This window comes from Pan troglodytes, chromosome 16, assembly GCF_028858775.2.
Source record: "Pan troglodytes isolate AG18354 chromosome 16, NHGRI_mPanTro3-v2.0_pri, whole genome shotgun sequence".
NCBI classification, from domain to species: domain Eukaryota; kingdom Metazoa; phylum Chordata; class Mammalia; order Primates; family Hominidae; genus Pan; species Pan troglodytes.
Genome location: NC_072414.2, coordinates 16,474,915 through 17,051,630, shown reverse-complemented (window position 1 = coordinate 17,051,630; position 576,716 = coordinate 16,474,915). Strand labels below are relative to the sequence as shown.

The 576,716-nt window shown below is 46.3% G+C and overlaps 1 protein-coding gene, 2 long non-coding RNA genes and 2 pseudogenes across 3 annotated transcripts; 3 read left to right on the top strand and 2 right to left on the bottom strand.

Annotated features, from left to right (window-relative positions):
• Window positions 1–42,260: 42,260 nt before the first annotated feature.
• LOC112207462 (sterile alpha motif domain-containing protein 1-like) lies at window positions 42,261–54,088 on the bottom strand. Its single transcript, XM_054666842.1, has 3 exons — window positions 52,427–54,088; window positions 51,946–52,112; window positions 42,261–43,861 (listed from the first exon to the last, which is right to left on the bottom strand). Exons 1-2 carry the CDS (start codon window positions 53,775–53,777, stop codon window positions 52,081–52,083), a joined length of 1,383 nt encoding a protein of 460 aa, XP_054522817.1. The 5' UTR covers window positions 53,778–54,088; the 3' UTR covers window positions 42,261–43,861; window positions 51,946–52,080.
• A 43,171-nt stretch (window positions 54,089–97,259) lies between these two features.
• Window positions 97,260–101,473, top strand: LOC107969879 (protein FAM182B-like; annotated as a pseudogene).
• Window positions 101,474–159,469: 57,996 nt separating this feature from the next.
• On the top strand, window positions 159,470–168,136 carry LOC107975839 (uncharacterized). The gene is made up of 3 exons (XR_001719324.4): window positions 159,470–159,713; window positions 162,997–163,062; window positions 167,976–168,136. It is a non-coding gene; the product is annotated as an uncharacterized LOC107975839 (long non-coding RNA).
• A 22,062-nt stretch (window positions 168,137–190,198) lies between these two features.
• Window positions 190,199–431,460, bottom strand: LOC129137118 (uncharacterized). Its single transcript, XR_008539288.2, has 5 exons — window positions 431,235–431,460; window positions 236,193–236,343; window positions 235,205–235,379; window positions 198,697–198,776; window positions 190,199–192,744 (listed from the first exon to the last, which is right to left on the bottom strand). It is a non-coding gene; the product is annotated as an uncharacterized LOC129137118 (long non-coding RNA).
• A 67,321-nt stretch (window positions 431,461–498,781) lies between these two features.
• Window positions 498,782–498,957, top strand: LOC129137258 (U1 spliceosomal RNA; annotated as a pseudogene).
• The last annotated feature ends 77,759 nt before the right edge of the window (window positions 498,958–576,716 follow it).

Genomic DNA, 576,716 nt, shown 5'->3' with positions numbered 1-576,716 from the left:
ACTCTAAATTTTATATCTTGCTCCAAATATATAGAGATATAAATAGGTTATCTTCAAGATATGGAGAAAGCCATATCATGGAAACACTAAAATAAAGCTGTGGGAAGGACCACATTGATATTAGACACAACAGAGTTCAGAACAAGAAATAGTATCAGAGATGAGAGATAATAGATAATATAATAATCAATTCTCAAGAAGATGTAAATATCCTACTAATTAGGGTATGCAGCTAACAACAGAACCTCCAAATACATGAGGTAAAATATGAAAGAAATCAAAGGTGAACTAGAAAAATCCAAAATTATATTTGCAGACTTCAACACTTTTGTCTTAGTAATGGACAGACTAGGCACAATCTCAGTAATCATGTGGAAGATAAGAACAACAATATCACCAACAAGACATCCAATCTGCAATGGCAGATACTCTTTCCTTTCAAGTGAAAAGAAAAAAAAACCAGTAGGAATATTCTCTAACAAACCCAGAATTTCTAATATTTGCGGTCTTCCTTCCTTCTTTCCATCTTCCTTTCCCTTCTCTTCCCTTCCCTTGCCTTCTTCCTTCCTTTCTTCTTTTCCTCTTCCTTTTCTTTTCTTTTTTCTTTTCCTTTCTCTCTTTTCTTTCTTGTATTCTCCTTCCTTCCTTCTTTCTTTCCTCTTTTTCTTCTTTCCCTCCTCCCTCCCTTCCTTTCTCCCTCCCTTCTTTTCTTTTATTCTTTCTTTCTCAATTTCTTGCTTTCTTTCCTTTTTTCTCCCTTCCTCCCTCCCTCCTTTTCTTCCTTCCTCCCACCCTTCCTTTCCTCCTTTTACCGTCCTTCCTTCCTTCCTTCTCCTCTTTATTTTCTTTGTTTCTCTGCATTCCTCCCTTTTACCATTCTCTCTTCCTCCTTTCCTTCCTCCCTTCCTCCTTTCTTTCTTTCCTTCTTTCTTGTGTTCTTGCTTTCTTTTTTCTCGCTTTCTGCCTTTCTCCCTCCCTCCCTCCTTCCCTCCCTTCCTTCCTTCTCTCATTTCCTCCTTTTCTTTCTTCTTTCTTTCTTTCCTTCCTTCTTTCCTTCCTTCTTTTTTGTTTCTTTTCTTTCTTTCTCTTTACTACAATTCACATTATTTAAAAAAAATTAAGAGAGGGAGGCAGAAAAATAAAGAACACTTTAATCTGCAGGTAAATAGATTATGTCTGCTGTAGACAAAAGAATGGCCTCCCAAAAATGTTCATGTCCTAATTCCCAGAGTCTAACATACAAATATGTTAGGTTGCAAGGCAGTGGGAAATTAGATTTCAAGTGAAATTAAGGTTGCGATAAAATGATGGAGAGATTATCTTAAATGAGTGGGATCAATGAAATCACAAGCTTCCTTATAAGTGAAAGAAGAAGGCAGAAGAAAGACAACCATGGAGGTGGTGGCATGCGAAATTACTCAACATCACTGACTTTTAAGATGCAAGAATGAGGACCCAGTGCGGTGGTTTACGCCTAATCCCAGCACTTTGGGACGCCAGGGTGGGTGGATGACGAGGTCAGGAGATCGAGACCATCCTGACTAACATGGTGAAAACCCATCCCTACTAAAAATACAAAAAATTAACTGGGCATGGTGGCACGTGCCTGTAGTCAAAGCTACTCAGGAAGCTGAGGCAGGAGAATCGCTTGAACCCGGGAGGCAGAGGTTGCAGTGAGCTGAGATCGTGCCACTGCACTCCAGCCTGGGCAACAGAATGAGACTCCATCTTAAAAAAAAAAAAAAAGGATATAAGAATGAGATCATGTTCCAAGGAATAAAGGTGGCCTCTGGATGCTGAAAAAAATCAAATACATAGATTCTGCCACGTAGCCCTCAGAAAGACTGCAGCCCTGCCCAAAACTTGATGTTAGCCCTATGAGTCTCATTTAAGTCTTCTGAACTCCAGAACTGTAGGATTAACAATCACTTTATTGTAAGATATGAAGTTTGTGTTAATTGGTTACAGCAGCAAGTGGAAGTTTATATAGTAATTGTATCATGAAAATCAGAACCATAATTTACAACTGCTTTTAATACTGCACTTGTGTTTGAAATCACGTACATGGAAATGATCTCTATGTGTATGAGGGAGGATAGCAAATTGATGCCAAAATAATGCAAATGTAAATCTTACACTCATTTCTATGTAGGTTTCATTTAATCTTTGAAATTAAAATGAAATTAAAACATTGTGATATTTTGATGAAATTAGACTAAAATGAACAATAACAAAATAAGAACTTATTTATATTCTTTATATGGTCAGTAAAGAAGTGATAGTGGAAAAAAACAAGATCAAATGAAGGTGATGATTTAAGAAGTTGGAAAGATAGCTTAAACTACAAAATGGTATATAACTAGTGGACACTTAGACACACTGATTGATGAACTTCAGCTTTTGGCTTGCTGAGAGCATAAAATGAGAGCAGCTGAGGTTTGCAAATTTGTAATCTCCTTGTGGAAAAACAGGCAAAAACACATCTCAGCCTAATAAGATTTATCTACTAAAGAGTCAAGACTTGATCCATTTGTCCTTGTAATTGAAAAGCCAATTCAAATACTGATTTGATGTATTGTGTGAACAACCATTGCTGATTATCATCGCATACCTCACAATCTCTTTAATCTGATATCTAAAATATTTGGTAATTCCTAGACTTTCTCTTTTCAAACCCAGTACGGTTTAATTTCAATCTTAGAAGAGTTGTCTTTGAGAAATTATTCCCTCTACTGCATCTGTGAATGGGCATAGCATGGTTACATACATACTGTCACCCCAGAGAACATTTGTTAAATTAAAGCCAAAGTTTAAAGCAACAGCTTTAACTCACTGGTTTTACTAACGTTTTCCTCCCCAATAGCCACAACAACATTGATTCCCTCACACCTTTTAACATAAAGCTTGGTGTTGTCTATTTTTCAGGTGCTGTCATCTATATGGTCTCAGTATTTTAAAAATCAGCTTCCAGCCCATATGGTGGCTCATGCTTGTAATACCAGCAGTTGAAGAGGCTGAAATGAGAGGATTCTTTGAGCCCATGAGTTCAAGAGCAACCTCAGCAACATAGCAAGATCTAGTCTCTGTCAAAAGTTAAAAACAAAAAAAAGATGGGCATGGTGATGTGCACCTGTTGTCCTAGCTATTTGGGAGGTCAAGGTGGAAGGATTGCCTGAGCTTGGGAGGTTGAGGCTGCAGTGAGCAGTGATTGAACCACTGCACTCCAGCCTGGGCAACAAAGCAAGACCCTATCTCGAAAAATATATATAATAAAAATAAAAATCAACTCTCATTGATTTCTACATAAATATGCACAGGTGATGTCCATACAGACATAAATAATAACATATCTGACAATGATTCCATATGATCTTCAAAATGTAAAATGCCTATCTGTGTAATTGACTGCTTAGTCTCATTAATGAATATAGATTCAATTCTGCTTTCTTGTTCTAGATAAATTATATAATCTAGCTTTTGGTTTCACTTATTTACTGATAACAACAGGAAGAATGACAAGATATCTATTTTGGAAAATTACTCTGGTAGGAGTAAAGATGAAACAATGATAGAATTGCACGGAAAACTAGAAAAAAGTATGGTCTTCTGATATTCTATCACATCATATACTAAAGGCCTCATAAAACTCAGATATTTTACCTAAAAATGTTATTTTCATCTTAGGATCAAAGCATGAGACTGGAATTGTATTAAAATGTGCTTGTATCACAAGCACTTGTGCTAAAAATGAGGGGAAAACATCACTACTGATATTTTAAACGTATGTTTTACTTTCCATCAACGTGAACCTCAACTTGATATGATGCAGATTGAACGAAATCACCCATAATTCCATATGAAGAAGGCCTGTGATATTTTATGGGAAAATAAATAGAGAAAACGCTAACAGAAACCCTATTAAGCATGAAGCTTTATGGAGCAAAGACAAATCCAGTGGTGAAAGATACACACTCGAGTTCTGTTTGTTGTCTTGGAACAATACGGTTTAGAGGTGACTGGCGGGTGAGGAGAACATATGCAAGTTCACCAAAGAGAAAAGCGGAATGAGGCAATGCCTCTTCCTGACTATATCTCTTACTCAGATAACTATATAATTTATTGTCCAGTAAAGGGTATATTAAAAAATCATATTAAAAGTCATGCAGTGAAGTTGTCCAGGGAAATCAAGACTTAACAGTCTCACTCTGACAATAATGAATAGTGGGGTTCCCTCAAGATAGACTAGGACATGACCCCACACTGGCAGGTAGTAGTACCAGAAAAGAACCCATGGAAAATCTTTACCTTATGCTTGAGATAAGGACCAGGCTAAAGTGAAAGCCAGACATAAAATTCTATCTGAAATATATCCACAATCGAAGAAAATATGTGGTGTACAGGCATAGAATGTCTTTACTGGATCATTGAAATAGTAAGATAAATTCAACTTTTTACGTTGTTTTCTTTTCCTCCAGTTAGGGCTTGAGGTTTGTCTCTGGAGAGTGACTGTCAATTGGAGCCCTGCCTTTCTGGGGTTCTGGGCAGGTAGTTGTGGATGCTTAACATGTGCCTTTCACAGGACACTTCCTTACCCCAGCAGTGGCCAGGTGTGCATCCCACGACCAGGCCTCCCTCTCACAGAACATCTGTTGAGACTAGGAGATGCCTGGTGACTGTTGCCTGACCTGTGTCCTGTGTATTTCTGACAACAGCCACTCTCAGAGACCCTGGCCAGGAGGAGAGTTAGGTTCCAGTGTAGCTCAGCTCAGACACATGGAGGCCACAGGGCCAAACATGGGAAATCACTGAAGTAGGTTTATTACTCACAGATCCAGAGAGAAGAGGGTAGCTGAGAAGAGGGTTTAGCTGTGTCCCCAGCCAAATCTCATCTTGAATTACCACACGTTGTGGGAGGGAACAGGTGGGAGGTAATTGAATCATGGGGGCAGGTCTTTCCCATGCTGTTCTTCTGATAGTGAATAAGTCTCACAAGATCTGTTGGTTTTATAAAGGGGAGTTTCCCTGCACAAGCTCTCTTATCTTGTCTGCTGCCATGTGAGACGTGCCTTTCACCTTGCGCCATGATTGTGAGGCCTACCCAGCCATGTAGAACTGTGTGTCTATTAAACTTCTTTCTTCTGGAAATTACCCATTCTTGGGCATGTCTTTACCAGCGGTGTGAAAATGGAGTAATACAGTAGCACACCTCATAGGGCTGAACAAAATGGGGAAGATGAGTGGGCAGCAGGAGAGAGAAAGGGGGTCTGTGGGACTCCAGCCTTTATTGGGTCCAGAACATTACCCAAATAAGTTTTCCATGGGGCTCTAGTCGGTGGGGTGAGTGCCAGCAGGCACATTTCTTGGCTCCCGCTGCAACTGAGCAGGTCACTGTGGCATGTGGGTGCTGTCCATGTGGGCTGTGAGGTCTGTGGGGTGAGTCAGGTAGGTTGTATCCAACGGTTCTCTAGCGGGTATTCATCAGGAGGAGGCAACTGTGTAGGGTGAATTTATGGGCCAGCCATACTGAGAAACTGTGAGGGTTAGAACTGGAAATTGTCAAGGGAATCTGAACCCAGCTACCATATGAGAGAGTTCGACTTACGTTCAATGTGAATGCCATGGCAATATTAAAAGGTAAGAATTGGCTCCATACGTGCTTGAGGTATATAGGAGAAACCTAGAATTTATGCAAACAGTGAAGATTGGATGTGTTTTCCATCACATATTTTAATATTAGCAGCATATTATATATGTCAATCCACCAGACATTCAGAAATACATGCTTATGAAAATTTTTTGCACCTTCAGACAAAAGTGTAGAAGACATTTGTAACCCTATAAACACTAGTAAATTAAAAACAGAAGGACCTTTATGTCCTAACATATTTGTGTGGGGAAAGGCTGCCCTGTGAAATATGGGATTTCTTAAACATATTTTAAAAATCATGGGTGTCAATATTTTTTAGAAATCCATTTAAATTTTCTCTTGCTATTTTACAATGCCTATTTATTTATTTAGTGGCTCTGCTGATTTTGATGTATATCCTAAACTTTACATTTTCTTTAAAGGATGTTTTATACAACTTTATGCAAAATGTTTCAGTGTCTTCACATTCTCTCCCTGTCCTTTTGTTTTGCTCTTATATGGTGGCCTTCAGTCTTTTCTCTGGCTTTTCAAACCTGGTAAGATTAAGACACTAAAGTAACTTTGCCCGTGGTTTGGTAATGCCTTCTAAAGCACATCCTAAGCTCTCGTGCATACAGGGGTCTCCTTTGAGCTCTGTGCTTTTGAGATCCCATATACCTAAATTCCAGTAATCCAAATCAGTACTGCTCAGTTTTAGTTACTAAGTTTAAAAATGTATTTTAATAGCAAGTTAGTTTAGTGCACTCTTGCTTCTTTCTTGACTGCTTGTATACATATATCTTCCTTTAAATGAATCTTGGAATTTATTTAAAAATTTTAAATTATACTAATGAAACTGTATATTGTTGTGAATTCATAGGTGAATTTGGAAAGAATTTGTTTTTATGATACTAAATCCTTTTTATCCAAGAATCATGTGCCGTTATATTTATTCCAGTCTATATTTATATCACTGAGTAAATATATAGAAATGTAGATACATACAGCTGTAGTTATAGATACAAATATAGATATAACATGTTAAATCTATATCTATCCCATATAACATATATACATGTTATATGTGGGTGTGTATATATATATGTTTATGTTATTAAAGAGCTCCCTTAAAATTTTTCTTTTATTTCCTATATAATTTTAGGTCGAGCTTGAATTTTCCTTGTATAAACAAGCAAATATTTATACTAGTTTTAACACTGATGTTTAGACATTCTATCTTATTTTAGCATTGAATATTTTCACAATTATTATAAATATTATCTAATATTAATAATGTACCTGTTAAAAATATTTAAAATTTTACCTTTGAATTATTTTATTGTTGAATTTAAATTCCTTTAATATGACAGTAAATTTCTATTTTATGCTTTCTCTATGCATATGCAAATTAATCTATCCACTTCTCTATCTCTATGTAGTAAGACATGAAAATCAGGCCTCTCTTCTTCTAATGGACATACACATGTTTGCATATAGAATATCAGACTCTTTATAGCATTTAAAATCTTTAAAGACGTGAATATTGCCTTTTAACAAATATATTTTAGCATGTACTGAGAATCCCCTATTTATTTTTAATTTGGGCTAATCAATATGATTATTAATATTATTGGATTACCAAATTTGGAAACACACTTTCATCCCCAAGGTGGATATTTGTGTGTTTTTTTTGCCAATTTCTTGTCTGTTTCAAATGTTGTTGGATATTATTTTTATTTTATTTGGGATTTTAGTATCAACATTTGTAAGTGATGTACTCTACATATTTTTTCTTCAATATCTGGTGGGTTTTATAATTACAGCTATATTGGATTTGTAGTAGACATTGACAAAAATTATTGCTGTATGTTTTATAGCTGTATGAAGGAAACTAATATATTTTACCCCAAATATATTTCCTTGATATATTTCAAAATGGCTATTGAGAAGGGCTGGAAATGCAAACTCAGCTGCAAAGCTGTCTTGGGGAGATTTGCACCGTTAGAGAATCTGCCTTGATGCAGCCAGGCTTTCTCTGAGTTCTGCCCCCTTGTCTGGATCTAGGAAAGGTTAACTGAGAGTCTGAGGTCTCCAAAGGTCTGAAAGAAACATTTTCTGTCTATTCTCTCTGAGGACTGCTCCCAGTGAGGTTCCACCTATGTAATAAGTCCACTGTTGCTAGCCAGGGTCATTTTCTCACATAACCTTTTTGTTTTTTTTCCCTGTGATCCAAGACCCCATTCTTTCTGTAAACTTCATGTGGTAGATAAGCTTCTGCACACATCGTGTGTCTGGGTCTTCGTTCTAAGGGCTCCAGTGTACACACATTGCAGAAACCTGTATGCCTTTTCTACTATTTATCTGCCTCCTATTAGTGATTTTCAGGGAAACTTCAGAAGGCAAAAGGGATATTCTCCTTTAGCCCATACTCAGACAAAATCCCCCAACATTTAACTGATTCCTAATAGCTTAAAATCACTTTGAAAAATCCATATATTTATAACCTTTTCTTCCCTCTATGATTTCTGGTCAGCTTGGGTTTTGTTTTTCATTCCATTTACTTCATCCTCGAAAAGATCTATTTTACGTCTATTTATACTCATTTATGGACATGGAGAAAAGAAAATAACTTTCATGTGAGAAATGCAAGTCCTTTGAAATAATCAGGCCCAGAGAGATATTCAAATGAGACAGCAGTTCTGTCCTGCTCCTCTTTGAGCTGTGTGTTCATCTAGGCTGCTTGCTGTTGCCACAGTAGCTATAAATTAACGAATAACGCCACACCTGACACTATAATCCACACCCAATAATAGTGTAACAGTGTATAGCCAATCACTAATAAATGTGATTTCCATAAGCCAATGAGAATTTGTGACAAACCTCTTTGCATCATCCCACTTCTGGACCTTTTTTGCCTTTAAGAAACTGCTTGTTGCAAAGCTCCAATGGGAGTTCATATCCAAGGATACTTGGGTCGGTTTCTTCCAGGCAGCTGTCCTCATTGTGGCTCAAGTAAACTCTTTGAATTACGTTTTGTGCTTCAGCCCCTTCCACTTAGATTAACAACATGGATTTGTGTCACCAGGTACGGCAATTAAAATGTTTACACTTTTCCCCTCGAGGGCGCTGATGTGTTTTCCTGAGCACTTGGAATAGCTACGTAGTGTTTACTGTCTAGATTATGGTTTCTCAACCTTGGTGCTACTTATCTTTAGGACCAGAGGATTCTTTGTTGTGGGAGGCTGCCCTAGCAATGCTAGGTGTTTCGTTTGACCTCTAAATTTCACACCTCCACCAGTCTTGACATCCCCACAATTACCCTAGACATTGACAAATGTCTCCTGGGGAAAACTCTCCACCCGTTGACAGCCAAAGTTCTGGAATTATTGGAATTGTCAATTGAGATTTTATGTTATCCAAAACAAATATTTTTCTTTCTTTTTAAACATCTACTTCCATCTACTTATCTACTTATTTTTACTTTTATTTGTAACTTAATTCCATCAAGGACAGAGAGTGCATTTTCTGTTATGCTAAATTTTTGAAGAATTTATTGATTTTTTATGACCTGATATATGGATGATATGTAGATATTACATGTTTGTATTATCAAATTTCAGGGCAATAATAAAATAAATACTTATAAAATTTATATTGTCACTGTATATTAGTTATTTTCTTTCTTCACTACAGGAGTTTTTCAACCTATAGGCTATTTTTCAATTCTAGGTTATCCAGTAGATTTTGAAATGTTATAATTAAATATCTACTTCTCAAGCATTCATCTTTGCAAATGAAACAATCCCAAGCTCTTATAATGCACATCATATAAAGGGCAGATTAGTCAATATATGGTTCAGAAATAATTATGTAATATTTATAAGAAAATTAAAAATTTAGATCCTTAACTCAGATAACAATAATCCAAATTAAAATTTGATTTCATTACATAATTTAAAATGACACCAGAATACTAGTAAAAATGTAGATAAGTTTATATAATCTATTTTAGCTGTAGGACTTTATTAGCATAAATTCAAATACAGGAACCAAAGTAAGATTGAGACCTATAGTCAAAGGTTAAAATGTACACATTATAGGGGCATGATTAAACTAATTTAAAGCATAATAACATGGAGAAATATTGCAAAACATACATTTTACTGAATTAATTGTTAATATCTAATGATTATGTCAGAACAAAATTAAACAGTAGCTACACATGCACACACCCACACACAAGTGCAATATTGTCAAATAAACGGTGTTCAGCTACACTAGAAATCACACCTGTGTTTTCTCCACAGAAAAGATTAAAAATCACAATAATATTTATTGTACATATGGAGGTAAAGATACTCAAAATATTACCCTAAAATACATTTTTTTTGAGATGGAGTTTTGCTTTTATTGCCCAGGCTAGAGTGCAATGGCACAATCTTGGCTCACTGCAACCTCAGCCTCCCAGGGTCAACTAGTTCTCCTAGCTCAGCCTCCCAAGTAGCTGAGATTACAGGCATGCACCACCACACTCGGCTAATTTTTTGTATTTAGTAGAGACGGGGTTTCACCATGTTGGTCAGGCTGGTCTCCAACTCCTGACTTCAGGTGATCTACCCACTTCAGCCTCCCAAAGTGCTGGGATTACAGGCGTGGGCCTGGCCAGCTTTTTGACATATTTCATGATGGCTACTCGGAAGACTGGAGATAGCTTCTTCTACAAGAATAGCTGAAAAGCTGTGTTTGTTGGGGGAGATTTGCATTTGTAGAGAAAATCTGCATTGATATAGACAGGCTTTCCCTGAGATATTCCCTTGTCTGTGTTTAGGAAAGATTAACTGAGCCTGGCACGTTTACATTTCTAAAAACCATTTCCTATCTATATTTCCCAAGAGGAGGGCTGCTCCCTGTGATGTTTCATCCATTTAACAAGACCACCTCTGCTGTCAGGCTCCTCTTTCTTCCTTGTCATCACCTGTCTTCCGCAAAGCCTGATTTACCAACCTACAGCTCTGTGTTTTCTGTAACCTCAAGACAGCATAGGCGTGTTGACTACCTTGCCTTTCCTGGAGTTTTTATATATATAGCATATATTTGTATATCTATTTATAATATACAAATATTTGTATAGATATATTTATATATATTATGTAAACTCCAAGTGCATACTTGTGCACATATCTGTAAACCTTTTTTTCCTGTTAATTTGTACATTATCAGTTTGTTTTATAGACTGAAATAATTAAAGCTTCAAGGGAAAAATTTAAACTTTCCTATAGAGAAAAGACAAATATATAGGTGACAAATAATATTTAGAGTGTAAGACGCTTTTTAAAGGTATATTTGCAATTTGTGTCAAAATATTTAAATATACATTTATTATTTTAACTATAAAATTTCAAATAATTTAAGCCAAATACATAGTATATGCAGAAAATTTAGCAATATATCTATGTAGCAACTTACTGTGCATTACTGTAACCAGCTGTCTAATATAAAGAATTAGTTAAGGTAGCAGCTAGTTTTCAAATAGCGCATTTTTTTACAGACATATTAAATAAGACAAATAACATTAAACTTTATTTTTAAATTTGCAGAATAGTAGTTTTCAGCAGATGATTTATTTTAGCAAATTCCATCTTCACATTGTGCTACGCTTTTAAGAGTTCCAGCTGTTAACGGACAATATTTTACTGCTGAAACTATCAGGTTGTGATATAATTGTTCATTATGGGCCTTAAAACACAAGCAATGTAATTATTTTCAACTTGGAGCAAATTAAAATCTCATCAGCAATTTAAAAACTCTAGAGTCGTCTTCTTCTGGTTAATTATTTTAAACTTGTATTTTTCTCTTTATGTTTTTAGTGAGTTGTCTTATCAAGGAGAAGAACTCAAGCTGATTATTCTTTTTTTTCTCTTCCATCCACCTCGCAGGTGTGTTAATAATTTCATTTCTCAGAAAATGTTCTTTCATATCCATCTTACAAGATGAGAGACCTTTTAACATCTTCCATTCGGATGTGATACGAGTAATGGAAAATATTCCAGCTTCATGAATATGGTGATACAAATAGTTATCCGTCTAACCTGTTTCAGTGCCAAATGTTTACTTGACTCAGTGAATTACTCAGTTGACTGGTAATTTCTTCTGAAATAACTAATGAGAGGATCAGAGGTCTGGCTGTTGTCTGTACCTCATGTGACTCCCAGTGCAGACAATTGTTTCTATGGAGCACAGACAGTTGAAAGGATTGACTTCCTGCCTAGAATAGTTTCTGCTGTGCTTCTTATCCTTCTTGTGGAGATTTCAGATTGTCTGAATTGCTTTTCTTTCTTAAGAAAAAACGCAACAATTCTCCCACCTGAGAGGAATGTAAAGTGTAGTAAGTTAGCAGAACCAATCCGTAAAGCTTTTACATTGTTTGTTGCAAAATGCAGCGCTGGTGTCTCCATCACTAACCTTTTCTATTCCTCGTTGCTCTTTCTTTGACTGCAATCGGATACCTCTAGGCAAATCTGTATTCCCGAGACAGAGTGCCCTTTTGGTGAGCTATAAGCACACTCAATGGTAGGCTGAAATACTAGCTTTTATCTATGGCGAAATGGAATCATATCAGTGATTTTTTTAAAAAGGAAATTTAACTCTTGCTATGGTTTGAATGCTTGCCCCTTCCAATCTCATGTTAAAATTTGATCCGCAATGTTGCAGGTGGGGCTTACTGGGAGGTGTTTGGTCATGGGGTTGGACCTTCATGAATGGATAATACCCTCCCTTAGAAATCTAAAGCTATCCTCCCTCCTCGGTGTCCTCAGGAATGAGTGTACCATTCTTTATTCACCTATAATTCCCCCACCCTCCTTTTTGAGATGTTAATTACATGTATGTTACACTGCTGCATATTGTCTGATGTATCAGTGAGTTTCTGGCTTTCTTATTTTAGTTTACCCTTTGTCCTTTAGTTTGTAAACCTTCTATTTTTTTTCTATAAATTTTCTGATGTTAGGGTAAAATCCATTACTTATTCTATCTCATGGAATTTTTATTTCAAATATTTATTTTTCATATATACATGTCACATTTTTCATTTTATAACTTCTATTTTTCTCCTATGTTCAATTTTCATTTAAGTACATTGACATATATATGTATTTATCTATATGTATTCATAAAATATATTTACTTTAAGGACCTTGAAATTTCCTTCTCTTCTGTCATTTATAAGTGACTTATTTTTATCCTGTTAATATATATCTTAATTATATATATCTTATGGCTTCTTTGCATGTCAGAGTTTTTTATGGGGGGGTAATTTGATGTTATGCTATTGAATATCTAGATTTTATTGGCTACCTTTGAACAATGTTGTGGCAGGCAGTTCAGTAACTTCAGGATGAGTATTTGTCTGTTGTTTTAAATCTTCTCTTTAAACTTTGTGGAGTTAGTCTAGAGCCATCTGTAACTTGGAGCTAAATGAGCACTGTCACTAGGGTATGAACCTCCAGTGGTCTTTACTGAATATCCTGGAGGTACAGAGGGGATTCCCATCTCTGGCTGGTCAGAGCTAACATGTCTTCCTGTCATGTGATGCCAGGGAAGTGTTCTTCTTCCAACTCCCTGGTAGAGTCCTTTGCTGAGCTCCTTAGAATTTCATCCTATGTACATTTGGCTTAGGGACTTGGGAGAATCCTTAGGCTGATTCTTGGTTCCTTTTTCTGTAAAAGTTCTCTTCTACTACACATTCCAGCTGCTTAACCTTTTTTGATTTTTATCTGGTTCCTCAGTGCAATGACAATGTCTGCTCTCTCTGGGATTCCTCTCTACTGCTGTCACGGAGAATCTGGGAATAAAGCATGACTCATTCTGGCTCCTTCTCTTCTCTTGCAGAGCACAGTCCTGTGCTGCCTGATGTTCAGTACTTCAAAAAAATATTTCATATATTTTGTTCAGTTTACTATTCTTTAACTCTAAAAGAGTAACTCCAGTTCCAGTTACAGCAACATGTTCTGTAACTCTACACCTTGTTGCTTCATTCTGCCATCGTCTAGTATGATCGCCCCTTCCCCTCTGTAATCAGGCCAAGAGCATAATATAATACTAGTTATAACTGCACAGGTTGCCTCCGTTGTGTAAAAAAATCACTGAGACTTAACTGTGTCCAACTTTTAAAATGTGAATATAAGTACAACTAAAGCTATATTTTGGTTAATATTTGCATTGCATGCTTTTCCATTATTTACTTTCAACATATGTGAAATATGAATATAAATTATAAAAACTTTAAGAGAGTCCATTTAAAAAATCTGGTCTGGTTATGTTTTACCTGGTTTAATACAACGTGCATTCTTGAATTCAGGGTCTAATATAATTGGTACATTTGTCTATTTGCAAAAAAAAAAAAAAAACTTGACAATATTTTAAAATTAATTTATCCAACTCACAACTTATATGCTTCTGCCGTTGTATGGAAGATACATTTTAAACCTTATGAGATAGCATCCTGTTATACAGTCGATATCCAATTATATTTCTCTCTATGTTTATTTCTTTCATTAAAAAAATTGTTCTTCTAACTGCAAACTTTCATCAGGGATCATGGCTCTTCTACCTGAAGAATAATCTTTAGTATTTCTTTTCCTGTGGGTCTGCTTGGGAGAAATTCTTTATTGTATCTTTGCTTTTGATGGATATGTCCACCAAGTAGACAGTTCTAGGTCAGCACTTATTTTATTTCAGGACTTGAAAGATATCAATACCTCACTTGTTGACTTTCGTTGTTTCATTTGAGAAAGTTGTTATCAGTCAACTCTTTTTCTTTGTAGTTACCCCAATTTTTTTATCAAGTGCTCTTTACATTTTTCTTTTACTTTTCAGAAATTGTCCCATTATGTTTCTAGATGTGTCCTCTGTGTGTGTTTTCCTTTGCTTTGAAAAGTCTCCTGAACCTGTGGTTTAATATTATTGGTCAATTTTGATATAACCTCTAACATTGTCACTTAAAATGCTGTTCAGACAAGCTGTTTTCTCCTTCTTAGATTTCAACGTGTTAGATTATTACTCTATCCTTCGTATTTTTTAAATGACCTTACTCTACAATTTTTTTAGTTGGTTAATCTGTATTAGTGTATATTTTGTTATTTTATTGTATTTTATTTTATTATTATACCTTAAGTTTTAGGATACATGTGCACCATGTGCAGGTTTGTAACATAAGTGTTCATGTGCCATGTTGGTGTGCTGCACTCATTAACTCGTCATTTAGCATTAGGTATATCTCCTAATGCTATCCCTCCCCACTCCCCCCACCCCACAACAGTCCCTGGTGTGTGATGTTCCCCTTCCTGTGTCCATGTGTTCTCATTGTTCAATACCCACATATGAATGAGAACATGCGGTGTTTGGTTTTTTGTCCTTGCGAGAGTTTACTGAGAATGATGATTTCCAGTTTCATCCATGTCCCTACATAGGACATGAACTCATCATTTTTTGTGGCTGCATAGTACTCCATGGTGTATATGTGCCACATTTTCTTAATCCAGTCTATCGTTGTTGGACATTTGGGATGGTTCCAAGTCTTTGCTATTGTGAATACTGCCGCAATAAACATACATGTGCATGTGTCTTTATTGCAGCATGATTTATAGTCTTTTGTGTATAAACCCAGTAATGGAATGGCTGGGTCACATGGTATTTCTAGTTCTAGATACTTGAGGAATCGCCACACTGACTTCCACAATGGTTGAACTAGTTTACCGTCCCACCAACAGTGTAAAAGTGTTCCTATTTCTCCACATCCTCTCCAGCACCTGCCGTTTCCTGACTTTTTAATGATCGCCATTCTAACTGGTGTGAGATGGTATCTCATTGTGGTTTTGATTTGCATTTCTCTGATGGCCAGTGATGATGAGCATTTTTTCATGTGTTTTTTGGCTGCATAAATGTCTTCTTTTGAGAAGTGTCTGTTCATGTCCTTCACCCACTTTTTGATGGGGTTGTGTTTTACTTGTAAATTTGTTTGAGTTCATTGTAGATACTGGTTATTAGCCCTTTGTCAGATGAGTAGGTTGCAAAAATTTTCTCCCATTTTGTAGGTTGCCTGTTCACTCTGATGGTAGTTTCTTTTGCTGTGCAGAAGCTCTTTAGTTTAATTAGATCCCATTTGTCAATTTTAGCTTTTGTTCCCATTGCTTTTGGTGTTTTAGACATGAAGTCCTTGCCTACGCCTATGTCCTGAATGGTATTGCCTAGGTTTTCCTCTAGGGTTTTTATGATTTTAGGTCCAACATGTAAGTCTTTGATCCAACTTGAACTAATTTTTGTGTAAGGTGTAAGGAAGGGATCCAGTTTCAGCTTTCTACATATGGCTAGCCAGTTTTCGCAGCACCATTTATTAAATAGGGAATCCTTTCCCCATTGCTTGTTTTTCTCAGGTTTGTCAAAGATCAGACAGTTGTAGTTATGCGGCATTATTTCTGAGGGCTCTGTCCTGTTCCATTGATCTATGTCTGTGTTTTGGTACCAGTAACATGCTGTTTTGGTTACTGTAGCCTTGTAGTATAGTTTGAAGTCAGGTAGCGTGATGCCTCCAGCTTTGTTCTTTTGGCTTAGGATTGACTTGGAGATGCGGGCTCTTTTTTGGTTCCATATGTACTTTAAAGTCGTCTTTTCCAATTCTGTGAAGAAAGTCATTGGTAGCTTGATGGGGATGGCATTGAATCTATAAATTACCTTGGGCAGTATGGCCATTTTCGTGATATTTATTCTTCCAACCCAAGAGCATGGAATGTTCTTCCATTTGTTTGTATCCTCTTTTATTTCATTGAGCAGTGGTTTGCAGTTCTCCTTGAAGATGTCCTTCATGTCCCTTGTAAGTTGGGTTCCTAGGTATTTTATTCTCTTTGAAGCAATTGTGAATGGGAGTTCCCTCATGATTGGGCACTCTGTTTGTCTGTTATTTGTGTATGAGAATTCTTGTGATTTTTGTACATTGATTCTGTATCCTGAGACTTTGCTGAAGTTGCTTATCAGCTTAAGGAGATTTTGGGCTGAGACAATGGGGTTTTCTAGATATACAATCACGTCATCTGCAAAAGGGGACAATTTGACTTCCTCTTTTCCTAATTGAATACCCTTTGTTTCCTTCTCCTGCCTGATTGCCCTGGCCAGAACTTCCAACACTATGTTGAATAGGAGTGGTGAGAGAGGACATTCCTGTCGTGTGCCAGTTTTCAAAAGGAATGCTTTCAGTTTTTGCCCATTCAGTATGATATTGGCTGTGGGTTTGTCATAGATAGCTCTTATTATTTTGAGATACGTCCCATCAACACCTAATTTATTGAGAATTTTTAGCATGAAGGGCCGTTGAATTTTGTCAAAGGCCTTTTCTGCATCTATTGAGATAATCATGTGGTTTTTGTCTTTGGTTAGGTTTATATGCTGGATTACGTTTATTGATTTGCATATGTTGAATCAGCCTTGCATCCCAGGGATGAAGCCCACTTGATCATGTTGGATAAGCTTTTTGAGGTGCTGCTGGATTCGGTTTGCCAGTATTTTATTGAGGATTTTTGCATCAGTGTTCATGAAGGATATTGGCCTAAAATTCTCTTTTTTTGTTGTGTCTGTGCCCGACTTTGGTATCAGGATGATGCTGGCCTCATAAAATTAGTTAGAGAGGAATCCCTCTTTTTCTATTGATTGGAATAGTTTCAGAAGGAATGGTACCAGTTCCTCCTTGTACCTCTGGTAGAATTCTGTTGTGAATCCATCTGGTCGTGGACTCTTTTTGGTTGGTAAGCTATTGATTATTGCCACAATTTCAGCTCCTGTTATTGGTCTATTCAGAGATTCAACTTCTTCCTGGTTTAGTCTTGGGAGAGTGTATGTGTCGAGGAATTTATCCATTTCTTCTAGATTTTCTAGTTTATTTGTGTAGAGGTGTTTGTAGTTTTCTGTGATGGTAGATTGTATTTCTGTGGGATCAGTGGTGATAACCCCTTTATCAATTTTTGTTGCGTCTATTTGATTCTTCTCTCTTTTCTTCTTTATTAGTCTTGCTAGTGGTCTATCAATTTTGTTGATCTTTACAAAAAACCAGCTGCTGGATTCATTAATTTTTTGAAGGGTTTTTTGTGTCTCTATTTCCTTCAGTTCTGCTCGATTTTAGTTATTTCTTGCCTTCTGCTAGCTTTTGAATGTGTTTGCTCTTACTTTTCTAGTTCTTTTAATTGTGATGTTAGGGTGTCAATTTTGGATCTTTCTTGCTTTCTCTTGTGGGCATTTAGTGCTATAAATTTCCCTCTACACACTGCTTTGAGTGTGTTCCAGACATTCTGGTATGTTTTGTCTTTGTTCTCGTTGGTTTCAAACAACATCTTTATTTCTGTCTTCATTTTGTTATGTACCCAGTGGTCATTCTGGAGCAGGTTGTTCATTTTCTATGTAGTTGAGCGTTTTTGAGTGAGTTTCTTAATCCTGAGTTCTAGTTTGATTGCACTGTGGTCTCAGAGACAGTTTGTTATAATTTCTGTTCTTTTATATTTGCTGAGTAGAGCTTTACTTCCAACTGTGTGATCAAGTTTAGAATGGGTGTGGTGTGGTGTTGAAAAAAATGTATATTCTGTTGATTTGGGGTGGAGAGTTCTGTAGATGTCTATTAGGTGCGCTTGGTGAAGAGCTGAGTTCAATCCCTGGGTGTCCTTGCTAATTTTCTGTCTCGTTGATCTGTCTAATGTTGACAGTGGCGTGTTAAAGTCTCCCATTATGATTGTGGGGGAGTCTAAGTCTCTTTGTAGGTCACTCAGGACTTGCTTTAGGAATCTGGGTGCTCCTGTATTGGGTGCATATATATGTAGGATAGTTAGCTCTTCTTGTTGAATTGATCCCTTTACCATTATGTAAAGGCCTTCTTTGTCTGTTTTGATCTTTGTTGGTTTAAAGTCTATTTTATCAGAGACTAGGATTGCAACCCCTGCCTTTTTTTGTTTTCCATTTGCTTGGGAGATCTTCTTCCATCCCTTTATTTTGAGTCTATGTGTGTCTCTGCACGTGAGATGGGTTTCCTGAATACAGCACCCTGATGGGTCTTGTCTCCTTATCAAACTTGCCAGTCTGTGTCTTTTAACTGGAGCATTTAGCCCATTTACAATTAAAGTTAATATTATTATGTGTGAATTTGATCCTGTCATTATGATGTGAGCTGGTTACTTTGCTTGTTAGTTGATGCAGTTTCTTCCTAGTCTCGATGGTCTTTACAATTTGGCATGTTTTTGCAATGGCTGGTACCTGTTGTCCTTTTCCATGTTTAGTGCTTCCTTCAGGAGCTCTTTTAGGGCAGGCCTGGTGGTGATAAAATCTCTCAGCATTTGCTTGTCTGTAAAGGATTTTATTTTTCCTTCACTTATGAAGCTTAGTTTGGCTGGATATGAAATTCTGGGTTGAAAATTCTTTTCTTTAAGAATGTTGAATGTTGGCCCCCACTCTCTTCTGGCTTGAAGAGTTTCTGCCGAGAGATCAGCTGTTAGTCTGATGGGATTCCCTTTGTGGGTAACCCGACCTTTCTCTCTGGCTGCCCTTAACATTTTTTCCTTCATTTCAACTTTGGTGAATTTGACAATTATGTGTCTTGGAGTTTCTCTTATTGAGGAGTATCTTTGTGGTGTTCTCTGTGTTTCCTGAATCTGAATGTTGGCCTGCCTTGCTAGATTGGGGAAGTCCTCCTGGTTAATATCTTGCAGAGTGTTTTCCAACTTAGTTCCATTCTCCCCATCACTTTCAGGTACAATCAGATGTAGGTTTCATCTTTTCACATAGTCCCATATTTCTTGGAGGCTTTGTTCGTTTCTTTTTATTCTTTTTTCTCTAAACTTCCCTTCTCCCTTCATTTAATTCATTTCATCTTCCATCACTGAAACCCTTTCTTCCAGTTGATTGCATTGGCTCCTGAGGCTTCTGCCTTCTTCACGTAGTTCTCGAAACTTGGCTTTCAGCTCCATCAGATACTTTAAGCATTTCTCTGCATTGGTTATTCCAGTTATACATTCTTCTAATTGTTTTTCAAAGTTTTTAACTTCTTTGCTATTGGTTTGAATTTCGTCCTGTAGCTCGCATTAGTTTGATCATCTGAAACCTTCTTGTCTCAAATCATCAAAGTTATTCTCTGTCCAGTTTTGTTCCATTGCTGGTGAGGAACTGCGTTCCTTTGGAGAAGGAGAGGCACTCTGCTTTTTAGAGTTTCCAGTTTTTCTGTTTTCTCCCCATCTTTGTGGTTTTATCAACTTTTGGTCTTTGATGATGGTGATGTACAGATGAGTTTTTGGTGTGGGTGTCCTTTCTGTTTGTTAGTTTTCCTTCTAACAGACAGGACCCTCAGCTGCAGGTCTGTTGGAGTTTGCTAGAGGTCCACGCCAGACCCTGTTTGCCTGGGTATCAGCAGCAGTGGCTGCAGAACAGCGGATTTTCGTGAAAAACAAATTCAGCTCTCTGATCATTCCTTTGGAAGTTTGGTCTCAGAGGACTACCCGGCCGAGTGAGGTGTCAGTCTGTCCCTACAGGGGAGTGCCCCCCAGTTAGGCTGCTCGGGGTTCAGTGACCCACTTTAGGAGGCAGTCTCAGATCTCCAGTTGCGTGTTGGGAGAACCACTACTCTCTTCAAAGCTGTCAGATAGAGACATTTAAGTCTGCAGAGGTTACTGCTGACTTTTTGTGTCTGTGCCCTGCCCGCAGAGGTGGAGCCTACAGAGGCAGGCAGGCGTCCTGGAGCTGTTGTGGGCTCCACCCAGTTCCAGCTGCCTGGCTGCTTTGTTTACCTAAGAAAGCCTGGGCAATGGCGGGCCCCACTACCCCAGCCTCGCTGCCACCTTGCAGTTTGATCTCAGAGTGCCATGCTAGCAATCAGCAAGACTCCATTGGCATAAGACCCTCCGAGCCAGGTGCGGGACACAATCTCCTGGTGTGCCGTTTTCCAAGCCTGTTGGAAAAGTGCAGTATTAGGGTGAGAGTGACCCGATTTTCCAGGTGCCGTCTGTCACCCCTTTCTTTGACTAGGAAAGGGAACTCCCTGACCCCTTGTGCTTCCTGAGTGAGGCAATGCCTCACCCTGCTTCGGCTCCCACACGGTGGGCTACACCCACTGTCCTGCACCCACTGTTTGGCACTCCCTTAGTGAGATGAACCCGGTACCTCAGATGGAAATGCAGAAATCACCCGTCTTCTGTGTCGCTCACGCTGGGAGCTGTAGACCGGAGCTGTTCCTATTCGGCCATCTTGGCTCCACCCCTCATTTCATTATTTCATCATTTCACTTCATTTCATCATTTCATTTCATCATTTCATACCATTTCTTCATTTCATCATTTCATCATTTCATTTCATTTCACCATTTCACTTCATCATTTCATTTCAGCATTTCATTTCATTTCCTCATTTCATTCCACCATTTCATCATTTCATTTCATCATTCCATTTCATTTCATTTCATCTCATCATTTCATTTCATCATTTCATTTCAGCATTTCATTTCATCATTTCACCATTTCACTTCATCTCATCATTTCATTTCATTTCATCATTTTATCATTTCATTTCATTTCATTATTTCATTTCATCATTTCATTTCGTTTCATGTCATAATTTCATCATTTCATTTCATTTCAGTGATACATGTATTTAAGTGCTAATGTGATGCCCAGGAGACACCCTATTTCCCTTTGTAAAACACCTCCTTCAACAAAAGTCTACCTCTCATGGCTGGCTAAGTCTACAGGGATACCAGCCTCTCTTCAACCACCCAATTTGATTCAGAACCTCAAACAGCACCTCAGTTTCATAAAAACCTAAAACATAAACATAACACTTGGTTGTAAGTGAGCCAACAGTTTCTTGTCTCTTTCTCCACTCAAGGCTTAAGGCCGTGTCTACCCAACTATGTTCAGTGGAAGAAAAGATCCCCTGGACAAATAAGTTTGAGAACTGTTGTTGCAGGACTTCTCAGAACCTTTAAAACACAAATTGTCATCCGCAGGGATCTTCAGGAGGGAGATGGCTGATGCAGCACAAATTTCTTTCACAGGAGTATCTTGCACAATACAGTATGAGACGCAGAAATGCTGCATTGAGTCTTCTTAAGGGCCCGGGCCTTTGTGGCATTGGGGCAGGAGCTCTCCAGATAGCACCTAATGAGTAGGAACATTCAGGTTGCTTTTTTTTTCCTTACTGGCAAAACTGTATGTGCATCACGAATGAAGCCGGTCTCCCTTATCCATATCAAAACTAAACCCAAATTAATTGGCTAAATTGGGACTCAACACCTCCAGGAGCCATGCGCAAGAAAGCCCCACCACACTTTAAAATAGCTTACCTCATATTTGATGAAAGCAAAACGCTTATGACCAGTGTGCTGCTAATACAAGTCAACAGATAATGCTGTATGAAAAATTATTTTTCCCAATCATAGCTAGCATAGTCCACATTTTGCATTACACTTTCCCCCCTTTTTTAAAATTTTAAACACAGGTCCTTTTCTCTCCTTTTTTTAAATTTTAATTTAATTATACAAGACGGAGTCTCAGTATGTTGCCCAGGCTGGTCTTCAACTCCTGAGATCAAGCGATACATCCGTCTCTGCCTCCCAAAATGCTGAGATTACAGGCCTGAGACACTGTGCCTGGCCTTAAACACAAATCTTAATTCATTCTTACAATTATCCTCAGGTTAGAAAAATGGAAGGGGAAGAAAAATGGCAAGCAGGTAGGCTGACTTCGGCTTCATTATTTGGAAGGGGAGTTTGCTCGGTTAAAACACACTACTGCCCACAAAGGCCAAGACAACAGAAAAATACAGACATATAAATAGATTTTATATGTGACAGCAGTTTGAATGGAGACTTTTTCAATGCAAATGACAAACAGCTGTCCTTGGGAATAAATGACAACGAATTTTTTTTTATCTCAACAGCTGTCCTGAGAGCATGTCTCTACATCTCTACCTGCATTCTGGAGTCAGGGAGAAAGCCAAAACGGACGACAAGACACTAGATCAGCCGTGTCCAACCCTTTGACTACAAGGACTTTTCCGCCTATCTGTGGTGGTGGGTATCATGAAAATTATGCACAAACCTTTTTTTTTTTTTTAAGCTCATAAGCTATCGTTAGCAGTAGTGTATTTTATTTGTGGCCCAGGAGCATTCTTCTTCCAATGTGGCCCTGAGAAGCCAAAAGACTGGATACCTGTGCACTAGATCAAAAGGCTACTCCTTCTGGAAGCAATTGTAAAGAATTTCTGACATTATCTTGACATGAAAACCAATGGATAGTGGGACAGAATGAAAAATCTTCAAGAATTTTATTTTTTTTGAGTCAAGGTGTTGCTCTGTGGCCCAGGCTGGAGTACACTGGTGAGATCACAGATCAGTGCAGGCTCAAGTGCTCCTCCCGCCTCAGCCACAGTAGTAGCTAGGACTACAGATGTGCACAACCACTCCTGGCTAATATTTTATTTTTTGTAGAGATAGGGTCTCACTATATTGTCCAGGTTGGTCTCAAACTCCTTGACTCAAGGGATCCAGGACAGGATAACAGGTGTGAGTCACCACACCTGGCTATGTGCATGAACTTTTAAGACAAATACAAGGCTCCACAAAAGTTAAGGTTTTCCCACCTAATTTCCAGGGGATCTTTTGGTGCAAGGATGAGAAACCCTTAAAAGTACACAGACAACTCCAAAGATTCAAGAGAGTTCATTCGGGCTGAGCCAGTCCACTGGGCAGACTGACCTTCAAACAAGGCCCACCCATGACATACACCAGATGGCTCTCCAAGAATCTCTCCAGTTCTCAGGGTCCCTAAGGTACTGGACAGAGCTAGGAAAGCAAACCCATTTGCTTCTTCCAGCATGAAACCCCTTGAGGTCCAGACCCCACAATCAGACGAGGATGGAGTGGCTCACCCTTAGTCAACAGGCCAGACTGAAGGTGGTATAATGTCTTAACCAAGGGTGTGGAACTCCAGGTCTGAATCCCAACTCAGTTCTCCTTTGATAACCACACTTTGTTAATTTTCCTTAACAGGGGTTCCTGGCAAGTCATTTCTCCCTCAGGCCTTCGGTTTCCTCATCTACAAGATGAGAAGGCTGCACCAGATGGAAATTCGGGGCATAAGGGGACGTCGGTGCACAGCCCACACCGCCCACGGGCCCCTCGAGCCTCCATCACAGTTCCCAACACGCACCCGCCCCACAAATCCTGCCCAAGTTGAGGGCTGGTCCGGGGTCCTCTGGCTGCTGCATCAGTGAGTGCAGGAGGGAGGAGAAGCCTCCAAGGGAGCGACGCGGGCTCAAGGATGCAACTCGGCCAGGAGTGACCTGGGGCCCCGAGGGAGATGTCCAGTCCAGTGCTGGAGCCCAACCCTGGTCCCCGACTCCCTTACCTCCATGGTCCTTATCTCCTGCTGGGTGAGGTCCTTGGACACAGCGCACATGGTGCACAGCCCGCGCAGGCTGCCAACTAAGATGCCAATGAGCTTCTGGAGCTGCCCGCACTGCTGCAGTGCCCGGCTGGCCGCGGCCCCTGTGCCTCCCTCCGCGATAGCCGCGTCACCCCCGCCACCGCCCTCCTTCCTCTCTCCCATCGGGGCCGAGCACAGCGCCGCTCTATTCACGCTGCAGCGGCCCAGGAGCGGAGCCTGGGGCGTGGGTGTCTAGGCAAGGAACCCCCGAACTGGGAGAGCTGGACCAGGAGCGACCCTCGGCACTGCCTTAGCCAGGACGCCAGTAGATCTGGCAGCCAAGTCTGCCGATCCCGCCCTCAGACCCGCGGCGGTGGGGGCAAAAAGCTGCGACGGCGGGGTGAAAAAGCCGCAGCGGTAAAAACCTGCGGCGGCGGGAGTAAAAAGCCGCGTCGGCAAAAAGCCATGGCGGCGGGGAAAAAGCCGCGGTGATGGGGGCAAAAAGCCGTAAAAAGCCGCAGCGTCGGGGGCAAAAAGCTGCAAAAAACCTGGGCGGTGGGGGCAAGAAGCTGTGGCGGGAAAAACCTGGGTCGGCGGGGACTAAAAGCCGTAAAAAGCCGCAGCGCCGGGGGCCAAAAGCCATAAAAAGCCGCGGCGGCGGTGGCAAAAAGCCGCGGCTGAAAAAGTCGCGGTGGCGGGGCCAAAAAGCTGCGGTGGCAGGGGGAAAAAAGCCGCGGCGGCGGAGGGAGAAAGACGCAAAAAGCTTCGGCGGCAAAAAGCCGCGGCGGCGAGGGCAAAGAGCCCCAAAAAGCCGCGGCGGCAGGGGCTAAATTCCGCGAGGCTGGGGGCAGAAAGCCGCGGTGGCGGGGGCAGAAAGACGCAAAAACCCGCAGCAGCGGCGGGAAAAATCCACGGCGGCAAAAAGCCGCATTGGCGGGGGCAAAATAGTGGAAATGGGGTAGAAGGCCAGCACAGCTTGGCATTCCTGGAGTGTGACGTGGAAGGAAAAGTGCAGAGGAAGACAAACAAAGATGTAAGTAGGCTTGACTCAGTGCAGCTAAGAGCCCAGATGTTATCTTGATGTTATCTATCAGCTAATTTTTTCTATTTTAGTAGAGAAGGGGTTTTACCACCTTGGCCAGGATGGTCTTGATCTCCTGACCTCATGATCCATGCACCTCAGCCTCCCAAAGTGGTGGGATTAGAGGCATGAGCCACAAAGTGTTCAAAAAATCTATTAATTAAAAAATGTGTATGTAGCCGTCTTTAATCTACCATGTCCATTAGCAGATAAATACTATAAGCAAAATAACAACAATGAAAGAAACATAGACTTCGAGTAGATACTCTGATTTATTTAATAAAAATTTGAAAATAGACCAAATTACTCTATGACAAAAAAAATATCTGTTACTATTGAGGATGAGGGTTAGTGTTTGGAAAGGGGCAGGAGAAGTATCTCTATTTTTAGTAATGTTCTATTTTCATACATGGTTATAAGCAAATACATGTGTTTCATTAATGAAGCTATCCATATTTAGGCATTGTGCTTTTCTGCATGTATGATATATATCAATAAATGTCTTATATACAGCAAAAATAGACAAAAGCACAAGAAGACATACACAAATGTTAAACCTAGAGAGAAATTTGAATATAAGTAAGTCTCTGAATGACTGGTAGAACAAACCGAAAAATAGGATGGAGAGGTTTGGAACAGCATGATTAGCAAAATTGACATATCTGTCTTTTAATATAGGTAGAAACATAGATAAAAACAGGATTTGTCTCGGAGCATGATTTCTGAAAATAGTGGAATCGAGTTTGAATCTAGTAAGTACATATAAATAAATGTCTTAAAACTCCTCTTATGTTAGCTAATTAAGAAATATTATTGTAATAGACATTAGAAAATATTTTAATAAATTGAATGCATTTCACACGCTAAGGAAATGATCTTACTTGCATGTGATAGTTCAATTAGATACATATATACCTATAGGTAGTTTAAAATATTTCTAATAACCTTATATACTTTTAAAAAAGCATTGATATCTGTTTGCACTATCTGTTCTATTGAGTACACATACCAAACATGATTATAGCTATTCTGCTATAAACTTCAAATGTCTAATTAATACAAAAATCTAGAATGAGAAGAGTTCTTTGCAATTTTTTTTTTTTTTTACCAAATAGAATATAGGAAAGATAGCTGCAAATATACCTGACACACTTATCTGTGCGTATGGTGGTAGCCTTTTTATTTTATTTTATTTTGAGAGAGGGTCTCACTTTGTCACCCAAGATGGAGTGCAGTCATGTGATCAGAGCTCACTGAAGCCTTCACATACTGTGCTCAAGCGATTCTCCCACCTCAGTCTCCTGAGTAGCAGGGACTGCAAGTGCGTGACACCATACTAGCTAATTTTTGTAAAGATGGGGTTTCACCATGTTGCCCTGGCTGATCTCCATCTCCTGGACTCAAGAGATCTGGCCACCTTGGCCTCCCAAAGTGCTGGGATTATAGTTTTGAGGCACCGCGATCAGCCCAGCCTTAAAAAAGGCTGACTAGAGATCTTTATCTATGTATATCTATATCTATCTATAAAATAAACATATGTGTTTCTTATATAAAATATATATTATTAATATTATATAAAATTTTTTTTCAAGGTAGAAATATATAAAGAGGGTGCATGTAGAGCCTGGGGCATTGTGTGGTGAAGCTCAAGGCCTCTGAAGAAATGTCCCTTGCCTCTTTTGTCTGGGCTAGAATCCGAGAAGGGAAAGCAGTAGATGCACTGGTTCCCAGGTTCTTGGCATCCTACAGAGAGAAACTTGTTTGAGCTAGGGTAGTGTTTAACACCCTTGTTCTTACTCTTCTGTTGTATGTAGTAAGCAGAGACTAGCTTCATGAGAACAGACTGTGACAGTCAATGCTGTCTGTTATTTTGTGCAGCATTAATTGAGAAATTCTAACACCTGAAGACCTCTGGGCCATTTGAGGTTAGGTGCAGGGGAGGAAAGGGAAGTTTGCATCCCTCCTGCTGTGGAGAGAACCCGTGGGAAGCACAGACCTTGTCCTAACTGAAGGCAGACCCCCTTGCTAACCAGCTTCTCATCAGCCAACCCTGGATGAGTTTCTATGTCTATTTACTAAATAATCCTTATTGTTTTTCTTCACATGGGCAAAGTATGGTTTACAGGGAATATTCTTCCTTTGAACACCCATCATGGAAAACCCTTCCTGTTGTGGGAAAACAGGCTTCCATATGTGTCTTATTGGGAAACACACATGCAATTTCTATGTTTTTACTGCATCTATTTCAGGGATATGGGAACTGAATAGTGCCCATCAAAGGCTCACCTGATGCTGGAAATTGATCTGAGAGCGTGGAAGGACAGAATTCTTTCTTTGTTCCTGAGCAGCGGTGATTGAGGGATCATATTGTGGCAGCTACAGTGGCAATGATGGAGGCAGAATGGAGGGTTCAGTACCAAGACAAGGAGAGACTTGGCCTCACAATGGCAGCATTGCAGGGGTGCGCTCTGCAGAGCATTTGCTCACATGGTTTTGGGCATTGTCTCTAACAACATTGCTTCCCCAAGAGGTTGGCCCATTCTAACTAACTCCTTTTCTCTTTAAAAAAGCAAACTTAATTTGTATGACTTGCAATTGTAAACGACACCAATTGGCCAGTTATCATTCAACTTTTCTGTTACTTAATTCTGCCTTTTCCTGACGTATGCAACTTTCCCCTAAAAAAGTGGACACTTTGTTGCTTACTCATTGTCTTTACACATTTTAAAATGTTGCTTTATGCCCCCAATCCCTAACTACCTTTTCAATGTTTTGCAAGTGGAGTCCATGTGTTCTTGATTTACATGAAGCTCAAAATAATGGTTATAGTAACTAGTACTTCATAATTAAGCAAAAAGCTCTTATTGAAAAATGACAGAATTATACATAGGGATGACAACATGGAGAGATATTTCGTGCAATCACAAAGTTATGGTATGGCAGAAGTAGAACGCTGAGTAGAGACTCTGTGTTCCCAATCATTATTTCTACCACCAGCTTTCTATTTGGATGTTAATAATGTTCTTATGTGGGAAACCCTACATATTTGCCAATGTTTAGTTCATTGACAAAGAAATAGAAAGAGCTTCAAGAACTCTCTAATCTTTAAAAAATAAAATACCTATAATTGGCCATACGAAAAAATTGGTATTTGACGTATACTGAGATCGTTTTATTTTGTGCTAGACAAATGAAGTCATAGAACAGAATGTGCTTTAAATATTATGAATAGTGCTTGTGTGTGTGTGTGTGTGTGTGTGTGTGTGTGTCTATAGATGCATATTAGGCTGCTGAAAAGTTTTATTATTCTTTCCAGGAGAGAGACTACCAACTTTTGAACCTAACTAGAACAAGTATATTGCTTCTTCATATTTTTATTAAGGCAAAGAGAGTCTAGTTAAAAATAATTCAACTTGTCGTGGAAATGCTATAAATTGCTGTGAAGTGAGTTGCTGGCTATGGCTTGTCAGAGCAAATACATTGTACAAATCTTAGGGGAGAATTAGTGCTTATGCATTAAAATCAAATCATGTTGCAGCACACTGAGAAAAACGTTAGATTTTTAAAATAATTTCAAAGTCATGAAAAGAGCAAATATGCTCCACAAAGAGCCTAGCAACCCTCAATGATCAATGCCCCTTTAGTATAGTTTGCTATCTGAATTAGAATCCCAGAATCTACAAATTCCTGTGGGTGTGGGTGCTGCATTTTGAGGATTTTATAACACTGCCATCACCAAGCTCTCTTTTGATATTCACTTTAAGGAGATAATTTACGGGCAACCAGAGAGCATAAACCAAAGTAGATATCTATCTAGATAGCTAGATACATCTCCATATCATTGACAGGATACATTCTGGCCGAGCATGAGTACAACCTATAGATGTGGTTGGAGAGAACATATGTTCCACCTCAATGGCAGATCAGGATTATTCCTTCTCATCTGCTGCAATGGCACAATGTGTTAAAGAGAGGAGCGAGACAGCAAGAACCGCATTCATTCAGTCATACAGACCAAAAGGAGGAATGTCGCCCAGCCCTCTAAACTGACCCAGAACCCAGCTCATGTCTCAACTGCTACCTCTCCTACTTAGAAAGAAGTAACTCCACCAAAGCAGGGTTCTGGACAAATATATTTTTATTGATCATATACAAATAGATGAAGATGGACTTGGATGTTAAGAAAAATAATACTATACAAAATCGAGAGTAGACAGTTGCCTCTAGACTTAAATTAAGAGTGTGTACATTAGATAATTTAATCCAATGTATCAGGTAAAAACTTGAACAAACCTTTTGGCCTCTTCCTTAAAATTCAGGGAAGCATGTCCTCCACAAAACAGAATCAAAATATAAATAAAAGACTGGCTTAAGATGAAAGGAAACCTTATGAATGAAAAGCCAGATGAGAGGCACTTAACTGAGAAGGAAAAGAAACTGAGTGGACAAAATAATTATGAGAAGATGAATCTTCAAATCAGAAAGAGGGAAGAAAGCTTATTTGGTACTATGGGAACTCAAAAGAGAGTGAATACAAGTCTGAAAATTCCAAGAGTAAAGAAAAGTAGCATAACTAAAGAGCATGAGAAAATGTATACAATTTTGAGTAATAAGAACAGAAATCAAAAGTAACTGTTGTATGTTATATTTTAGTAGAGCAACACTGAAGAAGAATGAAAACAAGAAATAATATTAAATATGAACATATGGGGAACAGAATAATATTTAAAAAATTTTTAGTTTCTCAGCTTATCTGAAATTTTAATTTTGTTTTCTTATGTAATACCAGAGTTATTAGGAAGTTATTATCTAATAACACTATTTTCAATGATATTTTAAGTATTTGTCCTAGAAAAATTTCTATTTTTTAAAAATGTATATTTAAAAATACATTAAATGTGTATATACATCCATCATATGTATCGATTTATGTTTTTCTTGAATTGCAAATGAAATTTGTATTTTTGTGTTCCTGGAATAAAATAAACTTGAATGGATTGTAATATATTATTCATGCTGTAACTCTATGTATTTGAATACTTTAAGAATGTTATATTTATAGTTAACAGATACTGACCTATAAATTTTCTGTCATAATGATGCTGTGAGACAATCTAAGAAGAATTAAAATTTAAATTCATGTATTCCTACTTTTTCCTCTGTTCTCTAACTGTAATATATTTTAATTACAGATGGAGGAACAGATAGATGTTAAATAAATAGGTATATAATAGATCATCCAAAATTCTTATTCTTATGGTTTTATGTAGTCGGTATTTACCTCTATTTTTCTACATCCTTCCAATTTAGTTCGTTACTTCCTGCACCTTTGATGTCATATATATAAACAGGAAATAACACATGGTGGCCGGGATGTAGAGAGAGCCACAGGACTTGTGAATAAAATCCACAGGCAAGGATGTGGCGATTCCTTTTGCAATATTAGAGGGAATGTCAAACCCTATGTTTGCTGTGGAAAAGAGTATGGTAGTTCCTCAAAACATCAAAATGGTATTGCCATATGATTCAGCAGCTCCACATCTCAGGATAGCAAAAGAATTGAAAGCAGACTCTTGAAAAAATATTTACACATCCATGTTTGCAGCAGCATTATTGGCAATAGCTAAAACGTAGAAGCAATTGAAGTGTCCAACAACAGATGAATGGATAAGCAAAATATGATATATACATACAATGGAATATTATTCAGCCTTAAACATGAGGGAAATATTCTGACATATGTTGCAACTTGGATGAAACTTGAGGATATTATGCCAAGTGAAATAAGTTAGTCGGTGAAGGACAAATACAGTATAATTCCATTTGTATAAGGGACTTAAAGTGGACAGAATCATAGAGATAGTACAATGATGGTTGCCAGAAGCTGGGGGGAGGAGGAAATGGGGAAGTGTTGTTTAATGGGTATAGAGTTTCAGTTTCACAAGATGAAACGAGTTATGGAGATGGATGGTAGGGACGGCTGCACAGTGTTATGACTGTATTTAGTACCACTGAACTGTACACTTAAAATGGTTAACAGAGTACATTTTATGTTATGTGTATTTTACCACAATAAAAAAATAAAAGAGCTTAGGAACATTTTCCTGAAAGAGTCCACATAAAATTCATTTTAATGCATGTGTTTATGCATAGCTTTCTGTTTTTCTCTTTTCTATTTATATTCCAAATTAGAATATAATGCTAATCAAGTATAGTGGCTGTGTTTCTTGCTTCCTCTAGTCTGCAGGTAGCATACAAATGTAATAGACTACTTATTCATGTCACATCTATTTATTTTCTGCCTTATACCAAGCTTGTGGGATTCTCTTAAATACAACATTTTTATACTTACACCTAGGCAATACCCGTTAGCATCGCCTTCCTAAATCAGGGGAAATTGAGCCTCTGTAAGGTGGAGTAACTTCCTAAGATACAAAACTCAGCATTAAAGTCTGTATATTTCAATATCCTGCCCCCTTCTCATTTGTCTTTACTGCCTTTTATGTATGTGTTAGATGTTCAATAAATTCTCTTTTTTAAACTGAATTTAAGCCGTGGAGCAATGTTTTGTTGAACAATAAATATGATATAAGACACTCTTCCTCCCTTTCATTTATGATGCAGTTCATGAAAAAGAGAAATTCTTTCACTGTGCTAGAAGCTTAAAGTAATGAAAATGCCACGTTCTACATTAAACAGAAACTGAAGGGAATCAAGGTGAATTGCATGAGACATACAAAACAAGTGAGAAAAAATCTAGTATAATTTGCCCTTTGTGTGCCTTTATTATTTAGCGTTTGAGTAAATGTTTCCCCCAAATATCTTCCCATCTTAATTCATGTCTATAAAGTAGACATTTATGTCTCACCTTTTCAAGAAGGGCAAACTCTAACATAAACATTTCCCAAAAATGCTTCCTGCTAAAACGTAAGCTCAGTCTGGCTAGAAATTAAGCTCACTTCATAAAGATTAATTGGTAGCTAATCTTTGCATGCTGTTCTCTGAAATTGAGTGAAAACTGTCCATCAGGCATACAGGGAATGACGGAAAAAGTGACAACAGAAGATGAATGCTATGTCACTAACCTTCAAATATGACCTTCCTTTTCTTTTAAATTCTTGATATCTTAATACTTCATTAATTCATCTCTCTTTGCCCTTGGCTCAACATTGTGCTATACAAAACTCATGTAAAACAAAGATCTAAGGTAATAAAAATGGCATTTTTCTTTCATGTAGATGCAAGCTAACTGGCATTTTTACAATCTACATATTTCCTTTGTCAATTTTTCATTCTGTATTGGAAGTAATTCATGGGTATTTCTGAAGGGAAGAGGGTGTTTCTGTGTTCATTGTGATCCAAACTGTTTTTAGACCTAGTGGCGTTTGTAAAACAATTTGTGCCAGCTGACCAAGGACCACTGTGGCAGAAAGCAGCCAACTTGCATAAGATGTCACTGCCTCATCAGTTGGCTTTGAAAACTAGGGGCTTACTCTATAGTCTTATGAATCAAAGACATTGATAGATGTAGTATAAGATTACAGTCATATTTTCCTTTTGACAGTCACATTATAAAGCATGATGTATTGCAATTAATCTCAAATAGCTGATCACAATTAAAATTAATAATGTTTATTATTGCTGATAAACAATCATGACTCTCCTGTTCTCAAATATGCAAGTAATTCTTGTAATTTTAATACAAATTTGCATATTATTACTAATTGATTTAATCTCATTGTATTTGGTTCATGGACCCAATTTATTAAAATATTGATAATGGGGTAATGATTTGTCTCCCCATTTCATTTACACTAAAAGCCACAATTCTTACAATGGTCTGCAAGTCCATCATTATCTGCCACATGTTAACCGTCCAAATTCTTTTATATCTTCACCCTTGATCTTACCAGTGTTCCTGGTCACCTCACTGTCCTCTAGACATGCCAACATGCTGCTGTCTTATGACGAAGACTAGTTAATTTCTTGGCTTGGAAAGATAGCCCTCCATATATCCATTGATCAGATCATTCAACTTCCTCAAGTCTTTACTGAAACCTCACATTCTCAATGAGACCTATTCAGTATTTCAAACTGCCTCCCAGCTGCAACACTCCAAAACCCCTTACTCTTCTGTGTATTTTTGAAAGGATTTATTGAGATATAATTTACATAGTGTAGAGTGCACACATTAATGTCTACAAGTCAATGACTTTTCGTATATGCACAGATAAGTGGAGCCATCATCACAATGAATTTTAGAGCATTTTCATCACTTCAAAAAGAAACCCCACCTTCTCTAGCTGTTAACCTCCTATGCACCCATCCCCTCCTCAATTCTAAGCAACCGCAAATCTGTTTTCTGTCTCTATAGATTTTCCTATTCTATTTTCATCTAAATAGAATCATACAATAGGTGGCCTTTTGTGCCTGGCTTCTTTGAGTTGGCATAATCCAATCAAGGTTCATATAGGTGTTGGTACTTTATTTCTTTTTATAACTGTATAATATTCAATTTCACGGATATAACATTTTGTTTATCCAATAATATTTTTATTGGCATTTGAGTTGTGTTCAGGTTTTGGCTATTTTAAATACTGCTGCTAAAAATACTTGTGTATAATTTGTGTTTGAACACCTCTTTCCAATAATCTGGGTGTATACCTAGGAATATATTTCTAGGTCATATGACAATTCTATGTTTAATATATTTAGAAGCCATCAAAGTATTTTCCAAAGTGGCCAATTCTAGCCATAGAGTGTCAATCTATGGTTTTGATTTGTAGTTGCCTGATGAGTGATGCTATTGAGTACGTTTTTATGGGATTATTGACCGTTCGTGTATCTTCTTGGGAAACACATCTATTCCTATCATTTATCAGTTTTGAGTTGGGATATTTGTTACTGAGTTAAAACAATTTTTCTATATTCAAGATACATATATATACAGACATATAGATACGTGTTTTTCAAATATCTTCTCACAATTTTTGAGCTGCCTTTTGACTTGCTTGGTTGTCCTTTGAAACACCAATGCCTTTAATTTTTAAGAAATTTTAAATATCTAATTTTTATTTTGTTGCCCATGTTTTTGGTGTTACAGCTATTTCTTTGCTAGATCCAAAATCATGAAGATTTTCCCATATGCTTTATTCTAGCTCTTGCATGTATGTATTTAATTCATTTGAGTTAATATTTTTGTATGCTTTGGGGTAAGGGTTCCAATTTATTATTTTGCAAGTGGTGATCCACGTGTACGTTGTTGACCCAGTTTGTTCAAAGACTGTCTCTTCCTCATTGAATTGCACATGGCACCACTGTAAGAATCCATTGACTATAGATACATAGTTTCATATATGGACTCTCAATTCTCTTCCATCTATCTATATATTTTTCCTTCATCAGTATTGTGTTGTCTTGATTACTGATGCTTTGCCGTAAGGTTTGGAGCACGGAGGTGTGAATTATCCTAATATGTTTTCTTTTTTCAAGACTATTTTGGCTATTTTGAGTCCCTTACAATGCCAAGTGTATTTTAGAATCACCTTGTGAGTTTCTAGACAGAAGTCTGTTGGGATACTTGTACGGATTTCATCAAATCTGTAGTTCAAATTGTAAAGTACTACAATATTAAATCTTCCAATTCATGGGTGTAAGATGTTTGCTAATTATTTAGATCTTCTTTAAACAATAATTTTTAATTTTCAGAGTAAAATCTTGTATCATGTTTTCCAAATTATTATTTCTTTTTTTGATGCTGTTATAAATTGAAATGTTTTCTTAATTTCATTTTGGGGTTTTCATTGTAGATGTGTGCAATTGGTTTTTGTATATTTACCTTGTATGCTGTAATATTGCTGAAATAATTTATTTACTAGTTCTATTGTTCAGTGGATTCCCTAAAATTTTCTATATACAAGAATGATATTTGCAAACAAAGTTTCATTTCTTCCTGTTCAATATATATGACTCTTATTTCTTTACTTGCCGATTAGCCCTGCATAAAATCTTTAGTACAGTGTTGACTAGAAGAGGTCAAAGTATTTATCTTATTCTTATCTCCGACCATTGCGGAAAAGTATCCTTTCTTTCACCACTAAGTTGAATGTTTGTTGTTGGCTTTTCACAGGTGCCATGTATCTGGTGTAGAAAGTTCTCTATTACTGGTTCATTGAGTTTTTATTTTTATTTGTAATCATTAAAGCATTTGGATTTTCTTAAATGTCTTTTCTGAATCTATCGAGATGATCACGCAATTCTTGTTTCTTATTCTATGGATAAGATGTATTATCTTAGTGGGTTTTAGGCTGTTAAACCAACCTGGGATGACTAGTATTAATTTCACTTTGTCATAGTGTATAATTCTTTTATATGTTGCTACATTTGATTTGTTAGTATTTTTTAAGGAATTTTGCATTTATACTTATAGTAGTTTTATTTTTCTATGCTATTTGGACTAAATTTCGTATCAAGGTAACACTGGCCCCAAAGAATAAATTGGGAAGTGAATATTTCTCTTTTTAAAAAAAGTTAGTCAAGAATTAATATCAATTAGTCAATACCAACGAATGTGATTAATATTATAAATTATTAATTTCTCTAATTTTTATTTTCTTTCCTCTGCTTGCTTTAGGTTTAGTTTGCTATTTTTTCTAGTGCCTTAATGTGGAAGGTCATCTTATCTCATCCTTTCCTTTGTCTTTTCATTTTCAAAATAGTGTCTTTTTAGCATCAGGTGAGCTCCCCAGGTTGATAGTACTCCATGTTTATTGCTGTACAACAATGACAGGTAATATGTCCTGAAGACAATGGAAACTTAACATTCAAAATCCTCCTAGATTCCACCTTATGTGATACGTCTATTCCTTTGATTGGTCCTAATTTCTACCCTTTCTCTATTATAAACTATGAGTACAATGGCATTCAATGAGTTCTGTGAGTCTTTCTAGTAAATTCTTGAAACTGAGGGTGTTCTGGGGAAACCCCTGAACTGGCAGTTGGTGTCAAAATTGAGAATCGTCTTATATGGCCTCTTCCTTTGAACTTTGCAGCTGGACCCAAACTCTGCACAATTTGGGCCAGAAGTCTCATGTCGACTTTGCAGCTTAAATTATCTTGTAGTTTGTCTGACCGTCAACAAATTTGCTTTCATCAAATATTGTATTTGTTACCCCAAAATTACCATCATGTTTTTTTCTCCAAATAACTAACATTGGGAGGAATAGCCAGCTGAATCTGTAACTCAACAGAAACAAGTGATCCATATACCATATAAGTGGCCATTTCATGTTGCCTCCTTCCACCAAATCTTAGCAACGTCAACCATTACCATGAGCCACTGTAGGCCTACCGGCTACAAACAAACAAGTGTCTTTTAAAAACACTTCACACTCCCATTTGATAAATTTCCCAGCAAAGAGATGCCTACTTAAACTCTATGCAAGCGGGTCATATTCCCAAAGTCTGGAGATATCATTCATGTAGTGTGAGAAAATCATCCCAGCGATGCCAGCACATTCTCCTTCCCATGATCTGCTTAGTTTGCAAACATGTTCAGGCCATAGGCGAGAGATTTGCATTTCACAGTACAACAATTTTATGCAGGGCATTGAAACTTAGATTGAGCATTTTCGTACAGTCATACATCACTGACTGTTAGGGATACGTTCTAACAGATGCATCCATAGGCAATTTCATCGTTTTGTAAACATCACAGAGAATATTACAAACACCTAGATTTTACAGTCTACCACGTCTAGGTTATATGGTAGAGCCCCTCTCTCCTAGGCTACAAACCTGTGTACTACATTACTGTACTGAATACCACAGGCAATAAGAACACAGTGATAAGAGTTTATGTATCTAAACATACTTAAACATAGAAAAGTATGTAAAAATATGTATTATAATCTCATGGACCACTTTTGTATATGTAATCCATCTTTGACAGAAATGTTATTATGCATTACATGACTCTATGACAAAAATAAAATAACACATTGTAAAAAATGTACACATGTACCAAACATATTATTATAAAAATAAAAATATTCAGTGTAAGAATTTGTAGTGATCACAAAAAATTCACAGCTTATACTTTAGTACATTTGCAAAAGCCTAGTGCAAATACTGTTTATTTCTGTGTGTATATTAAACATGTATATAATAAATATTTTTCAGGTTCAACAATATATATCAATCCTACTGACTCTTATAAATATTAGTTAAAATCAATTAGTAAATTCATGTATATATATACACACATGTGTATCAGTGAGTGTGTGTGCATGTATGGTTGTGAATGTAATTGTATGTGTGTGTAAATGTAATTGGATGCATCCTAATATTTATTCTTACCTACAAGATTTCCAAGATTCATTTATTATCTTTAGATGATGTGCATTTAAAGATTTACCAAATAAAACTCTAATCGTGGAAAATATCAAGATGTTATTAAATTCATCTTGTGCACATAATTGTTTCTTTAAATTTATGTTTCTTGCAAAACTTGCATTAACGCTCACGCATAAAATAATTTTGTAAATAAAAAATGAAAACATTTTCTCGGTCTTTAATTCTTAATAATGATTTCTCTCCAATAATTAATGTGAATTGATTCTTAATTCTTAACTATAGAATAATGTTGCCCTTCAGAGTTCTGAAACTTTTGCATGTTGTATACATTTCACTAACTAGAACAACTTCTGAAATATTGGCATTAATTAATGTCACTCAGCAATTATTGATTTCAAAGAAATTAAATACCATTCATATTCTGAATCACAAGGGTATTTTGGCATCTAATTTAATCAAGCTCTTTGTATCATCATCTACACGTTAATTACTTAACAAACATTTCTCTGTGTGAGAAAGATTGAGCAGGTTATTGTGCTTTGTTAATATGCAACTTTTGCTTAATCTAGAGATAGGCAATGCTCCCTGTAAGGGACAAAGAGAAAAATGAATGAGCAATAGAGATGTGACAGGCATGGAAAAAGACAATACATTTATAAAACAAATAAGGCCACAGATGATGATAATGGGGATAAATCTTGAGATACTGACTCAGTTTATAACCGCACCGTGTAATAGAGCAAATCATTTGTTAATTTTTTTACAAATGGAATTTAATTAAGATGAATACAGTATTTTAAACAAGGCTAGTCACCTTAAAATAAAATAGTGGAATAAAGTGATAAAACCGATGTAAGAATCATATTTTATAAAGAATTTTTTCATGTAATTTAATATTAGTTTATTTAAAATCACCCTAATCAAAATAATAGTATCTTAATTAACAATCATCAGAAGCTTAACTAATTTTTACTTTATAATACTAGGTTTAAAAATTCTTAACTATATTTTTAATCATATATGCTTATATATAAAATAGACATAGGATATATATTTACATGTTCACAATATTATATTGTAATTGTTCCTATGGATGTGGTTTTTCCATAGAATTAATAAGTACTTTTAAAAGGTTTCAATTTCAATGATATATATGTTTGATTTTTCTTTGACAAAGCATACATATATTGATAGGTAATAATATGAAAATCTTCTAAAGACATTACAGGAACATGAAAATGTAATTAAATACTCAATAATTTCTAATGTTTTATGTAAGCAGAACACATTTAACTGAAAATTGCTTTTACATAATACTCAAAAGAGACTAAAAACATTTTAACTAGCGGAGTAAGTCTTCAAATTGATAATCTGAACTATATAAGAGTAGAAACTTCAGACACTCAAATATTTGAAATGCTACAAAATATTTATATAAATATTTAAAAATTTCTGTTTGTAGAGTGCTACACAGTAATCAATATAAATGACATCTCAAGTCTTTCTATAGCTTTGACCATATTTACTTCCTAATTTTAATTATTAATATGTTGGAGCAGTACATACTAGATTCCGGTCTTCCTTTTTAATGAGTAAAAATATATCCTTTGAGACAGCATTAAAGAAACAGCACCTTGTATAAATTCAATGCAAAGAGACAAGATATTCTTGATTCTGAAGTCTTGTTCTTTGATACAGCAATGTAATTAATAAGAAGAAGAAAAGCAGGACATAGATGTGGAGTCTATTTTAATCAAAAATTGTCTATAGATTTTGATGATAAAATTTAAAAATCTACTATATTTAGTTAGTTAGAAAAAACTAGGTTGTGGGAACATATTTGGTCAATAAAACACCCTTACCAGATGCTGACAAGAAAAAAAGTTAGGTACCACCTTTCTTCTCTGCAGATGGCCTGAGATGGGTTAATTTGAAAGAATGCTTCCAAACCTGAGGTGACCCCTGAGAACAGCATAATCCACTGCTGTCTCCTACATTCAGGTTCTCAGTTTTTGCTCTTTTAATTTTGAGGGGAGAGAAGCCAGTCCTTTAAACCGATCTTCAGCATGATGGCAGAGCCAAGGAGTGTGGACAGGTGGCACGATGTCTGACTTTGTTCCAGCAGCCATTTGGGCTTTCTCTGGGTCTTCTGTGCCCTAGGGATAGCACCACTATTGAAGACATGTCTTTGTGACATTCTCTATGCCAGGAAATCCCAACACATTTTCCTTGCAACTGATGAAAGGAATAAAAATAAACCAAGAGGTGCGCTGTTTGTTTCTGTTTCCTCCTTCCTGCAGCCCTTCTTGATCATCTAATATTTTTAAATACATTGTCGATCACCAAAAGGAGCATAAGGGCTTTATTGGTTTGTAGCAGATGTATTAATAGCCCAGCCCCTATTCCTTACCTGTAGCTGCTGGGAAGAAAACCATTCTTAACACTCTACAAGGTCTCATCTCCAGAATTTGCACCTGTTTCTAGCTGAGGACTTTCTCTAGCTGCACGGGAGCTTGATACTTGGCATGAAGTGGGAAGAAAAGGTGAGGGTAAATAAGAAGAATCTCCCTGGATTCAGTGATGTAATTCTGAGGCATGTTCCACATAGTTTCCCATAGAATTAAGCCCAGATATCTAACACAGGAACTTACCTCTTAACACGTGTGGTATTGGCTTTTCTATCTTTCCTGTTTTAGTTTGTTCTCTCTTCCTTGTGTCACTTTTGCTGTGTCCTCACTCCTGCTTTAAGAATACCCAAACAAATACATTCATTTATTTTTTTAGACTCTCAGAACCCAGTTGATAGTTGAACTTGTAATCTATGATAATCAGCTTGGATGCTATACTGACAGGAAGACGGTGAACTCACAATGTTTAATTAAGATAAAATTTAAAAATATATTGATGCATGTCCAAAGATTTAAAAAACCTAAGCGGCAGTGTCACAATTTTTTCTTTTTAGTTTACATGGTTTCTTAAACGCCTACAATTATTTTAAAGGAAGCCTTGAGTCTAGGAAAAATTGAGACATATGGAATAAATTACTAACCCATTTCTCCTTGAAATCCATTAGATGCTTGATGATTTTTCACATATATTTCTGAATTGAAAAGCTATTTGTGAATTATTTTTATAAGCATATCCTTATGTAATGTTTTGAACAGTGAATTGAAGGTTTAAAAATTAAATTATTCTATCCAGAGAATAAAAAGCAATTATTTCACAAGAACATGTGTATGTTGACACGACATTTTAAAATCTAGATTTTAAAGTAGGTCCCGTATACTTTTGAGTCAATTAGAATATGTGTGTATCAGTCTGTCTACAGTTTTACACCTGTCAAAATGTACTTGAACTACAACAATTTCCTTGAACAATTTTGAAATGTATTATTCCTCTGAAACTGATTAAAAGAATTATGGTCGAGTGAAATTCTGATTGGCATAATTTGGGAGAGAAATTATTCCTTGGACATCAACCTCTGCCAAGATAGTTTTTAATGATATTGAGACTTTTTGATTTACAAAACTTGTTATATAAAAAATACTAAGACGATGGCAGATAATACACAGACTTTAATTAAAATTGTACTAAAATTAAATGTCTAAATAAATTAGAAGGGTACATGGTACATCTAATTGTATGTTTATATATTTTATTTGTGCATTTTATTCTTAGGGTTGCTTTTGCTTTAGTTTGTAAAACGTTCTTATTTTTATGATAATGTAGCATATACCAAATAAAGAAAAATCATGAAATAGAAAATAAAGAAGAAAACATTAGCTATTGTCAACCAAATAAAAATTGTGCAATCTCTAAGCACATGAACTATGTATTATTTGTACAAAATGTACAATGTTTATGCCTCACAGGGTGAGGTAGAGACTGCAAAACATCGAACCTGGGACAAATAAGTAAGAAAATTTTCACAACATATTAATATTATAGAAAATGTTGAACTTAACAGTTAAGATACAAGTAGTGAAAAATGATAGTATTTAATGAGATCTAGAAAATTTAATCTATATCTGTAATGTGTGAGAAGTATTAGAATAATGCTTGTATTTCTGGTTTGGCATCGATTTCTATTGAGACTGGAAACAGTAGAAGTGAGGGGAAAAGAATTTAAATTGTGGATACTTGAGTTTTATACCTAGGAGTTTGAGAAATACATTTTGTTACTATCAAAGCAGTTGGTACAAGAGTGTACAAAATTCCCTAATTGTCTCTACGTGGAGAAGACACAGACAAACAGAGAATAGCAAAACAGAAATAGCAAAAAAGCACAAAAAAACTTTACCTGTATTTTTAGGTAAAAGGCAATTAGAGTAGGAAAACATGAAATTTGTGTTTTATCAAAATTTTTCTCTTTCCCATAATATAGTTGATTATATTACTGGAAAAAAATTGAAGCACTGGTATGTTCACAAAAAAAAGCAAAACATAAGGTCAAAACCATGGGAATGCAGGGAGCAGACAAAATATACCTAAACACCGAAACTGATTTTGCCCTGCGGACATGTACCAAAATGAATGAGTGCAGATTCCTACTGTCATACATCACATAGGACGTAAAGAAATACATAGCTTTTCCCAAGATAGGGCATCACACAGGAGCTCCTCCCTAAAGCTAGGACCAAAATTTCTATCCTCAGTATAAAGAAGAATCAGAGATAAATTAGTCCCATTTCACATTCCCTGGAAATGGCAAATAAAAATGACTTGAGATTGGACAGATTTAAAGAAACTCAAACGTTAATGATTTACAGCAATTTATTTAAAAATTGTTTAAATGTGCAGTCCAAACATAAGTCCAAACACCTTTAGGCCAAGAATTAACATAATGTGGTCCCAGAATGGTGGTGCCTTTAGTAGACTCACAAAAAAATTCAAATTCTCTTTGGCAAATTTTCTTCTCACTAATCCTCAAAAGTCCACAAAAATAATTTTCAGAGAAAAATAAATATTTGTCATTCAAAGGCATCTAAGTACACAAGGAAATGATATTCCACCATTTGAAAGGAAAGCAGAAAAAGAGTATAAACGGATACACAAAGGTTCATTAGTAGAAATATCACTGTTAGATTATAAAGCACATTTGCTTTCAAAAAATTTTTTTAAAAATGAATATATTTTTAGGAGACTAAAAAATTGATGTAGCAAATTTGAAAAGCAGTTTGTATAAAAATATAGTATTTTAAATTAAAAACTCAAAAATGAACTCATCAGATTAGACGTGGCCATGGTGGGAGTTAATAAATATTTCAGAATGCATTACAGAAAATTTAACAAAATGCAAAATGTGGACAGAATCATGAAGAGACATGGAAGATACAGTGAGAAAGTGTAGCATGTGTTTAGTGAGTGTTCTCATAGACGAAGGAAACTGGGAAGGGACAATATGTGATGGTATTTTGGCTGAAAGTTCTCTAGACTTTTTTAAGACACTAATCCGCATATTCAAAAATTCCATGCATGCTAAGCAAGCTACAGTGGAGATAAACCTACACCTACGTATCTCCTAGAGAAATAGCAAAGAATCAGGAAGGGAAAAATATTTCAATTAACACTAGAAAAATCAAATTACCTTTAATCATATTGAAATCGGAAAGAATGAAAGGTAAAATAAACAATATTGTTTGTTAAGAATAATGCCATTCTGAAATTCTCAACCAAGAAAAATATTCATCAGCCTATGGCTAAATAACATATTTAGAGACAAAAAACAAAACGCCACCAGCAGAATTCCACTAAAGAAACTAAAGAGAAACTCTGAAAACATGCTTCAGAAAGGTTGAAGTTCTGAAATCAAAGAATGAACACAGAGCAAAAAATATATTGTAAACATAGATAGATCTAAATAAAAAATTAGGTGTTGAATCAAAAAGATGTTTAAAATTAGATAAGCAGTGCAATATGTATGTTAGGAGCAAATTATTAGGGCTGAAGTATTCAAAGACCCCTTAATTGTCTGACAAGAGCAGAAAGCTGAGTATGACTTTGCAACTCTTTTTGTTTGTTTTTGAGGAGTCGTCTCACTCACTCTTTCGCCCAGGCTGGAGTGCAGTGGCGCCATCTCGGCTCACTGCAACCTCTGCCTCCCAGGTTCAAGCAATTCTCCTGCCTCAGCCTCCTGAGTAGCGGGGATTACAGCCGCGTGCCACCATGCCTGGCTAATTTTTGTATTTTTAGTAGAGATGGGGTTTCACCATGTTGATCAGGCTAGTCTCCAACTCCTGACCTCGTGATCCACATGCCTTGGCCTCCCGAAGTGTTGAGGTTACAGGTGTGAGCCACTGCACGTCACCGACTTTGGAACTGTAATAAATTCACTGGACATTATGCATTTCTCTGTTGTATCTATGAAAACAATAAAAATAAAAGTCATAATTTAAAAAGAAGAAGACAGAAACTGATAGGAGAAAATGAGACATTATATATATATACAACAAATTAATAAAACAAATTAGTATAAATGATCAAAGATTAACTTAAACCTAAGTAGACAATGTTTTTGTTAAAATACGAAGATTGGCAAAATTTAAAAATTCCGTCACTATCATAGTTACAAGAGAGGCAACTAATACATAAATTTTCAGAAACTTTGAAGTTCAAACAATACAGATAGTGTGTATATATGATATACGTACAAACATACATGAATATAAATTTTTAAAAAGTTGCTATGTAGACAAAATGGAACATAAGTTAGAAAAATTTATTAAAATAAGTTAGCCTAACAGTGTGATAAAAGTTTTGTTATTAAGATGTGATGACTTAAATGTGCATTAGCCTGATACATATATACATATATACACACACCACACACTCTCTCTCACACACACACACGTATTTAGAGAGTCAAATTACATAAAGCAAAAATATCAGAAAGTAAGTAGAAATGGATAAGCCCTCAAATCATTATAGACATTTCAAACACACATCTTTCAGTAACAGATAAAAGAAAAAATTGAGAGTAAGTTTTAAAAGATGCTAGTGGATTTTAAAAAGGGCAAATGTTATATAAGGAACATGAATATAATTCATGTCATTTTCATGTTCATACAGAATACTTACAAAAATTAACATTTTCTAGAGCATACCACAAATTCAAACAATTTTCACGGAAATAACGTGGCACAGAATATATTTCCTAAACAAACAGCAATGAAGGTAGATATCAATACAGAAAAGAAAGCTAGAAACATAAGTCTAATATTATTGGTTGGAAGCTATTTCAATGAATATTGAAATGTTTTAAAGGTGAATAGTCAATACAAATGAACCAAACACTTTTGTAAGGCCACTAAGATGCATGTGTAATGTGTAATGCCTCCTTTTATAAGGAGTCCATCTGTAACATCACCTGGGCTATTTGACAACTGCAAAGTGAATGTGAGGAGGAGAGAAACAGTGAGAGAGAGATAAAACCAGTAAAATAAACATAAAGAATGAAGGAAATATCCAGCTGCCATGGTTCACGCCTGTAATCCCAGCACTTTGGGAGGCCGAGGCAGGTGGATCACCTGAGGTCAGGAGTTCGAGACCAGCCTGGTCCAACAGGGTGAAACCCACTCTCTACTAAATATACAAAAATTAGCCTGGCATGGTGGCATGCCCCTGTAATCTCAGCTACTCGGGAGGCTGAGGTGGGAGAATTGCTTGAACGTGGGGGCTGGAGGTTGCAGTGAGTAGAGATTACACCACTACACTCCAGCCTGTGCAACAGAGCAAGACTCCATCTCAAAAAAAAAAAAAAAAAAGAGGAAATAGTACATGAAAAAGCAGAAGTAAAGCAACTGAGTATATATTTAAAAATGCAAAAGCTCACTTTTTCAGAAAAATATTAAAATATTAAATCTAAGAAATATCTTGGTAGACAGAGAAAAATACAGAAAATGCACAAAAAAAATTACCTGGAATGCAAAGGATACAAAACGTCAGCAGTTGTAGATTTTAAATAAGCAATGACTTTGAGTTCAACCATGATGGGGTATATTGAAAAGAATCTCTCAGAAAAAAAGGAAAAGAAAACTGTTATAAAGCTATGTATAGAATGTTAAGCACTATTGAAGTCTTCCAAATCTACCAGTTATGGAGTTATTGGTCTTGGACTAACTCTCCTGAAAAGAAAAAAACAAAACAAAACAAAACCTAAAAACCTGGATAAAATAGCCTACCGTGGGCACTGGCAATGCAACCAAGCAGGTAGGACCTGGGTGCTACATTCTGTTTGTCAGAACACGAAGCATTCATAGTATTCTCACCCTCACTCTCACCTTTTAATCTTAGATCTGCTATTAAATGTATTCAACATCAATCCTTTGGTCAAAATTTCTTTACTCACATTGTGCTTGATGTACTTGGAGAGACTGTTCAAGAAAGTGTGAGTAGTGAATTCCTCAAACTCTTGCATATTTAAAATTATATTTTTGAGCTTTGATGCTTGAAGTGTAGCTTGGGTAACGGGTGGGCTTTAAGCCAATTTTGGCATGCAAGGGGTTGAGTTTATTACGCATCAGCACCGCTGAAAATCGTGAGGATGCAGGCTTAATTTCAACACTATTCTAAATACTTGAAAGATATTATATAATTCTTTAATAAACTCCTGTGTCTACAAATTGTTCACATTAACTCAATATCCATGTGAAACATCTATAAAATCAAGGCACTGTTATTTAGTGGAGACTTGCTGGCTACTCTATGAGAGGAGGTATTGTTATTGTGATCTCATCCTCTCATAAATGTGTATCATATTACTCATAACCAGCCCTTCATATTCTATTCTTATTTTGGCATTTTAAAATAAGGTATCTTTGAAACACTTGAATTCAAAGAGGGAATCTGAATAGTTTTTAGAATGTCAATGAAATGCTATTTATTCATGCTTCAACAAATAAAAGTTGACTAAAGTGCTTCCGTCAAACTTTCTGGAACATTTTTTATCTAAATTCTAAGAACAATCGCAATAGGTTTTAACTACAAATGTGAGAATAGTCTAAATGTTAGGGTGGAAAAATATTTTAAATAATTTTATAGTAATTTTTTTCATCATAGTGACAGTGTGCTAAATTTTTTAAGTCAAATATTACTGTGGACATTTAAGTCAAGATTCTAAGAAGCTGTTCTAAAGTCCAAAATTTAGATTCATATACAATGATATTATATATATTTGCATATAAAATTAATGTGAGCCATGTTTCAAATAGTTGAGAGCTTATTATATCAAAGATTCTTGATTATATAAAATGTCAATTACTTATAGGCACACATGCTTTAAATAATTACAAAGGCAGTTGTGGTTGATTCTACTCTTGCTACTGGCATTTCTATGGACATAATATTATGGTCTGAAGAATATTTAGTCAAATTTATCCCTCATATGATCAGAAGAACAATGCAAGATAGTTTATATTTGAAAGGAAAAAATCTTTATATGGTTCTGAAAGCCTAGATCATTAACAACTTGGATAATAATTAGCATAAAAATACACAAACATGCCCTCTTCCTAGCAGTAAGTACATAGTGACAACAGAATCGAAGCATGTGGCTCCTCTTCTCTGCCCTTTCTAGATGGCACAATTCCTCATGAATCTAAGTGCAGTCATAGGGTGGATTAGGGTGACCTGCCATTTGTATGCAACTGATCTCTATTTTGGAAGTAGTTAATGTAAAAATATGTTTTTAAAAGATAATTTCAAATTTCAGGGCAAACTGGCATGGCTTCACCCCTTTTCTTTGTAACATTTTTTCTAAGGTTGGAAAAGTAAGGTAGGCTTTAGTACGATTTTTAATAATCAGTTTTCAAAGTGAGACGCAAAATGGTGGCGCCAACACATTTCAAGTCTGCTACATTTTGAATACACTTATTGGAGAAAAGACCTTCTCATCATTTTTCTCTTACAGGAAAGGAAAGAACATGTACAGTTGACCCTTAAGCAACACGGAGTTGGGGGTGCTGGCCGCCCTGCACAGTAGAAAATCCACTATTACTTTGACTCCCCCAAAACTTAACTACTAATAGCCTACTGTAAGCCTTACAAATAACACAGTCAATTAACACATATTTAATATATGTCTCATATACTGTATTCTTAACATGCCAGAGAAAAGAAAAAGACAATCATAAGGAAAATATATTTACTAGTTATTAAATGGAAGTAGATGATCCAACAGGTCTTCATCCTCATCCTTTTCATGGGCAGGGTGTGGAGAAGGATGTAGAATTGTTGGTTTTTCTAAGTGGACGTGCACAGTTCAAACCCCTGTGGTGCAAAGGCCACCTGTATAGCCATTGAATAGCAATTTATTTTTAGAAATTAATCCCACTAAAATACTCTTAGAAGGATGCCAAGAAAAAATATGCATAAGTATTTTTGGTTCATCTATTTCATCATTTCATTTCCTCATTTCACTTCCTTTCATTTCATTTCATCCTTTCATCATTTCATTATTTCATCTCAACATTTCATTTCATTATTTCACTTCATTTCATTATTTCATCTCAACATTTCATTTGATTTCATCATTTCAGTTCATCTCATCATTTCATCTCATGACTTCATTTCATCTCATGATTTCATCTCATGATTTCATCTTTTCATCTCATCCTTTCATTTCAAATTTTCATCTCATTTCATCTCATCATTTCATTTCAATTATTTCATCATTTCATTTCATCATTTCAACATTTGACTTCATTTCATCATTTCATCATTACATATCATTTCATCATTTCATCTTTTCATCATTACATTTCATCATTTCATTTCCTCATTTCATCCTTTCATTTCATTTCATCTCATCATTGCATTTCGTCATTTCATCATTTCACTTCATCTCATCATTTCATTTCATCTCATGATTTCATCTCATGATTTCATTTCATCTCATTTCATCTTTTCATCTCGTCATTTCATTTCATTTGATCATTTCATCAATTCATCATTTCATTATTTCAGCATTTCATTTCATCATTTGATCTTTTCATTTCATCATTTCATCATTCCACTTCTTCATTTCATTTCATCATTACATTTCATTTCCTCGTTTCATTTCACCATTTCATCAGTTCATCATCCCATCATTTCATCTCACCATTTCATCCTTTCATCTCATTATTTCATCATTTCATCTCATTTCATCATTTCGTCTTATCATTTCATCTCATCATTTCATCATTTCATCTCAACATTTCATCGTTTCACTTCATCTCATGATTTCATCTCATTTCATCTTGTCATCTCATTTCTTCATCTCATTTCATTTCATCATATTTCAGCAATTCATCATTTCATTTCATTTATTTCATCATTTCATCATTTATTTCATAATTTCATCATTTGACTTCATTTCATTTCAATTCATATCATTTCATCATTTCATCTTTTCATTTCATTTTTTCATTTCACTTCATCATTTCATTTCATCATTTCATCATTTCATCTCATCGTTTGCATTTCATCATTTCATTTCATCTCATGATTTCATCTCATCATTTCATCTTTTCATCTTATTTCATCTCGTCATTTCATTTGATCATTTCATCTATTCACCATTTCATCATTTCATCATTTAATCATTTCACTTCATCATTTGATTTCATCATTTCATGTCATTTCTTCATCATTTTATCTTTTCATCATTTCATTTCATTTCATCATTACACTTCATTTCATTTCATCATTTCATTTCCTCATTTCATCTCACCATTTCATCATTCCATCTCATCATTTCATTTCATCTCATCATTTCCTTATTTCATTTCATCATTTCACTTCATCTCATCATTTCATCATTTCATCTCATGATTTCATTTCATCTCATCATTTCTTCTCATGATTTCATATTATCTCATCGATTCATTTCATCTTTTCATCTAATCATTTCATTACTTCATTTCATTTCATCTTTTCATCTCGTCATTCATTTAATCATTTCATCAATTCATCATTTCATTTCCTCATTTCATCATTTCAATTCATTTCATTCCATCATTTCATATCATTTCTTCATTTCACCATTTCATTTCATCATTTCACTTCATTTCATCATTTCGTTTTATTTCATTTCACCATTTCATCATTTCGTCGTTTCATTTTTTCATTTCATCATTTCATTTCATTTCAGTGATACTTGTATTTAAGTGCTAATGCGATGCCCAGGAGACACTCTATTTCCCTTTGTAAAACACCTCCTTCAACAAAAGGCAACCTCTCATGGCTGGCTAAGTCTACAAGGATAACAGCCTCTCTTCAACCACCCAATCTGATTTAGAACCTCAAACAGCACCTCAGTTTCATAAAAACCTAAAACACAAACACAACACTTGGTTGTAAGTGAGACAACAGTTTCTTGTCTCTTTCTCTGCTCAAGGCTTAAGGCCGTGTCTCCCCAACTACGTTCAGTGGAAGAAAAGATCCCCTGGACAAATAAGTTTGAGAACTGTTGGTGCAGGACTTCTGAGAACCTTTAAAACACAAATCCTCATCCGCAGGGATCTTCAGGAGGGAGATGGCTGATGCATCACAACTTTCTTTCACAGGAGCATCCTGCAGAATACAGTATGAGATACAGAAATGCTGCATTGTGTCTTTTTAAGGGCCCGGGCCTTGGTGGCAGTGGGGTAGGAGCTCTCCAGATAGCATCTAATGAGTAGAAACATTCAGGTGGCTTTTTTTTTCCTTATTGGCAAAACTGTGTGTGCACCATGAATGAAGCTGGTCTCCCTTATCCATATCAAAACTAAACCCAAATTAATTGGCTAAATTGGGACTCAACCCCTCCAGGAGCCACGCGGAAGAAAGCCCCACCACACTTTAAAGTAGCTTACCTCATCATAATTGAGGAAAGAAAAACGCTTATGATCAGTATGCTGCTAATACAAGTCTACAGATAATGCTGTATGAAAAATTATTTTTCCCAATCATAGCTGGCATAGTCCACATTTTGCATTACACTTTCCCCCCTTTTTTAAAATTTTAAACACAGGTCTTTTTCTCTTCTTCTTTTAAATTTTAATTTACTTATACAAGACGGAGTCTCAGTATGTCACCCAGGCTGGTCTTCAACTCCTGAGCTCAAGCGATACATCCGTCTCCGCCTCCCAAAGTGCTGAGATTACAGGCCTGAGACACTGTGCCCGGCCTTAAACACAAATCTTAATTCATTCTTACAATTATCCTCAGGTTAGAAAAATAGAAGGGGAAGAAAAATGGCAAGCAGGTAGGCTGACTTTGGCTTCATTATTTGGAAGGACAGTTTGCTCAGTTAAAACACACTACTGCCTACAAAGGCCAAGACAACAGAAAAATACAGACATATAAATAGATTTTATATGTGACAGTGTTTGAATGGAGACATTTTCAATGCAAATGACAAACAGCTGTGCTTGGGAATAAATGACAATGATTTTTTTTAATTCAACAGCTGTCCTGAGAGCACGTCTCTACATCTCTACCTGCATTCTGGAATCAGGGAGAAAGCCAAAACGGATGACAAGACACTAGATCAGCCGTGTCCAACCCTTTGACTACAAGGACTTTTCCGCCTATTTGTGGTGGTGTGTATCATGAAAATTATGCACAAATCATTTTTTTTCTTTTTCAAGCTCATCAGCTGTTGTTAGCATTAGTGTATTTTATGAGTGGCCCAGGAGCATTCTTCTTCCAATGTGGCCCTGAGAAGCCAAAAGACTGGACACCGTGCACTAGATCAAAAGGCTACTCCTTCTGGAAGCAACTGTAAAAAATTTATGACATTATCTTGACATGAAAACCAATGGATAGTGGGACAGAATGCAAAATCTTCAAGAATTTTTCTTATTGTTTTTTTTTTTTTTTTTTTTTTTTTGAGTCAAGGTGTTGCTCTGTGGCCCAGGCTGGAGTACACTGGTGAGATCACAGCTCAGTGCAGGCTCAAGTGCTCCTCCCGCCTCAGCCACAGTAGTAGCTGGGACTACAGATGTGCACAACCACCCCCGGCTAATATTTTATTTTTTGTAGAGACGAGGTCTCACTACATTGTCCAGGTTGGTCTCAAACTCCTTGACTCAAGGGATCCAGAACAGGATAACAGGTGTGAGCCACCACACCTGGCCATGTGCATGAACTTTTAAGACCAACACAAGGCCCCACAAAAGTTAAGGTTTTCCCACCTAATTTCCAGGGTATCTTTTGGTGCAAGGATGAGAAGCCCTTAAAAGTACAGAGACAACTCCAAAGATTTAAGAGAGTTCATTCGGGCTGAGCCAGCTTACTGGGCAGACTGATCTTCAAAAAAGGCCCACCCATGACATACGCCAGATGGCTCTACAAGAATCTCTTCAGTCCTCAGGGTCCCTAAGATACTGGACAGAGCTAGGAAAGCAAACCCATTTGCTTTTTCCTGCAGGAAACCCCTTGAGATCAAGACCCCACAATCAGAAGAGGATGGAGTGACTCACTCTCAGTCAACAGGCCAGACTCAAGATCGTACAATGTCTTAACCAAGGGTGTGGGCCTCCAGGTCTGACTCCCATCTCAGTTCTCCTTTAATAAGCACACTTTGTTACTTCTCCTTAACAGGGGTTCCTGGCAAGTCATTTCTTCCTCAGGCCTTTGGTTTCCTCACCTACAAGATGAGAGAGCCTTACCAAATGGAAATTCAGGGTGGAAGGGGATGTCTACACGCAGCCCACTCCCCACCCACAGGACCCTGGAGCCTCCATCCCAGTTCCCACCATGCACCCGCCCCACAAATTGTGCTCAAGGTGAGGGCTGGTCCCGGGTCCTCCTGCTGTCGCATCAGCGAATGCAGGAGGGAGGGGAAGACTCCAAGGGCGCGACGTGGGCTCAAGGATGCAACTCGGCCAGGAGCGAATTGGGGCCCCGAGGGAGGTGTCCGGGCCCCTCCTGGAACCCAACCCGGGTCCCCGAACCCCTTACCTCCAGGGTCGGTATCTTCTGCTGGGTGAGGTCGTTGGACACAGTGCACTTGGCGCCCAGCCCGCGAAGACTGCCAATGAAGATGCCGATGAGCTTCTGGAGCTGCCCGCGGCCCCTGCGCCACCTTCGGCGAATGCCGCATCACCCCCGCCACCGCCCTCCTTCTTCTCTCCCATCGCCTCCGCGCGCAGTGCCGCTCTATGCAGGCCACAGAGGCCGAGGCAGGGAGCCCGGGGCGCCGACGCCTAGGCAAAGAACCCCCGAGCCGGGAGACTGGACCAGGAGCGCCCCTTGGCGCTGCCCTTGCCAGGACGCCAGTGGAGCTAGCAGCCGAGTCTGCGGCTCCCGCCCTTAGAGCCGTGGCAGCGGGGAGAAAAATCCTCCAAGGCGGGGGTAAAAATCCGCAGCGGTGGCAAAAAGCCACGGCGCCGGGGGCAAAAAGCAGCGGGAGTGCGGGCAAAAGAACCACAAAAAGCCGCGATGGTGGGGGGAAAAAGCCACGGCAGCAAAAAGCCTCAGCGGCAGGGACAAAAAACCGCGGACGCGCGGGCAAAACGCCACGGCGTCGGGGGGAAAAGCCACGGCGGCAGGGGCAAAAAGCTCCGGCGACAAAAACCCGCGGCGGTGGGGGAAAAAGCCGCGGCGGCAGGGGCAAAAGGCCGCAAAAAGTAGTGGCGGCGGGGGCAAAACGCCTCGGCGGCTGGGGCAGAAAACCGCGGCGGTGTGGGCGAAAACCCGCGACCAGGGGAAAAGGCAGCGGGGAGCAAAAAGCCGCGGCTGCAGGGACAAAAACGGGCGGCGGGGAGCAAAAAGCCGCGGCGGTGGGCGCAAAAAGCCGCGTCGGCAAAACCCGCGGCGGCGGGGAGCAAAAAACTGCGGCGGCGGGGGAAATAGCTGCAAAAAGCAGTGGCGACAGGTGCAAAAAGCCACGGCGGCGGGGGTAAAAATCGGCGGCGGCGAGGGAAAAAAGCCGCGGCGAAGGAGTCAAAAAGCCTCGGCGGCCGGGAGCAAAAAGCAGCGGCAGCGGGGACAAAAAGGAGCGGCGGTGGGGAGCAAAAAGCCACGTCGGCAAAACCCGCGGCGGCGGGGAAAAAAGCTGCAGAAAGCAGCGGCGACGGGGGCAAAAAGCCTCGGCGGCAAAAAACCGCGGCGGCGGGGGCAAAAAGACGCGGTGGCCAAAACCCACGGAGGCGCGGGCAAAAAGCCGCGGCGGCGGGGGGTAAAAAGCCGTGGCGGCGGGGGGTAAAAAGCCGTGTCGACAAAAGCCACCGCGATGGGGGTAAAAAGCCGCGTTGGCAAAAACCGCGGCGGCGCGGAGCAAAAAGCCGCCGCGGTGGGTGCAAAAAGTCATGGCGGCCAAAAGCCGCCGTGGCGGGGGCAAAAAGCCGTGACGGCGGCGGCAAAAAGCCGCGAGACGGCGGGGGCAAAAAGCCACAAAAGCCGCGGCGGCGGGGGCAAAAAGCCGCGGCGAAGGGAACAAAAAACCGCAGCAGTGGGGTAAAAAATCACGTCGGCAAAAGCCGTGATGGCGAAGGCAAAAAGCCGCGGCGGTGGGCGCAAAAAGCCGCCTCCGCAAAGGCCGTGGCGGCGGGGGCAAAAAGCCGCGGTGGTGGGGGTAAAAAGCCGCGTTGGCAAAAACCGTGGCGGCGGGTCGCAAAAAGCCGCGTCAACTAAAGCCACGGCGGCCAAAGCCGCGGAGGCGCGGGCAAAAAGCCGTGACGGCGGCGACGGCAAAAAGCCGCGAGACGGTGGGGGCAAAATACCGCGGCGGAAAAAAGCCGTGGCGGCGCGGGCCAAAAGCAGCGGGGGCAAAAAAACATAAAAAGCCGCGGCGGCGGGGGAAAAAAGCCGCAAAAAGCCTCGTCGGCGTGGTGGGGCGGGGGGGGGGGCGCAAAAAGCCGCGTCAGCAAAAGCCGCGGCGGCGGGGAGCAAAAAGCCGCGGCGTTGGGGTAAAAAAGCCGCAAAAGCCGCGGCGGCGGGGGCAAAATACAGCGGCGGCAAAAAGCCGCGGCGGCGAGAGCAGAAAGCCCCGGTGGCGCGGGCAAAAAGTCGCGGTGGTGGGGGCAAATAAACAGCTGGACTGGGGGCAAAAAAAGCCGCGAGGGCGGCGGCGGCAAAAAGCCGCAAAAAGCAGCGGCGGCGGGGGGAAAAAGCCGCAAAAAGCAGCGGCGGCTGGGGTAAAAAGCCTCGGCGGCGGGGGCAAAAAACCGCGGCGGCGAGGGCAAAAAGCCGCGGTGGCGGGGTAAAAAGCCGCGGCAGCGGGGGCAAAAAGACCCGGCGACAAAAAGCTGCGGCGGCGGGGAGCAGAAAGCCGCGGCGGTGGGGGTAAAAAGCCGCGTCGTCAAAAGCGTGGCGGCGGGGATCGAAAGCCACGGCGGCGGGGGCAAAATACCGCGGCGGCAAAAAGCCGGGGCGGCGAGGGCAAAAAGCCGCAAAAAGAGCCTTTTTAGGGAAAAGTGCAATTACTAACATCTAAATAATATATTAAGGATGCTAATCTAAAATTTGCTAATAGCATCATATTTACAAAATAATAACTATTAACATGAGAAGGAATGTAATATTTAATAATTAGCATATTACAATTACAATTCTGGGAATTCTGATCAATGCAATAAAATATCAAGAAGAAATAACTAATTCGAAAGAGGTGATAACATATTATTTACAAATATTACAAGTATAAGGAATCTTAAAATGATCATTTTCTATAATATAGTAAATGGTTAAAGTCTACCTTAGGAAAGTAACACTAAGAGAAAATGTTAATAAAAATATCTTTGGAGTTATTTATGTTAACAAAATTTGGAAAAGCCTAAATATTTAGCTAGAAGGAAACGGTACATTGATATAGACTGGCATTAAACTTAGTTTCTTGATTTGATTAAACTTAGTTTCTATGAGACATTTGTATCATTCAAAGTTGTATGTATAGACACTGACTGAAACACAAAGTGGGTCATAATATTGAATATGTGATATAATGGCAACCATGAAGGAAATATCAGAGAACCAAATGGAAGGAAAAGAGCAGAACCTGAATAATGATTACCTTTGGACAGTGGGATCTTAGTTCCTTTTACTCTTCCTACAAATTTAAAATTTGCAAATTTATTATCTTGAGAATATGAGAATACGTTATATTTATAATTAGAAAACATAAAATGAGTGCTAAATAAACAAATATACCAAATTCTGTTTAGAATTCACTTCCCCAAGAAACTTTCTTTGATTAATCCCACTGGCATTGATCATTATTTTATATGGCACCCCCATACTTATGTATTCAGTTTCTAACAAATTAATTTGCATGTTTTGAAAAATCAATTTATAAGCATAATTATGGCATTTCTACATTTATATAGTGTAGTCTCCAAACTGAATTATAAGCTTGAGGATATGAGGAACCACAGTGTATTTCCAATTATATTTATACAATAAATCATGTGGTACTTTGTGCAGAGTGAATGTTGTTAACTTACTGAAGACCTGACGAAACATGGGAAAGATGGCAATGTCTGACAAGAGGAACAGACGTGAAATAAAATCCAACATTCTGTGTAATTCTTATTGTCTCTTAACCCTACTTGTTGAATTACAAAAACTTCATATACAAAAATTCGAGCATTATACTCTTTAGCTGTACATTATTTCAAAACAAACTTATACATGGCTCTCACTATTACAATAGTCTTCCCACTGTAAAAACTTTTAAGCTGTAACTTTCTGCCATTACTACATTACCTTCATATTAGTTTATGCCATACTTCTTTCTGAGTTTCTGTCAATATTCATCTGAGGTATTTTTGTGTAAAAATTAGATAGTAACAGGAAAATAGATAACTGCTTCCAATAGGTAGAAGTCATTACTACAACTTTGCCTATTAACACATACACTCTATTTCTTCATGTCCTAGATGTTCAGGTATATGGGAATGAAACAATGAGTTGGAACCTCTTGATTCAGTTATTCTGTTGACAAACAATGTGTATAGCTCATTGACGATTGTTTAACCCTTGACAAAGTGGCTGCAATTGTTACTTGCAGATGTAGCCACACTTAATTTCTTTTCTCCACTCCCCACTGCATTGTATTTGTTATTCTTGATATCAGAAATGTGTTAAGAAATATGCCACTAACTGGGTGTGCTCCCTATACAATTAGCTACAGAAAGAGGTGATAACTCATATTATTTACAAAGATTACAAGTATAAAGAACCTTAAAATAATCATTTTCTATAATTTTTTATCAATTGTTAAGTTTATTTTAACAATTATCAATTAGCTACAGAACACGAGTAGTGTTTCTTACTTTAGCCTGATGTAAACATGTGATGCGGTAATATAGTGAAGAATATTACTCACTTCAGGGGATAGGGCTTTGGTCAAGAATTTTGAGAAACTCTTGAAAAAGGAAAAGAAAACCCCCCGTGATAGTAATACAATTCCAAAAGCAAAAGGAGAAAAAATGTAAATGTATTAAATCAAAAAATATTTTAAGGTAAGGCAAAAGTAGGTATAGAATGGTGAGTCACATACAAATTGTGAAAGTGAGTAATGGCCCAGAAATCAAAGGAGAGGGAAAAATATGGTAGGTGAATATGGTTGCAATGCTAATTAAAAAAATGTTATTAGCAGCTGGCTCAATTCAAGCTTTGAATAAATAGAGTGTTTATAACAGTACGCTTAATCTACTGGTGATAATATTAAGATAATTGTTGAAATATACTTAAAAGAAGTTAGTGAAAGCAGAGAATGAAAGACTATTGAACTTTTCTGGTTTATTGTGTAAAAATTTGCCTGTATCCAACATACAGGCACAAAAATAAAATACTGGAAATAGAGAGCAAATCTTGGCCATTCAAATGAGAGCCAGCTATTAATTCTTTGGCCATAGGCTGTACTCCTACAAGCAAACTACGGCTAAAATATGCGATTCAATACAGATACTCATTTTTCAAGTGTTTACAACCTGTTTGAGTCCATTTGGACTGCTGTAACAAATTACCTTAGACTGGGTAATTTATAAACCAAATTTATTATTCTCAGTTCTGGGGGTTGGGAAGTCCAAGATCTAGGTGCCAGCAGAGTTGTTACCTGGTGAGGTTTGTTTCTCAAACTTACTGCTGCATCTTCACATGGCATAAGGGCAAAAGGGGCAAAGTAGCTCCCTATGGGTTCTTTTATAAGGGGACTAACCCATTCATGACAGCTCCCCAACCCCCTTAACCTACTCACATCCCAAAGACCGCCCCTATTTATTTATTTATTGAGATGGAGTCTTGCTCTGTTGCCCAGGCTGGAGTGCAGTGGCACAATCTCAGCTCACTGCAACCTCTGGTTCCCAGGTTCAAGCAATTCTCCTGCCTCAGCCTCCCGAGTAGCTGGGATTACAGGCGTGTGCCACCACACCTGGTTAATTTTTGTATTTTTAGTAAAGATGGGGTTTTACCATGTTGGCCAGGCTGGTCTTGAACTCCTGACCTCGTGATCTGTCCACTTCGGCCTCCCAAAGTGCTGGGATTACAGGTGTGAGCCACTGTGTCCAGCCTGGCCTCACATCTTAACACCAACATAGTGGGAATTAGATTTCAATATATGAATTTTGGAGAGATATAAACTTTAGGCCCACAGCACAAACCAAGGATGAATGTATGAGGCACCTGTCAAAATACACATTTGAAAAGATCAGAACGTCTGCAATGCCAAATGAATTACATTTGTAGAGGCAAATTCTAACAATGAAATGAGAAGAACTGCAAACAGAAGGAATCACAGAGAGAACCATTTAATTTTAACATTGAGGAAAAACTTTGAATGTGGGTTCCATTCAATTGTACAATAACTCAATGTATACAGCATCAACACTTTTAAAACATTGAGATAAAATATTTTTGGATTTTATCAAATTTGATGTAATGCTAGAAGAAGAATTCATACTTCGAAGGGACTGTGATAAATTAAAGGATTTATTTAGTTCTGTTTGCACTTGCTACATGCTGTTTCCAATATGAATATTTTCACAAGATTTACATGTCTAATACATGAGTTGGCTCCTGACCTTGAAGCAATTGTTAGCAATAGATACACTGGTAAAAAAAAAAAATTATCTTCTGCTCTCCTGCATGACCATGGACATGGACATCTTAGTATTTATGCATAATAAAAACTTTCAGTTCAGCTTAGTAAATATTTATTGACAATGTGCTAATCATGAGGAGGACTGTGGATAAAGGTGGATGATAAAGATAAATTTAAGGTGGGAAAACTACCACCACTACTTCTACAAGGGCTGAAAGTATATACAAGTCAGAAGCACACAGAAATCACTGAACCACAAAGTAAATGGCCGTAAGTGCTGTTATATACCCAAAGCATGTCCTACTTATATAGTCCTTTAAATGGATAAATAATACATTAATTCTGACTGGGAAGGGAGAAAGTTTCTAGGAATAGTTCTTTAAAAAGTTGCATCAGTTTTGATTAATACATAGAAAGAGACTGTTACAGAAGAAGAGCTAGCTAACAGAAGACCTAGCATCATTTTATTCTTGCACAATATCAGGGAACCCAACAGTTTTGTCAGCAGTGGCTACTTTTAGTTTCCTTGGATACTTGAGATCATCTGGGAAGATTGTGGTAAGTAAGGCTGCTGATGAAGACTTTGATTAAGAAAGGATTTATCAGGAGCTGGGCACAGTCGCTCATGCCTGTAATCCCAGCCATGTAGGAGGAAGAGGCAGGAAGACTGCTTAAATCCAGGAATTAGAGATTAACCTGGGCAATATAGCCAGACCACCTTCTCTACAAAAATAAAAAAACAATTAGATGGGCATTGTGGCACATGCCTGTGGCCCCAGCCATTGGGGAGACTGAGGTAAAAAGATCACTTGGGCCCAGGAGTTTGAGGCTACAATAGGCTGTGATTGTGATGGCAGTGGCTGCTGCCATCATGCCAGCTGCAGGGGAGAGGTGTGGCCGGGGTTGTATGCTCCCTGGATTTGGCAGGATGAGGACAAGTGGGAGCCCTGCCCTTCCGAGTTGGAATGGGAGCTCCCTGGGTGCTGCTGCAGCTGCCCAAACTGCAGCTGTAGCTGTAGACCTGGACCTCCCACTCCATGGAGCAGACGGGAGTTTATCCAACTCCCCTACTCTGTCCCCACCCTAGCCCACCACCCAGCCACCCAAGCCAATGCTGCAGACTCAGGCATCCCTGCACTCTTGGGGAGCCTGGGAACGCCCCCCTTGCCCCTTGCAGGCTTGGAGGCACCTCTTCCTGCTGTCTGGTCTCTCCCACCTCCTGGCTCTGTGCTCTGATCTCAGAGTGGGGTTGGGACCCAGCAGGGTGCTGTCACTGCCCAGCCAGGTGTGCACACATTGGAAGCAGTGCTGACATGCCAGTCCCCTGCCACCTCAGCCCCTTCTGGACTTTGGACACTGAGAAGCAGGAGCATGGGAGGGGAAGATGAGGGGGTCCGAGGGTGGCTTGGCACTGGCCTGCAAGTACCCCTTGATGCCAGCAGCCTGGGTGCCATGGATGGTTGTGGGAGGCAGACAGGCTCCTGGGTGGAAGGTGATGGGTCCCCAGTGAAGCTCCACCTGTAGGCTAGGCTGCCAGTCCTGCAGACTGGAGGCAAAACTCACGGTGCTTTTTCCTGGGCCCGCCCATGGCTGCCCATGGACCAATGGGCATACATTTCCTCCCCTCTGACATCCATAAAAGCCCAGGACTCAGCCAGAACAGGGCAGAAGGCAGAGGAGGGAAGATTAGAGGCAGGAAGGAGCTATCCTTTCTGCTGATAGCTGGAGACAATGGGAGGGCCAGCTATTTTCTCTGCTGAATGCTTCAGAGACCTGCAGAGATGTCTGGGAACTACCAGCTGCAGACAGGAGCAACCCTCTCCAGGGTTTCCCTTTCTCCTGAGAGCTGAACACTTGACAGAACAACCTAGAGAGGAGCTACCCACTATGGGTCTCCTCTGAGCTGTTCTAACACTTAATAAAGCTCCTCTCCTTTAACCCTTCACTTGTCTACCTACACCATTCTTCCTGGAAGCAGGACAAGAACTCGGGCAAAGATGCCACCAACCACAGTTTTCAAACCAGAAAATCGAAACCCCAAAGATTCCGTAACAATTGCACAACTGCACTCCAGCCTAGGTGACAGAGTGAGACCCTGACTCTTAAAAATAGAAAAAAAAAAAGAAATTATCCACAATTTATTAGATAAGACTGTTAATAGCTTCTAATTGTGATACCTTCCCGTTTGAAATGGAAGGTATGGAAGTTAACACCAGGTCAGTTTTCCCAAAGTTATAACCCTGCTTTTGGCCTCTTTCAGCTCCAGTCAGACATTAGCAATGCTCAGTTACCTTCAATATTAAGCCGGTCCTGACATGAAACTGGCAGCATTTGAGAACACTGACCCAGACTTGAAGGTAGATCTGGAATTAGGATTGCTGCTTTAAGCCCAGTATCAAGGTATACAACGAACCATGAATTTCTCATAAACCAAATTTAGTGGATTTTTTCCTATAATTCTGAGGATAACTTTGCCTTGATTATATATTAAAACAATTCATTTGCTGTATCTTCATTACTGTCCCAAATGTTTTGGGTTGACATACTGATTTTAGCTAGTGGTTTTGGTCTCAAGTTTCAGTAGCTGCTCCAATGTAAAATGATCACACACAAATCTTAGGTTTTTACTCATATGATACCTTGTCTGATACTATCTTTATCTATCAAATAAAGGGTTTAGTATTTTCTTAGTCAATGTGGGCTGCTATAACGGAAAACACAGATTGAGTGAGTAAAACAATAAACATTTGTTTTTCACAGATCCGCAGGCTGTAAATCTGAAATCAGGGAGTCAGCATGGTTGGGTTCTTGGTGAAGGCTGTCTTCCTGGTTTACAGATGGCTGTCTTATTTTATCCTCACATGGAGGAGAGAAAAATCTCTCTTGTATCTCTTCCTAGAAGGGCACTACTTTCCTTTGATGAGGGTTTCATCTTCATGACCTAATTACCTCCCAAAGGTTTACCTCCTAATACCAATACATTGAGAGTTAGGATTTCAACATATGAATTTGAGGGATTTGCAGTTCATAATAACTAACAATGTCAACTCAGTTCAAGCTTGAATTTGTTTTGCTTTGGGTGACAAATCTCTAACTAATTTGAATTCATCTTTCCCCAGTCTGGTTCAGTGTTGTCTTCTTTCTCCTTCACCACCAACAGTTAGCAAGATGTCAGTTTCACTTAAGGCTAAGTATGTTTTAGTTATCACAATAGAGAACCCTGTAAGCTCTATCTTAGTTTCCCCTTTCATAATATTTTTCATTATGGAAAAAATACATTCTAAACATTGTTCCTATTCTAAGAAACTTGGCTGCATCTTTGCAACAAAAATAATGTGGACATTTACCAAATACAGCTGTAGAGAAAGGTAAAATCATTTCTCTGAATTATTCGTAAAATCACAGAAATTAGGGACAAACACTAAATAAGAATGAATTATTCAGTGACCCGAAACAGATATTTTCTTTAGTTTCTCATGTAATTTGAAATGTACCACAATTTACATCCTGAGTGTTATAAACATATGATGTTTCTCTTTTAGTGAAAAGCACCCATCAGAACTTGTTAAACAAATGAGTTTTTTTCTCTTCCCATCTCTAAAAGCATTTTTCATACCTACACATCTACAAATATGTTTTAATAGACCTAACCTCTCTATGATGTCATTTTCCCCTTGAGTACCAGAATATATATTTAGTCCTGTAGAATTATTTAGCTCTGAGGTGCTGAGTTACTATTTCCCAGGAGTTGCATTGCCCAAAGTAATGCGAACATTTTTCTCATTTTAAATTTCACCTCACATGGTCCTTTGGTTTTGTTACATTTTGTACCTGTTTTGATTGTTTTTTTCCTCTCTATGAAAATTATTTGCCAAGTAAGGAGAGAAAGTATTGCTGTTTTTCCTTATTCAAAAATTATGGTAGATGAAAAATATCTGATTAAATAAATCTATTACAGTCTTTCTCAACTTTTTACTGAGATAAACTTGAAGGCACTGAAAAGGTGAAATTTTCAGCTATTGAAAATTTAGAATGTAGGACATCATGCTGAGATTTGAGGAAACCTATCAATAATTTAGCAAGGGATGGTAGTAGATACACAAAAAGCAATTAGAAGCAAAAAGGCCCTGGATTCTTTTCATGTTAAAGAAAATACATTCTGAAAGTAAGTACAAAGACCCTTTGTATTTCCTTCATAACCTGTTCCCTAACAGAATACCAGGGCCTATGCCAAGGGAAAAACTGTGTAGATGTGTTTTTCTCTTCTGGTGCGGATATGGTCATAGGATGGGGATGCTCTCTCTTTGCTATTTCTCTAACCAATCTTATTACTATATCAATTAATATCAAAACATTTCAAGTCTAGTTACTGACAAGAGAGTAAACTAGAGAGGACTCCTGACTCATAACAATGATTCAGATCTAGAGTTCTCATAGAGTGAAGAGATCATGTTTGCAACTGAGAAACGAATGTAAAAACTGTAAGGAATCCCTGGAGAGTCTGAAAGTCCCTGAGCCCTGATACAGAGAGCAAATGACAGTTTAAGGCTGACCACCTCTCATTCCCTCCACTATTTCTCACATAAGAATATTACAGTACACTCTTCACTGCTCTCTCTGCTTCAAGCTTTCCCTTCCACCTCTCTATTCCACAGAGAAGGTAGAATGCTCCTCTTAAAATACAAGGTGGATTATTTTACTCATCTGCTTAAAAACTTTTCAATGGCTTCTCATCTCATTCTGAATAAAATTCAAAGTGCTTTCCAGGCTTACAAGTCCCTGTACGATCCTGAGCCTTGACAATATCTCTGACAAAATCTCCAGCCTCCCATTGGTCACTCCTGCTCTATCACAGTAGTGTACTTGCTGTTGTTTTGAAATATAGAAAGCACGATTTTACTTCAGTGTCTTTATCCTTATTATTTTCTCTGCGTGCCTTTTTCTGTGTCTTGGGCATTCCATATGACTCATCTCCTCATTCCCCTTAGTCCTTTTTGCATGTGGCATTTGAATACAGAAATCTTCACTATCTAAAATTATACTCCCATATCCATAACTTCTTTTATTGCTCTAGATATCCTTACAGCATTTATCATTACCATTTATTAGCTTATTTGTCTTTCCTTACTAAAATGTAAACTAAATACAGACAGAAATTTTTGTAATTAAAAAACACATAACAAAAAAATCTACCATCTTAACAAAATTTTAAGTTTGCAGAACATTTTGTTAATGATATACACATTGTTGTACAGCAGAAATCTAGAATGTTTTTATCTTGCTTGACTGAAACTCTACACCTGGTGAACAGCAACTCCAGATTTCCTGTTTCCTCCAGGCCCTGACAACTACCATTTTATCTTGTGTTTCCATGTGTTTGGCTACTTCCAATACATCATATAAATGGAATCACGATACATTTGTCTTTGTGTCTGGCTTATTTCACTTAGCACAATATTCTTAAGATTGATACATGTTGAAATACGACAGAATTTTCCTTTTGAAGGCTGAATAATATTCCATTGTGTGTGTGTATGTATATATATACATAAATATACCATATATATACACCATACATATATATGCCACACTATATATATCATACAAATATATATATACACCATACATATATATACCATATATATATATATACACACACACACACACACACACACATATACCATATTTTCTTCATCTGTTCTTTTAGATTGTTTCTACTTTTTGGCTATTGTGAATAATTCTGTAATGAATATGGGAATGCAAATATCACTTCAAGATCTTGTTTTCAATTATTTTGGAATTATTCAATTATTTTGGAAAAATGCCCACAAGTGGGATTGCTGCATCCTATGGTAGGTCTATTTTTTAATGTTTTGAGGACCCTCCATACTGTTTTCCATAGTGGCTCTACCATTTTACATTCCTACTGACAGTACATAAGGTTCTAATTCAATTTCTCCACATCTTCATCAACACTTGCTATTTTCTTTTTTTAAAAATGGTCATACAGTTATGAGGTGATAAATCTTGTTGTGATTTTAATTAGCATTTCCCTGATGATTAATGATGTTGAGTATCTTTTTATATCCCTGTTGGTCATTTGCATGTCTTCCTGAAAAATATCTATTTAAGAATTTGGCCATTTTAAAATTGGGTTATGTGTTTATTTGCTTTTGAGTTCTAGGTGTTTCTTATATATTTTGGATATTAAGCCCTTAGCACATATACGGTTTTCAAATATTTTCTCCAATTCTATAGGCTGCCTGTTCACTCTGTTGTTTCCTTTTTTGCACAGAAGCATTTTATCTTGATGTAATCACCCTAACCTATTTTTGCTTTTGTTGCCTGTGCTTTTGGTATCAAATCCAAGGAATTATTGCCACGACCAATGTGATAAAGCCTTTCTTTATGTTTTCTTGTGGTTTTACAGCTTTAGTTTTTACATTTAAGTCTTCAATCCATTTGGAGTTAACATTTGTGAACAGTGTAAGATAACGGTTCACTTTCATTCTTTTGCATATGGATATCCAGTTTTCCCAACAATATTTGTTGAAGAAATTATCCTTTCTGCATTGTATAGTTTTGGCACCCTCGTCAAAGATCATTTGACTATATGCATGTGGGTTTATTTCTGGGCTTTTTCTTTCTTTCCTTCCTTCCTTCCTTCCTTCTTTCTTTCTTTCTTTCCTATTTCTTTCTTTTTGAGATGGAGTCTTGCTCTGTAACCAAGGCGGGAGTGCAGTGGTGTGATCTTGGCTCACTGCAACCTCTTCCTCCTGGGTTCAAGAGATTCTCCTACCTCAGCCTCCCGAGTAGCTGGAATTACAGGTGCCCATAACCATGCCCAGCTAATTTTTGTATTTTTTCATAGAGACGGGGTTTCACCATGTTAGCCAGGCTGGTCTTGAACTCCCGACCTTAGGTGATCTGCCCACCTTGGCCTCCCAGTGGGCTTTCTATTCTGTTCCAATAATCCATTCTGTTCCATTCATCTATATGATTAGTTTTACATTAATATCACACTATTGGGATTGCTGTAGCTTTGTAGTATATTTCAAAGTCAGAAAATGTGAGGCCTCTAACTGTTTCTCTTTCTTAGGATTGTTTTGGATATTCAGGGTCCGTTGTGGTTCCATATGGATTTTAGAATTGTCCTTTCTATTTCTCTAAAATTATCATTGGAATTTATACAATTCCAAGGGATTACATCAAATCTGTAAATTGCTTTGGCTAGTATTAGAATTTAAAAATATTCTTTGAATTCATAAAAATGAGATGGCTTTCCATTTATTTGTGTCTTCCTTAATTTCTTTCAGCAATATTTTGCAGTATTCAGTGTACAAGTCTTTCCCCCACTGGCTAAGTGTATTCCAAAGTATTTTATTCATTTTGATGCCATTGCAAATGGATTGTTTTCTTAATTTCCTTTTCAGAATGTTTGCTGTTTGTGTTTTTTTGAATCTTTACTTTGAATCCTGCAACTTTGCTGAATTAATTTTATTAGTTCTAAGAGCTTTTTGTTGAATCTTTAGGGTTCTTTAATATATAAGATGATGTTTTCTGTGAATAGAAAAAAATTTTACTTACTTCTTCCTTTCCAATTTGGATGCCTTTATATCTTTTTCTTGCTGAATTATTTTAGCTAGGACTTTATGTACTTCATAAAGGCGTCCTTGCCTTGTTCCTGATCCTGATCTTAGAAGAAGAGATTTCAGTTTTTCTTCATTAATATGGTGTGAACTGTGGGTTTTTACATATGGCCTTTATTCTGTTGGAATAATTTCTTTCTATTCCTATTTTTTCAAGTGTTTTTCTAACGAGAGAATGTTGAATTTCATCAAATGCTCTTTCTCCATCTACGGAGATGAACACGTTATTTGAATTGTTTTGTTAATGTGGCATATTATATTGATTTGCACATGTTGAACCCTTCTTGCATTCCAGGAACAAATCCATCATAATTATGGTGGATGATACTTTATAGTGCTGTTGAATTCAATTTACTGGTATTTGTTGAGGATTTTGCATCTACATTCATTAGGAATATTTAATTTTTTTTCTTGTAGCACCATTGTCTGGTTTTGATATTAGGGTTATACTAGCTTCACAAAAAGAGTTTAGAATTGTTCTTTCTTCTTTAACTTTTTAGGAATGTTTGAGAAATATTGGCATTAATTCTTCCTTAAATGTTGGCAGAATTCTCTAGTAAAGTCATCTGCCCCTGAGATTTTCTTTGTTGGAAGATTTTTGATTACTAATTTAAACACCTTACTAGCTATAGATTTGTTCATATTTTGTATTTCTTTTTGATTCAGTGTTGTTTGTTGTATATTTCCAGTAATTTGATTTTTTTCTAGGTTATCCAATTATTACCATAATCATTCACAGCAGTCTCTTATAATCTTTTTTTATTTCTGTGGCATCAATTGCAATGTCTACTTTTTCATTTTTAATTTTATTTGGTTGAGTCTTTTCTCTTTTTAATTGCCATATTCCACTGTATAGTAATACCACAGTTTTTTTTAACCTATTCACTTGCATTGGTTCTACTTTCTGGTTATAATGAAAATATGTGTGTGAAAATATCCTTTATTTGCTTAATCTTTATTATTTCCTTCCTTTTGCTGGGTTTGGGCTTGGTTCTTTTTTTTACTTCCTTGAGTTGTAAAGTTAGGTTGTTTATTTGAGATCTTTCTTCTTTTTTAAGGTAGGCATTTATTGCTGTAAATTTCCCTCTTTAGTACTGCCTTTGCTGCATTTCTAAGTTTTGCTATGTTGTGTTTTTTATATTTTGTCAGCTTGTTTTCTAATATTCTTTTTGATTTCTTCTTTGACTCATTGGTTGTTCAATAGTATGTTGTTTAATTTCCATATATTTGTAAATGTTTCCGTTTTCCTTCTACTGTTGAACTTTTGCTTCGTCCTACTTTTGGTCAAAACAGGTTCTTGATTTCCTTTGTCTTAATTTTGTTAAGACTCGCTTTGTGACCTAACATTTGATCTATCCTGGAGAATGCGTCAGGATATGTCACTTTGCCAGATAATTTATATACCTCCATTTTTGAAGGGTTGATATTTGGAAACTTATTTTCTTCCTTTTATTGGGCCATGTTTCCCTGTTTCCTTGTGCGCCTTTTAATTTTGTGTTGTGATTCTAGGATTTGAAAAAAAATAACCACTTCTCCCTGTCTTTACAGACTGGTTTTGCACTGGGAAATCCTTTCACCAGTCAGCCCAGTTAGAGATTCTGAAGTGTGTCAAATCTTTCTGTGAATGTATTGCCTCTGAAATTGTGTGTAAATTCTGAGAAAAATTTGCAGGTCTTTCTTCAGGAGCATGTAATCTCTTGCTCTCTTTGTTATCTATCTGTAGTACTGTAGGTTATCTGGAGTTGCTATAACCCCCTAGCTCTCTTTTGTTCTCAGCAGTACTCAGACATCAAGAGTATCCGGTCAGACAGAAAACAGTCCGTCAGGCTGACTGGGAAAAGTTGAAATTCTGGATGCACACTCCAGCTTTTTCCTTCTCCAAGGGGAAGCCAGGAGTTGAGGGTTTTGCCCCACTCATTGCATATTGATCCAGGGAAGGATGATATGATAAGTGAATGTATGCTAACCCAGACTTCCTCAACTCATTTATTCTTAATATCCCCAACCTGGAAAGCTTTCCTGTTAACGCTTAAATTCAGGCAAGACAGAAAACAATCACTTGGCAACTCCCCTGAAGTCTGAACACTGAATGTGTGTTGCAGTATTCTCTTTCACTTCTGTGGGGGAATCAGGAACTGTAGAGTATTCTCCCAATCTTGTTATACTGAGTCACAGGAGGAATGATGGTGATTGAGTGACAGTCCAAACTGTGGCTTTATCAGCAGGCATGCAATTTGGCATTCTTTCCTGTTAGCACTTAGATTCAGGGTAGATAGGTGCTAGTGCCCTCCCAAAAAGTCAAAATGTTGGACATATGGTCTAGACTTTTCTTTCTCTCCCTAGAGATGAGCTGGGAGTTTGGAGCTTTCTCTCCATTGCGTTGTACTGCTGAGGGAGGATGAGTGAGTGCAACAAATTTACCTGCTGGTTTTGATGTGCCTGGCTTGAAGCCTACCAGGGAATCCAGAGTCTTTAAATTCGCCTCTGAACTTTTCACGAAGGGGATTTATCTGTGTATTATTGTCGAGCTGGTGTCTCCTTGGAGAGGAGGGTGGAGGGGCTTTGAGGCTTTCTATTTCATCATCTTGCTGGTATCCTGATGGGAATTTTAAACTGGGCTCCTTTCCCCACATTGTTGGAGAATGGATCCTGGCTGATTATAGGTACTCATGAAATACTGGATAAATTATTATTTATCATTTACTTACAAAAACTTAAAATTTTTATTATGGGAAATAAGTTTTTAATCACTATTAAAGTTTGTTGAAGCACTAATTCATTACTGTGAAAAGTGGGGAGGGGTATAAAAATCAAGCATTTGTCTACTTATCTTGTTTTTCCTGTCCAAACTGTGTTTTGGTGTAATCAATACCCATTTGGGAGGAAATGTTCTTTTAGAAATTATTCCAGGTAATAAATGAAGAAAAAAATGAAAGAATGTAGTACCCTGTTATAACACCTAGTAAAATAATGGTTGAAACAAGTTTTCTAATGAATGCTAAAGCTATTAGTTGAAAAGTTGATGCAAACCTTTACTGTGGAAGAATGTAGCTGACATTAATTTCTTATCTGAATTACATTTTTTGAAACTTTATGACTCTTTGAATTTAAAAGGGATCTTGGTGTCATTATTTTTTTCTTTTACAGTCTCTTTTTTCACATAAAAATCAACTATTAACTGATTGGTTTTATGGTCTTTTGGAAAGAGACTATATAAATTCTGCTTCTGGTATGAAGATCTCTTTTACACTGTGAGAGGAAATTTTATCTCTGGTAAGCTCTGATTTCATCTTTCAATTTTATTTTGAATTTCTTTCTTTATCTTTTGTTTTATCAGCACCTTGTTTAATTTAAAATAGATTCAGTGTCAACAAGGAGTTAAATCAGGAAACTAATTTATCCTGAAATGCAAATATTTTTGCAGATATTTTATCCTTTGTTTTAGATCTTTAATATGTAATTTCTAAAAATGAAATATGGACAGTTTGCTTGATTTCTGAGCATAGTCAATGAATAATTTTACCAAAATAAGCAAACATTTTTCGAGCTTTTTTTTTCCTTGAGACTGAGTCTTGCTCTATCACCCAGGTTGGAGTGGGGTGGTGTGATCTTGGCACACTGCAAACTCTGCCTTCCAAGTTCAAGCAATTCTTCTGCCTAAGCCTCCTGATTAGCTGAGATTACAGTTGCCCACCACCACACCCAGCTAATTTTTTTTTTTTTTTATTAGAGACGGGGTTTCATCGTGTTGGCCAGGCTAGTCTCCAACTCCCGACCTCAAGGGATCCGCCCACTTCGACCTCCCAAAGTGCTGGGATTACCGGCATAAGCCACCACGCCCGGCCTGGAGCATTTTGATATAATGAATTACTGATGAAACCTTTTAATATAATGTTAGACAGCCCATTTAAAAATAATCCAGTATAATTATTATATTCTTTATATGACTACATTTCACAGTGAAGTAACTTAGCACTCTGTATTTATAATGCTTTGAAAATACATATTAGTTGCTGATTTTATATTCCAAACAGAAATTATAGGACACCTTATTATATAAACACAAGAATTCAATATCAATTTTCACACTTTAAAACAATAGTCTTGGCCCTGCACGGTGGCTTGCGCCTGTATTCCCAGCACTTTGGGAGGTTGAGGCAGGCGGATCACGAAGTCAGAAGATTGAGACCATCCTGGCTAACAAGGTGAAACCCCGTCTCTAATAAAAATTAAAAAAAAAAAAAAGCCTGGCGTGGTGGCGGGCGCCTGTAGTCCCGCTACTCGAGAGGCTGAGGCAGGAGAATGGCATGAAGCCAGGAGGCTGAGCTCGCAGTGAGCCGAGGTGGCGCCACTGCACTCCAGCCTGGATGACACAGCGAGACTCCGTCTCAAAAAAAAAAAAAAAAAAAAAAAACTTTTCAATTTTTAAAGTTTTTCTCAAACTACCCATCAGAGAAGTTTAACATCTCCATTTACATTTCTATGATGTTATACAGAAATATTTTATTTCTCTCCCCAGAATAATATAGGCAAAATCTCTCCCTCTGACTATACACACCTGGTATTGTTATTTTAATTGTTTAAGGATTTCTATCTCTTCCTATTCTGAATGATTACTCTCTTTTTGAGCTTTCTTGCAGTAACCGTTTTAAATAGTCTCTAGACAACTTTCTAGATTCTAGGATCCACATAAAGCTTCCTGCCGTTGCACTTTCTGTCTTCTCCAAGAGTCTAGCTTTTATGAGAACAAAATAGTCATATCTTCTTTAAAGAAGAGTTTCCAGTGTAAAGACTAAAAGTTTAAGTTAATTGTAAATGAAAGACTCCAGTTAGAGGAGAAAATATTTCATTTTCAGATGACTGTTTCAGAACACAATTACTATATTGAAGACGACTCTCACTATAGCCACATTAATTACGTCTATTTCAATTTAAGGAGATACAGCAACAAATCTTACCTCTCTGAAAAGAAATCAAATCTGAAACATGGTGGAGAAGTATGAGTCCTGACCAAGAGATTTTCTTGGAAGACATAGATTGACTTGTAGCAAATGTTATCTGAAGTAGTAAAATCTTACTCTTTATTTTTATAGAAAACAGACAATAAAAATCTTTCTAAATTAATGCATAAGTACTTTTGTAAAAATAACATTAAAATATCTGATTAACTTAGATACATAAGTTCTTTAAGTTCCAAAATAAAGAATGAGAGAAGTTTATAGTTTGTCTGACTTGTATTCTTTTTGATCCATAACTAATTCCATAGATAGAATAATTTATAATGTAACTTTAATCATTACAACCTTTGATCAAAAATATACAGATATTCTTAATTTTTCTTCTCATATTTACTTAAATTATTTTTCATCGCTTTAATATTTCTTTATTCACTGGTCCCACAATAGTTCACTAAGTTTGGTATTTCTTGGTTTTGTAAAAAATTTCCCAATTCAGCTCCTGAGCACAATTAGTACTCTTCTCTCCTCTTCCTTTGTATTCTTTTTAGGTCCAACCCCATGGCTTTCCTTTTGTACTCTCTAGGCCAATAATGTTCTTTCTTCTTCCTACCATTTAACCGTTATTCATTTCTCATGGCAGTATTAGTCCGCTTTCACACTGTCATAAAAGACTTTCCTGAGACTGGGTAATTTATAAAGGAAAAAAGATTTAATTGACTCACAGTTCTGCATGCTGGAGAGGCCTCAGGAAACTTTCCATGATGGTGGGAGGAGAAGCAGACACATCTTCTATAGTGGCAGGCAAGGGAGAAAGTAAGCATGTGAAGGAGGAACTGTCAAACACTTATAAACCCATCAGATCTCTTGAGAACTTAACTCATTATCATGAGAACAGCATGGGGGAAGCTGCTGCCATGATCCAATCACCTCCCACCAGGTTCCTTCCTTTATATGTGGGGATTACAATTCAAGATGAGATTTGGGTGGGGACACAGAGCCAAACCATATCAATGGCCAAAATAATATATATTTTTCTTTTCTCATCTATTCCTGACTATGTCCTTTCTGAATTTCTTCCATACTTTGAACATGACCCACAAAAGGCAGAGCTTACTCATATTTCTTATCCTGTTATTTAAAAATTAATTTTGCTTGAGTTTGAGAATAATAGTCAATAGGCAGGGGACAAGCAGGCCATCAACAGCATCCTTTATTTTGGCAGAAATTATTCTGAATCAAACTTACCTTGTCATGGGTATAATTACATGATCTCAAAAAGAATTAAAAATCTCTATCACTTGAACCACAGTTTCCCTTAGCATATTTAATATACTTCATTTTTGTCAGCTAACAAATGTTAGCTAATATTTTTACCATCAGGAAGAATATCATTTGGCAAAAGTGTCTCTGTTTCCTTAGTACATATTGAGAGAGTTGGACCCCATGGCCTCCCAACTTGCTCAGGAATGGAGAAGCTAGGGTACCCAGATAGGTAATCTTCTGTTATGATACTTATATCCTGACTGTACACGGTGTCAAATCTGGGTGTTGACCTAGCAGGCACACATTAACACAACATGAAGGAAGGAAAAAGTCATTTATGAAACTACAATGGCTGCAGTAGTCATTTGGTAGTCCTCCTTTTAAAAATTTCCTTTTAATCGAAATGAAAGTTTATAAGTGATCATACTGTAAATGACATGACATTTTATAATGTTTTATTACAAAAACTCAAACACTCCAGGAGTGAATTAAATGTAAATTGAAATCTTCCTCTCTCCACAATTCCACTTGCCTCATCATTTCCTCTATTCCTTAGAAATCCACGGACAACAATTTAATTAGAACTCAAATACTCTCACTCATAAAACGCATATGTGTACTTTTTTAAAAATGGGATTATGCTAATTATGATTTGTAGTGACCTGATATTTCATTTGAAAATACATTGGATATCTTGCCATCATTTAAAATGACTGTAAAATGTTAATTTTTACCAGTATTTTTATAAAACATATCTATTGAAAATTCAAGTCATTACCATCTTTGCACTTTTTATACACTTGTATAATGAACAGCTTTGCAAATATTAGTTAGCACACTTGTTCAATTATTTAATAGAGATCTAATCTGAAGAGTTGAGAATTTTCAACTCTTTCTCAGGACCATTCCTTTGGAGTGATTTTGGAAATGTAGGTTATTTTTGGTTGTATCAATGATGGAGACATGACAAGCACTTACAAGTAAAGGGTAGAGATCACATGCAGCATGCATTGGGCCAAACAGTGCATTGAGAAAAACAGTCCTATATAAGGAAGAATTGCTTCTTATGAAGGCCCAATAGTACCTCTTGGAGAAACATGGCAACGTGAAGTATTTCACGGTCTACTTTAAGAAATGTTGCACTATTTGTGCATTTTACAATAAATATCTATTGATCTTATAATCTGCAAAACAATATACTATTATTTAAAGTTCTTTTTTTTGTTTTTTTTTTGTTGTTGTTTGTTTGTTTGTTTGAGACAGAGTGTTGCTCTGTCACCCAGGCTGGAGTGCAGTGGCACAATCTTGGCTCAATACAACCTCCACCTACCGGGTTTGAGTGATTTCTTGTGCCTCAGTTTCACAAGTAGCTGAGGCTGCAGGCACTTGCCACCATGCCCGGTTAATTTTTGTATTTTTGTGTTTTTAGTAGAGAAGGGGTTTCACCATATCGGCCAGGCTGGCCTTGAACCCCTGTCCTCAAGTGATCCACACAATTTGACCTCCCAAAGTGCTGGGATTACAGGTGTGAGCTACCATGCCTGGCGTATTTTCTAAGGATTTAATCTTCTCCCATCCCAACAGCAATGGAATTTTTCAATAAATCCAAAAAATTATTTCTTTGAAAGGACAAACAAATTACATGACAAAAAAGAGAGAGCCTATTAAATATAACAAGAAAAATGGAAAACTGGATAACTGAAAATTTCAAAAGAATGTAATATGTACCTTTTGGTCATTATATTTGAAAATATATATGAAGAGGTTAATTTTTTAGGGAAAATTTAACTATAAAAATAAATCTAGAGAAATGAGATCATTTGAAGATACCAACAATAGAAAAAAATGAAACTGGTGTAAAGTTATAGCACCTTTAAAAGCTCAAGGCCCAGCTGTGTCTCAAGCAGGTCCTCTGAAACTTAATGGAAAAGTTAATTCCTGCATTGTTCAAACTATTCTTTTGGTTAATGGGAGCAAAGGAAGCATATCTCTCCCTCCATTTATTTCTTAAAACAACTGAAAACCAAAAGAAAAATCAATGTACAAAGAAAAAAAAAACTCCACCAATTTTGTTAAAAATATACACCATTAAAAATTATAAACCAAACTTTGAAGACTAGTTGTTAGTGCCATTACAATTTAGCCTTTCTTCAAAAAATGGTGAGAGTAGATGCAGGCACCTGAGCAAATATGGCATGTTAAACACATAGAGAGACTTATTTTCCCACCTGAAACTATAACATGATGGCAAATGGTTTATTCAAGTGATATAAAAAGAAAACAGCAATATTTTTGAAAATAGGAAGTCCATAAATGGCTGGTAACTGACTTAGCTTACCAAAAAGTGCAAAATTGTAAGTAGTGGGGAAATCTGATTCTACAAAATGTTCATAAATTGCTTGCACGGAATACCTCTGAAAGTAGAAGTAAAGGTAGGGCTAAAACCCAGGAAGATTGGTTGAAAGACTGTTTCCAATGCCCACTCCATCAAGCCGCATGAATGCCTCTAGGTTCTGCTGGTGGAAAAGTAGACATTTGCTGTCTAGAGAGGTAACAAGGAATCTTAGTACTGGCAATATCATCTTCAATGGTCATACATAAATTAGGGGCTCAAAATGAACAGTAACTACCGAAAGCTAGATCCCCCCAATTTTCACCTCTGTCTAGATTCAAAACAGAACAGTCTATTAGTCTTATATCCTCAGAGAAGACTGGAAGACTCTAGTTGGAAGATCACGATCAGCCCAAAGGAATAGACCAGTGGATATGTCATGACGGGCTTTTCTGGGAAAACTTCTTGACCTGATTGCCCTGTCTGGAAGCCACGGTTGACAATTATTACCTAAGAACCTGAAGCTTACCGTAAACGTTTATTGTATTGCTCTTGGACACAAACAGATAACAAACAATCACGAGATTCTAGGTACAGCCAATAACAAACACAGAAACAAAAAATAAACAAAACAACTGAAAGTAAACAGAGTCTATACAGTGTGGGAAAAAAGTAATTATTAATTTCCTCAGAGAGGGAAGATAAGATAATACAACAAGAACAAGGTGTGATATAAAATGGATATTCAAAAAAATAGAATTCTTAAAAATTAAGAAATTCATTGCAGAAATATATAACTTAATGGGAGATTTAGAAGGTAAAGCTGACTGCATCTGCAGAAAAGTTAGAGTAAACGGAGTTGGGAATGAGAAAGGGAAAGTTTAATGAATTAAATAATTGGTCCTATAGGGCCAGCAACAAAATACAGGCATTTTGGAAAAGAAAAAAGTACAATGAAGTATGATATATGTAAATAATTTTTTGAAATGGGTAAGAGTTAAAGTGTATGAATTTCAGATTGAATGTATCCACCAGAATTCAAGCCAGTGGTGAAAATTGACCTAGACTAACACACACACACACACACACACACACACCAGCACACTCCGGAAAAAAAAAAAAGAAGACACTTAAAATTTCCAGAGAAGAGAAATATAAATGGTCACTAGAAAACAAGCAAAGCCTTATAAATTGCAAAACAAATTATTTCTAATGCAGAATAATGTCTCCAACCAAACTAAATCAGATAGGAGGAAACAATAATAAGCATTTACAGCATGGCAAGATTCTCAAACTCTACATCCAATACATCCTATCTCAGGAATTTACTGGAGAAGAGTTTCACTAAAATGAGGAAGTAAATGAAGAAAGAGTAGGGTATAAAGTACAGGGAATCTCCTGATTATTAGATGTACAGTATGTGTACACAGCAACCTGTGTAAATTAGAGCTATTTAGAAAAAAATTTTCAAAAAGATAAATCTCATAAAATGTCTAATGCTTCTGAATGCATTATGAGACTCATTAGAAAACTGGAGTAGAGTTTGGAGTTGGTACTTTGATACATACATAGAAAAACGAAAAAAACAAAAATTTTAAAAAACTGTCAGTTTAACGGAAAAAATGTTGTGTAGACATGAAATTCAATCATTTATGCTCCATGTTTCAGGTGTGAGTAACATTTACCTAATTATAACAGTACTAGTGTTACTGGAAAAAGAGGTCCTGATCCACACTTCAAGAGAGGGTTCTTGGGCCTCACACAGGAAAGAATTCAAGGTGAGTCACAGAGAACAATGAGAAGAAGACGTAGTTTATTGACACCTACTGCCTTTTTGAGTAGGGCGTCCTCAGAAAGCAAGCGAAGGAATGCATCCTCTTTGTTTTCAGTTTTTCTGCTATAGGAGTTTTGTCTAGGTAAAGACTAAATTGGAAACAAAATAACAAGAAGAAGGAATTTATGCATAATCTTCAAATCATGAGGAGTAAAATTCATACAGGACCTACCGCTTAAAGAGTTTCACAGTGGTTACCAGTAGTCATTTTGTGATGTTTATCGATGTGATTCTTGAATGTAAAAAGGACTACATATAAGATTTCATATTCTGAATTAATGTGCAGCATATTATGTTAAATTGTTAACCAATTTAAAAAATTTTTGAGTTTAAATTAGAAATCTTGTTGTTCTATTTATAAATCTAGTACATTAAAAATTATTTTTAAGGGGGACTTTGATTAATGTTTGGTCCATTTACAACTTAGTTAATTAAACTCCCTTAAAGATTTTAAACTACATTTACAAATTTAATATGCTGAATTATCTTTACGAACATTTTAATTATCGGACTAACAAATAAAGCCTTCAGAGTACTTAAACAACCCTTATAGAGCTAATGAATTAAACTCACAAAATCATGAATCTTAAATTATCTTCAATGTTAAACCACTACTGGCAACTCGGTAAAACCGCTTATAATTTCAACTAAAAAACAACCCCAATATCTAAAATATTCTGTTACACATTGAAAATTGGAATGTAAAATGCTAATCTATATTTAAATACTAATACAATTATAAATAAATATCACATCTCTAAAGTATAAATATTATAGTTTTCATATACTTCATCATCTCTAAACTTTTTTTCAATGTTTTCCTGGGATAAAAAAAAATCATAAAATCAATTACATTCTCTTAAGCAAATGAGGTTATCACCTCAGTGAGTTGTGGCTACTTTTTCAGGTTGTTTACCTATCAGAGATTTTGACTGGAAAATGAGATTTGGAGCTTCAGATACTCAGGGTAATTGTTTGTTTTTCCCTCATTAATATGGGAACAAATTCTAACATTGTAAAAGTTATGTTAATAGAGATTCCAAGCCCATGAACTCTAAGTGAAATGGCCATGCAATCCATGTTTTCTAGATCCATGTTGCCTACATCTTTAGCCTGATTTTAATATCTAACCTCCCTACTCTGGTTGTTTAGGTACTAGATTAAATTCAAAAATCTATTTACTGTATGATTCTTGACAGAGTTCTTTTTATATTCTTCATACCTGGTGAAGTCATAACTTTTCTAGATATTTAAATGACATACACATGTATTATTTAATCTCATGTATATATCTGATTCTGTGGTCACATTTCCCAAAGCCAGATAAATGACTGTAGCCAGGCAGATGTAGGGCTAGGTGTAAAAAGAGATATTCCCACAGATTATATAGCTGCTGTGTAGAGAAAACTCTCTCTGTTTTTCCTCTAGTCTCACACCACAAAGATCAATCAGCAACACAGAAGACATCTGTGACCAAATGTGTGAATTTTTTCCTTCATACATACACCAAGGAGCAGACACCAGCTGAGTGTCCTCTAATTCAGTTCTGACACTACACTGTCTACCTGGAGATAGTGTCAGATCTCACACGTCAGTCCCCCAGACTGCCCACCCTCAAACTACCAGCCAGAAGTCCAGGCCTCTGAACTTCTGACCTGCTGGCTTTGAGTTGGGTTCTCAGGACCCCCTCTTTGGGTTTGATTAATTTGTTGGAGTGGCTCACAGAACTCAGGGAAACACTTACATTTCCTGGTGTTTCATAAAGGACATTGCAAAGGATATAGATGAAGGACACTTAGAGCAATTCATAGGGGAAGGGAGCGGAGCTTCCATGCCATCCCTGGGTGGGCCACCCTCCAGGAACATCCATGTGTTCAACTGCCCAGAAGCTCACTGAACCCTGTCCTCCTGGATTTTCATGGAAGTTTCATGATATCAGCATTCCTCCCTCCAGGGTATAGGGTGGGACTCTCTCCTGAGATGGTCTTAAGACCCACAACCAGAAAGGCAGGAACATAAAAATGAAAAAAGGCCATGAGAAGGTGAGAGGCCTGCTCCTGAGGCCTAATACACCCAATATTATAACAAAAGACTGTAACAAGTGCTAGGGGAGTTATAAGCCAGGAACTGTGGATGAAAACCAATATATATCATAACACCACAGTTGCTGAGAAAATATTCATGGAAAATAGACCTAAATTGATACTGCCTATTGACATAATTTACTTTACTGATCTTTTCCTTCACCATTTTAATAAATAGCTCAGAAAATAATGAGTCCCATTCAAAGATAATAATAGAAAAGATACCAGCACTGTGCCTGTGTAACATATATTTCATGTTAGAGAAAAGCAACAAAGACAATATAATATTAAAAGACAGAAAAAAATTACATGCCACATTGACTATCATTGAATCACAAAGTGAATACAAACTTTTAATGCATTGTTTCATTAAATCAAACTCCCTTTCCCGCACCAATACAACTCCTCTGATGTAAGTGACCTAAAAAGACATAAATAGGTTTTAAAGCAGATATAAGATAAATGCAATATATGTAGTGTGAGCTTAGGGAAAGATAAAAGGGAAAATATCTTTTATCTGAGAAATATATACCACACGAGAAACAGCAAAAATGAAGAATAGATATATTCAAAATTTACTCAAATAAATGGTGTATAACAGTTTACACCATTGTAAATTGTAGAACAATTTACAATGTAGAACAATATTTATATTGTTCTAGGTATTACAAAATTTATAGTTGTTTGGGTAGAACAATATTTATAGTTGTTTGAAGACAGACAAAGATGACCTAACATGTTGCCATATATATTTTTTCCAGTTTTCCAAATTTGTTTTTATTGCTGGAAGGTTAATTTGGTCAGAGTTATTTCACCATAACAGCAAGTATAATTTTCCAAACTCACACCCCTTACTTTTTGTATTTTTTTATCCTTTTATTACATATTTTATAATGTTATATATTCAATACTGAATTATACAGTAAATAAAAAATAAAATATGAACACAACAATTTCATACAAACGGTGAGGTTTTTTTTTTAATTGAAGCAGAAGTTCATGACTTGAAAATAGAATGATGCAGTAAAGAAATAAACTCTAGAACTCATTTTATGGAAAAAGTGAAAACAATTTGCAGCATTAAAATAATTAATCAGAACTTCAATCCAGATTAAGAAGGAATAGAGAACAAATATTAAAATTGGAAGGCAATGAAAATATAATCACAGATATTGATCAAGTTATTAGGTAAGATCATTTTCTTAATTTTACACAAATATATTGGAAACCCTGGATTATACGATATTTCCATATGAAAATACAAGTGACCAAAATGACAAGAGTTATAAAATCTCAGTATCTTATTAATGCAGAAAAAGATGTTGAAGATTTAAAATTCTGAACATTCTCCTCTCAACAAACAGACAAATCAGCAAGCATGAACATTTTCAAGAAGAAATGTATCAAGACATGAAAGTACTGATAACTCAATGCTATTTAAAGTTTTCCTCTTCTAATTCTAGCTATGACAAGTTAATTTGTATCATGCCATCCCACCTGGCAAGAACAATTATGAAAGCTGGGTAAAATTAATTAAAAATAAGTAGCTATTTAACGGCTTCTGATAGCAATCAAAGCATCCAGAACTTGAGTGTGTAAGCTCCCAGAAAGAAGAGAAACACATTGAAGTGATTTCAACATTCTCCACAGCCTTTCATTTGGATACATTTGCTGAGCAGACAGCTAAGAAGAAAACTGTAGCTCAGAGATTTTAGAAATCTGGTAGGCCTGCATAGACAACAATTGGAATTCATGACTATCATGGTGGCCAGGGCTTGATAAAGGGCCAGTAGAAACAGTGCAGTTTCATTTTGTTTTTCCTTCACAGCATTTTCTGATTCTTTAGTTGCAGAAGGTAAGCAACTAAGAAGCTTAGCATAAAATGGAGCTACCTGACTAAAAGGAAGTTAAGCAGACCTCTCAGCAAAAGGATAGACAAAATTGGAGGTCAGCAAGGAACAGAGGACCTAGAAATCTCCCTAGGCATTGAGACCCCTAAAAAGCTAATCCCTAGCTGAAAAGGCAAACTAGAAATTCACCAGCTGCCACAAAGACTGAAATCTAGCCTCAAGGCATTTCAGTCTGATTGGACCAAGAGGATCTACCTCTAAGCCAGAAGAAAACTACAATTTCTTTGGAGGGAGATCCCATCTAAAGACTTTTTCTCTTAGGTCAATGTCTGGCTTTTGATCATAAATAGCCAGGCATATCAGTCAGCAGGGCTAAATGTTGCATGCACACACATGCGTGTGCACACACAAACAGAGCGAGAGTGACAGTGAGAGGGAGAGGAGAAATCTATAGCTTTAAATGTTCCCATGTACAGAAAATAAAAATACTTCCAAATATATTTATGAATAAATATTGTATTTATACTAAACTTGACCAAAGCTGAACATATGTGTTCTCTTCCCATCCCTTTCCCTTCGTCTCTCTCATATACACTACACACAATAAAATACAGGCCTATTCCACTAATAAATATTACTGCAAATATTCTAAAGCTGTACTTTACAATTAAAAGTTGCAATCCCATTAAAATCATACTTCATAATCAAGTAGTGTTCATGTTAGTAAGCAACAATGGATGACTATTAGGAAATAGTTTACTATAATTTATCATGTTAATAGAAAAACAATAATCTCCAGAAACTTCAACATATATTACCAATTAAATAATGTGAATAGAATAGTATTATAATGAGATCGACGTAATTTAACCCAAAATTCAGAATTTATGTGATGGTGTTTGGGTACAGGGCCTTTGGGAAGTAACAAGGTTTAGATGTCGTCATGAGGGCAGGGTTCTCATGATGGAATTAGTTCCCTTATAACGTAGACACCAGAGAGCTTGCTCTCTTTCCCTGCAATGTGAGGACAGAGTGAGAGAACTTGACTGTCTGGAAGAGAACGCTCACCAGATAGCAAACATTCACAGATCCTGATCTTGGACTTTCCAGCCTCCAGATGTGTAAGAAAATACATTTCTGTTTAAACCACTCAGTCTGTGGTATTTTGTGATGGCAGTTCGAGCAGACTAAGACAAATAATGACACCATTCATGACTGTTCCCATCTACCAGTCACCAAAACAACTTCTAACAAGAATAAAGAATAAATTCCCCCAAAAAGTAAACTTAAAGCTTAAAAATTAGAATAAATTGTAAATAAAGATTAAAAATATAACTGGAGGCAATCAAAAAGATATATATCCTAAGGAGATTGTTAAAGCTATATGAAAAATGTATGCTACAAATCTCATTGGAGCACTATTCATAAATCTAAATAATTGTAAATAATAACTGGGCTATGGTTATGTTGATTATGGTAAATCCATATATGTTAACATAATGTGGTAATTCGTAAATGTTTATAAAGCATTCTTGTATATTAGCAAAACAATTTGAAGTGTCAAATTAAAAATCCTGAATACAAAATTACATGTAAGTTATAATTCCAAGTATGTTTGAAAAATTGCATACCTAAATAATGGAAGTAAATGCAACAAACTATTCATAGTAGAATTTTATTTTACAGCAACTCAAAATAATGAAACAAATCCTCTGGCTTACGACTTTCAACTAGGTATTGTGATTTTCTTACTATTCCATTCAGCAGGATATAGGTAGCATGGTCGTATTCTCAGTTTGTCAGTGTTCTCCTGGCATGATTATTAATAGTGTCCCTATCACTTTCACAAGTTTCCTAGTTTGCAGAATAAATTATATGGTTATCTGAGATATGGGAAACCTAATTTTCTTCCTTCTTCCCCAGTAATAATCTATACAATTCTGGACAACTCACCTATCCATAAAACAATTTGATCCGTACCTTAAAATAGATATATTTCTGCTAGTTAACTTCATAGAAATATTGTAAGGATTAATGAGGAGATGCTTGGAAAACACTTTGAGCTCATCAGAGAAAAGTGCTATGATATTGCCACTAATAAATTTATTTACTAGCTTGCTGAGTAGAAAGTCAAGGGAAATCAAGATTTTGTGGGTATCAGCGACAAAACCAAATCAATCATCCATGTTCTGGCAGCCCATTTTATATAAGTTTCCCAGAGTACAGTAGCTAGTGAACATAGAAATTCTCCAAAAAAAAAAAATATATATATATATGAACATAAAACTTCTCCATATATATATATAAAATTAGAAAAATTAGAGACACATAGGCTAAATTTTGACCCTATATAGGCTATTCAGTTAGCAGTTATGAGTAAATGTATTGAACTTCTCTTTCTTAGTGAAAATATTATGTTAGTTCAAGCACTGACCATATGGAATGTTTGGAAGTTGAACAAAGACTGTTCATTAAGCTTGAAAGGGACAGATCTGAGCCAGCCAGCACTTTGTAACCTGATAGTCAGGCCTCAAAATCAAGCCTATTATTTTAGTAGGCCAATTAAGTTTTTTAGAAACTTAATTGGAAGTGGAATTAAGTGGAAAGGTGGCTTCTTCACACATTTTCAGCACCTTATAAATTCGGTACTTTTGCCTGGTACTAAAATATCCTTCTTGAACTAAAAAATCAAAATCAATAAATCAATCTACTTCTCAGGCAACAAAGAAGCAGATGAAAGGCAACAACGGGTCAGATTAAACTTCTAGCAATGAATCCAAAATACACAGGAGCCTTAGTTTGATTAAGATGACAAAAAACACCTGGGGGAAGGGCACTCAATCTGGCTCATGGTCTCTTTGTTCTTCCTAAAATCTACATCCCTTGCATCAACTACAGTACTATAGTCGATAATCTGAAGTTGAAGCATAATATCTTATTTTTTTCTGACATTGCAAGTATATAACAGATCACAAAGTTTTTTTTTTTCCTTTTTTTGAGACGGAGTCTCGATCTGTCACCCAGGCTGGAGTGCAGTGGCACGATCGTCACTGCAAGCTCTGCCTCCCGGCTTCACACCATTCTCCTGCCTCAGCCTCCCGAGTAGCTGGGACTACAGGCGCCCGACACCACGCCCGGCTAATTTTTTCTATTTTTCAGTACAGACGGGGTTTCACCGTGTTAGCCAGGATGGTCGCGATCTCCTGACCTCCATCACAAAGTTGATTTTCTTTTCACTTGTCAAGTTCTTACACTGTCTATCTAAAATTCATATCTTGACCTTTCATGTCTGTCTTCAATAACAAATCATCTCTCTTCCCAGTCTCTATCAATTTGATCTGTTTCTCTTTGCTTTGTTCTCGAGGAGAGAAAGGTGTATCTGTATTATTTTCTTCTTTGTCCGAATTAAACAGCTGTTCTTGGAGAGTGGTGATCAGTTCTTAATGCAAAGGAGAACTAGTTACTTAGTTTTGTACCATTTACAAAAAAAGTAAGAAAAGGCTGAAAACCAGTATCTTAAAATATTCATTTTATTCAATTTTATTTTAATTGGGGCACAGATATAAGGGAATATTTTTAGTTGAATAAGGAATAAAAATATTTGGTTATAAATCCTCAAGAATATTTATATCTTAAAATTGTTTCTATATTTCTGTTTCTATGACATTCAAATGGGAAAAATTTTTTCTAGAATTGAGAGATTTACAAATAATTGCATAAATATGTCCAGAAATTGAAAAATTAAAAGAAAAATACAACAATGAGAAAGTGTATTGAACTTGAAGAATACCCTAATCGTGAAAACCAAACTTTCATAATATTATTTTAATGTTTTCTGATTTGCATTTTGGGAATTCTTGCCTTCACTGTATTTTTTTCCTTAGATTTTCTCTACATATTATTCACAAAATTCAGTTAAAAACTATTTTAGAGATTGTCTAGGGAAAAGGCTGCATGCTCAGTCATTGACTGTTACTTACATTGGTACAATTAGGGGTATTAAATTTGAGTTCATTGGATTTATGCTTCTCCCCACACAGGCTGACTATTGGTAGCTGTTGCTGCTTGGAATACATATTGGCTTAATTAATCAGTACTATTTAGAATTCTGTGAGAATGCAAACTAATTATGAACTTTCCCTGATAAGAGACAATTTTGGCTCCTGATTATTTGCTTTTCCCTACATTTATATAACAGCAATCTCATGAAATCGAGCATTAGACCAGCATGTTATTGATTTGCACATTAGGCAATTTGCACCTCTGAATTGCTTTCCTTTCTGATATCCTCAGATGCAAAATCTTGAAAAAGAGCATGTAGTCAGACCTTTATTTGATTGTTTGATAATTGTTTTTCCTCTCTGTTTCCATTAGCATTATTTGTGGAAGATCATAGCAGTGGGAGTTTTTGTCACAGAAATCTTGTGACCTCTGTGTTTGGTAGCTATAGACTGCAATGAGTTTATCTCTTCATAGAGGAAATTGAGAAGAGATTACTGCTACCCACTACCCATGCTCTGGTTTTCTTTATGAAGCTTCTGCATAAATCACAACTACATAGCTTCAATGACGGACCTAACTCTTGCTTGGAAGTGTGGCAGCAGAGTTGATGGTCATGGATTTAAGCTACAGTCTCATCACTAGTTTATTTATAGTAAACACTCTGGGCGTGACTTTTAGTGCTAGGTTCTGTGCAAGACTCTGGTGTTGAAATATGTGTCAGCTATGGCCTCAGCTCTCAAGGCATTAGTTGTGTTTGTGTGTATTGTGTGTTTTGAGGGAGGTGTTAGGTTTTGGTTGAAAGAACAAGGAAGGGGAGCAAGATTTGAGGAGAAAACAAACATGCACACGTACATGGTTTCATTGAATAATCTGCACTTCTGAATTGTCAATACATCCACCTGATTCAGTCATAATTGAATTAGAATCATCCTGAGCACCGGTGGAAAACATTGAATATTTTTTTTCACACTGAAGCCAGAACTCTTGGGTACCATAACCCAGCAATATTGTTTGCTGGCTGTCACTTAAAGTCCCAAAACACCTCCGTTTTATCATCTATAATAAATACAGGTACAATATTCTGTTTTATATATATGTATATATCTTGCAAAATTATTGTGATGATGAAAAATGAAATGTAATACACACTGAATAATGCATAGTAAATGGTAAGCACTAAATAAATGGCTATGTAAGCAGTGATTCCCGTCTTTGTTATCTTCATTATTAAAATTTCTACATAGGTTTTATTTCAGGGATTTTTAGAGTAATGACTTTGCTTATTTTATGAAAATACTTCATGCCAAAGAGTACAAAGAAAACAAAATAAATCACCCCAAGTTTTTAGAAACAACCAATGTTAACTGTTGGTGGAATTCATTTGGGTGATTTTTTTTGTTTCTTCTTTGCACTTTTTGGTATTTTTCAAGTTTAAAAGGAATAAGTAGATACAATTATTATAATAGCTGTAAAATAGTTATATGTGTTTCAAATTTCATACTCCAAAAAGTTTGGATATAGATGGAAGATACATAACTATATGTATAGTGAGAGAGAGAGCTAGCAGAATAGATAAAACATAATTTTATAATAAAAGAATACTATATCTGCTTTTTTAATTGGAAGTATTAAATTTATCTATGTAACTGCATTATTTCCTAAAAGGTCACATTTTAAAAAAAATTTAAAAAACATTAGAAGATTGAGTCATTATAATTTATTTCTTAAATTTTAATTATATGTATATCTATGAATAATTTATGCATAAACATATATATATGTAATGTCAAACCTTAGGAAAATGTATACACCTTAAGGAATTATCACAAAACAAATACCTCCACAACTACCACTCAGAATAACATGTTTTTTTTGCAAAATAGATTACTACTCCTTCATTTATCTTCAAAGATACCCACTATTTGGAGTTTACTTTTCTTAATGTTTTGATATTTATATACCCACTCTGTTGTAGGCCAATAATGCCTCTGAAATGCATGTCCATGTCTTAATCCATGGAGCCTGACCTTATTTGAAGTAGGGCATTTGCAGATGTATTTAAGACATTTGAGGCCGGGCACAGTGGCTCATGTCTGTAATCCCAGCACTTTGAAAGGCCGAGGCAGGTGGATTCACCTGAGGTCAGAAGTTCGAGACCAGCCTGGCCAACATGGTGAAAAGCCCGTATCTACCAAAAATACAAAAGTTGGCTGGGTGTGGTGGTGGCGGCGCCTGTAATCCCAGCTACTCGAGAGCCTGAGGCAGGGAGAATCACTTGAACACAGGAGGCAGAGGTTGCAGTAAGCCAAGATCGCACTATTGCACTCCAGCCTGGGTGGCAGAGCAAGACTCTGTCTCAAACAAACAAAAAAAAAAAAAAAAAAAAGAAGAAGAAAGAAAAAAGAAATTTGAGAGGAGATCATCCTGGGTTATCTGAGTAAGCCCTAAATGCCATCACAGGTGTCCTTGTAAAAAGGAGACAGAGGGAGCAGAAGGCAATGGGACAATAGAAACGGAGAAGTTTGAAGATGCTGTGATGCTGGCTTTGAAAATAGAGGAAGGCCCACAGGATGGAAGAGGCCATGAATGAATTATCTTTTGGAGTCTCCATTGAGAATATAGCCCTTCTGCCATCTTGACTTTAGGTCAGTGAAACGAAATGTTGTACTTCTGGTCTCTCTAACTGAGAGAGAATAAATTTATCTTGTTTAAAATCACTAAGTTTGTGATAAGTTGTTACAACAGCCCCAGGAAACAAGTACACACTCATTTATTTTCTTTTATTGCTTAACATTATGCATTGTGAGATTGACCTATGTTGTTACATGTAGTTCCAATTTGCTCATTTTCATTGCTGAATAATAGTCAATAGGCAATTTTAAAAATTCATCTTTTTTTAAACAAATAATGTTGCTATGAACATCCTTGTTTGTATCTTGTGGTATAAATATGTAAGTGGGTAGCTGAATCCATTTACTTTTTCTCCAACAGTCTATGAGAATTTCCCTTGTTCTCTATCTTCATTTGTAATCGGTATTGTTAGTCTTTTAATGTTAGACAAACTAGTATGTGTAGAATGGTATGTCATTACAGTTTTAATTTAAATTTCTCTAACAAATAATGAGCCATTTTCATCAGGACTGAGGCTTGGGTGAAGCAAGAGAGGCATCTAGGGTACACAATTTAAGAATGTGTTTAATCCCTTTCCTTTCTGTCCTTGTTTGTGATGAATTATTTCCACTTTATCAGACAAAAAGTGTAATAGGTATACAATTGATTTTTGCTTTTTGTGCATTTGTTATAAGTCCAGTCACCTTACCAAACTGGCTTTTATTTCTAATTGTTTGTAGATAATTTTTGACATTTGTACATAGCCATGCCATCTCCAAAATAGCATTTACCTTTCCTTTTCAATATTTACAAATTTAACTTCTTTTAATTGCCTTATCACACTAGCTGGGGCCACTATAAATCTTTTATACTTGTTTTGATGTCTATAGAAACTGTAGTGATGTCCTCTCTTTATTAATTTCTCACACTGGTAATTTCTGGTCTCTCTTTCTGGCTCACTGTTTATCTTTCTGTCACTCTTTTCCCCTCTTTCTCCGTGTGTATGTATGTATGTGTGAGTGTGTGTCTGTATAAAAGAATTTAAATATACGGATAGTCCTTGACTTAATGATGGTTTGACTTACAATTTTTCTACTTTACAATACTGCAAAACAATCACAATTTCAACATAATGTACCATATTCAATACATTACATGAGAGATTCAACACTTTCTGATAAAGTAGGCTTTCTGTTAGATAATTTTGCCCAACTGTAGGCTAATGTTAGTGCACTGAGCATGTTTAAGGTAGGCTAGGCTAAGCCATGATGTTTGGCAGGTTGGGTATATTAAATGCATTTCCTACTTATGATATTTTCAATTATATTGGGCTTATCAGGATGTAACCCTATCATAAGTTGAGGAACATCTGTACTACAATTATACAATTATAAAGAGATTCATTTTTTTTCTAGGCAAAACTTTTTTTTGTTGTTGATTTTTCTCTTACATGTCTGCTGTATTAGTCAGTTTTCAAATTACTATAAATATACTACCTGAGACTGGATAATTTATAAATAAAAATGATTTACTTGATTCACAGTTCTGCATGGCTGGGGAGGCCTCAGGAAACATACAACCATGACAGAAGGTAAAGGAGAAGCAAGGCACATCTTACATGACAGCAGGAGAGAGAGCAGGAAAAACTGCCACTTTTTTTTTTTTTTTTTTTTTTTTTTTGAGACAGAGTCTTGCTGTGTAGCCCAGACTGGAGTGCAGTGGTGTGATCTCAGCTCACTTCAACCTCCACCTGCCAGGTTCAAGTGATTCCCCTGTCTCAGCCTCATGAGTAGTTGAGATTACAGGCATGTGCCACTATACCCAGCTAATTTTTTTGTATTTTTAGTAGAGATGGAGTTTTGCCATGTTGGCCAGCTGGTTTTGAATTCCTGATCTGAAGTGATCCGCCCACCTCAGCCTCCCTAAGTGCTGGGATTACTGGTGTGAGCCATTGCACTGGACAAAACTGCTACCTTTAAAACCATCAGATCTCATGACAACTCCCTCACTATCACGGGAATAGCATGGAGGAAACCACCCCCATGATCCAATTACCTCCCACCAAGTCCCTCCTTCAACACGTGGAGATTACAATTAGAGATGAGATTTGGGCAGGGACACAGTGCCAAACCATATCATCCTCATCTTTTTTTTCAATAATTTCTTCATCATATCTCATCATGTATTTATTTACATGTATTTTTAAATTGAGTTCTAGGCATTATATATGAAAAACTGAAAGTAATTTGAGGCCCTGGAAATGTTAACATTCTCTACAGAGGAATTACATTTGCTCTCTTTGCAGTAAGCTAAGGACACTAGCAGGTTACTTTAATGCATCCATAAGTGTACAGATAATCAGACACTAGTTTTATGTCCCTGAGTGGGCTGGTCTTTATCGAGTGTAGTCTTTGCCCCCAACTCAAAGCCTGGAGGGTACTGTACTCCAATTCTCCCCACCACATTCCCTTGCACACTGACACAGTTACATGCATTTGGCTGCCAAAAGTATTCCTTAGTTTTGCAATCTATTTTTTAACTTCCTAGTATCAGTAAAAATCTTGAGCTGAAAAGTGATGCTCAATGCCAAGCTCATCTCTTGGATCTGGGCTTTGCAATTTTCCATTGCTTTGTTAACACTTAGTGTCTCGAAGAAAATTTTGTTGTTGTTTTCCATGGGAGAGTTGGTATCAATTACAAATCTGCAGTTACTGGTAGAAGTTCCTGTGGTTTCTATTTTGCCTTCAGATTTTACTTTTAGACTGCTCCAGTCTACATCTTTTCATAAGAGATCATGTGAGGACAGTTTTTTTTTTAAATTCTCTTCTGCAACCTCTAGAGTTTTGTAACTTGCATTATTCTTGTTTTACCAAAATTTATGCCTTTTATTCTATAGTCAGTTTTCTTTAGTTGCTTAATCTATGTGCTGTATTTATAGGACTTATTTTTCATCTGTCATTTCATAAAATGTCTCTATTTACTTTCTCCTTATTTTGGCTCATTCTTTGGCTAGATTTTTGCAGTGATGTTATCTGAGATCTTTTATGTCTATTTGTTGCTTGAATGCCCCTTCGGGTTTTACATAATTTTTTCAGCCATCATTTTATTTTCTTAAGAATGTCCTGGTAACATGTTTCCCCTCTAAATCTACATCCAAATCCTTCCTTAATTAAAGGAATCACTACATGATAGTGAACTTTTAGTTCTCTTTTATTCCAATTTGAGTTATCAATGTCAGTGCCAATTATTCTTATTCAAGATATCATTGCCTGAACTCTTCACATATTATCTTGTTTATAATGACTTGAATCATTTTTGTTTTTGAACATACATAGCTACACTCCCCCCAGAGGAATAGGGAACTCACATATGCAAAAGAAAATCCACGGGAACACCTACAACACAATTTATACATCATCCAGAATTACTGAGTAAAGGCTCTTGGAATAAGAGTTTTCAACACAAATAAAATATGAAAAACTATAATATGCATACAAAATGTGAGAGGACTTGGACTTTTAAAAAAAGGACTTCTAGTTGAAAACTAATGTATAGACTGACTAGCAGAAAAGATATAGGTGGAATTGATGAGCATAAAATTATTAAATAAAAACAAAAAATAGGAGTACATGATAAATATTTTCAAAGTATGATATCTGAGATAGCAGAGATCAGAATAACAAAAGCATCACTGAGATGCTGCAATAGGAAACCGTGATACCTTCGTGGGCTGCCAAGGCAGCCTAAGCTATTTGTTGCTGCACTCAGTGTCCCCAGACACCTGTGTGGCTGTCACTGCCTCTGGTGTGTCCATTTTACTTCTCTTCTTCTGCCTGAGCTTCTGCTCCGAACTCTGTCTCTAACTTACATGAAATCAAACTCACTGGATTCTGAGCTCTTCGGGGTCAAGGACTGTGTCAGTAGTTCATGTCTCTTTCTAGAGATCACAGCTGAATATCTGGCACAGAGCAGCCACTCAGCCAATGCCAAATGATTCATTTGCCAGAAAGCTGAATTTCATCCATAAACCTAGTCAATGCAAATACATTCTGCCGGTGGGGTGTGTTTGTCCTCTGAAGGCATTTTCCCAGGCATTGTAAATACATACAGGCCATTTAGAAATTTGAATGTCAAAGAGTAAAGGAGCTTAGAAAGTAAACATTGGAGAAGTGTGGGAGGGTGGTATTATTTGCAAAATATTCCTGGGTCCTTGTGAGTTCTATACACCCTGGATGAGCACAGATTCTGGGCCAGACCAGACACCCAGCTGGACCCAGGAGATACTGAGGTGAGTAAAGCCAAAATGCCTCCCTTCAGCAGGAGTTAGGGAGTCACACCAAAGTGATAAAGGCACAAAACCCAGAGGCAGCAGAGGAGCAAGGACTACCTTGTTCCTGGACTCTGTGACCTCAGGCAGAGCTTTCAGAGGAGGACATCTGTGCAGGGCTTGGAAGGATGAACACAAATTTGCCTAGCAGAAAGGGGAGCCAAGGAAATCCTGATGGAGAACAGCTTGGGTGAGAGTGTGAGCCACAGGATTGAGGGGCACAGGCATGGAACTGGAGGAGCAGAAATAATGAGGGGTGATCAAGTTGGGAGGTCAGCAGAGGTCAGTCACAGAAGGTTTTGAATCCTGGTGAGGGAGAAGTGGGTGCTGCACAAGGGACATGGGCCTGGAGGAGATACAGTTAGCTCTGAGTGAAGATGGAGCATGCTGTCCACTAGGGATCCACAAGATGCAAGAGAAATAAGAACCCCGAGGAGCCTGCACAAAGGATGAGGGGCCCAGGGGTAGCACCAAGAAGGTTCCTGTCAGAGGCCAGCTTTGAATGGAGACAGAAAAGACTCTTGAGGGCCTCAGCTGCTGCAAACCTCCTCAACAAACCATATTTGACCTTCAAATATTTGCTAAAGAGTACTAACTACTGGAAGAGCAATGGTCCATTGATAATAATTATTCCCTCACTGTACATTTTTTACAATTCTCAAAATGCTCTCAGTCCAGTGTCCCATTGGAACCCCCATAAAATCCCATTTTATAAATAGGGAAACGAGGCCCTGTGATGTCACACCGAGGTTTGCAGCAGTTCCAGGATAGAAAATAGGGAGCACTTTCATCTCAGCCTCAAAGTTCCTTTTCTGGGAGGGGGTCCTTGAGGCCATCCAGCAGCCCATAGTCCAAGTCTTCTTCTTCCTCCTTGGGCTTCTCCACACCTGTGTCCAAAGCCTCCTTCTCCTCCTTTGTTCTCAGGTACCACTACCGGTTGCTGGGCAGGGAGCCCTCCTGCTGCTGCCCATCCTAGGGTGCATCCTCCAACATGGGTGCATTGTGGTTCAGCCAGGACCTACACCACCTTCAGCCCAGGGCTCCTGTGGTGGGCTTGAGGTTCCTCCCTATCAAATGGAGATGTGCTGGGGTTGCTGCCTTTGCTGAAGCCCATGTCCAGGTTATCTTGGGGGTGGCCAAGGGTACAGGGCCCTGGGGACAGGCCAGAGGGCTACAGGGGCAAAAACCAAGAGGATGAGGGGATCTCTGAGTCAGACCGCCTGGATCCACATCCCAGAGACTAGCTGCAAGGCCTGGGGAAGACTGGTTCACCTCTCTGGGCGTCAGTTTCCTCCTCTGTAAAGTGGAAGGTATAACAGGTTCACTCCTACAGTTGTCTCTGAGCTTTACAGCTGGTAATGTGTGCAAAGTACTTCGCACAATGCCTGGCACATGGTAGGTGATAATAAACAGGGTTACTATGATATCATCATCTGAGCTAGGTCACTCATGCACTCCTCCAATGCTTCAGGGTTCCCCTCCATCCCTCACAGGGCAGCAGCAAGTGAAAGGGATACCCCTGGCCTTGAGGAGCTCACATCTTCTCATTTCCCAGGGGTCTCCATCCAGTGCCCACACATGCCTGGCATGCTGTAGGCACCTCATCCACATCTGGTGAAAGAGTGGAAAGCAGGTCATTGTCATGTATTGTTTGGCACAGAATCTGCAGTAGGGGACAGAGAAGTGAGTGACTGTAGTTGTGCCCACCAATTCCTGTCCCTGAACTTACAGGGATCAAGAGGCCTTAGCAAGTCTAGTGCCAGGGAGTGGGCACTGTGTGGTGGAGCAGGAGGCAGGTCTTAAGAAAGGCAGTGGGGTGACGAGAGGAGCTCTGCATTTGAGGTCTGGGAGATCCTCCACCAGGACTTCACCAAAGGCCCCGGGCTGGTCATCCCTCTTCCCAGAATCTCTCTATGCTCTTCTGTATAATGGGGCTAGCCTGGAAGAGATACTTGCACAACCATGTTCAGAGCAGCATCATCCACAGTAACCAAAAGGTGGAAGCAACCCAAGTGTCCATGGATGGATGGACGGAACAACAAAATGCTGTCTATGCATACAGTGGAATAGTGTTCAGCCTTGAAAAGGAAGGAGAGTCTGACACCTGCTACATCAAGAATGAACCTTGAGGACATTAGGCTGAGCAAAATAAGCCAGACCAAAAAGACAAATGCTGTATTATTCCACTTTTCCAAGGCACCTAGAGTAGTCAAATCCACAGAGACAGACAGGAGAATGGTGGCTACCAGGTCCTGGGGAGGGTGGTGATTGAGGAGTTGTTTTTAAATGAGTTACAGAACTGTAGTTTTACAAGATGAAAAGCATTCTGGAAATTGGTTGCACAACATTGCGAATGTATTCAATGCTATTGAAATGTAAACTTAAACATAGTTAGACACTAAATTTTAGTATATTTTACAATTCTTATAATGGGGTAGTTATGCCTGTCTCCTTGTGTTGCTGTAGGATTTCATGAGATAACATATAAGGAACCACCCAGCATGTTGCCTGGCACATAGTAACTGCTCAATAAATCACAACTGGACGCTATTGAAGATAAAGTTACCTGAGTTCTCTGAGGCTTGCTCTCTTCAGCTGAAAATTCTCCCAAAATATATGAGATGAGACCCTACTGTATTATACAGGGTTCATAAATAGCACTCCCCCTTTTCCCTTCCCACAGAGTGCAGTGAATAGAAGACACTTCTCTGCACCCCAAAAGCTCCATGCTGATTGCGAGAAGGAAATGCTGGATGGAGGGGTTGCTGGAACTACTGTGAGGGGTGAGATTTCCCCAGATGTCTAGAAATGAGGCAGGGGCCGGACATCTTCCACCCCCACTAAGGTTACCTTGCAGTTCCTAGCTGGCTCTATACTTCCTAGAAACTGCCACTTTTCTGCCTCCATTACCTCATAGCCCAGTCAGCACTATCATCATCATCACCATGATCACCATCACCATCCTTACAATCACCAACACTATCATCATGGCCATCACCATTCTTACCCTCGCCATTCTCACCATCATCAACACCAGCATCTTCACCATAACTATCACTATCGTTATCACCACCTTCACCATCACCATCCTCACCATAATAATTATTGTCACCCTCCCCATCCTCATAATCGTCATCATTATCATCATTACCATCACTATCATCATCACTATCACCATTCTCACCATCATCATCCTCATCATCATCACCATTATCCTCACCATAAATATTACTATTATCATCACCACCTTTGCCATCACCATCCTTATCATCACCATCACAATCACTGCCATCACCATTCTCACCTTTACCACTCTCACCATCATCATCACCTTCATCATCCTCAACATAACTATCACTTCATTATCACCTCCACCTTCACCATCACCATCCTCACCATCATCATCACCACCATCACAATGATCCTTGCTACATGGAACCATGAATTCTGGGTATGAGGGCTTTTGGGTCAGGGCATCTAACACATCTTGTAGGATAGAAACCCAGCCCCTCAGGGTCTCACAGGTGGTGAAGTAACTGATTCTTGTGAGGTCATGTCCCTCTGAGTGATGTGGGATGTCACAAGACCAATAAATATGGGCTGAAGCCCATGGCATCACTTCTTTTTTGGAAAATAAGCTCCATCATCAGTAGCAATTGCATGATAGCAGAGAATAAGAACTCAGCAAATGTAAATAATTTGATGCTATGAGAAGCATATGAAGTGGAGTCCATATTCCGATATGCATCTATTCCAGTGAGGGCAATTCTTTACCACTTCCATGAAGGAAGGGAAAAAATATTATTACAACATTACCAGAAATCTATCTGGTCTAGGCAAGGTAGTTCCTCTTTCCAGGGTCTCAGCATTGATCATTGCTGGCAGTCAGGGCACTCATCTGGGCAGTAGGCAGCACTGCTGCAGGGAAGTTCACGTTATTGGAAACATGTACCATCTTCGCCTGCTACCATCGCCACATTGTCCATGAACCCACTGGGCAAATGATGAGGAATCTGGGAAAAGTTCTCATAACCAGAATATAATCATCCACATCAGGATATCAGCATTCACCCAACACTACGGTCCAATCAACAGATGCTATAATCTCATCCAAATTTTCTCAGGTGTGCCCTAAATACATTTTTTTGAACTTTGTAATCCAGGATCCAATCCAGGATTTCCCATTGCATTAACCGTCATGTCTCTTAAGCTCCTTCAACTTCAAAGAGTTCCTCTGTTTTGCCCTATTTTTCATAAACTTAAGAGTTTTAAAGAGCATACGCACTTATGAAGGATGTGTTCACCTTTTTCCATCTGATGTGTTTCCAACATCCAGACTTAGGTCATGTATCTTTCACAAGAAAACCGCAGAAATAATGCTGTGGTATTCCTAGGACATCACAGCAGGAGGCACATGATCAAATTTGTGCCAGATTTCTCCACCACAAAGTCATCATTCTTCCAATTGTAATTGATAAGTATTTCATATGAAGATATTAATTACACATACACATGAGTGTATATTTATATGTAAAATACATACAAAATATTATTTCAATGTCTAACCAACATAAAAGTTATTAATTAGATATGTTTAATTTTATTTCCTACTAAGTTTTCAAAATCTGGTGTGTGTTTTACCCTGACAGCACATCTCGGTCCAGCCTAGCCACATTTCAAATGCTCAATATTCACATGGCTGTGGCTACCATATTTGTCAGGGCAGCACTAAAGCATTAAGGAACTTCTTCCTTGGAGAAGTTCTAAGCTTTCAAAATGTTTGGCAAATACATTTTATAAAATTCTTCAGAATCCATAAATAGGCAGTTACACATTTAGTAAGCGATAGAATCCAACATGACATTAAAAATGAATCCCTCAAAAAAAAGAAGGTAGGCAAAATGTTCTTCAGACCAAATGGACAAATCAATTATGATCACCTAACATGCCCATTATTATTTATTAACATCCTTCATTAATACCCCCAAACCCCATCAACAGGTAAATGAATAAATGCATTGAGGCCTATCTGAACAATGTCCCAATTCCTTACCATTCTTACTTCTTTTGCAAGCAGAAAGACTCAGTATTGGCAAAGACTATTCAGATAGTTTGTTCTTATGCCAGTAGTTGTAATTTCCTGGAGGTCTATGTGATATCAATTATGTACTTCAATACTTCTCACAAGTACTTTTCCTGTTTGGCCATTTTCTGCAGTATATCCATGCTCCCATTTTCTCTATTCTTTTATTTCTATCCTAGACTTTTCTTTCATCCTATAATTCTTTATCCTAAAAATATTAATTTAAGGATAACATCACAAAATAGTGTATTTCTTCAGATGATACTCCAAACTGATACTTAATATACGGAAATGACTATCATGGACATAACCCACAACATGTGAAATGTATGGCTCATTCTACTGACATTATAAAGGAAAGTTAATGACAACTGAATTTATAGTCATTTTCCACCCAACCAGTTGCTTATAAAATGGCAAGGAGTTGTAGATATGTACACAGTGGCTATTTTTTGGTGGGGTGTTCAGCAATTGTCCTCTTGAGAGCCCCCCATTTCTTTGAGGACCATTTCAATGAGCACCAACTGGGCCTGACCCAACCTTCCAGCCCCAGCCCTAGAGGTGATCATGATGTCCAGCTCTGGCAAAATACTCTACCCTTGGATCATAGCAACTGTTTCAGTACTTTTTTTTTGGAATCATCAGGAAGGACTCTTGCTTTTTCTACCACTGTGGTCTGTGAGGACAAAGTAAAGTGGGTTATCTGTAGCACTATCTCTTGCTACAAAGAGAGAAGAGAGTCATCTTCAGAAGGAAAAAATGAGGCTAAAACAAAAGGAAAAGTGTCAAGAGAAAGAAGGAGAACAATTTCTTGATGATTTTATGTAAGCCTCTGGGTCCAGCTATGCATGACAGAGACTTGGGTTAAAGCTCTGTCACTTATAGGATCATTGACTTAAATATAAAATAAAGTATTAAAAGCTATGAACTTTTAGATGAAAATACAGAAAAAAAATCTTTGTAATATTCAATTAATCAAAAATGTCTTAGATGAAGCCCCAAAAACCAAATGCACAAGAACAATTAATAAATTGGACCCCATCGAGTTAAGAGCATCTGCTATTTGAAAGATAGTGTTATGAGAGCAAAAAAGAAAACTCAAGGGGAAAATACTGGCAAGTCTCATATCTAATAAGGGATTTGAATCCAGAGTATGTAAAGAAACTATTAAATTTAATAATGAGAAAATAAGCAAAGAAAAAAACAAAAAAGGAAGAAGCAAAAAAAATGTGAACATACACTCTACCAAATATATACAGATGGCATGTAAGTACATAGATACTAGATATTATTAGGCATTATGGAACCACAATAAAATACTATTGTACACACATGAAAATGTCTAAAATTTTAAAAGAAGGCCCATACAAAATGTTGGCAAGAGTGTGGAATTCTTATATACTGCTGATAAAAATATAAAATGGTACAACCATTTTGGCAAACATTTTGACAGTCTCTTAAAACTAAACCTAAACCTATTAGCTATTACACTCCTAATATTTACTCAAAGTTAGAAGAACTTATGTACATGAATGTTCATTGCAAATGTATTTGTATAAGTCCAAAACCGGAAGCAATGCAAAAACCTATCAACAGGCAAATGGATATATAAATTGTGACCGATCTGCACAATAGAATACTACTCAGTCATAAAATTAATGACCTATTGATGCCTGCAATATAGCTGAATCTCAAAATAATTATGCTGTGTGAAAGATGCCAGACCCCTCCAAAAAAGGGTCCATACTACACTTCATTTATATAAATGTCTACACAAGGCAAACTATTTTATAGTGAGAGATTGGTGATTGCCAGGGAGAGTGGTAAGGTAGGGAGATACAGAAAGTTTGGGATTATAAAAGGGCAAGGGAAAACTTTTATGAGTGCTGGTTATGTTCATTATTTTTATTTTGGTGATGGATTTGCAAGTACATATAAAAAATAACACACAATGGAAGTAGAAACAGTATTTTTGTTTCTTTCTTTAAAAAGCACAATTTACTTACTATTGGGATGTGTGTGCCTGTTGGGCACATGGCACAAATTTTCAAATCTTAAAATCGGAGTGGATCTCAACCACTGGACCTTATTCCTATTCCACACTGACTTTAGCACCATACCCCCTTTCATCGCGGTAATTAACAACACCCACCCTAAAGGTAAAGAAATGCACTTCTCACTAACTACTTTTGAAACTATGAACTGCCTCAGGCTAGTAGTTCTTAAGCTCTCCAGCAAAGGTTGCTTTGTTTCCCTCAAAAATATACAGCCTGGGCAACATGGCAAAACCACGTCTCTACTAAAATTACAAAACTTAGCCAGGCATGGTGGTGCATGCCTGTTGTCCCAGCTACTCAGGGAGGCAGAGGCTGCAGGGAGCCTAGACCTCACCACTCCACTCCAGCCTGGGGGACAGAGTGAGACCCCCATCTCAGATACACACACACACATACACAGACTCACACACTATCCGCTGGTGCCCCTGTCAGTTAAACACAGCATCTCAGGGCACCTTAGCACACAGTGTGAGAGCCGTGGTTCTAAACACTTCAATTAGAAGTGAAACATCTCTGGCTGGATTTTTAGAATATTTACTTTTTAATGTTTTATATTATATTTATTTTGTATGTTTTAATTAATTTATCTGAATACAAGAATCCAGACATTTGGAAGTAAAACAATGGAAAACATGCCTGCAAACACTAATCAGCACAAAGTTCATGTTGCTATGTTATTATTGACAGTTTAGACATAAGCAAAGAAATATTGCTAAGATAAAAAAGATTTTACGATGTCAGTCACTAGAAAAGTATGCCAATTTTAAATATGTATAAATATAAAATATCCCTTCAAATTATTTACTAAAGAAACTGATGTAACTAAAAGAAAAATGGACTAATCTGCAATACAGATTTTAACATACCTTTCAATTACTGATGGAACCAACAGAAAAAAATCCATAAGAGAAAGGGAGATTTGATGAACACAATGAACAAACTTGACATAAACTGACATATACAGAACGCGACACTCAACAACTACTGATACACATCCTTTTCCAGTGCACGTATCATATTTACCAACATAGATTATATGTTGGAATTTAAAGGGACTCATCACAGAGTATTCAGTCGTGGGATTTTGCCTAAATTTGTCTGGCCTTCAACAGGGTTCAAATACAGTTAAATTCTTATTTCATCTAAAGAGTCCTATCCTTTTTTTTTTTTGGAAATTTTACCGCAACAATCTAAATTTGCATAACAACTGAACCCAGCCCTTGGAACTTGAAGTTTATTCTAGCCAAAGGCAGATTAAACTGTCTAAGTAGTAATGTCCTTCAAATTGTTGTCCCCTGCTCCAGTAAAAGAGTATAGCTCCAAGAAGCTAACAGACTATTTGTCCTTCATAGTATACATTCTATGTTACATCAAAACACGTTATAAAGCCTTGAAATCAGCAGCAGAGAGAAAATGAGATCAACAACCATCTAGCTGTGACCTCACTACTTAGTAATTACGCTTTTAGCTGACTCCTTTACTTGATTCCTAACTGCTTATTTCTGACAAGGTAGCACTAATCCCCGACCAAGTTGACCTTTTAAGAAGTGAGTGGAATGAAAAGGCTCTACCACCAGTGATCAGTTTAACAAGCTGCAACACTACTCACTGGCTGCAACTCTAGTCACTGGCTGCAACTCATATTGTGGGTTTTAAGAGCTCAGAATTAACATGGAAGTACTGTTGACTCCAAAAGAAACCCAGAAATCTCTGGGAATCCAGCAAAGATAGAAAGGGTCTTCTCAATAGTCACCACTCACACTTTGCTTTGTCTTGGTAACTATTTTTATTACATACGGAGAATATCAAAAAAGTATGCCTTTTCCTCATTGTTAATGCTAACCCTAAAATGGTAAGGCTCTTGCAGGTTGAAACCCCCAGGCTCTCACTGGCTCTTCAACAGAAGGCAGTGAATTCACCTGCAAGAGAGATCACCCAAAAAGCTTCCAGGCTGGACAAGTTGGGACTCAGTTCTTGCAGTTCCCAAATTCACAGTTCTCTTGGGACACGGTTATTTTTGGAGCTCCTGAAGATGAGAAATTCCACCCACGAAATTCTGTTTATAAAAATTATTCACATCTAATTATCTCAGGAGACATTAACACAGCAATGTTGAAAATTTTCCATTAATTGTTAATCCACAGAGAAAAACTGGACAATTATTTTTTAAAATATGAAAAGCTTCATATAATACAAATTATACTCCCACATGTGATTCAATTTCTACTCATTAATGCCAGAGAAGTTAACAATTATGAATTGCCAGGGGTTAAAAAAAATAAATCATTCATCATTGGAAAAGTACAGAAGGTTTAAAAGAGATAAGAATTAGTTTTTGGCTTTGAGGCATTTTACGCTTTCCAGAAGGTTTTGCTCTTTTTTTTGCTCATGGCTTTCTCTCTCTCTCTCTCTTTCTTTCTGATTTCAGTTTCTTTTGATTTCTCCTGCTTAGAAATGGTGAGAGAACTTTGGATGTGGAACGTGGAGTAGGAGCAACACGAAGTGAGGGTCTGCACTTGGGGTGGTCAGCACTGCGGATGCCCAGCAAAGGCACTGCCTGGTCCATATCCCGGAGGGGTTTCTGCGCCCCAGTCGGCATCGCAGCTGATGGTGAAACTTTTGGTGTGGCACAAGAGTGTCCACAAACTTTGGAAGGTATCCGCTGCATCCTCCATGGCCGTGTATGCCTGCCGAGGGCGATCTTCTCGGGGAGCGGAAAGTCCTGTTCATGGGCCAGGGCTGGCTGGCTGGAGCCACTTGCGCGGCACAGCCCTGGCGGAGGTTCAGGCGGCCCCGGTGTCGCAAGCGGCTGTGAATAATGCCTCCTTGGGGCCGGAGTGGTACCAGGAAGGCTGCAGACCAGGGCTGACCAGCGGGCAGCATGGTGGCCGTGATGGAAGGTGACGGGGTTCGCAGCGCCAGGGGGCCCAGCAGACCCCGAGCCCTGGCATCCCGCATCGCCAGCAGCACCGCGGGGAGGCCTGGCGCTGGTGTCGCGTCGGCCACTGCATGAGGCCCACGATCCAGTCCCAGAGGCCAGCCCATCATCAGCTAACATCAGGAACTCCAGGCCAGCTGAGGCCCGGGCCCCAGGGGCAAGACAAAGGGCAGAGGGTCCGCAGGCAGGGCCAAGAGCCGGCAGCGCAGGCCTGGCTCCACCGCCATGGAGCTCGCAGGGCGCAGCAGGCACCGGGCAGCGACCAGGGCTTCCAGAGGAGGCTGCGCACCCCCGCAAAGGCTTCTGCTGGGCGTCCAGCCTATCCGCGGAGACTCCACGTGCACCCCCTCCTCATTGTCCTTGTCTAGGGCCACGGCAAGGTCCTCGCTCCCATGGCGCGACTCCGGGGGTGTAGGAGCCTGGGCTGAGCAGGTGGAGTAGGGTGAGCACCGCCAAGAACTCAGCGAGAGTGGCGCCCCTGGGCGGCACAGGAGGCTGCATTTAACGTGTCAATCATCTCAAAGATTTTATGACATCTTTTTTTTTGACATCTTATAATATCTATAACGTTTATTATATCTTGTGATATAATTATTAACTGCACTTCATTGTGATTATGATTATTTTTATACCAACACATCTTCAATTATTAATATTCCCAGTTGCTAGAGAAAAATGAAAACGACTAGTTTTGAAAGCCTTACTTCTGCCAATGGAAGCACATTCCAGCATGTCGCCAACGCAATCCACTTTCCACCACTTTCACAAGAAACGTTACTGCACAATTTTACTATCCTACCCTTATATACTTTGTGTGTGTGTACTTGTGTGTATGTATACATGTTATATATGTAATAAATATATATAATAATATATATAATAAATAATATATATGTAATAAATAAATATATAAAGTATGCCACAGATGAACAAGTATTAGAAAATTAAATGCACACAGGTCATGTCAGTGCTATGTATAATGTGGTGTACTAAGTATAGATGTTCAACAGTGTGGGATCTAGGCTGGAACAAGACTCCTAGTCTTAAGCAATTCTTTCTAGGTTCAGTCTCTGGAAATAATGCTTTGTATCAAATGTGTGACAAAATTAATGGGTTTTAAAGACTATTCTATGTCAACTATAACATTTCATTTGGGAATTTCTGTCCCTTATAATATCTACCTCAGTTTGGATGGATTCCTTGAGGCCTGGTTTATTTTTCTTTTCCTTTCTATATATCGCTGCTCAGAGTGATGAATGGAGTTGTATTTTGAATAAAATATCTAAGCATCCTTTTGTGAGCAAGGAGCATGATGGTATTTAGGCCTATCATTTCTTGTTACGGTGGTTACGGTTATGGTGGGGCTGGGGTATTTACCTGGAGCCTGGATGTCCACTGGGACATGATACCCACTGGGATTTTTTTGTGTCAACCTTTTCTCTGATGTCCTCCTGGGGACTGGGTATCCACCTAAGGCCTGATGTTTACCTGGAGCCAGATGTGCACCTGAGGCCTGATGTCTATCTGTGGCCTTATGTTCACCTGGGGACCGATGCACATCTGAAGCATAGTTATTCACCTGGGGCCTGATATCCACCTGTAGTATGGGTGTCAACCTTGGGGCTGATGTTCAGCTGGCGTCCACTGTCTACTTGGGGCCTGGTGTACACATGGGGCCTGGGCATCCACCGGACACTTGATGTTTAATATGGTCTGGAGTTCTCTTGGGGCCTGTTGTACCCTGGAGCCTGGGTGTACACCTGGAGCCTGATGTCCCAGGTGGACACCTGGGTCCCAGGTGATCTTCAGGCCATAGGTGAAAACTCCAGGCTCTAAGTGGACAACAAGGCCCCACGCTGATGTTTACTGGGGCCAGATGTCTACCAGGCCCCAGCTGAAAACTCCAGGCTCCAAGTGGACAACATGGCCCCAGGTTCCAGGTAGACACTGGAATCCAAATCAACACCAGGCCCCAGATGGACACCCAGGCCTGTGGTGGACATCAGACTCCGGAAGGTCATCTAGCTTGAGGTGGACATCAAGCCCCAGGTGGATACCTAGTCCCCAGGTGGATATCAGGCCCCACTTTGACACCAGTCCCTGGGTAGATACCTAGGCCTCAGGTGGATATCCAGTCTCTAGCTAAGCATCAGGCTCCAGGTGGACCCAGGCCCTAGCTGACTGGGGACTGGTGTTCATATGGGGCCGCATGTCCATCTGGGCCCTAGGTGTCAACTTGTAGCCTGATGTCAACCTGGGAGCTGGTGTTCACCAGAGGACTAAAGTCCTCCTGGTGGCTGAGGTCCAACTCGGGACTTTGTGTCCACCTGGAGACTGATGTCCACTTGGGACCAGATGTCCAACTGGAGCAAGATGTCCACCTGTAGCCTAGAACTTCACCTAAGGCCTGATGTTCCCCAGGGCCTACAGGGCCTGTGTATCTACCTAGGGACTTGTGTCCAGGTGGGACCTGAGTTCCATCTGGGACCTGGAATTAACCTGGGACCTGATGTCCACCCGAGGCCTGGGTGTTCCTCTGGAGTCTGATATCTATCTGGGGCCTGGGTGTCCTCCTGTGGTCTGATGTCCACTTGAAGTCTGGTGTCCACCTGGGGCCTGGGTGTCCACCTAGGAACCTGATGTATACCTGAAGTCCAGTATCTACCTGGGTACTGATGTCTACCAGGAAAGTGATATAAACCTGGGGACTGAAAGCCACCTGGGCCCCGAGTGTCCACATATGTTCTGATTTCCACTTTGTAGGGCCTGAGTGCCACCTGGGTCCTGATGTTCACCAGGAACCTAGGTATGCACTTGGGGCTTGATGTTCACCTGGGGCCTAATGTCCACGTGAGACCTGGTATTCAGCTAGAGCCTGGGCATCCACCTGTGGCCTGATGTTCAGTTGGTGACTAGGAATTCCACTAAGGCTTGATGTCCACCTGGGTCATAGGTAACCACTTGTGGCCTAGTGTTGCCCTGAAGTCTAGGTGTCAACCCAGGGCATAATATCTTCTTGGGGCCTGCTGTCCACCTGCAGAATGGTGTCTGCATAGAGCCTGGTATCCACCTGGGGTCTGGTGTCTGCCTGGGGCCTAGTGTCCACCTGAAGACTGAGTATAGACCTCAGACCTGATGTATGCCTGGGGCCTATTTATCCACCTGGGGACAAGCACTCATCTGGGGCCTCATGTCCACTTAAGCCCTAGGTGTCAACCAGGTCCCTAATGGCCACCAGGGATCTATGTACTCACTTGGGGCCTGGTGCTCCCATAGGGCCTAGGTATACACCTGGGGAATGATGTGCAGGTGGAGGTGGATGTCTTCCTGGATGCTGGTGTTCACCTGGGGACAAGGGTCTCCCTGGGGACCGGTGTTTATCGGGAGCCTCATATGCACCTTGAACCTGCTGTCTACCTGGGGCCTGATGTCCATTGTAAGGCTGGGTGTCCACCTGGGACCTGGCTGTCCACTTGGGGCCTAATGTCCACCTAAGACCTAGTGTTCACCTAGGGCCTGGGTGTCCACCTGGAGCCTGATGTTCAGCTGGAGATGCTTCCACCTGAGACCTAGGTGTCCACCCAGGGTCTGGTGTCGAACTGGGGTCTTGTGTCCAGCTGGGGACTAGATATCTACCCGAGGCTTGATGTCCACCTGGAGCCCGATATCCACCTCAGAGCTGGGTGTCCACCCAGGTTCTGGTATCCACCCGGAGCCTGGTGTTCATCTGGGGCCCAGTGCCCACCTGGAACCTGGGTATCACCATGGGGCCTGGGTGTCCACTTGGAGTGTGATGTGCACCTGGGACCTGAGTTTCCACCTAGGGCCTGATGACCACCTGAGACCCAGGTGTCCACCTGGGGTCTGATGTCTACCTGAAGCCTAGGTAACCACCTAGGGCATGGTGTTACCTGTGCCTTGATTTCCACCTGAGCCTGGTGTACACCTGGGGCCTGGGTGTCCATCTGAGGCCTGATGTACACCTCAAGTCCAGTGTCCACTTGTGGCCTGATGTCAACTTGGAAGCCGATATCCACCTGGGGACTGATGTTCTCCTGGGGCCTGATATCCAACTGGGATCAGATGTTCACCTAAGGCCTGCAGTTAATCCGGGGCCTGATGGTCACCAGGGTCCCATTTGTCCATCTAGGGCCTAGTGTCCAACTAGGGCCTGATGTCCACCTGGAGTCTAGTATCCGCCTTGGCCCTGTTGCTACTTGAGGCCTGGGTGTCTTCCTAGAACCTGAGTCCCCAACTGGGCCCTAATGTCCACCTGAGACCTGGTGTCCTTATAGGGCCTGATATCTACATATGGCCTGGGTATCCTCCTGCAGCCTGATGCTCACCTGTAGGCTGGTGTCCATATGGGGCTTACGTGTCCACCTGTGATCCTGATGTACACCTGGAGTCCAGTGTCCCCTTGGTTACTAATACGTACCAGGAAAATGGTATATACCTGGGGCCTGATATACACCTGGAGCCTGTATGTCCACTTGAGCCCTGATGTCCACCTGGGGCCTGGTGTTTACCTGGGGCCTATATCCACCCACTACCCAAAGTCAAGTTGGGAAAAGGGCCCAGGATAGGTGAGGAGTACAGAAGAGGGACCTCATTCATAAGAAATTCTGCTGTAGAATGGGTGCTCTAAGCTCTTAAAACAGCCTCGGCCTCAGGAAAGTCTGTCCAGGGCATAGGAAGCCCACGCACAGGGTGGGATGACAAGTTTGCATCTGGCCCTGCTGGGAGACCTGGGGGCCTCTGCCCTTTTGGCCGCGTTGTCTCCTGCCTCTTAGGGTGGTGGGATTCTGGGCCCTGATTGCAGCAGTTGGATTCACTTAGCTCTCCTCCCCTTTTAGCATTACTGTCTTCTGTAATAAACCTCTCACTTTGATCTGCCAGGCTGTCAAATGCTTTGATTACCCTCTCTGTTTTATTCCAATGGTTCATCAATTCAAATATCCACAATAGAAGAACAGATTTTAGTCTCTTCATACAGTGGGATATTTCACAGCTATTAAAAAAAATAAAATAAGTGCTTGTATATTGATATGCAAAGTTGTCCCACATCAATAACTTTTAAACACATTTTATGATCCCACATCTATATCTATACATAATGTTTGCCACTGCTTAAACGAAACAAAATCTAAGCTTTAGACTCCAAATGGAATTACAGGGGAGTCTTGATGTCTGTGTTCTGCAGTTCTGTCAAGTTTGAAATTGTGAAATAAACATGGTGCCTTTCTGGTAGCCACTCAGAATTCCTCCTCTCTTTCCACAAAGCATTGTCACCCTCCCTGTCCCATTTGCCCCAGCCCCGTGGAGCTTGCTGAGCTGGCACCATCATCTCTTGTAATAGACAAAGACATTGAGAACCAGAGAGGGGAAGCACCTTGTTGACATCCCACAGCTCTGAGTCAAAGTGGACTTGGACTCCCTTACTAGCTGTTTCCTAAAGTTCAGGGAGCCCTGGAGGTCCAGGAATGTAAGGGCCAGAGCCTGGGGCTTTCTGTCCAGAAGTAGGGGAGGTGGGGCTACAGCTCACGGCTTGAGTGCATTTCCTCTCAAGTACAATAAGGGCTGCTTTGTAGATGAAAAATATAAATGGCTGCCTGCAAATTTGTCAGGTAATGTGTTTGTCTCCCCTATGATACTATAAACTTGGTATAAGCAGGGACCCGTCTGAATCACCCTAGTGTCCCCAGCACCAGGGCAGAGCCTGACATAGAAAATGAATGATTTCATTAAATACCAACACCTTCTAGATGCCAGGTACTGCTCTAGATGCTGGAATCTGCAGTGAATAAGATACCCAGAATCCCTGCCCCTGTGTAGCCCTCACTGTAGTAGAGCAGAACAGATGATGAATAAGTAAGCATGCAGGGTGTGAGATGGGCGGGAGAGCTCCATTTTGGAACCAGGCAGTGTGCAAAGCAGACACTCAGGAAAGAACCTGAGGGTTGAGCTGTGGATATGATGGAGAAAAGTCGCCCCTAACATGAGTGCAGACACTACAGCTACAATAACAAGTGAAGATGGAGAAGGAAGCACAGAGGCAAGCAGCTGGGGAGATGTGGGGGTGGGATCTAGGGAAGGGTCTCTCTTTATTGCATCTATTTTCAAATTGAAATAGGAAGCAAGGCAGCAGGAGTAAGGAAGCCTGGGGAAGGTTTTAGAGGTTTAAAGAGGAAGGAGAAGGCACGATACTGTTGCTTGGGGACAAGGCAGCACTTCCAGAGCTGGGTGCCTGGGCTCCAGGGCAAGTCACTTCATCTCTTCCTGTGCCAGCATCTCCTCAGCTGTGAAATGGTGATTATTATAGAACAGACTCATAGAGTTTTATGATAATTAAATCAGTTGGTATTCATAACATGCTTAGATTATATATATTTTTATTAAGATAACAAATAAAGAAGTCTGGCAGACTTATGGACTCAGGAAATGAGTGAGTTTGTAGGACATCATCCAGGGCCCACTGGAGGTTTGGGCTTGATGATTAAATGAGAGCAAAAGGCACGTGTGTTTCTTTCTGGCTGTGCTCAGCCACCTGACTGCAGGAGCAGAGGGAGTGGGTGGCTGGTTTTCAGCCGAGTGCAGTTTTGCCCTGGGAGTACAATCAATTGTGGGGCAAGAGAGTAGAGAGTGTTAGAGAGGATGGATGAAAAGCTGGACCATATAGTCTCAGCTGGGAGGAGGGGAAATTTGCAAGAAAGTGGGTGAGACACAAAAGTGAAAATTTGGAGTCATTGAAGTGTGTTGGATTTGGGAGGCAGCTGGAAAAAGGAAAGTGGTGGTCAAAAAAAGCGTGTTTGAAATTGAGGGTCTGGAGTAGCTACAGTTTCTGCAGTGACAAGGACAAGAATATACAGGTAGGAGTGGGTGACTCAGGGAGGGTGGAGACAAGGTCTCTAGTGGTGGAGGGACCAAGAGCCAGAGCATGAGGAGGACTCTCTATGTGCATGTTGGCATCACCTCAGCAGGAGAAAGTGCCCATGAACTGGGAGCCAAGTCTTCAATGCATAGGAATGTGGCCCTGGGTGCAATCTGAGGGCAAGAGCTTCAATATTGATTCCCTTTGTGTGTCACCGTGTCCTTGGGTAATTTTTCTTTGTGAGAACATCACAAAGTGTGGTTACAGACACCTCAATATTGTACCTACTGTACACCTAGGCTCTATGGCACAGCCTACTGCTCTCAGGCTGCACACCTGGGCACAGGTTACTACAGTGAATACTATTGGCAGTTGTAGTACAATGGTCAGTACTTGTGCATCTAAACATATCATGAAAAGTACAGTAAAAGCATAGTATTGCACTATATACAAATATACTATGGTACCTAGACATGGTGCACTGGTCTAGGACACTTACCATGAATGGAATGTGCAGGGCTGGAAGCTTCTCTGGGTGAGTCAGTGAGTGGTGAGTGAAGGTGAAGTCCTAGGGCATGACTGTGCACTACTGTAGATTTTATAAACACTGGACACTTAGGCTACACTACGAGATATATATTTCTTTTTCTATAGAATTATAAATCTTTTTTAATAAATATATTTTTAAAGTAACTCTGCCATAACGTTACAATTGTTATGTCACGGGGCTAGGCAGTAGGTGTCTTTCGGCTCCATTATAGTTTCATGGGTCCACCACTGCACACGCAGTCTGGGTTGATGGAAACATTATTTCGTGGCACATGAATGTATTTTTATGGGAGAGAAGGATGATGAGCTGAAAGAGAGAGACAATGAGAAGCAAGGAGGACCTATCCTGCTCAGGCCCAGGGAAGGGCTGCAGCAGAGGACAGCAAGACAGCAGTGTCCTTGGGGGATCAGGCCTCTTACTCACAGGAAGGAAGAAAAGGAAGAGTTCCCTGGGGCTGCTGGAAACCTGGTGGCTGCTCGTGCTGGAGCAGGATTTTGAGGACATGCAAAAGGGTTTCAGCAAGGGAGGGAGGGAGGAAGGAACTGGGGAGTGAGGGTCAGCCCAAGATAACCAGGCCTCTCCCAGGAATCTTCTGGCCACTCAGAAGCAGTGGTCATGCCCAGTTGAGCCCACAAAGGGCACCCAGTGCCCAGCGTGAGAACCTGGTCTGCCTATTGCCCAGCCCTGAGGCAGCCCAGCCATTGCTGGTACCTGCTGTAGCCCCTAAGATGGATCAGCCTGGCCCGGTCCTCAACAGCCCTCACTGAGGCAGGTAAAAACACAGGCACCTGTAATAAGAGGCAGGCAGAGGCAAGTCACATGGCAGTGGCAGACTAGGTCTGCAGGAGCCCAGTCAGATGGGCACTGAATCCAGGCAGGCTTTCTAGAGGCAGTGACTCAGGATTTGTGTTCCGGTTGTGATGGTGGCACATCCAGGAAGCAGCGCATGGTCCAGCTGGGCACATTGGGACTGGAGGCTGTTTTTTGTTTTCGTTTTTGAGACGGAGTCTCACTCTGTCTCCAGGCTGGAGTGCAGTGGCATGATCTAAGCTCACTGGAGGAGGCTGGTTTTTAATGAGTTCTGAGGCCAAGACAAGGGTCATAACCAGGGTCCAGCCTCAGTAATGCATTCACCCCTTCACCCTGGGGCACTGCTGCAGGCCCACCATCACCAGCTTACATTTGCTTCCCTCCTGCCCTCTCTTCCCAGGAAGACCCTCACCTGTCACTTCATGAAGAATATGGAAGCCAAGGAGGTCTTCTTCAGGCATTCCTCTCCACCCATGCCCTTCCTCCCTCCATGCCAGCTTCAAAGGAATTGATGTCCAGAGAGACCCTCCCCAGTTGCCCCACCTTTCCCTCAGCCTCTTACAGGAACTGTCCTCTGACATCTCTCTGTCTAGGTCTCCCTGTCACTCTTGTGCACACCAGGACTGTTCTCCCTTTTCCTGTCAGCCACTGAGTCCACTCAGATATCTTCTGCTTCCCAAAATTAAAATTACAAACCAAAACAGAAACAGCTTCCATGACCTTACACATTGTAGACACTTGGCTACAGCAGTGAAAGACATAGACAAAGTCCCTTTCCTCATGTAGCCCTCATGCTAGTAGAGTGAAACCGATAATAAATAAACTAGTCAAATGTTCAGCATGTGAGTTGGTGATGAGAGCATGGTGCTTCATGCCTGTAATCCTAGTGCTTTGGGAGGCCGAGATGTGAGGATGGTTGAGGTCAGGAATTTGAGACCAGTCTGGATAACATAGTGAGACCCTGTATCTACAAAAACTAAAATAAAATAAAATAAAGGAAAAGTGAAGGAGGATAGAATGTATCAGTGGGAAAGGGGGATGGGAGAGCCACATTTTAGACAGGGTGGTCCAGGAGGGTATAGCTCCAATCACTATTCCTCCGGCCCATTCCACATCTATCCCCATCCCACCCCCTGCACAGTGCTTGGGTCAAAGCCTCTCAGTCCTGCTTGTATTTCTCCAAGAGTGATCCAGGGACCAACTGCATCAGAACAGTGGGGTGAGGTCACAGCCCCTGCCTGTGAGAAGTGCAGATTCCTCTTCCTGGACCAGAATCCCTGGGAACTGGACCCAGGAATTTCCCAAGATCTCTGGGGGACTTTGAGACAGCCCAAGGTATGGGAGCTGCAGATTTCCTCCTGAAAAGGGAGCACTGTCTCAAGGGGTGCAGGTCACTCAGCTCTACCTTGTAGCCACCAGACCAGTCTGAGCCTTGGAGAATGCTGCTCTTTCCTCCTGGAATGCCCTTCCCAGCGTTCCTTGCCGGGTAACTCTTACACATCCCTCAAGACCCAACTCAAGGGCCACTTCCTCCTGACGTCACTCCCTGAACTTTCTCCTGGGTTTCCACTCTCCTCTTCACCAAGTGATGTTGACATTTCTATGGGACCATCTCTCTCTCTCTAGACCAGAAATGCCTACAGTTGCGGCCCCCTGTAGAGCAATTTGTGTCAGTCTGGGGAGAGTGGATTTGGAGCCCAACCACCACTGAGGAAATCTGTCTGATGGACATGGTGGGTTCCAGCCCAGACGCAGGGGTCAGCGAGGTGTGGTGTGACAGTGAGCACAGACCTTGGGTGGTGGTGACAGTGGCTGTCATGGGGAGGAAAGGAATGGAAAAGGGACCTCATGGGAGCAGAAAGAAAGGCCTTAGCTGCAGATGGGCAGGACCCCACCAAGAATCCAGAACCCGCATCCTAATCCCAGCTCCGCTGTAAGTCCACAGTGGAACCTGGCAACGACTTTCCCCTTTCTGAGCCTCATTTTACTCATCAGTAAAATGGTGACTATAACTCCAACTTCACCAAGGAGATGCAAGGCTCAATGAGATAATGGATCTGAAAATGCCTTATGTTTCATGGCACAAAGGAGAGGGATTCCTGACATGCGACAAGCACAGGAAGAGAGGAAGGATGGGGCCTGTAAATGTCCAGGTGGCAGCCCCACCCCTCCACACACACAAACACTCACCGTATCACCCACGCTGGTGATTTTCCCAGGAGGGCCCCCAGCCTGCAATTAGCACTGCCAGGTGGGCAGGGAGGACTGCAGTCCCATTACAGGGGTGAGGAAACAGGCTGCGGATGGTCCCACAGGGAATAAGGAGCAGAGTCTAGCTCCCCATGGCAGGCAGGGAAGATTGAAGTTGCTCCCTGGGAAGAGGAAGGGAGGCATTGACTGGCATTCCGTGATTTAGGTGAGAAGCCCAGGCTCAGCCTGGTGACTTGAGCTTCCTGATGTAGAAGGTGAAGGATGCAGAGGAGACAGAGGGCAGGAGGAAGAAGATAAGGAAGAGAACAGCAAACTGGAGTCACTACAGGACACTAGCTGCTCCAGGCTGCTCTGTCTCATTCTAAGAGAAAAGGAAAAGTGGGAGAGGGGATCACAGATCATGCCCAGATTCCTCACTGGCATGGATGCTGCTATGGAAACAAAGATGGTCCAGGTTTGTGGACCTGGAAATCTGTGTTTACAGCCAACACAGTTGCTGCCCGAGACAGCCCCACCTGAAGACCCCAGAGCTGCTCCAGCTTGCCAGGCTTCCCGTCCTCCTGTCCTCCTGTTATCACCCCATGCTGCTGAGAACCTGCCTGGCAGGCTGCCCAGCCAAGGCAGGGGCCTAATCTCAAGTGAAACTGACATGTCCTTGTGAGGGCTGAGGAACATCCTCTCTCCCCACAGAGCCTCACTCAGGTTCTCATCTACTTCCTTGGGGTCTGCCCCACCTCCCTCAGGAGTTTGGAACCACATACCGTTCTGGAGAGGACCTCTCACTGCTGCAGAACCTGTCCTCCAGGACACCCACAAGTGTTCATCTCGGTCGTGGCTAATTAACTTATCATATGGTAGTGAACTACCTTCTGGGGCCCCAATATTTTGTTTATTTTTTAAAAATAAAATTATTACCATTGTTTATTTTCTGAATGTGCAGAAATATTTGTCTGATTAATATTTACATGCCCTTTGGGAAAACTTTACAAAATAAAAAATATGAAGGAGAATCCTACCACACAGAGATAATCACTTTAATTATTTTTCTATTCATATTTGCACATACAGGTATATATGGGATCATGCTCTGTATCTGTTGGGAGTGCATTAATCTGAAAGTTCAGCCACTTAAACAAAGACAGGTTCATTTTTCTTACATAGTTAGAGTATCTTTGGTTCCTGGCTATGGTTCACTGGTTCAACAATATTAGGCCCAGCATCTTTGTGAGTCTATTGCAATTTAGCTTATGGCTGTAAGACGGCTACTGCAGCTCCAACCACTACATGAGTTTACAAGGCCAGCAAAAGCAGTCACTTCTGTATTCTTATTAGAAAAGCAAGAACTTCAGAAGTGACCCCCAAAGGATTTCTCTTTAGGTCTGGAAATCTGTGTTTAGATTGGCCAGAACCTGATCTCATGACCATCCCTAACACTAGAGAATAGCATTGTCATGATTGACTTTGGATCAATCATAATTTATTGACTGAGAGTGCACATGTGGTTCCCCCCAAAGAAGATCAGGAAAGGAAGGAATTTACAGTGTGTACGACAGCATGTATGCTGTTTTATAAACTGCTCTTTCTCTTAATGGCATATTTCAAACATCTTTCCATACTAAGAAATATAAATTCAGTCATTCATTTAACAACAAATTATTGAGAGAGTACTGTGTTCCAGGAACTTAACTTGGCATGGAGGACACAATAATGAACATAGTATACTCCTTGCCTCCATGGAGCTTAGGATCTAATGAGGGATACAGAAATTCATCAAAGAGGTTCACAAAGAAATGTAAAATTACGATTGTAATTTGTGCTGAAAAGGAGGGAGGTGTGTGGTGTGTGAGAGCAGTGACAGGAGATTTGACTCAATCAGGAGGGTCTGTGTTCTGAATGGCCATAAGCCAGCCCCTTGCCTAGCTGTAGCACAATTATTTAGCCAATCTCTTATTGCTGGACATTCACATTCTTCCCACATCTTACTTTCTATCATCAATGAAACAATAAATACCCTTCTCTAAGTACTGCTTGGCACACTTGTCTGATTACTTCCTCAGGATAAATTCCTAGGGTAAAGCCAGGCACCATGGTTCATGCCTGTAATCACAGCTACTCAGGAGGCCAAAGTGGGAGGATCACTCGTGGCCAGTAGTTCATGGCCAACCTGGGCAACATAGGGAAGTCATGACTAAAAAAAAAAAAAATCCTGGAAGAAATGAACATTTCTAGATGTTGAATTGCCAAATCAAGGGGTGCACCATCACCATCCCCATACTCACCATCACCATCCTCATTATCATCATCAGTCTCACCCTCACCATTCTTACCAGCATCAGCAGCAGCATCCCCACCATAACTATCAGTATCATCACCACCTTCACTATCACCATCCTCACCATCACCATCATCATCACTATCACCACCACCATTTTCACCATCACCATCCTGACCATCACCATCATTATCACCTCATCATCACCATCCTTACCATCACCATCACCATGCTCACCTTCACCATTCTCACCATTCTCATCATCATCCTCCTCAGCATAACTGTCACTATCATCAGCACCTTCACCATCACCTTCCTCACCATCACCAATATTATCACCATCACTATCCTCACCATCATCCTCAACATAACTATCACTATCATTATCACCACCTTCATCATCACCATCCTCACCGTTATCATCATCATCACAACCACAATTATGAAAATCTTGGAGGAAAAGGAGAGGAGGTAGCATATTAAAATATAGGTACTTTGATGAAGAGGAACAGGCAGGGTTGAAGCTGGGGAGGGGATATCAAAAAATGGAGACCCCCAGAACATAAAACTAAGAAGCTCAGGCTTTGCCCAGAATCAGAGGCATCCTTGAAGATTTATCAGCAGGAGAGTATGCAGTCAGATTTGTGTTTAGGCAGAACATTGAGCAATCCTCAGAAGGAAGAAGCAGAGGGAGGGAGGCCCACAGAGGAGACAGAACCTTCAACACCAACCGGGGTCCTGGTCCTGGGTCCAGCAGATCTGGCAGGAATGAGGAACGGGAGGCTCATGGGTAAAGGCTGCAGCCAGGCAGGGAAAGGCCTCACTCTCCCTGCCACTCCTTTCCCTGCTCCCCACTTTCCTGTCCCATCTTTGCTAATAGGCTCAGCATCTCCAACTGCACTCACCCACTAGATTCGCCCCAATTCCTCCTCCTCTCTCATGCCTGAGGCCCAGGTGGCTTCCAGAGCTGACCAGTTCTACTTTAGAATTTTAGTGAGATAATCTGGGTAGAAGTGCTGGTGCCCTGCCAGCCACAGCAGGTATTCCTCATATGGTAAACTGGAACTGTCTTCTCAGTTCCTACAGCCTTGGGTTCAAATTCTGCCTAATCCAGATGACGACCATCTCTCATCTGAGCAGAGAAGCCTCCCACTGGTCTCGCTGCCCCAGACCATCCTCTTTCCAGATATCAGCCTGATAATTTTCTCAAACTGCAAACCTGGTCACGTCCCTCCCTTGTCCCTTTGACTAAAGGGTAAGATCCAAATCGCTTAGCATAACACCCCAGGCACTGAGGAGCTGAGGCCCCTCCATTTCCACCTTGACTTGTTCCCCTCCCCCTCTAGTAGCATTGCTGACAGACTTGCCTTGTCCTTTCACCATATGGCTTTGATCCTGTTGCTCTTCTGCCTGGAGCGTCTTCCTACATCTTCTCTGCCTGGTGAATTTCTACTTAACCTACAAAGCCAAGCTCACCTTCTCTGTGAATCCTACTTCCTCCCCATCATGCCGCAAATTGTCTCTCACTAGACCTCCAGCCCCTAAAAATCAGGGACAGCTTAATGCATGTTGGAAATGGCTACTCCTCACTTAGTTACCCTAATTAGCTAGTTATATTCCCTTATATTTATGTTTCCCCATTTACTGACGCTTTCCACAAGCCAGGCACTGAGATCCAGGGCAGGACCCTGAGGGTAGGACAAGCAGGAGCACTGAAGGCTACAATGGCACAGGCACCAAGAGGCCATGTGGGGTGCAGGAAGCCTCATCTCTAGAGTGTCTTCCTGGTTTACGATGCACTTTCTTCCCTTCCCTTATTGGAGTCACCTTGTGCTGGTTTTGAATATCCTGTGTCCCTGAAACATGCACTCCCACACACACAAACAGACCCTCACCTATCCACATGTACCTGCCCATACATGCACAGACCTCTCTGTGTATCCCTCAGAGCCACAAATGCCAATCTTGAGAATGAAGATTTTGCATGTGCTCTGTGCCAGTCATGATGCCAGGTCCCTGACAACACAAGACCCCTCTGGTTTCTCCCACTCAGCTGTGCAAGGTTCGGGGTTGAGGAGCTCCACTTGCCAAGGTCACAGACGTGGAACATGAGGTAACAGCTATTTGAAAGTAAGCCTGTAGGTCACCAAAACATAAGCCATCTGCACCCCACCACACTGCCTCCTCCACAGCACATGAAGACATGAGTCTATCAACTCTGACTCATTAGTACCCAGCAATATTTCCTCCTCCACTTCGCTTCCCACTGCCACTCCAGTATCCCTGCCCACAGTCCCAGAGCCACCTCTGCTTAACGGGGAGGTCAGGACAGATGCTCCGTTCCACCTGATGCCATCTTCCAGGGTGCAGCCTCCTCACAGGGAAGAGGACTACCATGGCTAGTGGTGACATGGGTGGCTCTGGCCCCCAGGACTTCTCCCCGGGACCTCTGCTCAGGACACGGCACGGACAGAGGTTGAGGTTACCATAAACTGCCTCGGAAATGACTACAAACCAGCTGAGACCATTCCAGCACCTAACACGCTGACAGCCCAGGGTGGGCCCACAGAAGGTGAAGGGCTAGGGAGACCAGGGCCGCAAGCGTTCCCCCTTCCTGAGTCCTTGAGCACAGCCACCCAGGTGTAAAGGACAATATGGGGGTTCTGAGGATTCCCAAGCCTGAGCCCTAGAGGTGAGTTCTAGCAGGGCCCCCAGATATTCTCCCCATCCATCCCCTCATCCTGTCTCACATATTGTAAAAACAAGGAAACTGAGGCCTAGAGAGGGAAGGGGCTTGAGCAGTCTCCCAGGTAGTTAGAGACAGAGCCCAAGTTAGAATCCATGTTTCTCTCATTTTTTCCCCCTAGGTCTGTCTCTGACTAGCTATGTGACCTTGGAAGAGTCACTCCACCTCTCTGGGCATTGAAGGTTTACAACTTCAGACATGTTCATTCCAGAAGGTTGTCAGGACCTGACAGCCCTTCATCTAAATAAAACACTCTACAGTCTACAAATATTCATATATCTCTTCTGTTGTCTGACATCTGTAATACCCCTAGGAGGCTGTGAAAATTGGTGCTTGTGTCCTATTATGCAGATGCAAATACTGGACTCAGAAAGACAAAGATCACACAGAAAGTTTGGGACAGGGCTGGAACTAGAACCCAGGTCTCCCAAAGCAGGGTCCTTGCCATCACTAAGTCTAGGAATACATTAAGACTCCAAAACATGGAGAGTTGCTCAATGCATGCCACCAAGGTTAGAGCGGACCAACCCCAGAATGCTCAGCAGCTCTGAGACCCTGGAGTGGAGGACTCAAGGCAGAGGCTGATGCCTAAGTCACACACATCTGAGCTCCAATCCAAACTCCACTACGCAGCTGTGTGTCCCCACTTTATGAGGCTCAGCCTAAGTCACACACATCTGAGCTCCAATCCAAACTCCACTACGCAGCTGTGTGTCCCCACTTTATGAGGCTCAGCATTCTCTACTACAAAATGAAACTATAGAAGGTACCAAAAAGCTCAGGATGAGGGGAGAACTGCACCCTGAATGCAGGACGGCCAGGCAGGTGGTAAGCACTCATTAGCTTTTGTTTCAAGTACACAAATCATATGTTATTTTTCATCATGTCTCCCCATGGTGTCTAGTCTATGGCTCCAGAACCAGAAGGCTTCTGATCAATCCTTATGCTAAATGATGGATAGATAGATGGATGGGTGTTTGGACAAATAAATGGATGGATGCGGAGGAGCCAAGATGGCCGAATAGGAACAGCTCCGGTCTACAGCTCCCAGCGTGAGCGACGCAGAAGACGGGTGATTTCTGCATTTCCATCTGAGGTACCGCGTTCATCTCACTAGGGAGTGCCAGACAGTGGGCGCTGGCCAGTGGGTGCGCGCACCGTGCGCGAGCCGAAGCAGGGCGAGGCATTGCCTCACCTGGGAAGCGCAAGGGGTCAGGGAGTTCCCTTTCCGAGTCAAAGAAAGGGGTGACGGACGCACCTGGAAAATCGGGTCACTCCTACCCGAATATTGCGCTTTTCAGACCGGCTTAAAAAACGGCGCACCACGAGACTATATCCCACACCTGGCTCGGAGGGTCCTACGCCCTCGGAATCTCGCTGATTGCTAGCACAGCAGTCTCAGATCAAACTGCAAGGCGGCAGCAAGGCTGGGGGAGGGGCGCCCGCCATTGCCCAGGCTTGATTAGGCAAAGCAGCTGGGAAGCTCGAACTGGGTGGAGCCCACCACAGCTCAAGGAGGCCTGCCTGCCTCTGTAGGCTCCACCTCTGGGGGCAGGGCACAGACAAACAAAAAGACAGCAGTAACCTCTGCAGACTTAAATGTCCCTGTCTGACAGCTTTGAAGAGAGCAGTGGTTCTCCCAGCACGCAGCTGGAGATCTGAGAAGGAGCAGACTGCCTCCTCAAGTGGGTCCCTGACCCCTGACCCCCAAGCAGCCTAACTGGGAGGCACCCCCCAGCAGGGGCACACTGACACGTCACACAGCAGGGTATTCCAACAGACCTGCAGCTGAGGGTTCTGTCTGTTAGAAGGAAAACTAACAAACAGAAAGGACATCCACACCGAAAACCCATCTGTACATCACCATCATCAAAGACAAAAAGTAGATAAAACCACAAAGATGAGGAAAAAACAGAACAGAAAAACTGGAAACTCTAAAACGCAGAGCGCCTCTCCTCCTCCAAAGGAACGCAGTTCCTCACCAGCAATGGAACAAAGCTGGATGGAGAATGATTTTGACGAGCTGAGAGTAGAAGGCTTCAGACCATCAAATTACTCTGAGCTACGGGAGGATATTCAAACCAAAGGCAAAGAAGTTGAAAACTTTGAAAAAAATTTAGACGAATGTATAACTAGAATAACCAATACAGAGAAGTGCTTAAAGGAGCTGATGGAGCTGAAAACCAAGGCTCGAGAACTACGTGAAGAATGCAGAAGCCTCAGGAGCCGATGCGATCAACTGGAAGAAAGGGTATCAGCGATGGAAGATGAAATGAATGAAATGAAGCGAGAAGGGAAGTTTAGAGAAAAAAGAATAAAAAGAAATGAGCAAAGCCTCCAAGAAATATGGGACTATGTGAAAAGACCAAATCTACGTCTGATTGGTGTACCTGAAAGTGATGCGGAGAATGGAACCAAGTTGGAAAACACTCTGCAGGATATTATCCAGGAGAACTTCCCCAATCTAGCAAGGCAGGCCAACGTTCAGATTCAGGAAATACAGAGAACACCACAAAGATACTCCTCGAGAAGAGCAACTCCAAGACACATAATTGTCAGATTCACCAAAGTTGAAATGAAGGAAAAAATGTTAAGGGCAGCCAGAGAGAAAGGTCGGGTTACCCTCAAAGGGAAGCCCATCAGACTAACAGCGGATCTCTCGGCAGAAACCCTACAAGCCAGAAGAGAGTGGGGGCCAATATTCAACATTCTTAAAGAAAAGAATTTTCAACCCAGAATTTCATATCCAGCCAAACTAAGCTTCATAAGTGAAGGAGAAATAAAATACTTTACAGACAAGCAAATGCTGACCGATTTTGTCACCACCAGGCCTGCCCTAAAAGAGCTCCTGAAGGAAGCGCTAAACATGGAAAGGAACAACCGGTACCAGCCGCTGCAAAATCATGCCAAAATGTAAAGACCATCGAGACTAGGAAGAAACTGCATCAACTAACGAGCAAAATCACCAGCTAACATCATAATGACAGGATCAAATTCACACATAACAATATTAACTTTAAATGTAAATGGACTAAATTCTCCAGTTAAAAGACACAGACTGGCAAGTTGGATAAAGAGTCAAGACCCATCAGTGTGCTGTATTCAGGAAACCCATCTCACATGCAGAGACACACATAGGATCAAAATAAAAGGATGGAGGAAGATCTACCAAGCAAATGGAAAAAAAAAAAAAAGGCAGGGTTTGCAATCCTAGTCTCTGATAAAAGACTTTAAACCAACAAAGATCAAAAGAGACAAAGAAGGCCATTATATAATGGTAAAGGGATCAATTCAACAAGAGGAGCTAACTGTGCTAAATATATATGCACCCAATACAGGAGCACCCAGATTCATAAAGCAAGTCCTGGGTGACCTACAAAGAGACTTAGACTCCCACACATTAATAATGGGAGACTTTAACACCCCACTGTCAACATTAGACAGATCAACGAGACAGAAAGTCAACAAGGATACCCAGGAATTGAACTCAGCTCTGCACCAAGTGGACCTAATAGACATCTACAGAACTCTCCACCCCAAATCAACAGAATATACATTTTTTTCAGCACCACACCACACCTATTCCAAAATTGACCACATACTTGGAAGTAAAGCTCTCCTCAGCAAATGTAAAAGAACAGAAATTATAACAAACTATCTCTCAGACCACAGTGCAATCAAACTAGAACTCAGGATTAAGAATCTCACTCAAAGCCGCTCAACTACATGGAAACTGAACAACCTGCTCCTGAATGACTACTGGGTACATAACGAAATGAAGGCAGAAATAAAGATGTTCTTTGAAACCAATGAGAACAAAGACACAACATACCAGAATCTCTGGGATGCATTCAAAGCAGTGTGTAGAGGGAAATTTATAGCACTAAATGCCCACAAGAGAAAGCAGGAAAGATCCAAAATTGACACCCTAACATCACAATTAAAAGAACTAGAAAAGCAAGAGCAAACACATTCAAAATCTAGCAAATAACTAAAATCCAAGCAGAACTGAAGGAAATAGAGACACAAAAAACCCTTCAAAAAATCAATGAATCCAGGAGCTGGTTTTTTGAAAGGATCAACAAAATTGATAGACCACTAGCAAGACTAATAAAGAAAAAAAGAGAGAAGAATCAAATAGACACAATAAAAAATGATAAAGGGGATATCACCACCGATCCCACAGAAATACAAACTACCATCAGAGAATACTACAAACACCTCTACGCAAATAAATTAGAAAATCTAGAAGAAATGGATACATTCCTCGACACATACACTCTCCCAAGACTAAACCAGGAAGAAGTTGAATCTCTGAATAGACCAATAACAGGAGCTGAAATTGTGGCAATAATCAATAGTTTACCAACCAAAAAGAGTCCAGGACCAGATGGATTCACAGCCGAATTCTACCAGAGGTACAAGGAGGAACTGGTACCATTCCTTCTGAAACTATTCCAATCAATAGAAAAAGAGGGAATCCTCCCTAACTCATTTTATGAGGCCAGCATCATTCTGATACCAAAGCCGGGCAGAGACACAACCAAAAAAGAGAATTTTAGACCAATATCCTTGATGAACACTGATGCAAAAATCCTCAATAAAATACTGGCAAACCGAATCCAGCAGCACATCAAAAAGCTTATCCACCATGATCAAGTGGGCTTCATCCCTGGGATGCAAGGCTGGTTCAATATACGCAAATCAATAAATGTAATCCAGCATATAAACAGAGCCAAAGACAAAAACCACATGATTATCTCAATAGATGCAGAAAAGGCCTTTGACAAAATTCAACAACCCTTCATGCTAAAAACTCTCAATAAATTAGGTATTGATGGGACATACTTCAAAATAATAAGAGCTATCTATGACAAACCCACAGCCAATATCATACTGAATGGGCAAAAACTGGAAGCATTCCCTTTGAAAACTGGCACAAGACAGGGATGCCCTCTCTCACCGCTCCTATTCAACATAGTGTTGGAAGTTCTGGCCAGGGCAATCAGGCAGGAGAAGGAAATAAAGGGTATTCAATTAGGAAAAGAGGAAGTCAAATTGTCCCTGTTTGCAGACGACATGATTGTTTATCTAGAAAACCCCATTGTCTCAGCCCAAAATCTCCTTAAGCTGATAAGCAACTTCAGCAAAGTCTCAGGATACAAAATCAATGTACAAAAATCACAAGCATTCCTATACACCAACAACAGACAAACAGAGAGCCAAATCATGAGTGAACTCCCATTCACGATTGCTTCAAAGAGAATAAAATACCTAGGAATCCAACTTACAAGGGATGTGAAGGACCTCTTCAAGGAGAACTACAAACCACTGCTCAAGGAAATAAAAGAGGATACAAACAAATGGAAGAACATTCCATGCTCATGGGTAGGAAGAATCAATATCATGAAAATGGCCATACTGCCCAAGGTAATTTACAGATTCAATGCCATCCCCATCAAGCTACCAATGACTTTCTTCACAGAATTGGAAAAAACTACTTTAAAGTTCATATGGAACCAAAAAAGAGCCCGCATCGCCAAGTCAATCATAAGCCAAAAGAACAAAGCTGGAGGCATCACACTACCTGACTTCAAACTATACTACAAGGCTACAGTAACCAAAACAGCATGGTACTGGTACCAAAACAGAGATATAGGTCAATGGAACAGAACAGAGCCCTCAGAAATAACGCCACTTACCTACAACTATCTGATCTTTGACAAACCTGAGAAAAACAAGCAATGGGGAAAGGATTCCCTATTTAATAAATGGTGCTGGGAAAACTGGCTAGCCATATGTAGAAAGCTGAAACTGGATCCCTTCCTTACACCTTATACAAAAATCAATTCAAGATGGATTAAAGATTTAAACGTTAGACCTAAAACCATAAAAACCCTAGAAGAAAACCTAGGCATTACCATTCAGGACATAGGTGTGGGCAAGGACTTCATGTCCAAAACACCAAAAGCAATGGCAACAAAAGACAAAATTGACAAATGGGATCTAATTAAACTAAAGAGCTTCTGCACAGCAAAAGAAACTACCATCAGAGTGAATAGGCAACCTACAACATGGGAGAAAATTTTCGCAACCTACTCATCTGACAAAGGGCTAATATCCAGAATCTACAATTAACTCAAACAAATTTACAAGAAAAAAACAAACAACCCCATCAAAAAGTGGGCGAAGGATATGAACAGACACTTCTCAAAAGAAGACATTTATGCAGCCAAAAAACACATGAAAAAATGCTCATCATCACTGGCCATCAGATAAATGCAAATCAAAACCACTATGAGATATCATCTCACACCAGTTAGAATGGCAATCATTAAAAAGTCAGGAAACAACAGGTGCTGGAGAGGATGTGGAGAAATAGGAACACTTTTACACTGTTGGTGGGACTGTGAACTAGTTCAACCATTGTGGAAGTCAGTGTGGCGATTCCTCAGGGATCTAGAACTAGAAATACCATTTGACCCAGCCATCCCATTACTGGGTATATACCCAAATGACTATAAATCATGCTGCTATAAAGACACATGCACACATATGTTTATTGTGGCATTATTCACAATAGCAAAGACTTGGAACCAACCCAAATGTCCAACAATGATAGACTGGATTAAGAAAATGTGGCACATATACACCATGGAATACTATGCAGCCATAAAAAATGATGAGTTCATGTGCTTTGTAGGGACATGGATGAAACTGGAAACCATCATTCTCAGTAAACTATCGCAAGAACAAAAAACCAAACACCGCATATTCTCATAGGTGGGAATTGAACAATGAGATCACATGGACACAGGAAGGGGAATATCACACTCTGGGGACTGTGGTGGGGAGGGGGGAGGGGGGAGGGATAGCATTGGGAGATACACCTAATGCTAGATGATGAGTTAGTGGGTGCAGCGCACCAGCATGGCACATGTATACATATGTAACTAACCTGCACAAGGTGCACATGTACCCTAAAACTTAAAGTATAATAAAAAAAAAAAAAAGAAAGTGAGAATGAAGCCAACACAGAGAAAAGCTGAGCCAAGGAGCACCTAAATCCAGCCAGACCTAAAGAACTCTCAGCTTCTCTGTACAAGCCAGTAAATGCCTCTTTTCCTAAAAAAAAAAAAAAAAAAAAAAAAAAAAAAAAAAAAAAAAAAAAAAATGGATGGATGCATGGATTGATAGATTGATGCTGGGATGAATGGATGGATGAATAGATGGATGAATGGATAAATGAATAGAAGGGTGCTCAGAAGAGAATACAGAATAAAACAGGGAGTCAAAATGAAAATAACAAGATGACTGAAGGATGGGGATGACACATGGAAGAGAAGAATAAGATCCATCCAGCCCTTCTGGCTCCACTCACCCCCACAACTACATACCTTGGGGTAGCACTGTCACATGCCCCAGATTAAACCCCTGGACACCATGATGCTGACACAGAAGGTTTCATTGAACCGGAGCCCATCATGACTCAGGAGGAATGTACTGAGAGCCAGGAGAAGACCCATACATTGAAGCTGAAGCAGAAGGTCTTCTCATCTGCCAAAGTCTCCTCACCCACCATGGCTGCCAGCCAGGCCCTGGCCTGTGCACCCCTGAAAGAAGGGGCCCATGCCATCCAGCATAAACTTCCAGACAGGCTCACAGGAAGAGATGAAGCTCTTGGATCACTGCAAATCAAGGCTTAAAGTTAAAGGGAGGGCAAGACCCCTTCAGCTCCAGGCCCATTCCCTGGACCCACCAGTGCAGCAGGGCTGAAGGCAGCATGCTTCGGTGGACCAGTGAACCCACTCCCCACCCTCTCTCCTTCCCTTGGGGCCCAGAAGGCCTGGAGTGCATGTGTGAATATGGGTGAGGAAGCATGCAAGGGAGGAACAAGGGGAGGTTACAGGGACTGGGCCCCAGGCAAGCCTGTGACAAAACCTTCTTTGCCTACTTTGGGGCTGAACTGAGTAAGAAGCTGATCCCACACCTTCTAGCCCCAGGAAGCAGGGTACAATTCTGCAGCCAAAATATGTTAAAATGCTGCCAGAGGATTTCAGGATCCCACTGCCAGGCATTTCAGGATCCTAGATTTTAGACCCTTCAAGGATATGTGTCCATCTGGGATTCAGGCATGATGGCCCATATATAGTGGATGGTGATGATGCGCATGGCACCATTCTAAGCATGTTACAGCTATTAACTCACTTAAGGGACTCCATGAGGCACGTATTGCTACACCCACTATGCAGAGGACACTGAGCACAGACAAGTAACTTGCCCAAGATCACACAGCTGGAAATGGTAGAGAAGCTGGAACGTGAACCCAGAAGCTGTGCCCCTGGCCACAGGGCAATGCTGCTTAACTGCAGCACGGGGTTATGGGTGAGAGCGCTGATGGCAAGGCAGGCTGCCTGGGTTTAGATCCTGGCTCCTGCACTGCGGGGCAGAGTGGTATTGATCACATTACCTGCCTGTGTCTGTTTCCTCCTCTGTAAAATGGGGATAATAACAGTACCTCCCAGCATTGGCGCTATCTCCAGGCCTAGGTGTCCTGGATCCTTCTGCCCCCTTTACACGCTGTGCAGCATCCAGACCTGCTTGTAATGAGCTCCTCTACTCCCCCACCAAAGCTCTGGTGAATTAATGTCCCTGTTGGGTATAAGTGACTGACAGTAACTTCCTCAATCTCCTTGCAGCCTAATCTAAGAAGATGCTTTCTAAAGAATAGCATTCTAATGTGAAATTTTAGTCCTGTGAAAAGCTAACGGGAGAAATCAGATTCCTTTACAAGATTACAGAAAAAACAGGACAATGAGTATCTCTAAAAGAGAATGTTCACTTGGAGTGTCGATGGGGTTAGGTGGCCGATACAGGATGAAAGGCTTTCATTTGGCTCCCTGACTTGCTGGGTTTGGGGATTTCCCTGGTCCTGGTCATTACCTCTTTCCTCCTGCCCAGCATGTGCTCACACCAGCCCCTCTGCCTCATAGTCCTTCCCACAGGCCCTTTTTCTTATATTTTTTTAGAGAAGGTAAGCTCAGAGGGACTTTTAATATGCCAATCGATGTTAATAAAACACAAGTCAAAGACAAGTGCCAACATGCTTTCAACCAACATTAATGAGGAAACAAGACACAAATTCTTTTTCTTTTTATATTTTATTTTATTTTATTTTTGAGATGGAATCTCGCTCTGTCGCCCAAGCTTGAGTGCAGTGGCGTGATCTCCACTCACCACAAGCTCCTCCTCCTGGGTTCACGCCATTCTCCTGCCTCAGACTCCTGAGTAGCGGGGACTACAGGCGCCTGCAACAACGCCTGGCTAATTTTTTGTATTATAGTAGAGATGGGGTTTCACCGTGTTAGCCAGGATGGTCTCGATCTCCTGACCTCGTGATATGCCTGCCTCAGCCTCCCAAAGTGCTGGGATTACAGGTTGAGCCACTGAGCCTGGCCCTGTTTGTTCTTTTACATTAACTTTACAATATATTTGCCATGTTCTAAAAATGAATTTAATTGGAATTTTATTGAAATTATATGAGACATGATTTAGTCCAAGATGAACACACAACATTATTATTACTGTTTCCATCCAACTATGGCATATTTCTTTGTTTTCTCTAGTTGTCCTTTGTATCACTCAATAAAATTTGTGGCTCTGGTATATTTCATAATAATCATACATTATATTTCATTATTTCTAATTATTATAATGGATTGCATATACATTTACTATGTACCACATATTATGCAATATATTCATTATCTCAATTCATAAAACAATCATGTGATTTAGTTGGTGTTATTACTAGATTATTACCATTGTACAAGTAAAGAAAATAAAGACAAAAGAAAAAAAGAAAAGAGACTCAGCAAATCCAAACCAATAAAGACTTAATTAGAATTGTTGGGCATATAACAAAAATTTAATACAACTCAATGAAAGCAAAAAACATTTTAAAAAATGACCAGGCAGGTTTGAGAAGGAGCCAAATAGAAATTCCAGAAATAAAAACATAATTGTTGAAATTGAAGACAGATTTGGCAGCAGATTACACATAATTGAAAAGGAAAATGTAAACTGGAAGACAGGCTGAAGAAATTGCTCAGAATGAAGCCCAAAGAAGTAAAAAAATAAGAAAAAAACAAGAGACATGGAAGACAAGAGTGACAAGATATTACAACTAACAGGATTTCATAAGTAGAACAATAAACTGTTAGAAAGGTTTTGTAAAAAAGATAATGGCTTGGAATTTTCTCAAAATGATGAAAAACTCCACCCTTCACATTCATGAAGCTCAAGTTGGACAGATTTAAAAGGAAAAAAAAACACCTAAATATATCATCATAAAAATAACAGAACCCTGAAGAATATACTGAAAACAACCAGAGAGAAAATTCACATTATCCATGAAAGAATACGGATTTAGACCAAGAGCTAATGTCTTAAAAATGGAAGCAGGAAGACAATGTACTAAGAAAAAATAATCGCATATGAAATTAGTATATCTTTTAATAAACAGGCCAAATATAAGACAATATTTAAGTCATAAAAACCAAACAAATACTGAATTTGCTAACTAAGAGACCTTCACTAAAGGAAATTCTAAGAGACGTTCTTCAGTAGAAGGGTGTTCCCCTAGATGGAAGACTTGAGTTGCGAGAAGAAATAGTGAGTACGTAAGAAGACAAATATGTGAGTAAATATAAATGAACACTGACTATACAACATGTAGTTTCCAGTGGATTAACAATAGGATGAAAAGGAAAACCATAAAACTTCTAAAGATAATACAGTAAAACTACCTTAATAGCCCCAGTGGGTTTTCATATAAAACCTAAGCAAATTCTGTTCACCAAAAAAACACTATCAGGATCAAAGACCCAACTATAAGGGGTAAAACTATAAAATTTGTAGAAGAAAACATACATAGGTATAAATCTGTGACCGTGAATTAGGCAATGGGACTTAGATACAACACCAAATGCAAGAGTGACAAAAGGAAAAACAAACTGGACTTTAACAAAATTCAAAACTTTTGTACATCAAAGGATACCATCAGGAAAGTGGAAAGAACTCACAGAATGAGAGAAAATATCTATTAAGTCATACATCTGATAAGGAACTAATGTCCAGAATATATAAAGAATTCTTAGAATAACAAAAAGACAACCCAATTAAATGAGCAAACAATCTAAATGAACATTTCTCTAAAAAGATATACAAATCACCAATCGGCACATGAAAAGTTGCTCAACATCATTAGTCATTAAAGATATGCAAATGAAAACTACAACTAGATACCACTTCACATCTACAAGTATGGCTATATTTTTTAAAAAAAGGAAAATAACAGATGTTGGCAAGGAGGTAGGAAAAAATGGAACCTCCGTATGCTGCTGGCAATAACATAAAATGGTACAGAGACTTTGGAAAACAGTTTTGAAGTTTTTCAAAAATTTAAATGTAGATTTACCATACGCCCACTCCTAGATATATAAAGAAAATTGTAAAAATACGTCCACTCAAAAACGAGTACATGAATCTCATCATAGTACGTTATTAATCATAGTCAAAAAATGAACATAACTCAAATATCCATCAACTAATAAATGGATAAACAAAACAGTATACTCATGCAATGGGATTCAGGCATTTAAAACAATGAAGTGCTGAGACAAGATACAACATGGATGAATCAGGACAACATGCTAAATAAATGAAGCCAAACACAAAAGGTCACACATGATTCTGTTTTTTCTGGTATTAGGCATGTGCTAGTCCATAGAGACAGAGAATAGACTAGTGGTTGCCAGGGGCTGGGAAAAGGGGGAAATGGGGAGTAACTGCTAGTAAGTATGGAGTTTCTTTTTGAAATGATAAACATGTTCTAGAGTTAGAGAGTTGTGATAGCTGTACAACTTTATGACTACATTAAAAGCACTTAAAGCGCCTACAGTCCCAGCTGCTCGGGAAGCTGTTGCAGGAGAATCGCTTGAACCTGGGAGGCAGAGGTTGCAGTGAGCCAACATCACACCACTGCACTCCAGCCTGGGTGACAGAGTGAGACTCCAAATCTGGAAAAAAAATGCACTTAGTGTACACTTACAGTGGATACTGGGCTAAAAGTGAAGTGACAGGCCACAAACTAGGCAAATCTTCTATACACATATCTGACAAGGGACTTCAGGAAATCCTAAAAGTTTCAATGATGAAATAGGAGACTATAGACAAAAGATTTGAACAATGCACATAAGGAACCCAAATAACTCATAAACAAATGAAAATAAGCTCAGCCTCCTTCCAAACCACACAAGACTATTTCATATCCAACTGAAAAAATGATATCAAGTAAAGGCAAGAATGTGCACAAATAAGTACCCACATAAGCTGCCAGTGGGAATATAAAATGGTGTTACTTCTTAGCAAATTTGGTATCATCTATTAAATAGTTCACTGTGCATAATCTTGGGCCAAGCACTGCCAATCCTGGGCACATGCCCTGGAAAATCTCTACATGTGAACCAAAAACCAGCACCATTGTATGGATTATCAAAAAAAAATCAAAAATAGAATGGAAAAACAAATTTCACTCTCTGCAATCATATAATCAGACAGTGCAGCAAGGAAAATGAATGAATGTAAGAAAACCACAATAGTAGCAAAAAACAGCAAGTCAGAATACGTAAGGCATAATTCCTTTTATGTAAAGTTTCAAAATATGGAAAACTCAAAATTATCTTCTGTAGGGAGAAAAACATACATTCTTAGAATATATTAGGCAAAGACTTTTACTTGTTTCTTTTTCAATTTAAGGATCTGCTGTTCTACTTTTGCAATTTTTCAATCTACACGATCCATACTTTGTATTAACTCTTCGTTTGAAAGTTTTGAAGGTAAAGCATTTTGATCATCTCCACATGGTTGCCCCGAAATTGGAGAGGATGGAGCTTCATGTTTGCCTCCGAATGCTGGATCCTTTAGAGAATAAAACCAAGAAAAACAATTCATTTCTCACTAATAGAGTCCAGATTGCCTTAAATGAAAAAGTCAGTTTTAAACCACAACAGAGCCATGTGTAATATGTGTCTAATGAAACCTTTAGTAGTAACTTTCATATTTACATATATGCAAATTCTCACCTCACTTTTATAGTTTAGATATACCATGTACTATTTTGAAGAGCCTAAAAGCTATACAAAGTCAGGTGAGTTAGTGTTGATCAGCCTCTAGTGTAACAATACTGAAATTATAGAGAATTTATAGGTAAATAATGCAATCATGACAAAGGAAGATACCAACTTCTCAGCCATTTCCTTGCAATGGCTCTTCAAATGGTCTGAACCACTGGCTGGGAAATAGTATTATTCCAGGTAAAACCTGTGTGTCCACCCAACTTAACAACTATAACATGGCCAAGTGTTCCTATCAAAAGTTTTCAGGCTTTCCAAACCAAAACTGAGGTACACGAGTCAGAGAAGTGACCTAGGAACTTCAGCTGCTACTATCTCTGGGCCTACTTCCATAAAGCCCACACTACAGCATACGTAACATTTCCTTAGCCAAAAACATCCCACTGCACCTCCAAATCAGCAGAGCTGTAGCAGAATGAAAGCCCCTTCACCCAAAATCCACTCCAACACACATCCACACACACCCTATTAATTTCCAGTCTGCTGTAAAGATATAAGCAATATTATAAAACATAAAGTTTAGAGTACTAATTTTACTTAGACTATCAGAAACCTACAATGAGGGTAGTTCACAGGATTACAGAACCCTAAAATGTATTAAATAATGATTAAGGAACTGTGAAAAGTCAATAGTTCTGAGCCAGGAATGCATACAGGAGATAACTGGACAGTTGCTTCAAAACACCATAGTACAGATATTTCAGCTAATATACACTGATGAAAAGCCTCATATTCTGTAATAGTATGCACTGAATCTGAGAGGCCTTCTGGGAAAATAAGATTATGGCTATACCCTAAATCCTGTACAGTTCTGTAAGGAAAGCACCAATAAAAGCAATAACAATTCTAATAGACTTAATAGAGTTAAAGCTCCAGTATCCTTTGCATCTGGCATACAATCAATCTTTGGCAGCTTTAAGCCCTAGAGTTTATGATTCCTCTCTTAAGATGTAAATCCATGAGGTCATTGGCTTCCAAAATAAACCAGTATGTTTCATCTAAATAAAATATCAGTGGCCGGGCATGGTGGCTCATGCTTGTAATCCCAGCACTTTGGGATGCCAAGGCAGGTAGATCACAAGGTCAGGAGTTCAAGACCAGCCTCACCAACATGGTTAAACCCCGTCTCTACTAAAAAATACAAAAATTAGCTGGGTGTGGTGGCGGGCACTTGTAGTCCCAGCTACTCGGGAGGCTGAGGCAGGAGAATGGCTTGAACCCAGGAGGGAAAGGTTGCAGTGAGCTGAGATTGCACTATTGCACTCCAGCATGGGTGACAGAGGGAGACTCCATCTCAAAAAAAAGAAAAAAAAATCAGATTTGGCATATAACCATGTTTATCAACCTCTTTATCACCCCCTCCCTCCTTTATCAACGTTAAAAAAAATACAAGAAAATTTGTCTTCACATTGTCTTTTCAATGCTTGAATCTCCACTAACACTGTGAAAAGCACGACAGTTCTTAAATTCACTAAACCAGCTACTATTTGCACTAAATGAAAACTAAATGCAGAATGTTCAAATATTCTTAAGTCTTCATGTTTGTGAAGCCTTTTTCTTTCATTATGAGACAGCATACTCCTGAGAACTTAGAAATGTTAATGCATAAAGAAAGATCTTTGGTGAACTACCAGGACTTTCATGATACATTAATGTCATTCTCCCACTATATGCATATGAGCAAATTTGTGTTACAGAAACATATATAATAGAAAAAGAGATTACATTTTGAATCAGCAGACTTCAAAAGTGCTCCTCAGGTGATTCTGATGCACCTGATGCATCAGATGCAAAGACTAATATTCTGATGCAAAGAATTAATATTACAAATGAATATTTTCCACTGACTTCCTTTCTAAATATTAAATATTTAATAAGAAACCAAATCCTGAAGTGCCTACTTATATAATAGGAATAGGGTGGTGGATCAAAACAGACAAGATATCTCCCTTCATGAAGTTTACAATCTTGGGTTGAAACAGCAAGATACCAATCCTGAAGAAAAAGAGTTAGATTCTTACCTCATATCTTACATAAAAAAAAGCCAAGTAATAGCAAACATTTATAAGAGGCTTATTAACAAATCACAAAAAGCCTCAAATTAAAAAAAAAAAAAGATTCACGTTATCGTGGGTTCAGGAAAGCCAAAAGCAAAAGATAAAAAATACATTTGTTTTTAAAAAAGAAAAATTGATGGATAAAATAAAAAACAGTCTTCTGCTGGGCATGATGGCTCACACCTGTAATCCCAGCAGTTTGGGAGGCCGAGGCAGGCAGATCACTTGAGGTGAGGAGTTCGAGACCAGCCTGGCCAACATGGTAAAACCCCATCTCTACTAAAAGTACAAAAATCAGCCAGGTGTGGTGGTGCAAGCCTGTAATCCCAGCTACTTGAGAGGCTGAGGCAGGAGAATGGCTTGAACCCGGGAAGCGGAGGTTGTGGTGAGCAGAGATGGCACCACTGCACTCCAACCTGGGTGACAGAGGAAGACTCCATCTCAAAAACAACAACAACAACAACAACAACAAAACCACACATGCAAAAACACAAGCTTCTGCTTATCAAAACAGTAATAACAAATTAAAAAGGCAAATGATTAAATAGGAAAACCATTTGCAAAACATGCACTCTAACAACTCAATATAAAATAAATCAACAGAAAAATGGGCAACATATATGAAAAAACAATTTACAAAACAGGAAAAATAACCAATAAACAAATAAAAAATGTTAAATTTTACTAACAAATAATAAGTTTAATTTAAAAACAATCATTCATCAAATTAACAATCTTTTTGTTAAACGATAAACATGTGGTGTCAGCAAGGATACAGAAGAAGTGGGTACCTTTATTTTTTTTTATTTTTATTTTTTTGAGACGAAATCTCACTCGTCCCCCAGGCTGGAGTGCAGTGGCACAATCTCAGCTCACTGCAACCTCCGCCTCCCAGGTTCAAGCGATTCTCTTGCCTCAGCCTCCTGAGTAGCTGGGATTACAGGCACCAGCCACCACACCTGGCTAATTTTTGTATTTTTAGTAGAGACGGGGTTTCACTATGTTGGCCAGGCTGGTCTCGAACTCCTGACCTCTGGTGATCTGCCTGCCTCGACCTCCCAAAGTGCTGGGATTACAGGCGTGAGCCACCATGCCTGGCCAAGAAGTGGGTATCTTTATACACTGTTGTCAGGAGTTAAGAACTGGCCCTACTCTTTTGCAGGACAATCTGGAAATACCCACAGAACCTTAAAAATCAACCTGGTCTGTAACTAATTATACTAAAAGGAATCTACCTTAAGGAAACAAGTAAGAATGCATACAGAAAAAACAACCTAAATAATGTACGGGCCAGCTGCAGTGGCTCATGCCTGTAATGCCAGCACTTTGGGAGGCCAAGGTGTGCAGATCACCTGAGGTCAGGAGTTCGAGACCAGCCTGGCTAACATGGTGAAACCTTGTCTCCACTACAAATACAAAAATTAGCTGAACTTGGTGGCATGCACCTGTAGTCCCAGCTACTCGGGAGCCTGAGGCAGGAGAATCACTGGGAGGTATAGGTTGCAGTGAGCCAAGATCGTGCCACTGCACTCCAGCCTGGGCAACAAAGTGAGACTCTGTCTCAAAAAAAAAAAAAAATGCATGTCACAACACCGTACTTCTGAACAAACAGGCAACCTAAATGTATGAAAATTGATTAAATAAATAACTTTATTTATTCATATGTGGAATACTAAGTAGCCACTAACAATACAGTTGTAAACTTATTGGCACAAAAAGAAGTTAAGCACGTATTTAAGCAAAAGTAAAGTTAAACAGAATGTACAAAGTGAGCACATTAAAATATTCATACGGGCCGACTCTGGACACACTGCCTATGGGTTAGCCCTGTTACACAAGGAGCAGCAGCAAAAAAAAAAAAAAAAAAAAAAAAAAAAAACCCATAAAATTAAATTAAACTAAAATTAAAATAATACACACACAAATAGGGAAGAATCAACATGAAAATGTTAATAACTTTTAACTGGTAAAACTGCAGGTAATTTTTTCTTTCAAGCTTATTTCATTCTTCTATAAATGATATACCTAGGCTTAACATTTTAAAAACATCTAACAAATGTTAGTTCTTTTTAAATACTTACTTCTGGAGGTGGGAAGTTGGGAGAGAATGGGGAGAGGGAGATGGAAAGAGAAGTATTAGTTAGTAGTAGTAGTCATGGTTTACACTTTAGAGGAAAAAAAGTAGGACTAGAGTCAGGGGTCCTGGGTTAATTCCAACTCAGGAGGTACTACCTAGGTCACTTAATTTTTCTGAACACCCAGTTTCTCAACTATAACATGGAAATGGGTCACACTACAACTCAACACATCTCATTTTAATGAATGAGTTTTTAAGACACTTTTCTGCTAAAAAACGAAATTCTATAAATTACATTTTCGGTAATGTATTCAGCCATGGAAGATGACCTTTATTCACTATATTTTTAAATTTCTTTTTTTTAATGCAGCAGAACACTTCTTATAAACCCCACAGACTACTGTAGGATAAGGATATTTCAAATGATAAGGTGGGTCACAAAACACCTAGAAGCTTAGCTAATTTCTAGCTTACGGCAAAGAATATTTCCCCATCCAACTTACTATTTTGAAAAATTTCAAATTCACTTAAAAGTTGAAGGAACAGTATAATGGACACTCATTTATCCTTCATCTAGATTCACCAGTAGTTAACATTTTAACATATTTACTTTCTGTGTGTGTCTGTGTATGTTTATAAAACTTCATTTTGGCTGAACTATTTGAAAATAAATTGTAGATACATTTATTATCTTTTAAATTACTCTTCATTGCATGAAAACTCAAAGAAAATGTGTGGGTACTTATTTATCTGATATCAGGGAAGAAAGGGCAATCAGGCATAAAGGTTAACAAACATAGAAAAAAGACTTGATGGCAGTAAAAACATTTTAAATTTCAGTATGCTTAAAAAAAAGAAAAATTGAAACAAAAAGACTCTGGGAAAAGTATTAGAATATGTTAGGCAGGCAGATCACTTGAGGCCAGGAGTTCGAGACCAGCCTGGCCAACATAGTGAAAACTTGTCCCTACTAAAAATACAAAAAATTAGCTGGGGCCGGGCACAGTGGCTCATGCCTGTAATCTCAGCACTTTGGGAAGCTGAGGTGGATGGATCACCTGAGGTCAGGAGTTCGAGACCAGCCTGACCAACATGGTGAAATCCCATCTCTACTAAAAATAAGAAATTAGCCAGGCATAGTGGTACATGCCTGTAATCCCAGCTACTTGGGAGGCTGAGGCAGGAGAATCACTTGAACCCAGGAGGCGGAGGTTGTGGTGAGCCAAGATCGCATCATTGCACTCCAGCCTGGGCAACAAGAGTGAAACTCCGTCTCAAAAAAAACAAAACAAAAAAAGTAGCTGGGCATGGTAGTGCATGCCTGCAGCCCCAGCTACTCAGAGGGCTGAGGCATGAGAATTGCTTGAACCTGGGAGGTGGAGGTTGCTGTGGGCTGAGATCGTACCACTGCTCTCCAGCCTGAATGACAGAGCAAAAATGCCTCAAAAAAAAAAAAAAAAAAAAAAAAAAAAACAAGTAGCCACAGGGGGGAAAATGTGTTTTATATATTAATGAACAAAAATTAAGAATGACCTCAGGCTTCTAGTCAGAAACCATACAAACCAGAATACAATGATATGACATCTCTTAAAATACTGAAACTGTCAACTTAGAATTCTATATCTAGTGAAAATAGTCTTCAGAAATAGAAACATTTTCAGGCAAATAAAAGCTGAGAGAACTAATTGCCAAAAGACCTAAACTGAGAGAAATGAAGTGCTTCAGGCAAAAACACAATAATATCAGAAGAAAACTTGAATACACAAAAAGAATGAAGTGATGATATATACACAGGCAATTAGAGAAGGAAAAAAAAATAAAGAGTAGAAATCAGTGAAATAGAAAAATAGTGAAAATGATTGAAACCAAAGCTAGTTCTTCAAAAATCTATTAAACTGATAAACCTCTAGGCAGACTGATTAAAAAATAATAAAAACAAACATTATCAACATGATTAACAACATCGCAACATATCTCAAAGGCACTGAAATGATGAGGAAATATTGAGACAAATTATGTCAATAAATCTGATACCTTAAACAACAAAATATACCCAAACTGACTCAAGAAAAAATTGAGTATCTGAATTATAACTATTAAAGAAATTTAATTCATATTTAAATTCTTCCCAGAAAAAAAAATCTGGGACCAAGTTTCATTGATAAATTCTATCAAATATCTAAGGTTGAAAAAGTATCAATCCCAGCCACCACGTGGTGGGCTGACACCTGAAATCCCAGCACTTTGGGAGGCTGAGGCGGGTAGATCACCTAAGGTCAGGAGTTCAAGACCAGCCTGGCCAACATGGCAAAACCGTACTAAAAGTACAAAGAATTAGCCAAGCATGGTGGTGGGCGCTTGTAATCTCAGCTACTTGGGAGGTTGAAGCAGGAGAATTGCTTGAACCACGAAGAAAAGGTTGCAGTGAGCCGAGATCACGCAATTGCCCACTCTAACCTGGGTGACAGAGTGAGACTCAAAGAAAGAAAGAGGAGAAAGAGGAGAGAGAGAGAAAGAAAGGAAGAAAGAAAAAGAAAAAAAAGAAACAAAGCCAAGAAAGAAAAAGAAATGAAAGAAATGAAAGAAAAGAAAGAAAGAAAGAAAGAAAGAAAGAAAGAAAGAAAGAAAGAAAGAAAGAAAGAAAAGACCAGGCACAGTGGCTCATGCTTATAATCCCAATATTTTGGGAGGCTGAGTCGGGCGGATCACTTGAGTTCAGAAGTTCGAGACCAGCCTAGCCAACACGGTGAAACCCCATCTCTACTGAAAATACAAAAATTAGCCAGGTGTGGTGGCACGCAACTGTAATCCCAACTACTCAGGAGGCTGAGGCAGTAGAATCACTTGAACCCGGGAGATGGAGGTTGCAGTGAGCTGAGATTGTACCACTGCACTCCAGCCTGGATGACAGAGCAAGACTCCATTTCAAAGAAAAGTACCAATCCTACACAAACCCCTTAAGAAAACACAGGAGTAAAGAGCACTCTCCAAGCTAACATCATTCTTAATGCAGAAAGACTGAAACTCAATGCTTACCACACCACATATAAAATTTTAATTCAAAATAGGTAATTTACCTAAATGAAAGACCTATAATTATAAAACTTAGAGAAGAAAACATAAGTGAAAATTGGTCGGGCGCAATGGCTCACACCTGTAATCCCAGCACTTTGGGAGGCCGAGGCAGGTGGATCACGAGGTCAGGAGATTGAGACCATCCTGGCTAACAGAGTGAAACCTCATCTCTACTAAAGATACAAAAAAAATTAGCTGGGCGTGGTGGTGGGCGCCTGTAGTCCCAGCTACTCGGGAGGCTGAGGCAGGAGAATGGTGTGAACCCAGGAGGCAGAGCTTGCAGTGAGCCGAGATTGCCCCACTACACTCCAGCGTGGGCAACAGAGTAAGATTTTGTCTCAAAAAAACAAAAACAAAAACAAAACAAAACAAAACAAAAATAGAAAAAAAGAAAACATAAGTGAAAATCTTAGTGACCTTGAATTTGGCAAAAATGTCTTAGGTTTGACACAAAAAGCACAAAAAATGAACAATAAAAATAGTACATCGGGGCTGGGTGTAGTGGCTCACACCTGTAATCCCAGCACTTTGGAAGGCTGAGGAGAGTGGATCACCTGAGGTCAGGAGTTCGAGACCAGCCTGGCCAACATGGTGAAACTCCATCTCTACTAAAAATACAAAAATTACCTGGGTGTGGTGGCACATGCCTGTAATTCCAGCTACTCAGGAAACTGAGGTAGGAGAATTGCTTGAACCCGGGATGCAGAGGTTGCAGTGACCTGAGATGGCACCATAGCACTCCAGACTAGGCGACAGAGCAAGACTCTGTCTCAAAAAATAAACTACATCGGACTTGATAAAAAATGTATGCTCTCCAAAGGATACTGTTAAGAAAATGAGGCAAAACTTCTTTTAATAATCTAGATACAATATATAAATATATGATTTCTAAGTAATTTTATCTATAATAATCAAAAACTGGAATAGGTGACGGGATAAACAAATTGTGGTATACCCATACTCAACAATAAAAAGGAATGAACTGAGACATGCCAGACATGGATAGATCACAGAAGTATTATGGGAAGCAAAAGAGGTCATAGACAAAAGAGTTCCCATGAAGCTCAGAATGTATACAATGTTTTATGATAGAAAGCAGATCAGTGGTTTCCTAGGAGCTGAGGTTAGTAGGAATTGGGGGAGGAGGACTGACACGGGTGGGTGCCAAGGAGGATGGGGTGCCAAGGAACATGCTGGAGTGTTAGAAATGTTGTTCATCTTCATTTTGGTGATGGTTCTATGAGTTTATGAATCTGTCAAAATTTGTTACAATGTACACATATAATGAGTGCATTCTAATATAGATATATGTGTATATATATATATAAACTAAACTGCAAAGTTAATTTTGTTTCCTTTAAGATGGGGTTTCACTCTTGTTGCCCAGGCTGGAGTGCACCGGCACGATTTTGGCTCACTGCAACCTCTGCCTCCCGGGTTCAAGCGATTCTCCAGCCTCAGCATCCCAAGTAGCTGGGATTACAGGTGCCTGCCACGATGCCTGGCTAATTTTTTCGTATTTTTAGTAGAGAGGGGGTTTCACAATGTTGGCCAGGCTGGTCTCAAACTCCTGACCTCAAGTGATCCACCCGCCTCAGCCTCCCATAGTGCTGGGATTACAGGCGTGAACCACTGCGCCCGGCCTGATTTTATGAAAAAACCAGCAGCAACAATAATCCGGAAAATTGGTAATCAGATGAATAACACTGGGGTAGGGGGACAACACAAGCAAAATTCAACACCAATCATGACAGAAATTCTCAAACTAGGAACAGAAAGCAACCTCTTCAACCAAAAAAGGCATCAACAAAAATGTGCAACTAACGTTACAGGTAATGGTAAAAGACTAAATGCCTCCCTACACAGGAACAACGTAGGAATGTCCATTCTAACTCTATAATCATGACTACACTTCAAAGGAGTCCTCAGTAGGACCCCGTAGTACATTTTGATGACAAATCTGCTTTCTTAGTCTCTGAGATGACCGTTTTATCCCATCCTTTCCTATTTTTCTTTAAACCTCTTACATCCATATCTTTGGTCTACTCTGAGATGATTATTTCACCTCATACTTTATTTTTCACAAGGTAAATCAATCTCTTACAAACTCTTCCTATAATAAAGTCTTCCTTCCTATCTACCATCCCTTCCTTCCTTCCTACCTACTATGCAAATCTTCCTACCATCAATCTCTCAAGAAGACAGAGGTCTTTATCCTGGCCATCACTCAAGACATGCAAGTTATCTGGCCAGCTTAAAACTCAACCACAACTTGGGAGTATAAATATAGGTCTTACCCTAGAAATTCTAGAGAATTGATAAGTTTTCTATTTATCATCAACTCCTGTCATCAAAACAAAGACAAGTTCAACTCCTGAAATCGGCATAAAGCCACAGTAAGAAGACAGAAATAATTAATTCCCAACCTTTGGTTCCTTGTCTTTGTAAATAGCTCTTGCCACTTAAAAAAAAAGGTAAATTTGGTGGTTTCTACCAACATGTGTATTAAATAGGAAAAGTAAAGAAAAACACAAAAAACGTGCAATTTGCATAGTATTTGTTCCTTATCTGCTGGTGGTGGATGCTGGGAAACGTATACTTTACAGAGTGAGGAGGAGAACGACTTTGTTCTGTGCTGAATGCTCCTTGGTTGGGAGAATAAACTGAACTTGACATTATCAGTAAAGAAGTCCTCACCAGACTGTGAGATCAACGCCAATAAACAGAGATCAACGCCAATAAACAATCATGTTTCTAGGAAACCATCTAAACAGGATGGGAAAAAAACAGAATTAATAAGAACTAAAACACCAAGTGTACTTCTAATAAATTATAACTATAAATACATAAATAAAACCACAATTACCAGTAAAAGCTTCCTCTCAAGTATTTACTTAATAAAAGTTACCAAGGTTTGAAAACAGTAATGCGTCATTTCTTTTTATATTTAAAATAGGTTAATATGTGACAAATAATATAATTAGCTATATAAAGTAAAAACAGTATATAAAAACAGCATAATATCTGGCACATAGTAACTGCTCAGTAAATACCTTTCTATAAATGTCTAAGGCATATAAAGACAAAAATACATGGTTTTAAATTTGGGAGTTGATAAGTCAATTGTGAAAAGAATTCAAGAGTAGTTTTAAGGTAAGCATTTGTGCAGAGGAAGTATTGTCTTTATTAAATAATTCTGAAGCAAGGATGATAAAATACTAAGTTTTGTAATCACAGATGGTAGGTAGATGGACATTTGTTATGTTACTCTTTGCTTGCTTCTATGGAACTGAAATAGCAAATAAAGAAAAAAAAGGCCAGGAGCGGTGGCTCCTCCTGTAATCCCAGCACCCTGGGAGGCTGAGGCGGGAAGATCACTTGAGGTCAGGAGTTCGAGGCCAGCCTGGCCAACATGGTGAAACTTCTTTTCTACTAAAAATACAAAAATTAACCGGGCATGGTGACATGCACCAGTAATCCCAGCTACTTGGGAGGCTGAGGCAGGAGAATTGCTTGAGCCTGGGAGGCGGAGGTTGCAGTGAGCCGAGATCACACCATTGCACACCAGCCGGGGCAACAGAGTGAGACTTCATCTCAAAAAAAAAAAAAAAAGAAAGAAAGAAAAAGAAAGCCATCCTCATTATAAACTCTATTCCTACTTGTCCACAATTCTAGACTAATTTGATTTGTCTGTCTTTTCTTGTGCCAATGCCACACTTTTCAAATTACTCTAGTATTACGAGGTTTCATATCCAGCAGGGCAAGTTTCACCTCACTGTGCTTCGTTGTTGCTGCTACTTTCACCACCTTCCCAGCTATTCTAGAACATTTCCTCTTACACACAAGCATCAGAGTCAGCTTGTCAGGTCCCAGAGAAATTCTGGATGAGAAAACATAAATATTGAATTCACAGACTGACTAATGGGAGAACAGGTACCCCTATACTCCTGAGTATTCCCATTCTAAAACATGATTATCTATGTTTATGTTTCAGAATAACACAAATATTTATGTTATACATAATTCATATGGGTGTATTTTACATACATATGGTAGAGAATATTACATATGTGTAAAAATGTGTGCAATAATATATAATTTCTATCTTAATTATATATAAAACTCCCATGACAAAAATTTTATATACACATATACACATGTGCATGTGTGTACATGCACACTTACTTTAAGACCGGAGTTCTATTATTACATAATTGGGTGGTTTTAAAAAAACAGAATTTAAATATAAGATGAAAACTATATAATTGCATACATAAAAATATAACAGATATAATTATATATATATAAAATCTTCACCCATTTAATACTTTATTAGTAAAGTTTTAATTTTGTTTCCATCATTTCAAGGTATTTGGGAAGAGGGCAAATTCAAAAAATAATTCAGTATGACAAATTGATCAATTTCCCAGTTTTTATCAATATATTCTTTATCCAGTTAGGTTTAGAAAATAAAATTTTCTAGGGAATTGTCATTCAATCTAACTTTAAAACAAAACTTATAGGCTGGCCACAGTGGCTCATACCTGTAATCCCAGCATTTTGGGAAGTCAAGATCGGAGGATCTCCTAAGGCCAGGTATTCAAGACCAGAATGGGCAATGAAGCCAGAACTATCTCTACAAGAAAATTAAAATAATAATAATAATTAGTTAGGTGGCCAGGTGCGGTGGCTCACACCTGTAATCCCAGCACTTTTGGAGGCCGAGGCGGGCGGATCACGAGGTCACGAGATCGAGACCATCCTGGCTAACACGGTGAAACCCTGTCTCTATTAAAAATACAAAAAAGTAGCCGGGCGTGGTGGTGGGCACCTGTAGTCCCAGCTACTCGGGAGACTGAGGCAGGAGAATGGTGTGAACCCAGGAGGTGGAGCTTGCAGTGAGCCGAGATCTGACCACTGCACTCCAGCCTGGGTGACAGAGCAAGACTCTGTCTCAAAAAAAAAAAAAAAAAGAAAAAGAAAAAATAATTAGTCAGGCATGCGGTACACACCCATGGTCCCAGCTACCTGGGAGGCTGAGGCAGGAGGATCACTTGAGCCCAGGTGGTCAAGACTGCAGTGAGCCGTGATTGTGCCACTGCACTCCAGCCTGGGTGATACAATGAAACTCTGACCCAAAAAATAAAAGAAAAAACGTACAGAAAGAACTTTAAGGCCAGGCGTGGTGGCTCATGCACTTTAGGAGGCCAACGTGGGCAGATCACGAGGTCAGAGTTCAAGGCCAGCCTGGCCAACATGGTGAAACCCAGTCTCCACTAAAGATACAAAAAATTAGCCAGGCATGGTGGCACACACCTGTAAACCCAGCTACTTGGGAGGCTGAGGCAGGAGAATCACTTGAAGCTGGGAGGCAGAGGTTGCAGTGAGCTGAGATGGCACCACTGCACTCCAGCCTGGGTGAGGGGTCCAGACTCCATCTCAAAAAAAGAAAAAAAAAAACTTTAAAAACTGCATGTGGTACCATGTAATATATAAATATTTTAAATAAATATATCATCCTTTCTCCTGATGTCACGTTTCCTGCTGTTGTGAAAGTTGACCAGGAGAAGAGTCAGAAGACTGACCAGCTGTCCCTCAGTCTGTTTTCTCCCTGCTCCCTTCCAAGGCCCGAGGCATAGAGGTCAGCAAATCTTAAGGATTGGAAGGTTGAGATTACCCAGCTAACACTGATTTGACAGGTGAGAAATGTGAAGATCAGAGAAAGTCAATAATTCCTCCAATATCACAAAATTGTCTGTGGCAAAATGGGAAAAACTAATGTTTTCTGCAATGCTTTGCGGCTTTCTCAGCAGGTAGTGAACTATGAGAAGCTGAGATGTTCCGTGAGACCACACATTAAAACCACCTGAGGAGCTTTCTCCTCATCTATACACCTGCAACTGCTCCAGGTGGAAGGGGAAAAGCCAACATGAGGCATTGTGGGGAGGGTTGATCTTTTTAGAAATAAACATTATATGCAGGACTTAAGAGTTTTTAAAAGTACCACAGAATACAAAGTGAAAAATCTCCTTGCGCTTCTCCTCCAGCTGCTACCCAGTTACCCTCCCAGAAGGCAACCAAAGTTACTAGTTTCTAGAGTGTCCTTTAGAAATATCCCACACATACATAGAATCACACTTTTTCCCCTATGTAAATGGTGGCATACTAGAAACACACTGTTCTGTATCTTGCTTTTATTACTTAATACATCTCGGTTGGCCTGGTGCGGTGGCTCATGCCTGTAATCCCAGCACTTTGGGAGGCTGAGGAGGGTGGATCATGAGGTCAGGAGATCAAGATCAACCTGGCTAACACAGTGAAACACCATCTCTATTAAAAATACAAAAGAGTTAGCCAGGCATGGTGGCGGGCGCCTGTAGTCCCAGCTACTCAGAAGGCTGAGGTGGGGAGAAAGGCATGAACCCAGGTGGCAGAGATTTCAGTGAGCCAAGATCACATCACCAACCTCCAGCCTGGGCGACAGAGCGAGACTCCGCCCCCCCCCCCCCCCCCAAAATACATCTTGGCAATTATTCTCATGCATCTATGGTTCTTTCTATTGCTAAAGAGAATTTCACTACGTGGGCCAGATGCAGTGGCTCACGCCTGTAATCCCAGCATTTTGGGAGGCTGAGGCGGGTGGATCACCTGAGGTTGAGAGTTCGAGACCAGCCTCACCAACATGCTGAAACCCCGTCTCTACTGAAAGTACAAAAATTAGCCAGGCATGGTGGCACATGCCTGTAATCCCAGCTACTCAAGAGGCTGAGGAAGGAGAATCGCTTGAAACCAGGAGGCAGAGGTTGCGGTGAGCTGAGGTCGTGCCATTGCACTCCAGCCTGGGCAACAAGAATGAAACTCTGTCCAAAAACAGAGTATTTCACTATATGAACGTTCATGCATTTTGTAAAAGTTTTCCAACTAATTCTGATCTGCTGTCCTAAAACATGCTTTAAGTGATCTATCTCTGCGCTCTCCTCCCAACTCAGACATCCCAAATAAATAAAGCTATAAATGGAATGCAGAGGCAAAAAAAAAAAAAAGATTTTAACCCAGGATCATCCCATTTTTTTCTAACAGTGGCCTAAATGATTAGAAACCCATGAGGTACAATTTTTTAATGCACATTGTATAACTTTCAGCTATGGTGAGTCCTGAGTTCAACAATTACAAACAATGTCACTCAAAGTCACAAGTTAAGTGACTTCTCCATTTTTTCCCTCATCTCAGTAATCCTTCCTGTTGTCCTAGTTTTGTGGTATGACTTTAATGAAGTTCAACTTTATTATCTCAAAAAAAACAAAAAAGTCAGTTTTATTTAAAAGTACTATTCGCCCAATACAGAAGGAAAAAAACAAAACAAAACAAAACAAAAAAAACTAGCGAAGTCAGGAAATTAGCCCCTACCGGCATACAAATTTACAGGTCAAAGCAAGCCCTTCCTGTCCTCACATGAACTGCAGCCTGGAGACCACTACAACCTCCTTCCTCAAAACTTATCCATGAGATACACAGCAACAGTGCTCAGATCTTGTTTTTTAACCAGAATGTTTTCCTCAGAAGTCTTAAATGAAAGCTAAATGTACAAAAGGTACAATGGAGAAACATTCTGATCTAGTGAGAATGGGAGACCTAGGATTCATTTTTTCAGGCTCCCCCTGCCTTTCCCCATCCCTCCCTCCACCTTTCACTCCAGTCCTGGTTCACTAAGATACCTCGGCAGAATACTTTACATTTGAAACCCACTGAAATGAAAGAATCTAAAGTTCAGACTGAAGGGGAAGGGAGCACCTTAAGTGGCAGTATCAAATTATAATTTCAGTTCTTAGCACCAAAACTCATTAACTCAGGGTAGTTACATGGTTGACTCATGAACTCAAAAAATTCTATGAATAGTTTAAGAAATCCGATCAAGATTTTATGAGCAACTTCCTCATCTCTTACATATCAACATATAATATTTTAGGATGAGAATAATATAGTAATAATTATACATCACTGTCATAAAAGACAATAGCACTTCTAACTGAATTATACAGATAAACCCAGAACTAGCCTCTTACATATTGCAAACAGGTAATACAATATTGCAAAATGAAATTGATCTATTTAAGTTCCTTTTTAAATCTTCTCATATTAAATAAACACACACATATTTACTCAACAGGAAAATCTTGCAACAAAATTTCAAATACTATCCTGCCAAAAAACAAGAAATTTTTCCTCTCAGCAGGAACTCCTGGCTTTTGGCCCACAACCTTTGCATAACCAAAATGTGTTATGCAAAGGTGTTCAAGGTGGCCTAAGCTACCTTGGAAAAAAAGCTAAAAATGGCCGGGCACAGTGGCTCACGCCTGTTATCCCAGCACTTTGGGAGGCCAAGGCTGATGGATCACAAGGTCAGGAAATCAAGACCATCCTGGCCAACATGGTGAAACTCCATCTCTACTAAAATACAAAAAAATATTTAGCCAGACATGGTGGCACACACCTGTAGTCGCAGATACTCGGGAGGCTGAGGCAGGGGAATCGCTTGAATCTGGGAAGTGGAGGCTGTAGTGAGCTGGCATCATGCCACTGCACTCCAGCTTGACAACAGAGCGAGACTCCATCTCAAAAAAAAAAAAAAAAAAAAGCTAAAAATATACTTCACAGTGGCAGGACCGCAGATGTCACTTCAGATGAGCAAGAATGAATCCACCAAGCATCACAATAGAGGTGAAGCCTACATTTCACCAAAGCAGAAAAAGGATCCTACAAAATATGCAATTTTTAACTGATAAAATAATAAAACCTCCTGATACAAAAGTATGGGATAGGGCAATGCCTCTATGACATTTAAATGCTAAAACATTAGTTATTAAACTGAAGCAAATTAGGTCACTCCAGTTCCCACAAAGCTGTCCAGCTCTAGACCAATTCTAAAAGTATGTTAGGTAAGACAAGGCTAAGAAGGACAACCACCCTGGGCATCCCGACACCTAAAATCCTCCAACCTGGGGATAATTTAAAGAAAGCCAACCTCCTAAACTTATTACAGAGTCCACCATCCAGGAGAGGAAAGACTAGAACTTATCTAAGTGAATTCTGTAATTTGTACAAGACCAGAGTGGTGCTATACTGGAATGAATTTTCTCCTGTAAAATAACCTAAGCATTCTTCCCTTTGGGGGGAAAAAGAGCTACTGCTTCTCAGCCTTTTGGTTAAGATCTAATCTGGGGGAATACCACTGACAAGGTATTTTATTTGCAGCCTCTTTTGACATCATGACATCTTACTTAAAGACAGAGAAACAAATGGAAGCTAAAGAAAAAGCTTTTTAGTTAACCTATCCTACCTCTAATAAAGTATGATATTGAAAGAAATCTCTACTAAAAATACAAAAATATGGCTGGGCATGGTGGCTCACACCTGTCATCCCAGCACTTTGGGAGGCTGAGGCGGGAGGATCACGAGGTCAAGAGTTCAAGACTAGCCTGACCAACATGTGAAACCCCATCACTACTAAAAACATGAAAATTAACCAGGTGTATGTAGTGGCATGCACCTGTAATCCCAGCTACTTGGGAGGCTGGGGCAGGAGATTTGCTTGTACCCAGGAGGCAGAGGTTGCAGTGAGCAGAGATTGCACCACTGCACTCCAGCCTGGGCGACAGGGTGAGACTCCATCTCAAAAAAAAAAAAAAATACAAAAAATTAGCCTGGTGTGGTGGTGCACACCTGTAATCCCAGCTACTCAGGAAGCTGAGGCATGAGAATCACTTGAACCCGGGAGGCAGAGGTTGCAGTGAGCCGAAATCACACCCCTGCTCTACAGGCTGGATGACAGAGCAAGATTTCATCTCAAAACAAACAAACAAACAAAAAAAGAACAAATATATTTCACAAGCAAAATGGATGACTACATGCCAATTCCCTCCCTGATTAACACAAAAGAACAAAGAAATTGAGATAAGAAAAATTTTAATGTAGATATTTGGCCTGAATTAATAGATATAACAATATCTAAGTGGGTATTACTAAAAGTTACCATTTATTGAGCTCTACACATATACTAGGCAGTGTGCTAAGACTTGGTGTGTGCATGAGCTCACCTAAAAGTCTGGTTCCACTATTAGCTGTAAGGCTGTCGGGAAGCTACATAACTTCCTCAAGCTATGTTTTTCTAACTCAAAGACAGATACCTTAAAGATCATCTGCTGCTGCCTCCCCTTTGACCCACTAACAGAGACTACAGGTTATTAAGCAATATAAAACAAGGGTTATTAACAGACTCTGTTTTTTGCTGCATCCCCCTCAACACCCCCGAGCTCCATAAATCTTAAAGTCAAATGCTCTTAGCCTACTTTATTTTGGTACACACCTTAGAAATGAACAGAACTATCAAACACCTATGAAGGCAAAGATCAGCTCTGTTCTGCTCTACATGGCCTCTGCAGCAGCTAGCAGTACTTAGCTCTCAGTGGCACCCATTCCAACAGCAAGTTGTTTAGCTGTTCCTTACACACGGATACACACACACACTCACACACACACAAACTCTGAAGCTTCCCTGGCCTCTCCATCTAACTACCACCATCCTTACCTCTTGCTGCAAAAACTCCTAACCGGGCTTCCCACTTCAATACTTTCTCAACTCAAAAAGCCAAGTGTTCTTTTTAAACCTTAAATCAGAACACATCACTCTTCTGCTTCAGATTCCCCAAGGATTTCCTACGCACTGCATATAAAGTCTAAACTACTTACGATGACCCAAGGCCCTACTAGATTTGGCCTGCTTACTTTCCAGATTGCTCACTAGGCCCCAGCAACATGAGTTTCCTTTCAGTTTCTTCAGGAGCCCTTCTCTGCCAGGTCCTTCCTAGCTGGGCCTTTGTCCTTCTTTACTCTCTGCCAGGAATGCTGTTCCTGGCTCATTCAGGTGGCTAGCTCCTCCTCAAACTTAAGGTCTCAGTTCAAATGTCATCTCAGAAGAGTCTTTCCAACCACCCTACATATAAGGTAAGCTCCCACTAGTTACTCTCAATCGCATCACCCTTTTGGTTCCTTTATAGGTTTATCATAATCTGAAATGGATTATGTACTTCATTTTATTGAGTATATTCTGTCTTCTCTCACTAGAATAAAAACTAACTGTTTGATTCTCTATAATATTTGTTGGATAAAATAAAGAAACTCCCATTCATGGGTCTGATGTTCTTTAAAATAAATAAACAAGAAATATACAAGACTTATTTGTACAGGACTTATTTGAAGCAAAGTTTGAAAATCTACTGAGACACATAAAAATCTATTAGAAAACAGGACAGAAAGTACATAAAGATGTCAATTTCCCCAAACTTCACCTCCAATTTCAGTATTCCCAATCAATATTCAGTATTCAATAAAAATCTCTATGATTTCTTTTTGAATGTCACAGAATGATTCTAAAGTTCATCTAGAAGAACACATAGACCAGAATTGTCAAAGTCTGAAAAAAAAGAGAAATGAACAGGTAACTAACCCCATCTGTATTAAAATTATAAAATGATAGTAATTCAAAGTGTATGGTAATACACAAGAGACCAAAATAACAAGACCAATCAGAAATAGTCCCAAACACATTTAGTAAATGACAAAAGCTGCAGTTCTAATAGTGGGGCAAAAAACAGATTATTCACTAAATGGTGCTGACACAACTAGCTAGTTGGGGTAGAATTCACACACAATTTTATCCCCCAAAATATGTCTCACTTCTTATACCAGAAATAAATTCCAGATGGATCAAAGAATTAGAAGTTTTAAAAAGAGAAGGAAAAGGAAAAAAAAGAAACCATTCAAGTATTAAATACAATCTGGGGACTTTGTTTTAAAAATACAAAAATGCATGCAGTTAAAAAGTCTTCCTCTCACTCATTCTTCTTACTGTGACAACCAATGTTTCCAAGTATCATATATCCTGTGATATACAAGCAAAAATGTATACATTGTTTTTCATCTTTAAAGCAAAGACACATAGAGGCATATAATGTTCCTCACTTTGTTTTTCTAGTTTAATAGCTAGGTGAATATTTTACATTTTGGAGCAAGGAAAGTCTTAAATAGAGCACAAAACACAAAAGTCACATAAATAAATTAATAACAGTCACAACTAACATTTATTATTTACTTACTTTGTGCCAGCCATTATGCTTAATGCTATTTACATTATCTCCATTGTACAAATAAGGAAATTAAGGTGTACAGAGGTTAATGTGCCCAAGGTCCCACAGCAGCACAGTGCTGGGTTTGGATTTATCTGACTACATAACGTTACAAAAGAATAGCTAGAGGGATATGTGCACACGTACAAAAAAAGTGAATAAGGCCACATGCATTGGCTCACACCTGTAATCCCAACACTTTGGGAGGCCCAGGTGGGCAGATCATCTGAAGTCAGGAGTTTCAGACCAGCCTGACCAACATGGAGAAACCCCATGTCTAGTAAAAATACAAAATTAGCCAGGCATGGTGGAGCAGGCCTGTAATCCCAGCTACTCAGGAGGCTGAGGCAGGAGAATCACTTGAACCCAGGAGGCAGAGGTTGAGGTGAGCTGAAATCACACCATTGCACTCCAGCCTGGGCAACAAGAGCAAAACTCTGTCTCAGAAAAAAAAAAAAAAAAAGAAAGAAAAAAAAAAGAAAAGAAAAAGAAAGAAATAAAAAAGTGAATATGTAGAGAACTTTTAACCTGTTAAAAACCAGTAACCCCAACAGAAAATAAACAAAGAACAAAAGTAGGCAATTTATAAAAGACATATGGCCAGGTGCAGTGACGCACACCTGTAATCCCAGCACTTCGGGAGGCTGAGGTGGGTGGATCACCTGAGGTCAGGAGTACAAGACCAGCCTGACTAACATGGTGAAATCCCATCTCTACTAAATACATAAATTAGCTGGGTGTGGTGGCAGATGCCTGTAATCCCAGCTACTTGGGAGGCTGAGGCAGGAGAATTGCTTGAACATGGGAGGCGGAGGTTGCAGTGAGCCAAGATCGTGCCACTGCACTCCAGCCTGGGCAACAAGAGCAAGTCTCTGTCTTAAAAAAAAAAAAAAAGGCCAGGTGCGGTGACTCAGGTCTGTAATCCCAGCACTTTGGGAGCCCAAGGCGGGCAGATCGCCTGAGGTCGAGAGTTCGAGACCAGCCTGGCCAACATGGAGAAACCCCATCTCTACTAAAAATATAAAATTTGCCGGGAGTGGTGGTGCATGACTATAATCCCAGCTCCTAGAGAGGATGAGGCAGGAGAATTGCTTGAACCCAGGATGCAGAGGTTGTGGTGAGCTGAGATCAAGCCATTGCACTCTATGCACTCTAGCCCAGGCAACAAGAACAACACTCCATCTCAAAAAAAAAAAAAAAAAAAAAAAGAAAGAAAGAAATACAACTCTCTCCATATTAAGAAATGTTCAGCCACAATAGTGATTGACAAAAGGCCATCACATTTTTTCAGTTCCTAAATTGTCAAAATGTTTTAAACTGTAATATCTAGCATTAGCCAGGGTATGGGGCATACGTGAATACTATTGGTAGCTTTACAAATTGGTACAACAACCTTTTGGAAGGAAAATGTATAAATATCTATCCATATCTACATTATTCACATCTTTTGATTTCAGCAACTCCACCTCTAGGAATCTCTCCTACAAAGCTGTTTGTAAAAGTACACAAAATACATATACATATGTACATGTGCATAAATATTCATACACACACACAATTGTTTACAGCTTTCTTTTTCTGGCAACAACAAAAAAATCCAGTGACCATAAGTTGATTAAGCAAATTACGGTATTTTCTCTTTTTTGTTTGAAAGAGTCTCACTCTGTCACCCAGGCTGGAGTCCAGTTGCACGGCACACTGCAACCTCCATCTCCCAGTTTCAAGTGATTCTCCTGCCTCAGCCTCCCAAGTAGCTGGGACTACAGGCACATGGCACCATGCCTGGCTATTTTTTGCATTTTTAGTAGAGATGGGGTTTCACCATGTTGGCCAGGCTGGTCTTGAACTCCTGACCTCCGGTGATCCAGCCACCTCGGCCTCCCAAAGTACTGGGACAACAGGTGTGAGTCACCGTGCCTGGCAAATTGTGGTATTTTCATGTACTAGAAATGGGGTATTAAGTTGCTGTTAATGATTGATAGAGGTAACTCTGAAATAAATAGACAAACTTGCAACAGTAGTATACAAAAGAATAGTATATTATGATCCCATAATATAGAAAATTTTACAAACACAGAAAAAAAAACTGGAAGAATATGCAACAAACTCAGTAGATTACATCCGGGAATTTCAGTATATATAAAAAATAATGTATTACTTACAATTAGTGAAAGATCAAATTTTAAAATAGCATATCCTCCTTCATGCATTAAAACGATTTTGTGTGAATATAAAGTAACTTCTTTCTCCCCCCTCAACAGAATGTATATACTCCTACATCAGGTATATTTATGTTCTGCATATTTTAGGTTATAACTCCTAGATAGCACGTTTTGATTTCATTCCAAATACCTCCAAATACATAAAAGTTATTGTAGTTAAAAATGAATTTAAATATCTTAAAAGTAATGTAAATTTAAACATCTTTGAACAGAAACTCAAAGTCATGATGATGACTACTTAAACATTTTCAAAATTACATAAATTTCCATGTTATTGCCAAGGGAAATGAATTGCCTAAAACAAATTACTCTGAATGTGAACAGTGTATGACGTGATAATGGCAGGAAGAATGTCTGTCAGTTCAACCAAGTATGGGGTAAAGGGGCAATCTATAAGCATAAAGGTGACTCTCATAAATCTGAGTCAAATTTTCCTAGAAAAATGGAACCTTCACCGGGTGCGGTGGCTCACTCCTGTAATCCCAGCACTTTGGGAGGCCGAGGCAGGCAAATCACGAGATGAGCAGATCGAGATCATCCTAGCTAACATGGTGGAACCCTGTCTCTACTAAAAATAGAAAAAAATAGTCGGGCATGGTGGCAGGCACCTGTAGTCCCAGCTACTCTGGAGGCTGAGTCAGGAGAATGGCGTGAACCTGGGAGGTGGAGCTGGCAGTAAGCCAAGACCATGTAACTGCACTCCAGCCTGGGTGAGAGCGAGACTCCGTCTCAGAAAAAAAAAAAAAAAAGAAAGAAAGAAAGAAAGAAAAGAAAAATGTAACCTCAATATATTTGGTTTTGATATCAGTTTATTTGTGTATAACAAAGAATAAAGACAGCCAAACAGCCCAAATTTTGTTCCTCGAGTACACTGTAATGGGGGAAAGAAATCCAAATAAGTTGGGAATCTTGACTTTTCCTTTACTCCTGACTAATCTACTTAAGAATTTAATTTTTTTATATAAAACTAGTTGTTACTATTCTTTCAAAGGGAGTCCTAAATTCTATTATAATCAACCAACTGTTCCATATTTCTTTTTTTTTTTTTTTTGAGATGGAGTCTCGCTCTGTCACCAGGCTGGAGTGCAGTGGCACAATCTCGGTTCACTGCAACCTCTGCCTCCCTGGTTTAAGCGATTCTCCTGCCTCAGCCTCCTGAGTAGCTGGGACTTCAGGCGCGTGCCACCATGCACAGCTAGTTTTGGTGTTTTTTTTTTTTTTTTTTTTTTGTATTTTTAGTAAAGACAGGGTTTCACCATGTTGGCCAGAATGGTCTCGATCTCTTGACCTCATGATCCGCCTGCCTGGGCCTCCCAAAGTGCTGGGATTACAGGCGTGAGCCACCGTGCTGGCCAATCTTCCCATATTTCTAACTCCCAGTTTTTTCCTAGGATTGAAACTACTCCGAAATTCCCTGCAAATATAAATTAAAACATTATTGCTTTCTAATATTATCTAGAACCATGAGGGATGTCTAGGATGAACCAATCCCATATTTACTTTCTCTTCCTCCCCCAAATCCCAATAAACAGAACTTTTTTTTCTTTTTTAAAGAAATGCTTTTAACTGGGTTCAGTGGCCTGCACCTATAATCCCAGCACTTCAGGAGGCCAAGGTGGGAGGATCACTTGAGCCCAGCAATTTGAGGTCAGCCTGGGTAACATAATGAGACTCTGTTTCTACAAAATAAAAGAAACTGACCAGGTGTGGTGGCACACACCTGTAGTCCCAGCTACTCAGGAGGACCGTGTGAGCCCAGGACTCAGAGGCTGCATTGAACTATGATCACACGGCCACACTCCAGCCTGGGAAACAGAGAGAGACCCTCTCTGTAAAAAAGAAAAAAAAAAGAAATATTATGATAATTTACTAATTACAGCTATGTTAGTCACTGACATTGGTGAAATTTCTACCTGTTTTTTAATTTCCAAAAACTATTCAGCATCAAACTGCCATATGTGTATCAGACATCTTCTACAGCATCCACACTAACTCTAGCTGCTAAGCTCTTTTATGCATTCAACAAGTATCTACTACTCCTTGGCACAGGGTGTTATTCTGGGAGTGAGAAAAGAGGAAAAATAAATTTGAAAACTCAGATACAGACATGCCTATAAAGGGCTTATGGTCTAGAGGCAAAGGATCAAGAGTTTCCCGGAAAAAAAAATACACATTTTGGAGAAGAGGGAATAGGAGAGACACTTCCTGGATGATGTAATATGTGATCAAACCCTTGAAAAATAGGATAAATTTAGACGTAGTAGAGTTTGGAAGATAAGGGAGGAAAAGAGTATTCCAGAAACAAGCATAGTAAGAAGAAAAAACAGACAAAAAATTCTTCTTAATGCAACACAAAATAGCCCAAGTAGAATAAAGAAATATGCCATGCTTCAATATTTATGTAAAGATTATCAGCTTAATAAAAATATGCCTTTTCCTTTACAATAAATTTTATAGGCTGGGCATGGTGGCTCATGCTTGTAATTCCAGCACTTTGGGAGGCCATGGGGGGAGGATTACTTGAGCCCAGAATTCAAGACCAGGCTGGGCAAAACAATCAGACCCCATCTCTATTTTTAATAAGTTTAAATAAAACAAAATTAATTTTATAGCATGAATACATACAGAAAATATTACAAACGAGCTTTTTGATGTAAAAAAAATTCATAAAGAATACAGTCGGCCAAGTGTGATGGCTCACACCTGTAATCCCAACACTTTGGGAGACCAAGGCGGGCAGATCACTTGAGGCCAGGAGTTCGAGATCAGCCTGGACAACATGACGAAACTCCATCTCTAAAAATACAAAAATTAGCCAGGCGTGGTGGCATATGCCTGTAATCCCAGCTACTTGGGAGGCTGAGCACGAGAATTGCTTGAACCTGGGAAGTGGAGGTTGCAGTGAGCTGAGATTCTGCCACTGCACTCCAGCCTGGGCAACAGAGCAAGACTCTGTCAAAAAAAAAATTCATGTTTGTGCTATTTATCTAAGCATTTATATTAATATAACAATTGAAATCCTTCATACTTAAAAAAAAATCCAGAAGTCTGAAAGTAGGCAAAACAAACAACAGCTAATTTATAAAATAATTTAACCTATTTGTAGGCTGGGTGCAGTGGCTCATGCCTGTAATTCCAGCACTCTGGGAGGCCGAGGTGGGAGGATCACCTGAGGTCAGGAGTTCGAGACTAGCCTGACCAATACGGAGAAACGCTGTCTCTACTAAAAAATGATTTTAACACTGTCTTTATTTCCCAAAGATTACTGAAGTCATGTTAAATAAAAGGCATTAGAGATTCTATTTTTCTGACAAAATATTTTAGAGACTTCCTTTTCTTCTAAGCCAGGTAATTAGGGCTCCTTTATATATCCATCATATACACAACACTTCTAGACAGGAAAATATCTAGTAGTTCTAACTTTTTCTTTCTCATTTTATGAACCCTAACACAACTTCCACAGGCCATCTATGACATGAACTTTCTGACTTTTCCTGTACTTCCCTCTTTCATAATTAGTCATTCTACTTTAGGACAAAAATTTGCCATACAAGATCCTCTCTCATATAACATTTCTTTCCTTCACAACTTTTCTTACCATAAATACATCTTCATATCCACAACTTTCTTTACATCTCTCTCCCTGACTGATTTCTGATGCCAACCCAAACCTAAAAGGTCAGATAACACAAAGCAAAACAGAGGAGAGCTTTAGATTTTGAGAGAGACCTGTCTGCCTGAAGTTCTTGGGGTTCCATGAGGACAACAGAGGTTTCTCCTAAAACGGGTTTTGTAGCACCTTCTGTTTTTCTTTAAGGAGTCGCAGGCTGTCAGAAATTACCTTAGGTCTTGTCATGTGGACACTGAGTGGCAACAAGACAGACTAGGGAACAGTCGCAACACGACAGACAACTGAGCAGAAAAAGAAAAACTTACGACAGTCCCCACTGTAAAAATGGATAAACTGAGGCACCATGCAGTTTAAAAATTCATGTTACATAGAGTTGGGCTCCACAGCTCACTCTCTTAACCATCCTGTAATTTTGCTGAATCTATGCCCAGTCACTGAAGTACCTGTATGGTACCTCATGGCCCCCTTAGAGCTTAGAACCTGGGTTTCATTCCTGCTCTACAGCTATATAATTTAACAATTTTCCTCTGAATTTGTTGGATTCTAACCCTATATTTCTAAAATTTTATTAATATTTCTGAATCTTAAAGGGAGCTGTGATGTCTTTAGTCTTTAGAAATATTAAATCTATCAACAAAGGACTATATGAAGTTAAACTGTATTCAAATTTCTACATGCTTTAAAACTTAGAGGCAACGTATTGAGAAACACACCTAAGAAACTGCAACCAATCTACTCTGGACAAAAACTTAGATACTAACTCTTCAAAATAAGCAACCTAGTGGTATTTATACATATTCTTCCATATACCAACAGTATCTTACATGCTCATAGCCTTAAAAATAACTGAAGTGTCAGAATTACAGGCATTACACATTTCTGTTGGCTTGAAAAATGATACAAAATGCATAAACTTCTAGAGTGATCAGTTTAATAAAAGAGTTCATACCAAAGGTAATAATACTAGGAATCAAAGAGGGCTAAACACTGCAGGTTCTTAAAGGTGAAAGTTAATAAAACCTTGTTTTTGGTTCTGAATGTTTGCCTTACAACATTATACACATGATTCTCCCCCCTTCTTTTTCCTCTTACAAAGATGTGATGATGAACCCTTTGTTCATGCAGATGACAATACTCTTGAAAATGGCGGCAGAAAAAAAAATGAAGGGAATATAGTTCACTTAATCATCTCATAAATTAGAACTTATTACCCCTGTGACTCTTGCATAGCTCCAGAAAAAAATGTGAGAGAGATGAAATGGCTGTTTGCTACCAACATTTTATGTGATGCTTCATTTTTTGATTCCTTGAATAACACAACACATTAGTCCATTTATGCCAGAGGTTGCAATTTTTTGAATTTTTGCATAAGTGAAAAATCAGACCTTTTTGATGACATTTAACAGTAGGATATAAGTAATTTCCACATGCTTAGCATGGAACACTAGGCATAAATGGGTTAACACAATTATGAAAGCATAGCTATTCAAGTAACTAATTATACAACTGATTTTTTTTCCTCATCTCTAAAACATAGTAAGGGATCAGTTATTTAAAAAACACAGCAGTGACAAGTATTTTATTTTTAACTCAGTTTTAGTGGTTAAGGCCATTGCTTGGCATAAGAATACAAAAACAGGAGGAGAAACAAGAATACAAACATGAAATAGAAGCAGTAGCAAAAGAAAATGAAGACGAACAAGAAAATGAGAAGAAAACACACAATGGAAGAAAGGAAAAAGAACAGGTGTGGGAATTAGAAGGCCTATCATATAATACTTTTTATCCCCTCCTCGATTCATAAAATTTGAGTAACTCCAAGAGTATCACAACAAAAAACAAGCAAAAGGATACACAAATAGTCACTAAATTTTGTTAAGAATGAGATAATGCTGCCACTCATGCCTAGCTCAGGCACCAGCAGGAGGAGGGCATACTCCAGAGACTGCAGGAGAAGGGGGAGGAATCCTCTTTGCCCTAGGTGTACCACCACCACTGCCACCGAGACCTTCGTTACAGCACCCACAGGTTCCTCCCCACCCCAGAACAGGATGGGCCCTGCAGTGCTCCTACTCCCCCTTCCCGGCCCCCAGACTTCCTACTGCTACCACCACTAGCACCAATGCCAATATAACCAGTCACCCTCAATGTACCAGCCCACTCTACCAGGCTCCTACCACCAAGCCCCCGTGGGTGCCCTCCTACCGCTCCATTCGAGCTGTGGTCTCCATCTCCACCACCAACTGCATGAGGCAAGCTGCAGAGCCACGTCATCTGCTCAACCGTACCACAGGCGAATCCTCCTTCTCCTCCTTCAGAGTGGCTTGGAGCAGCTGGGCAGGCAAAGCCAGAAAAGCCCAAAACAGGACTCAGGGATTGGAACCATTAGAGCCTCACCTCGTTATGCTGGTGACTGGGTGTCAGGGATCAGTTTCATTGAAAGCACTCACACCCACCTTCCAAAGTCCAACCTCTTCTTCTGGCAAAAGCTGGCCAGGAACTGGGGCCTGGGGTGGGAGTGAGTGCCTTCACTGAAACCGGCCCTTGGCCAAGTCCAGCTGGCCAGGAATTGCTGGGCCCACCAAGGCTGTCCTCCTCCGGGAGCCTGCGTAGGAGAAACTCAGACCCAGTCAGCCCTCCCCACCAAAGGGCTGGTTCCCATTCCTGACACCTCCACCAACAGTGCCCTGTCTCCCACTTCCCCCATGGTGCCTACTACTCCCTGCCCGGTAGTCCCAGGTGATCTTCACAACACAAAGCATGAGGGCAGGCTGGGAAACCACAGTGGGTGTGGAGGCCCTACCATGTAATCCAGCTCGAGCGGAAGAAAATCGCCTTCTAGAGTCTGGAGTCCGAGAAGAAGAAAACCATACCTTACTTGGAAGCTACGAGAAGAAGGAGGCCACTGCTGTCACTGCTGCTGCCACCTCATCAGCACGCCAATGCCACTGGCAGTGTAGCCCCCATGGCACCCCTAATCTGCCCCCTGCCACTAGCAGTGTAGCCCCCGGATAACACATCCAACACACCCTACAGTTTCAGGCAATGTAACCCCAATACCCCCCCACAAAAGCACTCCCCCCACACCTCAGGGAGCATACCACCCAATAGTGCCCACAATCTGACCCAGCCACAGGCAGTTCAGCTCCTAATGGTGCACCCCTCCAGTCACAGACAGTGTAGCACCCAACAACGCCCCTAAACCACCCCCCCCGCCAGCATTGTAGCCCCGGATAACTCCACCCAACCCACTCCCTGCTGCGGGCAGTGCAGCAGAAAATAGCGCCCCTAATCCTTCCCCAGCCACCAGCAATACAAGCTAGTGTACACAATCTGCCTCCCCCCACCACCCCTGCCACCACAGGCAGTATACCCCCAGATAGCCAGGCAACCTGCCCCACCACCAGCAATGCAACCCCGGAGAGTGTCCCCAACCAGACCACTGCCACAGGCATGGTAGCCTCTAGCAATGAACCCCAATAGGACACCCAACCCTTGCCCCCAGAGGCATACAGGGCAGGCCCGGAAAACTCACCTACCCCATCACATTTCTACCACTGTGGCTGAGCTGCAGTCTCCGATGTCACCATCAACCACAGCGAGGTGAGCCATGGTGGCACAGGTTCCAGCCTCCAGCATGTGGCAGTGCCTCTTCCTTCTAGTCCTCCAGCCTGGCATGAGAAGCTCCTGCTGCCGAACGCTCTCCTACTACTCTATCACCACCACCAACTGCAGCGAGGTAGTGACCCAGGCTCCAGGCTCCATCCATCCTACACCCTCCAGCAGGCAGAAGGTTGCGGCCTCTTCCAGTCCTCTAAGCTGGGCACAGAGTTGCTCCTCCACTCGACACAGAAGAGCCTGAAATGACCTGACGCCACCTCAGCATGCTTTATATATGAGGTTATGCAAATGCAGTTCCTGGACTACATGTTCTGATTGGATGAGAAAAAAACCTCTAGGCCTACTCTGATTGGACTTTATTTTCATGCTGTGATTGGTTGTGTTAAGACTTGCTCTCATCCAATCAGAACATGATCATAAAGTCCAATCAGAGTAAGCCTGGAGGTTTTTTTCTCATCCAATCAAGACATGCAGTCCAGGAACCTCCGTGGGCACTACCGCAGTATATAAATGATGCTGAAGTGCGGTAACGTTTTTTCAGGTTCCTGTATTTTCATGTCGAGTTGCTCACTGCCCAACGTAGAAGAGTAGGAATCAGGATTCGGTGGCTATATGCTGGAGGCTGGAGCCGCGGGAGCGCAGCTCGCCTCACTGCGGTTGTTGGCAGTGATGGAGAGATAGCATCGCGGCTGGAGAGGTAGGAGAAGGAAAACAGTTTTGGGATAGATAGAGGGGAGCAAAGAGGGTAGTTAGGGCCAAAGGGAAAAAAGGATAGCTTAGCCAGAGAACGAGTTGCAAAAAGATAGTGGTGAAAAGATGGTGGGGAAAAAAGGTTTTGGGTAGATAGAGGTGTAATAACAGGGTGGGGAGTGGGAGGGAAGGAAGGTTTTGCAGAAAGATGGTGGGTAAAAGTTTAAGGGTACATGGAGGGGGAAAAGACGGTGGCAAGTGGGCGGAGGAAAGAGAGGGAGGTGATGGGGGAAAACGGGGGTAGCAGTAGGGAGAGAAGGTTTTGTGAAAAGACAGTGGGGAGAAAATGCAGTGGGGGAGAAAAGTTTTTGGGTTGAGCAAAAGAGGGTAGCAAGTGGGAGAAGGAAAAAGAGGGTAGCCAGCAGGAGGAAGGCAAGGTTTTGTGAAAAGACAGTGGCAGCAAAGAAAGACAGTGAAGAAAGAAAAGACGGTGGGTGAAAAGTGTTTCGATAGATGGAGCGGGGAAAGAGGGTGACGAGGAGGAGGAAAGAGGGTGGCGAGAGGTAGCAGGGATGGGGGTTGGGAAAACAACAGAAAAATAGTTTGGGGTAGATGGAGGGGAAAAAAGGGTGGCAAGCAGGGTAGGGGAAAAAACAGCACTAGTGGTAAAGGGGGGAGACTTTGAAAAGGTGGTGGGGAAAGTTTTGGTGTGTAGATGGAGGGGGAAAGAGAGAGGTGAATAGGCGTGGGGAGAAGTCTGTGAAAAGACGGGGGAAATGTTTTTGGGTAGATGGAGAAGGGAAAGAGAATGGCAAGGAGGAACGGGGGAAAGACGATGAAGAAAACAGTTTTTGGTTGGATGAAGCGGGGAAAGAGGGTAGTGAGCAGCAGGAGTGGAGAGAAGATTTTGGGAAAAGACGGGGGAAAATGTTTTGGCTTAGATAAAGGAGCAAAAGAGGGTGATGAGAGCGGGATGGGGAAAAAGAGGCTGGCCAGGGATAAGGGGAAAAGACGGTGGGAAGAAACTGGGGAAAGGGTTTGGGTAGATGCATGGGGAAAAGGGTGTTGAGCAGGAGAGTAGAGGCAGCTTTGTGAAATGAGGGTGGGCAAAAAATGATGAAGAAGTTTGGGGGGCAGATGGTGAAAGAAAAAGGGTGGTGAGAGGGAGGGGGCCAAAGGCCGTCGGGAAAAGAAGGTAGGGAAATAATGGTGGGGGACAAAGGTTTGGGGTATATTTCTTTAATAAGATCATTTGTATGTTTGCTTTTGAGTAGTTTGAGTTCTTTATATATTTTGTGTATGAACCCCTTGCCTGATGCATGGTTTGCAAATACTTGCTTCCATTATCTGGGTTGTTTCATTTTTATTAAATTTTAATTTAATTTTTTTTACAGAGTCTCGGTCTGTCACCCAGGTTGGTGTGCAGTGGCACGATCTCCGCTCACTGCAAGCTCTGCCTCCCGGGTTCACGCCATTTTCCTGCCTCGGCCTCCCGAGTAGCTGGGACTACAGGCGCCTGCCACCACGCCTGGACACTTTTTTTGTATTTTTAGTAGAGACGGGGTTTCACCATGTTAGCCAGGATGGTCTTGATCTCCTGGCCTCATGATCGGCGCGCCTCAGCCTCCCAAAGTGCTGGGTGTACAGGCGTGAGCCACCGCGCCCGGCCTGTTTTTTCATTCTACTGATTGCTTCCTCTGCTTTGCAGAAGCTTTTTTTTTTTTTTTTTTTTTTGAGACGGAGTCTCGCTCTGTCGCCCAGGCTGGAATGCAGTGGCATGGTCTCAGCTCACTGCAAGCTCCGACTCCCGGGTTCACGCCATTCTCCTGCCTCAGCCTCCCGAGTAGCTGGGACTGCAGGCACAGGCTACCAAGCCCGGCTAATTTTTTGTATTTTTAGTAGAGACGGGGTTTCACCGTGTTAGCCAGGATGGTCTCAACCTCCTGAACTCATGATCCGCCCGCCTCGGCCTCTAAAAGTGCTGAGATTACAGGCATCAGCCACTGAGCCCGGACTGGAAACGTAACTTTATTTTTTAGTGTTGTATTTGTATATATACTTTAATAGCCCTGAGTTTTAATAAAGTTGCTTTTAAAATATGTATCTTATTTTTCAGAAATATACCCTAAGGCATGTGATTAGTTGGGTGGCATGTTCTTTAGTTTTTACAATTGAAGGATTGTCATTCCTTTGTACAAAAAAAAAAAAAGTGAATTTTTGTCATATACTAGAGGAAAGAAGGCAGATACTAAATAATAAATATTGTATGCTTTCATGTAAATAAAATTTGAAATTATATAAAGACAGAATGCATTAAACCTTTCTGGGGTTGAAGTGGGGAATTCATTGGCAAAGGTCGTACAATAAATGTGTAGATGAAGGGAATATTCTATATTTGATTGTGTAGGTGGTTAACTAGCTTTATAAATTTGTAAAACTGAACTGGACTAAAATGTGTGCCTTATACGCAGATTATTCTATAAAATTGATTAAAACTAGTTAGGAGAGAATCAGTCAAGGGGAAAAGAAAGAAAAGCCACGTGAAAAAATAATGAAAATGCACTAGAATTATCTTTGATGACATTAAATATAGCCTGGTCTTCTCTTAATTCTTTTTAAAATTTATGTAGGTTTCTCAATCCTTTGATATTTTTTCCTCAACACATCTTATATTCTCATATATGTTAATGTATGGCTACATAAGGGAGGGCTCTCTTACAATTGGACTGGAACAGCTTGATATTTATATCTAGAGATGCATTGGAAGCATAACACCCGTGAGCAAGATGAAAATGGTATGTGCTAGTTAGTGATTCATAATATGTTGCTTTAAGTTTAGTGCCAACTGGTCTACATCGTGGAGAATGTTTAGCTTGATGGTTTACACAACTTGGCTTAAGTATATGACCAACAATGTATGAGGGAGCCTGCTATAAAGACTTTTCTGCATTTCTCTTAAATTATTATAGTAAGCTCAAATCTTGAAGGTTTATAATATAGAGATAAAATGTGTCCGTGAGACTGAGAAATGATCTTTAGGGAGAAAGGCTCTGTTCCTGAAAGACAGACTTTCAATGATTTCCTGCATTTTATTTCTGTCGTACTTTACCTTTACCTTTATTAAACACTAATAAGGTGGTTCTTATAGGGCCTCATAGGCCTTTTTAGTTTCCCAACCTATTCATACTTGGTGCAAACCTAGTAATTTTTTGCGTGATAGTATTGGGATTTTATTCTGAGGCTAGGCTTCACACTGTAAAAACAGCTTTTTGGAATTGTATCATTTCCAGTCTTTCCATCGTGTTCCACTGTCGCAGCCACACACCAGATATGAAGACTACAAGCAACCTCAAAAGGTAACACGTCTATAGTAGATGTTTTTACCTCTTGTAAAATCTAGGGAAAATATACTAAAAATGAAGGCATCAGTAAAATAGTATCATTTTAGGTTGACCTCCAGTATTTCAACATCATTCTAGCTTCAGAACAATACATTTGCAAGGGAAAATGGGGTACTTTTGTGGTTTTTTACACCTGTTATTTCTATTGAAATTGAAAAAAACTAATTTGAACTATAACCATAAAAAGAAGGTTTTATCAGTATTGAAATAAAATAACAAAATGCATTTGTGGGTCTGACCTCAGGACGGATTTTCAATAGTCAATACTACCTCTAACTCTCATTCCCCCTTCTCTGAGCATCAGCTTTATTCTTATTCCATCTTACTTAATTTGGCACTGACAGATACAGACTCATTCTTACAACATATACCATCAGAAGTGAAACCTTCACTGTCTCCAACTCTTGAAAAATCTGAGATGCACTTTGACTATTCTCAGATCATGGGTCTATTACTTGGATCAAAAAATACTGCACAGGGAAGTAGATACTATAATCTCTGACATTACAGTTTCAAGGTTGGAGTGACAAAGGGATAGCTCCCTAATGAGGGAGTATCATAGAAATGATATTTCCATGGTCATACTTTTGTGAACTAGGCAGACATCCCTTCATGTCAACTACATCTCTACTTTGAACAGATAAATATTCATGCATATACAAAATTATACAGTAATATAAGCATGACTTTTCGTTAAAATTTTAACGAAAACAGTCTATTTAGGTGAATAAATACCGATACAGGAGATAGTTGTGCTTGAATGATCTTTACCCTTGGGGAGACATAAAGGAAAGAATGTCATACTTTATTATGAAATGACTGTCCAGCATATTTATGAGTAAACTTTCATAATAAATTATTGTCTAAAATAAGAACAAAAATCCTTTTAATTAATATCCCCTTTTAATGCACAGAATAAATATAAGAAAATAGCACAAATGGTATTATGCCTGCACACAGAAATACTTTCAGTTAAAAGTCAATCCTATATTTTGAGAACTTGACAAAATCATAATTGAAAATAATGTATTGTCTTACATGCAGATGTTGTGTAATCAAGGACATCCAAATCAACTTACATCCAATTGTTTCACAATTAGTCTTATTCTGTGAAGTATTATAAAGCCATGCCCTCAGGAATATAAAAGCACAAAGGGAGCCAGGACTCCAAATAGCCATTTATTCATTTCCTAAGGTTAGGTACAATGAGGACTGCATTTTCAACATTATCAGGGCCATAGAGACATTGGAGCTCAAGGATAAGATCCAATTTCATACCAATCTGTAGAAGGATAAGCCAGTGTAATGACCCAAATTTTCACCATAATAATTACATCTTGAGTGATGATGCTATGAATAAAGGAACACTGCATCTCTAAAATAAACTACATTTATGTGACATGAGACCAATTTGATGGAAAGAAGGCAAACTGTGAATGGTAATTTTGTCTTTTTAGTTGTTTTCATTGTGTGTACTCATCTGAAAATACAATACCATATAATTAGAAAAGTTATAACAAAATAAAATAAGATTAGAAGTCTTAACTTTTTATATCAAATGTTCTGCACACAAATACAGCCTTTTACTGATGATCTATGGCTCCAAAATATTGGTAGCTATAATTATGCTTTGTAAAACAGAAGCTATGAATACCTTACTACAGAAAGACACAAAGAATCATTTCCTTACTCACTCACTGCTAGTAGACCCTGAGGCGCAGCATTTCCTGCCCAGATACCTGATTATTAATCCAGTTTTTGTTAGGGGTATACTTACTAACGGAGATTGGTGTTTAAACCAGTTAATGTAAAGAAATGCTGTAGGAACTGAAATATTCCTTTTAAATTAACAAAAGTGTTCTTTCTAGATAGACAAAGTTACATGAGGACCCAAATGTATACCAGAAAATCATTTGATGAATATGGAATTAATAAAAGAATGCTTTGTTATATGGTTTTAGTACTTTGTTGGTGCCGGGTTAAAGACATGTGGCCCTAGATAGGATAACTCTACAGAAGAGAATTTAATTTGTTTACCTGCTTCACTAGAAATCCAACAATTAAGTCAGTGACTCTATTTTCCAATATTCATTTCCTCCATTTTCTCATCTCTTTTTGATGGTATCATTTCGTTATTTTATTTTCTTTGAGATGGAATTCATTTTGGCTAAAATGACTTTTTGACTATTTGTGTGTATATATATATGATTTTAAAATCAAGGAACAGTATTATTTTTCTATTTCCAAGATTATCCCTCTATGTTCTCTAAAATCGATACTGTGAAACAGTCCAGATGTGAGTCTAGGAATGGCAGTATGAAATGCTGTAAAACTGGAAGCAACTTAATAGGTAATCAATAGGGAGAATGAAACTCAATATAATTGACTCTAGTTAATGTAATGATGCATTTATTTTACATTTTCTTGCATTCCTGAGATAAGTCCTGCCTGGTTATAGTATATTATATGTTTTATGTTTTGCTGGATTTTGATCATTAGCATTTTGCTGAGGATTTTTTCCATCTATTTTTGTTAAAGATATTGTTCTGTGTTTTTGTTTTCTTTTTTTTTTTTTTTTTGATGTTATTGTCTGGTTTTGTTATTAGGGTAATACTAGCTTCATAGAATAAACTGGGAAGTGTATTCTCTTTTTTTTTTTTGCAAGAGTTTGTAGATAATTGTATTAATTCAACTTTGAAAGTTTGGTAGAGGCATTCTTGGCTAGAAGATTTTGTTGCTGTTGTCATTGTTTCCTGAGGTGGTAGTTTTGATTACTAACTTAATCTCTTTACTTGATAAGATTTTATATTTCTCCTTGACTCATTTTTGCTAATTTGAATCTTTCTTAGAATTTGTCCAGTTCTTAAAAAATATCTAAATTTTAGATATATTTTTTCGTAGGTACTTTTATAATAATTATTTATTTCTTTAAGTTTAGTGTCCTTTTAAAAATTTCATTAATACTTGAATAGTTTCTCTTTCTTGTTGATCGGTCTGTCTAAATTGTGGCCACTGCTGATGTGTTCAAAGAAACAATTTTTGGCTTTGTTGAAGATCTCTATTGTTTCTCTATTTTCTATTTCACTAATTTGTATATCCCTAATACTTTCTTGTGGTTGCTGTAGTTTTAATTTGCTCTTCTTTTTTCAATGCCTTATGGTGGCAGGTTAGAGAATGTTATTTTTGAGTATGAGAACTACCTTTATTGCATCACATAAGAGATATTATGCATTCTTAAAGTATTTTATCTTTTTTAAAGTATTTTCTAATTTATCTTATTACTTCTTCTTGGGTCCATTGTTTATTTAATAGCATGTTGTTTAATTTCCACATAATTCTGAGTTTCCCAAATTTTCCTATTGCTGATTTATTATTTTACTCAATTAATGTCTGAAAATATACTTTGTATTATTCCAATGTTTAAATTCATTGAGGTCTATTTTAAGGCCTGGGATATGGTATTCCTGGATAATGTTGCATGTGCACTTGAGAATCTACTGTTGTTACAGTGTTCCTTAAATATCTAATCAGTCTAGTTATTTTATAGTATTGTTCAAGTGTTCTATTTCTTTGTTGATCTTCTGCATAGTCATTTTATCCACTTTTGAAAGTGAGTATTAAAGGCTGCAAGAAGTATGTTAAATTGTCTAATTAATCTTCATTTTTGGAGGTTTCTACGTCAATGGATTTTGAAGGCTTTTCATCACACATATATATGCTTATAATTATTATTTATTTTTGAGATATTGGACCTTTATTTTTATGAAATATCTCCCTTTACCTCTGTAAACCCTTTTGTTTTAAAGTCTATTTTTTCTGATATTAATATAACAATTCCAGCTTTCTTGCGGTTACTGCCTGCATCATATAACTTTTCCATCCCTTTTTTCTATGAATTTTCATCTTTGGATCGAAAGTGTGTCTCCTGCAGACAAACATGTAGATGGATCTTCTTTATTTAATTTGTTTTTTCTCCAGTCTGACAATCTCTTTTATTTGAATATTTAAATTCATTTTCACATGAAGTTACTAGTACAGTTAGATTTACATCCATCATTTTACTTCAGTTTTCTGTATACCTTATGTCTTTTCATTTCTCTATTCCTCCTTCACTGCTTTCTTTTGAATTAGATATTTTTTATAAAACATTTAATTTGAATTTAATAATATTTTATCTATGTTTTTTCAATGTTTCCCTGAATTGCTACTTTAGGGTTTACTGTAGACATCTTATCACAATCAATTGTAGATGCATAACAACTCTAGTGACATATATGTATATAGAAATTTTACTTTTGTTCACTTTTGTATACTTTGGCTCTCCTTTTTGTGCTATTATGGCTGTACACATTACATCTGTATATGCTATACACCCAATAATTTATTGTTATAACTGTTACTTGATGATATGGTTTGTTGTTTTGTCCTCTCCAAAGTTCACGTGGAAACTTAATTTCAATGTGACAGCATTAAGAGCTGGAACCTTGAGGGTATGATTAGGCTATTAGGGCTCTGTCCTCATGGATGGTATGAGTGTCTTATAGAAGGGCTGGAGGGAATTAGGACCCTTTGACTTTTCATTCTTTTCACCATATGAAAATACAGCATTCATCCCCTCTGGAAGATGCAGTGCTCAAGGCACCTCAGCAGACACCAAACCTGCCAACAAATTGATCTTAAACTTCCAACCTGCAGAACTATGAGAAATAAATTTCTTCTTTACAAATTTCTCAGTCTCTGGTATATATATGTATCAGCATGAACAGACTAACACACTTGACATAATTTTATGTCTTAAAAAAGATAAAAAGAAACGTACTATGTATTTACAGCTTTTATTATATTAACAGTCTTATTTATTGTTTCAGGTCTTTTCATTTGTTCAGCATTTGAAACTTCTTCCTGACACCAGAGGGGCTCTTCTTAGCTGTCTTTTTCCTGGGTTATTCCTGGTAAACTAGCTGATATTTGTTTCAAAGCATATGTCTCTAATAAAGTGCCAGTCTCTCTTATTTGATTTTTACCATCACTTCATTGTTTTCCAAAGTACCCTTATGGTTGAATTTCCCCAAACTCTTCTTTTGGGAAAAGCTTTACACTCTCTGCTCTATGTTCTGCCCCTTCCTTTGGGCAAAGCTTCTGAGCTTTGGCTCTGGTGATTGCAGCAAAGAGAGCAGCATTCTCCTCTTGGAGTGACAGCCCTACTTGGAGACTGGGTCACTGGGATGAGAAGTAGCCATTGGTAATCTCAGCTTGCCACTCCTGGAATGAGAACTTTGCCTTACAGACAAACCAGAAAGAAGGCAATCAGGGCTCAATGTTCTCAGTGTGTTGCACCCAAACAGTCCTCATTCCATGAATTAGAGCTGGTAGGAAGAAATGACATCCTACTTCTTGGCCACATTCCACAAAAGCTTAATCTCCAGAACAGGTAGTGGCAGTAGGTGGGGGTTGAAATGAAAAATTCTGATGTACTGTTACTCCCAGAAAGATACTATAGCCCCCCAGTGGGGTCTAGTAAAAGTTATGTGTTCTTGGCTACATTGCCTTCAGTAGAATTTATATCAAGATAGTCTGTGAGAAAGAGAGGTAAGAATGGGTTGTAGATAAAATGCAAAAAAACTCTCACTGTTCTTAGTGAGTTTCAGTAGATTTTCTTGAATAAATACTTCATCATTTTCTATGTACCATTAAGACTTTTCAAGTGACATAGGTGATGGTTGTTGTGTAATTTTCAACAATTTTATAAAAGATCCATGGAGCTCTTCACATAGCCATTCTAGAGGCGGAACTTCTGCATTTATTTCTTATTTAAGGAAATTAAGGTTTTCTTTAATTTCTCTCCCTTCTTCTAAAATATGCTTTGGAATCTCATTCTCTACAGCAAATTGGGTCTCAGTATATTTCTTTCTCCAAGAGAAGTCTGCTAGATATGCAAATAATTTTTGTTTTATATTGTTATGTTTGAAAGGTTGTTTTGTTGTTAAAAGACAATAGGAAGATCAACATGAAATCCTCACGCTCATTGTATGAATATTATGTTTTCATTCAGAAAGAGTTACAATATATTTGAGTGCTCATGGAGCTTTAAAAAGAAGTGGATTAAGTAATCAATCTCCCTAGACAGATAAGAAAGCACATGATATTTTGGTATTCCCCAACTTTTATTATTTGACTTTCATGTTCTAGCAAATAACTTTCAACAATTTGTCAACTTACTTGCACAGTCATTTATATTTTATATTATTAATTCCATTATTTATGCATGTGTTGAATAGACTTTAATATATAGAGTAGATGTTGACACACTCAAATTTGTAACAAAATGAAAAATTACTTTGATACATATTTTTTTTTTCTGACAAAATTCTGAAGTGCTTTTCCATCTCTTCTAAAACAACATATAGAAAACATGTTTTTTTTCTCATTATTAAATACATGACTCGGAATACAGCAAAATTAATTGACTGTAAAGCAAACCTTTAAAAGAGAATAGTTTGGTGAAAAATATAAGCATTCTTAGTTATACATAAGATCCCACAGAGCCAATTTAACTTTTTATTCCAGATTTATGTCCCAATTTAAAACTTTAATTCCTACTGTCTAAGCATTGTGGCTAAAACTATGAGACAATTAATTACTCCTGACATCCAACTTTTGTGATCATAGTAGGGACATTCCTTTGAAAAAACTTGAAAATTTTCTGGTAAATGTTATGTTTGTGTATGTGTGTAGAGTTTCATTTTCAAAACAAGCTCTCACATATAAAAGTTAAGTGTTTTAATTATCTTTTAAGACTCTGTCCTTGGATGCTATGCTGTATGCCAATATTTATACATGTTGAATATGCTTTCATTTAACTTACATAGCCATAATGCTTAACTTTAAGTAGAGATTCCTTATTAATTCTGATGAATGTTGCTAGAAAATACACTGAAAATAAAATATGTTAGAATGATTTTTAATAAAAAGATTAAAGGAAAGAAGCTAGCAGAAGAGCCAGCACCACAGAAAGCAAAGTCACATTCTGGATCTAAGCAATGTTTCCATGAACAAAGAACCAGCAAATTGAATTCACGAGATGGAGCAGAAGCAAGAGAGTGAAGAGGATGTAGACTTTTTTTTTGTTTTTGTTTTTTATTTGTTTTCTCATGAGAAGAGTGTACTAGTAGTAGAAATAACTTCTATGAATGAGACCAGAAAGACATAGGTAGAATAGCTGGACCGTCTGTATAGGGTAGGTAGTTATTGTATTGTGTGTCTGGAGGAAGATTTATATAAATTCAAGTCTACAATATTATCAAGGTCCGTTAAGCAAGCATCCATTAGACAGCAAGAAAGACTAAGAGGCTTTCAATAGTTAAATGCGAAGCAAATATATAGACATTTGATACTATGACAAAAAATAATAATGAGAGGTTTATCATAATATAATTTAATATTTTGTTCTCCTGTTTGGTAATTATATAAAGCTACATACTAGTTTTTCAAAACTTAACTAATCCTCTTTAAATATATTTCTATGAAATTTCCTGCTATACTTGGGAAACAGTTTACAGTGTGAACTCATTTTGTAGGATTTTTTTTAAAGAATCATGAAAGAATAGCAATAAATTTAAATAATTTTGCCAGTTGAATCATGTATGTGATAAAAAGGCTTTATATTTCTGATACCTAAATCAGGGCATGACAGTACGAATCATAAATCAATTATTCTTATGTCCATTGTACAATTATAGAAGAATAATGCCCAAACCTTTTTTGAATGAGGGTATGTCATGAGCATCAAAAGGGGAAAAAAAGTATGAAAATCCCTAAGAGTTTTACTCTGGAGAGTCATATAGATTGTGCGTTCTTTAGCTAACATTTTAAAACAAATACCTGAAATCACTTGCTTAACCCCTTTGAATAATATACTATTGCCCTTAAGAGAGATTCAGTAATCTACTAAAGGTCCTTTTCATATAGCCCTGACTTCTTTCTCCAGTCACGTGCCCTTACTGGTGTCTATGACCCAAACACACTAGTGGTGTCTATGACCCAAACACACTAGTTGTGTCTCAATTTCGCTAAGATGTTCTGCATTCTTCTCACAGCTTTTATGTCTATTGCTGCTTCTTCAAGGCATATTCTCTAGTATTTGCTAGCTACTGTCTATTATTTTGAATCAGTTTAATCATTTATTTTCGAGGAGACAAGGGCAAATTTTGCTGCTCTATATTCCCATAGTATTGTGGTCTTCTCTTTATTAAAAACTCATCAGGCTAAAAATTGTTTGTGATTCCCATTTATTTACCTGCTAGATTCTAAATTCCATGAGGACTGGAAATGCAACCCTTTATTGACCTGTGTATCTCAAACATTGTATTCCTCCTGTGAGATAGTCACATATTTATTAAAATGAAAGAAATTTTTATGTCTATAGACTGCATTACCAATACCTCTTGCACTATGAAATTTTCCTTAATTTCAAAAAAGCCAAACATTATTTTTTTCTCATTTATATAGTTTGAAATTCTTTTCTGGTAATAATGTTTCACCTATAAAAAGACCTATTAAAATTTATTTAATAATAAGGGGAGGAATAAAATAACTATGCATTTTTTGTTGAAAGCACAATTGTGTCTGATACTTTAATTACACTATCTAATTTAATGTTTCATAAATGCCCAGAATATGAGAATATCATCCAAGATTTAAATACCAATTACCAAAATTTACAGCTATCAAATGGAAGACTCAGGTTTATGTTATGCCACATTTTCTCTTCTTTCCTTTTTGTGATGGTATTCCAAATGGTGGAGAAAGAAAACATTCTATTTGTGATTGCTTCTGCTAGTTACTTCTGCAAAACAAACTACTCAAATTCAGTGGTGTGATGCAATAACCATTTTGTCATCCTCATATATTCTGGGGTCAGGGGGTCGAAAATGCAAAGTGGGGTGACATTTCTGCGGTCTACAGTAATTGAAGCCTCTGAATTCCTAGATATCTAGGAATGAATTAAACGTTGGACAATGAAGTCTTCTGAAAGCTTCTTTACATGTTTGGCTCCTGCATTGGTATGACTTAAAGGCTGTGCTCAAAATAATCTCTTAACCAGAGTGTCTGAATATTGCTTCTTCATGTAACTTGAGCTTCCTCACAACATGGAATCATACAGGTAGCTTGCCTGAGTGTTTCAGTTAATGGGTCAATGTATTGCCTTTAATAATCTTGCCTCAGAAGTCACATAGAATTACTTTAATGCTGAGTTGGTTTAAGCAATCACAGCCTGTCTGACTTCAGGGGGAAGAAACTTGATATCTACCCTTTGATGTGAGGACATTCAAAGTATTCGTGGCTATATTTTAAAAAAGCCACAGTTATCTTCTTTTTAAAGAGATGCCATATCCTTATTATCAGCAATAGAATCAGGATTTGAAAATAGTTCTTATGCTACATATGCATTTTTTATAATCATTCTTTCTATTATAATCTTTTTCAGAAAGGGTGAAGGGGTAAGGATTATGTTTCATACTTTCTCAAATTCTGTGCTCTATAAGCATTTTTATTTTTTGTCCATAATAGATTATGGTACAAAGTAACTCAAAACTAGAGTGTATAAACATAAAAACTACAAGTTTTCATATCCAAGCTGTGGATAAGATATTCAAATATAAAAAAGATTTTGAATTTGTTTTAAAAATTAAGTCTTCTAATTTTGTAAAAAGAACAAAGATAATTGTCCACTAATCACTCATTAAATCTCCTCCTTAGTTCTACTTCCACAAAAGCTATTACCATCTATGATTAATTTGGATTTCAGAGGAAGAAAATACAGTTTGAGGAAAATGGATTGTGGAGCAATCTCAATGCTAACTACTATAAAATAGCTAATTACTTGAAAAATGAGGATATTGTATGAATTTTTGCAAGTTAATTGGTAGCAAAAACAACATTTAAGTGATTGTAAATATGTCATATATAAAACTATCTTGTAAAGATGTTACGTACAGAGATATTACATGTTCCTAGCTTCTGCATTCAGAAAAATGTCTTAACTGGAACAGGTTTAAGTTGGGTAATTGTAGTGTGTCTAATAATTTTAATACAAGGTAAAAACATTTTCTGTTGAAAATCAGTTTTAATATTGTTAGGTTTTATTTATATTTTGAAAATTTAAGGATTCTTGAATATTCTTAAGTAAATTGCAATTTAATGCAATTGTAGTTATACTCAGTAGTATAGTTACACTTGATTAAAGCCATTATAAAGGAAATGTAATCCCATACTGATTATCTTCACATTTCTTTTGGTTAAAGATCAGTTTATTTCATTGAGATAATAGTTAAGGAGAAAAGTTATTGACTACATGTATCTATAGTATTGTCTAAGCAACAGGAATTTAGTTTGCATGTTTTTTATTTTTGAGAGTACATCAATGTAATGAAATGTATTTAAAATTGTACCCATATATACATAATGGTATATATATATATATATTTTACAGCAGTGTTTTTCCTTGGAGATGATTCAATCAAACTGCAGAAGAGACACTTCTAATTAATTATTGGGAAGTACAAGCTAGGATTATTGTTTTCCTGAACGTTTGTGACTAGCAGTGATCTCTTACAGACGTGGGGGTCTGGACACTTGGACCTTAAATTGGAAATGGTTAAAAAATTGTTATCCAAAGAATGACAATGGTTTGTTTGCCAAGTCTTCTTGTTTTGTTGTGTTTTGTTTTTTGAGATGGAATCTGTCACCCAGACTTGAGTGCAGTGGCGTGATCTCGGCTCACTGTAACCTCCACCTCCCGGGTTCAAGCAATTCTCCAGCCTCAGCTTCCTGAGTAGCTGGGATTACAGGCAACCGCCATCATGCCCAGCTAATTTTGTATTTTTAGTGGAGATGGTGTTTCACTATGTTGGTCAGGCTAGTCTTGAACTCCTGACCTCAATGAATCCATCTGCCTCAGCCTCCCAAAGCTCTGGGATTACAGGTGTATGCCACTGCGCCCAGCTGCCAAGTCTTTTTAATGTTAGTATTGCTATTGAATATATCTGGTGTTTTCATTCAAGAAAATACTTAAAAGCCATTTTAAGGGCCAGGCGCGGTGGCTCACACCTGTAATCCCTGCATTTTGGGAGGCCGAGGCAGGCGGATCACGAGGTCAGGAGATCAAGACCATCCTGGCTAACACGGTGAAACCCCATCTCTACTAAAAATACAAAAACTTTGCCTGGCATAGTGGCGGGCGCCTGTTGTCCTAGCTATTCGGGTGGCTGAGGCAGGAGAATTGCGTGAACCCTGGAGGCAGAGCTTGCAGTCCAGCCTGGGTGACAGAGCCAGACTCAGTCTCAAAAAAAACAAAACAAAACAAAACAAACAAAAACAGCCATTTTAGGGTAAAAGAATCTTTCTGATAACTATCACTGTACACATCTTCCTGTTTCACTGATCCCTCTTCTCTCCTTTAGTTTTAACCTTTTGTGATAGCTCTTTATGCATCTTCTCCTTCTGGGGTCATTGAAGATGTATTCTGTCTTATTGATGTCTGTTACCACTAAGTACTTCTTATCCCTAGACAGGTGATTTGATTTTATGACCACCCAGACAACTCTAAGTAAGATGCAAGCAATGTGCTACTTTTCCCTACTCTGCACTCATAAACTTCAAACAGTTCCCTCTTGTGTTCTCATCTTCCAATAAGGATATAGACTTAGAACTTTTAAAATCAATAGATAACCACTCTTTACTGCAAGAGTGGAATACTATATTGGACCATGATTATGGGCAAGATCACCTAAACAGAATGGATATCTTTAACTCTACACTGCGTGTAAGTACTCACTAGGCACTCTTCTAGTAGTGTCTCTACTTGATAGAGAAAAGTATTAGAAGAAAAATGAACAGCTTCATTCTCATGATTTCTAATATGTCATCATAAATATGAGGTCCTTCATTTCTGTTAAGTAGAAAACCAATGATGATACTGCTTACAGAAAACCATCTGTCCATGTTCATCTATATCAACAAACTTCCAGGCAATTTGTATGTGTGCAAGCTGTTATTTCTGTCTTTGCCAATGTTTAACAATGTCAGGTGATTCTACTTCTTCCCAGGCAGCATATTCTATAAAATTCTCAATGACATATTTGATACTCTGGAAAGATAATATTTTTATTCTTCACAGGGTAGAATATGCATTACAAATTCTGTAATCAGTAAAATACCTGCAATGAAATTGTTTCAATTTCATGTATGAATAATAATTATGGTTATCTAATAATCGAAAATATTTATATTTCAATTAGTGTTTTACTTAATACTTTGTATTACTTCCTTTTAATCAATCAAAAAGGAGGTATTACCTGTCCAAAGGAAGCTTAGCTATGTATTATGCATTGGAGACTACATTAAGGAATTCACTAGGCAATGAGTTCTAGGTGTTAAAAGGGACATTAATTTAAAAAAGAATATTAAAGATGCAAAATTTTTAAACCCTCTGTCTTAGGTATTTCAGGATTGGTACTGGTAAACTAAAAGACATGTGAATAAAACGTTTAAAGAAGAAAATACTGTGTTGATTGAACAATATTTATTTTTTCCCAAATGACTAAGCTTTCAAATCAGGGACTAATCATGATATAAAATTCCCTAAATGAAAATTATTTTAGATTAAACATGATTTTAATGATCAAGACAACTTTTTTCTTTATAACCAAGTTACATTATATTGCTTATATGAAAGTTAGTTTTTTTATATTTTTATTCCATGGATCATGCAAAAAATCATGCTACACAAACAAAGGATATCGTGTTTTCTCCTTTTTGCCTTATTACCGTTTTTTTCTGTGCTTAATTCTGCCTTTGCTATGTAGTTTGGAAATATAAAGAATTACAGGAATTGCTCAGATGTCTTTTTTCAAACCTCCAGGTTGCCAATATATTCACCTCATCACTCTTATCTGGTTCCCACACATTTCTCTATGATCCTACTGAGCAGTATGTTTATTGTAAAATCTAACAGACCACCCAACTATGGTTTGCAACATCAAACCATCGTGCCTCCTGTACACAATATATTAGAAAGTTGGGTTTTTATATATCAGAGTAGAAATATGTTTCATATATATTTGAGGCATACTGTTATATTTTTAAACAAATTATATTTTATTTAATTGAACCCACATGATTTTTACTATGATGTAATTACTCACTGACCACCAAGTCTACCGACAGCCTCTACCAGAATCAAGATACACATAGGTAAATTATTTTGAATATCTTTTGAAATCTGGGGTGCTCAATTTGGTCCCCTCAGATTACCTTAATTTAGTATACATCTATTGGTCATTGGCATACATTTTAAAATGAGATATAAAATTATACAAATATCTATAAGTTCTCTGCAACATCTTTTCCTAGCAGCATTTTACAGCAGAGGATGTTGCCAGTAGGTAGACAAAACAAAAAATAGAAACACTTCTTAAGCACACTTTTTTTACGTGTCATAACATGAATCTACTATCTTTTTTTATTTTTACTTCTGTATTCTGAAAAATTTTAAAATTGGTTATTACCACTGTCTCTCTGTTCTTTCCTAGTAATGTCCTTTTCCTTTATTGTCAGCATTTTAAAAAATATTCTTGATCTCGAACACCTTTCTAGAAAATTCTGCTGACAGGTGGCAACTAGAACGAGGAGATTTAAAGAATTGTTGATAATGAAAACAATGAAGTACATATTTGGCATGGGCATGTTGCATGTTGACAGTATATCATTGCATACATCTTTGAAATATTTTTCCCTGTATGAAGTAATTGTCATCAAGATTGAAGCTATTGAATATATTTGCTGTATAACATTTTGTATAAAATATTTATATTGCTTTGAGCTGAACAGATATTTGCAATGAAATTGTCCTTAGCTAGAGATGTTTCGTCCATATTATTTCAATTTTGTCTACTAACTGTCATTGGCAAAAATGTATCTAATACCTTATCTCTTTGTTCTTCTCTTTCCCCAAATCACATACAACTGAAAGATGCTAGATGTTAAGAGTTCTGGTAAAGTATTCTTCTAAAATTCTTTTTCATTAATGTCTAGAGAAAAAAAATGTACAAAAATTCAGGACAGATTTTTCTTCAAGGTATCAAGAGTAGAAAATATATATTTTTTCCAATAAATTTCTAAAGCTATATTTTAGAAATCAAAAAAATATTTGCATTAAAACCATTATTCCCTTAAGTTTTTAGAGGATTCTGTTTGACTTTGGCATGAATAAAGTCCATTCTCTTATTTGCAGTGCTACTAGATATGATGAGTTTTAGCAGAGATCCTGGAACAACTGCTGCCTATCACGGTGTGAAATCAATGACATGGAGTCCTGTAGAAACTATTTACTTTGCTATATCTCCTCAATATATGTATATACAAACAAGATCTTTGGCACTGGCTTGAAATCCACAGCAAGAGGTACACCGGGAAGCATCAAAAACTATTAAGTATATACAAAAATAGTTGAATGCGTACCTCCATTAGCAATGTTAACAGAGTTTGTGTCCCACAACCACTAGATTTTGCTACCCACAATTATCAGACCAAATTAAAGTAATATGAACACAATATCTGCACTCAAGGATGGTATCATTGCAAATATCTGCTCATTTCAAAGCAATATAGATGTTTTATACAAAATGTCACATAGTAAATGTATTTGATAGATTAAATCTTGATGCCAATTACTTCATAAAGGAGCAGATGTTGTCAAATATTTATGTAATGATGTATCATCAACATGCAGCTTGTGTTCCTTTAACATAGTAAATGCTTTCTTCTGAGGGAAAAGGGCCCTTGATTCTTCTATTTACTCATTCTTGCTGGAAAATTTTGCAAATACTGGAAGAAGAATGAATCTAATAATTTTCTTTCTTTTTTTTTTTTTGACAAAGTTTTGCTCTTGTTGCCCAGCCTGGAGTGCAATGGCACAATATTGGCTCACTGCAATCTCTGCCTCCTGGGTTCAAGCGATTCTCCTGCCTCAGCCTCCCGAGTAGCTGGGATTATAAGTATGCGCTACCACTCCCGATTAATTTTGTGTTTTTAGTACAGACGGGGTTTCTCCATGTTGGTCAGGCTAGTCTCAAGCTCCTGACCTCAGGTCATCGCCGCTTCGGCCTCCCAAAGTGCTGGGATTACAGGCGTGAACCACTGCGCCCGGCCAAACCTAACAATTTTTTAGAACCTCTTTTATGCAAGCCAGACATTGTCCTAAGCATTTTAGAGACACTATCATGTATGTGTTTGAAAAAATTATCTCTATGAAAGCTAATGTTTCTAAACTGTGAAAGATACCTTATTTGCTCCTTCAAATTCATGTGCCACTTTTTCCTTACAATTACCTTTTTTAACGTACATTTTGTCTTCTGGGTCCTCTGACTTTTAAATGGCCTCAGCTCATGGTGAACCCTTAACGGGAGCTGCGAAGGATGAAGAGTTAGACCAATATACTAATTCATCTCGCTTCTTCCCTGTAAGTAGCTACATCTTTAACCACTGATTCAAACAAAGCACAGACCGTACAGGATGTTTTACTTCTGATTATGAGTAATGCACCTTCTCCTTCAGATGTGCTTGTGGTAAGGAAATGGCTGCTAGGAAGTGACAGGTTACTTCGCTATCCTTTGTGGTATCTCTACCCCAACCCTAATCCATCCATTTGTAAATTAACCCTTCAGGAATTACACAAGTCTCCGTGTTCTATGTATACTGCTTATGAACTGACATCCATGTAAACTATTGAGAATTCGAGAAGCTTAACTCAAACAGTGTTTGGACATCTTATGGAAATAGAGGGTGTGTCTCCACATTTCTATGAATATTAAGAGTGTTGATTTTTACTCTGTTGATTTTTAGCTTCTGTGAAGGTAATTTTTATTCTTGTATACTTATTTTTATCATATGACTATTAATTGCTCCCAGGTAATGTGGACTAAAAGGGCTTTCCTGGTTTATGCACACTCATGCACACACATACGCAGATATGTATGCACACATGAAACATTTGCAATTGTAAAACCTACTACGGAGTGAAAAGGAAAGGGCATAGGCAAAATGCCATGGCTTACCTACAACTACAATTTGGGTATCAGATATTTATCTTTTTGTCTTTCTTCATAGAATTGCTTTGACTGCTCAGGCTTTTAGAGGCTCCAAATGAATTTTATAATAGTTTTTTTTTTTTGTAATTCTGTGAAAAATGGTATTCATAGTTTCATAGGGATAGCATTGAATCTGTAGATTGCTTTGGACGATATGGCCATTTTAACAATATTGATTCTTCCAATTCATGAGCATGGAATAATTTTGCATTTGTGTCATATATGAGTTCTTTTACCACTGTTTTACAGTTTTTAGAGATCTTTTGGTATTTTAATGTTTGTAATTATTTTAAATGAGATTATGTTCTTGTTTTCAATGTTACCTTGAACATTATTGGGGTACACAAATGTGACTGATATTTGTACATTGGTTTTGTATCCTGAAGCTTTCCTGAAATAATATATCAGTTCAGGAGCCTTTTGTAGGAGTCTTTAGGTGTAGAATAATATCAGGTGAAGAGAGATAGTTTTACTTTTTTTTTCCATTTGGATGCCCTTTTTTTTTTTTCCTCTTGCTGATTCCTCTGGCTAGCACTTTCAGAACTATGTTGAATAGGAGTGGTGAGAGTGGCCATCCGTATTTTGTTCCAGCTCTTAAGGGAATGCCTCCATTTTTTGCCTGTTCAGTATGATGTCAGCCATGGGTTTGTCATAGATGGCTGTTATTAAGGAGCATGTTTCTTTAATATCTAGTGTCTTGAGAATTTTTATCATAAACAGATGTTGGATTTTATTGAAATATTTTTCTGCATCTCTTGAGATGGTCATTTTTTTTTGTTTTAAATTCTGTTTATGTGGTAAATCACATTTATTAAATCCCACATGTTGAACCAACCTTGCATCCCAGGAATGAAGCCTACTTGATCTTGGTGAATTAACTGATGTGCTATTCAATTTGTTTTCCTAGTAATTTGTTGAAGATTTTTGCATCTCTATTAATCAGAGATATTGGCCTGTAGTTTTCTTTGTCGTTGTTGTGTCTTTGCCAGGCATTGGTATTAGGGTGATGCTGGCTTTGTAAAATGACTTGTGGGGGAGTCCTTTCTTCTTAATTTTTTGAAATAGTTTCAGTAGAATTTGTAACAACTCTTCTACATGTATCTGGTAGAATTTGGCTGTGAATCCACTTGGTCCAGAGTTGTTTTGATTAGTGGGTTTTTTTTTTTAATCACTGATTCAATTTCAGAACTCAATATTGGTCTGTTCAGTGTTTCAATATCTTTCTGATTCAATCTTGGAAGACTGCATGTTCTCAGGAATTTATTTCTTCTAGATTTTCTAGTTTGTATGCATAGAGGTGCTTATAATAGTCTCTGAGGATCTTTTGTATTTCTGTGCGATTGGTTGTAATGTCACCTCTGTTGTTTCTGTTTGTGCATAATTAGACCTTCCCTCTGTTCTGTTAATCTAGGTAGTGGTCTAACAATCCTGTTTATATTTTCAAAAAATAAACTTTTGGCTTTGTTAATTGTTTGTACGGGTTTTGGGGTCTCAATTTCATTCAGCTCCACAGTGATTTTAGTTACTACTTCTCTTCTGCCAGCTTTGGAGTTAGCTTGTTATTCTTTTTCTAGTTCCCCTAGATGGGACGTTAGATCTTTAGTTTGCGATCTTCCTAAATTTTTGAGGGTAGGTGTTTAGCTATAAACTTTCCTCTTAACATTGCTTTCACCATATCCCAGAAATTTTAATATGTTGTGTCTCTCTTCACTTATTTCAAAGAATATTTTTCATTTCTGCCTATATTTTGTTGTTTTCCTGAAAGTTATTCAGGAGCAAGTTGTTTAATTTCCTTGCAATTTTGTGATTTTAAGATATCTTCTTGGCATTGATTTATATTTTTTCCTCTGTGTTCTGAGAATGTGGTTGGTATGACTTCTATATATTTAATTTATTGAGACTTGCTTTATGGCTGAGCATGTGGTCCATCTTGAAGTATGTTCTATATACAGATGAGAAAAATGTGTATTTTGTCGTTGATGAATGGAAAATTCTGTACATGTCTATTAGGTCCAGCTGACCAAATGTCAATCTTAAGTCCAGAATTTCTTTGTTAGTTCTCTGCCTTGATGATTTGTCTAATACTGTTGGTGAGTTGTTGAAGTTTCCCACAATTATTGTGTGGGCTATCTAGGGCTCCTTATAGATCTAGAAGTACGTGTTTTATGAATATGGGTGCTCCAATATTGGGTGCATATGTAATTAAGATAGTTTAGTCTTCTTGTTGAATTGAACACTTTATCATTATGTAATGCCTTTCTTTGCTCTTTTTTACCTTTTATTGGTTTGAAGTCTGTTTTATCTGATGTAGGAACAGTGACTTCTGCACTTTTATATTTTCCATGTGTTGTGTGGTAGATCTTTCTCCAACCCTTTACTTAGATCTTATGGATGCCATTACATGTGAGATGGGTCTCTTGAAGACATCAGATAGATGGGTCTTGTTTTTTTTTTTAATGTTGATCATATTTTAGGAAGGTATTGAGAAAAGTTGTCTTCCTGACAAATGTCATACTTTAGTAAGTAACAACTTGAGATTCACATCACAGAATTTGCCTTAGAGGTTGAGCAATAATAGCCTTTTTTTGAGTAGGCTTGTAGCTTCTCTAAAAATTCAGAATCTGGCCAGGTGCTATGACTCACACCTGTAATCCCTGCATTTTGGGAGGCTGAGGCAGGTGGATCATAAAGTCAGGAGATAGAGACCATCCTGGCTAACACAGTGAAACCTCGTTTCTACTAAAAAAAATACAACAAATCAGCCAGGCGTGGTGGTGGGCACCTGTGGTCCCAGCTACTCAGGAGGCTGAGGCAGGAGAATGGCATGAACCTGGGAGCTGGAGCTTGCAGCGAGCCGAGATTGTGCCACTGCACTCCAGCCTGGGTGATAGAGTGAGACTCCGTCTCAAAAAAAAAAAAAAAAATTCAACACCTAAAAATTTACTTTCTTCTAGTCAACTTATTTCGACGTGCATCATAAATTAATAACAAAAGGGGTAGATATTTTATTGAGCTATGGTTCCTGAATCAAAACCACAATCTGGAGGTTTCCGTCTCTTCATAAAAGAAGTTAAAACTCAGCGCATGTTGCTAGACGTCATTTAAATCATCTTCATTCTTCTCTGTCCAAGAGCAATGTGAAGTATTAGGCCAGAAAGAGAGAGATAAATAATCTTTTCCCATGCACCCCATGCTGGTCACAGAAGCTGGCTCTTTAAAGTTTGAGTAACTGTCACTTTGTCAGGCATGGTTATAAAGTTTCCAGAAAGAACTAGTAAGGAGCGTTAGTATCAGATTTCCCCAGATGCCAATTTTGTTTTCTGCTGTATCTCACTCCTCTTTGAATTTCCTCATACAATTTTCCATTTAAAATGGAGAATTCCGCTTTCTTGATCCTATAATAAACACATTTGTCTTTATTTGATACAACTTCTCTTGGCAAGCATATTGATTTTTTTTTCTTTTCTTTTACAAATAGTCTGGCATTTTATAAAAAAGACACATTAAAATATCTTTATGGATAGGCACATGATCTGATATCTGAGCTTTAGCAGTTAACTCTTTAATATTTAATGTATATCATTCAACAGGTATTACCCACTTCCTACTTGGAAATTAAACACTTTTCTGCTACATATCTCATCTCAGTTAATAAATCTAATTGTGCATGCTAAGGTTTATTACTTGCAACACTCCTTTAACAAGTACAATTGACTCAGGAACATATGGTAAAAATACTACTTAACTCTCTTTAATAACTAGCTTATAACCAGTGTGAGCAAGTAAATATTTGAGAATCATCTCTCCACCGGGCGCCGTGGCTCACACCTGTAATCCCAGCACTTTGGGAGGCTGAGGCGGGTGGATCACGAGGTCAGGAGATCGAGACCATCCTGGCTAACATGGTGAAATCCCGTCTCTACTAAAAACACACACAAAAAATTAGTTGGGCATGGTGGTGGGCGCCTGCAATCCCAGCTACTCAGGAGGCTGGGGCAGGAGAATGGTGTGAGCACGGGAGGCGGAGCTTGCAGTGAGCCGAGACTGCGCCACTGCACTCCAGCCTGGGCGACAGAGCGAGACTCCATCTCAGAAAAAAAAAAAAAAGAAAGAATTATCTCTCAAAAAAGTTTTATATGCAACTTTTTAAATGTTTTACTAATATAAAGACGCATAGCATATAACACACAAGTAATAAAATATTAGTTCCCTTTTCAGGGGGAGTTTTTGTTAATTTTTGCCAAACTCTTAAATCCATAGATAACTGACTGCAATTAGCAAATGAATAGAGTTTCAATATGAATATTGGTTACTATTTTTATGTACATTAGTGGTAAGATAAAAGTAAAATTAATTAAAACCTTGTTCACCAATGATAGACTCACTTTTCTGAGAATCATGATTTTTTAATACAAGGATATGTCCTTGTATGTTGGGGCTGTTCACAATGTAATGGTTACAGACACAATTTAAAAAATAATTTGCATTATTAGAATACTTTTATTCATTATTTTTACTAATTACTTTTATTAATTCTACACAATCAAAATATTAAATCTAACCCTGATATGCGGTGTTAATTTTCATGCTGTAAATATTCTCTTCATGACTGAATTACAAGGTACAACCTAAGGCCACTAATAGGAAGCTGGAGAGATGCACATTAGCTTGCCATTATATAATGTTGCCATGATACAAACGTCATCTATGTAAATATTTTCGGTAGCATAAATCACAGCAAAATATAGCAAAATACTTAGGAAGTGATGAATTTAATTTATTTTCCTTATTTTTAATATAATTTAATTATAAATTAACATGTTTAATAATTTCTGTGTCTTAAAATGACCTCAAAAATTTCTAAAAATTTAATAGTTGGATCTCACAAGTTGATATGAGATAGCTCTCAAACACAATTGTGTATAACTAAAAAGTCTAGAATTATAGCTAATTTTAGAGTCAGGAAATAAAATGATGTCGGAATTTTATTTCTCTCATCTAGGGAACAGCTAAGATTTAATTTTATGTCTAGATTGGGTCACATGTTCATATCTGGACAAATCAATTACAACCATCCAGTTGGAATCCCCTGGTCAGAACTGGGTCATGGACAAATTCTAGAATTTGCAGATTTACTAGGTTCACCTAAACCTCGTTGATTCAAACTTGAAAACATTATTCCATCAAAGAAAATTGGTGAAAAGAATTGCTAAACATTTATTGCATACTCTTTCCAAAAATATATACTTACAGTATAAAATACTAACTAGTAATGAGAATGTTTATTGAAAATTTACTATATTTCAAACACTCTGCTAAAAACTTACGTATTATCTCATTAGATAAAATAATACAATTTTATCATTCATATTATTTATCTCCGTTTTAAATATAATTAAGTCTCTAGTTATATCTTCCCATTTAAGATCACGTATGGAAAGTATTAGCATGGTGCAAAAGCAATTGCGGTTTTGCCACTAAAAGCAATGGCAGATTACTTTATTTGTAACGGTAGATTGTAACGTGTTAAAATCTGTATTCCAATCTTGACTCCAAAACTTGCATTTTACATATAGAATGCAACTCACTTAGTGAACCCCACATTCTCATCATTAAGAGTCCATTCACTTTTGTTCGTGGCACTTTCGATCATAGTGTCATAGAATATTTTTGCTGCAGAACAAAGCTACCCATTGCCTAGAACATGAAAATAAGTGAGAGGTACTATCAATCTAGGACGAAAACAGTAGAACATGGTTCTAATGTATGAAGAATGTCTTCTTTAGGAGATCAATAGTTGATCAGACAAAAACATGTGATTGACTAAGTTTGAATAATGAAAAAAGAAAGAGAAGACTAGAGTGGCAAGTAATGAGCTGAAGCTGGGGACACATGAAAAAGTAGTAGAAAAAACTTCCCGAAGGAAAAGTTGCAAATGCCATTATTTTTGTTTATTTTAGGTCTATATGGCTTGATTAAGCTTTTCTTCTCAAATCCATATATTCCAGGTAGATACAGTGAACTTCATTAGATTTGCTTCCAACAGTTTGTAGTCATTGTTTAATTGGGGATTTTTCTGCTACTCCAAATATCATATGGAATCCCAGTCATCTCTTAGTGTCTTTTTTAAAAATGAATTTGCCAATATTTTATAGGTAATACAAGTCCAGAATAGTAAAATTATCCAATAAAAGCAAGCCAACTAATCAATTAATCTGAAAATAAAATTGTCTCCTGAAATTCTACTATGTAGGGGTCATTGCTGTTAAACATTAGGGCCCTCCACTATTGTTGGGCCAATTTAGTTCTATACACTTTCTGATACTCTCGACTGTGTCACTACAACATGTATCCCTTGTCCTGAACACCAAGTCTTTTTCTGGTTCTTCTACTCTCTCAAATTCTTAAAATTAGACCAAATATTGTCTGAAGGAAGAACTTGGGGCTGGGAATTAGGATGTTATCAATGAAAATGATGTAATCTAAAGGACACTGGATATCTTTAGATACATATTAACATAGATGAAATATGGCTAGCAACATAGAAGCATAAGATATTGTGAACAGAAAAGAAGAAGATGAAATTATCTAAAATCAGAAGTATAAAAAAAGGACATCGGAAGTGAGCCTAGGGTAGCAAAGTTTACTCTATTTTTTAAATAATAATTTTCTTTCATTTAATAAAATATTCTTTAGAAATTATAAGGCTAGGTATTAAAGCTTGTGATGTCAGTGTGCTCAAATTATGTCTACCTATTGGAGATTCTCACTTCTATCTTTTCAATTTGTGTTTTAGAAAAATTACTTGTCCCTGTTTAAATGTATATTCATCCCAATATAAAATACACAAATAAAATGATATACTAGACTCAATACTTTAAGAAAAAAACTTAAATTCTAACATTCTGTAGTTCTTCCACATCTCATTTGTAAAACAAATAACTGGTTTTTAAATTAATGCCCCATAAACAGGTTAAATTTATTTTTAAATTTGCCCTGCAGAGAAAGGGGTTGTAGCATTTTATTTTCAACATATAAAATCAATCTAGATATTGAAATAACCTTGTCATTAGCAGATATTTTAACAGATCATCTAACCACTAATTTTTGCCTATGATTTATTGCAATTTTTTATTTGAATCTGTAGGATCTAAAATACTTTTTACGCTGAGCATGTCACCAAACAGTGCAAGACTAAGCTAAAAGTAGCTAGGAAATGTACAGGGACTCTTAAGGTGTTTGAAACAAAGATTTTATGAGGCTTATCCTCTGCTGAAAGAAAAAAAATCATTTCTTCATTTCCAATAATGTCAGAATAGATAGGCCATTGTTGCACACATAACTGAGTCTGACTGTAAGAATGAATTATCCCAGGTGAAATCCTCTAAATGCTTACTTAACGTTATAGGATGAAAATTTACAAGCAAGAAAAGTTGCAAAGCAAGCCTTGGGGGAAGGAAGAGAGTATCAACATCACAATGAAATCTGCATTTGCCATTTTAAGTCAGATCGTGTAACAGGAATTAGAGAAGCCTGCTGTGTTTAAAAATCATCTTTTGCCCTTGTGTGTATGTGTTTCAGCATTGAAATAATCAGTCGTCTTTCAAATATGATTTAATAGCATAATTAAAGTACCCACTAGCACAACTTTTGAAGCTAAGCTTTTCCTTTTTCTAGTGCACTTAGAAATTTTTTCACTTGTGTTTGATAGCCCAGACCAATTGACTTAGAATTCCCTGCCTGATATTGTAAAGAATTTACTTCTATTTATGTCTTTTAACACATAAAATGTTCTAAACTGTCACCTGTAGTTATGGTAGCATGTAGGCAATGAAGCTTAACAGGACATCTGACTAAACTAGATGTGACATGTTAGTATCACTATACATCAAATTTGATATAATGCCCTTTTTTCACTTTATATTATAAAATATTTGATTTTGCTTTTTCATATTTTTTGCTTTTCTTTTCAGATTCAGTAATATATAAAAATATCAAGTTTTAAAATTTAGTGAACCCACGACCTAACGCCTTGAAGTAATTAACAAATAAGACAACATGTGTTTGCCTGTGCATATGCATGTAAACATACTTATTAATACAGTCATGTTGGAGGGCGTGATTTCCACAGCATCTTTTAGATATTCAGAGGTTACTTTGGAGCAGCCTATACTTTTGATTTTTAGCAATGTTCTTGCAAACCAGTCATTCAATTCTACTGGAATGAGATTTAAACAATCCAAGTATGGCTGTGTATTCATATGCTTCTCCTTGTGTCCCTCTCCCCTCCCACCACGCCAAGGCTCTGGTAAAGACATTTTATTTTTGTTCTCCAGACTCCTTATATAGGTCTAATCTATTACTCTTTATTCACCAATGTCTGTATATTGCAGTGACTAATTTCTTATTATTCCTCTACCAAGACTCTTCTGCAAAATTCTTGGGAAAATGAATTCATTAAGTCTTCTAACATTCTGGTTGCAGTTTATGGTTGGCCCTTAGATTTTGGGATTCAGGTCTACCATTCACAGCCTAGAGAGACAAACATGATAGCAGTTGTTTTCTTTTGGATAAAGGAGTTAAGATTTTTTCCATATAAACAGTTGGGGAAAAAGCAGATATATTTATTAGGCCTTATTTAAGAGTTTATTGATTCTGTTTAAGAAAATCATTAAAAACATCAAAAAAAAAAAAACAACAGTGTGGAAGGAACTTTCAATGCTGAACATTGAACATTGAAACTTGAACATTAAAGCATGAACATTGGCTTTCAAACACACCAACAAAACAATTATTATATATATGTAACTTTCACTGTATGAATTTACATGCCAACTTGTAGACTTCTCTTTGTAGAAAAGAAAACATGAAAGATTAATATATTGTTTTATAGGCCATTAACAAGTGCTGTATTTTATCTAGCAGTCTTATTTTAACATTTATCCCCACATTATCTTTATATGCCAGTTCCACGAAATGTATTTTAAACCAGTTTTACCTTCTTTTCGGTTCCTTCATTAATGAGTTCTATATAATCTTAAAACATGTTTATCCTAGGTTTGTGTGAGAATCATCTTTTTAATATTAAACTTCTAAATTTTGGTTATGTCCCAGATAAAAGATGAAAAGAAGTGATTATACTTTTGGGCGTTTTTTATTCCAATTAATGTCTGTAATAAATCTATTAAATTTAGTTCAAGAAATATTTATGGAATGACTACTTATACAGGTAATGTGATAGCACCTGAAAGGGGAAAGATTTCCTTGTCCACCTTGAAGGGCATGTGACAGGGGAAGTGGCTTGCTTCTTCAGTGTCCTGCTGCTCAGATCTCTCAGGGAGGATACAGATGGGCAGGCTGTGGGGCTCCGACCCCACGGCAGTGTCCAGGGGTGAATGTTTACAGCTCCTGAAGCCCCAGTGGGTGAGTGATATAGGGTGCTCTTTTAGTTTTGCCATCTATAGGCTTGTGTTAACCACCTCAACTACACCCCCTACCTTGTTGCAAGGAGAGAGGGCTTTCTGTACCCCAGGTTCTTGCTTTGATGTACTGGAAGAATTGGCTCACATCTGGGCTTGGAGAATTAGTACAAGGTTTTATTTAGTGGCAGTCTCTCTCAGCAGATGAGGGAGCCAGAAGGGAGACGGTTTTTCCCTGATGTGGGGCTGTGGAGCTTCTCCAACTGCTCTGGCCAAATTTTGCATCATTCTGCTGGCTGATGGCCTGCTGACCTGCCGGTATCTTCCACCTGCGTGCTCCTCTTGACATCCTCTTTACGTATAGCTGCTTGTGTGTCTGCCTGCTAGGGTCTCAGGGATTTTTACAGACACAGGATGGGGCATAGTGGCTGAGGGTGGTCTTAGGAAATGCAACATTTGGGCAGAAAGCAGGTGAAGCCCTAGCCAGGGACCATGCCCTCCTTTACCCAGCACTTCCCTTCCCCACTTCTGTATCATTTAAAGGGACCGTGACTTTCCCTTCCCAGCACTCCCACGTCACAGCTACTCATAAAGAGTGGCTACCATCTGGTCACTTCACTCCAAGAGATCCATATAAGAAAATTTAAAAGAAGATATAAAGATAATAAATGATAAACATTTATAGATAGTCATAATAAAGTGGATCATAAGGTGAAATGCTGTAGAAACTGATTAAATAAAAATAACTATCTACAAATTCAGAGGATATACCATTCCTACTAAAAATTAAGTACATATTCAACTTATGTTAAAAATGACACTGTAACCACTCTTCTACTCTTGATGAAATCAACTTTTCTGTCAAATTTAAAGGATGGTACTGTACAGCATTTCTCACTAACCATATTTTTTCAACTTTTTTCTTTCTATTCTAACAACCCTTTAATTTTCTCAACATTCTTGGGTGATGCCTCTTACTTAATGCACCAAGTATTCAACAGTCAGCTACTTGGAACGTGACTGATATGGTGGATATGGATGTTTCCGCTGCCATTAAGAACATCAATTGTAACTGAACAGTAACCACAGACAAAAAGCCTTATGAGAAAATAACTAGTTCTCCACAATTTAACACTCTCGGTAAAAACCACCCATGACTTCATTATGTAGCATTCTTTGTTTTGGTATAAATATGAAAAAAATCAGATTCATAACACATTTGTCTTGAATTTTTTTTGCTCATAAAGAAGAATTTTATCAGGAATGCTCACCACTTCTACTGCCTGAGCTTTCTATTAGGCATGATTTTAGATGCAAAAATGTTTCTTAAATGAGGTTTTATATTGATCTCCCATTATACTCAAGCACTCCCTAACATAAAAAACCTCACAAGTACATAGTAAGTTTGAAGATAACAGATTTATAATTTTGATTTTCAATAAAAAGTACTTTATCCTATTTTACTTAGAAGAGAATAGCATATTTAGAAATGAAAAAGTTTTCACTTTTTAATGCAACTAGTTAAAAATAGTTAACTTTATTTTGTAGTACTTAAGACAAAAATGATATACTTGTAAATATTACAGATACATTTTTAAGTTGACAAAGTATTCTCAGCCATTTTAAGTTATAATCTGTCAAAGACAAAATATGCCACTACAGAGGATCCAAGATGATAGGTCTGATCTGTCAGTCATGAAGGTTTATAACAAATAGTATAGATTGAAGCAGATCAAGCATGAAGTCCAAGAAAATCATCTAATGCTCTGTTGTGTTGGCAAATTCCAAAGGTGTGGAGATTATAAAATTAGAAAGTGGCAAGTCAATAGTTTGAGAGACAGTGGGCTCATCAATGGAGACATGACATAAACAACAGAATTACTTTACAAAAGGAAAATGGACATTTTTCAGAGACTATCATCCCACTTATAATTGCTTTAACTAGTGCACAAATGACTTCGTAAGATGACAGGTATCAATCTTTCATCAACCTTTTTCTGCAGTGATGCATAGAACAGATGGTGTTAAGGTATCCAATGGAAGTGTCAGGGTCCATAACATAGGATATAATAAAATAAAATCACTGCAATACTTATTCCACTGTTAGAAAAAAAGATAACAAAAAATAACATACCAGATTACTGGCGTTGAGGTTGAGCATGACTTTGCAGGAATGACCAGGGCCTAAAATATGCCTCTCATTTATTGCAATGGGTATTTATGAGGCCAAAACTCTGTTCATGTATTAGAAAAGGTGTTGGAGAAAAAAGAATGAGAAAAAGAGAGGTGTGGTCCCTCCCTGCTGTCACAAAGTTTACTCAAGTAACGTGTACTCAAGCAAGCAAGCAACATAGCATATTGCAATAGTATTTCAATAGGAAAATACAAGTTAACTGCAGCAGCACATTTAGGAGAAAACAATTTTCCAGGAAGGATTTTCGGAGACATAGTTATTACTCATCATACTTAATACATATATACATTTATAATAGGTTGTACCTTTGTATACTACAATTCAAATGTACCAACTTATTTTCTTTAGTCTATACAAGTTTCTTTAGTCTATACGAGTTTATCTTGTCCCAACTCCTATTATTTAAAAAAGAAGAAAAATACATACATACATATGCATATACACATCTATATGTATATGATAACTCTATCTCTACTGATTTAAAAATAGTTAATAATAATCAATTCAAATGTTCTCTCAAAGTCAACCAAAATTAATAGCCCCTGCTCAGAAATCATATATAAATCTAAAGTCTTCACGCTTATGCTGTACCTTCATGAATTTTTGTTTATGGAAATCAATATTTTATGCCAAAAATAGAATGCTTCTTAGAAAATAATTGAAAGAAAGAAATTCATTGTATAACAGAAGAGTAGCAGTTGATTGAGACAAAGAGATTGTTATATGCATGAGTTAAAATGCTTAATTGTGTTTGGATCCTATATCAGAACTAATTTCCTCTCTTTTTAGGTTAGCATTGAGGTGAATCCCTTGATGATAAAGCCATATCATCACCTGTTTTACTCTAAACAAAGACATTTATAAAAATGGTAAACCTGATTATATTTCATAGTATTGAGATAAGATTCTTGTGTAAGATTGTTATTAATTTTTACAATGCTCCTGATGTCAGCTGAGGTAAAATTAATTAGAACAACCGTATCTTAGGAAAATAGAGTCAATGAGCAGAGATTATCACATATTTAAAGGAAATAGAGCAGATGAAAGCTGTTACTGAGGAACGAAGTAAAGAGAGTTTGAGACAGTGGAAGATAGAACAGGAAGAAAAAAATAAGATGGTGACATCTCTTAAAATCGTTTTGGAAGAGTCATTTACACACTATGAATGAATAGCAATTTATTCCTGGAAAATGCTTGTTGCCCAGGTTGTGCAAATTGTCAGTTATGGATAGATTTAGTTATTGATCAGTCATACTGCTTTCAAGAATTTTAATCTGTTTTGATTTCTTAAAAAGTTCCCATGTATATAAACAAAGTCCATTTACTTGATGGCATTATATTAACCTTAGGATATTTGGAGGACTTTGCATACGTGGAGACAAGGGCATTCCAGATGTCAGATGTTTTCAGGACAACCCTCTCACCTAGTGAAACAGATTGTATGTTTTTTCCACTGTGGCTTGCTCTTATTTATTTCTATTTCCTTCAGCCCAGAAAGGATTATTGTAATATTGATATATTGATGTATTATTGATGTATAATTATGATATATTGATGTAATATTGATATATTACATCAGCATTTTTAAAATTCTTACATTAATCTATTTAAATTGAGGTCCTATTTTACCTCAAAGATATCTATTACCTGTATTTATCTATCCAATCGAGTTCTTGCCACATATTTTTTTTTAATTCTGCAATTCCTCTGAAGTTTTTAAGAGATCTTTTCTTGATGGTTAGAATAATCCTCAAGTTTTTCTAATCATAGCACTTTAATTTTCTCATTCTTCCGATTAAAATTCTATCCTCTTCATTTAAAAAGGTGAATATATTTGGAACTGTCATCTCCAGTGAATGAAAAGCAATTAGAAACCCTAGAAAAGATATTTGAAATAATTATTACAAACCATTTTAAAATTTGTTAATTTTTCCAGATTTCTATAAAAAGCAAATGCAAATAGGAAAGAAACAAGAACTGGGCTTTCATGGGCTTTCATATATTTTCCAATCTGAGCTGACTTCGAGACTTGAAGATTAACTAGTGGTAAACAAGAGAAAATTTAAAATAAGGAGGATAATAAATGTAGAAGTTATCAAAGATTACAATTTTTTAAAATCTCAAAGCTTTTGTTTAAAGAGATTCCCATCAAAGGAATTTGTATCAAAAAGAAAATGAATAAATCTGAAATGTAATTAGAATCAATAAGAAAATATCAGAGCTGGAAGAACATTAATAAATCCTTAGTAAAAATAGCATTATACAGATGAAAAAAGAGTCAGGGGTCAAGAAACTTAATTGATTTGTCTAAGGTCATGTTACTTGTCAATTCATTTCCAAGACCAGTGTTTCTCCAAATAGAGATTAATGAAAAGAAGAAAGAAAAAGAAGAAAAAGTAGATCTCCACTTTTTTTTTTTTTCACCTGGAGGTCCTGATTTATTTGGTGTGGAATGGAGCATTCAAATTTCCTGTTTCCTAGGCTAACAGCAGAAAACTATTAAATGGAAGAAAATAAGATGTGAACTGAAGTGGTAGAAAAAAGTAAATGAAAAAAAAAAAAACAGAACAGGAGACTTTGTTTTCGGCAGTTTTTTAATTATACATATAGCTCCGTCAGCAGCCACATGAGGAGGGCCAGCTGGGTCTTTTTCCATTCTTTGGGTGAGTATATTTCAAAATATGCTTAAGAGACTATCACATCCAAATCACCAGAGAGGAGATCATAGCTAGTCCCAGGCTTTTTTCAATGTAATTTAGTAAAAATCTCTGAATAGTTCCCCAAATTCTGCATTTTTAACAAGCTCCCTGCTTATGGAGCTGTCTCCTTGAGTGCAGGAAGGACAGGCTGTTTTACTTTATAACTGGGACACCAAGTACAGATCCTGGTTCATAGGAGGTGCCTAGAAAACACATGATGGGTAAATAGTTAAATTGAATTAATAACTACAATAAGCAGTAAAACTTAATAAATGCTAGTATTTTTTTAAGTTGTATATATCTACTACTAGATATAAATTTTGGTTGGTGGTGGTCTTCATTTACCAACGTTTTGGTTTTTACACTTTTCCAAAAAATGTCAATTGCTATTCTGTACTCTATCCAATCAGAAGGAAGTCAGTTTGAGCACATAAAAATGACATAATATTCTGCAGTATCTAGAATACACAGCTTGATACTTCAGATTTATTTTTATCTTTGAAAGATATTAATAAAATAAGTAATTTATAAAAATGGAGAGATTTTAATAATTGAAACAAAAATACTAATTATGATAAGACTAAACATGTAATGTAGCTGTAGGTTGAAATAAACTTGAAACACTCTAGTTGTCTGCATACCTTTTGCTTTCCCCAAGAACTATTTCTGCAAAATATTCACTAGCCTGCAGAGATAACCCACATAGCAATCTTCCTTCCTGAAACAGTTTACATACACAGTAAACAGCATCTGGACCTTGTCATGGAATTTCTAAAGTTTGCTGTGATTTTGGAGCTGCATATGGGTCAGTAATCATTATCCAGACACCATCATTTATAGTACACATACATAAGAATGGGTGTGAAGCAGTGATAGGAACAAGTTTTGAGTGATCCCAAATATAATCCACCTGACTTAACACTTGTTACATGAGTATTTGGTGAGTGAAAAAACTGTTAGGAAAATGTGGAACTTTTAAATAATATGACTCTCATACCTCATTGAACATTTTGGATTTTTTTAGAAGAGGGAAGAGCATTAATTTTATAGTCAGCAACAACACATTGCATGCCTCCTGCAAATTGAGCATCATAATATTATGTGGAGAAAAATAAATGTCATGAGCCTTAATCTGTAATTTCTAGGAAACTACTTGGCCCGTGTTCTCATTTGTCAATACCTGTAGTCTCCAACCTTAATTATGTACTGTTCAATAACCTGCTTACTTGCTTACTTTAGTATAGTGTCTTATCTAAAGTTTCATCCTCTGGGTGTTAATCTATCACTGGCAACAGTTTCAACCGTAATTTTTTGACTCTTGATCACAACTCACTCATATGACCCAGTGAAACAAATTACAGTGTTCTCTTTGCATTGATTTGACTTCCGGGCCTTTGTAAATCTTACTTCTCTAATTAGGCTGTAAAAAGAAACTGCAATATATAGATTCATGAAATAGAATCAGGACAGGGGAAACATGTTTAACAGTTTTGAAGCCCAAGGGGATTTTAGAACTGTCACTGTGATGTGTTGGGTTTAAAAATTCAACAGTCTATATTAAAATAAATAGGCTTATGACAACACAGTTCCTGCTCTAGGCATCTCAGAGTCACCATAGTTTTGTATATTTGGAAATGCTTAAATATACTGGAAATAAAAAATTATATTACATTTTCATATTACAATATTAAACATTCTATTTTCATTCCTACAACTACTGTTCCATTTCATGTCCTAATCATTGCTTGTCTGTGTAATTTCAATAATTTCTCAAATGGTTTCTATTACTAGGAATCCGTCCTTTGTCAGATGACTTTCCTAGAAAACAATATCTATTTTATGTGACTTTAGTATTTCAGAATCACATGGTTTCCTCATATCTACTCAGTTGTTTTAAAACTAGTGAATGTATTCATTCTACAAAGGCAATATCACATAAAACTTTGTTATATTTTAAGAAGCATGGAGATTTGTACTTATTGCCATGATAGAATAATTGGTACTGGAATAACCCTCCATGGAAGAACAAATATTAAACTGAATGATTGAACAACCACTGGACTATTTGTAAAGATATAAAATATTGTGCCACTTTCTGATAAAATGTGCATTTACATATATATTATTCTTCAGAAATATATCTATTAATAGCATTTTTCCTTGAGTATGTGTAAATAAAATGTTAGCTATTTTCTAGTTTAAAAAATGATTTTTATAACTAGTGATTATTTATTTATTTTATATTTAATTGTAACGAAATTTCCATTTATTCCTAAATGTTGATTATTTTAATCCCTCCAAATATAAGTTTCCTAAAAACAGCCATCTTGATTGTCTTGTATTCTTATATATTCTCATAACGTCGTCCAATACTTGGCATTTTTTACATACTCAAAACATATATGCTGAGTTTTTGAAAGGATGCATACTTATTAATTTTTTTGTCAAATACTCATCCATGTTACAGGTTAAATAGCTTTCCTTTGAAGATTTTCAATAAATGCATTAATCAAAATCACCATATTTGCATACATATTTTACAGTAGACATGATAGAAATTGTAAATGGCTTGGTCATATATATTAATATTACTTACATTAAAGAAAGCTATGTTAGCCTTCAGTTACTTTGCATCGTCTTCTGGTAAGATAAGTGGCAAAATATTTAAATCAAGTAAATGGAGAAAAGACACATTATTTTATAGAAGAATACACTTGACAGATGCAAGTTAAGCAAAATAAGATTTGAGATTTGGTGAAGGGTCTTTAAAATGATAATGGAAAAAATGCATACTATGAAAAAATACTCATGAATTTCAAAACTTTTGCATAGTAATAAACTTGTACTAACTTTTTATAACATGTTTGAACAGTATCTAGTTTGAGGCATTAAGAAGAAAAAGGTATCAGTTTGAAAAGAGCCCTTAGAAAAGTAACATGTATTCTATTCAAATGAAGGAAGAACCAATATCAAATTTATGGTGAAGATTGTGTAGAAAAATAATGAATCATTGATGCTTTATGAAAAGTTTAGGAGGACAATAACCTAGAGAAATGAACAGTGTACAAGTGGTTAACTTGTTTTAAGAAGGGACAAGACAATGTTGAAGCCCACAGCATCAGAACATCTACATCAATTTGCTAGAAATAAAATATCTTGTTCACGCCCTAATTGAAGAAGAACAACAATTAACAGCAGAAACAGTACACAACACCACAGACATCTCAACTGGTTAACCTTACACAATTCTGACTACTAAAAAATTAAAGTTGTGCCAACTTTCCATTTAATAGATCCCAAAACTTGTGCCTGGGTCAGCTGCAGACAAAAGCAAAACATTCAATGAAAATTTTAAAGAAGTGAGATCAAGATCCTAAAGGCTTTCTTAAGAGAATTGTAACAGGAGATAAAACATAGCTATGCCAATATTATCCTGAAGACAAAGCACAAATAAACTAATGGCTATCAAGAGATGGAAGTGGTCCAGTCAAAGTAAAAGTGGACTGATCAAGAGCAAAGGCGTGGCATCATTTTTTGGGATGCTCGTGGCTCTTTGCTTATTCTCTGGAAGTTCAAAAACTATAAATCCTGCTGCTTATGAGTGTTTGAGAAAGTTAGTCAATGCTTTAACACACAAACACCCAGCCAAACTTCATCAGAGAGTTCCTCTCTGCCATAACAATGCTTCTGCTCATTACTCTCACTAACAAGGGCAATTTTGTGAGAGTTTTAATGGAAAATCATTAGGCATCCCCCTTAGGGTTCTGATTTGGCTTCTTCTGACTTCGTTTCTTTCCTAATTTGAAAAACATCTGTAAAGGGCATGAATTTTCTTTAATTAATAATGTAAAAAAGACTACCTTGACATGGTTAAATTCTTAGGACCATCATTTATTTAGAGACGAACTAAATCGTTGCTGTCATTGCTTACAAGAGCATCTTAGCTCATAGTAAGAAATAAAGTTCATACTTAGATTTTTATTTTTAAGTTTAATTTATTGGTGAAGTTTTTGAAGTCCCCTCATATATGAAACCTTTTCCTATAATACATACAAATAAATGTATTAGATTTTACAGCAGCATTCATTAAACAAATATTGTGAGTACCCATTACATGTCTTTAACCATAGAAGGAATTTGGATGGTATCTGTGAACAAAGCATAAAAAATCACTGTCGTCATGAAACTTAACTCCTGCTAATGGAAAATATGCAATAAATGATAATCAAATAGATATAATAAATTACATATGCTGAGGATGCTAAGTATTTTGGGGGAAATGAAACAAGGAAAGTGAGTTTAGAAATAATAGGAAAGTTACAATTATAAAGAGGATTGGGAGGTAGAGTGATATTTTAACCATAAGAAGATAGTTTATTAAGAGATTGAAGATGATTTTGGTCACATGGTTCTTTTGGTAAGGGGCATTTAAGCAAAGGAAAAAAACCTGTGCAAAGCCCCATGACACAGCTAATTTGACATGTTCAAGGATCAGTAAGAAGGCCCGGGAGGGTATAAGGCAGTGAGGGAGGAACAGAGGAGTAGATTAGAAGAGAAAAATATTGATATTTAACAAAGATATTTCATATTTGATCATGTTTGTCATATGTTTCACAAAGAATCATGTACAGACTATAGTCTCTAGATTTTGTAATTCAAATCTAAAAGAATACATTATTACAATTAAGAAAAATTAATTTCACAATAATAATAATGGAAGGTGCAGTGTGTCTTGTTCAGTTGACAAATTCAGAACCAAAAGAAAATGGAAAAATTCAGGTATTCTCATTCACATTTTATGTAAGAGAACTTCATCTCATAGCTTTTAATGACAAAATAAGATGTTACCATAATATAGCACTTTTAGGGGTTTTTAAAAGAAGTATATTCTATCCATGACACTAATAGCCCACAGCTCACAATTGGTAGCAGAAGGTAGGACGTTGCTTTTTTTTAAAATCCAAATCTCTAATCTCTCAGGGTATTTCTAAAAGAAGAGCAATTTGATTCTTTAGTTTTGTGAAAGTGAGAGCCCCATAACATTTTATGGACCAAGTGGTTCATCACATTTGATCTGTTGAGCTATAAAAGCATGAAACTTCAATATGAACATGACACAGAACTCTTACCATTTATTCTTTTGTTCCATGTGGCCACAGCTTTCAGCTCTCAAAAGCACTTCTTTTACATCATTTTTTGAAGTTGGTACCTTTAATGAAAAGGTTTTCTCAATGTCCATGAATTTTGCAACTACTATACATCAGGTGACAGCTTAACAGTAAAGAGCTTTAAAAACATTGCCTCACTTCATTTTCCATAAAATTTAAGTATACAGAACAAAATAAAAACACTATTATAGCGAAGGCACCAGAAAAAGACTATCAGTACTTGAATATCTATGATATAATCAGTAATATGTAAAATACATAACATATATGTACATATATATATTTATATTCAGCAGCTAGTTTACACTACCTCTCTATCAATCCCTCCACCCACCTCTCCCTCTTTCAAGTTGTTTCACATTTTGCAGCTCTATTGCTTGGTGCATAAACATTTAGGATAGCTATGTTTTTTGAAGGACTGTCCCATTTATATTAATATAATATCCCTCAATACCTCTGGTAATTTTATTTGCTATGAAGACTACTTTTTCTGATATGAATATATCCACTCCTGTTTTAAAAACTTATTATTTGTGTGATATATGTTTCATCATTTCAATTTCAACCTTCCTATATTTCCATATTTGAAGTGCTTTTCTCAGTGGCATGTAGTTGGGATATGTGTTTAAATTGACTTTGCTAATTACTTTTAATTGGTGTATTTAGAACATTTACATATAGTTATTAATATTTTAGGGCTTACTTTTGCCTTTTTGTTTGTGTTGCTGTTTGTTTCATAGTTTTCTTCTGATTTCATTTACCTATCTAGTTCTGGGTTATTTGAACATTTGTTAAATTTTAATTTTGATTTGTTTGTAGTGTTTATGAGAGTATGTATTTATTTCTATAGGTTTTCCTTTTAGTCATATTTATGTAGGTTATTACAATCTACTGCTATTCATTTTACTGGATCAATTGAAATACCGAAATCTTACTTCTCTTTATGTCTCTTAACCTTCTCTAATTTATAATATTGTTGTGTTAAATTTTTCTTCTGTATTCTACAGTTACTGTAGAGAATTCTATGGGAGTTTTGAATGTAGATCTTTTTCTTTTTTCTTCTAGAAATGTTACTGTTTTCTTTCATGCACTGAATTCTCATCATTATGAATGTTTTCTGAGGTATAACTTTTATACATGTAATGTATAGAATGTATAGATATAATGGTTTATGTATAAAAGTTACATATATAATATGTATTATATAATATGTATTATGTATGTATTATGTATTATTATATATGTGTGCTTGTGTGTGTGTGTGTATGTATATAATAGGGTCCCAGTGGCCTCATCAACCTGGCAACTATGCAACTTTTTAAAAAAATGTCAATGTTTAACCCTGTTTTTACAAGTATCTCATTTTAGGGCTCTTAAACATGGGTAAGTTCTTTACTGCTTTGAATGAAATACAATGAAAGTGACATTTGCCAATATCAGGCATCTGGCCTTCCACCGGCACTTTCCACGTTCTAACTTTCTAGGGACACTCACTCATAGGGAATCTATGTTATTCTGTTATCACACTGCTGTAAGGAACTACCTGAGACTGAGTAACTTATGAAGAAAAGAGGTTTAATTGACTCACACTTCTACAGGCTGTACAGGAAGGCTGGGGAACCTCAGAAAACTTACAATCAGGGAGGAAGGCAAAGGGGAAGCAAGCACATCTTACCATGGCATAGCAGGAGAGAGAGTGAAGGGGGAAGTGCTACCACTTTTAAACAAGCAGATCTCTTGAGAATTCCATCATGAGAACAGCAAGGGCAGGTCCTCCCCCATGATTCAGTCACCTTCCACCAGCCCCCTCCTTCAACATGAGAGGATTACAATTCACCATGAGATTTGGGTGGGGACGCAGAGGCAAACCATATCAGAAGCCAACCAACAAGTACCAAATCCAGCTTTCCTGAAGTTAACAAGTTTGACAAAGACTAAGCTGTAGTAAAAAGTACAGCAAAATTGAAAAGATTATCAGATGCAATGATAAGATTAACATCCTCAGATTACATATTCATGTAACTCTTATTCATCAAAAAATGTTTAATTAGAGAAAATAGGATAGTATTAAAATTTTATATTATAATTTGTGGAAATGTTGCTGTGTTAGAATAATACCTAGATAATGAATGAAAAATACAGGTTATGGCTATGAAGCCTTTATTTTGCAATAATCTATTTGAAATAAACAGCAAAATTCTTCCTCATTTTCTTTATCATAAGAGCATTCATTATTCTGTGTGAAAAAGATTTTTCTTTCATTAGTATTGTAAATGATAACTTTATTTTTTCTAGTATATTTATGATTTTGGTTTACTTGTGCTATTTTATTTTTTAAATTAATATGTTTCTAGATAAATTTAATTTTAGGTTTTTTGATACTGATTACTTTTTTAATATTTCATGATTTTTATAAGTGTATATAGAAATAATAGTCACCTTACATTTTACTTCACAATACTTTATTATTAGATTATTATTCTTTACAATTGTATGCCTTGCAACTGTTTTTATTAAATGCTCTTTTATTTGTATTAAAACCATATAATTTATCTGCAGTATACAAAGGTTTATGTGTATATACATAGTTTTAATCCTGCTGATAACTTTACTCAAATCCATTACATCATTGCTAATTGACATATTTTGTCTTTGTCAAATTGTTTATATGGTCACATATGAAAGTAGACACATCAAATATTTTAAATATGAGTTATGCTTTTAAAGTTCTTATTTTATGAGTATTAACTTCAGCTAATTCAATACAATATCCTTTGGTATGTTAAGTTTATACTGTTATAAATTAAGGATGAATTATTCTGTTTATAATTACATAATTCTCACATCCTTGCTTTAGTAATTAATAACCTTTGCTCTATATGAATGCCCTCATACTAATCCATTTTAACTGTTTTATTACATAATATGTATACATGAAAAAATCTATGCAACACACATGTGAACCTTAAAGCACAATAATTTAAAAAAAAAAAAAGTTTCAGGAATCAACTACTCAACCCATCAAGCAGAAGGCCAATTGTATTGCTATATGGATTTTTGTTTCTTTTTACTGTATCCTAAGGTTTTCCTCCATCCCAGGTTAACCAATAACCTGAATATATACATATGTATATATGTACATATATATATGCAGAAATTTTTTAGATTTAAAAATGTTTAATCACAAATGTAAAGTTCCTAAAATGCATAATATATATGCATATGGGTATATTCATCTGCATTTATTTGTGTACATATTTAGGTGTTTATTTTTTTTAATAATTTTGCTGACAATAAAAGTTCTGCTATAAAGAGTCTTACAGCATTCTTTTTCATTCATATATTTTATTTCTGAGATATGTTCTATAACCGCATTTTCTCTGATCTATAGTATTTCATTGGCAAATATACTACATTGTATACAGCCAGTCAGTCTTCTGAACCGTTTTTTTCTCTCCCACTTAACTACAATCCCATTCTAATGGAAACACTGGTGGTGACGTACAAGAGTTCTCAAAGATATATGACTCTAACAGTGAAATTTCTGCTTTTTGGAGTTTATGGGTATTTAACTTTATATGGCTGTCACGTTGTTAATGTACTTGTATCAATTTAAAAGCCTAGTAAGAGCAATAAAACTGTCTACTGATGAAAATTGTTACTAATGCTTGATATTTATTAGTAAGCTTCTTAATTGTTGTCAATTTGATATGAAACGTCTCATTTTGGTCCTAATTTACATTTTCATGATTACTAATTATATTTATATAAGTCATTCCTAATTACTTTTCTATGAAAACCTGTTGCCTATAATTTTGAAGTTGTCTATAGTTTTCTTAGGAATAATTAACACTTATCTATATATTATTGCGATTTTTTGTTTTTAGAATTCAAATAACTTTCCCAGATTATGAATTCTCTTTCATTCTCTGTGGGATTTTTTTCTTCTAATTTTTACTTCTAATTTTTTCTTCAAATTTTTATTGTGGAGATATTTCATACACACCAAGTTAGAGGTTTACTAAGACTCATGTGCCTATGCCTTACTTGCAATATTCTCAACATTTTGCCAATAGTGTTTCATTTTACTCTGTAGTTTTTTATGTTTACTTTGAAGATCATAAATCACTGCAATGCTGCAATACGGTAAATAGCTCACTTATCATCTCTGAAGAAGGATTTGTTTTTATGATTACCACATTGCCATTGTGAAACCACAGCAAATTAAGAATTTTTTTTTTTTTTTTGGTGTCACCTACTAGCCACTAATTATGCTCTTTTGCTGCCAGTATTTTTTCTTTTTGTATGCAGTTGGTTCCTGCAAAACTTCACCCAATCATCACCTGGCAAATTATGATACACATTTCAAAGTAGATATTAATTACACTGAGAATAAATCCCTTGGCTCCAAAATCATGTTAGGTGCCCTTTCTATACAGTGTAATAGCAATACCCACTTCTTCCTTTGCATATATATTCCCAGCCTGCAACTGTCTTGTTACATATGTATCTTTGGAAGTGCACTATAAAAGCTTTATTTACCAATTTATTGCTTATTCTTAGTGGAGAAATTGCATACGGTCATTACTCAATATGAATGAATAAAACACATAAAATAATTAATATTTTTGGAAAACTTTTAATCATAGATACTATTTTTTCATGTTTCCACGGTGCCAAACACAGTTCTTAGCTCTTTCTATATCAGAAAAAATAAACAAGCTTTTCAATTCTTCACTTTTTATAATATAGGAAAATATTTTAACATCTCTAATGTTAAATATTTTGACCAAAGTTAAGCATGCATCTCGCGGAACATACAATTAATATTTATGTTCCTATGAAAATACTTTGTTGGCCAAAATGTCAACTATAATAAGCACATATAACTGCAACAGTTATAAATGGAATATATTTTAGTTTGGCTCAGCATTCAGATTTAACATTTGCAAGTGTTGTGAACGTGGTAGCTTGCTTAAGAACTGGAAACTATGCAATAATATATCCCTTACTTATCTTCAGGTATGCAGTATGTCCAAATGCTCTCAGGGAACCTCACAAAATTTACTTCCCTTTGCCCCAGGGTAATACCTTTCATTTATGTGTATATATATATATTTATATTTATGTATATATTTTGTGTATATATTTTATATATTTATATACATATTTATGTATATATATTTATATATTATATGTATATATATTTATGAATATTTATGTATATATGTATATATATTTATATTCTTCCATCTATGTTCACTTAAGTAGGTAGACAGTATTTCATTCTTACCTCTAAATATTTTATTTACACAAGACTTTATGATAACTTAGGCAACAGAAATGAAACAAAAACAGCTTACAGTGTTTTTCCCAAGGCAAGCAGAAGACTCATAATATTGTGAAAGCAGTAAACTTTAAAAAGAGGATAATTTCTGTGTGTGTGTATGTAAGCAGCTCATGTAAATGATTGTTTTCACCTTTGAATTAAACTGGCCCTAATCCCAACTCATCTAGCAATTAGTTGAGATAAACGTAAAATAGGTTTTTTTTGGTTTGTTTTTTTCTTTTTTTTTGTTTTTTGTTTTTTGTTTTTCACCCAGGCTGGAGTGCTGTGGCATGATCTCGGCTCACTGAACCTCCACCTCCCAGGTTCAAGCGATTCTCCTGCCTCAGCCTCCCAAGTAGCTGGAACTACAAGCACATGCCACCACACCCGGCTAATTTTTTATATTTTTAGTAGAGACGGGGTTTCAGCGTGTTAGCCAGGTTGGTCTCGATCTCCTGACCTCGTGATCCGCCCGCCACGGCCTCCCAAAGTGCTAGGATTACAGGCGTGAGCCATGGCACCCAGCGTTTTATGTTGTTGTTTGTTTGTTTCTAGGCTTCACCATTCTTGGAGTAAAAATAGGTAACTAAAAACAATTACAAAAAAAGTATTTATTAGACTCCAATCTATTACTGTGAAAATTCAGCCTTACATAAATTCCACACTGATAACACTAAGAGTACCCAAAGAACATTCCCCACATGTATGTTTGTTTGTTTTGGTGAGCCCTCGTAGAAGACTACACATGTTCTGAGGACTGACAATTGGGACACTCTTTTCACCAACTATTTGCATTTTGTACTACTGCAAATGATTAGTAGCTCTCTATTCTACCTGACACCTGAAGTAGCATTTAACATCCTCTGTTCTTCTCAACGATGCTCTACAATTGATACCCAAATAAAGATTATTTATCTTTTTTTTCCTGTGGATTTCACTGGTGTTGCAGAAGTTACTGTTACATATATTAATGAGTTGTATCATCACACAGTATTCTGCCACATAATGTATTTTCATGTTACTCATTTTAGAAAGACCTCCTTGCTCTAGATGTATTTAAGCTCAAGTGTATAAAACTATTAGAGTCGCTCCTGGTGGCTCGGGGAAAGAAAAAGAGGAGATATGGAAATGCTGAAGTTGACAGACACTATATATTATATTTAGAGAATGAACAGGACAAATCTGCTGTAAAATGCACACATACTTTTTAAATACCGAAATTGTGCCAGTACTGTTAAGAGAAAAATATGTTTTTAAGAACTCAACAAACATTAATCAAATGCCACTGTATTCTAGATAATATGGTATAGACTCAGTCATTTCTGTTGTATCCACATCATGTCCTTCAAGAATCCGACAAAGTTATACTCTCAAAGAAGCATTAGATAATATCAAATGAAAATACACTCTTTATTCAACAGGATCAACTAAAGGGGTGTGGGAGAAAGGGGTTGATCTGTTCAGTGTATGCAACAGTGAAGCAGTTGGAATTTCATAGAATATACTCCCAGGGCAGAAGGAGATTTGAACTTCGTATCTACAAAGGAGAAAGTCTTAGGATGGCAGGCTTGCAGGCTTTGTTACATTGAGAATATAAAAAGGAACAAATTTAAAAGTTTTAGTAAAACTGCCTTAGAAAAATAGAGATACTCTGGCCTGTACTTAATGTAACACTTCTTGGCATCCCTCAAAATTTTGGTAAGATATCTAAATCTCTCAAATCTTAGTGACTGAAATTATCATAAAAATTAGAGCACAAGAGAGTCATGATGTCTTATGGTGATCAGCAGGACACATATCGGGAAGCTCATTGTTAAGGAGAGTCCTTCAGAGAAGATAGGCAAAAAAGAAGTACACAGCAGATAAAATCTTTTCAGTAGAGCAAAACTCGGGGAAAATTGAAGTAAATGAAAATTGATCCGTGCCTTAAGTTTTTAAAAAATTAGTATTGAACAAATTAATAGATCGTTTTCTGACTTTTCTGATTTCTCTTCGATATTTGATAACCTATTCTTCTTGAAAATTGCTCTCTTCTTGATTTCCATAATACTGATCTCCACTAGTTTTTCTCCTTTGTTATTACTTTTTATTGGCAGAAGGAGCTGTTGAGACTCTGGATTTGATAGTAGATGAGACAAAAAAAAAAAAAGGCAGAGTACCTGAATTGTTTGGTTTCTTGGTTGCTGGTAGAAAAAAGTGTAATGAGCTCCCACCCTACACAAAATCTGTTGGACAGCCTGGACCAGCTTCTTCCATTTCCTTTCCTCTGTCCGCACCATAAATACTAGTATTCTTCAGTGTTTGGCTATATTCTCTTTTCTTCTATATTTTATACTTCACTGGGCAATTGTATCAATTTTAATTTAGTTGACCCCACTATTATATTAATAGTAACTCCTAAATCTTCCTTACTAGCACAGATGGCATCTTTTTATTCGTACACACCCAAACAATAATAGATCTTGACAATCAGATGTTGTACAGGACGCTGATATTTAACACGCCTAAAATTCAGTTCATAAATTTCTTCTGAGAAAGTTGTAATAAAAATGCTAAGAAAAGTTAAAACTATTGATATTGGATTAGGAGAATTTTATGGGGAAGTATTTTTGTGGTTTCTCCATGTATTACAACTGTACATATGCTAATTGATTTTTTGTGTGCCAGGTAATTATCTTAGTAGGAATATAAGGTGCAGAAATGACAGAGTCCTTGCAGAGCTGGCATTCTTATCAGCACAGAAATAACTTATCTAGAAACAAATAAGTATACAACAAATTTCTAAGAGTAAAAGATAATGTGTGTTAGGGATAGGGAAGTAGAGTTGGGACAGGGATATTTTAGATGGCATTATCCAGAAGGAACTCTCCGAGATCTTTTGAAACAAGAAATGGGTAAGGTAAAGAAGAAAATTATGTCAAGCTTCACAGGAAGAGTAAGGCACATTTTCCTAAGTAAATGCATTTTCCAATTTAGTAGTAAAATTATATGTTGTCTAGATAATTCTTTTTAATAAATACGGAGAAATACTGCGCATGAGTGTTTTACTCTGAGGACATATGCACTGTATTTAAGGTTAAGGAAACACTGGCTCAAAAATAGATATATACTCACATGGAAAAAAAGTAAAATAGATTTGAGACAATGAATTGTTTAACTTTTATCACAATTAGATTATCACATTTGCACATCTTAATGAAGATAAATATTCACCTTTAAATAAAAGTTTGTTTTTTTAAAAAAAGTAATATAGTGCAAAAAAATTGTGGACTTGAAAGTGAATTAGGTTTCAATTTTGACATCACAGGAAACTTCCTTTGTCATTTTTTAGTGTTGTGTTTATATAGCTTACACATTTCCTGCAAATACATTAGACTCAAATATTGACATTAATTGTCATATTCAACACGGTCAACTTATGAGATACAGGATAAATATTTTATGTGAGTCAATAACTATGTTCATTTCCCAGTGCTTGGGAAAAAAATTCAGGCACCAGTTATTACCTATTACAGTGGATGACGTGAAAACCTAAAGAAAATTCTTCTGTAGTACAAACTTTTTGAAAGTTTATCAAGATTATCTCTAAAATGATACAATGATAATTTTCTTCATGGAAGAATAACAATATTTAAATTAACAAGGAAGCTTGAAAATTTTAAGTACAGATAGATTATCAGTTATAAATTGTGTGAACTGATAAATGTTATGTGTATAAAACCAGAAACAATAAAGCATTTTTATCTTCTGTAATAAAATCTCAAAATTCATGGAAGTCAACTCTTATTTTAAAACAATACGTGTATACAGTCCTAATATTTTGCATACGCATATTTTAGGTTGACAGCCTATGGAAATGCTTACTTACGCATAGTATATGAATTTCTAGTAATCATTTATTATAAAGAAATATGAATAAGTGTGCATTAGGTGCAAAACTGACGTTTACCTCCAAATAATTTATATTAGTAATTTGCTCCAGAATGGTTCACCTATTTTTGCTAAGAGAACGTTTAGATCTAGTTTTCTAATTACAAATAAGTCAATATTACACTCTCACCTTATATTTAATGTTTGTGTTTAAAACTTTTTCCTTATCCTTGAAGATAGATAATCCAATTATGAATATAATCTTTACAATATATCTGGAATGCTCACTTTATTTACATTTGGAAGCAATGTCTTTTAAAATGACACAATCATGTATAAAATGATCTGAAAATTAATTGGAATTGATAATGCACTTAAAAATTTTAATTACATGCTACTATCTTATTAAAAATTAAACTTACGATTATGTAAAAGTGAATAAACCCTTCACAAACTCAAGACCATGTGAATATTATTTCAGGCAGGTTGGATAAAGAAATTTCTTATGATTGTATGTCTTTCATTAGTACACGACCCAAAAATTAAAAATATATATTTTCATACATTATGTTTTCAGTTTTAAATCAGGAATAATACATGATGAATGACAAATAGTTAGGTATTTTTGATATATTTAAAAATCAGTAAATTCTATATTGTAGTAGATGTGCTAAATATTCCTTTTAGTCAATCTGATGTATTCAAGACAATGGAAATTTTGAATTATAACATCAAAATGTCACTTTTATCATTTTAATATTTTTACTGAAGTGTCAAAATAAAAAATTATTGGGAGATGAAAAGTTTTAATATAATTAAAATGATTCATGCAATAATATTTAATACTTTGTGCCACCACATATAATGTATGATTGCATAAGTTTAAATATTCCAAAGCTTTATACAATTATGTAAATTAGATGTGACATTATTTTATCATTAATAAAAACATATAGTGAATTTTAAATTTCAGTGCCTTCAAGCTATTAAGTGGCAGAATCTGTAAACAAGGTATAACTTTCTCATTAAATTTACTCTATATCACATTGAATCTGAGATCAGATTATATAAAAAACACAAAATAATACCATAACTTTCAAGTCAAAACAGTATTTCAACTTTATAAAGATGGATGATGTACAAGAAGAGAAAACTCCTTAAAATTATATATCAAACATCTAATGTTTAGATTTTATTCAACACTAAGGAGACTTTTTTATTTTTTAGTATTTGTGATTTCACTTTATTTTCAGAAATTTTTGATACATAAATGAAATAATTTTACTTTATAAGAGAAAATTTGTTATCTCCTTTTTTCAAATATATGCTTAGATTAATACTGTTTGATATATAAAGCTTGATATCCATAGAATGTTTCAAGAAGATTGCCTCTTGATATAAATGAAGTACATATAAAATGTATATCAAACTACCAGCTTCCAAAAACAAATATAATGGTTGTAATATAAAAACATAATTTTGAATCCTGAAATTCTGGAAACAATTTATAATTTATTTTTAGTACAATTAGTTCCTCAGCTGTAAATTAAAATAATAATTGATAAATTATAAATAATTATAAATTATAACTAAATTGATACATTTTAAAGCAAATATCCAGTTTATTTGACAACATTTATATTGGGTAATTAACAAAATTTTTTCACTGTAATATGAAGCCATTTTCTCAAAATTATAAATGAGATCTCAATACACCCAGTTTGCATTTTATTACCTCCTTCTTTAGAGTATTTCCCAATATATAGCTCTTTACAATTTTATAATATTTTGACATGTCTTTTTATGGTGTAGTTGGATGAGTCCACTATTTGTTTATGTACAAAGAGTTCAGCATGCAGTTTCTGCCACTTAATAACTGTTTAATCTTAAACTAGTTTTTGTGCTTTCACCTCAATAAGTATTATGGGAAAAATAATTTCTAGGGGAGGTTTGTTAAAATGTTAACAATGCATTATTATATTGGCCCTCCTATGTTTGTGTATATAGGCATTGCATACATAGGAGAAGGATAACATGAAAATTCAAAACAAACATATAAAAAGACATGGTAAATATCTAGCTTACAAAAAAAGAACTTGTCATGTTTTTGAATTTCTATATGCAAAAAGTTACGACATATTTAAAGTCTAAACAAATATTAGAGACATAGGATGGCTTAAGAAAACCAAAACGCTTACCTGAATAGATAAAAATAAAGGCCATAAATCATAATAACAATAAAAAACACAAATGCAGAGAAGTAAGATAGTACTGTAACTGGTATTAACACTGAGAACAACTGTTGAATACTTTTGGCCTAGAACTGAATCTTAGTGGGTATATATATATATTTTTCCTTTTCTTTCTTTTTTTTTTTTTTTGCACAAATTTAGAGATAAACTACCAAACCTGGAACCTATAAAGGGTGAAAGTTTAGTTTAGAGACGAGACCCCACAGGGAATGATCTCCTGAGTGCACAAAAATGCCCACTTGTTAACAAAAACAAAAGATAACGTATTTGCCCATATTGACAATAATATTGAGTAGAAATCGAAAATAAAAGCTAAAAGTCTCCACTAAGTTTCTAGAGACACAATCTAATTGTTAACCGTGGAGCGTGTCCGGATCCTTGGCGTTTTGAACAAAGAACTGGACAAAATGCACAAACAAAGCAAGGAAAGAATGAAGCAACAAAAGCAGAGATTTACTGAAAATGAAAGTACACTCTACAGGGTAGGAGCTGGCTTGAGAAAAGGTGCTCAAGAGCCCGATTACAGAGTTTTCTGAGGAAACCCTCTAGTGGTTTCCCATTGCTTACTTGGTGTACACCCTATGTAAATGAAGTCGAAGCCCACATCAGAATGATTGTTTCTCAGAATTGTTGAAAAACGCCAATCCTCAGATTTGGGGCTGGGGCCAAATAAATTAAAAACCAACCTATAACTATCACTCTAAAATAAGTCAAAATTTAAAAAATAAACAATATGAAAATTGATGTAAAATAAAGCAAAACATAAAATTATAGAAATAGATGAAAATATTAACCATTTTTAAAATATTAATGGTAAAATGCCTTAAAAATTCCCTCTAAGAAAAAAAAATTGCCAGTTGAGTTTCATGCCTAAAGACAGTTTCACAGCTGAAGACTATGAGACAGGCTAAGGTAAGAGAATTGCCTGAGCCCAGAAGGTTATGCCCAACCTGGACAATCTAGCAAGACCCTGTCTCTAAAATAAACAAAAAAATTATCGGACTAAATAAAAAAAATCCAAATTTACACTATTTAAAAAAAAACACTTTCTAATGCTTAAAGATGGTCAAAAGTAAAATAAGTTTAAGGCAAAACAATTATGAGAACAAACCAAAACAAAACCTGTAACTCAAGATCAAGACCAATACAGACTCAAAAAGTTTTAGTACATATTAGATATATTTGTTTTAAATTTACAGTAATAAAAGAGCTTAAAAATATACAAAGCAAAAATGATAGAACAAGGATAGCTATGCCAATGACAGACTAAATGCATATATAGTTCAATATATGTATAAAAATTTTAACAACAAAATTAATACGTTTAAGCTGAATAAAATACATAGAATGCAGCCTGTATTAGTCTGTTTTCACAATACTACAAAGAACTATCTGAGATTGGGTAATTTATGAAGAAAAGAGGTTTAACTGACTCACAGTTTTGCATGGCTGGGGAGGCCTCAGGAAACCTACAATGGTGGTGGAAGGCAAAGGGGAAGCAAGGCACATCTTCCCACAGAGGCAGGAGAAAGAGAAAGAGTGAAGGGGGAAGTGCCACACTTCTAAACCATCAGATCTCCTGAGAACTCACTATCAGGAGAACAGCAAAGGGCAAATCTCCCCCCATGGTCCAATCACCTCCCACTTGGTCCCTCCCTCAACACCTGGGGATACAATTCGATGTGAGATTTGGTTGGGGACACAGAGCCAAACCATATCACAGCCCTTCCAAACTAAAGCATATACATTGTTTCAAAAACCCATGATATATTTGGATAAGTAATCATGTGTTGGTCATATCTTATTAAAAAATTAGTATCATAGGCCTTATTTTTCAGCCATATTGTTATCACTATAGACATTAGTAACAATAGTAAAATAACAAAAGACCCTTTGGACATAAAAATTTAATGAGCACATACAAAAATAATAATACAAATAAAATTCCTTAGAACTCAGTATGTAAATATTACTTCTTGAAACTTGTGAAAGGCAGCTAAAGCAGTACGTCTAAATTTGTATTACACAATATATGGTAATTAATTATAACAGATGGGATGAAAAAAATCATCATTACTAAGATGTCAAATTCCCCAGATTAATCTGTCAAATTTTACTGTATTTGGTGGAATATCATTATGTCATATCTCATTAAATGTCAATGACTTTCAACAAGATAAGTTCTTGTTGATAGATTGATCATCCAATAGGCAGCCTTAGTACTCCAGTTTTTCTTAGCGATTCACTGGCTACTTATTTTGGGCTGGGGATTACTATGATGAAGCTATATGGCCCTGGAAAGAAACAGATAACTATTTGAAAAACATGGTAGCATTTTATCCTGTTTAGCATTTTTCAAATTGTAATATTTTTATATAATATTAAAATGTAGTCTTCTCAAAAGTTAACATTCTAAAAGCCATTAAAATATCCTAATTTGGAAAACCAGATTAGTTTTAATTACCCATACAATTCTAAGGTTTATGACCTCTGAAGTAATATTCCACAACTGTTTTGTAATCAATCTGTAATTATTTTTGTGATGTCATAGGTAGAGTAGCTGATCCCCCTCCAAAAAATAAACAGCTTTCAAAACATTTGTTATTATTTATCATTGTCTATGCATGTATTCATTTTGTGCTGCTATTACGGAATACCTGAGACTATGTAAATTATAAAGCACATAAATTTATTTCTCACCATTCTAGAGACCAGGAAGTCCAAGTTGAAAGGGCTGGTAAAACTTTCAAGGGCCTTCTTGATGCATAATGCCATGGCAGAAAGCAAAAGGGTGAAGAAAGCTGGGTGCGGTGGCTCACACCTGTAATCCTAGCACTTTGTGAGGCTGAGGTGGGCGGATCACAAGGTCAGGAGATCGAGACCATCCTGGCCAAAATGGTGAATCCCTGTCTCTTCTAAAAATAGAAAAATTAACTGGGTGTGGTGTCGCGTGCCTGTAATTCCAGAAACTTGGGAGGCTGAGGCAGGAGAATCACTTGAACCAGGGAGTCAGAGGTTGCAGTGAGCCGATATCGTGCCACTGCACTCCAGCCTGGTAACAGAGTGAGACTCTGTCCCAAAAAAAAAAGGTGAAGAAAATAAATCCAAATTATTCTGTGTGTCATATTTAGTTAGATCTATCCTACTGTCCATATGATAAAAGAGCTGTAAGTAAAATTAAATCTAAATAAAACATGGTTTAAATAAATTTGACATTTTATTTTTCTTAAGTGAAAGTATGCCAGTATATTTAGAACAGTTCCATGAGTATAAAACCCTTACACTCTCCATAAAATTATATTCAACCACCATTTGACTGCAGTTTGTTGCTTCATAGTCTGAGAAAGGCTCTTCCACTTAAATATTGCACCTATTTTCTAGACCTGGGAAAAATAGTACATGCCAGTCAATTAGGTATATTTAAAAGAGTATTCTAAAAATGCTTATCCAGTGCTTTTCGTTTATATTTCATTGGTATAACTATGTCTGTTAGTATTCTTGGCTACAATGGGCCCTGAGAGACACATTTTTTTTAAGCTGGAAGATGGTTTTCTTTATGATAATTATGGTTATTTTACAGAAGACAAAAATGCAACTTAGGCTATTATCCGTGAATGTCACATGAATCCAGTGCATTTATTTGCCATTTCTTATTTACTGGTATAGGTCCTAACCTTGTGACTTACTCCTCTATACCAAAGTGAACAGTGAAGATGTTCTATACCAAATCTCTCCATGGGAAACATTTATATTCTTATCCTACTTTAGTAACATCCTTTTTTGGAATAAACACACTCTGCAGAATAAAACGGAAGCCCTGCTAGATCTTTTTTTTCTTTACCTTAAAACAATCATAGTCAATTTTAAGGACTATGTTAGGGTTCTCTAAGTGGACTTGATGATGAAGGGCTACTAGTAATGCCTGTCTTTATACTTTGTGGATCAGATAATGTCATACTGACTGAGAGAAATAAATATTCTGGTTACATGGGTTCCATGATACTTATATTAGTACCAAGGGCTGTTTCTCGAAAAGATCTAAAAAAGAATAGAGATTTCTTCAAAAATTTTATATACAGGCCAGGCGCAGTGGCTCACTCCTGTAATCCCAGCACTTTGGGAGGCTGAGGTGGGCAGATCATGAAGTCAGGAGATGGAGACCATCCTGTCCAACGTGGTGAAACCTTGTCTCCACTAAAAATGCAAAAAAAATTATCTGGGAGTGGTGGCGCGCCCTGTACTCCAAGCTACTTGGGAGGCTGAGGCAGGAGAATCACTTGAACCCGGGAGGAGGAGGTTGCAGTGAGCTGAGATGGCGCAACTACACTCCAGCCTGGGTGACAGAGCAAGACTCTGCATCAAAAAAAAAAAAAAAAAAAAATCCTATATACAATGTCTCTGCTCGTTAATAAAATTCAAACTATTTCTAAACCATTGAATCACTTGCCCCAGCTACAAAGTCCCATATGAAAGAATCGAATGGCCAAATTTAAAGCAGAGGAACTTGCCCTGGATTTTAAGAATGTGGATTTTTTTTTTTTTTTTTTTTTTTTTTTTTTTTGAGATGGAGTCTCACTCTGTCACCCAGGCTGGAATGCAGTGGCACAGTCTTGGCTCACTGCAACCTCTGCCTCCCAGGTTGACACAATTCTCTGCCTCAGCCTCTCAAGTAGCTGGGATTAGAGGTGCCTGCCACCACGCCTGGCTAATTTTTGTCTTTTTAGAAGAGATGGGGTTTCACCATTTTGTCCATGCTGGTCTTGAACTTCTGACCTCATGATCCACCCGCCTCTGCCTCCCAAAGTGCTGGGATTACAGGCATGAGCCACCAAGCCCGGCGGAATTTTTCTAAAAATGACTTTCTTAACTCACAATATATAAGTCCCTTAACCTCATAGGTAAGTCTTATTTTCCAGATATAAATGAAATTTCAATGTTGAAAAACAAAGGAGCATGACATATGCCAAGTATACAAGAATAGCTATCGAATTCATGCAAGATGAAATTTAGAGCAGAATATTATATAATTATTTTAAATAAAAGTAAAGGATATGACTTAGGGTGGTGGTCCATGGTACTTGATGAGTTGAGAGGTATTATTAACACTCTTCAACTGTGATCGATTTTTCAGTAGGTTAATGACCAGTTTGAAGTATTTGAAGAATTAATTTCTCTTTGTAGTCTACAAGGAAAAAATTCAAGTGAAAATATTCTCACTTGAATTTTTTCAAATATGTCAAGTTAAAACTAATTTCATACATCCAGAAATGGAATCTGCTAAGATGGTTTACAAATATTGGTGGTAAAAATGTATGTGCATCAAAAAGTACGTAATTGGAAAAATTTATAGTATGTGAAAATGCAAGGTATATAAAATCTTTTGTTATTCCCTATTACCAGCATATAGTTGAAGAAAATGTTTGAATCTATCACGTGAACTTCATTCATTCTTGTCTATGTAACCATTGTCAATTCTATAAATATTTTTATGGAAAATTGAAGAATCCTAACCTACCTGCATAATAATTAGGTCGTTTAGCAGTGGTAACATTTTATACTAATTATTTGGACAGATCGACATGATTGAAATTTTTCTAAAGAAGAATCACCCCAATCACTTCATTGAAAGGCTTTGAAATTAGCTTTTAGTGTAAATATTTGTAGATATTTATCAAAACTAATTCAAAAATTACAAAGCAAAATAGTGCTTATATGAAAAGTGTTGACTACTATAATGTAATTTCAACAACTAAACAATAAATCATTTAGCAAAATGCCAATCTGCTGTACATTCTCTCTGTGCTTTCATAACTTATAACAAAAAGGTTGTTCTTCATTCCCATGCAAATTTGCAGTAAAATGTATTTTCTGTGAGTTCAAACTACAATTTCAGGACTGGTATTTGAAAATTGATGTAGCTATAAAAGAAAATTTAATATTTCAAAATGAATGTAATTATACAATTGAGAAACTGCTACCTAACCTTTAACTGGAAGTGACAACTGCAATATAATAATATAATGATATGCTAAAAGGCAAATATCAAGAGAAGAATCTAGTAGAATACCTTCCAAATGTTTTATGTGCTCAATTAAAATAATATGCTTATGAACTGATGTCAATATTTGGCGGTATCTCTGTGTTAAAAACAATATCAGGCCGGGCACAGTGGCTCATTCCTGTAATCCTAGCACTTTGGGAGGCCAAGGTAGGTGGATCACCTGAGGTCAGGAGTTTGAGACCAGCCTGGCCAGCATGGTGTAGACCCGTCTCTACTACAAATACAAAAATTACCTGGGTGTAGTGGTGCATGCCTGTAATCTCAGCTGCTCTGGAAGCTGAGGCAGGAGAATTACTGGAACCCGGGAGGCAGAGGCTGTAGTGAGTCGAAATTACACCACGGTACTCCAGCCTGGGCAACAGAGTGAGACTCCATGTCAAAAAAAAAAAAAAAATCAAAGATAAAATATGTGAAATTTCATTATAGATGAGTATTAACAGATGAGCATTTGCAATCAATTTTGATGATAGGTAAAATAAACCCTGAATCTCAATTAAACAAAATGCTATTTCCCAGTAAAGAATTCAGTTGTTTTTATCAGTAGATTCATATTATAAGTCTAATTATTATTATGTTTTTATTTTGGTCAACAAAAATATGGAAAAGTGTCTTCTTGTTTGATATATAAGCAGACATATGATATCCTCAATTTTGCCTTTTGGCCAATGAAGCCTAAAACTTTTACTATCTGATATTTTACCAAAATAGTTTGCACCCTGCTTTGTCATTGACTGTTTGTCATAAATTATCAACTCGAGTGTTCTTGAGTAGAAAAAGTTTTACCTATCTTCTACTTAGGTACAAGCCAGTGAGGCTCTGTAGAGTGCTTAACACCTTCGCTGATAACTGATACACTATCATTTCCACATTGCTCTTTGATCTTCCCTTTAAACATTCTTGTCATTCATCCTTGCCTTAGAGCCTCTGCCCTAGATAATCTTTCTGTCTAAATCCTTTGTCTTCTAACGTCTGTCTCCTTCTCACCATTTAAATCTCATAAATAACATTAGCTCTTCAGAAAGACCTTCTCTAAGCACTATATACAATGCTGCCCATCCCACCAGACCCCGTAAGTAATAGCTCTATATTTAAATTTTCTTCAAAATATGTAATACTATATTAATAAATGTGTTCATTTATATGGTATTTATTAAAAGTTGGTCTCCCAGTTTTCTCTATGATAGTATTTTATATGAAAACAATGATTTTTTTCCCAATTAATGAATGACTTAAGTAGATTATACTTTGTGACTGTAGGAACTATGACATAATCTTAGCACAGTGGTTAATACGTTTTTAATAATGCAATATGAATGATTAATTAGATTCTACTTGTTGCTAAAAATTTCTAGTCAGAAATAAAGGAACTAACACTTCTGTACTCATAAATTAATAAAAAGTCACTTTGAATTGACTCATAGTTTTCATTTATCATGCACTCTTCTAATTTTCCTTCCCATTTTGTTTTTTATTCTGACTTAATTCATTTTTTTAATCAATCCTGCTCAACAAATCATATATGTGATAGGAAGATAACAGGTTCTCACAGGTCCTGAGAATAACCTTGTACAAAAATAGATTTTTGATTTAAATTGCCTATAACCATAGAGTCAAAATATGTTTTTGTAAATCTATAATCTGACAGTTGTGACTCTGCTCTATTTGAACTTAACTAGTTCAAGTAACACTATAACTGGTATTTTGCTTTAAATTTAGCTACCTCAGACTTGTCCTTATTTTTAATAATTATTTATCTAACCTGCCAAGACCATGACTAATGACCCCAGGGTATACTGTGATTGAATGTGAAATTTCTGCAGTGAGAAGAATCCCCCTAGGCAATGTTAAGAAAGACACCAGAAACCTCTGACCATTCAATTTAAGTCTAGTTGGTTTCCCATTAATCCAGAAGTCCTAAAATAAAGAAGAAATGTGCCACCTTTATACATGCAGATGCATACACAGGATATGCCAATAAATGGAGCATCTAGTATTGCACATCAGATGCAAAATAACTAGGGGGAAAAAAAAGCAAAGCACATGCTGCTTTTTAAAATAAAATGTTTTACAATATGTAGAATTATGTTTTCTTCTTCTTCTTCTTCTTTTTTTTTTGAGATGGAGTCTCGCTCTGTTGCCCAGGCTGGAGTGCAGTGGCGGGATCTCGGGTCACTGCAAGCTCCGCCTCCCGGGTTCATGCCATTCTCCTGCTTCAGCCTCCAGAGTAGCTGAGACTGCAGGCACCCGCCACCGCGCCCAGCTAATTTTTTGTATTTTTAGTAGAGATAGGGTTTCACCGTGGTGTCGATCCCCTGACCTCGTGATCCACCCGCCTCGGCCTCCCAAAGTGCTGGGATTACAGGCATGAGCACTGCGCCCAGCCTGTAGAATTATATTTTCAAAGGTGCATGGGTATATGTCAACTCAATTAAAGAATAGAAAAATTACTTTCATTAACTGTACACCTTTTAAAATGTGGTTCCCTCATTGATTTTTAAAGTAAAATATATTTGTACAAATGCCTTTTTGTATGATTTTTCTTTTTGGTTCCCCAAATATATATACATTTTAGCTTTTTTATAATATATATTATAAAATATATATATATGTTATATATATTTTATTTTATATATAGCTATAAATAATGAATTTATATACATTCAGCTTTATTGAGGTAGAATTGAAAAGTAAAACTTGTACATATTTAAGGCTGAAAATGTGAGGATTTATGTAGGTATACATTGTGAAGTGATTATCACAAGCTAAGTAGCATAGATAGATATAGATATAGATATAGATCTTAGAATATTTTTAAAATAGAATATTGGTATTTTCAAATGTCGATTTAGAGTATTAACTGGTGTTAGGCATTTCTGTTTTATTGTTTGTAAAATATTGGTCCCCTCCGCAAAATTAAATCAGCTGAGACAAAACATGTAAAATTAAAATGAATTTGTGTTAGATAGAATTTTTTGCATAATTGTATTTGAGACAAAACTTACACAATAATTGCATTATAAGTGAAATTAATATGTTAATGATATAATATTGGCATGATGAAATGCACACAATCTGTGCTACTAGTCTTTTTTATATTTTGTTACATAAAATAAAATTATTAAGTAGTATCAACATTTGATTCTGATATTATATATTAGATAAAACAGACACTCAGGAAAATGACATGTTTCAAGTTATATTTAAAATTAAATTTTATATATGGTTCTCTTAGAAGTTTTAGGAGATCCAGGACAGTTTATGAATTTTTGATTGTAAAATTAAATTCAGACAGCTTGGGATCAAAACTCTTCAAGTACTAATTTATGATTTTAGGCAAATTACTTAACATTTTGTGCAACAGTTTCCTTATTTTGAAAATAACAATAATATTTATATTGTCTTTAGTAATATTGTGAAGAATAAATGAGTTAATTAATGTATAATACATAATAAGTACTTTAAAATTGTCAGGATTTTTTTTTTAGGTATTATTAGTTTAATTCAGTCATTGACAATCTTTCCTAATTCAAGGTGCTAAGATTCATACACATTAAAAAGCAATGTAATTATCAAACGATGTCTTCTAACTTGATTAAAAAATTTTGGCTTTATTCTCCTGTGAGAAATAAATGCTGTAAACAAATGACAAACTTAGATGGTGGTTGGAATTACTATCAGCTCTGACAATGAGGCACAGAGCCACCTACACTGAGGAAAGCTGTCTAGATATAAAATAGGTTCAAACTAATAAAATGTAGAACCACTGCAGACAATTTCTTGAAATAAATTATGAAGATACTCTTAATGACATCACCCCATTAAAGATTATAATTAGAATGAAAAATACTAAGGTCCTTGTATACATGTATCAAAATATTGTTATGTACCCCATAAATATGTGTAATTATTGCATGTCAACTAAAACTATAATTAAAAAGCAGAAATACAAAAAAAATTCTGTAGAAAACTCAATAATGTTATACTGTCTTCAGGGTTTTATCTAGAAAAAATCCTTTTTACTATCTATATGTGTATCAAAATCATCATTATTTACATCATATATATATATACAATAATATTTTTAAAACAAAGTTCATGTTAATAAAATGTAGAACTACCACAGAAAATTTCTTAAAATAAATTATAAAGATTATTTTGACTATGTCCTTTCCAACAAGGACTATGCTTAGTGAGAATAAAAAATACTGAGGACAATTATATTTTTCTTCTCTATATCCTGGCATATCCCCGCTGTTACTGAAGGTTGAAGTTAATAGGTTGGGGTCATCACCATTGCGATTCAGTTATTAGTTTCATATCCCATAGAGTTATTAAAAAGTTTGTTATGTGGGAAAAAATCAACAAAGACTATCTACAAATGTTGAGAGTCTAAAAGTCGTCATCTTGAGAAGTCAGTGCCGTGAAAAAACAAATAAAATATTTATAGCATGTGGTTCTCAGTCAATTACAAACCACAAGATGATAAAGTCATGCTGGTTTGCTAGGCTGGCAGTGTTGATCTGCCTTTAGGCATGAGCTGATGCTGATGTACATAGTAGTCATGACCAAGAGGATGTTAGTATTTATTCCCCTCAGCTTCAAAAACTTTATACAGGCTTGTTCCTGCTCTAGGCAGTGCACTGACCTTCCTTTTTGTATACTATTTGATTTAGAACTCTTGAAACTATACATTCTTTCTCTGTCCCTTTGAGATGTAAATATTTTTGCAGTCTCTTAACAGTTTAACAACCCAGGGGTATTTTTCTCAAGGAACTGAGCCCCAACCCTTTCAAATGTAATCATCAAGTTGAGTACCCCTATCTACCAGTTTCTATGGGAGGGTAAAACCTACATTAGTACTGGTGCCTTGAGCCAAGTTGTGAAACTACTTCGTGTCATAAAAATATTAAAATGTCCATTTTTCCTTTCAGTAAAGCCAATTAGCAAACACATGTGGCCTATGATCCTCTTACCTTACATCTTAAAAATGCTTTAGTTCTTTGTGTAGAGTAGAGCCCAGATTGAATGCTGGCCTCTCTCCACAATTGCAATACCCTTGGATAAAGTATTCTCTGCTGTTTAACTTTGTCTAGTGAAATATTTGCCTTGACACTGCTCATTTGGATAAAAGTTCAAATTCAAAAAAAGACCTAATTCAAAATTTGGCCTTTTAGTAACTAGAAATGTGCCTTTGTTTATAGATATTCTATTGAGCCTCAAATTTAGGCTCATCAATACCCTCCCAAAATGGTATTCTATTCCTTTGTCTCCTTTTGCAACTATCTTGACATAAAATTTAGAACAGTCTAGAGTTACTAGACATTTAGAGCTAGTGTTATCAGAATCTATGTTTCATTAAAAAAAAGCAATAAATTCTGAAAGTAACTTCTCTGCCCAGCAATATCACCAAGGGGTCACAATTCTAGAAAACATTTACAAACATGCATTTAGGATGATAACCCTTTAGTTTTAGCCTTGTGTTTTCAAATCTCTATGCAAATGGCATAAGACTTTTTTGTAATCAGATATTAGTCCCATATACAGCCAATATGATACAGTGAAACCATGAAATTCAGGCATACAATAAATGTAACTGTTTTTATTCTCCCTTGTAAAACATGGGTTCTGTCTCTGGATCATATATGTATGTGCTTTTCTCTTTTTCACCAATTTCAAATTTAACCTTGTTAGTTAAGGTGTCTCTCCTTTCTACAAAATTATTTTGTGTTAATTCTACGTGGGGGCAGAATGTGGTGTGGTGTTTGACTTTTACGGTGCTCTGGCAACACTTGACAACATTCTTCTCTTTCTGATGTTTTTCATATCTTCACATTGATTGAGATGGTCCCAGTGGTTAGGAACAGTGAAATCAGTCAGTCATTTATTTGTTCAACAAATATTTGTTTATTTATTCAACAAATGCTTATTAAACACCATGTCTTGCTTGGGATGGCAAAATAAACAATATTTCCCTAACCTCATAGCACATACCTTTTCACATTGAAAGAGAAACCACTGAAATTTTGAAAGTATGTGTCATGCTTTTTGTGAGAAACAAAAAACAGGAACAGATAATTAGGAGTGTTAAGGGCTTTAATTTTAAATAGGGTGGTAAGGAAATACCTTCATAAAAATGCTGCTGACTAAAAAATGGAATGTGTCGAGGGAATGAGCCATATTCATATTGTGAGGAAGAGCATTTTAATTCAGCAACACAATAGGTAGAACACAACAGAATAATCACAAGTTGACTATTAGCTTCAAAGAACTAGGTCTGTGAATGAATGAGAAACAAGAAATGTGATTACATAAATAATGAGGATGTGGTGAGAGTGCATCTCATAGGCCTGGTAAGCCATTGTGATGATCTTGAATTTCACTGTGGATGAGTTGGGAAGTCATCAGGAAGTGTTGGACATAGTAGTAACACGATGTAACATAATTTGAAGGACACTTTAGCCCTTGAATTGAGAGTATGTTCTTGGAGTCAAGTGTGATAAATAAAAATCAATTAGGAGAAACTTACTATAATTCAGGAAAGGAACAATACAGAGTTTCATCATCTCTGCTGATGAAAACAGCAGAGATAGAGAGAATTGGTCAAATTTCAGATATGTTGTTAGAACCCACTTTTTTTTTTTGAGGAATTAGGAATTAAATTGTAATGTGAGAAGATGTTAAACACTATGGATGACTCAAAGAATTTGGCCTAAGTAACAGAATGGATGTGTCACTAACTGAAATGAGAAAGAGTATAAGAAGCACACATTCTAGGGGTGAATAGAAGAATCATATTGGCATTTTGTATGCCTAGTAAGCATCTCAGAAGTAACATTGAATAGGCACCTGTGCCTGAGAGTCTGTAACTCAAAGGAGATTGCAAAGCTGAATTTATAAATTTGGGAGTTCTAAGTGTACAGATTTTACTCAAAAGTATATATAAAAAAAGAAACATAGCAACATCATGAACGTGACTACAAATAGAAGAGTTTGAAACTTGGGACACTTTTTAAGATGTTACAGAGAGGAGTAGAATTAGAAATAAAGTAGAAGGAAAATCTGAAGGTAGAAACATGAAGATAATTGGAGACCAGGACAAGAGCAGTTTCTCTGGGGTAGTAGCAGCAAAAAAATGGTGGGAGTGGATTCAATGAAGTCACATATGAAAAATTAGATGCAGATAAACTTTATGTTTTGCATAAATATTGCTGTAAATGAAAAAAGAGAAAAGGGTTGTGAGCATTTTGTTTCTTTCCTAATATATGCTAATTTGGGGAATTTGAGCATTAAACTGAGGTGGAAATTAGAGAAAGAAAGAAAAATAAAATTAAAAAGAGAAAGAAATAAGCTTTCTGTATTAGACTCATCATCCCAAAGGCAGCGACAGGCAAAACCCAGACCCAGGCAAAAGTTCCAATAATGTTATCTAAGAAACCATGGCTCAAAGGAATGTGCTCTGGAGACTCTCCCAGCACTCCCTCAACATAGGGAGAAGAAAAAACAAATTTTCCCTTCTCTTATGATGTGAGTAAACCTACGAGTTTATGGATTTCTATTCTCTGTAACTAGTACCTCCAAGTATTCTGTTTTATCTAGGCAGCACAGTGAAGGTCATGAGAAGCCTGAGCAGGCCTGAATTACAGCCACCTGGGCACCATAACAAATGTTATGAGATAAGCCCGTGCAAGGCACTTGAGTAAAACCCAGGTAACAGCCATCTGAGCTACATAGCAAGATGTCATATGTAATCCTGAGTTATGCACCTGTCACAATTTGATTAACTGTCTTTGTTCTGCTTCGTTCTGCATGCTTGCTTTTGCGCCACTACGCTTCATGCCACTGTAAGCTTGCTTCAAACTAACCAACCCCCTTTTTGAAGTGTGTATAAAAGCCAAGACCTGTCTTTTTTCTTGGCTCAGTTTTTGGATGTTAATCTGCTGGGCCTGACTGCACTCAATAAAAATCTTCTTTCTCACCCTGTGGTCTCTCCAGTCCTTCATTCCTGCAACAAAACAAGATAGCCAAAACATATATGTGCTTTCCTGGAGTTTGTAATGTGGGACATACAATAGCAAATAATGACAAATTATAAGTGAGAGACAGAAAATAATGATTAGTTCAAATTAGCTAATACATCAAACTGTGATAAATGTTTTTGCATTATTTACTGGTACAGCTAGCCAACACTTTTTGAGAATATTTACAGCTGACAGATTAATATGTATTAAATTCTAAGAACATACATAACATGTGTGGGTGTATTGGTGTGTATTTTCATTATAATGAAAAGCAGTAGAAACACACAAATTAGCTCAGTGGTTAACTCTAAAAGGGTGGCAGAGGTATTGCCTCTATGATGAGCGTAAAGGACCTTCAACGGTATAAGTAATACTGCATTTATTGAATTACTGACAGGTGGATATTATCCATTTTACTAAGTATTATTGCTTGCATATATGCTGTTGTTATTTGTACTCACAAAAGACTTATAATTTGTATTCTTAAAATTAAGGAGTAAAAGAATATTTTAAAAATTAATGATGAAATAAGAATTGTATAAGGAAGTTAGCCATGATTAATTGAATAGAAACACTGCCTGGGCTCTTATCTCACTAATATTTAGACTGGAAGTTGGACTACTACTGAAGGACACCCAATTATAGCTACCATAGCTAATCTTGCTCACTTTTACATCCTTATTTTCTTTCCTGAAGCACAGTCTTTTATTCAAAATCTAAAAAAGGAAAAGTAGCTCTTTCATCGTCATGCATTCTGCAAATATACCTTTATGAAGGCATAAATATGGGTTTGACCTAAATATTTTATTTAATAAAATATCTTATGAAGGAAAAAATATATTTCAAAAGACTTTGAACAGTGAACAACCCACTTGGAGTTTGCTAGAGACAATAGCATGTAACTTTTAGAGCATGTAAACTCTAAAATGTATATAAAGGAAGAGATAAAGGATTTACATCAATAGAAGTAAACTATATTATTTAACATGAGATTTTAATTCATTAAAATGTAAACATTTTCAAACATATTAATGCATAAAACAAACTCAAATTCTTGAAAAATTGATGAGAGTTGCAAAAACTTTCTCTAGATTTCATATATTTGAGTCCTAATATTAGGAAATGCAATTTTGCAACCAAAAAAATCTGAGTTTTTGAATTCTATTGTATTTCCAAAACATATAAAGAAGCTGAAATAGTCAAAACCATAAAGAATTTTGAAATCTGGGTTTAAATATGACACTGGATATTTATATGAACATCTCAACTGCAAAGCCAGATCAGACATTAGCTCCAATTTAAGCAAAAATAAATTTCAGAAGTAAAATATACTTTGGACATGGCTTATTCAAATATCTGTATGTAAGGAAAGACAATTAGTCTCATAAACTTTCAGTTTAAGTAAGCTAGAGCACACTGTGCTTATTTAAAGTTTGTGATAATACTTATTGTGTTTGATATCCACAGTATATCTATCAGGATTTCTGTGGACCATATAATTCTTCAAAGAACAGTTAAGTTTGAAGATGAATACCTATGTCTAGCCACTATCACTTGGATATTTATGCCTTGTTTACTCTAACAATCTTAAGCTTCAAGGAAATATCCTAATGAGAGATCATGCTGTGACAATCTGCTAGCTAAGCCAGTCCATGCAGATCAATTTCATTATTTTAAATGTATGTACCCCTGCCTATGAATTCATGATTTCCATTTTACTCCTGTCTAATCAAGCTTATGTGTATACCCATGAAAAAGAACCCAGATGCCTCAAAATAATCTAATCCTGATTTCAGCTTTGCATTGTAAAACTTTTCCTTGGCTTTGCATTTGTAATTCAATTTGCTGATAAACACCTTGGACATCTTTTCTACGCCAAGGTTAGTAAAGCTTCTTTTAACAATGTGCAGCACTGATAGCTTTCATCCATTCTCCTTTATTTAGTGCATTTAAAAATTTATGAGACGTTCATTTACTTATGTCTCTCTACTACAAACAGATCAGCAAAGGAAACATAGCATATATTCTAACCTAATTTTAGCCAAAAATTCCTCATAAAGACTATCAGCATGTTTTTTATTTTATCTTTAAAAAACTGTGATTTTAAAATAACTAACTTTCTGAGCATTTAGGATCTAGAGAAGAGTCAAAATACATATGACAAATAATTAATTTTGCCCAACATCTAAACTAGTGGTACTCAATTTTTTTGGCAGAAACTCATACTAAGAAATGCAGTTTACATACCAATCTAGTTCACACATAAACATATCTACAATAACACTTCCCTAGAATATAGCAAAACTGGTTGTTTCGTTTCATGATAACTGGCTCTAACCAGTTAAAGCTGATAAGATGTCATGAATTTGAGTGACCTGAATGAACATTTATTTATTACAACAAACTAAGGAGTCTTTCCTGGTGAATGGACAGTGCAGACATATAAACTCATTTCACTTAATTTGGTGTTCTAGTTTCGGCTCTTAATTAGCATAACTATTGTGAATTCCCTTTTTTTAATCACTTAGGGAACCCTGATCATACGCTGCAGAGACTTTGTAAATTTCTTAACTGTTGAGTGTTCCCTTGCCTGGCAAGTTAATAGACTCAGCAGCTTTGTAATTATTATTACAGGTAGTGGTATGATTAGTCATAGTCATAGTCGTAGTCGTAGTCGTAGTCATAGTAGTACTTAGCCCTGGTCTTATTTTATCAGTCATTTTAGGAGATCCACCAAAATTGCCTTGTCGGCCTCACTTAGTGGTGCTGGTGTCGCCAGCCTTAAGACTGAAAACAATTCTTACCTGTGCCTTTTGGTCTTCAGGTACAATTGCAGTGGTGACTAACCAAGATTTGATTCTTCTTGGAGACCCCCTTAAATTTGTTACATTTACCGGGACGGTGTGAGGAACTGTAGCTCTGAGTTACCACAGCTCATGAGTTATATATGACTTTTTTCTTTTTTTTTTTTTTTTTGAGTCAGAGTCTTGCTCTGTTGTCAGGCTGGAGTGCAGTAGCGGGAACTCAGCTCACTGCAACCTCCGCCTCCCGGGTTCAAGCGATTCCCCTGCCTCAGCCTCCTGAGTGGCTGGGACTATAGGCGCCCGCCACCATGCCTGGCTAATCTTTGTATTTTAGTAGAGACGGAGTTTCACCATGTTGGCCAGGATGGTCTCCATCTCCTGATCTTGTGATCTGCCTGCCTCGGTCTCCCGAAGTGCTGGGATTACAGGCCTTAGCCACCGTGCCCGGCCAATATGGTTTTGACCGTCAGTCATCTGTCACTGAGCTTTCAGTCTTATTTTGTTTCTTATTTTTCGGTGATTGCTTGGGAAAAGAGAATCAGTTGCTCTCTTTTCTGGTGCTTTCCTAAGTCTATCTTGTAGCTGTCACAGATAACATTTCGCTCTGTTATGTGGTTAACATAGGAACTACAGTGTCAAACCGTTATTACCCTGTACCCTCACTCTCCTGTGGGGACTTTTTAACTTGACAACAGTCGGCCTTTTAAGTTGCTTTTAAAGTCTGTCATTATATATGCATACTCCAGGAATATCTAGCCCAGGTCTACATAAAACTAAGTAGAAAAAAAAAACAATGAAGCTGATTACAAAGCCTCTTAAATTTCATGGTAACTCTAATGCTAATTGGTTTACTGAAACTTATAAATACATAATTTTAAAATAGCACAAAGTTCACAAGGATTTTTAAAAATTAATTACTACTTCTTAAAATGTCTAGCTGGCTTCTTCTAAGAATAACTGCCTGGTTGTGTCTTTTATTATGGAAACAATAGATATATATTTTTTTTAAAAAAAGGAAACTTTAGCTGCATTAAAGGTTAACGCTTTGGTTACTTATCTCTTAGTTAAGAGATAAAAAAGGCAAGTCATTCAGTGACTAAAAATTGTTCTATAGTTGTAAAAAGGTATTAAATTTCTATAAATATAACTAATCAAAGTAAATCTTTAAAAAAAGATTATTTTTTATGAAATAATTGTCACTTCAAATTTGCTGCGAATTGGATGAGGCTAAAGAAATATTGCAAAAAAAACTTTCTTACAATTTCTGGTATCTAATGTTATCTTGTTCTTTTTAAGGCTTTATTGAGGTATAATTGATATAAAAATAACTGCACATTTTAGTGTATACATTTTGATGAATTACTGTCTTTTGTGTTTGCATGCTGCATGCTCACACGTCTGAGTGAGTGTGTGTGGGCGTGGTGAAAGCACATAAAATGAAATCTATCATCTTCAACTTTGGAGTGCTAAATGCTATATTATTAACTATAAATATAATGTTGTACAGCAGATCTCTAAAACTTTTTCATCTTGGGTAACCAAAACTTTATATCAATTGAGCAACAAGTCTCCATTTCCCTATTCACCCATTCCCTGGCAGCCACCATTCTACTCTCTGCTTCTATGAGTTTGACTATTTTAGATATCCTGTATAGATGGAATCATGCAACGTATGTCTTTCTCTGACTGGCTTATTTCACTTTTCATAATGTTCTCTACTTTCCTCCATGTTTTCACAAAAGATAACATTTTCATCTTTTTAAATACTGAACAGTATTCCATTGTTCGGTGACATATCACATCTTCTTTGTCTTCTTTTTTGTCAGTGGACGTTTAGGTTGTTTCTATATTTTGACCATTATAAATAATGCTGTAGTATACATGGGAGAGCTGCTACCTCTCAGAGATTACTTCGATTGTGCTGATGGTTTCTCAGGCGTATGCATATTTTCAAACTCATCAAGTTGTATACACTGAATATGTGAAGGCTTTTGTATATCAGTTACACCTCAATAAAGGTGTTTAAAAAAACAAATAATTTTTTTGATTCAAGGCAGGTATAATTTGCTACACAAATTAAGCTGTTCAGTTTGTCATATTTTTTCTATTATTGTAATATTCTGCTAAAATTACTACAACTACAGTTTTCATAAGGTTCATCCAGAGAAGTTTATTTTCTCATCAGCCCAACATTAGTAACATTGGTAACTACTTCTTCCAGGCTCAAACTTTTCAGCAACCAATGTTTTTAGCTAAAAAAATCTTTAGTTAAAATAAGCATCATTTTAAAGCATATGACTGTTATTACCTTATTTTTCCTATATGACATGAATATCTTAGTTATAAAATATAATATTCTTTCTATAAAGCCAGATAGCTTAAAATATTGACAATGGTTCCATATCACAGGAAATCACTAACAACATATTTGCACTCAACTAATTAAGAAAAAAATGTCCTTGAACTGTTTGAACTAGTTATACTTGTCCTGCTGTGAATTTAGAATTATTTGGTTAAAACAACTCTCAGTTTCCTCAGATAACTACAAAAACTATAGATTGTGCTCTTTGTAACTTGCATATGTATGCACCAAGATATATTGTATCACAGTATTGATTGTGGAGATAAATAAGTCTACTATCTTAAAAGAGTTTATATGCTCTGTTGAGATTTTTGTAAGTCTATAATGGTAGTATTTCACATGATCTATAAACGTGCCTGTTGAAGTAGAAAACTTTCAGGCTGTATCAGAGATATTTCTATCTGCTGATTCCTGAGAAGTTTTCTTTATTGGCCTTGATACTCCTATATTTGAATACTGCATTGAAGCTCTATGACAGAAGCAATCATAGCAAAGGAAGCCACATGTTGTCCCTGAGATACAGATTCAACAAAATCTCCTGCACATTTTTCTTGCAAGAGTACTGAACAACAGAATCACTTTATTCACAATTCCAAAACAGAATTTACTTATCACAATATTTTCTATTCTATTTAGTCTCCTGTTTTTATTTGGATAAATGCTCCAAGGTAAGTGTTGAGAGAAAATTTTTCATGTATGTTGCATGTTGCTGTTTGTCTCATATTAAGAGCCTTAGAAAATAGAAGGGATGTCTCCTTCCAGAGTGAAGGGTCGATATGCTTCCTACCCATTATAAGAGATCCACATTCCCTAAAGCTCAGCTTCTCTCTGAACACAACTCACTGTGTGTACTGGCTTCTGCCTGAGCCCATATGTTTCTCCCCATTGGACTCTGGGACAAGGGAAGGTGACAGGAATGTACATATGCTTTCACTGCTTTTGCAGCATTATCAGTAATAATGTCCTTTGTCTCTCACCTAGAAATATTTTATCTTCTCCCATTGTCCATGAAATCATGGCAAGCTAACTTGTTAACTTGTAAGTAGATTAAATATTTAACCCTTTGAAATCCTTGATTGTAGGTTAAGAAGACTCTATGTAAAATTGATAAGGAAGCCAGTTGGTTTTCCAAAATGTGACACACCTGCCCACAGGATCTTTTTTTAATGATTTGGCCGTGTACAAATGAAAGAATATGATTAATTGTTGCTGTGATCAGGGTATTATGAACAGTTTTAGTAGAGTAACTATTTTATGGATCATGCATTAAAGTGAAATTGAAGGCATATGGATAAACAAAACATATCCACTAAAAATCTAAACCCAAGATGTAAGTATTGACCAAAAATATCTGACCATATATCATTCCTTGTATCATTACTCTACAATAGAGATTAAGGAAAGGACCATAAGAAAATTGTTGCTTACTTTGAACATACAACGTATAGTGGCAATTCCCTATGAAATATCAAAAATGATTATTGTGTTTATCACTGCTGTAATTAATCAATCAAAGCTTGTAAAGGACCATGACTATTGAATATCCCCAAGATTACAAACCCTTACTGGATGCAAAGTGAAGACTTTTTCCTGATCAATGAAGAGTGAAATTCATTTTATCCAACTATATGCTGGTCATTTGATTTCTATCCTCTCCAGGATACTAATTTTTAATGCTTAATAAGCACAGCATTCATGAACTCCCACTTTCTAGCACTTAAAAACTGACTTTTTGCCTTCTGCAGATGACTTGGTAATTTTTTAAATGGTGCATGTACTCTTTCATGGAGTTAATAGAACTCAGCATTGTAAAAATGTTTAATTCTGGTTTGTGTTAATTCATCAATAGAATATATCTGAAAATAAATTCATGAATCAATTATATCCTTACTATTATGATATGGTCTAATATTTATAACTTATTAAATTTTATTATGGTAAAGAATACTGATGAAGAGCCTTAGTTGAGTTCATGAACTATTAGTAGATTGTGGCTTGCATTTTGAAAAACATATGGATATGAGTTCCTTGTCACTTGTATTTCTTATGCAATTTATTGGGTCAGACTGATGTTTGAATCTCTGCTCCAACACTTAGTAGCTTTGTTACCTTAAAAAGTATATTTAACAACCTTAGCCTATGTGATTATATGTAAAACATGCTCATAATAATAGCTACCACTTAAGTTTTTTTAAGAATCATATGAGAAAATGTGTAAAGTATGTAATACAGGGCCTAGAACTTACAGTTCTCAATTAGTATTTTACCATGATTATGATCATAGTATTACCATGAGTGGTATTAATATAATTGTAATAAGTGAGAATCAATTTTTGAAATTACTGTATTAAACAGTGCCATTAATTGTAAAGGATATTTTTTGGCATATGAAATAACACTCACATACAAAAAATGTTAATTTATAAAGATTTCAGTGAGTCACGTAATGGATTAGTTCTTCGTTGGTAATTTTATGAGAATTAAATAAATTTATCTATATCTAGAAGGTTTGTCTAAGTTTATATTCAAATCTTTTACTGTACCTCTGGGACCATACAATTTTCTATTTTGTAGAATTATTAAGCAATTTAATGTAAATGAAAGAATCCCGCTTCCTTTGACATTCTTTAAATCTTAATAAGGGGTTGTCTTGTTATGATAATAATATGAGATATGTTAAATTATTCTCTTATAAAATTTTTATTCTCAAGGATCTTGTATCTGTTATAAGGAATAAAATCTATGTTGTTCCCAATACAGCTTTTTGTCTGTGAAGGTCAGATATTTGATGAAGTTTCTAGTAAAGCTGCACACTGGAGTATTTTTATTTAAGTTTGTAATGGGAGGAACATTTAGATTCGATGAGTAAAGTGATACAGAATTATTTGTAAAACTTGTTGACATTAGATGTTAAATAGATTTAATAATCTATAATATATTCAAGAAGGACAAATCAAACAACTTAGTATAAAGCCAGTTGCAAATGTGCAGAATTTGATTAAATTACATCAGCCAACAGAACTCTGATCCATTTATATACATGTCCCAGGTGGAAAGTTCCAGTGGGTGACTAAGATAACCTGGATTTTAGGACAAGATGTATTGAAATCAACTTTACATCTATACTTCCAGACTCTCATCTTTTAAGAAAATATGGTATTGACCAATGACGTGGAGAGCTGCCTATGTGTTTTTCTTCCACAATCAACTTGTGAACAATGCTCTTTACTTTCATTATATTAAGTGAACTAATACTTTACATAATTTTATTGAAGGAGAAAATAAGCAACTTTGGAATTTTACATAGAGGCAATTTTGAAAATTAAACCACAATTAGATTATTTACATTTAAAGCATATAAATTGTTCAGAATGTAATACAACTATTCTAATTTGAGAAATAAATTGTTGACAAATAATGCGTGCACTTTCAGCAATATTTTCAAATAGAAACAAGTTTTATATAATCACAGATATATTTAATTAACATATTGGTTATTATAATGTTTTGGTTATTTTAATGTTTGCAACTCTAAATGAGAAGAAACTAGCTTTGATATTTTAATTTATCTATTACAACCACAAGTGAATCCCCAAACCCCGTTATTTTTTGGTTTACTTTTGTTGATCTACTTGAAAGCATCATGCCATTGTTTTTTTAATGCCTAAGACTGCTTAGTGAATTTGAGAGACTTCAATTATTTTAATTATCTAAAATCTCTAAAGTTTTCACTTTTTTCTTATTTATTTTGTAGTTTAAAGTTTAATAAAATGTTTTTTCATTGTGAATTCAGAGAATCATGGATTGTTATCCATGGATAAGATATTTTTATCATGGATTCAGAGAATCAGCTCATTCAGCTATGCTCATTATTGTTATTTGTATAAAAGCAACTGACTCTCTAAGATATCCTTATTACATTATCATTTTACCTTATTTTTATTTCTTAAAAATAATATTTTGTTAATTTAGTGCATTGCATGCAATCTTAATGTGCCTTATAAAAGCCTAGATAATATTTTAATCTTTAACAATGAAGTGAGGATAACTTTATACATGATTATTCACTCAGGAATAAAGCAAAAAAATTTGAAATACTTGTTAAGATCTACTAACAGCAAAAAGTGCTAAGCACTTGAAAATACTTACAACTAACGTTGTATTACAATTAATGTAAGTGTTTCCACTCAGATATATGAGATCTTCCTGAAAGTTATAAAATGAAGAGCTTTTATAAGCTTTTGATGTTGGGTAAATTTGGTCCTAGGCAATTGTTCTAATATTTTAACATTTTAAATATTTTAATATGTGGTTCCTGAATTTTTAGGATATAAAACATCATTTAAAAATAATCAGTAATAAAATATTTAGCAAATTTAAGAGATTTTAAGAAGCACAGTTTTTCCTTTTTTTTCCCTCCGTATATTGTACACAAAGTCAAAATGAAAGCCTCTCACTAAGATAGAAACAAGACAAAGATGCCCACTTTCATCATTGCTATTCCACATTATATTGGAAGTTCTAGACAGAGCAAGTAGGCAAGGACAATAAATAAAATGTCCCCCAATTTAAAAGGAAAAAATAAAGATATATCTATTCACATATGACATGTTCTTATATGTAGAAACATCTCTCAAAATCCACAAGAAAGTTACTAAGAAACAAATTCAGCCCAATTGCCAGGTGCAAAATCAACATACAAAAATTGAATGTATTTCTACACATTTCCAATGAACAATTTGCAAATGAAATTTAAATAGTAATTCACTTTACAATATCATTCAAAACATTAAAATACTTCAGAACAAATTTAACCAAGAAAGTTAAATAGATTAACAAACATTTTAATATACACTGAAAAATATAAAGCACAGATGAAGAAAACTAAACACTTATTTAAATGGAAAGGCAGCCCATGTTCATGGGGTCGAAGACTTAATATTTTAAGACATCAGTACCACATAGAGTTATCTACAAATTCAAGCCAATCCATATCAAAATTGCAACAGCCTTTTTTTTTTTTTTGCAGAAATGCAGAAAGCTGATCCTTAAGTTTTGTGAAATTGCAAGGGGATCCAAATGGTCAAAATAATTTTGAGAAAGAACAAATTTAGAGGACTCACAATTTCTAAATTTTAAAAATTATTACAAAGAAGCCCTAATAAAAACCATTTGGGATTGGTATACGGATAGTTATATAGATCAATTCAATATTTGAGAGTCAGAAATACATTTATGTGTCTATTAGCAGCTGATTTCTGAAAAGGGTGACAAGTCTATAATAGAAAAGCAGCATCTTCATCAAAAGGTGCTGGGCCAACTGGACTTCCACATTGAAAAGAATGAAACTGGTCCCCTACTTCACACCATATAAAATATTAACTCAAAATGAATCAATGACGTAAATGTAAGAGTTAACATCAAAAAACCTTTAGAAGAAGACATAGGCATAAATATTCTGGGCCTTAGATTTGTCAATGGATTTTTACATATGACACCAAAGCATGAGTAACTATATAACTATATATATATATTTTCACTGAAATTCTCAAGTACTCTGAAATGTCCCTTTGTAGATTCTATAACAAGAGCATTTTCAAACTGCTGAATCAAAACAAAGGTATAACTCTTTAAGAGGAATCCACACATCACAAAGCATATATTCAGATATCTTGTTTCTAGTTTTTAAAGCATGATATTTGGTTTTTCACTATAACCCTCAATGGGCTCAGAAATGTCTCATAGTAGATTTTACAAAAACAGTGTTTCCTACCTGCTGAATCAAAGCAGCAGCTTAAATCTGTGAGATTAATCCAAACCTCACAAAGCATTTTCACAGATAGCTTATTCCTAGTTTTTATCGCAGGATATTTGGATTTTCAGTATAGGCTTCAATGGGCTCTGAAATGTCCATTCATAGGTTATATAAAAAGTATGTTCCCAAATCCCTGAAAACAAAAAACAAAGGTTTAACTCTGTGAGATGAATCCACACGTTGCAAAGCATTTTCACAGATAGCTTGTTTCTAGCTTTTATGATGAGACATTTGAATTTTTACTATTAGCCTCAATGGGGTCAGAAATGTCTTTTTGTAGATTCTACAAAAAAATGGGTTTTTATTTTTCTGAATCAAAATAAAGTTTTTTTTTTTTGAGACAGAGTCTCACTCTTTTGCCCAGGCCGGACTGCAGTGACGTTATCTCGGCTCACTGCGAGCTCCGCCTCCCAGATTCATGCCATTCTCCTGCCTCAGCCTCCCGAGTAGCTGGGATTACAGGCACCCGCCACCGTGCCTGGCTAATTTTTTGTATTTTTAGTAGAGATGGCGTTTCACCGTGTTAGCCAAGATGGTCTCGATCTCCTGACCTCGTGATCCACCTGCCTCGGCCTCCCAAAGTGCTGGGATTACAGGTGTGAGCCACCACACCCGGCCAGGTTTAACTCTTTTATATGAAATCGCACATCTCAAAGCATTTTCACAGATAACTTGTTTCTAGTGTTTATCACTGGCTATTGGGTTTTTCACTATAGGCTTCAGTGGACTCTTAATTGTAACTTCTTAATTCTTCAAAAAGTGTGTTTCCAACCTGCTGTATGTAAGTAAGGGTTTACCTCTGTGAGATAAATCTTCACATCACAAAGCATTTTCCCCAATAGCTTGTTTGTAGTTTTAATTGCATAATATTTGGTTTTGTGTACTACAGTCCTCAATGGGCACTGAAATGTCCCTTCATAGATTATATGAAAACAGTGTTTCTAACCTGTTGAATCAAAACAAACGTTTAACTGTCAGATGAATCTACACATTGCAAAGCATTTTCACAGGTAGCTTGTTTCAAGTTTTCATCGCAGGATATATGTTTTTTCATTATAGGCCCCAAGGGCTCCAAAATGTCTTAGAGTATTTCAAACCTGCAGTATAAAAACAAAGGTTTAACTCTGTGAGACAAATGCATACATCACAAAGAATTTTCACAGAAGGCTTGTTTCTAGTTTTTATCACTAGATACTCGGTTTTTCACTATAGACCTCAATGGGCTTTGAAACATCCCTTCATAGATTATACAAAAAGAGTGTTTCCACCTTGCTGAAACAAACAAACAAAAGGTTTAACTCTTTGAGGTGAATCAATACATTGCAAATCTAATTCACAGATAGCTTGTTTCTAGTTTTTTTTTTGAAGGGTATTCTGTTTTTCACTATAGGCACCAATAGGCTCCTAAATGTCCCTTCATAGATTCTACAAAAAGAGTGTTTCCAACCTGCTGAACCAAAAGAAAGGTTTAATTCTATGAGATGAAATCACGCAGAAGAAAGCATTTTCTGAGATAGGTTGTTTTTATCACTGGATATTCTGTTTTTCACTGTAAGCCTCAATGGGCTTTGAAATATCTCTTTGTCAATTGTACCAGAGGAGAGTTTCCAATTTCCTGACTCAAAACAAAGGTTTAATGTTGTGAGATAAATCCACAAATTGCAAAACATTTTTACAGAAAACTTGTTTCTAGTTTTTATCATGGGATATTTGATTTTCACTATAGGCCTCAGTGGGCTAAGAAATGTTCCCCCGTCAAATCTACAAAATAGGTTTCTCCAACCTGCTGAATCAAAATTAACATTCAACTCTGTGAAATGAATCCACACATTGCAAAGCCTTTTTTTTTTTTTTTTTGATGGAATCTCACTCTATGACCCACGCTGGAGTACAGTGGTGTGACCTCAGCTCACAGCAACCTCCACCTCCTGGGTTCAAGTGATTCTCCTGCCTCAGCCTCCTGAGTAGATAGGACTACAGGCACATGCCACCATTCCCAGCTACTTTTTTTTTTGTATTTTTAGTAGAGATGGGGTTTCAAAATGTTGGCCAGGCTGCTCTTGAACTCCTGACTGCAGGTAATCCACCAGCCTCAGCCTTCCAAAGTGCTGGGATTACAGGCATGAGCCACTGTGACTGGCCTATCCAGCAATATTTACTGAGTATCTACTATGCACTAGGCACTGGTTGCCAAGAATTCATGAATAAATGAAACAGGCATAATCCCTGAACTCAAGGACAATACATTTCAGAGAGTGAAACAGACAAAAAAATAAGTAAGCAAGTTAGCAAATAGATACATGCAATTTTGAGACCTGTTGTGAAGTGGGTAATCACAGACAGGGTGGAGCAGGGACCCTTTAAATTGGGTGATCAGCTAGGCATGGTGGCTCATGGCTGTAATCCCAGCACTTTGGAAGGCTGGGGTGGGCGGATCACCTGAAGTCAGGAGTTCGAGACCAGCCTCACCAACATGGAGAAACCCTCTCTCTACTAAAAATACAAAAATTACCCAGACGTGGTGGAGCATACCTGTAATCCCAGCTACTTGGGAGGCTGAGGCAAGAGAATTGCTTGAACCCGGGAGGCAGAGATTGCCATGAGCCGAGATCATGCCATTGCACTCCAGCCTGGGCAATAAGAGCAAAACTCCATCTCAAAAAAATAAAATAAAATAAAATAAAATAAAATAAAATAAAATAAAATAAAATAAAATAAATTGGGTGGTCAGAGAAAGTTTCTCTGAGGAAGTGACACTTGGGCTGAGGTTTGAAGAATGAGAGGGAGCCATGTAAAGAGTGAGGTAACAGCATTCTAGAAACAGTTCAGTCACCTGGGTGTGCACAGCAGCATTTGGGGGATGGGAGTGGGAGAGGAGCTTTCCCAAACTGCACACTCCTATCTCTTTTACATTTTGAAAGCCCCTGCCCTTCCAATGTGGGAGGACCGTTGCTTAAAATCTTTGGAGAAGCAGCCCTGGCCTTACCAGGAAGGTGGTTAGTAAACAGAGCTCAGGTGCCACCCCAGATCTACTGAGTCGGAATCTGTATTTTAACCAGGTCCCAGGTCATTTGTGTGCAGTGATGTTTGAGAAGCAGTGTTTCAGGAAATACCTCACAGGAGGAATGGAGTGTGAGGACATCAGAGGATGTGAGGTGGGTGGGGTTGGGGGTTGGTTGCTGAAGAGTACATTTGAATCAGAGAGGGGGTCTGAGTGTGTATATGTGCCTCTGTGTGTGTGTTCCTCCAGCCCTAATGACTGTGGGCTATCTGAGGATGTGCATCTCCAAGCGCTTTTCCTTCCATGGGTGTGCAGTACCAGGGGATACTGTACATCTTTATCCCCCTGTGACAATGCCCCCACTTCCACATACAGCTGTGAGTCAAACAGAATCTGCCAACCTCTGGGTGGTGGGAGCATCTCGAAAGCAAGGCAAGGCAAGGAGATTCCTTGTTCCTGACCTCCAGCAATCCATTTATTTGACCGGAGTCTCATAAAGGCGTCCTGATGAGCCCAATCGCTTGCTAATGGTTATGAGCCGAGACCTGGGGATTTATGGCTGAGGCCTCCGTGACCAAGAACAAGAGTAGGGCTGCGCACAGGAGGCCAGGCTGTGCATGGCTTCAGTTCATGGAGGCCTGTACCCAGAACCACGGCGGGGACTACCACACCCCCACCTCCAAATCTGGGGCAAAGAACATTGCCCTGGGTGGGGGAAGCTGGGCTAAGGAGAAAAAAGACATCTGGCTGGAGATGTCCAGGGATGAAGGGTGAGTGTCTGGGAAACTGGCCTGACTTGGCTGGCTGGGGTTTAGGGGGAGATACTGGAGAAGTGAGTGGAAAGGGCACTGGAATTGGAGCCAGTCAAACTGGGGTTCAAATCCTGGATCTGTTTTCCACTGGTGTATGACACTGGACAAGTCAGGGCTCTCCCTGAACCTCATTTTTCTCATCTGTAGATGGGAATTGTGACACTATCTCATAGGTTTGTGAGAATTAAATGAGGCCAGGTACGGTGGCTCATGCCTGTAATCTCAGCACTCTTGGAGGCCAAGGTAGGAGGATTTCTTGAGCCCAGGAGTTCAAGACCAGCCTGGGCAACATGCTGAAACCCTGTCTCTACAAAAATACAAAAATTAGCCAGGTGTGGTGGCATGTGCCTGAGGCTGATGTGGGAGCATTGCTTGAGCCCAGGAGATTGAGACTGTAGTGGGCCATGATCATGTCACTGCACTCCAGCCTGGGTGACACAGTGAGATCCTATCGAGAGAGAGAATTAAACGAGATAATGTTTGTGAAAAGCACTTCGAATACCAATTGTATATATTTAAGTGGGTCAAGAGATTGGGATTCTAATTCCAGCTCCACCACTAACTTGCTGGGATTCTAGCACTAGCACTGGTTTTGTTACCAATGGATTTTTTTTTTTTCCTGAGACAGGTCACACTCTGTCGCCCAGACTGGAGTGCAGTGGTATGATCTCAGCTGGCTGCAACCTCTGCCTCCCAGGCTCAAGCAATTCCCCTGCCTCAGCCTCCTGAGTAGCTGGGATTACAGGCACACTCCACTACTGCCCGCTAATTTTTGTATTTTTAGAAGGGACAGGGTTTCACCATGTTGTCCAGGCTGGTCTCGAACACCTGACCTCAAATGATCCACCCGCCTTGGCCTCCCAAAGTGCTAGGATTTCAAGCGTGAGCCACCCCGTCTGCCCAGTTACCAATGGCATTGTGACCTGGGGCACATCACAGACCCTTTCTAAGTCTTAGTTGCCCCATAGATACTAAGAGGGGACACAGTGCTCTTTTGGTTGCCTCCAGCTCTGATGTTTTGTGGTTCTAACAAGGAGTCCTTGTTTGGAAATGGAACTTTGGAATGGTTTGGATCTCATTCTGGCCATAGAGAGGGCATCATTGCAACTGTGGCTTCAGGGCCAATGTGCGGTTAGGGGGTGCTGAGTCAGAACAGCCCCCTCTTCCTCGATAGTGCCATCCTGTGAGTATAACCCCTGTATGGGAGTTGGACAGTGTTTGGGAAGACTGTGCAACAGGGGTAAGTAGGAAAGGCCCTGTGGTAGGGGGTTAGCTGGGTATCCATGGAAATGCCTGAACTACTCATGCCTTTTGCACAAGTAGGTCTTCAAATAATCTCTTCTGCTTCCCTCTTTCCGACTCTTTCCCTGTCTAAGGTGTGTGGTGGTGGTGGTGGTGTGTGTGTGTGTGTGTGTGTGTGTGTGTCTAACCTGATTGGGAGAGTAAGCCAAATGGAGTGAAGTGGAGAAACATCCCCAAAAGTCCCAGGTAGAGACCTAAGGATTACAAAATCACAGTGCAGAACAGGGTCCTCTACCCTTTTCCCATTCTGGGAACATCCTGAAGCCAGTCATTGTGGGAGAGAGACATGACCCCCAACCCAGCCTCACAGATCCCACCCCTCTTCCATGCTTTGCCCTACCCTCCTTCCGTGTGCTTGTATCCTAACCTTAAGCCCTAGAGACTTCTAGGTACCCAGAGAGCAGCCTATTCAGTGATGTTTACTGAGCGCATGTTACGTGCCTTGCACTGGGCCTGGAGCAAGCGCTAAGGAGTGAAATTAGACCTGATCCCTGTCCTGAAGATGTCACAGCTGAGTAGGCAGAAAGACTTTAAACAGATAATGGCAACACGATGTGCTAAGGAACATCAATATACAAGATAACAGGTAGTCTCTATTTATGGGAGAGGGAGGCGTAAAAGAAGATGCTTCAGCTGCTTTCTAAACATGTTTGTCGTGGAACATTAAAAACATATGAAAACAGAGCAGTATAGTGTCCTCATCATGCAGCTGCAACAATGGTCACACCAGGATCTTGGCGTGTCTATACTCCCACCCACGTTCCATACCCCACTGCACCATTACCTGGGGTGGAACTGGGTTGGTTTTGAAAGAGGAACAGCAATTCCCCAAGTAGAAAGTGCTGGAGGGAAAAGTTTGCAGGCAGAGGGGATGCTGTGCTCAGAAGCTTGAGCAGTGCCTGATGCTGGTGCACCAAACCGAAGCTGAAGGAGTGGGACAAGATGCTTTGGCCCCTGTGCATGCTGGCACTAATGCATCTGTCGCACAGCGTGCCCTGTGGCTCCTTTTGGAACTCGGGTCTCCAGGCAAGTCTTCGGCAGAGCCAGGTTAGCGCAGAGCCAGCCCTTTGAGTGCAGGGAGTGAGGAGGCACCGCTAAGACGGCAGGCCTTGGCTGGGCGGCGGCGGGGCCTTGGTGGGCCTAGAGCGCTAGGGACTGGAATGCACCAGCACTGACAGGCAAAGCGAGCGCAGTCAGGCCCTCCAGCCCGCTTCGGCACGCGGTCTTAAATATTACCCCGGAGCTTTCAATTATCTCTCCTTAATGGATTTGCAGGGGCTCTTTCATCAAGCGCGGGGTGGCTGGGTGTGGGGGCGCGGGGAGGGCGCGGCGAGGGCTGGAGCTGGGAAAATGGCCCATATTTCAATATTAAAGCCCTTTACGATCGTCAGCAGCATGAAAGATGCTGCAAATTAAACGGAGCCGCCCGCGCCAGCCTCTCCATCTCGCAAGTTTTAATTAACACTGAGGGGGAGGCGGCTGAAGGGCGGATGGGAGCCGGGCCAGCGGCGGATCTGGGAGCCTGAGGATCCCAGATTCCGAACTGGAGTGTCAGGGATCTCGCGGGCCGGGCCAGGCCAGGCGGAGGCGGAGGGTGGTGGGCTCCGAGTCCCGGGCAAGGGCGCGGAAGATGCCCGTGGAGATGGGCAAGGCTGAGGGGTGGGGGACAGGTTGGAAGGTCTCTGAGCATCTGACTGGGAAACAGAACTCTGCAACTGAATGCAGGAAGCTTTGTTCTTAAAGGTGAGGGGGCTTGTGGCCAAATCATCGAGCTCTTCATCCTCAGGCTGCTTCAGCGCGCGTCCTTCTGCCTCTCTTCTTTCGACCAACACTTCCCCCAAACTCTCCCCCGTGTTGATTCCGGGTCCCCTCCCACCTCATCCTGTGGCCCCTTGTTTCGGGAGGCAGGCGTGCTTCTGTGACCCCGCGGCTCCTGTTCTGGGACGCCTGCTTTCTCCATCACTCCCTGGCTTCCCGGGCGGGCCCCATCCTCTGGAGCGGAGCGGAGCAGCGGGCACAGAAGCGCCACTGTTCTGCCTTGGCAGGGCCTGGCCCGACAGCTTGTGCCTGCGAAGCAGACCCATCCGTCAGGCGGGAAGGATGGAGCGACGTCCAGCTGCCCACTCTGAGGACTCCCCAGGGAGACACCTCTGGCCTTGGCCTAGACTCCTCTCTTACCTTCTCCCCACCCGCCAACCCTTCCCCCAACTACCAGCTCAGTATATACTTCTGTCTCTCCTGCTTTCCTTGCTTCTCCTCCTCCCTCCCATACGCATGCAGCCTGGGGCCTGGGGCCCAGGAGAGCCACTCTTCTCATGGGTCACACTGAGAAGTCCTTCCTCCACCTGCATCCACATGGCAGGGCATAACTCTAAAGCTTAAAAAGATCCAGCGATCTCAGTGGACCACAATCCAAAGCTAAGTCAGCCAACCAACACTCAAGGGCTTAAATCAAGGACTTTGGGCAAACTCTATAGAGTGGAGGAATTAGAAAAATAATACAAATAAAAGACATGGTCATTATTCCTGGGTATTTACAGATACTTCGTGCTTCCTGAAATGTTTTGCAGAAATCACATTCTCCTCTCATTGTGCTACACAGCTTGTAAGCACCAAGACAAGAAATTCTATGATAAAGCAAAAAGAAAAGAAAAAATCCTCTTCTACTTTCTTCTTGGTGTGTATTTTTTCTTGTCAATTTCTGATAATCTATCAAGCCTACTTAAAATAGTGCCTGCTTATGCAGTATGGTTAGGATGATGAACACACACTTAAACAGGATAGGGAATAAGTACAAACTACAAGTGCTGTGGGGATGCAGAGTAATAGGACAAGTGGTGAAAATTAAAACATTTTTGGCTTAATCAGGGAGTACTTCCTGGAGGAGGGGAGACCTGATTTGGAAGGAGAGGTGATATAAACTTGAAAAGAAAGTTCCAGATGTGGAAACACTGGTTTTATTCTTTATTTTTATTTTGAGACAGAATCGTACTCTGTCACCCAGGTTGGAGTGCAGTGGCACGATCTTGGCTCACTGCAACCTCCACTTCCTGGGTTCAAATGATCCTGTGCCTCAGCCTCCTGAGTAGCTGGGACTACAGGCGTGTGCCACCACACCCAGCTAATTTTTTTGCTTTTTTTGTAGAGATGGGGTTTTGCCATATTGCTCCAGCTGGTCTTGAACTCCTGGACTCAGGCGATTCCCCTGCTGCCTTGGCCTCCTAAAATGCTGGGATTATAGACGTGAGCCACCACACCTGGCTAACACCAGTTCTAAAATTAGGCAGAATCTATATTTTACCTCAGGTTGAGGAGCAGATAATCTTGGCTATATTTTCCCTGACAATACAGTAAGATGAAAGAAGCCTTGTGCAATAGCAGGAAGAATTCAGGGTAGACAGTGGGATCTTGGCTAATGCTGGAGACTAAAGTGAATGGAGAGAGACTCTGAAGCACCCTTCTCCCATACTTGGCTATGGGCTAAGGGACGGATGCCTGGACTCTGAGACTTGGCCACCATGTTGTGTTTTGCCATTAAAAGATTTGGACATGAAGTTGAATAAGGCAGGAACGACCTCATAGCATCAACCACAACCCCCAATGTGGCTGGAGAAGGAGGGAGAGAGGGCAAAGAATATCTTCCTCTTACTCAGATTGTAAGTGGAGAAACTGAAGTCCATTCACTCAAATCGATAAGTGTCTACTGAGCACCTCCTATGTGGCAAGCACTATATAGGCCCTAAGGATCCAGAGATGATCAGGGCATGGTCCCTGTCAACATGGTGCTCACAGTCTAGTGGGAAATAGAGTTCACTCATCATTCTATCATTCAATCAAAAACAAAAAGTATTGAGCACTTACTCTGAGCCAGGCAGAGTTGCAGGTGCTGGAGATGCAACTGTGAACAAGACAGATCCAATCCCTGCCCCATCAGAGAGTACCACCTGGTGCAGAAGACACATACATAGAGGGAGGAGCCAAGATGGCCGAATAGGAACAGCTCCGGTCTACAGCTCCCAGCGTGAGCGACGCAGAAGACGGGTGATTTCTGCATTTCCATCTGAGGTACCGGGTTCATCTCACTAGGGAGTGCCAGACAGTGGGCGCTGGCCAGTGGGTGCGCGCACCGTGCGCGAGCCGAAGCAGGGCGAGGCATTGCCTCACCTGGGAAGCGCAAGGGGTCAGGGAGTTCCCTTTCCGAGTCAAAGAAAGGGGTGACGGACGCACCTGGAAAACTCGGGTCACTCCCACCCGAATATTGCGCGTTTCAGACCGGCTTAAAAAACGGCGCACCACGAGACTATATCCCACACCTGGCTCGGAGGGTCCTACGCCCTCGGAATCTCACTGATTGCTAGCACAGCAGTCTCAGATCAAACTGCAAGGCGGCAGCGAGGCTGGGGGAGGGGCGCCCGCCATTGCCCAGGCTTGCTTAGGTAAACAAAGCAGCCAGGAAGCTCGAACTGGGTGGAGCCCACCACAGCTCAAGGAGGCCTGCCTGCCTCTGTAGGCTCCACCTCTGGGGGCAGGGCACAGACAAACAAAAAGACAGCAGTAACCTCTGCAGACTTAAATGTCCCTGTCTGACAGCTTTGAAGAGAGCAGTGGTTCTCCCAGCACGCAGCTGGAGATCTGAGAACGGGCAGACTGCCTCCTCAAGTGGGTCCCTAACCCCTGACCCCCGAGCAGCCTAACTGGGAGGCACCCCCCCAGCAGGGGCACACTGACACCTCACACAGCAGGGTATTGCAACAGACCTGCAGCTGAGGGTCCTGTCTGTTAGAAGGAAAACTAACAAACAGAAAGGACATCCACACCGAAAACCCATCTGTACATCACCATCATCAAAGACCAAAAGTTGATAAAACCACAAAGATGGGGAGAAAACAGAACAGAAAAACAGGAAACTCTAAAATGCAGAGCGCCTCTCCTCCTCCAAAGGAACGCAGTTCCTCACCAGCAACGGAACAAAGCTGGATGGAGAATGATTTTGACGAGCTGAGAGAAGAAGGCTTCAGATGATCAAATTACTCTGAGCTACGGGAGGACATTCAAACCAAAGGCAAAGAAGTTGAAAACTTTGAAAAAAATTTAGAAGAATGTATAACTAGAATAACCAATACAGAGAAGTGCTTAAAGGAGCTGATGGAGCTGAAAACCAAGGCTCGAGAACTACGTGAAGAATGCAGAAGCCTCAGGAGCCGATGTGATCAACTGGAAGAAAGGGTATCAGCAATGGAAGATGAAATGAATGAAACGAAGCGAGAAGGGAAGTTTAGAGAAAAAAGAATAAAAAGAAATGAGCAAAGCCTCCAAGAAATATGGGACTATGTGAAAAGACCAAATCTACGTCTGATTGGTGTACCTGAAAGTGATGCGGAGAATGAAACCAAGTTGGAAAACACTCTGCAGGATATTATCCAGGAAAACTTCCCCAATCTAGCAAGGCAGGCCAACGTTCAGATTCAGGAAATACAGAGAACACCACAAAGATACTCCTCGAGAAGAGCAACTCCAAGACACATAATTGTCAGATTCACCAAAGTTGAAATGAAGGAAAAAATGTTAAGGGCAGCCAGACAGAAAGGTCGGATTACCCTCAAAGGGAAGCCCATCAGACTAACAGCGGATCTCTCGGCAGAAACCCTACAAGCCAGAAGAGAGTGGGGGCCAATATTCAACATTCTTAAAGAAAAGAATTTTCAACCCAGAATTTCATATCCAGCCAAACTAAGCTTCATAAGTGAAGGAGAAATAAAATACTTTACAGACAAGCAAATGCTGACCGATTTTGTCACCACCAGGCCTGCCCTAAAAGAGCTCCTGAAGGAAGCGCTAAATATGGAAAGGAACAACCGGTACCAGCCGCTGCAAAATCATGCCAAAATGTAAAGACCATCAAGACTAGGAAGAAACTGCATCAACTAACGAGCAAAATCACCAGCTAACATCATAATGACAGGATCAAATTCACACATAACAATATTAACTTTAAATGTAAACAGACTAAATTCTCCAATTAAAAGACACAGACTGGCAAGTTGGATAAAGAGTCAAGACCCATCAGTGTGCTGTATTCAGGAAACCCATCTCACGTGCAGAGACACACATAGGCTCAAAATAAAAGGATGGAGGAAGATCTACCAAGCAAATGGAAAAAAAAAAAAGGCAGGGGTTGCAATCCTAGTCTCTGATAAAACAGACTTTAAACCAACAAAGATCAAAAGAGACAAAGAAGGCCATTACATAATGGTAAAGGGATCAATTCAACAAGAGGAGCTAACTATCCTAAATATTTATGCACCCAATACAGGAGCACCCAGATTCATAAAGCAAGTCCTGAGTGACCTACAAAGAGACTTAGACTCCCACACATTAATAATGGGAGACTTTAACACCCCACTGTCAACATTAGACAGATCAACGAGACAGAAAGTCAACAAGGATACCCAGGAATTGAACTCAGCTCTGCACCAAGCGGACCTAATAGACATCTACAGAACTCTCCACCCCAAATCAACAGAATATACATTTTTTTCAGCACCACACCACACCTATTCCAAAATTGACCACATAGTTGGAAGTAAAGCTCTCCTCAGCAAATGTAAAAGAACAGAAATTATAACAAACTATCTCTCAGACCACAGTGCAATCAAACTAGAACTCAGGATTAAGAATCTCACTCAAAGCCGCTCAACTACATGGAAACTGAACAACCTGCTCCTGAATGACTGCTGGGTACATAACGAAATGAAGGCAGAAATAAAGATGTTCTTTGAAACCAACGAGAACAAAGACACAACATACCAGAATCTCTGGGACGCATTCAAAGCAGTGTGCAGAGGGAAATTTATAGCACTAAATGCCCACAAGGGAAAGCAGGAAAGATCCAAAATTGACACCCTAACATCACAATTAAAAGAACTAGAAAAGCAAGAGCAAACACATTCAAAAGCTAGCAGAAGGCAAGAAATAACTAAAATCAGAGCAGAACTGAAGGAAATAGAGACACAAAAAACCCTTCAAAAAATTAATGAATCCAGGAGCTGGTTTTTTGAAAGGATCAACAAAATTGATAGACCGCTAGCAAGACTAATAAAGAAAAAAAGAGAGAAGAATCAAATAGACGCAATAAAAAATGATAAAGGGGATATCACCACCGATCCCACAGAAATACAAACTACCATCAGAGAATACTACAAACACCTCTACGCAAATAAACTAGAAAATCTAGAAGAAATGGATACATTCCTCGACACATACACTCTCCCAAGACTAAACCAGGAAGAAGTTGAATCTCTGAATAGACCAATAACAGGAGCTGAAATTGTGGCAATAATCAATAGTTTACCAACCAAAAAGAGTCCAGGACCAGATGGATTCACAGCCGAATTCTACCAGAGGTACAAGGAGGAACTGGTACCATTCCTTCTGAAACTATTCCAATCAATAGAAAAAGAGGGAATCCTCCCTAACTCATTTTATGAGGCCAGCATCATTCTGATACCAAAGCCTGGCAGAGACACAACCAAAAAAGAGAATTTTAGACCAATATCCTTGATGAACATTGATGCAAAAATCCTCAGTAAAATACTGGCAAACCGAATCCAGCAGCACATCAAAAAGCTTATCCACCATGATCAAGTGGGCTTCATCCCTGGGATGCAAGGCTGGTTCAACATACGCAAATCAATAAATGTAATCCAGCATATAAACAGAGCCAAAGACAAAAACCACATGATTATCTCAATAGATGCAGAAAAAGCCTTTGACAAAATTCAACAACCCTTCATGCTAAAAACTCTCAATAAATTAGGTATTGATGGGACATATTTCAAAATAATAAGAGCTATCTATGACAAACCCACAGCCAATATCATACTGAATGGGCAAAAACTGGAAGCATTCCCTTTGAAAACTGGCACAAGACAGGGATGCCCTCTCTCACCGCTCCTATTCAACATAGTGTTGGAAGTTCTGGCCAGGGCAATCAGGCAGGAGAAGGAAATAAAGGGTATTCAATTAGGAAAAGAGGAAGTCAAATTGTCCCTGTTTGCAGATAACATGATTGTTTATCTAGAAAACCCCATTGTCTCAGCCCAAAATCTCCTTAAGCTGATAAGCAACTTCAGCAAAGTCTCAGGATACAAAATCAATGTACAAAAATCACAAGCATTCTTATACACCAACAACAGACAAACAGAGAGCCAAATCATGAGTGAACTCCCATTCACAATTGCTTCAAAGAGAATAAAATACCTAGGAATCCAACTTACAAGGGATGTGAAGCACCTCTTCAAGGAGAACTACAAACCACTGCTCAAGGAAATAAAAGAGGATACAAACAAATGGAAGAACATTCCTTGCTCATGGGTAGGAAGAATCAATATCGTGAAAATGGCCATACTGCCCAAGGTAATTTACAGATTCAATGCCATCCCCATCAAGCTACCAATGACTTTCTTCACAGAATTGGAAAAAACTACTTCAAAGTTCATATGGAACCAAAAGAGAGCCCGCATCGCCAAGTCAATCCTAAGCCAAAAGAACAAAGCTGGAGGCATCACACTACCTGACTTCAAACTATACTACAAGGCTACAGTAACCAAAACAGCATGGTACTGGTACCAAAACAGAAATATAGATCAATGGAACAGAACAGAGCCCTCAGAAATAACGCCGCTTACCTACAACTATCTGATCTTTGACAAACCTGAAAAAAACAAGCAATGGGGAAAGGATTCCCTATTTAATAAATGGTGCTGGCAAAACTGGCTAGCCATATGTAGAAAGCTGAAACTGGATCCCTTCCTTACACCTTATACAAAAATCAATTCAAGATGGATTAAAGATTTAAACGTTAGACCTAAAATCATAAAAACCCTAGAAGAAAACCTAGGCATTACCATTCAGGACATAGGCGTGGGCAAGGACTTCATGTCCAAAACACCAAAAGCAATGGCAACAAAAGCCAAAATTGACAAATGGGATCTAATTAAACTAAAGAGCTTCTGCACAGCAAAAGAAACTACCATCAGAGTGAATAGGCAACCTACAACATGGGAGAAAATTTTCGCAACCTACTCATCTGACAAAGGGCTAATATCCAGAATCTACAGTGAACTCAAACAAATTTACAAGAAAAAAACAAACAACCCCATCAAAAAGTGGGCGAAGGACATGAACAGGCACTTCTCAAAAGAAGACATTTATGCAGCCAAAAAACACATGAAAAAATGCTCATCATCACTGGCCATCAGAGAAATGCAAATCAAAACCACTATGAGATATCATCTCACACCAGTTAGAATGGCAATCATTAAAAAGTCAGGAAACAACAGGTGCTGGAGAGGATGTGGAGAAATAGGAACACTTTTACACTGTTGGTGGGACTGTAAACTAGTTCAACCATTGTGGAAGTCAGTGTGGCGATTCCTCAGGGATCTAGAACTAGAAATACCATTTGACCCAGCCATCCCATTACTGGGTATATACCCAAATGACTATAAAACATGCTGCTATAAAGACACATGCACACGTATGTTTATTGCGGCATTATTCACAATAGCAAAGACTTGGAACCAACCCAAATGTCCAACAATGATAGACTGGATTAAGAAAATGTGGCACATATACACCATGGAATACTATGCAGCCATAAAAAATGATGAGTTCATATCCTTTGTAGGGACATGGATGAAATTGGAAACCATCATTCTCAGTAAACTATCGCAAGAACAAAAAACCAAACACCGCATATTCTCACTCATAGGTGGGAATTGAACAATGAGATCACATGGACACAGGAAGGGGAATATCATACTCTGGGGACTGTGGTGGGGAGGGGGGAGGGGGGAGGGATAGCATTGGGAGATATACCTAATGCTAGATGACGAGTTAGTGGGTGCAGCGCACCAGCATGGCACATGTATACATATGTAACTAACCTGCACAATGTGCACATGTACCCTAAAACTTAAAGTATAATAAAAAAAAAAAAAAAAAAAGAAGAAGACACATACATAAACGGGCAGCTATAATTCAGGGTGATGAATGCTATGAAGGGGAAAGGACAGTTGCCATGGGGTGGCATATCCATAGATATGCCATAGATCCATAGGTTCCCATGAGGGGATCTATCCGAGTCTGTGAAAGAGGATGCGAGGATGATGTGGAAGAAGGAACACCAAATCTGATCTGCTCACAAGATGCGCAGAAGTCAGGTGTGGGATGGCATGGGGAGGGTGTCCTGGGCCTAGAGTTTGTGTTCCTTTTCAGCATCTTACTAGGAGCTTGTGGCCAAATCAGGTCCAGGCAGAGCTTCTTCCCTCTAGTCACAGGATAGCACTGGCCTGCACCAACACAGCTCTTCCAACACCAGCAGGGGAAACCAGATGATAATCCTAACAGAGAAAGACCAAGGAATGAGGTTATCAGTTTTCCTTTTTCTGCTGGGAAGTTTCTGCCTTGGGGCTAGGCTATGTGGGGGGAGGCTGGGAGGTGGGAGGGCACTGTGGAGGATCTTACTCTTTCCACCCTTCTCTCACTGATCCTAGTTTTGAACAAGAAACAGGTGATCTGTTTCTCTAGTTGCAGCTGAATAGAAACAAGGACAAGAAAGTGTTGTCCTCCCCAGACACGTTTCTGTCTCCTGGGTCCTAACCAGCTGCCTACTTGAGCCATCTGACTTCAATCCACAGGGCCTCCCAGGAGCTGAATCCAGAAGGTCAAGAACAAAGTAGTAAAGCAGAAAAGGGCATTCAGAAGAGAACAGCATGGGCAAAGGCCGCGAGGCCAGAGCACTTGGAAACTGCAAGTCCCTCAGTGTAGAGATGAGTCTGTAGAGGAGGTTGACACAAGCTTGTGAAAGACCCAGTATGCCAGGCTAAGGGGGTGGGAACAGTGAGGGACACAGAGGGTTTTATGGCTTAAATTTTGACAAGTGTATCTACAATATAGACAACTAATGTAACACTCCTTTTTTTTTTCTTTGAGACGGAGTCTCACTCTGTCACCCAGGCTAGAGTGCAGTGGTGAGATCTTGGCTCACTGCAACCTGTGCTTCCTGTGTTCAAGTGATTCTCCTGCCTTAGCCTCCTGAGTAGCTGGGACTACAGACTGATCCCACCACATCTGGCTAATTTTTTGTATTTTTGGTAGAGACAGGGTTTCACCATGTTGGCCAGGCTGGTCTCGAACTCCTGAGCTCAAGTGATCCACATGCCTCAGCCTCCCAAAGTGCTGGGATTACAGGGAACACTTTTTTTTAAATTTTTTTTTGAGACAGAGTCTTGTTTTATCATCCAGGTTGGAGTGAAGTAGCTCAGTCATAGCTCACTGCAGCCTTGACCTCCCGTACTCAAGCAATCCTTCTGCCTCAGCCTCCTGAGCTGCTGTTAATTTTTTTTTTTGTAGAGACAGGGTCTCACTATGCTGCCCAGGCTAGTCTCAAATTTCAAGAGACCAAGGCGGGAGGATGGCTGGGCTCAAGAGATCCTCCTGTCTTGGCTTCTCAAAGTGCTGGGATTATAGGCATGAGTCACTGACTGTCCGTATAGAGTAACACTCTTGAACCCACTATCCAGACTTGAGGTTTTGTTAAGTTACTGTTAAAATTTTGTCAATTTTGCTCTTGAGTTTTCAAAATAAACAGGTCATTACAGATAAAGTTGAAGTTCCCTTTGTCCCTTCCCCAGTACCATTCCCCTCCCTTTCAGAGGCACCACCATCACATATTTTTTCTATTTTTACCATAGATATATATCCATGAATAACATTATAAGGCTTCAGTTCATTTTAAAAAGAGGTCCAATGGTTGTGATATAATTTATAACTTTAGTTTTCCATCGCACATTTTTTAAAAAGTCTTTATTCGAGGTTTTCAGCAAAGTGCTGACGAGGGTAAAACTAGTGTTAGAAGATCATGCTGGTTACCAAGTAGAGTATTCCAGGTGACAGAGGAGGACCAAGGATGGTGACAGTCGGAAGGAGGAGACAGAGGTAAAAGGACACTCCACACCACAGGTCACTGGTGATCACCCTGTGAGGGCAGGGTTGTTTTATACATGCTGTTCTTCAGCATCATGAACTGGGCCTGGTTGTTGAAGATGCCCAGTAAATATCTGTTGACAGAGAAAGGTTGACAGGGGCAGACGGATCCAGGATGACTCCCAAATTCCTGGCCCAGTGCAAAAGCCTGGATGATGATCCCAGTCTGCAGTATGAGGGCCCCAGGAGGAGAAGCTGGATTGCAGGGAAAGATGAATCCAGAAGCCATTTCTCTGATCCAGAGGAAACGAGGCTGTGCCATGTGGAAGGGATTAATGTTAGGAAGCAGGTCGGACTTCCGTTCTTAGGACAGAAAAAAATCTTGTAGCAGGTAGTTCAAGGCTATAAAAGATCTGAAGGGACCCAGAGATGGTAAGAGTGGAAAGGTTCAGTCCTGATGGGGGCAAAGGGATAGTTGAAAAACAAGCCAAAAACAATAATCACTTTCCTCAGAAGGCCAGGAGGGCAGGGCCCAGCTTCTGCTTCAGCCACAATGAGTGTCTTATAGCCCTCTGTGCGGTGGGTACCCACAGCCCATTAGCCAAGGCAGAGGAGGAGGAGGAAGGTACAGTAAGTGCATCTAGGATCATAAAGACCTTGTCAGATGCCCACACTCAACTTTGCTCCCACTCCATATTCATCAACAAGATGGAAAAGTGGGGTGTTCACAACTGCTTCTTAGGACTTATTCTTGACCAAATTCAATTTCTCTATTCAGGGAAGGATGTGAAATATAACCTGCTTTCCAACTCTTAAGACCCAGAGCTCTGGCTCTTCACCTCAAAAGGCTGCCCTCTGCAAGAGCTCCCTCAAAGTCACTGCCACCCCCACCTCCTCACCCCACCACCCCTGCCCCAGGCACAGCCACCACCCACCTTCTGCTGCTAATTCACCTGTAAACGGTCTCCTGCCTTGCGTCTCCACTCAGTTTTGTTCTTTCTCTAACACGTTCCATTCCCTTGAGAGCCCGCCCGATCCTTCCTGTTACCCTAGCACTGACTTCCTAAATGAAGTGCGGTGGCTCACAGTTCTGTCCTCCTCTGTTTTTGTCACTCTTTCCAGCCCCTCACTTGAGCCTTTGGTAGCTTGGCCTCACATTTCTTTGGGTCCTGGCTATGGTTAAGTGGCATTTCTCTACTTCATCCCTGGGTGCAGGGACAGAAATGCTTTTACCATCCCCAGTGCCCCTCTCTGGGGAGAGCAGAGAGGTCACTTTAGTTTTGTTTGGTCTGGTGGAGTAAGGCACGCCCTTCTCTCAGAGAGGCAGCTGTCATGGATCTAAGCCAGTCCCTGTCCTAGGAGTACTTGCAATTTAGACTTGCTCTTTAGTCAAAGAATGTTAAATATTGTAAACCAATGCCTTAGCTGGAGGGGGAGAATCTTGGAATCCCCTTTCCATGAGCCTGCTATTTGAAGGTGTGGTGGGATCCCTTGGAAGTGTGGGCCCCTTGTACTCTGGATCTAATCCCTAGAGTCACCAAAGGGCCAATGTAATGATTCTCAAACCAATCTGTGATCAGTCCCCTCATAACTTGAACTTGGGCAGGCTGCTAATTTTTATCAGAGCAATACACCCTGTAGATACCACCTCCCTGAACTCTAAACTGAGCAGAGCTCTAAACCATCAAAGAATCAGGCTATATAGACTTCCACCTTAAATGGGTGTAGATTCAACACGATTCCCAAAGTCACGTGACTTGCCTCGCTAACCAGGGTTCTTCCTCAGTGGGGAAACTACTTGGGCCTTTTTTCCTTCTCCTTTTCACCTACCTGAATTATTACATTTATTTATAATTAACATATATTGCATGTAATATTAAAAAAATAAACCTTAGAAAGACTTGGTGGTGAGTGCTGCTGAATTAGGTATCAGAGCCCCAGTTAGGTGGGTGTCCTGTGGAGTTTCTGATGAATCAAAAGCCATTGTTGGGCACTTTAAAAACATGGACACCTTGAGCCCTGGGCAGCCCCAAGGCTGTGCCTACCGAGGGCACCCACAGAGGATTAGAACTGGGGCACTGGAACGAGAGGACCACCAGAAGCAAGGCCTGGATGCTCAAATTCCCACCACAGTCATAAAAGTTAAGAGCATCTAAGTCACAAGCAGCTTTTAGTTTCTTTCTTAAGAATCCAACTAATCTTGTGTTCCACCTTGTAGCCTTCTATAAAGTGTGACCATTCACTTGGTTGACGATTAATGATTCAGCTAGTAATTATTAAACAGAAAGGAAACAGAAATAAGAATCATAAATTTACACAAAACATTTCATGTTCTTAATGCTAAACTTGAAGGTAAAATAGTAGGAAGGTAGAAAAACAATGTTGCTATTTGCTTTGTTCTTTTAAAGAATGAAGAAGTCCTATTTCCTGGTCCTTGTGTAGGCTCTGTTCCTGACAGGGTTTCTCAAACTCTTCTGACAAAGTCCCTTTGATATTAGAGGCAGGAGGGTAAACTTGGACCCCAGCAGTCTGGGGGCTTGCCCTGAAGGGCCATTAGCAAGGACCAATTATTTCTTTTTTGTTTAAAGACATGTTTAATTAAATAATAGGTTACTTCATCTTCATTATTTGCATTATATAAAAATAGGAATTTTTATTAATAAGAAAATAGCAGATTCTTTTTGTGGCCTTAAGTTTTAGCTCTAAAATGATGCAAACTTTGCATTTTATAACATAGTATATTTTATACAACTTAATATAAAAATGATGTTTTAAACCATCTGCCATCAAAAAACCTCTGTGGCCCTCAGAGAGGCTTCTTATATATCCGGGGACACCCTCAGCGTGCAGCTACTGCAGTGTGGCCTGGGGCACTTGCACCCAGGTGAGAGGTGCTACGGAGTGTGGTGGTTTGTTAAACTAGCTGCCACTGTCCCAGGTTGTATCTTTAATGACTACCATTTAGTGAGCACTAATATGTGCCAGACTCTACGCCAAATGCTTTTATATGCTTATGCCATTTAAATTCTCACAACCACCTGCCTAAGGCCACACAGCTGTAAGGTGGCAGAGTGCGGATTTGAAGACCTGTCTGCTTGGTTTCAAAGCCAACTGTGACACCCTGCTGACTCTTAGAGGCCAAGGCTGAAGCCCCTGGCCGAGTGAGTGGTGGTGACCTGGGGAAAGGACTGTTGTGGTGCACCTGGAAAGAGTGTGGGGGGTGGTCCAAAGGTAGTGCCTTATCTCAATTGATTGTTCACAGTCAGTTACAGATCAAACTCCTTGTTCTGCTCCTTCCCCCTTCTCACTACTGCACTTGACCAGTCTAAAAAAAAAATACATACAATGCAGGTCAAATATGAGAAGGGTCAGAAAAGCTAGGCTTAGGTCTAGCTCTGCCTTTGACTAGCTATAGGTTCTTTAGGGAGGCCCTCAGCCCCGTCTATAAATGGGACTATAAAGGTCTGTGAAAGGGGCAATGGAAAAAAGATGAACGTTGAGCCACATCTCAGGCTCCTTTCTTGCTCCACTGCTTATCAGCTGTGTCATCTTAGGCACATCACTACGACTCTAAGCCTGTTTCCTCACTTCTAAAATGTGAAGAACAATACCCACCTCACAGGGCTGCTGTGGGGATGAAAAAAATACACATGAAACACCTGGAACAGAGTTTACATATAGTAGTTGCACAATAAATGCTTCCCAATAGTAGTTATCCTTGTAATAGTGGTATTAGCGATACTACTAAAGTATTATTATATAAAGTAGTATTAGCAATGCTACTAAAGTATTCATATTTTAAAATTGTGATTATTAAAGTGAGAAAAATGTATGAAAGGAATACTACAAATTAAGGTAAACCATTAAAAATAAGGAGCTGGAGGCTAGGCATGGTGGCCCACCCCTGTAATCTCAGCACTTTGGGAGGCCAAGGTGGGTGGATCACCTGAGGTCAGGTGTTCGAGACCAGCCTGACCAACATGGAGAAACCCCATCTCTACTAAAAACACAAAAAATTAGCCAGGTGTGGTGGCGGGCGCCTGTAGTCCCAGCTACTTGGGAGGCCGAGGCAGGAGAATGGCATGAACCTGGGAGGCGGAGCTTGCAGTGAGTGGAGATTTTGTCACTGCACTCCAGCCTGGGCGACAGAGTGGGGCTCCATCTAAAAAAAAAAAAAAAAAAAAAAAAAAAAAGGAGGTGGAGGAGACCCACCTTAATGTACGCCAAAATAGTTCTGCTGGTTGAAGGCCTGGAGTTCCCTGCAACGGGTGGGGAAGGGGATTAGCCTGGGGAAATAATGCCTGGGGCAAGTTGAAGCAGAGTTAGGAAAGATCCAGGTCCCTCTGCTGAGGGACAGTTTGGAGGACAGAGCCTGACCCTCCATGAAGAGAGACTCTCAAGGTCTCTTTTAGCTTTAACATTGGCTAAGTGTGATTCTATGACTCAACAAGTCTGCCCTAATTCCTCAGTGTGGGCAGGACATGAAAGACCACCCACCAGTATCTCAGTGAGTTTGTGTGGCCCCCACCTTGGCAGCCACACACAGATACTCCCCAGAGTATCAGTGATGACGATTCTCTCTAAAGGGAACCCAAGCCTTAACCAAAGACCACCTCTCCATCTTCCTGCTGGGGCCTTGCAGGTCAGCCTAGAGGGAGTTTTCCAGAGCAGGTGGCTTCCTGAGTGGCCAAGATCATGTGGGCACGATAGGTTCTCTTCTCGCTGGGCCTTTCCCCACTAAGCTGGTGTCCCAGGCACCTCTCTCAGTTTGGAAATCAGATTCTTTATGGTTTATTTTTGACATCAGATCATCGCTGCCCAAGTTTCATCAATTTGTCACTGTTTTTATTGTCAGCAATTGCCCATAACTTGAGCACATTTAAAATCTCATTGATCTTGGTATTACAGTGTCATAATTGGACAGTAATAGGTGTAGCCAGCACAGGAAGCCCAGGCCCTGAGATTGATGGCACACAGCACACCAATTATATTCTGTCCATCTAAATGATAAAAGAGTATGTAGGAGGCATTCAATAAATATATTAGATATTGCTCCCAATTATGTCCTTTATTTTATGGAGTTATATGCTCCCCTTAGAACTTTTTTTCTTCATTTGGCTTGTAAAGGGGAATTACTTGACCCCCCTAAAGACTGGGACTGCCTCCCCTGCCTGTCCCAACTTGGGTTCTACCCTGATCCCTTCCAACTGGCTCATAGTCTTTCACCTGGGCTTTCTCTGGGACTCACCTAGGAGTTCCCCAGTGTGGTATGTCCACGGGTGTAAGGGGAAGGAGCCAGAGGTGTTTCACCATTTGGGAAGGAGTTGGGTCAGGCCTTTGGGAAGGACTAGGAAGTCTGCCAATGCCTTTAATGTGACACTGCCCAAATAAATGAGACCGGGAGAGGGGCTGGAAAATGGGTAAAAATCCTCCAGTCCAGACAACAGAGCCTTCAAATTAGGACAACGAGTAATTGGCTATGACTGGGGAGGAAGAGGATGGTAAAAAGGTTTTCAGTCCTTAAAAAGTGAATTCATCCATCCCTCTACCTCCACTCCAGACTGGGTGCGGCCAATTCAAGCCCTTCCTCGGAAGAACTCCCGGAATCTTCCACATCCCCATTCTGATCCATATCAGATGACTTCCTCAGCTCAAGTCCTAGCTCTGCCACTGTGGTAGGGACATAATGCCAGCTTTCCTGGGGGAGGCAGAGGGCTTCTGTTTGAGAAAAAAGCCCCAAGAATGGCTCATGTCCAAGAAGAGAGCTCACCTGAGGCAGGGAAGTGCCTGGCCAAGGAATAGAGGTACAGCGAAGGCATAACTTTATTGGAGGCCTGGTTTATAAGCATCTTAAACTCTGAGGACAGCCTTGACCTGGTCCAGACCCCTGTTTCCCTATCCCCCAAAGCCAGCAGGAAACACGGCAGAGGCCGAGACACCAAGTAGTAAACAGTGATCTAGGTCCATTGATCGAGCTTTCAAAGAGAAAATGTCCATGGGTTGGGCTGCTCCCCATTGCCCTGTTGCCATCTCAATGTTATAAATAATTCTGGCACTAAGTGCCCTCTTACACTGAGGGGAAGTAGTTCTTATGGAGTGAAACCTGAGAATATGGGTCATGGGAGGAGGGGTGACTGGGGGCAGGGGTAGAGATGGGGAGCGATCACCCCAAGGCTCCTCAACTACACCCCTAGGCTGGTGATAGATGAATTTCTGGAGCAGAGGATGGCATTTCAAGTGAAATGTTTATAGGAAATGAGTGTGATTTAAACAATGTCTTGGCTGATAAGCACCAGCCAGCTGGGGGGAGATGGCAGGCTAGAAGTGGAGGAATCAAAAGCCCAGAGGCCCCCAGTGTTAAGTAGCTGTCTGAAGCTCCGCTCAAACACTCGCACCAGCTTTGGTCTCAACATGTTTTTAAGAGCTGGTTATGATTTCCTTGAGGGCGGCTCAGATTAAGACTAGAGTGGAGCCCCCAGCTAAGCGCCTTCAACAAATGTCCATCACATCCTCTTTAGAAACAGCAGCCTCTTCCCCTTGGCTCAGGGACCCTGTAACTGGGGAGGTCTGTGAAGCTGCGTGGCTTGTCAGCCTGTTCCCAGGCAGCACGGGGCCTGTCTGTCCTTTGCCTGGGGTCCTGCCCCAGATCCCAGGAACAGAGATTGAGCCCCACCCACAGAGAGCTCTCAGTCTTCAAGAAGAGAGAAAACATACAACCTAGAAAAGAACAGAGGAAGCAAAGAGAGCAAAAGGATGGAAGCCAAGGAAGAGGAAACTGCCACCAAATCCAGAATTTGGGCCTTTCTCACCACATGCACTGCTGCCATCCTGGTCCAAGCCACACATTTCTCACTTGGATTAGTGCAATGACCTTTCAACAAGTCTCTCTGCATCTTCCCTTGGCCCCCTGTGATCTATTCTCAACACAAAAGACAAAAAGACTATTTAAAAACTGAAGTCCAAGCCAGGTGCAGTGGCTCACGACTGTAATCCCAGCACTTTGGGAGGCCAAGGTGGGTGGATCATGAGGTCAGGAGTTCAAGACCAGCCTGGCCAAGATGGTGAAACCCCATCTCTACTAAAACTACAAAACTTAGCTGGGCATGGTGGCAGGTGCCTGTAATCTCAGCTACTTGGGAGGCTTACGCATAAGAATCACTTGAACCTGGGTGGCAGAAGTTGTAGTGAGTCAAGATTGTGCCACTGCACTCTAGCTTGTGTGACAGAGTGAGACTGTCTCTCAAAACAAAACAAGACCCTGAGGTCTAATCATGTATTTCCTCTCTACTTCACTCCGAGTAAAAAGCAAAGTCCTTAAGTTGACTTACAAGGCCGAACCTCATCTGTTCCCTCCTTACCTCTCTGATGCTATCTCTTCCCACTCTTGCTCACTCCCACAGACTTGCCAGGCATGTTCCTGCCTCAGGGCCTTAGCACCAGCCACTCCCTCTACTTGGAATACTCTTGCCAAGACGTCTATGGGGCTTACTTCCTCTCTCACCTCTAAGTCTTTGTTCAAATACCATATTCTCAGTGAGATCTCCTTGACAACCATATTAAAAACCTCAGATTTCCCCTCCATGCTGATCTTTCTGTATGTGATCTATTCCTTTTCTGTAACAATTATCATTATATAATATATGATATAATTTATTTATTTAGTAAGAATATTGTTCATTATCTGTCTCTCTCTGCTAGAATGTAAACTCCACACAGGTGGGGAGTCTTTCTCTGTTTTGATCACCAATGTATTCTAAGAACTTGGAATAGTGCTCAATAATAATTGCTTAGTGAGTAAATGCAAAGGATGAGGTTCACCAGGGGAGGGTTTGGAGAAGAGAACAGAGGGGAGGCCATCCCAGGCTTGGGGTGAACTTGTGCCTTATCTCACAACAGGCCATGTGTGAGGATCTGAGAGTCAGAGTGTTGGGCACAAGTTCAAGAGTCGGGCTAGGCCATCACCCAAAATGGAGAGATCCAGTTAACAAAGAGACTAGGCTGGATTTACCTCCGGAATCTGGTGGAGGACTTGGCTTTAGGTTGGGATTTTACCATCTTCATGACCAAAGCATACTTGGGGATAATAATGCCAAAGGGATGTGCAGGGCAATAATGAGGTGGTTGGGAATGGAGGCAGACTGGGAATTCAGGTGGGGGAGGGTAGCTGAAAGAACAGGCATGTGTCTTCTAAGTATGGAAAAAAGACTGAGATGGAATTAGAGGGCCTGATGGACCATGGCAGCAAGGAAGGTCAAGTCCAGACTAAAGAGGTACTTCTGGTTTTCAGGGACTGGGTTTAAGGTGAGAGGTTGGTTGGAACTACTCAGACATGGTCTTCCCAGATCAAGGAGGAAGGATGAGATGATCTGGGAGTTGTGAAGGACTCAGGGGTTCCATGATGTTGCAGAGCTGGCAGTGACTGGGAGGATGCCAGGGAGATGTCAGTTCACCCATGTCTAGAGCAGAAACCCCATGGTCAGAGACCAGGTATCTGGAACCCCAACATTCCCAGTATAATGCCTTGCACAAGGCTAACTGGAGACTGAAGAAGACAAATCCTTCCCTGGAAGATGGTGCCAACACTGTGCTCACAGAAGGACAGCTACTTTAAAGCCCCAGCAAGAAAATGGTCCCAGACTGTGGGACCTGGAAGTACTTCTTCATGTCCAGCCTCAATCCTCCTTACCACAGCTCGATTGGATCTCAGTGCAACCTGTGGGATTTGTCCATGCCCAGAGGAGAAACCCAGCAAGGAATATGGACTTTGCTTTTAGGCCTACCCTGTTGGCTGTGGGAGATAGAACAAGTTGGCAAAACTGTCAAGTACCTGTCTCTACACCTGGGGAGTCCCCAAGAAAGTGGAGAGGGAAGATCTTCCAGGGAACAGCAACCCTCCCTCAGGAGATAAGCAGAACAGCAGAGGGCAAGGAAGGTTCAGTGGCCAGGAGAGGTGGGGCTCAGGGAGTCCCTCCTGGCTGGGGGTGAGGGAGCTTCCTGGATGCTCAGCCCCTCCAAGCCCCTGAGGAAAGACTGTAGCTTCTGGAGGGCAGGAGCTGATCCTGCATCATCTCGGCAGACCAGTGCCCAGCACACAGCAGACGCTCAAAACACATGGGTTGAATGAATGAGCCTGGGGTCAAGAGCCTGTCCAGCCAGCAGGTGGAGTGGGTCTTTGGAGAAGGGATTCCCCTTTCTGGGCCTCCATTTCTTCATTTGTAGAATGAGGGGCTGCAGTAGATTGTCTCTAAGGTTTTGTCGGCCCCTGGTGATCTGTGGTTTCCTGTTTCCCTGCTCTCTCGTCAATTCCTTGCCAATTCTCTTTCCCTCTACAGCTTCTCTTTTCCTTTCCCTTTAAGTCTTTTTCTTCCACTAACCCCCAATCTCTGCACCACCATTTTCAGTCTCTCCCCTCCCCAGACAATTTCTCTGGCTTTCCCCTTTACAGGTATTTCTTCCTCTCTGCTTCTGGTAACTGCCCCCATCACTACCCTTCCCTGATGCCTTCAGTGTTCTGTGCCCCCTGCCCCCCAAAAGCCACCCATTCTAGTGCCCATCCACCTTAGATCCCAGAGGCGGGAGATTGGAAGAAAAGGAGGAGGGTCCTAAAGCAGCCTCTCCCCTGCCCCTGCAGTGGCCCCACCGCGATGTCCCCGTCTCCCCGCCCCGCCCCCCTCCTCGCCACGCCTCTCCCTCAGCAGCCGGTGCCACACTGAGCCCTCGCCCCACGCTAATGCGATCTGGAGAGACCCGGGCGGGGCGGGCGGCGGGCAGTTTGGCCCAGCGTCCCGGGCGGCACTGATGGATGGTCCCCTGACAGTAATCGCAGAATGAGGACGCGCCGGCGACGCTCTTGCCCAAGGCCCCGCTGTTTGGCGAGCCCGGGAGTCCCTCCCTCCGCAGCGTCGGCCTTCCAGGCGCTCTCAACTCACTCGGCTTTGCGGGAGGCTCAAAGCCTCAGGTTAGGGCAGAGGTGCGGGCTTCCTCTGCTCTCTCTCTCCCAAGACACTGGTTTCTGTTTGGGAACAGATCCCTTCTTGGATCCACGCTGCTTCTGTGATTCTGAACAAGCCACCCATCTCCTGGAGTCTCAGTTCTCCCTTCTGTATAATGGTCTTTAAAGCCTGGTGGAGTGTTGGGGGCATGGGAGATAATACTGAGGAAAATCACGCTCTCTCTTAAGTAGAAACCGAATTTCACTTTTAGTTTACAATGCTCAGAATAATCTGGGCCAAATGTGCGAAGCCAAGTAAGAGCTGAGTGGCTACTCACACACAGAATATATGTTTATACATATACACATAATGTTTTTAGCATACCAGGACTGCTTAGACGTCTTTAAAGAGAACACTAGCCCAGGTACTTCTCCAGGGAGGCGACTGTCTCCAGCAGGACTTTTTCTCCCCTCTACTGAGGCCACCTACCTGTCTTAAGCCCCCAGACCCCATCCGTTCTGGGGTTCCCCAGCAATCCAGAGCCAGGCTGAGGTGGTATGCGGGAAGATCTCCCTTTGGAAAATGTTTCTGGATAATTTCCCAACTCCTTGACCATGTTCTCCCCACCTCACTCACATTCAGATAACACAGGTTCTAAGGCTCCTTCACTCCTCCACCCCCGGGGGATACTCCTTGGGCCTGGCCCTGTGGAGGGGCTGGGAGGTGGGATCCAGAACCAATTGCGATTCTGAACACACACTCAGCCGCCTCCTCACTCCCTTTTAACCTTTCCCTCTCCTCAGAAGCCAAATTGAGATAGTCTTGAGTTTTGATTTAATTCCCGAAATGGAGTCATAATCTGCTTAGTGTCCTTTTTCCCGAGTCCTAGATACTGAAGTGTGTGTGTCTGTCAGGGGGAGTTTAAAGAGCAGCTCTGTGACCTTTGCAGGACCCTCACACTCACTCACCTCCCAAACACCACCAGAGAGCAGGAGACGCCATGGCCCCGAGTTGCTGGGTAGTATGATGATGGTACTGACAACTCACATTTACTAGGCACTTACCACATGCCAGTACTGAGACAGGCACTATACACGCATTTCTCATTTAATTCTCACAACTACCTTTCAGGTAGGTACCATTCATATCCCCAATTTACAGATGAAGAAACTGAGGCTTAGCGAGGTTAAGCAGTTTATGTTCCATCCTGCAGTGATTACAGACGGTCCTCGACTTATGATGCTTTGGCTTACAATTTCTCAGCTTTATGATGATGCCAAAGTGATATGCATTCATTAGATACTGTACTTCTAATACTCATACAACCACTCTGTTTTTCACTTTCAGTACAGTATATTATAACATGTTGAATCTCATGTTGAATACATGAGATGAATAAATATCTCATGTTGAATACATGAGATATTCAACACTTTATTATAAAATAGGCTTGGTGCTAGATGATCTTGCCCAACTGTAGGCTGTTGAAAGTGTCCTGAGCACTTTAAGGTAAGCGAGGCTGAACTATGATGTTTGGTGGGTTAGGTGTATGAAATGCATATCCACCTTACAATATTTTCAGCTTACTACAGCTTTATCGGGACACACCCTCATCGTAAGTCAAGGAGAGTCTATTATTAAGCGGCAGAGCCCAAATTTGAAACTACACAGTCAGACTGCAGAGCCTGTGCTCTTAACCACTTAGTTGTGTGACACCTGGCAGGGTATTTAACTTCTACACACCCTGTTCCCTCATTTGCAAAACACAGATAAGTAGGGATGATAAGATATTCCCTTCAAAGAATTATGTTGATTAATTGAGCTAAGGCATTCACCATACTCACAGTAAGCATTCAGTAGTTTAGGTGCCCTACACATTGGAGCAGGGTTGAGGAAGGGAAAGGGTACAATCCAATGGGCTATTAATTATTCATTGTTACTGTTGATAATAATAATTATCATGCATTGAGAGCCAACTGAGCATAGGCCACCCTGCAAGGTAAAAATTATGTCTGTTTCACAGATGAAGAAACTGAGTTTCACATAAATTAGGTAAATTACCTAAAGCCATCCAGTTAATAAGTGACAGAACAGAGCTCTTGTTCAAACACTGGGCCCTTGACTCCAAAGCCTGCAGTTCCCAGCACCCCCAGGGTCACCAAAACCTGGCCTCTCCTAGGGGAGGTCAGGGCTGAGGCCAACAAGCCCAAGTCACACCCTTTACCACCTGGGACCTGATTTTCTCCAGGTGAGCAATGTTTTCTTAAAAGAACAGGAGGACAGTAAATAATTAACTAAGACAGTTTCTCCCTCCCTGAAGCCAAGGTAGAACCTCCCCTCTACAGCCAACCCCCACTCTCCTCACTCCGTTTCCTCTGTGCTCAAGTTTGTGGCCATTAAATAGAAGAGGAGAAAGTTTGAACCAGGCATGAAATATTTATCAGTTAATTACAATATGCAGATTCTGTTCCTAGGGGTGATTTATCTTTTCAGAAATATAGGAAAAGATCCTGGAAACTTGTATCCTAATTGCTTGGCCTATTATTGTAGGAACCAGGTAGAAACTCCATTTACTATGTAACTACAAATTTTCCCACTACTGGAGGTATCTGCCTCTGCTTCTATCACTGGCGGTCTGGGGAAAATATGATTTTCTGATAAGAGATGAGCCTCTTAGAGGTCAATTTGTCGATTCCTCTGTCTCCTCTTGGGGTGGCCCCTTTGTAAATTCTAATAGCTATAGGAAATGAAAAGGGTGAGAGTCTCTGAAATTCTGGGATCTCAAGAGAAGCTAATTCTAAGTGAAAACCTCCCCGACTGAAGCAGTGCCACTGGTGAGGGGATGTCCAAGGTTGAGAAGCAGCTCTCAGCTGAGCATCCCTCCCCTCCCTTGCTCTGGCAGAAGTGTCAGCCCTCCCTTTATCCCTTGTATCATTTCCTAGGGCCTGCATCTCAACTTCTGGCTACACATTAGCAACCTGGGGAGTTTTAAAAATCCAGATGTCCAGGCCCTACTACAGGCCAACCAAATTGGAATCCCTGGAGGTGGGACCCAGGCATCAGTATTTTAAAAAACTTGTGGCCGGGCATGGTGGCTCACACCTGTAATCCCAGCACGTTGGGAGGCCGAGGCGGGCGGATTACCTGAGATGAGGAGTTCGAGACCAGCCTGGCAAACGTGGTGAAACCCCGTCTCTATTAAAAATACAAAAATTAGCTGGGCATGGTGGCAAGCACCTGTAATCCCAGCTACTCGGGAGGCTGAGGCAGGGATAATTGCTTGAACCCAGGAGGCAGTGGTTGTAGTGAGCCGAGATGGGCCACCGCACTCTAGCCTGGGCGACAAGAGCAAGACACCATCTCAAAAACAAAAACGAACAAACAAAAAAACTCGCTGGGGGTTCCAATGTCCAGCGAAAGTTGAGACCCTCTAGAGCTAATAGAAGAGTATCACTGCCCGGTAAATGGGCCCTGCTTATCTGCAAGACTGTGTAATTTTTATCCCTCCCTCTCTGGTGCTGGAGGAGGCAATTCCTTCACTTTTTGGAATCTGAAGAACATCTCTCTTTCTTCACAAGAAGCTTGTAACACAATAACTACCATTTATCAAGCCCCTGCTGAATGCTTGGATCTATGCAAATAAAATTTAATCTGATCTACAGAACAACTCTATAAGGTCAGTGGGTATGACTATTTTATGGATGGCTCAGAGAGGTTAAGTAATTTGCCCAAGTTCGTACAACTAGCGAGTGTCAGATCAGGGACTTGAATCACAAACCCATGCTTTTAACCCCTGTGGTACACTGCCTCTCACTTTCTCAAGGCCAGAAGGGAAGGGCTTCAGGTCCACCATATGAAGTGCCTACGGAATATCTTGGGGAAGGAGAGAAGAGAGAAGCAAGGAGAAGTATAGGGAAGCAGACAAGGGCTACAGATGCATAGGGCATGGAGGGCAGAATGGTGGCTGGGAAAGACTGAAGAGGGTTTGTAGGGCTAAGAGGAGGTACCTGAAGGAGGGTGTGGTAAGCCAACACGTGCATGGGAAGGGGGCAGTGGCTACGGAGATAGCTGGGGAGTGGGGGAACGGGGTCCAGGAGTGGGCGCCGGCAGTTGGAACATCCAGAACAGTGAGCAGTGCCCATCGTGGACTGGGTGGTTGGGGAGTGGGAGGGACCTCGTGTCAGAGGAGGGGTCTTTGTGAGCGTGCAGCAGTGAGGAATGCTCCGCCATGAATACTAAGGGCAAGAAGAGAAAGGGCAAGAAGAGAAAGGGCCAGAGGGGGCTGGGTGATGTTTAGCTGCTGGGGTAATTAATGGGGGTGAACGGAGGGTGAAACTCAAGCCCTTTCAACAAAGATGGTGGGGAATTGTTGTCCAAGAACAACAGTGCACTGTTTCAAGGAGAAAGCCAATGTCCAGGGGAGGGGTGGCTGAGAAGGACGCTAGGCACAGTTGCTCCTTCCCTTTTTTCCCAAGTTCTCTTTATTTACCACCAAACAGTAAATTAAACTATATTAGCCAGTTCCAGGGGACCCTCTGAATGGGCTTCCTACCTGCCTCCTGGCTTGGAAGAGACCAAGGAATGTTGTCGTGGCTTGGAGAAAGAGTGAGTGAGGTCTGGGCTGAAAGTTGAGATGACTCCATGGACCACCCCCCTCGTGGGGCACTAAAAATAAATGGTGATGTGCTGGCAAGAGCCATTGGCTCCCTCTGGACCAGACAGGCACTGAGAGATACATGAGTGTTGGGACCTCAGGTGTCCTGTAGAAAGTGGTAGTGTTCTTAGAGCAGTTTTTAGAGCAGCCCCTTGGCCTCAGGGAGGGACACAGGGCTCCTTTTCTGTGAGAGAGAGAGAGTTGGGGGAACAAGGAGAGAGGGCTTCCCATGGCTCTGGTTTCAGGGTGTTGACCTGGGTTTGAAGAATGGAGATAAACCTTGTGGGAAATAACAGGTTTAAGCCACTCTCCCCTCATTTCCTACTTCTGTCTCTTCCTCTAGGTACAGCTGTTGGGAGCTGCCTCTCCCACCCTCAATCTCCCTGTCTGTGGTTCCAGAGGGAAGAAGACGGGGAAAAAAAGGATGAAGAGAATTGTTTCAGTGCTGGGGGAGGTGAGCTTATAGCAGGGATTTAGATGGGAATTACCTCATGGGATAGGAGCAGTTTTCTCCCTCTCCAGGCTTCTCACAGATGTGAAACAATGGGCAGATCTGACTTTCCCACCCCTAACCATCAGAGGGGATGATGTGTCTTGAAACCTGTGCTTCTTGATTGAGAGGCTGGTGGGGGAAGAGAGGTCAGGAAAAGGGGCCAGATGTGTGTTCAGGGGTCCCCAGAGAGTTGAGGGAGACTAGCATCTCCTTAGGGTAAGGAAGGCAAAATGCCCATTCCTGATCCCAGATTGCTTTGATACTGTGCCTGGGAGTCCTCCCACCTCGCCTTAATTCCTGTCTCCATACACAGCTTGGCCAAGTTTCTTCCCCTGTTGGAGTCTCACTCCCAATCCCCTACTCTATCTCTCCAGGAGCCTACAAAGCACTTTGAAATCTGAAGTTTGTGGGAGGTGGCTCTATCGCACAAATACTCTGAGGTGCAACATGACTTGACTGGTAATGAGGCAACCATCCCACCTAGGGCAGAGTTCAAGGACTGCCTTCAAGAGGGGCTGGCCTCAGTTTGCCTGTTACAGAAGCCAAGGGCTAACAGAGGCTGCCCTCTGCCTCACAAAGAAGGAGACAAATGGGTCCACTGGAGAGCAACGGTCACAATCAAGTCTTAATGATGAATTAATAATTCATAATTACCCCAGACTTGCAGATAAGCACAAGCCCACTGGAGTTATTTCCCAGGGAAGAACACAGTCAGAAAGGGTGAGAAGGGGTCTTCAGTACAGACATTACTTCCAGAGGCCATTAAGTTAATTCCTCTGCTTCCCAACCAGAACCTGGAAGAGATTCATTAGCTTCCTTGGCTGATTCCTCCTAACAGCTACCACCCCCTGAGCTTCTAAACAGTGCCATATTGCCCCTCTGTTCTTCATAAGGCCAGAGGACCATTCCTGCCAAAGTGACCTCAGAGCCTGGACTCTGGATTTCTGGGGTCTCTCTGTTCTCTGCTCCCCATTCTGCTATTTACATATGAGGTCCCCTGTAGGAGGGCCTGGTGCTAGGTGTCCCGGCGAGATGTGGACATCTTTCTGGCTCTTCTCCTTCTCTTATCTAAGTCCTCACATGGTGGGAAAATACCTATCTAATGCTATGTAGAAAGAGAAGCAGGGAGTGCCCCTTCTAGCGTGGATGCCTTTGGTTCCCAGATCTGGATTTGAGGGGCTGGCTCTGTCTCTTAAGAAGACATTTACCTAGCATCGGTAATGGAGATGGGGCCTTAATATGGCTAGGGAGGCACACCCAACTCCAGACCCAGCTCTCTGCTGTTCCCCTTCCCAGTGCACACAATCCCAATTCCCACTCCAGAAAAATTTTTAAAAACATATCTTAAAAAAAAAACCTCGAAAAGCCAAGCAGACCCTCAGCTTCAAGGTATCTTCTCATTCTCTCTCTCTCTCTCTGTCTCTCTGTCTCTCTGAATCTACAAAGAAGGAGTGAGTTTTGCCTCTCCAAGTACTCAGAGCCTTAGATCACAAAGGGGCCTTAGATCCTGGTCTTTGGGAGATCTTTGACCACCACCTCTGCTGTGGCACGACCATTGTCAAAATGCTAGAAAGAAGAGAGACTGGCTCTTAGACCAAGGGGATTTGGGATTTGAAAGGACTTCCAATTCCAGTTCTATAGATTTCCTTCCTATTAGCCTCTTCATGTGCATCAAATGTAAATGGCAGGCTAAACCTACAGGATGAAGAGAGTTGAAAGACTGCTGCCTAAAAATGCCCTTTTCCAAATCTGTGGGTGCAGAAGCACATTGAAAAGCAGCTACCCAGCCTGGCGGTGTGGCACATGCCTGCAGTCTCACATACTTAAGAGGCTAAGGTGGGAGGACTACTTGAGCCCAGGAGTTTGAGGCTTCAGTGAATTATGATGGTGCCACAACACTCCAGCCTGGGAAACAGAACTGGACCCCATTTCCAAAAAAAAAAAAAAAAAAAAAAAGTAGTTACCCAGGTAAGGTGGATGATCAAATACACCCAGTGAGAAGCACACAAACCTTACCCTTTACCCAAACTCTCTCCCTTACCTGGCCCATTTCCGGTCTCTAGAGGAGGATCAGTTAGGGGGTGTGACCCAAGTTACCCATATAATTAACTGTGGAAGCACGAGTTTTTTTTTCTCTCCTTTGGCCCCTAATATGAGAGATTTTTACATCTCTTGCCTACCTCCCTCTTATTCTCTACCCTCTCCCCAACACGCATGCAAATCCTAACAACAAAAAATCCTAAACATAGGAAGACAAACCTTCCTGACCTACCATTTTGGCCCACCTGCAACCCCTGTCCCCCGCCCCCCTGAGCTGCGAGCTGAGGAGGCCCCTTGGCTGTTCCCACAAAGGGCCGGGGGGCGCATTTTCTCTCCTGCCAGCCAGCTCCATCCTGGTCGTTTATTCCCGGCCTTCCCTCATCCCCCACCCCCACAGCCTGCTGTATGTAAATAGGGAAATAGATCTACACGGACACAATAATTTAGCTTGGTTGGTCTTTGGCATTTTCTACAAGACCCCAAGAGATGGACTTTCCTCTCCCCTTCCTCCTTTTAGAAATGGCATCCTTCATCTCTGTCTATGCAGGCCCAATTATCCAGATCCTCGGGGCTCCAATAGGGTCTGAGTCATTGGAACCAGGAACACCTGGCTGAAACATGCCACATAATTAGATTTTCTTTTTCTTTACCTTTTCTTTCTTATTTTTATAAGAGGCCCGGAATTAGCCTCTTCGACTGGGGCGGAGTAGCTGGGGTGTGGGAAAGCAACACCTTCATACAACTTCCAGCTTTCAGCCCCTTGGAGGGATTTCCAAATTCCCCTGAGCCGCTAGCACTTCCTTTCCTCGATCTCATGGCCACCTCCTCCTCCTCCGATCTTTTTTTTCCCCACCTCCCACTGTCTTCTCTACGGTTTAATCAAAGTTCAGCGACTCCACTTGCCTCTCCTCTCATTTCTTTCGGAAAGCGGAAACCAGATGACCCAGCGGCCACTGGACGAGTCGCCCCAACTCAACCCCAGCAGGACGCTGGAGGGGCCTCCCTTGTCCACCTCTCTTCACTGGCACTGGCCTCCTGCACCCAGGTCTGCAGTCCCTCCGTCATTTCACAGGTGTGCAGCCGCTAGGCCTGGGGGATCCGAATGACTGGGGCTGGATAGGAATGCCTTCGTGTTTCCCAAGACCCCCGGGCCTGCTCCACAAAGTTTGAAGGGTGGGTACACCCCGACCCAGGCAAGTTGCTCCCTCAAACCCATGACTGACTAATCTGACATGACAAAAGCCCATGATGGATTTGGTATATGTTAATTCACAATGCCCTTTCCTCCAGAATTTAACTATAAGTTAATACACAACGGAAACCACGCGCATACACGCTCCTTAATGGGCTTAGGTATTAGCGAGTCCTAACGATGCATACAAATGTGCTCTGCGCTCTGTAGACCCCTCAAGATTTACGGGCCTTGAGCTCTCTGAAGCTGTAAACAAGGTGAAAAAAAAAGAGAAAGCGAAAGCGACTGGGGGGGGAAGAGACAGAGGCCTGACTCGCCCCTCCAGGTTGTGGAGAGAAGGGATTCTTTATGTATTTTCCTTTCCTTGCAAACTCGGTGCCTGTGGATTTTGGCGTTGGTCTGGGGGTGGTGTTCTGCCTGAATGCTGGTGTGCGTGGGCAGTGTGTTGTTTGCGTGCTGGGGTAGGATGCCTGCCTCTTCGGATTGCTGTGCAGGGGCCTGAACACAGCAGGCATTTGTGAGCATATATGTGTGAGTGTGCACTGTGTTAGGGTGTGTGTGTGTGTATGTGTGTGTGTGTGAGAGAGAGAGAGACAGAGAGGGAGAGGCAGGCTTCCACCTGGGCCAGGCTGCTGTCCCTTGAACGGTGGTGAACAAATCTCTAACAACAATCATAATAACAATAAATAATGAATAATAATAATAATAAAACAGTAGTTAACAGTCCCTCCATAGCAGAATAACAATAAAATGCATGAGGAAATATTTTGAGGTGGAGACAGAAGGAGTCAGGATCACAGCATCTGAGGGGGAGATAGGAAAGGATGGGAGGAAGAAAGCTTCTTAATATGCTCTTGGCGGGGCTGGGGTTGGGAACCCCTTTTCCAGACAAGGGACGGAAGAGGGGAAGGAGAGCCAGGAGGCCACTCTTTATTGCTTTTTTTCTCAGGCTTCTGCTTTGTGTGATCAGGGAAGGGATCCCACGTATGGGAATGGTTAATGGATTTTGGGACTCTCTAGGAGCCCCTGTTTTAAGAAGGAGGCCAAATGTGCAGGCTCAGGCCAAGCGGCAGAGATGAATGAGGTGATGACCACAGCCTTGATCCGGCAGGAGCTCAGAGATGCCCGGGAAGACGGGGTGCCCGAACGGAAGCAGAAAAACACTTATGGCCGCAGGGAAGTTGGGAGAGCCAGGCTGGGGCTCCGCCAGGCCCAGGGAAAGTTCCCTTTCTAGGCTCTTTATTAAAAAATTTAAAAGGAGGAGTTGAGGCGCCTTGAATTTTCCTTTGCCAGTTTGGAGACCAGCCGATTTTTCATGAAGCAAGCAAAGACTGCAGTCCTGGATCCTGCAACATATACCTCATTTTCTCCAGGTACAGTTTTCTGGTCATTTAATTAGTTTGTTTTCTTGGGGTAGATGGGAATCACAGGCATAGAGATAGTAAGTTTGCTAGAGAGGAAGCCACCCCACAGTTTCAGGTCTAATGAAATCCCTCCTTTAAAAACATTTGTACCCCCAATAAAAATAAAATTAAAGAGGAATATAGAAACACAAATTAGCCAACTTTTTTAAAAGAGAAAAAAGAAAAGAAAATCATCGTAACAAATGAGCGTGAGAACTTCTAAAAAATTTGTCATGAACCCTTTCAGAGGTCTGGATTCTTTTTCAGTAGCCGGTGACCCATTTGGTCTGAAAAGAGAAATACACTATCCACTGAGTCACTTATTTAAAGCCAGCACACACATACACACACACACACACACACACGTTCAGAAAGCCCTGGGTGCCCTCGCATTTGAAAACAACACCGGGTGGAGGACGCTGCGATACCTAATTGGACAAAACAGCAATAAAATAAGACCAGTGGAAGTGCTGAGCACAGGGCGCAGGGCTAGGGCCCGGGTTTTGTGTTCCAGGCCGCCAGAGAGGCAGCGGCCCCGGGCGATGGGGGGCCGGGCGGTCAGGCACCGGCTGGCGACTCTGCTCGGCCTCTGCAGCCCGGCCTGCAGCCCCTTTCCCCAAGCCTCTGGGCCTCGTGGGCTCTCTCCGCTCCGACGCCTGTTCGGGGCTTCCCTGTTGAGAGGGTTTTAGGCCGAAGGGCCAAATGACTCAAGCCAGACTCTGCTTTTTCATTTTTCTCCCTTAGGCCTCTCCACTTGCCCGAGCTCTCAGCCACCAGGAGACAGATGGAAGGGGCTTCTGGGCTGCGTTGGGAGCGGGTGCTGTCCCCTACCCACTCCTGCACAGTTTCCCAAAGTCCAGCGACCTCCGACCCTCCTTGGGGTAAAAATACCAGTACCGAGACACCTCTGCACCCTGTTATATGACTGGGCTTGCTTGAGGAATATCTTACAAAGAAGAAGAAGAAGAAGGAGGAGGAACGGCTTGGAGTCATGATTACATCTAGTTCTACTGATCCGTTCACATCTGGAGAGTTTATTTATAACTCCCTCTATAACTCTCTGTTTGGAGGCACTGGTGGCTCTACTGACAGACTGATGTCTAGGAAATATTGCTCTATGTCTAACATACCTAAATGTGCTGTGGTTGTATTTAGAGATTTACGTTTGAGGGAAATATAATTATTTCCATTGTATTTGTGCATATACAGTAGTTATAGGAGCAGATTTATATATGGGAAAATATACAACTCTCTTACAGCCATCCGGCTTTATGTACATTTGATATCCTGACCGATTTATATCTCTGAACAGCTATATAGATAAAAACGTATATTGTTAGAATTATGTATCAGGAGATATATTCTTATTGATTGTGAAATAGTTAGAGCATTCACTTAGAGCCATATATGGCTATGGAGATATTTCTATATTATTATCACTATATATAGGCATATCTATTTATAACTGCATACTTATAAAAATAGACATAAGTAATTTTAGTCCTATATGTGCATGCTGCAATCTCTCTCTAGAGTTATAGACACTTTCAAATATAACTCTATAGAGAGATCTGTATGTATATAAGGTGTAATTATCTTGTGATGTGTTTACGTTGGGACTTAGGCCGGTCTGTCTAGAACAGACATATTTATATATAGGGGCTGGGAGAGACTTATTCACAGATATCTGCAGAGGGCCAACTGGAAACACTGTATCTGCCCTCTAGGAAACCAGCTAGGAGAGTTGTGTACTTATGGAGGGATGGAGTTACAAAAGGGTAAATAGAGCTCAGGGAGCCTTAAGGAGGGGTGGTGAATGGAGGGTGGGTGGGCTCAGTTTGAACAGATAGTGGGAGGAAAGGGGTAAACACCAGCACCCACCAGAAGGCGTGAGGGGCTGGCGCAGACGACTGTGGACAAGGAGCTTGTAAAATGAGAAGCGGCTAACAGTCCTGCCACCTCACCCTGAGACACTCTCCACCGAGGAAGCAGCCTTCAGTTTGGCTTTTAGTGCACTGTAGGATAGGGACTGTCGTGTCACTCCTGTAGTCCTAGAGCGTTTCTGTTGAACCCTAATTTTTAGGTCTCAAAGAGTGGGCTTCAGAGATAAAGAGGTTTAGGCAGGGACAGGGCGAGGAGCGTGGGGTGTACTTTCGCTTTCCAATAAGTGAGGCAATCCAGGAAAGTGAGTTAATTTGGCCAAATAAAGCTTGTTTTTATGTGGGCCTCCTGTGCCCTGGTGGGGATGTAGGATGGGACCAGAATCTGGTGGACTGAGGAGTGAATTTCCAAGTATTGGGCCTGCTCTGATGGGGGCTTGGGGAGGTTGTCCTCACCACCTGCCCTCCTTCTCTGAGGCCTGAGTGGCCTAATTCCCTCTGGGCACAGAGGGACTCCTTCAGCTCCCTAACAGTGCTGCCCTGGGTCTTTTCAGGGAGAATTTGACTTTAGGAACAGGGAACATGGACTTACCCCACTAGATCTCACTTCTCCCACTCACAGCTACACCACTCTTACGTCAGCCTCCTTCCAGGTGCCACTCGGCCAGGGGTCCACAGTTCTTCCCCCGCTACCAACCAGCCCAGTGGGGAAATACCTCCTACGACTGCCAGTTTTTGTGTTTGTGTGTGTGTGTGTGTGTGTGTGTGTGTGTGTGTGTTTTAACCAGGAAGTTACAGATAACTTCGTTAACTGCGTGAAGGAATTGTCCTGAACTCAGCCTCTGTGGCCAACCTAGCCTCCAGGATCTCTAGGATGCTAGGAAGGGAGTGGAGACCCTTGGACCAGGCTAACCACCATGTGCCATCCTCCACACACCCCTGCCCACAGGACTAGGAATTCCTGCAGTGCAGGGACTCTGTCTGCTGCCTGGCACAGAATGGTTGCCCAAACATACTTCTTGAGGTAAACGGAATGGCAGTCAATACAAAAACTCACCCTCACTCTGCACACCACCATAGCCACTGCTGGCTAGCAGGCACCCTAGCCAGGCTGGGAGATAACATGGCGGCTGGCAGCAGCTTGGGCTTTGACCAGACCAGTGGTTAGTAGGGTGGGAGAGCATCCTGAGCCTAGGATGGGGCGGGGACTGGAGCAAGGCACCTGGAATCCAGAAATTTGGGGGTAAGCCAAGGCAGACCCACCGCCCCAGTGCACTTCATGGCTCCCTGGACCCCCAAAAGTTATGAAAACTAAACCAGAGCTGAGAACTGTGCTAGGAAGGAATTGCCTGTCAACCCGAGGGGTGCAAAGAGGAACCACCATTGGGTCCATTAAGAAATCCACAAATAAAACAAAAATAAATCAGTGTGACACAGACAACCTGGCTGAAGGAAAGGTTTCTCTCTATGCCTCAGCCCTGCTCCAGGGCTACCAAACAGATCAGGCTTAATATTTAAAATGTTTAATAGTTAAAATTTTTTAACAATTTAACTTTAAAAAGGTCACACATTTTCTGATCCAGCAATGCCCCAATCAGATTGTTTCATTTTATTATTATTATCAACAGTGTCCCCTTTTTGGCACCTGTAAAATAGTTCCTTTCAGGAGTTTGGAGCCAGGCCAGGCACCGTCAGTGCATGGGATGAGATGGGCAGGTTTGGAACTCCTCTGTCTAGTGAGGATCACGGTCTGCAGAGAAGGGTTGGCCTCCCCGTCTCCCTTCAAGGCTTAAAGCAAGGAGAACCATCCCGAATTTGGTTCCTTTTCTCCTAAGTATCTTTAGAGGCAATCCACCCTGTGACTAGGTGACTAGGTGAAGGACTGAGGTCCAGAAAGGAGCTATCTTAAACCTGGAATCCCATTTCCTAGTCTGCAGCCTTAAGCAGTTTCCCTCTCAGACAACTAGCCCTCTCCTTCCTCCACATGGAAACCCATGGCTTACAGGGATGGTTGTTGCTTTCCCTAAAGAAATTCAGGAAGGGAGATCTAAGGGTCAGTTCTCAGCGGTGGCGTTCTTTAAAGGGGACGCAGCCTGACTGCCAGGAGGGGAGAACGAGTCGGCTCAGCCAATGCGCATGCGCGAAACACGAGCAGCTTCTCCCTTCACAGTGGTTCCCATGGTTGTCTTAGAAACCAGTCCCCGAGGCTTGGCAAAGGGGGAGACTTCCGTGGCAGTGCTTCGGTGTCAAGGCTCTGAGGCTCCGGCCTGACCTCTCCACCGGGTCGAGGGGAAAGTCTCCGGATGCCAAGAGTCACAAAGGGCCAAACAGGGTGAGGAAACCCGACGCAGAGTCCGGAGAAGGCAGGACGGCATCCCTCCCTCAGGCCTGTCCGGATGGTGTTGGTTGGGGTGAGTCTCCCCAAAAATCGTGACGCGGTGATCTCGAGGACAGCCTGCGTGCCCCTGGGGTGCTCTCTCACCGAAGGGTCATTCTCGTAGAAAGCAGAACACCACAGCCTCAGGGGTTGCCTGGGGGTGTGTGTTTCAATGCCTCTGCTATAAGACTCTGTGTGTGTGTCTGTGTGTGTATGTGTGTGTGTGTGTCTGTGTGTGTGTCTGTGTGTATGTGTGTGTGTGTGTGTCTGTGTGTGTGTCTCCCATTCTCTCTTCTCTCTCTGTCTCTCAGTCTCTGTGTGTTTCTTTCCCTCTCTCTGTCGGTTTGTGTGTGTGTGCCCGTGTGCCTGTGTATCCTTGGCCGAATGTGCCCTCTGCACCACAAAGCTGCTTCTCGCATGGCGGCCTGTCTTTGGTGAGCCTGTTTCTGCCTCTCTGCCTGGGTCATGAGACCGGTTGTCAATCCTTTTCGCCGACGCGGTTCCGCTTTGGGTGTGTGAAGGCCTGGCCCACGTGAGGAGATGCTTCAGTCCCGGAGCAATTGAAATATCATCCCCATCCTGAGCGGCCTCTTTTCTAGGATCAAGAGGAACACACTGCAGACGAGGACACGAGCCCCACAGGAGCTCTTTGTCCCGCAGGAGACCAGCAGACCCACGTCAGAGAAGATGCTTGTATCTTTTCATGGCTCTTCTCTGAGAAATGAAGCCACACTACAATACGGTCTGGAAGAGGAAGCCGGGAATGGGAGATGGCAACAATCCCTGTCACTGGAACGCTGGCCTCTCTGGAGAAGCCACCCTTTTGGAACCCCACCCTTTATGACCCTGGCAGTGGAACGGTGATATATCCTGCCTGGCCACCGGCATCTGCCCTGTCCTCCCTCCTGCTCTGCCCCACCTGTTTCTCAAGTGCCTCGATGCCTCTCGCTGACGCCCAATGTCTTCAACAAAGATGACTTCCCAGTCCGTCAGGGAGACATTTCTTCGAGATCCGTGTCGTGATTGTTTCTCTCTACAAACGTGTTTCTGCTTGATTGGGCAGGACACATGACCTGGGAGCTCCTGGCTTCCATTCGTGTCTCAGGCAGGGAAGCTTCCTTCTTCTCCACGTTTCCCCTCATGGGTGGGTGGATTGCCTAGAATGAGCGCTAGGCGACCGTGACTGGCCTTGTCTTCCAGGAAAGGTAGTGTCGCATTTCCTCTGCACTTCCTGTCTAATTCATGAGGGACATCCTCTCCTCTGCTCCTGGGTGGACTGACTCCCTTGATCTTCTGGCCGAAACGAATGTCAGGGAACCAAACGGACTGGGCTGGGGCTGGGGCTGTGGCTGGGCACAGCCGAAGTTGCATCAGGGCTACCAGGGCGGTGGAGGGTTGGGGGTGGGGCGAATTTTGCAGAAACCTCTTTGCTCCTCTGGTAGGCATGTGAAAATGTGGCTTGGGTCAGGCACAGGACCCCCACCCCCCGGGTCCTAGGTGTTCTTCAATTTTCCTTGGCATTGATGGAAAGGTCAACGGTTTCCCCATTCAACCGGCACATGCCTGGACACCACCCTTTGTTACGCCGTCGCCCCGTATGCCTCCGGTGACACACATTAACACCAATTGCTGTGGGATACGCCAGTGCCACGCGTGGTCACATGGTCTCCACCTCGGATTCGCCCCTGTTCCTCTATGCAGGTGTCCTGTAAAGCGCGGTCCGCTTTCCAGACCCTAGGGCTTTTACAAGCGGGACAGGCCACTGCTCTTTCAAAGGAGGAGGGAGGCAGAGGGCTGATGGATGAGTGAATTGGCAGCTGACACTAGGCCTTGAGACCTATGGGATCATTCTGTGCTGCAGCTAGGCCCTGCCTGCCTCACCAGATGTGGTGAGCCCATCCTATCTCACTCGAAGGGGACCAAAATCGGATCTCAATGGGAGCCCAGAGAACCCAGCAGGCGTCCTGAAGCTCCCCGTCCCTCGGTGGAAGTCGGCTCAAGCAGGTCCTGAGGTGAGGACTCCTCGGGGTTCGGCCCTGTGACAGGAGAAGACACCCGCGGCCCGCTCTCCCACGCCGCCCCAAACTGGACCCCGGATCTAGCCACCGCCACGGGGGTAGCAGGAGCCTCGCTGCTGCGGTGCTCAGAGGTGACAGTATTTAAAGGGGACCCAGCCTGCCTTCCAGGAGCGGAGCGCGAGTCGGCTCAGCCAATGCGCATGCGCGAGGCGGGAGCGGCTTCTCCAGTCACAGTGGTTCCCACGGTTGTCTTAGAAACCAGTCTCCGAGGCTTGGCGAAGAAGGAGCCCTCCGTGGCAGTGCTTGGGTTTCGGGGCTCTGAGGCTCCGGCCTAACCTCTTCATGGGGTTGACGGGAATGTGCCCAGATGCCAGGAGTCGCAAAGGGCTGACTACCATGAGGAAAGCCCAGGAGAGATGGGGGAAGCAGCACGGGATCCCAGCCTCAGGCCTGCCCGGACGGTGTTGGTTGGGGTGAGTCTCCCCAAAAGTCGTGCCTCTGTCAGTGATCTCTAGGACAGGTCGGCCTGCATGCCCCTGGGCTGCTCTCTCACCCGAGGGTCGTTCTCGTAGAGAGCAGAACATCACAGCCTCAGGGATTGCTTGGGGGTGTGTTTTTCAATGCCCTCCTTCTTAGAAAGAGCAGTGGCCTGCCTTGCTTCTAAAAACCCTGGGGCTCCGGAAACCCGACAGCGCTTTACAGGACACCTGCAAAGAGGAACAGGGGCAAATCCAAGGCGGAGACCATGTGACCACGCGTGGCACTGGCCTATCCCACAGCAGCTGGTGTTAATGTGTGTCACTGGAGGCATACGGGGAGATGGCGAAACAAAGGGTGGTGTCCAGGAACGTGCAGGTGGAAGGGGGAAATGGGTGACCTTTCCATCAATGCCAAGGAAAATCGAAAAAAACATGGGACACGCGGGGTGGGGGGGGGGGGGCTGTGTCGGACCCAAGCCAAGTTTTCAAATGCCTACCAGAGGAGCAAAGAGGTTTCTGCAAAATTCGCCCCACCCCAAACCCTCCAAGGCCCTAGCAGCCCTGACACAACTTTGGCTGCACCGAGCCCCAGCACCAGCCCCCAAACCTTGGGTTCCCTGACATTCTTTTCTGCCAGATGATCAAGGGGTTCAGTCCACCCAGGAGCAGAGGAGAGGATGTCCCTCAAGAATGAGACAGGAAGTGCAGAAGAAATGAGACACCACCTGTCCTGGAAGACAAGGCCAGTCACGGTCACCTAGCGCTCATTCTAGGCAATCCACCCACCCATGAGGGGAAACGTGTAGAAGAAGGAAGCTTCCCTGCCTGAGACACCTATGGAAGCCAAGAGTTCCCAGGTCATGAGACCAGCCCAATCAAGCAGAAACACGTTTGTAGAGAGAAACAATCACGACACGGATCTCGAAGAAAAGTCTCCCTGACAGACTGGGAAGTCATCTTTGTTGAAGGCATTTGGCCAGAGCTAGAGGCATCCAGGCCCCTGAGAAACAGGGGAGGCAGAGCAAGACGGATGACAGAGCAGAGGCCGGAGCCCAGGCAGGACACAGCACCGTGCCACCGCCACAGACATAAGGGGTGGGTTTCCAAAAGGGTGGCTTCTCCAGGGAGACCAGCGTTCCAGGGACAGGGATTGTTGCCATCTCTCATTCCCGGCTTCCTCTTGCAGACTGTATGGTGGTGTGGCTTCATTTCTCAGAGAAGAGCCGTGAAAAGATGAAAGAATCTTCTCTGAAGTGGGCCCGATGCTCTCCTGTAGGACAAAGAGCTCCTGTGGGATTCTTCTCCTCGTCTGCAGTGTGTTTGTTTTCATGCTAGAAAAGAGGCCGCTGAGGATGGGGATGAGACTTCAATTGCTCCGAGACCGACGCATCTCCTCACGTGGGACAGGCTTTCACAGAGCCAAAGCGGATCCGCGGCAGCAAAAACGATTGACATCTAGCCTCATGACCCAGGCATAGACACAGAAAGAGGCTCAACAAAGACAGGCCGCCATGCGAAAAACTGCTATGTGGCACACAGGGCACATCCAGACAAAAAAACACACGCATACGCGCATGCACACACAAACCCACAGAGAGTGGGAAAGAAACACACAGAGACTGAGAGACAGAGAGAGAAGAGAGAATGGGAGACACACACACAGAAACACACACACACACACACAGAGTCATACAGCAGAGGCATTGAAATACACACCCCCAGGCAACCCCTGAGGCTGCGGGGTTCTGCTCTGGAGGAGAACAACCCTCGGGTGAGTGAGCAGCCCAGGGGCACGCAGGCCGACCCGTCCTCGAGATCACGGACGGCGGCATGACTTTTGGGGAGACTCACCCCAACCAACACCGTCCGTACATGCCTGAGGCGGGGATCCCGTGCTGCTTCCCCCAAATCTGCCTGGGGTCCCGTCATCATGGTCGGCCCATTGCGACTCCAGGCATCCGCAGACGTTCCCTTCGACCCCGTGGAGAGGTGAGGCCGGAGCCTCAGAGCCTTGAAACCCAAGCACTGCCACGGAGGGCTCCTGCTCTGCCAAGCCTCGGGGACTGGTTCCTAAGACAACCCTGGGAACCACTGTGACAGGAGAAACCGCTCGCGCATCGCGCATGCGCATTGGCTGAGCCGACTGGCGCTCCACTCCTGACAGATAGGCTGCGTCCCCTTTAAATTTCGCCATCGCCACGCGGCGGCCGCGATGCTCCTGCGGCCGCCGCGGCGGCCGGATCCTGGTTCCTGTTTGCGGCGGCGTGGCAGAGGTGGCTGCGGTTGTCTCGTCCTATCCCAGGCACAAACCCCAGCGGTCCTGTCCTCAGGACCTGCTTGAGCCGACTTCCACCGAGGGAGGGGGAGCTTCAGGACGCCTGCTGGGTTCTCCGGACTCCCATTGAGATTCGATTTTGGCCCCCTCCGAGTGAGACAGATTGGGCTCACCACATCTAGTGAGGTCGGCATGGCCTCGCTAGAGCACCGAATGATCCCATAGGTCTAAAGGCCTAGTGTCACCTGCAAATTCACTCATCCATCAGCCCTCTGCCTCCCTCCTCCTTTGAAAGAGCAGTGGCCTGCCCCGTTTGTAAAAGCCCTGGGGATCCGGAAAGACGACGGTGCTTATAGGACACCTGCAAAGAGGAAGAGAGGCGAATCCGATGGGGAGACCATGTGAGCACGCGTGGCACTGGCCAGTCTCACAGCAGTTGGTGTTAATGTGTGTCACCGGAGACATGCTGGGGGACGGTGAAATAGAGGCTGGGTTCCAGGCATGTGCCAGTGGAAGGGGGAAACCGGTGACCTTTCCATCAATGCCAAGGAAAATCAAAGAACACCTGGGACCCGGGGGCTGGGGGGGCCGCCTGTGCCTTACCCAAGCCACGTTTTCATATGCCTACCAGAGGAGCAAAGAGGTTTCTGCAAAATTCGCAACACCCCCAATCCTCAAGCGACCTGGTAGCCCTGACGCAACTTCGGCTGGCACAAACCCACAGAGTGGGAAAGAAACACACAGAGACTGAGAGAGAGAGAGAGAAGAGAGAATGGGAGACACACACACAGAAACACACACACACACACACACACACACACACACACACACAGAGTCATACAGCAGAGGCATTGAAATACAAACCCCCAGGCAACCCCTGAGGCTGCCGGGTCCTGCTCTGGAGGAGAACCACCCTCGGGTGAGAGAGCAGCCCAGGGGCACGCAGGCCGACCCGTCCTCGAGATCATGGACGGCGGCATGACTTTTGGGGAGACTCACCCCAACCAACACCGTCCGTGCATGCCTGAGGCTGGGATCCCGTGCTGCTTCCCCCGTCTCTGCCTGGGGTTCCGTCATCCTGGTCGGCCCTTTGCGACTCCAGGCATCCGCAGACGATCCCTTCGACCCCGTGGAGAGGTGAGGCCGGAGCCTCAGAGCCTCGAAACCCAAGCACTGCCACGGAGGGCTCCTGCTCTGCCCAGCCTCGGGGACTGGTTTCTAAGACAACCGTGGGAACCACTGTGACGGGAGAAACCGCTCGCGCCTCGCGCATGCGCATTGGCTGAGCCGACTCGCGCTCCACTCCTGACAGATAGGCTGCGTCCCCTTTAAATTTCGCCATCGCCACGCGGCGGCCGCGATGCTCCTGCTGCCGCTGCAGCGGCGGCTGGATCCTGGTTCCTGTTTGGGGCGGCGTGGCAGAGGTGGCCGCGGTTGTCTCATCCTATCCCAGGCACAAACCCCAGGGGTCCTGTCCTCAGGACCTGCTTGAGCCAACTTCCACCGAGGGAGGGGGAGCTTCAGGACGCCTGCTGTGTTCTCCGGACTCCCATTGAGATCCGATTTTGGCCCCCTCTTAATGAGGTAGGTTGGGCTCACCACATCTGGTGAGGTCGGCATGGCCTCGCTACAGCACGGAATGACCCCATAGGTCTAAAGGCCTAGTGTCAGATGCCAATTCACTCATCCATCAGCCCTCTGCCTCCCTCCTCCTTTGAAAGAGCAGTGGCCTGCCCCGTTTGAAAAAGCCCTGGGGATCCGGAAAGCCGACCGTGCTTATAGGACACCTGCAAAGAGGAAGAGAGGCGAATCCGATGGGGAGACCATGTGAGCACGCGTGGCACTGGCCAGTCTCACAGCAGTTGGTGTTAATGTGTGTCATCGGAGACATGCTGGGGGACGGTGAAACAGAGGCTGGGTTCCAGGCATGTGCCAGTGGAAAGGGGAAACCGGTGACCTTTCCATCAATGCCAAGGAAAATCAAAGAACACCTGGGAACCGGGGGCTGGGGAGGCCGCCTTTGCCTGACCCAAGCCACGTTTTCAAATGCCTACCAGCAGAGCAAAGAGGTTTCTAAAATTTCACAACACCCCCAATCCTCAAGCGTCCTGGTAGCCCTGACACAACTTCGGCTGGCACAAACCCACAGACAGTGGGAAAGAAACACACAGAGACTGAGAGACAGAGAGAGAAGAGAGAATGGGAGACACACACACACACACACACACAGACTCATACAGTAGAGCCATTGAAATACAAACCCCAGGCAAACCCTGAGGCTGCGGGGTTCTGCTCTGGAGGAGAACAACCCTCGGGTGAGAGAGCAGCCCAGGGGCACGCAGGCCGACCCGTCCTCGAGATCACGGACGGCGGCACGACTTTTGGGGAGACTCACCCCAACCAACACCGTCCGTGCATGCCTGAGGCTGGGATCCCGTGCTGCTTCCCCCGTCTCTGCCTGGGGTTCCGTCATCCTGGTCGGCCCTTTGCGACTCCAGGCATCCGCAGACGTTCCCTTCCACCCCGTGTAGAGGTGAGGCCGGAGCCTCAGAGCCTCGACACCCAAGCACTGCCACGGAGGGCTCCTGCACTGCCAAGCCTCGAGGACTGGTTTCTAAGAGAACCGTGGGAACCACTGTGACGGGAGAAACCGCTCGGGCCTCGCGCATGCGCATTGGCTGAGCCAACTGCCGCTCCACTCCTGACAGATAGGCTGCGTCCCCTTTAAATTTCGCCATCGCCACGCGGCGGCCGCGATGCTCCTGCCACCGCCGCGGCGGCTGGATCCTGGGTCCTGTTTGGGGCAGCGTGGGAGAGGGGGCCGCGTATGTCTCTTCCTATCGCAGGCCCAAACCGCAGGGGTCCTGTCCTGAGGACCTGTTTGAGCCGACTTCCCCCGAAGGAGGGGGAGCTTCAGGACGCCTGCTGGATTCTCCGGACTCCCGTTGAGATCCGATTTTGGCCCCCTCCGAGTGAGATAGGTTGGGCTCACCACATCTGGTGAGGTCGGCATGGCCTCGCTACAGCACCGAATGATCCCATAGGTCTAAAGGCTTAGTGTCAGCTGCAAATTCACTCATCCATCAGCCCTCTGCCTCCCTCCCCCTTTGAAAGAGCAGTGGCCTGCCCCGCTTCTAAAAGCCCTGGGGATCCGGAAAGCCGACCGTGCTTATAGGACACCTGCAAAGAGGAAGAGAGGCGAATCCGAGGGGGAGACCATGTGAGCACGCGTGGCACTGGCCAGTGTCACAGCAGTTGGTGTTAATGTGTGTCACCGGAGACATGCTGGGGGACGGTGAAACAGAGGCTGGGTTCCAGGCATGTGCCAGTGGAAGGGGGAAACTGGTGACCTTTCCATCAATGCCAAGGAAAGTCAAAGAACACCTGGGACCCGGGGGCTGGGGGGGCCGTCTGTGCCTGACCCAAGCCACGTTTTCATATGCCTACCAGAGGAGCAAAGAGGTTTCAACAAAATTCGCCACACCCCCAATCCTCAAGCGACCTGGTAGCCCTGACGCAACTTCGGCTGGCACAAACCCACAGAGTGGGAAAGAAACACACAGAGACTGAGAGACAGAGAGAGAAGAGATAATGGGAGAGACGCACACAGACACACACACAGACACACAGAGTCATACAGCAGAGGCATTGAAATACACACCCCCAGGCAACCCCTGAGGCTGCGGGGTTCTGCTCTGGAGGAGAACCACCCTCCGGTGAGAGAGCAGCCCAGGGGCATGCAGGCCGACCCGTCCTCGAGATCACGGACGGCGGCACGACTTTTGGGGAGACTCACCCCAACCAACACCGTCCGTGCATGCCTGAGGCTGGGATCCCTTGCTGCTTCCCCCAACTCTGCCTGGGGTTCCGTCATCATGGTCGGCCCTTTGCGACTCCAGGCATCCGCAGACGATCCCTTCGACCCCGTGGAGAGGTGAGGCCAAGAGCCTCAGAGCCTCGACACCCAAGCACTGCCACGGAGGGCTCCTGCTCTGCCAAGCCTCGGGGACTGGTTTCTGAGACAACCGTGGGAACCACTGTGACAGCAGAAACCGCTCGCGCCTCGCGCATGCGCATTAGCTGAGCCGACTCGCGCTCTACTCCTGACAGATAGGCTGTGTCCCCTTTAAATTTCGCCATCGCCATGCGGCGGCCGCGATGCTCCTGCTGCCGCCGCGGCGGCGGCTGGATCCTGGGTCCTGTTTGGGGCTGCGTGGCAGAGGGGCCCGCGGATGTCTCGTCCTACCCCAGGCACAAACCCCAGCGGTCCTGTCCTCAGGACCTGCTTGAGCCGACTTCCACCGAGGGAGGGGGAGCATCAGGACGCCTGCTGGGTTCTCCGGACTCCCCTTGAGATCCGATTTTGGCCCCCTCCGAGTGAGATAGGTTGGGCTCACCACATCTGGTGAGGTTGGCATGGCCTCGCTACAGCACCGAATGATCCCATAGGTCTAAGGGCCTAGTGTCAGCTGCCAATTCACTCATCCATCAGCCCTCTGCCTCCCTCCTCCTTTGAAAGAGCAGTGGCCTGCCCCGTTTGTAAAAGCCCTGGGGATCCGGAAAGCCGACCGTGCTCATAGGACACCTGCAAAGAGGAAGAGAGGCGAATCCGAGGGGGAGACCATGTGAGCACGCGTGGCACTGGCTAGTCTCACAGCAGTTGGGGTTAATGTGTGTCACCGGAGACTTGCTGGGGGACGGTGAAACAGAGGCTGGGTTCCAGGCATGTGCCAGTGGAAGGGGGAAACCAGTGACCTTTCCATCAATGCCAAGGAAAATCAAAGAACACCGCGGACCCGGGGGCTGGGGGGGCCGCCTTTGCCTTACCCAAGCTACGTTTTCATATGCCTACCAGAGGAGCAAAGAGGTTTCTACAAAATTCGCAACACCCCCAATCCTCAAGCGACCTGGTAGCCCTGACGCAACTTCGGCTGGCACAAACCCACAGAGTGGGAAAGAAACACACAGAGACTGAGAGACAGAGAGAAAAGAGAGAATGGGAGACACACACACACAGAAACACACACACTCACACACACAGAGTCATACAGCGGAGGCATTGAAATACACACCCCCAGGCACCCCCTGAGGCTGCAGGGTCCTGCTCTGGAGGAGAACCACACTCGGGTGAGAGAGCAGCCCAGGGGCACGGAGGTCGACCCGTCCTCGAGATCACGGACGGCAGCACGACTTTTGGGGAGACTCACCCCAACCAACACCGTCCGTGCATGCCTGAGGCTGGGATCCCGTGCTGCTTCCCCCGTCTCTGCCTGCGGTTCCGTCATCATGGTCGGCCCTTTGCGACTCCAGGCATCCTCAGACGTTCCTTTCCACCCCGTGGAGAGGTGAGGCCGGAGCCTCAGAGCCTCGACACCCAAGCACTGCCACGGAGGGCTCCTGCTCTGCCACGCCTCGGGGACTGGTTTCTAAGACAACCGTGGGAACCACTGTGACGGGAGAAACCGCTTGCGCCTCGCGCATGCGCATTGGCTGAGCCGACTCACTCTCCACTCCTGACAGATAGGCTGCGTCCGCTTTAAATTTCGCCATCGCCATGAGGCGGCCGCGATGCTCCTGTGCCGCCGCGGCAGCGGCCGGATCCTGGGTGCTGTTTGGGGCAGCGTGGGAGAGGGGGCCGCGGGTGGCTCTTCCTATCGCAGTCCGAAACCCCAGGGGTCCTGTCCTCAGGACCTGCTTGAGCCGACTTCCACCGAGGGAGGGGGAGCTTCAGGACGCCTGCTGGGTTCTCCGGACTCCCGTTGAGATCCGATTTTGGCCCCCTCCCAGTGAGGTAGGTTGGGCTCACCACGTCTGGTGAGGTCGGCATGGCCTCGCTACAGCACCGAATGATCCCATAGGTCTAAAGGCCTAGTGTCACCTGCAAATTCACTCATCCATCAGCCCTCTGCCTCCCTCCTCCTTTGAAAGAGCAGTGGCATGCCCCGCTTGTAAAAGCCCTGGGGATCCGGAAACCCGACCGCGCTTATAGGACACCTGCAAAGAGGAAGAGATGCGTATCCGAGGGGGAGACCATGTGACCACGCGTGGCACTGGCCAATCCCACAGCAGTTGGTGTTACTGTGTGTCACCGGAGACATACTAGGGGACGGTGAAACAGAGGCTGAGTTCCAGGCATGTGCCCGTGGAAGGGGGACACCGGTGACCTTTCCATCAATGCCAAGGAAAATCAAAGAACACCTTGGACCCGGGGGCTGGGGGAGCCGCCTGTGCCTTACCCAAGCCACGTTTTCATATGCCTACCAGAGGAGCAAAGAGGTTTCTACAAAATTCGCAACACCCCCAATCCTCAAGCGACCTGGTAGTCCTGACGCAACTTCGGCTGGCACAAACCCACAGAGTGGGAAAGAAACACACAGAGACTGAGAGACAGAGAGAGAAGAGAGAATGGGAGACACGCACACAGACACACACACACACACACACACACACACACACAGAGTCATACAGCAGAGGCATTGAAATACACACCCCCAGGCAACCCCTGAGGCTGCGGGGTTTTGCTCTGGAGGAGAACGACCCTCGGGTGAGAGAGCAGCCCAAGGGCATGCAGGGCGACCCGTCCTCTAGATCACGGACGGCGGCACGACTTTTGGGGAGACTCACCCCAACCAACACCGTCCGTGCATGCCTGAGGCTGGGATCCCGTGCTGCTTCCCCCGTCTCTGCCTGGGGTTCCGTCATCCTGGTCGGCCCTTTGCGACTCCAGGCATCCGCAGACGTTCCCTTCCACCCCGTGTAGAGGTGAGGCCGGAGCCTCAGAGCCTCGACACCCAAGCACTGCCACGGAGGGCTCCTGCACTGCCAAGCCTCGAGGACTGGTTTCTAAGAGAACCGTGGGAACCACTGTGACGGGAGAAACCGCTCGGGCCTCGCGCATGCGCATTGGCTGAGCCAACTGCCGCTCCACTCCTGACAGATAGGCTGCGTCCCCTTTAAATTTCGCCATCGCCACGCGGCGGCCGCGATGCTCCTGCCACCGCCGCGGCGGCTGGATCCTGGGTCCTGTTTGGGGCAGCGTGGGAGAGGGGGCCGCGTATGTCTCTTCCTATCGCAGGCCCAAACCGCAGGGGTCCTGTCCTGAGGACCTGTTTGAGCCGACTTCCCCCGAAGGAGGGGGAGCTTCAGGACGCCTGCTGGATTCTCCGGACTCCCGTTGAGATCCGATTTTGGCCCCCTCCGAGTGAGATAGGTTGGGCTCACCACATCTGGTGAGGTCGGCATGGCCTCGCTACAGCACGGAATGATCCCATAGGTCTAAAGGCTTAGTGTCAGCTGCAAATTCACTCATCCATCAGCCCTCTGCCTCCCTCCCCCTTTGAAAGAGCAGTGGCCTGCCCCGCTTCTAAAAGCCCTGGGGATCCGGAAAGCCGACCGCGCTTATAGGACACCTGCAAAGAGGAAGAGAGGCGAATCCGAGGGGGAGACCATGTGAGCACGCGTGGCACTGGCCAGTCTCACAGCAGTTGGTGTTAATGTGTGTCACCGGAGACATGCTGGGGGACGGTGAAACAGAGGCTGGGTTCCAGGCATGTGCCAGTGGAAGGGGGAAACTGGTGACCTTTCCATCAATGCCAAGGAAAGTCAAAGAACACCTGGGACCCGGTGGCTGGGGGGGCCGTCTGTGCCTGACCCAAGCCACGTTTTCATATGCCTACCAGAGGAGCAAAGAGGTTTCTACAAAATTCGCCACACCCCCAATCCTCAAGCGACCTGGTAGCCCTGACGCAACTTCGGCTGGCACAAACCCACAGAGTGGGAAAGAAACACACAGAGACTGAGAGACAGAGAGAGAAGAGATAATGGGAGAGACGCACACAGACACACACACAGACACACAGAGTCATACAGCAGAGGCATTGAAATACACACCCCCAGGCAACCCCTGAGGCTGCGGGGTTCTGCTCTGGAGGAGAACCACCCTCCGGTGAGAGAGCAGCCCAGGGGCATGCAGGCCGACCCGTCCTCGAGATCACGGACGGCGGCACGACTTTTGGGGAGACTCACCCCAACCAACACCGTCCGTGCATGCCTGAGGCTGGGATCCCTTGCTGCTTCCCCCAACTCTGCCTGGGGTTCCGTCATCATGGTCGGCCCTTTGCGACTCCAGGCATCCGCAGACGATCCCTTCGACCCCGTGGAGAGGTGAGGCCAAGAGCCTCAGAGCCTCGACACCCAAGCACTGCCACGGAGGGCTCCTGCTCTGCCACGCCTCGGGGACTGGTTTCTAAGACAACCGTGGGAACCACTGTGACGGGAGAAACCGCTTGCGCCTCGCGCATGCGCATTGGCTGAGCCGACTCACTCTCCACTCCTGACAGATAGGCTGCGTCCGCTTTAAATTTCGCCATCGCCACGAGGCGGCCGCGATGCTCCTGTGCCGCCGCGGCAGCGGCCGGATCCTGGGTGCTGTTTGGGGCAGCGTGGGAGAGGGGGCCGCGGGTGGCTCTTCCTATCGCAGTCCGAAACCCCAGGGGTCCTGTCCTCAGGACCTGCTTGAGCCGACTTCCACCGAGGGAGGGGGAGCTTCAGGACGCCTGCTGGGTTCTCCGGACTCCCGTTGAGATCCGATTTTGGCCCCCTCCCAGTGAGGTAGGTTGGGCTCACCACGTCTGGTGAGGTCGGCATGGCCTCGCTACAGCACCGAATGATCCCATAGGTCTAAAGGCCTAGTGTCACCTGCAAATTCACTCATCCATCAGCCCTCTGCCTCCCTCCTCCTTTGAAAGAGCAGTGGCATGCCCCGCTTGTAAAAGCCCTGGGGATCCGGAAACCCGACCGCGCTTATAGGACCCCTGCAAAGAGGAAGAGATGCGTATCCGAGGGGGAGACCATGTGACCACGCGTGGCACTGGCCAATCCCACAGCAGTTGGTGTTACTGTGTGTCACCGGAGACATACTGGGGGACGGTGAAACAGAGGCTGAGTTCCAGGCATGTGCCCGTGGAAGGGGGACACCGGTGACCTTTCCATCAATGCCAAGGAAAATCAAAGAACACCTTGGACCCGGGGGCTGGGGGAGCCGCCTGTGCCTTACCCAAGCCACGTTTTCATATGCCTACCAGAGGAGCAAAGAGGTTTCTACAAAATTCGCAACACCCCCAATCCTCAAGCGACCTGGTAGTCCTGACGCAACTTCGGCTGGCACAAACCCACAGAGTGGGAAAGAAACACACAGAGACTGAGAGACAGAGAGAGAAGAGAGAATGGGAGACACGCACACAGACACACACACACACACACACACACAGAGTCATACAGCAGAGGCATTGAAATACACACCCCCAGGCAACCCCTGAGGCTGCGGGGTTTTGCTCTGGAGGAGAACGACCCTCGGGTGAGAGAGCAGCCCAAGGGCACGCAGGGCGACCCGTCCTCTAGATCACGGACGGCGGCACGACTTTTGGGGAGACTCACCCCAACCAACACCGTCCGTGCATGCCTGAGGCTGGGATCCCGTGCTGCTTCCCCCGTCTCTGCCTGGGGTTCCGTCATCCTGGTCCGCCCTTTGCGACTCCAGGCATCCGCAGAAGTTCCCTTCCACCCCGTGTAGAGGTGAGGCCGGAGCCTCAGAGCCTCGACACCCAAGCACTGCCACGGAGGGCTCCTGCACTGCCAATCCTCGAGGACTGGTTTCTAAGAGAACCGTGGGAACCACTGTGACGGGAGAAACCGCTCGGGCCTCGCGCATGCGCATTGGCTGAGCCAACTGCCGCTCCACTCCTGACAGATAGGCTGCGTCCCCTTTAAATTTCGCCATCGCCACGCGGCGGCCGCGATGCTCCTGCCACCGCCGCGGCGGCTGGATCCTGGGTCCTGTTTGGGGCAGCGTGGGAGAGGGGGCCGCGTCTGTCTCTTCCTATCGCAGGCCCAAACCGCAGGGGTCCTGTCCTGAGGACCTGTTTGAGCCGACTTCCCCCGAAGGAGGGGGAGCTTCAGGACGCCTGCTGGATTCTCCGGACTCCCGTTGAGATCCGATTTTGGCCCCCTCCGAGTGAGATAGGTTGGGCTCACCACATCTGGTGAGGTCGGCATGGCCTCGCTACAGCACCGAATGATCCCATAGGTCTAAAGGCTTAGTGTCAGCTGCAAATTCACTCATCCATCAGCCCTCTGCCTCCCTCCCCCTTTGAAAGAGCAGTGGCCTGCCCCGCTTCTAAAAGCCCTGGGGATCCGGAAAGCCGACCGCGCTTATAGGACACCTGCAAAGAGGAAGAGAGGTGAATCCGAGGGGGAGACCATGTGAGCACGCGTGGCACTGGCCAGTCTCACAGCAGTTGGTGTTAATGTGTGTCACCGGAGACATGCTGGGGGACGGTGAAACAGAGGCTGGGTTCCAGGCATGTGCCAGTGGAAGGGGGAAACTGGTGACCTTTCCATCAATGCCAAGGAAAGTCAAAGGACACCTGGGACCCGGGGGCTGGGGGGGCCGTCTGTGCCTGACCCAAGCCACGTTTTCATATGCCTACCAGAGGAGCAAAGAGGTTTCTACAAAATTCGACACACCCCCAATCCTCAAGCGACCTGGTAGCCCTGACGCAACTTCGGCTGGCACAAACCCACAGAGTGGGAAAGAAACACACAGAGACTGAGAGACAGAGAGAGAAGAGATAATGGGAGAGACGCACACAGACACACACACAGACACACAGAGTCATACAGCAGAGGCATTGAAATACACACCCCCAGGCAACCCCTGAGGCTGCGGGGTTCTGCTCTGGAGGAGAACCACCCTCCGGTGAGAGAGCAGCCCAGGGGCATGCAGGCCGACCCGTCCTCGAGATCACGGACGGCGGCACGACTTTTGGGGAGACTCACCCCAACCAACACCGTCCGTGCATGCCTGAGGCTGGGATCCCTTGCTGCTTCCCCCAACTCTGCCTGGGGTTCCGTCATCATGGTCGGCCCTTTGCGACTCCAGGCATCCGCAGACGATCCCTTCGACCCCGTGGAGAGGTGAGGCCAAGAGCCTCAGAGCCTCGACACCCAAGCACTGCCACGGAGGGCTCCTGCTCTGCCAAGCCTCGGGGACTGGTTTCTGAGACAACCGTGGGAACCACTGTGACAGCAGAAACCGCTTGCGCCTCGCGCATGCGCATTGGCTGAGCCGACTCACTCTCCACTCCTGACAGATAGGCTGCGTCCGCTTTAAATTTCGCCATCGCCACGAGGCGGCCGCGATGCTCCTGTGCCGCCGCGGCAGCGGCCGGATCCTGGGTGCTGTTTGGGGCAGCGTGGGAGAGGGGGCCGCGGGTGGCTCTTCCTATCGCAGTCCGAAACCCCAGGGGTCCTGTCCTCAGGACCTGCTTGAGCCGACTTCCACCGAGGGAGGGGGAGCTTCAGGACGCCTGCTGGGTTCTCCGGACTCCCGTTGAGATCCGATTTTGGCCCCCTCCCAGTGAGGTAGGTTGGGCTCACCACGTCTGGTGAGGTCGGCATGGCCTCGCTACAGCACCGAATGATCCCATAGGTCTAAAGGCCTAGTGTCACCTGCAAATTCACTCATCCATCAGCCCTCTGCCTCCCTCCTCCTTTGAAAGAGCAGTGGCATGCCCCGCTTGTAAAAGCCCTGGGGATCCGGAAACCCGACCGCGCTTATAGGACACCTGCAAAGAGGAAGAGATGCGTATCCGAGGGGGAGACCATGTGACCACGCGTGGCACTGGCCAATCCCACAGCAGTTGGTGTTACTGTGTGTCACCGGAGACATACTGGGGGACGGTGAAACAGAGGCTGAGTTCCAGGCATGTGCCCGTGGAAGGGGGACACCGGTGACCTTTCCATCAATGCCAAGGAAAATCAAAGAACACCTTGGACCCGGGGGCTGGGGGAGCCGCCTGTGCCTTACCCAAGCCACGTTTTCATATGCCTACCAGAGGAGCAAAGAGGTTTCTACAAAATTCGCAACACCCCCAATCCTCAAGCGACCTGGTAGTCCTGACGCAACTTCGGCTGGCACAAACCCACAGAGTGGGAAAGAAACACACAGAGACTGAGAGACAGAGAGAGAAGAGAGAATGGGAGACACGCACACAGACACACACACACACACACACACACAGAGTCATACAGCAGAGGCATTGAAATACACACCCCCAGGCAACCGCTGAGGCTGCGGGGTTTTGCTCTGGAGGAGAACGACCCTCGGGTGAGAGAGGAGCCCAAGGGCACGCAGGGCGACCCGTCCTCGAGATCACGGACGGCGGCACGACTTTTGGGGAGACTCACCCCAACCAACACCGTCCGTGCATGCCTGAGGCTGGGATCCCTTGCTGCTTCCCCCAACTCTGCCTGGGGTTCCGTCATCATGGTCGGCCCTTTGCGACTCCAGGCATCCGCAGACGATCCCTTCGACCCCGTGGAGAGGTGAGGCCAAGAGCCTCAGAGCCTCGACACCCAAGCACTGCCACGGAGGGCTCCTGCTCTGCCAAGCCTCGGGGACTGGTTTCTGAGACAACCGTGGGAACCACTGTGACAGCAGAAACCGCTCGCGCCTCGCGCATGCGCATTAGCTGAGCCGACTCGCGCTCTACTCCTGACAGATAGGCTGCGTCCCCTTTAAATTTCGCCATCGCCATGCGGCGGCCGCGATGCTCCTGCTGCCGCCGCGGCGGCGGCTGGATCCTGGGTCCTGTTTGGGGCTGCGTGGCAGAGGGGCCCGCGGATGTCTCGTCCTACCCCAGGCACAAACCCCAGCGGTCCTGTCCTCAGGACCTGCTTGAGCCGACTTCCACCGAGGGAGGGGGAGCATCAGGACGCCTGCTGGGTTCTCCGGACTCCCCTTGAGATCCGATTTTGGCCCCCTCCGAGTGAGATAGGTTGGGCTCACCACATCTGGTGAGGTTGGCATGGCCTCGCTACAGCACCGAATGATCCCATAGGTCTAAGGGCCTAGTGTCAGCTGCCAATTCACTCATCCATCAGCCCTCTGCCTCCCTCCTCCTTTGAAAGAGCAGTGGCCTGCCCCGTTTGTAAAAGCCCTGGGGATCCGGAAAGCCGACCGTGCTCATAGGACACCTGCAAAGAGGAAGAGAGGCGAATCCGAGGGGGAGACCATGTGAGCACGCGTGGCACTGGCTAGTCTCACAGCAGTTGGGGTTAATGTGTGTCACCGGAGACTTGCTGGGGGACGGTGAAACAGAGGCTGGGTTCCAGGCATGTGCCAGTGGAAGGGGGAAACCAGTGACCTTTCCATCAATGCCAAGGAAAATCAAAGAACACCGCGGACCCGGGGGCTGGGGGGGCCGCCTTTGCCTTACCCAAGCCACGTTTTCATATGCCTACCAGAGGAGCAAAGAGGTTTCTACAAAATTCGCAACACCCCCAATCCTCAAGCGACCTGGTTAGCCCTGACGCAACTTCGGCTGGCACAAACCCACAGAGTGGGAAAGAAACACACAGAGACTGAGAGACAGAGAGAAAAGAGAGAATGGGAGACACACACACAGAAACACACACACTCACACACACAGAGTCATACAGCAGAGGCATTGAAATACACACCCCCAGGCACCCCCTGAGGCTGCAGGGTCCTGCTCTGGAGGAGAACCACACTCGGGTGAGAGAGCAGCCCAGGGGCACGGAGGTCGACCCGTCCTCGAGATCACGGACGGCAGCACGACTTTTGGGGAGACTCACCCCAACCAACACCGTCCGTGCATGCCTGAGGCTGGGATCCCGTGCTGCTTCCCCCGTCTCTGCCTGCGGTTCCGTCATCATGGTCGGCCCTTTGCGACTCCAGGCATCCTCAGACGTTCCTTTCCACCCCGTGGAGAGGTGAGGCCGGAGCCTCAGAGCCTCGACACCCAAGCACTGCCACGGAGGGCTCCTGCTCTGCCAAGCCTCGGGGACTGGTTTCTAAGACAACCGTGGGAACCACTGTGACGGGAGAAACCGCTTGCGCCTCGCGCATGCGCATTGGCTGAGCCGACTCACTCTCCACTCCTGACAGATAGGCTGCGTCCGCTTTAAATTTCGCCATCGCCACGAGGCGGCCGCGATGCTCCTGTGCCGCCGCGGCAGCGGCCGGATCCTGGGTGCTGTTTGGGGCAGCGTGGGAGAGGGGGCCGCGGGTGGCTCTTCCTATCGCAGTCCGAAACCCCAGGGGTCCTGTCCTCAGGACCTGCTTGAGCCGACTTCCACCGAGGGAGGGGGAGCTTCAGGACGCCTGCTGGGTTCTCCGGACTCCCGTTGAGATCCGATTTTGGCCCCCTCCCAGTGAGGTAGGTTGGGCTCACCACGTCTGGTGAGGTCGGCATGGCCTCGCTACAGCACCGAATGATCCCATAGGTCTAAAGGCCTAGTGTCACCTGCAAATTCACTCATCCATCAGCCCTCTGCCTCCCTCCTCCTTTGAAAGAGCAGTGGCATGCCCCGCTTGTAAAAGCCCTGGGGATCCGGAAACCCGACCGCGCTTATAGGACACCTGCAAAGAGGAAGAGATGCGTATCCGAGGGGGAGACCATGTGACCACGCGTGGCACTGGCCAATCCCACAGCAGTTGGTGTTACTGTGTGTCACCGGAGACATACTGGGGGACGGTGAAACAGAGGCTGAGTTCCAGGCATGTGCCCGTGGAAGGGGGACACCGGTGACCTTTCCATCAATGCCAAGGAAAATCAAAGAACACCTTGGACCCGGGGGCTGGGGGAGCCGCCTGTGCCTTACCCAAGCCACGTTTTCATATGCCTACCAGAGGAGCAAAGAGGTTTCTACAAAATTCGCAACACCCCCAATCCTCAAGCGACCTGGTAGTCCTGACGCAACTTCGGCTGGCACAAACCCACAGAGTGGGAAAGAAACACACAGAGACTGAGAGACAGAGAGAGAAGAGAGAATGGGAGACACGCACACAGACACACACACACACACACACACACACACACAGAGTCATACAGCAGAGGCATTGAAATACACACCCCCAGGCAACCCCTGAGGCTGCGGGGTTTTGCTCTGGAGGAGAACGACCCTCGGGTGAGAGAGCAGCCCAAGGGCACGCAGGGCGACCCGTCCTCTAGATCACGGACGGCGGCACGACTTTTGGGGAGACTCACCCCAACCAACACCGTCCGTGCATGCCTGAGGCTGGGATCCCGTGCTGCTTCCCCCGTCTCTGCCTGGGGTTCCGTCATCCTGGTCGGCCCTTTGCGACTCCAGGCATCCGCAGACGTTCCCTTCCACCCCGTGTAGAGGTGAGGCCGGAGCCTCAGAGCCTCGACACCCAAGCACTGCCACGGAGGGCTCCTGCACTGCCAAGCCTCGAGGACTGGTTTCTAAGAGAACCGTGGGAACCACTGTGACGGGAGAAACCGCTCGGGCCTCGCGCATGCGCATTGGCTGAGCCAACTGCCGCTCCACTCCTGACAGATAGGCTGCGTCCCCTTTAAATTTCGCCATCGCCACGCGGCGGCCGCGATGCTCCTGCCACCGCCGCGGCGGCTGGATCCTGGGTCCTGTTTGGGGCAGCGTGGGAGAGGGGGCCGCGTATGTCTCTTCCTATCGCAGGCCCAAACCGCAGGGGTCCTGTCCTGAGGACCTGTTTGAGCCGACTTCCCCCGAAGGAGGGGGAGCTTCAGGACGCCTGCTGGATTCTCCGGACTCCCGTTGAGATCCGATTTTGGCCCCCTCCGAGTGAGATAGGTTGGGCTCACCACATCTGGTGAGGTCGGCATGGCCTCGCTACAGCACCGAATGATCCCATAGGTCTAAAGGCTTAGTGTCAGCTGCAAATTCACTCATCCATCAGCCCTCTGCCTCCCTCCCCCTTTGAAAGAGCAGTGGCCTGCCCCGCTTCTAAAAGCCCTGGGGATCCGGAAAGCCGACCGCGCTTATAGGACACCTGCAAAGAGGAAGAGAGGCGAATCCGAGGGGGAGACCATGTGAGCACGCGTGGCACTGGCCAGTCTCACAGCAGTTGGTGTTAATGTGTGTCACCGGAGACATGCTGGGGGACGGTGAAACAGAGGCTGGGTTCCAGGCACGTGCCAGTGGAAGGGGGAAACTGGTGACCTTTCCATCAATGCCAAGGAAAGTCAAAGGACACCTGGGACCCGGGGGCTGGGGGGGCCGTCTGTGCCTGACCCAAGCCACGTTTTCATATGCCTACCAGAGGAGCAAAGAGGTTTCTACAAAATTCGCCACAGCCCCAATCCTCAAGCGACCTGGTAGCCCTGACGCAACTTCGGCTGGCACAAACCCACAGAGTGGGAAAGAAACACACAGAGACTGAGAGACAGAGAGAGAAGAGATAATGGGAGAGACGCACACAGACACACACACAGACACACAGAGTCATACAGCAGAGGCATTGAAATACACACCCCCAGGCAACCCCTGAGGCTGCGGGGTTCTGCTCTGGAGGAGAACCACCCTCCGGTGAGAGAGCAGCCCAGGGGCACGCAGGCCGACCCGTCCTCGAGATCACGGACGGCGGCACGACTTTTGGGGAGACTCACCCCAACCAACACCGTCCGTGCATGCCTGAGGCTGGGATCCCTTGCTGCTTCCCCCAACTCTGCCTGGGGTTCCGTCATCCTGGTCGGCCCTTTGCGACTCCAGGCATCCGCAGACGATCCCTTCGACCCCGTGGAGAGGTGAGGCCAAGAGCCTCAGAGCCTCGACACCCAAGCACTGCCACGGAGGGCTCCTGCTCTGCCAAGCCTCGGGGACTGGTTTCTGAGACAACCGTGGGAACCACTGTGACAGCAGAAACCGCTCGCGCCTCGCGCATGCGCATTAGCTGAGCCGACTGGCGCTCTACTCCTGACAGATAGGCTGCGTCCCCTTTAAATTTCGCCATCGCCATGCGGCGGCCGCGATGCTCCTGCTGCCGCCGCGGCGGCGGCTGGATCCTGGGTCCTGTTTGGGGCTGCGTGGCAGAGGGGCCCGCGGATGTCTCGTCCTACCCCAGGCACAAACCCCAGCGGTCCTGTCCTCAGGACCTGCTTGAGCCGACTTCCACCGAGGGAGGGGGAGCATCAGGACGCCTGCTGGGTTCTCCGGACTCCCCTTGAGATCCGATTTTGGCCCCCTCCGAGTGAGATAGGTTGGGCTCACCACATCTCGTGAGGTTGGCATGGCCTCGCTACAGCACCGAATGATCCCATAGGTCTAAGGGCCTAGTGTCAGCTGCCAATTCACTCATCCATCAGCCCTCTGCCTCCCTCCTCCTTTGAAAGAGCAGTGGCCTGCCCCGTTTGTAAAAGCCCTGGGGATCCGGAAAGCCGACCGTGCTCATAGGACACCTGCAAAGAGGAAGAGAGGCGAATCCGAGGGGGAGACCATGTGAGCACGCGTGGCACTGGCTAGTCTCACAGCAGTTGGGGTTAATGTGTGTCACCGGAGACTTGCTGGGGGACGGTGAAACAGAGGCTGGGTTCCAGGCATGTGCCAGTGGAAGGGGGAAACCAGTGACCTTTCCATCAATGCCAAGGAAAATCAAAGAACACCGCGGACCCGGGGGCTGGGGGGGCCGCCTTTGCCTTACCCAAGCCACGTTTTCATATGCCTACCAGAGGAGCAAAGAGGTTTCTACAAAATTCGCCACACCCCCAATCCTCAAGCGACCTGGTTAGCCCTGACGCAACTTCGGCTGGCACAAACCCACAGAGTGGGAAAGAAACACACAGAGACTGAGAGACAGAGAGAAAAGAGAGAATGGGAGACACGCACACAGAAACACACACACTCACACACACAGAGTCATACAGCAGAGGCATTGAAATACACACCCCCAGGCACCCCCTGAGGCTGCAGGGTCCTGCTCTGGAGGAGAACCACACTCGGGTGAGAGAGCAGCCCAGGGGCACGGAGGTCGACCCGTCCTCGAGATCACGGACGGCAGCACGACTTTTGGGGAGACTCACCCCAACCAACACCGTCCGTGCATGCCTGAGGCTGGGATCCCGTGCTGCTTCCCCCGTCTCTGCCTGCGGTTCCGTCATCATGGTAGGCCCTTTGCGACTCCAGGCATCCTCAGACGTTCCTTTCCACCCCGTGGAGAGGTGAGGCCGGAGCCTCAGAGCCTCGACACCCAAGCACTGCCACGGAGGGCTCCTGCTCTGCCAAGCCTCGGGGACTGGTTTCTAAGACAACCGTGGGAACCACTGTGACGGGAGAAACCGCTTGCGCCTCGCGCATGCGCATTGGCTGAGCCGACTCACTCTCCACTCCTGACAGATAGGCTGCGTCCGCTTTAAATTTCGCCATCGCCACGAGGCGGCCGCGATGCTCCTGTGCCGCCGCGGCAGCGGCCGGATCCTGGGTGCTGTTTGGGGCAGCGTGGGAGAGGGGGCCGCGGGTGGCTCTTCCTATCGCAGTCCGAAACCCCAGGGGTCCTGTCCTCAGGACCTGCTTGAGCCGACTTCCACCGAGGGAGGGGGAGCTTCAGGACGCCTGCTGGGTTCTCCAGACTCCCGTTGAGATCCGATTTTGGCCCCCTCCCAGTGAGGTAGGTTGGGCTCACCACGTCTGGTGAGGTCGGCATGGCCTCGCTACAGCACCGAATGATCCCATAGGTCTAAAGGCCTAGTGTCACCTGCAAATTCACTCATCCATCAGCCCTCTGCCTCCCTCCTCCTTTGAAAGAGCAGTGGCATGCCCCGCTTGTAAAAGCCCTGGGGATCCGGAAACCCGACCGCGCTTATAGGACACCTGCAAAGAGGAAGAGATGCGTATCCGAGGGGGAGACCATGTGACCACGCGTGGCACTGGCCAATCCCACAGCAGTTGGTGTTACTGTGTGTCACCGGAGACATACTGGGGGACGGTGAAACAGAGGCTGAGTTCCAGGCATGTGCCCGTGGAAGGGGGACACCGGTGACCTTTCCATCAATGCCAAGGAAAATCAAAGAACACCTTGGACCCGGGGGCTGGGGGAGCCGCCTGTGCCTTACCCAAGCCACGTTTTCATATGCCTACCAGAGGAGCAAAGAGGTTTCTACAAAATTCGCAACACCCCCAATCCTCAAGCGACCTGGTAGTCCTGACGCAACTTCGGCTGGCACAAACCCACAGAGTGGGAAAGAAACACACAGAGACTGAGAGACAGAGAGAGAAGAGAGAATGGGAGACACGCACACAGACACACACACACACACACACACACACACACAGAGTCATACAGCAGAGGCATTGAAATACACACCCCCAGGCAACCCCTGAGGCTGCGGGGTTTTGCTCTGGAGGAGAACGACCCTCGGGTGAGAGAGCAGCCCAAGGGCACGCAGGGCGACCCGTCCTCTAGATCACGGACGGCGGCACGACTTTTGGGGAGACTCACCCCAACCAACACCGTCCGTGCATGCCTGAGGCTGGGATCCCGTGCTGCTTCCCCCGTCTCTGCCTGGGGTTCCGTCATCCTGGTCGGCCCTTTGCGACTCCAGGCATCCGCAGACGTTCCCTTCCACCCCGTGTAGAGGTGAGGCCGGAGCCTCAGAGCCTCGACACCCAAGCACTGCCACGGAGGGCTCCTGCACTGCCAAGCCTCGAGGACTGGTTTCTAAGAGAACCGTGGGAACCACTGTGACGGGAGAAACCGCTCGGGCCTCGCGCATGCGCATTGGCTGAGCCAACTGCCGCTCCACTCCTGACAGATAGGCTGCGTCCCCTTTAAATTTCGCCATCGCCACGCGGCGGCCGCGATGCTCCTGCCACCGCCGCGGCGGCTGGATCCTGGGTCCTGTTTGGGGCAGCGTGGGAGAGGGGGCCGCGTATGTCTCTTCCTATCGCAGGCCCAAACCGCAGGGGTCCTGTCCTGAGGACCTGTTTGAGCCGACTTCCCCCGAAGGAGGGGGAGCTTCAGGACGCCTGCTGGATTCTCCGGACTCCCGTTGAGATCCGATTTTGGCCCCCTCCGAGTGAGATAGGTTGGGCTCACCACATCTGGTGAGGTCGGCATGGCCTCGCTACAGCACCGAATGATCCCATAGGTCTAAAGGCTTAGTGTCAGCTGCAAATTCACTCATCCATCAGCCCTCTGCCTCCCTCCCCCTTTGAAAGAGCAGTGGCCTGCCCCGCTTCTAAAAGCCCTGGGGATCCGGAAAGCCGACCGCGCTTATAGGACACCTGCAAAGAGGAAGAGAGGCGAATCCGAGGGGGAGACCATGTGAGCACGCGTGGCACTGGCCAGTCTCACAGCAGTTGGTGTTAATGTGTGTCACCGGAGACATGCTGGGGGACGGTGAAACAGAGGCTGGGTTCCAGGCATGTGCCAGTGGAAGGGGGAAACTGGTGACCTTTCCATCAATGCCAAGGAAAGTCAAAGAACACCTGGGACCCGGGGGCTGGGGGGGCCGTCTGTGCCTGACCCAAGCCACGTTTTCATATGCCTACCAGAGGAGCAAAGAGGTTTCTACAAAATTCGCCACACCCCCAATCCTCAAGCGACCTGGTAGCCCTGACGCAACTTCGGCTGGCACAAACCCACAGAGTGGGAAAGAAACACACAGAGACTGAGAGACAGAGAGAGAAGAGATAATGGGAGAGACGCACACAGACACACACACAGACACACAGAGTCATACAGCAGAGGCATTGAAATACACACCCCCAGGCAACCCCTGAGGCTGCGGGGTTCTGCTCTGGAGGAGAACCACCCTCCGGTGAGAGAGCAGCCCAGGGGCATGCAGGCCGACCCGTCCTCGAGATCACGGACGGCGGCACGACTTTTGGGGAGACTCACCCCAACCAACACCGTCCGTGCATGCCTGAGGCTGGGATCCCTTGCTGCTTCCCCCAACTCTGCCTGGGGTTCCGTCATCATGGTCGGCCCTTTGCGACTCCAGGCATCTGCAGACGATCCCTTCGACCCCGTGGAGAGGTGAGGCCAAGAGCCTCAGAGCCTCGACACCCAAGCACTGCCACGGAGGGCTCCTGCTCTGCCAAGCCTCGGGGACTGGTTTCTGAGACAACCGTGGGAACCACTGTGACAGCAGAAACCGCTCGCGCCTCGCGCATGTGCATTAGCTGAGCCGACTCGCGCTCTACTCCTGACAGATAGGCTGCGTCCCCTTTAAATTTCGCCATCGCCATGCGGCGGCCGCGATGCTCCTGCTGCCGCCGCGGCGGCGGCTGGATCCTGGGTCCTGTTTGGGGCTGCGTGGCAGAGGGGCCCGCGGATGTCTCGTCCTACCCCAGGCACAAACCCCAGCGGTCCTGTCCTCAGGACCTGCTTGAGCCGACTTCCACCGAGGGAGGGGGAGCATCAGGACGCCTGCTGGGTTCTCCGGACTCCCCTTGAGATCCGATTTTGGCCCCCTCCGAGTGAGATAGGTTGGGCTCACCACATCTGGTGAGGTTGGCATGGCCTCGCTACAGCACCGAATGATCCCATAGGTCTAAGGGCCTAGTGTCAGCTGCCAATTCACTCATCCATCAGCCCTCTGCCTCCCTCCTCCTTTGAAAGAGCAGTGGCCTGCCCCGTTTGTAAAAGCCCTGGGGATCCGGAAAGCCGACCGTGCTCATAGGACACCTGCAAAGAGGAAGAGAGGCGAATCCGAGGGGGAGACCATATGAGCACGCGTGGCACTGGCTAGTCTCACAGCAGTTGGGGTTAATGTGTGTCACCGGAGACTTGCTGGGGGACGGTGAAACAGAGGCTGGGTTCCAGGCATGTGCCAGTGGAAGGGGGAAACCAGTGACCTTTCCATCAATGCCAAGGAAAATCAAAGAACACCGCGGACCCGGGGGCTGGGGGGGCCGCCTTTGCCTTACCCAAGCCACGTTTTCATATACCTACCAGAGGAGCAAAGAGGTTTCTACAAAATTCGCAACACCCCCAATCCTCAAGCGACCTGGTAGCCCTGACGCAACTTCGGCTGGCACAAACCCACAGAGTGGGAAAGAAACACACAGAGACTGAGAGACAGAGAGAAAAGAGAGAATGGGAGACACACACACAGAAACACACACACTCACACACACAGAGTCATACAGCAGAGGCATTGAAATACACACCCCCAGGCACCCCCTGAGGCTGCAGGGTCCTGCTCTGGAGGAGAACCACACTCGGGTGAGAGAGCAGCCCAGGGGCACGGAGGTCGACCCGTCCTCGAGATCACGGACGGCAGCACGACTTTTGGGGAGACTCACCCCAACCAACACCGTCCGTGCATGCCTGAGGCTGGGATCCCGTGCTGCTTCCCCCGTCTCTGCCTGCGGTTCCGTCATCATGGTCGGCCCTTTGCGACTCCAGGCATCCTCAGACGTTCCTTTCCACCCCGTGGAGAGGTGAGGCCGGAGCCTCAGAGCCTCGACACCCAAGCACTGCCACGGAGGGCTCCTGCTCTGCCACGCCTCGGGGACTGGTTTCTAAGACAACCGTGGGAACCACTGTGACGGGAGAAACCGCTTGCGCCTCGCGCATGCGCATTGGCTGAGCCGACTCACTCTCCACTCCTGACAGATAGGCTGCGTCCGCTTTAAATTTCGCCATCGCCACGAGGCGGCCGCGATGCTCCTGTGCCGCCGCGGCAGCGGCCGGATCCTGGGTGCTGTTTGGGGCAGCGTGGGAGAGGGGGCCGCGGGTGGCTCTTCCTATCGCAGTCCGAAACCCCAGGGGTCCTGTCCTCAGGACCTGCTTGAGCCGACTTCCACCGAGGGAGGGGGAGCTTCAGGACGCCTGCTGGGTTCTCCGGACTCCCGTTGAGATCGGATTTTGGCCCCCTCCCAGTGAGGTAGGTTGGGCTCACCACGTCTGGTGAGGTCGGCATGGCCTCGCTACAGCACCGAATGATCCCATAGGTCTAAAGGCCTAGTGTCACCTGCAAATTCACTCATCCATCAGCCCTCTGCCTCCCTCCTCCTTTGAAAGAGCAGTGGCATGCCCCGCTTGTAAAAGCCCTGGGGATCCGGAAACCCGACCGCGCTTATAGGACACCTGCAAAGAGGAAGAGATGCGTATCCGAGGGGGAGACCATGTGACCACGCGTGGCACTGGCCAATCCCACAGCAGTTGGTGTTACTGTGTGTCACCGGAGACATACTGGGGGACGGTGAAACAGAGGCTGAGTTCCAGGCATGTGCCCGTGGAAGGGGGACACCGGTGACCTTTCCATCAATGCCAAGGAAAATCAAAGAACACCTTGGACCCGGGGGCTGGGGGAGCCGCCTGTGCCTTACCCAAGCCACGTTTTCATATGCCTACCAGAGGAGCAAAGAGGTTTCTACAAAATTCGCAACACCCCCAATCCTCAAGCGACCTGGTAGTCCTGACGCAACTTCGGCTGGCACAAACCCACAGAGTGGGAAAGAAACACACAGAGACTGAGAGACAGAGAGAGAAGAGAGAATGGGAGACACGCACACAGACACACACACACACACACACACACACACACAGAGTCATACAGCAGAGGCATTGAAATACACACCCCCAGGCAACCCCTGAGGCTGCGGGGTTTTGCTCTGGAGGAGAACGACCCTCGGGTGAGAGAGCAGCCCAAGGGCACGCAGGGCGACCCGTCCTCTAGATCACGGACGGCGGCACGACTTTTGGGGAGACTCACCCCAACCAACACCGTCCGTGCATGCCTGAGGCTGGGATCCCGTGCTGCTTCCCCCGTCTCTGCCTGGGGTTCCGTCATCCTGGTCGGCCCTTTGCGACTCCAGGCATCCGCAGACGTTCCCTTCCACCCCGTGTAGAGGTGAGGCCGGAGCCTCAGAGCCTCGACACCCAAGCACTGCCACGGAGGGCTCCTGCACTGCCAAGCCTCGAGGACTGGTTTCTAAGAGAACCGTGGGAACCACTGTGACGGGAGAAACCGCTCGGGCCTCGCGCATGCGCATTGGCTGAGCCAACTGCCGCTCCACTCCTGACAGATAGGCTGCGTCCCCTTTAAATTTCGCCATCGCCACGCGGCGGCCGCGATGCTCCTGCCACCGCCGCGGCGGCTGGATCCTGGGTCCTGTTTGGGGCAGCGTGGGAGAGGGGGCCGCGTATGTCTCTTCCTATCGCAGGCCCAAACCGCAGGGGTCCTGTCCTGAGGACCTGTTTGAGCCGACTTCCCCCGAAGGAGGGGGAGCTTCAGGACGCCTGCTGGATTCTCCGGACTCCCGTTGAGATCCGATTTTGGCCCCCTCCGAGTGAGATAGGTTGGGCTCACCACATCTGGTGAGGTCGGCATGGCCTCGCTACAGCACCGAATGATCCCATAGGTCTAAAGGCTTAGTGTCAGCTGCAAATTCACTCATCCATCAGCCCTCTGCCTCCCTCCCCCTTTGAAAGAGCAGTGGCCTGCCCCGCTTCTAAAAGCCCTGGGGATCCGGAAAGCCGACCGCGCTTATAGGACACCTGCAAAGAGGAAGAGAGGCGAATCCGAGGGGGAGACCATGTGAGCACGCGTGGCACTGGCCAGTCTCACAGCAGTTGGTGTTAATGTGTGTCACCGGAGACATGCTGGGGGACGGTGAAACAGAGGCTGGGTTCCAGGCATGTGCCAGTGGAAGGGGGAAACTGGTGACCTTTCCATCAATGCCAAGGAAAGTCAAAGGACACCTGGGACCCGGGGGCTGGGGGGGCCGTCTGTGCCTGACCCAAGCCACGTTTTCATATGCCTACCAGAGGAGCAAAGAGGTTTCTACAAAATTCGCCACACCCCCAATCCTCAAGCGACCTGGTAGCCCTGACGCAACTTCGGCTGGCACAAACCCACAGAGTGGGAAAGAAACACACAGAGACTGAGAGACAGAGAGAGAAGAGATAATGGGAGAGACGCACACAGACACACACACAGACACACAGAGTCATACAGCAGAGGCATTGAAATACACACCCCCAGGCAACCCCTGAGGCTGCGGGGTTCTGCTCTGGAGGAGAACCACCCTCCGGTGAGAGAGCAGCCCAGGGGCATGCAGGCCGACCCGTCCTCGAGATCACGGACGGCGGCACGACTTTTGGGGAGACTCACCCCAACCAACACCGTCCGTGCATGCCTGAGGCTGGGATCCCTTGCTGCTTCCCCCAACTCTGCCTGGGGTTCCGTCATCATGGTCGGCCCTTTGCGACTCCAGGCATCCGCAGACGATCCCTTCGACCCCGTGGAGAGGTGAGGCCAAGAGCCTCAGAGCCTCGACACCCAAGCACTGCCACGGAGGGCTCCTGCTCTGCCAAGCCTCGGGGACTGGTTTCTGAGACAACCGTGGGAACCACTGTGACAGCAGAAACCGCTCGCGCCTCGCGCATGTGCATTAGCTGAGCCGACTCGCGCTCTACTCCTGACAGATAGGCTGCGTCCCCTTTAAATTTCGCCATCGCCATGCGGCGGCCGCGATGCTCCTGCTGCCGCGCGGCGGCGGCTGGATCCTGGGTCCTGTTTGGGGCTGCGTGGCAGAGGGGCCCGCGGATGTCTCGTCCTACCCCAGGCACAAACCCCAGCGGTCCTGTCCTCAGGACCTGCTTGAGCCGACTTCCACCGAGGGAGGGGGAGCATCAGGACGCCTGCTGGGTTCTCCGGACTCCCCTTGAGATCCGATTTTGGCCCCCTCCGAGTGAGATAGGTTGGGCTCACCACATCTGGTGAGGTTGGCATGGCCTCGCTACAGCACCGAATGATCCCATAGGTCTAAGGGCCTAGTGTCAGCTGCCAATTCACTCATCCATCAGCCCTCTGCCTCCCTCCTCCTTTGAAAGAGCAGTGGCCTGCCCCGTTTGTAAAAGCCCTGGGGATCCGGAAAGACGACCGTGCTCATAGGACACCTGCGAAGAGGAAGAGAGGCGAATCCGAGGGGGAGACCATATGAGCACGCGTGGCACTGGCTAGTCTCACAGCAGTTGGGGTTAATGTGTGTCACCGGAGACTTGCTGGGGGACGGTGAAACAGAGGCTGGGTTCCAGGCATGTGCCAGTGGAAGGGGGAAACCAGTGACCTTTCCATCAATGCCAAGGAAAATCAAAGAACACCGCGGACCCGGGGGCTGGGGGGGCCGCCTTTGCCTTACCCAAGCCACGTTTTCATATACCTACCAGAGGAGCAAAGAGGTTTCTACAAAATTCGCAACACCCCCAATCCTCAAGCGACCTGGTAGCCCTGACGCAACTTCGGCTGGCACAAACCCACAGAGTGGGAAAGAAACACACAGAGACTGAGAGACAGAGAGAAAAGAGAGAATGGGAGACACACACACAGAAACACACACACTCACACACACAGAGTCATACAGCAGAGGCATTGAAATACACACCCCCAGGCACCCCCTGAGGCTGCAGGGTCCTGCTCTGGAGGAGAACCACACTCGGGTGAGAGAGCAGCCCAGGGGCACGGAGGTCGACCCGTCCTCGAGATCACGGACGGCAGCACGACTTTTGGGGAGACTCACCCCAACCAACACCGTCCGTGCATGCCTGAGGCTGGGATCCCGTGCTGCTTCCCCCGTCTCTGCCTGCGGTTCCGTCATCATGGTCGGCCCTTTGCGACTCCAGGCATCCTCAGACGTTCCTTTCCACCCCGTGGAGAGGTGAGGCCGGAGCCTCAGAGCCTCGACACCCAAGCACTGCCACGGAGGGCTCCTGCTCTGCCACGCCTCGGGGACTGGTTTCTAAGACAACCGTGGGAACCACTGTGACGGGAGAAACCGCTTGCGCCTCGCGCATGCGCATTGGCTGAGCCGACTCACTCTCCACTCCTGACAGATAGGCTGCGTCCGCTTTAAATTTCGCCATCGCCACGAGGCGGCCGCGATGCTCCTGTGCCGCCGCGGCAGCGGCCGGATCCTGGGTGCTGTTTGGGGCAGCGTGGGAGAGGGTGCCGCGGGTGGCTCTTCCTATCGCAGTCCGAAACCCCAGGGGTCCTGTCCTCAGGACCTGCTTGAGCCGACTTCCACCGAGGGAGGGGGAGCTTCAGGACGCCTGCTGGGTTCTCCGGACTCCCGTTGAGATCCGATTTTGGCCCCCTCCCAGTGAGGTAGGTTGGGCTCACCACGTCTGGTGAGGTCGGCATGGCCTCGCTACAGCACCGAATGATCCCATAGGTCTAAAGGCCTAGTGTCACCTGCAAATTCACTCATCCATCAGCCCTCTGCCTCCCTCCTCCTTTGAAAGAGCAGTGGCATGCCCCGCTTGTAAAAGCCCTGGGGATCCGGAAACCCGACCGCGCTTATAGGACACCTGCAAAGAGGAAGAGATGCGTATCCGAGGGGGAGACCATGTGACCACGCGTGGCACTGGCCAATCCCACAGCAGTTGGTGTTACTGTGTGTCACCGGAGACATACTGGGGGACGGTGAAACAGAGGCTGAGTTCCAGGCATGTGCCCGTGGAAGGGGGACACCGGTGACCTTTCCATCAATGCCAAGGAAAATCAAAGAACACCTTGGACCCGGGGGCTGGGGGAGCCGCCTGTGCCTTACCCAAGCCACGTTTTCATATGCCTACCAGAGGAGCAAAGAGGTTTCTACAAAATTCGCAACACCCCCAATCCTCAAGCGACCTGGTAGTCCTGACGCAACTTCGGCTGGCACAAACCCACAGAGTGGGAAAGAAACACACAGAGACTGAGAGACAGAGAGAGAAGAGAGAATGGGAGACACGCACACAGACACACACACACACACACACACACACACACAGAGTCATACAGCAGAGGCATTGAAATACACACCCCCAGGCAACCCCTGAGGCTGCGGGGTTTTGCTCTGGAGGAGAACGACCCTCGGGTGAGAGAGCAGCCCAAGGGCACGCAGGGCGACCCGTCCTCTAGATCACGGACGGCGGCACGACTTTTGGGGAGACTCACCCCAACCAACACCGTCCGTGCATGCCTGAGGCTGGGATCCCGTGCTGCTTCCCCCGTCTCTGCCTGGGGTTCCGTCATCCTGGTCGGCCCTTTGCGACTCCAGGCATCCGCAGACGTTCCCTTCCACCCCGTGTAGAGGTGAGGCCGGAGCCTCAGAGCCTCGACACCCAAGCACTGCCACGGAGGGCTCCTGCACTGCCAAGCCTCGAGGACTGGTTTCTAAGAGAACCGTGGGAACCACTGTGACGGGAGAAACCGCTCGGGCCTCGCGCATGCGCATTGGCTGAGCCAACTGCCGCTCCACTCCTGACAGATAGGCTGCGTCCCCTTTAAATTTCGCCATCGCCACGCGGCGGCCGCGATGCTCCTGCCACCGCCGCGGCGGCTGGATCCTGGGTCCTGTTTGGGGCAGCGTGGGAGAGGGGGCCGCGTATGTCTCTTCCTATCGCAGGCCCAAACCGCAGGGGTCCTGTCCTGAGGACCTGTTTGAGCCGACTTCCCCCGAAGGAGGGGGAGCTTCAGGACGCCTGCTGGATTCTCCGGACTCCCGTTGAGATCCGATTTTGGCCCCCTCCGAGTGAGATAGGTTGGGCTCACCACATCTGGTGAGGTCGGCATGGCCTCGCTACAGCACCGAATGATCCCATAGGTCTAAAGGCTTAGTGTCAGCTGCAAATTCACTCATCCATCAGCCCTCTGCCTCCCTCCCCCTTTGAAAGAGCAGTGGCCTGCCCCGCTTCTAAAAGCCCTGGGGATCCGGAAAGCCGACCGCGCTTATAGGACACCTGCAAAGAGGAAGAGAGGCGAATCCGAGGGGGAGACCATGTGAGCACGCGTGGCACTGGCCAGTCTCACAGCAGTTGGTGTTAATGTGTGTCACCGGAGACATGCTGGGGGACGGTGAAACAGAGGCTGGGTTCCAGGCATGTGCCAGTGGAAGGGGGAAACTGGTGACCTTTCCATCAATGCCAAGGAAAGTCAAAGAACACCTGGGACCCGGGGGCTGGGGGGGCCGTCTGTGCCTGACCCAAGCCACGTTTTCATATGCCTACCAGAGGAGCAAAGAGGTTTCTACAAAATTCGCCACACCCCCAATCCTCAAGCGACCTGGTAGCCCTGACGCAACTTCGGCTGGCACAAACCCACAGAGTGGGAAAGAAACACACAGAGACTGAGAGACAGAGAGAAAAGAGAGAATGGGGGACACACACACAGAAACACACACACTCACACACACAGAGTCACACAGCGGAGGCATTGAAATACACACCCCCAGGCAACCCCTGAGGCTGCGGGGTTCTGCTCTGGAGGAGAACCACACTCGGGTGAGAGAGCAGCCCAGGGGCACGGAGGTCGACCCGTCCTCGAGATCACGGACGGCAGCACGACTTTTGGGGAGACTCACCCCAACCAACACCGTCCGTGCATGCCTGAGGCTGGGATCCCGTGCTGCTTCCCCCGTCTCTGCCTGCGGTTCCGTCATCATGGTCGGCCCTTTGCGACTCCAGGCATCCTCAGACGTTCCTTTCCACCCCGTGGAGAGGTGAGGCCGGAGCCTCAGAGCCTCGACACCCAAGCACTGCCACGGAGGGCTCCTGCTCTGCCAAGCCTCGGGGACTGGTTTCTAAGACAACCGTGGGAACCACTGTGACGGGAGAAACCGCTTGCGCCTCGCGCATGCGCATTGGCTGAGCCGACTCACTCTCCACTCCTGACAGATAGGCTGCGTCCGCTTTAAATTTCGCCATCGCCACGAGGTGGCCGCGATGCTCCTGTGCCGCCGCGGCAGCGGCCGGATCCTGGGTGCTGTTTGGGGCAGCGTGGGAGAGGGGGCCGCGGGTGGCTCTTCCTATCGCAGTCCGAAACCCCAGGGGTCCTGTCCTCAGGACCTGCTTGAGCCGACTTCCACCGAGGGAGGGGGAGCTTCAGGACGCCTGCTGGGTTCTCCGGACTCCCGTTGAGATCCGATTTTGGCCCCCTCCCAGTGAGGTAGGTTGGGCTCACCACGTCTGGTGAGGTCGGCATGGCCTCGCTACAGCACCGAATGATCCCATAGGTCTAAAGGCCTAGTGTCACCTGCAAATTCACTCATCCATCAGCCCTCTGCCTCCCTCCTCCTTTGAAAGAGCAGTGGCATGCCCCGCTTGTAAAAGCCCTGCGGATCCGGAAACCCGACCGCGCTTATAGGACACCTGCAAAGAGGAAGAGATGCGTATCCGAGGGGGAGACCATGTGACCACGCGTGGCACTGGCCAATCCCACAGCAGTTGGTGTTACTGTGTGTCACCGGAGACATACTGGGGGACGGTGAAACAGAGGCTGAGTTCCAGGCATGTGCCCGTGGAAGGGGGACACCGGTGACCTTTCCATCAATGCCAAGGAAAATCAAAGAACACCTTGGACCCGGGGGTTGGGGAGCCGCCTGTGCCTTACCCAAGCCACGTTTTCATATGCCTACCAGAGGAGCAAAGAGGTTTCTACAAAATTCGCAACACCCCCAATCCTCAAGCGACCTGGTAGTCCTGACGCAACTTCGGCTGGCACAAACCCACAGAGTGGGAAAGAAACACACAGAGACTGAGAGACAGAGAGAGAAGAGAGAATGGGAGACACGCACACAGACACACACACACACACACACACACAGAGTCATACAGCAGAGGCATTGAAATACACACCCCCAGGCAACCCCTGAGGCTGCGGGGTTTTGCTCTGGAGGAGAACGACCCTCGGGTGAGAGAGCAGCCCAAGGGCACGCAGGGCGACCCGTCCTCTAGATCACGGACGGCGGCACGACTTTTGGGGAGACTCACCCCAACCAACACCGTCCGTGCATGCCTGAGGCTGGGATCCCGTGCTGCTTCCCCCGTCTCTGCCTGGGGTTCCGTCATCCTGGTCGGCCCTTTGCGACTCCAGGCATCCGCAGACGTTCCCTTCCACCCCGTGTAGAGGTGAGGCCGGAGCCTCAGAGCCTCGACACCCAAGCACTGCCACGGAGGGCTCCTGCACTGCCAAGCCTCGAGGACTGGTTTCTAAGAGAACCGTGGGAACCACTGTGACGGGAGAAACCGCTCGGGCCTCGCGCATGCGCATTGGCTGAGCCAACTGCCGCTCCACTCCTGACAGATAGGCTGCGTCCCCTTTAAATTTCGCCATCGCCACGCGGCGGCCGCGATGCTCCTGCCACCGCCGCGGCGGCTGGATCCTGGGTCCTGTTTGGGGCAGCGTGGGAGAGGGGGCCGCGTATGTCTCTTCCTATCGCAGGCCCAAACCGCAGGGGTCCTGTCCTGAGGACCTGTTTGAGCCGACTTCCCCCGAAGGAGGGGGAGCTTCAGGACGCCTGCTGGATTCTCCGGACTCCCGTTGAGATCCGATTTTGGCCCCCGCCGAGTGAGATAGGTTGGGCTCACCACATCTGGTGAGGTCGGCATGGCCTCGCTACAGCACCGAATGATCCCATAGGTCTAAAGGCTTAGTGTCAGCTGCAAATTCACTCATCCATCAGCCCTCTGCCTCCCTCCCCCTTTGAAAGAGCAGTGGCCTGCCCCGCTTCTAAAAGCCCTGGGGATCCGGAAAGCCGACCGCGCTTATAGGACACCTGCAAAGAGGAAGAGAGGCGAATCCGAGGGGGAGACCATGTGAGCACGCGTGGCACTGGCCAGTCTCACAGCAGTTGGTGTTAATGTGTGTCACCGGAGACATGCTGGGGTACGGTGAAACAGAGGCTGGGTTCCAGGCATGTGCCAGTGGAAGGGGGAAACTGGTGACCTTTCCATCAATGCCAAGGAAAGTCAAAGGACACCTGGGACCCGGGGGCTGGGGGGGCCGTCTGTGCCTAACCCAAGCCACGTTTTCATATGCCTACCAGAGGAGCAAAGAGGTTTCTACAAAATTCGCCACACCCCCAATCCTCAAGCGACCTGGTAGCCCTGACGCAACTTCGGCTGGCACAAACCCACAGAGTGGGAAAGAAACACACAGAGACTGAGAGACAGAGAGAGAAGAGATAATGGGAGAGACGCACACAGACACACACACAGACACACAGAGTCATACAGCAGAGGCATTGAAATACACACCCCCAGGCAACCCCTGAGGCTGCGGGGTTCTGCTCTGGAGGAGAACCACCCTCCGGTGAGAGAGCAGCCCAGGGGCACGCAGGCCGACCCGTCCTCGAGATCACGGACGGCGGCACGACTTTTGGGGAGACTCACCCCAACCAACACCGTACGTGCATGCCTGAGGCTGGGATCCCTTGCTGCTTCCCCCAAATCTGCCTGGGGTTCCGTCATCATGGTCGGCCCTTTGCGACTCCAGGCATCCGCAGACGATCCCTTCGACCCCGTGGAGAGGTGAGGCCAAGAGCCTCAGAGCCTCGACACCCAAGCACTGCCACGGAGGGCTCCTGCTCTGCCAAGCCTCGGGGACTGGTTTCTGAGACAACCGTGGGAACCACTGTGACAGCAGAAACCGCTCGCGCCTCGCGCATGCGCATTAGCTGAGCCGACTCGCGCTCTACTCCTGACAGATAGGCTGCGTCCCCTTTAAATTTCGCCATCGCCATGCGGCGGCCGCGATGCTCCTGCTGCCGCCGCGGCGGCGGCTGGATCCTGGGTCCTGTTTGGGGCTGCGTGGCAGAGGGGCCCGCGGATGTCTCGTCCTACCCCAGGCACAAACCCCAGCGGTCCTGTCCTCAGGACCTGCTTGAGCCGACTTCCACCGAGGGAGGGGGAGCATCAGGACGCCTGCTGGGTTCTCCGGACTCCCCTTGAGATCCGATTTTGGCCCCCTCCGAGTGAGATAGGTTGGGCTCACCACATCTGGTGAGGTTGGCATGGCCTCGCTACAGCACCGAATGATCCCATAGGTCTAAGGGCCTAGTGTCAGCTGCCAATTCACTCATCCATCAGCCCTCTGCCTCCCTCCTCCTTTGAAAGAGCAGTGGCCTGCCCCGTTTGTAAAAGCCCTGGGGATCCGGAAAGCCGACCATGCTCATAGGACACCTGCAAAGAGGAAGAGAGGCGAATCCGAGGGGGAGACCATGTGAGCACGCGTGGCACTGGCTAGTCTCACAGCAGTTGGGGTTAATGTGTGTCACCGGAGACTTGCTGGGGGACGGTGAAACAGAGGCTGGGTTCCAGGCATGTGCCAGTGGAAGGGGGAAACCAGTGACCTTTCCATCAATGCCAAGGAAAATCAAAGAACACCGCGGACCCGGGGGCTGGGGGGGCCGCCTTTGCCTTACCCAAGCCACGTTTTCATATGCCTACCAGAGGAGCAAAGAGGTTTCTACAAAATTCGCAACACCCCCAATCCTCAAGCGACCTGGTAGCCCTGACGCAACTTCGGCTGGCACAAACTCACAGAGTGGGAAAGAAACACACAGAGACTGAGAGACAGAGAGAGAAGAGATAATGGGAGAGACGCACACAGACACACACACAGACACACAGAGTCATACAGCAGAGGCATTGAAATACACACCCCCAGGCAACCCCTGAGGCTGCGGGGTTCTGCTCTGGAGGAGAACCACCCTCCGGTGAGAGAGCAGCCCAGGGGCATGCAGGCCGACCCGTCCTCGAGATCACGGACGGCGGCACGACTTTTGGGGAGACTCACCCCAACCAACACCGTCCGTGCATGCCTGAGGCTGGGATCCCTTGCTGCTTCCCCCAACTCTGCCTGGGGTTCCGTCATCATGGTCGGCCCTTTGCGACTCCAGGCATCCGCAGACGATCCCTTCGACCCCGTGGAGAGGTGAGGCCAAGAGCCTCAGAGCCTCGACACCCAAGCACTGCCACGGAGGGCTCCTGCTCTGCCAAGCCTCGGGGACTGGTTTCTGAGACAACCGTGGGAACCACTGTGACAGCAGAAACCGCTCGCGCCTCGCGCATGCGCATTAGCTGAGCCGACTCGCGCTCTACTCCTGACAGATAGGCTGCGTCCCCTTTAAATTTCGCCATCGCCATGCGGCGGCCGCGATGCTCCTGCTGCCGCCGCGGCGGCGGCTGGATCCTGGGTCCTGTTTGGGGCTGCGTGGCAGAGGGGCCCGCGGATGTCTCGTCCTACCCCAGGCACAAACCCCAGCGGTCCTGTCCTCAGGACCTGCTTGAGCCGACTTCCACCGAGGGAGGGGGAGCATCAGGACGCCTGCTGGGTTCTCCGGACTCCCCTTGAGATCCGATTTTGGCCCCCTCCGAGTGAGATAGGTTGGGCTCACCACATCTGGTGAGGTTGGCATGGCCTCGCTACAGCACCGAATGATCCCATAGGTCTAAGGGCCTAGTGTCAGCTGCCAATTCACTCATCCATCAGCCCCCTGCCTCCCTCCTCCTTTGAAAGAGCAGTGGCCTGCCCCGTTTGTAAAAGCCCTGGGGATCCGGAAAGCCGACCGTGCTCATAGGACACCTGCAAAGAGGAAGAGAGGCGAATCCGAGGGGGAGACCATGTGAGCACGCGTGGCACTGGCTAGTCTCACAGCAGTTGGGGTTAATGTGTGTCACCGGAGACTTGCTGGGGGACGGTGAAACAGAGGCTGGGTTCCAGGCATGTGCCAGTGGAAGGGGGAAACTGGTGACCTTTCCATCAATGCCAAGGAAAATCAAAGAACACCGCGGACCCGGGGGCTGGGGGGGCCGCCTTTGCCTTACCCAAGCCACGTTTTCATATGCCTACCAGAGGAGCAAAGAGGTTTCTACAAAATTCGCAACACCCCCAATCCTCAAGCGACCTGGTAGCCCTGACGCAACTTCGGCTGGCACAAACCCACAGAGTGGGAAAGAAACACACAGAGACTGAGAGACAGAGAGAAAAGAGAGAATGGGAGACACACACACAGAAACACACACACTCACACACACAGAGTCATACAGCAGAGGCATTGAAATACACACCCCCAGGCACCCCCTGAGGCTGCAGGGTCCTGCTCTGGAGGAGAACCACACTCGGGTGAGAGAGCAGCCCAGGGGCACGGAGGTCGACCCGTCCTCGAGATCACGGACGGCAGCACGACTTTTGGGGAGACTCACCGCAACCAACACCGTCCGTGCATGCCTGAGGCTGGGATCCCGTGCTGCTTCCCCCGTCTCTGCCTGCGGTTCCGTCATCATGGTCGGCCCTTTGCGACTCCAGGCATCCTCAGACGTTGCTTTCCACCCCGTGGAGAGGTGAGGCCGGAGCCTCAGAGCCTCGACACCCAAGCACTGCCACGGAGGGCTCCTGCTCTGCCAAGCCTCGGGGACTGGTTTCTAAGACAACCGTGGGAACCACTGTGACGGGAGAAACCGCTTGCGCCTCAGGCATGCGCATTGGCTGAGCCGACTCACTCTCCACTCCTGACAGATAGGCTGCGTCCGCTTTAAATTTCGCCATCGCCACGAGGCGGCCGCGATGCTCCTGTGCCGCCGCGGCAGCGGCCGGATCCTGGGTGCTGTTTGGGGCAGCGTGGGAGAGGGGGCCGCGGGTGGCTCTTCCTATCGCAGTCCGAAACCCCAGGGGTCCTGTCCTCAGGACCTGCTTGAGCCGACTTCCACCGAGGGAGGGGGAGCTTCAGGACGCCTGCTGGGTTCTCCGGACTCCCGTTGAGATCCGATTTTGGCCCCCTCCCAGTGAGGTAGGTTGGGCTCACTACGTCTGGTGAGGTCGGCATGGCCTCGCTACAGCACCGAATGATCCCATAGGTCTAAAGGCCTAGTGTCACCTGCAAATTCACTCATCCATCAGCCCTCTGCCTCCCTCCTCCCTTGAAAGAGCAGTGGCATGCCCCGCTTGTAAAAGCCCTGGGGATCCGGAATCCCGACCGCGCTTATAGGACACCTACAAAGAGGAAGAGATGCGTATCCGAGGGGGAGACCATGTGACCACGCGTGGCACTGGCCAATCCCACAGCAGTTGGTGTTACTGTGTGTCACCGGAGACATACTGGGGACGGTGAAACAGAGGCTGAGTTCCAGGCATGTGCCCGTGGAAGGGGGACACCGGTGACCTTTCCATCAATGCCAAGGAAAATCAAAGAACACCTTGGACCCGGGGGCTGGGGGAGCCGCCTGTGCCTTACCCAAGCCACGTTTTCATATGCCTACCAGAGGAGCAAAGAGGTTTCTACAAAATTCGCAACACCCCCAATCCTCAAGCGACCTGGTAGTCCTGACGCAACTTCGGCTGGCACAAACCCACAGAGTGGGAAAGAAACACACAGAGACTGAGAGACAGAGAGAGAAGAGAGAATGGGAGACACGCACACAGACACACACACACACACACACACACACACAGAGTCATACAGCAGAGGCATTGAAATACACACCCCCAGGCAACCCCTGAGGCTGCGGGGTTTTGCTCTGGAGGAGAACGACCCTCGGGTGAGAGAGCAGCCCAAGGGCACGCAGGGCGACCCGTCCTCTAGATCACGGACAGCGGCACGACTTTTGGGGAGACTCACCCCAACCAACACCGTCCGTGCATGCCTGAGGCTGGGATCCCGTGCTGCTTCCCCCGTCTCTGCCTGGGGTTCCGTCATCCTGGTCGGCCCTTTGCGACTCCAGGCATCCGCAGACGTTCCCTTCCACCCCGTGTAGAGGTGAGGCCGGAGCCTCAGAGCCTCGACACCCAAGCACTACCACAGAGGGCTCCTGCACTGCCAAGCCTCGAGGACTGGTTTCTAAGAGAACCGTGGGAACCACTGTGACGGGAGAAACCGCTCGGGCCTCGCGCATGCGCATTGGCTGAGCCAACTGCCGCTCCACTCCTGACAGATAGGCTGCGTCCCCTTTAAATTTCGCCATCGCCACGCGGCGGCCGCGATGCTCCTGCCACCGCCGCGGCGGCTGGATCCTGGGTCCTGTTTGGGGCAGCGTGGGAGAGGGGGCCGCGTATGTCTCTTCCTATCGCAGGCCCAAACCGCAGGGGTCCTGTCCTGAGGACCTGTTTGAGCCGACTTCCCCCGAAGGAGGGGGAGCTTCAGGACGCCTGCTGGATTCTCCGGACTCCCGTTGAGATCCGATTTTGGCCCCCTCCGAGTGAGATAGGTTGGGCTCACCACATCTGGTGAGGTCGGCATGGCCTCGCTACAGCACCGAATGATCCCATAGGTCTAAAGGCTTAGTGTCAGCTGCAAATTCACTCATCCATCAGCCCTCTGCCTCCCTCCCCCTTTGAAAGAGCAGTGGCCTGCCCCGCTTCTAAAAGCCCTGGGGATCCGGAAAGCCGACCGCGCTTATGGGACACCTGCAAAGAGGAAGAGAGGCGAATCCGAGGGGGAGACCATGTGAGCACGCGTGGCACTGGCCAGTCTCACAGCAGTTGGTGTTAATGTGTGTCACCGGAGACATGCTGGGGGACGGTGAAACAGAGGCTGGGTTCCAGGCATGTGCCAGTGGAAGGGGGAAACTAGTGACCTTTCCATCAATGCCAAGGAAAGTCAAAGAACACCTGGGACCCGGGGGCTGGGGGGGCCGTCTGTGCCTGACCCAAGCCACGTTTTCATATGCCTACCAGAGGAGCAAAGAGGTTTCTACAAAATTCGCCACACCCCCAATCCTCAAGCGACCTGGTAGCCCTGACGCAACTTCGGCTGGCACAAACCCACAGAGTGGGAAAGAAACACACAGAGACTGAGAGACAGAGAGAAAAGAGAGAATGGGAGACACACACACAGAAACACACACACTCACACACACAGAGTCATACAGCAGAGGCATTGAAATACACACCCCCAGGCACCCCCTGAGGCTGCAGGGTCCTGCTCTGGAGGAGAACCACACTCGGGTGGGAGAGCAGCCCAGGGGCACGGAGGTCGACCCGTCCTCGAGATCACGGACGGCAGCACGACTTTTGGGGAGACTCACCCCAACCAACACCGTCCGTGCATGCCTGAGGCTGCGATCCCGTGCTGCTTCCCCCGTCTCTGCCTGCGGTTCCATCATCATGGTCGGCCCTTTGCGACTCCAGGCATCCTCAGACGTTCCTTTCCACCCCGTGGAGAGGTGAGGCCGGAGCCTCAGAGCCTCGACACCCAAGCACTGCCACGGAGGGCTCCTGCTCTGCCAAGCCTCGGGGACTGGTTTCTAAGACAACCGAGGGAACCACTGTGACGGGAGAAACCGCTTGCGCCTCGCGCATGCGCATTGGCTGAGCCGACTCACTCTCCACTCCTGACAGATAGGCTGCGTCCGCTTTAAATTTCGCCATCGCCACGAGGCGGCCGCGATGCTCCTGTGGCGCCGCGGCAGCGGCCGGATCCTGGGTGCTGTTTGGGGCAGCGTGGGAGAGGGGGCCGCGGGTGGCTCTTCCTATCGCAGTCCGAAACCCCAGGGGTCCTGTCCTCAGGACCTGCTTGAGCCGACTTCCACCGAGGGAGGGGGAGCTTCAGGACGCCTGCTGGGTTCTCCGGACTCCCGTTGAGATCCGATTTTGGCCCCCTCCCAGTGAGGTAGGTTGGGCTCACCACGTCTGGTGAGGTCGGCATGGCCTCCCTACAGCACCGAATGATCCCATAGGTCTAAAGGCCTAGTGTCACCTGCAAATTCACTCATCCATCAGCCCTCTGCCTCCCTCCTCCTTTGAAAGAGCAGTGGCATGCCCCGCTTGTAAAAGCCCTGGGGATCCGGAAACACGACCGCGCTTATAGGACACCTGCAAAGAGGAAGAGATGCGTATCCGAGGGGGAGACCATGTGACCACGCGTGGCACTGGCCAATCCCACAGCAGTTGGTGTTACTGTGTGTCACCGGAGACATACTGGGGGACGGTGAAACAGAGGCTGAGTTCCAGGCATGTGCCCGTGGAAGGGGGACACCGGTGACCTTTCCATCAATGCCAAGGAAAATCAAAGAACACCTTGGACCCGGGGGCTGGGGGAGCCGCCTGTGCCTTACCCAAGCCACGTTTTCATATGCCTACCAGAGGAGCAAAGAGGTTTCTACAAAATTCGCAACACCCCCAATCCACAAGCGACCTGGTAGTCCTGACGCAACTTCGGCTGGCACAAACCCACAGAGTGGGAAAGAAACACACAGAGACTGAGAGACAGAGAGAGAAGAGAGAATGGGAGACACGCACACAGACACACACACACACACACACACACACAGAGTCATACAGCAGAGGCATTGAAATACACACCCCCAGGCAACCCCTGAGGCTGCGGGGTTTTGCTCTGGAGGAGAACGACCCTCGGGTGAGAGAGCAGCCCAAGGGCACGCAGGGCGACCCGTCCTCTAGATCACGGACGGCGGCACGACTTTTGGGGAGACTCACCCCAACCAACACCGTCCGTGCATGCCTGAGGCTGGGATCCCGTGCTGCTTCCCCCGTCTCTGCCTGGGGTTCCGTCATCCTGGTCGGCCCTTTGCGACTCCAGGCATCCGCAGACGTTCCCTTCCACCCCGTGTAGAGGTGAGGCCGGAGCCTCAGAGCCTCGACACCCAAGCACTGCCACGGAGGGCTCCTGCACTGCCAAGCCTCGAGGACTGGTTTCTAAGAGAACCGTGGGAACCACTGTGACGGGAGAAACCGCTCGGGCCTCGCGCATGCGCATTGGCTGAGCCAACTGCCGCTCCACTCCTGACAGATAGGCTGCGTCCCCTTTAAATTTCGCCATCGCCACGCGGCGGCCGCGATGCTCCTGCCACCGCCGCGGCGGCTGGATCCTGGGTCCTGTTTGGGGCAGCGTGGGAGAGGGGGCCGCGTATGTCTCTTCCTATCGCAGGCCCAAACCGCAGGGGTCCTGTCCTGAGGACCTGTTTGAGCCGACTTCCCCCGAAGGAGGGGGAGCTTCAGGACGCCTGCTGGATTCTCCGGACTCCCGTTGAGATCCGATTTTGGCCCCCTCCGAGTGAGATAGGTTGGGCTCACCACATCTGGTGAGGTCGGCATGGCCTCGCTACAGCACCGAATGATCCCATAGGTCTAAAGGCTTAGTGTCAGCTGCAAATTCACTCATCCATCAGCCCTCTGCCTCCCTCCCCCTTTGAAAGAGCAGTGGCCTGCCCCGCTTCTAAAAGCCCTGGGGATCCGGAAAGCCGACCGCGCTTATAGGACACCTGCAAAGAGGAAGAGAGGCGAATCCGAGGGGGAGACCATGTGAGCACGCGTGGCACTGGCCAGTCTCACAGCAGTTGGTGTTAATGTGTGTCACCGGAGACATGCTGGGGGACGGTGAAACAGAGGCTGGGTTCCAGGCATGTGCCAGTGGAAGGGGGAAACTGGTGACCTTTCCATCAATGCCAAGGAAAGTCAAAGGACACCTGGGACCCGGGGGCTGGGGGGGCCGTCTGTGCCTGACCCAAGGAACGTTTTCATATGCCTACCAGAGGAGCAAAGAGGTTTCTACAAAATTCGCCACACCCCCAATCCTCAAGCGACCTGGTAGCCCTGACGCAACTTCGGCTGGCACAAACCCACAGAGTGGGAAAGAAACACACAGAGACTGAGAGACAGAGAGAGAAGAGATAATGGGAGAGACGCACACAGACACACACACAGACACACAGAGTCATACAGCAGAGGCATTGAAATACACACCCCCAGGCAACCCCTGAGGCTGCGGGGTTCTGCTCTGGAGGAGAACCACCCTCCGGTGAGAGAGCAGCCCAGGGGCACGCAGGCCGACCCGTCCTCGAGATCACGGACGGCGGCACGACTTTTGGGGAGACTCACCCCAACCAACACCGTCCGTGCATGCCTGAGGCTGGGATCCCTTGCTGCTTCCCCCAACTCTGCCTGGGGTTCCGTCATCATGGTCGGCCCTTTGCGACTCCAGGCATCCGCAGACGATCCCTTCGACCCCGTGGAGAGGTGAGGCCAAGAGCCTCAGAGCCTCGACACCCAAGCACTGCCACGGAGGGCTCCTGCTCTGCCAAGCCTCGGGGACTGGTTTCTGAGACAACCGTGGGAACCACTGTGACAGCAGAAACCGCTCGCGCCTCGCGCATGCGCATTAGCTGAGCCGACTCGCGCTCTACTCCTGACAGATAGGCTGCGTCCCCTTTAAATTTCGCCATCGCCATGCGGCGGCCGCGATGCTCCTGCTGCCGCCGCGGCGGCGGCTGGATCCTGGGTCCTGTTTGGGGCTGCGTGGCAGAGGGGCCCGCGGATGTCTCGTCCTACCCCAGGCACAAACCCCAGCGGTCCTGTCCTCAGGACCTGCTTGAGCCGACTTCCACCGAGGGAGGGGGAGCATCAGGACGCCTGCTGGGTTCTCCGGACTCCCCTTGAGATCCGATTTTGGCCCCCTCCGAGTGAGATAGGTTGGGCTCACCACATCTCGTGAGGTTGGCATGGCCTCGCTACAGCACCGAATGATCCCATAGGTCTAAGGGCCTAGTGTCAGCTGCCAATTCACTCATCCATCAGCCCTCTGCCTCCCTCCTCCTTTGAAAGAGCAGTGGCCTGCCCCGTTTGTAAAAGCCCTGGGGATCCGGAAAGCCGACCGTGCTCATAGGACACCTGCAAAGAGGAAGAGAGGCGAATCCGAGGGGGAGACCATGTGAGCACGCGTGGCACTGGCTAGTCTCACAGCAGTTGGGGTTAATGTGTGTCACCGGAGACTTGCTGGGGGACGGTGAAACAGAGGCTGGGTTCCAGGCATGTGCCAGTGGAAGGGGGAAACCAGTGACCTTTCCATCAATGCCAAGGAAAATCAAAGAACACCGCGGACCCGGGGGCTGGGGGGGCCGCCTTTGCCTTACCCAAGCCACGTTTTCATATGCCTACCAGAGGAGCAAAGAGGTTTCTACAAAATTCGCAACACCCCCAATCCTCAAGCGACCTGGTAGCCCTGACGCAACTTCGGCTGGCACAAACCCACAGAGTGGGAAAGAAACACACAGAGACTGAGAGACAGAGAGAAAAGAGAGAATGGGGGACACACACACAGAAACACACACACTCACACACACAGAGTCACACAGCGGAGGCATTGAAATACACACCCCCAGGCACCCCCTGAGGCTGCAGGGTCCTGCTCTGGAGGAGAACCACACTCGGGTGAGAGAGCAGCCCAGGGGCACGGAGGTCGACCCGTCCTCGAGATCACGGACGGCAGCACGACTTTTGGGGAGACTCACCCCAACCAACACCGTCCGTGCATGCCTGAGGCTGGGATCCCGTGCTGCTTCCCCCGTCTCTGCCTGCGGTTCCGTCATCATGGTCGGCCCTTTGCGACTCCAGGCATCCTCAGACGTTCCTTTCCACCCCGTGGAGAGGTGAGGCCGGAGCCTCAGAGCCTCGACACCCAAGCACTGCCACGGAGGGCTCCTGCTCTGCCAAGCCTCGGGGACTGGTTTCTAAGACAACCGTGGGAACCACTGTGACGGGAGAAACCGCTTGCGCCTCGCGCATGCGCATTGGCTGAGCCGACTCACTCTCCACTCCTGACAGATAGGCTGCGTCCGCTTTAAATTTCGCCATCGCCACGAGGTGGCCGCGATGCTCCTGTGCCGCCGCGGCAGCGGCCGGATCCTGGGTGCTGTTTGGGGCAGCGTGGGAGAGGGGGCCGCGGGTGGCTCTTCCTATCGCAGTCCGAAACCCCAGGGGTCCTGTCCTCAGGACCTGCTTGAGCCGACTTCCACCGAGGGAGGGGGAGCTTCAGGACGCCTGCTGGGTTCTCCGGACTCCCGTTGAGATCCGATTTTGGCCCCCTCCCAGTGAGGTAGGTTGGGCTCACCACGTCTGGTGAGGTCGGCATGGCCTCGCTACAGCACCGAATGATCCCATAGGTCTAAAGGCCTAGTGTCACCTGCAAATTCACTCATCCATCAGCCCTCTGCCTCCCTCCTCCTTTGAAAGAGCAGTGGCATGCCCCGCTTGTAAAAGCCCTGCGGATCCGGAAACCCGACCGCGCTTATAGGACACCTGCAAAGAGGAAGAGATGCGTATCCGAGGGGGAGACCATGTGACCACGCGTGGCACTGGCCAATCCCACAGCAGTTGGTGTTACTGTGTGTCACCGGAGACATACTGGGGGACGGTGAAACAGAGGCTGAGTTCCAGGCATGTGCCCGTGGAAGGGGGACACCGGTGACCTTTCCATCAATGCCAAGGAAAATCAAAGAACACCTTGGACCCGGGGGCTGGGGGAGCCGCCTGTGCCTTACCCAAGCCACGTTTTCATATGCCTACCAGAGGAGCAAAGAGGTTTCTACAAAATTCGCAACACCCCCAATCCTCAAGCGACCTGGTAGTCCTGACGCAACTTCGGCTGGCACAAACCCACAGAGTGGGAAAGAAACACACAGAGACTGAGAGACAGAGAGAGAAGAGAGAATGGGAGACACGCACACAGACACACACACACACACACACACACAGAGTCATACAGCAGAGGCATTGAAATACACACCCCCAGGCAACACCTGAGGCTGCGGGGTTTTGCTCTGGAGGAGAACGACCCTCGGGTGAGAGAGCAGCCCAAGGGCACGCAGGGCGACCCGTCCTCTAGATCACGGACGGCGGCACGACTTTTGGGGAGACTCACCCCAACCAACACCGTCCGTGCATGCCTGAGGCTGGGATCCCGTGCTGCTTCCCCCGTCTCTGCCTGGGGTTTCGTCATCCTGGTCGGCCCTTTGCGACTCCAGGCATCCGCAGACGTTCCCTTCCACCCCGTGTAGAGGTGAGGCCGGAGCCTCAGAGCCTCGACACCCAAGCACTGCCACGGAGGGCTCCTGCACTGCCAAGCCTCGAGGACTGGTTTCTAAGAGAACCGTGGGAACCACTGTGACGGGAGAAACCGCTCGGGCCTCGCGCATGCGCATTGGCTGAGCCAACTGCCGCTCCACTCCTGACAGATAGGCTGCGTCCCCTTTAAATTTCGCCATCGCCACGCGGCGGCCGCGATGCTCCTGCCACCGCCGCGGCGGCTGGATCCTGGGTCCTGTTTGGGGCAGCGTGGGAGAGGGGGCCGCGTATGTCTCTTCCTATCGCAGGCCCAAACCGCAGGGGTCCTGTCCTGAGGACCTGTTTGAGCCGACTTCCCCCGAAGGAGGGGGAGCTTCAGGACGCCTGCTGGATTCTCCGGACTCCCGTTGAGATCCGATTTTGGCCCCCGCCGAGTGAGATAGGTTGGGCTCACCACATCTGGTGAGGTCGGCATGGCCTCGCTACAGCACCGAATGATCCCATAGGTCTAAAGGCTTAGTGTCAGCTGCAAATTCACTCATCCATCAGCCCTCTGCCTCCCTCCCCCTTTGAAAGAGCAGTGGCCTGCCCCGCTTCTAAAAGCCCTGGGGATCCGGAAAGCCGACCGCGCTTATAGGACACCTGCAAAGAGGAAGAGAGGCGAATCCGAGGGGGAGACCATGTGAGCACGCGTGGCACTGGCCAGTCTCACAGCAGTTGGTGTTAATGTGTGTCACCGGAGACATGCTGGGGTACGGTGAAACAGAGGCTGGGTTCCAGGCATGTGCCAGTGGAAGGGGGAAACTGGTGACCTTTCCATCAATGCCAAGGAAAGTCAAAGGACACCTGGGACCCGGGGGCTGGGGGGGCCGTCTGTGCCTAACCCAAGCCACGTTTTCATATGCCTACCAGAGGAGCAAAGAGGTTTCTACAAAATTCGCCACACCCCCAATCCTCAAGCGACCTGGTAGCCCTGACGCAACTTCGGCTGGCACAAACCCACAGAGTGGGAAAGAAACACACAGAGACTGAGAGACAGAGAGAGAAGAGATAATGGGAGAGACGCACACAGACACACACACAGACACACAGAGTCATACAGCAGAGGCATTGAAATACACACCCCCAGGCAACCCCTGAGGCTGCGGGGTTCTGCTCTGGAGGAGAACCACCCTCCGGTGAGAGAGCAGCCCAGGGGCACGCAGGCCGACCCGTCCTCGAGATCACGGACGGCGGCACGACTTTTGGGGAGACTCACCCCAACCAACACCGTACGTGCATGCCTGAGGCTGGGATCCCTTGCTGCTTCCCCCAAATCTGCCTGGGGTTCCGTCATCATGGTCGGCCCTTTGCGACTCCAGGCATCCGCAGACGATCCCTTCGACCCCGTGGAGAGGTGAGGCCAAGAGCCTCAGAGCCTCGACACCCAAGCACTGCCACGGAGGGCTCCTGCTCTGCCAAGCCTCGGGGACTGGTTTCTGAGACAACCGTGGGAACCACTGTGACAGCAGAAACCGCTCGCGCCTCGCGCATGCGCATTAGCTGAGCCGACTCGCGCTCTACTCCTGACAGATAGGCTGCGTCCCCTTTAAATTTCGCCATCGCCATGCGGCGGCCGCGATGCTCCTGCTGCCGCCGCGGCGGCGGCTGGATCCTGGGTCCTGTTTGGGGCTGCGTGGCAGAGGGGCCCGCGGATGTCTCGTCCTACCCCAGGCACAAACCCCAGCGGTCCTGTCCTCAGGACCTGCTTGAGCCGACTTCCACCGAGGGAGGGGGAGCATCAGGACGCCTGCTGGGTTCTCCGGACTCCCCTTGAGATCCGATTTTGGCCCCCTCCGAGTGAGATAGGTTGGGCTCACCACATCTGGTGAGGTTGGCATGGCCTCGCTACAGCACCGAATGATCCCATAGGTCTAAGGGCCTAGTGTCAGCTGCCAATTCACTCATCCATCAGCCCTCTGCCTCCCTCCTCCTTTGAAAGAGAAGTGGCCTGCCCCGTTTGTAAAAGCCCTGGGGATCCGGAAAGCCGACCGTGCTCATAGGACACCTGCAAAGAGGAAGAGAGGCGAATCCGAGGGGGAGACCATGTGAGCACGCGTGGCACTGGCTAGTCTCACAGCAGTTGGGGTTAATGTGTGTCACCGGAGACTTGCTGGGGGACGGTGAAACAGAGGCTGGGTTCCAGGCATGTGCCAGTGGAAGGGGGAAACCAGTGACCTTTCCATCAATGCCAAGGAAAATCAAAGAACACCGCGGACCCGGGGGCTGGGGGGGCCGCCTTTGCCTTACCCAAGCCACGTTTTCATATGCCTACCAGAGGAGCAAAGAGGTTTCTACAAAATTCGCAACACCCCCAATCCTCAAGCGACCTGGTAGCCCTGACGCAACTTCGGCTGGCACAAACCCACAGAGTGGGAAAGAAACACACAGAGACTGAGAGACAGAGAGAAAAGAGAGAATGGGAGACACACACACAGAAACACACACACACAGACACACAGAGTCATACAGCAGAGGCATTGAAATACACACCCCCAGGCACCCCCTGAGGCTGCAGGGTCCTGCTCTGGAGGAGAACCACACTCGGGTGAGAGAGCAGCCCAGGGGCACGGAGGTCGACCCGTCCTCGAGATCACGGACGGCAGCACGACTTTTGGGGAGACTCACCCCAACCAACACCGTCCGTGCATGCCTGAGGCTGGGATCCCGTGCTGCTTCCCCCGTCTCTGCCTGCGGTTCCGTCATCATGGTCGGCCCTTTGCGACTCCAGGCATCCTCAGACGTTCCTTTCCACCCCGTGGAGAGGTGAGGCCGGAGCCTCAGAGCCTCGACACCCAAGCACTGCCACGGAGGGCTCCTGCTCTGCCAAGCCTCGGGGACTGGTTTCTAAGACAACCGTGGGAACCACTGTGACGGGAGAAACCGCTTGCGCCTCGCGCATGCGCATTGGCTGAGCCGACTCACTCTCCACTCCTGACAGATAGGCTGCGTCCGCTTTAAATTTCGCCATCGCCACGAGGCGGCCGCGATGCTCCTGTGCCGCCGCGGCAGCGGCCGGATCCTGGGTGCTGTTTGGGGCAGCGTGGGAGAGGGGGCCGCGGGTGGCTCTTCCTATCGCAGTCCGAAACCCCAGGGGTCCTGTCCTCAGGACCTGCTTGAGCCGACTTCCACCGAGGGAGGGGGAGCTTCAGGACGCCTGCTGGGTTCTCCGGACTCCCGTTGAGATCCGATTTTGGCCCCCTCCCAGTGAGGTAGGTTGGGCTCACCACGTCTGGTGAGGTCGGCATGGCCTCGCTACAGCACCGAATGATCCCATAGGTCTAAAGGCCTAGTGTCACCTGCAAATTCACTCATCCATCAGCCCTCTGCCTCCCTCCTCCTTTGAAAGAGCAGTGGCATGCCCCGCTTGTAAAAGCCCTGGGGATCCGGAAACCCGACCGCGCTTATAGGACACCTGCAAAGAGGAAGAGATGCGTATCCGAGGGGGAGACCATGTGACCACGCGTGGCACTGGCCAATCCCACAGCAGTTGGTGTTACTGTGTGTCACCGGAGACATACTGGGGGACGGTGAAACAGAGGCTGAGTTCCAGGCATGTGCCCGTGGAAGGGGGACACCGGTGACCTTTCCATCAATGCCAAGGAAAATCAAAGAACACCTTGGACCCGGGGGCTGGGGGAGCCGCCTGTGCCTTACCCAAGCCACGTTTTCATATGCCTACCAGAGGAGCAAAGAGGTTTCTACAAAATTCGCAACACCCCCAATCCTCAAGCGACCTGGTAGTCCTGACGCAACTTCGGCTGGCACAAACCCACAGAGTGGGAAAGAAACACACAGAGACTGAGAGACAGAGAGAGAAGAGAGAATGGGAGACACGCACACAGACACACACACACACACACACACACACAGAGTCATACAGCAGAGGCATTGAAATACACACCCCCAGGCAACCCCTGAGGCTGCGGGGTTTTGCTCTGGAGGAGAACGACCCTCGGGTGAGAGAGCAGCCCAAGGGCACGCAGGGCGACCCGTCCTCTAGATCACGGACAGCGGCACGACTTTTGGGGAGACTCACCCCAACCAACACCGTCCGTGCATGCCTGAGGCTGGGATCCCGTGCTGCTTCCCCCGTCTCTGCCTGGGGTTCCGTCATCCTGGTCGGCCCTTTGCGACTCCAGGCATCCGCAGACGTTCCCTTCCACCCCGTGTAGAGGTGAGGCCGGAGCCTCAGAGCCTCGACACCCAAGCACTGCCACGGAGGGCTCCTGCACTGCCAAGCCTCGAGGACTGGTTTCTAAGAGAACCGTGGGAACCACTGTGACGGGAGAAACCGCTCAGGCCTCGCGCATGCGCATTGGCTGAGCCAACTGCCGCTCCACTCCTGACAGATAGGCTGCGTCCCCTTTAAATTTCGCCATCGCCACGCGGCGGCCGCGATGCTCCTGCCACCGCCGCGGCGGCTGGATCCTGGGTCCTGTTTGGGGCAGCGTGGGAGAGGGGGCCGCGTATGTCTCTTCCTATCGCAGGCCCAAACCGCAGGGGTCCTGTCCTGAGGACCTGTTTGAGCCGACTTCCCCCGAAGGAGGGGGAGCTTCAGGACGCCTGCTGGATTCTCCGGACTCCCGTTGAGATCCGATTTTGGCCCCCTCCGAGTGAGATAGGTTGGGCTCACCACATCTGGTGAGGTCGGCATGGCCTCGCTACAGCACCGAATGATCCCATAGGTCTAAAGGCTTAGTGTCAGCTGCAAATTCACTCATCCATCAGCCCTCTGCCTCCCTCCCCCTTTGAAAGAGCAGTGGCCTGCCCCGCTTCTAAAAGCCCTGGGGATCCGGAAAGCCGACCGCGCTTATAGGACACCTGCAAAGAGGAAGAGAGGCGAATCCGAGGGGGAGACCATGTGAGCACGCGTGGCACTGGCCAGTCTCACAGCAGTTGGTGTTAATGTGTGTCACCGGAGACATGCTGGGGGACGGTGAAACAGAGGCTGGGTTCCAGGCATGTGCCAGTGGAAGGGGGAAACTGGTGACCTTTCCATCAATGCCAAGGATAGTCAAAGAACACCTGGGAACCGGGGGCTGCGGGGGCCGTCTGTGCCTGACCCAAGCCACGTTTTCATATGCCTACCAGAGGAGCAAAGAGGTTTCTACAAAATTCGCCACACCCCCAATCCTCAAGCGACCTGGTAGCCCTGACGCAACTTCGGCTGGCACAAACCCACAGAGTGGGAAAGAAACACACAGAGACTGAGAGACAGAGAGAGAAGAGATAATGGGAGAGACGCACACAGACACACACACAGACACACAGAGTCATACAGCAGAGGCATTGAAATACACACCCCCAGGCAACCCCTGAGGCTGCGGGGTTCTGCTCTGGAGGAGAACCACCCTCCGGTGAGAGAGCAGCCCAGGGGCATGCAGGCCGACCCGTCCTCGAGATCACGGACGGCGGCACGACTTTTGGGGAGACTCACCCCAACCAACACCGTCCGTGCATGCCTGAGGCTGGGATCCCGTGCTGCTTCCCCCGTCTCTGCCTGCGGTTCCGTCATCATGGTCGGCCCTTTGCGACTCCAGGCATCCTCAGCCGTTCCTTTCCACCCCATGGAGAGGTGAGGCCGGAGCCTCAGAGCCTCGACACCCAAGCACTGCCACGGAAGGCTCCTGCTCTGCCACGCCTCGGGGACTGGTTTCTAAGACAACCGTGGGAACCACTGTGACGGGAGAAACCGCTTGCGCCTCGCGCATGCGCATTGGCTGAGCCGACTCACTCTCCACTCCTGACAGATAGGCTGCGTCCGCTTTAAATTTCGCCATCGCCACGAGGCGGCCGCGATGCTCCTGTGCCGCCGCGGCAGCGGCCGGATCCTGGGTGCTGTTTGGGGCAGCGTGGGAGAGGGGGCCGCGGGTGGCTCTTCCTATCGCAGTCCGAAACCCCAGGGGTCCTGTCCTCAGGACCTGCTTGAGCCGACTTCCACCGAGGGAGGGGGAGCTTCAGGACGCCTGCTGGGTTCTCCGGACTCCCGTTGAGATCCGATTTTGGCCCCCTCCCAGTGAGGTAGGTTGGGCTCACCACGTCTGGTGAGGTCGGCATGGCCTCGCTACAGCACCGAATGATCCCATAGGTCTAAAGGCCTAGTGTCACCTGCAAATTCACTCATCCATCAGCCCTCTGCCTCCCTCCTCCTTTGAAAGAGCAGTGGCATGCCCCGCTTGTAAAAGCCCTGGGGATCCGGAAACCCCACCGCGCTTATAGGACACCTGCAAAGAGGAAGAGATGCGTATCCGAGGGGGAGACCATGTGACCACGCGTGGCACTGGCCAATCCCACAGCAGTTGGTGTTACTGTGTGTCACCGGAGACATACTGGGGGACGGTGAAACAGAGGCTGAGTTCCAGGCATGTGCCCGTGGAAGGGGGACACCGGTGACCTTTCCATCAATGCCAAGGAAAATCAAAGAACACCTTGGACCCGGGGGCTGGGGGAGCCGCCTGTGCCTTACCCAAGCCACGTTTTCATATGCCTACCAGAGGAGCAAAGAGGTTTCTACAAAATTCGCAACACCCCCAATCCTCAAGCGACCTGGTAGTCCTGACGCAACTTCGGCTGGCACAAACCCACAGAGTGGGAAAGAAACACACAGAGACTGAGAGACAGAGAGAGAAGAGAGAATGGGAGACACGCACACAGACACACACACACACACACACACACACACAGAGTCATACAGCAGAGGCATTGAAATACACACCCCCAGGCAACCCCTGAGGCTGCGGGGTTTTGCTCTGGAGGAGAACGACCCTCGGGTGAGAGAGCAGCCCAAGGGCACGCAGGGCGACCCGTCCTCTAGATCACGGACAGCGGCACGACTTTTGGGGAGACTCACCCCAACCAACACCGTCCGTGCATGCCTGAGGCTGGGATCCCGTGCTGCTTCCCCCGTCTCTGCCTGGGGTTCCGTCATCCTGGTCGGCCCTTTGCGACTCCAGGCATCCGCAGACGTTCCCTTCCACCCCGTGTAGAGGTGAGGCCGGAGCCTCAGAGCCTCGACACCCAAGCACTGCCACGGAGGGCTCCTGCACTGCCAAGCCTCGAGGACTGGTTTCTAAGAGAACCGTGGGAACCACTGTGACGGGAGAAACCGCTCGGGCCTCGCGCATGCGCATTGGCTGAGCCAACTGCCGCTCCACTCCTGACAGATAGGCTGCGTCCCCTTTAAATTTCGCCATCGCCACGCGGCGGCCGCGATGCTCCTGCCACCGCCGCGGCGGCTGGATCCTGGGTCCTGTTTGGGGCAGCGTGGGAGAGGGGGCCGCGTATGTCTCTTCCTATCGCAGGCCCAAACCGCAGGGGTCCTGTCCTGAGGACCTGTTTGAGCCGACTTCCCCCGAAGGAGGGGGAGCTTCAGGACGCCTGCTGGATTCTCCGGACTCCCGTTGAGATCCGATTTTGGCCCCCTCCGAGTGAGATAGGTTGGGCTCACCACATCTGGTGAGGTCGGCATGGCCTCGCTACAGCACCGAATGATCCCATAGGTCTAAAGGCTTAGTGTCAGCTGCAAATTCACTCATCCATCAGCCCTCTGCCTCCCTCCCCCTTTGAAAGAGCAGTGGCCTGCCCCGCTTCTAAAAGCCCTGGGGATCCGGAAAGCCGACCGCGCTTATAGGACACCTGCAAAGAGGACGAGAGGCGAATCCGAGGGGGAGACCATGTGAGCACGCGTGGCACTGGCCAGTCTCACAGCAGTTGGTGTTAATGTGTGTCACCGGAGACATGCTGGGGGACGGTGAAACAGAGGCTGGGTTCCAGGCATGTGCCAGTGGAAGGGGGAAACTGGTGACCTTTCCATCAATGCCAAGGAAAGTCAAAGAACACCTGGGACCCGGGGGCTGGGGGGGCCGTCTGTGCCTGACCCAAGCCACGTTTTAGCAAAGAGGTTTCTACAAAATTCGCCACACCCCCAATCCTCAAGCGACCTGGTAGCCCTGACGCAACTTCGGCTGGCACAAACCCACAGAGTGGGAAAGAAACACACAGAGACTGAGAGACAGAGAGAGAAGAGATAATGGGAGAGACGCACACAGACACACACACAGACACACAGAGTCATACAGCAGAGGCATTGAAATACACACCCCCAGGCAACCCCTGAGGCTGCGGGGTTCTGCTCTGGAGGAGAACCACCCTCCGGTGAGAGAGCAGCCCAGGGGCACGCAGGCCGACCCGTCCTCGAGATCACGGACGGCGGCACGACTTTTGGGGAGACTCACCCCAACCAACACCGTCCGTGCATGCCTGAGGCTGGGATCCCTTGCTGCTTCCCCCAACTCTGCCTGGGGTTCCGTCATCATGGTCGGCCCTTTGCGACTCCAGGCATCCGCAGACGATCCCTTCGACCCCGTGGAGAGGTGAGGCCAAGAGCCTCAGAGCCTCGACACCCAAGCACTGCCACGGAGGGCTCCTGCTCTGCCAAGCCTCGGGGACTGGTTTCTGAGACAACCGTGGGAACCACTGTGACAGCAGAAACCGCTCGCGCCTCGCGCATGCGCATTAGCTGAGCCGACTCGCGCTCTACTCCTGACAGATAGGCTGCGTCCCCTTTAAATTTCGCCATCGCCATGCGGCGGCCGCGATGCTCCTGCTGCCGCCGCGGCGGCGGCTGGATCCTGGGTCCTGTTTGGGGCTGCGTGGCAGAGGGGCCCGCGGATGTCTCGTCCTACCCCAGGCACAAACCCCAGCGGTCCTGTCCTCAGGACCTGCTTGAGCCGACTTCCACCGAGGGAGGGGGAGCATCAGGACGCCTGCTGGGTTCTCCGGACTCCCCTTGAGATCCGATTTTGGCCCCCTCCGAGTGAGATAGGTTGGGCTCACCACATCTCGTGAGGTTGGCATGGCCTCGCTACAGCACCGAATGATCCCATAGGTCTAAGGGCCTAGTGTCAGCTGCCAATTCACTCATCCATCAGCCCTCTGCCTCCCTCCTCCTTTGAAAGAGCAGTGGCCTGCCCCGTTTGTAAAAGCCCTGGGGATCCGGAAAGACGACCGTGCTCATAGGACACCTGCAAAGAGGAAGAGAGGCGAATCCGAGGGGGAGACCATGTGAGCACGCGTGGCACTGGCTAGTCTCACAGCAGTTGGGGTTAATGTGTGTCACCGGAGACTTGCTGGGGGACGGTGAAACAGAGGCTGGGTTCCAGGCATGTGCCAGTGGAAGGGGGAAACCAGTGACCTTTCCATCAATGCCAAGGAAAATCAAAGAACACCGCGGACCCGGGGGCTGGGGGGGCCGCCTTTGCCTTACCCAAGCCACGTTTTCATATGCCTACCAGAGGAGCAAAGAGGTTTCTACAAAATTCGCAACACCCCCAATCCTCAAGCGACCTGGTAGCCCTGACGCAACTTCGGCTGGCACAAACCCACAGAGTGGGAAAGAAACACACAGAGACTGAGAGACAGAGAGAAAAGAGAGAATGGGAGACACACACACAGAAACACACACACACAGACACACAGAGTCATACAGCAGAGGCATTGAAATACACACCCCCAGGCACCCCCTGAGGCTGCAGGGTCCTGCTCTGGAGGAGAACCACACTCGGGTGAGAGAGCAGCCCAGGGGCACGGAGGTCGACCCGTCCTCGAGATCACGGACGGCAGCACGACTTTTGGGGAGACTCACCCCAACCAACACCGTCCGTGCATGCCTGAGGCTGGGATCCCGTGCTGCTTCCCCCGTCTCTGCCTGCGGTTCCGTCATCATGGTCGGCCCTTTGCGACTCCAGGCATCCTCAGACGTTCCTTTCCACCCCGTGGAGAGGTGAGGCCGGAGCCTCAGAGCCTCGACACCCAAGCACTGCCACGGAGGGCTCCTGCTCTGCCAAGCCTCGGGGACTGGTTTCTAAGACAACCGTGGGAACCACTGTGACGGGAGAAACCGCTTGCGCCTCGCGCATGCGCATTGGCTGAGCCGACTCACTCTCCACTCCTGACAGATAGGCTGCGTCCGCTTTAAATTTCGCCATCGCCACGAGGCGGCCGCGATGCTCCTGTGCCGCCGCGGCAGCGGCCGGATCCTGGGTGCTGTTTGGGGCAGCGTGGGAGAGGGGGCCGCGGGTGGCTCTTCCTATCGCAGTCCGAAACCCCAGGGGTCCTGTCCTCAGGACCTGCTTGAGCCGACTTCCACCGAGGGAGGGGGAGCTTCAGGACGCCTGCTGGGTTCTCCGGACTCCCGTTGAGATCCGATTTTGGCCCCCTCCCAGTGAGGTAGGTTGGGCTCACCACGTCTGGTGAGGTCGGCATGGCCTCGCTACAGCACCGAATGATCCCATAGGTCTAAAGGCCTAGTGTCACCTGCAAATTCACTCATCCATCAGCCCTCTGCCTCCCTCCTCCTTTGAAAGAGCAGTGGCCTGCCCCGTTTGTAAAAGCCCTGGGGATCCGGAAAGCCGACCGTGCTCATAGGACACCTGCAAAGAGGAAGAGAGGCGAATCCGAGGGGGAGACCATGTGAGCACGCGTGGCACTGGCTAGTCTCACAGCAGTTGGGGTTAATGTGTGTCACCGGAGACTTGCTGGGGGACGGTGAAACAGAGGCTGGGTTCCAGGCATGTGCCAGTGGAAGGGGGAAACCAGTGACCTTTCCATCAATGCCAAGGAAAATCAAAGAACACCGCGGACCCGGGGGCTGGGGGGGCCGCCTTTGCCTTACCCAAGCCACGTTTTCATATGCCTACCAGAGGAGCAAAGAGGTTTCTACAAAATTCGCAACACCCCCAATCCTCAAGCGACCTGGTAGCCCTGACGCAACTTCGGCTGGCACAAACCCACAGAGTGGGAAAGAAACACACAGAGACTGAGAGACAGAGAGAAAAGAGAGAATGGGAGACACACACACAGAAACACACACACACAGACACACAGAGTCATACAGCAGAGGCATTGAAATACACACCCCCAGGCACCCCCTGAGGCTGCAGGGTCCTGCTCTGGAGGAGAACCACACTCGGGTGAGAGAGCAGCCCAGGGGCACGGAGGTCGACCCGTCCTCGAGATCACGGACGGCAGCACGACTTTTGGGGAGACTCACCCCAACCAACACCGTCCGTGCATGCCTGAGGCTGGGATCCCGTGCTGCTTCCCCCGTCTCTGCCTGGGGTTCCGTCATCCTGGTCGGCCCTTTGCGACTCCAGGCATCCGCAGACGTTCCCTTCCACCCCGTGTAGAGGTGAGGCCGGAGCCTCAGAGCCTCGACACCCAAGCACTGCCACGGAGGGCTCCTGCACTGCCAAGCCTCGAGGACTGGTTTCTAAGAGAACCGTGGGAACCACTGTGACGGGAGAAACCGCTCAGGCCTCGCGCATGCGCATTGGCTGAGCCAACTGCCGCTCCACTCCTGACAGATAGGCTGCGTCCCCTTTAAATTTCGCCATCGCCACGCGGCGGCCGCGATGCTCCTGCCACCGCCGCGGCGGCTGGATCCTGGGTCCTGTTTGGGGCAGCGTGGGAGAGGGGGCCGCGTATGTCTCTTCCTATCGCAGGCCCAAACCGCAGGGGTCCTGTCCTGAGGACCTGTTTGAGCCGACTTCCCCCGAAGGAGGGGGAGCTTCAGGACGCCTGCTGGATTCTCCGGACTCCCGTTGAGATCCGATTTTGGCCCCCTCCGAGTGAGATAGGTTGGGCTCACCACATCTGGTGAGGTCGGCATGGCCTCGCTACAGCACCGAATGATCCCATAGGTCTAAAGGCTTAGTGTCAGCTGCAAATTCACTCATCCATCAGCCCTCTGCCTCCCTCCCCCTTTGAAAGAGCAGTGGCCTGCCCCGCTTCTAAAAGCCCTGGGGATCCGGAAAGCCGACCGCGCTTATAGGACACCTGCAAAGAGGAAGAGAGGCGAATCCGAGGGGGAGACCATGTGAGCACGCGTGGCACTGGCCAGTCTCACAGCAGTTGGTGTTAATGTGTGTCACCGGAGACATGCTGGGGGACGGTGAAACAGAGGCTGGGTTCCAGGCATGTGCCAGTGGAAGGGGGAAACTGGTGACCTTTCCATCAATGCCAAGGATAGTCAAAGAACACCTGGGAACCGGGGGCTGCGGGGGCCGTCTGTGCCTGACCCAAGCCACGTTTTCATATGCCTACCAGAGGAGCAAAGAGGTTTCTACAAAATTCGCCACACCCCCAATCCTCAAGCGACCTGGTAGCCCTGACGCAACTTCGGCTGGCACAAACCCACAGAGTGGGAAAGAAACACACAGAGACTGAGAGACAGAGAGAGAAGAGATAATGGGAGAGACGCACACAGACACACACACAGACACACAGAGTCATACAGCAGAGGCATTGAAATACACACCCCCAGGCAACCCCTGAGGCTGCGGGGTTCTGCTCTGGAGGAGAACCACCCTCCGGTGAGAGAGCAGCCCAGGGGCATGCAGGCCGACCCGTCCTCGAGATCACGGACGGCGGCACGACTTTTGGGGAGACTCACCCCAACCAACACCGTCCGTGCATGCCTGAGGCTGGGATCCCGTGCTGCTTCCCCCGTCTCTGCCTGCGGTTCCGTCATCATGGTCGGCCCTTTGCGACTCCAGGCATCCTCAGCCGTTCCTTTCCACCCCATGGAGAGGTGAGGCCGGAGCCTCAGAGCCTCGACACCCAAGCACTGCCACGGAAGGCTCCTGCTCTGCCACGCCTCGGGGACTGGTTTCTAAGACAACCGTGGGAACCACTGTGACGGGAGAAACCGCTTGCGCCTCGCGCATGCGCATTGGCTGAGCCGACTCACTCTCCACTCCTGACAGATAGGCTGCGTCCGCTTTAAATTTCGCCATCGCCACGAGGCGGCCGCGATGCTCCTGTGCCGCCGCGGCAGCGGCCGGATCCTGGGTGCTGTTTGGGGCAGCGTGGGAGAGGGGGCCGCGGGTGGCTCTTCCTATCGCAGTCCGAAACCCCAGGGGTCCTGTCCTCAGGACCTGCTTGAGCCGACTTCCACCGAGGGAGGGGGAGCTTCAGGACGCCTGCTGGGTTCTCCGGACTCCCGTTGAGATCCGATTTTGGCCCCCTCCCAGTGAGGTAGGTTGGGCTCACCACGTCTGGTGAGGTCGGCATGGCCTCGCTACAGCACCGAATGATCCCATAGGTCTAAAGGCCTAGTGTCACCTGCAAATTCACTCATCCATCAGCCCTCTGCCTCCCTCCTCCTTTGAAAGAGCAGTGGCATGCCCCGCTTGTAAAAGCCCTGGGGATCCGGAAACCCCACCGCGCTTATAGGACACCTGCAAAGAGGAAGAGATGCGTATCCGATGGGGAGACCATGTGACCACGCGTGGCACTGGCCAATCCCACAGCAGTTGGTGTTACTGTGTGTCACCGGAGACATACTGGGGGACGGTGAAACAGAGGCTGAGTTCCAGGCATGTGCCCGTGGAAGGGGGACACCGGTGACCTTTCCATCAATGCCAAGGAAAATCAAAGAACACCTTGGACCCGGGGGCTGGGGGAGCCGCCTGTGCCTTACCCAAGCCACGTTTTCATATGCCTACCAGAGGAGCAAAGAGGTTTCTACAAAATTCGCAACACCCCCAATCCTCAAGCGACCTGGTAGTCCTGACGCAACTTCGGCTGGCACAAACCCACAGAGTGGGAAAGAAACACACAGAGACTGAGAGACAGAGAGAGAAGAGAGAATGGGAGACACGCACACAGACACACACACACACACACACACACACACAGAGTCATACAGCAGAGGCATTGAAATACACACCCCCAGGCAACCCCTGAGGCTGCGGGGTTTTGCTCTGGAGGAGAACGACCCTCGGGTGAGAGAGCAGCCCAAGGGCACGCAGGGCGACCCGTCCTCTAGATCACGGACAGCGGCACGACTTTTGGGGAGACTCACCCCAACCAACACCGTCCGTGCATGCCTGAGGCTGGGATCCCGTGCTGCTTCCCCCGTCTCTGCCTGGGGTTCCGTCATCCTGGTCGGCCCTTTGCGACTCCAGGCATCCGCAGACGTTCCCTTCCACCCCGTGTAGAGGTGAGGCCGGAGCCTCAGAGCCTCGACACCCAAGCACTGCCACGGAGGGCTCCTGCACTGCCAAGCCTCGAGGACTGGTTTCTAAGAGAACCGTGGGAACCACTGTGACGGGAGAAACCGCTCGGGCCTCGCGCATGCGCATTGGCTGAGCCAACTGCCGATCCACTCCTGACAGATAGGCTGCGTCCCCTTTAAATTTCGCCATCGCCACGCGGCGGCCGCGATGCTCCTGCCACCGCCGCGGCGGCTGGATCCTGGGTCCTGTTTGGGGCAGCGTGGGAGAGGGGGCCGCGTATGTCTCTTCCTATCGCAGGCCCAAACCGCAGGGGTCCTGTCCTGAGGACCTGTTTGAGCCGACTTCCCCCGAAGGAGGGGGAGCTTCAGGACGCCTGCTGGATTCTCCGGACTCCCGTTGAGATCCGATTTTGGCCCCCTCCGAGTGAGATAGGTTGGGCTCACCACATCTGGTGAGGTCGGCATGGCCTCGCTACAGCACCGAATGATCCCATAGGTCTAAAGGCTTAGTGTCAGCTGCAAATTCACTCATCCATCAGCCCTCTGCCTCCCTCCCCCTTTGAAAGAGCAGTGGCCTGCCCCGCTTCTAAAAGCCCTGGGGATCCGGAAAGCCGACCGCGCTTATAGGACACCTGCAAAGAGGACGAGAGGCGAATCCGAGGGGGAGACCATGTGAGCACGCGTGGCACTGGCTAGTCTCACAGCAGTTGGGGTTAATGTGTGTCACCGGAGACTTGCTGGGGGACGGTGAAACAGAGGCTGGGTTCCAGGCATGTGCCAGTGGAAGGGGGAAACCAGTGACCTTTCCATCAATGCCAAGGAAAATCAAAGAACACCGCGGACCCGGGGGCTGGGGGGGCCGCCTTTGCCTTACCCAAGCCACGTTTTCATATGCCTACCAGAGGAGCAAAGAGGTTTCTACAAAATTCGCAACACCCCCAATCCTCAAGCGACCTGGTAGCCCTGACGCAACTTCGGCTGGCACAAACCCACAGAGTGGGAAAGAAACACACAGAGACTGAGAGACAGAGAGAAAAGAGAGAATGGGAGACACACACACAGAAACACACACACACAGACACACAGAGTCATACAGCAGAGGCATTGAAATACACACCCCCAGGCACCCCCTGAGGCTGCAGGGTCCTGCTCTGGAGGAGAACCACACTCGGGTGAGAGAGCAGCCCAGGGGCACGGAGGTCGACCCGTCCTCGAGATCACGGACGGCAGCACGACTTTTGGGGAGACTCACCCCAACCAACACCGTCCGTGCATGCCTGAGGCTGGGATCCCGTGCTGCTTCCCCCGTCTCTGCCTGGGGTTCCGTCATCCTGGTCGGCCCTTTGCGACTCCAGGCATCCGCAGACGTTCCCTTCCACCCCGTGTAGAGGTGAGGCCGGAGCCTCAGAGCCTCGACACCCAAGCACTGCCACGGAGGGCTCCTGCACTGCCAAGCCTCGAGGACTGGTTTCTAAGAGAACCGTGGGAACCACTGTGACGGGAGAAACCGCTCAGGCCTCGCGCATGCGCATTGGCTGAGCCAACTGCCGCTCCACTCCTGACAGATAGGCTGCGTCCCCTTTAAATTTCGCCATCGCCACGCGGCGGCCGCGATGCTCCTGCCACCGCCGCGGCGGCTGGATCCTGGGTCCTGTTTGGGGCAGCGTGGGAGAGGGGGCCGCGTATGTCTCTTCCTATCGCAGGCCCAAACCGCAGGGGTCCTGTCCTGAGGACCTGTTTGAGCCGACTTCCCCCGAAGGAGGGGGAGCTTCAGGACGCCTGCTGGATTCTCCGGACTCCCGTTGAGATCCGATTTTGGCCCCCTCCGAGTGAGATAGGTTGGGCTCACCACATCTGGTGAGGTCGGCATGGCCTCGCTACAGCACCGAATGATCCCATAGGTCTAAAGGCTTAGTGTCAGCTGCAAATTCACTCATCCATCAGCCCTCTGCCTCCCTCCCCCTTTGAAAGAGCAGTGGCCTGCCCCGCTTCTAAAAGCCCTGGGGATCCGGAAAGCCGACCGCGCTTATAGGACACCTGCAAAGAGGAAGAGAGGCGAATCCGAGGGGGAGACCATGTGAGCACGCGTGGCACTGGCCAGTCTCACAGCAGTTGGTGTTAATGTGTGTCACCGGAGACATGCTGGGGGACGGTGAAACAGAGGCTGGGTTCCAGGCATGTGCCAGTGGAAGGGGGAAACTGGTGACCTTTCCATCAATGCCAAGGATAGTCAAAGAACACCTGGGAACCGGGGGCTGCGGGGGCCGTCTGTGCCTGACCCAAGCCACGTTTTCATATGCCTACCAGAGGAGCAAAGAGGTTTCTACAAAATTCGCCACACCCCCAATCCTCAAGCGACCTGGTAGCCCTGACGCAACTTCGGCTGGCACAAACCCACAGAGTGGGAAAGAAACACACAGAGACTGAGAGACAGAGAGAGAAGAGATAATGGGAGAGACGCACACAGACACACACACAGACACACAGAGTCATACAGCAGAGGCATTGAAATACACACCCCCAGGCAACCCCTGAGGCTGCGGGGTTCTGCTCTGGAGGAGAACCACCCTCCGGTGAGAGAGCAGCCCAGGGGCATGCAGGCCGACCCGTCCTCGAGATCACGGACGGCGGCACGACTTTTGGGGAGACTCACCCCAACCAACACCGTCCGTGCATGCCTGAGGCTGGGATCCCGTGCTGCTTCCCCCGTCTCTGCCTGCGGTTCCGTCATCATGGTCGGCCCTTTGCGACTCCAGGCATCCTCAGCCGTTCCTTTCCACCCCATGGAGAGGTGAGGCCGGAGCCTCAGAGCCTCGACACCCAAGCACTGCCACGGAAGGCTCCTGCTCTGCCACGCCTCGGGGACTGGTTTCTAAGACAACCGTGGGAACCACTGTGACGGGAGAAACCGCTTGCGCCTCGCGCATGCGCATTGGCTGAGCCGACTCACTCTCCACTCCTGACAGATAGGCTGCGTCCGCTTTAAATTTCGCCATCGCCACGAGGCGGCCGCGATGCTCCTGTGCCGCCGCGGCAGCGGCCGGATCCTGGGTGCTGTTTGGGGCAGCGTGGGAGAGGGGGCCGCGGGTGGCTCTTCCTATCGCAGTCCGAAACCCCAGGGGTCCTGTCCTCAGGACCTGCTTGAGCCGACTTCCACCGAGGGAGGGGGAGCTTCAGGACGCCTGCTGGGTTCTCCGGACTCCCGTTGAGATCCGATTTTGGCCCCCTCCCAGTGAGGTAGGTTGGGCTCACCACGTCTGGTGAGGTCGGCATGGCCTCGCTACAGCACCGAATGATCCCATAGGTCTAAAGGCCTAGTGTCACCTGCAAATTCACTCATCCATCAGCCCTCTGCCTCCCTCCTCCTTTGAAAGAGCAGTGGCATGCCCCGCTTGTAAAAGCCCTGGGGATCCGGAAACCCCACCGCGCTTATAGGACACCTGCAAAGAGGAAGAGATGCGTATCCGAGGGGGAGACCATGTGACCACGCGTGGCACTGGCCAATCCCACAGCAGTTGGTGTTACTGTGTGTCACCGGAGACATACTGGGGGACGGTGAAACAGAGGCTGAGTTCCAGGCATGTGCCCGTGGAAGGGGGACACCGGTGACCTTTCCATCAATGCCAAGGAAAATCAAAGAACACCTTGGACCCGGGGGCTGGGGGAGCCGCCTGTGCCTTACCCAAGCCACGTTTTCATATGCCTACCAGAGGAGCAAAGAGGTTTCTACAAAATTCGCAACACCCCCAATCCTCAAGCGACCTGGTAGTCCTGATGCAACTTCGGCTGGCACAAACCCACAGAGTGGGAAAGAAACACACAGAGACTGAGAGACAGAGAGAGAAGAGAGAATGGGAGACACGCACACAGACACACACACACACACACACACACACACAGAGTCATACAGCAGAGGCATTGAAATACACACCCCCAGGCAACCCCTGAGGCTGCGGGGTTTTGCTCTGGAGGAGAACGACCCTCGGGTGAGAGAGCAGCCCAAGGGCACGCAGGGCGACCCGTCCTCTAGATCACGGACAGCGGCACGACTTTTGGGGAGACTCACCCCAACCAACACCGTCCGTGCATGCCTGAGGCTGGGATCCCGTGCTGCTTCCCCCGTCTCTGCCTGGGGTTCCGTCATCCTGGTCGGCCCTTTGCGACTCCAGGCATCCGCAGACGTTCCCTTCCACCCCGTGTAGAGGTGAGGCCGGAGCCTCAGAGCCTCGACACCCAAGCACTGCCACGGAGGGCTCCTGCACTGCCAAGCCTCGAGGACTGGTTTCTAAGAGAACCGTGGGAACCACTGTGACGGGAGAAACCGCTCGGGCCTCGCGCATGCGCATTGGCTGAGCCAACTGCCGCTCCACTCCTGACAGATAGGCTGCGTCCCCTTTAAATTTCGCCATCGCCACGCGGCGGCCGCGATGCTCCTGCCACCGCCGCGGCGGCTGGATCCTGGGTCCTGTTTGGGGCAGCGTGGGAGAGGGGGCCGCGTATGTCTCTTCCTATCGCAGGCCCAAACCGCAGGGGTCCTGTCCTGAGGACCTGTTTGAGCCGACTTCCCCCGAAGGAGGGGGAGCTTCAGGACGCCTGCTGGATTCTCCGGACTCCCGTTGAGATCCGATTTTGGCCCCCTCCGAGTGAGATAGGTTGGGCTCACCACATCTGGTGAGGTCGGCATGGCCTCGCTACAGCACCGAATGATCCCATAGGTCTAAAGGCTTAGTGTCAGCTGCAAATTCACTCATCCATCAGCCCTCTGCCTCCCTCCCCCTTTGAAAGAGCAGTGGCCTGCCCCGCTTCTAAAAGCCCTGGGGATCCGGAAAGCCGACCGCGCTTATAGGACACCTGCAAAGAGGACGAGAGGCGAATCCGAGGGGGAGACCATGTGAGCACGCGTGGCACTGGCCAGTCTCACAGCAGTTGGTGTTAATGTGTGTCACCGGAGACATGCTGGGGGACGGTGAAACAGAGGCTGGGTTCCAGGCATGTGCCAGTGGAAGGGGGAAACTGGTGACCTTTCCATCAATGCCAAGGAAAGTCAAAGAACACCTGGGACCCGGGGGCTGGGGGGGCCGTCTGTGCCTGACCCAAGCCACGTTTTCATATGCCTACCAGAGGAGCAAAGAGGTTTCTACAAAATTCGCCACACCCCCAATCCTCAAGCGACCTGGTAGCCCTGACGCAACTTCGGCTGGCACAAACCCACAGAGTGGGAAAGAAACACACAGAGACTGAGAGACAGAGAGAGAAGAGATAATGGGAGAGACGCACACAGACACACACACAGACACACAGAGTCATACAGCAGAGGCATTGAAATACACACCCCCAGGCAACCCCTGAGGCTGCGGGGTTCTGCTCTGGAGGAGAACCACCCTCCGGTGAGAGAGCAGCCCAGGGGCACGCAGGCCGACCCGTCCTCGAGATCACGGACGGCGGCACGACTTTTGGGGAGACTCACCCCAACCAACACCGTCCGTGCATGCCTGAGGCTGGGATCCCTTGCTGCTTCCCCCAACTCTGCCTGGGGTTCCGTCATCATGGTCGGCCCTTTGCGACTCCAGGCATCCGCAGACGATCCCTTCGACCCCGTGGAGAGGTGAGGCCAAGAGCCTCAGAGCCTCGACACCCAAGCACTGCCACGGAGGGCTCCTGCTCTGCCAAGCCTCGGGGACTGGTTTCTGAGACAACCGTGGGAACCACTGTGACAGCAGAAACCGCTCGCGCCTCGCGCATGCGCATTAGCTGAGCCGACTCGCGCTCTACTCCTGACAGATAGGCTGCGTCCCCTTTAAATTTCGCCATCGCCATGCGGCGGCCGCGATGCTCCTGCTGCCGCCGCGGCGGCGGCTGGATCCTGGGTCCTGTTTGGGGCTGCGTGGCAGAGGGGCCCGCGGATGTCTCGTCCTACCCCAGGCACAAACCCCAGCGGTCCTGTCCTCAGGACCTGCTTGAGCCGACTTCCACCGAGGGAGGGGGAGCATCAGGACGCCTGCTGGGTTCTCCGGACTCCCCTTGAGATCCGATTTTGGCCCCCTCCGAGTGAGATAGGTTGGGCTCACCACATCTGGTGAGGTTGGCATGGCCTCGCTACAGCACCGAATGATCCCATAGGTCTAAGGGCCTAGTGTCAGCTGCCAATTCACTCATCCATCAGCCCTCTGCCTCCCTCCTCCTTTGAAAGAGCAGTGGCCTGCCCCGTTTGTAAAAGCCCTGGGGATCCGGAAAGACGACCGTGCTCATAGGACACCTGCAAAGAGGAAGAGAGGCGAATCCGAGGGGGAGACCATGTGAGCACGCGTGGCACTGGCTAGTCTCACAGCAGTTGGGGTTAATGTGTGTCACCGGAGACTTGCTGGGGGACGGTGAAACAGAGGCTGGGTTCCAGGCATGTGCCAGTGGAAGGGGGAAACCAGTGACCTTTCCATCAATGCCAAGGAAAATCAAAGAACACCTTGGACCCGGGGGCTGGGGGGGCCGCCTTTGCCTTACCCAAGCCACGTTTTCATATGCCTACCAGAGGAGCAAAGAGGTTTCTACAAAATTCGCAACACCCCCAATCCTCAAGCGACCTGGTAGCCCTGACGCAACTTCGGCTGGCACAAACCCACAGAGTGGGAAAGAAACACACAGAGACTGAGAGACAGAGAGAAAAGAGAGAATGGGAGACACACACACAGAAACACACACACACAGACACACAGAGTCATACAGCAGAGGCATTGAAATACACACCCCCAGGCACCCCCTGAGGCTGCAGGGTCCTGCTCTGGAGGAGAACCACACTCGGGTGAGAGAGCAGCCCAGGGGCACGGAGGTCGACCCGTCCTCGAGATCACGGACGGCAGCACGACTTTTGGGGAGACTCACCCCAACCAACACCGTCCGTGCATGCCTGAGGCTGGGATCCCGTGCTGCTTCCCCCGTCTCTGCCTGCGGTTCCGTCATCATGGTCGGCCCTTTGCGACTCCAGGCATCCTCAGACGTTCCTTTCCACCCCGTGGAGAGGTGAGGCCGGAGCCTCAGAGCCTCGACACCCAAGCACTGCCACGGAGGGCTCCTGCTCTGCCAAGCCTCGGGGACTGGTTTCTAAGACAACCGTGGGAACCACTGTGACGGGAGAAACCGCTTGCGCCTCGCGCATGCGCATTGGCTGAGCCGACTCACTCTCCACTCCTGACAGATAGGCTGCGTCCGCTTTAAATTTCGCCATCGCCACGAGGCGGCCGCGATGCTCCTGTGCCGCCGCGGCAGCGGCCGGATCCTGGGTGCTGTTTGGGGCAGCGTGGGAGAGGGGGCCGCGGGTGGCTCTTCCTATCGCAGTCCGAAACCCCAGGGGTCCTGTCCTCAGGACCTGCTTGAGCCGACTTCCACCGAGGGAGGGGGAGCTTCAGGACGCCTGCTGGGTTCTCCGGACTCCCGTTGAGATCCGATTTTGGCCCCCTCCCAGTGAGGTAGGTTGGGCTCACCACGTCTGGTGAGGTCGGCATGGCCTCGCTACAGCACCGAATGATCCCATAGGTCTAAAGGCCTAGTGTCACCTGCAAATTCACTCATCCATCAGCCCTCTGCCTCCCTCCTCCTTTGAAAGAGCAGTGGCCTGCCCCGTTTGTAAAAGCCCTGGGGATCCGGAAAGCCGACCGTGCTCATAGGACACCTGCAAAGAGGAAGAGAGGCGAATCCGAGGGGGAGACCATGTGAGCACGCGTGGCACTGGCTAGTCTCACAGCAGTTGGGGTTAATGTGTGTCACCGGAGACTTGCTGGGGGACGGTGAAACAGAGGCTGGGTTCCAGGCATGTGCCAGTGGAAGGGGGAAACCAGTGACCTTTCCATCAATGCCAAGGAAAATCAAAGAACACCGCGGACCCGGGGGCTGGGGGGGCCGCCTTTGCCTTACCCAAGCCACGTTTTCATATGCCTACCAGAGGAGCAAAGAGGTTTCTACAAAATTCGCAACACCCCCAATCCTCAAGCGACCTGGTAGCCCTGACGCAACTTCGGCTGGCACAAACCCACAGAGTGGGAAAGAAACACACAGAGACTGAGAGACAGAGAGAAAAGAGAGAATGGGAGACACACACACAGAAACACACACACACAGACACACAGAGTCATACAGCAGAGGCATTGAAATACACACCCCCAGGCACCCCCTGAGGCTGCAGGGTCCTGCTCTGGAGGAGAACCACACTCGGGTGAGAGAGCAGCCCAGGGGCACGGAGGTCGACCCGTCCTCGAGATCACGGACGGCAGCACGACTTTTGGGGAGACTCACCCCAACCAACACCGTCCGTGCATGCCTGAGGCTGGGATCCCGTGCTGCTTCCCCCGTCTCTGCCTGCGGTTCCGTCATCATGGTCGGCCCTTTGCGACTCCAGGCATCCTCAGACGTTCCTTTCCACCCCGTGGAGAGGTGAGGCCGGAGCCTCAGAGCCTCGACACCCAAGCACTGCCACGGAGGGCTCCTGCTCTGCCAAGCCTCGGGGACTGGTTTCTAAGACAACCGTGGGAACCACTGTGACGGGAGAAACCGCTTGCGCCTCGCGCATGCGCATTGGCTGAGCCGACTCACTCTCCACTCCTGACAGATAGGCTGCGTCCGCTTTAAATTTCGCCATCGCCACGAGGCGGCCGCGATGCTCCTGTGCCGCCGCGGCAGCGGCCGGATCCTGGGTGCTGTTTGGGGCAGCGTGGGAGAGGGGGCCGCGGGAGGCTCTTCCTATCGCAGTCCGAAACCCCAGGGGTCCTGTCCTCAGGACCTGCTTGAGCCGACTTCCACCGAGGGAGGGGGAGCTTCAGGACGCCTGCTGGGTTCTCCGGACTCCCGTTGAGATCCGATTTTGGCCCCCTCCCAGTGAGGTAGGTTGGGCTCACCACGTCTGGTGAGGTCGGCATGGCCTCGCTACAGCACCGAATGATCCCATAGGTCTAAAGGCCTAGTGTCACCTGCAAATTCACTCATCCATCAGCCCTCTGCCTCCCTCCTCCTTTGAAAGAGCAGTGGCCTGCCCCGCTTGTAAAAGCCCTGGGGATCCGGAAACCCGACCGTGCTTATAGGACACCTGCAAAGAGGAAGAGATGCGTATCCGAGGGGGAGACCATGTGACCACGCGTGGCACTGGCCAATCCCACAGCAGTTGGTGTTACTGTGTGTCACCGGAGACATACTGGGGGACGGTGAAACAGAGGCTGAGTTCCAGGCATGTGCCCGTGGAAGGGGGACACCGGTGACCTTTCCATCAATGCCAAGGAAAATCAAAGAACACCTTGGACCCGGGGGCTGGGGGAGCCGCCTGTGCCTTACCCAAGCCACGTTTTCATATGCCTACCAGAGGAGCAAAGAGGTTTCTACAAAATTCGCAACACCCCCAATCCTCAAGCGACCTGGTAGTCCTGACGCAACTTCGGCTGGCACAAACCCACAGAGTGGGAAAGAAACACACAGAGACTGAGAGACAGAGAGAAAAGAGAGAATGGGAGACACACACACAGAAACACACACACACAGACACACAGAGTCATACAGCAGAGGCATTGAAATACACACCCCCAGGCACCCCCTGAGGCTGCAGGGTCCTGCTCTGGAGGAGAACCACACTCGGGTGAGAGAGCAGCCCAGGGGCACGGAGGTCGACCCGTCCTCGAGATCACGGACGGCAGCACGACTTTTGGGGAGACTCACCCCAACCAACACCGTCCGTGCATGCCTGAGGCTGGGATCCCGTGCTGCTTCCCCCGTCTCTGCCTGCGGTTCCGTCATCATGGTCGGCCCTTTGCGACTCCAGGCATCCTCAGACGTTCCTTTCCACCCCGTGGAGAGGTGAGGCCGGAGCCTCAGAGCCTCGACACCCAAGCACTGCCACGGAGGGCTCCTGCTCTGCCAAGCCTCGGGGACTGGTTTCTAAGACAACCGTGGGAACCACTGTGACGGGAGAAACCGCTTGCGCCTCGCGCATGCGCATTGGCTGAGCCGACTCACTCTCCACTCCTGACAGATAGGCTGCGTCCGCTTTAAATTTCGCCATCGCCACGAGGCGGCCGCGATGCTCCTGTGCCGCCGCGGCAGCGGCCGGATCCTGGGTGCTGTTTGGGGCAGCGTGGGAGAGGGGGCCGCGGGTGGCTCTTCCTATCGCAGTCCGAAACCCCAGGGGTCCTGTCCTCAGGACCTGCTTGAGCCGACTTCCACCGAGGGAGGGGGAGCTTCAGGACGCCTGCTGGGTTCTCCGGACTCCCGTTGAGATCCGATTTTGGCCCCCTCCCAGTGAGGTAGGTTGGGCTCACCACGTCTGGTGAGGTCGGCATGGCCTCGCTACAGCACCGAATGATCCCATAGGTCTAAAGGCCTAGTGTCACCTGCAAATTCACTCATCCATCAGCCCTCTGCCTCCCTCCTCCTTTGAAAGAGCAGTGGCCTGCCCCGTTTGTAAAAGCCCTGGGGATCCGGAAAGCCGACCGTGCTCATAGGACACCTGCAAAGAGGAAGAGAGGCGAATCCGAGGGGGAGACCATGTGAGCACGCGTGGCACTGGCTAGTCTCACAGCAGTTGGGGTTAATGTGTGTCACCGGAGACTTGCTGGGGGACGGTGAAACAGAGGCTGGGTTCCAGGCATGTGCCAGTGGAAGGGGGAAACCAGTGACCTTTCCATCAATGCCAAGGAAAATCAAAGAACACCGCGGACCCGGGGGCTGGGGGGGCCGCCTTTGCCTTACCCAAGCCACGTTTTCATATGCCTACCAGAGGAGCAAAGAGGTTTCTACAAAATTCGCAACACCCCCAATCCTCAAGCGACCTGGTAGCCCTGACGCAACTTCGGCTGGCACAAACCCACAGAGTGGGAAAGAAACACACAGAGACTGAGAGACAGAGAGAAAAGAGAGAATGGGAGACACACACACAGAAACACACACACACAGACACACAGAGTCATACAGCAGAGGCATTGAAATACACACCCCCAGGCACCCCCTGAGGCTGCAGGGTCCTGCTCTGGAGGAGAACCACACTCGGGTGAGAGAGCAGCCCAGGGGCACGGAGGTCGACCCGTCCTCGAGATCACGGACGGCAGCACGACTTTTGGGGAGACTCACCCCAACCAACACCGTCCGTGCATGCCTGAGGCTGGGATCCCGTGCTGCTTCCCCCGTCTCTGCCTGCGGTTCCGTCATCATGGTCGGCCCTTTGCGACTCCAGGCATCCTCAGACGTTCCTTTCCACCCCGTGGAGAGGTGAGGCCGGAGCCTCAGAGCCTCGACACCCAAGCACTGCCACGGAGGGCTCCTGCTCTGCCAAGCCTCGGGGACTGGTTTCTAAGACAACCGTGGGAACCACTGTGACGGGAGAAACCGCTTGCGCCTCGCGCATGCGCATTGGCTGAGCCGACTCACTCTCCACTCCTGACAGATAGGCTGCGTCCGCTTTAAATTTCGCCATCGCCACGAGGCGGCCGCGATGCTCCTGTGCCGCCGCGGCAGCGGCCGGATCCTGGGTGCTGTTTGGGGCAGCGTGGGAGAGGGGGCCGCGGGAGGCTCTTCCTATCGCAGTCCGAAACCCCAGGGGTCCTGTCCTCAGGACCTGCTTGAGCCGACTTCCACCGAGGGAGGGGGAGCTTCAGGACGCCTGCTGGGTTCTCCGGACTCCCGTTGAGATCCGATTTTGGCCCCCTCCCAGTGAGGTAGGTTGGGCTCACCACGTCTGGTGAGGTCGGCATGGCCTCGCTACAGCACCGAATGATCCCATAGGTCTAAAGGCCTAGTGTCACCTGCAAATTCACTCATCCATCAGCCCTCTGCCTCCCTCCTCCTTTGAAAGAGCAGTGGCCTGCCCCGCTTGTAAAAGCCCTGGGGATCCGGAAACCCGACCGTGCTTATAGGACACCTGCAAAGAGGAAGAGATGCGTATCCGAGGGGGAGACCATGTGACCACGCGTGGCACTGGCCAATCCCACAGCAGTTGGTGTTACTGTGTGTCACCGGAGACATACTGGGGGACGGTGAAACAGAGGCTGAGTTCCAGGCATGTGCCCGTGGAAGGGGGACACCGGTGACCTTTCCATCAATGCCAAGGAAAATCAAAGAACACCTTGGACCCGGGGGCTGGGGGAGCCGCCTGTGCCTTACCCAAGCCACGTTTTCATATGCCTACCAGAGGAGCAAAGAGGTTTCTACAAAATTCGCAACACCCCCAATCCTCAAGCGACCTGGTAGTCCTGACGCAACTTCGGCTGGCACAAACCCACAGAGTGGGAAAGAAACACACAGAGACTGAGAGACAGAGAGAAAAGAGAGAATGGGAGACACACACACAGAAACACACACACACAGACACACAGAGTCATACAGCAGAGGCATTGAAATACACACCCCCAGGCACCCCCTGAGGCTGCAGGGTCCTGCTCTGGAGGAGAACCACACTCGGGTGAGAGAGCAGCCCAGGGGCACGGAGGTCGACCCGTCCTCGAGATCACGGACGGCAGCACGACTTTTGGGGAGACTCACCCCAACCAACACCGTCCGTGCATGCCTGAGGCTGGGATCCCGTGCTGCTTCCCCCGTCTCTGCCTGCGGTTCCGTCATCATGGTCGGCCCTTTGCGACTCCAGGCATCCTCAGACGTTCCTTTCCACCCCGTGGAGAGGTGAGGCCGGAGCCTCAGAGCCTCGACACCCAAGCACTGCCACGGAGGGCTCCTGCTCTGCCAAGCCTCGGGGACTGGTTTCTAAGACAACCGTGGGAACCACTGTGACGGGAGAAACCGCTTGCGCCTCGCGCATGCGCATTGGCTGAGCCGACTCACTCTCCACTCCTGACAGATAGGCTGCGTCCGCTTTAAATTTCGCCATCGCCACGAGGCGGCCGCGATGCTCCTGTGCCGCCGCGGCAGCGGCCGGATCCTGGGTGCTGTTTGGGGCAGCGTGGGAGAGGGGGCCGCGGGTGGCTCTTCCTATCGCAGTCCGAAACCCCAGGGGTCCTGTCCTCAGGACCTGCTTGAGCCGACTTCCACCGAGGGAGGGGGAGCTTCAGGACGCCTGCTGGGTTCTCCGGACTCCCGTTGAGATCCGATTTTGGCCCCCTCCCAGTGAGGTAGGTTGGGCTCACCACGTCTGGTGAGGTCGGCATGGCCTCGCTACAGCACCGAATGATCCCATAGGTCTAAAGGCCTAGTGTCACCTGCAAATTCACTCATCCATCAGCCCTCTGCCTCCCTCCTCCTTTGAAAGAGCAGTGGCCTGCCCCGTTTGTAAAAGCCCTGGGGATCCGGAAAGCCGACCGTGCTCATAGGACACCTGCAAAGAGGAAGAGAGGCGAATCCGAGGGGGAGACCATGTGAGCACGCGTGGCACTGGCTAGTCTCACAGCAGTTGGGGTTAATGTGTGTCACCGGAGACTTGCTGGGGGACGGTGAAACAGAGGCTGGGTTCCAGGCATGTGCCAGTGGAAGGGGGAAACCAGTGACCTTTCCATCAATGCCAAGGAAAATCAAAGAACACCGCGGACCCGGGGGCTGGGGGGGCCGCCTTTGCCTTACCCAAGCCACGTTTTCATATGCCTACCAGAGGAGCAAAGAGGTTTCTACAAAATTCGCAACACCCCCAATCCTCAAGCGACCTGGTAGCCCTGACGCAACTTCGGCTGGCACAAACCCACAGAGTGGGAAAGAAACACACAGAGACTGAGAGACAGAGAGAAAAGAGAGAATGGGAGACACACACACAGAAACACACACACACAGACACACAGAGTCATACAGCAGAGGCATTGAAATACACACCCCCAGGCACCCCCTGAGGCTGCAGGGTCCTGCTCTGGAGGAGAACCACACTCGGGTGAGAGAGCAGCCCAGGGGCACGGAGGTCGACCCGTCCTCGAGATCACGGACGGCAGCACGACTTTTGGGGAGACTCACCCCAACCAACACCGTCCGTGCATGCCTGAGGCTGGGATCCCGTGCTGCTTCCCCCGTCTCTGCCTGCGGTTCCGTCATCATGGTCGGCCCTTTGCGACTCCAGGCATCCTCAGACGTTCCTTTCCACCCCGTGGAGAGGTGAGGCCGGAGCCTCAGAGCCTCGACACCCAAGCACTGCCACGGAGGGCTCCTGCTCTGCCAAGCCTCGGGGACTGGTTTCTAAGACAACCGTGGGAACCACTGTGACGGGAGAAACCGCTTGCGCCTCGCGCATGCGCATTGGCTGAGCCGACTCACTCTCCACTCCTGACAGATAGGCTGCGTCCGCTTTAAATTTCGCCATCGCCACGAGGCGGCCGCGATGCTCCTGTGCCGCCGCGGCAGCGGCCGGATCCTGGGTGCTGTTTGGGGCAGCGTGGGAGAGGGGGCCGCGGGAGGCTCTTCCTATCGCAGTCCGAAACCCCAGGGGTCCTGTCCTCAGGACCTGCTTGAGCCGACTTCCACCGAGGGAGGGGGAGCTTCAGGACGCCTGCTGGGTTCTCCGGACTCCCGTTGAGATCCGATTTTGGCCCCCTCCCAGTGAGGTAGGTTGGGCTCACCACGTCTGGTGAGGTCGGCATGGCGTCGCTACAGCACCGAATGATCCCATAGGTCTAAAGGCCTAGTGTCACCTGCAAATTCACTCATCCATCAGCCCTCTGCCTCCCTCCTCCTTTGAAAGAGCAGTGGCCTGCCCCGCTTGTAAAAGCCCTGGGGATCCGGAAACCCGACCGTGCTTATAGGACACCTGCAAAGAGGAAGAGATGCGTATCCGAGGGGGAGACCATGTGACCACGCGTGGCACTGGCCAATCCCACAGCAGTTGGTGTTACTGTGTGTCACCGGAGACATACTGGGGGACGGTGAAACAGAGGCTGAGTTCCAGGCATGTGCCCGTGGAAGGGGGACACCGGTGACCTTTCCATCAATGCCAAGGAAAATCAAAGAACACCTTGGACCCGGGGGCTGGGGGAGCCGCCTGTGCCTTACCCAAGCCACGTTTTCATATGCCTACCAGAGGAGCAAAGAGGTTTCTACAAAATTCGCAACACCCCCAATCCTCAAGCGACCTGGTAGTCCTGACGCAACTTCGGCTGGCACAAACCCACAGAGTGGGAAAGAAACACACAGAGACTGAGAGACAGAGAGAAAAGAGAGAATGGGAGACACACACACAGAAACACACACACACAGACACACAGAGTCATACAGCAGAGGCATTGAAATACACACCCCCAGGCACCCCCTGAGGCTGCAGGGTCCTGCTCTGGAGGAGAACCACACTCGGGTGAGAGAGCAGCCCAGGGGCACGGAGGTCGACCCGTCCTCGAGATCACGGACGGCAGCACGACTTTTGGGGAGACTCACCCCAACCAACACCGTCCGTGCATGCCTGAGGCTGGGATCCCGTGCTGCTTCCCCCGTCTCTGCCTGCGGTTCCGTCATCATGGTCGGCCCTTTGCGACTCCAGGCATCCTCAGACGTTCCTTTCCACCCCGTGGAGAGGTGAGGCCGGAGCCTCAGAGCCTCGACACCCAAGCACTGCCACGGAGGGCTCCTGCTCTGCCAAGCCTCGGGGACTGGTTTCTAAGACAACCGTGGGAACCACTGTGACGGGAGAAACCGCTTGCGCCTCGCGCATGCGCATTGGCTGAGCCGACTCACTCTCCACTCCTGACAGATAGGCTGCGTCCGCTTTAAATTTCGCCATCGCCACGAGGCGGCCGCGATGCTCCTGTGCCGCCGCGGCAGCGGCCGGATCCTGGGTGCTGTTTGGGGCAGCGTGGGAGAGGGGGCCGCGGGTGGCTCTTCCTATCGCAGTCCGAAACCCCAGGGGTCCTGTCCTCAGGACCTGCTTGAGCCGACTTCCACCGAGGGAGGGGGAGCTTCAGGACGCCTGCTGGGTTCTCCGGACTCCCGTTGAGATCCGATTTTGGCCCCCTCCCAGTGAGGTAGGTTGGGCTCACCACGTCTGGTGAGGTCGGCATGGCCTCGCTACAGCACCGAATGATCCCATAGGTCTAAAGGCCTAGTGTCACCTGCAAATTCACTCATCCATCAGCCCTCTGCCTCCCTCCTCCTTTGAAAGAGCAGTGGCCTGCCCCGTTTGTAAAAGCCCTGGGGATCCGGAAAGCCGACCGTGCTCATAGGACACCTGCAAAGAGGAAGAGAGGCGAATCCGAGGGGGAGACCATGTGAGCACGCGTGGCACTGGCTAGTCTCACAGCAGTTGGGGTTAATGTGTGTCACCGGAGACTTGCTGGGGGACGGTGAAACAGAGGCTGGGTTCCAGGCATGTGCCAGTGGAAGGGGGAAACCAGTGACCTTTCCATCAATGCCAAGGAAAATCAAAGAACACCGCGGACCCGGGGGCTGGGGGGGCCGCCTTTGCCTTACCCAAGCCACGTTTTCATATGCCTACCAGAGGAGCAAAGAGGTTTCTACAAAATTCGCAACACCCCCAATCCTCAAGCGACCTGGTAGCCCTGACGCAACTTCGGCTGGCACAAACCCACAGAGTGGGAAAGAAACACACAGAGACTGAGAGACAGAGAGAAAAGAGAGAATGGGAGACACACACACAGAAACACACACACACAGACACACAGAGTCATACAGCAGAGGCATTGAAATACACACCCCCAGGCACCCCCTGAGGCTGCAGGGTCCTGCTCTGGAGGAGAACCACACTCGGGTGAGAGAGCAGCCCAGGGGCACGGAGGTCGACCCGTCCTCGAGATCACGGACGGCAGCACGACTTTTGGGGAGACTCACCCCAACCAACACCGTCCGTGCATGCCTGAGGCTGGGATCCCGTGCTGCTTCCCCCGTCTCTGCCTGCGGTTCCGTCATCATGGTCGGCCCTTTGCGACTCCAGGCATCCTCAGACGTTCCTTTCCACCCCGTGGAGAGGTGAGGCCGGAGCCTCAGAGCCTCGACACCCAAGCACTGCCACGGAGGGCTCCTGCTCTGCCAAGCCTCGGGGACTGGTTTCTAAGACAACCGTGGGAACCACTGTGACGGGAGAAACCGCTTGCGCCTCGCGCATGCGCATTGGCTGAGCCGACTCACTCTCCACTCCTGACAGATAGGCTGCGTCCGCTTTAAATTTCGCCATCGCCACGAGGCGGCCGCGATGCTCCTGTGCCGCCGCGGCAGCGGCCGGATCCTGGGTGCTGTTTGGGGCAGCGTGGGAGAGGGGGCCGCGGGAGGCTCTTCCTATCGCAGTCCGAAACCCCAGGGGTCCTGTCCTCAGGACCTGCTTGAGCCGACTTCCACCGAGGGAGGGGGAGCTTCAGGACGCCTGCTGGGTTCTCCGGACTCCCGTTGAGATCCGATTTTGGCCCCCTCCCAGTGAGGTAGGTTGGGCTCACCACGTCTGGTGAGGTCGGCATGGCGTCGCTACAGCACCGAATGATCCCATAGGTCTAAAGGCCTAGTGTCACCTGCAAATTCACTCATCCATCAGCCCTCTGCCTCCCTCCTCCTTTGAAAGAGCAGTGGCCTGCCCCGCTTGTAAAAGCCCTGGGGATCCGGAAACCCGACCGTGCTTATAGGACACCTGCAAAGAGGAAGAGATGCGTATCCGAGGGGGAGACCATGTGACCACGCGTGGCACTGGCCAATCCCACAGCAGTTGGTGTTACTGTGTGTCACCGGAGACATACTGGGGGACGGTGAAACAGAGGCTGAGTTCCAGGCATGTGCCCGTGGAAGGGGGACACCGGTGACCTTTCCATCAATGCCAAGGAAAATCAAAGAACACCTTGGACCCGGGGGCTGGGGGAGCCGCCTGTGCCTTACCCAAGCCACGTTTTCATATGCCTACCAGAGGAGCAAAGAGGTTTCTACAAAATTCGCAACACCCCCAATCCTCAAGCGACCTGGTAGTCCTGACGCAACTTCGGCTGGCACAAACCCACAGAGTGGGAAAGAAACACACAGAGACTGAGAGACAGAGAGAAAAGAGAGAATGGGAGACACACACACAGAAACACACACACACAGACACACAGAGTCATACAGCAGAGGCATTGAAATACACACCCCCAGGCACCCCCTGAGGCTGCAGGGTCCTGCTCTGGAGGAGAACCACACTCGGGTGAGAGAGCAGCCCAGGGGCACGGAGGTCGACCCGTCCTCGAGATCACGGACGGCAGCACGACTTTTGGGGAGACTCACCCCAACCAACACCGTCCGTGCATGCCTGAGGCTGGGATCCCGTGCTGCTTCCCCCGTCTCTGCCTGCGGTTCCGTCATCATGGTCGGCCCTTTGCGACTCCAGGCATCCTCAGACGTTCCTTTCCACCCCGTGGAGAGGTGAGGCCGGAGCCTCAGAGCCTCGACACCCAAGCACTGCCACGGAGGGCTCCTGCTCTGCCAAGCCTCGGGGACTGGTTTCTAAGACAACCGTGGGAACCACTGTGACGGGAGAAACCGCTTGCGCCTCGCGCATGCGCATTGGCTGAGCCGACTCACTCTCCACTCCTGACAGATAGGCTGCGTCCGCTTTAAATTTCGCCATCGCCACGAGGCGGCCGCGATGCTCCTGTGCCGCCGCGGCAGCGGCCGGATCCTGGGTGCTGTTTGGGGCAGCGTGGGAGAGGGGGCCGCGGGTGGCTCTTCCTATCGCAGTCCGAAACCCCAGGGGTCCTGTCCTCAGGACCTGCTTGAGCCGACTTCCACCGAGGGAGGGGGAGCTTCAGGACGCCTGCTGGGTTCTCCGGACTCCCGTTGAGATCCGATTTTGGCCCCCTCCCAGTGAGGTAGGTTGGGCTCACCACGTCTGGTGAGGTCGGCATGGCCTCGCTACAGCACCGAATGATCCCATAGGTCTAAAGGCCTAGTGTCACCTGCAAATTCACTCATCCATCAGCCCTCTGCCTCCCTCCTCCTTTGAAAGAGCAGTGGCCTGCCCCGTTTGTAAAAGCCCTGGGGATCCGGAAAGCCGACCGTGCTCATAGGACACCTGCAAAGAGGAAGAGAGGCGAATCCGAGGGGGAGACCATGTGAGCACGCGTGGCACTGGCTAGTCTCACAGCAGTTGGGGTTAATGTGTGTCACCGGAGACTTGCTGGGGGACGGTGAAACAGAGGCTGGGTTCCAGGCATGTGCCAGTGGAAGGGGGAAACCAGTGACCTTTCCATCAATGCCAAGGAAAATCAAAGAACACCGCGGACCCGGGGGCTGGGGGGGCCGCCTTTGCCTTACCCAAGCCACGTTTTCATATGCCTACCAGAGGAGCAAAGAGGTTTCTACAAAATTCGCAACACCCCCAATCCTCAAGCGACCTGGTAGCCCTGACGCAACTTCGGCTGGCACAAACCCACAGAGTGGGAAAGAAACACACAGAGACTGAGAGACAGAGAGAAAAGAGAGAATGGGAGACACACACACAGAAACACACACACACAGACACACAGAGTCATACAGCAGAGGCATTGAAATACACACCCCCAGGCACCCCCTGAGGCTGCAGGGTCCTGCTCTGGAGGAGAACCACACTCGGGTGAGAGAGCAGCCCAGGGGCACGGAGGTCGACCCGTCCTCGAGATCACGGACGGCAGCACGACTTTTGGGGAGACTCACCCCAACCAACACCGTCCGTGCATGCCTGAGGCTGGGATCCCGTGCTGCTTCCCCCGTCTCTGCCTGCGGTTCCGTCATCATGGTCGGCCCTTTGCGACTCCAGGCATCCTCAGACGTTCCTTTCCACCCCGTGGAGAGGTGAGGCCGGAGCCTCAGAGCCTCGACACCCAAGCACTGCCACGGAGGGCTCCTGCTCTGCCAAGCCTCGGGGACTGGTTTCTAAGACAACCGTGGGAACCACTGTGACGGGAGAAACCGCTTGCGCCTCGCGCATGCGCATTGGCTGAGCCGACTCACTCTCCACTCCTGACAGATAGGCTGCGTCCGCTTTAAATTTCGCCATCGCCACGAGGCGGCCGCGATGCTCCTGTGCCGCCGCGGCAGCGGCCGGATCCTGGGTGCTGTTTGGGGCAGCGTGGGAGAGGGGGCCGCGGGTGGCTCTTCCTATCGCAGTCCGAAACCCCAGGGGTCCTGTCCTCAGGACCTGCTTGAGCCGACTTCCACCGAGGGAGGGGGAGCTTCAGGACGCCTGCTGGGTTCTCCGGACTCCCGTTGAGATCCGATTTTGGCCCCCTCCCAGTGAGGTAGGTTGGGCTCACCACGTCTGGTGAGGTCGGCATGGCCTCGCTACAGCACCGAATGATCCCATAGGTCTAAAGGCCTAGTGTCACCTGCAAATTCACTCATCCATCAGCCCTCTGCCTCCCTCCTCCTTTGAAAGAGCAGTGGCCTGCCCCGTTTGTAAAAGCCCTGGGGATCCGGAAAGCCGACCGTGCTCATAGGACACCTGCAAAGAGGAAGAGAGGCGAATCCGAGGGGGAGACCATGTGAGCACGCGTGGCACTGGCTAGTCTCACAGCAGTTGGGGTTAATGTGTGTCACCGGAGACTTGCTGGGGGACGGTGAAACAGAGGCTGGGTTCCAGGCATGTGCCAGTGGAAGGGGGAAACCAGTGACCTTTCCATCAATGCCAAGGAAAATCAAAGAACACCGCGGACCCGGGGGCTGGGGGGGCCGCCTTTGCCTTACCCAAGCCACGTTTTCATATGCCTACCAGAGGAGCAAAGAGGTTTCTACAAAATTCGCAACACCCCCAATCCTCAAGCGACCTGGTAGCCCTGACGCAACTTCGGCTGGCACAAACCCACAGAGTGGGAAAGAAACACACAGAGACTGAGAGACAGAGAGAAAAGAGAGAATGGGAGACACACACACAGAAACACACACACACAGACACACAGAGTCATACAGCAGAGGCATTGAAATACACACCCCCAGGCACCCCCTGAGGCTGCAGGGTCCTGCTCTGGAGGAGAACCACACTCGGGTGAGAGAGCAGCCCAGGGGCACGGAGGTCGACCCGTCCTCGAGATCACGGACGGCAGCACGACTTTTGGGGAGACTCACCCCAACCAACACCGTCCGTGCATGCCTGAGGCTGGGATCCCGTGCTGCTTCCCCCGTCTCTGCCTGCGGTTCCGTCATCATGGTCGGCCCTTTGCGACTCCAGGCATCCTCAGACGTTCCTTTCCACCCCGTGGAGAGGTGAGGCCGGAGCCTCAGAGCCTCGACACCCAAGCACTGCCACGGAGGGCTCCTGCTCTGCCAAGCCTCGGGGACTGGTTTCTAAGACAACCGTGGGAACCACTGTGACGGGAGAAACCGCTTGCGCCTCGCGCATGCGCATTGGCTGAGCCGACTCACTCTCCACTCCTGACAGATAGGCTGCGTCTGCTTTAAATTTCGCCATCGCCACGAGGCGGCCGCGATGCTCCTGTGCCGCCGCGGCAGCGGCCGGATCCTGGGTGCTGTTTGGGGCAGCGTGGGAGAGGGGGCCGCGGGAGGCTCTTCCTATCGCAGTCCGAAACCCCAGGGGTCCTGTCCTCAGGACCTGCTTGAGCCGACTTCCACCGAGGGAGGGGGAGCTTCAGGACGCCTGCTGGGTTCTCCGGACTCCCGTTGAGATCCGATTTTGGCCCCCTCCCAGTGAGGTAGGTTGGGCTCACCACGTCTGGTGAGGTCGGCATGGCGTCGCTACAGCACCGAATGATCCCATAGGTCTAAAGGCCTAGTGTCACCTGCAAATTCACTCATCCATCAGCCCTCTGCCTCCCTCCTCCTTTGAAAGAGCAGTGGCCTGCCCCGCTTGTAAAAGCCCTGGGGATCCGGAAACCCGACCGTGCTTATAGGACACCTGCAAAGAGGAAGAGATGCGTATCCGAGGGGGAGACCATGTGACCACGCGTGGCACTGGCCAATCCCACAGCAGTTGGTGTTACTGTGTGTCACCGGAGACATACTGGGGGACGGTGAAACAGAGGCTGAGTTCCAGGCATGTGCCCGTGGAAGGGGGACACCGGTGACCTTTCCATCAATGCCAAGGAAAATCAAAGAACACCTTGGACCCGGGGGCTGGGGGAGCCGCCTGTGCCTTACCCAAGCCACGTTTTCATATGCCTACCAGAGGAGCAAAGAGGTTTCTACAAAATTCGCAACACCCCCAATCCTCAAGCGACCTGGTAGTCCTGACGCAACTTCGGCTGGCACAAACCCACAGAGTGGGAAAGAAACACACAGAGACTGAGAGACAGAGAGAGAAGAGAGAATGGGAGACACGCACACAGACACACACACACACACACACACACACAGAGTCATACAGCAGAGGCATTGAAATACACACCCCCAGGCAACCCCTGAGGCTGCGGGGTTTTGCTCTGGAGGAGAACGACCCTCGGGTGAGAGAGCAGCCCAAGGGCACGCAGGGCGACCCGTCCTCTAGATCACGGACGGCGGCACGACTTTTGGGGAGACTCACCCCAACCAACACCGTCCGTGCATGCCTGAGGCTGGGATCCCGTGCTGCTTCCCCCGTCTCTGCCTGGGGTTCCGTCATCCTGGTCGGCCCTTTGCGACTCCAGGCATCCGCAGACGTTCCCTTCCACCCCGTGTAGAGGTGAGGCCGGAGCCTCAGAGCCTCGACACCCAAGCACTGCCACGGAGGGCTCCTGCACTGCCAAGCCTCGAGGACTGGTTTCTAAGAGAACCGTGGGAACCACTGTGACGGGAGAAACCGCTCGGGCCTCGCGCATGCGCATTGGCTGAGCCAACTGCCGCTCCACTCCTGACAGATAGGCTGCGTCCCCTTTAAATTTCGCCATCGCCACGCGGCGGCCGCGATGCTCCTGCCACCGCCGCGGCGGCTGGATCCTGGGTCCTGTTTGGGGCAGCGTGGGAGAGGGGGCCGCGTATGTCTCTTCCTATCGCAGGCCCAAACCGCAGGGGTCCTGTCCTGAGGACCTGTTTGAGCCGACTTCCCCCGAAGGAGGGGGAGCTTCAGGACGCCTGCTGGATTCTCCGGACTCCTGTTGAGATCCGATTTTGGCCCCCTCCGAGTGAGATAGGTTGGGCTCACCACATCTGGTGAGGTCGGCATGGCCTCGCTACAGCACCGAATGATCCCATAGGTCTAAAGGCTTAGTGTCAGCTGCAAATTCACTCATCCATCAGCCCTCTGCCTCCCTCCCCCTTTGAAAGAGCAGTGGCCTGCCCCGCTTCTAAAAGCCCTGGGGATCCGGAAAGCCGACCGCGCTTATAGGACACCTGCAAAGAGGAAGAGAGGCGAATCCGAGGGGGAGACCATGTGAGCACGCGTGGCACTGGCCAGTCTCACAGCAGTTGGTGTTAATGTGTGTCACCGGAGACATGCTGGGGGACGGTGAAACAGAGGCTGGGTTCCAGGCATGTGCCAGTGGAAGGGGGAAACTGGTGACCTTTCCATCAATGCCAAGGAAAGTCAAAGAACACCTGGGACCCGGGGGCTGGGGGGGCCGTCTGTGCCTGACCCAAGCCACGTTTTCATATGCCTACCAGAGGAGCAAAGAGGTTTCTACAAAATTCGCAACACCCCCAATCCTCAAGCGACCTGGTAGCCCTGACGCAACTTCGGCTGGCACAAACCCACAGAGTGGGAAAGAAACACACAGAGACTGAGAGACAGAGAGAGAAGAGATAATGGGAGAGACGCACACAGACACACACACAGACACACAGAGTCATACAGCAGAGGCATTGAAATACACACCCCCAGGCAACCCCTGAGGCTGCGGGGTTCTGCTCTGGAGGAGAACCACCCTCCGGTGAGAGAGCAGCCCAGGGGCATGCAGGCCGACCCGTCCTCGAGATCACGGACGGCGGCACGACTTTTGGGGAGACTCACCCCAACCAACACCGTCCGTGCATGCCTGAGGCTGGGATCCCTTGCTGCTTCCCCCAACTCTGCCTGGGGTTCCGTCATCATGGTCGGCCCTTTGCGACTCCAGGCATCCGCAGACGATCCCTTCGACCCCGTGGAGAGGTGAGGCCAAGAGCCTCAGAGCCTCGACACCCAAGCACTGCCACGGAGGGCTCCTGCTCTGCCAAGCCTCGGGGACTGGTTTCTGAGACAACCGTGGGAACCACTGTGACAGCAGAAACCGCTCGCGCCTCGCGCATGTGCATTAGCTGAGCCGACTCGCGCTCTACTCCTGACAGATAGGCTGCGTCCCCTTTAAATTTCGCCATCGCCATGCGGCGGCCGCGATGCTCCTGCTGCCGCCGCGGCGGCGGCTGGATCCTGGGTCCTGTTTGGGGCTGCGTGGCATAGGGGCCCGCGGATGTCTCGTCCTACCCCAGGCACAAACCCCAGCTGTCCTGTCCTCAGGACCTGCTTGAGCCGACTTCCACCGAGGGAGGGGGAGCATCAGGACGCCTGCTGGGTTCTCCGGACTCCCCTTGAGATCCGATTTTGGCCCCCTCCGAGTGAGATAGGTTGGGCTCACCACATCTGGTCAGGTTGGCATGGCCTCGCTACAGCACCGAATGATCCCATAGGTCTAAGGGCCTAGTGTCAGCTGCCAATTCACTCATCCATCAGCCCTCTGCCTCCCTCCTCCTTTGAAAGAGCAGTGGCCTGCCCCGTTTGTAAAAGCCCTGGGGATCCGGAAAGCCGACCGTGCTCATAGGACACCTGCAAAGAGGAAGAGAGGCGAATCCGAGGGGGAGACCATATGAGCACGCGTGGCACTGGCTAGTCTCACAGCAGTTGGGGTTAATGTGTGTCACCGGAGACTTGCTGGGGGACGGTGAAACAGAGGCTGGGTTCCAGGCATGTGCCAGTGGAAGGGGGAAACCAGTGACCATTCCATCAATGCCAAGGAAAATCAAAGAACACCGCGGACCCGGGGGCTGGGGGGGCCGCCTTTGCCTTACCCAAGCCACGTTTTCATATGCCTACCAGAGGAGCAAAGAGGTTTCTACAAAATTCGCAACACCCCCAATCCTCAAGCGACCTGGTAGCCCTGACGCAACTTCGGCTGGCACAAACCCACAGAGTGGGAAAGAAACACACAGAGACTGAGAGACAGAGAGAAAAGAGAGAATGGGAGACACACACACAGAAACACACACACTCACACACACAGAGTCATACAGCAGAGGCATTGAAATACACACCCCCAGGCACCCCCTGAGGCTGCAGGGTCCTGCTCTGGAGGAGAACCACACTCGGGTGAGAGAGCAGCCCAGGGGTACGGAGGTCGACCCGTCCTCGAGATCACGGACGGCAGCACGACTTTTGGGGAGACTCACCCCAACCAACACCGTCCGTGCATGCCTGAGGCTGGGATCCCGTGCTGCTTCCCCCGTCTCTGCCTGCGGTTCCGTCATCATGGTCGGCCCTTTGCGACTCCAGGCATCCTCAGACGTTCCTTTCCACCCCGTGGAGAGGTGAGGCCGGAGCCTCAGAGCCTCGACACCCAAGCACTGCCACGGAGGGCTCCTGCTCTGCCACGCCTCGGGGACTGGTTTCTAAGACAACCGTGGGAACCACTGTGACGGGAGAAACCGCTTGCGCCTCGCGCATGCGCATTGGCTGAGCCGACTCACTCTCCACTCCTGACAGATAGGCTGCGTCCGCTTTAAATTTCGCCATCGCCACGAGGCGGCCGCGATGCTCCTGTGCCGCCGCGGCAGCGGCCGGATCCTGGGTGCTGTTTGGGGCAGCGTGGGAGAGGGGGCCGCGGGTGACTCTTCCTATCGCAGTCCGAAACCCCAGGGGTCCTGTCCTCAGGACCTGCTTGAGCCGACTTCCACCGAGGGAGGGGGAGCTTCAGGACGCCTGCTGGGTTCTCCGGACTCCCGTTGAGATCCGATTTTGGCCCCCTCCCAGTGAGGTAGGTTGGGCTCACCACGTCTGGTGAGGTCGGCATGGCCTCGCTACAGCACCGAATGATCCCATAGGTCTAAAGGCCTAGTGTCACCTGCAAATTCACTCATCCATCAGCCCTCTGCCTCCCTCCTCCCTTGAAAGAGCAGTGGCATGCCCCGCTTGTAAAAGCCCTGGGGATCCGGAAACCCGACCGCGCTTATAGGACACCTGCAAAGAGGAAGAGATGCGTATCCGAGGGGGAGACCATGTGACCACGCATGGCACTGGCCAATCCCACAGCAGTTGGTGTTACTGTGTGTCACCGGAGACATACTGGGGGACGGTGAAACAGAGGCTGAGTTCCAGGCATGTGCCCGTGGAAGGGGGACACCGGTGACCTTTCCATCAATGCCAAGGAAAATCAAAGAACACCTTGGACCCGGGGGCTGGGGGAGCCGCCTGTGCCTTACCCAAGCCACGTTTTCATATGCCTACCAGAGGAGCAAAGAGGTTTCTACAAAATTCGCAACACCCCCAATCCTCAAGCGACCTGGTAGTCCTGACGCAACTTCGGCTGGCACAAACCCACAGAGTGGGAAAGAAACACACAGAGACTGAGAGACAGAGAGAGAAGAGAGAATGGGAGACACGCACACAGACACACACACACACACACACACACAGAGTCATACAGCAGAGGCATTGAAATACACACCCCCAGGCAACCCCTGAGGCTGCGGGGTTTTGCTCTGGAGGAGAACGACCCTCGGGTGAGAGAGCAGCCCAAGGGCACGCAGGGCGACCCGTCCTCTAGATCACGGACAGCGGCACGACTTTTGGGGAGACTCACCCCAACCAACACCGTCCGTGCATGCCTGAGGCTGGGATCCCGTGCTGCTTCCCCCGTCTCTGCCTGGGGTTCCGTCATCCTGGTCGGCCCTTTGCGACTCCAGGCATCCGCAGACGTTCCCTTCCACCCCGTGTAGAGGTGAGGCCGGAGCCTCAGAGCCTCGACACCCAAGCACTACCACGGAGGGCTCCTGCACTGCCAAGCCTCGAGGACTGGTTTCTAAGAGAACCGTGGGAACCACTGTGACGGGAGAAACCGCTCGGGCCTCGCGCATGCGCATTGGCTGAGCCAACTGCCGCTCCACTCCTGACAGATAGGCTGCGTCCCCTTTAAATTTCGCCATCGCCACGCGGCGGCCGCGATGCTCCTGCCACCGCCGCGGCGGCTGGATCCTGGGTCCTGTTTGGGGCAGCGTGGGAGAGGGGGCCGCGTCTGTCTCTTCCTATCGCAGGCCCAAACCGCAGGGGTCCTGTCCTGAGGACCTGTTTGAGCCGACTTCCCCCGAAGGAGGGGGAGCTTCAGGACGCCTGCTGGATTCTCCGGACTCCCGTTGAGATCCGGTTTTGGCCCCCTCCGAGTGAGATAGGTTGGGCTCACCACATCTGGTGAGGTCGGCATGGCCTCGCTACATCACCGAATGATCCCATAGGTCTAAAGGTTTAGTGTCAGCTGCAAATTCACTCATCCATCAGCCCTCTGCCTCCCTCCCCCTTTGAAAGAGCAGTGGCCTGCCCCGCTTCTAAAAGCCCTGGGGATCCGGAAAGCCGACCGCGCTTATGGGACACCTGCAAAGAGGAAGAGAGGCGAATCCGAGGGGGAGACCATGTGAGCACGCGTGGCACTGGCCAGTCTCACAGCAGTTGGTGTTAATGTGTGTCACCGGAGACATGCTGGGGGACGGTGAAACAGAGGCTGGGTTCCAGGCATGTGCCAGTGGAAGGGGGAAACTGGTGACCTTTCCATCAATGCCAAGGAAAGTCAAAGAACACCTGGGACCCGGGGGCTGGGGGGGCCGTCTGTGCCTGACCCAAGCCACGTTTTCATATGCCTACCAGAGGAGCAAAGAGGTTTCTACAAAATTCGCCACACCCCCAATCCTCAAGCGACCTGGTAGCCCTGACGCAACTTCGGCTGGCACAAACCCACAGAGTGGGAAAGAAACACACAGAGACTGAGAGACAGAGAGAGAAGAGATAATGGGAGAGACGCACACAGACACACACACAGACACACAGAGTCATACAGCAGAGGCATTGAAATACACACCCCCAGGCAACCCCTGAGGCTGCGGGGTTCTGCTCTGGAGGAGAACCACCCTCCGGTGAGAGAGCAGCCCAGGGGCATGCAGGCCGACCCGTCCTCGAGATCACGGACGGCGGCACGACTTTTGGGGAGACTCACCCCAACCAACACCGTCCGTGCATGCCTGAGGCTGGGATCCCTTGCTGCTTCCCCCAACTCTGCCTGGGGTTCCGTCATCATGGTCGGCCCTTTGCGACTCCAGGCATCCGCAGACGATCCCTTCGACCCCGTGGAGAGGTGAGGCCAAGAGCCTCAGAGCCTCGACACCCAAGCACTGCCACGGAGGGCTCCTGCTCTGCCAAGCCTCGGGGACTGGTTTCTGAGACAACCGTGGGAACCACTGTGACAGCAGAAACCGCTCGCGCCTCGCGCATGCGCATTAGCTGAGCCGACTCGCGCTCTACTCCTGACAGATAGGCTGCGTCCCCTTTAAATTTCGCCATCGCCATGCGGCGGCCGCGATGCTCCTGCTGCCGCCGCGGCGGCGGCTGGATCCTGGGTCCTGTTTGGGGCTGCGTGGCAGAGGGGCCCGCGGATGTCTCGTCCTACCCCAGGCACAAACCCCAGCGGTCCTGTCCTCAGGACCTGCTTGAGCCGACTTCCACCGAGGGAGGGGGAGCATCAGGACGCCTGCTGGGTTCTCCGGACTCCCCTTGAGATCCGATTTTGGCCCCCTCCGAGTGAGATAGGTTGGGCTCACCACATCTGGTGAGGTTGGCATGGCCTCGCTACAGCACCGAATGATCCCATAGGTCTAAGGGCCTAGTGTCAGCTGCCAATTCACTCATCCATCAGCCCTCTGCCTCCCTCCTCCTTTGAAAGAGCAGTGGCCTGCCCCGTTTGTAAAAGCCCTGGGGATCCGGAAAGCCGACCGTGCTCATAGGACACCTGCAAAGAGGAAGAGAGGCGAATCCGAGGGGGAGACCATGTGAGCACGCGTGGCACTGGCTAGTCTCACAGCAGTTGGGGTTAATGTGTGTCACCGGAGACTTGCTGGGGGACGGTGAAACAGAGGCTGGGTTCCAGGCATGTGCCAGTGGAAGGGGGAAACCAGTGACCTTTCCATCAATGCCAAGGAAAATCAAAGAACACCGCGGACCCGGGGGCTGGGGGGGCCGCCTTTGCCTGACCCAAGCCACGTTTTCATATGCCTACCAGAGGAGCAAAGAGGTTTCTACAAAATTCGCAACACCCCCAATCCTCAAGCGACCTGGTAGTCCTGACGCAACTTCGGCTGGCACAAACCCACAGAGTGGGAAAGAAACACACAGAGACTGAGAGACAGAGAGAGAAGAGAGAATGGGAGACACGCACACAGACACACACACACACACACACACACACACAGAGTCATACAGCAGAGGCATTGAAATACACACCCCCAGGCAACCCCTGAGGCTGCGGGGTTTTGCTCTGGAGGAGAACGACCCTCGGGTGAGAGAGCAGCCCAAGGGCACGCAGGGCGACCCGTCCTCTAGATCACGGACGGCGGCACGACTTTTGGGGAGACTCACCCCAACCAACACCGTCCGTGCATGCCTGAGGCTGGGATCCCGTGCTGCTTCCCCCGTCTCTGCCTGGGGTTCCGTCATCCTGGTCGGCCCTTTGCGACTCCAGGCATCCGCAGACGTTCCCTTCCACCCCGTGTAGAGGTGAGGCCGGAGCCTCAGAGCCTCGACACCCAAGCACTGCCACGGAGGGCTCCTGCACTGCCAAGCCTCGAGGACTGGTTTCTAAGAGAACCGTGGGAACCACTGTGACGGGAGAAACCGCTCGGGCCTCGCGCATGCGCATTGGCTGAGCCAACTGCCGCTCCACTCCTGACAGATAGGCTGCGTCCCCTTTAAATTTCGCCATCGCCACGCGGCGGCCGCGATGCTCCTGCCACCGCCGCGGCGGCTGGATCCTGGGTCCTGTTTGGGGCAGCGTGGGAGAGGGGGCCGCGTATGTCTCTTCCTATCGCAGGCCCAAACCGCAGGGGTCCTGTCCTGAGGACCTGTTTGAGCCGACTTCCCCCGAAGGAAGGGGAGCTTCAGGACACCTGCTGGATTCTCCGGACTCCCGTTGAGATCCGATTTTGGCCCCCTCCGAGTGAGATAGGTTGGGCTCACCACATCTGGTGAGGTTGGCATGGCCTCGCTACAGCACCGAATGATCCCATAGGTCTAAGGGCCTAGTGTCAGCTGCCAATTCACTCATCCATCAGCCCTCTGCCTCCCTCCTCCTTTGAAAGAGCAGTGGCCTGCCCCGTTTGTAAAAGCCCTGGGGATCCGGAAAGCCGACCGTGCTCATAGGACACCTGCAAAGAGGAAGAGAGGCGAATCCGAGGGGGAGACCATGTGAGCACGCGTGGCACTGGCTAGTCTCACAGCAGTTGGGGTTAATGTGTGTCACCGGAGACATGCTGGGGGACGGTGAAACAGAGGCTGGGTTCCAGGCATGTGCCAGTGGAAGGGGGAAACTGGTGACCTTTCCATCAATGCCAAGGAAAGTCAAAGAACACCTGGGACCCGGGGGCTGGGGGGGCCGTCTGTGCCTGACCCAAGCCACGTTTTCATATGCCTACCAGAGGAGCAAAGAGGTTTCTACAAAATTCGCCACACCCCCAATCCTCAAGCGACCTGGTAGCCCTGACGCAACTTCGGCTGGCACAAACCCACAGAGTGGGAAAGAAACACACAGAGACTGAGAGACAGAGAGAGAAGAGATAATGGGAGAGACGCACACAGACACACACACAGACACACAGAGTCATACAGCAGAGGCATTGAAATACACACCCCCAGGCAACCCCTGAGGCTGCGGGGTTCTGCTCTGGAGGAGAACCACCCTCCGGTGAGAGAGCAGCCCAGGGGCATGCAGGCCGACCCGTCCTCGAGATCACGGACGGCGGCACGACTTTTGGGGAGACTCACCCCAACCAACACCGTCCGTGCATGCCTGAGGCTGGGATCCCTTGCTGCTTCCCCCAACTCTGCCTGGGGTTCCTTCATCATGGTCGGCCCTTTGCGACTCCAGGCATCCGCAGACGATCCCTTCGACCCCGTGGAGAGGTGAGGCCAAGAGCCTCAGAGCCTCGACACCCAAGCACTGCCACGGAGGGCTCCTGCTCTGCCAAGCCTCGGGGACTGGTTTCTGAGACAACCGTGGGAACCACTGTGACAGCAGAAACCGCTCGCGCCTCGCGCATGCGCATTAGCTGAGCCGACTCGCGCTCTACTCCTGACAGATAGGCTGCGTCCCCTTTAAATTTCGCCATCGCCATGCGACGGCCGCGATGCTCCTGCTGCCGCCGTGGCGGCGGCTGGATCCTGGGTCCTGTTTGGGGCTGCGTGGCAGAGGGGCCCGCGGATGTCTCGTCCTACCCCAGGCACAAACCCCAGCGGTCCTGTCCTCAGGACCTGCTTGAGCCGACTTCCACCGAGGGAGGGGGAGCATCAGGACGCCTGCTGGGTTCTCCGGACTCCCCTTGAGATCCGATTTTGGCCCCCTCCGAGTGAGATAGGTTGGGCTCACCACATCTGGTGAGGTTGGCATGCCTCGCTACAGCACCGAATGATCCCATAGGTCTAAGGGCCTAGTGTCAGCTGCCAATTCACTCATCCATCAGCCCTCTGCCTCCCTCCTCCTTTGAAAGAGCAGTGGCCTGCCCCGTTTGTAAAAGCCCTGGGGATCCGGAAAGCCGACCGTGCTCATAGGACACCTGCAAAGAGGAAGAGAGGCGAATCCGAGGGGGAGACCATGTGAGCACGCGTGGCACTGGCTAGTCTCACAGCAGTTGGGGTTAATGTGTGTCACCGGAGACTTGCTGGGGGACGGTGAAACAGAGGCTGGGTTCCAGGCATGTGCCAGTGGAAGGGGGAAACCAGTGACCTTTCCATCAATGCCAAGGAAAATCAAAGAACACCGCGGACCCGGGGGCTGGGGGGGCCGACTTTGCCTTACCCAAGCCACGTTTTCATATGCCTACCAGAGGAGCAAAGAGGTTTCTACAAAATTCGCAACACCCCCAATCCTCAAGCGACCTGGTAGCCCTGACGCAACTTCGGCTGGCACAAACCCACAGAGTGGGAAAGAAACACACAGAGACTGAGAGACAGAGAGAAAAGAGAGAATGGGAGACACACACACAGAAACACACACACTCACACACACAGAGTCATACAGCAGAGGCATTGAAATACACACCCCCAGGCACCCCCTGAGGCTGCAGGGTCCTGCTCTGGAGGAGAACCACACTCGGGTGAGAGAGCAGCCCAGGGGCACGGAGGTCGACCCGTCCTCGAGATCACGGACGGCAGCACGACTTTTGGGGAGACTCACCCCAACCAACACCGTCCGTGCATGCCTGAGGCTGGGATCCCGTGCTGCTTCCCCCGTCTCTGCCTGCGGTTCCGTCATCATGGTCGGCCCTTTGCGACTCCAGGCATCCTCAGACGTTCCTTTCCACCCCGTGGAGAGGTGAGGCCGGAGCCTCAGAGCCTCGACACCCAAGCACTGCCACGGAGGGCTCCTGCTCTGCCAAGCCTCGGGGACTGGTTTCTAAGACAACCGTGGGAACCACTGTGACGGGAGAAACCGCTTGCGCCTCGCGCATGCGCATTGGCTGAGCCGACTCACTCTCCACTCCTGACAGATAGGCTGCGTCCGCTTTAAATTTCGCCATCGCCACGAGGCGGCCGCGATGCTCCTGTGCCGCCGCGGCAGCGGCCGGATCCTGGGTGCTGTTTGGGGCAGCGTGGGAGAGGGGGCCGCGGGTGGCTCTTCCTATCGCAGTCCGAAACCCCAGGGGTCCTGTCCTCAGGACCTGCTTGAGCCGACTTCCACCGAGGGAGGGGGAGCTTCAGGACGCCTGCTGGGTTCTCCGGACTCCCGTTGAGATCCGATTTTGGCCCCCTCCCAGTGAGGTAGGTTGGGCTCACCACGTCTGGTGAGGTCGGCATGGCCTCGCTACAGCACCGAATGATCCCATAGGTCTAAAGGCCTAGTGTCACCTGCAAATTCACTCATCCATCAGCCCTCTGCCTCCCTCCTCCTTTGAAAGAGCAGTGGCCTGCCCCGCTTGTAAAAGCCCTGGGGATCCGGAAACCCGACCGCGCTTATAGGACACCTGCAAAGAGGAAGAGATGCGTATCCGAGGGGGAGACCATGTGACCACGCGTGGCACTGGCCAATCCCACAGCAGTTGGTGTTACTGTGTGTTACCGGAGACATACTGGGGGACGGTGAAACAGAGGCTGAGTTCCAGGCATGTGCCCGTGGAAGGGGGACACCGGTGACCTTTCCATCAATGCCAAGGAAAATCAAAGAACACCTTGGACCCGGGGGCTGGGGGAGCCACCTGTGCCTTACCCAAGCCACGTTTTCATATGCCTACCAGAGGAGCAAAGAGGTTTCTACAAAATTCGCAACACCCCCAATCCTCAAGCGACCTGGTAGTCCTGACGCAACTTCGGCTGGCACAAACCCACAGAGTGGGAAAGAAACACACAGAGACTGAGAGACAGAGAGAGAAGAGAGAATGGGAGACACGCACACAGACACACACACACACACACACACACAGAGTCATACAGCAGAGGCATTGAAATACACACCCCCAGGCAACCCCTGAGGCTGCGGGGTTTTGCTCTGGAGGAGAACGACCCTCGGGTGAGAGAGCAGCCCAAGGGCACGCAGGGCGACCCGTCCTCTAGATCACGGACGGCGGCACGACTTTTGGGGAGACTCACCCCAACCAACACCGTCCGTGCATGCCTGAGGCTGGGATCCCGTGCTGCTTCCCCCGTCTCTGCCTGGGGTTCCGTCATCCTGGTCGGCCCTTTGCGACTCCAGGCATCCGCAGACGTTCCCTTCCACCCCGTGTAGAGGTGAGGCCGGAGCCTCAGAGCCTCGACACCCAAGCACTGCCACGGAGGGCTCCTGCACTGCCAAGCCTCGAGGACTGGTTTCTAAGAGAACCGTGGGAACCACTGTGACGGGAGAAACCGCTCGGGCCTCGCGCATGCGCATTGGCTGAGCCAACTGCCGCTCCACTCCTGACAGATAGGCTGCGTCCCCTTTAAATTTCGCCATCGCCACGCGGCGGCCGCGATGCTCCTGCCACCGCCGCGGCGGCTGGATCCTGGGTCCTGTTTGGGGCAGCGTGGGAGAGGGGGCCGCGTCTGTCTCTTCCTATCGCAGGCCCAAACCGCAGGGGTCCTGTCCTGAGGACCTGTTTGAGCCGACTTCCCCCGAAGGAGGGGGAGCTTCAGGACGCCTGCTGGATTCTCCGGACTCCCGTTGAGATCCGATTTTGGCCCCCTCCGAGTGAGATAGGTTGGGCTCACCACATCTGGTGAGGTCGGCATGGCCTCGCTACATCACCGAATGATCCCATAGGTCTAAAGGTTTAGTGTCAGCTGCAAATTCACTCATCCATCAGCCCTCTGCCTCCCTCTCCCTTTGAAAGAACAGTGGCCTGCCCCGCTTCTAAAAGCCCTGGGGATCCGGAAAGCCGACCGCGCTTATGGGACACCTGCAAAGAGGAAGAGAGGCGAATCCGAGGGGGAGACCATGTGAGCACGCGTGGCACTGGCCAGTCTCACAGCAGTTGGTGTTAATGTGTGTCACCGGAGACATGCTGGGGGACGGTGAAACAGAGGCTGGGTTCCAGGCATGTGCCAGTGGAAGGGGGAAACTGGTGACCTTTCCATCAATGCCAAGGAAAGTCAAAGAACACCTGGGACCCGGGGGCTGGGGGGGCCGTCTGTGCCTGACCCAAGCCACGTTTTCATATGCCTACCAGAGGAGCAAAGAGGTTTCTACAAAATTCGCCACACCCCCAATCCTCAAGCGACCTGGTAGCCCTGACGCAACTTCGGCTGGCACAAACCCACAGAGTGGGAAAGAAACACACAGAGACTGAGAGACAGAGAGAGAAGAGATAATGGGAGAGACGCACACAGACACACACACAGACACACAGAGTCATACAGCAGAGGCATTGAAATACACACCCCCAGGCAACCCCTGAGGCTGCGGGGTTCTGCTCTGGAGGAGAACCACCCTCCGGTGAGAGAGCAGCCCAGGGGCATGCAGGCCGACCCGTCCTCGAGATCACGGACGGCGGCACGACTTTTGGGGAGACTCACCCCAACCAACACCGTCCGTGCATGCCTGAGGCTGGGATCCCTTGCTGCTTCCCCCAACTCTGCCTGGGGTTCCGTCATCATGGTCGGCCCTTTGCGACTCCAGGCATCCGCAGACGATCCCTTCGACCCCGTGGAGAGGTGAGGCCAAGAGCCTCAGAGCCTCGACACCCAAGCACTGCCACGGAGGGCTCCTGCTCTGCCAAGCCTCGGGGACTGGTTTCTGAGACAACCGTGGGAACCACTGTGACAGCAGAAACCGCTCGCGCCTCGCGCATGCGCATTAGCTGAGCCGACTCGCGCTCTACTCCTGACAGATAGGCTGCGTCCCCTTTAAATTTCGCCATCGCCATGCGGCGGCCGCGATGCTCCTGCTGCCGCCGCGGCGGCGGCTGGATCCTGGGTCCTGTTTGGGGCTGCGTGGCAGAGGGGCCCGCGGATGTCTCGTCCTACCCCAGGCACAAACCCCAGCGGTCCTGTCCTCAGGACCTGCTTGAGCCGACTTCCACCGAGGGAGGGGGAGCATCAGGACGCCTGCTGGGTTCTCCGGACTCCCCTTGAGATCCGATTTTGGCCCCCTCCGAGTGAGATAGGTTGGGCTCACCACATCTGGTGAGGTTGGCATGGCCTCGCTACAGCACCGAATGATCCCATAGGTCTAAGGGCCTAGTGTCAGCTGCCAATTCACTCATCCATCAGCCCTCTGCCTCCCTCCTCCTTTGAAAGAGCAGTGGCCTGCCCCGTTTGTAAAAGCCCTGGGGATCCGGAAAGCCGACCGTGCTCATAGGACACCTGCAAAGAGGAAGAGAGGCGAATCCGAGGGGGAGACCATGTGAGCACGCGTGGCACTGGCTAGTCTCACAGCAGTTGGGGTTAATGTGTGTCACCGGAGACTTGCTGGGGGACGGTGAAACAGAGGCTGGGTTCCAGGCATGTGCCAGTGGAAGGGGGAAACCAGTGACCTTTCATCAATGCCAAGGAAAATCAAAGAACACCGCGGACCCGGGGGCTGGGGGGGCCGCCTTTGCCTTACCCAAGCCACGTTTTCATATGCCTACCAGAGGAGCAAAGAGGTTTCTACAAAATTCGCAACACCCCCAATCCTCAAGCGACCTGGTAGCCCTGACGCAACTTCGGCTGGCACAAACCCACAGAGTGGGAAAGAAACACACAGAGACTGAGAGACAGAGAGAAAAGAGAGAATGGGAGACACACACACAGAAACACACACACTCACACACACAGAGTCATACAGCAGAGGCATTGAAATACACACCCCCAGGCACCCCCTGAGGCTGCAGGGTCCTGCTCTGGAGGAGAACCACACTCGGGTGAGAGAGCAGCCCAGGGGCACGGAGGTCGACCCGTCCTCGAGATCACGGACGGCAGCACGACTTTTGGGGAGACTCACCCCAACCAACACCGTCCGTGCATGCCTGAGGCTGGGATCCCGTGCTGCTTCCCCCATCTCTGCCTGCGGTTCCGTCATCATGGTCGGCCCTTTGCGACTCCAGGCATCCTCAGACGTTCCTTTCCACCCCGTGGAGAGGTGAGGCCGGAGCCTCAGAGCCTCGACACCCAAGCACTGCCACGGAGGGCTCCTGCTCTGCCAAGCCTCGGGGACTGGTTTCTAAGACAACCGTGGGAACCACTGTGACGGGAGAAACCGCTTGCGCCTCGCGCATGCGCATTGGCTGAGCCGACTCACTCTCCACTCCTGACAGATAGGCTGCGTCCGCTTTAAATTTCGCCATCGCCACGAGGCGGCCGCGAAGCTCCTGTGCCGCCGCGGCAGCGGCCGGATCCTGGGTGCTGTTTGGGGCAGCGTGGGAGAGGGGGCCGCGGGTGGCTCTTCCTATCGCAGTCCGAAACCCCAGGGGTCCTGTCCTCAGGACCTGCTTGAGCCGACTTCCACCGAGGGAGGGGGAGCTTCAGGACGCCTGCTGGGTTCTCCGGACTCCCGTTGAGATCCGATTTTGGCCCCCTCCCAGTGAGGTAGGTTGGGCTCACCACGTCTGGTGAGGTCGGCATGGCCTCGCTACAGCACCGAATGATCCCATAGGTCTAAAGGCCTAGTGTCACCTGCAAATTCACTCATCCATCAGCCCTCTGCCTCCCTCCTCCTTTGAAAGAGCAGTGGCATGCCCCGCTTGTAAAAGCCCTGGGGATCCGGAAACCCGACCGCGCTTATAGGACACCTGCAAAGAGGAAGAGATGCGTATCCGAGGGGGAGACCATGTGACCACGCGTGGCACTGGCCAATCCCACAGCAGTTGGTGTTACTGTGTGTCACCGGAGACATACTGGGGGACGGTGAAACAGAGGCTGAGTTCCAGGCATGTGCCCGTGGAAGGGGGACACCGGTGACCTTTCCATCAATGCCAAGGAAAATCAAAGAACACCTTGGACCCGGGGGCTGGGGGAGCCGCCTGTGCCTTACCCAAGCCACGTTTTCATATGCCTACCAGAGGAGCAAAGAGGTTTCTACAAAATTCGCAACACCCCCAATCCTCAAGCGACCTGGTAGTCCTGACGCAACTTCGGCTGGCACAAACCCACAGAGTGGGAAAGAAACACACAGAGACTGAGAGACAGAGAGAGAAGAGAGAATGGGAGACACGCACACAGACACACACACACACACACACACACACACACACAGAGTCATACAGCAGAGGCATTGAAATACACACCCCCAGGCAACCCCTGAGGCTGCGGGGTTTTGCTCTGGAGGAGAACGACCCTCGGGTGAGAGAGCAGCCCAAGGGCACGCAGGGCGACCCGTCCTCTAGATCACGGACGGCCGCACGACTTTTGGGGAGACTCACCCCAACCAACACCGTCCGTGCATGCCTGAGGCTGGGATCCCGTGCTGCTTCCCCCGTCTCTGCCTGGGGTTCCGTCATCCTGGTCGGCCCTTTGCGACTCCAGGCATCCGCAGACGTTCCCTTCCACCCCGTGTAGAGGTGAGGCCGGAGCCTCAGAGCCTCGACACCCAAGCACTGCCACGGAGGGCTCCTGCACTGCCAAGCCTCGAGGACTGGTTTCTAAGAGAACCGTGGGAACCACTGTGACGGGAGAAACCGCTCGGGCCTCGCACATGCGCATTGGCTGAGCCAACTGCCGCTCCACTCCTGACAGATAGGCTGCGTCCCCTTTAAATTTCGCCATCGCCACGCGGCGGCCGCGATGCTCCTGCCACCACCGCGGCGGCTGGATCCTGGGTCCTGTTTGGGGCAGCGTGGGAGAGGGGGCCGCGTATGTCTCTTCCTATCGCAGGCCCAAACCGCAGGGGTCCTGTCCTGAGGACCTGTTTGAGCCGACTTCCCCCGAAGGAGGGGGAGCTTCAGGACGCCTGCTGGATTCTCCGGACTCCCGTTGAGATCCGATTTTGGCCCCCTCCGAGTGAGATAGGTTGGGCTCACCACATCTGGTGAGGTCGGCATGGCCTCGCTACAGCACCGAATGATCCCATAGGTCTAAAGGCTTAGTGTCAGCTGCAAATTCACTCATCCATCAGCCCTCTGCCTCCCTCCCCCTTTGAAAGAGCAGTGGCCTGCCCCGCTTCTAAAAGCCCTGGGGATCCGGAAAGCCGACCGCGCTTATAGGACACCTGCAAAGAGGAAGAGAGGCGAATCCGAGGGGGAGACCATGTGAGCACGCGTGGCACTGGCCAGTCTCACAGCAGTTGGTGTTAATGTGTGTCACCGGAGACATGCTGGGGGACGGTGAAACAGAGGCTGGGTTCCAGGCATGTGCCAGTGGAAGGGGGAAACTGGTGACCTTTCCATCAATGCCAAGGAAAGTCAAAGAACACCTGGGACCCGGGGGCTGGGGGGGCCGTCTGTGCCTGACCCAAGCCACGTTTTCATATGCCTACCAGAGGAGCAAAGAGGTTTCTACAAAATTCGCCACACCCCCAATCCTCAAGCGACCTGGTAGCCCTGACGCAACTTCGGCTGGCACAAACCCACAGAGTGGGAAAGAAACACACAGAGACTGAGAGACAGAGAGAGAAGAGATAATGGGAGAGACGCACACAGACACACACACAGACACACAGAGTCATACAGCAGAGGCATTGAAATACACACCCCCAGGCAACCCCTGAGGCTGCGGGGTTCTGCTCTGGAGGAGAACCACCCTCCGGTGAGAGAGCAGCCCAGGGGCATGCAGGCCGACCCGTCCTCGAGATCACGGACGGCGGCACGACTTTTGGGGAGACTCACCCCAACCAACACCGTCCGTGCATGCCTGAGGCTGGGATCCCTTGCTGCTTCCCCCAACTCTGCCTGGGGTTCCGTCATCATGGTCGGCCCTTTGCGACTCCAGGCATCCGCAGACGATCCCTTCGACCCCGTGGAGAGGTGAGGCCAAGAGCCTCAGAGCCTCGACACCCAAGCACTGCCACGGAGGGCTCCTGCTCTGCCAAGCCTCGGGGACTGGTTTCTGAGACAACCGTGGGAACCACTGTGACAGCAGAAACCGCTCGCGCCTCGCGCATGCGCATTAGCTGAGCCGACTCGCGCTCTACTCCTGACAGATAGGCTGTGTCCCCTTTAAATTTCGCCATCGCCATGCGGCGGCCACGATGCTCCTGCTGCCGCCGCGGCGGCGGCTGGATCCTGGGTCCTGTTTGGGGCTGCGTGGCAGAGGGGCCCGTGGATGTCTCGTCCTACCCCAGGCACAAACCCCAGCGGTCCTGTCCTCAGGACCTGCTTGAGCCGACTTCCACCGAGGGAGGGGGAGCATCAGGACGCCTGCTGGGTTCTCCGGACTCCCGTTGAGATCCGATTTTGGCCCCCTCCGAGTGAGATAGGTTTGGCTCACCACATCTGGTGAGGTTGGCATGGCCTCGCTACAGCACCGAATGATCCCATAGGTCTAAGGGCCTAGTGTCAGCTGCCAATTCACTCATCCATCAGCCCTCTGCCTCCCTCCTCCTTTGAAAGAGCAGTGGCCTGCCCCGTTTGTAAAAGCCCTGGGGATCCGGAAAGCCGACCGTGCTCATAGGACACCTGCAAAGAGGAAGAGAGGCGAATCCGAGGGGGAGACCATGTGAGCACGCGTGGCACTGGCTAGTCTCACAGCAGTTGGGGTTAATGTGTGTCACCGGAGACTTGCTGGGGGACGGTGAAACAGAGGCTGGGTTCCAGGCATGTGCCAGTGGAAGGGGGAAACCAGTGACCTTTCCATCAATGCCAAGGAAAATCAAAGAACACCGCGGACCCGGGGGCTGGGGGGGCCGCCTTTGCCTGACCCAAGCCACGTTTTCATATGCCTACCAGAGGAGCAAAGAGGTTTCTACAAAATTCGCAACACCCCCAATCCTCAAGCGACCTGGTAGCCCTGACGCAACTTCGGCTGGCACAAACCCACAGAGTGGGAAAGAAACACACAGAGACTGAGAGACAGAGAGAAAAGAGAGAATGGGAGACACACACACAGAAACACAAACACTCACACACACAGAGTCATACAGCAGAGGCATTGAAATACACACCCCCAGGCACCCCCTGAGGCTGCAGGGTCCTGCTCTGGAGGAGAACGACCCTCGGGTGAGAGAGCAGCCCAAGGGCATGCAGGGCGACCCGTCCTCTAGATCACGGACGGCGGCACGACTTTTGGGGAGACTCACCCCAACCAACACCGTCCGTGCATGCCTGAGGCTGGGATCCCGTGCTGCTTCCCCCGTCTCTGCCTGGGGTTCCGTCATCCTGGTCGTCCCTTTGCGACTCCAGGCATCCGCAGACGTTCCCTTCCACCCCGTGTAGAGGTGAGGCCGGAGCCTCAGAGCCTCGACACCCAAGCACTGCCACGGAGGGCTCCTGCACTGCCAAGCCTCGAGGACTGGTTTCTAAGAGAACCGTGGGAACCACTGTGACGGGAGAAACCGCTCGGGCCTCGCGCATGAGCATTGGCTGAGCCAACTGCCGCTCCACTCCTGACAGATAGGCTGCGTCCCCTTTAAATTTCGCCATCGCCACGCGGCGGCCGCGATGCTCCTGCCACCGCCGCGGCGGCTGGATCCTGGGTCCTGTTTGGGGCAGCGTGGGAGAGGGGGCCGCGTATGTCTCTTCCTATCGCAGGCCCAAACCGCAGGGGTCCTGTCCTGAGGACCTGTTTGAGCCGACTTCCCCCGAAGGAGGGGGAGCTTCAGGACGCCTGCTGGATTCTCCGGACTCCCGTTGAGATCCGATTTTGGCCCCCTCCGAGTGAGATAGGTTGGGCTCACCACATCTGGTGAGGTCGGCATGGCCTCGCTACAGCACCGAATGATCCCATAGGTCTAAAGGCTTAGTGTCAGCTGCAAATTCACTCATCCATCAGCCCTCTGCCTCCCTCCCCCTTTGAAAGAGCAGTGGCCTGCCCCGCTTCTAAAAGCCCTGGGGATCCGGAAAGCCGACCGCGCTTATAGGACACCTGCAAAGAGGAAGAGAGGCGAATCCGAGGGGGAGACCATGTGAGCACGCGTGGCACTGGCCAGTCTCACAGCAGTTGGTGTTAATGTGTGTCACCGGAGACATGCTGGGGGACGGTGAAACAGAGGCTGGGTTCCAGGCATGTGCCAGTGGAAGGGGGAAACTGGTGACCTTTCCATCAATGCCAAGGAAAGTCAAAGAACACCTGGGACCCGGGGGCTGGGGGGGCCGTCTGTGCCTGACCCAAGCCACGTTTTCATATGCCTACCAGAGGAGCAAAGAGGTTTCTACAAAATTCGCCACACCCCCAATCCTCAAGCGACCTGGTAGCCCTGACGCAACTTCGGCTGGCACAAACCCACAGAGTGGGAAAGAAACACACAGAGACTGAGAGACAGAGAGAGAAGAGATAATGGGAGAGACGCACACAGACACACACACAGACACACAGAGTCATACAGCAGAGGCATTGAAATACACACCCCCAGGCAACCCCTGAGGCTGCGGGGTTCTGCTCTGGAGGAGAACCACCCTCCGGTGAGAGAGCAGCCCAGGGGCATGCAGGCCGACCCGTCCTCGAGATCACGGATGGCGGCACGACTTTTGGGGAGACTCACCCCAACCAACACCGTCCGTGCATGCCTGAGGCTGGGATCCCTTGCTGCTTCCCCCAACTCTGCCTGGGGTTCCATCATCATGGTCGGCCCTTTGCGACTCCAGGCATCCGCAGACGATCCCTTCGACCCCGTGGAGAGGTGAGGCCAAGAGCCTCAGAGCCTCGACACCCAAGCACTGCCACAGAGGGCTCCTGCTCTGCCAAGCCTCGGGGACTGGTTTCTGAGACAACCGTGGGAACCACTGTGACAGCAGAAACCGCTCGCGCCTCGCGCATGCGCATTAGCTGAGCCGACTCGCGCTCTACTCCTGACAGATAGGCTGCGTCCCCTTTAAATTTCGCCATCGCCATGCGGCGGCCGCGATGCTCCTGCTGCCGCCGCGGCGGCGGCTGGATCCTGGGTCCTGTTTGGGGCTGCGTGGCAGAGGGGCCCGCGGATGTCTCGTCCTACCCCAGGCACAAACCCCAGCGGTCCTGTCCTCAGGACCTGCTTGAGCCGACTTCCACCGAGGGAGGGGGAGCATCAGGACGCCTGCTGGGTTCTCCGGACTCCCCTTGAGATCCGATTTTGGCCCCCTCCGAGTGAGATAGGTTGGGCTCACCACATCTGGTGAGGTTGGCATGGCCTCGCTACAGCACCGAATGATCCCATAGGTCTAAGGGCCTAGTGTCAGCTGCCAATTCACTCATCCATCAGCCCTCTGCCTCCCTCCTCCTTTGAAAGAGCAGTGGCCTGCCCCGTTTGTAAAAGCCCTGGGGATCCGGAAAGCCGACCGTGCTCATAGGACACCTGCAAAGAGGAAGAGAGGCGAATCCGAGGGGGAGACCATGTGAGCACGCGTGGCACTGGCTAGTCTCACAGCAGTTGGGGTTAATGTGTGTCACCGGAGACTTGCTGGGGGACGGTGAAACAGAGGCTGGGTTCCAGGCATGTGCCAGTGGAAGGGGGAAACCAGTGACCTTTCATCAATGCCAAGGAAAATCAAAGAACACCGCGGACCCGGGGGCTGGGGGGGCCGCCTTTGCCTTACCCAAGCCACGTTTTCATATGCCTACCAGAGGAGCAAAGAGGTTTCTACAAAATTCGCAACACCCCCAATCCTCAAGCGACCTGGTAGCCCTGACGCAACTTCGGCTGGCACAAACCCACAGAGTGGGAAAGAAACACACAGAGACTGAGAGACAGAGAGAAAAGAGAGAATGGGAGACACACACACAGAAACACACACACTCACACACACAGAGTCATACAGCAGAGGCATTGAAATACACACCCCCAGGCACCCCCTGAGGCTGCAGGGTCCTGCTCTGGAGGAGAACCACACTCGGGTGAGAGAGCAGCCCAGGGGCACGGAGGTCGACCCGTCCTCGAGATCACGGACGGCAGCACGACTTTTGGGGAGACTCACCCCAACCAACACCGTCCGTGCATGCCTGAGGCTGGGATCCCGTGCTGCTTCCCCCATCTCTGCCTGCGGTTCCGTCATCATGGTCGGCCCTTTGCGACTCCAGGCATCCTCAGACGTTCCTTTCCACCCCGTGGAGAGGTGAGGCCGGAGCCTCAGAGCCTCGACACCCAAGCACTGCCACGGAGGGCTCCTGCTCTGCCAAGCCTCGGGGACTGGTTTCTAAGACAACCGTGGGAACCACTGTGACGGGAGAAACCGCTTGCGCCTCGCGCATGCGCATTGGCTGAGCCGACTCACTCTCCACTCCTGACAGATAGGCTGCGTCCGCTTTAAATTTCGCCATCGCCACGAGGCGGCCGCGATGCTCCTGTGCCGCCCCGGCAGCGGCCGGATCCTGGGTGCTGTTTGGGGCAGCGTGGGAGAGGGGGCCGCGGGTGGCTCTTCCTATCGCAGTCTGAAACCCCAGGGGTCCTGTCCTCAGGACCTGCTTGAGCCGACTTCCACCGAGGGAGGGGGAGCTTCAGGACGCCTGCTGGGTTCTCCGGACTCCCGTTGAGATCCGATTTTGGCCCCCTCCCAGTGAGGTAGGTTGGGCTCACCACGTCTGGTGAGGTCGGCATGGCCTCGCTACAGCACCGAATGATCCCATAGGTCTAAAGGCCTAGTGTCACCTGCAAATTCACTCATCCATCAGCCCTCTGCCTCCCTCCTCCTTTGAAAGAGCAGTGGCCTGCCCCGCTTGTAAAAGCCCTGGGGATCCGGAAACCCGACCGCGCTTATAGGACACCTGCAAAGAGGAAGAGATGCGTATCCGAGGGGGAGACCATGTGACCACGCGTGGCACTGGCCAATCCCACAGCAGTTGGTGTTACTGTGTGTCACCGGAGACATACTGGGGGACGGTGAAACAGAGGCTGAGTTCCAGGCATGTGCCCGTGGAAGGGGGACACCGGTGACCTTTCCATCAATGCCAAGGAAAATCAAAGAACACCTTGGACCCGGGGGCTGGGGGAGCCGCCTGTGCCTTACCCAAGCCACGTTTTCATATGCCTACCAGAGGAGCAAAGAGGTTTCTACAAAATTCGCAACACCCCCAATCCTCAAGCGACCTGGTAGTCCTGACGCAACTTCGGCTGGCACAAACCCACAGAGTGGGAAAGAAACACACAGAGACTGAGAGACAGAGAGAGAAGAGAGAATGGGAGACACGCACACAGACACACACACACACACACACACACACACACACACACAGAGTCATACAGCAGAGGCATTGAAATACACACCCCCAGGCAACCCCTGAGGCTGCGGGGTTTTGCTCTGGAGGAGAACGACCCTCGGGTGAGAGAGCAGCCCAAGGGCACGCAGGGCGACCCGTCCTCTAGATCACGGACGGCCGCACGACTTTTGGGGAGACTCACCCCAACCAACACCGTCCGTGCATGCCTGAGGCTGGGATCCCGTGCTGCTTCCCCCGTCTCTGCCTGGGGTTCCGTCATCCTGGTCGGCCCTTTGCGACTCCAGGCATCCGCAGACGTTCCCTTCCACCCCGTGTAGAGGTGAGGCCGGAGCCTCAGAGCCTCGACACCCAAGCACTGCCACGGAGGGCTCCTGCACTGCCAAGCCTCGAGGACTGGTTTCTAAGAGAACCGTGGGAACCACTGTGACGGGAGAAACCGCTCGGGCCTCGCGCATGCGCATTGGCTGAGCCAACTGCCGCTCCACTCCTGACAGATAGGCTGCGTCCCCTTTAAATTTCGCCATCGCCACGCGGCGGCCGCGATGCTCCTGCCACCGCCGCGGCGGCTGGATCCTGGGTCCTGTTTGGGGCAGCGTGGGAGAGGGGGCCGCGTATGTCTCTTCCTATCGCAGGCCCAAACCGCAGGGGTCCTGTCCTGAGGACCTGTTTGAGCCGACTTCCCCCGAAGGAGGGGGAGCTTCAGGACGCCTGCTGGATTCTCCGGACTCCCGTTGAGATCCGATTTTGGCCCCCTCCGAGTGAGATAGGTTGGGCTCACCACATCTGGTGAGGTCGGCATGGCCTCGCTACAGCACCGAATGATCCCATAGGACTAAAGGCTTAGTGTCAGCTGCAAATTCACTCATCCATCAGCCCTCTGCCTCCCCCCCCTTTGAAAGAGCAGTGGCCTGCCCCGCTTCTAAAAGCCCTGGGGATCCGGAAAGCCGACCGCGCTTATAGGACACCTGCAAAGAGGAAGAGAGGCGAATCCGAGGGGGAGACCATGTGAGCACGCGTGGCACTGGCCAGTCTCACAGCAGTTGGTGTTAATGTGTGTCACCGGAGACATGCTGGGGGACGGTGAAACAGAGGCTGGGTTCCAGGCATGTGCCAGTGGAAGGGGGAAACCAGTGACCTTTCCATCAATGCCAAGGAAAATCAAAGAGCACCGCGGACCCGGGGGCTGGGGGTGCCGCCTTTGCCTTACCCAAGCCACGTTTTCATATGCCTACCAGAGGAGCAAAGAGGTTTCTACAAAATTCGCAACACCCCCAATCCTCAAGCGACCTGGTAGCCCTGACGCAACTTCGGCTGGCACAAACCCACAGAGTGGGAAAGAAACACACAGAGACTGAGAGACAGAGAGAAAAGAGAGAATGGGAGACACACACACAGAAACACACACACTCACACACACAGAGTCACACAGCAGAGGCATTGAAATACACACCCCCAGGCACCCCCTGAGGCTGCAGGGTCCTGCTCTGGAGGAGAACCACACTCGGGTGAGAGAGCAGCCCAGGGGCACGGAGGTCGACCCGTCCTCGAGATCACGGACGGCAGCACGACTTTTGGGGAGACTCACCCCAACCAACACCGTCCGTGCATGCCTGAGGCTGGGATCCCGTGCTGCTTCCCCCGTCTCTGCCTGCGGTTCCGTCATCATGGTCGGCCCTTTGCGACTCCAGGCATCCTCAGACGTTCCTTTCCACCCCGTGGAGAGGTGAGGCCGGAGCCTCAGAGCCTCGACACCCAAGCACTGCCACGGAGGGCTCCTGCTCTGCCAAGCCTCGGGGACTGGTTTCTAAGACAACCGTGGGAACCACTGTGACGGGAGAAACCGCTTGCGCCTCGCGCATGCGCATTGGCTGAGCCGACTCACTCTCCACTCCTGACAGATAGGCTGCGTCCGCTTTAAATTTCGCCATCGCCACGAGGCGGCCGCGATGCTCCTGTGCCGCCGCGGCAGCGGCCGGATCCTGGGTGCTGTTTGGGGCAGCGTGGGAGAGGGGGCCGCGGGTGGCTCTTCCTATCGCAGTCCGAAACCCCAGGGGTCCTGTCCTCAGGACCTGCTTGAGCCGACTTCCACCGAGGGAGGGGGAGCTTCAGGACGCCTGCTGGGTTCTCCGGACTCCCGTTGAGATCCGATTTTGGCCCCCTCCCAGTGAGGTAGGTTGGGCTCACCACGTCTGGTGAGGTCGGCATGGCCTCGCTACAGCACCGAATGATCCCATAGGTCTAAAGGCCTAGTGTCACCTGCAAATTCACTCATCCATCAGCCCTCTGCCTCCCTCCTCCTTTGAAAGAGCAGTGGCCTGCCCCGCTTGTAAAAGCCCTGGGGATCCGGAAACCCGACCGCGCTTATAGGACACCTGCAAAGAGGAAGAGATGCGTATCCGAGGGGGAGACCATGTGACCACGCGTGGCACTGGCCAATCCCACAGCAGTTGGTGTTACTGTGTGTCACCGGAGACATACTGGGGGACGGTGAAACAGAGGCTGAGTTCCAGGCATGTGCCCGTGGAAGGGGGACACCGGTGACCTTTCCATCAATGCCAAGGAAAATCAAAGAACACCTTGGACCCGGGGGCTGGGGGAGCCGCCTGTGCCTTACCCAAGCCACGTTTTCATATGCCTACCAGAGGAGCAAAGAGGTTTCTACAAAATTCGCAACACCCCCAATCCTCAAGCGACCTGGTAGTCCTGACGCAACTTCGGCTGGCACAAACCCACAGAGTGGGAAAGAAACACACAGAGACTGAGAGACAGAGAGAGAAGAGAGAATGGGAGACACGCACACAGACACACACACACACACACACACACAGAGTCATACAGCAGAGGCATTGAAATACACACCCCCAGGCAACCCCTGAGGCTGCGGGGTTTTGCTCTGGAGGAGAACGACCCTCGGGTGAGAGAGCAGCCCAAGGGCACGCAGGGCGACCCGTCCTCTAGATCACGGACGGCGGCACGACTTTTGGGGAGACTCACCCCAACCAACACCGTCCGTGCATGCCTGAGGCTGGGATCCCGTGCTGCTTCCCCCGTCTCTGCCTGGGGTTCCGTCATCCTGGTCGGCCCTTTGCGACTCCAGGCATCCGCAGACGTTCCCTTCCACCCCGTGTAGAGGTGAGGCCGGAGCCTCAGAGCCTCGACACCCAAGCACTGCCACGGAGGGCTCCTGCACTGCCAAGCCTCGAGGACTGGTTTCTAAGAGAACCGTGGGAACCACTGTGACGGGAGAAACCGCTCGGGCCTCGCACATGCGCATTGGCTGAGCCAACTGCCGCTCCACTCCTGACAGATAGGCTGCGTCCCCTTTAAATTTCGCCATCGCCACGCGGCGGCCGCGATGCTCCTGCCACCACCGCGGCGGCTGGATCCTGGGTCCTGTTTGGGGCAGCGTGGGAGAGGGGGCCGCGTATGTCTCTTCCTATCGCAGGCCCAAACCGCAGGGGTCCTGTCCTGAGGACCTGTTTGAGCCGACTTCCCCCGAAGGAGGGGGAGCTTCAGGACGCCTGCTGGATTCTCCGGACTCCCGTTGAGATCCGATTTTGGCCCCCTCCGAGTGAGATAGGTTGGGCTCACCACATCTGGTGAGGTCGGCATGGCCTCGCTACAGCACCGAATGATCCCATAGGTCTAAAGGCTTAGTGTCAGCTGCAAATTCACTCATCCATCAGCCCTCTGCCTCCCTCCCCCTTTGAAAGAGCAGTGGCCTGCCCCGCTTCTAAAAGCCCTGGGGATCCGGAAAGCCGACCGCGCTTATAGGACACCTGCAAAGAGGAAGAGAGGCGAATCCGAGGGGGAGACCATGTGAGCACGCGTGGCACTGGCCAGTCTCACAGCAGTTGGTGTTAATGTGTGTCACCGGAGACATGCTGGGGGACGGTGAAACAGAGGCTGGGTTCCAGGCATGTGCCAGTGGAAGGGGGAAACTGGTGACCTTTCCATCAATGCCAAGGAAAGTCAAAGAACCCCTGGGACCCGGGGGCTGGGGGGGCCGTCTGTGCCTGACCCAAGCCACGTTTTCATATGCCTACCAGAGGAGCAAAGAGGTTTCTACAAAATTCGCCACACCCCCAATCCTCAAGCGACCTGGTAGCCCTGACGCAACTTCGGCTGGCACAAACCCACAGAGTGGGAAAGAAACACACAGAGACTGAGAGACAGAGAGAGAAGAGATAATGGGAGAGACGCACACAGACACACACACAGACACACAGAGTCATACAGCAGAGGCATTGAAATACACACCCCCAGGCAACCCCTGAGGCTGCGGGGTTCTGCTCTGGAGGAGAACCACCCTCCGGTGAGAGAGCAGCCCAGGGGCATGCAGGCCGACCCGTCCTCGAGATCACGGACGGCGGCACGACTTTTGGGGAGACTCACCCCAACCAACACCGTCCGTGCATGCCTGAGGCTGGGATCCCTTGCTGCTTCCCCCAACTCTGCCTGGGGTTCCGTCATCATGGTCGGCCCTTTGCGACTCCAGGCATCCGCAGACGATCCCTTCGACCCCGTGGAGAGGTGAGGCCAAGAGCCTCAGAGCCTCGACACCCAAGCACTGCCACGGAGGGCTCCTGCTCTGCCAAGCCTCGGGGACTGGTTTCTGAGACAACCGTGGGAACCACTGTGACAGCAGAAACCGCTCGCGCCTCGCGCATGCGCATTAGCTGAGCCGACTCGCGCTCTACTCCTGACAGATAGGCTGTGTCCCCTTTAAATTTCGCCATCGCCATGCGGCGGCCACGATGCTCCTGCTGCCGCCGCGGCGGCGGCTGGATCCTGGGTCCTGTTTGGGGCTGCGTGGCAGAGGGGCCCGTGGATGTCTCGTCCTACCCCAGGCACAAACCCCAGCGGTCCTGTCCTCAGGACCTGCTTGAGCCGACTTCCACCGAGGGAGGGGGAGCATCAGGACGCCTGCTGGGTTCTCCGGACTCCCGTTGAGATCCGATTTTGGCCCCCTCCGAGTGAGATAGGTTGGGCTCACCACATCTGGTGAGGTCGGCATGGCCTCGCTACAGCACCGAATGATCCCATAGGTCTAAAGGCGTAGTGTCAGCTGCAAATTCACTCATCCATCAGCCCTCTGCCTCCCCCCCTTTGAAAGAGCAGTGGCCTGCCCCGCTTCTAAAAGCCCTGGGGATCCGGAAAGCCGACCGCGCTTATAGGACACCTGCAAAGAGGAAGAGAGGCGAATCCGAGGGGGAGACCATGTGAGCACGCGTGGCACTGGCCAGTCTCACAGCAGTTGGTGTTAATGTGTGTCACCGGAGACATGCTGGGGGACGGTGAAACAGAGGCTGGGTTCCAGGCATGTGCCAGTGGAAGGGGGAAACCAGTGACCTTTCCATCAATGCCAAGGAAAATCAAAGAGCACCGCGGACCCGGGGGCTGGGGGTGCCGCCTTTGCCTTACCCAAGCCACGTTTTCATATGCCTACCAGAGGAGCAAAGAGGTTTCTACAAAATTCGCAACACCCCCAATCCTCAAGCGACCTGGTAGCCCTGACGCAACTTCGGCTGGCACAAACCCACAGAGTGGGAAAGAAACACACAGAGACTGAGAGACAGAGAGAAAAGAGAGAATGGGAGACACACACACAGAAACACACACACTCACACACACAGAGTCACACAGCAGAGGCATTGAAATACACACCCCCAGGCACCCCCTGAGGCTGCAGGGTCCTGCTCTGGAGGAGAACCACACTCGGGTGAGAGAGCAGCCCAGGGGCACGGAGGTCGACCCGTCCTCGAGATCACGGACGGCAGCACGACTTTTGGGGAGACTCACCCCAACCAACACCGTCCGTGCATGCCTGAGGCTGGGATCCCGTGCTGCTTCCCCCGTCTCTGCCTGCGGTTCCGTCATCATGGTCGGCCCTTTGCGACTCCAGGCATCCTCAGACGTTCCTTTCCACCCCGTGGAGAGGTGAGGCCGGAGCCTCAGAGCCTCGACACCCAAGCACTGCCACGGAGGGCTCCTGCTCTGCCAAGCCTCGGGGACTGGTTTCTAAGACAACCGTGGGAACCACTGTGACGGGAGAAACCGCTTGCGCCTCGCGCATGCGCATTGGCTGAGCCGACTCACTCTCCACTCCTGACAGATAGGCTGCGTCCGCTTTAAATTTCGCCATCGCCACGAGGCGGCCGCGATGCTCCTGTGCCGCCGCGGCAGCGGCCGGATCCTGGGTGCTGTTTGGGGCAGCGTGGGAGAGGGGGCCGCGGGTGGCTCTTCCTATCGCAGTCCGAAACCCCAGGGGTCCTGTCCTCAGGACCTGCTTGAGCCGACTTCCACCGAGGGAGGGGGAGCTTCAGGACGCCTGCTGGGTTCTCCGGACTCCCGTTGAGATCCGATTTTGGCCCCCTCCCAGTGAGGTAGGTTGGGCTCACCACGTCTGGTTAGGTCGGCATGGCCTCGCTACAGCACCGAATGATCCCATAGGTCTAAAGGCCTAGTGTCACCTGCAAATTCACTCATCCATCAGCCCTCTGCCTCCCTCCTCCTTTGAAAGAGCAGTGGCCTGCCCCGCTTGTAAAAGCCCTGGGGATCCGGAAACCCGACCGCGCTTATAGGACACCTGCAAAGAGGAAGAGATGCGTATCCGAGGGGGAGACCATGTGACCACGCGTGGCACTGGCCAATCCCACAGCAGTTGGTGTTACTGTGTGTCACCGGAGACATACTGGGGGACGGTGAAACAGAGGCTGAGTTCCAGGCATGTGCCCGTGGAAGGGGGACACCGGTGACCTTTCCATCAATGCCAAGGAAAATCAAAGAACACCTTGGACCCGGGGGCTGGGGGAGCCACCTGTGCCTTACCCAAGCCACGTTTTCATATGCCTACCAGAGGAGCAAAGAGGTTTCTACAAAATTCGCAACACCCCCAATCCTCAAGCGACCTGGTAGTCCTGACGCAACTTCGGCTGGCACAAACCCACAGAGTGGGAAAGAAACACACAGAGACTGAGAGACAGAGAGAGAAGAGAGAATGGGAGACACGCACACAGACACACACACACACACACACACACAGAGTCATACAGCAGAGGCATTGAAATACACACCCCCAGGCAACCCCTGAGGCTGCGGGGTTTTGCTCTGGAGGAGAACGACCCTCGGGTGAGAGAGCAGCCCAAGGGCACGCAGGGCGACCCGTCCTCTAGATCACGGACAGCGGCACGACTTTTGGGGAGACTCACCCCAACCAACACCGTCCGTGCATGCCTGAGGCTGGGATCCCGTGCTGCTTCCCCCGTCTCTGCCTGGGGTTCCGTCATCCTGGTCGGCCCTTTGCGACTCCAGGCATCCGCAGACGTTCCCTTCCACCCCGTGTAGAGGTGAGGCCGGAGCCTCAGAGCCTCGACACCCAAGCACTGCCACGGAGGGCTCCTGCACTGCCAAGCCTCGAGGACTGGTTTCTAAGAGAACCGTGGGAACCACTGTGACGGGAGAAACCGCTCGGGCCTCGCGCATGCGCATTGGCTGAGCCAACTGCCGCTCCACTCCTGACAGATAGGCTGCGTCCCCTTTAAATTTCGCCATCGCCACGCGGCGGCCGCGATGCTCCTGCCACCGCCGCGGCGGCTGGATCCTGGGTCCTGTTTGGGGCAGCGTGGGAGAGGGGGCCGCGTATGTCTCTTCCTATCGCAGGCCCAAACCGCAGGGGTCCTGTCCTGAGGACCTGTTTGAGCCGACTTCCCCCGAAGGAGGGGGAGCTTCAGGACGCCTGCTGGATTCTCCGGACTCCCGTTGAGATCCGATTTTGGCCCCCTCCGAGTGAGATAGGTTGGGCTCACCACATCTGGTGAGGTCGGCATGGCCTCGCTACAGCACCGAATGATCCCATAGGTCTAAAGGCTTAGTGTCAGCTGCAAATTCACTCATCCATCAGCCCTCTGCCTCCCTCCCCCTTTGAAAGAGCAGTGGCCTGCCCCGCTTCTAAAAGCCCTGGGGATCCGGAAAGCCGACCGCGCTTATAGGACACCTGCAAAGAGGAAGAGAGGCGAATCCGAGGGGGAGACCATGTGAGCACGCGTGGCACTGGCCAGTCTCACAGCAGTTGGTGTTAATGTGTGTCACCGGAGACATGCTGGGGGACGGTGAAACAGAGGCTGGGTTCCAGGCATGTGCCAGTGGAAGGGGGAAACTGGTGACCTTTCCATCAATGCCAAGGAAAGTCAAAGAACACCTGGGACCCGGGGGCTGGGGGGGCCGTCTGTGCCTGACCCAAGCCACGTTTTCATATGCCTACCAGGGGAGCAAAGAGGTTTCAACAAAATTCGCCACACCCCCAATCCTCAAGCGACCTGGTAGCCCTGACGCAACTTCGGCTGGCACAAACCCACAGAGTGGGAAAGAAACACACAGAGACTGAGAGACAGAGAGAGAAGAGATAATGGGAGAGACGCACACAGACACACACACAGACACACAGAGTCATACAGCAGAGGCATTGAAATACACACCCCCAGGCAACCCCTGAGGCTGCGGGGTTCTGCTCTGGAGGAGAACCACCCTCCGGTGAGAGAGCAGCCCAGGGGCATGCAGGCCGACCCGTCCTCGAGATCACGGACGGCGGCACGACTTTTGGGGAGACTCACCCCAACCAACACCGTCCGTGCATGCCTGAGGCTGGGATCCCTTGCTGCTTCCCCCAACTCTGCCTGGGGTTCCGTCATCATGGTCGGCCCTTTGCGACTCCAGGCATCCGTAGACGATCCCTTCGACCCCGTGGAGAGGTGAGGCCAAGAGCCTCAGAGCCTCGACACCCAAGCACTGCCACGGAGGGCTCCTGCTCTGCCAAGCCTCGGGGACTGGTTTCTGAGACAACCGTGGGAACCACTGTGACAGCAGAAACCGCTCGCGCCTCGCGCATGCGCATTAGCTGAGCCGACTCGCGCTCTACTCCTGACAGATAGGCTGCGTCCCCTTTAAATTTCGCCATCGCCATGCGGCGGCCGCGATGCTCCTGCTGCCGCCGCGGCGGCGGCTGGATCCTGGGTCCTGTTTGGGGCTGCGTGGCAGAGGGGCCCGCGGATGTCTCGTCCTACCCCAGGCACAAACCCCAGCGGTCCTGTCCTCAGGACCTGCTTGAGCCGACTTCCACCGAGGGAGGGGGAGCATCAGGACGCCTGCTGGGTTCTCCGGACTCCCCTTGAGATCCGATTTTGGCCCCCTCCGAGTGAGATAGGTTGGGCTCACCACATCTGGTGAGGTTGGCATGGCCTCGCTACAGCACCGAATGATCCCATAGGTCTAAGGGCCTAGTGTCAGCTGCCAATTCACTCATCCATCAGCCCTCTGCCTCCCTCCTCCTTTGAAAGAGCAGTGGCCTGCCCCGTTTGTAAAAGCCCTGGGGATCCGGAAAGCCGACCGTGCTCATAGGACACCTGCAAAGAGGAAGAGAGGCGAATCCGAGGGGGAGACCATGTGAGCACGCGTGGCACTGGCTAGTCTCACAGCAGTTGGGGTTAATGTGTGTCACCGGAGACTTGCTGGGGGACGGTGAAACAGAGGCTGGGTTCCAGGCATGTGCCAGTGGAAGGGGGAAACCAGTGACCTTTCCATCAATGCCAAGGAAAATCAAAGAACACCGCGGACCCGGGGGCTGGGGGGGCCGCCTTTGCCTTACCCAAGCCACGTTTTCATATGCCTACCAGAGGAGCAAAGAGGTTTCTACAAAATTCGCAACACCCCCAATCCTCAAGCGACCTGGTAGCCCTGACGCAACTTCGGCTGGCACAAACCCACAGAGTGGGAAAGAAACACACAGAGACTGAGAGACAGAGAGAAAAGAGAGAATGGGAGACACACACACAGAAACACACACACTCACACACACAGAGTCATACAGCAGAGGCATTGAAATACACACCCCCAGGCACCCCCTGAGGCTGCAGGGTCCTGCTCTGGAGGAGAACGACCCTCGGGTGAGAGAGCAGCCCAAGGGCATGCAGGGCGAACCGTCCTCTAGATCACGGACGGCGGCACGACTTTTGGGGAGACTCACCCCAACCAACACCGTCCGTGCATGCCTGAGGCTGGGATCCCGTGCTGCTTCCCCCGTCTCTGCCTGGGGTTCCGTCATCCTGGTCGGCCCTTTGCGACTCCAGGCATCCGCAGACGTTCCCTTCCACCCCGTGTAGAGGTGAGGCCGGAGCCTCAGAGCCTCGACACCGAAGCACTGCCACGGAGGGCTCCTGCACTGCCAAGCCTCGAGGACTGGTTTCTAAGAGAACCGTGGGAACCACTGTGACGGGAGAAACCGCTCGGGCCTCGCGCATGCGCATTGGCTGAGCCAACTGCCGCTCCACTCCTGACAGATAGGCTGCGTCCCCTTTAAATTTCGCCATCGCCACGAGGCGGCCGCGATGCTCCTGTGCCGCCGCGGCAGCGGCCGGATCCTGGGTGCTGTTTGGGGCAGCGTGGGAGAGGGGGCCGCGGGTGGCTCTTCCTATCGCAGTCCGAAACCCCAGGGGTCCTGTCCTCAGGACCTGCTTGAGCCGACTTCCACCGAGGGAGGGGGAGCTTCAGGACGCCTGCTGGGTTCTCCGGACTCCCGTTGAGATCCGATTTTGGCCCCCTCCCAGTGAGGTAGGTTGGGCTCACCACGTCTGGTGAGGTCGGCATGGCCTCGCTACAGCACCGAATGATCCCATAGGTCTAAAGGCCTAGTGTCACCTGCAAATTCACTCATCCATCAGCCCTCTGCCTCCCTCCTCCTTTGAAAGAGCAGTGGCCTGCCCCGCTTGTAAAAGCCCTGGGGATCCGGAAACCCGACCGCGCTTATAGGACACCTGCAAAGAGGAAGAGATGCGTATCCGAGGGGGAGACCATGTGACCACGCGTGGCACTGGCCAATCCCACAGCAGTTGGTGTTACTGTGTGTCACCGGAGACATACTGGGGGACGGTGAAACAGAGGCTGAGTTCCAGGCATGTGCCCGTGGAAGGGGGACACCGGTGACCTTTCCATCAATGCCAAGGAAAATCAAAGAACACCTTGGACCCGGGGGCTGGGGGAGCCACCTGTGCCTTACCCAAGCCACGTTTTCATATGCCTACCAGAGGAGCAAAGAGGTTTCTACAAAATTCGCAACACCCCCAATCCTCAAGCGACCTGGTAGTCCTGACGCAACTTCGGCTGGCACAAACCCACAGAGTGGGAAAGAAACACACAGAGACTGAGAGACAGAGAGAGAAGAGAGAATGGGAGACACGCACACAGACACACACACACACACACACACACAGAGTCATACAGCAGAGGCATTGAAATACACACCCCCAGGCAACCCCTGAGGCTGCGGGGTTTTGCTCTGGAGGAGAACGACCCTCGGGTGAGAGAGCAGCCCAAGGGCACGCAGGGCGACCCGTCCTCTAGATCACGGACAGCGGCACGACTTTTGGGGAGACTCACCCCAACCAACACCGTCCGTGCATGCCTGAGGCTGGGATCCCGTGCTGCTTCCCCCGTCTCTGCCTGGGGTTCCGTCATCCTGGTCGGCCCTTTGCGACTCCAGGCATCCGCAGACGTTCCCTTCCACCCCGTGTAGAGGTGAGGCCGGAGCCTCAGAGCCTCGACACCCAAGCACTGCCACGGAGGGCTCCTGCACTGCCAAGCCTCGAGGACTGGTTTCTAAGAGAACCGTGGGAACCACTGTGACGGGAGAAACCGCTCGGGCCTCGCGCATGCGCATTGGCTGAGCCAACTGCCGCTCCACTCCTGACAGATAGGCTGCGTCCCCTTTAAATTTCGCCATCGCCACGCGGCGGCCGCGATGCTCCTGCCACCGCCGCGGCGGCTGGATCCTGGGTCCTGTTTGGGGCAGCGTGGGAGAGGGGGCCGCGTATGTCTCTTCCTATCGCAGGCCCAAACCGCAGGGGTCCTGTCCTGAGGACCTGTTTGAGCCGACTTCCCCCGAAGGAGGGGGAGCTTCAGGACGCCTGCTGGATTCTCCGGACTCCCGTTGAGATCCGATTTTGGCCCCCTCCGAGTGAGATAGGTTGGGCTCACCACATCTGGTGAGGTCGGCATGGCCTCGCTACAGCACCGAATGATCCCATAGGTCTAAAGGCTTAGTGTCAGCTGCAAATTCACTCATCCATCAGCCCTCTGCCTCCCTCCCCCTTTGAAAGAGCAGTGGCCTGCCCCGCTTCTAAAAGCCCTGGGGATCCGGAAAGCCGACCGCGCTTATAGGACACCTGCAAAGAGGAAGAGAGGCGAATCCGAGGGGGAGACCATGTGAGCACGCGTGGCACTGGCCAGTCTCACAGCAGTTGGTGTTAATGTGTGTCACCGGAGACATGCTGGGGGACGGTGAAACAGAGGCTGGGTTCCAGGCATGTGCCAGTGGAAGGGGGAAACTGGTGACCTTTCCATCAATGCCAAGGAAAGTCAAAGAACACCTGGGACCCGGGGGCTGGGGGGGCCGTCTGTGCCTGACCCAAGCCACGTTTTCATATGCCTACCAGGGGAGCAAAGAGGTTTCAACAAAATTCGCCACACCCCCAATCCTCAAGCGACCTGGTAGCCCTGACGCAACTTCGGCTGGCACAAACCCACAGAGTGGGAAAGAAACACACAGAGACTGAGAGACAGAGAGAGAAGAGATAATGGGAGAGACGCACACAGACACACACACAGACACACAGAGTCATACAGCAGAGGCATTGAAATACACACCCCCAGGCAACCCCTGAGGCTGCGGGGTTCTGCTCTGGAGGAGAACCACCCTCCGGTGAGAGAGCAGCCCAGGGGCATGCAGGCCGACCCGTCCTCGAGATCACGGACGGCGGCACGACTTTTGGGGAGACTCACCCCAACCAACACCGTCCGTGCATGCCTGAGGCTGGGATCCCTTGCTGCTTCCCCCAACTCTGCCTGGGGTTCCGTCATCATGGTCGGCCCTTTGCGACTCCAGGCATCCGTAGACGATCCCTTCGACCCCGTGGAGAGGTGAGGCCAAGAGCCTCAGAGCCTCGACACCCAAGCACTGCCACGGAGGGCTCCTGCTCTGCCAAGCCTCGGGGACTGGTTTCTGAGACAACCGTGGGAACCACTGTGACAGCAGAAACCGCTCGCGCCTCGCGCATGCGCATTAGCTGAGCCGACTCGCGCTCTACTCCTGACAGATAGGCTGCGTCCCCTTTAAATTTCGCCATCGCCATGCGGCGGCCGCGATGCTCCTGCTGCCGCCGCGGCGGCGGCTGGATCCTGGGTCCTGTTTGGGGCTGCGTGGCAGAGGGGCCCGCGGATGTCTCGTCCTACCCCAGGCACAAACCCCAGCGGTCCTGTCCTCAGGACCTGCTTGAGCCGACTTCCACCGAGGGAGGGGGAGCATCAGGACGCCTGCTGGGTTCTCCGGACTCCCCTTGAGATCCGATTTTGGCCCCCTCCGAGTGAGATAGGTTGGGCTCACCACATCTGGTGAGGTTGGCATGGCCTCGCTACAGCACCGAATGATCCCATAGGTCTAAGGGCCTAGTGTCAGCTGCCAATTCACTCATCCATCAGCCCTCTGCCTCCCTCCTCCTTTGAAAGAGCAGTGGCCTGCCCCGTTTGTAAAAGCCCTGGGGATCCGGAAAGCCGACCGAGCTCATAGGACACCTGCAAAGAGGAAGAGAGGCGAATCCGAGGGGGAGACCATGTGAGCACGCGTGGCACTGGCTAGTCTCACAGCAGTTGGGGTTAATGTGTGTCACCGGAGACTTGCTGGGGGACGGTGAAACAGAGGCTGGGTTCCAGGCATGTGCCAGTGGAAGGGGGAAACCAGTGACCTTTCCATCAATGCCAAGGAAAATCAAAGAACACCGCGGACCCGGGGGCTGGGGGGGCCGCCTTTGCCTTACCCAAGCCACGTTTTCATATGCCTACCAGAGGAGCAAAGAGGTTTCTACAAAATTCGCAACACCCCCAATCCTCAAGCGACCTGGTAGCCCTGACGCAACTTCGGCTGGCACAAACCCACAGAGTGGGAAAGAAACACACAGAGACTGAGAGACAGAGAGAAAAGAGAGAATGGGAGACACACACACAGAAACACACACACTCACACACACAGAGTCATACAGCAGAGGCATTGAAATACACACCCCCAGGCACCCCCTGAGGCTGCAGGGTCCTGCTCTGGAGGAGAACGACCCTCGGGTGAGAGAGCAGCCCAAGGGCATGCAGGGCGAACCGTCCTCTAGATCACGGACGGCGGCACGACTTTTGGGGAGACTCACCCCAACCAACACCGTCCGTGCATGCCTGAGGCTGGGATCCCGTGCTGCTTCCCCCGTCTCTGCCTGGGGTTCCGTCATCCTGGTCGGCCCTTTGCGACTCCAGGCATCCGCAGACGTTCCCTTCCACCCCGTGTAGAGGTGAGGCCGGAGCCTCAGAGCCTCGACACCCAAGCACTGCCACGGAGGGCTCCTGCACTGCCAAGCCTCGAGGACTGGTTTCTAAGAGAACCGTGGGAACCACTGTGACGGGAGAAACCGCTCGGGCCTCGCGCATGCGCATTGGCTGAGCCAACTGCCGCTCCACTCCTGACAGATAGGCTGCGTCCCCTTTAAATTTCGCCATCGCCACGCGGCGGCCGCGATGCTCCTGCCACCGCCGCGGCGGCTGGATCCTGGGTCCTGTTTGGGGCAGCGTGGGAGAGGGGGCCGCGTATGTCTCTTCCTATCGCAGGCCCAAACCGCAGGGGTCCTGTCCTGAGGACCTGTTTGAGCCGACTTCCCCCGAAGGAGGGGGAGCTTCAGGACACCTGCTGGATTCTCCGGACTCCCGTTGAGATCCGATTTTGGCCCCCTCCGAGTGAGATAGGTTGGGCTCACCACATCTGGTGAGGTCGGCATGGCCTCGCTACAGCACCGAATGATCCCATAGGTCTAAAGGCCTAGTGTCACCTGCAAATTCACTCATCCATCAGCCCTCTGCCTCCCTCCTCCTTTGAAAGAGCAGTGGCATGCCCCGCTTGTAAAAGCCCTGGGGATCCGGAAACCCGACCGCGCTTATAGGACACCTGCAAAGAGGAAGAGATGCGTATCCGAGGGGGAGACCATGTGACCACGCGTGGCACTGGCCAATCCCACAGCAGTTGGTGTTACTGTGTGTCACCGGAGACATACTGGGGGACGGTGAAACAGAGGCTGAGTTCCAGGCATGTGCCCGTGGAAGGGGGACACCGGTGACCTTTCCATCAATGCCAAGGAAAATCAAAGAACACCTTGGACCCGGGGGCTGGGGGAGCCACCTGTGCCTTACCCAAGCCACGTTTTCATATGCCTACCAGAGGAGCAAAGAGGTTTCTACAAAATTCGCAACACCCCCAATCCTCAAGCGACCTGGTAGTCCTGACGCAACTTCGGCTGGCACAAACCCACAGAGTGGGAAAGAAACACACAGAGACTGAGAGACAGAGAGAGAAGAGAGAATGGGAGACACGCACACAGACACACACACACACACACACACACAGAGTCATACAGCAGAGGCATTGAAATACACACCCCCAGGCAACCCCTGAGGCTGCGGGGTTTTGCTCTGGAGGAGAACGACCCTCGGGTGAGAGAGCAGCCCAAGGGCACGCAGGGCGACCCGTCCTCTAGATCACGGACAGCGGCACGACTTTTGGGGAGACTCACCCCAACCAACACCGTCCGTGCATGCCTGAGGCTGGGATCCCGTGCTGCTTCCCCCGTCTCTGCCTGGGGTTCCGTCATCCTGGTCGGCCCTTTGCGACTCCAGGCATCCGCAGACGTTCCCTTCCACCCCGTGTAGAGGTGAGGCCGGAGCCTCAGAGCCTCGACACCCAAGCACTGCCACGCAGGGCTCCTGCACTGCCAAGCCTCGAGGACTGGTTTCTAAGAGAACCGTGGGAACCACTGTGACGGGAGAAACCGCTCGGGCCTCGCGCATGCGCATTGGCTGAGCCAACTGCCGCTCCACTCCTGACAGATAGGCTGCGTCCCCTTTAAATTTCGCCATCGCCACGCGGCGGCCGCGATGCTCCTGCCACCGCCGCGGCGGCTGGATCCTGGGTCCTGTTTGGGGCAGCGTGGGAGAGGGGGCCGCGTATGTCTCTTCCTATCGCAGGCCCAAACCGCAGGGGTCCTGTCCTGAGGACCTGTTTGAGCCGACTTCCCCCGAAGGAGGGGGAGCTTCAGGACGCCTGCTGGATTCTCCGGACTCCCGTTGAGATCCGATTTTGGCCCCCTCCGAGTGAGATAGGTTGGGCTCACCACATCTGGTGAGGTCGGCATGGCCTCGCTACAGCACCGAATGATCCCCTAGGTCTAAAGGCTTAGTGTCAGCTGCAAATTCACTCATCCATCAGCCCTCTGCCTCCCTCCCCCTTTGAAAGAGCAGTGGCCTGCCCCGCTTCTAAAAGCCCTGGGGATCCGGAAAGCCGACCGCGCTTATAGGACACCTGCAAAGAGGAAGAGAGGCGAATCCGAGGGGGAGACCATGTGAGCACGCGTGGCACTGGCCAGTCTCACAGCAGTTGGTGTTAATGTGTGTCACCGGAGACATGCTGGGGGACGGTGAAACAGAGGCCGGGTTCCAGGCATGTGCCAGTGGAAGGGGGAAACAGGTGACCTTTCCATCAATGCCAAGGAAAGTCAAAGAACACCTGGGACCCGGGGGCTGGGGGGGCCGTCTGTGCCTGACCCAAGCCACGTTTTCATATGCCTACCAGAGGAGCAAAGAGGTTTCTACAAAATTCGCCACACCCCCAATCCTCAAGCGACCTGGTAGCCCTGACGCAACTTCGGCTGGCACAAACCCACAGAGTGGGAAAGAAACACACAGAGACTGAGAGACAGAGAGAAAAGAGAGAATGGGAGACACACACACAGAAACACACACACTCACACACACAGAGTCATACAGCAGAGGCATTGAAATACACACCCCCAGGCACCCCCTGAGGCTGCAGGGTCCTGCTCTGGAGGAGAACCACACTCGGGTGAGAGAGCAGCCCAGGGGCACGGAGGTCGACCCGTCCTCGAGATCACGGACGGCAGCACGACTTTTGGGGAGACTCACCCCAACCAACACCGTCCGTGCATGCCTGAGGCTGGGATCCCGTGCTGCTTCCCCCATCTCTGCCTGCGGTTCCGTCATTATGGTCGGCCCTTTGCGACTCCAGGCATCCTCAGACGTTCCTTTCCACCCCGTGGAGAGGTGAGGCCGGAGCCTCAGAGCCTCGACACCCAAGCACTGCCACGGAGGGCTCCTGCTCTGCCAAGCCTCGGGGACTGGTTTCTAAGACAACCGTGGGAACCACTGTGACGGGAGAAACCGCTTGCGCCTCGCGCATGCGCATTGGCTGAGCCGACTCACTCTCCACTCCTGACAGATAGGCTGCGTCCGCTTTAAATTTCGCCATCGCCACGAGGCGGCCGCGATGCTCCTGTGCCGCCGCGGCAGCGGCCGGATCCTGGGTGCTGTTTGGGGCAGCGTGGGAGAGGGGGCCGCGGGTGGCTCTTCCTATCGCAGTCCGAAACCCCAGGGGTCCTGTCCTCAGGACCTGCTTGAGCCGACTTCCACCGAGGGAGGGGGAGCTTCAGGACGCCTGCTGGGTTCTCCGGACTCCCGTTGAGATCCGATTTTGGCCCCCTCCCAGTGAGGTAGGTTGGGCTCACCACGTCTGGTGAGGTCGGCATGGCCTCGCTACAGCACCGAATGATCCCATAGGTCTAAAGGCCTAGTGTCACCTGCAAATTCACTCATCCATCAGCCCTCTGCCTCCCTCCTCCTTTGAAAGAGCAGTGGCCTGCCCCGCTTGTAAAAGCCCTGGGGATCCGGAAACCCGACCGCGCTTATAGGACACCTGCAAAGAGGAAGAGATGCGTATCCGAGGGGGAGACCATGTGACCACGCGTGGCACTGGCCAATCCCACAGCAGTTGGTGTTACTGTGTGTCACCGGAGACATACTGGGGGACGGTGAAACAGAGGCTGAGTTCCAGGCATGTGCCCGTGGAAGGGGGACACCGGTGACCTTTCCATCAATGCCAAGGAAAATCAAAGAACACCTTGGACCCGGGGGCTGGGGGAGCCGCCTGTGCCTTACCCAAGCCACGTTTTCATATGCCTACCAGAGGAGCAAAGAGGTTTCTACAAAATTCGCAACACACCCAATCCTCAAGCGACCTGGTAGTCCTGACGCAACTTCGGCTGGCACAAACCCACAGAGTGGGAAAGAAACACACAGAGACTGAGAGACAGAGAGAGAAGAGAGAATGGGAGACACGCACACAGACACACACACACACACACACACACACACACACACACAGAGTCATACAGCAGAGGCATTGAAATACACACCCCCAGGCAACCCCTGAGGCTGCGGGGTTTTGCTCTGGAGGAGAACGACCCTCGGGTGAGAGAGCAGCCCAAGGGCACGCAGGGCGACCCGTCCTCTAGATCACGGACAGCGGCACGACTTTTGGGGAGACTCACCCCAACCAACACCGTCCGTGCATGCCTGAGGCTGGGATCCCGTGCTGCTTCCCCCGTCTCTGCCTGGGGTTCCGTCATCCTGGTCGGCCCTTTGCGACTCCAGGCATCCGCAGACGTTCCCTTCCACCCCGTGTAGAGGTGAGGCCGGAGCCTCAGAGCCTCGACACCCAAGCACTGCCACGGAGGGCTCCTGCACTGCCAAGCCTCGAGGACTGGTTTCTAAGAGAACCGTGGGAACCACTGTGACGGGAGAAACCGCTCGGGCCTCGCGCATGCGCATTGGCTGAGCCAACTGCCGCTCCACTCCTGACAGATAGGCTGCGTCCCCTTTAAATTTCGCCATCGCCACGCGGCGGCCGCGATGCTCCTGCCACCGCCGCGGCGGCTGGATCCTGGGTCCTGTTTGGGGCAGCGTGGGAGAGGGGGCCGCGTATGTCTCTTCCTATCGCAGGCCCAAACCGCAGGGGTCCTGTCCTGAGGACCTGTTTGAGCCGACTTCCCCCGAAGGAGGGGGAGCTTCAGGACGCCTGCTGGATTCTCCGGACTCCCGTTGAGATCCGATTTTGGCCCCCTCCGAGTGAGATAGGTTGGGCTCACCACATCTGGTGAGGTCGGCATGGCCTCGCTACAGCACCGAATGATCCCATAGGTCTAAAGGCTTAGTGTCAGCTGCAAATTCACTCATCCATCAGCCCTCTGCCTCCCTCCCCCTTTGAAAGAGCAGTGGCCTGCCCCGCTTCTAAAAGCCCTGGGGATCCGGAAAGCCGACCGCGCTTATAGGACACCTGCAAAGAGGAAGAGAGGCGAATCCGAGGGGGAGACCATGTGAGCACGCGTGGCACTGGCTAGTCTCACAGCAGTTGGGGTTAATGTGTGTCACCGGAGACTTGCTGGGGGACGGTGAAACAGAGGCTGGGTTCCAGGCATGTGCCAGTGGAAGGGGGAAACCAGTGACCTTTCCATCAATGCCAAGGAAAATCAAAGAACACCGCGGACCCGGGGGCTGGGGGGGCCGCCTTTGCCTGACCCAAGCCACGTTTTCATATGCCTACCAGAGGAGCAAAGAGGTTTCTACAAAATTCGCAACACCCCCAATCCTCAAGCGACCTGGTAGCCCTGACGCAACTTCGGCTGGCACAAACCCACAGAGTGGGAAAGAAACACACAGAGACTGAGAGACAGAGAGAAAAGAGAGAATGGGAGACACACACACAGAAACACACACACTCACACACACAGAGTCATACAGCAGAGGCATTGAAATACACACCCCCAGGCACCCCCTGAGGCTGCAGGGTCCTGCTCTGGAGGAGAACCACACTCGGGTGAGAGAGCAGCCCAGGGGCACGGAGGTCGACCCGTCCTCGAGATCACGGACGGCAGCACGACTTTTGGGGAGACTCTCCCCAACCAACACCGTCCGTGCATGCCTGAGGCTGGGATCCCGTGCTGCTTCCCCCGTCTCTGCCTGCGGTTCCGTCATCATGGTCGGCCCTTTGCGACTCCAGGCATCCTCAGACGTTCCTTTCCACCCCGTGGAGAGGTGAGGCCGGAGCCTCAGAGCCTCGACACCCAAGCACTGCCACGGAGGGCTCCTGCTCTGCCAAGCCTCGGGGACTGGTTTCTAAGACAACCGTGGGAACCACTGTGACGGGAGAAACCGCTTGCGCCTCGCGCATGCGCATTGGCTGAGCCGACTCACTCTCCACTCCTGACAGATAGGCTGCGTCCGCTTTAAATTTCGCCATCGCCACGAGGCGGCCGCGATGCTCCTGTGCCGCCGCGGCAGCGGCCGGATCCTGGGTGCTGTTTGGGGCAGCGTGGGAGAGGGGGCCGCGGGTGGCTCTTCCTATCGCAGTCCGAAACCCCAGGGGTCCTGTCCTCAGGACCTGCTTGAGCCGACTTCCACCGAGGGAGGGGGAGCTTCAGGACGCCTGCTGGGTTCTCCGGACTCCCGTTGAGATCCGATTTTGGCCCCCTCCCAGTGAGGTAGGTTGGGCTCACCACGTCTGGTGAGGTCGGCATGGCCTCGCTACAGCACCGAATGATCCCATAGGTCTAAAGGCCTAGTGTCACCTGCAAATTCACTCATCCATCAGCCCTCTGCCTCCCTCCTCCTTTGAAAGAGCAGTGGCCTGCCCCGCTTGTAAAAGCCCTGGGGATCCGGAAACCCGACCGCGCTTATAGGACACCTGCAAAGAGGAAGAGATGCGTATCCGAGGGGGAGACCATGTGACCACGCGTGGCACTGGCCAATCCCACAGCAGTTGGTGTTACTGTGTGTCACCGGAGACATACTGGGGGACGGTGAAACAGAGGCTGAGTTCCAGGCATGTGCCCGTGGAAGGGGGACACCGGTGACCTTTCCATCAATGCCAAGGAAAATCAAAGAACACCTTGGACCCGGGGGCTGGGGGAGCCGCCTGTGCCTTACCCAAGCCACGTTTTCATATGCCTACCAGAGGAGCAAAGAGGTTTCTACAAAATTCGCAACACCCCCAATCCTCAAGCGACCTGGTAGTCCTGACGCAACTTCGGCTGGCACAAACCCACAGAGTGGGAAAGAAACACACAGAGACTGAGAGACAGAGAGAGAAGAGAGAATGGGAGACACGCACACAGACACACACACACACACACACACACAGAGTCATACAGCAGAGGCATTGAAATACACACCCCCAGGCAACCCCTGAGGCTGCGGGGTTTTGCTCTGGAGGAGAACGACCCTCGGGTGAGAGAGCAGCCCAAGGGCACGCAGGGCGACCCGTCCTCTAGATCACGGACGGCGGCACGACTTTTGGGGAGACTCACCCCAACCAACACCGTCCGTGCATGCCTGAGGCTGGGATCCCGTGCTGCTTCCCCCGTCTCTGCCTGGGGTTCCGTCATCCTGGTCGGCCCTTTGCGACTCCAGGCATCCGCAGACGTTCCCTTCCACCCCGTGTAGAGGTGAGGCCGGAGCCTCAGAGCCTCGACACCCAAGCACTGCCACGGAGGGCTCCTGCACTGCCAAGCCTCGAGGACTGGTTTCTAAGAGAACCGTGGGAACCACTGTGACGGGAGAAACCGCTCGGGCCTCGCGCATGCGCATTGGCTGAGCCAACTGCCGCTCCACTCCTGACAGATAGGCTGCGTCCCCTTTAAATTTCGCCATCGCCACGCGGCGGCCGCGATGCTCCTGCCACCGCCGCGGCGGCTGGATCCTGGGTCCTGTTTGGGGCAGCGTGGGAGAGGGGGCCGCGTATGTCTCTTCCTATCGCAGGCCCAAACCGCAGGGGTCCTGTCCTGAGGACCTGTTTGAGCCGACTTCCCCCGAAGGAGGGGGAGCTTCAGGACGCCTGCTGGATTCTCCGGACTCCCGTTGAGATCCGATTTTGGCCCCCTCCGAGTGAGATAGGTTGGGCTCACCACATCTGGTGAGGTCGGCATGGCCTCGCTACAGCACCGAATGATCCCATAGGTCTAAAGGCTTAGTGTCAGCTGCAAATTCACTCATCCATCAGCCCTCTGCCTCCCTCCCCCTTTGAAAGAGCAGTGGCCTGCCCCGCTTCTAAAAGCCCTGGGGATCCGGAAAGCCGACCGCGCTTATAGGACACCTGCAAAGAGGAAGAGAGGCGAATCCGAGGGGGAGACCATGTGAGCACGCGTGGCACTGGCCAGTGTCACAGCAGTTGGTGTTAATGTGTGTCACCGGAGACATGCTGGGGGACGGTGAAACAGAGGCTGGGTTCCAGGCATGTGCCAGTGGAAGGGGGAAACTGGTGACCTTTCCATCAATGCCAAGGAAAGTCAAAGAACACCTGGGACCCGGGGGCTGGGGGGGCCGTCTGTGCCTGACCCAAGCCACGTTTTCATATGCCTACCAGAGGAGCAAAGAGGTTTCAACAAAATTCGCCACACCCCCAATCCTCAAGCGACCTGGTAGCCCTGACGCAACTTCGGCTGGCACAAACCCACAGAGTGGGAAAGAAACACACAGAGACTGAGAGACAGAGAGAGAAGAGATAATGGGAGAGACGCACACAGACACACACACAGACACACAGAGTCATACAGCAGAGGCATTGAAATACACACCCCCAGGCAACCCCTGAGGCTGCGGGGTTCTGCTCTGGAGGAGAACCACCCTCCGGTGAGAGAGCAGCCCAGGGGCATGCAGGCCGACCCGTCCTCGAGATCACGGACGGCGGCACGACTTTTGGGGAGACTCACCCCAACCAACACCGTCCGTGCATGCCTGAGGCTGGGATCCCTTGCTGCTTCCCCCAACTCTGCCTGGGGTTCCGTCATCATGGTCGGCCCTTTGCGACTCCAGGCATCCGCAGACGATCCCTTCGACCCCGTGGAGAGGTGAGGCCAAGAGCCTCAGAGCCTCGACACCCAAGCACTGCCACGGAGGGCTCCTGCTCTGCCAAGCCTCGGGGACTGGTTTCTGAGACAACCGTGGGAACCACTGTGACAGCAGAAACCGCTCGCGCCTCGCGCATGCGCATTAGCTGAGCCGACTCGCGCTCTACTCCTGACAGATAGGCTGTGTCCCCTTTAAATTTCGCCATCGCCATGCGGCGGCCGCGATGCTCCTGCTGCCGCCGCGGCGGCGGCTGGATCCTGGGTCCTGTTTGGGGCTGCGTGGCAGAGGGGCCCGCGGATGTCTCGTCCTACCCCAGGCACAAACCCCAGCGGTCCTGTCCTCAGGACCTGCTTGAGCCGACTTCCACCGAGGGAGGGGGAGCATCAGGACGCCTGCTGGGTTCTCCGGACTCCCCTTGAGATCCGATTTTGGCCCCCTCCGAGTGAGATAGGTTGGGCTCACCACATCTGGTGAGGTTGGCATGGCCTCGCTACAGCACCGAATGATCCCATAGGTCTAAGGGCCTAGTGTCAGCTGCCAATTCACTCATCCATCAGCCCTCTGCCTCCCTCCTCCTTTGAAAGAGCAGTGGCCTGCCCCGTTTGTAAAAGCCCTGGGGATCCGGAAAGCCGACCGTGCTCATAGGACACCTGCAAAGAGGAAGAGAGGCGAATCCGAGGGGGAGACCATGTGAGCACGCGTGGCACTGGCTAGTCTCACAGCAGTTGGGGTTAATGTGTGTCACCGGAGACTTGCTGGGGGACGGTGAAACAGAGGCTGGGTTCCAGGCATGTGCCAGTGGAAGGGGGAAACCAGTGACCTTTCCATCAATGCCAAGGAAAATCAAAGAACACCGCGGACCCGGGGGCTGGGGGGGCCGCCTTTGCCTGACCCAAGCCACGTTTTCATATGCCTAACAGAGGAGCAAAGAGGTTTCTACAAAATTCGCAACACCCCCAATCCTCAAGCGACCTGGTAGCCCTGACGCAACTTCGGCTGGCACAAACCCACAGAGTGGGAAAGAAACACACAGAGACTGAGAGACAGAGAGAAAAGAGAGAATGGGAGACACACACACAGAAACACACACACTCACACACACAGAGTCATACAGCAGAGGCATTGAAATACACACCCCCAGGCACCCCCTGAGGCTGCAGGGTCCTGCTCTGGAGGAGAACCACACTCGGGTGAGAGAGCAGCCCAGGGGCACGGAGGTCGACCCGTCCTCGAGATCACGGACGGCAGCACGACTTTTGGGGAGACTCACCCCAACCAACACCGTCCGTGCATGCCTGAGGCTGGGATCCCGTGCTGCTTCCCCCGTCTCTGCCTGCGGTTCCGTCATCATGGTCGGCCCTTTGCGACTCCAGGCATCCTCAGACGTTCCTTTCCACCCCGTGGAGAGGTGAGGCCGGAGCCTCAGAGCCTCGACACCCAAGCACTGCCACGGAGGGCTCCTGCTCTGCCAAGCCTCGGGGACTGGTTTCTAAGACAACCGTGGGAACCACTGTGACGGGAGAAACCGCTTGCGCCTCGCGCATGCGCATTGGCTGAGCCGACTCACTCTCCACTCCTGACAGATAGGCTGCGTCCGCTTTAAATTTCGCCATCGCCACGAGGCGGCCGCGATGCTCCTGTGCCGCCGCGGCAGCGGCCGGATCCTGGGTGCTGTTTGGGGCAGCGTGGGAGAGGGGGCCGCGGGTGGCTCTTCCTATCGCAGTCCGAAACCCCAGGGGTCCTGTCCTCAGGACCTGCTTGAGCCGACTTCCACCGAGGGAGGGGGAGCTTCAGGACGCCTGCTGGGTTCTCCGGACTCCCGTTGAGATCCGATTTTGGCCCCCTCCCAGTGAGGTAGGTTGGGCTCACCACGTCTGGTGAGGTCGGCATGGCCTCGCTACAGCACCGAATGATCCCATAGGTCTAAAGGCCTAGTGTCACCTGCAAATTCACTCATCCATCAGCCCTCTGCCTCCCTCCTCCTTTGAAAGAGCAGTGGCCTGCCCCGCTTGTAAAAGCCCTGGGGATCCGGAAACCCGACCGCGCTTATAGGACACCTGCAAAGAGGAAGAGATGCGTATCCGAGGGGGAGACCATGTGACCACGCGTGGCACTGGCCAATCCCACAGCAGTTGGTGTTACTGTGTGTCACCGGAGACATACTGGGGGACGGTGAAACAGAGGCTGAGTTCCAGGCATGTGCCCGTGGAAGGGGGACACCGGTGACCTTTCCATCAATGCCAAGGAAAATCAAAGAACACCTTGGACCCGGGGGCTGGGGGAGCCACCTGTGCCTTACCCAAGCCACGTTTTCATATGCCTACCAGAGGAGCAAAGAGGTTTCTACAAAATTCGCAACACCCCCAATCCTCAAGCGACCTGGTAGTCCTGACGCAACTTCGGCTGGCACAAACCCACAGAGTGGGAAAGAAACACACAGAGACTGAGAGACAGAGAGAGAAGAGAGAATGGGAGACACGCACACAGACACACACACACACACACACACACAGAGTCATACAGCAGAGGCATTGAAATACACACCCCCAGGCAACCCCTGAGGCTGCGGGGTTTTGCTCTGGAGGAGAACGACCCTCGGGTGAGAGAGCAGCCCAAGGGCACGCAGGGCGACCCGTCCTCTAGATCACGGACGGCGGCACGACTTTTGGGGAGACTCACCCCAACCAACACCGTCCGTGCATGCCTGAGGCTGGGATCCCGTGCTGCTTCCCCCGTCTCTGCCTGGGGTTCCGTCATCCTGGTCGGCCCTTTGCGACTCCAGGCATCCGCAGACGTTCCCTTCCACCCCGTGTAGAGGTGAGGCCGGAGCCTCAGAGCCTCGACACCCAAGCACTGCCACGGAGGGCTCCTGCACTGCCAAGCCTCGAGGACTGGTTTCTAAGAGAACCGTGGGAACCACTGTGACGGGAGAAACCGCTCGGGCCTCGCGCATGCGCATTGGCTGAGCCAACTGCCGCTCCACTCCTGACAGATAGGCTGCGTCCCCTTTAAATTTCGCCATCGCCACGCGGCGGCCGCGATGCTCCTGCCACCGCCGCGGCGGCTGGATCCTGGGTCCTGTTTGGGGCAGCGTGGGAGAGGGGGCCGCGTATGTCTCTTCCTATCGCAGGCCCAAACCGCAGGGGTCCTGTCCTGAGGACCTGTTTGAGCCGACTTCCCCCGAAGGAGGGGGAGCTTCAGGACGCCTGCTGGATTCTCCGGACTCCCATTGAGATCCGATTTTGGCCCCCTCCGAGTGAGATAGGTTGGGCTCACCACATCTGGTGAGGTCGGCATGGCCTCGCTACAGCACCGAATGATCCCATAGGTCTAAAGGCTTAGTGTCAGCTGCAAATTCACTCATCCATCAGCCCTCTGCCTCCCTCCCCCTTTGAAAGAGCAGTGGCCTGCCCCGCTTCTAAAAGCCCTGGGGATCCGGAAAGCCGACCGCGCTTATAGGACACCTGCAAAGAGGAAGAGAGGCGAATCCGAGGGGGAGACCATGTGAGCACGCGTGGCACTGGCCAGTGTCACAGCAGTTGGTGTTAATGTGTGTCACCGGAGACATGCTGGGGGACGGTGAAACAGAGGCTGGGTTCCAGGCATGTGCCAGTGGAAGGGGGAAACTGGTGACCTTTCCATCAATGCCAAGGAAAGTCAAAGAACACCTTGGACCCGGGGGCTGGGGGGGCCGTCTGTGCCTGACCCAAGCCACGTTTTCATATGCCTACCAGAGGAGCAAAGAGGTTTCAACAAAATTCGCCACACCCCCAATCCTCAAGCGACCTGGTAGCCCTGACGCAACTTCGGCTGGCACAAACCCACAGAGTGGGAAAGAAACACACAGAGACTGAGAGACAGAGAGAGAAGAGATAATGGGAGAGACGCACACAGACACACACACAGACACACAGAGTCATACAGCAGAGGCATTGAAATACACACCCCCAGGCAACCCCTGAGGCTGCGGGGTTCTGCTCTGGAGGAGAACCACCCTCCGGTGAGAGAGCAGCCCAGGGGCATGCAGGCCGACCCGTCCTCGAGATCACGGACGGCGGCACGACTTTTGGGGAGACTCACCCCAACCAACACCGTCCGTGCATGCCTGAGGCTGGGATCCCTTGCTGCTTCCCCCAACTCTGCCTGGGGTTCCGTCATCATGGTCGGCCCTTTGCGACTCCAGGCATCCGCAGACGATCCCTTCGACCCCGTGGAGAGGTGAGGCCAAGAGCCTCAGAGCCTCGACACCCAAGCACTGCCACGGAGGGCTCCTGCTCTGCCAAGCCTCGGGGACTGGTTTCTGAGACAACCGTGGGAACCACTGTGACAGCAGAAACCGCTCGCGCCTCGCGCATGCGCATTAGCTGAGCCGACTCGCGCTCTACTCCTGACAGATAGGCTGTGTCCCCTTTAAATTTCGCCATCGCCATGCGGCGGCCGCGATGCTCCTGCTGCCGCCGCGGCGGCGGCTGGATCCTGGGTCCTGTTTGGGGCTGCGTGGCAGAGGGGCCCGCGGATGTCTCGTCCTACCCCAGGCACAAACCCCAGCGGTCCTGTCCTCAGGACCTGCTTGAGCCGACTTCCACCGAGGGAGGGGGAGCATCAGGACGCCTGCTGGGTTCTCCGGACTCCCCTTGAGATCCGATTTTGGCCCCCTCCGAGTGAGATAGGTTGGGCTCACCACATCTGGTGAGGTTGGCATGGCCTCGCTACAGCACCGAATGATCCCATAGGTCTAAGGGCCTAGTGTCAGCTGCCAATTCACTCATCCATCAGCCCTCTGCCTCCCTCCTCCTTTGAAAGAGCAGTGGCCTGCCCCGTTTGTAAAAGCCCTGGGGATCCGGAAAGCCGACCGTGCTCATAGGACACCTGCAAAGAGGAAGAGAGGCGAATCCGAGGGGGAGACCATGTGAGCACGCGTGGCACTGGCTAGTCTCACAGCAGTTGGGGTTAATGTGTGTCACCGGAGACTTGCTGGGGGACGGTGAAACAGAGGCTGGGTTCCAGGCATGTGCCAGTGGAAGGGGGAAACCAGTGACCTTTCCATCAATGCCAAGGAAAATCAAAGAACACCGCGGACCCGGGGGCTGGGGGGGCCGCCTTTGCCTGACCCAAGCCACGTTTTCATATGCCTACCAGAGGAGCAAAGAGGTTTCTACAAAATTCGCAACACCCCCAATCCTCAAGCGACCTGGTAGCCCTGACGCAACTTCGGCTGGCACAAACCCACAGAGTGGGAAAGAAACACACAGAGACTGAGAGACAGAGAGAAAAGAGAGAATGGGAGACACACACACAGAAACACACACACTCACACACACAGAGTCATACAGCAGAGGCATTGAAATACACACCCCCAGGCACCCCCTGAGGCTGCAGGGTCCTGCTCTGGAGGAGAACCACACTCGGGTGAGAGAGCAGCCCAGGGGCACGGAGGTCGACCCGTCCTCGAGATCACGGACGGCAGCACGACTTTTGGGGAGACTCACCCCAACCAACACCGTCCGTGCATGCCTGAGGCTGGGATCCCGTGCTGCTTCCCCCGTCTCTGCCTGCGGTTCCGTCATCATGGTCGGCCCTTTGCGACTCCAGGCATCCTCAGACGTTCCTTTCCACCCCGTGGAGAGGTGAGGCCGGAGCCTCAGAGCCTCGACACCCAAGCACTGCCACGGAGGGCTCCTGCTCTGCCAAGCCTCGGGGACTGGTTTCTAAGACAACCGTGGGAACCACTGTGACGGGAGAAACCGCTTGCGCCTCGCGCATGCGCATTGGCTGAGCCGACTCACTCTCCACTCCTGACAGATAGGCTGCGTCCGCTTTAAATTTCGCCATCGCCACGAGGCGGCCGCGATGCTCCTGTGCCGCCGCGGCAGCGGCCGGATCCTGGGTGCTGTTTGGGGCAGCGTGGGAGAGGGGGCCGCGGGTGGCTCTTCCTATCGCAGTCCGAAACCCCAGGGGTCCTGTCCTCAGGACCTGCTTGAGCCGACTTCCACCGAGGGAGGGGGAGCTTCAGGACGCCTGCTGGGTTCTCCGGACTCCCGTTGAGATCCGATTTTGGCCCCCTCCCAGTGAGGTAGGTTGGGCTCACCACGTCTGGTGAGGTCGGCATGGCCTTGCTACAGCAACGAATGATCCCATAGGTCTAAAGGCCTAGTGTCACCTGCAAATTCACTCATCCATCAGCCCTCTGCCTCCCTCCTCCTTTGAAAGAGCAGTGGCCTGCCCCGCTTGTAAAAGCCCTGGGGATCCGGAAACCCGACCGCGCTTATAGGACACCTGCAAAGAGGAAGAGATGCGTATCCGAGGGGGAGACCATGTGACCACGCGTGGCACTGGCCAATCCCACAGCAGTTGGTGTTACTGTGTGTCACCGGAGACATACTGGGGGACGGTGAAACAGAGGCTGAGTTCCAGGCATGTGCCCGTGGAAGGGGGACACCGGTGACCTTTCCATCAATGCCAAGGAAAATCAAAGAACACCTTGGACCCGGGGGCTGGGGGAGCCACCTGTGCCTTACCCAAGCCACGTTTTCATATGCCTACCAGAGGAGCAAAGAGGTTTCTACAAAATTCGCAACACCCCCAATCCTCAAGCGACCTGGTAGTCCTGACGCAACTTCGGCTGGCACAAACCCACAGAGTGGGAAAGAAACACACAGAGACTGAGAGACAGAGAGAGAAGAGAGAATGGGAGAGACGCACACAGACACACACACACACACAGACACACAGAGTCATACAGCAGAGGCATTGAAATACACACCCCCAGGCAACCCCTGAGGCTGCGGGGTTCTGCTCTGGAGGAGAACCACCCTCCGGTGAGAGAGCAGCCCAGGGGCATGCAGGCCGACCCGTCCTCTAGATCACGGACGGCGGCACGACTTTTGGGGAGACTCACCCCAACCAACACCGTCCGTGCATGCCTGAGGCTGGGATCCCGTGCTGCTTCCCCCGTCTCTGCCTGGGGTTCCGTCATCATGGTCGGCCCTTTGCGACTCCAGGCATCCGCAGACGATCCCTTCGACCCCGTGGAGAGGTGAGGCCAAGAGCCTCAGAGCCTCGACACCCAAGCACTGCCACGGAGGGCTCCTGCTCTGCCAAGCCTCGGGGACTGGTTTCTGAGACAACCGTGGGAACCACTGTGACAGCAGAAACCGCTCGCGCCTCGCGCATGCGCATTAGCTGAGCCGACTCGCGCTCTACTCCTGACAGATAGGCTGCGTCCCCTTTAAATTTCGCCATCGCCATGCGGCGGCCGCGATGCTCCTGCTGCCGCCGCGGCGGCGGCTGGATCCTGGGTCCTGTTTGGGGCTGCGTGGCAGAGGGGCCCGCGGATGTCTCGTCCTACCCCAGGCACAAACCCCAGCGGTCCTGTCCTCAGGACCTGCTTGAGCCGACTTCCACCGAGGGAGGGGGAGCATCAGGACGCCTGCTGGGTTCTCCGGACTCCCCTTGAGATCCGATTTTGGCCCCCTCCGAGTGAGATAGGTTGGGCTCACCACATCTGGTGAGGTTGGCATGGCCTCGCTACAGCACCGAATGATCCCATAGGTCTAAGGGCCTAGTGTCAGCTGCCAATTCACTCATCCATCAGCCCTCTGCCTCCCTCCTCCTTTGAAAGAGCAGTGGCCTGCCCCGTTTGTAAAAGCCCTGGGGATCCGGAAAGACGACCGTGCTCATAGGACACCTGCAAAGAGGAAGAGAGGCGAATCCGAGGGGGAGACCATGTGAGCACGCGTGGCACTGGCTAGTCTCACAGCAGTTGGGGTTAATGTGTGTCACCGGAGACTTGCTGGGGGACGGTGAAACAGAGGCTGGGTTCCAGGCATGTGCCAGTGGAAGGGGGAAACTGGTGACCTTTCCATCAATGCCAAGGAAAGTCAAAGAACACCTGGGACCCGGGGGCTGGGGGGGCCGTCTGTGCCTGACCCAAGCCACGTTTTCATATGCCTACCAGAGGAGCAAAGAGGTTTCTACAAAATTCGCCACACCCCCAATCCTCAAGCGACCTGGTAGCCCTGACGCAACTTCGGCTGGCACAAACCCACAGAGTGGGAAAGAAACACACAGAGACTGAGAGACAGAGAGAAAAGAGAGAATGGGAGACACACACACAGAAACACACACACTCACACACACAGAGTCATACAGCAGAGGCATTGAAATACACACCCCCAGGCACCCCCTGAGGCTGCAGGGTCCTGCTCTGGAGGAGAACCACACTCGGGTGAGAGAGCAGCCCAGGGGCACGGAGGTCGACCCGTCCTCGAGATCACGGACGGCAGCACGACTTTTGGGGAGACTCACCCCAACCAACACCGTCCGTGCATGCCTGAGGCTGGGATCCCGTGCTGCTTCCCCCGTCTCTGCCTGCGGTTCCGTCATCATGGTCGGCCCTTTGCGACTCCAGGCATCCTCAGACGTTCCTTTCCACCCCGTGGAGAGGTGAGGCCGGAGCCTCAGAGCCTCGACACCCAAGCACTGCCACGGAGGGCTCCTGCTCTGCCAAGCCTCGGGGACTGGTTTCTAAGACAACCGTGGGAACCACTGTGACGGGAGAAACCGCTTGCGCCTCGCGCATGCGCATTGGCTGAGCCGCCTCACTCTCCACTCCTGACAGATAGGCTGCGTCCGCTTTAAATTTCGCCATCGCCACGAGGCGGCCGCGATGCTCCTGTGCCGCCGCGGCAGCGGCCGGATCCTGGGTGCTGTTTGGGGCAGCGTGGGAGAGGGGGCCGCGGGTGGCTCTTCCTATCGCAGTCCGAAACCCCAGGGGTCCTGTCCTCAGGACCTGCTTGAGCCGACTTCCACCGAGGGAGGGGGAGCTTCAGGACGCCTGCTGGGTTCTCCGGACTCCCGTTGAGATCCGATTTTGGCCCCCTCCCAGTGAGGTAGGTTGGGCTCACCACGTCTGGTGAGGTCGGCATGGCCTCGCTACAGCACCGAATGATCCCATAGGTCTAAAGGCCTAGTGTCACCTGCAAATTCACTCATCCATCAGCCCTCTGCCTCCCTCCTCCTTTGAAAGAGCAGTGGCCTGCCCCGCTTGTAAAAGCCCTGGGGATCCGGAAACCCGACCGCGCTTATAGGACATCTGCAAAGAGGAAGAGATGCGTATCCGAGGGGGAGACCATGTGACCACGCGTGGCACTGGCCAATCCCACAGCAGTTGGTGTTACTGTGTGTCACCGGAGACATACTGGGGGACGGTGAAACAGAGGCTGAGTTCCAGGCATGTGCCCGTGGAAGGGGGACACCGGTGACCTTTCCATCAATGCCAAGGAAAATCAAAGAACACCTTGGACCCGGGGGCTGGGGGAGCCACCTGTGCCTTACCCAAGCCACGTTTTCATATGCCTACCAGAGGAGCAAAGAGGTTTCTACAAAATTCGCAACACACCCAATCCTCAAGCGACCTGGTAGTCCTGACGCAACTTCGGCTGGCACAAACCCACAGAGTGGGAAAGAAACACACAGAGACTGAGAGACAGAGAGAGAAGAGAGAATGGGAGACACGCACACAGACACACACACACACACACACACACACGGAGTCATACAGCAGAGGCATTGAAATACACACCCCCAGGCAACCCCTGAGGCTGCGGGGTTTTGCTCTGGAGGAGAACGACCCTCGGGTGAGAGAGCAGCCCAAGGGCACGCAGGGCGACCCGTCCTCTAGATCACGGACAGCGGCACGACTTTTGGGGAGACTCACCCCAACCAACACCGTCCGTGCATGCCTGAGGCTGGGATCCCGTGCTGCTTCCCCCGTCTCTGCCTGGGGTTCCGTCATCCTGGTCGGCCCTTTGCGACTCCAGGCATCCGCAGACGTTCCCTTCCACCCCGTGTAGAGGTGAGGCCGGAGCCTCAGAGCCTCGACACCCAAGCACTGCCACGGAGGGCTCCTGCACTGCCAAGCCTCGAGGACTGGTTTCTAAGAGAACCGTGGGAACCACTGTGACGGGAGAAACCGCTCGGGCCTCGCGCATGCGCATTGGCTGAGCCAACTGCCGCTCCACTCCTGACAGATAGGCTGCGTCCCCTTTAAATTTCGCCATCGCCACGCGGCGGCCGCGATGCTCCTGCCACCGCCGCGGCGGCTGGATCCTGGGTCCTGTTTGGGGCAGCGTGGGAGAGGGGGCCGCGTATGTCTCTTCCTATCGCAGGCCCAAACCGCAGGGGTCCTGTCCTGAGGACCTGTTTGAGCCGACTTCCCCCGAAGGAGGGGGAGCTTCAGGACGCCTGCTGGATTCTCCGGACTCCCGTTGAGATCCGATTTTGGCCCCCTCCGAGTGAGATAGGTTGGGCTCACCACATCTGGTGAGGTCGGCATGGCCTCGCTACAGCACCAAATGATCCCATAGGTCTAAAGGCTTAGTGTCAGCTGCAAATTCACTCATCCATCAGCCCTCTGCCTCCCTCCCCCTTTGAAAGAGCAGTGGCCTGCCCCGCTTCTAAAAGCCCTGGGGATCCGGAAAGCCGACCGCGCTTATAGGACACCTGCAAAGAGGAAGAGAGGCGAATCCGAGGGGGAGACCATGTGAGCACGCGTGGCACTGGCCAGTCTCACAGCAGTTGGTGTTAATGTGTGTCACCGGAGACATGCTGGGGGATGGTGAAACAGAGGCTGGGTTCCAGGCATGTGCCAGTGGAAGGGGGAAACTGGTGACCTTTCCATCAATGCCAAGGAAAGTCAAAGAACACCTGGGACCCGGGGGCTGGGGGGGCCGTCTGTGCCTGACCGAAGCCACGTTTTCATATGCCTACCAGAGGAGCAAAGAGGTTTCAACAAAATTCGCCACACCCCCAATCCTCAAGCGACCTGGTAGCCCTGACGCAACTTCGGCTGGCACAAACCCACAGAGTGGGAAAGAAACACACAGAGACTGAGAGACAGAGAGAGAAGAGATAATGGGAGAGACGCACACAGACACACACACAGACACACAGAGTCATACAGCAGAGGCATTGAAATACACACCCCCAGGCAACCCCTGAGGCTGCGGGGTTCTGCTCTGGAGGAGAACCACCCTCCGGTGAGAGAGCAGCCCAGGGGCATGCAGGCCGACCCGTCCTCGAGATCACGGACGGCGGCACGACTTTTGGGGAGACTCACCCCAACCAACACCGTCCGTGCATGCCTGAGGCTGGGATCCCTTGCTGCTTCCCCCAACTCTGCCTGGGGTTCCGTCATCATGGTCGGCCCTTTGCGACTCCAGGCATCCGCAGACGATCCCTTCGACCCCGTGGAGAGGTGAGGCCAAGAGCCTCAGAGCCTCGACACCCAAGCACTGCCACGGAGGGCTCCTGCTCTGCCAAGCCTCGGGGACTGGTTTCTGAGACAACCGTGGGAACCACTGTGACAGCAGAAACCGCTCGCGCCTCGCGCATGCGCATTAGCTGAGCCGACTCGCGCTCTACTCCTGACAGATAGGCTGCGTCCCCTTTAAATTTCGCCATCGCCATGCGGCGGCCGCGATGCTCCTGCTGCCGCCGCGGCGGCGGCTGGATCCTGGGTCCTGTTTGGGGCTGCGTGGCAGAGGGGCCCGCGGATGTCTCGTCCTACCCCAGGCACAAACCCCAGCGGTCCTGTCCTCAGGACCTGCTTGAGCCGACTTCCACCGAGGGAGGGGGAGCATCAGGACGCCTGCTGGGTTCTCCGGACTCCCCTTGAGATCCGATTTTGGCCCCCTCCGAGTGAGATAGGTTGGGCTCACCACATCTGGTGAGGTTGGCATGGCCTCGCTACAGCACCGAATGATCCCATAGGTCTAAGGGCCTAGTGTCAGCTGCCAATTCACTCATCCATCAGCCCTCTGCCTCCCTCCTCCTTTGAAAGAGCAGTGGCCTGCCCCGTTTGTAAAAGCCCTGGGGATCCGGAAAGCCGACCGTGCTCATAGGACACCTGCAAAGAGGAAGAGAGGCGAATCCGAGGGGGAGACCATGTGAGCACGCGTGGCACTGGCTAGTCTCACAGCAGTTGGGGTTAATGTGTGTCACCGGAGACTTGCTGGGGGACGGTGAAACAGAGGCTGGGTTCCAGGCATGTGCCAGTGGAAGGGGGAAACCAGTGACCTTTCCATCAATGCCAAGGAAAATCAAAGAACACCGCGGACCCGGGGGCTGGGGGGGCCGCCTTTGCCTGACCCAAGCCACGTTTTCATATGCCTACCAGAGGAGCAAAGAGGTTTCTACAAAATTCGCCACACCCCCAATCCTCAAGCGACCTGGTAGCCCTGACGCAACTTCGGCTGGCACAAACCCACAGAGTGGGAAAGAAACACACAGAGACTGAGAGACAGAGAGAAAAGAGAGAATGGGAGACACACACACAGAAACACACACACTCACACACACAGAGTCATACAGCAGAGGCATTGAAATACACACCCCCAGGCACCCCCTGAGGCTGCAGGTTCCTGCTCTGGAGGAGAACCACACTCGGGTGAGAGAGCAGCCCAGGGGCACGGAGGTCGACCCGTCCTCGAGATCACGGACGGCAGCACGACTTTTGGGGAGACTCACCCCAACCAACACCGTCCGTGCATGCCTGAGGCTGGGATCCCGTGCTGCTTCCCCCGTCTCTGCCTGCGGTTCCGTCATCATGGTCGGCCCTTTGCGACTCCAGGCATCCTCAGACGTTCCTTTCCACCCCGTGGAGAGGTGAGGCCGGAGCCTCAGAGCCTCGACACCCAAGCACTGCCACGGAGGGCTCCTGCTCTGCCAAGCCTCGGGGACTGGTTTCTAAGACAACCGTGGGAACCACTGTGACGGGAGAAACCGCTTGCGCCTCGCGCATGCGCATTGGCTGAGCCGACTCACTCTCCACTCCTGACAGATAGGCTGCGTCCGCTTTAAATTTCGCCATCGCCACGAGGCGGCCGCGATGCTCCTGTGCCGCCGCGGCAGCGGCCGGATCCTGGGTGCTGTTTGGGGCAGCGTGGGAGAGGGGGCCGCGGGTGGCTCTTCCTATCGCAGTCCGAAACCCCAGGGGTCCTGTCCTCAGGACCTGCTTGAGCCGACTTCCACCGAGGGAGGGGGAGCTTCAGGACGCCTGCTGGGTTCTCCGGACTCCCGTTGAGATCCGATTTTGGCCCCCTCCCAGTGAGGTAGGTTGGGCTCACCACGTCTGGTGAGGTCGGCATGGCCTCGCTACAGCACCGAATGATCCCATAGGTCTAAAGGCCTAGTGTCACCTGCAAATTCACTCATCCATCAGCCCTCTGCCTCCCTCCTCCTTTGAAAGAGCAGTGGCCTGCCCCGCTTGTAAAAGCCCTGGGGATCCGGAAACCCGACCGCGCTTATAGGACACCTGCAAAGAGGAAGAGATGCGTATCCGAGGGGGAGACCATGTGACCACGCGTGGCACTGGCCAATCCCACAGCAGTTGGTGTTACTGTGTGTCACCGGAGACATACTGGGGGACGGTGAAACAGAGGCTGAGTTCCAGGCATGTGCCCGTGGAAGGGGGACACCGGTGACCTTTCCATCAATGCCAAGGAAAATCAAAGAACACCTTGCACCCGGGGGCTGGGGGAGCCGCCTGTGCCTTACCCAAGCCACGTTTTCATATGCCTACCAGAGGAGCAAAGAGGTTTCTACAAAATTCGCAACACCCCCAATCCTCAAGCGACCTGGTAGTCCTGACGCAACTTCGGCTGGCACAAACCCACAGAGTGGGAAAGAAACACACAGAGACTGAGAGACAGAGAGAGAAGAGAGAATGGGAGACACGCACACAGACACACACACACACACACACACACACACACAGAGTCATACAGCAGAGGCATTGAAATACACACCCCCAGGCAACCCCTGAGGCTGCGGGGTTTTGCTCTGGAGGAGAACGACCCTCGGGTGAGAGAGGAGCCCAAGGGCACGCAGGGCGACCCGTCCTCTAGATCACGGACAGCGGCACGACTTTTGGGGAGACTCACCCCAACCAACACCGTCCGTGCATGCCTGAGGCTGGGATCCCGTGCTGCTTCCCCCGTCTCTGCCTGGGGTTCCGTCATCCTGGTCGGCCCTTTGCGACTCCAGGCATCCGCAGACGTTCCCTTCCACCCCGTGTAGAGGTGAGGCCGGAGCCTCAGAGCCTCGACACCCAAGCACTGCCACGGAGGGCTCCTGCACTGCCAAGCCTCGAGGACTGGTTTCTAAGAGAACCGTGGGAACCACTGTGACGGGAGAAACCGCTCGGGCCTCGCGCATGCGCATTGGCTGAGCCAACTGCCGCTCCACTCCTGACAGATAGGCTGCGTCCCCTTTAAATTTCGCCATCGCCACGCGGCGGCCGCGATGCTCCTGCCACCGCCGCGGCGGCTGGATCCTGGGTCCTGTTTGGGGCAGCGTGGGAGAGGGGGCCGCGTATGTCTCTTCCTATCGCAGGCCCAAACCGCAGGGGTCCTGTCCTGAGGACCTGTTTGAGCCGACTTCCCCCGAAGGAGGGGGAGCTTCAGGACGCCTGCTGGATTCTCCGGACTCCCGTTGAGATCCGATTTTGGCCCCCTCCGAGTGAGATAGGTTGGGCTCACCACATCTGGTGAGGTCGGCATGGCCTCGCTATAGCACCGAATGATCCCATAGGTCTAAAGGCTTAGTGTCAGCTGCAAATTCACTCATCCATCAGCCCTCTGCCTCCCTCCCCCTTTGAAAGAGCAGTGGCCTGCCCCGCTTCTCAAAGCCCTGGGGATCCGGAAAGCCGACCGCGCTTATAGGACACCTGCAAAGAGGAAGAGAGGCGAATCCGAGGGGGAGACCATGTGAACACGCGTGGCACTGGCCAGTCTCACAGCAGTTGGTGTTAATGTGTGTCACCGGAGACATGCTGGGGGACGGTGAAACAGAGGCTGGGTTCCAGGCATGTGCCAGTGGAAGGGGGAAACCGGTGACCTTTCCATCAATGCCAAGGAAAATCAAAGAACACCGCGGACCCGGGGGCTGGGGGGGCCGCCTTTGCCTTACCCAAGCCACGTTTTCATATGCCTACCAGAGGAGCAAAGAGGTTTCTACAAAATTCGCCACACCCCCAATCCTCAAGCGACCTGGTAGCCCTGACGCAACTTCGGCTGGCACAAACCCACAGAGTGGGAAAGAAACACACAGAGACTGAGAGACAGAGAGAGAAGAGATAATGGGAGAGACGCACACAGACACACACACAGACACACAGAGTCATACAGCAGAGGCATTGAAATACACACCCCCAGGCAACCCCTGAGGCTGCGGGGTTCTGCTCTGGAGGAGAACCACCCTCCGGTGAGAGAGCAGCCCAGGGGCATGCAGGCCGACCCGTCCTCGAGATCACGGACGGCGGCACGACTTTTGGGGAGACTCACCCCAACCAACACCGTCCGTGCATGCCTGAGGCTGGGATCCCTTGCTGCTTCCCCCAACTCTGCCTGGGGTTCCGTCATCATGGTCGGCCCTTTGCGACTCCAGGCATCCGCAGACGATCCCTTCGACCCCGTGGAGAGGTGAGGCCAAGAGCCTCAGAGCCTCGACACCCAAGCACTGCCACGGAGGGCTCCTGCTCTGCCAAGCCTCGGGGACTGGTTTCTGAGACAACCGTGGGAACCACTGTGACAGCAGAAACCGCTCGCGCCTCGCGCATGCGCATTAGCTGAGCCGACTCGCGCTCTACTCCTGACAGATAGGCTGCGTCCCCTTTAAATTTCGCCATCGCCATGCGGCGGCCGCGATGCTCCTGCTGCCGCCGCGGCGGCGGCTGGATCCTGGGTCCTGTTTGGGGCTGCGTGGCAGAGGGGCCCGCGGATGTCTCGTCCTACCCCAGGCACAAACCCCAGCGGTCCTGTCCTCAGGACCTGCTTGAGCCGACTTCCACCGAGGGAGGGGGAGCATCAGGACGCCTGCTGGGTTCTCCGGACTCCCCTTGAGATCCGATTTTGGCCCCCTCCGAGTGAGATAGGTTGGGCTCACCACATCTGGTGAGGTTGGCATGGCCTCGCTACAGCACCGAATGATCCCATAGGTCTAAAGGCCTAGTGTCACCTGCAAATTCACTCATCCATCAGCCCTCTGCCTCCCTCCTCCTTTGAAAGAGCAGTGGCCTGCCCCGCTTGTAAAAGCCCTGGGGATCCGGAAACCCGACCGCGCTTATAGGACACCTGCAAAGAGGAAGAGATGCGTATCCGAGGGGGAGACCATGTGACCACGCGTGGCACTGGCCAATCCCACAGCAGTTGGTGTTACTGTGTGTCACCGGAGACATACTGGGGGACGGTGAAACAGAGGCTGAGTTCCAGGCATGTGCCCGTGGAAGGGGGACACCGGTGACCTTTCCATCAATGCCAAGGAAAATCAAAGAACACCTTGGACCCGGGGGCTGGGGGAGCCGCCTGTGCCTTACCCAAGCCACGTTTTCATATGCCTACCAGAGGAGCAAAGAGGTTTCTACAAAATTCGCAACACCCCCAATCCTCAAGCGACCTGGTAGTCCTGACGCAACTTCGGCTGGCACAAACCCACAGAGTGGGAAAGAAACACACAGAGACTGAGAGACAGAGAGAGAAGAGAGAATGGGAGACACGCACACAGACACACACACACACACACACACACACAGAGTCATACAGCAGAGGCATTGAAATACACACCCCCAGGCAACCCCTGAGGCTGCGGGGTTTTGCTCTGGAGGAGAACGACCCTCGGGTGAGAGAGCAGCCCAAGGGCACGCAGGGCGACCCGTCCTCTAGATCACGGACAGCGGCACGACTTTTGGGGAGACTCACCCCAACCAACACCGTCCGTGCATGCCTGAGGCTGGGATCCCGTGCTGCTTCCCCCGTCTCTGCCTGGGGTTCCGTCATCCTGGTCGGCCCTTTGCGACTCCAGGCATCCGCAGACGTTCCCTTCCACCCCGTGTAGAGGTGAGGCCGGAGCCTCAGAGCCTCGACACCCAAGCACTGCCACGGAGGGCTCCTGCACTGCCAAGCCTCGAGGACTGGTTTCTAAGAGAACCGTGGGAACCACTGTGACGGGAGAAACCGCTCGGGCTTCGCGCATGCGCATTGGCTGAGCCAACTGCCGCTCCACTCCTGACAGATAGGCTGCGTCCCCTTTAAATTTCGCCATCGCCACGCGGCGGCCGCGATGCTCCTGCCACCGCCGCGGCGGCTGGATCCTGGGTCCTGTTTGGGGCAGCGTGGGAGAGGGGGCCGCGTATGTCTCTTCCTATCGCAGGCCCAAACCGCAGGGGTCCTGTCCTGAGGACCTGTTTGAGCCGACTTCCCCCGAAGGAGGGGGAGCTTCAGGACGCCTGCTGGATTCTCCGGACTCCCGTTGAGATCCGATTTTGGCCCCCTCCGAGTGAGATAGGTTGGGCTCACCACATCTGGTGAGGTCGGCATGGCCTCGCTACAGCACCGAATGATCCCATAGGTCTAAAGGCTTAGTGTCAGCTGCAAATTCACTCATCCATCAGCCCTCTGCCTCCCTCCCCCTTTGAAAGAGCAGTGGCCTGCCCCGCTTCTAAAAGCCCTGGGGATCCGGAAAGCCGACCGCGCTTATAGGACACCTGCAAAGAGGAAGAGAGGCGAATCCGAGGGGGAGACCATGTGAGCACGCGTGGCACTGGCCAGTCTCACAGCAGTTGGGGTTAATGTGTGTCACCGGAGACATGCTGGGGGACGGTGAAACAGAGGCTGGGTTCCAGGCATGTGCCAGTGGAAGGGGGAAACTGGTGACCTTTCCATCAATGCCAAGGAAAGTCAAAGAACACCTGGGACCCGGGGGCTGGGGGGGCCGTCTGTGCCTGACCCAAGCCACGTTTTCATATGCCTACCAGAGGAGCAAAGAGGTTTCTACAAAATTCGCCACACCCCCAATCCTCAAGCGACCTGGTAGCCCTGACGCAACTTCGGCTGGCACAAACCCACAGAGTGGGAAAGAAACACACAGAGACTGAGAGACAGAGAGAAAAGAGAGAATGGGAGACACGCACACAGAAACACACACACTCACACACACAGAGTCATACAGCAGAGGCATTGAAATACACAACCCCAGGCACCCCCTGAGGCTGCAGGGTCCTGCTCTGGAGGAGAACCACACTCGGGTGAGAGAGCAGCCCAGGGGCACGGAGGTCGACCCGTCCTCGAGATCACGGACGGCAGCACGACTTTTGGGGAGACTCACCCCAACCAACACCGTCCGTGCATGCCTGAGGCTGGGATCCCGTGCTGCTTCCCCCGTCTCTGCCTGCGGTTCCGTCATCATGGTCGGCCCTTTGCGACTCCAGGCATCCTCAGACGTTCCTTTCCACCCCGTGGAGAGGTGAGGCCGGAGCCTCAGAGCCTCGACACCCAAGCACTGCCACGGAGGGCTCCTGCTCTGCCAAGCCTCGGGGACTGGTTTCTAAGACAACCGTGGGAACCACTGTGACGGGAGAAACCGCTTGCGCCTCGCGCATGCGCATTGGCTGAGCCGACTCACTCTCCACTCCTGACAGATAGGCTGCGTCCGCTTTAAATTTCGCCATCGCCACGAGGCGGCCGCGATGCTCCTGTGCCGCCGCGGCAGCGGCCGGATCCTGGGTGCTGTTTGGGGCAGCGTGGGAGAGGGGGCCGCGGGTGGCTCTTCCTACCGCAGTCCGAAACCCCAGGGGTCCTGTCCTCAGGACCTGCTTGAGCCGACTTCCACCGAGGGAGGGGGAGCTTCAGGACGCCTGCTGGGTTCTCCGGACTCCCGTTGAGATCCGATTTTGGCCCCCTCCCAGTGAGGTAGGTTGGGCTCACCACGTCTGGTGAGGTCGGCATGGCCTCGCTACAGCACCGAATGATCCCATAGGTCTAAAGGCCTAGTGTCACCTGCAAATTCACTCATCCATCAGCCCTCTGCCTCCCTCCTCCTTTGAAAGAGCAGTGGCCTGCCCCGCTTGTAAAAGCCCTGGGGATCTGGAAACCCGACCGCGCTTATAGGACACCTGCAAAGAGGAAGAGATGCGTATCCGAGGGGGAGACCATGTGACCACGCGTGGCACTGGCCAATCCCACAGCAGTTGGTGTTACTGTGTGTCACCGGAGACATACTGGGGGACGGTGAAACAGAGGCTGAGTTCCAGGCATGTGCCCGTGGAAGGGGGACACCGGTGACCTTTCCATCAATGCCAAGGAAAATCAAAGAACACCTTGGACCCGGGGGCTGGGGGAGCCACCTGTGCCTTACCCAAGCCACGTTTTCATATGCCTACCAGAGGAGCAAAGAGGTTTCTACAAAATTCGCAACACACCCAATCCTCAAGCGACCTGGTAGTCCTGACGCAACTTCGGCTGGCACAAACCCACAGAGTGGGAAAGAAACACACAGAGACTGAGAGACAGAGAGAGAAGAGAGAATGGGAGACACGCACACAGACACACACACACACACACACACACACGGAGTCATACAGCAGAGGCATTGAAATACACACCCCCAGGCAACCCCTGAGGCTGCGGGGTTTTGCTCTGGAGGAGAACGACCCTCGGGTGAGAGAGCAGCCCAAGGGCACGCAGGGCGACCCGTCCTCTAGATCACGGACAGCGGCACGACTTTTGGGGAGACTCACCCCAACCAACACCGTCCGTGCATGCCTGAGGCTGGGATCCCGTGCTGCTTCCCCCGTCTCTGCCTGGGGTTCCGTCATCCTGGTCGGCCCTTTGCGACTCCAGGCATCCGCAGACGTTCCCTTCCACCCCGTGTAGAGGTGAGGCCGGAGCCTCAGAGCCTCGACACCCAAGCACTGCCACGGAGGGCTCCTGCACTGCCAAGCCTCGAGGACTGGTTTCTAAGAGAACCGTGGGAACCACTGTGACGGGAGAAACCGCTCGGGCCTCGCGCATGCGCATTGGCTGAGCCAACTGCCGCTCCACTCCTGACAGATAGGCTGCGTCCCCTTTAAATTTCGCCATCGCCACGCGGCGGCCGCGATGCTCCTGCCACCGCCGCGGCGGCTGGATCCTGGGTCCTGTTTGGGGCAGCGTGGGAGAGGGGGCCGCGTATGTCTCTTCCTATCGCAGGCCCAAACCGCAGGGGTCCTGTCCTGAGGACCTGTTTGAGCCGACTTCCCCCGAAGGAGGGGGAGCTTCAGGACGCCTGCTGGATTCTCCGGACTCCCGTTGAGATCCGATTTTGGCCCCCTCCGAGTGAGATAGGTTGGGCTCACCACATCTGGTGAGGTCGGCATGGCCTCGCTACAGCACCGAATGATCCCATAGGTCTAAAGGCTTAGTGTCAGCTGCAAATTCACTCATCCATCAGCCCTCTGCCTCCCTCCCCCTTTGAAAGAGCAGTGGCCTGCCCCGCTTCTAAAAGCCCTGGGGATCCGGAAAGCCGACCGCGCTTATAGGACACCTGCAAAGAGGAAGAGAGGCGAATCCGAGGGGGAGACCATGTGAGCACGCGTGGCACTGGCCAGTCTCACAGCAGTTGGTGTTAATGTGTGTCACCGGAGACATGCTGGGGGACGGTGAAACAGAGGCTGGGTTCCAGGCATGTGCCAGTGGAAGGGGGAAACTGGTGACCTTTCCATCAATGCCAAGGAAAGTCAAAGAACACCTGGGACCCGGGGGCTGGGGGGGCCGTCTGTGCCTGACCCAAGCCACGTTTTCATATGCCTACCAGAGGAGCAAAGAGGTTTCAACAAAATTCGCCACACCCCCAATCCTCAAGCGACCTGGTAGCCCTGACGCAACTTCGGCTGGCACAAACCCACAGAGTGGGAAAGAAACACACAGAGACTGAGAGACAGAGAGAGAAGAGATAATGGGAGAGACGCACACAGACACACACACAGACACACAGAGTCATACAGCAGAGGCATTGAAATACACACCCCCAGGCAACCCCAGAGGCTGCGGGGTTCTGCTCTGGAGGAGAACCACCCTCCGGTGAGAGAGCAGCCCAGGGGCACGCAGGCCGACCCGTCCTCGAGGTCACGGACGGCGGCACGACTTTTGGGGAGACTCACCCCAACCAACACCGTCCGTGCATGCCTGAGGCTGGGATCCCTTGCTGCTTCCCCCAACTCTGCCTGGGGTTCCGTCATCATGGTCGGCCCTTTGCGACTCCAGGCATCCGCAGACGATCCCTTCGACCCCGTGGAGAGGTGAGGCCAAGAGCCTCAGAGCCTCGACACCCAAGCACTGCCACGGAGGGCTCCTGCTCTGCCAAGCCTCGGGGACTGGTTTCTGAGACAACCGTGGGAACCACTGTGACAGCAGAAACCGCTCGCGCCTCGCGCATGCGCATTAGCTGAGCCGACTCGCGCTCTACTCCTGACAGATAGGCTGCGTCCCCTTTAAATTTCGCCATCGCCATGCGGCGGCCGCGATGCTCCTGCTGCCGCCGCGGCGGCGGCTGGATCCTGGGTCCTGTTTGGGGCTGCGTGGCAGAGGGGCCCGCGGATGTCTCGTCCTACCCCAGGCACAAACCCCAGCGGTCCTGTCCTCAGGACCTGCTTGAGCCGACTTCCACCGAGGGAGGGGGAGCATCAGGACGCCTGCTGGGTTCTCCGGACTCCCCTTGAGATCCGATTTTGGCCCCCTCCGAGTGAGATAGGTTGGGCTCACCACATCTGGTGAGGTTGGCATGGCCTCGCTACAGCACCGAATGATCCCATAGGTCTAAGGGCCTAGTGTCAGCTGCCAATTCACTCATCCATCAGCCCTCTGCCTCCCTCCTCCTTTGAAAGAGCAGTGGCCTGCCCCGTTTGTAAAAGCCCTGGGGATCCGGAAAGCCGACCGTGCTCATAGGACACCTGCAAAGAGGAAGAGAGGCGAATCCGAGGGGGAGACCATGTGAGCACGCGTGGCACTGGCTAGTCTCACAGCAGTTGGGGTTAATGTGTGTCACCGGAGACTTGCTGGGGGACGGTGAAACAGAGGCTGGGTTCCAGGCATGTGCCAGTGGAAGGGGGAAACCAGTGACCTTTCCATCAATGCCAAGGAAAATCAAAGAACACCGCGGACCCGGGGGCTGGGGGGGCCGCCTTTGCCTGACCCAAGCCACGTTTTCATATGCCTACCAGAGGAGCAAAGAGGTTTCTACAAAATTCGCAACACCCCCAATCCTCAAGCGACCTGGTAGCCCTGACGCAACTTCGGCTGGCACAAACCCACAGAGTGGGAAAGAAACACACAGAGACTGAGAGACAGAGAGAAAAGAGAGAATGGGAGACACACACACAGAAACACACACACTCACACACACAGAGTCATACAGCAGAGGCATTGAAATACACACCCCCAGGCACCCCCTGAGGCTGCAGGGTCCTGCTCTGGAGGAGAACCACACTCGGGTGAGAGAGCAGCCCAGGGGCACGGAGGTCGACCCGTCCTCGAGATCACGGACGGCAGCACGAGTTTTGGGGAGACTCACCCCAACCAACACCGTCCGTGCATGCCTGAGGCTGGGATCCCGTGCTGCTTCCCCCGTCTCTGCCTGCGGTTCCGTCATCATGGTCGGCCCTTTGCGACTCCAGGCATCCTCAGACGTTCCTTTCCACCCCGTGGAGAGGTGAGGCCGGAGCCTCAGAGCCTCGACACCCAAGCACTGCCACGGAGGGCTCCTGCTCTGCCAAGCCTCGGGGACTGGTTTCTAAGACAACCGTGGGAACCACTGTGACGGGAGAAACCGCTTGCGCCTCGCGCATGCGCATTGGCTGAGCCGACTCACTCTCCACTCCTGACAGATAGGCTGCGTCCGCTTTAAATTTCGCCATCGCCACGAGGCGGCCGCGATGCTCCTGTGCCGCCGCGGCAGCGGCCGGATCCTGGGTGCTGTTTGGGGCAGCGTGGGAGAGGGGGCCGCGGGTGGCTCTTCCTATCGCAGTCCGAAACCCCAGGGGTCCTGTCCTCAGGACCTGCTTGAGCCGACTTCCACCGAGGGAGGGGGAGCTTCAGGACGCCTGCTGGGTTCTCCGGACTCCCGTTGAGATCCGATTTTGGCCCCCTCCCAGTGAGGTAGGTTGGGCTCACCACGTCTGGTGAGGTCGGCATGGCCTCGCTACAGCACCGAATGATCCCATAGGTCTAAAGGCCTAGTGTCACCTGCAAATTCACTCATCCATCAGCCCTCTGCCTCCCTCCTCCTTTGAAAGAGCAGTGGCCTGCCCCGCTTGTAAAAGCCCTGGGGATCCGGAAACCCGACCGCGCTTATAGGACACCTGCAAAGAGGAAGAGATGCGTATCCGAGGGGGAGACCATGTGACCACGCGTGGCACTGGCCAATCCCACAGCAGTTGGTGTTACTGTGTGTCACCGGAGACATACTGGGGGACGGTGAAACAGAGGCTGAGTTCCAGGCATGTGCCCGTGGAAGGGGGACACCGGTGACCTTTCCATCAATGCCAAGGAAAATCAAAGAACACCTTGGACCCGGGGGCTGGGGGAGCCGCCTGTGCCTTACCCAAGCCACGTTTTCATATGCCTACCAGAGGAGCAAAGAGGTTTCTACAAAATTCGCAACACCCCCAATCCTCAAGCGACCTGGTAGTCCTGACGCAACTTCGGCTGGCACAAACCCACAGAGTGGGAAAGAAACACACAGAGACTGAGAGACAGAGAGAGAAGAGAGAATGGGAGACACGCACACAGACACACACACACACACACACACACAGAGTCATACAGCAGAGGCATTGAAATACACACCCCCAGGCAACCCCTGAGGCTGCGGGGTTTTGCTCTGGAGGAGAACGACCCTCGGGTGAGAGAGCAGCCCAAGGGCACGCAGGGCGACCCGTCCTCTAGATCACGGACGGCGGCACGACTTTTGGGGAGACTCACCCCAACCAACACCGTCCGTGCATGCCTGAGGCTGGGATCCCGTGCTGCTTCCCCCGTCTCTGCCTGGGGTTCCGTCATCCTGGTCGGCCCTTTGCGACTCCAGGCATCCGCAGACGTTCCCTTCCACCCCGTGTAGAGGTGAGGCCGGAGCCTCAGAGCCTCGACACCCAAGCACTGCCACGGAGGGCTCCTGCACTGCCAAGCCTCGAGGACTGGTTTCTAAGAGAACCGTGGGAACCACTGTGACGGGAGAAACCGCTCGGGCCTCGCGCATGCGCATTGGCTGAGCCAACTGCCGCTCCACTCCTGACAGATAGGCTGCGTCCCCTTTAAATTTCGCCATCGCCACGCGGCGGCCGCGATGCTCCTGCCACCGCCGCGGCGGCTGGATCCTGGGTCCTGTTTGGGGCAGCGTGGGAGAGGGGGCCGCGTATGTCTCTTCCTATCGCAGGCCCAAACCGCAGGGGTCCTGTCCTGAGGACCTGTTTGAGCCGACTTCCCCCGAAGGAGGGGGAGCTTCAGGACGCCTGCTGGATTCTCCGGACTCCCGTTGAGATCCGATTTTGGCCCCCTCCGAGTGAGATAGGTTGGGCTCACCACATCTGGTGAGGTCGGCATGGCCTCGCTACAGCACCGAATGATCCCATAGGTCTAAAGGCTTAGTGTCAGCTGCAAATTCACTCATCCATCAGCCCTCTGCCTCCCTCCCCCTTTGAAAGAGCAGTGGCCTGCCCCGCTTCTAAAAGCCCTGGGGATCCGGAAAGCCGACCGCGCTTATAGGACACCTGCAAAGAGGAAGAGAGGCGAATCCGAGGGGGAGACCATGTGAGCACGCGTGGCACTGGCCAGTGTCACAGCAGTTGGTGTTAATGTGTGTCACCGGAGACATGCTGGGGGACGGTGAAACAGAGGCTGGGTTCCAGGCATGTGCCAGTGGAAGGGGGAAACTGGTGACCTTTCCATCAATGCCAAGGAAAGTCAAAGAACACCTGGGACCCGGGGGCTGGGGGGGCCGTCTGTGCCTGACCCAAGCCACGTTTTCATATGCCTACCAGAGGAGCAAAGAGGTTTCTACAAAATTCGCAACACCCCCAATCCTCAAGCGACCTGGTAGCCCTGACGCAACTTCGGCTGGCACAAACCCACAGAGTGGGAAAGAAACACACAGAGACTGAGAGACAGAGAGAAAAGAGAGAATGGGAGACACACACACAGAAACACACACACTCACACACACAGAGTCATACAGCAGAGGCATTGAAATACACACCCCCAGGCACCCCCTGAGGCTGCAGGGTCCTGCTCTGGAGGAGAACCACACTCGGGTGAGAGAGCAGCCCAGGGGCACGGAGGTCGACCCGTCCTCGAGATCACGGACGGCAGCACGACTTTTGGGGAGACTCACCCCAACCAACACCGTCCGTGCATGCCTGAGGCTGGGATCCCGTGCTGCTTCCCCCGTCTCTGCCTGCGGTTCCGTCATCATGGTCGGCCCTTTGCGACTCCAGGCATCCTCAGACGTTCCTTTCCACCCCGTGGAGAGGTGAGGCCGGAGCCTCAGAGCCTCGACACCCAAGCACTGCCACGGAGGGCTCCTGCTCTGCCAAGCCTCGGGGACTGGTTTCTAAGACAACCGTGGGAACCACTGTGACGGGAGAAACCGCTTGCGCCTCGCGCATGCGCATTGGCTGAGCCGACTCACTCTCCACTCCTGACAGATAGGCTGCGTCCGCTTTAAATTTCGCCATCGCCACGAGGCGGCCGCGATGCTCCTGTGCCGCCGCGGCAGCGGCCGGATCCTGGGTGCTGTTTGGGGCAGCGTGGGAGAGGGGGCCGCGGGTGGCTCTTCCTATCGCAGTCCGAAACCCCAGGGGTCCTGTCCTCAGGACCTGCTTGAGCCGACTTCCACCGAGGGAGGGGGAGCTTCAGGACGCCTGCTGGGTTCTCCGGACTCCCGTTGAGATCCGATTTTGGCCCCCTCCCAGTGAGGTAGGTTGGGCTCACCACGTCTGGTGAGGTCGGCATGGCCTCGCTACAGCACCGAATGATCCCATAGGTCTAAAGGCCTAGTGTCACCTGCAAATTCACTCATCCATCAGCCCTCTGCCTCCCTCCTCCTTTGAAAGAGCAGTGGCCTGCCCCGCTTGTAAAAGCCCTGGGGATCCGGAAACCCGACCGCGCTTATAGGACACCTGCAAAGAGGAAGAGATGCGTATCCGAGGGGGAGACCATGTGACCACGCGTGGCACTGGCCAATCCCACAGCAGTTGGTGTTACTGTGTGTCACCGGAGACATACTGGGGGACGGTGAAACAGAGGCTGAGTTCCAGGCATGTGCCCGTGGAAGGGGGACACCGGTGACCTTTCCATCAATGCCAAGGAAAATCAAAGAACACCTTGGACCGGGGGCTGGGGGAGCCACCTGTGCCTTACCCAAGCCACGTTTTCATATGCCTACCAGAGGAGCAAAGAGGTTTCTACAAAATTCGCAACACCCCCAATCCTCAAGCGACCTGGTAGTCCTGACGCAACTTCGGCTGGCACAAACCCACAGAGTGGGAAAGAAACACACAGAGACTGAGAGACAGAGAGAGAAGAGATAATGGGAGAGACGCACACAGACACACACACACACACAGACACTCAGAGTCATACAGCAGAGGCATTGAAATACACACCCCCAGGCAACCCCTGAGGCTGCGGGGTTCTGCTCTGGAGGAGAACCACCCTCCGGTGAGAGAGCAGCCCAGGGGCATGCAGGCCGACCCGTCCTCTAGATCACGGACGGCGGCACGACTTTTGGGGAGACTCACCCCAACCAACACCGTCCGTGCATGCCTGAGGCTGGGATCCCGTGCTGCTTCCCCCGTCTCTGCCTGGGGTTCCGTCATCATGGTCGGCCCTTTGCGACTCCAGGCATCCGCAGACGATCCCTTCGACCCCGTGGAGAGGTGAGGCCAAGAGCCTCAGAGCCTCGACACCCAAGCACTGCCACGGAGGGCTCCTGCTCTGCCAAGCCTCGGGGACTGGTTTCTGAGACAACCGTGGGAACCACTGTGACAGCAGAAACCGCTCGCGCCTCGCGCATGCGCATTAGCTGAGCCGACTCGCGCTCTACTCCTGACAGATAGGCTGCGTCCCCTTTAAATTTCGCCATCGCCATGCGGCGGCCGCGATGCTCCTGCTGCCGCCGCGGCGGCGGCTGGATCCTGGGTCCTGTTTGGGGCTGCGTGGCAGAGGGGCCCGCGGATGTCTCGTCCTACCCCAGGCACAAACCCCAGCGGTCCTGTCCTCAGGACCTGCTTGAGCCGACTTCCACCGAGGGAGGGGGAGCATCAGGACGCCTGCTGGGTTCTCCGGACTCCCCTTGAGATCCGATTTTGGCCCCCTCCGAGTGAGATAGGTTGGGCTCACCACATCTGGTGAGGTTGGCATGGCCTCGCTACAGCACCGAATGATCCCATAGGTCTAAGGGCCTAGTGTCAGCTGCCAATTCACTCATCCATCAGCCCTCTGCCTCCCTCCTCCTTTGAAAGAGCAGTGGCCTGCCCCGTTTGTAAAAGCCCTGGGGATCCGGAAAGCCGACCGTGCTCATAGGACACCTGCAAAGAGGAAGAGAGGCGAATCCGAGGGGGAGACCATGTGAGCACGCGTGGCACTGGCTAGTCTCACAGCAGTTGGGGTTAATGTGTGTCACCGGAGACTTGCTGGGGGACGGTGAAACAGAGGCTGGGTTCCAGGCATGTGCCAGTGGAAGGGGGAAACCAGTGACCTTTCCATCAATGCCAAGGAAAATCAAAGAACACCGCGGACCCGGGGGCTGGGGGGGCCGCCTTTGCCTGACCCAAGCCACGTTTTCATATGCCTACCAGAGGAGCAAAGAGGTTTCTACAAAATTCGCAACACCCCCAATCCTCAAGCGACCTGGTAGCCCTGACGCAACTTCGGCTGGCACAAACCCACAGAGTGGGAAAGAAACACACAGAGACTGAGAGACAGAGAGAAAAGAGAGAATGGGAGACACACACACAGAAACACACACACTCACACACACAGAGTCATACAGCAGAGGCATTGAAATACACACCCCCAGGCACCCCCTGAGGCTGCAGGGTCCTGCTCTGGAGGAGAACCACACTCGGGTGAGAGAGCAGCCCAGGGGCACGGAGGTCGACCCGTCCTCGAGATCACGGACGGCAGCACGACTTTTGGGGAGACTCACCCCAACCAACACCGTCCGTGCATGCCTGAGGCTGGGATCCCGTGCTGCTTCCCCCATCTCTGCCTGCGGTTCCGTCATCATGGTCGGCCCTTTGCGACTCCAGGCATCCTCAGACGTTCCTTTCCACCCCGTGGTGAGGTGAGGCCGGAGCCTCAGAGCCTCGACACCCAAGCACTGCCACGGAGGGCTCCTGCTCTGCCAAGCCTCGGGGACTGGTTTCTAAGACAACCGTGGGAACCACTGTGACGGGAGAAACCGCTTGCGCCTCGCGCATGCGCATTGGCTGAGCCGACTCACTCTCCACTCCTGACAGATAGGCTGCGTCCGCTTTAAATTTCGCCATCGCCACGAGGCGGCCGCGATGCTCCTGTGCCGCCGCGGCAGCGGCCGGATCCTGGGTGCTGTTTGGGGCAGCGTGGGAGAGGGGGCCGCGGGTGGCTCTTCCTATCGCAGTCCGAAACCCCAGGGGTCCTGTCCTCAGGACCTGCTTGAGCCGACTTCCACCCAGGGAGGGGGAGCTTCAGGACGCCTGCTGGGTTCTCCGGACTCCCGTTGAGATCCGATTTTGGCCCCCTCCCAGTGAGGTAGGTTGGGCTCACCACGTCTGGTGAGGTCGGCATGGCCTCGCTACAGCACCGAATGATCCCATAGGTCTAAAGGCCTAGTGTCACCTGCAAATTCACTCATCCATCAGCCCTCTGCCTCCCTCCTCCTTTGAAAGAGCAGTGGCCTGCCCCGCTTGTAAAAGCCCTGGGGATCCGGAAACCCGACCGCGCTTATAGGACACCTGCAAAGAGGAAGAGATGCGTATCCGAGGGGGAGACCATGTGACCACGCGTGGCACTGGCCAATCCCACAGCAGTTGGTGTTACTGTGTGTCACCGGAGACATACTGGGGGACGGTGAAACAGAGGCTGAGTTCCAGGCATGTGCCCGTGGAAGGGGGACACCGGTGACCTTTCCATCAATGCCAAGGAAAATCAAAGAACACCTTGGACCCGGGGGCTGGGGGAGCCGCCTGTGCCTTACCCAAGCCACGTTTTCATATGCCTACCAGAGGAGCAAAGAGGTTTCTACAAAATTCGCAACACCCCCAATCCTCAAGCGACCTGGTAGTCCTGACGCAACTTCGGCTGGCACAAACCCACAGAGTGGGAAAGAAACACACAGAGACTGAGAGACAGAGAGAGAAGAGAGAATGGGAGACACGCACACAGACACACACACACACACACACACACACAGAGTCATACAGCAGAGGCATTGAAATACACACCCCCAGGCAACCCCTGAGGCTGCGGGGTTTTGCTCTGGAGGAGAACGACCCTCGGGTGAGAGAGCAGCCCAAGGGCACGCAGGGCGACCCGTCCTCTAGATCACGGACGGCGGCACGACTTTTGGGGAGACTCACCCCAACCAACACCGTCCGTGCATGCCTGAGGCTGGGATCCCGTGCTGCTTCCCCCGTCTCTGCCTGGGGTTCCGTCATCCTGGTCGGCCCTTTGCGACTCCAGGCATCCGCAGACGTTCCCTTCCACCCCGTGTAGAGGTGAGGCCGGAGCCTCAGAGCCTCGACACCCAAGCACTGCCACGGAGGGCTCCTGCACTGCCAAGCCTCGAGGACTGGTTTCTAAGAGAACCGTGGGAACCACTGTGACGGGAGAAACCGCTCGGGCCTCGCGCATGCGCATTGGCTGAGCCAACTGCCGCTCCACTCCTGACAGATAGGCTGCGTCCCCTTTAAATTTCGCCATCGCCACGCGGCGGCCGCGATGCTCCTGCCACCGCCGCGGCGGCTGGATCCTGGGTCCTGTTTGGGGCAGCGTGGGAGAGGGGGCCGCGTATGTCTCTTCCTATCGCAGGCCCAAACCGCAGGGGTCCTGTCCTGAGGACCTGTTTGAGCCGACTTCCCCCGAAGGAGGGGGAGCTTCAGGACACCTGCTGGATTCTCCGGACTCCCGTTGAGATCCGATTTTGGCCCCCTCCGAGTGAGATAGGTTGGGCTCACCACATCTGGTGAGGTCGGCATGGCCTCGCTACAGCACCGAATGATCCCATAGGTCTAAAGGCTTAGTGTCAGCTGCAAATTCACTCATCCATCAGCCCTCTGCCTCCCTCCCCCTTTGAAAGAGCAGTGGCCTGCCCCGCTTCTAAAAGCCCTGGGGATCCGGAAAGCCGACCGCGCTTATAGGACACCTGCAAAGAGGAAGAGAGGCGAATCCGAGGGGGAGACCATGTGAGCACGCGTGGCACTGGCCAGTCTCACAGCAGTTGGTGTTAATGTGTGTCACCGGAGACATGCTGGGGGACGGTGAAACAGAGGCTGGGTTCCAGGCATGTGCCAGTGGAAGGGGGAAACTGGTGACCTTTCCATCAATGCCAAGGAAAGTCAAAGAACACCTGGGACCCGGGGGCTGGGGGGGCCGTCTGTGCCTGACCCAAGCCACGTTTTCATATGCCTACCAGAGGAGCAAAGAGGTTTCTACAAAATTCGCCACACCCCCAATCCTCAAGCGACCTGGTAGCCCTGACGCAACTTCGGCTGGCACAAACCCACAGAGTGGGAAAGAAACACACAGAGACTGAGAGACAGAGAGAGAAGGGATAATGGGAGAGACGCACACAGACACACACACAGACACACAGAGTCATACAGCAGAGGCATTGAAATACACACCCCCAGGCAACCCCTGAGGCTGCGGGGTTCTGCTCTGGAGGAGAACCACCCTCCGGTGAGAGAGCAGCCCAGGGGCATGCAGACCGACCCGTCCTCGAGATCACGGACGGCGGCACGACTTTTGGGGAGACTCACCCCAACCAACACCGTCCGTGCATGCCTGAGGCTGGGATCCCTTGCTGCTTCCCCCAACTCTGCCTGGGGTTCCGTCATCATGGTCGGCCCTTTGCGACTCCAGGCATCCGCAGACGATCCCTTCGACCCCGTGGAGAGGTGAGGCCAAGAGCCTCAGAGCCTCGACACCCAAGCACTGCCACGGAGGGCTCCTGCTCTGCCAAGCCTCGGGGACTGGTTTCTGAGACAACCGTGGGAACCACTGTGACAGCAGAAACCGCTCGCGCCTCGCGCATGCGCATTAGCTGAGCCGACTCGCGCTCTACTCCTGACAGATAGGCTGCGTCCCCTTTAAATTTCGCCATCGCCATGCGGCGGCCGCGATGCTCCTGCTGCCGCCGCGGCGGCGGCTGGATCCTGGGTCCTGTTTGGGGCTGCGTGGCAGAGGGGCCCGCGGATGTCTCGTCCTACCCCAGGCACAAACCCCAGCGGTCCTGTCCTCAGGACCTGCTTGAGCCGACTTCCACCGAGGGAGGGGGAGCATCAGGACGCCTGCTGGGTTCTCCGGACTCCCCTTGAGATCCGATTTTGGCCCCCTCCGAGTGAGATAGGTTGGGCTCACCACATCTGGTGAGGTTGGCATGGCCTCGCTACAGCACCGAATGATCCCATAGGTCTAAGGGCCTAGTGTCAGCTGCCAATTCACTCATCCATCAGCCCTCTGCCTCCCTCCTCCTTTGAAAGAGCAGTGGCCTGCCCCGTTTGTAAAAGCCCTGGGGATCCGGAAAGCCGACCGTGCTCATAGGACACCTGCAAAGAGGAAGAGAGGCGAATCCGAGGGGGAGACCATGTGAGCACGCGTGGCACTGGCTAGTCTCACAGCAGTTGGGGTTAATGTGTGTCACCGGAGACTTGCTGGGGGACGGTGAAACAGAGGCTGGGTTCCAGGCATGTGCCAGTGGAAGGGGGAAACCAGTGACCTTTCCATCAATGCCAAGGAAAATCAAAGAACACCGCGGACCCGGGGGCTGGGGGGGCCACCTTTGCCTTACCCAAGCCACGTTTTCATATGCCTACCAGAGGAGCAAAGAGGTTTCTACAAAATTCGCAACACCCCCAATCCTCAAGCGACCTGGTAGCCCTGACGCAACTTCGGCTGGCACAAACCCACAGAGTGGGAAAGAAACACACAGAGACTGAGAGACAGAGAGAAAAGAGAGAATGGGAGACACACACACAGAAACACACACACTCACACACACAGAGTCATACAGCAGAGGCATTGAAATACACACCCCCAGGCACCCCCTGAGGCTGCAGGGTCCTGCTCTGGAGGAGAACCACACTCGGGTGAGAGAGCAGCCCAGGGGCACGGAGGTCGACCCGTCCTCGAGATCACGGACGGCAGCACGACTTTTGGGGAGACTCACCCCAACCAACACCGTCCGTGCATGCCTGAGGCTGGGATCCCGTGCTGCTTCCCCCATCTCTGCCTGCGGTTCCGTCATCATGGTCGGCCCTTTGCGACTCCAGGCATCCTCAGACGTTCCTTTCCACCCCGTGGAGAGGTGAGGCCGGAGCCTCAGAGCCTCGACACCCAAGCACTGCCACGGAGGGCTCCTGCTCTGCCAAGCCTCGGGGACTGGTTTCTAAGACAACCGTGGGAACCACTGTGACGGGAGAAACCGCTTGCGCCTCGCGCATGCGCATTGGCTGAGCCGACTCACTCTCCACTCCTGACAGATAGGCTGCGTCCTCTTTAAATTTCGCCATCGCCACGAGGCGGCCGCGATGCTCCTGTGCCGCCGCGGCAGCGGCCGGATCCTGGGTGCTGTTTGGGGCAGCGTGGGAGAGGGGGCCGCGGGTGGCTCTTCCTATCGCAGTCCGAAACCCCAGGGGTCCTGTCCTCAGGACCTGCTTGAGCCGACTTCCACCGAGGGAGGGGGAGCTTCAGGACGCCTGCTGGGTTCTCCGGACTCCCGTTGAGATCTGATTTTGGCCCCCTCCCAGTGAGGTAGGTTGGGCTCACCACGTCTGGTGAGGTCGGCATGGCCTCGCTACAGCACCGAATGATCCCATAGGTCTAAAGGCCTAGTGTCACCTGCAAATTCACTCATCCATCAGCCCTCTGCCTCCCTCCTCCTTTGAAAGAGCAGTGGCCTGCCCCGCTTGTAAAAGCCCTGGGGATCCGGAAACCCGACCGCGCTTATAGGACACCTGCAAAGAGGAAGAGATGCGTATCCGAGGGGGAGACCATGTGACCACGCGTGGCACTGGCCAATCCCACAGCAGTTGGTGTTACTGTGTGTCACCGGAGACATACTGGGGGACGGTGAAACAGAGGCTGAGTTCCAGGCATGTGCCCGTGGAAGGGGGACACCGGTGACCTTTCCATCAATGCCAAGGAAAATCAAAGAACACCTTGGACCCGGGGGCTGGGGGAGCCGCCTGTGCCTTACCCAAGCCACGTTTTCATATGCCTACCAGAGGAGCAAAGAGGTTTCTACAAAATTCGCAACACCCCCAATCCTCAAGCGACCTGGTAGTCCTGACGCAACTTCGGCTGGCACAAACCCACAGAGTGGGAAAGAAACACACAGAGACTGAGAGACAGAGAGAGAAGAGAGAATGGGAGACACGCACACAGACACACACACACACACACACACACACAGAGTCATACAGCAGAGGCATTGAAATACACACCCCCAGGCAACCCCTGAGGCTGCGGGGTTTTGCTCTGGAGGAGAACGACCCTCGGGTGAGAGAGCAGCCCAAGGGCACGCAGGGCGACCCGTCCTCTAGATCACGGACGGCGGCACGACTTTTGGGGAGACTCACCCCAACCAACACCGTCCGTGCATGCCTGAGGCTGGGATCCCGTGCTGCTTCCCCCGTCTCTGCCTGGGGTTCCGTCATCCTGGTCGGCCCTTTGCGACTCCAGGCATCCGCAGACGTTCCCTTCCACCCCGTGTAGAGGTGAGGCCGGAGCCTCAGAGCCTCGACACCCAAGCACTGCCACGGAGGGCTCCTGCACTGCCAAGCCTCGAGGACTGGTTTCTAAGAGAACCGTGGGAACCACTGTGACGGGAGAAACCGCTCGGGCCTCGCGCATGCGCATTGGCTGAGCCAACTGCCGCTCCACTCCTGACAGATAGGCTGCGTCCCCTTTAAATTTCGCCATCGCCACGCGGCGGCCGCGATGCTCCTGCCACCGCCGCGGCGGCTGGATCCTGGGTCCTGTTTGGGGCAGCGTGGGAGAGGGGGCCGCGTATGTCTCTTCCTATCGCAGGCCCAAACCGCAGGGGTCCTGTCCTGAGGACCTGTTTGAGCCGACTTCCCCCGAAGGAGGGGGAGCTTCAGGACACCTGCTGGATTCTCCGGACTCCCGTTGAGATCCGATTTTGGCCCCCTCCGAGTGAGATAGGTTGGGCTCACCACATCTGGTGAGGTCGGCATGGCCTCGCTACAGCACCGAATGATCCCATAGGTCTAAAGGCTTAGTGTCAGCTGCAAATTCACTCATCCATCAGCCCTCTGCCTCCCTCCCCCTTTGAAAGAGCAGTGGCCTGCCCCGCTTCTAAAAGCCCTGGGGATCCGGAAAGCCGACCGCGCTTATAGGACACCTGCAAAGAGGAAGAGAGGCGAATCCGAGGGGGAGACCATGTGAGCACGCGTGGCACTGGCCAGTCTCACAGCAGTTGGTGTTAATGTGTGTCACCGGAGACATGCTGGGGGACGGTGAAACAGAGGCTGGGTTCCAGGCATGTGCCAGTGGAAGGGGGAAACTGGTGACCTTTCCATCAATGCCAAGGAAAGTCAAAGAACACCTGGGACCCGGGGGCTGGGGGGGCCGTCTGTGCCTGACCCAAGCCACGTTTTCATATGCCTACCAGAGGAGCAAAGAGGTTTCTACAAAATTCGCCACACCCCCAATCCTCAAGCGACCTGGTAGCCCTGACGCAACTTCGGCTGGCACAAACCCACAGAGTGGGAAAGAAACACACAGAGACTGAGAGACAGAGAGAGAAGGGATAATGGGAGAGACGCACACAGACACACACACAGACACACAGAGTCATACAGCAGAGGCATTGAAATACACACCCCCAGGCAACCCCTGAGGCTGCGGGGTTCTGCTCTGGAGGAGAACCACCCTCCGGTGAGAGAGCAGCCCAGGGGCATGCAGACCGACCCGTCCTCGAGATCACGGACGGCGGCACGACTTTTGGGGAGACTCACCCCAACCAACACCGTCCGTGCATGCCTGAGGCTGGGATCCCTTGCTGCTTCCCCCAACTCTGCCTGGGGTTCCGTCATCATGGTCGGCCCTTTGCGACTCCAGGCATCCGCAGACGATCCCTTCGACCCCGTGGAGAGGTGAGGCCAAGAGCCTCAGAGCCTCGACACCCAAGCACTGCCACGGAGGGCTCCTGCTCTGCCAAGCCTCGGGGACTGGTTTCTGAGACAACCGTGGGAACCACTGTGACAGCAGAAACCGCTCGCGCCTCGCGCATGCGCATTAGCTGAGCCGACTCGCGCTCTACTCCTGACAGATAGGCTGCGTCCCCTTTAAATTTCGCCATCGCCATGCGGCGGCCGCGATGCTCCTGCTGCCGCCGCGGCGGCGGCTGGATCCTGGGTCCTGTTTGGGGCTGCGTGGCAGAGGGGCCCGCGGATGTCTCGTCCTACCCCAGGCACAAACCCCAGCGGTCCTGTCCTCAGGACCTGCTTGAGCCGACTTCCACCGAGGGAGGGGGAGCATCAGGACGCCTGCTGGGTTCTCCGGACTCCCCTTGAGATCCGATTTTGGCCCCCTCCGAGTGAGATAGGTTGGGCTCACCACATCTGGTGAGGTTGGCATGGCCTCGCTACAGCACCGAATGATCCCATAGGTCTAAGGGCCTAGTGTCAGCTGCCAATTCACTCATCCATCAGCCCTCTGCCTCCCTCCTCCTTTGAAAGAGCAGTGGCCTGCCCCGTTTGTAAAAGCCCTGGGGATCCGGAAAGCCGACCGTGCTCATAGGACACCTGCAAAGAGGAAGAGAGGCGAATCCGAGGGGGAGACCATGTGAGCACGCGTGGCACTGGCTAGTCTCACAGCAGTTGGGGTTAATGTGTGTCACCGGAGACTTGCTGGGGGACGGTGAAACAGAGGCTGGGTTCCAGGCATGTGCCAGTGGAAGGGGGAAACCAGTGACCTTTCCATCAATGCCAAGGAAAATCAAAGAACACCGCGGACCCGGGGGCTGGGGGGGCCACCTTTGCCTTACCCAAGCCACGTTTTCATATGCCTACCAGAGGAGCAAAGAGGTTTCTACAAAATTCGCAACACCCCCAATCCTCAAGCGACCTGGTAGCCCTGACGCAACTTCGGCTGGCACCAACCCACAGAGTGGGAAAGAAACACACAGAGACTGAGAGACAGAGAGAAAAGAGAGAATGGGAGACACACACACAGAAACACACACACTCACACACACAGAGTCATACAGCAGAGGCATTGAAATACACACCCCCAGGCACCCCCTGAGGCTGCAGGGTCCTGCTCTGGAGGAGAACCACACTCGGGTGAGAGAGCAGCCCAGGGGCACGGAGGTCGACCCGTCCTCGAGATCACGGACGGCAGCACGACTTTTGGGGAGACTCACCCCAACCAACACCGTCCGTGCATGCCTGAGGCTGGGATCCCGTGCTGCTTCCCCCATCTCTGCCTGCGGTTCCGTCATCATGGTCGGCCCTTTGCGACTCCAGGCATCCTCAGACGTTCCTTTCCACCCCGTGGAGAGGTGAGGCCGGAGCCTCAGAGCCTCGACACCCAAGCACTGCCACGGAGGGCTCCTGCTCTGCCAAGCCTCGGGGACTGGTTTCTAAGACAACCGTGGGAACCACTGTGACGGGAGAAACCGCTTGCGCCTCGCGCATGCGCATTGGCTGAGCCGACTCACTCTCCACTCCTGACAGATAGGCTGCGTCCTCTTTAAATTTCGCCATCGCCACGAGGCGGCCGCGATGCTCCTGTGCCGCCGCGGCAGCGGCCGGATCCTGGGTGCTGTTTGGGGCAGCGTGGGAGAGGGGGCCGCGGGTGGCTCTTCCTATCGCAGTCCGAAACCCCAGGGGTCCTGTCCTCAGGACCTGCTTGAGCCGACTTCCACCGAGGGAGGGGGAGCTTCAGGACGCCTGCTGGGTTCTCCGGACTCCCGTTGAGATCTGATTTTGGCCCCCTCCCAGTGAGGTAGGTTGGGCTCACCACGTCTGGTGAGGTCGGCATGGCCTCGCTACAGCACCGAATGATCCCATAGGTCTAAAGGCCTAGTGTCACCTGCAAATTCACTCATCCATCAGCCCTCTGCCTCCCTCCTCCTTTGAAAGAGCAGTGGCATGCCCGGCTTGTAAAAGCCCTGGGGATCCGGAAACCCGACCGCGCTTATAGGACACCTGCAAAGAGGAAGAGATGCGTATCCGAGGGGGAGACCATGTGACCACGCGTGGCACTGGCCAATCCCACAGCAGTTGGTGTTACTGTGTGTCACCGGAGACATACTGGGGGACGGTGAAACAGAGGCTGAGTTCCAGGCATGTGCCCGTGGAAGGGGGACACCGGTGACCTTTCCATCAATGCCAAGGAAAATCAAAGAACACCTTGGACCCGGGGGCTGGGGGAGCCGCCTGTGCCTTACCCAAGCCACGTTTTCATATGCCTACCAGAGGAGCAAAGAGGTTTCTACAAAATTCGCAACACCCCCAATCCTCAAGCGACCTGGTAGTCCTGACGCAACTTCGGCTGGCACAAACCCACAGAGTGGGAAAGAAACACACAGAGACTGAGAGACAGAGAGAGAAGAGAGAATGGGAGACACGCACACAGACACACACACACACACACACACACACAGAGTCATACAGCAGAGGCATTGAAATACACACCCCCAGGCAACCCCTGAGGCTGCGGGGTTTTGCTCTGGAGGAGAACGACCCTCGGGTGAGAGAGCAGCCCAAGGGCACGCAGGGCGACCCGTCCTCTAGATCACGGACGGCGGCACGACTTTTGGGGAGACTCACCCCAACCAACACCGTCCGTGCATGCCTGAGGCTGGGATCCCGTGCTGCTTCCCCCGTCTCTGCCTGGGGTTCCGTCATCCTGGTCGGCCCTTTGCGACTCCAGGCATCCGCAGACGTTCCCTTCCACCCCGTGTAGAGGTGAGGCCGGAGCCTCAGAGCCTCGACACCCAAGCACTGCCACGGAGGGCTCCTGCACTGCCAAGCCTCGAGGACTGGTTTCTAAGAGAACCGTGGGAACCACTGTGACGGGAGAAACCGCTCGGGCCTCGCGCATGCGCATTGGCTGAGCCAACTGCCGCTCCACTCCTGACAGATAGGCTGCGTCCCCTTTAAATTTCGCCATCGCCACGCGGCGGCCGCGATGCTCCTGCCACCGCCGCGGCGGCTGGATCCTGGGTCCTGTTTGGGGCAGCGTGGGAGAGGGGGCCGCGTATGTCTCTTCCTATCGCAGGCCCAAACCGCAGGGGTCCTGTCCTGAGGACCTGTTTGAGCCGACTTCCCCCGAAGGAGGGGGAGCTTCAGGACGCCTGCTGGATTCTCCGGACTCCCGTTGAGATCCGATTTTGGCCCCCTCCGAGTGAGATAGGTTGGGCTCACCACATCTGGTGAGGTCGGCATGGCCTCGCTACAGCACCGAATGATCCCATAGGTCTAAAGGCTTAGTGTCAGCTGCAAATTCACTCATCCATCAGCCCTCTGCCTCCCTCCCCCTTTGAAAGAGCAGTGGCCTGCCCCGCTTCTCAAAGCCCTGGGGATCCGGAAAGCCGACCGCGCTTATAGGACACCTGCAAAGAGGAAGAGAGGCGAATCCGAGGGGGAGACCATGTGAGCACGCGTGGCACTGGCCAGTCTCACAGCAGTTGGTGTTAATGTGTGTCACCGGAGACATGCTGGGGGACGGTGAAACAGAGGCTGGGTTCCAGGCATGTGCCAGTGGAAGGGGGAAACTGGTGACCTTTCCATCAATGCCAAGGAAAGTCAAAGAACACCTGGGACCCGGGGGCTGGGGGGGCCGTCTGTGCCTGACCCAAGCCACGTTTTCATATGCCTACCAGAGGAGCAAAGAGGTTTCTACAAAATTCGCCACACCCCCAATCCTCAAGCGACCTGGTAGCCCTGACGCAACTTCGGCTGGCACAAACCCACAGAGTGGGAAAGAAACACACAGAGACTGAGAGACAGAGAGAGAAGAGATAATGGGAGAGACGCACACAGACACACACACAGACACACAGAGTCATACAGCAGAGGCATTGAAATACACACCCCCAGGCAACCCCTGAGGCTGCGGGGTTCTGCTCTGGAGGAGAACCACCCTCCGGTGAGAGAGCAGCCCAGGGGCACGCAGGCCGACCCGTCCTCGAGATCACGGACGGCGGCACGACTTTTGGGGAGACTCACCCCAACCAACACCGTCCGTGCATGCCTGAGGCTGGGATCCCTTGCTGCTTCCCCCAACTCTGCCTGGGGTTCCGTCATCATGGTCGGCCCTTTGCGACACCAGGCATCCGCAGACGATCCCTTCGACCCCGTGGAGAGGTGAGGCCAAGAGCCTCAGAGCCTCGACACCCAAGCACTGCCACGGAGGGCTCCTGCTCTGCCAAGCCTCGGGGACTGGTTTCTGAGACAACCGTGGGAACCACTGTGACAACAGAAACCGCTCGCGCCTCGCGCATGCGCATTAGCTGAGCCGACTCGCGCTCTACTCCTGACAGATAGGCTGCGTCCCCTTTAAATTTCGCCATCGCCATGCGGCGGCCGCGATGCTCCTGCTGCCGCCGCGGCGGCGGCTGGATCCTGGGTCCTGTTTGGGGCTGCGTGGCAGAGGGGCCCGCGGATGTCTCGTCCTACCCCAGGCACAAACCCCAGCGGTCCTGTCCTCAGGACCTGCTTGAGCCGACTTCCACCGAGGGAGGGGGAGCATCAGGACGCCTGCTGGGTTCTCCGGACTCCCCTTGAGATCCGATTTTGGCCCCCTCCGAGTGAGATAGGTTGGGCTCACCACATCTGGTGAGGTTGGCATGGCCTCGCTACAGCACCGAATGATCCCATAGGTCTAAGGGCCTAGTGTCAGCTGCCAATTCACTCATCCATCAGCCCTCTGCCTCCCTCCTCCTTTGAAAGAGCAGTGGCCTGCCCCGTTTGTAAAAGCCCTGGGGATCCGGAAAGCCGACCGTGCTCATAGGACACCTGCAAAGAGGAAGAGAGGCGAATCCGAGGGGGAGACCATGTGAGCACGCGTGGCACTGGCTAGTCTCACAGCAGTTGGGGTTAATGTGTGTCACCGGAGACTTGCTGGGGGACGGTGAAAGAGAGGCTGGGTTCCAGGCATGTGCCAGTGGAAGGGGGAAACCAGTGACCTTTCCATCAATGCCAAGGAAAATCAAAGAACACCGCGGACCCGGGGGCTGGGGGGGCCGCCTTTGCCTGACCCAAGCCACGTTTTCATATGCCTACCAGAGGAGCAAAGAGGTTTCTACAAAATTCGCAACACCCCCAATCCTCAAGCGACCTGGTAGCCCTGACGCAACTTCGGCTGGCACCAACCCACAGAGTGGGAAAGAAACACACAGAGACTGAGAGACAGAGAGAAAAGAGAGAATGGGAGACACACACACAGAAACACACACACTCACACACACAGAGTCATACAGCAGAGGCATTGAAATACACACCCCCAGGCACCCCCTGAGGCTGCAGGGTCCTGCTCTGGAGGAGAACCACACTCGGGTGAGAGAGCAGCCCAGGGGCACGGAGGTCGACCCGTCCTCGAGATCACGGACGGCAGCACGACTTTTGGGGAGACTCACCCCAACCAACACCGTCCGTGCATGCCTGAGGCTGGGATCCCGTGCTGCTTCCCCCATCTCTGCCTGCGGTTCCGTCATCATGGTCGGCCCTTTGCGACTCCAGGCATCCTCAGACGTTCCTTTCCACCCCGTGGAGAGGTGAGGCCGGAGCCTCAGAGCCTCGACACCCAAGCACTGCCACGGAGGGCTCCTGCTCTGCCAAGCCTCGGGGACTGGTTTCTAAGACAACCGTGGGAACCACTGTGACGGGAGAAACCGCTTGCGCCTCGCGCATGCGCATTGGCTGAGCCGACTCACTCTCCACTCCTGACAGATAGGCTGCGTCCTCTTTAAATTTCGCCATCGCCACGAGGCGGCCGCGATGCTCCTGTGCCGCCGCGGCAGCGGCCGGATCCTGGGTGCTGTTTGGGGCAGCGTGGGAGAGGGGGCCGCGGGTGGCTCTTCCTATCGCAGTCCGAAACCCCAGGGGTCCTGTCCTCAGGACCTGCTTGAGCCGACTTCCACCGAGGGAGGGGGAGCTTCAGGACGCCTGCTGGGTTCTCCGGACTCCCGTTGAGATCCGATTTTGGCCCCCTCCCAGTGAGGTAGGTTGGGCTCACCACGTCTGGTGAGGTCGGCATGGCCTCGCTACAGCACCGAATGATCCCATAGGTCTAAAGGCCTAGTGTCACCTGCAAATTCACTCATCCATCAGCCCTCTGCCTCCCTCCTCCTTTGAAAGAGCAGTGGCCTGCCCCGCTTGTAAAAGCCCTGGGGATCCGGAAACCCGACCGCGCTTATAGGACACCTGCAAAGAGGAAGAGATGCGTATCCGAGGGGGAGACCATGTGACCACGCGTGGCACTGGCCAATCCCACAGCAGTTGGTGTTACTGTGTGTCACCGGAGACATACTGGGGGACGGTGAAACAGAGGCTGAGTTCCAGGCATGTGCCCGTGGAAGGGGGACACCGGTGACCTTTCCATCAATGCCAAGGAAAATCAAAGAACACCTTGGACCCGGGGGCTGGGGGAGCCGCCTGTGCCTTAGCCAAGCCACGTTTTCATATGCCTACCAGAGGAGCAAAGAGGTTTCTACAAAATTCGCAACACCCCCAATCCTCAAGCGACCTGGTAGTCCTGACGCAACTTCGGCTGGCACAAACCCACAGAGTGGGAAAGAAACACACAGAGACTGAGAGACAGAGAGAGAAGAGAGAATGGGAGACACGCACACAGACACACACACACACACACACACACACAGAGTCATACAGCAGAGGCATTGAAATACACACCCCCAGGCAACCCCTGAGGCTGCGGGGTTTTGCTCTGGAGGAGAACGACCCTCGGGTGAGAGAGCAGCCCAAGGGCACGCAGGGCGACCCGTCCTCTAGATCACGGACGGCGGCACGACTTTTGGGGAGACTCACCCCAACCAACACCGTCCGTGCATGCCTGAGGCTGGGATCCCGTGCTGCTTCCCCCGTCTCTGCCTGGGGTTCCGTCATCCTGGTCGGCCCTTTGCGACTCCAGGCATCCGCAGACGTTCCCTTCCACCCCGTGTAGAGGTGAGGCCGGAGCCTCAGAGCCTCGACACCCAAGCACTGCCACGGAGGGCTCCTGCACTGCCAAGCCTCGAGGACTGGTTTCTAAGAGAACCGTGGGAACCACTGTGACGGGAGAAACCGCTCGGGCCTCGCGCATGCGCATTGGCTGAGCCAACTGCCGCTCCACTCCTGACAGATAGGCTGCGTCCCCTTTAAATTTCGCCATCGCCACGCGGCGGCCGCGATGCTCCTGCCACCGCCGCGGCGGCTGGATCCTGGGTCCTGTTTGGGGCAGCGTGGGAGAGGGGGCCGCGTATGTCTCTTCCTATCGCAGGCCCAAACCGCAGGGGTCCTGTCCTGAGGACCTGTTTGAGCCGACTTCCCCCGAAGGAGGGGGAGCTTCAGGACACCTGCTGGATTCTCCGGACTCCCGTTGAGATCCGATTTTGGCCCCCTCCGAGTGAGATAGGTTGGGCTCACCACATCTGGTGAGGTCGGCATGGCCTCGCTACAGCACCGAATGATCCCATAGGTCTAAAGGCTTAGTGTCAGCTGCAAATTCACTCATCCATCAGCCCTCTGCCTCCCTCCCCCTTTGAAAGAGCAGTGGCCTGCCCCGCTTCTAAAAGCCCTGGGGATCCGGAAAGCCGACCGCGCTTATAGGACACCTGCAAAGAGGAAGAGAGGCGAATCCGAGGGGGAGACCATGTGAGCACGCGTGGCACTGGCCAGTCTCACAGCAGTTGGTGTTAATGTGTGTCACCGGAGACATGCTGGGGGACGGTGAAACAGAGGCTGGGTTCCAGGCATGTGCCAGTGGAAGGGGGAAACTGGTGACCTTTCCATCAATGCCAAGGAAAGTCAAAGAACACCTGGGACCCGGGGGCTGGGGGGGCCGTCTGTGCCTGACCCAAGCCACGTTTTCATATGCCTACCAGAGGAGCAAAGAGGTTTCTACAAAATTCGCCACACCCCCAATCCTCAAGCGACCTGGTAGCCCTGACGCAACTTCGGCTGGCACAAACCCACAGAGTGGGAAAGAAACACACAGAGACTGAGAGACAGAGAGAGAAGGGATAATGGGAGAGACGCACACAGACACACACACAGACACACAGAGTCATACAGCAGAGGCATTGAAATACACACCCCCAGGCAACCCCTGAGGCTGCGGGGTTCTGCTCTGGAGGAGAACCACCCTCCGGTGAGAGAGCAGCCCAGGGGCATGCAGACCGACCCGTCCTCGAGATCACGGACGGCGGCACGACTTTTGGGGAGACTCACCCCAACCAACACCGTCCGTGCATGCCTGAGGCTGGGATCCCTTGCTGCTTCCCCCAACTCTGCCTGGGGTTCCGTCATCATGGTCGGCCCTTTGCGACTCCAGGCATCCGCAGACGATCCCTTCGACCCCGTGGAGAGGTGAGGCCAAGAGCCTCAGAGCCTCGACACCCAAGCACTGCCACGGAGGGCTCCTGCTCTGCCAAGCCTCGGGGACTGGTTTCTGAGACAACCGTGGGAACCACTGTGACAGCAGAAACCGCTCGCGCCTCGCGCATGCGCATTAGCTGAGCCGACTCGCGCTCTACTCCTGACAGATAGGCTGCGTCCCCTTTAAATTTCGCCATCGCCATGCGGCGGCCGCGATGCTCCTGCTGCCGCCGCGGCGGCGGCTGGATCCTGGGTCCTGTTTGGGGCTGCGTGGCAGAGGGGCCCGCGGATGTCTCGTCCTACCCCAGGCACAAACCCCAGCGGTCCTGTCCTCAGGACCTGCTTGAGCCGACTTCCACCGAGGGAGGGGGAGCATCAGGACGCCTGCTGGGTTCTCCGGACTCCCCTTGAGATCCGATTTTGGCCCCCTCCGAGTGAGATAGGTTGGGCTCACCACATCTGGTGAGGTTGGCATGGCCTCGCTACAGCACCGAATGATCCCATAGGTCTAAGGGCCTAGTGTCAGCTGCCAATTCACTCATCCATCAGCCCTCTGCCTCCCTCCTCCTTTGAAAGAGCAGTGGCCTGCCCCGTTTGTAAAAGCCCTGGGGATCCGGAAAGCCGACCGTGCTCATAGGACACCTGCAAAGAGGAAGAGAGGCGAATCCGAGGGGGAGACCATGTGAGCACGCGTGGCACTGGCTAGTCTCACAGCAGTTGGGGTTAATGTGTGTCACCGGAGACTTGCTGGGGGACGGTGAAACAGAGGCTGGGTTCCAGGCATGTGCCAGTGGAAGGGGGAAACCAGTGACCTTTCCATCAATGCCAAGGAAAATCAAAGAACACCGCGGACCCGGGGGCTGGGGGGGCCACCTTTGCCTTACCCAAGCCACGTTTTCATATGCCTACCAGAGGAGCAAAGAGGTTTCTACAAAATTCGCAACACCCCCAATCCTCAAGCGACCTGGTAGCCCTGACGCAACTTCGGCTGGCACAAACCCACAGAGTGGGAAAGAAACACACAGAGACTGAGAGACAGAGAGAAAAGAGAGAATGGGAGACACACACACAGAAACACACACACTCACACACACAGAGTCATACAGCAGAGGCATTGAAATACACACCCCCAGGCACCCCCTGAGGCTGCAGGGTCCTGCTCTGGAGGAGAACCACACTCGGGTGAGAGAGCAGCCCAGGGGCACGGAGGTCGACCCGTCCTCGAGATCACGGACGGCAGCACGACTTTTGGGGAGACTCACCCCAACCAACACCGTCCGTGCATGCCTGAGGCTGGGATCCCGTGCTGCTTCCCCCATCTCTGCCTGCGGTTCCGTCATCATGGTCGGCCCTTTGCGACTCCAGGCATCCTCAGACGTTCCTTTCCACCCCGTGGAGAGGTGAGGCCGGAGCCTCAGAGCCTCGACACCCAAGCACTGCCACGGAGGGCTCCTGCTCTGCCAAGCCTCGGGGACTGGTTTCTAAGACAACCGTGGGAACCACTGTGACGGGAGAAACCGCTTGCGCCTCGCGCATGCGCATTGGCTGAGCCGACTCACTCTCCACTCCTGACAGATAGGCTGCGTCCTCTTTAAATTTCGCCATCGCCACGAGGCGGCCGCGATGCTCCTGTGCCGCCGCGGCAGCGGCCGGATCCTGGGTGCTGTTTGGGGCAGCGTGGGAGAGGGGGCCGCGGGTGGCTCTTCCTATCGCAGTCCGAAACCCCAGGGGTCCTGTCCTCAGGACCTGCTTGAGCCGACTTCCACCGAGGGAGGGGGAGCTTCAGGACGCCTGCTGGGTTCTCCGGACTCCCGTTGAGATCTGATTTTGGCCCCCTCCCAGTGAGGTAGGTTGGGCTCACCACGTCTGGTGAGGTCGGCATGGCCTCGCTACAGCACCGAATGATCCCATAGGTCTAAAGGCCTAGTGTCACCTGCAAATTCACTCATCCATCAGCCCTCTGCCTCCCTCCTCCTTTGAAAGAGCAGTGGCCTGCCCCGCTTGTAAAAGCCCTGGGGATCCGGAAACCCGACCGCGCTTATAGGACACCTGCAAAGAGGAAGAGATGCGTATCCGAGGGGGAGACCATGTGACCACGCGTGGCACTGGCCAATCCCACAGCAGTTGGTGTTACTGTGTGTCACCGGAGACATACTGGGGGACGGTGAAACAGAGGCTGAGTTCCAGGCATGTGCCCGTGGAAGGGGGACACCGGTGACCTTTCCATCAATGCCAAGGAAAATCAAAGAACACCTTGGACCCGGGGGCTGGGGGAGCCGCCTGTGCCTTAGCCAAGCCACGTTTTCATATGCCTACCAGAGGAGCAAAGAGGTTTCTACAAAATTCGCAACACCCCCAATCCTCAAGCGACCTGGTAGTCCTGACGCAACTTCGGCTGGCACAAACCCACAGAGTGGGAAAGAAACACACAGAGACTGAGAGACAGAGAGAGAAGAGAGAATGGGAGACACGCACACAGACACACACACACACACACACACACACAGAGTCATACAGCAGAGGCATTGAAATACACACCCCCAGGCAACCCCTGAGGCTGCGGGGTTTTGCTCTGGAGGAGAACGACCCTCGGGTGAGAGAGCAGCCCAAGGGCACGCAGGGCGACCCGTCCTCTAGATCACGGACGGCGGCACGACTTTTGGGGAGACTCACCCCAACCAACACCGTCCGTGCATGCCTGAGGCTGGGATCCCGTGCTGCTTCCCCCGTCTCTGCCTGGGGTTCCGTCATCCTGGTCGGCCCTTTGCGACTCCAGGCATCCGCAGACGTTCCCTTCCACCCCGTGTAGAGGTGAGGCCGGAGCCTCAGAGCCTCGACACCCAAGCACTGCCACGGAGGGCTCCTGCACTGCCAAGCCTCGAGGACTGGTTTCTAAGAGAACCGTGGGAACCACTGTGACGGGAGAAACCGCTCGGGCCTCGCGCATGCGCATTGGCTGAGCCAACTGCCGCTCCACTCCTGACAGATAGGCTGCGTCCCCTTTAAATTTCGCCATCGCCACGCGGCGGCCGCGATGCTCCTGCCACCGCCGCGGCGGCTGGATCCTGGGTCCTGTTTGGGGCAGCGTGGGAGAGGGGGCCGCGTATGTCTCTTCCTATCGCAGGCCCAAACCGCAGGGGTCCTGTCCTGAGGACCTGTTTGAGCCGACTTCCCCCGAAGGAGGGGGAGCTTCAGGACACCTGCTGGATTCTCCGGACTCCCGTTGAGATCCGATTTTGGCCCCCTCCGAGTGAGATAGGTTGGGCTCACCACATCTGGTGAGGTCGGCATGGCCTCGCTACAGCACCGAATGATCCCATAGGTCTAAAGGCTTAGTGTCAGCTGCAAATTCACTCATCCATCAGCCCTCTGCCTCCCTCCCCCTTTGAAAGAGCAGTGGCCTGCCCCGCTTCTAAAAGCCCTGGGGATCCGGAAAGCCGACCGCGCTTATAGGACACCTGCAAAGAGGAAGAGAGGCGAATCCGAGGGGGAGACCATGTGAGCACGCGTGGCACTGGCCAGTCTCACAGCAGTTGGTGTTAATGTGTGTCACCGGAGACATGCTGGGGGACGGTGAAACAGAGGCTGGGTTCCAGGCATGTGCCAGTGGAAGGGGGAAACTGGTGACCTTTCCATCAATGCCAAGGAAAGTCAAAGAACACCTGGGACCCGGGGGCTGGGGGGGCCGTCTGTGCCTGACCCAAGCCACGTTTTCATATGCCTACCAGAGGAGCAAAGAGGTTTCTACAAAATTCGCCACACCCCCAATCCTCAAGCGACCTGGTAGCCCTGACGCAACTTCGGCTGGCACAAACCCACAGAGTGGGAAAGAAACACACAGAGACTGAGAGACAGAGAGAGAAGGGATAATGGGAGAGACGCACACAGACACACACACAGACACACAGAGTCATACAGCAGAGGCATTGAAATACACACCCCCAGGCAACCCCTGAGGCTGCGGGGTTCTGCTCTGGAGGAGAACCACCCTCCGGTGAGAGAGCAGCCCAGGGGCATGCAGACCGACCCGTCCTCGAGATCACGGACGGCGGCACGACTTTTGGGGAGACTCACCCCAACCAACACCGTCCGTGCATGCCTGAGGCTGGGATCCCTTGCTGCTTCCCCCAACTCTGCCTGGGGTTCCGTCATCATGGTCGGCCCTTTGCGACTCCAGGCATCCGCAGACGATCCCTTCGACCCCGTGGAGAGGTGAGGCCAAGAGCCTCAGAGCCTCGACACCCAAGCACTGCCACGGAGGGCTCCTGCTCTGCCAAGCCTCGGGGACTGGTTTCTGAGACAACCGTGGGAACCACTGTGACAGCAGAAACCGCTCGCGCCTCGCGCATGCGCATTAGCTGAGCCGACTCGCGCTCTACTCCTGACAGATAGGCTGCGTCCCCTTTAAATTTCGCCATCGCCATGCGGCGGCCGCGATGCTCCTGCTGCCGCCGCGGCGGCGGCTGGATCCTGGGTCCTGTTTGGGGCTGCGTGGCAGAGGGGCCCGCGGATGTCTCGTCCTACCCCAGGCACAAACCCCAGCGGTCCTGTCCTCAGGACCTGCTTGAGCCGACTTCCACCGAGGGAGGGGGAGCATCAGGACGCCTGCTGGGTTCTCCGGACTCCCCTTGAGATCCGATTTTGGCCCCCTCCGAGTGAGATAGGTTGGGCTCACCACATCTGGTGAGGTTGGCATGGCCTCGCTACAGCACCGAATGATCCCATAGGTCTAAGGGCCTAGTGTCAGCTGCCAATTCACTCATCCATCAGCCCTCTGCCTCCCTCCTCCTTTGAAAGAGCAGTGGCCTGCCCCGTTTGTAAAAGCCCTGGGGATCCGGAAAGCCGACCGTGCTCATAGGACACCTGCAAAGAGGAAGAGAGGCGAATCCGAGGGGGAGACCATGTGAGCACGCGTGGCACTGGCTAGTCTCACAGCAGTTGGGGTTAATGTGTGTCACCGGAGACTTGCTGGGGGACGGTGAAACAGAGGCTGGGTTCCAGGCATGTGCCAGTGGAAGGGGGAAACCAGTGACCTTTCCATCAATGCCAAGGAAAATCAAAGAACACCGCGGACCCGGGGGCTGGGGGGGCCACCTTTGCCTTACCCAAGCCACGTTTTCATATGCCTACCAGAGGAGCAAAGAGGTTTCTACAAAATTCGCAACACCCCCAATCCTCAAGCGACCTGGTAGCCCTGACGCAACTTCGGCTGGCACAAACCCACAGAGTGGGAAAGAAACACACAGAGACTGAGAGACAGAGAGAAAAGAGAGAATGGGAGACACACACACAGAAACACACACACTCACACACACAGAGTCATACAGCAGAGGCATTGAAATACACACCCCCAGGCACCCCCTGAGGCTGCAGGGTCCTGCTCTGGAGGAGAACCACACTCGGGTGAGAGAGCAGCCCAGGGGCACGGAGGTCGACCCGTCCTCGAGATCACGGACGGCAGCACGACTTTTGGGGAGACTCACCCCAACCAACACCGTCCGTGCATGCCTGAGGCTGGGATCCCGTGCTGCTTCCCCCATCTCTGCCTGCGGTTCCGTCATCATGGTCGGCCCTTTGCGACTCCAGGCATCCTCAGACGTTCCTTTCCACCCCGTGGAGAGGTGAGGCCGGAGCCTCAGAGCCTCGACACCCAAGCACTGCCACGGAGGGCTCCTGCTCTGCCAAGCCTCGGGGACTGGTTTCTAAGACAACCGTGGGAACCACTGTGACGGGAGAAACCGCTTGCGCCTCGCGCATGCGCATTGGCTGAGCCGACTCACTCTCCACTCCTGACAGATAGGCTGCGTCCTCTTTAAATTTCGCCATCGCCACGAGGCGGCCGCGATGCTCCTGTGCCGCCGCGGCAGCGGCCGGATCCTGGGTGCTGTTTGGGGCAGCGTGGGAGAGGGGGCCGCGGGTGGCTCTTCCTATCGCAGTCCGAAACCCCAGGGGTCCTGTCCTCAGGACCTGCTTGAGCCGACTTCCACCGAGGGAGGGGGAGCTTCAGGACGCCTGCTGGGTTCTCCGGACTCCCGTTGAGATCTGATTTTGGCCCCCTCCCAGTGAGGTAGGTTGGGCTCACCACGTCTGGTGAGGTCGGCATGGCCTCGCTACAGCACCGAATGATCCCATAGGTCTAAAGGCCTAGTGTCACCTGCAAATTCACTCATCCATCAGCCCTCTGCCTCCCTCCTCCTTTGAAAGAGCAGTGGCATGCCCGGCTTGTAAAAGCCCTGGGGATCCGGAAACCCGACCGCGCTTATAGGACACCTGCAAAGAGGAAGAGATGCGTATCCGAGGGGGAGACCATGTGACCACGCGTGGCACTGGCCAATCCCACAGCAGTTGGTGTTACTGTGTGTCACCGGAGACATACTGGGGGACGGTGAAACAGAGGCTGAGTTCCAGGCATGTGCCCGTGGAAGGGGGACACCGGTGACCTTTCCATCAATGCCAAGGAAAATCAAAGAACACCTTGGACCCGGGGGCTGGGGGAGCCGCCTGTGCCTTACCCAAGCCACGTTTTCATATGCCTACCAGAGGAGCAAAGAGGTTTCTACAAAATTCGCAACACCCCCAATCCTCAAGCGACCTGGTAGTCCTGACGCAACTTCGGCTGGCACAAACCCACAGAGTGGGAAAGAAACACACAGAGACTGAGAGACAGAGAGAGAAGAGAGAATGGGAGACACGCACACAGACACACACACACACACACACACACACACAGAGTCATACAGCAGAGGCATTGAAATACACACCCCCAGGCAACCCCTGAGGCTGCGGGGTTTTGCTCTGGAGGAGAACGACCCTCGGGTGAGAGAGCAGCCCAAGGGCACGCAGGGCGACCCGTCCTCTAGATCACGGACGGCGGCACGACTTTTGGGGAGACTCACCCCAACCAACACCGTCCGTGCATGCCTGAGGCTGGGATCCCGTGCTGCTTCCCCCGTCTCTGCCTGGGGTTCCGTCATCCTGGTCGGCCCTTTGCGACTCCAGGCATCCGCAGACGTTCCCTTCCACCCCGTGTAGAGGTGAGGCCGGAGCCTCAGAGCCTCGACACCCAAGCACTGCCACGGAGGGCTCCTGCACTGCCAAGCCTCGAGGACTGGTTTCTAAGAGAACCGTGGGAACCACTGTGACGGGAGAAACCGCTCGGGCCTCGCGCATGCGCATTGGCTGAGCCAACTGCCGCTCCACTCCTGACAGATAGGCTGCGTCCCCTTTAAATTTCGCCATCGCCACGCGGCGGCCGCGATGCTCCTGCCACCGCCGCGGCGGCTGGATCCTGGGTCCTGTTTGGGGCAGCGTGGGAGAGGGGGCCGCGTATGTCTCTTCCTATCGCAGGCCCAAACCGCAGGGGTCCTGTCCTGAGGACCTGTTTGAGCCGACTTCCCCCGAAGGAGGGGGAGCTTCAGGACGCCTGCTGGATTCTCCGGACTCCCGTTGAGATCCGATTTTGGCCCCCTCCGAGTGAGATAGGTTGGGCTCACCACATCTGGTGAGGTCGGCATGGCCTCGCTACAGCACCGAATGATCCCATAGGTCTAAAGGCTTAGTGTCAGCTGCAAATTCACTCATCCATCAGCCCTCTGCCTCCCTCCCCCTTTGAAAGAGCAGTGGCCTGCCCCGCTTCTCAAAGCCCTGGGGATCCGGAAAGCCGACCGCGCTTATAGGACACCTGCAAAGAGGAAGAGAGGCGAATCCGAGGGGGAGACCATGTGAGCACGCGTGGCACTGGCCAGTCTCACAGCAGTTGGTGTTAATGTGTGTCACCGGAGACATGCTGGGGGACGGTGAAACAGAGGCTGGGTTCCAGGCATGTGCCAGTGGAAGGGGGAAACTGGTGACCTTTCCATCAATGCCAAGGAAAGTCAAAGAACACCTGGGACCCGGGGGCTGGGGGGGCCGTCTGTGCCTGACCCAAGCCACGTTTTCATATGCCTACCAGAGGAGCAAAGAGGTTTCTACAAAATTCGCCACACCCCCAATCCTCAAGCGACCTGGTAGCCCTGACGCAACTTCGGCTGGCACAAACCCACAGAGTGGGAAAGAAACACACAGAGACTGAGAGACAGAGAGAGAAGAGATAATGGGAGAGACGCACACAGACACACACACAGACACACAGAGTCATACAGCAGAGGCATTGAAATACACACCCCCAGGCAACCCCTGAGGCTGCGGGGTTCTGCTCTGGAGGAGAACCACCCTCCGGTGAGAGAGCAGCCCAGGGGCACGCAGGCCGACCCGTCCTCGAGATCACGGACGGCGGCACGACTTTTGGGGAGACTCACCCCAACCAACACCGTCCGTGCATGCCTGAGGCTGGGATCCCTTGCTGCTTCCCCCAACTCTGCCTGGGGTTCCGTCATCATGGTCGGCCCTTTGCGACTCCAGGCATCCGCAGACGATCCCTTCGACCCCGTGGAGAGGTGAGGCCAAGAGCCTCAGAGCCTCGACACCCAAGCACTGCCACGGAGGGCTCCTGCTCTGCCAAGCCTCGGGGACTGGTTTCTGAGACAACCGTGGGAACCACTGTGACAGCAGAAACCGCTCGCGCCTCGCGCATGCGCATTAGCTGAGCCGACTCGCGCTCTACTCCTGACAGATAGGCTGCGTCCCCTTTAAATTTCGCCATCGCCATGCGGCGGCCGCGATGCTCCTGCTGCCGCCGCGGCGGCGGCTGGATCCTGGGTCCTGTTTGGGGCTGCGTGGCAGAGGGGCCCGCGGATGTCTCGTCCTACCCCAGGCACAAACCCCAGCGGTCCTGTCCTCAGGACCTGCTTGAGCCGACTTCCACCGAGGGAGGGGGAGCATCAGGACGCCTGCTGGGTTCTCCGGACTCCCCTTGAGATCCGATTTTGGCCCCCTCCGAGTGAGATAGGTTGGGCTCACCACATCTGGTGAGGTTGGCATGGCCTCGCTACAGCACCGAATGATCCCATAGGTCTAAGGGCCTAGTGTCAGCTGCCAATTCACTCATCCATCAGCCCTCTGCCTCCCTCCTCCTTTGAAAGAGCAGTGGCCTGCCCCGTTTGTAAAAGCCCTGGGGATCCGGAAAGCCGACCGTGCTCATAGGACACCTGCAAAGAGGAAGAGAGGCGAATCCGAGGGGGAGACCATGTGAGCACGCGTGGCACTGGCTAGTCTCACAGCAGTTGGGGTTAATGTGTGTCACCGGAGACTTGCTGGGGGACGGTGAAACAGAGGCTGGGTTCCAGGCATGTGCCAGTGGAAGGGGGAAACCAGTGACCTTTCCATCAATGCCAAGGAAAATCAAAGAACACCGCGGACCCGGGGGCTGGGGGGGCCACCTTTGCCTTACCCAAGCCACGTTTTCATATGCCTACCAGAGGAGCAAAGAGGTTTCTACAAAATTCGCAACACCCCCAATCCTCAAGCGACCTGGTAGCCCTGACGCAACTTCGGCTGGCACAAACCCACAGAGTGGGAAAGAAACACACAGAGACTGAGAGACAGAGAGAAAAGAGAGAATGGGAGACACACACACAGAAACACACACACTCACACACACAGAGTCATACAGCAGAGGCATTGAAATACACACCCCCAGGCACCCCCTGAGGCTGCAGGGTCCTGCTCTGGAGGAGAACCACACTCGGGTGAGAGAGCAGCCCAGGGGCACGGAGGTCGACCCGTCCTCGAGATCACGGACGGCAGCACGACTTTTGGGGAGACTCACCCCAACCAACACCGTCCGTGCATGCCTGAGGCTGGGATCCCGTGCTGCTTCCCCCATCTCTGCCTGCGGTTCCGTCATCATGGTCGGCCCTTTGCGACTCCAGGCATCCTCAGACGTTCCTTTCCACCCCGTGGAGAGGTGAGGCCGGAGCCTCAGAGCCTCGACACCCAAGCACTGCCACGGAGGGCTCCTGCTCTGCCAAGCCTCGGGGACTGGTTTCTAAGACAACCGTGGGAACCACTGTGACGGGAGAAACCGCTTGCGCCTCGCGCATGCGCATTGGCTGAGCCGACTCACTCTCCACTCCTGACAGATAGGCTGCGTCCTCTTTAAATTTCGCCATCGCCACGAGGCGGCCGCGATGCTCCTGTGCCGCCGCGGCAGCGGCCGGATCCTGGGTGCTGTTTGGGGCAGCGTGGGAGAGGGGGCCGCGGGTGGCTCTTCCTATCGCAGTCTGAAACCCCAGGGGTCCTGTCCTCAGGACCTGCTTGAGCCGACTTCCACCGAGGGAGGGGGAGCTTCAGGACGCCTGCTGGGTTCTCCGGACTCCCGTTGAGATCTGATTTTGGCCCCCTCCCAGTGAGGTAGGTTGGGCTCACCACGTCTGGTGAGGTCGGCATGGCCTCGCTACAGCACCGAATGATCCCATAGGTCTAAAGGCCTAGTGTCACCTGCAAATTCACTCATCCATCAGCCCTCTGCCTCCCTCCTCCTTTGAAAGAGCAGTGGCATGCCCGGCTTGTAAAAGCCCTGGGGATCCGGAAACCCGACCGCGCTTATAGGACACCTGCAAAGAGGAAGAGATGCGTATCCGAGGGGGAGACCATGTGACCACGCGTGGCACTGGCCAATCCCACAGCAGTTGGTGTTACTGTGTGTCACCGGAGACATACTGGGGGACGGTGAAACAGAGGCTGAGTTCCAGGCATGTGCCCGTGGAAGGGGGACACCGGTGACCTTTCCATCAATGCCAAGGAAAATCAAAGAACACCTTGGACCCGGGGGCTGGGGGAGCCGCCTGTGCCTTACCCAAGCCACGTTTTCATATGCCTACCAGAGGAGCAAAGAGGTTTCTACAAAATTCGCAACACCCCCAATCCTCAAGCGACCTGGTAGTCCTGACGCAACTTCGGCTGGCACAAACCCACAGAGTGGGAAAGAAACACACAGAGACTGAGAGACAGAGAGAGAAGAGAGAATGGGAGACACGCACACAGACACACACACACACACACACACACACAGAGTCATACAGCAGAGGCATTGAAATACACACCCCCAGGCAACCCCTGAGGCTGCGGGGTTTTGCTCTGGAGGAGAACGACCCTCGGGTGAGAGAGCAGCCCAAGGGCACGCAGGGCGACCCGTCCTCTAGATCACGGACGGCGGCACGACTTTTGGGGAGACTCACCCCAACCAACACCGTCCGTGCATGCCTGAGGCTGGGATCCCGTGCTGCTTCCCCCGTCTCTGCCTGGGGTTCCGTCATCCTGGTCGGCCCTTTGCGACTCCAGGCATCCGCAGACGTTCCCTTCCACCCCGTGTAGAGGTGAGGCCGGAGCCTCAGAGCCTCGACACCCAAGCACTGCCACGGAGGGCTCCTGCACTGCCAAGCCTCGAGGACTGGTTTCTAAGAGAACCGTGGGAACCACTGTGACGGGAGAAACCGCTCGGGCCTCGCGCATGCGCATTGGCTGAGCCAACTGCCGCTCCACTCCTGACAGATAGGCTGCGTCCCCTTTAAATTTCGCCATCGCCACGCGGCGGCCGCGATGCTCCTGCCACCGCCGCGGCGGCTGGATCCTGGGTCCTGTTTGGGGCAGCGTGGGAGAGGGGGCCGCGTATGTCTCTTCCTATCGCAGGCCCAAACCGCAGGGGTCCTGTCCTGAGGACCTGTTTGAGCCGACTTCCCCCGAAGGAGGGGGAGCTTCAGGACGCCTGCTGGATTCTCCGGACTCCCGTTGAGATCCGATTTTGGCCCCCTCCGAGTGAGATAGGTTGGGCTCACCACATCTGGTGAGGTCGGCATGGCCTCGCTACAGCACCGAATGATCCCATAGGTCTAAAGGCTTAGTGTCAGCTGCAAATTCACTCATCCATCAGCCCTCTGCCTCCCTCCCCCTTTGAAAGAGCAGTGGCCTGCCCCGCTTCTCAAAGCCCTGGGGATCCGGAAAGCCGACCGCGCTTATAGGACACCTGCAAAGAGGAAGAGAGGCGAATCCGAGGGGGAGACCATGTGAGCACGCGTGGCACTGGCCAGTCTCACAGCAGTTGGTGTTAATGTGTGTCACCGGAGACATGGTGGGGGACGGTGAAACAGAGGCTGGGTTCCAGGCATGTGCCAGTGGAAGGGGGAAACTGGTGACCTTTCCATCAATGCCAAGGAAAGTCAAAGAACACCTGGGACCCGGGGGCTGGGGGGGCCGTCTGTGCCTGACCCAAGCCACGTTTTCATATGCCTACCAGAGGAGCAAAGAGGTTTCTACAAAATTCGCCACACCCCCAATCCTCAAGCGACCTGGTAGCCCTGACGCAACTTCGGCTGGCACAAACCCACAGAGTGGGAAAGAAACACACAGAGACTGAGAGACAGAGAGAGAAGAGATAATGGGAGAGACGCACACAGACACACACACAGACACACAGAGTCATACAGCAGAGGCATTGAAATACACACCCCCAGGCAACCCCTGAGGCTGCGGGGTTCTGCTCTGGAGGAGAACCACCCTCCGGTGAGAGAGCAGCCCAGGGGCATGCAGGCCGACCCGTCCTCGAGATCACGGACGGCGGCACGACTTTTGGGGAGACTCACCCCAACCAACACTGTCCGTGCAGGCCTGAGGCTGGGATCCCGTGCTGCTTCCCCCTTCTCCGCCTGGGGTTTCATCATCATGGTCGGCCCGTTGCGACTGCAGACATCCGCAGACGTTCCCTTCGACCCAGTGGAGTGGTGAGGCCGGAGCCTCAGAGCCTCGACACCCAAGCACTGCCACGGAGGGCTCCTGCTCTGCCAAGCCTCGGGGACTGGTTTCTAAGACAACCGTGGGAACCACTGTGACAGGAGAAACCGCTCGCGCCTCGCGCATGCGCATTGGCTGAGCCGACTCGCGCTCCACTCCTGACAGATAGGCTGCGTCCCCTTTAAATTTCGCCATCGCCACGCTGCGGCCGCGATGCTCCTGCTGCCACTGCGGCGGCGGCTGGATCCCGGGTCCTGTTTGGGGTAGCGTGAGAGACGGGGCCGTGGGTGTCTCTTCCTATCGGAGGCCCAAACCCCAGGGGTCCTGTCCTCAGGACCTGTTTGAGCTACTTGTTATTGGTCTGTTCAGAGTTTCTATTTTTTTCTGGTTTAATCTAGGAGGATTATGTATTTCCAATAATTTATCCAAATCTTTTAGGTTTTCTAGTTTGTGGACATAAAGGTGTTCATAGTAGCCTTGAATGATCTTTTGTATTTCTGTGGTATTAGTTGTAACATCTCCCATTTCATTTCTAATTGAGTTTACTTGGATCTCCTCTCTTTTTATCTTGTCTAATCTTGCTAATAGTCTCTCACTTTTGTTTATGCAAAAAGAACCAGCTTTTTGCTTCATTTATCTTTTGTATTGTTTTTGTTTGTTTGTTTCAATTTTATTTAGTTCTACTGTATTCCTGGTTATTTCTTTTTTTCTGCTGGGTTTGGGTTTGGTTTGTTCTTGCTTCTCTAGTTCCTTGAGGTGCGACCTTGGGTTGTTTATTTGTGCTCTTTCAGACTTTTTGATGTAGACATTCAATGCTATGAACTTTCCTCTTAGCACCACTTTTGCTGTGTCCCAGAGATTTTGATTGGCTGTGTCACTATTATTGTTCAGTTCAAATATATTTTTTAATTTCCATCTTTATTTTATTTAACCCCAGTATCATTCAGGAACAGATTATTTAGTTTCCATGTATTTGCATAGTTTTGATGGTTCCTTTGACAGTTAATTTGTAATTTTATTCCACTGTGGTCTGAGAGAGAGTATTTTACATAATTTCAATTTTCTTAAATTAATTGAGACAGGGTTTTTTTTTTTTTTTTTTTTTTTTAGTTGGAGTCTCACTCTTGTTGCCCAGGCTGGAGTGCAGTGGCATGATCTCAGCTCACTGAAACTTCCTCCTCCCAGGTTCAAGTGATTCTTCTGCCTCACCTTCCCTAGTAGCTGGGACTACAGATACATGCCACTATGCCCAACTAATTGTTTTTGTATTTTTAGTAGAGACACGGTTTTGCCATGTTGGCCAGTCTGGTCTCAAACTCTTGACCTCAGGTGATCTGTCTGCCTTGGCCTCCCAAAGTGCTGGCATTACAGGTGTGAGCCACCACACCCAGCCGAGACACATTTTGTGGCCTATCATATAGTCTATTTTGGAGAATGTTCCATGTGCTGAGGAGAAGAATATATATTCAGCAGTTGTCGGATAGAATGTTCTGTAAACATCTGTTAAGTCCATTTGTTCTAGGGTGTAGTTTTCCATTGTTTCTTTGTTGACCTGTATTTATGACCTTTCTAGTGGTCAGTGGAGTACTGAAGTGCCCACTATTACAGTGTTGCTGTCTATCTAATTTCTTAGGTCTCATGATAATTGTTCTATAAATTTTGGAGCTCCAGTGTTAGGTGCATATATATTTAGGATTGTGATTTTTTTCCTGTTGGACTAGTTTTTTGATCACTATTTAACTGTTGCTGATTTAAAGTATTTTCTGTCTGATACAAGAATGGATACTTCTACTCACTTTTGGTATCCATTTGTGTGGAATATCTTTTTCCACTTGGTTACCTTAGGTTTAGGTGAGGCCTTATGTGTTAGGTGCATCTCTTAAAGGCAGCAGATACTTGATTGGTGGATTTTTATTCATTCTGCCATTCTGTATCTTTTTGTTTTTTTTTTTTTTTGAGATGGAGTCTCACTCGGTCACCAGGCTGGAGTGCAGTGGTGTGATCTTGGCTCACTGCAACCTCCACCTCCCGAGTTCAAGTGATTCTCCTGCCTCAATGTCCCAAGTAGCTGGGACTACTGGCTTGTACCACCGCGCTTAGCTAATTTTTGTTTTTAGTAGAGACAAGGTTTCACAATGTTGGCCAGGATGGTCTAGATCTCTTGACCTCATGATCTGCCCACCTCTGCCTTCCAAAGTGCTGGGATTACAGGCATAAGCCACCATTCCCAGCCCTGTATCTCTTAAGTGAAGCATTTAATCCATTTATGTTCAACATTAATATTGAGATGTGAGGTACTGTTCTATTCATCATGCTAGTTGTAGTCTCAATATGTTGTTTTTTGAATTGTGTTATTGTTTTATAGATCCTGTGAGATTTATGCTTTAAAGAGGTTCTATTTTGGTATATTTTAGGTTTCATTTCAAGATTTAAGACTCCTTTTAGCATTTTTTGCAGTGCTGGCTTGGTAGTAACAAATTCTCTCAACATTTGTTTGTTTGAAAAATACTTTTTCTCTCCTTCATTTATGAAGCTTAGTTGCACTAGATATAAAATTCTTGACTGTTATTGTTTTGTTTAAGGGGGCTACATATAGGACCCCATCCCTTCTGTCCTGTAGGGTTTCTGCTGAGAAATGTGTTGTCAATCTGATAGCTTTTTCTTTATAGGTTACCTGCTGCTTTTGCCTCACAGCTCTTAAGATTATTTCTTTCATCTTAACTTTAGATAACCTGATGACTATGTGCATAGGTGATGATCTTTTTGTGATGAATTTTCCAGATGTTCTTTGAGCTTCTTGTATTTGGATGTCTAGATCTCTAGCAAGGCCAGGGAAGTTTTCCCTGAGTATTCCCTCAAATAAGTTTTCCAAACATTTAGATTTCTTTTCTTCCTCAGGAATGCCAATTATTCTTATGCTTGGTTATTTAACAAAACCCCAAATTTCTTGGAGTCTGTTAATTTTTTAAAATTCTTTTTTCTTTGTCTTTTTTTTTCAGTTAATTTGAAAGCCTTGTCATTGAGCTCTGAAATTCTTTATTCTACTTGTTTTATTCTATTGTTGAAACTTTTCAGTGTATTTTGTATTTTTCTAAGTGTGTCTTTCATTTCCAGAAATTGTGATTGTCTTTGCTTTATTATACCTGTTTCTCTGGAGACTTTTTCATCCATATACTGCATTGTTTTCAAAATTTCTTGAAGTTGGTTTTCACCTTATTCTGGTGCCTCCTTGAATAGCTTAATAACCAACCTTCCAATTTTTTTTTTTTTTTTTTTTTTTTGGCAATTCAGAGATTTCTTCTTGGTTTGGATCCACAGCTGGAGAGCTAGTGTGATCTTTTGGGGGTACTATACAACTTGTTTTGTCATATTACCAGAATTACTTTTTTGGTTTCTTTACATTTGGGTAGACTGTTTCAGTGGAAAGATCTGGAACTCAAGGGCTGCTACTCAGATTCTCTTGTCCCACATGGTGGTGCTCTCTTGATGTGTGCCCTCCCCCTTCCTCTAGGGATAGGGCTTCTTGAGAGCAAAATTGCAGTGATTGCTAATGCCCTTCTGGGTCTAGACACCCAGTGGGGCTACTGGGCTCCAGGCTGGTGCTGCAGAATGTCTGCAAAAAGTCCTGTGCTGTGATTTGTCTTCAGGTCTCCCAATTCTGGATAACAGCCCCTGCTCTGGTGGAGGTGGCAGGGGAGTGAAGTGAACTCTGCGATTTTTTGGTTGTTGTAATGTGATGGTTTTCTCAAATGCTGGTTATGCTAGCAGTGAAATTTTCACATGGACAGACTCAGGACCTCTGGTTAGCCAGGATGTTGCAGGCAGTGGAATTAGCTGTTGTTTTCTCCTTCTATGGAGCAGGGTTGTTCTCTTATGAGTTGCTTGGCCTCCAGCCAGGAGGTGGCACTCTCAAGAGAGCACAAGCTACAGTTGTAGAAGGGGGCTACCATCTTGCCCTATGTTGGCCAGGATAAGTACTCGGGTTTCTCAGGTGATGGGCAGGGACATAGAGCTCCCAAGAGTTTATGTCTTTTGTCTTCGGCTACCAGGGCAGGTAGAGAAAAACCATCAGTTGAAGACAGGGCTTGGCATGTCTAAGCTCAGACTCTCCTTTGGCAGGGCTTGCTTCAGCCACTATGGGGGATTATGGGGTGGTTCTCAGGCCAATGGAGCCTTTGCTGCATCATTCTGGTTGCCAGGGAAGGTGGGGGAAAGCTGCCAGTGACAGGCCTCACCCAGCTTTCATGCAGCCAGTGGGGCCAGTTTCCTGCATGCCACCCAAACTGCACTGAGTTTATATCCTGGCAGCCAGTGAGCAGGGCTGAGATCTTGCCCCAGGCTACAAGCCATTCCACTGAGAAAGCAAGCAGGGCTCTCAGGCTTCACCTCTCTGCCTGCTCACACCTTTGGCTGCAAGCTTCTGTGCTCTATTGTGCTTCCCATTTGCCACCCACCCCCACACCCCACCATCTCCATTCTACTCAGGAAAGTTTGTGCTCGGTCAAAATTATTACAAAGTTCATCTACGAGCTTCGGTCACCCTGTGGCCCCTCTGCAATTTCACTGGCTCCCCTCCCTCCCCCAAGGACTGTGACATAAAGCCAGGAATGGCTTCCCTGGGCTTCGCTGGGGACTGGGAGTGCCTACAGGGCTCTTCCCACTGCTTCTTCTACTTTTATGTTTTGCTCGGCTTCCTAAATCCATTTCAGCTCTAGGTAATATTAAAGCCTTCTCCTGTGATCTGAATTTTCAGGTTCCCCAGTGGGGATGTGTGTTCAGAGGCAGACTTTTTCGCCTCTCACACTTTGGGAACTCACAGTTTTTCAGCTGTCTTGCAGCATTTGCAGTGGCAAGCCACTTCTTTCAAAGGGTCTGTGAATTCTTTCAGTCTCCCTAGTATGTCCCTACACTGGTTCTTGGAACAGAAGTTCACAATGTGAATCTCCAGATGCTGATCTGTTTGTCTAAATGGGAGCTGCATGTTAGTCCTGTCTCCTCTCTGGTGTTTTTTCTCTCCTACCTGAAAGGTACAGAGCTTCAGTGTGGGATGATGGAAAGTGCTGGAGTGGATATTGGTGTTGGCTGCACAACAATGGGAATGAATTTAATGCCACTGAGTTGTACATTTGAAAATCATTGAAATGGCACATTTTAGTTATGTATATCTTACCACAATAAAACATCAGTTAAAAGAATTTTATTTATAGACCAAATATGTCTGTGCTCTATTTATAACTCCTAGTATGTTAGGAATCACCCCAAGTACATGTTCCTAGGATTAATGCTTTCTAAAATAATCCTGTGGTCTGGTACGTATTCTCAAGGAAGGGATTCCTGTTGAACCCAGCTTGAGGAATTCTTTGCTGTCTACTGCTCAGTGTCTGTTGACTGGAACGCTGGAGACGATGCAGCACACATTGGCCCCTGTGGTGCTCACATGATTTCCTTGTGCTTTCCTCGGGTGGGATGCAGCATGGGAGTGCCGGGGTGTGGAGTGCAGCGTGTGAGTGCCGGGGTGTGGAGTGCAGCGTGTGAGTGCCGGGGTGTGGGATTCAGCGTGGGAGTGCCGGGGTGTGGGATGCAGCGTGGGAGTGCCGGGGTGTGGGGTGCAGCGTGTGAGTGCCGGGGTGTGGGGTGCAGCGTGGGAGTGCCGGTGTGTGGGGTGCAGCGTGGGAGTGCCGGGGTGTGGGGTGCAGCGTGGGAGTGCCGGGGTGTGGGGTGCAGCGTGGGAGTGCCGGGGTGTCGAGGAGCAGCTGGTGTTTCACGTTGCTGAACTAAAGCCTTGGTTGCACTCGGCATTCAGATGCTGGGGACACTCTGGTGACCTGACACAGGGTAGCATAGAGATGGCATTGCCCTCAGCCTGCTAGCAGCAGGAGGGTCGGGGTCCATCCTCAGCATGTGCGGGCTGCCCCTCGTCCGCAGCGGGAATGAAACTGATGCTGCATATCTCTTAACAGTTTCAGATTTTGCCTTGTCCCATGTTTGGATGTGATGATTTGGGTTGGCTCTGGCCACTGGCAATACCCTGAGTTATTAGAAAATGTAAGGAGCTGTTCCTCATCCCTGTTTCCTGTGTCCTTAACCTTTCTCTGTTTTTAGTTTCTCAGCATTCAAGGGCTGAGCCAGTGCTCTTTAGTGAAGGACGTCTACTTTGTGGATATGAACAATTTCTCCCCATTTCTCTTTCCCATCTTGTCTCTAACGTGGAGGGAAGGGAGTGATGTTTGTCCACAGCACCTTCGGCAACTATCATGACATGTTTGCGAACGTCACCGTCTTGTGCTAGACTCATAGCCATGATGCATATTTGGCATATTTGGTGCTCAATAAATGACCTCACATAGACACACAGCAACATGTGAAAAGCCAGTAGGAAGGAAGATCGACTGCCTCATACAAGGTCAGCAAACCTTTCTGTAAAGGGACAGAGAGTAAATATTTTTGGCTCTGTGGCCATATGGTCTCTGTCACAAATACTCAACTCTGCCAGTTAGAAAGCAGCCACGGACAAGAGGCAGGTGAACGGGCATGGCTGTTTCGATCATCTTTATTTACAAAAAAAAAAAATGTGGGCCAACCTGGCCTTCAACCTGTAGCTTTCCAGCCTAGTATAACCTTTTCTTTAGCTATTCTCTTTTGTTTAGTCTTAGAGTTAATGACTATGTCGAAAAAGTCTTTGAGACCAGGAATAAAATTTAAGGAAAAATATGCTAATCACCTTATTTCCAAATTATAGGTAAAATAAGTACCAATAATAGCAGATTACAATGGGTCTAGTTTAGTGAAAGACTAGAGGACATATAATAGAGGCACATGTAAAAATTATAGGTAGTAGTGTCAACTTTCATAACTTAAAGTGAAAAATTTCTTTTACTATGTTTACTTTGCAGGCAGAAAAATAACATTAGTAAGGAATAATTGCTATTTCTTTTTGGTTATTTTTCTCTCATTCATATTAACTTTTCCTAAATTTCAAAACTGTTAGGCTCAATATCTCATAATCTGTATGAGGAGAATATTTTTGTATCATCTGCTCTGAAAAACTAAACTGATTATATTCTCTACTAAACACCTGCTCATATCCTGTTGATGTCTCTAAGCAGAGGAAGAAATGGTTGCTCTAAACAGGTGGCAAAGCCCTGATTTTGCACACATAAAGATTTCCTTGCTTCCCACATGATGGGCATCTTTCCACTCATGGTAAGGCATCATTGTCTTCTTAGTTTATATTCACTGATTCAGTATTTCCTGAGTACCTGCTATGAGCCAAGCACTGCTCATAAGTTTTCTGTGCTTCAGCAAATCAGTGAACAAAAGAGACAAAGATCTCCATCCTCAAGGTGCTTGTTTTTCACAGGGAGGGGCAGGTAGTCAACAATAAACACAATACAGTGGGCAGTACAGAGTGGTAAAAGTGAACAGAATTATGGAGAACAGTAGGACAGAGTGATGAGAGTGCAGAGCACTGTGCTGTGTGTGTCTGGGTGGGGGAGGTTTCAGGGTTAAGCAGGGTGATCAGAGCAGTGGGTAGACCCCCTGAAAAGATGAAGCTTGAGACAAAATTTGAAAAAGATAAAGAAATAGATCATGGCTATCTGAGAGAAGAGACTTCCAAATGGAGAGCAGATAGAGCAAGGATCACGAGACAGGTGCTTGCCACTTGCATCCATGGATGAGCATGGAGTCTGGCATGGCTGCAGCAGTGAGGGAGGGTGGAGCTTTCAGAGGGGAGGCTGGACTGGTATTGGGTCCAGACCATGGATGGCCTCAGAGCCCACCAGCTCAGAAGTGGGAAGTGATTGCAGGGTGCTGGGCAGAAGTGTGTCAAAAAGGAAGTCTCAAAGAATGCTTCTGACTGCTGTGCTCAGAGTAGACTGCAGGGGTCAGGGGTAGAAACAGTGGAGTCTGTGAGAGGCTTATGCAACCTCCCAGTGAAAGATGATGGTGACTCCAACCAGGTTGTAGCATTGGAGGTGGTGAGAAAAGCCAGATTTGGATAGATCTTGAAAGTAGGACAATCACATTTTCTGAGGGATTGGAGGCAGGGCGTGAGAGAAAGAATGATGCTCAGGATGATGCTCAGGTTTTTTGCCTGTTATATGTTAATAGAAATCCTCTCTATACAGAGATTTAAAAAGAAAATGCTGTTGAAGTGTTATCCAATAACAACTACCCTTATATTTGTATTGTAACTTTATACTGTCAGATGAAAATGCCAACAGAATGTCTCTTCTGGTCTGAGAAGTATAGCCACGTATAAAACCTGTCTGCAGCTTACTGTTCTCTAGCAGAGGTTGTGCTTTTATGGATAGCTCACTGGCTTGCTTCCTAGCAGAGGCTCCTAGCTAGAGGGAGGACTCTAACTCTCATGGCGTGTGCTGCTTAGTCTTGAGACTAAGAATAAGGGTTTGGAGTATAATAATTAGTTCTTGGTTCTGTTCTGCTTGGAAAAAAACTCAGAAAGCCTCTTGGTGCCCACAATGATGAAAATAGTCATTACTAATTGTATTCGTGGGCACCCAAGGCATAAACATGTACAAGGCACTTAATAATAACACCATCATCACATCGACTTTTATGATTCTTGGGCTTACCCTGGGCCACACACTTTGTTGGGAGCTCCACACATTGTCTTTCAACCCCTTGCGGCACCTTGAAAGCTATAATCCTTTTGTAACAGATGAAGTGTCTGAAATGCAGAAAGGTTACTGGACTTGTTTAAGTCCAAATAGATACTGCAGAGTGGGGCTGGGGCTCCCTTGACTCCAGACTTGCCCGCCTCCAATGTCAGCGTCCTTCTGATTTTCCTGCCTCCAAAACTCAGGGATTTAGATGAATGATGTATTCATAACATGCTAGCTCAACACATTGATTTAGTGTTTTCTACGTGTTAGAAACTGACTTAGCTTGACATTGGAGGATAAAAGATTGATTGATTGGTTGATCAAATGGTTTTTGAATGCTTATTATATGCCAGAGGTGTGCAATACTATAGAAAGATAAAGATGAATGGTCCTTTGTCTTAAGAAGGAACCACCATTTCTTGGATGTCCTGGATGGTGGTGTTTAAATACTATAGGACAAGAAGCAGCAGAAACCTAAATGGGAAGCCTTCTGTTTGAAAAACCTTCCTTATTTAGGCATTTCAAAAATGTATTAATCTAAGAAACTTGGTACCTTTTGAATTGCAAAGTGGACAATCATATTTCAAGAATGATTTGAGGCAGGCTTAGCTTAGGTACAAGTTATTATAATTATTATAATTTGTACATAAGCTAAGTGTATTAGTTTGTTCTCATGCTGCTAATAAAGACATACCTGGGACTGGGTAATTTACAAAGGAAGGAGGTTTAATTGGCTCACAGTTCCACATGGCTGGGGAGGCCTCACAATCATGGCAGAAAGTGAAGAGGAAGAAGGACACATCTTACATGGCAGCAGGCAACAGAGAGCTTGTGCAGGAAAATTCCCCTCTATAAAACCATCAGATCCCATGAGACTTATTCACCACCACGGGAACACTATGGGAGGAAACAGCCCCCATGATTCAATTATCTCCACCTGGCCCCACCAGGTGGCTAATGTGCGGGCATTAGTACAATTCAAGGTGAGAATTGGGTGGGAACACAGCCAAACCATATCACTAAGCCTACCTCAAACCATTTGTAAAATATTCTTGAAATATAATTAGTTTTTTAATGTGCTCTCATTCAAGTTCTTGTTTGCCTCTGAAACTCACCAGTAGATACGTAAGAAATAGTATTCAAATCACGTGAGGCTCTGACCATATCATTTCAAAACACACTCATCTCTACTTGAGAACATGACTCCAGCGCCATCTCTTCTGAGATCCTTCTTGCTGATTTTACTTAAATTAGACGCCTTCGCATACCTGCCACATCACTTTACACTGTTAGATTTTTACATAGCTTTGTCACTGCCAGAAATTATCACCTACCTGTCTGTTCATTTATTGCTTTGTTTTGACAAAGTGTTTGATTTATGCAATATAACATTTAAGTGAAAAGAGACTCAATGTTCATCAATAGAGTTTAAAATTTCCAATCTATATGACATTATCAATAGCTTTTTTATATTAAAATACATTTTATATTAAACATACTTGTATTCACGGATGACCCAAATTGTTGGAACTAAAATTTACATTTATATAAACTCATCATTGATCTAAATACAATATGGATATGAATTTATATGTACTTTAATGTCATCAATATTAATGTGAATTCCAAATAAAAATCCATAAAATTGTTAAACATGGAGGAGACAGATATAAAGATATAAATGCTGTCTAGGGGAACAGCATTTCAGATGGAGGAACAGGCAAGGAGAGAAGCTTGGAGTGTGGTGAGGAACAGGCAAGGAGAGAAGCTTGGAGTGTGGTGAGGAACAGGCAAGGAGAGGAGCTTGGAGTGTGGTGAGGAATGAAGAGCATTTGAAATACTCACAGAAGGTCAATGTGATGCAGATGCGGTAAGCCAGGCAGAGTGTGGCAGGAGATAAAAATAGAAAGATAAACAAGAGCCAGATAATACAGGGCTTTGTGGAACATAGTAAGGAGTTTGAATTTTATCCAAGAGGAATGGGAAGCTACCGGAAGGCTTAACCAAAGAATGACTTGCTTTTATTTATACCTAAAATAGATTATTGTGTTTCCTCTGTGGAAAAGGGATTATAAGTGGGCAAAACCAGAAACAGTTAAGAAGTCATTACAGTACTTGAGGAAATGGTTCATGAGTTGGACTGGGTGGTGCAATGGTGAGAGAGAGAAGAGGGTGGATTCAGCTGGTGAGCTGATTGTGGGAAGTGAGGGGGAAACAATGGGACTTCTAGACTTTTGGCTGAAGCAACTGGGTGGATAGTTCTATTTTCTTGGATTTAATGTTTTGGATGTGTTAAGTTTCAGAGGCTTATTAGGAATCTATGGCTAGTCAGGACTAGAAAATATAAATTTGGAAGTCATGCACTTAGGGATGATAGTATTTGAAAGCATGACCCAACTTAGCTTAAGTAGAGATAGGGAGGATAGATAGAGAAGGGATTAGGCCCAGGACAAACATCAGGGTTTAGAAGTCTGGCAGAGAAGCCGAAGCCCTCAGAGAAGACCGAGGAGTAGCCAGAGAAGCAAGGGGATTGACAGGAGAAGGTGACAGGGAAGCTGATAGAAGGAAATGCCTCAACAAGCATTCTCAGGTCTGTCGGCTGCTGCTGAAAGAAAACGAATCACCATATTCGGCAGAAAGAAAGAAAATGAATCACCATATTCAGAAACATGAAGGCCACTGGTGGCGATGATAAAAGGAGCTTTATGGGAGTGGTGGGGAAGGACACTGACAAGAATGGGAGGAAGAGAATGAAATTCAAGGGAGTGGAAATGAGGAAAAGAGCTAGAAAGACACTGGCTCAGGGCAGGGTTTCAGAGGGAAGGATATCTTGGAGTTGGTTAGTGTGTTGGTGAGAATTCTCTTGTGTGGATGACATTATGATGGTGCAGAGGAGAGAGCGGAAAACAGCTGAAGCAAAGCCTTTGCGCCTTGAGAGCTGGTGAGGTCCTGAGTGCTGGGGGAGGTGTTGCCTTGAGACAGGAATGGGAACACCTTGACGTTGCTTCCATCCTCCTGGAAGGTTGGAGTTGGTGGAGGGGAGATGGAGTTCCTCTATCTCTTCTCTATAGAGAAGGAAGAAGAAGAAATATTGGAGGCTTCAGGAGCATAAAGAAAGTGTGAAATACTTGGATGTCTTGGATACTGGAGTTTTGTTTAGAAGGGAGGTGTAGCAGAACCTCTGGACGGTGATAAGTATGTGTTTCAGATTTGTGACCTTGAGTTTAGAGTGTGGACAGTCACTATGGCTTTGTGATTTTCTTCAGCTACTGGCTGATGGTGCAGTGAAATAGAATTGTAAATGGGACCTCAAGCTCTCCGGAGGAAATGGGCTCCTGGTGACTAATGGAGACACCCAAATTTAGATAACAGATTCAAGCAGCCATAGGGGGCGGTGAGAGGAGAACCATCTCTTCACAAACATCCTACTTCATGCGCTTTCTGTGACCAGAGCCAAGAAAAACAGTGGCTAGACTCCTCAGCTCCATCCCATTGGCCATTTTAAAAGAAAACACCTGACAAAGACACTTCTAATGTTGGGATGGGAAGCCACCCAGTCAGGGCTTGGCTACCTCAACCAATAAGAACTGAACACACGTGAATCCTACATTTGCATAAACAGACGTGACAGAGAACCTGGGAGAAAACTTTTCCTATTTGAGCCATAAACCCTTCCTTTGTTCTTCGGTGCACACACTTTCATTTGTGCTTCCCCAGTCTGCGGGAGTTTTTTTTGTCTTTTTTTTTTTTTTGACTGTTTTATAGAGAACAAAGCTCTTCCTTTTTCCTCTGCAGATTTCATGATCTTTTGTTAACAGCGCTGAGTAGGTGAATAGTTGGTTTGAATAGGTTATTGCTTTGCTGTGTGAATTCAATGGAAACAAAGTTTGTGGTTATAGTTTATCAAATTGAATAACGTGATTATAATGATGGGCCCTGGACCCCAAAGTGGAAAAGTTCAAAGTAAGACCAGGAGGGGATGATAGATAATAAAAACATTTTAAGGTCAATGGATTTGTGGTTTACAATGTTGAAAATGTTTGGAGTAGGCAGCACAGAGTAAGTGAGCTGGAAAGATAAGGCTTAGTAGGAGAATGAGATGTTAACATCAGTCTTTTTAATATTATTATTATTATTTTGAGACAGAGTCTCACTCTGTCGTCGAGGCTGGAGTGCAGGGACACGATCTCAGCTCACTGCAACCTCTGCTTCCCAGGCTTAAGCAATTCTCCTACCTCAGCCTCCCGAGTAGCTGGGACCACAGGCACCTGCCACCACGCCTGGCTAATTTTTTGTATTTTGGGTACAGATGGGGTTTTGCCATGTTGCCCAGGCTGGTCTCTGACTCCTGAGCTCAGACAATCCACCCACCCTAGGGGCTGGGATTACAGTGTGAGCCACTGCACCCAGCCAGTATCAATCAGTCTTATGGGGTGGGGCATTTATTGTTACATGGCAAGGGCTAAGGCGTGATTGTGGGGCTGGGCCTCATGGGATGGTGGAGGAAAGAGTGTCGTGGGAGAGAAAGCTAAGGATTTGAGAGCTCACTGCTCAGTGGATTATCTATGCGCAAGCTGAAGTCACTGAAAATGGTAACAAGAGTAGGTAGAGATGAAGATGGAGCCAGCCGCTGAAGTCCGTGGTGGATGAAGGAAAGAACGTGGGGGGTCTGAAGATGGCAGGGAAACGCAGGTGGTGTAGTCAGATGGCGTGTGCTCCAAAGGAATTGGAGGCTTTTGGAGGAGAAAGAAGGAGATATCGTGTGAATACAGCAGTGGGAGTAAGGGCGTGCTTGCCCCACCTGCAGGCCATGGCTTATGTACAATATGGGAGGAAAAACGTTCCTGTGGAGAAGGAGGCTGGGAAAGTCATGCTCGCTGATAGCTAGGGGTGAAGACAATTTTTAAAGAGGAACTACAGTATGCAAGAGAGGATTTAGGGAGCTGATATATACGAGCAGGATGCAGAGGAAGAGTTTGGGAAAATGGGATAGGGTGAGAAATTATAGAATGCACAGGAAGTGATGGAGAGGAGTTAGAAAATGGTCAAATGACTTTGAAAATCCAATCATTTCAAAGCACATAGCCTTCTGTGCTAAGGAGAAACACACAACTGCTTTGCTAAGTCAGGCATGGCAACATTAACTGTCCTCTGCTGCCCCTTCCCCTGTCTGCCTTAAACTCAGAAGCCCCATTCTCCTGAGCTTTGGTTGGGCATATGGCTGCCTGCTGGAGACTGCATATCCCAGCCTCCCCAGTGAAAAAGCTGGACCATGTATCTAAGTCCCCCAGCAGTGAAAGGCCCTTAAAAGGAGGGATTTGGGGCTCAGTTTCTCTTCTCATAGGATTAAGCATGGGTGTGGTGGGGAGTCAGTATCGTCGGCATGGACGATTAGAACATCCCGAGGAAAGCCAGTGCAATGTCAAGGGTATCAGAGCCCTAGATGACTTCATGCAGCGGAGCTGCTTACCTGCCCTGAGCCGCCTGCCTGCTTCTCAAAAGTGTGAAAGATCAATCGGGTCTACTTCATTAGGCCCTAAACACTACATCGCATGTCCAGGTTCTGGCTTTGAACGTATTTGAACATATGCTAATAGCCAGTCTCATTATGTCACTTTATAGGATCACGTAAATCACCATTTCGGACCCTAGAATATTCCTGGTCAAGGTCAGGACACATTTGAAAATGTGGGAAAGGCTGTTTAATAGCCTTCAGGTTTTCATGACTTCTTTACTACCTGAGGGATTAGTCAACAAATTTAGTAATAAATCCACAGATATTTGAATCAACAAAAAGGACTGACAAGTGTCATGTAATTTTCCTCATGTTTTTGAGGGTTACGTGGCAGGTGCTGTTTGTATCATGTACTCTTCAGCTCCTTTTTAGGGGAACAGCATGCTAGCATTTCTGCGTTTTGGGGTGAGGCCTGCTGTCCTCACCCTGGTGCAAGCACATGAAGTGAACTGGACACCTAACAGTGTGGTTTTCCTCTCTGTGCCAGCGGCTCGGATTCCCTCCCTCACCTGCAGGCTGAGCAGGTCGGCTTGTCCGTCATTCTGCCTTTTAAGTGAATCAGAGGGCAAAAGTTCCCTTTCCCTGGAGCAGTTTAGCCATCTCTTTTGATTCAGTTGTGCAAGTCTCCAGCCTCAGTGAGGGCTGTAAAACGCAATCATGCAAAGTGTCTCGTTCTTTAAGGGAATGGTACTAGTCAGATTTCTGACTTTTTTGAGATGCTGTTGGTGGAGAAATACTTTCTGATGCTTCAAATGCAACATCTTTTATGCAGTTCAGTAAGAAAAAATCTTCCTCAATCCTCATTTTTACAAACATGTCCATTTGATTTGTTACTTTGCATGGTTACATTATTTTTGTGTAATAATTACTGTGGCTCTTAATAACAAGGTTAATTATCACTAGCAAGTTAATGTATTACACCAGGAGCACTTTTTTTTACCCTGTCTTCCTGTTATGTGGTAGTTTTTCTGTTTCTTCCAGTAGAAGCTTCAGTGAGTCTGCATGCATGCACAATAAAGGGTTGTACGAGCAGTGTTTTGGGCAAGACAGGCCTGGAGAGCTTTGTCCCATGCCAGTGCCATGGGGCCCAATGAAAGCCTGGCCTGGGTCTTAATTAAGGACAGAGACATGGAGCACCATCCAAGGGGAGAGAACAAATCTGTTCCTTCACAGCAGATCCAATTTGCAAGTGCCACTCTCTCTGCCTGAAATTCTCTTCTCCCTACTTTCCATCAGTTTCTTGAGAGTTTTCTTTTTTTAAAAAAAAAACAACAACTTTGTTGAGATATAATTCACATTCCATACAACTCACCCACCTAAACTGTGTGACTCAATGGTTTTCAATATATTCACAAGTAGGTGCAAACATCACCACAGTCAATTTTAGAACATTTTTATCACGTCAAAAAGAAACCTAGCACTCTTTCCAAATGGCCCCATCTTCTCACCCCCATGGCTAAGAAACCATTTACCTCTTTTCTGTCTCTGTGGACCCCTCCATTCTGGATTTTCATGTGAACGGAATCATAGAGTATGTGGTCTTTTGTGACTGACGTCTTTCACCTACCACGATGTTATTAAGGTTCAAGCATGTTGTAGGATGTATTAGTACTTCATTATCTTTTATGGCTGAATGAGGTTTCATTATGCAGGTAGACCTTATTTTGCTTATCCATTCAGCTATTGAAAATCTGGCTTTTGTGAACAATGCTGCTATGAACATGGACATGAAAATGCCTCTTCAAGATCCTACTTTCAATTATTTGGAACATATGGGTAAGTTGTCTTCAGTGGCCTCATTAAACAAGTAAAACACAAACAGGTGGAATTAATTTTAATAATACGTTTTACTTACTTCGATATATCCAAATCTCACGTCAACAAATCATCAATTAAACACGTAATAAGAGAGTTTGCATTCTTTTCCACTCTAAATCTGTGAAATCCAGGACATAGCTTGCACTTGCAGCTGAACTCAGTTGGAACCTGCCCATTTCACGTGGGCAATACCCACAGGTGCCTAGTGGCTACTGTGTTGAACAGGACCCTCTAATCCTCAAGGTGCTGGGATTCAGGAGGAGCTGACTGTGTGGTGATAGCTGCTCCTGAACTTCAGGTTGCATCCTCTTTCTCTCTCTCTCTCACTCCTCGAGAAACATACAGCAAAAGCTCTTGGCAAAGCTTCCAACCTCATTGTCAGACCCATCTGATTTTATTCAGTGAGAAGGATTATGTGATCTGGCTCTTGATATGATGAGCTAAGTTCGAGTTGTATTTCTTTCAAGAGAATTTTGAGTCTGAAATACAAAAAGTGTCCCAGCAATACACCTATTCTCCCTTGCGCTGAGTCACTTTGGACAATTTAACCTCAAATAATGACAGGGAATTCTTGATACTTTGCTGTTCAACATTTTGTCAGCTCTAATGAGTGTTCAATTTATAACTAATGACAATGCATCTTATAGGGTGGGCCAGCCCATATGGGTGGGGGTTGATGTGAGAGGGTTATCGTTATAATTTCAGCACGTACTTTAACAGTGGCAGTTGTACATTTTGCATAAAGGCCTGAAGTCATGTGACATCAAGAATATATGAGGAAAACAAAAGCGTCTTCCAATACAAATAATGTAATATGATAGTTATTCATATAATATTGCCCCTTTTCACTTGAGTTGTTTATTTAAAACCGAGTTAGGGAGGGTGTGACAAAATGACAGATGCTCGCATGAATGCTTATCGCTTTAAATCTGGCCTCAGCTGATGTCAATCAGAGTCTTCTAGACTAACAGGTGCTGCTGCAAATCTCAGCTTTGCCGCCGGCTTGGGCACGTTTCCTCAGCGTCTCTGGCTCCCCGTATTCTTGTCTTCAACACAATGGGTGGAAGTGTGGTTCAGTGTCTAAGAAAGTCTCCAGCACAGTGTGGGATGGGGACAGGCTCCTGTTTTCCTTTTCTTCTCAGAAGCCCATGAGCTGGTGCACCATCTTGTTCATCTCGACTCACAGGTACAGGTTTGGGATCACAATGTGCATTATTAGGGACAGAAAGAGAGTGCCACTGAGATAAAGGCAGGAAGAGAGTACCACTGAGATACAGGCGGAAGGCTACCAAGGACATCTTTATATTCTTTTGCAGACCACTGGGGTCACTTGTATTTAGAATTTACCAGGTGCTATTTTGCAAACTATCTTAATTAACTTGACATTATAAAAGCCTGTAATCTTGTACTTCTGACATCTGAGTAATTAGGACTTTGAACACCAGTGCCTTCTAGGTCACAGGCTTGCATTTTTTCCACTGCAGATTGGCTGTCAGCCATTACCACCTTTCTGCTCCAATGGAAACCTTTCTAAATGAGAGCGGGATTGGACAGGATGGCTTTGATTTGAATCGCTGTAAAAACAACTTTCATGTATTGAGCTGCATTGAATTTTTATTTGCGCACTGAACTTTATTTTATATTTTAAAAAGACAAATAACAAGCAATTATATTTGGCAGATAAAAAGAGACATATGAGCATGATAAATTTGGCTGTGGATCTCTCTGACCTAATCTAATAATCATTTTGGTTTCAAAACCCGAATGATTTCTCAGAGCAGCTTTTTACTTGCTTATACAGCTCAGTTAAGAAGAACACAAATAGTTCCCCAGGCACACCCAAGATACAGCAACATTATAAAACATTGCTTATTAATTGCTTTTTAGGTTAAGAATTATGGTAAGGAAAGATTTTGATTTTTGAGAGACATTAAAGTAAAATGATATTTACCCTTCACATGCTAATTTACCCTTGTAAGTTATGGGACATTTTTATCCATTCTGTAAGTTGTGTGAAGCTTTTGAAACATCTTTAGATAGAAGTTATTTCTTTTCAGTCTATTTTTCTAAGAACCTTTGCTGGCAAATAAGAAAGTTCATTTACCAGGGGATATGTATAAGTATTGAATGTTAAATATTTGTTGGGGAAAGATGAAAATGACACTAATGCATCAATTAACACTTAGTGCAAATATTTTTAACACATTGTTAGGCCCTACTTCTGGTTTTCAAAATTGTAACACCATTATGTCATAGGAATAAAATTCTCCTTATAAAATATTTATATACATATAGTACATATTATATGGTGTGATATAAACATATATATATATATAGTATATATTATCTGTTATTTTATATATAAATACACAGTATTTTACAGGACTTGTTTTTTCCAGAAGAAAGCAACTTTGTTAGAATTTTATATAAACCTACTTTTTGACTAAAATTTACTTTAAAGAAATGATACAATCCTTTGGTCAAGCTATTGAACAAACAAAAATTCCCTTTTCACTTTCCATTGAGTTGATTTAGTTGAAAACATTCAGTTGAAAAAATCAATGTACGTATTTTAGAATACTTTTTTTAGACCAAGCTGAGGATTTAGGGTCTGTTCTTTACTGTGGGGGAGGGAATGAAGCCTCAAAAATGATCTTGTGCAATCGGAAAAGTTGTCAGAAGCCTGTGTGTCCGTGAGAATGAGAAGCAGGTAACCGTAATTGGTGAGGATGCTCAACCAGCTACCATTGCGCTCCGGGGAGCATGTGACCAGTGTTACTGTGGCAGACCAGAGCCTGGGTCACCCCCGGTATACCGACTGTGAGTCAACCACTCCCTTAAAAATATGGAAGCAGTGCATCAGAGTCATGCAAAATATCTGCTACACCTGCCTGACGGGTCACTGCTGGGCCATGCTCACCCTGCAGTGAGTTCCCTTAGAGGCGGGTTATGACGAGGGGCCCATCCCTGCCTCCTACTGCTGCTTTAATGGTGCTGGCCTGCCCACTCACCATCACCCAGAATAGCCTAAGATCCCACCCTGGGCACTAAGCTCTGTTTCTCTGTCTTTCACAGATTTCCCTCCCATGTATCGTCATGGTCCAGCGTGTCTTATTTCACTTCCCTGGACCTTCACTGCCTGGGTTAGGATCAGTGCAGTGTCAGAAATACAGACTTTAGGTCGCAGCTCCTACTCGGGTAAGTTACTTAGCCTCTCTGTCTCAGCTTTTTCGTCTCCAAAACAGGTAAATTTATTACCTTGACTCATTAAAACCCCAAGCCTTGAGAGGAAGGTTGATAGTACATAGATCTTTTCATTTGCAAGGATGGGGAAGAAAGGAAAAAGAGAATTTAAAGGTAATAGAATAAAGTTGGAGAACTTGTTCAAATGACAATTACATTGTCTGCTTTTAAATCATGTATTTTATTTATTTGTTTTGCCATATTTTGTTATTTAGTACCAACTAATTGCCAGACACTGTGCTGGGCTCTCGGTGTACAAAAGTACAGAGAACCCAGATCCAGGGCCTTCCATTTGCATGGAGAGGAGGTTGTAATAGACATATGAACACATAGGTATAGCAAGTGTAGAAACTGAAGTGTGACAAGATATTTGTCAGGCAAGAGGAAGGCACTGACGGTGGCCCAGAATTCTGTCACAGAGGAGGAGACATTTGTCTTGAATTTTGAAAGGTGGAAAAGGGTTAATCAGCATTAGCGGGGAGGGATCTGGGCAGAAAAGGAAAGATTAGAGTGTGCTCAGCCTCTTTGGGAATTGATAAGTGGTTTGCACAACCGAAAAGCAAGGTGTGAGGGGAGGACCTATGAGATTCAATGGTGGGCATGTAGAAAAGGGTCCTAGGAGCCAGACAAAGACATTTAGAGTTCACACTTCAGGAATCAATGACCACGACAATGATGTGACGAGGTCACAGAAACCAGCAGAGAACATAGTTTTTTAAAAAAAGTTGCCTGAATGCAGCGGCCCCTGCTTTTAAGCTTAGTAATTTGGGAGGCCAAGGATGGAGGATAGCTTGAGTCCAGGAGTTCAAGACCAGCCTGAGCAACATAGCAAAATCCCATCTCTACACAAAATTTAAAAAATTAGTCCAGTGTGGTTGCACGTGGCTGTAGTTCCAGCTGCTCAGGAGGCTGAGGCAGGAGGATCGCTTGAGCCTGAGAGATTGAGACTGCAGTGAGCCATGATTGCACCACCCCATTCCTGCCTGGGCAACAGAGTGAGACTGTCTCAGAACAAAAAAATATTATTAACATTTGTTTTGATTGACAAATCATAACTGTATACATTTGTGGGGTACAATGTGATATTTTGATAATTGTATACAAGATGAAATAATTAGATCAAGCTAACATATTCATCACCTTGCTTACCTGTTCTCTTTCATGGTGAGACAATTGAAATTTATGCTCTTAGTTATTCTGAAATATATGACACAGCATTACTGACTACGTACCTTGCTATGCAATGGATCACCAACCCTCTGTCTATCTGAAACTTTGTTCTCTTTGATCATCAACTCCTCACTCCCTGTCTTCCCGCACCCCGCACCTGTCAGCCTCTGGTAACCATCATTCTACTTCCTGCTTCTATGAGTTCAACCTTATTAGATTTCACATGCCAGTGAGATCATGGGGTATTTGTCTTTCTGCGCCTACCTTATTTCTCTCAGCATAAAGTCCTCCAGATTCATCCATGTTGTCACAAATGACAGGATTTCCTTCTTTTGAAAGGCTGAATAGTATGCCATTGTATATATACCACATTTATCCATTCACCCACGGATGAACACTTAGGTTGATTCCACATCTTGGCTGTTATGAATAGGGCTGCAATAACTATGGATGTGCAGACGTCTCTTGGACCTACCTTCAGTTCCTTTGGATACACACCCAGAAGCGAGATTACTGCATCATTTACTGGTTCTATATTCAGTTTTTTGAGGAACCTCCATGTCATTTTCCACAATGGCTGTAGTAATTTACATTTCCACTACACATAAGAGTTCCCTTTCCTCTGCATCCTCTCCAACATTTATTTTTCATCTTTTTGATGATAGCCATTCCAACAGGGGTGAGGTGATAACTCATTGTGGTTTTTATTTGCATTTCTCTAACAATTAGAGATGCTGAGCATTTTTTCGTGTACCACCTAGCTACTTGTAAATCTTCTTTTGAGGACTTTGGGTCCTTTGCCCATTTTAACATCATCTAATTATTTGTTTTCTTGCTATTGAGTTTCTTTTATATTTTGGACATTAGCTGCTTATTTAATGTATGATTTGCAAATGTTTTACTCCATTTTGTGGGTTGTCTCTTCTCTCTGCTGATTGTTTCCATTGCTTTGCAGAAGCTTTTGAGTTTGATGCCATTTTATTTGTGTGTTTTTGCTTTTATTGCCTGTGCTTTCAGGGTCTTATCCAAAAAAAATTATTGTCCACACCAACGTTATAGAACTTTCCCTTATGTTTTCTTCTAGTCATTTTAGAATTTCAGTTTTTATATTTAAGTCTTTTATCCATTTTTAAAATTTTATTTATTTATTTAGAGACAGGGTCTCACTCTGCCACCCAGGCTGGAGTGCAGTGGTGTGATCTCGGCTCACTGCAACCTCCGCCTCCTGGGTTCAAGTGATTCTCGTGGCTCAGCCTCCTGAGTAGCTGGGATTACAAGCACCTGCCACCACACCCAGCTAAGTTTTGTATTTTTAGTAGAGATGGGGTTTCACCATGTTGCCCAGGCTGGTCTCAAACTCCTGACCTCAGGTGATGTACCTGTCTCAGCCTTCCAAAGTGCTGGTATTACAGGCATGAGCCACCACACCAGGCCAAATCTTTTATCCATTTTAAGTGGATTTTTGTGAATGTCATAAGATAAGGGTCTAATTTCATTATTTCACATGTGGATATGCAGTTTTTCCAACATCATTTGTTGGAGAGACTCTCCTTTCCCCATTGTGTGTTCTTGGCACCCTCATCAAAAATCAGTTGACCATAAATGTGGGGGATTATTTCTGGGTGTTCCATCCTGTTCCATTGATTGATTTGTCTGTTTTTTATGCCAATTCTAGGGTGTACTAATTGCAACTGCTAAAAGAGTTTAAAATGAGGGAGTGTGATGCCTCCAGCTGTGTTCTTTTCCTTCATGATTGTTTTGGCTATTTAAGGTCTTTTGTAGTTCCATATGAATTTAAGGATTGTGTTTTCTATTTCTGTAAAAAATGGCATTGAATATTTGATAAGGGCTGGACTGAATCTATAGAACATATTGGGTAGTTTGTACATTTTCACAACATTATTTCTTCTACCCATAAACATGGAAAATATTTCTATTTATTTGTGTTTTCATCATTTTCTTTCATCAGCATTTTATAGTTTTCAGTATGCAGGTCTTTTACCTCCTGGGTTAAATTAATACCTAAGTATTTATTTATTTTGTTGCTATTGTAAATGGGATTTTTTTTGAAATTTACTTTTTAAATATTTGTTATTAGTATATAGAACGCTACTGATTTTTGTACGTTGATTTTATATCCTGAAACCTTAATTTGTTTATATGTCCTAACAGTTTTTTTGTGGAGCCGTTAGGGCGTACTATATAAAAGATCAATTTGTCCGCAAATGGAGACATTTCACTTCTTCCCTCAATTAGAATGCCTTTTGTTTCTTTCTCTTGCTAAGACTTCTAGTGCTATGTTGAGTAGGAGTGGTGAGAGTGGGCATCCTTCTCCCTGATCCTAGGAGAAACGCTTTCGACTTTCCACCATTGAGAATGACGTTAGCTATGGGTGTGGCATGGGCGTCTCTCCTGTGCTGAGGCAGCTCCCTCTATGCTGGATCTGCGAGGGTTTGCTATTATGAAGGGCGTTGAAGCACGCTGGGGGCTGAGCCTGGAGCACCTGTGGGGGTGCTTCCTGTGGCGTGGTGCCTCTGGCTAGTTTCTCTGATGTGGCACCTCCATGGGCCAGGCCCGATCTGTGCCCTGTTTGCTGTGAGCCCCACCTGTTTTTGTTTCTAACTGGCCCTGTGGGCACTCCCAATGTTTCCCGTGGGACAAGACAGGTGTGAGCTCCTGCAAAGTGGCCCAGAATGGTGGGGATGCCTTTCCCATGGGACAAGACAGGCGTGAGCTCCTGCAAAGGGGCCCAGAATGGTGGGGAAGCGTTTCCAGTGGGACAAGACAGGCGTGAGCTCCTGCAAAGCGGCCCAGAATGGTGGGGAAGCATTTCCCGTGGGACAAGACAGGTGTGAGCTCCTGCAAAGGGGCCCAGAATGGCGGGGGAGCGTTTTCCGTGGGACAAGACAGGCGTGAGCTCCTGCAAAGGGGCCCAGAATGGTGGGGAAGCATTTCCCGTGGGACAAGACAGGCGTGAGCTCCTGCAAAGGGGCCCAGAATGGCGAGGGAGCGTTTTCCGTGGGACAAGACAAGCGTGAGCTCCTGCAAAGGGGCCCAGAATGGTGGGGAAGCATTTCCCGTGGGACAAGACAGGCGTGAGCTCCTGCAAAGGGGCCCAGAATGGTGGGGAAGCATTTCCCGTGGGACAAGACAGGCGTGAGCTCCTGCAAAGGGGCCCAGAATGGTGGGGAAGCGTTTCCCGTGGGACAAGACAGGCGTGAGCTCCTGCAAAGGGGCCCAGAATGGTGGGGAAGTGTTTCCCGTGGGACAAGACAGGCGTGAGCTCCTGCAAAGGGGCCCAGAATGGTGGGGAAGCGTTTCCCGTGGGACAAGACAGGCGTGAGCTCCTGCAAAGGAGCCCAGAATGGTGGGGAAGTGTTTCCCGTGGGACAAGACAGGCGTGAGCTCCTGCAAAGGGGCCCAGAATGGTGGGGAAGCATTTCCCGTGGGGCAACACAAGTGTGAGCTCCTGCAAAGGGGCCCAGAATGGTGGGGAAGCAGAACTTCTGCCTCCAACTCACTTTCTCACTGTGCAACTGCGGATCCAGAGGAATCTCTGCATGTGAGGCTCTGCCAGGTTGGGGAGGAGTGTGCGCTCAACATCTCTCTCCACTTTTTACCATTGCAACAGCTTTTCTTAGCTCTGGGGTCCAGGAGTGTGTCTCAGCCTTAGTCCTGAGTTCTGGGACATGCACGATGGTATTCTTGCCTGTGGAGAGCTGCTAGTTGAATTTCTGTGGTGGTGAGTGATGTCAGTGAAGTCCCATTCTGGTTTCTCTCTGATGTCACACTGAGAGTAGTCTTGGTGAGAAGATTATCTTTGTGTAAAAGCAAAGAACAGAGGAGAGAACCTGTGTTTCTCCTCTGCAGTATCCGCTGCGTTTTTCTGTAGAATTGGGTGTGCCATTTGCAAGAGCTGTGTGTGTGCAGCAGAGCAGGCAACCAACCAATCCTTGCGGTTCAGCGTGAGTTGGGAGGGAGAAAGCGCAAACCACTAAGTGTAGACAACACGCAGGGAGTTCAGTTGGGAAGTTTAGCGAGTGGTGTCCAAAGCAGAGTTGCTCCCTCAGCACTATGGGCAGGTTGGGCCACACAGTTCTTTGTTCTTGCGGAGGGAAGGCTGTCCTATGCCTTGTAGGAGGTTTGGCAGCATCCCTGGCCTGGACACCCCATGACAGTGGCAACCCCTCCCCTAGTGGTGACAAACGTAAAGGTCTCCAGATGTTGCTAAATGTCCTCTGGTGGGGGTGGGAAGGGCATTGCCCTGTGTGAGGACCGCTGGTAGAGACTGATGCAGGGTTCAGAAAAGAGATTTTTCTTTTTCAGTTGGGACATACATGATCAGTCTTGGGGAAGAAAGCAGAAGCAATGGTGGAATAGGACAAAGATAAAGGAAAGAGGTGGAAAGTGATGCACAAAGACCGCCATGACCCGGTGTGGGGTGATATGAGCGAGGACAGCATCCAGTGAAGAGGTCCTGGCTCCTGACTGCGATTTGGTGGCTCTACTGTACCCTGTGCAAAGGGTATAGGTTGGTGCTTATTTTCTCTCCATGTGGTCAGAAGTCTCATCTTCAAAGTGCTTAAACTGTAGCCCTTGCCCTGTCACCTCTGGTTACTGCTGGGACCTGGGTCACACTCCTGGTTCATCTGCTGGCCCCAGGCCGGGTGAGGCTCCCACGTGCCTGCTGGCCTGAGAAAGGCTTACGTGAGTCACAGGGGCTACTAGGGGCAGAGAGAAGGGAACAGGATGGAGAAATTAAGTGAGGAATAAGATTGTACCAAGCCAGGAAGAAGCCGAAAGGGGACTTGGCTCTGGCAGCATTTTGTTTTGCGTGAGTCTGTGCTGGAATAAGCTGTCGAAAGGTTGTCTACCCATTACCTTCTGGTACCTTGTGCTGTGCTCATTGTTGGCAAAACACTTGAATGATTGTGGCCTAAATGTGCAGTGATAAAAGACAGAACATAGCTTTGTTATTTTTCCAACCAGAATAGGAGAGTGGCTTTTGGAATCAAGATTTAAAATTCATGATTTGCTTGTGTTTTGGCTTGTATTTTGGCTTGTGCTTGAAATGACAAGAAAGATCAAGGGTTTAAATGTGATCTTGAGAAGACATGAGAGAGAGAATTGATATTTTCCTATCTATTATTTATATTACTTTCCTGTATAGAGTAGGCTAAGGATTTTATTTGGACGCTAATTATATGTAATTCCTATAGCAGTTATTTTGATTAAGCCAACTAGATTTACCTCTAATTATTCATTTTAAGCCCTAGATTTAAAGATAACTTTTTATTCTCTGTAAACAACCTAAAAGTTGCCTTAGATTTATATTTCATAATATGTAAAAATGCTGAAAAAGGGCTTGTTTGGCTGGAGAGACATTTTAATTTTTTCCTTTAATTTTAAATGACAATAGTGTGTGTATAGGAGCTGCGTTTCCTACCGAATATTCACCTGGTGTGGAGACTGAATAACATGCCACTCTAAGGGTTAATAAAAGCATTAAATAACTTGCATCTGGGAAACATCAATTGAACAGATAATTGCTTCTTTGTGTTTCTGCTTAGTAGTGGCTGGACATGTAAAGTTTCTATACCACAAAATGAAAACAGTTGAGGAAACAAGAGGCCCGGGGTCACATAACTGATGCATGCTCAAAGCTCAAAGCAGCGTCAATCAAACCTGGAGGGTACCATGTCGAGAGATGGTATCTTTTCATTAATCAGGAATTGGTACCCGGACGATAGAGGGCCTCTGTAATGAAAACCTCAGTTAGCAAACAGCCAGAAGAGAGAGAAAATAATCCAACCAGCCAAATAATCAAAGAACACATGAAGTGTCTCTAGGGAGATTTCCACAGTGGGAAACCCATAGAAAAAGTTCTGTCTCTCACTCTTGTTTTTGTTTTTTGGTTTTGGATACAATTTCATTTAAGTAGAAAGATCATCCATGATTTTCTCAATCTTCCTTATGTCTTTTATGCACTATACTTGCCAAAGTAGCATAGACAGAAAAAAAGCAGGAATCCTATGGATTTCCACCCTTAGTCCTTCAGCTAACTTTAAAATAACTTTTTATTTTTTTATTCAGGTCTACGTTCTAAGTCACACTCCCCTCCCACATGTCTTTGCCCGCTATTTTACTTCATTAATATTTACCAGCTTTTCTGAATTTAGGCACCAATTTTGTATTTTCATATATTTCTATGCATATCCTTCAGATCCTTATTTTCCTCAATATTCATGTAAAATATATAAACTATAATTTCTGTGTTCTTTTAAGAGATAGCAGGTACCTAAACAAAGGGGTGTTCTCCCGTGATTTTTTTAACTCAGCATTTTTTTGCCAGAAATGGTCACTTGGGATTTATTCCTATGCCCTTGTGTTTTTCCCTCCCCCTCTCCTTTCCCTCCCTTCCCTCCCTTTATCTTTTTCTCTCTCCCTTCCTCCTGCCCACCCACCCTACGTTTTTCCCTCCGTCCCTCCCTTCTTGCTCCCTCTCTTTCTTCCTTCCTCCCTCCCACCCTCCTTTCCTTCTTTTCCTCTCTTTCTTTGTCCTTTCTTCTCTTCCCTCCTCCTTTCCACCCTTTTCCTTTCACCAATATTTATTGAGTGCTTATTGCATAAGAGACTTTGAGTGTCCAGTGCTGGCTTGTGGCAGGACAAGCTGCAGACAAAACCCCTCAGACACCAAGTTGTAGAAGGAAGGGCTTTATTCGGCTGGGAGCGTTGGCAAGACTCACGTCTCCAACAACCGACCTCCCCGAATGAGCAATTCCTGTCCCTTTTAAGGGCTCACAACTCTAAGGGGGTCCGCGTGAGAGGATCGTGATCGACTGAGCAAGCTGAGGGTTCATGACTGGGGGCTGCATGCACTGGTAGTTAGAACAGAGAAGAACAGGACAGGGATTTTCACAGTGCTGTTCCATACAATGTCTGTAATCTATAGTTAACCTGACTGATTAGGTCAGGGGTCGATCTTTAACTACCAGGCCCAGTGTGTGGCACTGGGCTGTCTGTCTGTGGATTTCATTTCTGCCTTTTAGTTTTTACTTCTTATTTCTTTGGAGGCAGAAATTGTGCATAAGACAATATGAGGAGTGGTCTCCTCCCTTAGCTAAGGACTCTGACCCCTCCTTCTGTGGGACTCCATGTATTCTTTCTCATTGGGAACACTGGGAATAGCAGGGCCCAGTTGAGTTTGGAGAGTGTTGCTTAGTGCTCTTTAGTTGCAACCATCTGAAAATAACATGAAAAGAAAGGGGAATTTCCTGAAAAATGTTGGTGGTAGCAATGAGAGCAAGGCTCAAAGAATAAACTGGAAGCTGAGAAACTAGGCTTGGAAATAGAAATCAAAGGGACTGGGGAAGCAAGGACCCTGCATTCGTCTCTGGGCAGGAAGGGTTCACTCAGCGCACTGGTGCTGTGATAAATATCATGTGCCTCTGCTGTTCTCTCATCACGGATCAAGAGTCCAAGCCTGGAGGGAGAGCGACTGACAGCCATGGGCTGGTCACACGCCTGCCCGAGAGCTGCATGGGAGCTGGCGAGGAAAAGCCCTTGCTGCTTCCAGTGTAAGGCAGGTGTCTGGATTTATCTTCAAGAGAGCCAACACGATGAATGAAGGAACTTAAATCATGGCACGGTTAGAAAGAAAAGTAGCAAGACAGGAACTACTACTCCTTCTCTCCAAACAAAAAGAAAAACAAAATGAGATATTCACTATAATATGAATTTGCAAGGGAAATAACGCAGTATATGATCTCAGTCTCAACTTATATCTTTATTTCAACTATATCTACTTCAGAAAGGATTTGAAGGGTTTCCAATAAAAGACAAATAAAATGTTATAAATGGTAGATAAATGAAGATCAAATATGACCCTGGTAGAGGTATGATAATTTTCTCTGTCTCGTTCAAGAGCTACACTGGCTGCACCTGATATAGTAGATGCTCAATAAGTATCATTACCTTCTGCCAGGTCCCTCCCAGGACACGTGGGGATTATGGGAACTACAATTCAAGATGAGATTTGGTTAGGAACACAGCCAAACCATGTCAGTATTACATTTTATTGCAACTATTGGCTCAATAGTTGCACTATGTATTTTTGTTTAAAGTTATTGCTCAAGCGTTTACCATATATATTGTTAACTTATCACAGTTTATTCTTAAGTACTATTATATCATCTCCCAAGTAATATAAAAATCTTACAGCAGTATATAAGCAGTCCTGGCTTTTCGTGGTTCTTATATGCAGGAATTTTTGTTACTGTGCTTTGATTAGATAACATGTATAATTCCTTCATGGACACAGTGCAAATTTCACTTTCCACAGTGTATTAACTACGTGTAATTTCATTCAGTAAAAATTTTGATGCTGGTTTTTAGTACAAAAATTAGTAAGTATTTAATGGACAAGCATGATGATCAGTGAGCAATCATGCTCTCTCTGTGAAAGTGTGCTGGTTATTTGTCGCTGTGTACCTGTGCGTCTGTATGAATTTAGTTTAGACAGATATCAAGGTGTGTAGTTGTGTAAACTACTTGTCCTCCAGTCATAAACTCACATAATTTAACTTCTAAAGCACCATCACTGTTGGATAAGTGTCCAAGTCACCTTTATTCATTTGGATACCTCCATGAAAATGTTAAAAAGCTGCTTTTTCCTAACAAATACAACTTTAATCGTCCAGCTAGTGGACCAAGGAGTTATTTCAATGTTTAAAGCCTGCTGTCTTAGACAAACTTTTCAACAGACTACTGAAGCTACAACTGGAGATCATGCAATTTTTAAGCTAAGTTTTGAAAGATATATTACTTAAAAATGCAGTTGAAATACTTAAGCATCATGGCAGCAAAGAAAGTGAGTAATATGTGCGTGCAGTACAGCAGAAACTTGTATTGCTCTGTGAAAATAACATGCAGGATACCAACAGAATGCAAGTGGAGCTATTGGCTCATTTTGCTCCTGCTCGTGCAGAACTTTTCATGTCAGGCCGTCTCCTGGGCTACTGGTGAGTTTATGGATCAGCCCAGCTGTAGTCTATCCTGTTGTTCCTGAAGTGGGGTGGAGGTCACCAAGCAGCCTGCAAAAATGTTAGAAAATAAGAGTCAAGCAGGACTTCTGATGCCCCCAGATCATGTTATTGTTATGATCAGCCATCCACAGCAAGTGTCTTATTTGCATTATATCTGGTGATAGCGATGGATCTACATTGCTGTTGCCTCTTGTAACCCATGGCGTGAGAATGCAAAATTATATCCGATGATAGTGATGGATCTACATTGCTGTTTGCCTCTTGTAAACCACAGTGTGAGAATGCAAAATCCAGGGTTAGGAGTGCAGTCAGTGGCAGTGTGACTAGGTGTTTCTCTATATGATACTAAGAAAAATACAGCCCAGGAAACTGTTAGTGCTTTCATTTTGTTTCACTATAGGTCTGCCTGGATGATCAAAACAGATGGGAAGGAGCCATGGTGGGGCAATGATCCTGTTCTGTTGCCTCCTGGAGATTCAAGCATTATATATGGAGAGCTATCATCTCTACCTCTCCTCCCGGTTTACTCTCATGGTGAGGTCAGGTAGAGTTTAGCAGGGATGTTCATGTGAATATCGTCTGTGTTTGTGAATAGGTTCGTATTTCAGTTGCAAGCAACATGATAACTTTAAAGTTCAGTTGCTGGTTAATAACTGTCTTTTTTATTAAGTTGATACTGAACTTGATGTCTTTTTGCAGCACTAACAGAGATTACTGGTGCTACCTTTTAGCTTTTGATCATTTATGCAAGCCTAGATCTTTAGATTTACGTTGTAAAAGGGGTATTTTTTTCAACATTTTTTTGGTGAGAGTATTAAAGTTGACATTATTATGATCACAAGTGTAAACAGGTATATAAGGAAGTGGCGATACATTGTTAAGACTGCTGTTATTCATGATGCTTAGCCAAATGAAGGTGCAATTAATACTGCCATGTAGAACTGGAATAACGTCAGCTCAGGAACAGCAGGTTTAGATAGTTTGACTGTAGTGAATTTTCATGAATGGAATAGTTAATCATTTTAGTGGATCTTGGGGGTCAATTCAGGCTGTTTTACTTGATCCACTTCTTATCATTATCCTTACAAAGTCTTCTGAGATAACACAGCACTGATAGTTGCTAACAGACTTTATATCTACCATGTTATTAGCATTTTATCTTGATACACTGATAAAATAAGCTTCAGGAATACTTAAAAGATTGCAATGGCTTCCAGCTGCCAAATGCTAGATTTAATTATTTTTTAGGACCAACATGTGGGTTTAGACACACCACTTGTGGTGCAGCACACATGTATTATCCAAACTGAAATTAGGAATTCAACTGAAGTCCATGTAGAGTCAAAAAATGTGAATATTTGGAGATGATCTAGCTCACTTTATTTTGCAGAAAAGAAAACAGATTCAGGGAAAGGGCATGCATTGCCTAAGGGGATTCAGCAGGTTTGGAGCAGAAATGCAATACAATCTCTGTTCTTTTGCTTCTCGGATCCAGAATTTTTTCACAATACTGAACTACTTATGTTTCTGATTCCTTATTTTTTCTGTTTTATATTTTGCCAATATTGTCTTACCAAGATCCTATTCTTTACCCCAAATATTTAAATTCATTACCACTATTGTCTCTTTATAAGTAAAAGTACTAGTTGTTATTATAAATGATTATTCGATCACTTTTCTTTTTTTTTGGGTCCAGTACAAAGTTAGTAACAAATAAACATTATAGGCCTTGGCAATCCAAGGGGAGCTCAAGTCCTCCAGGGCACGTCAGGAAAAGGCTAAACGACAGCTGAGCTTCGAGTGGACAGAATACAGCTCTCATATGGACTGTTGAGTATTTGATATTCTTCAACAATTTCATTCATCTTCAGTTTTTTCGTCTTTGAAGTGATGGATTTAGTCCTTGCTATACTCGACTTTCAAGTTTCTTTTGAAATAATTATAGATTCACAGGAAGTTGCAAAAGGTACAGGGATGTCTTAGGTACTCTTCACTAATTCTCCCAGCGGTGACGTCTCGCATAGCCATAGAGCATATCAAAACCTGGAAACTGACATAGGTACAATTCAGAAAGCTTGCTCAGATCACAACCATTTTGTTCACATTTGTTTTTGTATGTATGTGTGTGTGTATGTGTGTGCATGTGTTCTGTGCATTTTTACCCCGTGTCGATCTCTGTAACTACAACCTCGACAGTCAAGATACAGAACTGTAGCCTCACCACCAGGCTCCAACTTGCAATCTTTGTGGACACTCTGACACATTTTCCTCCACCTGTTCCCCTTGGCAACCCCATAGTCTGTTCTCCATCTTTACAATTTTATTTCTATAATTTATATAGATGTAATTGTACAAAATCGTATTTTTGAAGGGAAGAAACAAGTCACAGATATTTTTGTTCGCACTGCAAAATAATCTTTAACACTCATTTATTTTATGTTCTATTTGTCTCAAAAAATGTGCTTTGTTCTTTCCCATATTTTCTGATATCAGGATAGGAAATCAATAGCAAACAAAACATAATTCCATTCATTTTTTTCCACAGCTTGTTTTTCACTGCTGTTTCCTAACGCTTATTGTTCCATTTACTCTTTCTCTCTGTTTTCCACCACATAAAAGTAACTTTGTGTTCTTTATCTCTTCTAAGAAAACTTGGTAATGAGTCTTTAATGTGAAGCCCGGACCACCCTTGTTTTGATTTTGTGTTATGGGTGTTCTTTTGTGTGATCGCTTTCATGGAGAGTCCTTGTGAAGCTGGGCTTTTCCAATGGTTTGTCAAAATGGAAATAGATATTTAACAAACCAAACACAAAATGACCTTGCTCCAGGAATGCATCATTTCTGAGAAAACACTACCTCTTCCAACTAGAGATTGTGAATATTACTCATATTATCCTTTACTCCCTTTTATTAAAACTGTATTTTTTTTTACACATTTGTATAACTCGGCTAATGAAATGTGAAACTAAGTGATTGCCTACCAATTACAATTGATATTAATGATGCCAGTGGGAGGCCACCTCTACAGTGGCTGCGCCATGTCTAGGGACTTTCTAGCTTTGCTAAGTTATATGAGATTGCCTACGTACTAAATGCAAGCTTACTCATGCACATAGGAAACCATTTGTATTAATATGATTAAGAAGCCCTGCCTAACCCTGATGAAAAATTACTTGAAAATAACAGAAGACAGAGTCCTTATTTTAAAGTACATTAACTATTGGGAGTAATTACTATTAGTCCAAACACAACTGGATCTAATGAGACTGAATAGAAACAAATTAGACATAATTGGAAGCTAAGCAAAAGTCAGTTAAATTCCTATAATTTTACCTTTATAAAAATTATTGAATTAAATGACCTGGAACCATTAGCAGAGGAAATGAAGCCATGAAGAATATTTCCAGGAAACTATTACCTTTTTTGAGGGAAAAATATTGTTTCACTTAATGATTAGAGTTTAGTAAAATGTAGCTTAATGAATTTTGCTGCCTTAGCAGTTTAATAACTTCAAATGAAGTAATTATGCAAATTTTTTGATAGTTTTACCTACAAAGTAATGCAGGAGTTGTTTTAAGGAATCCAGGAGTAGAATTTATTTGATAGAATAAAATAACATATTTATAAAAATCAGCAAATTCAGATGGTTTGGAATAAAGATATGATTGCTTTTACTCAATATTCACTTTAGGGCTGGGTTAGCTGTGTGGGAATTGCAGTTGACCTGTTGTAGAAATTGTATGCTTGGAAATATATCACCACATTGCTCCATGTAGACTCCCTCTGTGATTCAAGTCTTGTTCCTACAGCACTGCTGTCAACCCTCAACCACCGTCACCCTATAGACCCCAAGTCAGTTTGTATTCAGTAATGCAAGTGGTGTTCTGTGCAACTGGTCACCCAAGAACTTGGTGCTAAGAAACTGAGAAAGTGATGACCAAGACAATCTCATCAAAACACAGCCAAGGCCAGTCACAGTATCATAATTTCTGCTTTCTGGATGTTCAAGGAAATGTAGATCATGACTCCTTCTGTGATGCCTCATTATCTTCAAAAGGAGCTATAAGCATACACTCATTTCCAAATGTGATGGAATAAGATTGCAGTTTCAATTAGGTCCTAAAGTATAATTAATTATATAATAGTTATAAAAATATTAATTCTGTAAGGACAGTCACAAAGGAAAGAACAGTAGCAAATAGGCCTCAGGAAATATATCAAATGAGATGTTCAGGTGTGATGCAGCTTTGTACATACTATGCTAAATACGTTATGTCTGTAATTAAACCAGCTGCATACACAATGCAGGTGTGGCAAATTCTTTGCTGAAACATGTATGCCAGTTTCCTCATTTTTTAAAATGACAAGGGCATGCTTAATCAGGTTAGAGTGGATAGATTATGATATTATCAATGCACTGGACAAATCCATTAATGATACAGTGAGATTTTGTGCAGAAAAATGGAATAGAGAGGTGTGAATCCAAACTTTGAAGAATAAAGAACATACATTTGTAATTAAGAAATATCTCTCACTTTCATCCCTTATGTGCCACACATAGCACAATCCAGCCCTACCCAGCCATGACTCTTACATATATCACTCCTGACAAAGCCGGCCTGGCAATTCAGACCTGGAGCCCGAGGAAAAGAGAGGAATCCCATGATTTCTGGCAAACACTGCTGCTGCTTTTGTAGTGGTGTGAGATGAATGCCTCTACATGCACACAAGTGCCATGTTGAGGGGGATGAATCTTTCAAGATTTGTTTAAAGTCAAATAATGTGAAGGTCCATGACTGACCTCCAGGCCTCTCAGAGCTTCAGTTAACTCCTTTGTGTTAGGGGATGTTAGAAGAACGTTTACAAGTCAGAGCAGGTGATGCTCAGGAACAAGAGTGAATGGGAAGGAGGAACCCAAACAGGTCCAGCACAGAACATCAGCATCTGAGCATCAAGTCTACCCCTGAGAAAAAGTGGTCCAAAGGTTTGTGTGGACCCCATTCTCCAGGCCTTACAAACCCTGTGATTTCTGCCTCATTCTGTCCTGTCCTGTCACTTTGAGTCTGAATTGGAAGAGAGAAAAACAGTAACTAGGTCAGTAAAGTAAGGAGGAGTGAAGAGCAGGAAGGTGGAAGTCATGGTGGTGGAAGATGGAAACCTCCTCACATGAAATAGAACAGTTTGGATGTCAGCTGTCACTGCTCTAGATCTCCTAAAACCCACTCCATTTTTATTAAAAATATACATTGCATTTTTCCAGTGTACACGATATCATGTTAAGAGTTCATAAAGTTTTGAGGATGTGAGTCATCAGAAAGGAGGTTTAAAGAACCGATTATTTTGGTGGTCTGGCTCCTTTACCCCAGAAGGAAAAGATGCCATTTTGCTTATGCCCTGTGCTGAATTTCAGAATGCCTGTCAACCCAACATGCTTCAGCATGAACTTTAACTCAAAAAATCAAAAAGTACCAGGATCAATTTACAATCCTAGCTATATGATATTTTAGAAATTACAAAGCCTGTAAATGAGCTATTTTGTCAACTTCGTAGATGAGAAATCTAAGAGTAGGTTAGTCAGTTCTCTTAGATTTCTCATATCCACAAAGTGGATAGAACATCTAATTTAGAGGCTTGTTGAAGGATAGACAGAAATGGCATTTATAAAGTATCTAGTGAAACTACTGCTAGGGATTATATGCTCAGTAAATGATGAGCACTATAATCACAAATAATTTGATCTTTGCCAGTGTAAAATGTATTTGTCTGTCTGCTTGGTTTTTCTCGGAGGCATAGTTTCCCTCTGTCACTCAGGCTGGAGTGCAGTGCTGTGCTCACTGCAACCTCTGCCTCCCAGGTTCAAGTGATTCTCCTGCCTCAGCTGGGATTACAGGAGCCCGCCACCATGGCCCAACTAATTTTTGAGTTTTTACTAGAGATGGGGTTTCACCATGTTACCCAGGATGGCCTTGAACCTTGGCCTCAAGTGATCCATCCACCTTGGCCTCCGAAAGTGCTGGGATTACAGGCATGAGCCACTGTGCCCGGCCACATTTATTTTAATTCAGAGAACAATTTTTCAGTAAGGTTGTACAAATGATTGTCCTACATTCCTGCATGTTTGAAACTCTTTTTCTCTTTTTGTCTCCATATGTGAATGACAGTTTGGCTAGGTATAGAATGCTTGGTTTACACTTTTTATTGTTCATAAATCTATAGTCTTATCTTTGTTCCCATCCTCTATACCAGCTTGAGTAGGATTAGAGTGTGGGATTCACCTATAAAACTCTATACCCATTGAACAAGTCCTCTTTTCCCCCTCCGCTAGTCCCTGGCATCTGTCATTTTACGTCTCTGTTTCTAATAGTTTGACTACTTTAAAGACCTCATATAAGAAGGATCATGCAGCACTGTGTTTGTATTTTTGTGACTGGTTTATTTCACTTAGTATAGTGTCCCCAAGGTTTATCTATGTTATGACATATGACAGGATTTCCTTCTTTTTTAAGGCTGAATAATAATTTATTGTTTATATACCACTTTTTAAAATCCATTCATCTCTTGACAGATATTTAGGTTGCTTTTACCTCTTGGCTATTATGAATAATGCTGCAATGAACATGAGATGAACAAGCTTCTTTTTATCTCTTTACTTTTGTTAGAAGCTTTTAATTCCTGATTAATGAGTTCTGAATGTATGCAGAGGTCTCTACCTGGCAGTGACCTAAAGCCTTGTCTTCTGCCACCCCACTCAGCCTTCAGATTCATGTCTCTAGATTCTTGAGGTTGGGAAATGTTTCCCTAGCCACCATGGTTTTGCATTCATTGGCCATTCAGGTTTTCTGCTTTGCCCTCTTCCCCCGGGGGTTTCCTTATCCTCCTGGAAGCACAACTAGGCATTTAAGTCCATGTTGACTGTATTTTACCTGCTATTTCTATGTGTTTTGCAATAAGGGCTTTTCAAGATACCCATAACTTGTGGCTAAAAATGAGGTTTGTTCCAATGTGCCTTAGAAATATCCAGTTTCATACTTACCTGGCAGGGCAGATACCATGATCTTAAAGGCAGTTTTCCCAGGGCAAGGCTTATCCATTCCACTCTGGATCCATTATAGGGATATGCTGATCCCTGGAATTGCCCCAAATGTGGGAAGCTCTACTGCAAAATTTTTGGTAGTGAGCGATGGCATTATGCATTCATGTATGAATTCAACTGAGTATCCAGTTTCATACAAATAATAATAACATCTTCTATAAAATGTATTCTTGTGTATTAACACATGGGGCTCTCTAGTACTCCTGCTGAGATATATGGGAATCTACCCTAGTTTTGCCATTTTCTCCTAACATCAGTCTACTTCTTTTAATATTCATTGCTTCTCCCCATTTCTGTAGTTCAGTGCATGTTCCTTTCCTCTGCAGGAACTACTTCTCTTTCCTCACCCAACTCATAAATCCCTGCCTCCCACCCTAAGGGTAGGCACATGACCCAACCTGGGAGATCAGAATGTCACACCCCCAATACAGGATTGGTTTGTGAGTAGGCAGATGATTCTGTCCATGCACAGAACTAAGTAGAAGAGAGTTTTTACACCTCAGCTTAGCTTGATGCTAGCAGAGAGCTACTGGAGTTCTATTTCCTCCTCTAGGGAAGAAAAGGATTTTGGTTTGGAGATAAAGCCAAGATACCAAGAAAGCGGGAATGAAAGACTTAGAGACAGGGAGTCCTGGCCCCTTTTCAGATGCTCAGATGCTGGCACTAGCTTGAGGCCCAGTTCTGCTTCTGCTCTTCCCAACAGCCCCTTTTCAGATGTTGGCACTAGCTTGAGGCCCAGCTCTGCTTCTGCTCTTCTCAACATTTGGTAAGGGGAGCTCCCAATTTCTTTTCTAAGATAGCTGGTTTGACTTGGATATCCTTCTCTTCCAATCAAGGGTCCTGATTCCTTGTCATTGTCATCAAAAAAAATTTGTAAATATTTCACTTCTTGCTGACATGCTTTTGGTGTTGAACAGAGTGATTTGCACAGATACAATCTCTGCATCTTAATAGCTTACATTCTAAGAGCTGTACACCTGGCACTCTTTCTCTGGAACTATAACTGCTACATTCAAGAATCTTTATTAATAATACTTTTCAGATATATAGTTAAAAAATAATTTTAATAGTTGAAAGGCATCCATCTTTCCAAGAGGTTTAGACATACTGCAATTGAGTGCTAAGTGACTTTTATTTTGTATTTTTGTATTTTTTAATATTTGTATTTCCATAGGTTATTGGGGAACAAGTGGTACTCAAGATGGATGAAGGACTTAAATCCAAGACAAGAAACTATAAAAATTCTAAAAGACAACATTGGAAAAACTCTTCTAGACATTGGCTTAGGCAAGGATTTCATGAACAAGAACCCATAAGCAAATGCAATAAGAATAAAAATAAATAGCTGGGACCTAATCAAACTAAAGAGCTTTTGCACAGCAAAAGGAACAGTCAGCAGAGTAAACAGACAACACACAGAGTGGGAGAAAATCTTCACAGGACTGATATCCAGAATCTACAATGGACTCAAACAAATTAGCAAGAAACAAACAAATAATCCCATCCAAAAGTGGGCTAAGGACATGAATAGACTTTTAGGTTACTTTTAGGTATTTGTGTGTGCAGACCTCTTGGTGTCAAGGCTAAACTGTTCCTTTCTCTGACACATAGGAAATTGATGCACAATACCTTGCAGTGTATAATTCCAGGCCCCTAGGCATTGGAGACTGGGTTACCTTTTCACTCAACTGACAGTTGATACATTGTTTGCACTGAAAAATCTGGCTTTGTTGAACCACACCAGTTTGTGTTTTTAATTCCAAATGTTACCTTGTTATGAACTATTTTTTTGTCCTTTCCTCTAGAGAAATGCTAATGCTGCTTGCTTACATGGAAAGTAAAGTTAAGGAGTTGGTGTTGACATTTTGACTTGCTGTCACAGGCAAAAAAGAGTAGTGCTGTTTTTGTGTGTTTAATTTTCTTTCACTTTCCCGACTCTGTGTATTGGAGGATGCCTTTAGCAATAAGTAGTCCTTATCGAGGTCACTCACTCATTAACCACAAACCACTGACAGTAATATCTTTACTAGATATTTTGCTTCTTTTGATTAATTTGTCTCTATTTCCTTTGTTCTAAAGCCTATAGTGAGTAATCATATTTGGAATAATAGTAGAGCTCCCTGCTGTGTTTTCATTTGCTTAAATCAAGACTTAGCTGATGTATTGAGGAACCAAGACTGAGATGTGGGGCTAGGAGGGCCTAGGGTCTGTCAGGCACTCTTCAGTGACTTGAGGTGCTGAATGACTCACACTGTACTGGGAGATGACCACCTGTGTGCATCCAACACTGTCACAGATAGTGCCATTGAGCCACCAGGAGCAGCCACAGACCATCAGTGGTTGTGCTTTGGAATACGCAATTTTGTGTTTCTGGTGAGCTGTAATCTTTTCTTTTCCCATAGAATTATTTTTCATTGAATTATGCTATTAAAACTCATCTTTGGGTTTCTTGTAACGTCATTGCCGAGAACGTTATTTTTGCATTTCACAGTGATTTCTTGAGGAGGAAGTAAGAAGTAATTGTTTTCTGGACTCACTGTCTGAAAAACTTGCACTTTACTGAAGCGATTGTTTTATTTACACTAAGTAACAATATGAGTTTTGTTAGCTTTTTGGATGGACTACAAAGCATAAAACCAACTTTGTTCCTCATCTCTGGCAAAGATGGAGGGTTGTTGGCTTGCGTTGTGTGATGAGTCTTATACCTGGCTCTGTCTGCTCTTGCCTTTTGCCTTACATTTCAAAGACCTCACTTTTTTCTTTTCTTTTTTTTTTAATATTTTATCATGTGATTTTATATACATTTTAAGAAAATTTCTTTTTTGTAAAAAAAGCAAAGCATAAATAAAATAGGGTAGACATTTCTTCTAAGGTTATGTTGAATCTAACCCAAACTCTTATCAGAGAAAACTCTTCTTTAGATGTAGCCTAAAGCAGGAAGCAACAAACCTGTATACAGCCAAAGTATCGTCTCAAGGGCCTGCATTCAAATCTCACACATGTGGCTAGAAAGTGATCTCTTTCGCCCTTATTTCAAGGCCTAATCTTAGGTTACATACTACTTAAAGAAGCTTCAGTATGCAATTTCAAAGCCTGTAGTAGATGTAAAATGAGAAAAATAGAAATAAGGAGAAAAGCTGCTACATGAGGACACTGACAGCAAGGAAACGGAGAGAAAAACTCACAAAGTAAGTGGAAAAATAGACCAATGCAAATAACCCCACATAGTTTAACAGACCTCATCATATCTATTGTGTACATGTTTGTATGACATAGATTATATCTATTATATGTAACCCAGTGTTCATAGTGTTGACTTAGAAATTATCAATCAAATTCAAAGCTTTTAGGCTTTGAAAATTGTTTGAAAAGATTTTCACCCAAAATATTTAAATTATTAAAAAAAATTATTGTTGATTAAAGTTGTAATCCTCAATTAATTAGAAGTTTTGGCTATCCAGAGACCTTATATTCCAAAGACTTTAGAGAGTTGTTTGTTAGATGACATAAATTATTACCATTATCCTACATTTAAACTTCTAATTTACGTAAATTGTGAGCAAAATTGAGAGCCACACAAATATTCAATCTCTGAAGCTCTTATGGCAGCATTGATCAAATAGGTTAGAGAACACATGAATACAGCTTTATTGCCTTCTAGTTTTACTGCAAACGTGTTATTTAATAGTATGCAAATGATTGGCTAGATGTACAGACCGCCAGGGCCTTCATAGCAAACAGGTTTTGTGTTTACCCTAGCATACAAAAATGCTTCATCTACGATGTATGCTGTAACTGTGTGTATTGTCTACCCTAGCATGCAAAAATGCTTCATCTAAACTGTATGCTATAACTATGTGTACTATATTATCTATAATTATATTTCTCCTTGGTTTAATATTAGATATTTTCAGATACAAGAAATGTATGCACATTATAGATTCAATGCATGCAGGTTATATGTGTAAATATTTATTGATAAGAGGCATTAAACCCCTGCCTTCTGTGCTGGATAAACTCCTGAACTTAGCCTCCGAAACACCACAGTAGCCTCCCTGGTAAGCACAGGGCTCTTTCTCTACCCTTTTGTGTCTCCCACGCTCCCACTTGTCTATAAGAGCTGAGTGTAGATCAAGAGCAATAAAGTTCATTTCCCCAAAATAAGGCGTAGCGTTCAGGTTTTGTGATACCTGATTGGTTTACATTGTTTACAGGTGGGGCCTCGAAGGGGTAAAAATCAGAAGCTTCTTATTCTGAGTGCAAGGGCAAGATCATTGAGCAGACATTGACCTCCCTTCAGACATTTCTTGGGAGAAACAGAATGAGAATTTCAGGGGCCAGTGCCTGCACCCTACTAGCTGTGGCAGCCTGGTGCTCATCTACTTCTCCAGCTTGGGAAGGCCTAGGTTAACCCCAGTCTTTGGAGGCATTGTTAATTCCTCTTCTCTCCCTGCTTCCCCGTGTTTGTGTTCTGGGCCCGGTGTAACACTGAGGTTCAGAACTGCTTTCAAGAGAGGAGCCCATTTCTGTGTCTATGCAAGGCTGGACAATTTCTCCAAGTGGTTCAGCCTGTGGGGGTTATGGGGGCAAAAGCATCTCAGCTAGTAATAAACACTGCTTTGCCTCTTGCTTTTTTATTTTTATTTTTGCAAAACTTCTCTGTAGGTGTGTATTTCTCTAGAGGATTTCAAAAATTCTCTGTAGGTGCGTATTTCTGTAGAGGAAGGAGTGGTGACTGGGCCAGGGTGAATGGATTATTTGATCTATATTATCTTGAATTTTATATCTTTTATTTTAAAATTTGGGTATGTTTTGAAGTAGGAAATCAATGCACATGGCTAAATATCTAAAAAGTGTAAAAGTATACATTGAAAAGTCTTCCTCCTAATCTCGTAATTGTCTCCATTTCAGTCCCCATGGCCACATCATGAGGCTACTGATGTCATTAGTTTCTTTTGCGTTCTTCTAGGGTTTCTGTTGGCATATGCAAGCAAAAATAAATGTATACCTTTATGTTTTCTCTTTTTACAGCAAGGACAGTTTATTAAACACACTGTTTTAAACCTTATTTTTTCTCTAAATAATATTTCATATAAGTCAATATGTAGACTTTATGTATTTTTAAAATGAAGACATAGCATTCCATTGAACTTAGACAATAATTTACTTAACTAGTCCAAGATTGAAGAATAAAATTATTTTGAATCTTTTGTTAATAGTTAATAGCTTTGATGAGTACACTTATGCATACATTATTTTACACATGTTCAAGTATGTTGTATAAACCCCAAAGTGGGAATGCTCTGTCAAATATTACAGTTATTTGCAACTTTGATAGATACTAATTGCCCTTGATAGAGGTAGTAAAAGCTTACACTCCACAGCCTTACTGATGATATATATTATAAAAATTTTAGTTCTTGCCAATCTAAAGGTGAAAAATGTTATTTCATGGTAATTTAAATGCTTTTCTCGTTTTATAACTGAGGTTGACATCTATCAAAAAATTATTTGAATTTTTCTGAGAACTATTTATCTTTGAATCCTTTTCTGTTGTTTATCTTTTCCTTCTTCATTTCTAAAACTTCCTATACAGAGAGATTCACTCATTATCTGTGATATGATTACAAATGTCTGCCCTCCAATTTGTTATATGTCTTTAGATCCAAATACATTATTTTTTGCCATGTAGAAATTTTTAATTTGTGTGTGATAAAATGTTAATACTTTATGGATTCTGGATTTTCAGAAATAAAAAGGTCATCCTCACTTCCAGGTTTTAAAGAAATTCTTTAATGTTATTTTATGTTGTTGTATAGTTTTATTTTTATTCACATTAAAGTTTTTGTCGTATTTGGAATTTATTTTTGTATGTGATGTGGGAAATGAATCTAACTTTATTTTTTCATATATCTTCCTAGTTGTCCAAACATCAACATTGTTGAAACATCTCATCTGTCCCCTTGATGTGAGATGGCATCCTAATTTCCTTTACTTAGAGGGGTGGTGTCTGGGGATGAGATCACCTGGGGTGTAATCATACGTCTTTGACTGGGAGTGGGGCTGAAAAGGAGTTCCCATGTTCCTGGTCATGTGATGTGTGGTCATGTGATGTGGAGAAGATCTCCTGTGACATGGAGCTGGAGGAGGGAATAGGAACTAGCTCTGGCTCAGAGGACACAGACTTCCACTGTTTTATCAACATTTAGGAGATTTTCTTGAATAAATGCTTATTAATTTGCATCTGCCCTTAGGTCAATTTCCAGAGACTTTAAATGTGTTTTATAATTTTTACCAGTTAAACGGTTGTTTCACTGCGGGGAAAAGAGTATCCCAAGCTCCTCTCCTCTGGAAATCTGATCAAATTCTTTTTTAAGTCCTTCAGTAATGGTTAATTATATATGTGTATATCATATTTACATTTATATTTATTGATATAACAGTTATGCTTGGTGTTTCATGCATATATGATAGCATCTTATGTGTTCATAAATTTTAAAAGTTGTTTTCCATGTGATCTGATTTATTTGCTTGAGAAAAACTTTTTTCTGGTAGCTTCATTTGGGGACTTGCTCGGTGGTAATTTTTAAAATGACAGCTTTATGCAGTATTTTTATGATCTCCTCTTTTACCCAGGAGTGATTACTTCTTTATTTTCCGCTGTGTTAAAACTAGGTGGTTTCTCTTTCTACTCCCTTCCAGGCCTCTCACTACTAGAATTCGGTCAATGAGAGTATCCGTGGCATGTTATTTAGTATTTGTTATTTTGCTATTACATACACTTCTATTTCTAACATTTGATTTACTGCTTTGAATGATCCACTTTGAGTCCTGGCTGTTATAGCTGAGTTGACCAAGTCCTCCTCCTAAGACCCCCACCTGTGTGTGTGCACATCGTGTCTCTCAGCTCTGGAGCTGCAGATGATGTCAGGGTCTCAGCAAACGAGACCCCTCAAAGTTGAAAACTGTACAAACATCGTATGCAGCAGCCTTGATCTACCCTATGTCTTCCATTCTTTCCTCCTTCTTCTTCTACTTTTTGTTAGTTTCGATATTGGTTTATTTCCAGGGGATATGGCATTTATATTCATTTTATTACCCTGGTTCTCATGTTTATTTTAGTTTTAGTCAATGCAATTCACAATTATAATATTTCACCATAGTTTTTCCTTAGTTACCTCTTTGTTGGCTAAAGTTTGTTCTCTGGGACTTTTCCCAAGTAGGAAAATATTCCCTGAGTTTGTGTGTATTTAAAACTGCCTGAAGTATACTTTGAAATTAGCCTGACTAGGTATAAAACCTTTGGTTTTCATTCCACTTTTTGAATATCTTGTAGGTAATGGGCCACTGTATCTTGGCATTAAATTTTGCTAGGAAAAAAATATGAGACTAGCCATTCTCTTTTTTAGGAGTGGCTTGATTAAAGGATCTTTTCCTTAATGTTTCTTTAAAATTTTCTAGGGTGTTCTTAGTGTTTCCTTTTCTGTGGAACCTAATTTTATTCTGGAAAAGTTTTGCTGAATCAGTTCTTAAAGGGATTCATGCTCTTTCAATGCTGTCTTTTTTTTTTTCTTTCCATACCTTCCTTTTTTGATATATTTTAGATTGTCTCTGCTTATCTTCTATAGCCACTGTTTTCCTTCTAATAATTTTTAGATTTTCCCTTTAATTTTACTGTATTTACTTTTACATTTTTATTTATATTTTCTATGTTCCTTACTGAGTTTTCTAAAGTCTGTTTTAATTTCTCTACTTCTTCTAGGTTCACCTTCATTTCTATGAAGATTTTGGTTTTTCTTCATGTTTGCTGGTTTTTGTCAGCACATTTTTTTATTCTAACGTTTCACCACTTCTTTCTCTGAGTTCTTATATTTCTGCTTCATGGTCTTCCATTTTTGATCTGACAGCTCCATTAAGTTTTCATTTCATGGCAAAATATTTGGGTAACATTTTCATCTTGCTTTTGGCATTGATTTTTGTTGTGTGATCTTTCTCCATTGATAAGTTTGCATTTTTCCCCATAGTTTTTTCTTATAGTGTCTTTACATAAATCAATAATTATTAATTACTGAATTAATTGAAATGTTTTGAACCAATAATTTGTGAAAAGTTTCTATGAAGAAGAAAGGAGGAGGCAAAGTTGTCTTGCAAACTTAGCAACCCAACAATCTTCTCCTTTACCACCATAGAATTAGATGGCTTCTGCAGATACAGCTAAGTCTTCTCCTTCACCACTGCAGAATTAGGAGGCTTCTGCAGATATGGCTAAGTCTTCTCCTTCACCACCGTAGAATTGGATGGATTCTGCAAATATGGCTAAATCTTCTCCACCACCATAAAATTAGATGGCTTCTGCAGATACAGCTAAGTCTTCTCCTTCACCACCGTAGAATTGGATGGATTCTGCAAATATGGCTAAGTCTTCTCCTTCACCACCATAGAATTAGGTGGCTTCTGCAGATACGGCTAAGTCTTCTCCTTCACCTTCATAGGATTAGGTGGCTTCTGCAGATATGGCTAAGTCTTCTCCTTCACCACCATAGGATTAGATGGATTCTGCAGATACGGCTAAGTCTTCTCCTTCACCACCATAGAATTAGGTGGCTTCTGCAGATATGGCTAAGAGCTTAACAACCCAACAGTCTTCTCCTTCACCACCATAGGATTAAATGGCTTCTGCAGATATGGCTAAATCTTCTCCTTCACCACCATAGAATTAGGTGGCTTCTGCAGATATGGCTAAGTCTTCTCCTTCACCATCATAGGATTCAGTGGCTTCTGCAGACACGGCTAAGAGCTTAACAACCCAACAGTCTTCTCCTTCACTGCCATAGAATTCAGTGGCTTCTGCAGATACACCTAAGTCATCGGCTCTTTGTAGAGCATCACCTTCTCTGAGTGAAACTCAGTCCAGAAAGGCTTCGATGACCTCGGTCCATAGAGGTTCTGAATCCATTATTACAAACAAAGAATACAACTTTTATATTTCAGAGTCCCTGGCCTTCAGCCCTTTCTGAAATCAGCCACCACTGTGCCTTTAAGCCATCACTGTGCTTTTCTTCCTTTGGTCTTCCATGGCTTGCTTGATTTCAGCTGTTTAGAGTCTCTATATATACTTTTGAGTCTATGATCCATTTCTATTTACTCCTAGTTCGACTTAAAATGAAATTGTATTTTAAAATATATTCTTGCTGTTTTTAGTATTATTTTCAGGAAGAGTAGTGAGAAATGCTGTTTATTCAACTCTGGTCATACCATGTCCCCTGATTGTATTCTCTTCATGCATCTCTAATAGAGCTCCTAGACTTTTCCAAGGCTTATACTGAAGTGACTTAATACATGTTTGTCAATGTTTCCTACATTTTCTACTCTTCATATGTCTCATATATGATGCTTCAGTAGGAGTCCCCAGTGTTTGGGGGACTCCTACTCTTTTGGAGTAGTCAAACTCTGAATGTATAATATTTCTTTTCCCCTGCTTCCATCAGTGGTAGTAGACACCCTGGAGGGTCTAATTGCAAGCATAACCACCCAACAGTTCTCTCCTTTAGTTTAGAGCCCTGTAGTCAGTGTTGGCCAGTAAGTTGTCGTGGAGCACCCAGAGTGGACACTTCAACAGGGTCTGGTAGTCAGTGCTGGCCAGTAGGTTGTCATTGGGTACCCAGAGTGGACACTTTGACGTGGTCTGGGAGCAGAGCATTATGTCCAGTCTTGAATGATAGCTGGGACACTTTGGACGGTGGAACCAACAAAATCACAGGCTTCATGGATGACCTGGGATTTTCCTGCATTCAGTCGGTAAAAAGTGTGAAGAGTATTAAGTCCCTCTGAGATTGAGAGGGAACGTAATTTTAAGAACAACTGGCATCAGATCGTTTATTCATTTTACTTGACAAGAATTTACAAACGTCTTTAATATGTGCCACAACCATGGACTAATATAAAATAGAATACAAATGCACAAAAGAGAACAGAAAAGTGGAGAATGTCAAGTAACACACAGAGAAAAATTATTACTGGCCGGGCGCAGTGGCTCATGCCTGTAATCACAGTCCTTTGGGAGGCCGAGGCAGGTGGATCATCAGGTCAGGAGTTCGAGACCAGTCTGACCAACATGGTGAAACCCTGTCTCTACTAAAAATACAAAAAAATTAGCCAAGCATGGTGGCGGGCACCTATAATCCCAGCTACTCAAGAGGCTGAGGCAGGAGAATCACTTGAACCTTGGAGGCAGAGGTTGCAGTGAGCCAACATTGCACCACTGTACTCCAGCCTGGGCAACAGAGAGAGACTCCATCTCAAAAAAAAAATAAATAAATAAGTACTTGAGAGGATATGAAAAACTGTTCCCCAGAGGTGGCATAATTTGGAAGTCATAGTGTATGTTGGTGTCAAGGAAATAAGTGAGTTCTTTTTTTTAAAGAAAGGTGTTTTGTTTTGTTTTAAAGAGAACAAGGTTCATTAACAATATGCAAAACAGATGGAATGCAGTCAATAACGCTATGAAAAATCACTTCCTATACAGAATGAGAAAGCATCAATAACATTTTAGCCTTTATTTTACTGTTTAGTAGAGAATTATCAGTATAGTGTTTTCACTAGTTATCAGCATCTTAAGGGAAGTACTTATGTGTGTTGTACCTTTTGAAAACTGGAATCATAGATTGCTCTAAATTATTGTATTAAAAATTGAAGTAATGATAACTATTCAGCTGGAATGTCAGGAAAATGTTGAAAATGACCAAGAGTTTACCAGGAAAAGGCTGCAAGGTAGCACCCGGTCATACCTTTAAATGACAGACAAACACAGACACATACACACAAAAGCAATATTTAAGTAGAGGAAACTTGTTAGCGCTCCTGTGTTTAGAGGAAGTAAAATGAGTCGGATTAGTGCTTTCCATCGTGATTGCCTCATCTGTGCTTGGAGCCACTTGGGAGGATTCTGTTGGCTTTATCCTGGCACCGACTAGCACTGCACAGCGTAGAAGGCACAAGGACTGAAAAGGTCATGTCTTTCTGCTCGGAAAATTTGAATGGTTATAGAGTGCAGAGGGCCCATGCAAAATGCTCATTATCTGCTGTGTCTCTTGTTTTCAAAATTCTTTATCAGGTTACTGGCAATAAAATGCTGTTCCCTTTGGTTACCAGACAATGAGGCATTTATACCAGCAAGTCACCTGAGAACACAGCAGCCAACATTAATGAGTTGAAAGTACCACTGGGACAGTGAAGAATTGACAAGACTGCTGGCCTGCTGATCTTGTTTATCTTGCCTTTTTTTTTTTCTTTTTCAAGGTTTATTTGTGGAAAGTCCGTTTTCGTTGCTTATGTGCTCATCTGTGCTGCTTTAAAATGCCTTCGTGGTGGCAGAGAGTAATTAGCATATAGAGTCTGGAAACCAACTTTTAAATTTTATTAATGAGCTGAGTTTAGTTGCCCTTTATCTTTTAACTGACTCCAGGAGCATTAATGAAAAGTATATAAATATGAATACAGGTGTAGTAATAAAAAAGAATTATCAGTCACCCTTAATTTAATTTGTGTCACCTTAGCCTTTAGAAGGGTAATAGGATAGTATTACCACCTGCAATCATTCAAGACTATTTTACTCACTACAGTAATTAGCTCACTTTAAAAAATTAGGTGACCTTTCAAAAGTGAGTAAAATAGAATCTGGTGAGAACCGTTAAGACACGTTTGGGAATATAGCATTGGTAGAATATCGTAGATATTTAGGGTTTCGAGCGACCTGTGGACATTTTGTGCAACTTCTGCTAATGAAAGAATCTCTTGAAAGACTCTTTTCGTGCATGGAGTTACTAGGCATCTAGCAACTGGAGGTTATATCAATGTGTCAGATACTCCACAGTCTCTCTTCTAATATTACTTGCAAAATACCCTGTAGACTAGGAAGCATGTTTGATCTTCTTGGTTATAGGTGCAATTTATTCAACCAGCGTTCGTCTATGTGCATTGAAGTCCATTATGACTACTTTTGGCATGGAGACAAACACAAAACATGGCCTCTGAAGAGCGTGTATGCTGGGATTTGGGATAAGGCATATAAAGAATAACTTTACTAAAAAGCTGAATATTACATCATATGAGTTAAACGCTCTTGCCAAGAATTATCAGTAACCATAACAGCTGATGAAAGTGGATGTCACTGCAAATCAAACTAGTGGGCATCTCTTGTTTCTTAGCAAAATTTTCCACATTAAAGAAACCCTTAAAACGACATTTTTACTTGTAAGATACACAAGAGACATATTTGATTTAGGAGACATTCAGAGCAGTTTTCTGCCTTTGTTGCATATGTACATCAAAGTGCTTTAGTGATAGTTGCAATTTTGGTAGTTATCTGCCACGTTAGAAATGAATTCAAACTAGTATATTTTGACCTTTCAATTTAATTGCCACAAAGCAAAATTCACTAGTATTCAGTGCTTCCCATCAAGCGGAAATCCAAAGCATGTTTTCCCATTAAGGAGACTCCTTCTCTTCTCACAGATAGCAAATTTCCAAATGAGGAGAGAGCTGGTTGAAGGACCATGATGATGAGCCAATGATAGGTGTTATTGACCTTTCCTGAAACAGCTTGACTTCTGAACATTTTTTGAACTTATACTTATACTTGAGATACAGTAGATTTGATATCACACATTATAATGGATGGTTTTCTGATAGGACCTGACCATTTACTAGCCTACGTCCTTCTAGTTTTCTACATAAACTCTCTACTGCAGCAACTAATGATAATAATTATTATAGTTGCTAACATTTGCTGATCTTATTGTTTTCTAGGCACTGTGCTGAGAACTTCATATCCATTTATTTCATTTTATCTTGAGAGGTGACAGCGTGCTGGCAGCCCTTGCAGCCCTGGCTCGCTCTCTGTGCCTCCTCAGCCTTGGCGCCCACTCTGGCCACGCTTGAGGAGCCCTTCTGCCCACCGCTGCACTGTGGGAGCCTCTTTCTGGGCTGGCCAAGGCCGGAGCCGGCTCCCTCAGCTTGCAGGGAGGTGTGGAGGGAGAGGCGCAGGCGGGAACCGGGGCTGTTCACGGTGCTTGAGGGCCAGCGCGAGTTCCAGGTGGGCGTGGGCTCCGCGGGCCCCGCACTCAGAGCCGCCAGCCTGCCCACAAGCCCCGGGCAGTGAGGGGCTTAGCACCTGGGCCACCAGCTGCTGTGCTTGACTTTTTGCTGGGCCTTAGCTGCCTCCGGCAGGGCAGGGCTTGGGACCTGCAGCCCACCATGCCTGAGCCTGCCTCCTCCCCCAACCCCCCCATGGGCTCCTGTGCGGCCTGAGCCTCCCAGACAAGGGGCGCTCCCTGCTCCAGAGCTGTGCCTAGTCCCATCTACCGCCCAAGGGCTGAGGAGTGCGGTCACATAGTGCGGAACTGGCGGGCAGCTCCACCTGCGGCCCTGGTGCAGGATCCACTGGGTGAAGCCAGCTGTGCACCTGAGTCTGGTGGGAACTTGGAGAATCTTTATGTCTAGCTAAGTGATTGTAAATACACCAATCAGCACTCTGTATCTAGCTCAAGGTTTGTAAACACACCAATCAGCACCCTGCGTCTAGCTCAGGGTTTGTGAATGCACCAATCAGCACTCTGTATCTAGTTAATCTGGTGAGGGCTTGGAGAACCTTTATGTCTAGCTAAGGGATTGTGAATGCAACAATTGGCACTCTGTATCTAGCTCAAGGTTTGTAAATGCACCAATCAGCACTCTGCGTCTAGCTCAGGGTTTGTAAATAAACCAATCGACACTGTATCTAGCTAATCTAGTGGGGATGTGGAGAACTTTTGTGTCTAGCTCAGGGATTGTAAATGAACCAATCAACACCCTGTCAAAACTGACCAATTAGCTCTTTGTGAAACAGACCAAATGGCTTTCTGTAAAATGGACCAATCAGCAGGATGTGGGTGGGGCCAGATAAGAGAAGAAAAGCAGGCTACCCGAGCCAGCAGCTTCAATCCGCTGGGGTCCCCTTCCACACTGTGGAAGCTTTGTTCTTTTGCTCTTTGCAATAAAGCTTGCTACTGCTCACTCTTTGGGTCCACACTACCTTTATGAGCTGTAACACTCACCGTGAAGGTCTGCAGCTTCACTCCTGAAGCCAGCGATACCAGGAGCCCACCGGGAGGAACGAACAACTCTAGACACACTGCCCCAAGAGCTGTAACACTCACCGCAAAGGTCTGCAGCTTCACTCCTGAGCCAGTGAGACCGCAAACCCACCAGAAGGAAGAAACTCTGAACACATCCGAACATCAGAAGGAACAAACTCCAGCCATGCCACCTTTCAGAACTGTAACACTCACCTTGAGGGCCTGTAGCTTCATTCTTGAAGTCAGTGAGACCGAGAACCCACCAATTCTGGACACAATCTTATACCACAGAACTGTAAGTTCTGTTCTTCTTCCAATTTTACAAAACAGAAACAGACAAACAGAGGTAATTCTCTGAAAGATGTCTCTCTCAGTCCATTTCTGCTGCAATGTACCTTAGACTAGGTAATTTATAAAACAACAGAAATATATTGCTAGTAGTTTTGGAGGCCAGAGGTCCAAGCTCAAGGCAGCAGTAGACTCGGTGGCTGCTGAGGGCCCATTCATCATAGATGGAGTCTTCTGTATGTCCTCATATGGCAGCAGTAGACTCGGTGCCTGCTGAGGGCCCATTCATCATAGATGGAGTTTTCTCTATGTCCTCATATGGCAGAAGAAAGAAGCAAGCTCTCTCAGACCTTTTTATAAGGGTACTAAACCCATTCATGAAGGGTCCACCGTTATGACCTAGTCACCTCCTAGAGACCCCCACCTCTTAATGTTATTCCATTGGGAATTAGGTTTCAATGTATGAATTTTGGAGGAATGCAAACATTCAGATCAGATCTGTTTGACCTCACAGCCAAAACTGGCAGTGGAATTTGCATGTTGCTCCTGGAACATATCTAGTAATTTTCCATCTCTATACATTTGCTATGCTGTTTCCTCTATACTGAATGATCCATACTATCCATTTAACTTTGTATCTTTAAAGGCTTGTGTGTGTGCCCATCTATTTTGGTGAGGTTGTTACCAAAACACCATGGGTTTGGTCTAGGTCCTGCTTGCTGCTCACTGCACAGAAAGCCAATCACTGAGATGGTGAGTGTTTCCAGGGAAGAAGCTTTCATCCGGTGCTGCAGCTGAGGAGATGGGAGCTCAGCCTCAAATCCATCGCCCTGACTGACTAAAAATGGGGTTTTATACAACAGGCAAGAAATGTAACAATGTGTAGGAAACACGAACTAGGGAGGAACAAGGAGTCATCTGGTGGCCTCATCTGGTGAGTTTCAGTTCTTCAATGCTTTTTTTTTTTTTTTTTTTTTTTTTTGGAGAGGCCTGAAGGTCCTTTCCTGAGGAAAGAACTCAGATGAAACAAATACAAGTTTCAAGCTTTAAGAGCGGAAGAGTCAATGTCTATGTTTATACGAAAGAACACACTATGGGAGTATTGGGCTGGCTTCAAGGTCAGTAGGATCTATTCCAGAATTACAAACATCGTATATAAGCCCCTAAGTCTAACCAGTGTTTTGAGTTTTTCACTTATCTTATGTGTAGCCACCATGCATGTAACATTAAGGCATCAATTACATGTGTATGCTCTTGCCTCTTCTTAATTTTTGTTGCTGTTGTTTTTTCAATTTAATTCACAGGCTCCAGCACAAAATGTAAGATGGGATAGGAAAAGCTTTTTTCCTACCCAACAGAATGCTGAAAATGTAAATTTTTTTCTTTGGTTTACAGTAATAAGGAGTGTGATTCCTTTTTTTTTTTCTACCTCTTCTACTTCTACGTTTTAAGAGCTCTGTAGCTTAGTGAGCTCCCAGGCTTATGAACACGCTGACACAGCTAGTTTTGAAATGTTGCCAGCATTGTAGGATTTGCATACTTAACATGCTACTTATACTGCCATAAAGTATGGTGGAAAGGATATTGTCTTTTAGTGTGGGTACATAGAGCATGGCACGAGTTGTTGCCAGCCTCACATCACATCTGTCTTCTGCTTTTATACTTTATATCCAGGGTCATACAGTCAAGTTTAGACATTTTAAAAAATCTTATTTCTATATTACTAAATTATTCATGGAGCCAGACTCTTCTAAGTTACTCTGGGAAAATGCCTTAGGCCTTCCAAGGACACAAAATTTTCATTCTTATAAAAAGCATTTGGCTAGGAATCAGAAGACCTACATTTTCATTCAAGAACTGGTACTAGTTTGTGTTGTGATTTTAGGCAGATCCATTATTGTCTCTAAGCCACAATGTCCTGGACTCCAAAACCACAGCATTGGCCTAGATGGTTTCTTAGGCCTCTCTTTGTGTCGGGAATTGGTGAGTTCTTGGTCTCACTGACTTCAAGAATGAAGCCACGGACCCTCGCAGTGAGCGTTACAGTTCTTAAAGGCGGTGTGTCCCGAGTTTGCTCCTTCCTCTTGTTTGGAGTTGTTCATTCCTCCTGGTGGGTTCATGGTCTGGCTGGCTCAGGAATGAAGCTGTAGACCTTTGCGGTGAGTGTTAGAGCTCATAAAGGCAGTGTGGACCCAAAGAGTGAGCAGAAACAAGATTTATTGCAAAGAGCAAAACAACAAAGCTTCCACAGTGCAGAAGGGGACCCTAACAGGTTGCCACTGCTGGCTCAGGCAGCCTGCTTTTATTCCCTTATCTGGCCCCACCTACACCTTGCTGATTGGTCCATTTTACAGAGAGCTGATTTGTCTGTTTTACAGAGAGCTGATTGGTCCATTTTGACAGGGTGCTGATTGGTGCATTTACAATCCCTGAGCTAGACACAAAAGTTCTCCAAGTCCCCACTAGGTTAGCTAGACACAAAGCACTGATTGGTGCATTTACAAACCTTGAGCTAGACACAGGTTGCCGATTGGTGCATCCACAATCCCTTAGGTAGACACAAAGATTCTCCAAGTCCCCACTAGACGCAGGAGCCCAGCTAGCTTCACCTAGTGGATCCCACACCTGGCCGCAGGTGGATCTGCCTGCCAGTCCCACACCATGCGCCTGCACTCCTCAGCCCTTGGGTGGTTGATGGGACTGGGAGCTGTGGAGCAGGGTGCAGTGCTCCTCGGAGAGGCTCAGGCCTTGCAGGAGCCCATGGCAGGGGGGAAGCTCAGGCATGGCAGGCTGCAAGTGCCAAGCCCTGCCCCACAGGGAGGCAGCTGAGGCCTGGCAAGAATTTGAGTGCAGCGCCAGTGGGCCAGCACTGCTGGAGGACTCGGTGCACCCCCTGCAGCTGCTGGCCCAGGTGCCAAGCCCCTCACTCTCTGGGGCCAGCAGTGCTGCCCAGTCGCTCCGAGTGCGGGAGTGTGGGGGCCTGCCAAGCCCACGCCCACAGCAGACCCGGTTCCCACCTGTGCACAGCAGCCCCTGTTCCCTCTGATGCCTCTCCCTCCACACCTGTCCACAGCAGAGGGAGCTGGCTGTGGCCTCAGCCAGCCCAGAGAGGGGCCCCCACAGTGCAGCGGTGGTGGGCTGAAGGGCTCCTCAAATGCGGCCAGAGTGGGTGCCAAGGCCGAGGAGGCACAAAGAGCCAGTCAGGGCTGCTAGGGCTGCCAGCACATAGCACATTGTCACCTCTCATCTTTAATACAAATTTTGCTATATGCTCTAAGGCTACAATTTTGTCTTGTTATTCTGGTAATAATACACTTTCAGGCAGTAACTTGAAATAAAATTCAATTTTCATAAAATCTCCGGAAAACTGGAGAAAGAGAATTTTATTTCAGTATTGTTGTCCTGTGGATTGGAATATGTTCTAACTCACATCATAATTCTTGAAACATTATAAAATATAAAAGCTTAAACTCATGTGTTTAATTGACTCCAAGAGCATTAATGAAAAGTATATAAATAAGAATACAGATGTAGTAATAAAAGAGAATTATCAGTCACCCTTAATTTAATTGGTGTCACCTTAGCTTTTAGAAGGGTAATAGGTAAAGACTGTTGTGCTCAGAACACCAGAAATCTATTCGAACTAGGTGAAAATTTGCTAGTGAAGGTATTTGTGAAAATAGAAATGCAGCTTATGTAAAAACTATTCACTTACATATGCCCACAAATACAGAAACATCTGAATGCTCAGTTTTAACCTATTCCTCAGTAGGTTAAAGTGCTCTGGGCTTACTTGTCTCTTCCTCTTGACTTGGAGAGAAGAGAAGCCTTTGCTTTTACTCAGCATGAAGGAGCCTCAGGATAGTCACATCTCAACTCTTAGATGCCTGAGAGCTTTGTAATGCAAATCAGGCTGCTCCTTTTTTCTTACCAGCAACTTAATTTGGGACAGGATTGATTGACTAGAAAGTTTGCTAATCAGTTTGAAACAAAACTAGGCTGGGGGCCAATGGAAGTTTGCCAGAACCTCCCTTCCAAAGACAAGGTCGACAGCTGGTCTCACTTTGGAAATGCTTTTGCCCATTATCTTATCATTTGGTCCATTTTATATGGTCCACATCTCAAATTACAATGTTTATTTTGAAGGCACTCCAGAGAAAAGAAAGAGAAAAAAAGACACCACACATGACTTAGAGAACAGATTTTATAATACTTTGAAAATGAGGTACCTCGTTGTAAATTTAAAATCCGCCTCCTGATTGTTTTAGAGTTGATAAGTATATTGACGGTTGTGAATGACTGCTGAGCTGTGGCTTTTGGGTGTAGCAGATGTGACAACCTTTGTTGGTGAAGCAAAGAAAAGAAGTTTGATTTGACCATGAGAACATATGAATTCCTGAACTGTTAAAAATAATAACTCTTGTTTGTGTCATTCTCCAAAGTTTTAAAATAAAATTAGATCATTGTGCCCAAACCAAAAAGTTCTGAAGTCATTGAAGTGACGGAGTCATAGGATGCACTGCAGGGGCTGAAATTCCAAACCTTGTAGGGACAGGAAGGTAACGTGAATGTATGAATCAGACTAAATGTGGATAGCAGGGAAGAGTGGGTTCTATGGAAAACTAGAAAGAATATGCTTCTAAGGATGTTCAAATTTGGATTTAGAAAACAAATACCAAGCCTGCAAAACAAGAGACCTGGAATAAATTATCAGCTTTGAAAAAATCAGAGTTTGAAAAAATATATTAATTCTTATTTCAGAGACATCCATGTAATTCAATGTCTTTCACAAGGCAGACAAAAAGAGCTTAGGAGAGAGAGACAAAGGAAAATAGAAACAAACAAAAGGTGTTAAGTTTCTAAAAAACAGGCACTGTGTTGGGCTTTGAACATATAGAATAGCATGAATTCTCACCATGACTACCTGAAGTAGCCAGTATTATTCCCACTTCATAGATGAAAGATTCAATCTTAGAGAGTTTAGGTAACTTATAACAGTAGAAAAGCAAGAATTTAATTACAAATCCTATGTTCTCTTCTCTATACTAAATGTATGAACTCAAGCAAGCTATTTATCCTCTTTATTCTTCATGTTTTAATGGGCATAATAATGGTTTATTCACTAGAATATTTTAAGAATTAAAAAAGTTAATAATTGTAAAAATTCTCACAGAATTTTTTTTATGTTTGTTGAATATGAAAGTATGATAATTACTTTTGTTGAGCAACTATCAGCATAGCAGATGTTTAAACTGTTTCTGCAGAGGGATTTGGGCAAGACAGCTTTTATTCTTATACCTGGGTTTTATTGTGAAGTTATATCCAGTTAAGCTTGCCAGAATTTGGAGTGCAGCCTGCAGTTGTATGATGGCTGAGGAATACAGGAACATTGTGGTTACTGTAAACATGAGAGTAATAACAGCAAACTAAGGAATAACAGTATATTAATCAGGATCCTCCAAAGAAACAGAAGTGTGTGTGTGTGTGTGTGTGTGTGTGTGTGTAGAGAGATTAATTGTAGGGAATTGGCTTCCACAATTATAGAGGCTGAGAAGTCCTGTGATCTCTAGTTGGCAAGCTGAAGCCTGGAGACCTTGCAGAGCTGATGGTATAGTTCCAGCCTGTCTGAAGGCCTGAGAACCTGGAGGGCTGATGGTGTGATTTACAGTTCAAAAGCCAGTGCGCTCAAGACCCAGAAGATCTAATGTTTCCATTTGAGTCAGAAGCCAGGAAAAGACTGGTGATGTTCCAGCTCAAGCAGCCGGGCAGGAGGAGTTCCCTTGTTCCACAAGAGGGCCAGACATTTTGTTTTATTCAGGCCTTCAGTTGGTTGGATAAGATTCACCTACATTAGGAGGACAATTGGCTTTACTCTATCAATTTAAATGTTAGTCTCCTCCTGAAACTCTCACAGCCCTCACAGACATACCAAGAATAATGTTTGGCTTAATATCTGGGCACCCTGTAGCCCAGTCAAGTTGACACATAAAAGTAATCATCACATATGGTCATATGTAATAGGATAAGCTGTAATGAGTTAGGAAATGGTCTGATGTTAACAAAATAATAAAGAAAGCAAATGTGTTGAATGCCTATGGGAACTTGTAACGAGATAGTCATGCACATGGTGAAGAAATTTGTTAGCTAAAGAAGTTCAATACACTGGCTCCTCCAAGATAACTTTCCCACAGGAAACTTTGGGAGCTACTCAGGTATTGCATCCTCTGGGAGTAATTAACTATTCACTAACAGGAGGTTTGCGTGTAACCAGCAACAGCAGGTAAAATTTCAGGTGCTTCTATCAAAGAACTAGAGAGATAGCTCAGCCACTGCTGGATCCTGTGCAAAGATCCCTGGAGAATGCACCTTCCCTGAGGTATGATGTGACACTTACAATATACACTGATGTATATTGTATACGTTTTATTGAGTTGGAGCCAGATGGGGTCTATTTACTCCCAGTTGATTTTCAGAATCATCATTTTTATATATTCTCAACAAACCTGTCCCTCTCTCTCCTCGTGGTAACCACCTGGCACAACTCTATCCCTTGTAAATCCAGCTCTCCACAGAGCTGAGTGTGGCTGGAGAAGTCCACAGTGACGCTGATTGCTCTTCCCTTACATTTGTGATCACTAACCGGGGCTGGCTGCCTGATTTGCAGGGCCCAGGGCAGAATGAAAGTGTGGGGCTGTTCGTTCAGAAGACATTTTTAAAAAGCCTCATTAAATGCACTAAAATCTAAGGTGTTTTCATTTTAAAAATAATTTGTGACTTATAAACCATAAAACAGGCAACAGTGACACACAAGAAATAACATAAACTTACAAATTGCAAAAATTATGTGTGACTCCACAGTCACACACATTAAGCCACCAATGCAGCTGGCCCTGTCGCTAACCGCTAGTAGGCTCCTAGCACACCTGCCATTCTAATGCCTTCCCTCGCTCATTCATGTTTCTGGGATGCTCCTTCAGATTCTCTCTCCTCTTAAGCCTCTAATGTTTTCTCTCCCATCCTCACTCTCAGTTAATGACTTTGGGGTGTATGTCACTGAAAGAAAAACAAATTTAAGCCAAAACCAGAATAAGATGAGAGCTTCTGCAAACTGCTACTTCCTCATCACCCCCCACCTGGATCTATGTCGAAACACTGTCTTCCTTTTTGTTACCCATAAGCTAAACTGGAGCACTAAATTCCAATGTCTCTCTCGAATTCCAGCAATTCTTCTTCTACCTCCCACAATGTCGACTTTTATGTCTCTACTGGAGTGTTCCTATCAACATGCACAGTTGAATTTTCCCATCTGGCACTACCTGTCCTGATCTTATGTTCCTTTCAAACTACTGCACTATTTCTGCTTTCTTCAGAGTGAAATTCTTTGAAAGGGTTTTCATATTTACCATCTCCAATTTTTGTCTTCATTTTTCCTCTCAGATCCACTAGGTCTGACAGTTTCCTCTGTCCTTTCACAGAAATTTCTCATTTCAAAATGTGAATATCTTCCATGTTGTTACAGCCCATGATCGATTCTTAACCCTCTTCTCACTTAGCTATGAATAGCATTTGCACAGCTGGGTGTTGCCTGACCCTCAAACACTTTCTCACTTGGTTCCATGACACCACAGGCTTCTTGGTTTCCTTCCTTCATCGTTGGCCTCATTTTTCCCTCTGCTTTGCTGGTTCCTGCTGTTCATCCTGTCCTTTACACACTGCAACAGCTTAGGGGCTAGTCCTCTGACATCTCTACCCGCATGTACTCCCTTAGGGATTTCAAACAGTCTCATAGCTTTAAGCACCATCCATACACTGACGACTCCCAGATTCAAAGTTTTAGTCCAGACCTTACCCTTGAACTCCAAATGGGTATACCCACGTACCTAGGAGATAATCCTTACACTCCCTTCTTTCTCCACTATGCTTAATTTAATCTGTCAGAACGTCTGTGATTCTATCTTCCAAATAGATCCATAACCTGACCCCTCTTCACCACTCATCTTGCTACTCCTGGTCCAAGTCACCTCCACCTTGCACTTGGATTATGGCAATAGTCTCTTAACTGTTCTCCCTCTTCCATTGGTTCTTCTTAGTCTTCTATTCATTACATAGGGATCCTGTTAAAAGACAGGTCTGGTAATATCAGTCCTTTGTAAACATGTCCAATGGCTTCTCACCACAATCAGTAAAAACCAAAAACCCTCCATCTGGTGGCCCCCAGCCCCTTCCTCCTCCACCTCACATGTGCTTCCTTTGCTCACTCTCTCTTGACTGCTTGCTGCTCTTCAAACGTGCTGTGTTATGCTCCTTCCTCTGGGCCTCTGTCTGCAACATCCTTTCTCCAACATCTTTGTGGGTGGCTCTCTCACTTTTACAGGTCTTGCTCATGGGCCTTCTGGCAAGCCCTTCCCTGATCACCGTGCTTGCATGGCAGGCTGGCACTCTGTCTGCCCTGTTTAGTTTTCTTCATGAGATCAGAAAGTACTGTTTGTCTTCTTTACTGCTTTATGACCAGGGCCTAGAAGCACTTGGCACAACTAGGCATTCAGTACAGATTTATTAATTGAATGACTAAATAGCAGTTGTGGAATCAGAACACAATGGAATCTATATCTCCAAAACTTTGTGATGAATAAAACTGGCTAAAATATGAGAATTTTATGTACCTTAGTCACATATCATAAGATTTTCTAAGTAGAATTCATACTTGGTTGCATGTCCTAAGATCTTTTTAGGGAGATTTCCTCTTTCTAAGGGGATTCAAAGATATCAGTGAAACCTGAAAATTGTCTTGGGTTAAGTAGTGCCTTGTGGAGTACCAAATGGCATGAAAGAACAAAACTGCTGTCATTGTGACTGCCATAGTCAATGTCAATGTTGGATATGACTGCATGAGCTGACAGCCCCTGCAGCATGTGAAATATATGAAATGCACACTGGACATAACAGAGCATTTTTGCAGGGAGCTGGACCAACTCTTTTATATGACTAAGATGCTATTTGCAATTTATATAAAGGAAAAAAGCAAATATGCTCCATGCAGTGCCTAAAAGAGCCCTAGTGGCTTCAGGGTAGAAAGCCATCCCACTTCTCTTCAGCAGAGCATGAAATCAACCTACTACCTTTTATCAGGTTACTTACATAAAGGAATTGTGCCTATTAATAAAACATCATGCATCTTGTTTCTCCAAGAGCAATGATAACCAAACTCTCCTTTCCCGTTCCCTCTTCCTTCCTTCTCTGGGGTCACTTTTTGCTGCCCTGTGTTCCGTTCAGCATGCATTGGCCATGAGGATCAGATTATTAGTCCAGATGACTTTGAAGTAGTTTTTCTTATGGTACAGTTTTCTCCTAAGTCTGTAGCATAGAATCCTTGTTTTGGGGTTGATCCATGCCTAACCTGAAGATGATAGAATGCAAATTCTGCTTTATATTTGTGTATATAAATATTGCATCAGTCACATGTCCATTTTGGTGGCAACATCGTCTGTGGTTTTCTTAGCTGCCCTGGGATTGGATTTGCTTAATCATGTTCCCTTTTCTTTCAGGTTGTGCTTGGCTTCTTGCTGCCCACACCTACTCCATGATTTCATGCTAATTTCTGCCCTTCTTCTCAGTTAGTGAAAGCTTCCCCGCACTCATTATCAGCACACTTGAATGTCCACTTAGTGTCAGACATACAATTTTTAAAGTGAGAATTTCATCCAGGACTTTTACAAAGCCTCTCATGTGGCCACTGACTGCAGTTAAAAAAATAGCCTGTTAGAATGGTCACCTTGACATCATAGTCCAAAAGTGTCCCAATAATGGATGTGCAAAAAAATTCTGAAACCATCATAGGAGTTAAAAAATGAGAACACCAGCCCACAAAGAATGGTATCACCCAAACTTTTGAACCAAGTCCACAGTTCTTATGTTTTTGTGCCACATAGCATAGACAGCCTAATATATTTAAAGTAATACTTAAAATGTACTTTAGGGATTCAAATTTTAGCTGCTTGTTTCTATTTGCCAATACAGACCATAAATTTTGAAAAAATAAACTTTTAATTGAAAATTTTACAAAAAGTAAAATAAAAAACTGCTTATATTTCCATCCAAGGGAAAGAAGATACACATAGTAAATACTTTAAAAGTATGTATATTCTTTCACCCACTTTTAGGATTTATCCTAAGTATAACTAGCTGTTTTATAAAGATGTTCATCATCATTATTTACAGTAAGAAAAATTGAACCTAAATTTTGACAGATAGAATTCACGGAGTGAGCTACGGTGCATGCACACAGTGGGGAATTACGCAGGACTGAACACTATGTTTAAAAGCATTTTAATGGCATGTCAAACACTTATTCTAATATGGAAAATACAGTGACTTCGTGGATATACAAAAACATCCTCATTTTTGTGTAATCGTGTATCATATATGATCCTAAGTACGTAATACTAAACATGAGAAAAAATGCTTGCTAAAAACAGACCAAAATGTAGAGGGCTGCCACTGTGTGGTGTGATCGGGTGACTTTTTGCCTTTTAATTTATATTTTTGTTGGCACAGAACATTGTTCTCATGTTCCCGAAGAGATTTAAAGATGATCTTGAGACGATTAGCCTCCTCTCAGAGTCCTGCCGGGGTAGATAACAGGGAAGATTGGGGCATGTCAGAGGTGACTCCGGGACGTTTGTGCTTGGTGCCCTGCTGCAAGGGACAGCGGCTCTGCAGCTCCAGCCCACTGTTTGTCACAGGTCCTTGGTGACTGTCTTACCAGTTATTTTCAAATTCAAGATAAAATGGAGATACAGACTTTCACATAAAACTTTCTACATTTAACTACCAGCAATTACATTTTTTGTCATAAAACAAAGGGTAGGTCAAACAAAACGTCTTAAGAGTAAATCTGTCTACAATGTGTTCAGGAAACGAACACACGTCAGGTTTATGTGGAAGATATCCAGGGCGTAGCACATCTGCTGGAAGCATTTCAGTCATGAGCACAGCTGGGTATTGGCCGTGAACCTGGTGTGCATTGAATACACATCCCCGTGGCCCCTACAGTGCATTCCCTGTGGATAGTTTATTAGGTTTCTTTATTCCCTTCATCTATTCTTCCCTTTCCTTTCTTCCTTCCTCTTTTTTTGCCTCCATCTCTCTCTTCCTGTCTTTATTAAATATATGGGATGCAGATTTGATGAATATGTCAATCAAAGATCACCAAGAAGTCTTAAACAGGTAAACCACAGAAAACAGTCAGGATCAGAATAAGAACAGTTTAGTGGTTCTCAAGCTTTTTGTTCTCAGAACTTCTTTATAATCTAAAATGTGTTGCGCCCCCTGAAAACTTTCACTTTTATGGGATAAAAATAAATATTTATAAAATATATAGTAAAAAATATAAATATACAAATAAATTTATGATTTGTTTATATAAATATGTATATAAAACCATATTTATCATATTAAGATTTGAAATGGACAAATATTTAAAATATTTATTAGTTAATTTTAAATAATTACCAACCTTTCAAATAAATAACATTTTAATGAAAATTAAAAAAAATTAAATTCTGCCTGGCGCAGTGGCTCATGCCTGTAATCTCAGCACTTTGAGAGGCTGAGGCGGGTGGATCATTTGAGTTCAGGAGTTCGAGACCAGCCCGACCAACATTGTGATACCCCATCTCTACTAAAAATCCAAAAAAATTAGCTGGGTGTGGTGGCATATGCCTGTAGTCCCAGTTACTTGGGAGGCTGAGGCAGGAGAATTGCTTGAACCTGGGAGGCAGAGGTTGCAGTGAGCCAAGATCGTGCCACTGCACTCCAGCCTGGGAGACAGAGCAAGACTCCGTCTCAAAAAAAAAAAATTAAATTCCAATTTAATTTTTATTTTAATTTATTTAGTTCTAAAATTATATTTAATATTGTAATTTATTTTAATTGTATATTAATCACATTTATTTTAAAACCAAATAAATGTGTTGAGAAGACAGAAATTGTTTTACATTTTTGCAAATCTCCTTAATGTGTAGCTTAATAAAAGATAACTGTACTATTCTGTTTCTGCATTTAATCTGTTACGAAGTCACCTATCATGAATCTTCTGGAAAATTCCACGTATATTTGTGAGAGAATGAGGGTAAAAATGACGAATAACATCTTAGTATTATTATAAAAGTCATTTTGGCCTTCTGTTGCCACTGAAAAAGTCTCAGGATGTCCCAGGGGACTTTGGCCCACACTTTGAGAATCAATGTTCAGGCTCCTTTCTGAGCTGATTATGTAGCTGAGCACGTTGAACATCATGTGATTGAGAACCTACCCCTTCCAGCCTTCATCTCTTCCATTAGCTTCCCTAAACCATTCATTTTTTAGGGCATTATTTTCTATCAAATACAAACACCAGTGGAAGAGAGAACACATGAAGCCGTTAGTAGTTTAATGCCTTAATGTGAATAAATTTAATTCATTTCAATTTGAGAGTCCATGGGGTCACAAAGGAGATGAAAGAGAAAGTACAAGAGCCAGACATGAGGTTGGAAAGAACCCTGTCCCCACTGAAAGGCCAATTTTTTCTTTCACAGCATCATCTTGGAACAACCTGCTTTCTGGATTCTTAGCTCACAAGTTTGAAAATGAGCCATTCCCTGATCTATTTTAATTGCTTATCTTCAAAAACTATCTGAACTACGGTACCCTGTGGCTACTACCTTCCAATTGAGGACTCAGGTTTCCAGGAAAAGAAAAGAGTTACAACTACTAATAAAAGTCAGTCAAAGTAACTGCTCCTCTTTGAAAGTTTCAGCTCTTATTTTAGATATGGGGGTTCACATGCAGGTGTGTTACATGGGTGTATTACACCCAGCTAGTGAGTATCGTACCGCTGGGTAGTTTTTCAATGCATGCCCCTCCCTTCTTTGCCCCCCGCAGTCCACAGCGCCTGTTGTTCCCATGTGTACGTCCCTGTGTGCTCAATGCATAGCTTGGAGCTCCCACCTATAACTGAGAACATGCAGTGTTTAAACCCCACTAATTTCTTTGAAAAAGTATTTCTGTTCATAACCCTGCAGGAAGCTCTTTATTAATGTCTTCATCCTTTAAACCTACTTAGCCTTATGCTGCTTTAGTCACCTGTACTTTTTTTAAAAACTATTTTTTTCTCTCATTCTGACTTACTTATCCTTACATGCATTGCTATTTCTTCATTCCTAAGGAAGTACGCATTCGATTTAAGCATCTGTGCTGAGACATCCTTGGAAATTAAATTCTAGTCTTTTTTAATGGGGCAAAATGGAAATATAATCTCTCTGCCCTCCGGCCACCGGTCCCCCAGTCGTGCCACGTCCCTGCTGCCTGAGGGGATGCTTGCATGGCTCCCTCTGCCGGGACTTTCCACCTATATGCTCGGCCTTGACCCCTCACTCACATACCCTTTTCTTCACAACTCTTTCCTGCATCTCGACACCATCCTACACTCACAGAGTACTGCATGCCTTTCTGACATAGCCGTGTGTCAGTGTGCTGTGTGAAGTGTTTTCATGTGTATATGACTATTTGCATGTTATAGCAGTGTGTCAGTGTGCTGTGTGAAGTGTTTTCGTGTGTGTGACTATTTGTGTGTTACAGCCGTGTGTCAGTGTGCTGCGTGAAGTGTTTTCATGTGTATATGATTATTTGCATGTTACAGCCGTGTGTCAGTGTGCTGTGTGAAGTACTTTGGTGTATGTGACTATTTGCATGTTACCGCAGTTTGTCGCTGTGCTGCGTGAAGTGTTTTCATGTATATGACTATTTGCATGTTATAGCAGTGTGTCAGTGTGTTGTGAAGGGTTTTCATGTATGTGACTATTTGCATGTTACAGCAGCGTGTCAGTGTGCTGTGTGAAGTGTTTTCATGTGTATATGACTATTTGTGTGTTATAGCAGTGTGTCAGTGTGCTGTGTGAAGTACTTTGGTGTATGTGACTATTTGCATGTTACAGCAGTGTGTCAGTGTGCTGTGTGAAGTGTTTTCATGTGTGTGACTATTTCCGTGTTATAGCAGTGTGTCCGTGTGCTGTGTGAAGTGTTTTCATGTATATGACTATTTGCATGTTATAGCAGTGGGTCAGTGTGCTGTGTGACATGTTTTCATGTGTATATGACTATTTGAGTGTTATAGCTGTGTGTCAGTGTGCTGTGTGAAGTGTTTTCGTGTATATGACTATTTGCATGTTATAGCCGTGTGTCAGTGTGCTGTGTGAAGTACTTTGGTGTATGTGACTATTTGCATGTTACAGCAGTGTGTCAGTGTGCTGTGTGAAGGGTTTTCGTGTATGTGACTATTTGCATGTTATAGCAGCGTGTCAGTGTGCTGTGTGTTTTCGTGTATATGACTATTTGCGTGTTATAGCAGTATGTCAGTCTGCTGTGTGAAGTGTTTTCGTGTATGTGACTATTTGTGTGTTATAGCAGTGTGTCAGTGTGCTGTGTGACGTGTTTTCATGTGTATATGACTATTTGAGTGTTATAGCAGTGTGTCAGTGTGCTGTGTGAAGTGTTTTCATGTGTGTGACTATTTGCGTGTTATAGCAATGTGTCAGTGAGCTGTGTGAAGTGTTTTCGTGTGTATGACTATTTGCATGTTACAGCAGTGTGTCAGTGTGCTGTGTGAAGTGTTTTGTTTATGTGACTATTTGCATGTTACAGCAGTGTGTCTGTGTTGCGTGAAGTGTTTTGGTGTATATGAGTATTTGCATGTTACAGCAGTGTGTCAGTGTGCTGTGTGAATTGTTTTCGTGTATATGACTATTTGCATGTCATAGCAGTGTGTCAGTGTGCTGTGTGTTTTGTGTATGTGACTATATGCATCTTCCAGCAGTGTGTCAGAGTGCTGTGTGAAGTGTTTTCGTGTGACTATTTGCATGTTACAGCAGTGTGTCAGTGTGCTGTGTGAAGTGTTTTCATGTATCTGAGTATTTGCATGTTATAGTAGTATGTCAGTGTGCTGAGGGAGGTGTTTTAGTGTATATGACTATTTGCATGTTTTCTGCACACTAGATGGAGTGCAGAGTGTGTTGCCTGTTTTTTTCCACCGCTCCATCCTCACTGCCTGCTACAGTGTTGGACACACAGTAGGGGTTCAGTAAATGCTAATGAACAGTTGATTAAATGAGCAAACACCTTTATTGAATACCTACCATGTTCCAGACATGGCTAACTGATGAGAATTTACCAATTACAAGCTTGCTGCCTTCAGGGAGCTCAACCTCACAAGACAGACCGTCATGTAGAGACAACTGCTACACAACATGGGAAGAACTGCTAGAGATGTACAGATGTAAAGACCCAAAATGAAGAAGCCAGAACACATGAACACGAAACCAGCCAACCAACAAACACAAGCAGCATGGAGCATAGAGTCTGGGGACCAACTACAGGGTGCTGAGGAATGCAGGTGGAGGCAGAGTGGAAATCACCTGAGTTTCCATCAGGCAGAGTTGCACTTGAATTTGAGTTCTGGCACTTGCTGAGCCTCTCTGATTCTGTCTCCTGTAAAACAGGAGTAATAATATTTATTTATATCTACCGTACAGGCAATTGTGAGATTTACTTAAGACATACTGTCTTAGTCCATTTTTCTGCTGCTTATAACAGAATACCTGAAACTAGGTGACTTATTTTTAAAAAGCTTATTTCTTGGAGTTATGAAGGCTGAGAAGTCCAAGGATGGGGGTCTGCAGCTGGTGAGGGCCTTCTTGCTGATAGGAAATCAGAAGAGCCCTAAGGTGGTTCAGAGCACCACATGGCAAGGGGCCGAGGATGCTCGCGTGTTAGCTCAGATCTCTCTTCTTCTTATAAGGCCACTAGTTCCTCTCCCATGATAACCCTTTTAGCCATTAACCCATTAGTTCTTTAATCCATGAGTAGATTGATTCATAAGGGGATAACCCCTGTGATCCAATCACCACTTAAAGGATGCCCCTCTCAATACTCCCATATCGGGGATTGTTGCAACACAAATTAAGATGGCCTATTAGATACCCTTAATCTTACGTCTTAAGGTGTTCTGTGATGGTGCAGTTCAACCCCCTCTCATTCCTCTCTACTCTTTTAGCAGTTACAAACAAACAAACTCACCAAAGAAAACACCAGATAAACATACATCCAATAGTATTGTGTCCGGAATTGGTGGGTTCTTGGTCTCACTGACTTCAAGAATGAAGCCACAGACCCTTGCGGTGAGTGTTACAGTTCCTAAAGATGGTGTGTCCAGAGTTTGTTCCTTCAGATGTTCAGATGGGTCCAGAGTTTCTTCCTTCTGGTGGGTTTGTGGTCTCACTGGCTTCAGGAGTGAAGCTGCAGACCTTCACAGTGTTACAGCTCATAAAGCTAGCATGGACCCAAAGAGTGAGCAGCAGCTGCCAAAGATGGTGCATACCCAAAGACTGAGCAGCAGCAAGATTTATTGCAAAAAGCAAAAGAACAAAGCTTCCACGGTCTGGAAGACCCTAACCGGTTGCCACTGCTAGCTCAGGCAGCCTGCTTTTATTCCCTTATCTGGCCCAACCCACATCCTACTCATTGGCTCATTTTGGAGAGAGCTGATTGGTCCATTTTACAGAAACCTGATTGGGCCGTTTTACAGAGAGCTGATTGGTCCATTTTGACAGAGCGCTGATTGGTGCATTTACAAACCTTTCGCTAGACACAGAGCGCTGATTGGCGCATTTACAATCCTTTAGCTAGACAGGAAAGTTCTCCAAGTCCCCACCAGATTAGCTAGACACAGAGCGCTGATTGATGCAGTTACAAACCTCTAGCTAAACAGAAAAGTTCTCCAAGTCCCCACCCGACACAGAAACCCAGCCGGCTTCACCTCTCAATGGCACTTGCCCTGAGACTTTGCGGCACCTAGCCTGGGTACTCCGGCAGCCTAGTAGGCACTGGCCGGCCACACCGAGTGTGGGCCCCTGAGCCTGCACCCACCCGGAACCAGCACTGGCCCGCGAGCATGCACAGCCCTGCTCCCGCCTGTGCCTCTCCCTGCACACCTGGTGGGGAGCAGAGGGAGCCGCCGGGCCTCCGCCAGCCCCAGAGAAGGGCCCCCACAGCACAGCGGCGGGCTGAAGGGCTCCTGGAGCACTGCCAGAGCAGTTGCTGAGAGCCAGTGAGGGCTGCTAGCACGTTGTCACCTCTCAGTATTAACAATACAAATACTTTTTTGTCTTATTTGTCCTTTGACTTATTTATAACCAACAGAATGTAGAGAAAGTGATGCTGATGTTGAGTAACTCTGGAGGCTAGACCAGAAAATGTTGAAGAGTATCAGAATATACAACCCTAATATATGTTACTTTTGCATAAATTTTATTTTTAAAATTTTTAATTTTTATTTTAAGCTGAAGGCAATTGAGAAAAAGAAGATGCGAGAAGAGCTGTTTACCCTTCCTTTATCTGCTTAAAAGCAAGGAATAAATTTCCATTATAAAGGTGTCCCCTTGTTCTCATACCAAGAAGAGGAGACAGCATCAAGGTTACTCTACATAAAGAAACCCAACTAAATAACCCTTATCCATAATAGTTTCTCCCATATATTTACCTTCCTACAATTTATTGCCCCTAGAAGCCCAAGCCCCTTTTCTTTGGTTGCTTCCCCACAATTTATCATACTTTGTTAAAATGGTAGGTAAGCTCCTAAGTGTAACCACTTCTTTGGATTTTTTTAGTTCTTTCTCTGCAGTTCCCATGCATATAAAAATATTAACAACAAATAAAATTTGTATGCTCTTCATTCGTTGGTCCATCTTTTGTCAGTTTAATTCACAAATTAAGCTGCAGAACCTAAGTGGATGGAGGAAAAGTTTTCCTTTCTTACAAGATCATGCAGCATCTGCTTCACTTACTGAGGAGCCCTGAGCCACCATGTATAAAATCTGAATACCCGAAGACCCCCGTACTGTGAGGAAGCCCGACCACATGGAGAGGCCACATGAAGGTTCTCAAACCAGAACCCCAGCTGAGGTCCCAGCCTACAACCAGTATCAACCACCAGACATGTGAGTAATGATGTTTCCAGTTGATTCCAACCAACAGCCTTTGGGTCACCTCCAGCCTTTGGATCTTTGCATCTGAAATGCCACGCATGACAGAGCAGATACAAGCATTTCTGCTGTGTCCTGTCCAAGTTTCTGACTGATAGAATCTGGGCTTGTTCTAGGCACCTGAGTCTTGAGGTTGTTTGTTGCACAGCCTCAGTAACTTGAACAACGGTTATGCAACACTTGAGCTAGACCTTGAAAGATGAATGGGGATTTTTGTCTAGCAAAACTGTTTGGAAAAGGCTTAATATTTTAGGAGAAAAGTTAAAAGGTAAGTGTGGTTAACACATGGGTTGTGGGAGAGAATCAGATGAGATGAAAAAAGTTGATGTAAGAAAGTGTGCTGTATGGTTTAGTGAAAATTATAATATATTTATTCATCAGCATAGGCAATTTTCTTCCAGACCACTGGCTTTGAAATGATGTATTTTTAAAATTGCAAAGTTTATACCATAGAATTTCTGGAGGCTTCTGAAATTTCAATTGGAGATAAAACAGGACTTCAAAATGTAACTTCTCCTAAATTATGAGCTATGGTTTAACTGATGAGTAATTTTTAGTTTTATTGTTGGTTAAAAACACACTGTCATTCCCATGAGTGCTCGCATCCAGTTTTAGCATGTGTGTGTGTGTTTCTTTTATGTTTTGTTTTGTTTTGTTTGCGGTGAGCAGGTTGGTATCAGAGTTATGAATGAGAAGCATTCTTATCAGAATATACTGGATACTAATACATTTTGCATGTAATTTTCTACAGAGGTATTGATTTTAATCAGCTTTCAAGATGAAGCACCACATTTGTCAAGGCAGAAGACCCAAATGTGCAATTTTTTCTTAGGGGAAAACTGGCTATAATGAATGTGCTAAAATATGTTAGTTATCTACTAACCTCAACACGCAAGAAAGCACTAGATCATCAGTTTTCCTGGTAAGGGAAAAAACAGCGGCTGCAGCCTGCCCAGCTACAGAAGAAAGTGGAATCAGCAGAACAAGTGGCCTGTGAAGATGCCAGCTTGTGAGAAATGCCTGGCTGACTGTGAACAGGGATATTATTAAATGGATGCATATGATGCATAGCGTAATTATACCACTTATGGCAGAAAAAATCACCATTTTATCAAATGCTCCACTGTGTACATCAAAGATCATGGTATCATCCATCTCTGGGATGCTATGTGAGCTTTGCAGTTCTGGAAGGGCTTCGAGTCAAGTTTTGATTAATTCTTGACGGTTTTATTTGATTATAGAAGTAGAGCTTGAGTGTGTGTGTGTGTTTTCCCTTTTTCTTGTAAGAACTGACAATATTGATTAAATTTCCCTTTTAGGAGTGGGAAGCAAGAAGCAAAGTAATTGTCACCACTTCTTGGAGAAGAATGGCTTATAGTGCTTTGAACATATCGTCTCAAAATAACCTCTTTGGAAGATTAGTGGAAAGAAGCAAAACTGTGAAGACTTTGGTTCACAGTAGCTGTTGATGTTTCTTTTTTTCATTTTGGTATTGATTATAATCGCTTCTTCATAAAGCTCAGATGCAGGGTTTATTTCCAGTTCTTTCACCATTCTTCTTACCTCAGAGTCAAACCATTGCTATACTCTCCACATAGTTGGTTTCCAGTGTTTAAATTGCATACGTGAGGGGCTCAGATTTGTGACATTGCTTTACATATATTACTGTAAAAAAAAAACATAACCCCAAATCTAGAGTATATAAGGCTTTGTGCTAAGCAAGCATGGAAAAGAGTTACTTATGGCTTATATCCATGTGTGGACTATGATTGATAGAATTTCCCTTGCAATTGCCAAAGAGAAGTCTACATGGTCTTTGAAGAAACAAATTACCTATGACCCCATGTATTTGCATTTGTGCTCTTCCTAACTATACAGTACAGTCTGAATTTAGTCCCCCAACATAGGGGGATGTTTTAGTGGACAAGCACTTAATTCATTTCAAGGTTTTGAGGATTTATCTTATAAGCACTTACTAAGCACTGGTTATGTCTCAAGGCCAGGGCTGCACCCTGGAGACTCAGGGAAGCACAATACTTGATTTCATGGATCTCATAATCTAGTGCTATGGAAACATTAAAATATTAAAACCACAGTGGAGAAGAGCAGTGGATAGGTCTTAGGGAAGAAGGCTTGTATGAAAGGTGATGCCTGAAATCATACTTAGTCATCTTTACATATGACAATTTTTATGGAAGAATGAAATCTTCAGGATGGAATGATATTTTCATTTTAGCAAACTGGCCATCTCTTTTCTTTGAGCGTATAAACATGGTTGAATGTGTAAAGTAGCGAGACAAGAAAAAAATACCTTTGAGTGACTTTGCTTTATTATGTGAAAAATGACAAACTGGCAGGCAGGAAAGATACATGGCTTACCATGTATCTTTCAATTGTTAGGATGTACTAAAAAATTCAATGCAGTTACCACATAGAAGCAAGAGCTAGAGAAGTTCTGAGAGAATTTTTAATCTTAGGTCAGACAGCAAGGATGTGAGGCGGTAAAGTTAAATTACACTGAGTTACACTGGCATTCACTAGTCTGATAGATACAGAGAGACACAATTACCTTCACTCACACAGAGTTTCCTAGGGCTGCAGGAACAAAGCGCCATAAGCTCAGTGGCTCAAAACATTCAGAAATGGTTCTCTCAAAGACTCACAGCCACGGAAGCTCCAAGTCTGAACTCAAGGTGTTGGCCAGGCTGTGTTCCCTCTGGAGGCCCTACGGGAGGGCCCTTCCTCATCTCCAGCTTCTGGTGGCTTCAAGTGTCCCGTAGTTTGTGACAGCCACACTCCAATCTCTGCCTCTGTCTTCACATGGCCTTCTCTGTGCATCTGTGTGTGTCAAATCTTTGTCTGTCTTTGTCTTATAAGGACACTTATTGGATTTAGGGACCACATGGATAATCCAAGATAACCTCATTTCAAAACCCTTAATTTTATAATATTGGCAAGACTTTTGTTTGTTTGTTTGTTTTGCAAATAAGGCCATAGTCACAGGTTCCAGATGGACATATCATTTGAGGGGAGACAATTCAACTCACTATATACACAAACACATGTGTGTATCTATATAGCTGTATAATTGACACCATGAAATCATTAATGAAAACACTGCCCTTTTTTTGAGACAGAGTCTCGCTCTGTTGCCCAGGCTGGAGTACAGTGGCGCAATCTCGGCTCACTGCAACCTCCACCTCCCGGATTCAAGCAATTCTCCTGCCTCAGCCTCCCAAGTAGCTGGGATTACAAGCGCCCGCCACCACGCCTGGCTAATTTTTGTATTTTTAGTAGAGATGGCATTTCACCATGTTGGCCAGGCTGGTCTCGATCTCTTGACCTTGTGATCCACCTGCCTTGGCCTCCCAAAGTGCTGGGATTACAGATGTAAGCTACCCCTCCCATATAAAACACTGCCCTTTCTATAGAAAAACTGGTCAAGTACTGGACAGTTCACTACAAAAGAAACAGTAAATAGATAAAAAATGAAACCTAGGTTCAAAGCCATGAATAATGAATCTTGATTTTAATGATGGTTTCATCAGTGTATGCATATGTCCAAACTTATCAAATTGTACATTAAATATGTGCAGTTTTTTATATTGATTTTACCTCAACAAAGCTATTATAAATACAAATAATAAAAAGTGCAAATAAATTGACAAGATACAAATAATATTTAACTATCAAAATGATAGATATTAAAAAACTGTGCTGCTGGCCAGGTGTGGTGGCTCACGCCTGTAATCCCAGCACTTTGGGAGGCCAAAGCGGGTGGATCACCTGAGGTCAGGAGTTCGAGACCAGCCTGGCCAACATGGTGAAACCCCATCTCTACTAAAAATACAAAAATTAGCTGGGCATGATGGTGCATGCCTGTGATCCCAGCTACTTGGGAGGCTGAGGCAGGAGAATCGCTTGAACCTGGGAGGCAGAAGTTGCAGCGAGCTGAGATCAGGCCGCTGTACTCCAGCCTGGACAACAGAATGAGGCTCCATCTCAAAAAAACGACAGACAAACAAAAAACAGTGCTGTTGAGTGTGCATTGAGACAGGCATTTTCCAACACTGCCTTTCTGGAAGCAGGGAGGAGAGGCACAGAAATTTCAGCAAGGGTAAAGTCTTCATCCTGCAACCATGTTTCTAGGAGTCTAGATAATTCAATATACAGGTAAAGTCACAGCATTTATTTAATCATGTTAATTAGTTATGTTATGTAACATATAATAAAATGATATTGTATTTTAATATATAATATATATTATGCTAATACATTAATATATACACACTTAGTCCTTCTGTTACTAAAGAGAGCTCACGTGACATCAGCAAGGAAACACAGTCCTTCTATCTGTTACTAAAGCGAGCTCACGTGACATCAACAAGGAAACACAGTTAGTCCTTCTATCTGTTACTAAAGCAAGCTCACCTGACATCAACAAGAAAATACACACTTAGTCCTTTGTATCTGTTACTCAAGCGAGCTCATGACATCAACAAGGAAACATACACTTACTCCTTCTGTTACTAAAGGGAGCTCATGTGACATCAACAAGGAAACACACAGTTAGTCCTTCTATCTGTTGCTAAAGGGAGCTCACGTGACATCAACAAGGAAACACACTGTTAGTCCTTTGTATCTGTGAGTTGTGCATCTGCTGATTCAAGCAGCCACGAGTCAAAAATATTTGCAAAAAAAGCCCTTTAAACTGTATTGAACATGTACAAAGTTTTTCTTTTTATTATTCTCTAAATGACACAGTGTAACAACGATTTGCATGGCATTTACATTGTAGTAGGTGTTACCAGTAATCTAGAGATGATTTAAAGTATAGGGAGAATGTGCATAGGCTACGCTGAATACTACACCATTGCATATCAGAGACTTGAGCGTCTAGGGATTCTGGTATCTGGGGGAGGTCCTGGAACCAATTTCTCATGAATACCAACAGATGACTGTATGTTGTATCTTGATGCAATGAATAAACAAAGCAGATAACAGTAACTGACATGGGGTAGAAGGTGAGGGGAAATGAAGGGGTTGCTATTTACATGTTTATATGGGATGGACAGGGCAGACCCCACAGAGGGGATATTTAACAGAAACTGAACGTACGAGAAGCAGTCCTGAGAACTGTAGACCAAGAGAGCTCGTGGTGGCCCTGGGAAGGGGCTTGTCAGATCTCGTGGCCCCTGGGGGCTGGTGACTGTTAGCTGCTGGCCAACAGCCAGCTGCTGCCCTGAAATCTGCCACTGTCAGCCGGTAACCCAGCATGGCGGAGTGTAAAGGCAGGCCTGCTGCAAGGAGATGAAGGACCCCTCTGCTGGGCAGCCTGGGCTGGAGGTTTCTACTACCAGCCTTGCCAAAAGTTTCTCAGAATTGCACTGCATTTTAAGACTTTGCCTGCCCAGCCCCCTGCAGCCCCTTCTCATTTTCCTCCACATGCACTTCTCCCAAATAATCTCTTGAGTGGCAAATACCATTCCGGTGTTTGCTGCTCCAAGAACCCAGATGTACACAGTGTTCCAGCAGAGGCTGCACAAATACAGTGGCCCCGAGGAGCTTGGCATTTTCGAGGAGCATCAAGGAGGCCAGTGTGGCATTCATGGAAAGGACAGAGGGAGAGTGGGAGATGAGGTCAGAAATGTACTTGAAGTCCTTGCCGAAGAAAAATCGTTGACTTGCTTATTATAAAACCCTTTTTGTTAAGGAAGAAATAAAAACTGTTAACCAATGGCATCTGTATCCATTACAGAATTTAAAGGAAGGGCATCATACAGCCAGTACCTTACAATCTTCCCATTAGCAGCATTCAACACATCTGTCTAGGTAGTAAACCTAAGTGGCCCAGTTCTGGGCCATTAAATTTTGATGTAACCCATTAAGGAAACTTACGGCCTTAGTTCAAAGGGCTGTTGCCATTGTGTCTGTGACAGCGGTGCTGCAGAGTGCATTTTATGCAAATCTCATAGATTTTAATGAGTGATCCTGCTTAATAAGCTAGTTAGACCATTTGGGCATTTACTTGAGAGTGACCACAAATGCCTTTTTCTGAAACCATTTCACAGTGCTAACATTTAACTGAAATAGCACTTAACACAGAGCCAGGCACACAGTGAGCACTAAGAGTGTTACGTTACTGATGACAGGGATGAAGAACAGGAGTCTTACCAGGTGTGTCAGTCTCGATGCTCCTGAATGATCCAGACAAAAAGTGACTAGAAACTTTCTTTTCAGGAGTTTGTGGCTTAGATCCTTGTTTCACCACAAAGCATGAGCTTGACACAGCCTGGACTTGACAGCACTTTCCACAGGGCACTTAAAAATACTTTTACCTCCTCTCTTTTACCTCCATAAACCATGACAGGTCTTTGCTCAGCCTCTGATAAGCAAAAGATTAGAAAATCCCTTTAAACTTCAGAAACAGAGCAATGCTCAGTCAGGCGATAAAAGCTGCAGAAATTGGTCGTGAATATTATCACTGTGTATCAATTGAAGTCAGGTGAAGAGCTCCACATTCATCCAAAGTTCTTTTCATACTAATTAGATGCTCTTCAAAGGTGTAATTACCATTTAAAAATGACTTTGGAGTGCAGGATACACAATAGATTTTTAATGTCTTTTAATTTCTTTTGATGTTTTTCATATTTCGTTAGTACGTTCTTATTTTACCAATGAGTCACAGGACTTTCAAGGACTTTCCCTCTCCCACAGTTAAAATGCTAAACAGAAGCTAAGCTCACGTGAAAAACTTGTCTCAATAACCAGAGAAAGACTATACTAATTACAATTTGGATTGCGTGGATTATCAATTTGTCCGATACTCCGTTTGCCTCCACCTTGAGGAGAGAACTATTTCCAGCCCCAGAGTCAAGCTGCCTCATTGCACAGAAGAGGGAGTAAAATAAGAAGCCTGGTGATGTGCTTATTGTCACAATTTGTGGTACAGCTGACACTTAGACTACATCTGCCCTTGAAGCTCAACCTCTTTGCCCTACTCCTGTGGTGTTTCTTGGCATCTGGTATCATTTCAAAAGGATAAGAATGGCATAGAGAAGGTTTCTCATTGATAAGCATGGAGTAGGAATATTTTAGTGAAATGTGTAAGTTTTGGGGCAGAAGTAAAAACACCCCATCTGCTCTTCCACACTTGGAGAGAGCGGCACACAAAGCAGCAACTTGGCTCTGGGCGGCAGCTGGCTGAGGTCTCATGGTCTGGAGGACAGCCCCTGGCTTTCACATCGTCCATGTCTTGCCATTTCTCTTTGGATAAGGCACAAATGTCTGAAGATATCCTCCAGGCCCGAGGACCTGCTCCTATTCTATCCAGTCTCGTCTTTCATGAGCCACTGTGCTTCAGCCACTGCTTTTCCTTCCACCCCTTTGTCTTTCCTTTTTCCCAGGTATAAGGCCTTTGCACTTTCTAAACCCTCTGACCTGGAACACTGTTTCTTCTATTTATTTCAATAACTCCAACCCCTTCTTTATACCCTATTTCAAGCACTGCTCCCCAGGAAAGCTCTCCCTGCCCTCTGCCCAGCCCGGGGCCTGTGATTATGGGTCTTCACAGCACCAAGGGCCTCCCCTTCACTGTACACATGGGTTGCATGTTTCTACTTGTGCATGCAAATATTTGATTCAGGTCTACATCCTCCAGCCCCCTTACAGAATATACTGCTAAGGGCAGGTATGGGGTCTGGTTTTGCCCACCCCTGCGTCTCCATAACATAGCACAGTGCCTGACACAGAGAAAGGAGAAGGTGCTCCATGAACATTTCCTGACCCAATCCCTGACCAAATTCTCTAGAAGGGTTGCTGTGCTCTCATTGCACAGACATGCTGCAGGAGCACTCTGCTGTTCTCCAGAATTCTGGCTCTCCATCTCAAAATGATTCTGTGAGTGGCTGCATAATGCATCCTGACCAAAGAGTCAGGAGCCCTGCAATCCTTCAACACTTCTGCAATTAATGAGCTTTCAGACACAGGGCAAACCATTTAACGTCTCTATGTCTTCTTATATGTAAAATTGGATTTTTAATATCAGCTTTATTTACCTTACCGAGTTATTCTTCTATAACAAGAACATTAAGAGCCTGGCTTGTATTTGTTTGAGCGAGAGATTGTTGGTGTGAAAAGCATTGGTTATAGGCAGTTTCTTACTTCTACACACAGTGGATTCCTACACATGTGTTTCAAAGTTGAATAACAAAGAATAATGAGGGAGACATTTCCAGAGAACTAAAAATACATTCTAAATTTCCTAATAGTGGTTAATTAGGTGCTGCCTCCCTCAGACCCATGAGGCAGGTGAGGCCTTCAAATGCACGCAGCACAGGGGGCCACCAGCCATCCTGGGGATGGGAAAGGTGACCCGAGCACCTCCTCTTCCCAGCCTGACCACTCCTCTGCCCACTGCTGCAGCGGCCACAGCATTTCCACGTCTTTAGGAGGATTTGGGTGGCTGGAAACCGACATCCAGCTATCGGGAAAAGCCGTTCTATCTTCTTGCCATCTGTGGTAAATTGTAAATGTGACCCCAAATGTTTACTGTTCCCTTTTTCTCCAGCCTTTGCCATGTAATTTTATAGAGGTCACCAAGTTTGACATTGGGCTTAGCCCTGTGAATTAGTCTAGGTTCTCCAGAAAAACAGAAACAATAGGATAGGTGTGTATACATATAAAATAATATTGTTCATAATATTATTTTTATTTATTTATTTTTTGAGACAGAGTCTTGCTCTGTCGCCAGGCTGGCATGCAGTGGCATGATCTCTGTTCACAGCAACCTCCGCCTGCCAGGTTCAAGTGATTCTCCTGCCTCAGCCTCCCGAGTAGCTGCGACTACAGGCACCCACCACCACGCCCCGTTAATTTTTGTATTTTTAGTACAGACGGGGTTTCACCATGTTTGCCAGGATGGTCTCGATCTCCTGACCTTGTAATCTGCCCGCCTTGGTCTCCCAAAATGCTGGGATTACAGGTGTGAGCCACTGCACCCGGCCTATAATACTATTTTATAAATATATACCATATGAAATTGGCTCACGTGATTATGAAAACAGAAGTCTCGAGATAGATATGCATTTGCAAACTGCAGACCTAGGAAAGCTGATGGGCTAATTCTAGTCCAAATGCTGGTGGGCTTCCAAGGGAAAATCTGATGTTTCAGTTCAGGTCCACAGGCAGAAACACAAAACACAAAACCCAATGCCTGGGTTCACAGCAGTCCAAGCAGAAAGAGTTCCCTCTGACTTGCTCCATTCAGGCCTCCAGCTGACTGGCTGAGGCCCAGCCACATCGGGTGGGGTGGAGGGGACAACCTGCTATGCTCAGTCTGCCAATGTAAATGCTAATCTCATTTGCAATCACCCTCCCAGACAGACCCAGAATAATGTTGAAACAAATTTCTGGGCACCCGGTGGCCCAGTCAAGTTGACACATACAATTAACCATCCCACCATGAGATTTGCTGTGGCCAGTGGGATGTTCACAGATGAGATGCCAGCAGAGCCTTGAAAGACTCTAGACCCGTCAGGCCACCCAGGTAGTCACTTGGGAATGCATGCTGATGGAGGTGCTTTTGTGGCCACTGTGGCAGGCGAAGGGAGTGTGGTGTCCCCTGTGCTGGTCCTTTGCAGGAGGTGACACATGCCTCTTCCACTCATGATTCCTGCCCGACTTGCATGAACAGACTGTCTGCACAAGGTGGGGTGTTCCAACCAACTTCTACAGATCTTGTAATTGATGATTTGACATCCACTAATCACAGGGCCAAACTAATGGCCAAAGGTGTCTACATCACCCTTCAGTCCCACTTTTGAGGTAGCATAAAAGTCATATCACAAACCCTCCAGCCACAAACAAATCTGTGACTTGTTTCCTGCTGAATAAGGGCTGTCCCTACTTTGTGACTTCTCCCCTCTGTGTTCATGGAGGCTTCGATCCATGCTTCCTGTACTCCTGCCTCCTGCCCAATCCTGGCGCTGCCTGGGCAGCCCTGTGTGGCATGCCAATGCTCCTTTTTCTTAGGAACTGTAAGAAACAAGCTCTTATTTCAAAGGCAGTTGTTCCTGTCTGTGTCTATCACTTTACCATACCTGAATTAAACAAATCTTGAACTCAAATCGTAAAACATGGGGAATGCAAGCATATTATATGAGCAGAAGGAGTGGAATATCTGTGGACAGTCCTGATGGCTCAGACCCTTAGTTCCCACAGTGTTCTGAGCACGCCAGCTGATCTCTGCTGACACTGACTTCCGTGCATGGTGTTTGCCTGCCGTCCCTGGCATGATAGGAGGTTATGGTTGTTGAGTGTAGTCATTCCTTAACCACTTTGCTATCCTGCCTTATTATTGTCAATAAACACTATAATATATGCTAAATTTTAGCATTCTGTGAAATGAGAAAGGGTGTATGATATTGTTTCTAAGGCGGAAACCAAGACAGCAAGATCTTACTGCACCATTCTGTGGCTTCCCAGCGCCAAGTCATTCTGATGACCCAGGTCTCACACTGGCACCTTCAGAAAACCATGGTGCCAGGAAGTTAAAATCTTATTTGAATCCAAATAAAAGACATATTCAGACTCCTAGTGACTCATGACCTGAAGTCTAAGGTTTATTCGGAATTGGCGGAGATAGCACTGGTAAATATATATGCTTTTTTAAAATGAAGGGTCCAAAAATACGACATTTCCCTAAGCATTAAGTCAAACTGAGAAATTTGTACCAGTGATTTGGAGCCTGGGGGTAATGAGGCAAAAACTTCATGAGCTTATTCCGGGACCCCCACCTGAGTCAAGGCCTCAAAGCCTTAAGGATACAAATTTCCAGTGGCGGCTTGTTGCCAATAACAGAAAAGGCAGAATCATGAGCAAGCCGGCTGTCTGCCCACCGAAGAGAGTGCTCGCAAATGCTTGGCAACACTCCCCGCCTGTGTGACTCCCTCTTTCAGCCTGGAGGGCTTTCCATGCTCACAGTGTGCATCCTCTTGACATTAAAGACATTATCCCAGGGCGCTTACCCTGAGCAAAGCTTTCTCTTCTCAGCTCCTATAGTTTGGCTGATGCTGCTCAAGAGTCCCCCACAGTCCTGGCATCTGGTTTCCTTCTGGGAGGCATCTGCCCTGCTGAAAGACAGGAGGCTGTGGAAAGAACAGATAGAACAGGATCCCCGGGGCTCTGATTCTTAAGGGAAAGCAACATGACCTTGGCTGGTGGATCGGCTAACAAGAGGCTTAAATAGAGGCCCCGTTGCTCCCTACAAGAAGTTTGGACACACTGTGATGAGGCATTTGAAAGAAAACCTTCCGAGTACAGTGCGAATCTGTATCATAAACAAAAGAAGCCTTTGGTATGCCCTGTGTGCCCCCTGCACAGTGCACTCAGTACATAACTACAGACTGTTCTGCAAAAAAATGGAACAACTGGAATTTTTAATATCATGTCTGAGATTTCCTGTGAGAACATGGTGTACACGTTCTACTAAGTTCAAGGTGCGATTTTCCTCTTATTGTTTTCAATAGTTCCTTCCACTGTTAGCATCTTTCAGAAAAATATCAGCACATTGCTTTCCCTAGAAGGAATAGAAGAGAATAAAATCCCATGATTTAATCTTTAAAAAGTTGAGAAACAAAAGTCAAAAACATCCAAATTTAATGCTGCCTTTTCTAGCTTATGCATGTTACGTTAATATCTAAATGATGTCCAGAAGTATTTACTTGTGTCATATTTACAAAACTGGCTGACAGATTTTAAGAAACTTGTTTTGGCTTTTGTTATTAATGTTCTCAGGAACACTTGACATGAAAGTTCTGGTTTTCTATAAAACAGAGTTTTGACATTTTTGGAGAAACTTAAAATAGATCTACTAGGTTCTGGTGAATTCAGAATATTCAGAGGAGATAAAGCATGACTGATGAGGAGCATAGGATTTTGTGCCTCAGAGCACTTACCATTGATTAAAGGCCTTTAGGTTGGATTCTGACCTGGAGATAGTGTCCGCTGACTTCACGGCAGTCTCTCTTCTGCAAATAGGGGTAGTGCTTTTCCTCATCCTTATGGAAATGATATAGTGGGATGTGAAAACATGTGGTTTCCCCCTTGAAGTTCTAAACATTCCAAAAGTGTCATTTACTCACTAGATCCTTAATAGATCTTCCTTCTAATATGGATTTTTTTAAAAAAAATTTAGATCACTCTTGCTTTCATGATTTGAGAAGGTGTTACTTAGAGAAATAAGGCAAAAGGAAAACTTTAAGATTGACATTTGTCTAGGGTGCCTCAAACATTTCTAGAACATTAGATAGATTATCACTCGATCTCTTGTTTTGAAAGCAAATTGGTTTCTAGAAGACCCACTTTGATGATGAGATCTTGGAGGTTTTCATCACAGATGTTTATTTACATGGAGAAGAACCCCTGAACATGGTGACCAGATGAAAGGCAGCTCAGGGCTAAGCTCTCGGGACTCAGCTCTGCCATCAGCCACCAGCCAAATTTTCCTCTGAGTTTATGAAAATGATGGACCCTTACACTCAATGCTACAGTTCTTGAGTCAGCATTGTGCAAGTTGATTATCCAAATTGGTCCATTCTTGTCATACCCAACTAAATCAGAGAAGAGGGGTCTGAGTAAAAGGCACTCAGGGTACATAACATCACTCTAGAAATGCTGTTGTCTGCAAGTCCCGTGGCTGAAACTGCCTGTTGTAACCAGAGACCACTTTCATCTGTAGCAGGTGAGATAACAACTGCAAATCAAGGACTAGTTTTGCCCACCACAGTCACCCACCAATCAGACCTTACCAGCCCCCAAAACTTTGCTAATATCAAAGAACTTTCTCACAGGACCACAAAGGAACAGTCCTCTTTTTCCACCTTCGGACCACCCTGTCTGCCTCTATATTGTGAATTGCAATTCTTTCTTCCTAAATATTAAATTTAGAGATTCAGCTCTACATTTTTAATTTGCTTTAGAGAAGGTCAAGCAGACATTTGCCAAACCCTGTGGTTTCTTTGTCACTGTGTGGCTGGGTTCGTTCCTCTTCATTTTGTCCTCACTCACAGCTTCCTTTGTCTGAAGCTTCCTTCTCACTGACCCGCTTACCTCAGGTGGCTTCTCTTCTGTTGTATCTTAAGAGGTAGCTGCTGCAAGTCTTTCTTAATTCACTGGGGAATAATGGCAGCCTCTCCAGGACTTCTGTGTCAAGACCTCAGTCCTGGTTGGCTGCAAAGCTCCTCACTCAGCCTTGCCAGATAGTCTTGTTTTGCTTTCTTCTTCTAGTCTTCAAATCCCACTCTGATTTTGAGATTCTTTTGTTAAAGCCCAGCAGCAAGGATGGTGGAGCGTGCATTGGGTGTTTGGGTGGCAGGACAGCTGGTTTCTAGTCTTGGGTTGGAAAATACCAAGTGATTTGGCTTTGGGGAAATGACTCCCCTTTTTGGTGTGAGGGATTATTTCTAGTAAATTGTAATGAAGAGATTTCATATCAGTCAACAGAAGTGGTTCTGAGCATGATCACTAAGTGGGAGCGGGAGTCACAGGGCCTCAAGGCTTATCTCCCCCAGGGCAGTTTTATCTCTGCCCCAGGAAGGAAGTACGTGGTAATATATTTCCTAGTCTGGCTGCTGGTCGGAAGTTGTGAGGGTGATTGCCAAATGAATTCTCTATATGTAATCCAGATATCAACTGGCATTTCCTGCTCCTGTGATCTAGATAAGAGAGGCCTAGCAAGCAGGCCACTTGCCGTAGGTGCCGAGTTTATGGTCCGCATCACTTTTTTATGTGGGCTGAACCTGGCCCACATGACGTCTGCCCAGATATAAAATTCCACCTCTTCCTTGATTTCCACCTAAAATTTCACTCACCTGAGGCAAGGATCCATGGAGATTTGAAGGAGACATGTGAGAGTACGCTTCAGAAAGGCACGTGCTCCTAGTAAATGTTAAATACTGAGATTCTTAAATGTTTCCTCATGCCCAAGTCTGTATGTTCTACATCCTTGAGAGGGAACCTAATAAAAGGAGTTATTTTTCTTGACAAATGGAGTTTATAAAAAGGACTTTGAGATCTTTCAAAATATGATCTAATATAAGAATCATTTATTTTTGGAAACACATTTGTTTATTCATTCACAGTTACATTCATTCATTCTAGGCTTTTTTGGTTTGGCCTCTACAGAAGAAATTATAAAACTGGTTCAGTACTGCCCACCATCAGATACACTAATTCCCCAAATAACGGAAGCCAATGATTTCTGCATGTGAATTGTCCAGCTTTTAAAGTCAGCCATTTGGCCATCTGTGGCCATTTGGTGATGTGTTACTTGTGTATGGACTGCCAGGGTTACTAGTGTGGTCTCGATGGAAGGTAGCTCTTCAAGGAAGTATAAAAGCCAAACTGCACAAAGCAAATCCTGTAGCTGACAACGATGTGCCCAGGCTTTTCCAGATTTGCTCTAGTTATTCCAATAAGCACTATTCAAACTTATAAACAGATGAAAGGAGAAAAGAAAGGAGCCTTTAAAGACAAAAAGAGGGCTTCTTTCTGCCAGTGAAACATTTCTCAGGTAAGATCACATCATCTGCAATATGGCTTGCAAATGTGTGTTTAAGATAATTTTTGGAACAGCCTAGACCAACCAGTTAAAGTGACTAGGGGTTAAACTCCAGGAGGCACAACAGAATATATATGTCTATATATATATATACACATATCTTCACACCAATACACACAAAAACCTTTTATCTCTTTATTTGTTATTTCACAAACCCTAATAACTCTAAGCTGCATAATATCTCTCTTAATGATATAGGCGTTAAGAAGAAACCGCTTAGGCAGATAGTGAGGGTATGGGAATCCTCATAGGTTTTGCTTTTTAATGAAAAGCAGCCCCAAAATCATTGTCTAACAAAGATCAGCCTGTAAGATGGAGCTGCAGACATAGACAAGCCAGCGGCAAGCTTGCATGGGTGAAGGTCAGCAGGAAAAAGCTACGGGGACTAGGCATGTTCAAAACGGAGGCTCCATCTCCCCTTCCCTTTGCCAACCACGTGTACAGGAAGGAGCAGACAAGATGGCACCAGTCAAGTGGAAAGTCCATTTGCATAATAAGATTCGGATGGGGTGGCCAGCCTTCTCCGCATGCCGTGTAAACCTATGTAAGCTCTAGGGAAATCAGACACCGCCTCCTCAAGCCTGCCTAAAAAATCCTGCACACTCCTTGCCGGCTGGTCTTCCCTTTGGGAAACTCTCTCTCTCTCTCTCACTAGAGGGAGACTATTCTCCTTTCTCTTTCTTTTGCCTATTAAACATCTGCTCCTAAACTCTTCCTGTGTGTTTGTGTTCTAAATCTTCCTGGCACAAGACCATGAACCCTGGGTATTTACACCAGATAACTTTCCATATGATTTGTTGAGCCTTATATGCTAGGCGCTGAGTTAGGTACTGACTACAAAGAGTTGAATTTGTTGTAATTTTCTAAAAACCTCATATAATTTCCTTTGAGCTTGACCCTTCCTGTTGAAGTCCAGCTGACATTTTGGTGAGTGTTTCTCTGTGGACTGATTCACCCCGTAGATAACTAGGCAGGAGGCCTGGACAGAGCTTGGGAAGGCTCTGCCTGCAGTGGGTGTGCAATGGGAGGAAGGTTTTCCCCATGAGCCTCTTCGCTTAGGGTCCATTTGAACGGGACGTTTATCTCCCAGCCCATCTTCAGGGGGAATCTGCCGTTGGTGAGTGGAGACAAAGGGCAGGAGTTGGGGTCTCACCACTGTATTGTCCATACCACCACCATCTCTGGAGCCAAATTCCCAATCTGCTTAAGGCTTCGTCTCATATTGCACATCCCCCACACACTGATCTTCCAGGTCTGTGAAGCATTGAAACACTTTTCCATTTCAGGGCTGTTTGTGCTGTTTCCTCAGCTTCAATTTTTCCCCTTCCTGAAGTTTCAGGGAAGCCCTCTCCGTTTAGACCTGACCATCAGAGAGGCATTTCCTGCCCCTCTCCGTCAGTCCCATTTTTGTTTTTACATAGCGCGTTCATCAGTTTTTATTTATTATTTGTCTATTCAGCACTTTTTTTTTTCTGTTTGTCCTGTTTTTCTTTTCCATTAGAATATAAGCAATGAGAGGACAGGGCTGGGTCAGGCTTGTTTGCTATTATATTTGCAATACTTATCTTGTAGGCAATTAATGAATGTAAATAAATTACCTTCAATGCTATGAATTATAATAGTTGCATTTGCTTCTTCACACAAGTGTCCCACGATTACCATAAGCTTGTATGTGTGTTTAGGTTCTTTTTTTCATAGCATTTCCCATAAGATGATTATCTGAGTCAATGCGTTGCTTAGGGTTCACCAGAGAAACATGTGTGTGTGTGCACGTGTGTGTACATGTCTGTGTAGGAGGGTGAGACAGAGATTTTGTTGAAGGAATTAGTTCACATGATTATGGAGACTGCAGGACCAGAATCTGTAGGATAGACCAGCAGGCTGCAGACCCAGGAAAGGGCCCACGTTGCACTTCTGAAGGCCGCCGGCTGGCAGCATTCCCTCAGGACTGCGGGAGGTCAGTTTTTGTTCTATTCAGGCCTTCAACTGATTGGATGAGGCCCACCCACATTACAGAAAGCAATCAGCTTTACTCAAAGTCCCCTGACTGAAGTATTAATCATATTCCAACACACCCTCACAGAAATGGAATATATAACAATATGTGACTAGAACAGTGTTTGACCACCTATCTGGGTGTGATGGCCTGGGCAAGTGGTCACATAAAATGAGCCAGAATAGACAACCTGAAACTTTAATACCGACAGGCTTGTCCTGAGGCCAGGACACATCTTCATCCAGGTGGGGTGAGGGGCTTGCCATGGTCCCACAAGACCTGTGATTTTCAGCAATCCTTAAGTCTCTGAGGTTCAGATGCCTTGTATATATAACAGGCAGATTAGTCTAAATCCAGAGATTGCAAACTGTAGCCCCCAGGCCAGATCCAGCCCCTCCTGCTTATGTGTGGCAACACAGGCTGAGAATGGTTTTTATGGATGAACATTTGGGATTAATTTGGTTCTAGGGAACTAACTTTGAACTTCCAATAAGCAAAATGTTATCTCCTCCTCAAAGGATTCCATTTATCTCTTTTGTGGGCCTGTATTATCAAAACAAACAAAAACTAAATGATTATGTTATAGTTTGAATTTTGTCAAGAAAAATGTTGTGGAAATTTATTTTATCTCTTCTTTTATTAGTATCGACATAATATCTTTGATTTTTGTCTCTTGGCTCAGGAAGCCTAAAACATTTACAATCTGATCCTTTATAGAAAAAGTTTGCCAACCCTTGGTCCAAATGCCTCATGTTTTCAAGTCATGACATTCTGTGTGCCTAGGTTCTCGTGGAATGTAACACGCTACAGGGATCAGCCGTTTGGTGAGTCTGTGGTAAACCTTTTATTGAAAGAGCAGTGTCTTAGATGAAATGAGCTTTGAACGATTTGGGGAAGTAGAGCGATGGGGGGTGGGGAAAGACTTTCTGCTGCAGACAAAGGTTCCCTACATGTCTGCCCTGATCCTGCACCTTTGTGCCCTCTGAACAATGAAGACAAGCCAGGCAAACCCCAGTGATGCTTTAACCTGCAGCTCAGGACACCCTCCACTCTGTCTCAGACTCGCCCGGCTGTGTTCCGGCTTCTGCCTGGGGTTCAGCCACGGGCTCACCTGTCCTTGCAGCAGAACCTCTGTCTTTGGAGTTGGTGCTGGTCTTTGAATCATTTCTTTGGCTGTGACTCAGTCAAGCCTGATTGGATTTAGACCAGCATGAAGGGTCCTACTGCTCCTAATTCTCCCTCCCAGCTGGGCCTGCTTCAAATCCTCCAGCATTCAGCCCAGCAAACCATGATCTAGCCCAACACTCCCTCTGGGAATGTGCCTCTCCAAGATGCCGCAGGCAGAGGAAGCTGAAAGGCTGAGTGAGCCTCCCATTTGAATGTCTGCTTTTTCTAGGGCAAGCTGTTCTTTTCCATACCTTGTTTGTAAGACAGAGAAGGGGTCTGCCTGAATTGTACCGGGCACTGTGTTAGCGCTCCATGCAGATGGGCCAGGTTGCTTTCACGCTTCTGAGATTAATAGTTGCACTTCATAATCACAGAGCCATTTCACAGTTTGATACCAAGCACCCATACAGACAATATTTGGAGTCAGTGAAGAGAGTTTTTGCAAATGTCTTAGAAGATAAATTAGCGACAGTGTGAGAGATCAGTTTGCACTGTGCTTCAGTTTTCCATTGCAGGCTCTTACTAACCTGATCCCATTACAGCTTTGAATTAGGAAATAAGCCTGAGGCACAAATAGCTGTGAAAGCTTTGTTTGGTTGAGGGTTTTGGAATTCGAATGCTTAACAAAAGTTTGCAAAATCCTGTGAAATTTCTTTTCTTTTTTTTTTTTTTTTACATTTCATTTACCTTGTCTTATTTGTTCTTTCTGTTCTCTCTAGTATTATTTTCAAATGCAATTAAGACCACCCAGGAATCAGTGACCCTTTGATAGAGGTGTGTGTGCCCTGCCCAGGGGACCCAGTGGGCAGCATGAGGCTCCCCTCTCCCCTTTCTCAACCAGCCTGGAGTATGTTGGAAATAAAACAGAGAGCTAAAGAATGTGGAGAAACTGCCGGCCTGAACCCAACTAGAGTGGAAAACATCCAAGGAAGGCCGGTGGCGCTGGGAAGTGAGCTGAGTCTCTTGGGTTCTAAAAAGCTGGAAGGATTGGAGCAGGAACCAAGCCCCACACTTTCCAGCTTGTTTTGTCGACAGGAATGTTTTGCTGGAGGAAAGGCCTGAGGAGAAGTTTGATTTTCTGTAACTCAAGTAGATTTGGAACATTGCTCTTCCTTTCCATTGCAAACAGTTTTTTCTTCCAATGCTGATATTCGTTGAGATGTTTAACTCCTGCGTATTTAAAAAAGAAGGGTATAAATACATTCAGATACTAAAAACATTATTTGCAGTTAATTTAAATATATATTAGAGTAATAAAAATTCGAAAGTGATTGTAACGCTTACTTCACGTGTGGATTTAACTATGTGAATTGATCGGAAGCTGAGCTTAAATGGCAATCACTTCTTGAGCTTTGGTTGGGTATCTCTTACTCCCTAGAGCACGGTTGGTTCCTTGCTTTCAGTTCAGATTGATTTGTGCAAAAGTGAACTCCTTGTCTTCCCCGTCAAGTGAGCCCCCATACAACTACTTTATTTTTTCGGTGATACCATCGTTATTTCAGTTACCTAGACTCAGAAACTGGAGCTGCTTGTCATTTCTTTCTGTGCTCTGTCTTCCATGTCTTTACATTTCCAAATCATGTGAATGTATCCCTAGTGCCCCACTGGTGTTTCCATCGCCATGACCCCACCCTCCACCCTTATTCCACTGGTGTTTCCATCTCCATGACCCCACCCTCCACCCTTATTCCACTGGTGTTTCCATCTCCATGACCCCACCCTCTACCTCTTACTCCACTGGTGTTTCCATCTCCATGACCCCACCCTCCACCCTTATTCCACTGGTGTTTCCATCTCCACGACCCCACCCTCCACCCTTATTCCACTGGTGTTTCCATCTCCGTGACCCCACCCTCCACCCTTATTCCTCACTGATTCAGTAATCATGACTTCACGCTGAAGTCATGACTTCCATGACTGCACGCTTTGGTGTTGCTTTTGGTGCTTCTCTCACGTATTTTAAACATTGATCCACAGAGCTTTCTTACACATTACACATTATTTTCCTCATTTTATAGATGAATCAACTGAGACACCAGGGAACTGATGGACTTGTCCAATTCACACAGATAGTTAAGGATTGAGGCCAAGACCTCTAGCCTGGAGGTACCTAGCACCTGGAGAGCAGCCTGCCTGGCTTGCTGTTGCCAGTAGTTTCTCCTCTTCAATGGGTCATGCAGAACCTTGGCCTCGTTCACTGCTCATAGCCAGGAGCTATGGACAAAGGCATTTTATTACCTACAGGGATAAGTCCGTTTGTTCCCAGACCAAACTGAGAGTCGGGCTGCTTATTCTCGTGGCCCAATAATGAGATGCAGATAAACTGGGAAAGAAGAGAGCTTATTTCTGTAACCGGGTACAGGGAGAAGGCCTGGAAAATATTGCCAGACTAACCAAAAATTACAAGGTTTACAGAGCTTATATACCTTTTAAGCTATATGTCTGTGTGTACGTGTGCATTCGTGTAAAGACATAAGTGATTAACTTACTCTAATCTGTAACTAAGATCTGAGTTTTGAAGCCCTTCCTCTGCAGCCTCAGTAAATTGACTTAATCTAGACGGGTCTAGGTACCGGGGGTGATTACATTTATCCTGTCTCCTGCTAAATCATGGAGGTTTGGGGAGTTCCTTTAGACCCCCAATAAAACATTTTTGTGGAGGTCTGGGGAGTTTCTTCAGCCCCCCAATAACAAGTTGTTTAATCCTAAACAGGTCCTGTTAAGAATTCCTTCATTATTTTGTCGCGCTTCAAGACCTGGGAGAGGCCTGGGCAAAACTCCTGGTGGGCTTTGGTTACATTCCAGCCTTTGTATAAGGACACTGGCTCTCTCAGCTTTCAGTATGTAGCTCAACACTCAGTCAGTGCTGAGACAGTTGTTATGGAGGCCTGCCTGTTCAGCTGTTAGTGACACCTGGCCTGCCACAAAAATCTCCTTGGTTGGCATGAAATAGCCTCTCCAATCTGTCTAATTGACTTATCTGGTCTTCTATCACTCTTTTCAGCTCCTCAGAAACTCTGCTCCAGGCAGATGAGACTAATTTTTGTCCTTCAGCTCCACCTGCACCAATCACCTCCAAATTTCTGCTCATACAGTACCCTCTGCGTAGATGCCTTTCTTCTTCATGCTCGAGTCCCTTATTTTCATGGAGCCTTTCCTGTCTGCTCACACAGATTTTGTGCTCCTGTGTGACAAGAGTGGTCGATTCTGATTGATTTGTCCAGAATTGAACTCCTTGTTTTCCTCATCGCGTGGCCCCCACTTGTTGGAAACCTGAAAAGACTACATTTCCCAGACTCCCTTATGGGTGTTGTTGGGAGCCTATGACCGTGTTCTGACCAGTGCTGTGTAGATGGAACGCTGGCCACTTCCAGAGTTGACCATAAGACACGACTCTCTTCTTTCCTCCTGTGGGAATCCGGGAACCCACATGTTCCAGGTGGCAGAGTTATAGTATGGAAGCAGCTCCTATCTCTGAGTTATCACTCAGAGGAGACCAACCAAGTAGGGCCACTGAAGGGACAATGACTTTGAATGAGAAAGACGTAAGTTTTATTTTAAGCCACTGAGATTTTGGGTTGCTTGTTATAGTGGCCAGCAAACATTGCTCTGACTAATTTGGCCTGCCTGCCTGGTTTGATATATCTCTCCACCTGGATTTTAGAGTTAATGATTGGCATGCCATTTATTTTTTACCTTTCTCCCTTCCCTATTTCTTTTCTCATTTTCTCCTTTCTTTTCTTCATTCCCCATTTAATTTTTTGTTTTCTCGTTTTTTCTCCCCAGCATCTTTGAGGGCCCTATTTAATCTTAATTGAGAAACCACCAGGGAGACAAATTCTACTAATTGCAAAAATTGAATAAAAAATGGTCTGAGCTTTCAAGAAAGTGACTGTTTAGTAAGAATTTTATAGTCTAGTAGTTGCTAACAATTTAAGCTGTTTGTCCCTCCATTACTCAGTTGTCCGGGCAAAACAAATGGTCAGAGACCAGTCACTGAATGTGGATTAAGGCTTTCCAGGTTCTCAGGACTTCACTGGTCTTGCATGATGTTGTAGGAATGGTGAGGTGGGACCAAAATTTACTTTCTGATCAAACAGCCCATGTGTTCATTGGTTAGGTAATAAATATGATTAAGCCTCTACAGCCCTATAGGCTGCAGCACAGAGGAATTACAGGTAATCTTGATTTAGAGAGTGTGTTTGGGTAAGTGTTCCAGCTTATTTGCATAGCAAAGGGCTCTGCTGGGGCCACTGACTTTGTTCTCTGTGAACTCCCAATTCTCTGGGAAGCAGATAATATAGATTCCTCTGCTCTTATCAATTTCCAGTTGCATTCTTCCAAAGCACCAGGAGATTTGTGTTTGGCCATGATTTCAGTTGGCATACTTTGGCCCTGGGGTGATTTCTCATCATTATGATGTCAGCCTCCATTTTCATGCCAATGATACAGTTATACCTGTTTTTGGTTTTTGACATCCCTTCCCTTTCTTTGTCTGGCAGGCATTAAATCATTAATGTTTCAAAATCACATACAGCTGAAACTTTGTAAAACAGCATTTCTAGTAATGAGCTCCTTAAAATTGCAGAGACAATCCAGTCCTCTCTTTTTCTTGGCCTCCGCTGACCTCCAATTTCACTTCAAACGAGGATGCAGGGGGTTATCTTTGATTGATAATTATTTTTCCTGATCTAAGATGTATGAAAACCTGTCTTTTATCATGCAAACCTTGCTAGAATGCAGGTATTTCTCTCCATTACTAATGCAGGGAGATTTTCGTCATGATTTATGTCTTTCAGATTAAATTACTGGGAAACATGGCCCTTCCTGAAGGCTGGCTATCTCTACAGCAAAAATAGTTCCGACTTCGATCCTTTGCTTTGACAGTCATGATACATCATTGCACCTCTGGCTAATTAGCAGCTTCTTCCCTGGTCTTATTTTTCCACTATGGGGATGTTTGCAAAACTTTTTTTCATGTCAAGCTTCCATCTTACCTTACCAAGCACTTCACCTAACTGCTGAAGTTTATCATTCACCAGGGAGACACTGCTGGAAACCCCCAGGAATCCCAGAGCGACTGTCACTGTATGATTTAGGAGACAGTCACGGAAAATGAGAAGAAGAACGTAAGCAGCTAACCATCATGATACGCACAGAACTCACATACATACTCGGTGGCAGACACAGCGGTGCCCTCGGATTAGCTCATTTAATTCTTGCTACAACTTCGTAAGCTACAATCAGTTGAGAAATCTGGTTAAGAATTTAGAGATTAAATAACTTGCTAAAGGCCATAGAGCTAAAAAGCAGCAGATATGGGTTCAAATACAGGCATGTCTCACTTTGGTCACTGTAAGGGAGTAGCTGATTCTGTTCTAACCCCAATGCCAACACCAACAGAAATGCTCACTTAAACCATGGAAAGATCATTAGACATAACTAACAACGGGGGAAGTGCAGATGTATTTTGTGATGTGCAACCACAGATTTCAGAAGCCACTCCTATTAATATCTTATTTGTCATGAGTATAAAACTTCTAAGAATATAAGCACATTATTATATTGATAGTCACACAGAGCACAATGTAGAATTTAGTGCGATGAATGTAATTAATCTATGAGGCTATGCCATGCCATGCCTGTGACTGGTGGTGGGGAGTCAGGAGTCTGAACAAACTGTGTGATAAAAATGGGGAGAGAGAGAAGGAAGGAAAGAGAGAAAGAGAGAGAGAGAGGTGGGTACTTGTAATGTACAGAGTACAGGTCTGGCCTTCCCCTCACCCCTCAGGGCCCCTTAAGTGAAGGGGAATGGGGAAGTGAGAATGAATGTCTTCAAGAGCCCACCAGGTAGCGAATGGGAGGAATGAAGGGCCAGGGCCAGGGCCAGGGCCTCCCCCACTGCATGGGAAACCACACTTGTCATGGGAGGAGCTTCTCCTTTATGGATACTTTGAGACTCTGCATTATTTTCTAATTCAGGATAATAAATCCAGCTCCCTCATGACTTTCCCTCATATTATCTGCCTTTCGTAATCCCTTGTGTCATGTTACATGTCACTTCTCTTCCTAATCTCCATGCTCCAGAACCCCCCAGGAATTGTCATTCGTGAATCCTTGGTTAATTAAGTCTTTTAATGTCTTTGTTTTTATATCTCTTTTCTATTTCATAGGAATAGAACATAAGATATTATATATATGTAATATATATAAAATTATGCTCACGCACATGCACACACATGTTGTACTAAATGTAAGAAGCACTTTGACCTCTGCAATTGAAAAGTACTTTATGAGGTGACAGAATTTTCTGTTAGGCTTTGCTGAGCCTATTCACACGTCTGAGGTGACCTATTTTTCTGACTGTGTCTCAACACTGGCACTGATATGTTTTTCCAAGGATTTTTCATTGATATTTAAAAACTATTGTTACACTCCCTTTCTGCTTTAGTAAACAGATGATAATACAAACTTTCCTTACTATTTCAAGTCCACCATTACAACTTACTCTCCTATACTTTAAATGTAGGTTTTTGGCTGATTCTACCATATTGTGTTCCCTTAAGTTCTGGATTAATTTTGTTTCATTTGCTTTTTTCTCATAAATGTACAATGAGAATGAGCAGCTGCACGGCTTCCCGGGCATCAAAGCATTTCAGCCGTCAAAGTCACCATATTCTCCAAGAGTGACGTCTTCTCAGTCAAAGTCACCATATTCTCTAAGAGTGACGTCGTCCTTCAGTCACCTCCTTGTGCTTCACCCCACCACACTCCTGCCTTCTTTAGCACCTGTGTTTGGACGGCCCTCACGGCCTCTATATTCTCCAAGAGTAACGTCGCCTTCTCAGTCAAAGTCACCATATTCTCCAACAGCGACGTCGTCTTCTCAGTCACATCCTTGTGCTTCACCCCGCCACGCTCCCGCCTTCCTGAGCATCTGTTCACCCCGCCGCGCTCCCGCCTTCGTCAGCATCTGTTCACCCCGCCACGCTCCCGCCTTCGTTAGCAACTGTTCACCCCGCGGCGCTCCCGCCTTCCTGAGCATCTGTTCACCCCGCCACGCTCCCGCCTTCCTGAGCATCTGTTCACCCCGCCGCGCTCCCGCCTTCGTCAGCATCTGTTCACCCCGCCGCGCTCCCGCCTTCGTCAGCATCTGTTCACCCCGCCGCGCTCCCGCCTTCCTGAGCATCTGTTCACCCCGCCGGGCTCCCGCCTTCGTCAGCATCTGTTCACCCCGCCGCGCTCCCGCCTTCGTCAGCATCTGTTCACCCCGCCGCGCTCCCGCCTTCGTTAGCATCTGTTCACCCCCGTGCTCCCGCCTTCGTTAGCATCTGTTCACCCCGCCACGCTCCCACCTTCCTTAGCATCTGTTCACCCTGCTGCGCTCCCGCCTTCGTTACCATCTGTTCACCCCGCCACGCTCCCACCTTCCTTAGCATCTGTTCACCCCACCGCGCTCCCGCCTTCGTTAGCATCTGTTCACCCCGCCGTGCTCCCGCCTTCGTTAGCATCTGTTCACCCCCGTGCTCCCGCCTTCGTTAGCATCTGTTCACCCCGCCACGCTCCCACCTTCCTTAGCATCTGTTCACCCCACCGCGCTCCCGCCTTCATTAGCATCTGTTCACCCCGCCATGTTCCCACCTTCCTTAGCATCTGTTCACCCCGCCACGCTCCCGCCTTCCTGAGCATCTGTTCACCCCGCCGCGCTCCCGCCTTCGTCAGCATCTGTTCACCCCGCCGCGCTCCCGCCTTCATCAGCATCTGTTCACCCCGCCATGCTCCCGCCTTCCTGAGCATCTGTTCACCCCGCCGCGCTCCCGCCTTCGTCAGCATCTGTTCACCCCGCCACGCTCCCGCCTTCCTGAGCATCTGTTCACCCCGCCGCGCTCCCGCCTTCGTTAGCATCTGTTCACCCCCGTGCTCCCGCCTTCGTTAGCATCTGTTCACCCCGCCGCGCTCCCGCCTTCGTTAGCATCTGTTCACCCCCGTGCTCCCGCCTTCGTTAGCATCTGTTCACCCCGCCACGCTCCCACCTTCCTTAGCATCTGTTCACCCTGCTGCGCTCCCGCCTTCGTTAGCATCTGTTCACCCCGCCACGCTCCCGCCTTCCTGAGCATCTGTTCACCCCGCCGCGCTCCCGCCTTCGTCAGCATCTGTTCACCCCGCCACGCTCCCGCCTTCCTGAGCATCTGTTCACCCCGCCGCGCTCCCGCCTTCGTTAGCATCTGTTCACCCCCGTGCTCCCGCCTTCGTTAGCATCTGTTCACCCCGCCGCGCTCCCGCCTTCGTTAGCATCTGTTCACCCCCGTGCTCCCGCCTTCGTTAGCATCTGTTCACCCCGCCACGCTCCCACCTTCCTTAGCATCTGTTCACCCTGCTGCGCTCCCGCCTTCGTTAGCATCTGTTCACCCCGCCACGCTCCCACCTTCCTTAGCATCTGTTCACCCCACCGCGCTCCCACCTTCCTTAGCATCTGTTCACCCCGCCGTGCTCCCGCCTTCATTAGCATCTGTTCACCCCGCCACGTTCCCGCCTTCCTTAGCATCTGTTCACCCCGCCACGCTCCCGCCTTCGTCAGCATCTGTTCACCCCGCCACGCTCCCGCCTTCGTCAGCATCTGTTCACCCTGCCACGCTCCCGCCTTCGTCAGCATCTGTTCACCCCGCCACGCTCCCGCCTTCCTTAACATCTGTTCACCCCACCACGTTCCCGCCTTCCTTAGCATCTGTTCACCCTGCCACGCTCCTCCCTTCCTTAGCATCTGTTCACCCCTCCGCGTTCCTGCCTTCGTTAGCATCTGTTCACCCCGCCGTGCTCCCACCTTCGTCAGCATCTGTTCACCCCACCACGTTCCTGCCTTCGTTAGCATCTGTTCACCCCGCGGCACTCCCGCCTTCCTTAGCATCTTTTCACCCCACCGCGCTCCTGCCTTCGTTAGCATGTGGCTTGTCTGGACGGCCCTCAGCCTCCTTCCATTTCAGCATTGTCATCATCACAGTGCTGTGCTACTTGCCTTATTTTTCTCCTTGACGTCTCCCTTGGCTGATTTTTCTTCTCTCTGAATCATTTAAACACATTTCGTCCCCCCTATTTGATCCTATTGTGTCTCTTCCTCTACTTGAAAAATTCTCCCTAAAATGGGTCCTCAGGACTTCTCTCTTGAGTCTATATGTTCTCTGTGATTTTTGCACTTTATGTATACGCACCTCTGATAAAGAATTTCCTTTGAAGTCTAATCAGCAGCGTCTCCTTATGCAGTGCACCCTCTTTCTTCATCTGGGGATGGAGTGCTCCTCCACAGTAAGCTATGGTGTCTGGCTATCCAGCAGCTAGCTTCAAGCACGGGACTCTGAGGGGACTCCTCTTTGGTCTTCCCATTATTTCACATATTTACACAGTGCAGAGGGATTCTTCCTGGTCCACGGGTCAGAGAGGAGAATTCTAGTGTACTGCGTCTAGTCCTTTCACTCGTATCCAGGTTCACCTGGGCTGCTAACCCACTTCCTAATTGACATAAATGTATCCTGGCTGTGCTCATGGCTAGCTGCGCCTTTCACCTGTGAAATTTCGTTACGGGAGTTTGTGAAGTACCCATTTCTCGGAGGCAAAGACAGAATTGTCCCAGAAATACAGAACACTTGTTATTAGACGGGCTTTTACAATTTAATTCTTGGAATGTTGCTCTCCATTGAAGAATAGTTAATCATTGGTAGAGACATGTCAGTTGCACACTGCAGCTTATATACAGTCATGTGTAGCTTAATGACCAGGATTTGCTCTGAGAAGTGTGTCCTTAAGTGATTTCATCATTGTGCAAACATCATAGAGTGTCCTTGCCTAAACCAGGATGGTAGAGCCTCTCACACACCTAATCTGTATGATAAAGTCTGTTGCTCCTAAGCTACAAGCATCAGGGTACTGTACTGAATATTGTAGGCAGTTGTAACACAATGGTAAGTATTTGTGTATCTAAACATAGAAAAGGTACAATAAAAATACAGTACTATAATCTTACGAGACCACTGTTGTACATGTGGTCTGTCATCGACTGAGACGTCATGGGGCACATGACCATATTACATGTTTTAGAATCAAGATTAGACTCTAAGCTTTCCAACAACCCTATTGTCCTGTTACTTGTTTCAGGGCTCAAAAACATTGTTGAGGCTGTGGCATGTTTTGTGCTATATAATCTGCTCATATTCCCTGAGATTTCTCTTGTGAAAAACTGTCCATGGCTTTGTTCTTGGACATGCTGAGCCACAATGTGAAACTCTCCCATAATTTACTATGCCAGTCACTGCAGCCCTTCTGAGAGGCTGGAGAGAACTCTGTTTCTTTTTCTGTTGTTTTTTTTTTCTACTGATATTTTGTTAAAAATGTAGATAGACTTTCCCATCTTAAACTGATAGCAAAAAGAAGAGGCAAATAACAGAAGGAACTATCAACCACTGTTGTTGTTTCCATTCATGCTTATTTTTTATGAAATGTTTCTGTGCATGGAGGGAAAAAGGCTCTGAGAATACAGCTAGAACCCACTGTGCCCATGGAGACACTGGCTGTTTCCTGGCATTCTCTTTGGTGGTGGGAAGCATCTTTTCCCAGACTCACCTATGGTGACACAGACTCAAGTTTGAAAGCATCAGCACTGTTTCTGTCCCAACACCTGCCTTTTTCGGGAATCACACATATTGTTAGTGTTGAGATTACACATTTTGAACCTTTATTTTTATTTTCTGTGTGCTTTTATTGCCCAGAAAGTGTGTGTGTGCATGTCTGTCTGTCTGTATACGGTAAGGGGAGGTGGGAAGAGGGAGAGGGCAAGGAAGGAGAAGGAAGCAAAGACACTTAAGAAACATCACTTGCTTTGAAGTTAGTGCAAAAGTAATATTTTGGGTAAAAAGCTTTTCCTTTGCAAGAGCAAATATTTGATTGCTTCAATTCTTCTAAAATATTCTATTTTCTTCTTGTTTCAGCATCTAGTAAATTTTGGGCAGTCCTATTTAGCAAAAGAGAATGAATCCAACCAGCATGTCTCAGAAGGTACAGCAATAGGGTTGGAGGAAAAATAATGTATGAGAAAAGTGAACTGCAGTGTGCTTTTAACTCATTTATAACAGTTAATCAAACTAAATATCTGACTGGAAAATTAACCACTTTGAAGATACTTTGTCACGAGAGTGATGGTGGTGAAAGGTACAGGTGATACCTTGTATGTGCCAGTCAGCCATTTATCTTACTGGCCAGCCAGAAAATGGCTTTCATTAGTTATATAGCTTTATGGAACTAAACTCATTTCTTTGAGGTGTGATGGCACAATGAAGAGAATATTCCCATGCAACTGAGGCCAATCTTCTGTTTTGCCCAATAGGCCACTTTCCGAGTGATAGCATTTTCAAAATTTGAGGTTTGTAGGGCCAGTCGCTGAGGCTGATGACTGCAGGCAGGTCCCTTTTCCTTTGTTTGGGTCAGTGGCCCTGAGGTGAGCTGTGCTGCTCTGGTTCTTGTTTGGTTTATACACGATGGCATCCTCTGTTCAGGTCTAAGGTTTCATGTCTTCACCAGTAGAAACAGGATACCTTCTCAATTTTTAAATTAGAACTGCAAGTTTAATTCTTTATCAAACCATCTAAATATGATAACCCCAATCAGTAATTAAAATTCCTCCAGTTTAAAAATTGTATTCATCCCTGTGAGGTCTGAGAAACAAAATTTAAAACAAAAATAAACAATTTAAAATTTAAAAGGGAGCTCTCAGATTCTGTCTGTCTAAGCTTCTCATTTTAAAGGTGAAAACAATACAGTTATCACGTACAGCTCTAAAGGTTCTGTTGTCAGTGTTTTATATGTGTATGATGTGGGGTGTGTGTGTTGTGTGTGTGTGTGTGTGTGTGTGTGTGTGTGTGTATGAACTGATTCTTGTAAGCTGATGAGGTCGTTATGATTATTTATTCATTTATTTATTTATTTGAGACGGAGTCTCGCTCTGTCGCCCAGGCTGGAGTGCAGTGGTGCGATCTCGGCTCAATGCAAGCTCCGCCTCCCGGGTTCACGCCATTCTCCTGCCTCAGCCTCCCGAGTAGCTGGGATTACAGGCGCCGGACACCAGGCCCAGCTAATTTTTTGTATTTTTAATAGAGACGGGGTTTCACCGTGTTAGCCAAGATGGTCTCGATCTCCTGACCTCATGATCCGCCCGTCTCGGCCTCCCGAAGTGCTGGGATTACAGGCGTGAGCCACCGCGCCCGGCCGAGGTCGTTATGATTATTATTATCCCTGCTTTACAGGTAAGAAACCTAGGCCTCGAGTGGTTCATTTACCTTCTGTGGTCAGAGATCTAGCAGTGGCAGCAGCAGACGCAAGCGCAACCAGGTGTCCTCTGGAGGACTGAGGTCTCCACCACCTTGGAAGAAATCAAGACGCAGAGGAAGGAAGGCTCTTGCCAAGGCCACACAGCTGCTGGTGGCAGCAATTGCACTGAATATTGAAAATACATAAAGAGCAAAATTTAAATAAATAGCTTCATACGGGACAGACCATAATTGATCTTACTTTTCTCTTATTTATCAAGGTTTAGTTTGTTTTCCAATTTTGCTGTTAGAGAAAAATGTCCAGACATCTTTTAAACAAGTCTTGGCCTAAATTTGTTTAGATAAGATTTCTAAAAGGAATAATAATAATAATTATTTTATATATATATATATATAGAGAGAGAGAGAGAGAGAGAGAGAGAGAGAGAGAGATGAATCCTCACTCTGTTGGCCAGGCTGGAGGGCAGTGGTGTGATCTCGGCTCACTGCAACCTCGGCCTCCCGGGTTCAAACGATTATCCCACCTCAGCCTCCCAAGTAGCTGGATTACAGGCATGCACCCCATGCCCGAGCCACCATGCCCAGGCAGGAATAGTAATTTATGTCCAAAGTTATACAGAGTCTTACCAAGAATGATTTTACTAAAATTCACTTTTACTAGCACAAGAATGAGCATTTCACTGTACACAATCCATATTAAATACATTTATTAAAAATAACTGAACAAGCACTCAATAATTTGAGAGGCATTTCAAAATTTGCTGTAATCTATGTTTAAGTGGTTGTGAGATTAATTTTTGTTTTTCCAAGAATTTTTAATTCAATACCTTTGTTTTTCTTTTCTTTCAAGTTTTTAAAAAATAAATCTTATCTATTAAAATATTAACTCTGTGACAGTCACATTCTTTGATTTTCATTCTCTCCAAATACTCTTCTATTCACCCATTCCCTGACTAGGGGTAGAGAGGTCACTTGTATGTGATGTCAGCACCTCTGCTGTCCTTCCTAATGTCTTGCTCCTTGGACTTGTGGACTCACATGGATCTTGGATTATCGGAATGACAGGCCAAGAAGGTAGGATGTGGGATGTTATCTTGGACAGCTTCCAGTAGTTCCACTTGTTTACACACTCTTTCTTTTTGTTCCTTATGCTGCTATTATATTTTTGAAAAACTTGTACTTCATACTGTAAGTAAGTATTTGGATGTCAAGTCTATTGCCCAGTAGGGAGAAACAATGACCTATCGGATATATGTGAATATATACATATATGTATACATATATGTATTTACATTGATAAAGGAAATATCTGTGTGTATATGCATTTGTGTATATATACATACAAATAAATATAAAATAAAAATGAATATATATCTTACGCAAACATATATTTTATAATCTATCAATATATTAATCTAAAATTATTATCAATTATATATCATAATATATACTGTATAAGTTAGGTATATTAATTATAAATGATTACTATTTAATAAAATTATCTAGATGATATGGTTTGGCTCTGTCCCCACCCAAATCTAATCTTGAATTTTAGTTCCCATAATCCCCATGTGTGGTGGGAGGGACCTGGTGGGAGGTAATTGAATCATGGGGCAGTTACCCTTATGCTGCTGTTCTCAAGATAGTGAGTAAATTCTCATGAAACCTGATGGTTGTATAAGGGGCTTTCCCCTCTTTGCTAGGCACTTCTCTCTCCTACTCCTTTGTGAAGAAGGACGTGCTTGCTTCCCCTTCAGCCATGATTGTAAGTTTCCTGAGGCCTTCCCAGCCATGTGAGTCAATTAAGACAAAAACTTTCCTTATAAATTACCCAGTCTTGAGTATGTTTTCAAAGCAGCATGAGAATGGACTAATACACTAGAATATAAAAATATGAATAGATTTAATAACATTAATATACAACAATAATCATGTATACATACATATCTAAGTGTAAACATAAATATACAGTATTATTTGGGAAAACCTCTCAAACCGTGTTTCCTCTGCTCTGATACCACACATCAACAATCAACACAGAAGATTCTGGGATCCCAAATGTGTGAGGATTTTTTCCCACTGGCAAGCAAACAATCAATTCTGCAGCAGACACCAGGTGAGTGTCCTTCAATTCTATTCCAACATTATCTACCTGGAGACAGCATCAGATTCCACACGTTGGGGGCTCAGTCCCCAAGACTGCCCTCCACCCCAACACTAGTCTCCAGTCTGGGCTTCTGGAACTTCGGATCAATGGGCTTCAATTTGGGGTTCCCATGACTCCCTCTTTGGCTCAATTAATTTGCTGGAATGGCTCACAGAACCAGGGAAACACTTACTTGCATTTATCAGATTATTATAAAGGATATTGCAAAGGACACAGATGAAGAGATGCATAAGTTGAGGTATAGGGGAAGAAGCAAGGAGCTTCCATGCTTTTTCTGGGCATCACCCTCTAGGAACCTCCCTGTGTCCAGGTATGTGGAAATGCCCCCAACCTTGTCCTTTCGGGGTTTTATGGAGTCTTCATGACATAGGCATGACTGATTAAACCATCGGCCGTTGGTGCTCAACTTGACCTTCAACCCCTCTCCCCTCCCAGGAGGTTGATGGGTGGGTCTGGAAGTCCCAACCCTCTAATCTTTCCTTTGTCTTTTTGGTGATCAGCCCCACCTTGAAGCTATTAGTCAACATTAGCATGCAAAAAGACAGCACTTAGAGATTCTAAGGACATTAGGTGTTGTATCTCAGGCAGGGGAAAAACAGAAGGAAGGCCAAATATATATTTCACAGCATCACAAGTGCATATGATATAGGAGTTGAAAAGAAATTACTTAGTTAGTTAGTGAGGGTACAGAAGTCCTCAGTAAAGTTTTCCTTTTAATCAAAAGTGGCCCCCAAATCATTATTTTTCTAACAAAGAGCAGCCTGTAAAATCAAGCTACAGACATAAACGAGCAAGCTGAAAGCTTGCATGGGTGAATGCCAGCAATTGTGCCCATAGTAATGTACTACCTGGGCTAGGCATGTTCAAAGTGGTGGCTCCATTTTCTCTTTTTGCCAGCCACTCTATTGTAAGGAGCAGACAAGATGGTGAAGGTCAAGTGGAAAGTCCATTTGCATAATAAGATTAGGGTGGGACTACCAGCCTTCCCCGCCTGCTATGTAAACGTCCCACCTGGTCAAGCCAATCCATGAGCCCTAGGGAAAGCAGACACCACCTCCTCAAGCCTGCCTATAAACTCTGCTGTGGTCTGACACTGTACCCCTTTCTGACACCTCTCTCTCACAAGGAGCTGCTCTCCTCTCTCCTTTCTTCTGCCTATTAAACTTTCCACTCCTTAACCCACCCACATGTGTTCATGTCCTTAATTTTCTCAGCACAAGAGGATGAACCCCTGGTACTTACCACTGACAATTATGCTGCTTCACATATAATGTAAATATATATTTAATAACCTACATATTTCTACATATATTGATGTGTACACACACACACACACACACACACACACTCAAATGTGGGCCATTACAGATGTTAATTTCTAAAAGAATGGTGCAGACAAATGCCGCGATTGAGGAGAGAGTGCTTTGAGCTTGGGGCTGGACAGGCTTAGCCTGGCACGAGCACTTGCAGCCTTGCACTGAGGAATGGGAAGTCCCCACAGACTGAAAATCTTCAGGGAGGACATCCTTAATAAGTTCGGCCAACTTTTTTCTGAGCATATCTTTCCCACCAAAAATCACTTTCCAAAGGTTCGTGTCAGGTAACGAACACAGCACGTTCTCGAGAGAATAAGCTAGTTTGAATTAGAGGGTTAATTTAGGTGAACAGTGGCAAAATTGTGGCGATAGTGAGTTGCGTTTTGAAGTGTTGTAATTTTTGACCTGTTAAATAGGTTTTAACCTTTGGCAGGAGTAAAGAGCCATTGGAGGTTTTTCTGGAGGAGACTGACCTGCACAAATTATTTTTGTAATAAAGAATTACATTAGAAATAGAAGTTAGATGAACTGAGACAAAAACTTGAGACAGGGAAGCTAAAGGAGAGTGGGTGGCATTATCCTGGGTGAACCGCAAGGAGGGTGTCGGGGAGGCTCTGTGAGGCATCCCTAGAGGAGGGCTGGGAGCTGACTGCATGCTGGGATTCAGATGGGAAGAGTCAGATGACTCCATGTTTTATAAACATGTAGTTGACAGAAATAGCACAGTCAAGAAGGAACTTTGGCTTTGAGGAAAATACATGATCTATTTTGTGTAGGCAAAGCAGAGAATCAGGTGAAAAGCTATCACCTTCTTTTAACTTGTTAACAACTCTTATAAAATCTGCCAGGGACAGGGACATACTTGATGGTAATACACATAATTATTATGGGGTTTCAGGAATCTGTGTTTCTCTTTTCCCTATTAATTCTGAAATATGGTGAGGCTGTGTTCAGATTTCAAAGAAGCACTAATTCTCTCAGGTCATTCTTTACAGTCTGTGGCCATATTTTTCCACTAGAGCAAACCATTTCCTTTTTACCGGGTTTTTCCCTCCCTCCCTCCCTCCCTTTCTCCCTTTCTTTTTTCTCTGTTTCTTTTCATCTTTCTCTTTCTCCTTTCTTTTCTTTTGGTCTTTTTTCTCTTTCTTTCTCTTTCCCTTCTTCCCTTCCTTCTTCCTTGATTCCTTCCTTCCTTCCTCCCTTCCTTCTTTTTTCTCTTTCTTCTTTAGAATACATTCAACTCTGGTTTACACGCCCTAAGAGTTAATAGTATTTAAAAGTTGATAGCCTTATTTAGTCAAAATAACAGTTGGGACTGGTTTAGTTTCTAACACAGGTTTCCTTCTTGTCTCCATTGGCAATATTGGTTGACAAATTGTCATAGTGCCTAAACTAATGAAATAGCTCTTTATGATTTTGGAGGAGATGCCCTACAGAATTTGTATCAAATGAATTGTAACTCCTAAAGGTTTACTGTGCTTTTTGGAGGTGCTATATAAATGCCAGAGCCTCAGGGCAAGATCACTTATCATCTAAGGTGGGCTAGGGAGATCCTTCAGCTATTCCTGCTTCAGGAGAAAGGAAGCTGGCTTGAATAACCCACACACCAAGGTTCATAGTTGATTATTATGTCATATCTGAAGATAGAATGTTTTGGTTTTATTTGCTAGAGTAAATAATCAAGCAACAAAAGTGTGAAGGGGACTCCCTTTAATTGCTTCCACCCTTTACTATAGACCTCTTAATAAGACAAGAACATAAAAAAGTAAACAATATTTTAATTTCAAATTTCTGGTTAACAAAAAAATATTGGAAATTCTTACTATTGGGAAGAGAATTTCTACTTCCATGTCCTGGAAACATAACAAAGGCAAAAAAAGAATATTTGGGACAATGTTTAAGTTTTACATTTTTCCAACTTAATAATGAAGCGGTGACATTGTCTGGTGTAAATACCTGGGGTTCATTGTCTCATGCCAAGAAAATTTAGGACACAGACACTCATGGAGGAGTTTAGGAGTAGAGGTTTAATAGGCAGAAAAAAGAGAAAGGAGAATAGCTCTCTCTCCGGTGAGAGAGACAAGGGCTTCTGAAAGGGAAAGACTGGCCAATGGCAGAGTGCGCCAAGTTTTATAGACAGGTTTGAGAAGGTGGTGTCCGACTTATGTAGGACCCACAGATTGGTTATATCAGGTGTGAGGTTTACATAGCATGAGGAGAAGGCTGGCCGCCCTACCCTAACGTTATTATGCAATTGGGCTTTCCACTTGACCGGTGCCATCTTGTCTGCTCCTTCCTGTACATGTGGTTGGCAAAGGGAAAGGGAGATGGAGCTGCCATTTTGAACATGCCTAGTCCCCGTAGGTTTTTCCTGCTGACCTTCACCCGTGCAAGCTTGCAGCTGGCTTGTCTATGTCTGCAGCTCCATCTTACAGGCTGCTCTTCTTAGAAAGTGACTTTGGGTCTCCTTTTCACTAAAAAAGAAAACCTTTACCGAGCACTTTTGTACCCTCACTATCTTCTCAAGTAATTTCTTTTTAACTCCTATATCAACAACAGGACTAAACAATGAATTGTAACATTTTAAAGTCAGGGTTGATTAAGGTATAATTTACATATGGTGACGGGGTTCTTGATATACTACCCCAAAATACGTTACCTTGGCACTTGGGGAAATGGCAGATGCAGAAAGGTCACTCTCACCTTCCCTTGCTCGTCTCCCATGAAACAGGTCATAAAATAACTCTCTGACCTTCCTCTAAAGTAGAAAATAAAACCTTCACTTCAGGGCTGCCCTCCCTATGTCCTAGGAAAGGAACATCTCCATCCTTCAAGACACAGAGCTGTCAAGTAGAATCTGAAGAAACAGGCCTTGCTCAAGTTACCCCAATTTGTTACTATTATATCAAAGCTTTTGGCCTCCAATCATATTTCTCTACTATACACTTCTTCACCAAATTTAGCATAAAAATACACAGGTTTTGCTGTTTTGTTAGGCCTTCACTTGTGAAGTCTTCACGTTATGTATAACTTGTGTTAAATAAATATGTATGCCTTTCTCTTGTTAATCTTTTGTTTTCGACTCTCAGTTATGAACTAACAATGAAAGAGGAAAACAAATCCTTATCGTACTTCACGATCGCCACAATCATGATGCAGAATGTGTCCGTCACCCCCAATTTTCCCTGCCTCATGGCAGGCGGTCGTCTTTCCTGAGACCCAGCCCTGCAGCCACTCATCTGCTTTCTGTTCCTAGTGTTGCCTTCTCTAGAATGGCATCTAAATGGAAACACAGTCTGTGCCTCGTTTCTTTCATGTAGACTAATATTTTTGATAGTCATTCGTTCTTGATCGTATCAGTAGTTGTTTCCTTTTCATTGCTTCGTAGATATTCAGGTGTATAAATATACCAGAATTTATTCACCAGTTGATGGAAATTTTGATTTTTTTTCTTTTCCTCCAGTTTTTGTTAGTGTGAATAAACCCACTGTAATATTTGCATGCAAGTATTTATGGGTACATATGTTTTCATTTCTCTTGGGCAACTATCCAGGAGTATGATTGCTAAGTCTTACAGGAAATATACGTTAAACCGTATAAGAAACTGACAAACTGTTTCCAAAGTGGTTATACCATCTTGCACTCCTACAAGCAATTTATGAGAATTCCAGTTACTCCTCATCCTCATCAGCATTTGGTATTTTCCACGTATTATAAATTTAATTAGTATTCTATGCATTGTTTCAAATATTATATATAACCTTGTGGGTTCTGTCCAGCTGCAGAGAATTATTATTATGGCCAATCCAAATCCTCTAGCTCAATTTTCATTATAGTTTGGAGGACAGGTTAGTGTTATGGAAATCATTATCTGCTTCTGCTTAGAGCAAAGGAATTAATTACAGCTTCTATTAGAAATTTTCTCTTCCTTTTATTAAACCAATATTGATTGATTGCCTATCATATGACAAATACAAATAACGTGATTCCTGCCTTCTGGGAATTCATGTTCCTGTGAGGGAGGTGGACCAATAAATACAATTGCAATATAATGTGGTTCATGCTAAATCTCAGAGGGGGAATGGCTACTCAGTTCAGCATGAGGCCTTTAGGTGTTATTAGTGTTTCTCATATCTAAAAGCAGAACTGACTCTGGAATGGCAGGAAAATTGTTGAAGTTCATGTGGCTGAGAGGTTTTCATTCCCCTCTGACACCAAAGATGTGGTATCTTTTTCAGCATGGATTCTCCAATTCTCCAACATCAACTGAGTGTTCAACGATTCGATTCCATTCTGACACTTGGTTCCACAAGACTGTCTCCATTTCAGATGCCAGGCTACCCACATTTTTGCCTGGCTGACTACAAATCTGGAGGCTCCCTTGACATCTCCTAAATCTGGAGGTTCCCTTGACATCTCCTTCTGCAGGTTTCAAAACTCACTAGAATGACTCACATAACTCAGAGAAAGCATTACTTACTATGATTGGTTTACTATGAAGAATGTAGCTCAGGAATAGCCACATGCGACAGATGCACAGGGTAAGGGATCAGGGGAATGTGTGTGCATGAGGCTCCCACACGCTCCCTGGATGTGCCACCCTTCTAGCATCCTGATGGGCTCCTCAGCCTGAAGCTTCTCCAAACCCCATTTTTTATGGGTTTTAATGGAGGTTTCATTACATAGCATAATTGATCAAATTATTGACCATTGGTGATTGAACTCAATCTCCAGCCCCTCTTCCCTTTTCAGAGGTAGGGGAAGTCCAGCTGAAAGTTCCAACCTTCTAACCGCTTGGTTGGTTCCTCTGGCAACCAGCCCCTATCCTGAATCCATCTAGGGGCCCAGCAAGAGTCACCTCCTTAACATAGACTCAGTATTGTTGAAAAGGGCTTATTATGAGTAACAAAAGATACTCCTATCACTCCAGAAATGCCAACGGTCTTAGGAACTCTATGCCAGGAACCTGTGTCAATGATCAAATATATTTTCTACTATACCATAGGAAGTCTAGCTTCTCATCGAAAAAAATCATTCATGACATTTGTTAAAACAATAAGGCCGAATTCATTCAGGGGGATTATCTTGATAGGTAAAGAGACCACTGCCATGGGGTTTTACAGTAGGGAGAGAAATTGGACTCAGCTCTAAATCTATCAGGGACAAGTGAGGATTTACAGCCAAGGGTGGGAGTCAGTAGGTGCCAAATTATGAAGAAAAAACCTCAGGAGTATAGGGGATTCTGTCTGAACTTATTCAGAATCCTGCAGGCACTAGAGTGCTGAGATATCACCTGGGGATGGTGGGGGAGTGAGGACATTGCTCAGAACACACGTTGAGTGCAGGAGGTTCTGTGGGGAGTGAGGAAATTGATCAGAACACTTGTTGAGGGTGGGAAGTTCTGGCTAAACTGACTTAGCAGGTTTCTGGCTCTTGGCTCTTGGCTCTTGAGGACAAGGCCCAAGGATGAGACCTTGTTGAAAAAGTAGCTCAGAGGAGCCTGACTAGAGTTTGGTCAAGAAGAGAATCTTTGTTGCTATTTGACCCAAGGTTTATAGTCATTTGTCCTGAGCTCATTTCTTCATGGTAGTCTGTGTAGCTACTGAAAATGAGTTGGTTTCTAGTTTGGCCACCAATTCTCTTAACTCAAGCACAGCACTGGTAACATTTAGAAAGGGCTGGCACATATATCCTTTCATCCGACTGTGGCACCGACTGGCATCTCCAGGCTTCTGCGTGTACTTAAATCTTTGTTATAGATTTATTATAGAATATTCCATGGTTTATATGTTTTTATACTAAAATCTATATGCTTATCTGTGTGAGTTCCTTTTGGGCAGAGACTGAATCACATTAATCTTTATGTCTTCCACTTTTAGTAAAGGGACCACCTTAATATGTGTTAAATGCAAAAATGAAATGCATCAATTTCCTGATCTCTAAAGCAGAACTAATAATTTATATGACCAGGGATCAAAATAATGTAAATGATTTGGGGGGCTTTAGTGCACAGAGAACAAGTCTGCATAACCACAGCAAAGCAAAATGTTTAATAACCTTGTTCTGATAATTTAGGTAAGATATATGTGTTTTGATTCAGATAATCACCTGAATTTTCCAGTTTGTTTGAATGAGAAACTTACTGAAAAGAGAGACAATGATCACAGGAATAATATTAAAAAATGTAGGGAGAGTCGTGGGGCATTTTTGTTCACTTTACAAAACAGTTTGTAATTTGAGGGCAAATCTCTTAGATCTGTGGATGGAAACATTGTCTTCAACATAAACATTTTTTTTTTTTTTTTGAGATGGAGTCTTGCTCTGTCGCCCCGGCTGGAGTGCAGCGGCACAATTTTGGCTCAGTGCAACCTCCCCCTCCTGGGTTCAAGAGATTCTGCTGCCTCAGCCTCCTGAGTAGCTGGGATTACAGGCACACACCACCATGCCCAGCTAATTTTTTTATTTTTAGTAGAGACAGGGTTTCACCATGTTGACCGGGCTGGTCTCGATCTCTTGACCTTGTGATCTGCCCGCCTGGGCCTCCAAAAGTGCTAGGATTACAGGTGTGAGCCACCACGCCTGGCCAACATAAACATTTTTAACATTTATGTTTGTGTTTAATATCCAGAAAATAATATTTGTCAGAGTTATTGGCCAATGGGTTCTACTCGGTGACAACGGAACCATTCTGTTTCATGTGATTCATTTATAGAGTTCCTCTAATATAGCACGTTCTACTCAGTGACAACGGAACCATTCCGTTTCATGTGATTCATTATAGAGTTCCTCCAACATAGCAGGTTCTACTCGGTGACAACGGAATCATTCTGTTTCATGTGATTCATTTATAGAGTTTCTCTAACATAGCAGGTTCTACTCAGTGATGACAACGGAACCATTCTGTGTCATGTGATTCATTTATAGAGTTCCTGTAACATAGCAGGTTCTACTCGGTGACAACGGAACCATTCTGTTTCATGTGATTCATTATAGAGTTCCTCTAACATAGCAGGTTCTACTCGGTGACAAGGGAACTATTCTGTTTCATGTGATTCATTATAGAGTTCCTCCAACATAGCAGGTTCTACTCTATGACAATAGAATCATTCTGTTTCCTGTGATTCATCTGTAGAGTTCCTCTAACATAGCAGGTATGCTTACCACAACACTCTCTCTTCCCTGCATCTGTGCACCTGCAGGAGTTTTGAGTACAATAGAGCAGGGGCAGTTAACGTGGCATTTCTTCCTCCCATTTTTCATGAGGGTTTTGAATTTTATTAGAAGTTCGTCAGGTACTATTTTCTGATTTTTTTTTTAATGTAAAAGCCTTCTTTTAGATGTTTTGTTTGCTTACCTGTGCTTCCTTGCTTGATTGCGGTTCTTACACATCAGGATCTTGAATGGGTTTTCAGAGATTTACTTTGAGATCTGTTTCTCAAGCTCATTGACAGTTAGTTACTCTTGATGTCTCCCACTTTGTTAAATTTAGATGAAAATTCTCCTTGATTTGTTTTATTTTGTATTCAGTCACCCTTTGACTGAATACAAAACATTTTGAAACAAACATTTATTGTTTTCTAGGTTAAATGTTTTCTTTATTATTTTTCCTCATGGACAGGGTGCTTTGTTTCCCACTGCTTACATTGAGGGTTGAAATTCAGAACAGAAACAGTAAATCTTTCCAGTTCCACAGGAACGAGAATGGCAACGACATATATGAGGCCACGGTGGAGAAATAATGGGAAACATTTGAAACTTTAAGAATAAGACAACTGTAAGGGTTTATCACTTGTCATATTCTGTTTGGTATTGACAAGATACAACCAAAGGGATCCTCATCTGCTATGGTATATGGGAAGTTTATACACATTAGAGGAATGAGCAGGAGCAGAATGGAGTAAAGAAAGAATTTTTTTTGTTTGTTTGTTTGTTTGGGGGGAGAAATGGCTGTTGCTTTAGGGAAGAAAAGCATGGGTTACTGCCCTCCTTGCTCCTGTGGGGTCTGGAAAAATATCAGAGAATAAACACCTTCCCATCTATTTTTTTTCTGTCATTTTCTAAAGGTGACTTTATTCCATGGTAAAGAGTAAACTTATAGAATAAATCATGCCTAAGTGTTTAAGTGAAACATCTTTGTTTACTTCTCAGTTAAAATACAAAAAGAAGAAACCTGGTGTTCAAAAACAATTTCAGAACTCAAATTTACATTTCCCCTGGAACAATGAAGCTGCCATCATCCTGAAAAGTATTTTCCTGGAACAATGAAGCTACCATCATCCTGAAAAGTATTTTCACAGGAAAAAAAGGAAGGTGGGACTATATTTCTGGAACACAAATCAAGAGTTTATGTAACAACTAAGAAAACTGGAATATCCACTATAAACCCATCCAAAAAGGACCAACATACCTGGCTAAATATAGGAAAAAATTTCATTTAAAATTTAGAGGTGTTAGGATCAGGCCAATAAATAAGAACACTAATATGTCCTTCATAAAAAGGAAAGATGTCCATACATGACGTAATGTCTTCCACAGGAAAACAGTTGCCTTTATTAAGAGAGGTGACTTTTCAAGGCTTCTGGCGATCTTTCTTTTTTTTTCTTTTTCTTTCTTTCTTTCTTCTTTCTTTCTTTCTTTCTCGCTCTTTCTTTGTCTTTCTTTCTCTCTCTTTCTTTCTCTTTCTTTCTTTCTTTCTTTCTTTCTTTCTCTTTTCTTTTTTTTTTCAGATGGAGTCTTACTCAGTCACCAGGCTGGAGTGCAGTGGTGCGATCTCAGCTCACTGCAACCTCTGCCTCCCGCGTTCAAGTGATTCTCCTGCCTCAGCCTCCCAATTAGTTGGGATTACAGGTGCCCACCACCATACCTGGCTAATTTTTGTATTTTTAGTAGAGATGGGGTTTCACCATGTTGGTCAGGCTGGTCTCAAACTCTTGACCTCAGGTGATCCACTGCCTTGGCCTCCCATCATGCTGGGATTACAGGCGTCAGCCACTGCACCCAGCCCTAGTGATTTTTTTTTTATGTGACTCGTAGTTTTGAAAAGTGCTGAAATAAAGTAAAATTTTTACTTAGCACAGAGCGGGGTTGACTTTCTTTTTCTCTCAATGGTGAGTCGAGTTTCTTTGAATAGTTTTGCCTTTACCTGATTCCACTGGTTTCCATGTATTTATAATTTTTTCTGGAGTCTGGCCTTGAGAAAATTTTCAAGGTAACTAATATTCACGAAGCACATATTGATCACACTGCCAAGCATTGTGTTTGGGATGGAGAGTCACAGATGAGGAGAAATGGCCTTTGGGGAACATGGAGTCTCATGGGAGCAGGAGAGGTGAAAGCAGTTGCAGCCAATGAAATTCGGGGCTTGACACCACAAAGTACGACACCTTGGCATTTGAGAAAACCACAGAAGCAGGAAGGACCCTCTGACCTTCTCCCATCCCTCTCCCCTGAAGCAGGTGATAAAAACTAGAAAAGAGGCAGGGCACAGTGGCTCATGCCTGTAATCTCAGCACTTTGGGAGGCTGAGGCAGATGGATCACCTGACGACAGGAGTTCGAGACCAGCCTGTCCAACATGGTGAAACCCCATCTCTACTAAAAATACAAAAATTAGCAGGATGTGGTGGTGGGTGCCTGTAATCCCAGGCATGGGAGGCTGAGGCAGGAGAATCCCTTGAACTCAGGAGACAGAGGTTGTAGTGAGCCGAGATCGTGCCACCGCACTCCAACCTCAGCGATGGAGTGAGACTCCTTCTCAAAAACAGCAACAACAAAACTAGAAAATAATTTTCTGACCTTCCCCAGAATTAGGTCATAAGATCCTCATGTGAGAGGTGCCCACCTCATATCTGGAAGTAATGAATGTCCTTGTTCTGAGGACATGAGGACAGAGAAGAATCTGAGAAAACAGGCCTCATTCAAAAAATGTTGCCTTGGTTTGTTACCATTAGGCCCTTCCTCCTTTGTCCGATGATACTTCTCTACAGCTATCCACGAAGTCACACCCAGCATCAAGATGCACAGATCACTCTGTTTCTTTGGGTCTTCATTTTCCAAGACTCTCATGTCACATGAGACTTACTTTAGTAAATCTGTATGCTTTCTGCATGTTAATCTGTCTTTTGTTACTTGGGCTTCAGCCGTGAACCCAGTAATGGCTGAGAAAGGAAATATTTCCTCCAGTGTCCAGGCCACTGTGATATGCGCGATGAGGGGGTCTGAGTAGAGACCCAACTGAATCCCATCTCTTCATAGAGACACAAAACCTTTATTTAGAGCTAATAAAATATCCCTAAATCTCCACTGTAACCTGAAAAGACAAAAGCTATTATGATATGGACAAAACTAAGCTCAGCAAGAAAATGCTGTTGGTGTGTCTACTTTTTCTTTGGTTTACTTTCTCATTGGAAAATGCAATATGGTTAAACACTTTTCCCCACATAATCTTTTTCTGATGTAATATTTTGTCTTCAGCCCCATGAGACTTCAAGATCTTAACATAAAGTTGAAAACCTTGAGAGAGTTACTTGTATTCCTGTGGGGTCAATAGAAAACTTTTCCTATGGGCCTTTCTGAGGGCAAACATCTAACATCTGTGGGTTTCCAGGACCTCATGATGTAGTCTAAAGTCTTCCCTTTTTTCTCTTTTTCTTTGAGACAGAGTCTCGCTCTGTCACTAGGCTGGCATGCAGTGATGCAATCTCGGCTCACTGCAACCTCCGCCACCCGAGTTCAAGCGATTCTCCTGTGTCAGCCTCCCAAGTAACTGGGACTACAGGCATGCGCCAAACACGCCAGACTAATTTTTGTATTTTTAGTAGAGACGGGGTTTCATCATGTTGGCCAGGGTGGTCTCAATCTTTGGGCCTCATGATCCACCCGCCTCGGCCTCCCAAAGTGCTGGGATGACAGTGTGAGCCACTGTGCCCAGCCTAAAGTCTTTTCTACCTTCATAAAGGTTGACGAAAAGCTCAGATTTTTCCACAAATGAGCTATTTGAAAGCCACAAACACAGACTAACACCTATTACAGTTGTTTGGTCAGTAAATAAAAATTACTAATAATGTGGTAATTATTATCTTTTTGACTGTGGGAGTAAGTGCTTCTCTGGTACAGGTTTCCTGTTATCTTTATGTGGGCAAAAGAAAGACATAGACACACACACACACACACACACACACACACACACACACAAGTTGACTGGGATTCTGAAAACCAAATTCTCATTGTTATTCTGACAGCCTCTTTTCACTTTCAGTGTTTTTGTTGAGATGAGGCTTGAATGTAGTGTAGGGAGGATTTCAATTGTGCAACTGTCTTTGGCTTTATACAAGTTTTTAACCAACAGGAAACTTCTCGAGGACAAATAAAAAAGCAAAGAGAAAAAGGTGCTGTTAGACCTTCAATAGTAAGTCAGTTTCACAAAACTATTTTTAAATTTCCTATTAAAATATCACTCTATTTCCTAGTATATCACTTTGGCATATCTGCTTCTTTCTCTGTATTAATAAATAGCGCATACAGTTTGCCTTTGGTACTTTGTACAATGTTGTTTATCTCAGTGTAAATTGGTAGCGTGTCCACAAAGGCGATTGGAGTGTGAGGCACGAGTCCTTAGGAGCCTGTCTGCCATCTAAGCCCTGTTAGCATCTTCCTTTACTAATGTTGGGGTGGGGGGACCTCAGAAGGGGCACAGCAAGCATATGAAAGTTTTGTTACAGAGATGCCAGTATTTGTCCTTAGAACAGGTCCAGTTGACAAAGGCACTGCAGGATATGAAAGATTCTCATTACAATGTCACGGCAACATGACTGAA

Bases quoted from the DNA above. Each gene is read 5' to 3' on its own strand.
- LOC112207462 (XM_054666842.1), bottom strand. From the start codon at position 53,777: ATGACTTTTTGCACCCACCGCGGCGGCTTTTTGCTCCGCGCCGCCGCG. The intron at 52,113-52,426 runs GTAAGGGGTTCG...CTCATCTTGTAG, and splicing joins AGAAGATACCGACCCTGGAG to GTGAGGAAACCAAAGGCCTG.